Consider the following 521,200-nt stretch of genomic DNA (forward strand, 5'->3'; position numbering starts at 1 on the left):
TCATGGCTCAATGTTCATAACTATTTAGATTGCACGTATATACCTTACCTTGTCAATGGAATCATAAATGAAGCATTAAACCATGTGGAATAGCTAAGTCCATATCAGTTGTTAACATAGAATATGCAATTTAGATATAACTCAGATATACATGTGTTTTGTATTAGTAATGTATTAGGTTTACTCCATGTTAATCAATGAGTTATTTCGAAACCACAGGAATACAGAGCTGTATTATGGTAAATTATTTTGCATAGGCGCTAAAAACAGTTATTGGATTCATTCTTAGTAGTACTTTTTTTATCCAACATGGTGTTAGACGTTTGTTGTTATGACAGTTGACTGTACATTTTTTATATTATTTATTTAATACATTTTATTTAATAAGTCAGTAACATTGACCATTGGTGCAGTATAAGAAATATGTGTCTCCTAAAACGTACAAAAGCAGTATTCCTGATGAAAAAAAAAAAAAAAAGTCAGTAAAATTGTAGATAGCCATTAACACAATAAAGATCCCTTTAAGGGCGTCATGATGCCTACGCTGAATCACCCTCACGCTGATTGGTCGAATTCCCTCTGTCAACAATCACATCATCAGCTGATGAATAGCCTAGTCTCTGATGTTATTTTTTTTACTTCAGACACAAATACACGGATTTGGGCTCATTGAAACATAAATAATTGTAAGTATGATTTCTTAATTATTTAAGTGTTTCTTACGCACTCGAGTACGAAATGAAAATCGTGTTCAAAGCATGGATCGTAGAGAGCAAGCTGTTTGTCTATTGTTTGTTTGGTATTGTCGAGTCGAGTTGTTCATACAATGTGATGTTTTATTCCCGATGTTCCAACTTTTTAGTTCTTTTATTTTGTGTATGATCGCCTTCATATTCACGTAGGCTACATTGGCTATAATATGAATACATCCCCAGAACGTTCTTTTACGTAACTGTTAGCGGGTTATTGTCGCAAATTTGCTGCCCTCTCAAGCAATTTTATGGCCAAATAAACGGTATGCATAAATTCAACGGTAAAGTGTTCTTGTTATTGGATCACCAAACACTGATATTAGCACCTGATGGAAACAGGATTTAAAATGTATTTGTTGTGTGTTTCTCATAGGATTAGAGTATAGGTTGCCATGGCTCCGACAAAGGTAAAAAGAAATTTTTTTTTTTTTTCAATAATCCAAAACAAACGGAAGGAATGAAATGTAACATTAAAAAGCAAATACATCATATTAGCGCTGTTATTGATGATGACCTAGTTTGATACTATTGCACAGTTTGGTAATTATGTGTGCCTATTGCTCAAGGTCTGTTACAGTGGAATTGGATTAATGCTATAGAGATAGGATTTTGTTTTCTAAAGCAACAGAATTAAGAGCTAGACATTTCTGAAACAAGAAGTGCGTAGACACATTTAGGAGAAGTTTTAACTAAACCGCAGCAAGCACACTTTCACTTTCTTTTCTTTTTTTATCTTGTCAATCACAAGTGGGAAACACTTTATTTTAATGGTCCCTTTTAAACATTCTGTTGACTATAAATAACTTTGCAAGGGGGTTTTACGCTGCGGTCCGAGTCCGAGCGTCTGGTTTCACACTCAACTTGACTCCATCAAACCTATTTTTGTTACTGGCTATGGTCAACGTCAGCAATATTTCATGCGAACCGTGCCCCTTTCCGAACAAAACTTGCCAGTGTAAAAACGCCCTTATTCTAATCCTAACTCTAACCCGCTCGGACTGCAGCAAACGAGCCCAGTGTGAAAGCACCCTAATACTAATGAGAGTTAGTAGACATGTAGTCATCATAACGTTACTTATAGTCAACATAATGCGTTAAAGGGACCATCAAAATAAAGTGAAACCCACAAGTGCAACATTTGGTTATTTGAGTTTAAAAACAATATAATATATTATTGACAAGTTAAGTGGTTCTATTAAAATGTAACACAATTTTATGCCTGATGTTGTCTCTTAGTATGATACGAAGCCGGAGCCTGGAGACCTCATTGAAATCTTCCGAGGCACATATCAGCACTGGGCTATTTATGTTGGCGATGGTTTTGTGATCCACCTGGCACCACCCTGTGGGTTATTTACATACTTTACATGCCGCCTATTGAGTTGATCTTGAATTGAATCTAAAACATTCCATTTAAGTGACAACTTTTTAAACATGTAAAGGCTGCGCATTTTATATTTTGTTTTTACTTTTCCATTTCTTTCTCTATAGCTGAGCATGCTCAAGCTGGGGCCTACAGTATGATGTCAGTACTGTGTGACAAAGCCAAAGTGAAGAAAGAAGAACTGTATGAAGTAGTTGGCAATGATGAATACCGTATCAACAACCTTCTGGATGACAAATACGAGCCACGTCCCATTTGCTCTATTCTACGGGACGCAGAAGCTTTTTTGGGTCAAGAACTTCCATATTGTGTCTTTAGAGGGAACTGTGAGCACTTTGTTACGGAGTTGAGATACGGAAAGCCACATTCCCGCCAGGTACAGTTTGAACATTCAGATAATTCATAGATGTATGAATTGTAGTGCCTCATTAAGTTCTCTAAAATTTGCAGACTGAGGCCGTTGCTTTGGTCAGTTACCATTTTATTCACATTTTAGCTTTTCTATAGTAAACCTACATATTCACACTCAGTGTAACTCCATAATACTGAAGTGATTTAATTATGACTACAGAGAGCAGCAAGCACGCAACAGTGCTAGTAACTGATTACATGTAATCTGGATTATGTAATCAGGTTTCAAAAATTAAGTACATGTAATTAGATTATATTATGTTTTAAAATGCCCGTAATCAGACTACAGTTACTTTTTTTATTGATGACATGTTATTCACGCAATGGCAGTCAGTTATTCATGATTCATTGATTCTCTCCCAACTACTACTTTTTTATCTTTTACATATTCCTTTCTAAAAAAGTCTACTGCTTCTATACATTCAGAAGTTCTTCCAGGTTTGTGGCATCGCACACACAGACCAGCCACTAGTCATGTGACTACTGACACACAGCATTTGATCACTGAAATCATTTCCATTTTAAGAAGCGTTTCTCAGCATTGCGACATTGCATATCTAATAAACTCCTGATGAACACAATTATTATCTGAATTATCACAGCGAGTCATTTAACCATGCATTACTGTCTTTGGAAGGCTTTTGTCTTTCAAACACATTAAAATGTACAAATTCGCACTGTTTTATTTATTTTAATTAAAATTGGTATGATTTAATTACTAAACAGCTTTTCATTATTCTGCGTAAAGTCTGTTTTGTTGCGTTAAACTTAGCAATAAACAGTTGAAATTGCACTATAAACACAATATTTTAAAGAAGGATTTCATTAAACAAATAAAGGAGTGAAAAATTACTCACCCTCTGCTTTGAAACAGACATCTGTAAAAATGCACATTCAGCACGTGACAACTTGCGCAAATAAGACTGGGGAGTTAGTAAGTCTGATTGGATTTATTTATTTACTTACTTAATAAAAATTCTAAATTTATTAAAATACCTACATTATATGCATATTTACTTTTGAGTTGAGCCCCGCATACTACGCCATGATTACAGGGCTGTTTTATGGTCAAATATTTAATGTTGATTTAGGCAACAGTGATGGGCACTTAGCTTATCATACCGTGAATTAATATAAATGCTTTTTGTCCATTCTAATAGGTGCGTAAAGCAGTGGAGATTGGTGTTGGACTTGGACTCGTTGCAGCAGTTAGCTTTGGTGTTCTTGCTGCTGCTTCAGCCTTTCTTGGTTCAAAAGACAAAGAGAAGGAGAAACAGTAAGGACTGAGAAATGCAGAAATGAAAAGTGCAATTGTCTTTGATAGGCCTTTGATATTTCATGTCAGTAAATGTCTATTGTAAATAATGAAAACTTTTAATGTAATAACTTGGCAGGCTTCGTTTTGTGAGCACAACTTAAAATATTCACAAACCAAACATAAGACACCTAAACAAAATTCCACCTGTTCTGTTTCATAACAATAGTGTATTTCCCAACTGATAATTCTAAAATACCTTAAATTATTGAAAAAAAAAAAAAAAATGTATTCTTTTTTCTACTGGTTTCCTAATGACATTTCCAGCACTTTATCTGTATATTCAAAATGGCAAGCTAACTATTTGAACAAATCTTTCCTAAAACAAACTGCCATGTTTATATTTTTTGTGCCATTAAATATTTGACTCTATATACTAAGTGTTTGTGTGTTTGTTTATTTTGACATTTTGTGGTGTTCTATACCAGCATGTTTGAGTGAAAAATATGCTATTAATCAAATCATTTCTGTACTTTCATGGTGCAAATCACAATTTACATTGGAGGTTTCTGTGTTGCTGGCCTGAATTTCATCAGCTCAGTGAGACCTTTGTTACCATTTCCTGGCAAATACCAAATTCTTGCAACAACTCAGCAGTGGGAGGCAATTGAACAACCCATTATTTGTTCGATATCTCAGTCCAGTGGAACAAATTAAAGGGATAGTTCACGAAAATTCTGTCATCATTTACTCGCCCTCAAGATGTTTCAACCTGAATTTCTTTCTTCTGCTAAACATAAAAGATGATGTTTTGAAGAATAATGGGTTACCAGTTGATGGGCACCATTGACATTCTTCAAAATATCTTATTTTATATTCAGCAAAAGAAAGAAATTCATACAGGTTTGGAACATCTTGAAAGAAAAACTTTTGGGTGAACTAATCCATTAATGACTAAAATCATATAAAAAAATAATCTGGCATCAAGTCCCTCGTTTTATTTTATTTTCATACCATATATTTCTATAATCTTTTTTTTTTTTTTTCACCCCCAAATAAATAATAAATAAAAATAAATCCCAGTTGTTCATTCCTGCATAAGGATTTTTAGGAATAATTTTAAAGATTAAAAATTTAGCCAATTAATTATCGGTTGAAGCTAAGGACAACATTTTTTTTTTCTAACTCTGGGAATTATTATTAAAATTCCTTTATTTCCAGATTTGACATGACTAGAAAATATTAATTGAACCAAATATGTAATCTAACACTTTCCCCCCACCATTTAGTCACTGCAAAATCTTGAGCTTGTTCTATATTAAATCTGCACTTTCAGGGTGCCATCTCACCACTTACAAACAAAAAAAATCAAGGAGGTGCTGTCATCTTCCATAATGTATTTTGAAAGGCAACATCAGTTCAGTTAGACCTTTGTTATTATTTGCTGGACTAAATTCTGTGAAACATTGCAACTAAGCAAAATGATTGTGTACAGCACATCTCCAAAGACAGACTGTTCCTCTTTATGATCATAAATATGAAGTTGAATTTTACATGTGTGTTTATACAGTACATGAATTACCCCCTTCTGAAAATATTGCACCAGATCTCACAGACTATCTCATTTACTAAAAACAAAATCACTGCTGATTAGTTTATTTTTACAACATAAAAAGTACCACCTACTAGGAATGAAAAAGGCACAAACCAAAAATAACAGGAACATCCACCTCACCCTGTCGTATGGCAAATAAAGAAAAAAACAAAATGCCTATCATGAGTTGCAGTGTATTCTTCCAGTGAATTCTTTCTCTGTTTTGAAAATATTCATCTGTGTTTATACATGCGCTAGTACTGACATTGTTCCACCTAGGATCATGATTAAGTTAACAGCATCTTTAAGTTTCTCTGCATCATCCATTTTCAAAAGTCCTCCAAGTCCACATTCAGGGCAAAGCGGTCCATATTTAATGTGTAATCAGTGTATATACATACAAAGATATCTAGGATTATATTGTTCAAATTTCCCTCGACTCCCAATACTTCTCAAAGCGGTGAGTTCATGCACACTCAGTAAACTATGATATTGTGTAATATAAAAATCATAGTACTGTGAGGAGAGTAAAGGAATATCATAGTTTATGGTGTCAGCTGTTCCCCAGAAAGAATTTCAGTTCTTCAGAGTTGCCCAACATACAGACAGCTGTGAGGCTCCTCCTCCTCTCTGACATCAAGGAATGTTTCTTTAAAATCTTGCAGTCCTTTCATCTTCAAATAGTCAATGTTCTGCTGTACCTCGAGTGCTCAGTCCAGTTTGCGTGCGCCCAGTTTGAGAGGACCCTTTGCTGCCTTGCGCTCTGCCCGTTTGGCCTCCAGCTCCTTCCGCCTTTCTTCTCGTTTCTTCTTTGCCAACTCTGCTTTACTTAAACCTGAGGGAAAGAGAAAGTGTGTGGTTATTTGGGCTTTACTTTCAATTTTCTCTAACTGACAAGAAGAATGAATCTGAATTTTTAAAATGCACTTCAATGTGTAACCTGGCGAAACAAAATGACTGACCCTGATCTCCATCCAGTGACTCCCAGTTTTCTTCTGTTCCCCAGTCTCCTGCACTGTCTGCGTCCCAGCCATCAGACTTCTGTGGACCAAAAACACATCTTATTTCAGTGACCTGCAGGGATAAAACTGGGCTGGAACTATAATCTGGAGTTCCACCACCTTTAGCAATTCACAATTAATGAAAATACGACCTATATCTCCTCCACCAGAGCCTTACCATAGTACTTCGTTGTGACACACTGGAGAACAGATCGGATGTTGCTGATTTTCCTTCTGCTCCATCCCAGTTATATTCGCTGGCCAATCGTACCCCTTCTTGCGCAGAGCTTAAGCTGGCACTCTTTGGAGCCCCAGTTGAGGATTTTTTTTGAGGTGTTGGGCTGAAACTCTCAGCTAGACCCCCTTCATCATCCCAGTCGTTTCCCCAGCCCTCATCAGCAGGTGAACTTTGACCCTGACCATCTGCGTCTTTCTCGTTAGACCAGCTGTCGTCAGCATCCCAGCCTGAGCTCCAATCAGAACTCTGCTTCTTCACTGCCTCAGTGGACTTCCGGCCCACCTATGGAAAGATAACAAGTGTATAACAGAAAACAACACAATACATAATTTCTTTATTTGTGAAGTGAAATTTGAATAAACAGTATTTTTTTAATGCACAAACACATTTATAAACATTAGGGGTGTAACGATACACGTATTCGTATTGAACCGTTTGGTACGAGGCTTTCGGTTCGGTACGCATTGCAAACCGAACGGTGCAACCAAAATTTTGTTAGCAGTCGCGCTGGTGCGACCACCACAGTGTTGCCCAACATCAAATGGCAAACGAACCTGCGCTTCACGGACCGTTTATCAGTTTGGACCAATGTCAGTGCAGCGCGAGCCGATCTTGATCAGGCGACACTGTTACTACTACATAAAAAGGATTATACACTCAAATTGGAATCTTATCAGGAGTGACCCTGTGCTTAGAGAAGTGTTTTCTGCACCTCCAAAAATTAGCTTCAAGAGGGCTCCAACATTACGAGATAGGCTAGTAACCTAGTCATCTTCCTACCAAAAAACTGATTTCTTGGCTTTATAGACAGTTTAATGGTACTTACAAATGTGGGTCTTGCAATCACTGTTCTAATATTAAAGAATGCAAACAATTCTGTAATTTTAAGACAAACAAGATGTACAACATAAAAGCATTCATTAATTGCAATACTACTTTTGTGGTATACAGGTTATCATGTAAATGTGGATGCTTTTATGTAGGCCGGACCAAGAGACGTCTCAAAGACAGAGTATCGGAGCATACAAATGCCATTAGAAAAGCTCATTTGGATTATCCTATGGCAAATCACTTCCAAAATGTGCACAATAGTAATCAAGAAGGCCTAATGGTCGAGGGTTTGGAAACGATTAAAAAGAATATTCGGGGTGGTGACCAATTAAAATTACTTTTACAGAGAGAAACATTCTATATACATGATTTATAGGCCGCAGTGTACCCTGGGTTGAATGAAGAAATAGATTTCAGTGGACTCTCTCTGTATGTGTATGTATTAATCTGGCATGCTTCGTGTGGTAACTCACCATGTCACTCAGGTGTTTCTAATTAGCACACACAAAAGGGGAAATTGTTTGTTTGGAAAGCACACCCTGAAGGAGGCTATTTGCGCCGCTACGCGTGGGTTGCTTCTCCCCAATGTCTTTTAAATTTTCTATTATGAAATAGCCAGTAAAATAAAGGCTTTTTAAATGATTTTGAAGAAGAGTGCCTTGGATTTTCTCCTTTCAACATTTATTTGAATTCCCAACCCCAAAGAGCACCTTCAAACATCTGACTGAACTCCCTGAGCACCCTGGACACTTTTTTGTCTTTCCAGTAAATAAAGCATTTGAATTCACCACAAAATTAATAACATCGCTGCGAGATCTAATGAGAAACATTCAAATTTCTCTGTTATTAACCGTAAACCTCTATTAGATCAAACAGCGCTGACGTGGAAACCAGACGAAACATTGTGCCATGAATGAACCAGTTATAGGCTTTAAGTCCACAGATCAGCAACATTCACCATGGATTTAATGTAGTAACACTAACTGTAACCAACCAAGTTTGGCATGAATAGTAAAATGCTTTCAAGTACATCACATCTATTTCCAGCACTTCAAAACTCAAATATTATCATATTTAAATGTTATTTTTAATGTGATGACCAAAACCTTATTTGTTTATCCTTCAAAGATTACCCAAATTTATAAAAATTACCATTGTAAACAGTAGGTGGCTGCCATTTCCACTCCCAAATATTTATTTTTTAATCATTTTGCTTTTGAATTATTAAAAAAAAAAAAAAACTTAAAATTTTAGTACAAGCACACTGAGTTCCGTAAAAAAACATTTTTTTTTTCTTTTCTTTGTATTTGTTTATAACTACTACAACAATATTACATTTCATGTTTTATATGCTGCTATGAAGACACCCCAGAAGATGGGTCAAGTATAGCTCCATCATTGTTCAAAGTAAAAAAAGATCATACTTTATGATGTTAGTTTTAATAAATAAAAACATTTTAAAAATCAAGGAAATTTCTCTGGCGTTTCTTTCTTTTTGCTGTATCAAAAACGTACAGAACCGTGACACCACTGTCGTATCGAACTGAACCGTGTATTTTGTGAACTGTTAGACCCCTAATAAACATATGTTTTTCAATGTCAGTAAATACTAGATATGCATGTGAACCTACATTGCTTTTCTTCTGTGTTGAGGACATTGCCGACCAATCAGAATGCAAATCGTCTGGATCTGTCTGTACTTTCTCTGGATCCTGTAGGCACACAGATTAGGTATTATTCAAATTTCTCAGTATTCATGTGTATGCTAACTTTTCATAATATCCACCTTATTCTGCTCTAAACAATAAGCGCTGCCATAACGACGACTCCGGTTGCCTACTTCCGGTTCGTAGCGCTTGACCTGTACTAGCAGCGAGAGAATGAGTTCAAGCTCCTCATGTGCTGTTGTTGGTTGTTTTAACAATTCAAAGAAGATTTCAAACTTTTCAGAAACTGAGTGTTTCGAGCATAAGATAAGAAGGAGATAATGCCCATGTCCGGTTCCGTATCAGATACATTCCATAAAGTAAACGTTTAGAGTGGTTAGCTGCGTTAAAACTGAAGCATAAGAAAAAAAGTCGGAAAACTTTGCCCATTAATTAGATGTGCAAGGCAAGCAGGCAAGTTTTTGGGTTGTTATGGACAATTAAAAATGTGAATATTCACGTTGCACTAGCGGTGGACTTTAAGTGAATTTATTTAAAGATTTATTTTTTAATCATCTAGTACAGGTCAAGCGCTACGAACCGGAAGTAGGCAACCGGAGTCGTCGTTATGGCAGCGCGCATTGTTGTTTAGAGCAGAATAAGGTGGATAAAAGGTCAAATACTGAAAAAAACAACTTTGCATAATTTGAATAACCATCAGTCACCTCAAGGCTTCCCCAATCTTCATCATCCCACCGATCTCCAACTGGCTCCACTGTTTCCTCATTCGATGTCTCTGATTGGATCCTACTTGCATTGGAAGTCTGTGCTCTCATTTCTGGGCCTAAAAGGAGTTGATGAGATGATAACTCAGCAATTCTCATTTCAATGTTTATTTATGCTCAAACTTTTTAAATTAATATTTGGCTGATTTGTAAAAAAAAATAATATTGCAGAATAAAGCTGTTTGGTAAGCTGAAAACTAGGTAATAAAATATCTGTAATCAACCATTTATAAATCTGAAATTGTACTTTAAAATCTCTTCTTTAAAAAAGTGATTACTGAATATTGCAAATCACACTTCAATATCTCAGCATAAGGAGATTTTTTTAATCTCAGAATGAATTTTTTTTTTTTTTTGGTAAATGTACATTTGTTAAAACGTTTTGTGGCAACTGGTTATATAACTCACTTTCTTCTTATTCAATATTTACTTCCTTGATAATCTTCATTCCACTTTCTTTATCACACTAGCTGTGTCTCATTTTGAAGGCTGCGCCCTCCGGAGGCCACGCTTTTCTGAACTGAAACATCCTTGATGACCTATGCAGCCAAAAAATGCGACCTTCAGAGGCCACAGTCTTCGAAATGAGACAAAGCTTTGTTTTCTTGTTGCACACCTTTGTTTTCATTATTTGTGGTTACTGGTCCAGCAGTAGGTAGAGATGGGGTGCTGTTTTCAGCAGGCGGTGCTTCCGAACCAGCCGGAGCATTTCGGATGAGTTTGGAGGTGAGAGATGAGACACCTGTTACCGCCCATCCTGCCCATGTAGCAGCTGAGGCTCCTGTCTGCGCTGACGCAGTTACATCCTTCTCTGCAATTGAACCATTTAATTAACATTGACATTACGTCATTTGAGATAACTGAAAATTTGCATTTTAGTGAACAATCCCTTTAAGATAAGGGACAACACATGCTATACCTATTTCAGTTAGTTTAGAAGGGTCTTCAGAAACCGTCTCCAGCTTAGTGAGGAAACTTTTTATGGCTTTGAATGCCTACAGGACAAAAAACACTTTATAAATTGTAATTTTCAAAAATGATGGATTATACACCTAATCCACAGAACATATAAATAGATACTGTGTCACTGTGTACCTCAACTCTTGCCGTGCATTTTTCTTTACCTGATCTCTGACGTTTTTGTCTGGATCCACAGTCAGTGTGCACAGTGTGGGCAGGACACGATTGGAGCTTTCAGCCACACTATAGTACTGATGGGTGGCAGCGAATCCTAGCACGCCTGCTGCACGTGAGGCAGGAAACGGATCTTTAGTTGCCCGTGAGAATGCAGAGATTAATACACGCTGGCGCATCTGAGAAAAAACACGCAAAGTAAAAAACGCAAGATTGTCATTTAGAGAAAACAAATAGAAGATTATGGGTTGTTAGTTGAAGTTACCCCAGCATTGAGGTAGGGGGCAATTTTGCCCAGACAAACAGTGGTGTTGCAGCGGATGGGGCCCTGATCATCCCGGGCTTGCAGTCGTGCAAAGTGACGCATCAACTCTTGATTTAAATTGGTCTCGTTCAGTTTAGGGGCCAACAGAAGCATGGACTACAAGAACGAGAGAAATTAAAAAGTAAAGTCATTAAAAAACATATTAAAGACTAATAAGCATGGCACTAGTAATGCCAAGGACATGGGTTCAATTTCCAGGGAAAGCATGAGCTTGAATGAAAAGTAAGTTGCTTTGGATAGATCCATTTAAATGCATAAATGTAAATGTATGCCACTATCAATTACACTGACTGAGTGTCACTGGAGAGAAGACAGAGCATACAAATACCTTTACAGTCTGCTCTCGAATGGCAGGGTTTGTGTCTGTGAAACCATGAACCACGTGTGGAAAAATCTGCGAGTTAACTGCTGCTTCATTCAAATACTGAATAAACTGCTCCATCTGATAAAAGGAGTGACAAAAGACAAAAAAAAAAAAAGAATGAATTCATTTAGAATAGTGAAAGTGTGTATGAAAGAGTCAGAGAGTTGGGATTAGACTTTGGGATGACTAAACTGTAATGCAGAAACTCTTACAAAATCTACAAAAAGCATTGAAGTCATGTATACCTGCTGTAGCAATCGTATCCTCATGGCACGGTCAGTAGAAGAGAACATCTTCACTATGACTGGGATGATTTTCTGCTGGTACTCCTCAGCTGACAAATATTTTCCTACCTACCACAAACAAAATATCGTTATAACGGTATTAAAAGGAACTTACTGCTTATCGCCCGTTTGGATGCCAACCTTCTTTTTACATAATGTGCAACATGGGTAAGAGTCAATGCAATACCAAAAATGTTTATCACCTTAAATAGTGGTGTAAGAACGACAGCACCAGCATTGCCAAACTCAAAGGCTGTGAGGAGTTGAGGCAGCACTTTATGTTTACAGAAATCTTCAGGGAAAGAATCGAGATTCTCACTCAGATCCTGGAAAAACTGCTGCTTCTCTGCAGGTTCTTTAATCTACATGAACACACACACACACACACACACAAACAAACAAGCATTTAGGTGACTTATCTGATCTAAATATATATTTACAATTTTAAATATATTACAATATTAAAAGTATGAAAATACATAAAACAATGCAAAGCAATGCACAGAAAAACAGCAAAGTAGTCTGATCATTCAATACATCATTTGCAACCTTTACAATAAAACCTTTACACTTGTAACATGCAATAAGAGAATATCTGAATTATTCCTTTTACAAAGACTCAAAAGATCACCAAACAAAGTCTGGGGTCAGTAAGATTTTTTTTAAAAGCTTAAATCGTTTATTCAGCAAGAATGTATTAAATTGATCAAAAGTGTCAGTAAACATTTATAATGTTGCAAAAGATTTCGATTTCAAATAAATGCTGTTCTTTTGAACTTTCTATTCCATCAAAGAATCCTAAAAATGTATCAGTTTCCACAAAAAAATATGAAGCAGTACAGGCAATTTCAACATTGATAATAATAATAATAATAATAATAAATGTTTCTTGAGCACCAAATGAGCATATTAGAATGATTTCTGAAGGAAGTAATGATGCTGAAAATTCAGCTTTGCCATCACAGAAATAAATTACATTTGAATAAAATTTACTTTTTAACGGTGATAATATTTCACAATACACTAATGTATTTTCAGCTTTGGTGATCACAAGAGACTTCTTTCAAAATCAGAAAAAATCTTACCAACCCAAAACTTTTGAACGACAGTGCAATGCAACACAATACAGGCTCACAGAGTAAGCTGAATACATAACAGATTTAAATACCTGTATCTCTTCCAGAAACAGACAGCTCTCCACAAAGCTGTTGTTCATAAAGCCTCCAGGAGATCTACAGTTCAGTAGGAACCGAGCAGGGTTGGGACGAATCTTTGGGTTTGCTCCCACTAACTCACAGTAATGCGGCACTAACTGCTTTGGAATCTGTGAGAGGTAAACAAGGTGGTTTAAAGACTCTGAGGATACATAGCTTTTAATCTGTTTGTCATAATACAAACTACTGAACAAAGCTATATTGCAGTTAACACTGATCAAAATTGATCTGGTACCTTGCCCAGAGATCGTAACGAGGAGGCACGTGGTAAAGTTCCATTAAATACTTCCCAAATGAGACAACCGAGACGCCACACATCCCCTGTCCTGAGATCATAAAGAAATGCACAACAGTGAGCTATGGCTGATTACAAATGCATTTTTTCCTGAACATTTTAGGTCCAGTGGTCCAGTACCAGGCTAGGGTGGCACAGAAATCTTCATTATTCAAACATAAAAAATTAGTTCAACTATAAAGTACTGGACTGTTTCAGTGCTTAAAACACAACTGAATACAATTAATTGTATTCAATTGATATTGAGGTAGTGGTAGAATACATCAAGAAATACTGAGTGAATTTGACTTTTGTTTTTGACTAGAAGATCCGTTTCAAAAACTTGCAAATGAAAAATTAAACACTGAATTATTAACACTCAATCGGTCGCCAAAATAAATTAACTGCAACAGTTCAATCAAAATTAAAATCATTACAAAGGGGAAAATGTGTTCTCTTTTGAATCCCCATGTGCAACAATGTGAATATGATAAATGTGACAGCTCATAAAACAAATACCAGAATGTAAATTTTAAATACACATCAATTAAACATTTAATTTTTCAATTAAACATTTAAACATAACAGGCAAAATGGAGCCTGTTTTCAAGTACAATGAACAGGACTCGCATTCACCAATGAAATCTGACAACTACTGCCTCATAAATTTTGTTTCTAAAAGCTCGAATCATGACAAAAAAAACAAAATTTTCAAGCTGGACCAACCAATGCATGTGCAGATATAAGCACGTGTCTCACATCGCGTGCTGCACTTTCTCCCATTCATAGTAATATGAGTGCACTGTCTTTATGTATGTAAAATCTTTGAAGTCAAGTCAGAAAATTTTCTGCATTCAGAAAATGTAAAAAGCCTACAGGGAATAGTTGGGCTGAAAATGAATAAAGAGAACTAGAAAACAAGAGTTTTCTCCTTGTACAAGTTACCATTTTTCTCCGCCACTGCCGGGGCTCTCTGGGGGATCATATCTCTCCATGTCAGGGTTGATCACTTTAGGTGGCGGTAAGGTGATGGAGTCTCCCTGGTCAGAGCTCACATGATCCAACCCTCCAAGCTTCCATTCACCAGCACGGTCCACAAAGACGGCCCACATGCCCAAGTTATTATGGTTGAGATGGCAGTCGTTCACCAAGAAGCTCAGCGCTTTCTGATGGGAAAGGAGTGACAGCAAACTGTACAATTGAACTAATAAATGAAAGTTTTTTAGCCAATGTATTTACTTCAAAACTAACCACAATTTGATGAAGGCCCCATGACACCTCTAGATCACTCGCACCAGTCTTCTCCGCCTGGACCTTCAGGTGTGCAGCCAGAGGGGTCACTGGCTCTGTGACGATGTACAAGCTTTTCTCGGTCTTCAGGAAAAAAACAGTTTTAATAAAGAGTTGTAATAAAAATGCCTTTTCAATAATTACAATTAGGAAAAATTCTAAAATGTAAAAGGTTTGTGTAAAATCTCCCACTAACATTAAGTGTCTAAAATGATTCTAAATATTTTATTCGGGATTATTTCTTATAATAAGAGTCTATTATTGATAAGGGACTACATTGACAAAAAGCTCACCTCAACCTGAATAATCAAGATGAAATGAGAGCACAAGAAAAGATGAGGCATTGTTTGAAGAGAACAACCTTCCTATGATTCACAATCACACTGATAAACTTCATTTCATCTATACAAGGTCCTTACCTCCAACCCATCTACGTAGGACAAGATGTTGGGATGTCTGAGAGTTTTTGTGCGTTTGAAAGCCGCTTTGGCAAGCTGTGTCTGCTCCTCCGTTCCCTGTGAAACCTCATACACAAAGACTGACACCAGCTCACCAGTGGTCTGGAATAAAGAGGGGATACAAGTTAGGTTAAGTTGCAACTCATCTATATACTGCAAAGAAGAACAGTGCAATTTAGGAAATTGTGCACAACCAGAATGTCCTGATTGACTAGTTTTTAAATAAACCAAGCCACTAATACAGCCTTTAATCAACAATATTGTATGCCGTCCTGCTAATTGATCTGTCATCATAATGTTTAACAGAATATAATCAAAAGTTATTTATGCATAAGTAATATTAGTAAATAAAAATCTAACACATGTATTGATATAATATGCCAGTAATTCTGGTAAATGGTGATTAAAGTTATTAATATGGCATGTCAGTACACGTGTACAGTAAACACTAACACTGCAGCTTTTTTTGCTATCATAAATCATTATACGAGTGATGGCAGTGTAATTATCGATACAAAAAAGTATCACATAAATAAATTAATGCACACCATTGTGCTTAGTACCACAATAACATTTCAGCTTTTTAATGTGACAGCAGTTTTCTGTTGACGTGGCCACAGCAATGTTACGTACTCTGTTGAAAGGATGACTCAATACATTTTTCTGTATTTAATAGTCTTATTATCTAATCCATATGCACCAAAGGATACTGAGCCATGAACATGAAAACATACAAGCTTACGAAGAAGTTAAATGTGTTTTTGAGTAGCTACTTCGCCTTTGCTGTTTTATTCGCTCATGCGCAATGCTGAGCGGGATGTAGCTAAACTTTAGACCGAGGATTCAGCGGCCTGCTGCGACACTATATGCTTTATATTAATGTGTCAAGTCATTTTACCTTGCGCTTTCCCCGACTAAGGGTCCATATGCCTGACTTTTCTTGGCTTTCTGGTAAAATTTCATAGTTGAAGTCTTTGATAGGATCCCGTGCGAAAAAGGACCACATCCTTCCCCGTCAGTCCAGCACACGGTGTTGCTGTAGGACGGACAGCGAACCAATAGAGGGCGCAACTGTCCCGACAACCGAGAGGAGAATCCGCCAAAGAAATGTCACATGACCTTGAATCCTCCTGTTCGGAACCGCATGCTAGCATACTAGTAAGAGCAGTATACTATTATGTATACTATATGCGGTCCTGAATTCAGCACTAGTTTATTTTGTACGTGTTATTACCTTATTATCTTGTTCTAGTTATTATAAATACTAATGTTGGCATGAATTCCATTAAAATGTATAATGTTATTTGAGCCAAGAGTCTAATTCCAACTAAGTGTTTTCTCTAGCACTTATTTTTTGTTGTTTTCTATTAAATTAGAATATTTGGTAACACTTTATTTTACCGTGTCATTGTTACATATGTCACATGTAGTTACTATAGTAATAACTATAAATTATGCATAATTTCATGGAGCTAATCCTCAACCAAAACCTAATCCTACCCTATCCATATAGTAAGTACATGTACAGGTGCTGGTCATAAAATTAGAATATCATCAAAAAGTTGATTTATTTCAGTAATTCCGTTAAAAAAGTGAAACTTGTATATTATATAGACTCAATACATGCAAAGTGAGATATCTCAAGCCTTTATTTGTTATAATTTGGCTTACAGCTTATGAAAACCACAAAATCAAAATCTCAGAAAATTAGAATATTACATGAAATCACACAGTAATTACACAGTAATCCCATGGTCATTGAACCAGGTTTTGGTTATTTGGGCAGTGTGGGCAGGTGCAAATCCTGCTGGAAAATGAAGGAAGCATCTCCATAAAGCTTGTCTGCTGAAGGAAGCATGAAGTGCTCTGAACATGTCCTGGTAGACGGCTGCGTTGAGTGGACAGCACAGTGGACCAACACCAGCCGATGACACGGCTCCCCAAACCAACACAGACTGTGGAAACTTCACACTGGACTTCAAGCATCTTGGATTGTGTGCCTCTCCATTCTTCCTCCAGACTCTGGGACCTTGGTTTCCAAATGAGATGCAAAATTTGCTCTCATCAGAAAAGAGGACTTTGGTCCACTGTGCTTTATTAAATCCAGAGTCAACGTAGCCGTCTACCAGGACATTTTCAGAGCACTTCATGCTTCCTTCATTTTCCAGCAGGATTTGCACCTGCCCACACTGCCAAAAGAACCAAAACCAAATGATATCACTGTGTAATTACTGTGTGATTTCATGTAATATTCTAATTTTCTGAGATTTTGATTTTGTGAGTTTCATAAGCTGTAAGCCATAATCATCAAAATTATTACAAATAAAGGCTTGAGATATCTCACATGTAATGAGTCTATATAATATACAAGTTTCACTTTTTTAACGGAATTACTGAAATAAATCAACTTTTTGATGATAATCTAATTTTATGACCAGCACCTGTAGTTCGTTAATATTACTCAGTACTTAAATGTCTAATTACATTTTAACAACGACACCTTAAAATAAAGTATAACCGAATATTCTTCTTTCGAATAATATTTGTTAATTATGTCCTCCAAACAAAAAAATCCATACATCATATTTTTGCGATAGCTATCGGGTAAGACTGGACACAATAAAACCACACTGGAACATTCAGACAAGATACAACTATACAATCAAGTTTAAATGTATTCCCGTGAAATCGAAATCTGTATTTTTAATATAATTGTGTACAATGTTTGACTTAATACTATACGCGTTACCTTTTACATTAAAACTTTTACAAAAAATTTTGCTGGCAGATAATGGAGGATAAAGAAAATGTCATCATAAAAAAACACACAAAAGTCACACTATGTATTTGTTAGAATATTTATTGAACCCAGACACAGATGATCAGTTTTGAGACTTCAGCAATGTGATATATATCAGTGCAGTGGACAGTTTGTAATAATCAGGTCAAAATGATAAATTGTGGTGAACTAGGTTACACGTTATTTTCAGGTGTACATGTTAGTGTATCAGTAATCATGCAATTAAGTACCGAGTAATAATGTACTTACTATAGGGTTAAGCTAAACAGGGGTTAGTTTAGGATTAGTTGCATGTAATTATGCATAATTTATAGTTACTACTACACTAATGTAACGTGTAACAAGGACACTGTAAAATAGTGTTGCTGTGAACTGCTGGGAGAAAAAGCCTTTCAGTTGCATCCTTAGGCTGTAAAGAGGTACATTTACATAGTATTCAATTCACATTTATTTGTATAGCGCTTTTCACAATACACATGCATTTTCTGTAAAGCTGCTTTGAAACGATGAGTCCATATTACAATTTAGAGTGATCTGTTATCAGAAGTAACTGTCTAAGATATGCATTTCAGAAATGTACATGTACAAATCATGTAACTAAAAATGTATTATTTAAACAATGTAATAATTCAAGGCAGAATAAATGAGCTCATTGAAGTAATTAATACTTGTCTGTTAAATGATTGACAGAAATTTATAGCATTGGTACATGTTGATTCAGAGCTATTCTAGTAGTTGTTGGTTAACATTGTATTAATACAGCATTTCAGAAATACCATATTGCAACACTTAGTTATCTACATTCTACAGTATAAATGAAACATTAAAAAGCATTGATTTGAGTACTGATCATGAACTTGGATGAACAAAATTGAAGGTGACAAAAAATTATTCTTTATTTCACAAGCATAAACAAGGTTTACAACAATTTTACACTTAAATATTTAGATTTTAGTAGCAAAATCAACAAAAGAAAACCAAACTTAAATGAACTAAAACTGCACGTTATATACACCAAAAAGTATTGTTTGAGCAGAGGTTAGAAAGCAAAGACGCCGCAGGGAATTGAACCCCGTCCTGAGAATCAGGAGTGCCTCCACCGGAGTCTTTTGCTTTTTTTCTTATGAGGTTAAAAAAGCAAAACCTGAAGGAACAATCCTAAGATTGTTCCTCAGGAAAAGAAAAACCTCAAACCTGCTGCTCTACAATACTCTGGTCTTGAACGGATCTTCTTCTTTAGCCTGAAACTACACAAAAGACTGCAGGTTTCCCTCCCAAATCCCCAGATAAACTCTTCAAAACATCCAAAATGCCATTGATATTACTGTAGTAATTTTGTCCTAAATACAAAAATCGAAATTTTAATATGCTTCTACTTGAAAGATCAAATCTGACCAGCGAGGTCTTGAACAAGGCTGCACTTGCATTCAGGTGTGACTCGTTCCTATTTAAAAGCTGAAACACAAAGAGAAGAGTTAGAGCCCCCCACCCCACCCAACCCAGTGTCATAACTAATGTAATACAAATGTCATTTACCACCAAACAATGGTCCAGGTCTCGAAATCCCACCAACACGGTCAGAACAAATCGGTGCCTTTTTAAAATCACCATTCCTGTAACTAGACAGATGCTCGGTTTTCCGTTCCCCCCCAAGACTCCCCGAACTATTTTTATATCTTTCAAGGCAAAAGTGCACGTATAAACTTATCTCCAGCCAGCGACGCTTTACACCCAATTCTTCAGAGCAAAGAATTAGCAAGTCTACAGCTGCAATGAAAAAGAGCACAAAGTTTACAAGCCCACACCCCCCTCCCGCCCTTTCCCAAAACAATTTAAATAAATGTTTTAACCAATGCAAAAACTGGTTACTCAATTGCTTTGACGCAAGCACATCCATCCACTCCCATGTTACGGCTCAGTCTCAATTTGAGAAGAATCACAACAGCATACCTGAAAAGAGAGAAAGTGTTGCCCCACCCCTTCCCCCAAAGCTACCAAACTCCAAACACTGACATTGGATTTGATTGAAATTTTAGTGCAAGTGTTAAGTGCATGCATATTTTAAAAAGATGAGTGCTTGTTCTGCCCATACACAGGATTAAGATCAACTACGTGTACTTAACTCAGCAGATAGCAGCAGAGGGATGCGCAATTAGCAGCAAAAAATGACGAATATGAGGTTGATCAGAGCGACTGGATGTCCCAGTGTTTCATCAGGCGGTTAGGGTTCTCCCAGACGACAAGACAATTTTGCTCCCTAAGTGAAATTGACCTAAGAAAATGAAGAATTGGAGGGGGGGAAAAAAACAGGAAAGACGCGCAGACACACAGAAGGACTTCGACGAAGGGCTTCCGAGGTTTGGACAAAGCTCTCAAGCGCACAGAAGGGGGATTCGGATCGCCATTCACTCAAGTGAAGACATTCACCGGGGTTACTGCTCTCACAGACAGCCTTGCATTCAGATGCAGTCGAGAAGGCAGGGGGACAAACGGGTAATCTGAAACAAAGAGCTTCTACACACAAACACTTCCACCACACCAATTGCAATACTAACTGTATGACTCAACTAAGGAGTTAAGAGATGTAAAAGAAACTTGAAAGTGCATGAAGCATTAAAAAAAAAAAAGGAGTGTAGCTTCTGAAGCATTGGTGATTGAGGTTACGGAGTTTACAAAAAGTTGTTGCATGAGGTTTCTACAATCAAGATTTATGATTCAGACACCTGGTAACTAGATTCCACAGGGCGACATCATGTAACTTTCACCACACAGCTGGCTGAAGTAATTTCTGCAGAAGAGAGAGACAAAGTGCATAGCCCTCCCCACCCCAAACACATCTTTTCCAGGTAATTTACGGCTGTACAGGAAATGCCAAATAAAGCTGCACAGTTGCGCAGCTATTCCTAGCCACTCTAAATTTGGAGTCTGGAGCACAGTTGTGCAACAGTTGGAAAGACGACTATTGCTATACATTTGTAAAGCAACTTTTTCACCCTGCACAGTTGCACAGAGTAGTGGCTAGGTAATAAAACATTTAAAAGTAGTTTAAAATCTATTGTAGCACAACGAACTGTCCTGCCTGTCGAAGCGTTCAGTGGAACCGGGCGATTTCGGGTCATAACTTCTTCTGATAGGTGGCATTCTTCACGAGGCTTTGTTAGATTCTGCAAGACCAAAAATGGCAAAAACAAAGACCCCTACGCCCACCCTTCACAAAATGTCCAAAATAAACCATAAAGTCTGCAAGATTCATATATCAAAAGTGTAGGCTTATAGCCAAAGAGACTACAATTTAATGCATAAAGCATATCTCCTTAAGTTAAATTTGTAAAATTTGCCTTTCCTCCTTTGGCCTGATCAAGCTGTAGGACTGGACTGATCTGCCTCTCCACCTTGAACAGAGTTGACTTCAAGCCCTGGCATCCAAGCTCTACAAAAAGCGCCAAGCTTTACACTCATACCTGGAAAAGCATAAAGAAATACCCAAGAAAGCCCCACACATACCCCAAGAAACAAAATGCATACCAAAATTTCAATCACAACAGGCTATGCATTTATTAACTGAAAATGGGAACAGTACAGAATGTACACTTACATACAAATTACAAGGCTAATTTGTCAAATGTGCTCGACCACAGATCTTACAATTGTAACACACTATTAATGGAAAAAGGTTAGGAACAAATGGGCTTGCTTAGTGACCTTACGTGACCAAAAGAGGCTGAAGTTGATTGATGCGAAAGCAAATCTTTACATACAATGTTAGGATGACATCTTCAGTGGAAAGCATTCAGGGACACTGCACACTGAAAAATGCAAAGGGGGGAGGAAAAGAAAGCCTACACACATCCCCACTCTTCAAAATACAAAAATTAACCAAACAATAAGCAACTAATACAATTACTGCTTAGACACTTAGCCATCAAATTGTATTCAAGTACAATACAATGACAGACAAAAGCAAATGAATGCCATTTACATGAATATCCAATTACTTGCCATTAGAAAACGTTAAAAGCGCCTTGGCCTCTATTGAAGTAGCTTTGCTCCTTAAGTGGGGGAGGGGAGCAGATATTGGTTGGACCACCAGCTTTGTTCTTTGAGGGTTTGTTTCAATCTGTAAGAGTCAAAATTAAGCAATCCCCCCAGATCCAAACCCCATAGACAATATTCATACATACAACCAATATCGATATACCATTCAATAAAGAGACAAAAGAGTGCCATGATGTGTGTTAAATAAATGAAAGCGTTTGATCCCATGCCGCGTTACCCAAGATGTAAACGTTGGTATAGCTGCCATGGAAGGCTTGTAACTGGGCCACTCATCCCCTGGCAGACACACTGGTGGTTCCTTCCCCCATACAGCGCTATTTCAAGCCAACCTTAATTAAGCCGCTTTCACAAGCTGCAAAGTCTAGGAAAAGATTTGGGTTAACGGCCCACACCCCTCCCGCCCCGTGACAATCCCCGACATTCAATACTGGAAAAACTGATGAGTGTATGGTTCATATATCCAAACAAGATTTAATACAAATCCAATGAGGTACCTTCCTAAATCCCATCAAAGTAGACGCTTTCCTTGAAGCTTTATAAGAATCGTTACAGAGCAGTCAACAATTTGACTCTAAAAGGGTCCACACAACATCCTGGATTCCCTTTTGGTTCTATCGCCTCTAATGTGACCAGGGCCTGTGGGAGAGAGAACTCGAGAAACGCATTGCCCCTTCCCAACCCCAAGAACACTGTGCAATAACAATCACATGACTATTCAGAAACTGCATTTGCAAAATCTATGTCAATATTTTTACTCAATACTTTTACAATAGCGCATTTAATGTTACAAAAAACGCTTTTTTTTTTTTTTTTTTTTTTAATTAGGAACTGTTGCTCCAATTTATCATTAAAATTCATGCATGAACTCGTCAAAAAATTTTACCGGCAGGCAATACGCAGCTGCCCTGGCATCATATGTCGGACTGACGCAGCGGGTGTGGCAGTAGAGGTAGTTGTGTCGTTTAAGGACGCAGGGTAACTTCAACTCCGAAAAGCCCTTCATACGTGGATTGCTTCTCATGACAGACCTAATGGGTTTAAGCGGATATGGAGACGACTTTTCCACAGGCCTACAGCCGAAACGCAGCGGAGGCGTGGTCGATTAAGGACGGTCATCTCCACAGCACACTAACAGCATTCATCAGACTTGGCCAACAACAGGAAAGATGAAACATCGGAATTTCAAACAGTCACTCACCACGCCTGAAAAGGAAAGAACAGAACTTCGCGAGCAAAAGTGTTCTGGAATGCAAACTACTGAAATTATGACTTTTCATAATTACACAGGATACCTCTACCCATACAAACCAAATGCCCTCCTCATGATTTTCTATGGAGACGACCCCTGATACTCTCTGCTTGTGAGCCCTCTTTCTTTATCTGCTGCTGTTGGGACACCCATCTTTGGCTTGCTCTGATCTAGACCAGCTGAGCTCCCCCTGGTGGCCAACGAGGTACGCTATTCTGCCTTGTAGATCTGGCTCCCCCTTCTGGATACTGCTGTTGCTGCTCTTCTCCCTGCTCTGTGCCCTCTGATTCTCTCCTGTGTCCTGCCTGGCTCGACATCTGGTCCTGATTCTCCCTGGTCCTGGCCTCTGCTGTAGATCTTTTCTTCCATCCGTAGTCATCTAAGAGCTAGGTCGTTACTGGATAAATTAAACTCAGTCCATTTCTCCTTCCCTCGGTACTTCGGTCTTCTGCTGATATTTTTTTGGATCATGAAAAACACACTAAGCTCCCATTTCACAGCTGTTACGCAACACGTGACTCAGTCCATAAGGCGTTCAAACATTCAAATGTGCGTCATCGTAGCTGATTAAAAAAAATGCTTCTAGGCTTATGAATTGATGGTCGAAATACTCATGTAGAATTCTTCAGAGAAAAAAAAAAAACAGGCTGCTATAATCGTTATTGATGTCTTTCAAACTATGAACTCAACGGTCGGTTATTTCTTCCTAAAAAGGCAACAAGAGCGGGCTTCTCTATTTTTAAAGGCTTAAAAAATAAATAAAAACCGAAAAAATGTCCGATTGTCTGGTGTGTGTTTTATTTTGTGATAGTTTGTAGAGGTTTTTTTTTTTTAAAAGACGAGGTTTTTTTTTTTACTAGGAAATGTACTGTAGTCTTGTAGATATGCTAGCCCTCAGTCACTATCGTAACTTGATCGTTGTCGCGACCGCCATTTTGTAAAGGCGTTGTAAAGTCGAGAATGAAAATAAAAACCATTTTAAGTCATGTCTCTTCAGAAAAACACGTTGAAACAAAATATATTTTAAACTAGCTTAATAGAATAACATGGTCTTTATACTAGCTGCGCTTTGCTTAAACTCTTGGTCAGCTGGTAAAACATTAAGCTAGTAAGTTAACGTTAGTAAAATAATCAATATATACTGGGTTATATAAAACTGTATATATTTTAAGCTAACGTTAAGTTACTTCAGAAAAATCTCGTAGAAACAAAAATAGATTTAAAACTAGCCTAATAGAATAAGATAACATGTTCATTGACCTTTGTTCAGGCTCTTGATCAACTGGTTAACGTTAAACCTTTGCTAGTTGTAAACGAAGCACTATAAATTCTGTTATACTAAACTGTACATATTTTATAGTCTATCGTCTTGTTGGTACCAATATAAGGTCGAATATTTCTTTTAAAAAAACACTTTAAATGATAATCTTTCGATGTAACTTCTGTAACTTTCTCTGAAAGTAAACTTATTAGAAGAAAGCCTTGACATAGTCAACTGTAACAACGTATAAACTTAAAGGCGCAAAAAGTTAACAAAGACCTGTTCCTCTAAATTATCGTCGAAAAAGTCAAACAGAATAATACAAAGTCACATCACCAGATCAACGAAACCTCCCTGCCTTCCTGTGCGTCTCACCCCGTCGTGACGAGCTTTGTTGTTGGCATGGTTTTTATAGACCTCAGTGACGCGGTCATTGTCAGCTCCTTCCGCCGTGTGATTAAAAAATAGTTCCTCTCACAAAGAGAGATATAAGATATACAAGATATATGAATATGACTATTTACACTATTTATTATTATTATTTCATTAAAAAATATATGTGTGTAATCAAAAACAACATGTAATGATTTTATGATGTATTGTATATTAAATGCCTGTTTAAAAGCCAAATCATGTAGGACAGAAAGTTGAATTAGAGCGCAAAAGTTCCACAAAATTACAAGTAGATTATATGGGAATTTGGGGGATTATATAAAAGGAATTCCCCCACCAAATGTTCTTTCCGTTTCTATAGTATACCAACGGTCGGTCACAGCAGCTGCCCAGAAACGCAGCGTGATTCATCAAAAATGCACTTTTCAAACAGCAACAGTTACGTCAGAAGCGCAGTGCGGAGGAATACAACATGGATCTAAAACCCCCTCTATTTCAATCCGGCTCAAACCGGTTTCGGTGCACGGATCTTCTTTTCTTTTTTACTGCAGTGCCATAATGCGCATGCGTGTTACATTTCTTGGTTTAAAAATATAGACCCAACTCGAAGAATTACCAGAATGTTCTGGTTTAACCCGGATTGAAAGTTATACGAAAACAATCCAGGTTTTCGGAGGTCATTAAGTATTTTACAAGGTTAAAACAATGGCCCATCGTGACAATTTAGAGCCAATGTCAAATGTTTTTGATTTGATATACCTCTTTTGCTGTACTTTTACACCCCTTTGAGTCGATTCCGATTTTCAAAAAAAGGTTAATAAACGTATATTTAAACGGAATTTGACAATTTAGTGGACACGTTAAAGGGAATGCGTTTCTTTGTCACATTGAAAGGGTGGGTGCGGGGCAAACGAGACCTCCAGCACGTCTCCTCTCTGGTATTTGTGCTGACGTTCACAACGGGACAAGACTGCCAGAAGTGAGAAGGGGGATGGGCAACACAAATACACTCAAAAACACGAAATACCCGTGCAATGGGTCGGTAGAAAATGTAAAAAATAGGGTAGAAACCTATTTAGTGATTTCAGTGTTCATTTAGTAAACATCAATTCATTATATTACACTGCGCTAAGTAAACACGTTGTTTGTGGGATTAAGTTTCAGGGACAGTGAAAATTAAATGACAGTATTTAATCTACAAATTAAATCTACATTCCTAAAGATTTAGCCTATTATTCTTAGCAGCTGACGTCACGTTGTTTGCGTGTCAGCATTTTGAATGAATTGCAGATTCGTCATCATCAAACAATAACTTTCAATACACTACTAATGAAAACATTGTTTCATGTACCTCATCGGTTAGTTATGCCGCCATAACATGATGTGTTGAATTAAAATGAAATCCAAACGTGACGAATGTGGCAAAGTGTGGAAAGAGCTAGATGTTTGCGCGCATGGATTTCATTTGCAAGTTAACCACAAGGTGGCACCAATCTTACACTAATCACAGAACATTCATAAAGGCAAGTCCAGTTGAATAAACCCTACCCTAACAGTCATGACCTGAATGAAAACCTTCAGCCAATGAGTTAATCAGACTTGTTAACACATTTCCTCTTCATCAGCATTATCACACAAAAGGCCGTTTCAGTGGAATGAATGGTTGCCCGTTTCAACAGTCTCGCAAAACATTTCAGCTCTAAAGACCCAATGTGTCAGAGACAAATGGGATTTAAGAAATATATTTGTTGTAGTTTCACAGCAACTATTTTCCATATGATGAAATATAATCTTTAATAATTTATCTACAGAGCCTTATCCAACTAGAAAGTAGCCTATAAACAAATATGTGCATGTTACCGAATGCTAATGAAGCAGCTGATGGCTGATACAGCAACTCATACAAAGGTATTAAAAAGAAACAGAAATACAGAAATTATATTGTATTGTAGTCTTTAAATATCAGATTACATGCATTTTGAACATTTAAAGCATGCCAAATCAAAGGTGATTGACATTTAATGTTTTATTTTGGGTAAACCCACATGTCCTGTTTTTTATTCAGCATCCATATTTTAGTTTAACATCTGACTGTAAATAGTCATAATTTGGTAACACTTTACAATAAGGTCTCATTTGTTATTACTTAATTTATTAACTAACATGAACTAACAATGAGCAATACATGTGTTACAGTATTCATCTTTGGTAATGTTATACCAAATAATAATAAAAAATACAGTTGGTCATTGTTTGTTCATGTTAGTTCACAGTACATTAACTGTTAAAAAGTACAACATTTGATTCCCATAACGTATTACTAAATGTTGAAATTATCATTAATTAAGATTAATAAATGCTGTAGAAGTATTGTTAAATGCTAGAAGTATTGTTCATTCTTAGTTCATGTTAAATTTTAACTAGTGTTAACTAATGAAACTTTATTGAAAAGTGTTAGGAACGGGATGTGAATGTTGTATAAGTTTGCATATACAAATGTCTTCCAATAAATCTATTGTGATGTAACGGAGTACCCTTATAAATTTCACTTACACCATTCTGTGTATGTAACCCAAATAACATGTAATGCAATGTCCTGTCACCAAATCGATCGCCCAAACCAGATCGATTGTGTTCCAACTGTGTTCTCCCCATGAGGGCGGGTTTTTATTGAGGTCAATGTGGAGTCATTACATCAGAATCAGATAGATATTGGGTGATAGAATGCCTTTGCAGCATTAGACTTGTTTCACTCCTGCTGCTTGCCTGGTGAAGAATACTCTGCTTGTTAACGGATGCACATTTGAATGTATTTCTTTAGAAGATAATTATTTCTTCAAACTTCTGGAACTTTACATTTTAAACAGACTCCCAAAAGCTACAAGGATAACATATTAGTTTTCTTTTTCTCCAGAAAGTACAAGGGAGGCATCAACAGAGTAACACTGCTAAAAACTGAGTGTAGCAGGGAAGACATGGAAAGATACTTCACACCTGTGCGTGGCTCCTCAGAGGATGAGGTCAAAATGTACAAAAATTCCCATCACTCACCTCATCAACATCCTCATCAACATCCTCATCAACATCCTCATCAACATCCTCATCAACATCCTCATCAACATCCTCATCAACATCCTCATCAGCATCCTCATCCTCAACAGCATCCTCATCAACATCCTCATCAGCATCCTCTCAACCATCAATACCAGCATGGATCACACAGGTATGTGCTTAAACTTTCTTCCGAGGACATGTGTCAGTGTTGTTACTGTTAACTAAAACTAATTAACCAACCATTTTTGTTAACTGAAATAAAATATAATATTAATAATAGAGGAACAACTTATAATAAAAACGAAAAGGCAGCTAGCTAACTGAAATAAAATAAGTTAAAATAAAGTTAATAAAGTATTACTTCAATTGTAATTCAATTACTAAAATTGAACTGAAATAAACAAACAGAAAAAAATTATAAAATTGACAAATCCACAATAAAACTACTTCAATTAAATTGAAAACATAGACTAAAAATAAAAGCTAATTCAAAAAATGTTATAATACTACAAAATACTAAAATAACGTTCAAGTGAAATTCAATCTTACTCTTTTTATCATTAAAACTTTATTCTAAAGTTTGTTCCTTGAGGTTAAAATATTTTTCAAACCTAGAAAAAAACAGCAGCATAAAATAAAACAAAAGTCACACAAACTACACAGCAGACACTGTCCAAAATTTCAGATTAAAAAAGTTTTTGTGCTTTTAACTTTAATTTTAGAGTTTTTGAGGTATGTTTCAAGACGAATGGCGGAGGCTAATGCCATCTTTCCATACTTTTTCTTTGGTCACGTGGCACATTTTTCAATGATCAGAAGGTGTAATTTAATTAAGTAGGATATGAACGCAGCAAATCCATTGTGTGCATTTGTTTAAATTTTTTCAATAAAGATAACCTGTAATTTTCTTTCCTCCTAGTTTTGTACTTAGTGCATATATTTTGAATTGAAACAAAATGTCACTAGTATGATAGGAAAAATGTATGGTTATACTTTATTTTGATGATCGACTTTAGGCATTCTACTAACTTTGCAACTTCATGTCAACTAACTCTCATTAGAGTATTAGTAGACTGTTAGGTTTGGGTTCGGGTTAGTATAAATAAGTTGACATGTTGCAAAGTTACTTATAATCAGTAAAATGTCTAAAGTGGACCATTGAAATAAAGCGTTACCAAATGTATAATGTGGCTTGTAACAGAATACTGGCAAAATGAAAATACTGGCACAATGTGATCTGTTCTTGTCATATATCGCATAGGGCCAGTATTTTCATTATTATTAATTTCATTTTCTTATTTACCCCTCTTAAATCAGTCGCAGCTCTTCAAGCAGTCATGGAAAACACAGTGATAGACATGCTCACCATGACCAAGATAACCAGCATCATCATTATCCTGCACACCCTAAAGTGTCTGGAGAACACCCCAGATTCAATAAAAGGTCTTCCTCCAGCCTGTCCTCCTCCTCCTCCAATTCTTCATCTGCGTCTTGGACCTCAGATCCCAGCTTGGATGATGAGACGTATCTCATGCACAAACCCCAGCATTCCCTGTCCTGCTCCAACATCCCTGAGGTTCAAAAGAAGAGCCACGGCAGAGAATCTGAAGACTTTTTTGATCACAGCGAACACCGCCACAGCCTGATGACCTCTGTCGAACTGCTCCCTGCTTCTCAGCATGATAATCGGATGGCAAAACTCTCCAGGGGCCATAGCAAAAGCGAGGAGGCCCTTCAGCAAAATAAAGATTGTTTCTCAGCAGGATCTCACCTCATAGATCATGGGCCACTTTACAAAACTGCGAGCCTGGGACAAAGCCTTGCCTTTAGTGGCAATGTCAACAACACACTCGGAGGCAGGGCAGTTCCCAAGAAGGCGGTTTCAACAATTCAGCTGCCCAGCAAAGGTATTCTGAAAAACAAAGATGAGGGACAGAAAGGAGGCAACTTCAGGAAAGCCAAGTCTATGGAGGTGCTCTCCACCAGGGTGCACATCACAGAAACATCCAAGCAGATCACTATGGAATCTGCGAGGGATAACTTTGTGAAAGGGAAGCTGCAGTTCTCTGCATTTCTTGATGAGATCACCAAGCAGGTAATCAGTCCCGGTGCACTCAGCTCTTTTGGCTTAAACACACCAACGCCCCTAAAATCTCCTAATGAAGAACGCATAAACCGCAGAAGCAAGCAGGAGAGCATTGTGCAGTCACCAAAACAGCAGCCCATCAGAGCCGAGAGACCCGATTCAAGAAAAACCAGTATGGATTCAAGCTCACTCTCTCAATCACATAAGAGACCAAGCAAACAGCATCAGGATCACTACCCCAACCGAAGCCTGACCAGTCCTACCCCACCACCACCACCACCCCGCCATCCTTCTAAAGCCGAAAGACAGGGGGCTTCCTCAGGTAAACAGCAGCAATGGCAATATTCTCAGATGCTCACTGACGGTACCAGCACCAGCCCTGAGACTATCCGCAGCCACCTCTCTAAACACAGAGTGCGACATCAAAGTAGTCACGGCCCATCCAGGCACTTAGTTCCTAAGCAGGAGAAGGGATCACCGCCTCCTCAGCGAGCCCCAGGGCAGGAGTCAGAGTCTCAGTCTCAGTCAAGTAAATCATCCACCAGTACTAGCTCAGAGAAAAGTGACAGATCCAAACACATGGGACACAGGAGGCAGTCTAAACCTCACAGGGTGAGTTCATCAAAACCTGAACAAAAAAAGTGACAGTTTTTAAAGTGACAGTAAAGACAAAAAAAATTCTACTTCAAATAAAATGTTGTTCTTTTGAACCCTATTCTATTCATCAAAGAATCCCAAAAAAAGACAAAAAATTTAAAACAAAAGACACCGTTCTCACAAAAATATTAAACAGCACAACATGTTTTCAACATATTAATAAATGTTTCACCAAATCAGCATATTAGAATGATTTCTGAAGGATCATGTGACTCTGTCATCAAATGACATTTTAAAATATATCCAAATAGAAAAGTTATTTTAAATTGGAATCAAATAAATGCAGCCTTCGTAAGCATAATACACTTCTTTCAAAAACACATTTGAAAAAAATCTTACCAACGCTAAACTTTTGATCAGTATCAGTATATAGTCTATTCCATAAATTAAAGAAACATTTAACCTTTTTTTCCTCACAAACACTTAATATTTGATCTTGAAGAATAGTCATAATATGCCATCATAACAAGCACAGCTTGTTTAAGGTTTTTAAAATAAAATAAAATTATGGCATTGGGTTAACCTCTAAAGCCGGAACCATGAGGGATACCCTTCACTGTGTCCATGTCTGTTGATTAACACAATTGAACCAGACGAGCCATCAATCAATGGTCTTTCCTGGAGCGTATCACTTCAAAATCAATTTTCTATTTTCTATTCTGCACTGGTTCTCCAATTACTGTTTCACCCCCTCATTTCTTTCTCTTGCCCCCAGGATTCGGTCAGTTCCATGGACAGAGTTCAGTAAGTGCTTCCCCCTTTTTTTCTGATTGGTTATTTCAGACTATTGATTTTGCTCTTATTCCAGAGCTTTCCCCCATGCATTTTACTCTGCTCAGTTTCCTAAAACTCTGTCATCCAGCCTGAGCCACATCGATTGCTTCTATTTTCATCTCTCTGTTTATCTGTTCTGTACACAGTCATGATGTTTTTTTGCGACTGATTTATGATACCGAGTCTGTACAGAATATCAGCAGTTTACCTCCTGACAGATAAACACATCGATCTGTAATATATTGCAGGATGCTGGAGGAGTACAACAAAGAGTTGCATGAGAACCTGTTGCAGATGGTGGCATGCATTGAGAACATGGAGACAGAATTGCAATGTACCAAGACAGAGTTAGTCAGCTGTAAAGAGAAATACCGAAGGTCAGCATTTAAGCTTTACATGCTATGAAAAACAAAATTCTTAAAAATGACACCACCACTCTCTCTCTTTGTCTATTGCCTCATTTACAGGCTCCAGGAGAGCTATTCTGTTTCTCAGCAGGCAAACAGCGTCTTGGAGCAGAAACTCAATTCTGCGGTGAGTTTTAGGAGGCACTTTCCACAAAATCAGTATAGGATCAGAAAGAAAAATATATTTGTTTTAAATAAAAGGTCTGTGAAAGAAAATGTTTATTGTCAACTATAGAATGTTAGCTAGGCCAACATAATATATGAGCGGTTTTATTCTCAATTTATTTAATTCACTTTTTAGTTTTTTCAACCTTATTAAAATGTATGACTAATTACAGTTTAGACCCTTTTTTTGTAAATGTGTCAATGTCAACATTAAATATTTACAGTTAAAAATAAAAATTAACCTAAATTGTTAAAATGAACTAATAATTAAATTGTGTTTTTAAAATTGCAATTAATTGTAAATCAGTTCAATAGAACTATTATGACATTTTACAATTTTACATGTTGGATACAGCTGAGAAGGTCAAGACTTCCAAGGTAGGACCAAATCATCATTTTTAGCGTAGATATGAGATTTGTGCTTAACATCAAAATTGACCACATCTGTGGAAAATACTAGACAGATTTTAGAAAATTTAAACAACAAGAAAAGACTGGTTGCTGCAAAAGATACATACAGTATGAGCGTACAAATAAGCTCTCTGTTGTGAATGTTTCTTTTTAAAAAAATTTTCCTTGTATGAAGTGCCCATCTGTAAAATATGATAGTGCTGTTTTCAGGCCTTTTCATGGCTTATCAATTAAAGCACCTGCTTTCCCTTATGTTTGGCTCTTAGAAAATGTAAATTCACATCTGCTGAAATGTCTCTAGTGTCTACAGACATACCGTCACCTGTGTTACATTTAAGCAGTATTTTTTTTTACCGTACTTTGACAGGTAGACAGCTTGGACTCAGAGAGGAAGTACCTCATGCAGAGAGTTGTGGATCTGACTAAACAGCTGGATACCGCTCAGAAAACCATCAACTCTCTGGAAAACATCAATGTAGGTGCAACACACAGACAGATACAACAAACATATGCTACGTCTTCCATTTTTTGGACAACTAGTCAATTCCACACTAAACAGCCTAAAATTAAAATAAAACCTAAACTTTTATACATGAAGAGTTCAGATGCAAAAGCCTCTAAGTGCCATCTGAAATTTTCTTCTAGAATGATCATTTTTATCAAGCTTGTATATTTAAGTTCAGTAATTTCACTTAAATGGCAATTAATAGGTAATTTTCATTGGCATTTTAGTGAAATTACTGAACTTAAATATACAAGCTTCATAAAAATGATCATTCTAGAAAATTTCAGATGGCACTTAGAGGCTTTTGCATCTGAACTCTTCACATATTCAAGCAAACCAAAGAATTACACGTCACAAGCCACATGTTGAATGTTAAAAGGGTGGTTCAGGATTTTCGACATCGGACCTCATTTTCAAGTGAGCCTGGTTGTAATTCATCAGTGGAGACAGTTTTCAAAAAAATTCATCCAGTCCTTGCATAGTTCGCCTATGCTAGGCTAGCGCGATTTAACAGTGCCCGTTAGCCTGCCATTAAAAACAGTTTTACCCACTCCACAGTACACCAAAAGCAAATAAATTATAACGCCAGACTATCGATGTAAATGTCTATTGAGAGAATAATGTTAGAAATCAAAGTACTCTTGTATCTCAATTATCTGCGGCAGGTAAATACACTTGCGTGATTGTTATGTGGACCGGCTCTCTCGGTTTCCTAGGTAACCAAATATAACTCCGCCGCTGCTGTAGACTGCTTATAAATACAGGGAACATATGATAACTAATGCAATGTGATGAAAGGGTAATTTGATTTCTAACATTATTCTCTCAACAGACATTTACATCAATAGTTTGGCGTTATAATTTATTTGCTTTTGGTGTACTGTGGAGTGGGTAAAACTGTTTTTAATGGCAGGCTAACGTGCACCGTTGACTCGCGCTAGCTTAGCATAGGCGAACTATCCAAAAGTAAGGACTGGATGAATTTTTTTGAAAACTGTCTCCACTGATGAATAACAACCAGGCTCACTTGAAAATGAGGTCCGATGTTGAAAATCCTGAACCACCCCTTTAAAGTCTGCATGAAATGGAAGATACAAGTCTTTTCTTCCTTATTGTGATGTATATCTGAGTGAAACAGCTTCTTGAACAAGAAACAAATTAGGGTAATGCTGTGGTTTGCTACAACAGTTGGGTTCTGGAAGTAAAAACTCTATTCATTATCTCCATATGGAAATTGATTTTTTAGAGAAAATGTTTAAATCTTTAAAGACAGCCCAACTGTAAGCTACGAGGTTGATAATCGATGGTGCAGTTGCTTTTGTTCGCATTATTTCAATTAATTTGAAAAAACAATCATGCTTTACATTGGAATTTATGGGGAAAAACTACATCACCCATGATGCTGTACAGAAAATTCCACCAATCAGAGAGCTACAACAAGCAAAACACGCCAAAGATCTTTATTATGCATTTTGCAATAAACTGAAAGTTTTGTTTTTAAGGGTGGGAATCTTTAGGCACCTTAAAATCTGATCTGATTCCGATTCTGGGAGTCACAATCCGATTCCAAAACGATTCTTGATCTACTTTTAATATTTAAATATTAATACAATTGTTGCCAATGTTAAGATCTGTAAATATAAAAACTAATATAGCTTCAAAACATAAAAGCAAGTAGCCTTGTAAGTAATAAAGAGGAACAACGAAACATTACATGACATAACTGACTGTGCTTACATTAAAGGTATAGCGGAGGATTTTCCCGAATTTTAGAAAAGAACCGCCCTCTCCACTTTTTGAAAAAATGCACATGCACGACACTCTACCTGCTCCCGAAAGGGAACGCCTATTAAACGTGTGCACGAGAGAGCATGCATGAGCTAATCATAGCTTACATTAACTTTTACTAGCAGTGATTTTAAATGGATTTCTCCAAATAGCATGCCAAACTTTACCTGTCAAGAAACTTCGCGACTGAGGCATCAGTGGGAAGCCCGACCTGTGTTTTGAGCACACGCCATCGTGTGAATCGTGTGCACGAGCACGTACGACGGCCTTACGTAAACATATCACCAGAATGATTGACACTTAGGAGGACCAATAGTCTTGATGATCCACCCGGAAAAAGAAAATCCTCCGCTATACCTTTAATTTCCCTTCATAAAAGCACGAGATGTTTTCACAAAGCGTGCATGAGGATTTGAAATTGAAAGCAGCCATCTGTCTGTGAGTTTAATATTTTTTTAAATATATAAGCCCACAGCATTCCAAATAACATACATGATGATGTCTTCGTAGAGCATTTGTAAGGAAAATACAAGGCGGGCGAGACCGCGCACTGCAAGCGTAACATCAAGCAAAGCATCTGTTCCTCACAGCGCATATTCTGTGCAACGAAGCCTGCCACGAATGTCGCGAATTATATATATATATATATATATATATATATATATATATATATATATATATATATATATATATATATATATAAATCGATTTTGCTGTTCGCAATGCTTCATGGGATTGTTGTTCTTTCCCTCATTAAAGCCATTATGTACACAGTCTTGTATTTGTCTATTTGTCTGGTTTTCAAATAGGTTTTTGCTTTAAATAAATGTCTGTAATGTTGTGATTCACCTCGTAGCTGATTGGTTTGCTTCATAGCTTACAACACTTTAACAAAACTTTTAAAAATGTGTGGCAAAAGTACTTCTGAAACCAACTTGGCTGAAAAAATGGGCGGGCACTGATGCTGTGATCACATGTGAGTGACAGGTTATTTCATGGTGACTTTATGGGTTAACATCTTTCTCTCCTCAGGTTCACTCATTGATTAGTGAGCTGTTGAAAAATCACGTCGACTCTCAGAAAGGACTGGAACACATCTTATATCCTCGAAAATCTCCAGGCCAACCTGATAGTGACCAATTAGACAGTGTGCAAGAGCTCAGAAACAAGCAACCATCTGGAGAAAAAAGGGAAGTTTTTGAATGGCCACAGACTGGACAGACATGCTCAGGTGCCAGACAACAGCCTGCCACAGCCTTTCTGCCATGGAAACATGATCATGATCCATGGGCAGGGTCAGAGCAACTTGTGGTTAAAGGAAGTGACTCACAACTTCCTTTTCTTTTCGCTGATGATATGCCAATCCACAAAACGATGGCAGATGCAAAGGCCCAAAGTCATCAAATGCATCAGTTAGCCGTGAACACAGAGATCCACATTGTTCCCCCAAACCCATATAACCTAGATGAGATGAGGCTCAGTACTAGACAGACATGTGGAGAAGGAACCGTCACGGTGGGGAAAGACCCTGATTTAAGCTCTCTCACAGCTCAGAGGATGCTGAATGAGTTTTTGAACCAGATTCCTCCTCCAGCGCATGATGGTAAAGGGAAGGATAGCTTAGAAGCAGTGATGGGGGCCAGAGAACTAACAGAAGGAAAACAGTAACTTTCGATCTGAAGTTTATATGGTAAATAATATAAGAACTGGATGAAATGCGCAATAACGTCCCCCATTACCATGTTGGTAATTATGAAATACACTTCACTTCTATCTTCACAAGTACAATTGTATGCAAATAAGTAGGCCTATGTATTCCATCTGGTTTTGTGCTATATAAATTAAAATAATTTAGTTTTCAGGTTTCCTGCTTTGATTTGTGGTTAAATACATATGTGAAAGGCATTCTCTGTGTTTGTGTTTTTTGCACTTTTTGCCCTTGTATATTCTGAAATGCTCAAAACTGATAATCAATAAAATAATATGGTTAGAACAATGCGTTCCAATCATATCATTTTATTGATAACCAAATTTACTTTCAAAGAGCTGCTTATACAATTATTTTTGACTGCTTAACGTTTTCCTGAAAAAAATTAAAATGGTGAGTGAATAGAGCTTCTGTGAAATATGTACATTAACGTCTGAGACCATTAATGTTCATGTGCCCATTTACTGTATAGATTAACATTTAGCAAAGTTTTCGTGGTTGTGATTCTGAAATCTAAGTGTAACTGATAGAATGCAAGTTATAATTTCTGCAATTAGCCATATTATTTTATTATATAATATCCTGAAATCAATAAAGTCTTTGCTGTACATTTGAGAATTGTTTATATTTGTCTATATTATATTGTTTGAAAACAATATTGTGTCTTTATATCCATAAAACTGTGTCATCAGTTATGCCAATTTCTTCAAGTGATTTTTAAGGTGCAGTGTGTGATTTTTAGCGGCATCTAGTGGTGAGGTTACGAATTGCAACCAACAGAAGTTACGGTGGTCGACAGGAAAATATGTCGTCGTCTGAGACATCAGAGAATGGCAATCAAGTTTCTTTGCAAAGATAAATTAAGAAATGATGTTTACTTAATTATTCAGTAAAACGATATGTTATTGCGAATATTATTGTTACTTGTTCATCATTGTGTCAGTGTTTTATTCGCTGACTTTAGCTAGCTTCTCTTTGTACGAAGAACAACATAGTGACGAAACGCACTCTGTAAGTAGTTAGGGCTGCTAGAAACATGTCGGCACAAAATGGCTATTTCGATGTAAGGGGACCCGCGGTGTATGTAGATAGAAACAGCTCCTTCTAAGGTAATAAAAACATAACGGTTCATTATGTAAGGTCTTTATACACCACTGAAAACATAGTTATGTATATGATATTGCATTTCTGTCAACAGATCCTCCTAAATATTACACAATGCACCTTTAAGTTAAAATCACGTGATTAATACACCACAACAGTTAATACATTGCTTTGTTATATTTCAAATTATTCGTTCTTGGTGTTATAATATAGAGTATTTATATTAGTCACAGTAGATTTAGATCTACACACTGTTTCCATGAGAAACCAACATTAGACACACAATAACATTCACCTCTGAGCCAGCAAATAGAGATAGCACTGACAAACCATACATTGTCTGTAAAAGGCAGTAACCCATCCCAAGATTGGTCTACAATAGAATATGAAATATGTCATATCATAAAATGTTACAAGTTTGCAATTTTTGCTACTATGTTTTTAATATCTGGGCCGTTTTTGTCACTTTTGGTGTCAGTTTTGTCCTAAGCCCTGATTTATTTCTGACCCTGCCATTTATTGATGCTCACAGGGTTAAAATGTGTGTCACATTCTTTCATGCCTGTATTCTTGGCTGTTTATTTAGGTTTCACGGTTTCTCAGTCCATTACATGGCACACCTTGCATCAAACCCCTCCCTCTGGCTCTCTTTGTGGACCTCTTGACCAAGGGCAGGTTTGTTTAGAGGACACTGGCCTGGATTCTCATTGGTGGAGTTGGTCTAATAGGATCAGACATGATGACAGGAGATTATGACACTCAGGCCATAATACTCAATATCATATTTTTAAGCCCTATAGTCAAAATGGCTGCCAAACTGTAGGAGGCATATTGAAGGCTCAGGGTCTGAAGAAAAGGGCACTCAAACATTCTTGAAGGTAATTAATATATTTTCTTTTACACAAATTAAAATCAGATAATCTTGGACACAACTGCACAAAATTTATTTTGGCTCACACTCTTGTATTAGTTATATCTGAAGTATTTTGGAGATGATTTCTGAGTAATCTAATGATACTGGATTGCACAGTCCTGTTGCTAATTTTTAGGTTTAACAAAACCTGATAAAACGATGGGAATTTACCTGCGAATGACAGATCATTTGCTGAGCTGGATACTGATACTGCACGGCATCTATTAAAATCCTCTTCTGCAATCTAAACTTCCCTCTCTCCCTATCCTAAGCCTCTTCCTAAGCAGCATGGTGTTGTTAAAACTAAAGTTCCCCTTCCAAAAGAGGGTGCGTCTGGCCCAGGGTCTCTGGCTGCTTTCATGGGTGGCGATGTTCTCTGGAGCCATCACCTTTGCTATGGGAGTCTTCCTTAAAACTGAGCTACATCGCAGATCAGAGGTAATGAAACATTTTCTTAATTAATAAACAGAAAGATAACCTACAAATGAAGAATGAGATGTACTAATGTATCCCTAGATACATGCATGTTTGCCAAGAACATAAATGGAAACATAATGTATTGCAGTGTGTAGTTTGCCTGCCATTACAGTCCATTAGGAACTATAAAGTGTTTGAAAGGATGGTGACAAATGCGATCAGTGCTTCAAAACATGCTTAACAGTTTTTTGAAATGCTGTTTTTACACTATGCAAATGCCATTTTTCTTTCAAATAAGTTTGGTATTTTTACAGATATTATTTACTGTATGTACTACTACTGCAATTAGTACTTTCATTTACCCTTTATATAGTCAACACAAGTGTAACAGGCCTAAGCTTTGTCTTGTTGAGAGGAATAATCTCACATAATCTGAGGATTGGCCCTTAGATAAGGTCTCAATAGTGTGCACTAATAACTCAGCTTGCGTCTGTATGAAGTTAATAAACCTCACAATTAAAGCTGAAAATAAGTGAAAAGCATTGTGGTGAAAACTATTATTATCCCACACCAGTTGAACAGTTAAACAAAACAGTTAGTTAAAACGTCTGTAGGCTGTATGAAAATGCATTTGCTTAATAGTAGGTTAACCTTTTTCTTATACTGGATTCATTTAGGGTTCAAGTTTTCAGTTGAAACATTAGCCTTGAATACAGAATGTAAAGTGAACATTGTTCTGGGCTTTCATGATCAAATGATGCTAAAAACAGGATAGAGGGGAGATTGCAAAAATGTAATTCTTCTCACTCTATACAGGTGATGCACAATATGGACATCCACATTGTGCCAAATCTGCTGATGGCAGTGGGGTTAGCATCAGTGGGCATCAACATCTGTGCTAGCAAAGTCTGCCAGGACTCACTGGACCCCTCGCGTTTCCCTCGCTGGAAGACGTTTCTTCCTCTGTTCTTCTTCTTCTCGATCTTCTTCACCTCCTTGCTGCTGGTTGCCATGATTCTGAGCTTCGCCCTGCAGCCCAGCCTGGAGGAGTCTCTGAAGATTGGGTTGAAGAACGGTATCCGTTTCTACAAGGTTGGTGAGAGAAAGACGATTAACAAAGTCATTTAACAGCAATCAGCTGTCATATATATTAATTCATTCTCAGTGTATTAATGAATAAATATGGCATTTCAGAGTACTATAGATATTTAAGGAAATAAATCAAGCATTCATAAGTCCAATAATTAAATAAATATGGCATTTCGAAATATTATACACAAAAAAGAGAAAAAAGGTCCAAGCCCAAAATGGCAAAACACTAAGCTATTAATTGTCTTAACCACAAATTATTGGTCACGAAATTAGCAAAATTCCTCAGAAAGACAGAATGAAGTTTTTGGAAGAATATGGGAAGTTGTGTGTGGATTGATGAATCACAATGAAACACGAGTTGCATGATAATACTCCTGAGCGGTGTCTTCAAAAGTCTGCTGAGAAATATAATAAATGCATCTCTACCACTGTGAAGCATAGATGAAGAGGTGTCATTGAGTATGAGTCTTTTTAGCTGCTGGTATTGGTGAGCTTTACTCTGAAATGTCATTTAATGCTTTGGAGTACAGAAGAATTTTGCAAAATGGCTTGCTTCCCACAATTGAAAGGTTGTTATCAAAAGAGGAATGATCAGATGTTATTTTTCTCCTACCCTAATTGCAAAGACAACCAAGAATTGGCTTGAGAACAAGTCCATCAGGCTGATGTTTTGGCTAGGTCAGAGTCCAGATTTGAACCCTATAGTGAATATTTGGTCTCACATTAAACTTAGACATTTTTCAACTACTAATGAACTGTTTGAAGGCATTAACTTTGAGTGGAACAATGACTCTTCTTTCTGTAAAAAGCTCTCTGCAAGTTGGGGAAGGCTAGTCCGTGCTAATTTGATAAAAATGGTTAAGACCATTAAAATACCACTAAATATTAAACAAACAAACAAATATATATTGTTTAAATTAAAAATAAGAAAGAGAGAAATAAAGAAAGCCAGCCTCTTGGCATTTTTTGAGTATGACATTTGTATATAGAGTCTAGACAACACTTGATTTAAAGAAATGTTTCCAAAGGCAGGACAACTTAATACACGTTTAAAATCAAAAGAATTTGAAAGAATTTGATATTGAATTGAATAGAGGGATTTCAATTACAAGTCATACATATATTTCTTTTAATAACTGTGATGTTAAATATCTCTATAGGACACAGACACACCAGGCCGTTGTTTCCAGAAGGAAACTATTGACCGTTTACAGATTGAGTTCCAGTGCTGTGGTAATACTAACTACAGGGACTGGTTTGAGGTGCAGTGGATCAGCAACCGCTACCTGGACTTCACAAGCAAAGAAGTGAAAGAGTGAGTCCAAAAATCAAAGATACCCCCCTTTTTAGCTTCCAAGGTTAATTTAGAATTTAGAATGTCATGTTCTGAAACAGGATGAACAAAGGCCATAGTACTCGCAAATCAATTATGCATGTGTGCATGAGCCTGGCGCATTGATCAGAAAGTCAATAAAGACAGTTGCAGAATTAATGATGTAACAAAACTAGGATATGTATAACTATAATTGCATTATATAGTCTTATGTTTCTGTCTGTTACATTTTGCCGACAGTCGAGTGAAGAGTAACGTAGATGGGCGTTATCTGATGGATGGGGTCCCATTCAGCTGCTGTAACCCCTCCTCCCCCCGGCCCTGCATCCAGAAGAGTCTCCTGGACAATGCTGCCCATTACAACTACGAGTATCAGACTGAAGAGCTGAACCTGCACAACCGAGGTTGCCGCCAGGCCCTGGTCAACTACTACATGGGTTTAATGAACACCATCGGCCCTTATGTTCTGCTCGTTTTCCTTCTCCAGGTATGGGCTGATTAATGGGTTGAATGAGTAATTACAGACCATTGATCCTCATTTTACAAAAAGGAAAAGAATTTGCGTTTCTGAGCCATGTTCTCTCAGGAATCTCCTGTGGGTATTTTTAATGGAAGTTTTTGATTTATGAGTAAAATAAGATCTGTGTTAGACGTTATATGAAAAGACTTTCATGTTTTGTTGTCCAACATAAATAATATTCATACCTCAAACGTGAATTCTGAACACACTAATTTAAAAACATAGATTGCTATATAAGGACTACAGTGGTCAGCAAAACACTGCCATACAAAAGTTTGAGGTCAGTAAGATTTTTTTCTTTTCAGTGAATACTTTTATTCAGCAATAATTGATTCAATTCTTCAAAAGTTACACTGAAGATATTTATAATGTTACAAAATATTTCTATATTAAATAAATGTAGTTTTCTTGAATATTTTCCACAAAATTATAAAGCAGCACAGCATTGATAATAATAAGAAATTATTCTTGAGCTTTGATTAGAATGATTGCTGAAGGATCATGTGACACATAAATATATTAAATTAGAAAACAATTATTTTAAATATACCACAATATTTATATTTTTACTATATTTTTGATCAAATAAATGCATCCTTGGTGGGCAAAACATTAAACAAGAAACACAACACCTTCAGAATTCATGATATAATGCATGTTGAAGAAAAAAACACGAAAGGCTCTTAAATAATGCTAACCACAGAACTTATTTTACTCATAAAGCACAAAACCAGTATCCTTAAAAAACATTTCAACTCCCTAAATTAGCCCAAATTGACATGATAACAGAACAGCTGTATTGGATGATCTTACAGGTGAAGTGTGTAATAATTAGTGCACCGTTAAGTCACCTATAACAGTCCCACAAAATTATGTTTTTAACAGAACAATGTTTACAGACATGCATAACCTTTAAGATTGAAGTACTAAACATTAGAGTTGCTGAAAACACCAACATTAAAAAAATGCATGCACCTAAAAAAGCATGTGATGATATGTTCCATTTGCATCAGAGGACTGTTTTGTGTGGACCCCCCACCCCCAAATAACCACATGATTTTAAGTGTCAACCGTGAACAACACATTGTATTATCTAATGTGCGCAACACATCGAACCATTCACACACTCGTCACTCAGTTAATATTGACACTCTTCCGGAAAGGCTGGCAGTACAGTTGTGAGCTCAGAGGTGTCAATATTCATTATTTAAGCATTAAAATAACTTGCACCCAAAACCACATCAGTATCTCAGCTTTTATAACAGTCACAGCTTTTGTAACACTATTTGAATCATCACGTCAATAATTCAATAATCAGTAAATCAACTTGATTTCAGCTGCCAGCACCAATAAAACTAATTTGCTTTGATAAAATAGATTGAAATAGTATGATATTTAATGTTGCATACTATTAATTCAGGTGTGGTTTGTTGTTGTTCCAGCCACATATTAGTATACAGTGGAATAAAATGTTGTTTAAAAGAGAGAGAGAGAGAGAGAGAAAAACAATTAAAATTCTGTTACCATTTACTCACCCCCATGTCCTTATAAACACGTATGACATTCTTGCTTCTGTAGATCACAAAAGAAGATATTTTTTAAAAAAAAAGTTTATTTGTCCATTCAATGAAAGTCAAATGGGTCCGATGTTGTTTTGGACCCCGATGCTCTTCAAAATATAATCTTTTGTTGACAGGTTTGCAACAACAACGAGACAGAATTTTCATTTATGGCGAAACTATGACTTGACAAAGTGTCCTTAAGAAAAGTAATTTGAGAAAAACCTAAAGAAATTGTCCTAATGTAATTTGAACTCTGACCTCTCTGTCTCCTTGGTCCTCAGATGTTCATTCTAGTGAGTCTGCGCTATCTGCAGACTGCAATGGAGGGTGTGCTGGGAGAGGAGAATGTGGAGATCGAGACAGAGGGATACATCCTGGAGAAGGGAGTGAAGGAGACATTGTTGGAGACTAAAGAAAAGATGATGAAATTCCTCCTGTTCGCTCAGGTGGGCGACGCATCCGATGCGACCCAGGGCACCGAGCCAGAGGAAGGAAAGCCAGCCACAGCCTAAAAGACCAAGTGTAATTGTTTATAATGAGTGCTCATGTACACATGAGTGCTAACTGTCCTTGATTATCATCATCCAAGGGAAATAAAGTCATCATAATTATAATGTAACGTTGCTACTTCATTGTTAAATGAAGTCATCAAGTTACCCAAATATTTGAGGTAAAAACCAGTAACCTCTCAAAATGCTGGAAATCTGAAAAATCTGATGGTACCAAAATACCTTTTTCTCCCATGACAATTATATATAAAGTGAAGATGTCTGAAGAAGAGTTAAAGAAGAAAATTCCAAGGAAATGACGGCAATGAAATAGTACATTTCATCACATGAGGTCTGTAGATGTTTTGCTGCTTCATGCTTTGCTTAAATAGACAAAAGAGAGCTGAAATTGCAGAAGCTGTATGCGACAAATAAAGAGTTTTTAACTGATCTGTGAAGTCACATGGTCATTGTGTCCCATGAGCTTGTGCTAATTTTCGTTTTTCTGTTATGTGTTGAAATGTGTTTTTAAGTTTGGACACTTCTTCCCTCACACTAGCCTTATCTCAACTTCTCTTGTGAAATGGTGTAGTGTCAAATCAATTTCCTCTTGTTCTGCCTATGCAGAGAGTGAGAGAGAGAGATGAATAGGATTAAGCTGACTGAGTGCGGCAGGCCATCTTGTTAGGTGCCCTATTCTGACACATGAAATCTCTTTATCCCTTTGATGATGGTTAATACTATGATGCTGCCAAAGCACTCACATGCAAAAAAAACAACACTAGGCCAACACAAGAAATGCAACTGTGTGGTGGATCTAGTTATTTATTAGAAGCAATTAGTTTTGCACTATCACATTAGGTTCAAGTAATGCCGATTCAGTGGATTAGTCATTGCAGGAAAAAGGTTCTTATTTCATTTTGAAAAGGTCACATATATAAAACAAAAACACATCTAAAGTCAAAGTGACACTAAAGACATTTATAATGTCACAAAAGCCCCGATGATCTGCTAGCGCATTACACCCTTCCACCGCTAGAAAGCAGCAAAAACTCAATTTTGCTCTTCTGTCACTCCCAATCTCGAAAAAATATCATTCAAGTCACCTTGCAAATCATGCATTGCTGTATTTGCATGTAGTTTGTATGAATTATTTTAAGTGCGTTGTATCGACTTCCACTGACACGAATAGATTTTATTTCCTGTGTTGCCCACACACCTAGGTTGTGTCTCAAAGCAGAATGGTCAGCCTTTTTAGATAGCAGTTGGGGGCAACATACTGCATTTTTGGTCATGCGAATAGATTCTCAAAGTGCATCACAAAAATGCAGTCTAGATAGGCAGCCTACTAGGTTTTGAGAAACATCCTTCAGTTGTGGTTTTGCTGTGTTGAATGTGGAAACGCGCGTCACGGGCGTCATGCTAACACGAGGACGCGCAGAGAGGGGAACTCAATGCAATGCAACTCTAGATTCCGGTGTGGTTTCGAAGTGTGACTAATGAGGGAAGGGAAAGGCACAGAAAGCAAAGATGTTAACAGTTAAACACATCTATCTTGACAGTCTATTGTCAAGAGAATTACGATAACCATGAATGTACTCTTCAAAGTCTTTTATTTAAATAATCCATTGTGTTTTATGGAATAAAACTGATCAGGTACGGTACAAAAGAAGATGGACGTAAACGTTACGGAAATGTTAGAAGAATTTATGGGAAGTGCACTTGTTACATGGGTAGGTGGTACGCAAAAACAATTAAAGTTATTTGATAGTCTTCATTTTGTTCGGTAAAATGTTTTGTTAACTTTTCAAACCAGTTCAGAAATATTCTAGAACTATAAATGATGTTCAGAAATCAGTTAATGTTTTTTTTTTTTTTGTAAATCTGATCATTAACAAACAACTGATCAACATTTATGCTGTTTCCAGCTGAAAATGTAATATTACACAGTTAACCGTGTTTTGTAATATTGTAGTTGGTTTCTGGTCCAAGTTGATAGACCATCTTGGACTAGCAACAAACTGGCTACTAGCTGGCCACAACTATAGTTTTTTTGCAGCTAATGACCAGCTAACATGTTAAAAAACACAGCTTTCAACAGCGAGAAACATCTTAAAATATCTTTAGAATTTAGAAGTCATAATAAAACGTTGAATTTACTTAAGATTCTGACAAACTTCAGGCACAGGAAAAACCAAGCATTCACAAAGATCATTTATACTCAGATCCTACTCAGTTCTTCTTCATATGCACCTTGATATGAACAGGGCATTGTTTTCATTGTCTGTAAGGTGCATCTATTTGAGGGTATTGTCGATGAGGAGGAGAATGGATCACTCTCTCAGGAATACATGGAAGTAAACTTCAACTCCCAGAATGCAGTGAGGCAGTACCTGAATCTTACAAATGGAGTCTACCTCAATGAGGTCATGAGGATCATGTAAGAAAGACTCAAAAGTGTAAAAATATTGCTGTTTGTAAAAACTGTTTTGAATAATGTAGTTTGATTTTTAAAAAAGCGGATTAACATTTCATTGATGATGGCCTAGTTTCAACAGTGACCCAGCTAATGGCAACGTTTTTGTTGTTTGTTTGGTTTCTTTAACCAGTGATCCCAATCCAAAGGTAGAGCAAATCTACCACAATGTGGGTGATGACAAGATTCTAAGAGTGCAGAACTTTTCCATCCTCAATCGACACCTGAGATCATACTATCAGGTACTGAATTAAAGAATCAATCAATTTACTGTGTGAAAACATGATACATGTCTTTACAAGGACATTCCACAAATACATTATATTGCTTGATTAACTGCAAAATCAACTAGAATCAAAATGCTGCCAGCACCTGATGGTAAAGTTCAGGTAAATAGTTTATGAATGGACAGTTCGCTATAGCTCACTAAACAGCATGCACTGCGCCTGTTGCTGTGGAACAAGTTAGCCATGTTTGTTTTTTTTGGTTTCTGTGGTTTCACTTCTTGTTTTAAATGTCCTAGCAGTGGACATGTTTTTTGCACTCTTTATTTTCACTCATAGCATCTTTTGGAAATTTTCAAATGAAAATGAGAGACAAAAAGCAATAGTCGTTAAATAACTGTAGCAAAAAAAATCGAAATAATGATTTTACTTATAATGTATTGACCTGCATTATCTGGATTTTTGACATTACTCTTTTAAAAGTTAAATTGAAGTGTGCTTTCCAACGCCACAGTAGATGGTTTATCTATGAGGAAACTAGCTGATTAATAATTGCACTGAATACAGGCAGGTGATGCATACATTTATGTGAAAGTGTAAGGGAAATCTGATTTGATGTAACCAATGTTGTTATTGTTAACTGAAAGTAAAGCATTTAAAAATCATTTTCGTTAATTTAAATAAAGCTAAAATAAAATATAAATATTAGATGAAAAACATTTAAAAACTGAAGTTGAAGCACTAAAATGACTAAAACTATAGCTAAAAAATAAAGCTGAATAGAAATATATAAAAATACAAAAAATATAGTTTGTACTGTGCAACAAGCATATTAATTACTAAAACTTGAAAAATAAAAATAACAGCTTTAAATATTAATAAAGACCACAATGGTAGGCCTATATAAATAATACTAAAATCATACTGGATGTAACTTGCGATTATTTCTTAAAACAATTTCACCATTTTGCGAAACTCTTTGCCTTCACTACTTTATAAAATGTGCATAAATAATTTATAGAATTATTAAATTAAAACAGCACACCACATTAAGCCGAGACAGTGAATAGGGTAAAAAAACTCACTCAGGTGAATAGGGTAAAAAAAAAAAACGAATAAATATCACCACACTTCACCAGTTGATTGATTACATTAATAATTGCAAACATTTTTTGTATTACAAGATTTCTGAAATATTATGTTTAAATATGCAAATGTGGCGTTGTCTAATTAAATATGCACTAATTTGCATACATTTCTAGAACAAAAATCTGATTATTGGATGAAGTCAGGTTTAAAATTGTTTTATTTATTTGATATATTAGAGCCAAAGGTTTTTACTGAGGGGATATTGGATATCTCTATTTATCACAAATCAGAAAATACTGTCAACAGCCAAAAATAATTACATTTTCTATTTTTTTTTGGAATAAAATGTTGTATAAAATCAGGAAAATTATATATGAACAAACACCCCTTTGTAAAAACCTTCATAATATAGATAAGAATAAAACTGTAAAGTGTTACTGAAGTGGAGATTTATGGCTCAATGTAGGAGTTAAAACTCTTTAAAGATATATACTGTGATTGAAATCTACAGATGCAAATAGATAAAGTGCTCTAAAAGATACAGTTAAAAGTGTATTTTGGATGTTTTCTGTCCACTAGTCTGAAAAAACACTTTATAAAAAGCCCAAAAGCCCAAAATCTAAAAATTGACAGATGCATTAAAAAGATGTTTTTGCCTGTAGTGTACCCACATGTGTATTTTTAGTTGCACTTTATTTCACAGCCCTGTTCCCTAATGAACACACTATTTCCTTACTATAGTAATTACAATAACTGGGTAATAACTAGGTACTAACTCTGAACTACACTGCAAGTACATGTTCTGTAAAATAAAGTGAAACCGTATTATGTGCGTGATAAAAGAACATTTACAGAGGATGTAGCATTTTACAGTGTTGGCTAAATTATTCTACATACACTTACAAAAAAGTTTGTTTTTATAGTGTTCTTTAAAGTACCTTGTAATAATTTGTAAATACCACTGTATATGAATTTGGTAATCATTCAGTGCCATCCTATAAATCACTCTGTATCATGGTGTTGCCACAGTACTTTTTGTAAGGGTGAGTATTTTTTAAAGGCATTAGAAAATTACCTACTGTAATAACAGGATCATTAATCATACTAAATGAGATGTCAGTTGCCGCAGATTAAATGAGCCTATTTTCCACAATCTTGCTTGTTTCTTTTGGCCATGATTGCATATGAATAACTTTCTTTTGTGCGCCAATGTGTGTCATACTTAAACCTCTTACTTGTGCATTGTCTGGGATGACAGTAAAGCGCCAATGGTTGTCGTTTCTCTAATGCGTGTTTCTCTTTCAGGAGAATCTACAGCAACTGGTGCTGATGCCGCTACCAAACGTTGCTGTTTTAGGTCGAGATCCCCTGACAGGTGTGGTTCTGTTTATTTCATAAACATGTACGAACAAAAAAGTGCAAATTTTTAAGTAAATATTGTTGGGTGTCATGTCGGTTTCCCTTTCAATAGAGGGCGCTGTTGCAGAGCTCAGAAGACTGCTACTGTTATTGCTGGGTTGTGCAGTACAGGTAACAAAGCACTGTAAACACATTTAATATCTTTAATGGAGAGTTTCAGCACTGTTAAATGGATTAGAGTATAATGTTGAAAAACATATTGATGTTTACAGTGTGTGATTAATTTCTCTGTTCCTATGACTCATTTTCACCCAGTGTGAAAGGAAAGAAACGTTTATTCAGCAAATTCAGTGCTTGGACATTGATACACAAGCAGAGATTGCACTTTGCATACAAGAGGTCAGTGAATTTTGAACATAACTTGAACATAGTCTCAAACTAAAGCATGTAGTGCATCACTAACCCTGTGATCCATCATGTTCCAGGTGACCCAGGACCCGAGCGCAGTGCTTCCTTTGGAGTTTGGAGACATGTGTCGGCTGAATGGAGCCGAGCTGCAGACTCTCTTCTGCTCCATGGCCAAACAGATCCAGAACCTGCTAGGCCAACGAGACACACAGTTGGAGGTGAGAGAAGAACTTATGTTGGCATTTTCTTGTGCTAGTAGGTGAGGCTAGATTTGAAGTAGTGTTCAGAAAGGGTGTTCTTTAGCTTTGGATGTCTCTGTTATCTCTTGATATTTAGAGGATAGCAGAACTTATTCAGGAACGGGAATCGTCTACAACCCACATAACCACGTCGAGTGGGTTTGGTGATGGACCGCCTGAAGGACTGGCTGTGCAGCTAGCAGAAGGCAAAGCTAAACTTCGCCGACTCAAACAGGAACTGTGAGTTGTTTTGCTAACGCATATGTGATGTTTAATAGGTGGATGGACAATATGCACTACTGTTAAAAACATTGGGGTCAGTAAGAATTTTTTTAAGCAGCAAGAGCACATTAAATTGATCAAAAGTGACATTAAAGACTTTTATAATGTTACAAAACTGGAGTAATGATGCTGAAAATTCAGTTTCTTCATCACAGGAATAATATTTCAATTTGTAATAATATTTCACAATATTACTGTTTTTACTGTTTTTTACTGCCTTGGTGAACATAAGACACTTCTTTCAAAAACATAAAAAAAATCATATTGACCCCAAAACTTTGAACGGTATTTTCATATGTATTTTAATTTTATTCAATTTAAGTCCCTTTTATTATTATAATTATTAAAAGCAATGTGTGTGATTTGAGTTCAAATATCAATAGATACAACTTTTTTGTTTGAACTTCCCAACATAATTACATTGGTTTGTGAATTTCAGGCAGGATTTTTGCTTCTCTAACCAATGAAAAACAGTCATTATTTTTGACAAATTTAGTTTGGTTACACTATTCTAGTGGCATAGAAATTACGCTTCACCTTTAAAGATATTTACAAATCAAAATGCTTTACAGGGAGGACACAGGTGATCAACTAATGGATTACAAGCAAGAAATGCAAACCATGGAGGAAGAAATAAAGAAACTACAGAAGGAAGTGAGCATAATACACTGATAATAAACACTGTATAATGATCATTAAAACTTGTGTATGGACACTGGATAGATCCTCATTTCACTGACATATCCTCCTATGTTTGGTTGGCTCAGAACCGATCGTTGCAGGTGGAAGTGCGTGTGAGCCGGGGTGTGAAAGATGAGTTGGACTATCTGCGCGAGCGTGCAGCCAGAGTGGAGCAACTGCAGGCGGAGCTGAAAAACAGCACACATCGGCTCCGCAGCATGGAGCTGTACCGCACACAGTTGAAGGTAGAGGAGGAGATATACATCAGGCTGAAATATCATGCTTTGGAATGAAGAAGTGGAGCACTATAATCTGGAAATTTTATTATAATAGGATAATTTGTGCTACTTATGACATGTATTCTGGCAAATGATTAGTTTAATGAAATGAAAGTTGTAGAAAAGCAAACCTTAAAGGTACATTAAATTGTATGAAGTTACGTTTAAATGAATAGTTCACCCAAAAATGAATTTTATGTAATTTACTCAGCCTTCATGTCGTTCTAAACCCATAAGACTTTCTTTCTTCTCCTGAACACAAAAGGAATTCTGCATATTTAAAAATACATTAGGTTGAAAGAGCAAATACTATACAGTTTAAAATACCATGCATGTATTTACATGGTATTCCAAGATACTTCAGTATTGTGAAATACTATTACAATTTAAAATGTTTCTAATAAATGATATTTAAAAAAATATGGTAATGGCAATTACTCCAGTCTTCAGTGTCACATGATTCTTCGGAAATCATTCTAATATGCGGATTTGATGCTCAAGAAACATTTATTATTATCAATGTTGAAAACGGTGCCTAATAAAACACTTGACTAATATTTTTGTGGAAACTGTGATAATTTGTTTTCCGCGTGATATATCTTACTAACCGCAAACTTTTGGAATTCAGATTAACCAAGTGGAGAGGTTTAATCTGGAAATAACATGAGCTTAGTTATTGGATAATTAGTTATAACATGCATACAGGCAAATAATCAACTTTGTGGAACAAAAGCTTAAAAAAAGTTGTGATCAATCATAAAACATAATCATAAATAAATAAACAGACAAGACAGTCCCTGGTCAGCAGAGCGAACATTCTGCAAAAATATCACAGAAGAAAATAAGTCAGACGGGTTTAGAACAGCATGAAGATTGGTAAAACATTTTCTGTGGGCCTACAGGAGCAGCAGCAGTACTGCGCCTCGCTGCAAGAGAACAAGGCTCTTCTGGATGAGCAGCTGGCTGACGCTCGGGCGCGCTGCACTGCTCTGCGGGAACTGGAGAAGGAAAATCTTCTTCTCAGGCAGAAGCTTGTGAATATGGAGGGTGTATGACTGACTTTATGAACTTATAGAGCTTTATTGCCATGAACTCATTTTGATTGATTATGTTGAGCTAGAAGAAAACTTCGAAAACTTACTTTGGAATGTATGAAGTTAAATGAAAGAATTGCATTCTTCTAAAATGTATGATGTACATTCATTATGCTGTATGGGTATATAATTGGATTTGTGTAGGAGCGGGATATTGAGAGACAGAGGGTAGACGAGCTGTTGGAGATGAATATGAGTCTGCAGGTGGATCTCACGCATCAAGTTCATTCTGTGGGTGTCAGTCAAAGAGAGACTCATCAGCAATTCCTCCAATCAGACCTAGAGTCCGACGAGGATGTTCAAGAAATAATGCCTGAGATTGGTAGGTTTAATTATGCATGATTTGATATTATGACTCAACTGTCACAGCTGACATGTGTACGTATATCAATCATATATATGCAAATCAAGCTGTCATGTTTAGAAACAGACATTTATGAATACATTTACATCCCATCCTATCACGCCCACTCGATGTTAAAGGGATAGTTCTCTCAAAAATCTTAATTGTCATAATTTACTCGCCCTCATCTCGTTCCAGACCTGTATGTTGTTCTTTTGTCTGTAAAACACAAAAGGAAAAGATTAGCATTGTTCTGGATGTTCTTTTCCATATAATGAACGTGAATGGGAACAGACATTGCTGAGCTCCAAAAATGATGACAAATAATACTTTCATGTTGATTTTTTTATCTTTTTTTTTGAAGCTTGACAGTTTTCATCCATTTCCAATGTGTGGGAAAGAAAAGTGTAAACATCTTGCCTTATTTCTTATGAGTTGGCGATAGAAATTTCATTTTTGAGTTGAGGGATAGTTCTTAAAGGGAGGAATAGTTCTTAAAAAGACAGGTTATTAAATGGATAGTTCTCACAAAAATAAAAATCCTGTCATCATTTACTCACCCTCACATTGTTCTAAACCCATAAGCCTTTGGTTAATCTTAAAAGCACAAAATAAAAGATTTAGAATTAAATCTGTTCATCATATAAAGCGATTGTATCTCTTCACAAGACTTAAAGGATTAAACCACTCAAATGATATGGATTCATTCTATGATGCCTTTTTTGGATCTTCTATGTTTTGGGTAACAGAAAGTAACAGAAACCTTCTTTCATTAAAAATGTCTTAATTTGAATTTTGTATATTAACCAAAGTCTTATGGGTTTGGAACAACGTGAGGGTGAGTAAATTATGATAGAATTTTTTATTTTGGGGTGATCTATCCCTTTAATAACGTGTCTACATGTCTGTCTCTCTTACTGTCATTTAGATCTGAAGCCTCTAAGTGAGGAGGTAAATGAGGCTTCCTCACTGAGGCTTCTGGGAGCTGAAAACGAGAACGCAGAATTGAAGAGACGACTAGAGCTTCTGCAGGCTGAACAAGAGGTCAGTGGATCTTTAGCCAGTTTTATCCTCTGGCAACAAACTGATTCATGTCAATTCTCAGGTTTCCCATGTTCCCATCTCTCATGTAGGCTCAGCAGGCCAACTCCCCTGAGATGACTGAAGAGCTCCAAAGACACATGGACCAACTCTCACAAAAACTTCAAAACACCCTCAAGGAGGTGAGGCCCTTTAGATGGATTTAAAGACTTTATTCCAAGACTTTTGTCTACTGTCATTTTGTCCTCATCTCAACTCTATGAATCAGGCCCATGTCATTTCTCTTTCAACTGTTAGCTGGAGTGTCTAAAGAATGAAAATAGCAGCTTGAAGATAAATCTCGAAGAGCTGAGGACAAAACAGAAAGACCTAGAGGAAGAGAGAGCAGCCTCGGAGGGAAAAGATGGGGAAAAGACAATAATCCGAAGAGGGGAATGCGAGGGAAATTACACCAGAAGAGAGAAACATGATGAAAAAGAAGGCGTAATAAAAGCCCAGAGAGAAGATGGAGAGGGGGGAGAGGGGGGCAACGTAATCCTCAGCGAGAGAGAAAAGAAGGTTATAGATGAAATGAACAGCAAAGAGAGAGGAGAGGCAGAGGGTGAGAAAGAAATTGAAAGGAAGAAAGACATCACAGAAGAGACATCTCAGACGTTCAGCACTGAAGCCCAGAAGACAGAAGAAGATAAATTCTCCCAAGACACTCTTGCCCTGCATAACCAGCTTCAGCAGGCCCTGGAAGAGGCTGACAGACAAACCACTTTAGCCCAGGATTTGCGCTCCAAAATGGCAGAGCAGACTAAGAAGGTCTTGGAGGCAGATCATAAGCTGGTTTTCCTGGAGGCTGAGAACCAGCGGTTGAAGAAGGCAGCAGAGAGCCTTATTGGGGCTAGGAAACAGATAGAGGTAATGAACCATCAAGTTGACAAACAAACACACAAAAACGAATTACTACATCACTGCAAAAGTTAACAATCCACTCAAAGTAAGATAACAGTCCAGTCGATAAAGGCGATGACTCACCAAGTATAAACGCCACTAGCAATTAAGAAAGACATACAATATGGTAACTAGACCTGTGTAAAACAAAGACTATTTCTCACAATAATTACTTTTTCCACTTTTAGCCATTGTTTCATATGGCATAATGATCTGGCATTGTAATTCTAAAAGATGCCGGTTTGATTTCCTCAAGGACCGATCCATGAATCATCACCATTGTGCCTTCAAGCACGGCATTTCGCTTTGATTTGCTTTGGATAAAAGTGTCTGCTAAATAACCACTTAATGTGTTTATTTGCCAGGTGCTACAGGGTGAATCTATGCAGCAGGAGGAGGAGCTGATGCATCTTCGCAGTCAGGTGGAGTTTCAGAAGATGGAAGCTACAGTGATTGCTCAGTTAGAGGGAGAGAGAGCAGCCTTGGAGAGGGAGAGAGAGACTCTCAGAGGCACCATAGACTCACTCAGGGCTGCGGTACGCAAGGTGAGGAAGGTTATTTGTTCAGCCTTTTGCTGTACTACAAAATATGGATTACATGACTGGGGTAACATTGAGATTAATGGTGCCTACATTAAAATGATGCTGTAACAATGAGTGGATATCAAAAAACACAAATGGGCAGAGCATCAGTGTGGGTAACAGTAATGAGATGTCAGTAGTTGTTGGTAATTGGTCTTTAAAGTGGTAGTTCATAAAAAAAAGGAAAGTTTTGTCATCATTTACTTACCCTCATGTTGTCCAGATTCCAAACCTACTTGCTTTCTTCTGTGGGAATTAACGTAAATAAGAACTAAGGCTGTCAATCTCCAAAAAGGATAGAAAGAACCATAAAATTAGTTCATATGAATATATTAGTCCATATATGCTGCATTATATGGATTTGTGTGAGAAACAAACCAAACTATATGCTTCTCACAGATTTTCATCTCATAATTCTCTTATTTTGTATGTTTAATGTCAGTAATGCCATTGGTTCTTGCATGTCTCATGACTGAACGTGATATGCCAACTTTAACTGTGTAGATTTGAGAGCTGCTCTGAAACGGGAGATTTTCAGGGAAAAAACATTTTAATTTCAATTTAAATCCATATACAAATAGCTTTAAAAGATGTTTAATTTAGCATACAAGTCATGAAGATTACGTTTATGTCAGTAAGATTTTTGTTTTGAAAGAAATTCACTTTTACTCAGCAAGTATACAGTAAATGTGTAAATTGTTAAAAAAATGCTGTTCTTTTCAACTTTCTATTCATCAAGGAATACTGATGATTCCAAGGAATACTGACAAAAATATTAAGCAGCACAATTTTTTTCAACACTGATAATAAAAAGAAATGTCTCTTGAACACCAAATCAGCATATTAGACTGATTTCTGAAGGATCATGTGACAATAAAAGCTTTGCCATCCCAGGAATAAATTACATTTTAAAATACATATTAAAATGGCACAGGTATGATGCTTTTTTGCCTTTTGAATGCTCATTCACCATTCACTTCCATTGTGTGGAAAAGAGCTATGTAAAATTCTTCTTTTGTACTTCAGGGAACATTAACAGCATACAAGTTTATAGAGATATGAGCATAAGTAAATTATGACAAAAATCCATTTTTGGGTGAACTATTTCATTAAATCTGAAGAAAAGTGAGTCTGTGTTTGTTGACTAAGAGCAATTATTTTCTCATAGGGTGATCAGTTAGAGCTGACCAACCAAAACCTTAAGGCAGACTTTGAAAGATTGGGGCGGACCTTGGAGTCTGCCAGGCGGCATGAAGAAGAGCTACAAGCTGAACTACGAGAATCCGGAGTGGAGGTGGAGTCTTTGACTAGAGGACGGGAAGAAGCTCTGCTTGAAGTCACGCGACTGGAGCAGGAGAAGGAAGCGTGTCAGGCAGAGCTGGACAGTCAACGGCGTGAGCAACGACAAAGAGAAAGAGAGATGGCCAGACTTAGACAGCAGCTGGAAAGCACAACATCTGCCCTAGAGCATGGCAACAAGCGAGCCTGCAGTCTAGAGGCGCAAAACAGGTACAGACATACATACATGCAATAGGACCTTTGCATTTAAAAATATATACATCACCAAATAATAAAAATGGGTCATTATTTACTCATTCTCATGTTGTTCTAAACCAAATATTGTTGGAACTTTATGCTTTTTTCCATTGTCATGTCATGTGAACTTGTTTAACAAGCTCCAAAAATGCTCTCAAATCTCTGTTGCTCACACAAATCATATTACTTCAGAAAACATGGAATATACTGACTATCTTTATGATACTTTTAAGTTGCCTTTTGGAGTTTTTGCAAACACAAGGATGAGTATACATTTTCATTTTTGGGTGAACTATTCCTTTCACACCGAACCCAAGTCCTTATATCTGATCTTATGAAACAAATAGCATGGCATAAGAATAATACATGTATCACTCACTACATCTGTCATCTGCCCACAGACGCATGTGTCAGGAGGTTTCTCAGCTCAAAGAGGCATGCGCACAGTTCGAGGAGCTGCAGAAGGAGAATCTGCAGCTCGGTACACTCAACGCTGAGAGCAAGGCCCAAATTGACTCTCTAACAAAGGTCTGTGCAGTATTCAAAGTCTTTATATGCGATATCTGAATGATAAAAGCAATTAGTATAGCGCCTTGGTACACCATATTTCTGCAATTATGTTTGCCTGGAGGTCCCATTGAGCTGAGATATTGCAAAATGGGCCGCTTTGAATATTTCTTTTCAACCAGGTAATTGTTTTCAAGTTGCTTTCTTATCTGAAAATCCTCAGTGCAATTAGATTTCCCCTCCTTGGACAACTGTGCTGAAAATGCATCTTTGTGAGATTAATGAAAGCTCTTATAGCTCAGGTTTTCCTAAAGAGGCACTTGGTTGGTTCTGGATGAAGCTGGCTAGATGCAGCACTTGTCTAACTTTAATATCCCACTCACAACCAGGATCTGGCTAATGAGAGCACCCAGTCCCAAGAGTTATCCAATCAGGTCGCACAGCTGAACCGAACACTTGAAGAGCTGCAGAGCAAGCTTGAAATGGCAGCTACACAACAGCAACAATCTGTTCCAGAGGTTGCTTTTTCACCCCCTGACTCGCACGCACAGAGGATCGAGGGTTGTGAATCAAACAGACAGTCTCCACCGCTGGCAGAAGGCCCCCAGGAGCCCACTGTCAGTATTGTAGATAAGGATAACCACAACCAGAACTCAGGGCCCACAGACTCTATCTATGCAGCACAAGACACTGAAAACGCACTGAACAAACAACCGCACACAATGGCAGAGACTGGCATTGGAAGCCAGGAGGCATTGAGTCAAAAACTGATAAATACGGAGAGGGAGGTGAGATAAAATTCCAAAAGCCTACTGAAATGTCATTACGTTTTGGGCCCCTAGGGCCATTTTACGTATGTCTTTATTTAAACGTCATTAACGATTACATTCTGATTACATTTTAAATGAACTGATAATAACTTGCCGGCTCTGTATGCTGAATTCTGTACCTATGGTTGTATCCCAGAATGCAATGCTGCAGCGAGAGCGGGAGGTGTTGCTGTCTCAGCTGACTCAGTCTCAGTCAGCCTGTGCTCAGCTCAGAGAGCAGTTGGACACCCTGCAGCGCCACTCCATCTCGCTGCAAGAGAACTGTGCTAAATTACAGGCCCTCAACACCAAACTACAGGTGAGTGCTTGATCGATTGTGGGTTGCTGGTCTCAAAATGGACCTTTGACGCTGAAATAAAGGCTGATGGTGTTTTAGAAACTGACATTTGTTTAAATCCATATTAGTTTAGTAGCAGGCGGACACTCACAAGTTTCAATCATACTGTTGACGGATCATAAATATACAGCACTTTAAATTATACAGGCTTTTAATAAACGTGTTATTTTCACCCGAATGACCGCACTCTCATTATATCTGCCTTATTTCACCCTCTTTCTCTCCCTCAGGTGGAACAGGCGTCTCTGAGCTCCGAACATGTGTCTGTGTTGGCACGTTGCAGTGAAAGTGAACTGCGGTGTGCGGCTCTGGAGGCCGAATCGAGGGTGTGGCTGAAGGAGAAGGAGGAGTCAGTGATGCGCCTGGAGGCTGTAAGGCGGGATCATGATAGATTGACAGCTCTGCAACAAAGACAGGAGGCGGAGTTAGAAGAGTTGTTGGTCAAACACAGTCAACTGAAAAGCAGCAGTCGCAGTCTAGAAGCTCAATATAAAGACACTGAGGCCAGGTACAGTGCCTCAGACATTTAATTTAATTTAATTTAGAATAATTATTTATTTAAAAATAAAGGAATTTATAATAATGTATTTAATTATAATAATAATAAATTAATAAAAAGGCCTAAATGAATTAAATTAAATTAATTAATTAAAAATAATAATTTAAGATTGTTCTCATAATCTTATCATAATTTGTCTAAAGTCCATCTGTGTCAAATCGAAATATGAATACACATGGCTACAAACTGATAAATATAACATAAAACTTCAAAAATGATTAGATTCCAAAAGTGTAGATTCCAAAAAATTATGTTAAACAACGTAATATACACTGCCTAGCCACAAAAAAAAGAAAAAAAAGAAAAGTCACTGTTTGCATTTAAATAGGGAAATGCTTTCGAGTCTATGATTGAATCATTATTGCAGTGATTATTATGTTTCTAGCATGTTATATGTTTTTGAATCCTAATTGATGGTTTATATAATATACAAAAATTATATATTATAGAATTTATATATATATATATATATATATATATATATATATATATATATGAAGAGTTCAGATGCAAAAGCCTCTAAGTGCCATCTGAAATTTTCTTCTAAAATGATCATTTTTTTCAAGCTTGTATGTTTAAGTTCAGTAATTTCACTTTTATGACAATTTCCATTGCCATCAAAGTGAAATAACTGAACATAAACATACAAGCTTCATAAAAATGATAATTTTAGAAGAAAATTTCAGATGGCACTTAGAGGCTTTTGCATCTAAATTCTTCATATATATATATATATATATATATAAATTATATATTATATAATTTATATATATATATATATATATATATATATACAGAAACTTGCTGAGAATTTTGTGTGGTTTGGAAATAATAAATTGTATATTTATATAAACAGAATTATTATACTATTGGTTTACTGTTATTGTTGTTCCACATGCCTTTATTATCAAATTAAACTGGAACTTAAATTGACATTAGCTAAAAAAATACATTCTCTTAATTTATGATTTTTCCAAATTACCTTTCATTTAAAGTTTGTAAAATGTTCTAAAATACCATACTTGTCTAGATATAAGGAGCTGTTGGAGCGAAAAGCACAGTTGGAGGAGGCAGAGGAATCGATACGCATGGAGAGACAGAAAATGGAGAAAGTGACACAAGGGCAGGTGGAGAGCGAGAAGGAGCTGGAGAGATTGAAAATGGACAGTGAAAGGTGAGAGGAAGTCATAATTGCAGTGACCACAACACTAGGTTAAAGTAACAGTTGAGCACACATTCATAAGAAAGAGAGAGGAAGTGATGCTAACACCCACCACAAACTGCATTTAACCCAATGTGAAACATTTCAACAGAGCATGAGTCATTTCAAAGCCCAGTTTCAAACAGTTGTTGCCATGGTGTGAAAGCCTATGGAAAAAATATGTAAAGCTTGTTGCTTTGGTGAACAGGATGATAGAAAAAAAAAGTACACAATCCGAGAGGAAACGGTTTGATTTATTCAGTATGTTTAGTTAGCTGGATAACTCTGTTTAGATTGGGGCTTTGATTACTAGTCTAGATGAATAGACAGACAGTTGTAGAGACAGACACACAAAAACATGTCTGGGCTTCACCTCAAAATAAAGAGAAGTGAACATTTTGGGTGTAAAATAAGACTTTGACCTTCGTGAGATTCACCTGTTTAATGTATTTATTATGTGTAGGTATCAGAACATGCAGAAGGAGTGGGTTCAGGTCCAGTCCGAGCTGCTGGCTCAGAGTTCAGTTCTGCGGGCAGAGTTGAGTACGGCTCAGCTTGAACGGACCAGGCTGGAGGGAAAGCTCAACACTCTTAAAGAGCAGAACCAACAGCTGGATCTCAATAACGTCCGTCTCAGCAGCCAGAACCAGGTCTGAGCACAATGCACATTATGACAATTCTGAGTGGAATTTATATATAGTACCTGTCAAAAGTTTGGAAACATTACAATTTTCTAATGTTTTTGAAAGAAGTCTCTTCTCTTCACCAAGGCTGCATTAATTTAATCAAAAATACAGTAAAAACAGTAATATTGCGAAATATTATTAAAAAAAAAAAAAGTTTTCTTTTGAATATATCTAAATGTAATTTATTCTTGTGTTGGCAAAGCTGAATTTTCAGAATCATTACTCCAGTCTTCAGTGTCACATAATCCTTCAGAAATCATTCTAATATACTGATTTGAAACTTTGAACAAAGTTATTATCAATGTTGGAAACAGTTGTGTTGTGGAAAGTGATACTTTTTTCAGGATTCTTTAATGAATAGTTTAATGAACAGCATCTATTTGTATTTATTACATTTATTTATTACATTTATTAAAGCATGTGTTAAATTGTTATATTATAAATGTCTTTACTGTTACTTTTGATCAATTTAATGCATTCTTGATGAGTAAAAGTATTCATTTCTCTCTTCTTTCAATCTTACCACAAATGTTTGAATGGTATCGTTGTTTCCACAAAAATGTTAAGCAGCAAAAACAACATTGATTTCAACATTGATTGATTTTTTAAATAATCAGTAGTTTTATTTAGCAAGGACACATTAAATTGTCAGTAAAGACATCTATAATGTATAATGTCTAGAAAAGATTCCGATTTCAAATAATTGCTGTTTTTTTTAAACTCTCTATTCATCATATTATCATGCAAAAAAGTGAATCCCAGTTTCTACAAAAATATTAAGCAGCAACTGTTTTCAACACGTATAATAAATAGGAAAGATTAGATTATTTTATAGATTATAATAGATTCACAATTTTACTGTTCTTAATGTATATTGATAAAATAAATGTAGCCTTGGAGAAAAAAAAAAATATATGTACATGTGTGTGTTTGTGTGTGATTTTGTGATTTGTACTAAATATTTTCATTCAAAAATGATCATTTAAAAATTAACAACTATAAATTATTTAAGCTTGAGATAATAAATCATTATTAATTTTATGTTGTATCATTCATTTTATGCCATACTTTTTATGTTTTAAATTTAAAAACAGAACTTTATTTTAGGATTATTTGCAGGTTTATATTTTGTGTTCTCAGACTTTTGGATGCAAATTTCATTGTATATGAGATTAATTACATTAACTACAAAAACTTTATTGCCCTACTATTTATGTGTGTTATAGCTCCTTACCCAGTTGAAGGCAAACATGGAGGAGGAGAACCGGCATCTAGTTGAGCAGAACCAGAATCTGGCTAAAGAAAACAAAGCCCTAATGGAGAGCAGCCTGGAGAGCCGAGACCAGCACCACAACCAGCAGAGAGAGTACCTGTACGAACACACACAAGCAAAATGTGTAGCTCATATTTGTCCACTACTTCCACGTGCACCATGTAGAGCGTCCAGCAGTGGACCACCTGCATCAGTAAATAACTCTCTTTTTCTCTCCCATCTGTCCATCTCACTCCACCTCAGTGACAAGTTCAACGAGCTGCGCAGGGAGAAGCAGAAGCTGGTGGAGAAGATAATGGATCAATATCGGGTTCTGGAGCCGGGTCTGCCCGGCATGTGTCCACCTAAACAACCAAAGTTAGTCAGGCTTTAACATCTGTCTCTAGCAGACCTGTCACCACAGACTCATTGCTTAACTCATTGTATGCTCTATTTCACTCTCTTGTGGCTTCAGGAAGTCAAACTGGATAGCGGACCGCATGAAGAAGCTGATAAAACCTAAAGGTGGAACCAAAGAAGGCCGTGCTCTGTTTGTTGCTGCTGGCAGTATCGAGAACCTTGCGGATGCTGTGGACGGTGCGCCCATCTCTCCAGCCCCAGTGCCTGGTGAGACTGCAGAGCTGTATGACCGGTGTAATAATATTAGATATATTGTACAGAGCGTAAGAGAGTGCCAATAAGTTAAGACTGCAGGGTCCCCTGGACTCTGTAAAACAGAAAAAAAGGTCCATAACAATGAATAATGCTATTCCCTTGGATCACAAACAGAACAGTAATTCTGTGTTTATGTGAAGGAACAATGGAATGGAATTTGCAGATCAAATGAATAATGCATATTGAGTGTATACAGCATTTAGATTCATGGTAATATAAATACAAAATAGCTTTACAATACTTGTATATTATATTTTCTATGTCTATATGTTATATAATATTTAACATGACATTAACTTCAAGATTTTGAGCAAATAGGGGGAATTGTAATTTTTTTTAATCATAGTTTTTCTGGTAACACTTTACAATAAAGTTCATTATTTAACAGTAGTTAATGTATTAACTAACAATGAGCAATACATTTGTTACAGTATTTATTAATCTTTGTTAATATTACAGCTGTTCATTGTTTGTTCATGTTAGTTCACAGTGCATTAACTAATGTTAACAAATACAACTTCTGATTTTAATAATGTATTAGTAAATGCTGAAATTAATATTAACTAAGATTAATTAATGCTGTAGCAGTACGGTTCATCTTAGTTAATATGAACTAAGGTTGATAACTAATGAACCTTATTGTAAAGTGTTACTGGTTTTCTTTGTCATCCTCATAAAAAGTCCTGTGTTTTCACAAATATATAAATGTAACTTTTTTCAGTACAATTTACTCTCCAAATTCTCATTTTATTGTAATGGATTAGGATGCATTTTTATTGACAATTCTGATTAAGTTCTGATTGCCTTTTTGAATCGCCATATATTATCAACAAATTAAAAGTAGCACAAATATTAATAATAGTGTATAAATTCAAATTAAATAATATATATATATATATATATACACAAAAAATATATTTTTTTTAGCATTAGAATAATGAGAATTTGGGGGGATAATATGCTTAATAATTTAGAAAATTGTTACAAATAAAAAAAAAAAGTTAATTTTCAGCTTTGTGAGATTAATCCATAAGAGCAAAAGAATAAAAATATAAAATTTTTGTTTTACAAAATAACACTCTTCAATATTTCTCCCCTCAGTTCATGAGGATCCCATCAGTGCTCCAGTGTCCCCGAGTCTACTAAGGAGAGTTGCATCTCAGGCTGAAGATGAGCAACCCAAGGCTAATCTGCGGACCGGTCGGCGCAAGCTGGGCTCCCGGCACGGCTGGGCTCTCGGCAGGGGCAAGGGAGGAATTTCCCAGTCTTTCAGTCCAGGAGATCAGCGCGCACAACCTCGTACCCGCCTGCGCTCTTCCCAAACAGGCGCCACGGCCCTCTGGGAATATGACGGCAGTCCTACACCCAGCCAGGACAGCCCAAGTGAGGAGGGGAGAGGTGAGTAAAGATGATCCATTTGCTGAAGGTTGTAAAATAATATGGATTTGTTTATATTCTGTGTTGAGAATAATACGTGTATGTGTGTTTTAGTTGATAGTGAGGAGAACATCTCACCTTCACACTCAGATGTCAGCCGTGTATCATCTGGAACTGAAGGTCAGTCTACAGCAGTGGTTTTCAACTAGGGGGTCATAACAGTCTGATGCAAATAATAGTGAGAATTTTAATCGTATATATAGTATAGCAAGATTAATAGGCTTATCTTTTAAAACAGGACAAAACACTTCCCGTATCTTTTGTTTTTGACATCTTATAAAACTTCATGATATTTTGGAACAAATTGAATCTGTCAGCTGGTAGAAGCTTGACAAATTAGGTGGATGCCGACATAGTGACATGATCTCCTGATCAAAACTAGATAAAGGTAAAAGAATAGAATAAAATACAATACAGACATTAAATATGGGTTCACTTGCAATGAGGATAAACAGATTGTCTCACAACACTATGAAGTCAATATAAAAACAAGCAGTCTATTATTTTCTATTCATGTCATTGTCATATTATTTGAAAATAATGTTGGGCTAATTTATAGTCAATGAATATATACATTTAACATATACAAAAATATAAATTTCAGCTCACGAATTTTGTTTGCTTTAAATTAGGTATTGTGAATAGCCACTTAATCAGTAAAATAAGAAATTCCTTTTATTTATTGAACATGCCTTGATTTCATTAACAAAATCGTTTCTTTCTCTCCTGTAGATTTTCACTCCAGTTTTGACAAGCCACAGGACTCCGACAACAAACAAGCTTAAAGTATTCATATTTTGTCAATACTCATTTAACTACTTGTATCCATTGGTTTTGATTTTTTTTTACATATAAAACATCTGTATAGCAAACGCTTACAATACGTAATGGTTAAACAGCACAGCAGTACATTTATTGTGGGAAAACAAATAAATGGATTTAAAGCACATATGTATGATACAGCCATCATATTTATAGGTGTGCAACTGCCATGAGTTCACTGAAATATTTATTATACTAAAATATATAGTGGATAAGTTGCAGTTCCAATATCTCACCGCTATGTGGCACTATAATGCCCAGTGGTTGGGGTGCTATTGCCTTTGGATCTGTATAATTATGAGAGTGTCTTATACAAACTGATGCTAACAAGATATTTATGAGAGCAGATTAATTCATTCTGTCTCGTTGGAAAGAAGCTGACACTTTGGAGACTTTGACATTTAGGAAGGAGGCAGAAGATGATGGGGGTCTTAAAACAACGTGGGTGCGGGCAAAGATTTTTTTTTTTTTGACAATCCTTGGCTGGGGTTAATCATAACTCAAAAACGACAAATGGAACGCTAATACAATTCATGAATTATTCAGTTGTCATGGCAACATTAATCAAAATGCGTCAGTCCGCAGACCTTTTTGTCGATGAATTGATGATATACTGAGCACGACGATGCACAGAGTTCAGAGACTCATCCAGTAGACCACATTTTATGCAATGTCTTAAAGATGCAGCATTCAAAATGTTTAGACCAAGCACTTTAAATCAATTTATTGTCATGAAGATGCCCAAAAACACTATTTTCCAGCCTTGCAATGGCAAACAAAGAAAAGGCATTTTGAAGTTGTCCGAATTTCGGCTAAAATTAGAGGACCCCCTGAGGGTAGCCTTCATTAAGTTGAGAAGTGAATGATTATTATGAGATCTCAGGGTCTGATTGCCTCTCCAATAGGTGCTTAAAACAAAGCAACCAGATTTTTATACGTAACAAATCGTATGCAGCTATTGTGAGATGAGAGGTGTGACCTCCTGACTCCCTGGGGTTTGTTGAAGATACCAAGACTTTGTTGGGATCATCTGAAATGTGGTCACCGGTGATAGCATCTTTCCAAAGCACTCTCATCTAACCCCATTCGTTCCCGCTTTCTCCTTCCATCAACGGCTCCTGTCATGCTCCCTTCCCCTCCCTGCGCGCTCTCCTCCTCTCCTTCCCTCCCTCACTTGTTTCTCCCCCAGTGTATTAAAGGCTTTGACGCTCTCAGTAAAAAGCTGATTTATTTTGTGGAGGTATCGATCGCTCTCTGCATTAAAGATTATAATTCATTACCCCAGCCCTTTTAATACATTAAACATTCAAAATAAAAATAAAATAAAATCGAGGTAGGTGAGAGGAGAGCACTCAGACACTGTCCACTCACACATGCACACACGCTCTCCATTTCAATCATAGATAAACACTTAGAAAATTCAGCCACCATTTATGTATGTATATATATATATATATACACACATACACATATATGTGTGTGTGTGTGTGTATTTATATATATATATATATGTAAATATATATATGTATATATATATATTAGGGCTGTCAAACGATTAATCGCGATTAATCGCATCCAAAATAAAAGTTTGTTTTTACATAATATGTGTGTGTGTATGGTGTATAATTATTTTCTATATATAAATACACACACATGCATGTATATATTTAAGAAATATTAGCATGTATATACTGTGTATATATATTTATATTATATATAAATATTTTATATATAAATAACATTTTCTTAAATATATATGCATGTGTGTGTATTTATATATAGAAAATAATTATACTCCATACACACACATATATTATGTAAACACAAAGTTTTATTTTGGATGCGATTAATCGTGATTAATCGTTTGACAGCCCTAATATATGTGTGTGTGTGTGTGTGTGTGTGTGTGTGTGTGTGTGTGTGTGTGTGTGTGTGTGTGTGTGTGTGTGTGTGTGTGTGTGTATATATATATATATATATATATATATATATATATATATATGTATGTATATAATATACTGTATAAGAAGTAACCTAACAGTTGACAGTATAGACTTCCATAATAAAAACATAAAATTAAAAATACTATGGGTCCATCAAATGTTTAGTTACCAACCATCAACTTGAGATTGAGTAAATGATGTCAGACTTTTTCATTTTTGAGTGAACTATCCCTTTAAATCAGTTTGGGTGGGCAGAGATCAACCACTCAAAACACTTGGTAAATTAGGAAACGTAAAAGTAAACTCTTTCAGGCCAAACATAAGGGCAGGTTTTGCATGGGCAAGATAGCACCAACACATTTTTCTAAAACAGTTCCTTAGCAGACACTTCCTTAACAATGTACATAAAGCGCATTTCATGAAAATGGGGAAGATGGCTGATACACAAAACAAGCTAGGCCTCAAAACCAGAGGAAAATGCCACGGAAACAATGCAAGGCAGGCAAAATAATTGCGAATGCCTGAAAAGATCCATCAAAGGCACTGCTATAGTCCATTCAGTGTGGGCAGAGCATTGTACAAATACAAGATTTATTACAAAAATAGAACCAAAGAGGATGGAGATAAAATGGATCATTTTATAATGGAGTGAATAGGCAATCATACATTGCCCACAATTGCAATGCCCACAAATGACCCACTGTTCCATTATAACACTAAGCACTCTATCCTCCATCTAGTATTTTTTTATTTATTATTATTAGGCTATCACAAATGCTGCATTTATGGCTTGTACATAGCAACTGACACAATACTTTTTATTGACGTAAATCAAAACAGTATCTATGTTCACTTCGTTTTTTGGTTAACTAGTTTTAGTACAAAATTAAGGTCTGGTTCACATCACCAAGGACTATAACTATAACAGTAACGATAAAGACAAAAGTTCTAAAAATCATTCTAATTATAAAAGAAAAGCAGAGTTCACACCACAACTATATAAAGATAAGGGCACAGAGAAACAATATTGTTGGAATCACTTTCAGGTATATTGTTTTCCAGCTGATGAACGATAAAAGACAATCAGAATCAATCCTGCTTTAAAGAGCACGAGCATTTAAAGTGGCAGACGACAAAATTCCAGCATGCGCTTAGAATGAGCAGAACGATATGGTCCGCGGGTGTGCACGTTATGCTAATATCTTTACAGTTATCGTTGGTGTGAATGGGCCTTAACACAGAATGTTTATACCAATGAGCTGCTTTTTAATGGCTGTTACATAAAAATGCGCTGACGTAGGTCGATCACTTATTTTTCTGCATCGGGCACGAGGCGCTGTGTTTTTAAGAAGTTAAAGTTTTAATAATTGTTCTAATTCTACGAGAAAATGGAAATTCCACTCCACAGCTATAACGATAACAACAGAGGAACAGTGTCGTTTGAATCACTTCAGTAGGATTTTTTCCCAGCCGATAGGTCTAACTTATAATTTTTTTTGACTCCAATCAGGCTATTCACGACGTCAAAGAGCTCGAGCATATAATAGCCTACGGATAACGACATAAGCCCACGCGTATAATACACATAACTTTTTTGTCCGTTAGTATGGAGGCAAATATAGCCAAGTATCATTAGCCTATTAGGCCCTATTTTCGGTGTGAAAAAACCCCCAAACATATAGACTAGACGCACTGTTTTTTTTATTCAGCTGCTGCATCTCGACTTTTTAAACGCAGAAGATATATAGTAATGTTCAGCACCATGTTGCTGCAAAGTAATGTGGTAAACAAACCTATTTTGTTATTTTAACTGCCTCCATGCATGTCCTGGGACTTGAATTAAATTAGATAAAGGCTATGCTACACATTTGTCTGACAGAAAGAGATGATATCACCTCTCTCACACAATACAGTAAACATCTTTAATATTTCAGTAGACACCAACAAAGAGACACACTGGCTGTAGGTATGCTTTGCAGGAGATGCAGCTTAACTCGTCTTCACCGATGCTTCACTAAAAATAATTCTCTCACAATGTGCCAGCTGCAGTGTTTACTGGTGAAGAACAAAAGTAAACAGTGTATTTAATTAAAGGAATGGTATTGATGCACAGAAAGGCTGTTACCTAAATCCACCTTCACTCGGCGCCTCTGAGAAGAAGAGCAAATTCTGGTACATTTTAAAAGTCAGACTATATTCTTTGATGAACATTCTCCTCATGTGTAACTCTACTTTAAAAGTCCCGAGGTCTCCTTCCCCCTACCGTCTCTCCTCCACCCGAGTTTATCATCTACTCCCCTTAACGCTGGTGTTTCTGGCTCTGACAGGCTTTCAGCTAGTAAATCAGTGAATTGATCTTGAGGGGCATCAGAGTGTCCTGGGTTCTGCTAAAGATCCATTTTCATTTCACAAGCAGCCCCCCACGCCAGCATCTCCAGCATCCATAAACATCAGCAACCAGCTCCTGCTAAGCCCATCCGACTCCAACACTGACACTCATTTACCGGCTCACCCGCTCTCGGTATCCCGCAGTCCTGCCTCACTTTGGATTCCTATGGGGGAGTTCATACATGGGTAGTTAGTTATCTTACAGACTAACAGATGCCTTGGGACTTGTGGGGCCTAAAGCGACACAATCACACTTTATTTTACACTAAGGAGCCAGTCTTTCTATTTATGTGTGAACAAATGCAATAGAATAATAAGAGCCTAGGCTGTACATACTGAAATGTAGTATATAATATGCACCAATGGTTAAGGGTGGTTCTAGACCATTTCATCTTCACTTTTTGCTGGGGTTTTTATAGCCTACATTACACCTTAAAGTCAGCATGAAATGGAAGCTGAGATAGTCTCTTCTTCCTTATTGTGATGTATAAGAGTGAAATGGCTTTTTGAACAAGAAAAGATGTAGAGCAGGATACATGAATAAAAAATAATAATGATGTGCACCGATAAAGCATGTATTATAAACTGAAATATTACATAAAGAAATATGGTGGCTTTAAATTGCTGATGTACTACCAGTAACTCATTTAATGCCATTAATTAAACATGATTAAACAATAACTTAGCATCTTAACTTAGTGCCAATTGGAGTGAAAAAAAAAAAGTAATGAAAAAGAGAGAAAAAACACGCATAGAAAAATATTTAAATCCTGTTAAACACCTGCAAAAAAAAGCTGATTTTAATTTCCTTCTTACCTTATTTTGCTGGAGCCTGTGTCCCAAAACAGCATGTTTGTTATAGAGCTGTACAGTTTGTAGTCCTAAATGCCAGAAGAAAATTAACCTTTTCGAATCACTTTCAGTCCTTATCTAGCAACTGTGTAAATTATGTTGTTGAACAAAATGTGAAAGTCTCTTTAAGTAATGCTAACCCACAGACCTTATTTTACTGGGATTCTTAAAAACCTTTATGAAATTCCCGAGGGAACTCATGGTGATTTAGCTTTCCGGTTTGACCTACAAGTTGACGTCATGACGAACAGCTCTATTAAGTAGGCCTAGAACTTAGGCCTAAGCAGGGAGCCGTCAGGACCAAAGGTGCTGAACCAAGTATAAAACTTTCCCTACTTTCTCAAACCCCCAAATAGAAGCCAAACAAGGACATTTTTATTTTAAGAGCATGTTTAAAAAAAGTAAATGTCAGGCCAGTTGCTGACGACAAAGCGAGCTAGGATGGAGCATGGTGCTTGTTCACACATGCATTTATGCAGCACTTTGAAATAAACTGAACAAAAGTGCAATTTTTCCATTGTCTGGAAATCATTAGCATTGACATTTCGATGATCACCTTTTGTGATCAATGAGGAAAGTAAAGGTTTTGAGAAAAAATTACGCAAATGCAATTTATATATTACCTACTGACCAAATTTACATTCTAAGACAAACACCGTTAAACCTACAATAATAATGCAACTTAAAAAAAATAAATAAATTGGGAAGTCACAATCAAATTCCACTTGGCTATGACACTCCTGGTGTCACCCACAAGATTAAACCAGATTGAAGTGATTACAAACTGTGACAGAACACCAGGATGAAATGGCATGGCCGCCAGTGATAGCAAGCTCCGTTTGACTGGCAGAATCTGGGGTTATGAGCCTGACGATACACACAGAACGCAGCTGGAGGGAACGAGAGAGAGAGAGAGAGACACGATAGGATCATTGAAAACGAGCACACGAGGGCATGGGAAAGAGAGATAAGGGGAGAGAGCAGCAAAAGAAGAGGAGCTCTCATCTGCTCTGGTTCTGCTGCTGGCGTATAAGATGCACTCCAGTGTAATCGTCACTGAAGAGTTACTATTTCAGCAGCGACCCCACACTGGCTGCTTTCACTGTGCCAGTACAGCTAATTAAATAACACTTTACTAAGAGGGCTAGAGAGAGGGACAGAGCTGGATTGCAACAGGGAGGAAAGGAAGAGAGAAGTGCTGATGGGACGGTGATGAAGTCTGGATTTAGGATAATTACTCTGCTGAGCTCTTCCTCCCTCTCTTGCGCTCCCTTTTTCTCCTCCGCTCTCATTATTTGTAGAAGCTTGCCTGATGACAGTATCTGAGCTGCCTGTCGCTTATTAAAAAAATGAAAATTGCTTCAGATGAGTTTATTAAACTCATCTCTCCCTCTCCCTCTCTTTTTCATCTGCCTCCCTCACTCTCTCTTTTCTTTCACAGATACAGCAGCATGTTGAGATGAAAGGATACTCATCTTTTTTTGGAAAGGGCTATGAAAGACGCTTGAATCGTACGATACGAGTGTGGAAAAAAAATGTCTCAACAATTAAGAGTTCTCCTTTAACGAGGAATTTGACAAAATCAATCTGCATTAATATTTCAAAATATTTCATTTGTTCGAAATCCATTTGCTGACATTATACTATTAACTTGAAGGCTTACAGTGTAATTAATGAAAGTTGCATTAAGAGCGGCCCCAGCCATTAGTTCAGAGAGAGGAGTTGACTTTAATGAGGGTCTTTTATCATAGAGGAAGACAGAAAGTACATTGAAGAAGTACAAATAGTGCACTTTCATTATAGGTTAAGTGTTACAACCATTGACATACTCTTTTGTTTTTTTTGATTGCCTTAATTCAATTTTTATTTAACTCAACGAATAATATTCTTCTATAATTTAAACGTTAATGCAGTGCAAATCATCTAATTGCAGGAAATTGTTCCAGGAAGGATTAATAATGAGAAAATGGCATATTTGAGACATGCAAAGGTTTTCTGAAATTAACTGGAAGAAAAAAAAAATCGAATATTATATATAAAGCTGTTTTTTTGTGTTTCACCTAAAAATGACAATTCAGTAATCACTTACTCATCCTCATGTCGTTCCAAACATGCATACATTTTTTTCTTCTGCTGAACACAAATGAAGCAGCATTGGACCCCACTGACTTATATTGTATGGACAAAAAAAGTAAAACAAAAAAAACAAGGAAGAAATGGATACATGAGGGTGAGCAAACGACAGAATTTAAATTTTTGTGTGAACTACCACTTATAAGCATACACTGTTATCAATATGAACACAAATCCAATAGCAGTATGACTCCCAACTTGAAGCAGATACCAATCACAGAAATCCAAGTAGCGCTGGTTTGGTGATATGAAAAAATCAGGTGGTGTCAGGCAGCTGTTGTTGTTGCTTGTAGGGGATGCATCAGGTAAAAGCGAGACAGTGATGTGGCGGAGAAGCCGGTGTTGTGGCGTTTCCACAGCAACAGTGACATCCTCTCATAATTTGCTCTTTGGCGGTGAACCTGGAGGTGAAAAACAGGGTCTAATAGAGCACACATACACACAGCATCAGACGTCTACAAGAACACTAATGCTTGGAGAGTTCAGCCACTGTGTGAGATCTCAATAACACCATATCATAACTGTGATTATTAGAGCAAGGTTCGTCATGCAACATGTTACACATAAAAAAAGGTGCAAATAAGTCAATATGTTTGGGGATGTTAAAATTGAGTAATATGAAATAGTGTGCGGATTTTGAATTAATTTCTTTTAACAATGTAAACACAAAAATGCTAATGTAGTCAGCGTTAGTTTGTTATCAGTGCAGGCTACACACGTAGAGCTATCACATAATAATAACAACTTTAAACTGCACTAGTTTGTACTCTGTGTCCCAGAACACAGGGAAAAACAAATACATTGGCGTCACTGTCAGGAATAACAATTACCTGTCTGGTAATCTCACTGAGGGAGGGATGGATGGATTTGATGGTGAAAAATACTTTTGATTCTTTTGATTTTTGAAATATGTAAACCGGGAGAACTTTGTTTTGAAAGAATTAACATAATCAAGGGTCATTATGAAATTTAATAATTGTAAATGTCAGCTAAGAAAATGTTAAAACAAAGTGAAAATGGCACAGTAAAGAATAATGTTTGGGTGAATTCACTTTAAAAGCCCTTAAGCATAGGTGTGTGTGTGTGTGTGTGTGTGTGTAGACATTTTTTGGTCCCCATGAGGAAAAGAACTTATAAATCATAAAGAATATTTTCTGTGATGGTATGTTTATGGTTATGGGATAGAATATACAGTTTGTACAGTATGAAAATCATTATGTCCAAATAAAATGTGTGTGTGTGTGTGTGTGTGTGTGTGTGTGTGAGACAGACCTCGTGGGAAGTATGCAGACAACATTGTTTCATAGAGCTCTTTGTCAGACTTCAGAAACACACAGAAGATGACCCGGTCCACCTGACAGCAGATAAAAACAACAGAAAAAGAGACAAGAAATAAAAAATAAATGACCATAGAGAATATCACTTTTGAGCTGATTTTGCTACTGCACTGCAGAAGCATACAGTACTGCACAGACACAAATCAGAAAATCGTAGCTGTAATAATATATCTTCACCCGAATGAAACTATACTCTTTTATCTTTACCACACACTCTAAAGCTATAGCAGGAATTCTTGAGAACAGAGTTAAAGAATGGAATACAAGTGGCTGATTTCCAGAGAAAATAAAATAACCCTGCATATCTTCCCCTGCAAGTGCATTTCAGTGAAAGAGTTTTAGTTTGTTGTTACAACCTGAGGTATGCGTAATTTTTTTCTTCTTCTGTGGTATGAATTTAACTTTGAATATTCCATAACTGATAAATAACGTTCATTTATCCTATTCACAGATTTCGACCTTTAGCTTCTCAGTCTTGTGTGAAGAGAGGGTCTGCTGAAAAAGAGCACTTGTGTGCGATCGGTTAGCATACTTTTAATGTCTGAGTCTTTCTAGCCGGAGAGGCGCAGTGCCAATGACCTAACTGTCCTTGACAGAAACACCAGCACCAGTCCCAAATGCTTCATGGCAAGCAACAACATAAAAAGAACACATTGAGATCCGTGCCAGCATCCTAGAACCTCCATTTCCATGACAACAGTGGTGAGGGCAGGTGGGCTGTTCCTGCTTCTAATCATGTTCCTGTAACACATCGTTGCATCCAGCAAGCACTCCTACTCTGCCACTGAAATCTCTCTCACTCTCATTTTTCTCTCTTTGGTGTCTAGCATTGTCTTTTTTCCATTCCACTTTGCCAAATGTCACTCTCTCTCTCTGGCTCACTCATGCTGGGTCGCTTTGTCTGTCTGATTAAGATTCAAAATGAAGCTTTATATTGCCAAAGCATTTGTAACATTATGAACATGCACATGTGTAGTGAACTACAGAAAAGAGGAGGTTAAGTTTTCCATTCGATGTTTACATGGTTTCTGGGTCAAAAGCACAAGTCAAACCATTTACCATACACTATCAACAAGAAAATATTACCATAATTTTAGTTTATATTAACATACTATTCATGTTAAACCAAATCATATTAAAGTCTTACCAATTTTATACGTGTTTAAAAATGTTTCAGATGCAAAAAAAATTCGATTTGGTGTAGCTTTTATTTGTTACTACATGGAGGAGCACATTTAATTTGACTAAGCTAAGTGTTTACTAAAAAACAGCTCAGTCACATTTCATCCTTTCAAGTTAAAGTTGATTCAGACATGAGTGGTTTTGTCCAAGTGGGCGAGCTTTTCAGTCTGTAATTAATTAGTCCGCCCATTTCCACCGGCCTGACGCATTCAGGTCGATTTTCAGACTGGCTGCGATCATAATAGTTGGGTGTTATCATACTGACAGAGTAATCAGCCAATCACAGCGACGTGGAGGCACTGCCTTCTTATTTTTTCAGTTACCCCTAACATTCACTGTTAAAAACCATGGCCTTATGCATCAAAATGATTTTCTGTGGTATGAATTTAACTTTGAATATTCCCAGTGCCGATCCAGACCTCCCTGGGGCCCTAAGCAAAATTCTGTTAAGGGGCCCTCCTACCTGACCCATGAGCCATGTAAACCATTTGCCATTGCCACACAGTCACGCCTGACACCCCAGTGCTCCCGCTCCTTTAACTAGTACTAATGAAAATGTAATTCCTGATATCAGAAATAGACATTTTTACTAGAAAAAGTACATTCTTAATATCAAGAATTCACATTTTAAATAGTACAAATTTAATTATTGATATCAAAAATGCATCCTGTGAATGAATAAAAGCTAAAATGGCTTGTCATAGCATGTCACCGTGTTTTAAATGATAAAAGCAATACTTGATGGTTATTATTTACTGAGCGATGTGCATCCATATTGACCAGTATGTCCAGCCAATCAAAATTTTAAATGCAATATAGCCTATAAATCAAGTTAATGTCAATACATTGCTTTCTATCTTGCTTTATTGCAGAGTTGTAACTAAACTGACTTGGAGACTAGATAATCATTGTCTTGTTTTAATGAATGTTGTACTAGTATGTGCGCCTATAATGAGGAGTGCCATCACGCCCATATTGTACTGGTCCCCACAGATGTTTTGCTGGAAAGTGCGCGTTTCATTTCGTGCACACGCATATGAACGCATGTTAACGCGCGATGCGGTTATCTTTGACTGAATGAATGAATGAATGAGGCATTTATATAGCGCTTTTCATATGTACTACTGTACACCCAAAGTGCTTTACAATCATGTCGGGGTCTTTCCTCAACCACCACCAGTGTGCGACGGCAGCCACAGTACAACGGCGCCAGTGCGCTCACCACACACCAGCTACAGGTGGAGAGGAGAGGTATACAGCCAATTCAATGGATGGATCTTTACCGAGCTGCAGTTTATAAACAAACACCGTTGCCCTTTGTCGTTTATCAAACGTAATAAATAGATGTATTTCACTCTCACTTTTTCCTGTCAGGCACAGTCACAGATCACAGCCCTGGAAGTGGTGGTGTTGTGAGCAAGACGCAGAAAGACAAAAATTTGCACTGCCCAGCTGGGTTACTAGAGGTAGATGCACATCAACTTAACTTTACTGTTCTTTGCTGAAATCAAACTTGGAGAGGAGAGAACACAAGTCGACCTGATTGCTGTTCCCGCAATTCACTCTCATGGTGTTTTTATTCTCTCTTTTCGTGACCAGAAGGATAGTTCCGCTTAATTTTCTCATCGATATAGTAAACTTTGATTGACGCGCTTTGACACGAGGGGGAGGCGGGGCCTTGAGTAATTTGCGGGGCCCTACGCAACTTGCGTAGTGTGCGTATAGGGCTGATCGGCTCTGAATATTCCATATAACTGATAAATAATGTTCATTTATTTATTTTGACTGGTATCCAAATATTTATTACCTCCTCAAAGAAAATGATTTGATCCACATAATGCAATTTTAAAAATAATGAAAATATAAATATAATAATAGATAATAAAAAATTCAAATCAATAAAAGTACCCTCTCTCTTTCATTCTCTACTATTCTCTCGGTGCGTATGGAAAGTGGAGGGGTTAGCAAGCACCAAAGCGCTGGTTAATTAGTGTGCTGTAATTAGAGTGTCTCTGTCATTTTGTATATCTGTAGCGTAAAAGAAGGCGAGAGCGACTAAACACGCGGTGCAGAGTGAGATGAAAGCTCAGGACAGGAGAGACACATCAGTGAGAGATGAGAGAGGGGAAAAAAGACAGATGTGACCAGGATAAAGCGAGAGAGAGAGAGAGAGAGAGAGAGAGAGAGAGAGAGAGAGAGAGAGAGAGAGAGAGAGAGACAGAGAGAGAGAGACAGAGAGGCGCCGCAGTTTAGGATGTGCAGAAGTTTTGTCAAAGACATCCTGATGGCTCATTTCCTGTTAAATTTACTCTGGACTCACATTTACTCACAGGGACCAGAGATTGTGTCAATTCATTTGTGAATTTTTTGTACTTGTACTGTTCTGCAAAGCTTATACAAGCTCCGTTAGGAACCAATTAAAACTGAGGTTATATGTGTATGTGTGTGTGTGGTGCATGCTGACTCAGAAAAGTAAGTCCCTGTGCAGCCACCATCTGTTTGCCACGGCGTGCTCCTCATCGAACAATAACAACAATGGCAAGAAAAGAACACCAACAGGGAAATGACACACACACACACCTTCTCGTGGTTTTGCTCCAGGTATTCTCTCACTGTTCTCAGGGCAACTTCGACTGCTTGTTCAGGCGGGTATCCTGCACCACACACATAATCCAACACAATACACATCAGATTTACACTAGGGCTTTCAATCAATTCAAATGTTAAATCACGACATAAAAAAGGGTTTTAAATTGCAATATGCTGATTGACTAATTACAATAATCACAACTATAACCAAATAAGATCATTCAAAGACGTTACATTAATGTGGCAGAGGAAAGCACTGAATAAACAGTACAAAAGGGTGAAAATATTTTTTTGCTTTATATATTTTAAATGTTGGGCGTACACATACAGACGTCTTTGGCAATCGCATCTAGCCATTTTTCAGCGTCTCATATAAGTTCATTTTATTGTGTTATTTTCTTTATAATTAATCACACTCAATTGATGCATTAAACTGACAGCCCAAACCCAGTAAATCCAACAGAGCAACACAACATTATATTATTACGGATACACGCATTACTTTGAATGATGCACGGCACCATATTTTCTGCATGAAGACTTGAAAACGATTTACTTATGGTGGATGTTTTCAAACTTAAGCTGTTTGCTGGGTTCATTTTTGAGTTTAATCTCAACACGTATAGCTAAGAAGGGGGATTATAATCAGTGACATGCTCCCGCACCTAATCTCTCCTAATCTGACCGTCTAATCCCAGCCTTAATCTGGAAATCCCTCATACTACTGCAAGTGATATCCACTCCCGGAATTCCTAAAATGAGTTTCCTACTAAATAAATAACCACAAATAAAAACACATGCATGAGCACAGAGGTCACAACACAGCCGAGGTTCATAAACGTACCATTTATTTGGTTAGATAGAGCGTCGTAAACACAGGGAATGAAGTTGATGTTATTCATAAATGTTATTCATTGATGTTAGCTCATAAATGTGGTTAGTGAACGATTATAGGTTTTAATAATAAATGAGTCTATTGAAGACTCTAAATCAACCAACCTGTAATCAATTACACACAGTCATTTATAGACTATGAATATAAAGGACATATAAATATAAATAATTGATGTGAGACAAAACAATTAAAGATGAAAAGAAAACACTGATTAAGAGAAACCGCTGTAATTTGCACCTACCGTATACTCCAGTAGAGATGCAGGGGAAAGCCTAGACATCAACATCAAAGAGACATAAAAAGAAATAACGACTTGAATTTTATATAATTAAAAGTGTGAAAAATTAGTTCTTTTATCTACAAACTAGTAAATATTTCTCTAAATAAATGTGTTGTATTAAGAAATTAAGGTTTACAAAGCACTTACTGTTGGACCTATTAGTACAAAACCACAACAAAAACAGCTTTTACAAGGGAGGTTGAATGTAAACTGATTAATTACAACCCATTAAAGATACAATCCTTTACTAATGACAAACGAGCCACTTGTGTCCCAGAATTAAGGACCTTAGAAACAAAAGCTTTAATTTAAAGCAAATGGACCGAGTCACAGTGAACTGTTGCTGCTTTTAAAGGCATATTCTGCTCAGGAATGTCTTGGGAACCCCAGCACGTATTGATATAGTACTTTGAAATCAATTAAGGGAATGAAAATTCTGTCATTTACTCACCCTCATGTTCTTCAAAACTTTGGATTACTTTATTTCTTTCATGGAACACAAAAGGAGCTACTATACACCGCTGAACGTCCTAGCTTCCACTTTTCCATACAAAATAAGTGAATGGATATGGGGGATGTTGAGCAAAATATAATAAAATAAGACCTTTTGTACTCGTTTCATTCCGTTTCAAAGCTATCAGAAGACTTTTAATGACTAACTTTTAATGACACTTTAAATGTAATTTTTTTTAGCTTAATTATTATATGTCTCTGTAAAATTTTTAATGTTTTTTTTTTTTAGCACAACAATAATTTTTATGTTCCATAGAAAAATTATGTGTTAAAATTACTATTGTTGTCACTGTGTCAATAATGTTTTTCGGTAATTGAAATAAAGCTAAAATAAAATATAAATATGGATGTAAAAAATTAAACAAAAATCAGAAATGTTGGCTTGGCAACAAACTAAAAAATTCCTAAAACAAACTCAAATTAAAATGTAAAATAAAAGTTAGATAAAAAATATGAATAAATACTTTGATATAAATATAAAAATAATACAAGTATTAATAACACTGGGAATGACACGAGGGCGAGTTAATGATGAGTGAACTTTTATTTTTTAGATGAAGTACTCTGAATAATACTACACTTAAAGGTCTTTTTTCACAGCAAAAACCAGTTTCATAAAAGATAAACAGGGAGTCCTCATAAGACATTATGATGCTGCAACAATCGCTTGCTCTTTTTTGAGAACCTTAACAATAGATCTTAGCTGTGACTGTGTGTATTTTTATCCTTGCTGGTGCACTGTTAAAATCTTTTATATATACAGTAACCTGTCTTCAATAAATCATTCCCCGAAAGAAATAAAGCTGAAACGGCTCTCAACTGTTTTAGTAGATTCATATAAAAATTGTTAGGGCACCGGTGGAGTGCGAGTTATCTGCTGTGTTATGACTAGACTGCTGGCATTTTGATTCTTGTACCGTGAGGCAGCCGTGAGGTGTGAGTGATACAGGGTGAGAGTTTAACATGTTAACAGTATGTACCTGAGTTTATGTGCATGCAGCGTTAGGATCGAGACTGCGGTAGGCCGTTAAAATTGCATACAAGTAGTTGTATCACTGCCAAGACATGAAGTCTGAATCTGTTATGAGTGTGTGTGTGTGGTGAGACCCTTACCACAGTCCGCAGGTGGTTCTTAGTTGCTGTGTGCAGACAGTTATAATAACAGTTTCTCAGCGCTTGTTCCTCTCTCTCCCCCACCGAATCGTGCACTATCGGCCCCACGGTGTGAATAACATCTGTGAAACAGAGAGATACAGCCAAAAACAGAGAGAAGTCGTACAAAAATATCAGAAAATATGTGAATGTGTTTTAATAACTTCAACTTTCTGTCTGCATCCCTCCCGTTCATCTATCCATGTCCCTAAAACACAAATATGTTTATGTTACACTATCATTCAAAAGTTTGGGATCAGTACGATTTTTTTCTCTCCAAAAAATGTACACTTTCGTTCAGCAATGACCAGAAGTGTCCGTTAATACATTTATAATGCCATTACAGGAATAAATTACATTTTAAAATATATTATAATAGGAAAGAGTTATTTTAAAGGCACGGTGGGTGAGTTCCAGAAACATGTTTTGTTATGTTGATTGAAAGTCTCTTCACATCCTGATGGCAATCACTAAGTTAAGTGGTCTAAATGTATTTATATGTATATTTATCGTCTGTGGAACGCATAGGACCATAAAATGTTCGTACAATCATTGAAATTGGTCCGAATGCAACGATACGATGGCCTACCTGACTGTCAACATGTACTTCCATACCTCCGCGCACCCTACTCGCATAGACATCACACGTCATCACCTCGTTTCATGCTATGCAGAGTTACACAGAAGATGGAAACCAGTGACGTTATACTCGGAGCGGTTCGTGACTCGAATTTATGCGTTTCAATGGCAACAATATCAATGCTGAAATGAATCTGCAGCTGTCAGGTGGTACAGGTCAGTGCTCTTTAAGTTTTTCTATGTTCATTATTATTGTAATGTTATGTGCTTTCATGTGTTTTGAAGGAGTCGTGACTTTGGAGACGCTCTGAAGGGAGGGTGGGATCTTATGCTTTCAAAGCTAGCTCGCTATTGCTAGTCTCTCTGAAAATTGCCTACCCTAACTTTAAATTGTAATACTTCACAATATTAATGTATTTATTGTATTTTCGATCAATTAAATGCTGCCTTGGTGAGCATAAAAGACTTCTTTCAAACATGGTACTGATCCCAAATTTTTGAACAGTAGCATATATTTTAAACGTGCAATTATTTTCTTAGAGTAACTAAAAATGACAAGAGCAAATGCACTTTGTTTAGTCCACACATCTGTGCAGTTTGATGTAATGATACTCTTGATACTGATGTTATATTAAAACAATTAATTCACCTAAATATATGGATCTACCTTTTTAAGTGATTTAAAAAAAGGTTTACAGTGCATTAAAAGATGGTATAGTAAACAAAAATCAATAATTTCTCTTAGTCCTATTAAAAGTTCAAAGAAATGTCATTCAAATATATTAAAGGGCTATAAATTACGCATTTTAAAATGTTCCATTAATTAGTGGTATCGGTATATCAGTATCAGTGATATTGGCCTTGGCAGAACTAGGCCTTTGTAACACAGTCTGGCTGACTTATAGAAATAACTGATGGCTGTTGGATGGGTCTTTTGGCTTGTTTCTTCTTATGACATGATGATACAACATAGAAAAATCTCTTCACAGTAACTGCTGTACCGATAGGCGCTGTCAACAGCTGAGTTGATGAGCATTGATAGTGTTTAGTCCTTTCTACACCCCACATTTACCATGGAAACCGCAGTTTCTACCAAAATACCCAAGTGACGGCAGTTGTTATAAATAAATAATACAGTGAGATAAATAAATAAACAGATTCAAATTTAGCAATCCTTTTACTAGCATTGATTACTGTAATAACTATAGTAATTGTTGGCAGATTCTATGGTTTCCAGGGTACATGTTCATAAGCGTAACAGGAAACAACTGAAATCATCAAAATAAATGATGTTTGATTACTTTTATTTGTTCTAAAGTCAAATTTAGAGTGTGCATGTTCAAAAGCAGTTTCCTTAGTCTGCAAAAGAATAATGATTGTTATTCATATAATAATATAAAAATGGTCTCCATGGCAATTTTCAATACAGCAAGTGCGATACTTTACATGCTTTTGTAAGGTCTTTTTTTGTAAGAGAAAAGTGATTAACCCCTGATGTGTTATTAATAATTTTTAGACTTTTGATTAGACTTATTCACGTATACCAACTACACTTTCTGTTTGTGGTTCCCATTTCTGCCATCTGTCTGTTTCTCGATTACTAAAGACCCACTTGTCTCCATCCTGCACCCTCTCATCTCAATTTCCTGTTTCCTCCTCCCATTGACACTCAGCTCAACCAGACGGTAGGTCCGTTTCCCTTGTCCTCCTTTTCCGCCTGCATCTACCTTCTGTCTAAAACATTCATCCATCTGTCCTCTCAATGTCTTATGTCCTTGTGTGTCACGTCTGTGGCATGTCCTCAATCCTTCCCCTTTGCCCCGCTTGTCTTTTGGACGTCCAGCCTCCCTCCGTCAGTTCCACTCCCACTCCTCTTTCCCTCATCCATCCGCCCCCCCGACACCTCTCTGCGCTGCGTGCTGTCCGGCTGCGTTTATTTACCGCTGCACTCTGCAGTGTTTACAGCATCGATCCACCTCTGTTTGTTTAGTCCAGCAGCACCATCATACATCAAGTCAGCCAGAGACATTAGTCACACACACACACACACACACACACACACACACACACACACACACACACACACACACACACACACACACACACACACACACACCTAGACGCTCACATATGATATGCAAAGGGAAACAATGGACAGGAAAAAAAAAAAAAAACTGAGAACAGTGGGCATATGTTTGACTGGAAGTGCAGTGTCACAAAGTGTTGTCATGTTTGTGGCACAGCATGAACTGCTAAAGCGGGTGTGGAAGGAAGAGAGACAGGATGACATAATCACCGCAGACACAGGTGCAGCTGGAGGTTAAAGCAAACTACAGAAAACTGCCGGGAGGTTTAGATATCGCACTGCTCAACTCCCTCTGTCGCTCCTGTTTGCTCTCTAAAACAAACACACACAAGCGCACTTACAACAGAGTGAGCGGGGAAGAAATGAACATTTTCTACAGATTTCAGATGTTTATGATGGAGCATAATGTAGATTCGGGACCTTGTAGCTAAAAGATAGTTTCTGTAATTGATCATTTAAGCTGTTGACCTAATCTAATAAATATTTGTCATATAATCATGTCATTTATTAATTTTTATATATACTTTAATTTTGTGTTGAAACCTGACATGCATATGAATAGACAATACTTGTATATAAATAATAATAATTTATTTAACAAAGAGTTTAGATAGATAGATAAGATTAGATTAGATTCAACTTTATTGTCATTATGCAAGGTACAAGTACAGAGCTAATGAAATGCAGTTAGCATCTAACCAGAAGTGCAGAAATATAGTGTTCAATATACAGATAAGTGCACAAACAAGTCCACAGCGTAAGTGCAGCTATAGCTTACAATATGTACAGAATATATGAATATACTAAAACCGTATAGAAGAAAATGGATGCATGGATGGATGGATAAGATAAGATAGATAAATTCAAGATTATTTATGTACCGTATTTCAATATTTTTTGTGGCTTTTTGCTTTAATATATGCTGGGTCACAGTGTGGTCGTACAGCTTGTCTTCTAAACCATTTTATTTCACCATAACTTGCTCATGAGAAAACATACCATTCTCTTTCTCCCCACGCAGCTCCCAAACCAAAACCTGACAACACCCATAACGTATCGATGAATCTACTCCAAACTTGCTATTATCAGGCTCTAAATCACTCCCCTGTTTGTTCCCCCTCCTTCCCGCCTTCCTCCTGCCTGCTCGCCTTTCTCTTTCCTCTTCTCCCTCCCTCTCAGTGAAAGATTTTCTGTCTTTCTGCTACCAAGTCTAACTGTTCACTCATCCAGACCAAACCCAAGTCTCCTGTCTCATGCACAAAGGGAGGCCCTGGTCTCTCCCACCAAACCCCCTGGAGAAAAAAGTCAGTGTGCACAGCTATATCCCCATTCTGCAGCAGGGGAGCAGGTGCGCTGACTTAAAAAAAGACAGCTGGCTAAGACGGTGCAAGAGATCTGCTTATCATCTGAATGGTCCGAAGGTGTTCGACTCACTTTCTGTGTTTCACCCCTTTTTCTCAAATTCAAATCAGCTTGGCAGCTAAGTTACAATATACCCGTAGTCACCAGCCGATCAAGCACGACGGCCCGCACAATAGATCCCTCTTCTTTCACCTTGGCTTTCATGCGACTGGTTTTGACAAGAAAAAGCTGTGATTTTAAAGAAAGTTGCAGCTCAAAATTGATTTGAGATAACAGCCTTAATTTTAGGTCATTGCAAAAGTACAGTGCATTTCATTGGATTGTTTAATAAACATAATTAAATAATCGAACCTTGTTATTCATCCAGTCTATGAGCAATGAGGGGAGAGAGAAAAAGGTATTAGTTAAATAACAGGAGAGAAGGGTGGGTGTTCGATTGGCCTGTGTGGATTTTAATTAGTGTTAATTGGCCACAGAGGGAAATGAAGGCTCAGAGAGAGTGTGTGTATGTGTGTGTATTGATAAATATGCTACTCTCTTCTCTTTCTCCCCCCTAGCAATGGTTGTTTTGTATGGTTGGGTCCCTAGTCAAGGCTGTATTGGTACACAGGTGGACTTAGGGACTGACAGGATCTGCACATTCTGCCTTTCATTCACCAATGAGATCCACTGGGTTTATAGTTCACCCCCTCAACCCAGGCAGAGTATGTATTATTACCATACTTCTGTTTTACTATAAGACACAAACATACACTCCCCTATCCTCATCCAAAAAGCAACAGATGTGCGAGCACATGTGCAAACTGCAGCTCAGCCAGTCAAAACATGACAATACTCTATACAAACACACAAATCTCAGATTTTATTTAGGGGCTTTAGTCTGTAATTATAGATGCTTTCTATTACTATCACGCAATTGAGGTTCAAGCTGAAGTATGTAATTTCTCCACCACCGAACGGAACTGCAAAAACAAATATTGTTTTCAAAAAAGGTTTTCAAATACGCCCACATCAGTCCTTGATTGAACAAACTGACAGCCCCGCCCCAACTCACGCCATTGGTAGAGTCAGTATTTTTTGTGTACGACTAGACGGGTAGCTCAAAACAACTGGGTTACAGAGACAAAATAAATAACCAATGAATAGCTTATTTATAGTTGTCTCTGCATATTAAGATAGGATAGACAAAATATTTAAAAACCAAAAAATGTACATACTTCAGCTTTAAGAGTTTTAAATTAAATGAATTCTAAGGATTAAAAGTTTGCACTTTACTCGTTTTGCCATGGACATGATTGACATCTTAAATCTTACAGCATGTTGAGGAGATCTTTGCTATTACTTTTTCAAACGATCAGAACCTAGAATCTAGTGGATGATATGATATATAAAAATCCCGTAGATTTAAACTGAAGGAGTGACCTGACACTTGGGGATTGGCTGAACATCCAAGCATTTGTGGCAGCCAGTTTTGCATAGACAAATTTGAACCTGCACCGCCATGATGCTCTCTACCCACAGACAGAAACCTGAACATTTTCATTTAGAAATGTTACATTATAACAGCTCACAAATCACAAATAGTCCAAACACCTGTTCGTACATAACTTATAATCCGATCAGTGTGCGGTGCACGCAGTCAGACACAGACACTAATTTCAGTCCTACAATTACTGCTGATATTTACTGTTCTACTCCCCGCAGTTCGGTACAGTACAGAAAGAGAGAGAGAGATGAGAAGGAAAAACACAAAGTTGGAGAGAAAAATCAACTAAAGACTACGTAAAAACTAACAGAGAGCATAGCCTGGAGTGTAAGGCAAATCACTGGTGTGTATCTGTGTGTGTGTGTGTGTGTTGGGGGTGGCTTGAGAATCAGCAGCGTGTGCATCTCTGTCTCTGAACAGCAAGGTACAGTGGGGGGGGATCATAAATTAGACAAGGAAATTACTGCTAAGTGTGCGAATAAATTAAAGTGCGCTTGCTTCTGTAAACACTGTCTGACTACATAATTACTGAACACTCTCTGGAAGAGTGAAAGAGACGGAGGGAGATGGATGGGGGGAGGGAGGGAGAGTGATAGGGAAAAAGGTTTGCGTTGATGGTTTATTCATTTATTCATTCGGCAGCGTGCAACATGTACGCAACCGTTTGACATTTCGCTAGAGAGGTTGCACAACACCTGCTTACTATCCTAAGATGAGAAACATAAAACCTTGCAAAAGTCAAAATCAAGAGTAATTTAGTTTCTACAAAAGTACTGTGCTGACTTTGATGCAATCAAGCGTAAATGAGGAAGGTTTGCTCTTTTCCTTATCCATTTAGCATACTAGAAGAAATGTTTAATTCTAACAAATGATTCTGAATTCATCATCCTATTCCAAAGAGCTCAAACCATTTCAGACAGATGTCTATATGGCATTAGTGTGATGATCAGTTTGTTTCATGAGCAACTCACATTTTGCAGGCAGGCCGTAGGCTCCGGTGATCTTGGCCTCCCCCGTTTCGCAGCCGTTCAGAGTGGCACATTCCTTCTTCAACAGAGGACCAGCTCCACGATGAATGGCACCATCCACTGAAGGAGGAATATATATACACACATACATATTCATATAGATCTAGCATTCTGCACACTCTTAATTAGATACAGATAAAGTAGTGCAGTAAGGTTACATTTATTAGAATGAATTATAACATTTATTTAAAAGAATTACTGAGAGACATATACATGCATAGATATACACACCATAAATATAAATACATAGTTAGACATAAAACATACAACATATTATAAATACACATATGTAATATTTAGCCAGATAATTCAGATGGCAATTTACCAACATTTATGATATATTTTCTTTTTTAATTTACTTTAATTTACTTTTTAAGACATTTTAAGCATAAAAACACCGGTAACATTTTACATTAATTAACCACATTAGTTAACATGAACTAAGAATGAACACTACTTTTACAGTATTTATTTATCATAGTTAAATGTTAATCTCAACATTTACTACATTTTTTAAGATCAAAAGTTGTATCTGTTAACATTAATTAATGCACTGTGAACTAACATGAACATTTTTATTAACTAAATATTAACAAAGGTTAATAAATGCTGTTAAAACACATTGCTCATTGTTAGTTCATGTTAGTTAAATAATAAACTAATGTTAACAAATGAGAACTTATTGTAAAGTTTTACCAAATCACCTGCCACCTTTCAATCTCAGGCAGCTGTATACGATGGGCCCTTTCTAAAAATGTCGTCCCATGACAAATATTGTGCAGTTTGGGATCGACACAGCTTGTTTACCCCACTTTAATGCTGATAAACCCAACCCCCATTTATCATTTGAGGACACAGAAAAATCAGATTTCTCACAGCACTGAGGGCAGCAATTTGAGGGTCATAACAGTTTTACTCAAGGGTTTTCAGCACCCTGGCACTTTTGCTGATATGTGCTCAGAATCTGCAGGAGCGAGAGATAGAGTGATAAAAAGATAGAAAGATAGGGAATATATACCGAGAAATACCAGAGAGTGAAGTGGAGAGAAAGACGAGGAAAAAACCGAGAGAGAGATGGAGGGACAGATGGAGGGAAGTTGTACTCAGGGCTTTGGAGTGGAGGAAAGGAGGATGAGAGGAAGCAATAGGGGAAAAGATGTGAATGTGGTGACGAGGTACGCCTGTTGGGAATAGCTTGCTTTCCTGTGTAATTGCAACATGCATGCACACACACTTTTTATGTTACACAAACATCTTTTTAGCAGGTAGCCTACTAATTGGCTTTTTGCTCATCTGACGACACGGAAAAAAACATATATATATAGGATATTTTCCTATATTGCATCCACAGGTTTTTTTCAGCTCTCTGTCATATGTGCTCCTAGCATTTAATCCCACGCAACACCTACGTTCACGCAAACATGCATGCATCGGCTCCACACACACAACATTTCTGTGTACAAAAGCATTCATTAACAGTTGTTCTCAATTTCCCATCAAATTGGTTTGGTCTGAACTGGTCCGCACCCTCTTACACCGTGTCCTAACTACACGCGACACGCGATAAAAGGTATCTTTTCCATGTTAATCAGAGTTTTCGTCCTAACCAGCCGCGACTGCGACACGCGACGATTCTATTTTAGAAACATTTCTATTTTTCTATTTATACGTCGTGGCTGGAACAACAAACACAAAGTGTGACAATGATAATCTGTACTGTTTATGTGCTTTATTTAATGTTACACCATGTCCTAAATAGACGCGATAAGATAAGATTCCAGCGACAAATAATTTGTCTGTCCACACTAGAATGCGACGTGACTGCGAGATGCGTCAAAATCAATCAAAACCCACAGCCAATCAGAACAGCGTGTGGGCGAAGTCTCGTGGCAAGTGCACAGGCACTACCCTGGTAATCCAGAGTTCTCGCGAGAGCACAAGTTGAATTTGCTCAGCGAGTTACTCTGGTGTCGAGTAATGATGCTCATTAAATATGCCCCTCAATCAGAGCTGCACCAATCACATTGGGTTATCTGATATAGGCGGGCCAGAGGCGAGCTAAACAGATGACGACAGCGCTGTGACGTCGAAGTTATTAATAAACATTGCAAGATGGCTATGGATGAATACCAGTTGTTTGAAACGGCTTTGGCCGCTACAATGAACAAGTTAGACTTTTTATCTGAAACAGGAAAAGACGACGCCGCTCGAATCGTTCCTTTGCAAGAAGGACGTTTTTGCTGTTTTGCCGACCGGATACGGTAAGAGTCTAATCTACCAGTTAGCTCCGCTGGTAGCTAAGCGTATGGGGTTTAATGTTGTGATTGGTCATAGTCTTATCCAATTGCGTGCAGTGAGATTTTTAAATGCATGCTTGGTGCCGCCCCTCGAGCTGGCCGATTTTCATTAGTCCACGCCAGACCATTAATCTTTTAGATTTAGGTCTGGATTTCCAGGCTACACAGGCACAGCACCAGAGAGTAATCTTGACGGCACTCGCAAGAAAATGGATAAGTAGGCTACATAATCAAATTCACAAATATTACACCATTTAAACTTTGAATATCATTTAGTGCTCCCAGCTTTGTAACTGTAAAAGCAACAATGGATAATTCACCTCAGATCTTGAAATTAAACAAATGGAAACAAGAACGTTTAAACTGTGAACAAACAAGTGTATTCTTTGACACAGATTGTTTTAGTAACTCAGAAGCCTATGTATTTTTAATAATGTTTAAATGGTGTAATATTTGTGAATTTGATTATGTAGCTTACTATCCATTTTCTTGCGAGTGCCGTAAAGATTACTCTTTGGTGCTGCTGTGCACTTGCCGCGAGACTCCGCCCACACGCTGTTCTGATTGGCTGTGGGTTTTGTCGTGTCGCGTCTAGTGTGGACAGACAAATTATTTGTCGCTGGAATCTTATCTTATCGCGTCTGTTGTTATTGGCTGAGCTGGTCACCATGGTAGCCATTAGTAGGAGCATTTGATAGGATCTGGCACATCTGCTTGCCCATGTCACAAATCCCTCACACCAAAGCACAATCTCTTTCTAAACATATGCCTGCCGTTCTGGGTTTTAAACCAGAATACCAACATTACACTCAGTGCCAAGTGGAGAACAGAACACACCTTTTCACTCATAAAATAAAACAATCAATCAATACTTATCCATGTGTAGCTTTCCAGGTTGCTAAAAAACACACAGCCATATGCCAAAATTCAACATTATACCACAAACACAACAAAACCCAAAGATACTCTAATGTCACTGTGTCCTTTTGTACAATCTGGAGCTTTCTCAGCTTTGAGCTTCAGGACTGATGTCTCCTACTTTAATGAACAGAACATTTTGATCGCCTATAGTTATATGTGCCATTTACAAATATGATCCATCTGACCGTGAAACTAGGAAATCCAGCATGAATTAATTTCATCACTCACTCGCAGACTCTCTTCTTTATTTCTTTTTCCATTTGTGTCTTCCTGTCTAGTACACAGCAAATAAACAATTTTATTAATCAGTATTTTTTCTTGTTTTCCAGTAAAATATCAAAACATCCTTTAAACATACATTGTGTAAGATAATAAGACTTGTTTATAGAGTTAATTTTTTTTTATTTTAACACAATATTTAATGAATAAAAGTCATAAAGAATAAAAGACAAAACTAATTGCCAACGCGGCAAGAAAAACAAGCCTAATTCAAGACATTCTCTGAAAACCAGCCTTATTATACACATTATCGTATTATATCGTTATCATTTAGATTTCAGAGACTATATCTTGAATTTAGGCTTATTTAACTTTACTGGCAAATTTTTTCTTCTTGTAATAAAAAAACTTCCTTCAAAAACATTCTATTCTAGTCTAGAAATGTTTGTTTTAAGGATGTTTATTTTATTACTGAAAAAAGAAAAGCCCAGAATACTTAATAGACTTTTACAGTGCATCAGAAATGCTGACCGAGAATAAATGGTGCTAGAGTTTGAAAAACAGTATCCGAAACAAACTATATACCACCTAACTCATCTATGCTTTTCTTTATTCTCTCTTCTGTTGTTTTAAACACATCCTCTTGTTTTTGCCCTCTCAGCTTTAGTGCTTTTCCTGCTTTAAACACCAACAGGCAGAGACTCACCCCTCATCTCTCTCTCTGCATGCAATGCTCTGAGGCTGTGTCCTCCCTGATGTATAGTTTGTCCCTGCCTAATTATCACCCAGGTTTGTCTTAACAAACCTCAGGAGTGGAGCCAACAAAAAGAGAGGGAGAGAGTGTGATACTGAGAAAGCTGATGTGTTTGCGTACTGCCGACAGAAATAGAGAGAAAAGAGGTGTTGGAGTGTTATGGAGTGAGGAGAAGAGGTGATGGGGTAGGGCAGTGAAACAGAAAGATGAGTTCGGAGTAAAACAGAGAGAAAGAATTGAAAGACATGCAGAGGAACAAACTGACAGGGAGGTTTAAACTGAGGGAGGTGAAGGTCGGGCCTAAATCAATCGCTTTTGCCATTTGTGTTTGAGTAACTACAGAAAAAAAACAGGTCAATATACAGCAGTGCGCACTTCTGAATTTGTGTTTGTGTGTGTGAGACGTGGTTCTGATGAGTAGGATTCTCAAGTGCAGATTTATCACTAGTATTGATTAGCTAACGGGCAGGCACTTAACACGGGCAGAGAGCAAGAACTGCACACGCTTACAATCGACACACATGCATATGCGTAAATACTGAGTCAACAGTTGGACATTTCGGTTAATTTGCATAGCACTCTACTATCGTAAATTATATACCTAAGATCTTGCAATTCACTTTCAAAATGCACACGCACCTCTTACAAAGACTGTATACAACCAATTTGTAAACCACCGTTCAAAAGTTTGGGGTTGATAAGATTTTTGGGTAACACTTTACAATAAGGTCTCATTTGAAAACATTAATTAGTGCATTAACTTACATAAACTAAACATGAGCAATATATTTGTGCAGCACTGATTAACCTTTGTTAATGTCCGTTACTAAACATGTCTTCAGTGTCACATGATCCTTCAGAAATCATTCTAATATGCTGATTTGGTGCTCAAGAAACATTTTATAATGTTGAAAACAGTTGTGCTGCATAATATTTTTGTGGAAACTGTGATCCATTTTCCCCCCCAGGATTCTTTGATCAATAGAATGTTCAGAAAGAACAGAATTTATTTGAAATCAAAATCTTTTAAGATTATAAATGTCTTTACTGTCACTTTTCTTGATTCTTTAAAAAAAAATAACAAATTAAATCTTACTGACCCCAAACTTTTGAACGGTAGTGTAGATCAGAGTTAACATAAACCATTTGAAGTTTGTAGTTAGTTTTAGGATTTGCAAGCAAAAAATAAGATATGTAGTACAGTTGTTAACACAGCTATTGACAGTTGTTGCATTTCCATAACAATGCTCATTAATAGAGTCACACATGGCAATAGTTTGTTTGTTGTGTGTAATATTTTTTTCTTTTAAGGGATCATAATTTGTTATGTAATTTTAAAGAAGGTGGTTTCCTTTGTGATAATAATTGTACATTATCTGGCAACAAAATATATGAATAAATAAATACAAAAATTTAAACTCAAAGTGGCATTTTATGTTCATTTATTTATGACATAATAGCCTATTTTATTTATGTGAGAAGAAAAAGATCACAAAGTGATCAGGGAGACATGAAAATAGCACTGCACTGTAAAAAAAATATGATCAATAAGGTATGACAACATTTATATTTACATTGCTTTAACTCATCAAAATAAGTAAAGCAATTTTCAACCTTTTTGTAGGAACTGGTAACTACTGTCAAATATACGGTTTAACAGTCACTTTATAAAATTACTTAACCAAAGAATGCCATGATTTACCAATTACAAACAAGTATTCCAGAGAAGTGTGTCTTTTACTTTTGAATACGGTTCTGAGGTTATTAACCCAAAAATGATCATCACTCACCCTCATGTCTTTCCGAACCTGTATGACTTTCTTTCTTCTGAGGAGCACAAAATAAGATATTCTAAAGAGCGCTGGGGTCTGAACAGAAATGGGTCCCGTTGATTTTTTGTTATTGTACTGAATAGAAAAAAATATATTTTTTAAAATATCTTCTTTTGTGTTCCACAGAAGAAATAAATTAATAAATACAAGTTTGGAACAACATGAGGATGAGTCAATGATGAGAGAATGATGAACTCTCTCTTTAATTCTGTCAAGATGGTTTAGCAGCCAGTCTGGTGGAAACGTGTGTGCTGATATTATACTGTTGCTATTTGAGGTTAGAGGTGATTTCACACAGTGCACAGTCTATTGGAAAAAACAGTTGTTACATGTTACACACTCGTTATTTAGAACCTCCCGGGAGCAGGAACATTACAGGCCCGTAACTAATGACTAAAAGTGCAACTCTGAGATAATTGCAGATGTAGTTACTGATCCTCAGGAGAAACCTACTTATGTGATGGGCTGTAGTTTATATGTTGGATATTAAACAATGTCAATATTGCAACATGGAACATGTTCAAAACTACACAGAATTACCATGGGACCATATCCAGATACCTTTGCAGCTTGGTACTTTTTGTTATAGTCCCCTTAAATTTGAGTTAAGACTTAACTGTTTGTGCAGCTGGAATGCCAAAGAGCTCATTGTTTGATGAATATTTGAACGTACAGATAGAAGGCAGGAATCTGAAGGCTTTACTGTATTTCTGAGAAAATCTACCGTCTTGTCAGATCCAAGTACTTTTTAATACATCACAGTGAGCAAACAGTTTTGAAAAAGCACAGTCTCTCTTTAATTTCTCCATTATATTCAGAATCTGCTGATGAATTGTTTTTCTCTTGTCGATGTTTGTGGGCGCGTATGTGTGTGTGTGTTCTATCAGGGCGGCTCTATCAGAGATGGTTTAAGAGTTTAGCGCTCATTTCTTCTCACTGGGTCTCTAATCGCTCTTTTGCTCCTCAAATAGAATCTCTGTTCTCACTCACAGGGCTTTCAGAGATTGTCTGTTCAAATTCAGAAAAGTGCAAAGCCTCAGGCTGACAACAGCTCCCATCACACACATACGTTCTCACTCTCTCACCTTTGTTTCCACCTGCTGATTCTCACTTGCTCTCTTTCACCTTCTAATTCCTCTCACCTCGCCGATGCTTCTCTCCTTTAATGTCTTTTCCCTCTTGAGCTGTCTCTACATTTGTCTCATTCAGCCTCTGAAAAAGAGGGGAGAAAAAAGAATTGACTCACCTCCTCCTCCACCCAGAAGTGTCTTGTTAGCTGAAACGACAAAAAGAAACAGAGGACTCTTCAGGGAAGATGTCAAGAGACATTACAGCAAACAGTGACTTAAAAGGAAGTAATACCTTACTGGTGACTGACAATACAAATTTAATCAGAGGGGAAAAGTTCAAGGACAAGAATTAAAGAACCTCAACTCAATTTACGCTACCGTTCAAACGTTTGGGGCCGGGAAGATTTTTTTATTGTTTTTGAATAGACTTTTATTATGATAATCTTTATTTGGTAAGATAAGTACCAATGTGACATATTACAATATATTTTTAAAAAGTAATTTATTCCTGTGATGCAAAGCTGAATTTTCAGCATCATTACTCCAGTCTTCAGTGTCACATGATTCTTCAGAAATCATTATAATATGCTGATTTGAATTTTATTATTATTATGTTTTGCTGCTTAATTTTTTTTAATAGCGTTATACTTTTTTTGATCAATAGAAAAATAATTTATTTAATATAGAAATTTCTTAATGCGCCGTTGCTGAATAAAACAATTTCTTTAAAAATATAATATCATTTAATATAATACAATATAATATAATATCTACTGTATACAGTATGACAATGGAGATTGTCCATTATCTGAAGAAGCCTGTTTAAAAGGGTCATAAATATTTCTTGACTTTTTTTTTTTTTTTTTGCTCAGCGGACAATGAAATCATACTGTACCTTTAAAAACTAAAACCATTAAAATAAAATATAATAAATTAATTTTCTTTTGTCAGACTGTACAGATGTGTCTGAGCCTGGTCATCCAATGTGCTAATTGACATTTGCATCAATACAGGAAAAAGCAGGGTCCTGAACCATGTGTCATAGGTGAAACCAAAGATTTAACTTGTAGATAAAGAGCTGCTTTTTCCATTATAAGATATGAATGAAATATACTGCTAAATATTTTTATCTATCAATCTCCACAAAAAGGAAAAATTGCCTCTGTGCACATCAAACCACGTTGCACAGATTTGAGTTCAAGTACGAGGCTGTCGCACAACAAACCAGAAGTGAAACAACGCTGTTTCATGATCAGGCAGTGAAGCTAAAACACAAATGAGCAATAAGATAGCGGATTATATTTTCCCATTTAAAATTCATTACACCTCTGCACATGGACATTATTAAACTGCATGATAAGTGACGAGCTTATGAGCCAACAAATAATTTACCAGATGGAGTTAATGTAAGCCCAGACAAACACATTTTTTCAAATGAATAGACACACAGCCACAGAAAAAAGCACAAACACATACACACGCACAATTTAGATAGACTGACAAACAGAAAACAGTATGGAGAGAGAGGTAACCATAGCAACCCCAAAGCCCAAAGGTTTGTTACTGAAACCTAGTTAATTACACAGGGAGGGCAAAGGAGGAGAGATGGAGACAGACGAGATGAGAGACACAGGAGAGACAGAGCAGGAAAGATGTAATTTGCAAGTGGAGGCCCCTTTCTTTCCTGTCTGTCAGAGGGAAAAAAACTACAAGTGAGAAGGAAAAAGGGTTCAGATATGCACGAGGAAGGACAGAGCAAAACAGTGGGAGAGAGAATGAGCGAAGGCTGTAAGTTGATGATACCCCAGGGAGAGAGATTTACCATCTGCTTAAACCCTGTGTGCGGTGTCTTACCCAGGGGAAGGGTGACAGTAGTACCGTAGAGATGATGATGTTCGCACACACCACACACACACACTCACACAGCTCTGTGAGGCATATTGACATGATGAGATTGTATGCGGGAATGTGTTCACAAAATGCAATCTTCTTATTCAGAACTGTAACAATTCCTTTCAGGCAGGATGAAATGGATCTGCGATGAAAACAATGTGCATGAACATCAATACCGAGGTTGGGATTGTAAACAAAAATACTGCGCTGATTCTTAGTGTCAATTCGACTCTGCACAGCAAAGCACACAGCAAGAGGCAATATACGCCAATGACGAGTTTACGGGCGGATTAGGATCACGGAGAGGGATTAGAAAAAAGAAAAACAAAAGGATGAATAGTTGAGAATAAAAAAAAAGTTCAACAGAAGGTTGGGGGTGAGAGGAGGGACGGACGTGGACGAGAGGCAGAGAGAGACAAAGATAAAAGCTGGGCGGTATATCAAGAACGTGCAACAACATAGGTACAAAAACTCCATAAATGAAAAGATGAAAAGAACAAAAGAGAAAAGGTCTTTTTTTTCTTCAAAAACAGCACAGCATGAGTTTGCATCATTTACATTTCTTTTTTTGTATTTTATAATAAATGCATTAATAAGAAGAGCTGACAGAAAAGTTCCAGCTCATATTTTTCATTTATATCAGAGGCATGCAGTGGTGTTTTGAAATGAGGCAAAGTCCTCACAGTTTAAAAAATATATATATATATATAGTTTTTTTGTGTGTTCTTCTTTTTTTAATAAATCAAATGTAAAAGTTACACTTAATGTTGTCACATTTTTCTGGTTAAATAAACATTACATTACATTAAAAAAGAAAAAAGGAAATCAAATACAATTCTATTTTTTTATTTTTACATTAACAATGTAATTCATGTTCCATTTATTAAAACCAAGTATAAATCTCATCAAGTTAGAGTTAAGCATTTTTGCATTTATTCCAAAATAATAACTAAAGGCAGTAACAATTTAGTCATCAAGCTCAGTAAACACTGGTCACAGACATGAAGATAGGGTACAATGGAGCTAAAGACAAATGTGCTTTTCACTACTCCCATGATTGCAGGAAAAAAATATATGTTTGTATGGAACATTGATGGAGCAACAGATTTTGTGTGAAAATAAATCATTAAAGGGTTATTTTGTTTAAAAATCAGTTTAAAAACAGTTTTTTTTTTACCACACAGTGTAAAAGGCTCACCAGCGTGGGGCAAAAGGCACAAAGTATTAATACAAATACTTAAGCTAAAATATGTTTTTAATAATGTCTAAGTTAATACTTCAAAACAATCACTTCAGCAAAGTTTGTACTGTTTTCTGTTTAAAAAGAATTCATTTTTATTTAAAAAATATACTATCATTAAAATATTAAAACAAATATATTTTAAAAATACAAAAACAAAATTATTAGAAAAAGTAAAGATTTTGAAAACATTGAAGATAATTTAATATAAATTTACAGTAGTAACAATAAATTATAATCTATTATATTATATGATTAATATTATAATTTTTAAAAAATGATGGTTTCATTATAAATATGGGGATTATCAAGGTGGACACCCAACTTAATATATGATATTTACCATCTGAATCTAACCATGTCATGTCAACAAATTGAAAATCAGCCAGCTTTTTATTATCATGTTAATTATTGTGCCTTTTGCCCCAACAGCAGGGGCGCATTTTACCCCAAATACCTTACATATTCTTCCGTTATTGAAAAACTGTTGCTTTAATTATCTTGAACAAAACTGAAAATCATTAAGACCACCTTTGTCTCAAAATATATGAATAATTTTAGCAATTCTCATTTTCTACTTAGCAACATTTAAAAAAAAACATCAAATATTAGATCAAATTAGCACAGAATCAATTTTGCGTTGCTGCCCGCAATCACGTCAAGGATCAGACAAATTTCCACATGCATCTTGAAAAACGGATGTTTTGGAAAGTGCTGTGGCAAGTTGTACCATCTAGTTTAGAGAAAAATCAAATCAAATGCACCTTTTACCCCATTGTGCCTTTAGCCCCATTGTATATATACTTTAATTTCCTCTAAAAAACACAGTCATCATGTTTTTAGGCCATTTCAAGTTTGATTTTGACTTGGCAAGGTGGTGATATCTAAATGGCTGAGCGGTTTACTTACTTTTTAATTAGTCTTCCCATTGACCCAATCATTTTGTTCATTCAGACTGTTTTGCGAACGCGGAACACGCACGAAAACAAGAGACGGGATTATCACGTGAACCACTCATAGCCAATCATAACAAACCACATCAAATTATAGCACAATGGAGGCATTGCCTCCTCTCACGTGACTTTCCCCCATTCATTCTCAATTACCCCCCACCAATCCACCGCATTCTTTAGGGGGTCTGTTAAAACTCAATGGGCTCAGGGGAGGCAAGAGAGATGCTGCGTCCCGCTGTAACTTTACCTGCTGGTGTTGTTTTTGGACAGTGTTACTTTAGAAAAACTAGTGATTTATACACTTTTTAATGACACATTTTGTAATATTTGCGTTATTTAATTTTTGTAATATGGATTCATTTTCTCATCCTATTTTTTGAGGAGGCACTGCCTCCCTTGCCTCCTTAGAGAAAACGCCCCTGAAATATACACATAGCATATGGTATAGGAGTCATACAAACACAACACAATCAAGTGTGGTTGTACAGAAAACGTAATGGTCAAGTGTTTGGAACGGAAGAGTGTGTTTCTGAAATAGCCTGCCACCAGGGAGAGAGGGTGAAACCAGTGAGAGAGAGAGACATTGTGTGTATGTCTGAACAGATGTCCTTAATGTCTGACACTCCAGAACCCTGCAGACACCTTGGCTTGTGTCCACAATCACATTCGTAAACACGCAAATACACATGCACTGTACATTATACACACCTCCTCTCAAGATATCTTCATAAACATTTACTTCACTATATGTGCAGGGCTACAATAAAATGCAAGTCAAAGTCAATCCTACTCACAGTTCAGTGCGCTGATAGCTCAGGACATGCACACAGCCTCACAGTCACATGCAGTCCGAGAGGGAGGCCCTTACAGCAAACTGCATGCCATGCATTAAAATTTAATATGACATAACCACAAAAAACAATGCTGATAAGGCTGTACACAATCACATTATTCAAAAGGCGAATCAAGTCTCAATGAAAAGGTAAATATTCCATATATTCTTCATTGAGTAAATAAAATCCTTTGAGAAAACAGTCAGATGGTAATTTTATTTAAAAATGCATGTGGTTTATGTATGGAAGTGATCAAACACCAAGACGCCTGCTTGGAAAATGCTGGGAGTGGAATAGGCTAATGTTTAACCAGGAAAAACCTTGCTGATAGGGCTATTTTATGAATATGAATGTTCATATTATTATATATTTATATGCACACGTAGCATATATTGTTGTCTAAATGATATAATAAAAAACAAACTTATATGCATGATATATATTGACATTTTAGGGAAATTTAATGCATACTAATATATACATATTTATTAAAGCATTATTAGAGCATTTATTAAATTACCCTAAAATGTGTGTGTGTGTGTGTATATATATATATATATATATATATATATATATATATATATATTCACGTCAAAGATAGATGTTTTGTTCGTAAAGTGATCCATGTTAAAATCCGATACTCCGGAGGAGGAGATGAAGGGGTGGAGTGGCGCGAAAGAGAGAAAGCGCGAGGCGCATCGCTCTGAGTGACAGGAGAGAGAGAGAGAGAGAGAGAGAGAGAGAGAGAGAGAGAGAGAGAGAGAGAGAGATTCTGAGCGCGCACGACGGTCACAGCGAGTCTCACTGACTAAAGATTGAGACGGCTAAAACATAGAGAACGGGGAAATCCAAACCCATTTAAAAAAAACACACGATATAGAAAAGAAGAAAATAAAAATTTCTCTGAATGAAATCGATGGAAAGATGCCGTTTACCCAGACTGAGGTATGTTGCTCTAAATACTTCTTCATATTAGCTACTTGTTACCAACGGTCAGTCTGAGAAGGCTGAGGTATTTATTCTCTGGTCTGCTAAACTTTCCCTTCAACTGAAAGGAGGTATAAATATGTTTTTTAAGCGCTGTTTTGAGAAAACTGATATATTCTGGCTGAATGCGTAACGTTAGCTCTTTCATTTGTTTGCTCTTAAGCGCCTGTTTAATCAGTCTGAGGCGGCAGTCACATAGGATTTAAATGCAGGCGCTTAGAATTAAGATCCAGGATTGCGACTCCAACTCATTTATTTTAATGACCTGTTATTAAAGGCGTGTGACTGTGTATAGTGCCTAAATGCGCTTGTTTGCTCCTGATGGCTATTTAAATACTGGTAGCTCAACAATTTGGTGAAAATTTGCATTTGTTTTTGTACTTTCAAACCTGGTGCAGACAGGAGTGCATGTGTTTTTGCAATCTAGCGATTATGAGAGAGTGTACAATGCAAACTGACGATATACAGTAGAACATCTAATAATAGCCTATCATTTGATATTAAAATGACACTTATGGCGATTACAGACATGTCCTACACTGTAATGTGATTTAACATAAACTGAAGCACACAATTCATATTTTTATAGTGGTTGTAAATGAGAACATGCTGCTTGAGTTATGACTTACTTTTATATTTAATAATATTTTTTTTCTATGGATATATCCTGTTGTTTAAATTAATGTTCACAGTAAAGTTCTCCTTTTTACCTCTATTTAGTTTTTCAATAAGATACCTCTTTGTAAGGAAAGAAAGAAAGAATTGCAGTTTTGAGTTGCATCTTATTTATGAAAGCCAAAGGCACTCCTCTATAAATCTTCAGGGAAATCATCTTGCTTTCTGAAGGTGCAGTAAGTGAAGAGCGAGAGGGAGCGCATGTGTGTGTGTGTGTGTGTGTGTGTGTGTGTGTGTTAACATGGTGGTGACCCTTCTATATTTTATCATATTTCCTTATTTCTCATCTTTTTTTCTTGCCCTGTTGGTAACAACCAGGAAAGAGTGGGGGTTTTGTATAGACACCAGCCTGTGTTCATATCCATGCCAAAACAGTGGGGCCAGTATGTAACAAACACACTTTACACTCCATGAAAGAAGTACAGCAAGGCCTGCATTATGCACACACACACACACACACACACCCCTTCAAACACAGGCCCAGCTACCCCAAACTCATTTTAACTATGATTACCAACAACTACTCTTACATGTTTTATTGTACATAAGCAGCTTTGAGCTATGCATTATTATTATACTTAAAAATATTCTATAAAAAAAATTATAAATAAAAAACTCTTGTGGTCACAAAAACTCTACATGAACTACATCAAGAGTGAGACATTTAGGATTAGCAAAGTACTTCAGACCCAACTCAACTCTCACACAGCAGATTACACAGATTTAGAGTACATCAACTCTAACACAGATTAAGATGGTGGTCAAATGCAGATGAGCGATGAGAAAGAGAGCAAAGGGCTGAGAGCAACACAGCTCAGAAAGAGAAAATTAAATCTTAAAATAAACAAAACAAACAAAAATGGGATAATCATTGTTCATTACATTTAAAGACAAACCCGCAAGACATTTGTTCATCTTCAGATCTTTTTAATGAAATCTGAGAGCTTTCTGTCCCTCCATTGACAGCCTACGCAACTACCACTTTCAAGCCCCAGAAAGGTACTAAAGACAGCAACTCCTAATGTAATCACATAATGTACTAACTGCACATAATGTAATAGTTATTTCATTATTAATGTAATACAATTTTTTTATAATGTAAGAATTTTGTTAAAATGTAATAAAATATTGAGCTCATCATGTAATAATGATTTTCCAATGTAATAACGATTTTTCACATAATGTAATAGATTATTGAATGAGAAATTTATTATATTATGAAAACACTGTAGCAACTTATAATGTAATCTGCCCATTTCAGTCCTTTTTTTATCAGCGGTATTTAAGTGACGTGAAGGCCAAGTATAACCCATACTCGGGATATGTCCTCTGCATTTAACCCATTCAAGTTAGTGCACACACACTTTAGGAGTAGGGAGTAGTGAACACACACACACAGTGGACACACACCCCCGGAGCAGTGGGCAGCCATTTTTGCTGTGGCGCCCGGGGAGCGAATGGGGGTTTGGTGCCTTGCTCAAGGGCACCCCAGTCATTTCCTGCCGGTATTGAGAATCTTGTAAACTGAACCTGAATGTAATAAAAATATAATAATAATTATAATTGCATGAATATTTAAATCTGTTGCATTTTGCTGGAAGTGTAAGACTGGATTTAGATTTTTAAAAATGTACCTTAAAGGAATATTAATATTTTTTATTTTTTAAAAGCTATTACAATTATGACAATAGGACAATGCAATACATTTCTCATAATGTAAAAATTATTACATTATGAGCTCAAGATTTTATTAAGTTTTGAGAAAAATTGCATTATGAACATTTTACTACAATAATAATGACATGTACAATGACAATGACAAAAACATTACATTACAACATCATTAAAATAATCCATGTGACTCCAGTGGTTTAATCTCAATTTTATGAAGTGACACGAGTGCTTTGTTTGCACAAAAATATAATTTGTGACATTGTCATAAGGACTGTGTTGAAAGAGCATATAGTGCATGAACACGATGATGAAGGAAAAACGTAATCTTTAATAAATCTACAAGGCAGGTAAATCCAAACAGAGAGAACGGCTTTCAACATAGGTACACATGAACAGAAACAGGAACTTAAGTATACATGTAAACAAGGATAATTAACGACACACACCTAAACTAAATGACGAAATCAAACCAATAACCATGACAACCAATTCAACTCAGGAAAATTTGTCCTCTGCTTTTAACCCATCCAAGTTAGTGCACACACATTAGAGCTAGTCAGTAGTGAACACACTCACTAACTGCAAACTGTGGACACACACACCCGGAGCAGTGGGCAGACATTTGCTGCAAACGCCCAGGGAGCGATTGGGGGTAGGTGCCTTGCTCAGGGTCATTGGCATTGAGAGAGTAAGAGATCGCTGTTCATTCACTCCCCCACCTACATTTTCCTGGTGGTATTAAGAATCAATCCACAACCTTCAGGTTACAAGTCTGACCCTCTAACCATTAGGTCATGACTGCCCCTAATTTTGACCCCAACCAACACTGCTCTCGCGTCAACACAACACGCATGCGCCGTGGTGCTATCGTGAATGTGTGATGGAGATTAATATTTTGTAAATGAAGATGTAAATTATGTTACATTTTTGTGCAAACTAAGCACTCGTGTCACTTCATAAAATTGATGTTAAACCATTGGAGTCACATGGATTAGTTTAATGATGTGTTTACAACCTTTCAGGGGCTTGAAAGTGGTAGTTGCGTAGGCTGTCAATGGAGTGACCGAAAGCTCTCAGATTTCATTAAAGAGATCTTCATTTGTGTTCTGAAGATGAACGAAAGTCTTACGGGTTTAAAAACGACATGAGGGTGAGTAATTGATGACATAATTTTTATTTCTGGAATAAACTGTAACTCTTAAGAACGCTTTAAGAAACCAAACGCAAGTTTACAATATACAAATTCGATATATTTGAAGGTGTAGTGATTTGTTTTTGTTTTCACTGATTTTATTTCAAGCGGTATCTGCATTGGCAGATCTCTAGACAGCAGCTTTAGTTTTATAATTCACAGTTGGGCCTGTGAGAGTGGCGTGTGTGTCAGTGGGGTCACTCTGCAGTGGGTTGTATTATAAAAACACAGCTCTACAGATAACAATAGAGAATAAAGCTGCTTCACACATACTTTTCTATACATCTTTACATATATCAGAGAAAAAATGCTAACAGATGGCTAATATGTTTAAGTCATTACTGTCAGCACCTACAGTAAAAAGACTGTTAGCAGTGAAAAAACCTAGTGCACAAACAGACAAATAAACATACACACAATGAGCCTTCTACACACTCACTATTATTACAGCTAGTTCACTATAAATGATTGACTATTGCCTTTGTTTCTAATTAATTGTTTTGTCAAAGCCACTGGTTTGTATCAAAGCATCTAATGTACTTTGCACACAAAATAGAATAGACGAAGTAGAGGAAGTGAGATAGTTGAGTGGTTTGAGGCTGGCAGACAGACTGAGCATTTCATGATCTAACTATCACCACCGTTGCTAGATCAACTCTCAACTCATATTTTATTCCATATTGGGTAACAGAAAGGTTTTTTGTTGTTGATGAAATGGCAAACAAATAACACCTTGCCATATTCTTCTTACCCTGGCACTACATTCAAAAATGGAACATTCATTCACTCAGCTTTTTGGTATGGCGTTTAAGTGTCCAATCAATATGAAAGTACTTCTAAAACTACAATAATACAGTGTTAGCTCATGTTTTCTATGCTGGCAGCTGGAATAATCTCACACTTGATTTCCCAGACTCCCTAGCATTACCAAACACAGTAATCTGGAGCTTTTACCTCAGTGCTCTCAACAACGCGGTTACAAAATGTACATTGACGTTTTTGAAAATTATTGCTGCTTGCAATGCGTAAATACATCCATGGTGGTGATTGGACTCAGTTGAACAGGATCTCTCTACATTTTCTGGTAAGAATGGTTCTGTTCAATAACCCTTTAACTTAAAGTCCCCATGAAATCAAAATTGACCCTATTTACTTTGTTAGCGCATATTACTAGTCTTGTGGTGAACAATTAATCCGTGCAAGTGAATATAAAAAAAAAAAAATTTTTAACATGGTAATCTTTAATCAAAATCTGAAAAGTTACTTCCGGTCTGGAATGGCGTCTTTTTCTGATGGCGTAGGTTTGACGGCTTGGTTTGAAAACGCTTAACCACTCCCCTCAAACCGTTAGTCTGCTATGAGTGAGAGATGGAGAGGAGGAGCACTAAGTAAAACCCTGCCCTCTGTTCAATATTCCGTTTCACTTGGAAATACGTCATAACACTGGAGAAAAGTCGTTTGCAACTTCCGGTTCACGGGGACTTTAATCTTAATTGCATTTAGCAGTGGGTATGATAAATTATGATGTTAAATTATGATTAATTAATGATGAGTCATTCATTTTAGTTCATGTTATATATATATATATATATATATATATATATATATATATATATATTAGGGCTGTGATATTAACGCGTTAATTTCGATTAATTAATCTGAGAAAAAATAACGCGTTAAAAAAAATAAAGCAGATTACCGGTAATCCATTCCGTATTGACCTTTGAACCTGGAGCTGTTCTAGCCACCATTCGACTGTAAAATGAAGGAGGGAGACGAGAACGCGCTGGCGCTGCCTGGATCATTGATTGGAACATTTACTTATAAAAAAACAGCCGGCATTTCAACGTTGATTCACCGGTGAACGTAAGGGACCAAGGTCGAATCAGTGTTGGATTATATGTTTCGATTTTGCAAAACGAATCAACGTTGATTTTGTGACGTTGTTTCACTGTCTCTTCTTTCAATATTGGTGAATAAAGATTGTAGCAGCTATGTCGACACTGAACCAATGTTGAATTATGCTTCGGTTTTGCAAATTGAATCAACGTTGATATCGTGACGTTGTTTCACCGTCTTACCTTTCATCATGGGATAATACAATTGTACATTCAATTACAACCTGTTTGCAGTTGGAGCATGAGTCATGGCAATGCTGACTGAATTTGTGATTAACTGTACACTCAAATATTGTTAACTGTCAAATTACTTGCAGCAATGGCTTAAACACATTAAACACATTAAAAATATAACACATGCTAAAGATTGTAAAAAAACAGAAGTCTAAAAATACTTTCTAAAACATGAAAAACATCTCAAACTTTAAATTGCAGCATTTTCGAAGTAATGTTAAAAACCTGTAAAGCAAGTGTAAATAATGTTTATAATTTAATATAATATATAAATATAATATAATTTAATATTAAATGTATAATTTAATAATGTTCAATAATTTAATAATCTTCAATTGTATTGTATTGATTATTTGCTAGGCACAATTATTTCAATGCTCACCCTTTGAACATTTGAACATTATTTCAATAACATGTTCAACACAATTATTTTTAATTGATTGACAGCCCTAATTTATATGCAATTAAAATGCGATTAATTTCGATTAATTAATTACAAAGCCTCTAATTAATTAGATAAATTTTTTAAAACGAGTCCCGGCCCTAATATATATATATATATACACACACACACATACATACATATATATATATATATACACACAATACATATACACATATATATGTGACCCGTGCTGGCAAAATTAGTCGCAATGAACAAATTTTCAAAAACTAGTTTTCACATTCTCTGTTAAAAAATTCAAAATGATGTATGATTTGTTTGCTTCTGACAAAAAATGAATGAGCTGCACCTGTTTAAAGTCGATAGAGTCAGCAAAGTCAATTTTGAGCAAAATCGAGATAAAGTTTTCTGAAGGTTCCAAAACAAAATCACTTAGCAACCATACCTTAAAATCCCTGGTAATAACACCAAATTTGGCACACACCAAGTCAAAACCAAATATTTTTTATATATCTAGGAAAAATATATATTCAACTTTTTCTTCCATGATACCCACAATTGTTTAACATTAATTAAACAGACAGCCTAGACCTAGTGTACCGCACGGATCTAAAATAATGTTACACATCAGATGTTTTTCCCCAACAGTTAACCAAAGGTTCACATAAGACATAACAGATAATGTTTGCGTGAATACTCGCCAAGACAGATATTTTGAAATACTGTAATTCTGTGTATGTGTGTATAATATGATGCAATATATATTACAAACTTGACAGGTGATTTTTATAAAATGTAGTTTGAGTACTATCTTCTCAGTTGTTTAAAGTTGTTTTTTGTTCAAGACAATTATCAAAGTTTGATAAAATGTTGTTTTTCCAATAAAAGAGGATCCATTTTTGCATTATTTTTTACACTTAATTACCCCTGAGCATATATGCATGTATATATACATATATTGCTGAAAATAAAAGCTGTCACAATACTAACATTTCACATACCAGTGAAATTCCACAATTCTTTATACCAATTTAGATACAAGCCAATCTTCCACCTCAATTGAACAACATGAACAAAACATGGCAAACACATAGCACTACATCAATTCATTTTTTCTTTCATTCATTGAGCACTTTTATTTCGTACTCCTAGAAAGTGAGTGTATACACAACATCAATGACCACAATCAAACCACTTCTGGAAAATCTGAGAAAGCTGAACAAGGTTACTTATGACACCAATACTCTTCTTTTAAACCACTTACTCTAATCTTATAAAATACTCCAACCGGATCAAAATTTTTAAGTTATTGATTCATTGTGTATTACAGTACGGAGATTGATTCACAGCTTCAGATAGCTCTGAGCTCTTAGTAATGTCCTTTTTAAGGGCGGAAATGCAGACAGACTTGTCTTGCTCTCTTGGAGGGGGAACAGCACCCACACAACAATGAGTGTTTTGTCTTATCCTCTGCCAGGCCAGGGTTGTCATAGACACAGGACCTACGTCAGAGTCATTTATTAATCAATGTGGCCGTTTTGGTCATTGACACAAAGTAATTTTTTATTTCGTCTGAATCAAACACTCTTCTGTTAGACATAGATCTCTAGATGTGCCTCGCCTGCCGTGAACCAGTCAAGAAAAGACAGCGTTGTCTGAAAGAAAGCATGATAGAGGAGATTGTGTCTGGGGCAGGCAGAGTTTATAGGTAAAATGGGTCTCAAAGAATTGCCTGTATAGCTCTAGAATCGATTAAATGGAGGCGATATGAATAAAGTGAATGTGGCTCTAGATAATTGGACAAGGTCTGAAAGGGGCCCGGAACAGTCTGAATAGATGGATTTTATTTTTCCATGCAAAAACCAGCTGCAAGCTCTGAACTAGGCTTTGATAATGCAACTAGTTTTGAAGTGCTGCTGATTTTTTAAACATGTGGCAGGTTAATAGAGTGAGTACGGACATACAAAATAACTTGCATTTTATGTCAAAACTGAATTAAAGCATGTATATAGGCTGAAAGCACATCCTTTTTTTCAGCCTTAATTGAAATTACATAGCTTATCAAACACATGCTTGTTAAATCATTACAGCTCATTTATAATTTACATGCAGAGAGACCCATTCAAGCAGAGCTACAACTTTTTATATTTGTGCTCAGCTACTTAAAGTGTTACTGTGTAGTGTGGGAAGAACGCAAAATGCATGTACGTGTTCGTGCACAGCATGGTGCCTTGCAGTTCGGCTCTAAATGAGCTATAAAAAAAACAAACAAATGCACAGGCCTCCCATAGGAAGCCAAACACCGCTCAGCTTAGTAGAGAATGCTTCTGAACATGGTTCGTTTCACTCTTCGCTCTGTGAGTGGGGTTTGTTGAACATGTGGGCAACTTTGTTCACTGACCTAAATGCATGAATTCTCTTTATATAAAAAAAATGCCACTTTTTATTCACCCCCACAGAGGGGGTATAACAATGCATGCATGGAAGCTGAAGACAGAAGACGCAGGTTCTCAGAAAACACTAATAAGTTTAATTCTTACTCAAAAAAGCAAGCAAACACATCTCAACATAACAGACTGGACAAAGAGTGAAGGCAAGGGTGAGGCTTAAATAACAAACTGAAACAAGCAAATAAATGACACACAGCTGAAACCAATGAACTAATGACGGTAACCATGGAAACTCAGACATGAACAAAACAGGGAAACTGATCAAAAACAAACTTAACTCTGACAGGGGGCTGTTTATTATGACATTTTGCTCTTTCTTGTTATGTGAAATGCTGATAAGACAAATTTACCCACATTAAGTCAAATTCAGACAAACCTAATTATTTTTCTTCCTGTGTGCATGCTCTGATTTTGAGTGTTTGTGTTTGATGTTCATAAGCACTGGCTGAGGGACAGCAAGAGATGATTGGTTGTTTTTATATGTAATTGTGTGTGTGTGTGTATGTGTGTGTGTGTGTGTGTGTGTGCTTGAAAACAGAGAGAAAGTGAGCACTGAAGTATTCAGCACTTAAATTGTCTGCTTATTTCCAGTGACTGCATCATTTACAAAGTAACTGGGAGCATAAGAAAGAGAAGAAAAGGGCAAAAGAGAAATATGGCTGAAATGGTAATCCAAGGGAGGAATATTATTTGAAAGGGACAAGGAGCTAGTTGAAATGCATCACCAGAAAGTGATTTACGTATATGTCAGTGTTCATATATAATTCTAATAAAAGCCAATCTTATCCAGCTGGAAGGGTAGATGGTATATTGGCACAAAAATATTGGGATCACAAATGGAAAAGGAAATGGGAAGACAAAATAAATGAATAAATGTAAACAAATTAGAAGACAAGTGAAGAAAGGAAAATGACTGGAAGTGGTGACAGTGATAAATGTCTGTCATATATTTACAACATTGATGAGATACTCACCTCAAGAAAAGTAAACATAATATAAGACAATATTAGAAATGTGATAGCAATAACAACATTTTGTCTTCAAAGAATAATAGGAGGATGACTTTGAAAGAGGAAAAATACACTAAAAGATTGGTGGAGTAAAAATGTGGTTTAGCATTTACCTGTTCATTAGGGACCATGAGACAGAGGAAAAATATGAGATGTGGAATTTAGAGAGAGGATGAAGCAGCATAAATTATTTCAGAAGCAAAATACTGCATAGAATTTAATGGTCTGTATTTAGACCATTAAAAGAGAGAGAATTTGAACCACAGACAGTCATGTTATCCCTGGAAATGTCTAAATGCATTTTATCAACGAGGTGACGCATAACATTTAATTTTCTTTATTCAGACAACAATGAAAAACACACTCAATACAAGAGTATATTTCTCATCAAACCAAACACCAACGCTCTGTTAAACCTCAGGGTCGAGAACATTAATTCTTGTCCATTAAAATGATTTTATTGGAGATGACTGCTTAGTACACAATTTTATAGACAGATGAGATGTGCAGCTAGCACTGTCAGAGTTATGAGGGGTAGTAGGGTTTCATTCGCATGTTGCAGGTGCAGATGTACAACTCCAAACGCACCACCATCCTGCTGCTGAATTTGACTCCATCTTTCATGATTAACAAAAGGTAAATAAAGCTAATTCATTCTCCACTTTCTGTAGGCATTCAAGTCAATTCATCCATCTTCTTTGCAACTTATGAATTACAGTACCGTCATTCATGACATCAGACACAAAGAAAGGCAAAGGATATTGAATATCGTGGCATGTCACTCAAAATACACCAAAATAAGATGATCAGAGATTTTTTATGTCAGATAGAAAACCCCATAATTATAAGGATGAATGCCTTAGTCAAACTTCCACTATGTGCCCTTGTCCTTGCATCCCAGTCATACTTTGTCTATAATGCAATCAGCCTTAAGACTAAATTATGCTTGTATGCATTTATAAATACCAGTAAGCGTTGATGGTTTTTTTTTTTGTATTGCATATACATTCAAGAGTTCTGTTACTTCAATGCATTAGGTCTCTCTCTCTCTCTCTCTCTCTCTCTCTCTCTCTCTCTCTCTCTCTCTCTCTCTCTCTCTCTCTCTCTCTCTCTCTCTCTCTCTCTCTCTCTCTCTCTCTCTCTCTCTCTCTCTCTCTCTCTCTCTCTCTCTCTCTCTCTCTCTCTCTCTCTCTCTCTCTCTCTCTCTCTCTCTCTCTCTCTAGTGCATCTTTATCACATTCACAAGCCACTGGCTCTGTTCAGTGCACAAACACTGAATATAATAAGGACATAAATCAGTATAGGCATTTATGCATTAATGGTTCACAGATTACAGTAAATGCACTGGTGAACATCCAAGAGGATGGGAGCCAAAAGAGAGAAGAGAGGAAGCGCACAGGAATAATACAGGAAAATGGGGATAAGGGTAAAACAAGGTGCGTTCCCCTCTCTGCTCATCCATGCATCCCTGTCACACTTACCCCTCATCTCTGCTTCTCCCTCTCTTTGCTCCTGGTTGTTCATGCTAAAAGGCTGCAGTGTGTGGGTGTGTGTTGAGAGGCTGGTCACATCCCTGCGTCTCCTGCCATTTTCACTCCCGTTGCTGAATTACCCCTGATTACCTTTAGCTAATTATCATTAGATCTTAGAGAGTGAAATACACACATCCACACGCACACACATATTACTATTCAGCTCTGCAGAGCCACTGGCAGTTAAAGATCTGAGACATCACTGGACTGCAAAAAAAAAAAAAAAGAAAGAGAGAGAACGGTACCTAGGCACATCTCATCAAGGTGTTTGTACTCCACTGTCAAAACATCTCTGTGTAGCAATTATATATTTTTTTCCTTTCTTCACTGAATAGTAGGTAATTACAACGAGTAGACTGAGCAATGAATTAGTCCGCTTTCTGAAAAGAAGTTTTAAAGCGTCATTAGCCGAAGACAGATCTGTCGTTTCATGAATGTGACGATTGTAGAATATTCTAGAGAGCACTTCCAATTCTAGAACTCCGAGTCGCATTGACGAAACCATTTTAAAACAAAACTGCGCTGTGGACAATCACTACAACACTGTAGCCTGTAGGCCTAGAGAACTAGTTTCAGAGGCATGTGCTGATATGGGAACTGAAAAATATCCTGACACACAAGTATGCCCTCCGGCCAATGCTCTGCTATTATGGCGTCTATCTTCGTATCCCCAATGTAAGCCACATACACACATACAGACACTCACTGTTCAGTAAAATACCACAATTCCTGAGGGCCCTACTGTGTACCAATCATGTCATATTAACTGAGTTTACTGCTCTTATGTGCAAGGGACCAGACAGTAACACAAAACTCTCCAGTTGTTTACATTGTTAGCCAGCCAATACAACAACGTTGTTCATCAGTGCTTGTTGTGAATTAATAATGAACTGTATTTGCTGGGGGGTAATTATTTCATGATGTACTTGAGTAATATTTTATGACAAAGCTGTGTGAGGAATGAGATAGACCATTAAGATTTCATGCTCCTTCATGATCCTAAGACAAAGCCCAGTGAGTCTCAGTGTGTCTGTCTTTGTGCCGGTGCTGTGAATATGTGTTGTTGTGGATACTAGGCCTGACAGTCATTTCTGCCACCAAATTTGATTCCAATAGGTTCATCAATCTTCCTTCTTTCCTTTACTCCTCCATCTGCCCCTCTCTCTCTTTTCCATTCTCTCTCCCTCGCTCAGCAAATGAGAAATTGAAAGGCAGAGATGGGTAGGTTACGTGCACAGGATGGCAAAAATGTTTGACATGGGCTCATACACATATGCATGCACACAAACACATATACACAGACACACTCACCCTCAAACATGCAAGGACATACAAATCAAAGCACAGATGTATCTCCACCATTCTAATAACTTTAAGAATAGAGGACATTGGTACCATCAGCAATATTAACAGCCCCGGAGCATTGGAACTGCACCACCCTACTCCAGCTGAACATTATTACTGTCCATTTTCAGCATTTACTCAAGTACGTCTGGGGATGGAGGTCAGTGCGAGCATGACAGCAGCACTGATATAACCTCTTATCATCTCCCATCATAATCTCTTTCCTAATGTGACTGCCCCATTATACCGTACGAGAGACAGAGTGGCAGAGTGAGAAAGGTGAAGAGAGAAGGGCAGCGGGCTGTGTATTTGTCTGGTTTTATACCCGCTAGACATTTTCAGACATCTGACTGAATAGACCTTATTTTTTTCACCATCTACGAGCATTGATTGGCGGAAATTCCCCAGTACGTTTATTGATTTTAATTAGCCATCTTTGTCCTTATTACTCCTCCTCTGCTCAACTCCCTTTACGTTAGCTGTGTGCCTTGGAAATGCTCCCTGTCTCCTCTCACACGTGGTACTATGGGCCTCCGCTGATCCATCTTCGCCAGGCTGCTACGTCCGCATGGTGCATTATATTTCTGCAATAATGTTTCTGATAACTCCCAATCTCTGACTGGACCATGAAAAAGCAATTAGACTGGGAGTCAGTGGGACCCAGAGGAGACTTTAAACATCACAAACACAAATCAACCACGTCAGGCCTGGGAATTTAAACAGATTCAGCACACTACGACACAAAGAGAGTTAACAGTTGCTGGTTCAAAAGGCTTAGTCCCAAAGCAGCAGTTCTTGTAAACATAAACAACAAACACTCACAGCGGAAATCTAAACATATGAAAATACATTATGCATAATCTAGAGTCATCTAAAAAAAATTAATTAGTCTCCAAAATCCCTTTACCTAATTCAGAAGATTGCTTCGAAAAAGACACCCATCATTTGTTGCCCTTCCTCAGTCTTGTCAACAGTGTGACCCAGTTTGCAACAATACGTGTGTGCCTTGATTTTTTGCGTTTTTGGTCCTGGCTATGGCTTAGAGCAGCCTGTAAAAGAGATTTTCCACTTAATTCTGCACACTGAACTTGACTTCACCATTTTCAGAGTTGATATTCTTTGAAATAGTTCTTTTTAGGTCAAGCCAAGTTTAAAGAGAAAATGACCTACTGTGAATATTAAAGTCTTTCCTGTCCTGGCACTCTAATTCACTGAAAATGTTTTCTTCACAGGTAGCACGGTGTCAAAGATGAGGGGTTACAACATCTATTCTCATTCAAGAAAACACAATCAACATGATGTCAACTTTGATGGACACACTGCAACTTGAATACACATCATCGGCTCGGATATTCTCTCGCTGCACGGAAGTGAACATTTTGGCTGCTTCTATTGATTGACACTGGAAAAAATTCCCAGGGTTTTTCTGGTTGACGTTATGCTTATTTCAGTGCCTACAATTTATAGGAATCCAACAATAAAGGGCTGCAATTTTCGTTGGTCACTGAAGTCAAAGGACATAGAGGATCAAGAAGAAAGACCTTGAGCTCTATCAATTTCCTATCTTGAATCAAGAGGACGAGTGACACTGCTCAAACACTGACTGCTCAGACCTACCAGCCAAAGGACAATGTGGGATACCCGCTAGATGGTAAGAACAGTTGTTTTTGTAAAAAAATAGCCAACTTAAAAATTATTAGATTTTAGGAATTCTTGAATGCCTACATCCTGTCCTAATACAATAGGAAATGTGTAAAGAGCTGTGTGGCTGGAAAAAAATATATATATATATATATTTGTGCAGCACAAATATATCTTTCTGTATTGTCACCAGAATTGAAGTAGAAACTAAAAAGAAAGGAAATAAAGACTCAAGAGAAGGATCAAAAAAGCAGATTTAGGCAGAGTGAAAATGCAGGATTGACACAGGAGGATCAGCAGGATATACAGAAAAAAAAAACAAAAAAAAACAGTATGATTAAAGAAGTGTATAAGAAGAGATTATGAGAGATTAGAGATGCACAGTGGGCGGATACAGAGATGGCCGAGATGAAAACCTTCTTCAGAGCAGAGAAACGTTTGAGTGAAGGATAGAGAAACAGACGAGAGATGCAGAACAGAGGGAAGGTAAACCTGGTAAAGGTAACCTGCCTACATACAAATGTTTCAAACAGTGCAGCAAGTTGGAGACAGAGTTTCTCGTGGTCACTCTGCCATCTAAAGGCAAACTTACAAGTTGTTTTACACATCAACTTCTCAGGGCTTAAAAACGAAAAGAAAATAAATAAATAGTTTTATCAGTATTTTAATGTTTTTGTTCACGTGTTCCCTCTGCAACATTAATGTTCCGAAAACAGTTTAATTAGAAAAATCAAAAAAGCCTATACTTTCGCAACACTTAATCTTTTTCGGCAACACTTGATCCATTAAAGGAGAACTCCGGTCAATTTTAACATTGAGCTAATTTTTTTGTACATTTGGAGTGCTGTCAATACAGAGAACAACGACAAAAATCGGTGTTGCCTACACCGAGTTATTCTATTTTTAAAATTTGCACCCTGTTGACTTCAATGGGGCAAGTACTAAACCTGCTTTTAGCCTCTTAACATCCTTGATGTGTCATTACAAGTGCACAGAAAATGTGAGTGATTCCTTCTGAGTGAACACGAGTGAGTCTGACTGCAGTAGATGTGAAAGAAATGTATAAAAATGATGTTATTTAAGCCAGCGCAAATACCTTTGTTTACATCCTGTTTTTCGGTTGAAGTCCAAAGTAGTCGATTGCCGAGTTCACGCGCGTGATCATAGGTATTAAACCTATGCGTGTGAACTCTGCAATCGACTACTTTGGACTTCAACCGAAAAACAGGATGTAAACAAAGGTATTTGCGCTGGCTTAAATAACATCATTTTTATACATTTCTTTCACATCTACTGCAGTCAGACTCACTCGTGTTCACTCAGAAGGAATCACTCACATTTTCTGTGCACTTGTAATGACACATCAAGGATGTTAAGAGGCTAAAAGCAGGTTTAGTACTTGCCCCATTGAAGTCAACAGGGTGCAAATTTTAAAAATAGAATAACTCGGTGTAGGCAACACCGATTTTTGTCGTTGTTCTCTGTATTGACAGCACTCCAAATGTACAAAAAAATTAGCTCAATGTTAAAATTGACCGGAGTTCTCCTTTAATACTAACACTTTATCTTCTATTCTATATCTATTATCTTAAAAAAAACAAATATTTTTTTTAAAAAGTACACGTACTGCGTTAGATTAAACTGGGAAGGGTCATAGCAATTGCATATGTTGTCCTATTGTTAGTTTAACTGCTTCTATTGTTCTCACTTGTAAGTCGCTTTGGATAAAAGTGTCTGCTAAATGAATAAATGTAAATGTAATAATAATAATAATAATAATAATAATAATAAGTACACCGTTTTCTTTACTCAAAAAACACAAAGCAAGCGTTAGTCTGGTATTTGCCTTCTAGTCATAGCTAATACAGCATCGTTTATAACATTTATACATTTTGAACAAATGTAAACGACAGGAAAAACTGTCAGTTAAACGGTGTAATACAATTAAAGTCTGCATGGTTAAAAACACATACACCTACAAAATTGTGTTTTTGAGAGTAAAAAAAGAAAAGTCACGTATAAGTTGCATTTTATTATTACATTCAGAAATAATGTAAAATACATGCAAATAAAGCGAAATGTTTACAAACATTATAAACACTACAAACATAACTATAGGCTATTCCCCTCACTCCACAACAAATCCTTTAATTTTTACGGTATTCAGAATAGAACAAAAATGAAAAATATAAGTAGCTATATAACGTCAAACTAAAACAAATTCATTTAAAACAACTGAACGAAACCCGAATTGGGCTCATGCCTACCTCTCTCATTCAGCACAAATCCAAATGTTTCCATATTCGCAATGTATTTGGATGATAAACTATTATTTATTATGTAAACTATAGACTTTGTACTTCACTCACTTTCCAATATCAACGTTAAACATTATCCTGCATGTGCAAAAATGTGCTTGGCATAACAACAGCACACTGGAGCGGTGCTCACATTTGTTTGGTGACAACAAGGTGTAGGCCTACCTAAGTACAGTTTTCTTTCCGTGAACTTGTTTGTGGAGCACGTCACAAAAATTGACCAAAAATCTGTCTTTTCTTTCTGTTAATTATTTAAGTGAAACATTTTTTTGTGTATAGGCCAATTTATTCCTTTTATATATATTTTTTATTCTGTTTTATTCCGTTCACAGAAGCGCTGCTGGTCTGTGATGTGAAGATATTTGAATCCATGTACTGTTGTTTATGCTGTTTGCGCATGCAAAACTAAACCCCTGGGAAACAAATTTCTATATTTTTAATGGGTCATAGACCATTCTAATTTAATTTAATTCTAATTTAACATAATCTTGTTGGTTAATGGTTAATGATCGGTTGGCTGGCATCAATTGTTGGTCAGGGAAAAAAAACCTGAAATTAACATCCCTAGGTTCTACAGTATCCTGCAATTTTCACTGGTTTCAAAAGCATACCACGCTGCATATTACCTCTAATGCCAGTGCATTGCCATTGCGACTTACCACTGAGGGGTGAGCGCGGACATTTCACTGACGTTGGATGCATCAATGTCACATTTGCATAGGCCCTACTATTTTAATTCATGATTGGTTGACTTCTAAATTTAAATATTAAACGATAAAATAACAGAGTGGTGAAGTTATGACATAAGAACCCAGAAGTCTAATTCGTACACTGCAAAAATAAAAAATAAACATAACTGCTTTAAAATTTGCATTGTAATTTACATCATAGAACAAAACGTAAAAGTATAGTCAAGTTATGCTTACCAAAGGCTTTACCCCATAGGAAAAGCTTGAAGAAACCAGCAGCGAATTTGTCTTCCGGGTTCTGACGTCATACTTGCACCATTCTATTAACCAGTTAATCTCAATTTCAAATAAGCGTTTCTGTTCAGAACTATATTTTTTCTCAAGTTTCCTCAAGCTTCCACCCCTCTTTGTGAGAATATACTGTCAGGGCTGAGAGACAGCTGATTTTTTATTTCTAAAAATACCCAAATGTACACACACTGGGAGAGCCATTAAATATGACATTTAAATTGCTCCCATTTTCATGTAGCCCGCCTCATTTAAAAAGAGAGACAGACTTGAAAAGGAGACAGTCAAAGTGCCAACAATGATATCTGATTATAAAAAATACCATATTTTTTGCTAATTGTTTCCTTAGAATGTTATAAATGTTGTCTGTAATCATAACAAACAAGATGAAAATGTTTCCAATAAAATGGAATAATTTCCAAGACAAACTAGCTTCCAATACTAGCTAAGCTCTATTGATCAGTTTAGCATGGGTACTAGCACAGTTTAAGGGTTTGTTTTGCATGTAGTTGCTGCTTAAGGTAACAACGTTCGTAACCAAGAGACAGCCAACCATTTCCCATCTGGCCTGGCCTGCAACAAAAACAACCTTGAGTCCAATCCCATAGGATGGAAGACAGCAAAAAGAATGAGGCCCCAGCAGAGAGTGATGCACACCGAACCTTCACACACAAATACTCAAGTTAAAAAAAAAGAAAAAAAGAAGTGCATTTTGGATTAATGACAAATGAGTATGTTAATGTCTCAAAATTGAGAACAAATGCACATTTTAGTGAAGAAAGAATATTTCTTAAATTCCTTTACAAAGAGAAAATGTAACAAGTTGGAAATTCTCAATGATGCTTTCAAGACTAATCACAAATCATCTCTTGCAATTTTGATAAAACATCATCCTTGCTGTCCAGACAGATAACATTATTTTGGTGGCACATAAACAAAACTTGGTGCCAAAAAACTGGATGTACAAGATCAATGAATGTAAATATATTTAGTGTAAACGCAGCACTGGCCCGAAATTAACATGATTTTACTGTGCAGGGGCCATTCTTATTGATGAACCCTGAAGCAAAAACATATTGACGATTTAAAAAATATATCTGGCTGTTTTTTTGTCACAATAATGCTGAATGTATATACTTTTTTACTTTGATACATTTTAGACCTAAAGGGACAGTTTAATTATTATTAAAAAAAATATTTCCAGCTAAATTGCAAATATTTTTTGCCTTCCTTCCTCTATTTAACATTGATAAGAGTCACAGACAAGGCTTGCAGAGAATACATACACAGGAAATTCACAATCCCTGGCCATCTAGTCAATGACTGGTTAAACAGAGTGAAATCTCTGTTGGGTATTCCATGTAGTCTCTCTGAATAATTCATGCTATTTTGAAAACAATAACAACCAAGAAACAGCATCCATTATGCATGTCAATTTGTTGTAAACGTCTGTGGTTTTCATCTAAATCTCAATTGCAAATCAGACTGAAAATGAGAGCTCTATCTGACCCTTCTGTGAACTTTCAAAACATTTGAGCTAAAATTAAACTAGTGATTTATTCAAACACTGTTCCCTGTAACATTTGAATTCAAATATGACTTAAGGTCAATCCAGGAATAAAACTGTAATTGTTTTTCCAGGAATTCAAATGTCAATCATATTTTAATACAAGTTCAGAACGACCACCTCACACCTAGAATTTTCAGTGTAAAATGTGGTAATGTAAAAGTTACATTCAACTCTTTCCACACTCATTTAGTTGCTCAACCTCGATCCATTTACCTTTTTCTTGCAGTCCTTTTTTATTCTAATGGTTCTGTCTAATGCTTCCTATCTGTCAGTCGCACTGCTAAGGTTATCTAGAAAGCCTTTCAGCTTGACTGATTTTCTTTGCACTTGCTTACTAACCTCTTACCACCTTGCAATGTTTTTCACATTTAAGCAGAAGTCCTGTAAAAGTCAGACAGCATACTATGTAACACAAGTGGACTTATAATTGCATTATACTCTAAACCAAATGTAAACTTTTTTTATTTTATTTTTTACTTTTCAATATTTCCCACAGGGCTTGTGATTGGAAGCAAAGGACAAGAAAGACCTGCGCTTACCCAACTACAGTGACTGACCAATAATATTGACTTGAGACATTGGGTTAAACTAAGTCTGCAGAGAGAGTGGGGTACATTGCCTGGAATTATGGCCACAGAGAGCCTTGTTGAACTCCGCGATTGGTTGTTCCTACTTCTTCTATGCCTGACATTATTGGTTGAAGTTCTCGAGTTTGCAGCAGCAACTGCTGCCGCCGCAGAGGCAGCTCTCGGGGAGGCGGAGCTTCAGGGAGACGTGCCATGCCCCTCAGCTTGCAGGTGTGATGATGGCTTCATTTACTGCAATGACCGTGGCTTGAGCATCATTCCTCCATTACCATTAACAGCAGCTGTGCTCTATCTGCAAAACAACCGGATAGACAATGCTGGGCTACCAACATCTTTAGAGCGACGACTGACTGTGAGAGTAGTTTACCTTTATGATAATGAACTTGATGATTTTCCAACACATCTGCCTCCATCACTACGGGAACTTCACCTACAGGACAATAACATACGAACTTTACCGCGTTCCGCTCTTGCACGGCTCCCCTTGCTGGAGAAGCTTCACATGGATGACAATTCAGTTTCAACCGTAAGTATAGAGGACAAAGCATTCGCCAACAATCCGAGGTTGCGTCTTCTTTTTTTGTCACGCAACCACCTCTCAAGTATACCATCAGGACTGCCTGCATCACTTGAGGAACTCAGACTAGACGACAATCGGATTTCAACTATTCCAACGCATGCATTTCGAGGTCTCTCCTCTCTAAGACGTCTCTTCCTCGATGGAAATCTGCTGGCAAATCAACGAATCGCAGATGACACATTTTCACGGCTGTCTAATCTCACAGAGCTTTCTCTGGTTCGTAACTCGCTCCAGGCACCACCATTAAACCTTCCTAGTATGCATCTCCTTCGGCTCTATCTACAGGACAATGCAATAGCCCACATGCCACGGGGCTCCCTGGACGGCATGCGAAGACTACAGAAACTGGACCTATCTGGTAACAACTTAACGACTCTTCCGAGGGGTTTATTCAAGGATCTAGACAGCCTTTCACAATTACTCGTCCGAGGAAATCCCTGGTACTGTGGCTGTAACCTCCGCTGGCTTCATGACTGGTTGCATGAGCGAGGTTCATCAGTGACTGTGAGAGGTTTAACTTGCCATGGACCAGAGAGACTAAGAGGCATGGTACTAAGGGACCTTACCAGTCAATTAGAAGACTGTGAGATCAGTGTAGATACTGCAGGAGGAATGGTTGGAAATGAAGGAGCAAAAAAAGAGAAAGGTTATTTTCCAACACAGCCCCCAGTTACAACAACCCCTCCACTTCCACAAGGTTCCCTCTTTACCCTCCGATCCAGACGACCAGGACACAAGTATTCTGATATGGGCCAGGACAGTCTTGGAGGCGGAAATGGGGTTACTGGTAAATCGTTACTAATCAGTGTAAAACCTCTCACACCAGAGACAGTCCACATTACTTGGCAGGCTGCACAGCCAGTTCCCTCCTTCAGACTTTCCTGGTTGCGACTAGGCAACAGTCCTGCAATGGGGTCAATCACAGAAACACTTGTGCCAGGGGATCGCCGTGAGTATTTACTTACGCAACTACAACCCCAGTCAAGTTATATCATCTGCTTGGTGCCTCTCTCTGGAAACGATGGTAAAAGAACCTCTTTCACGGCAACTGGGGGGTTAAACATAAACACAAACTCAGAGCATGAGCCTCCTGCTTGTGCCAAAACAGAGACGGATCCCCTAGAGCAGCCTATTTCAGACCAGGACAGCGATCGGGGAACTGACCAACTGTCAGCACTACCACTTGCTGGAATTATTGGAGGTGCAACAGCATTGGTGTCTTTGTTCTTAATTTTTGGCATCTTCTGCTGGTATGGACACCGTGCAGGGTACCTTGCACCAGGTGATCACTCTATATACGGTAGAGATGTAGTTGGATCAAGAGGTGCCAGCAAACATTACGATGACTATGTTGAGTCTGGAACCATAAAAGACACGTCAATCTTAGAAATCAGGGCTCACGGCTTTCAAATGACACCAATGTCTGCCCAACAGCCTTTGCAGCCTAAGGCAAAAGTTGAGGATATGACATACATCCATACTATCTTTCCCTCTAATAATGCAACTCTATATAGGAGCACCCTGAACCACACAGGAAATCCAGGCTATGGAACAAATCGAGGATACAGAGAAGGGGGAATACCAGACATAGATTATTCATACACGTGATAGCCTTTTTTATAACCCACTGCCTATTCTGTTCCTTTCTTTAGGTAAAGCAGTTGGGTGAGGGTTTCTTTTCCCTAGGTTCTAAAGTAGGGGTGTGCCGATTCTAAGGGGACCATTTTACCCCATTCATCAGACACAAAATGTTATTACTGGGTAGATGATAGATTTCAATTAGATTTGAAATCAAAATATTTATATTTAAAATGGCAGTTTTCATTTACCATTGGAGAATTGGTGTAACATCATGACGTTTAAAACAAAAATCAGGATTCCGTTAATTGAATTGCATCTTTTAAGACATTACTAGAAAGAAAGAAAATTATTCACTGTTCAAAATCAGGAGTTAAAGGAGTTAGTTCACCCAAAAATGAAAATTCTGTCATTAATTACTCAACCCCATGTCGTTCCAAACCCGCAAGACCTTCGTGCATCTTCGGAACACAAATTAAGATATTTTCGATGAAATCCGATGGCTCAGGAGGGGCTCCATGGACAGCTATTTAATTAACACTTTGAAGGCCCAGAAAGGCAGGAAAGACATCATTAAAATAGTCCATGTGACTACAGTGGTTCAACCTTGATTTTATGAAGGGACGAGAATACTTTTTGTGCGTCAAAAAATAAATAAAAATAACGACTATATTCAACAATTTCTTCTCTTCCGTATCAGTCTCCGTGGTGCTCTAGACGCATGTGTGTGTGGTGATGACGCAGGAGCTGGCATTCTGACATATGACCCAGAAACGCAGGGTTGTGTTTACAAGTAGAGGAAGACGCATGCTCAGATCATCAGTGCCAAGCGATGCCTACTGAACAGGAGAGTGTGTGCTGCATCGATTGTGATATTGTCATGCCACATCTTGAAAGTTTGGATAGTTCAGATGATGAGACAACACATGTATCTCGCTGTCTAACAGAGGATTCCAGGTTTCCACACGCATGCGTCGTGGTGCTCTTGTGAACGCACGTTGGAGACTTATACTGAAGAGAAGAGATTGTTGAATGAAGTCGTTATTTTGTTTTTTGGCGCACAAAAAGTATTCTCGTTGTTTCATAAAATTATGGTTGAACCACTGTAGTCACATGGAGTATTTTAACAAATTTTTTAATACCTTTCTGGGCCTTCAAAGTGTTAATTAAATAGCAGTCAATGGATGCGAAACATTAACATGGTTACATAAAAATGTTCAGAGTGGAACACCTCGTGAAATGTGAATAAAGCAGGTTTTCATTCGGCACACCCCTATTCCAAAGTACCCTTTGTGCCTACTTTAGTCTGTTTTCAAAACATTGTTCTTAATGGGCAAAAAGCCCTCTGGAACATGCTTAAAATACCTATAATAGTCAGAAAGTGCCAGGGATACCACTCTTGGTGTTGATGTTATCCAATATTCAGATGATAATTGAAGCTGTTTGTTCATCTTAGTACCAATGATTATCAGTGTCCTAAAACTAGCTCATATTAAGGGTTAGCATGATGATGATGATGATGATGATGATGATGTTGAGATCTGGGAACAGGTTCATTTAGATATAGTTTTGCTACCTGGACTTTACTGTGTATATATGCACTGGGGGAAACTGATGCCTTTCCATTCTGGGGATACTGACGACAAAAAACAAACAAAAAAACAAAAACAAAAAAAACCCCATCTTTTTGGGGGGTGTTATTCAAATTCTGATTCTCCGTTCTCTCTCCCTCCTTTTATGGGCTTTTCCTTTATTCTCTCTATTTCTTTTGCACGCAGCACGAGGACTTTGTTCCCAACCCAGGGAGCTGACAGTGGTGATAATAGTTTTGACAATGAAAGACCTCAAATTGCTTCTGGGTTTCTTTTCTTTTAATGAGAGTGAGAAAAGTGTGGTAGAAGGAGACAAAAGGAAAGAGAAGGAAAGAGATGAAAGCACAGAAAAAAGGTTTCATGTTCACAAAAGAAAATTTGTCTAAAAAAAAAATAAGACACTGAAAAAGTGGATATCTTATGTCTGAGAACGTGAAAAAATAACATTTTCTATTCACCACATGGAGGTTTCAAGAACAGTCAAATCAAATTTACAAAGCTCAGTAGTTTCACCTGCTCAACAAAAGACAACCACATTTAAATTATGATGGAAGATATGACTTTAAAATCTGAGGAAATTTAATCTAAATAGAAAGAGGCATGACAATCATGAAAGGGGTCAACCCTAATTGATGAATGAACCCAAACTGACAGGCTGACATAGATAACACAGTCAATTTAGCATGTAAAAAAAAAAAAAAAAAAAATTGTAACTAAAGGGCAGGCCTTGTTGATACAGAACATACTAGAGAATGTTGTGGAGGCTAAAAGTAGATGACAAATGATCAGACAACATTTACACGTCAGCTCATTACAATCTTTGTGTGTTTAACGCTGAGGTGCAGGAAAAACAGAAATCAGGGATTAATAAAATATGTAACACTGTGAACCTCTGCATCTCGTGTGTGGGCTAAGAAGGAAGAGAGAGAACAAAGGTCTTTAACTGATTAAAGACAATCCACTTTTTTCCCACAGTTTGACTTTGTGTGACTTAAACGCAGCATTATCCGGGAGAGTAGAAAGGTAGGAACACTAAAAGGATATCCGTACCGGATCTGCAATTTTCCAGCCTTTTCTGATGCATTTTAAATGTGAACTATTCAAACAAGTAGTACATGTAAATCACTTCTTTCTCTCGTTATAGATATGGAATACCATCATGATGAATAGTAAATAAAGCTTGTTATCTTTTTCATTTATATATGTATCATTAAAAGTTGTGATGAAACACTTTGTTGATGTGTATGTAGTTAATAGAAATAAATGATCTATATATGATCTATCATAATACATGATCTATCCAAGCAAAAAATGTTTGCCCTGTCCTTTAAAATAATAATGAATGCACCCATCTATTCTCACCCAATCTTTCATGTGTGGGGCATAACCCCCTTTGTCAGTTCCCTAAGGGCCTTGAACAGTTTAGAGAAAATCTCCATGGTGACATTGATAGGCATAAATGGCACAAGCTCATCCGCTGGAAGAGTGAATAAAGAAAACTGGATAGTGTCTGTTTAAGCGCAAACATGCCTCCAATCTGGATAGTGTGGTAATGCCTGTGTAAGCAATGCAGAGATCAATATAATCGGGGGGAAGCGCAGTATACAGTATCCAAGAAAGAATGGCCTTTAAACACAAGCTCTTCAATAGCTTAATGTGTACGTAAAATAACTGCCATGTCCTCAGTGTGGCTTCTCAGACAGCGTCAAGTTCAATTAGTTATTTGCACCTGTTCCCCAACCCATTTCTCAAATGAATGTAATACTAGATAATTGGAAAACAGCACCTTCTTCCATAGCGATTTACAATTCACAGCAACATCAAATTATTGAGTGTTATTAAGCATATGACTGCCAAAGACAGTTGTAGACACTGACATATGGAAGAAGGCACAGATGCATATGGCATCCATAACGAACCTTAAAGTAGCTTTTGCTGCTCAAATCACCAGTTAAAAGGCCAACTTGACAATACCCAACAATTAACTTGAGAGTTTGACAAGTACCAATTACTGGTAAATCAAACACCCAAGAAGCTACACCTATAGGGGCTTCACAGTGCCTCTCACATTGCACCTAGCGCAACCAAACTGAGAATTACAATTACTGCAAGCAATTGCACCAATCCAAACAGCAGCAGAAACTCTCAGATGTCGTCCCTGATGAACCACATGCCTCTTTTCCCTGCATTTACCACATTGGGTCAATTAAGCTAATTAGACTAGAGAGGAGACCAACAAATTCACATTCCTTCATTGGAGCTAAAGTGTCGATTGATTGTGAGAGAATGGGATAAGGTGGGAGGCTTTTAACGAGGCCTGAAATAATTGCTATGAGGCTGCCATTCTGCAAACGTGCTCAGATCTTTTTTTTTAAATCCTAAATCATTCATTCATAAATCATTCATTTAAAATCCTAAATCATTCATTCATAAATCATTCATTTAAAATCCTAAATCATTCATTCATAAATCATTCATTTAAAATCCTAAATCATATCATTAAAGGTTCAGTAACTGAAAGATGATTCCAAAGCCTCAGGCATCAAACAGAATTCTATCACGGCACTACGTTTGGGAATTTCCGGACGCTCCAAAATATCTAAACAGTTTTACTCTCATTCAGTTCATATTCATTGTTCACATAAATGCTTAAATCTTTTTTTCTTCTACCAAATTGCCACCGTTTTCAACAAAACAAACTAAATTGGCTAAAATGCTGCATAAAAGAAAAGCTATTGCACTAAAATGAAATATTCTAAGCGACACAGACAGAATGAATTTATTAGGGTTGTGTGTGACAACAATTTCCCTCCAACAAGCTTGGTTTCCAATTAGCAACAATGTGGCATATGCTGAGAGATGTGAGATTTCTCAGTGTGAACTCATTTTAAATTCGCCTACGCTGGTGAGAGGGGTCTGAACCACCAGCTAAGGAGGCTGAGCTTCATTTGCAACAGATAACAGATTTAATGGCTTATGCTCTTTGACAAATAAGCTGCATTTTCAGACCTATTTAGAGATGTCTACACATTTTGCATACGCCTGTGTGGCGCTATCCACACTCCCTGCCAAAGCTGTGTGAATATCACAAGCTTTCTGTGAAAGGAAGACATATCAGTGTGAATTATGCATTCCGTCTTACCCGGCAGTGAAGTCTAAAACTGCGCAGGGAGAAATGCAGCATTACTCCCTTCATTCTTATCCTCTGTCATGCCTCTCTACTATCTGTGGGGCTATTTTTCTGGCTGAGGGTAAAGATAGAGTTCTGTACAACGCATCTTGAGGCTTTCTAGATTATTCTGCTGTCAGTCAAAAGTAGAAATTTAAAAAACACAAGTAGCCTTCAGCTCACAGCGCCCTCCCGTTTCTTTTGCTGCTTTTCATAATACAGAAATGCAATCAAATCCATCTCATTTCTTTCTCTTTTTTTCTATTTTTGTTAATCTACACAGCATGGCGTCACTCTTATCTGGGATCGTTTCTGTATCTGTGTCTGGAATATCACTCATCTGACTCAGAATACTGACACTTGTCCTTAATTCCCAGCAGAATATGAACAAACATGGAGGGCAAAAGCAATTTCTTCCATGAGCAAACAAGCAAACACATTCTTTTTCACGGTTATGAAAAAATATATATATTTTCGTTTACTTTTCAGTCATTTAACCGACAAGGGCATGTGTTTTTTTCTCACAAACTCAATCACAATACACTATTCACAATGTAATGCATCTTAATAAACCAATACAGGACAGTATATCCTCTCCCACTAACTAGATGGATGGGTGGATTGACAGAGCGATGGATGGCTAGTGGCGTAAAAAGGATGTTTATCCCTCCCTCCACCCCTGCTCTCGGAAGGACAGTTCTTAAGTGCTTGTGGATTTTATGTTTACGGTGTTTTATAGGGCAGATCCAGGAGCCAAGAGCTGTAAAATGTTGTGAGAGGGAGGAGAGAGAGGACAGGGGGTGGAGGCAATGTTATTGTAAATCCAATCTTTATTGAGAACAACAGACAAACAGTCCTCCCCACTCCAGCCCAGCTCTCCATCACTCTCCCTATTGACTGATGAGTTCTCAAAGTTTCAAAGACTGTGCGTTCGTACGTTTTTGCTCAGTTCAACTGTTGTTTAAATCTCACTTTCATAACAGTCTAGCACAAACACGAGAGAACTACGACCCTCAACATGGTTTAATTCAGCCCACAGGTCAATTATCCTGAAATTGTTTCGTAATTCGATACGGCTCAGTAGCACCTAATGAGTCTCCCCAAGCATTTAACATCAGGGTTGCCAGATTGCCATCCACACCAAAACATTTAATCAGAGCTTTAAACCTGGACAATTTGTCAACATTCAGCCCAATATTTAACTCAGTATGCCCAGCAACCATGAGCATGTTCTCTCTCTCTCTCACTTTCCATTGCGAAAGGTGCTATGAAACATCTAACTGCATGTTGGAGATTATCGACCTCCAGAGCTAGGCTATTTTCTGTTCAAAGGAATGTCGCTGCTTGGTGCTACTTCCATCTTCCACCAACCCTGATCCTGTAGTACCTCCAACACTCTGCACAATTTGGATGTCTCCCTAATCAAACACAACTGATTCAATTCATCTGCTCTTTAGTAAAGACTCCAAGACCAAAAATGGTTACTACATTAAACGTTACATGAACAAATTCAAAAACAAAATCAAGTAATGAACTGAGTGGCCCAATCAGTCACAGATACACTTCAGAAATTTGTGCATCATGTACTAGAATAAGTACATTAAATTCTCTCAGCTTTAAGAATACAAGAACAAATCGAGAACAACACTGTATCTCAAAGGCAATTTTATTCATGTACGTGGGCCATGTGCCAAAAATCTTGCCCACCCCTGGTCTAGCAGCCTCCACAGATGAAAAGCTAAAGATAAACGGATTAGAAATAATCACTGCACTGTAACATTTGCTTGGTGACTATTTTAAAGGCATGATCACTTAATAGTATAATCTCACTATTACCTCACTATAATAATAGAGGTAAGAGTGGATTTCTTTGAACAGTACAAGCATATTTTTTCACATTAATGTGCTACTGAACTGGACAGTCTAAACTTGCTCTTCTAATCCACTTTATCTTGCAATGTTGAAGTAAGCTATTTTCTGTGAATCAGTGAGACTTCCTACACATTAGGCATTATAGGTAAAGAAGAATACCAAAGTGCAGTGACCGATACAAGCTTCAAGCAGTGTGTTTATAAATTATAATGACAATACATTGAAACAATATGGTAAGAAATACCAGTTTGCAATATCAAGCACCATAACAAGTGGTTTTCTCCAGCCAAAAATTAACTAGAAGTAATAAAGTGCTCATCATCTGAATCTACTTTTTTTTCTTCTTCTTTTTTATGGTTGATGTCACCAAGCCCTTTTATTTTTCAACCTATCATACAGCAACAACTTTTCAAGATCCAGCCAAATCCCAATAGGTAAAATCAAACCATTTCATTCGTAAATGTCACAATAAGTCGCAAATGCCATTTCAAGTTGACTTCCAAAAACACCAATCAGGTTATATTATACCTGAAAAATCTGCTACATGCTATAAAAACATACTAGATACAACAAGTGCGTGCTTTCACTCAATTGGGTACTTTGGTGAGTGAGATGCATACTTAGCAGTCCTGAGAACTTCATTCCAACCTCCAAATGAATGACCACTGGACAGTCTGTTAATCCTCACGCTTTTACACCGAGACCTACGGCCAGCCGATCAATGCGTCAACTGGGAGAGATGAATCAATGCCCTGTCAGACAAACTCCTCTCTCTCTCTCTTCAAGCTCACTCTTAGTCCTTTGCCTTTTCAGCTTCTTTTTCTCCTCGCCCACTTCCTTTCTTTCTACCCATGCATACCTGTTTAAATGAGCTCCATTAGGCCATCTAGCAGCAAGTGTAAGTCCTATCTGGCAATATGATTGCTAAAACATTAACCAATCATTGCTTTGCTTTATGGCAGCTTAGAGGTGATGATGGAGAAATAATAAACCTGAGCACTCTACTAACCCTGTATGAATATGCTAATGTCAATATGCTAAATATCTGGAATATGCTGACTCTAATAGCTGTAGATTAATTATGAAATTGTTTCGTTTCCTGACCTACAATGGACCCTATTCAGGTTAGACGGCATATTTATTTGAGCACAAATGAAAACAAGGCTGTGAGGGATAGATGTACAGTCCTTATATCTTAGTTCCACCTAATTTTACAGTCAATCTTTCGTAACGATGTACTTCAGTTTTGAACAACTGACACCAAGGTACACATTACAACAGTACAACCCACTGTAAATCTGTCCCTCACAACCTTGTTTCCTTTGTGCAAAATTAAATATGGCTACTCTGACTAAAGTTTGGAGGTAGAGCTTTACTTATGTAACCAATGGTGTTTTTCATGGCCGTAGAATACGCAAGGGCCATAAATTCGTCCCCCACAATTTTTTCCAGGCAAGCGTCTTCACATAGAAGTTTTAATGGGCCAATGTGAATAAATCTAGATTAAATTCAGAGTCAAGATAGTCTATGCATGACCAGATGTTTTATTCTTATCTAAAATGTGGTGATGTAAACATTATGGAGGGCTAAACACTCTTGTGTAATGTATGTTTCATTCATACTGGAAGCCGGCTCTCTCACAGAAAGCCCAAAACTGACTCGTAGAATTAATAACTTGTGGCGTTCCAGGAAATCATTTATATTAAAAAAAAAATCTGAGATCTTTTTTTTTTTTACATTGTATAAAATCGATGATGACTTAATGCACAAGTGTTTGTAGTATACAAACCAATCATAAATTTGTCATTTGTAAAATATAGAAAACAAATATTATAGAATAGAAATAACTGGTTAATGCTCAGCAGTGTATTTGATTTCTTAGCCAATTAATAGCAAGAGATAAGAAAAAATAAAACCTGTCAATTAGACAATTGTCAGGAAAAAACCTGGTAATAAACTTGGCATTTCTGTTTCCCTCACTTCTGAAAGGATGGCTACGCCCTTGGTGTTTTTAGTCTGTCATCATAGTGCTTGACTTGTCTCTTTTGCTATTTAAAGGATGCAAATGTGAAAAGCTTGAAAGCTCCTGGAAGTCACTTAACTGCCAAGAACACACAAGCAAATGCAGATGAATGTTCCAAAACTCTCAGAGGTGTGTCTACAAAGGGACTGACTGGATCCCAGAGACAGACAAGTACGCTCTACCTCCACATGAGCTCTACTGACGAGGACCGCTGACAATTACTGTTCAACTTTATTAAAATAGTACTGGAAAAAGAGTAAAACGGCTGAAAAGAGGGTTTTTGTTGTTGTCCTCTATAAAACTATTGAATGCATTTGCTCTCTAACTCAAATGGACATTTAATGCTGCTAACTGAGAAAGGCAAAGGCTCACTGCCTTAATATCGCAGAGTTCATTTCAGACAAAACAGGGCCACAAATATTCAAGCTCAACTATGCCAAATCTTCCTGCAGATTGTATATTTTCAAAAACAATGAAATAAAAATGGCCTAGAAAAAAAACTTTTAACAATAAACTGCTGAATCTGTTTTAAGTTTATAATGTACGGCCAGGCACACACGGTTTTGTCAGACAAACACAAGCAGGTAAATGTAGACTTTGATTTTTCCTGTACTTCGACTCTCACCTGCGTTGGCAATCGAGTCGATCTCCAGTTTTGTGATGTCGCCACTGAAGAGGGATATTTTCTTATTCAACTCTTCATTGACTTGGTACTGAGGTTTACAAGAGGAGCCACCTAAGAAGAAGCAAACAGTGATGTTCACATATGTTTTACACAAAACAACCCCAATGTGGTCTACATCCAATAAAACAATATATTCATACCTTCAAACACTTTCTGGACTACAAACAGATCAAACTGTACTCGGATCAAAACAAAGAGATTCACTTTTGCTATAATTATTATACATGATGAGTGTTTTGTTCACCTGATGGACTCCAGACAGGAATCTTCTCCAGAGGAATGAAGTCAACCCTGTACATTTCCCTCCTCTTCTCCTTATCCATGGAGCAAAGCGTATCTACCAAAAAGAAATAATTTAAACCAAATCATACCAAAATAAAGGAAAAACAAAAATGCAAAGTTTTTATTTTATTCAGAAATTCATCTACATTATTAATAACTAGATGAGTAAAGTTTGTAAACAAGCTGTGATGTTGGCACGAGAAAGCCTTCTGATAGATAGATAGATAGATAGATAGATAGATAGATAGATACATTTCTTATATTTCTTTCTGGTTCCCTGTTAATGAAGGTTAACAGAGACGGGTGGACGGGTGTCTACTCTAGGGAAAGACTCACTCTTTGCCTCTTTCCAGTCACTGTTCTCCGAGTCCAGGTTCAGGCCGGGCCGCGCGCTCATAGCGTGCAGCGTGCTCGTGCGCAGAGACGCCAGCAACGCAGCCGAGACCCCCACGGCTCCTAGGACAACCATGCCGGAGCGAAGTGGCTTAACGGCCCCTCCACTCTGCCAGTGGAGAGACTTTGAGGCTGAGGAAACCTTCTCCCACCTGCCTGCTTTACGTAAGACCCCCCGGGAGGCCAGCGCTTTGATACTCGCAGACCCTCTGCCTTCGCTGCAGAGGGCATGAAAGGAGCGATGTGCAAGTCTGCTGATGAAATTGAGATGACTCGGCCATCTGTTTTCAGTGCTGGATATGAACCCAACACTTTTAGAGAGTGAAACACGAGCAGCAAGTTTTGACATCTGAAACACCATGGTCTGGTGACTCTGGTCTGTCTTGACAGTTGACAGCTGGCAAATTTAATGTTTAAAGCCCGAATGACTCCCGTCTGCTCCTCGATTTTATCCTTGTTTCGATTTGAAGACAGTTGTAAGAAAGAGTTTATAAAGTAAGAAGTGAAATTGAAAGTCAACTGTCTGGTACAATAAAAGCAAATGGGACTATACCAATAGGTAGGGGTCCATGAGTTAATTCAAGCGCTTCTCGGTATTTGGATTGTCCCGGATCAACATCATTTATCCTTTACTGATCTCTAGCGGCAAGACGCTGTAAGCGCACTGTTTAGTCTAGAATAGATGGTCCGCTGTTTAGTCTAGAATAGATGGTCCGCTGTTTAGTCTAGAATAGATGGTCCGCTGTTTAGTCTAGAATGGTCCGGTTTCAAAATCGGGATTTTAGATTCAACTTTATATGAATTAGGACATACATCACCGGTCAAAGGTTTGGAAACTTCAAAAGTTTTTGAAATAAGTCTCTTATGCTCGTCAAGCCTGCATAAAAAATACAGGAAAAAAAAGAAGAAAACTATTGTGAAATATTATTACAATTTAAATAATGGTTTTCTATTTTAATATACTTTAAAATATAATTTATTATATTTTTAAAACCTGAATTTTCAGCATAATTAGTGTCACATGATCCTTCAGAAATCATTTATTCAGCAAGGATGCGTTAAATTGATAAAAAGTGAAAAGTAAAGATTTATATTGTTAGAAAATATTTCTATTTTGAATAAATGCTGAATGTTAACATGCTGATTTGATACTCAGTTATGATCAATGTTGGAAACAGTTGTGCTGCTTTATTTTTATTTATTTTTTCGAACCTGTGATAATCAATAAAAGTATTCATTTCTTTCAAAAAAATTCTCCAAACTTTTGAACGGTAGGGTATATTGTTACAGAAGATTTATATTTTAAATAAACACTGTTCTTTTTAACTTTTTATTCATCAAAGAATCCTGAAAAAAAGTATCACAGGTTTTTTAATAAAAAATATTAAGTCAAGTCAAGTCAAGTATATTTGTATAGTGCTTTTCACAATACAGATTGTATCAAAGCAGCTTCACAATATTAAATTAAAATAATACAACAAGGTTTGTTTCTAGTGGAATTTATTGATTGATAAAATTAAATTAAATTAAATATCCCCAAAATATCCCCATTTTGAAGCACACAACTGAATTTTATTAAGAAGCACACAACTGTTTCCGACATTGATAATAAATCAGCATATTAGAATGATTTAAGAAGGATCATGTGACACTGAAAACTGGAGTAATGGCTGATGAAAAGTCAGCTTTACATCACAGAAATAAATTATTATTTAAAGTATTTTCAAATAGAAAACCATTATTTTAAATTGTAATTATATTTCACAAAATTACAGTTTTTTCTTTATTTATGATCAAATAAATGCAGGCTTGATTAGCATAATCAAATGGGACTATACCAATATATAGGGGTCCATGAGTTAATACAAGAGACTTCTTTTAAAACCATGAAAAATAGTAATGTTTCCAAACTTCTGACCGTACTGTATGTGTGTGTGTGTGTGTGTGTGTGTGTGTGTGTGTGTGTGTGAGCATATATATATAACAATATATATATATATATATATATATATATATATATAACAATATAGCAAATATATAAAGTACAAATATTGGATGCACTCTCTCAATTAATATGAGGTCATAAAAAACAGATTTATTTGAAGTGGAACTATAGCATTGAAATGTCATTTTAACATACCCCATTTTACACATCTTTTTTCAATGTGGGCCAAATTAAAAACTCAAAAAAAAGTATCATCTTCTAAAATAATCTCTTGCAGAGTGTTTCAACTGATGACCACTAGGAAGATCAAAATTATATACATTTGATGTTGGAACATTCTTAGTGCTTTAGTTCTTCTTTGTGTGTGTGTGTGTGTGTGTGTGTGTGTGTGTGTGTGTGTGTGTGTGTGTGTGTGTGTGTGTGTGTGTGTGTAAGAGCACACCCAGTGTGAAAATAAAACTGTAATATACAGTTCCGTTATACGGAAGCTGAGAAAAGAGGAACACCCTTTTTTGTCAGCTCTGACATACCCTGAAAAACCACAACTGATTTTTCACAGCAGAGGGGTCTTGCCCATATGAGTGTGTGTTTGTCTGTGTATCTCATAAAGGGACCTACCAGCTTTTAATTGGCTGCGCAAAACTAAGACTCTATCGGCAAATCCAGAGCACAACAGAAAAGGTAACAAAATATTATTCAATATTTGACTCATATTTTGATCTAATAATAGTGAGTAGTTTAAAACAACAACAGTGAGACATTTCTGTAGACACTTTATTTCAGATCATAAACAAGTAATCATTTAGAAATATGAATAGTCATTTAATAGGATGAATATGAATAGTAATTTATAGTATAATACAGTATAAAACTGATTAAATGACATCTAACACATTTAATATCTACCCGACTAAGCACGTTGCCGTTCCTAAGTGATGAATTTCTCTATTCATTTATTTTAATATAGAGTTTAAAAGACATTTATGTTACAATTAAAGTTGAAATGTTAAATATGTGTGTAAAGTTTCTTGAGTTTAGGTCTATTTCAGTTTTCAGTTTCAGTGAACTACATTCACATTTATCACACAGACCCACACCCACACACACAGACCAATACCATACACCAAAACACCTTTTAACATCTAGTTGTGGATTAGACGCTTGATTAAAAGAGGAAATGTGGTTCCAAGTGATTCGTGTGTAAAAGGGAAGTATCGGTCACAGTAGATATTAAACATAACTTGGAGCAAAATAGCATGATTACACTCACAGGGTATGACACATGTGCTGGTGATGTGTCCATTACCATCAGTATGATCATGCTAACCTTGTGATGTACAGCTGCTTATCATGCCTTTTAAAGTTCACACTTTGGTCTACGCTCAACACTGAAATAGAAGAATGTACTGTACAGAATAGCTTGTGTGTAATCAAACCTCATTGGTTCCAGCTTTTTTTGGGGTCTCTTGGCAGCAGAATGGCAGCGTGGGACCTTACAGTCGCAGTGGAGGAGCTTGGACCTGATGCCCCACCTTTCAAAATCAGTGTGACCTCTGACCTGCACATTGGTGGAGTTATTTTCAAATTAGTTGAGCAGACCCGTGAGTTATGTTCTAGATGCTTCAAAAATGTTATATTTGTCAATAAAAAGATGCATATCATTCATTTTAGTTGTGCAATAATTCTGTGACAGCAGCTTTTACGTTTACATTCTTACAAAAAATTGCTATTGAACTTTATATTCATTGAAGATTCATGAAAACAAAATGTATTGTGGTTTCCACAAAAATATTAAGCAGCACATCTGTTTTCAGCATTGATAATAATCAGAAATGTTATAAAAGTATTTAACAATGTTACGTTTAAAAAAAAAAAAAAATTAAATACATTTTATTTTGCCTTGGTGAGAATTAAAGACTTCATTGAAAAACATTAAAAAAATCGGTCAACAGCACAACTTTTTTCATTTTTGTAAATACCCATGTATAGAATTATGTAGGGTTCCTCGATCTTTATTTACCCCGTGAGATGTTCTTGTGTCTTATCTCTAGAGCTGAAGAAGGACTGGTCCGATCATGCCCTGTGGTGGGAGCAGAAGCAGCAGTGGTTGCTGCGGACCGGCTGGACACTGGACAAATGTGGGGTCCACGCGGACGCTCGCCTGATCTTCACTCCACAGCACAAGCCTCTGCGACTGGGCTTGCCAAACGGGGCGACTCTGAGGATGCGGGCCTGTTTCTCCAGTTCTGTGTTTCGCACTGTCGTGGGCATCTGCAGGGTTCTCAGTACGTGAGCTTGGATCCAATGTCCCCTCTGTAAGCAATCTGTAATCATTTTACCAAGTGTCAGGTGGCCATTTCCAAAATGAATCTTTCTCGCTTTCAGATATTCGGCACCCAGAGGAGCTCTCCTTGCTTCGTCCTGTTGAAGAAAAAAAGAAAAAGAAAGACAAAGATTCCTCAGAAGAGCTGTATGATCTTACAGATGTTCCTCTAACCGCAGGTGCACAAAATGACACATTAAATACGTTTTTGTTACACTACCAATCAAAAGTTTGGGATAGGCAAGATTTTTAAAATGTTTTTGAAACCTCTAATGTGGCAAGGCTGCATTTACTTGCATCAAAAATACAGTAAAACAGTAATAAAAAAGAACAGCATTTATTTAAAGTAGACATTTTTTTAACATTATACACTTTTGATCAATTTAATGTGTCCTTGCTGAATAAAAGTACTAATTTAAATAAACAAAAGACAACTTACTGACCCCAAACTGGAATGGCAAAGGCCTAAATTTAGAGTTATCATTTAGTATTCTAGTTTAAAGTGGATTTTATCTTGACGTAGGTTCTGTTCAAGCTCTGTACAATGGCATGCCGGCTCATTTTGCTGACTCTCCTAAGACTGAGGCGGTGTATAAAATGCTGTCTGTCAGTCTGCCCTCACCTGCTCCTGAAGCCATCGCTAAACTCTACCGGCCGGCCAGTGTGGTGGACAAAACACATATTCACACCAGGTACAGCTGAGAAACAAAGATACACATTAAAAAATAATATTCCACATTTCGCCCTTAAAATAAATGCTCCTCTGTTCCCCGGAGGTGGTTGGATTCATCTCGTTCACTAATGCAGCAGGGAATACAAGAGAATGACCGACTATGGCTTCGTTTCAAATACTACACGTTCCATGATATGGATCCCAAGGTAGGACTTTGGTTATGATATGCAGAGCCATGAAACTGAAAGAAGTGGAAAATTGATTCTCTCTCTGTTCTAGTATGATGTGGTGCGTTTGACGCAGTTGTATGAGCAAGCTCGCTGGGCGATTCTCTTGGAGGACATAGACTGTACAGAAGAGGAAATGATGCTGTTTGGAGCGCTGCAGGTACAACAGAAAAATAATACTGCCAGAGTGCCAGTAATAGTAAGCAATAGCATTCTTACATTTACCTCTCTTTCTCCACTCTCTTATTCAGTACCACATAGGAAAATTGTCCTTGTCTGAGGACATGGTCTCTTCCTGTCAAGGGATGGATGACTTAGAGTCTGCCCTGAAATCCCTGGAGGTTAAGATGGTGGGAGACGGCAACAGCACAGACATACTGGTGAGAGACACTTTGAATAAATCCTCTTTACTTTAATATAACAGCAGCAAAGCGACATGGAGGTGGAATGCAGAGACAGATTTAGAGGTACTAAGTCTGACATTAGTGAACATCTGATTTACTTTCACAGGACAATATGACTGCTCCAGAGCTGAATGACTATTTGAAAATATTTCGGTGAGGCTCTTTCCTTTGGCTAAATCCTACAGTCAGTCCTAAAATCATTTGACCTATGATTTTATGATGATATGATTTTCCATCCTGTAGGCCAAAGAGACTCACTCTAAAGGGTTACAAGCAGTACTGGTGCAACTTTCAGGACACATCAATCTCCTATTATAAAAGCAAAGAGGACCGCTATGGAGAACCCATGCAACAACTGAACCTGAAAGGTCATTTATTTATTAGAAATAAAATACATAAAAAATACAAATTCAGTCAGATGAATCATTTCTGTGTGCAGCTTCCCCCCACACTGTGCATGTACTGTATATCATGTGAATATGTTTTCACACCTCAGTGGAGGTGGAGAAGACACACTCAACAGTGTAATGAGACTGTGTAAACTGAAACTAATCTGCATCTCCCCAGGCTGTGAGGTCGCCCCTGATGTCAGTGTAGCAGGCCAGAAGTTCTGTATCAAACTCCTCATTCCTGCACCAGAAGGCATGAACGAAATCTACTTGCGTTGTGAAAATGTACGTAACTGTCGATAACATTGATCTGTATTCAAAACTCCTATAAGAAATGTTTATGTTTTGAAAGAAATCTCTTATGCTCACCAAGGCTGCATTTATTTGATCAAAAATACAGTAAAAAATGTTTTTTTGAATATGAATTTGAATATATTTTCAGATAAAAAATTCTGACAAAGCTGAATTTTCAGCATCATTACTCCAGCACTGTCACATGATTCTTCAGAAATCATTCTAATATGCTGATTTGCTGCTCAAGAAACATTTATTATTATCAATTGTTGTGCTGCTTAATAGTTTTGTGGAAACAATACATTTTTTAGGATTTCTTGATGAATATAGCCCAAAAGAAAAGCATTTATTTGAAACAGACATTTTTTGTAACATTATAAATATCTTTACTTTCACTTTTGATCAATTGAATGCATCCTTGCTGAATATCCTTTTCTTTTTACTTTTGAACACTCTCAGAAAAAAAGGTACAAAAGCTGTCACTGTGGCGGTACCTTTTCAAAAGGTACACTTTTGTACCTAAAGAGTGCATATTAGTCCCTCAAAGGTACATATTAGTACCTAAATGGTACATATTAGTACCCTTTTGAAGGGTACTGTCCCAGCGACAGCTTTTGTACCTTTTTTCTGAGAGTGAATGGTAGTGTACTTGCAGAGATTTAAACAATTTTTATTTTATTTATTTTTTAATTCCCACCTACCCCACCCAATCAGGAGAAGCAGTATTCTCAATGGATGGCCGCCTGTAAACTGGCGTCCAAAGGCCTGACATTATTGGACAGCTCCTATGAGAGTGAAGTGAAGAACATCCAGACATTCCTTTCCATGCAGCGTTGCAATTCTGCAGCTCCCGCTGCACAAACTGACGACAGCATCAACACACACAGCCTCGTCTCGCCAAGATACCAGAAGAAATACAAGCCCAAACAGGTAGAGTGACCATGAAAGGTGCTTGCCAGGCATTTTATGTTGTACAATAACTGCAATATTAATTTCAGGTAATCTATTCAGTGTTTGTGTTACCTTTATATATAAACTATAGCCCATTCTATATTAATTACCACAACCTCACCTCTTCTTGTTCTTTTCAGTTAACCCCTCGTATCCTGGAAGCCTTTCAGAATGTCGCCCAGCTTTCCTTGACATCTGCCATCTTGAAGTTTCTGCAGATCTGGCAAGCTCTGCCTGACTTTGGAATTTCCTACTTCATGATCAGGTGAATGGACTAACCTTACAGGCACAAAAAAAGATGGTCAGCTATTGAAGTACCTTTTAAACACGCTTGTTGGATATTTAAGAAACAGTAGATATGCAGTGGTATGTGGTAAAAAGACTTTTTATAATATTAGAGATTTTATAAAAGTCTGATCCAGTTTCACAATCCAATAATTTCTCAGGTTTAAGGGCAGTCGTAAGGATGAAGTTATGGGCATCGCTAACAACCGTCTGATCCGCATAGACCTGGGAGTTGGAGATGTGGTGAAGACTTGGCGTTATAATAATATGAGACAGTGGAATGTCAATTGGGACATACGGCAGGTAGGTTTCAATAAAATTATAATAAAAATAAGGGAAAAAATATGTGGCACTGAATAATGACATAGAGGTTCTCATATAATACAGTCTTTTAAATTATCGACACCTGTCTCTCTATTTAAGGTTGCAATTGAATTCGACGGAAACATTAACATAGCATTCAGCTGCGTGAACGCAGACTGTAAGGTTGTGCACGAGTACATCGGAGGATACATCTTCTTGTCCACTCGCTCACGACAGCAAAGCGACACACTGAACGAGGAGCTCTTCCACAAACTCACCGGCGGCCACGAGGCTCTCTGAGCACAAAGCAACAACTTACAGAGAAGAAAAATCTCTGATGCTACAAATGGAGGAAACTGATAAGAATTCAGTGTTCGCACTGCTTAGCAACTGTCCCTTTAACTGTTTTAATTTTACTGATCAACATACAAGCATTTAAATTATTGTCTAACAGTGAAGCATGTTTTCCACATCTTGTTACATATATGCACATCTAATGATTCTGTATAAATCATCACACTTAATATATGACTGCCTAACAGGAAGATATGACTAAATGAATGATTTATAACTTTGTAACTATTTTAAAACTATCTAAAAACAATGAATTTTGTCATAAAACATGGTACCGCACTTGTCCTTATTAGAAGTGTGTCTGTATTTCTGCCATCTCATTTGAGTTACAGTTCAGGAAACCATTGTCTATCATTGTCTGTCTTATCAGGCAAAGTTCTTTTGGCCAGTAGCTGACAGTATCTTTGTCCAACAGAGTTTTTGTCCTATCTTTGTCCGACAGAGTTTCAGTTACTGTATCAGGGCTATTTTTAAATAGTCTTCAGTGTCATTCTGGGTGGGGGAGCTTGGTATTGACTCACTCAGTTAACAAAGTGCCACCTCTGCATTGTCCTGATGAGTTTCACAGCCTTGTTGATTCTCCATTATTCAGAAGTATGAAAAACGTAATGCACTGAAATATTGAGCATTATGGTACACTATTGTATTCATTTTAACCATACAAAAATGTTACTATTGGAGTGTGTGTATGCAACAAACACAGTTATGAGCTTCTAGTACTAGTATAATTTTAACTCATTTTCAGACTGAAAAAAAACTTAACTTTACCAAAAATGTAGCAACATTTCTACATTATTTTGAGAGTTGAGGTTGTTTGCAATTCCAATATGACTTGTTGTTTAACAGTGACCTTAACCCTTGTGATTGCCAAAGTCGCTTTGGATAAAAGCATCTTCTAAATCACTAAAGGAAACAGCTGTTCTAACATCTATAGAAAAGAACGGTAAAATCTTTTACCCTGCTACAGGATTTGTAATTGTGAGGAATAAATAAGTAGTACCACTTGAAAGTATAAACTTCCTCAAACTGTTTCCTGAAACAACACCCACCGTTCAGATGTGTGAGAATGTCCGGCTGTAAGTTTCCAGTCTTGACCACAGGGATCCTCTTTAGTCCAGCTGATGGCGACACTCAGACACACAAGTACATGCAGCACGTCACAGCGAGGAAGACAGGAAGTCGTTACCCGGAAGTCCTTTCAACACGCTTGTAAACAACTCGCGCAACCGACTGATCAAGGTGTAAAATATTGAACATCGTTTGTGGAATTTCACACAAGAAATAAGGTAAATTAACGACTTACTGACTTAAAGCCGGACTTGTAAGAGATATTGGCTATTAAATTTAAAGCTAAGTCTACGTCAAATACAAGTAACGTTAGCTGTAAATAATACATAACTCAAATTGCAATACATATTTTAATAACTGTCTGGTTTCTGTTATTTTAAACAGATGTCTACACTGTGTCACAGCAGATTTTGATCTCTTATTTTTAGATGTCTGTGTTTTTGTGTTTGGGTATCACGAGGAGTGTTTTTCCCCACATTCACTGTTTTCAGAGTTAAATTATTGCTATATGTGAATATATGTTTTTAATCTCTTTATATATAGGTACAGCTGAAGATCATGGCGACGGAGGAGCCTAAAGTGACGGAGGGGATCGTAGATCTCGAAGAGCCGAAGAAAATGACCCGAGAAGACTGGAGGAAGAAGAAAGAGCTGGAAGAACAGAGAAAATTGGGAAATGCTCCAGCTGAAGTTGACGAGGAGGGAAAGTATGTTGAGCAGAGCGAATGGAAATAAAACTTGAGCAGAATGCACTGAACATTCATAGATATCAGGACTGTTATTTATAATAAAAAGTGTGAATTTGTTTGATTTTATAGCCGTCATATATCCTGTAACTTTTTTTCCTGACCGTAATATTTTGTTACCAGGGATATCAACCCTCATATTCCCCAGTACATCTCCTCTGTGCCTTGGTACATCGACCCATCAAAGAGACCCACCCTCAAGCACCAGAGACCCCAGGACGAAAAACAGAGTCTATTTGCACCTATTGGAGATTGGTACAAGAGAGGTGTACAAGAAGTAAGCACTTCCCCTTTTCAGATAGACATAATTTAAGTTATTTAATGTCTAAAACCCTTTCTGATTGCCTCCCTGTCAACTAGAAATCAGTCAGCACGAAATACAGAAAAGGAGCATGTGAAAACTGTGGTGCCATGACACATAAGAAGAAAGACTGTTTGGAGGTGAACAGTTTAAAATATGTGTTGTGATGTTATTTATATGTTGGTCACATTCTTATGCTGCCTTCAGAATGGAGTACTTGCTTATTATTACTACTGAATACTATGCAGTGTATACTACCGTTCAAAAGTTTTGGGTCAGTATTTATTTAGCAAAGATGCATTAAATTGATCAAAAGTGACAATAAAGACATTTTATAATGTAACAAAAGATTTCTAATGATTATGATGATTATTGTTACATTATAACATGTCTTTATTGCTGTTCTTTTCAACTTTCTCTTAATCAAAAAATCCTGAAAAAAGTATTAAGCAGCACAACTTTTTTAAAAAGTATATTAAACTAGAAAAGCTTATTTTAAATTATTGTACCATTTCACAATATTAATGTTTTTACTGTATCTTTGATCCAATAAATGCAGCCCTTGGTGAGCATAAGAGACGTTAAAAAAAGAAACATAAAAAAAAAAAGTCTTACCAACCCAACCAAACTTTTGAATGGTAAACACTTTTGAAATGTCTTTCACAGAGACCCAGAAAGGTTGGAGCGAAGTTTTCTGGCACAGGTTTGGCACCAGATGAGCAAGACCAGATTCAGCTCGCAATGGATTATGATGGAAAGCGAGATCGCTGGAATGGGTACGATCCCGATGAGCACATGCGCATTGTAGAGGAATATTCAAAAGTTGATCTGGTAAGTCATGTTGTTGGAAGTTTTTTGTGCATTTATGTTTATTCTATTATACTGATAGGCCATTGATGCAGAGTTTTTTTCTTAGCAAAGAGAAGTTTTTATCCCGTGACCATTTGCATACATTTTGTTGGAAGGGTCTTATTACTATATAGGCCAGTGGTTCCCAAACTTTTGTCGCGTCCAGTGTAGACAGCCTCAAGCTGTTGTGGTGCGATGTGACATGTCAGATCCGGTGTAGGCACTGTGTTTTAAAGACAAGAAACTGATGAGGCATATCTCGCCCTCGGATTCACCAGTACAACGGTGGGTAATGAAGAGAGACCACAGTGGGTTGCATGCCTCAACTTATTAGCTTCTGACATTAATAAGCCAAACATGTTAAGCCGAACATCATGAACACAAAGAGAAGCCTATTAATAAATGAATAAGTTGCAGTACTGTATTAATTACATTTCAAATAAATCCTATAGGATTTTGCAAGCGAGGTCATGTCTGAGAGTCTCTTTATGTGGGTGCATATAAAAATATTTTTCTCTACCAAAGTTTGGGAACCACTTGTTACTTGTATAAGCCATAATGCATGCTAATTTAATATATATATATAACTTTTTTTTTTTACAGGCCAAGCGTACTCTTAAAGCTCAGAAACTCCAGGAGGAGTTAGCTTCTGGTAAACTAATAGATGAAGCTGTAAGTATTAAAAATGTTTCCACATTCATTTTATAACTATGCTGGAATGTTTCTTTTTACAAAAAAATGACAAAACATGACAACCATATACCATGAAAATTTTACTATATATTTGACATAACTTTGTATTTGATGAAATTAAACGTTAACGTTTTTTAACATCCTTCTAGAATTCAAGGAAGCATCTTGATGATGATGCAGCTCAGGTACATATCATGTTCAACTTAATCTTTCTGTACATTTTGGACTATAAAACTTAAATTGTGGAGCCTCTGCACTCATTAAAAATGTTCCTCACCCTGTCCAGGACCACAGCAGTGAAGATGAGGACGAGGACAAATATGTTGATGACTTTGACATGCCCGGACAAAACTTTGACTCCAAGAGACGAATCACAGTCAGAAACCTGAGAATCCGCGAGGACATCGCTAAGGTAAAAATAACTTGAAATTTGGCAAACCGATGTATGTTAATCGAGGACATGACACTATTTGTTTTTCTAAAAAAAAAATTGGCAGCTGAGCTAAAAGAAAGTCACACTTAAGTTCCCATTAAAATGTCCCATAAGTATGATTTATAAGAGGATAAATATGATCTCCTCAGCATTAGTAGTAGTAGTAGCATATGAGTACTCAATATTATTACCACAGAGTGCTGTATTATGTTTTTCCCAACTATTGCTGTCTTTATTTTACAGTATCTCCGAAATCTGGATCCAAATTCAGCCTACTATGATCCTAAGACTCGAGCCATGAGGGAGAACCCGTACTCCAACACTGGAAAGAATCCAGAAGAGTAGGGGCATTTGTGCATGCAATCAAAATAAATGTGCTGATGTGAATATTAATATAAAGTTGACTGTCCAAGATCATCACTTTTATGTTAGGGAAGTTATAAATTGTGTACTAAGTAGGGGTCTCTCACTAACTCAGTGGTTCTCAAACTTTTTTGGTCACACCCCTCTTTAAACCTTTAAAAATGTAGCTAAAAATAATACAAAACAAAGATTTTTAAAATTGATAAACGTGACAAATGTCAAACACCTGTAATAGTTTCAAGTTGTAATGCCATTGAATCATTGAAAAATATAACCGTAAGAGAGAGTAATAGCCAGAAAATACCTTTTAATTGAAATAAACAAAAATGTTAACATTTTAGTGATGCTTTGGATGAACAATATATAATCAGTGGCTGCAGTGAGCTCTTTTGATGAGCTCAGCTTCTTGTATGTCTTCTTGCCGACCCGGAACACGACAGCGGAGCAGCACGTTCACAATATCAACTTGTGATTCCTGAAGAGGTGCTTTTCTATTACGAAAAACTTCTATGTCAGGCTTGTTCAGATGGTGACAAGTCAACGGTCTGAAGAAGCACGACTCAGTGGAATTGGCATTTGGTGCCGGTTAATAAAGGCAGAGTGCCAACTGCTATTCACGCACTTGATTGTTGCCCAATGAGGGCGTGCCCCACAGTTTGAGAACCACTAAGTAGAGAGTTACTTAGTTTGCAACACATTGTACACCACTAAGCCCAAGTTTCTCTAATGGGACTATTAAATATTGGATTGTAAAAATGAAAATAGTCTGCTAGATGCCAAAGAAGCTGATGTGTTTAACTTGCTAAATTCCAGTAAGCTATTAAAAAAAAGTCACTATAAAATATCACTATAGGTGATGTAATGGAACATTTAAATGTGCCTATTTCTGTAATTGTTTCTCTGCCTGTCCTCAAACTGATGTGTTTGGTTTGGCAGGGTGGGCTATGCCGGTGACAACTTTGTGCGCTACTCTGGAGACACCATTTCCATGGCCCAGACACAGCGTGAGTAGTCTTGATTTGTCAACTCATACAAAAATTCCTCTGTACCTGATGTTAAAAATGGCCTCCAAACTCTCAGTGCTTGTTGGTCTAGCATTGTTTTGTGTGTCTCTTCTGCAGTCTTTGCTTGGGAAGCCTATGAGAAGGGATCTGAAGTTCACCTCCAGGCAGATCCAACCAAGCTGCAACTTCTCCATCAATCCTACAGAGTCAAAAAGGACGATTTCAAAGAGAAACAGAAAGAGACTATTTTGGAAAGGGTACAGTGTAGAATCTCCTTTGTTGACAAGTGAAATAGCAAAATATACCCCTTCCCCTGCTTGTTTGCTGATGTTGCACTTCTCTGCAGTACGGTGGGGAGGAACACTTGGACGCCCCTCCGCGAGAGCTTCTGCTGGCTCAGACAGAGGAGTATGTGGAGTATTCTCGTCACGGGGCAGTGTTGAAGGGACAGGAGAAGGCTGTGGCCTGCTCCAAATACGAGGAGGACGTGCTCATTAACAACCACATGGTAAGTTAGCTGGCACTACTGGAAGTGTTGCATAACTGGAGAAGCTAATAATGTTGGATTTTGTTTTACAAACATGAAATATTTTTGCAGTGTATCTGGGGATCATATTGGAAAGATGGATATTGGGGTTACAAATGCTGCCACTCGATGGTGAAGCAAAGTTACTGTACAGGGGAAGCTGGCAGGAAAGTAATGGTGAGTGTCAAATGTAGTTCATGTAAATGGAACCATCCATTGCTACTTGTAATGCACTGGAAAAAAAATGTGATGCATGAGTTGGTAATACAGGCAGCAAGAATCTGATTTTTTAAAATTATGAATTATGTTTAAAAACATGTATGTTATTACTTTTATTATTTGTTTCATTTTTATTATTTATTATTTAATACATACTATTGGAATCATGCATCTATTTCTATATATTTATCTCACAAATCTGTAAAAAAAAAAATTCTACTTATTTTTTCCAGAGTAATTCTTCTGTTCTATTTGAAGAGGATGAACAGGAGGCCCAAACGAGTGAAGAACCAAAGACTCTTTTACAGGTACATTAACAGCCTTCCCCTTTTTGTGATATGATTACAGTAGAAGAACATGACAGGAAGATGATTGTATTAAACCAAAAAAAAAAAAATTTCACAGATGCACCAGGAAAAAATGAAAGACAAGAAAAAGAAGAAAAAGAGCAAGAAACACAGAGATTCTGACAGCAGTGATGAGGAGGATGAAGCAAAAAAGAAAGAAAAGTTGAAGAAGGTGGGTGGACTTTCTTTTTAATGCCACTCACACACACTTGTATCGTCATGTGCTGAACGCATCTGTGCTCTACATAGCCTATTGTGAAGGAAAACAATGTGTCTTTTTGTGCAGGCATTGAATGCGGAGGAGCAGAGGCTGAAGCAGGTGGCTGAACTGATGCAGATTGACGAGAGGAAGAGGCCGTACAGCAGCCTAAAGGACGTCCGTGAACCCACAGAGGAGGAGATGGAAGCCTTCCGCATGAAACGTTACCGAGCCGATGACCCCATGGCCTCTTTCCTGGGGCAGTGAATGAAAACATAAATGTCTTTTGTCACCAACCACAGATATGTCATAGTCTCAGTTAGTGTAAAATCTGATTTTGCTGAATCGGTGTTATACAAAGACCGTTGTTTTTAAAAACCATGAATGGAAAAAGTCCTATATTAGTTGCTCATTTTTCAATTCTTTTCGCTTTGTATAAATCTGTTTTTGGGCAAGTAGTAAATCAAGATTGTTGACAGTACATAGACATTTGTTTTATTAGTTGTTTAAATATAAAGTGCCCAATGAATTACAAATCGGTTATGTTTGGTGAATCATCTGCTTTGATTTAACAAAATAGGTTCCATTCCCTCTTTCCAAGGTATTTAAATGGAAGCATAATTCCAATAACCTGAGCAGTGGTTAACATTAAACATTTATATTTATACCTAAACATGGCTATGTTTGGTTTGTTATGCCTTTGTCTATTCAACATGCAATTCATGCCAAATTTCTTTTGCAAATACTCAGAAGTGTATTTGAAGGCACACTTTACACAGCTCTTTCTTGTAGTTTTAAGCCATTTTTCATTGTTTTATGGCCTGCAGAACTAAAGTATAAAAGTCTGACACGTTTTCAAATGAATCCCCTCCCACAGTTTGTTCAATTACATCATGGATGAACTATCTGGCAGAGCATGTCAGTGCTAAAACTGGGTGGATGCTTGCAAAGTTGTGTGGAGGACATGTAAGATACAATCGCTTCACAAGCCTAGTTTATATTCTCTCTTTTTGATTTTGCCGAAAGGGCAGCTGGACCTTTTCTTTGCATTGCTACGCAAATCTCATTCCTCTGGTGAGGGCTTTTTCCAATGCATGCTTTAAATGTGTTGTTAAATTGTGTACTTTGGTCAGTTATTTAGATTTACAACCTAATTAAAACCTAAATGTTTACTAATAACTGCATTATTCACAACCTGCATGTATATAATGTGATTATTGGTGCTTGTTTCCGTGCACAACTCTTTATATGTGTATACAGGAAATCCATGGAAATTCCCCAGAACACAAATCTGGCCCCATCTGCTCTGTTTGCAGGCACAGCTGCATCATGCATCAGTTACCACTGGCTGTTTGCCTGCTGTCTCTGCTCTCTGTGACTATAGACTCATCCAAGAAGGGACGCAACTTCACCATCCATTCATCTCAGCTTAGCTGCAGTTTGCCAGGCCCTCGGGGTCCTCCAGGGAGTCCAGGTACAGTAGGTCCCAGCGGTAGCGTAGGCAAGATGGGGATGCCAGGTGTTGATGGCCAGGATGGCAAGGATGGTGACAGGGGAGAGAAGGGAGAGACAGGTACTGTATATTGTGCAGCTGCAATACCATTAATGAAAAATAATATTCAAAGTATTCAAATTTTTATTTTTACCTGATATGTATTCATTTTGATTTATATTAGTTTTTATTTTTATTCATATAGTTATTTATCTATAGTATCTCACTTTAAAATATATTTAAGTATAAATATGAAATCACATTTGGATTTAAAAAACAAACAAACAATGAAAATCAAATGGGTGAGTTGTTTCAGATTAGGTGGTACAAATTTGTGAATATTTATTCTCACATGTCAGGTGAACAGGGTCGTCCTGGGAACCCTGGAAAACATGGACACCAAGGACGCCCAGGACTTGTTGGGAAGGCAGGGCCAAGGGGGCTAAAAGGTGTGCGTGGAGCACCTGGTGTGTCTGGAGTCACTGGGATCAAAGGAGAGGTGGGAAATAAGGGGGAAACTGGTGCCCCCGGGGGCTGTGACTGTGGAACAGAGGCACGATCGGCTTTCTCTGTGGCGGTAACCAAGAGCTATCCCAAAGAACGCACGCCCATCCGCTTTAACCGGATTTTAATGAACGAGGGTGGTCATTACAATGCCACCAGTGGCAAGTTTAACTGTGTAATTCCTGGTGTGTATTACTTCACATATGACATCACGTTGGCTAACAAACACCTGGCAATTGGGCTTGTTCAAAACGGCCAGTACAAGATCAGAACATTTGACGCTAACACAGGAAATTACGATGTGGCCTCAGGATCAACAATACTCAGACTGCAAAAAGGAGATCAGGTCTGGCTTCAGATCTTCTATTCAGAACAAAATGGACTGTTTTTTGATCCATTCTGGACTGACAGTCTTTTCACAGGATTTCTTATTTTTGCTGATCAGGTGGCTCCAAATGAGGCAAATATAATGACAAATTCTGGATCATCCTGAGTGAAGTTTTTATATTTGTCTCAAATACATTTTATAAAATGACCCCCAATAATCCAGTGTTTACAGATCCACCACACCAGAATAAGAGCAAAATGAGGGATACGTATTAACAAACATGAGTTGTCAAGACCTAAATCTATTCCTTATGTATTATGGAAAACTATTTTCTTACTACAAGTATTTTGCAACCTTGACCCTAATCTTAGGCCCCTAAAAGTCTAAACGACCTTTTACCTCAGTGGACTTCTAGCCACGTTGTACCGTTAGACATACATGACCTTTGACCTTCTAAAAGCCTGTTCTGTTAATGATTGTTTTTTTCTCTTTCTATTGTTTATTTACTTTTCATATCTAATCATGTATTCCACAATGGTTCAAAAGTTTAGTATGACCTTGTCTTATTGGACCACGCCGTCACTAGAGATTTGTAAAACCCTCCTTTTGAAGAGTCATTTTGTCTGAAAATAGCAGTCAAACATGCTGCTGTTATCATCTAATCAATACTAGGTTCATGAGCAAAAACACTGCTGACATAAACAGTGCAGTAATTAAACCTACGGTCATTCAGGTGATCATTAAAGGATGTAAATACATTGTGCTATACATTATGTCTGTCCTCCTTCATTTCCCACTGCAAAGTCAATCTGTACACACGAATTTTACATAGACATATTTTAACAGAACTACGGCCTTTCGTTTTATTAAAGCTGTAATAAGTTCAGCCATTGTTAAACCTAAAAGGTAGGCTACGATTGATTATCCTTACCGGGTAATTCTCACAATGACAAGAAAATCATGTAACCAAATATGGATTGTGCGTTTGGAAACCCGTACAACGTGCGTCAATGATGACGATTATACTAATTTCCATACGCCTCAGCACTTTCGACTCTGATTGGCGGGAGTAGTTCTAAGTCCCTCCCATTGTCCGGCTTTTACTTCAGAAAAGGCACGGGCTGTCCTTTGACAATAGGACTAAACCATTCACTGGTGTGTAGGTGAATGTCGTGTTATAACATCTTGCTATTTTGTATCTTTCCTTAAACGAATTTGAGATTTGTTTCAAATGTTGAACTCTTATACATAGCATAAATATTTTATATACATAGAATGACTCAATAAATGATGTGATTTTATTAGTACATGAAGACTCAATCTTCTAATCTCCCCTATCAAAATATAGTTCATGTGTCACCCTGGAATGTGACGACGACACTTCTACCGGCATTTTTCCATACAGCGAAAAGCCATGTCTAAGTAGTGTTCAAAATGTATTTTACAAGTGTTATATAAGTCAGTAAACTTTTTTCTTCCGTATCCATACCATAATTTGCTAGAGTGAATCAGTTTAAACCGAGGTTCTGGGTCAACCTAAGAATGATAATGCATCCCGCCCGGCGCTGCTCATCGCTGCTTCATCGAGACCTGGCCGCAGTCTGTCTGTCATCACTGGGGACACATCCAAAGAAATCCGCTCCTCTGAAGGAAAGCAGCCTTCCGAGTTCACGACTCCGTGTTCATCCTTCTCCAACCAGGTCCAACTCCTCACCCGTTCTTCTCGGTTCTTTACAAGGTAATTTAATTTAAGATTCAATCACATATCCCGGGTTGTGTATCACAACCAACGCACTAAATTCTGTCTAGAAAGGCAAAGGGATATTCATATTCGGTTTTGAGACAGTACATTCAGTTACATTTGTTGGGGGGTCGTGTGGTTCAGTGTGAGAGTAAGTTACTGCGGAGAATCTTATGAGACACGAGCCTACATTTTAAAGAATGTGAGTTAGTTGTGATCATCGTAGCGTGTCCCTCATCTCATGCCACAACTATAATGACTCATGTACAGTAAGTGGGAGTGATGACTGTCACATCCTGAGGAGTGGAAACATACTGTAGTTTCCCATAACAAATCCCTAATAACCGTGTTGATTAATTTCGTTTATAAAGGCGTTTTATGGTATTTAATCAGATGCATTTGTTAAGTTAAAGTGTGCTTATTAATTGTCTAACAAATCTGTCACTGAAGAGCAGTGTTTTAGTTTTATCAGTTGTATTTAGCTTTATTTTTTATTTCAGCTTTAGTTTGAGTGATTTTAGTGTAACTTAAACTTATTTCAGTTCGTTGACAACTATGCCAATGCAACATTTCTAGTTTCCATTGAAGTTTGTTATGTTTAATTTGATTTCATTTTATTTTTAATCTAATATTTTTATTTTATTTTAGCTTTAGCCTGAAAATTATTTTTATTAGTTTGAGCAACAACACTGCTAAAGAGATTTTAGACTGTATTACATTTTTTGTTTTAAGAAAATTTCTATATATAATTAAGTTTTTCTCAATATTGTTTGTTGAGTTTGGTGTTCTGTACTTGGATCTATTCTAGAGTGCGTTCAAGGAAACTTGATAGTCCTGCTAAAGGTCAGTAAACAGTGCAGCATTTACAGGCCCTAAGGGTTCGATCCCCAACAGTTTTCCCTTGCTTATCTGAGTGAGATATGTTCTCTTGACTTGTGTTACATTTATCAAACTGCATCATTTGTGCAGTTTCCTTGTAGCATTAAACAGTAAGGACACAATGTTAATGTCTGTGTTTAGCTTATGAAAAGATGGAAGGTAACAAGCACATACTTTAAACCAAAAGCTGTTGTTAACCAGCAAAGAGAAAAGTGATTCTAGCTCTGTGTGAACAAAGCCCCCCGCAGGACCGCTCTTGTGTAAGGGATTTGACCTGGATCAGGACAAGGTCTGGGAACAGTGATGTTATGTAATTTTGACTGAATAAGCAAGTAAAAGCAGCTCCAGCAATTGTGGGAGAATTAACACTAACAGTGAGGTATAGTATAGTAAAAAAATGTAGTCTGCCTCGACCCAGATTCCACTCCAAAATATATTTTAGAAAGAGCTCATCCCCAAAATGGCTTAATTATCATAGAGATGAAGGAAGTCAAGTTATATTGTTTCTTCACCATTGAAGGTGCAAATGGTAGTCAGTTGTAGAATGGGACTGGGTGTGGGACAGACACTTTTTGGTGGAAAAAAGGTTGTCTCTTTTGCTGGTGGAAAAGAGAACCTTCTCAGACAATGGGGTGTCTCAGCTTCATTAACTTACAGACCACAGCTGTTACAGCAAGAGCAACTTCATTTACATTAAGAGTTGTAAACTGTAACAGGATAAAAGTTTTAAGATTTGGATCTTCTGGGTTCATTCTGATGCCGGTGAACCCAAGGTGCTTCATGTAGGCTACCTTGCCACTACTATGCTGTACTTAAAACTTCTCTGTAAACTTCATTTTTGAGATCTTCGACGTCCACATCATTTTTTCTTACAGTATTTAATTTTACATTGTACAATTTGGATTTAGAATGGTATTTTCCCCAGCAAATATATGCATCATAGTGTCCAAGGCAAGGATCTAAGCAAGTATTCAATATTGGCATGGCCCAAAGGTAAAATGAAAAATCCATGATTATTGACTACTAGACAAAATGATGTGTGTTTCTCCCAGTGTCTATGTTGATTACGGCCCTGGTCCAAGGTGAAGCTTCTCTTTAAATGTCATTTCAATAATGACAACTGGAATAGTTTTAGCATGTTATTGAATACTGGGCTCGGGGGCCCCTAGAATCGTCAGCACCGCTAGCGATGGCCTTTGCCGTAAGCATGTAAGATATGCTGCTGCTGCATAAAAATAGACATGCATAAATCCTGTAGCAGGTCTAGGCAGGTGGAGCTGGGGAGGTGGAGGGTTTCAGATGAACTCTGAAAGCGCGCTGCAGGTCTAGCTTACAGCAAACAGTGAACCAGACTATTTAAATGTTGAGCACTGGTTGCAGGATCAGCAGAAGCCAATCATCTTGTGTCATGCGGTAATGATGTGATTACTTGCAGACTGGAAGTAAAGGACCTATCAGCCTGCACCCTCTAGAGTTTCATAAATGAACTAGATATTTAGGCATAGTTTTTAGGTTATAGTTGGTGTGCTGTGCATCATCTTCATACCTAATGAAATTGTCAGCGTTTCTGTTAAATGTGCACTGTGTAATATTTAGGAGGATCTGTTGACAGAAATGCAATATCATTTACATAACTATGTTTTCAGTAGTGTATAAAGACCTTACATAATGAACCATTTTATTACCGTAGAATGAGAAGTTTCTATCTACACACCCTTACATGTTAAGTCGCCATTTTGCGCCGTCATGTTTCTACAGGAGCCCTAAACTGACCAAGTCAGCGAATAAAAACACTGACACAATGATGAACAAGTAATAATAATATTCGCAATAACATTTCGTTTTACTGAATAATTAAGTAAACATCATTTCTTACTTCATCTTTGTAAAGAAACCTCATTTACTGGCTACTCTCTGCTGTCTCAGACGACGACGACATCTTGGCCACCGTAACTTCTGTTGGTTGTAATTCGCAACCTCACCAATAGATGCCGCTCAATCACACACTGCACCTTTAAATAGAGGATAGCTTTATATTTAGTCCCTAAAATATGAAGTCTTGCTTCATGATCTTATATAATGAGTCAAATGAAGTGGTAAATGTCAGAGCTTGGGGAGAGAGCTCAGTGATGTGTAGAATGAGCATCAGTTATGTAATGAAGCTTTATAATCTCTTCTCGTGCTTCCAAATCAACTGTATATTTTTCTCTGTTTTAGCTGATAGGTTGACATTTTTTAACACTTTTAAAATTCATTAGTTTTTAATGCAGTAGATATCATGAATTTAAGATAAAAAAAAAATTTGATTTATAAATATACTATTGTTCATTGTCACTTTATAATTTTTATAATGCATACAAATTTAAATGTTATAAATGTTTTAGTATATAGTTTGGGGTTGGTATGATTTTTTAAATGTTTTTGAAAGGAATCTCTTATGCTCACAAGGCTACATTTACTAGCTCTAAAATAAAGTAAAACCATAATATTGATATTTATAATTAGAATTTAAAATATTTAAAAATGTAATATATTTTAAAATATCCTTGCTGAATTTTCAGCATCATTACCTCAGTCTTCAGTGTCACATGATCCTTCAGAAATCACTCTTATATGCTGATTTGGTCCTCAAAAAACACTTATTATCATCAATGTTGAAAACATTTGTGCTGTTCCATATTTTTATGGAAACTGGTCAAAAAAATTCAGGGTTGTTTTTATGAATGAAAGCTCAAAAGAACTGCATTTATTTGAAACAGAAATGTTTGTAACAGTATAAAAGTATTGATAGTCATTCTTGATCAATTTAATGCGTCCTTGCTGAATAAAAGTTTACAATTTCTAATTACTTTAAAAAAAAAAAAAATCTTACTGACCCCAAACTTTTAACAGTATGTAGAAATTATTATCAACCAAGATTAATAAATGCTGTAAATTTTTTTTTTTTTTTTTTTTTTTAGTTCATGAAACCTAAAGCGTGAACTAATGTTAACGAATTGAACTTTACTGTAAAATGTCAGTGAAAAATTGTGACCTTATTATATTCCAGACAAATGAGCCACACGGTCTTCCTCAATCCATAGATTAAGTTAGGCCTGAACGGTTCTCTTTACCCACGTGCATGGCTGTGTGGACATGTATGCGCAGGCATGCATCGAGTCCCTCTCGTGATTTTCAAATGAGTCATTGTTCAGAATGAATGGTAGGGGAAGCACAGACACACTGGTTCATTCAGGAACCCCTTTGTGTAGTTACACACACGCAGATACATACGCGGTCACATCCACAGCCCCCAGAATCTTCGCATACGAAAGCAAAAGAGCTCAAAGGGTGGATGCTAGTGTTCTCTCTGTCTACCAACTTGTGTTTTCACTGACCCACTGATCGGATACTGGATCATCATTGAATTAGCCCTGGACTCCCACAAAGTCACAGTGAAGAAGATTGTGCCTTTAGTTGATCTGCATGCATCGGAGACATTCAGTGGAAAAGGAAAAAATAAGAGGTAGTTTTAAAAGAAATGCATGTTTCTAAGTGTTTTAGACTAATATTAGTCCTAAATGTTTAAGAAAGTGACTGTATAGACCATAGACATTGAATAGTCATTGATTTAGTTACAGTGAATGTGTCTGGAGATGGTGAGTTTTAAATTAGACAAGATGACAAATCAGATTTTTTAATGCTGATACAATAGATTAATGTGGCCTACAAATTTAAAATGTAATTTATTGCTTTAAATTATGGGTGCTGTGTGGTTTAAATGATTACTAAGCAATGACCAACCTCACCCATGAACAGCCCTGATTATTCAGTACTTGACTATTCCATTAATAAAGGGAAAATCTTTACTTGTCACATATAAATAATACCAAGATTATGCTTTTCCGATATGACGAAGACAAAAACAACCACATACATATAAATAGAGAGACATTGGAAGTATGTATTTTTCTCTTGGAGGTAAAGGAGGAGACAGAGGTGGATCAGGATGAATCAGATGAGATGTGTAAGATGAGATAAATGAATCGAAATCAGTATTTAAATGAACATAATTACACTAAGTGTAGTTAAGTATATAAGTACACTAATGTTCAAACGTTTGGGGTCAGTAGTGTTTTTTTAATGTTTATGAAAGAAGTCTGTTATGCTCACCAAGTCTCATTTATTTAATCAAAAATACAGTAAAACTAATATTGTTTAATTCTGTTACAATTTAAAATAACTGTTTACTATTTTAATATATATATATATTATTTACTGTCACTTTTGATCAATGTATTGCATCCTCAATGAGAAAAGTATCCATTTCTTAAAAAAAAAAAACTTTTGAATGGTAGTGTGAATATTAGATTAAGATGAAAATGTGTGCCACTTAGTCATGCAAACGTGTTCCTGATTCTACTGTGTTTTTGGTGGTTGCCAAGACAATGGCAAATGTGAACAGTGCTATGCTGTTGTTGCTAAGGTGTTCTGAGTGTTTTTTAGTATGTGACTGTGCAGTTGCTGGAGTATTCTGGGTGTTTGCTAAGTGGTTGTTAACTGGTCTAAGTCAAATGAGTCAAACGAGAACCTTTTTATTCTCTGCTAGAGATTGCATTTTATTCTATTGCTTATTAAAGTAATAGAAAACCTCTCCTTAACAAGCTACATGATTTGAGGTATCAGACATGCTTGTTAATACGCACCAAGTGATGAAATAAAAAAATATTTATTGGTAACACTTTATTTTACAGTGTCATCTATAAATTATGCATAATTACATGCTACTTACCCTAAACCAAACCAAACCCTAATCCTAACCCTGTAGTAAGTACAAGTAGTTACTTAATATTAGTCCGTACTTAAATATATAATTACAGTGTTAAAAAGACACCTTATAAAGTGTAACCAGTTTATTATATATATGAGCAACAGTAATAGTGATTCTCATGGAAATAAAGATTGCTTTTTCTTGTCCACAGGAAGATCAGTCGGTGTTCCCTATAGTGCAGTTTGTTCTAGATATTGTGTCTGTGAGTGAGGCTGTCATGACAGACAGTAGACGGCAGTTTCCACTGGATTCAGTTAACCCATTGTCCATTAATAAGATGAATAATTTACAGAACTATCTATAACTAGCATCCAATGTCTTAGTTTCCATTGAGGTTTGATTTGCTAATGAGGTTATTGAAATATCGTCTATAGAGATTGCATACAAGCTAACAAACATGCAAGAATGTTAATAGGTGATTCATAACTAGTTAAACCTCTTTTGAGGACTAAAACAAGCCCAGACAGATGCCGACAGCCACAGACATCTCTCTAGTTCCCAAAAGAATCAACCATGCAATCTTGTGAACTTATCAATGCCGTTAAAGTGCTTTTCCACACTTAAACAATACACTGCGAGGTAGCAAATAACAATCCAATTTTGTTCAAGCTGTATGAAGTGTGCATATTTTGTTGTCATGCGGCATATTATATAAGACATCCTGTAACAACAGACAGTACTTGGGCCTAATTTATCTGCACTTTAAATAACTACCATGTGCTGTCATCATGCTACTGTTTATATTGTCATACAGAGTGGATGTTACACTGTTACTATTTATATCTTCATTGGCTCCTGTTTGGTTTTAGTGTCTTCTTTCACACACTGTGTGTACTGTGTTTGTGAAAATGAGTGACGGCAGTTTCCGCATTATAACATGCCGAGTAATCTAAAACTATTTTTTAACTAATTTGCATATGTATTTTACATGCAGCATTTATGTCCTCATATTATTTGATTTCATGTGCAATGTTTGTAAAATGTATTTGTCACACTGCGGGGCTTTTAAAGTGAACTGCAAAAAACTAAAAATGATTTAAAAACGTGAAAAAACGATTTATTTAGTCCAATTAAAGCACCTATAATATATCTATATGTTATTATGAATCTGTAAAGTTTTCCAAAAACTGTTCTCTACAACTATGCCAGAGTGTGTGTAACATGTTGTGTGTGTGTGTTTGCAGTGTGTCAGATGGGCAGTAGCAGCAGCAGTAGACTCTTCAGTACTCTGGCCCAGACTTTGAGCAGCGCTGCATTGTCAGACCCACATGTGGATCCTGACGACTACGAGTATGAGCAGGCTGACCCAGACGCGCTGTTGCGTGAGTGCGAGGAGGTTTTGAGGAACCGGCCCCCTCGACTGCACCGAGGCTTTACTATGACCAGAGCCTGCTCTTTGCAGAACGCTCCCCTCCGGATCATGCAGTGGAACATATTAGCACAAGGTACAGTCTGTCTGCTTATGTCATGTATTTGATTCCTCTTTGACAGCCAAAAATCATTATTATTTTTCAAAATTCCTGAGGAGACCCTAATACCTTCTTGCAGCCCCAGTTTAAAAACCCCTTGCTTGATCTTTATATGAATCTAGGACTGAACACACTTCACCTTTAACTGCACTGCTACCATATGATGCTCATAAACATTCTTTTTTCTTATGTATCTGTAGCTCTGGGTGAGGGCAAGGACGGTTTTGTGCGCTGTCCGATAGAGGCGTTGAACTGGTCTGAGAGGAAGTATCTGATACTGGAAGAGATCCTTACCTACAGGCCGGATGTGCTGTGCCTGCAGGAGGTGGACCACTACTTTGACACTTTCCAGCCTGTGCTCGCCAGCTTGGGCTACCAGAGCAGCTTCTGCCCCAAGCCGTGCTCTCCCTGCCTGGACGTCCACAATAACAACGGCCCCGACGGATGCGCTCTGTTCTTCAACCGCCGTCGCTTCCAGCTGCTCCACACCGCTCACCTCAGGCTCTCCGCCATGATGCTCAAAACCAACCAGGTGGCCGTCGTGGTGACGCTTCGCTGCCGGCTCACGGGTCGAGTCTTCTGCGTGGCAGTGACGCACCTGAAAGCGCGGAGCGGCTGGGAGGCGTTTCGTAGTGCGCAGGGGGCTCATCTCCTCCAGCAACTCCGCGAAATAACCGCACAGTCATACCCAGAGATGGATCAGGAAAACCGGACTAGGGTTGGGGAAAGCGAAGAGGGTATTCCGTTGGTGGTATGTGGGGATTTTAACGCGGAGCCGAGCGAGGAAGTGTACAGGCGCTTTATGACTTCTCCGCTGGGGCTAGACAGCGCTTACAAGTGTCTGAGTGAGGACGGCACCACTGAGCCGCCCTACACCAGCTGGAAGATCCGGCCCAGCGGAGAGAGCTGCTCCACATTGGACTACATTTGGTACTCGGAAAGAGCGTTCCAGGTGGACGCCGTGCTCAGGATACCGAGTGAAGAGCAGATCGGGCCGGACCGGCTTCCGTCGTACCATTACCCCTCTGATCATCTGTCACTGGTGTGTGACCTTAGCTTCAGTCAGCAGCCTCATAGGCTCATGTAGCTGTCAATCATTAGTGCTCTCCAATAGGAATCTATTGTCTGAATGTGAGAATGCATTATCTGTATTATTGCTCCGAATGTAAATTATCTTATTCACATAAACTTTATTTTGACCTACTTATGTAGGTCTTAATGCACCCCTGTGCACATTAGTTTCCTTTGAGATGAATAATTATCATGCTCTTGTTTGTTATACTGAGGTTGTGCAATATACTGTAATTTATTAAGTGCTAAAAGATGATCTCAGGAAGACGCACATTCTCAATTAAAAGGTTCCATAAGTGAAAGAATGTTTATATTTATATTGACTGTACTTTTTTCTTTTTAGTAGCACTGTAATCAGCAATATGTTTGCCACTGACCAATAATACAAAACATAATAGTGTACTTAAATTGTGTGGTGTCTCATTCTTTAATAAGCAAAACTGAACTGGTTTGGGAAATCTAGATCAGTCCTCCTGATACATTGCAGTAAGTTTCCTATGGTCCTCTTTGCAGACTGAAAAACTTTTTTTTTTTTCAAATTGTATAGTCAAGTTATTAATGTCAACCATTTTACCATATCTAATATGAATACAATCGTTATGTCTAATGTCAGCTTTACAAAACTTTTGTAACATTATTTTTTTAAACTTTTCATAAGTTAAAAAGTCACCAGCATATAAGATACTTACCTGATCATGACAAATTTTTCAGATATGCGTCTTTCTAGTTTGAGTTATGATATAGTTACTGATATTCACACTAATATTGAACTGACTCGTTTATATATTATAAGATTGTAATTACTTCTACAACTACTTCACGCTGCCTTTTAAATCTGTCCTTGCATAGGTGAAAACTTTTATGATCCGGATCCAAAGATTGTGATCCTTTAAAGCCAACCTATTCCGGCCCGAATCCCTCAGAGCCAATTAACAGAAATACAGAGCAAGTGCTTAGTAAAGTGCTCTCCAGTAATCCCTGTACATGCCACAGACTAAAGTCTCCACAGTAGAGCATCTAATATCATATGGTATATTTAGAGAAAGTTTGTTGATATTTTTTTTGGTTTGTGTTCTATGGTTTCATAACTGACAGATATTGAACTGAAATGACTAAGATCAAACTTCATGCCTACACTTTGACCAATGAATTTCCATCCTTGTCAATTGTGATTTCTGAATAAAGTTTATATATTTATATATAATTTTGATCAAGATCACATAATCCAGTCTGTATGATCCACACGGAGATCTGATCTCACTATCTTCAAGTCTGTCTGTGATTACATGAAGAAACAGAAAAAACTGAAACCGAAGAATTGTGGCAACATCTCCATGACACTTGAAACATTCCTGCAAAGCTCCCTGTAAAACTATGCGTAAGTGTACCAGGACAAATGCTGTTTTAAACTTAAAGGGTGGTCACACCAAATATCGATTTGAGTTAGCTAATAAGTTAATTGACAAATAAAATCTATTTATGGCATTCATTGTTAAAGCCTCCTCACTTTACAGCATTTTTACACAAGTGCCTAAAACTTCTCACAGTACTTGTAGCTTTGCAGGAAGGTTTCTTCAAGCATCTTGCCACAGTTCTTCTGGATTTAGTTTGTCTCAGTTTTTTTTTTCTTTTTTTTTCATGGAATCCGACAGAATCAGTGACAGTGAGAAAAGATCTCCATGTGGAGCATATACCAGCTATTGTCAGACTCCTTGTGCATACAACAATCTCACTGGATTATTACAATTAATGGCAAAATGAATTTGGAAATGTAAACTGATATTTCCTACAGACATGCAATAGCAAAAGCTAAAAATAACTGGCTTAAAAAAATTTTTTGGTGTGAAAATACTAATGTGCATAAGACTTTTGCATAGTCATTGTCTGACTTTCCATGACTGTGGGAACCCTGTCAGGACTAATGAACAAAAGCACATTTTACACATTAATGAAAGAAAGAAAAATACCATTTGAACCAGCTGTTTGCATAATTCTCTATATTTAAATCTACTTGGATACATTTTTGGGGTAAGAATACAACAAAATATATGCTTCATATATTGAATTTTCAATATACTGTATCAGACATTCTTTCCCTTTTTTGTACACATGAAAAACAAAACATAAAAAGCAATGGAAACCACAAAGCGATAAATGCACAGAAAGGAAATTATTTTAAAAAGTCTGAGATAACAGAAAAAAATTAAGATTTAAATGTCCTTCAGAAAACAGTTTCTTTTAAACTGTACAAAAACAAAAACACTTCCTGGTACAAAATATAAAAAATAAATCATATTTACACAAAGCACAATCAATTACTTTTAGTAATGACTTAGGAGAAAAAAGCAGACCTAAGGCTGCTTGTTTTATTTATCATTAACTACCGCAAAAGGTACATCTATGCACAGATTCTTTTATGATCCAAATTACCAGGTGATCAAAACGAGCATCTTGGCTGTTTCTCTTCACCCATGACTTGCTCTCAAACTTTAGCACCAAGTGAGGTTCGTTCCTACAGCATTACAGCACAGATGGCCGGCTATAACGAAGCATGATTTTGAATTGATTATTATAAGAAAAAGAAAGAAAAAAGGCCTTCCAAAATCTAATCCAGATTTGAGGCTACACATGGTGGTTATAGTGTAGGGAGTGAACAAGCGTCTCAGCTGTAGTGCTGGTTTCATCTGTTTCACAGAAGACAGCCAGTCTTTACGTCACTCATTTCATTTGTATCTGTGTCACAAGTGTTGATGTCGGTTCCTGTGAGTGCAGTGACATTTGATGTTTGCTCAGCTCTGTGTGGTCGTGGGGTTTGTCTGTGTGCTCGGCGTGTTCCCTGCAGCACTGTTAACTGTCTGATCCAAGGAAACCTCAGGAGATTCAACCTTAATTATAGTCACATCCTGTAAAGACATTGCTGGCTGTACGTTCGGCACCATGGTCACCCCTGGCTGCGAGGTCACCACGGTTACAGGAGCGGTGGAGGTGGATGTGGTGATGTTGGAGGGGATGGCGAGCTTCAAGACTTGGGTGTTGCTGGTAGGCACGGTGACGGGGGAGAACGTGCTCAGAGTGATGGGAGTGCCGGGTTTTCCGGGCATGGTGGGAAGGGTGATGAGCTGCAAGGTGATTCTTTCACCGCTTTGCCCCTGAGCAGGCACTAGCGTTGGCACGGCCTGAAGAACCATTTTGCCAGCGCTGTTACCTCCAGTGACGGAGTTGGGCATGGAGAGGATGGAAGAGCGGACGGAGGGTGAGTTAACAGTTACTGTTGAGAATTTCTGACCCTGTGTCGTCATGAGAACAGGAACCTGCATGGCCAGCCTCATTGTCCTGGAAACAAACAACAACAAAAAAACATTGTGATAGGTGTGCTTGTAAACAGTAAGGCCCTACTATTAGCAGTTGAAAGGTTCAAATTTAGACATTTTGATACCATACCCAGGGGCTGTTGCTGTGTTTTCTGGTGACTGTTGCACGGTCATAAAGGCATCTTGTCCTGAGGATAGATTGATGATTTTAGATACAGCAGCAGAGGGAGAGACCGGCGTCCCTTTGCCTTTCAGATTGCTGCGATTGGAGGCGGCTGGGGTTTCTCTCTTTCCCTCGTCAATGCTGTCGTCCATATTGTCATCATCTATGAAAACAATGTCTTTGGGCATCTCCTTAAACTGGTACACAAGTCTTTGGCCTTCCACTTTTGATAAAATGCCCCGTTGGTAGTAATACCTACAACACACACACAAAATAAAATAAAAAATTCAAGACAAGACTGCTGGAACATTTTCTGTTCACTGGTAACATTGAATAAATAAATCTAAAACAACAGACAAAACATTACCTAAGCGCTCTCCCCATTGTCTCATAGTTCATGTCAGGTTTATTCTTATGTCTGCCCCATAATTTAGACACCGCTTTGGAGTCCACAAGCTTGAATATGCCCTTCTCCTTCTGAGTCCACTTAATGTACTTGGGACAGGTTTCCTTGTCCTGCAGAAGGTCCAACAGGAACTCCCACAGGTAAGTAGTTGAGCCTGTAAGACTCAGACTTAAAATTTGTGGCACCAGGAAAAAATATTCTCTTGCATATTTGGGCAGAAACACTCACCCTTGCTGTCTTTTGATTTCCTCTTATAGACCAGATCCAAAGAACCATCACAGCAATTTCGTGGAGTTCTGGGTTTTCGTCCTGCTGGTGAAGATCACACAAAACAAATGAATCTCTTCTAGACAATTACAGTTTTCAATTGTAATTAAGAAATTGAGCTGAAAGTGCACTTTACGCACTTTAACACTTCAAATGCAAAGTACTAGAGTACGCAGCAATAAACAAAAACTGGCATTAATTTCCCAACGTTGCTATAGTTAATTGTCTTAAAGGGGTAATAGCAAACTGTGGTTCACCTCTCTTCTTCTTCTTCAGTAAATCTGCCTCCTGCAGGACAACAGATTCCATTTCCTCAGTTCTCACTTCCACCTCCATCTCAGACAAAAGCTCCTCTGCAGAGAAAGAGAGACAAATGTGATTTATAGATGTGTTAAGTAGTAATTTGTTAAGTTAGGACAGCACAAAAAGCCTAAGAACAAATAAGATATGAGGTACATGTAACCATGAACATGCTTTAATCACACACCTGTACTGCGATCCCCCTGCAAGCTGGATGGTGAATCCATGTGGAGCAGAGCTTCAGCTGCCTCGATAGTTTTATCATGCACTGAGACCTCCACTAAGAAAGAGGGAAAAAGTTTTCTGTTTTACAAGCTTGTCAATAAAAAAAAAAAAGCAGATTCTGATACAAACAAACAAATAAATGCCATACATCCTATCATTTAACATGTTCTAAACAATACAAAAGCCTTTTAGAATTTAAGGTTGTAGTGTAAAAATGCTAAAAACTAATACAGATGATTTGAAATTGAGCTTGCTTTTGATTAAAATAGCATTCTTTGTTCATAAATATTCTCATGTAAATAAACTCATAAAATTGGCGGTACAGGCAAAATATATTTGCATTTCGATGTGTTCATTGGCTACACCGCAGCTTACGAATCAATCAATGCTAAGCGCTGATTGGCCAGGCGTCCTGTCACTCAACGCCTATACACTTCCGCCCTAAACTTCAACAACAAACGTATTTTTAATCAAATGTGATATATTTCACTTAGCGAAAGTCTTTAAATAGCTCTATACATCACAGAAAATAAGTCGAAACGTTATTTGTTTATAAAACCACACGGTTGCTACGTTATTGTATGCAACAATCTCAAGCAAATCTAATAAAAAACAAAAGCAGTCTATTCAAATTTCTTGCATGTCGCTTTTAATGATCAAAAAGCATAACCGCACCATTTATACTTTAAAAATATCCCGCAACAAAACTGTTTATTATCGTCTGCGTTAATCTACAATCAAAACAATAAAGAACAGAACCGTTAGCTGATTTAAACAATCAGATAGCACACATATTAAACTGCTAATATTAAAACATTTTTAGCTCCACGCTTTACCACAAAACCCTATTAAACAGTAAATCATGTTATAAAAAATACATCAGATAACGTGGCCAAGACGCAAAAAAGAAAACAAACGCATTTCCTGGTTTCTGACAACCACCATCAATCCTCTAATAAATCATAACTCCAACCGACTTTAAACAAACATTAATAAATACACACAACACAAATGCCACATATTACTCTACGAACACAAAATAAAAGTGTCGCTAAAACGAAATAGCAAGAAATTATTTAATATTACTTAAACTTGGCGCACGGGATAACGACAGCTCTTCACTTCCTGGTTGTCAAGCGCTTTTGCATCCTTCACTTTAGCAAGAGTCCAGCGCTCATTACCTTAAATCACGTGATACACTATTGTGATGAGTTTTATTTTTTTATCATCATTATTGTTTATAAGCTTTGCAGAGTAAATCGAACTGGTGTTCAGATACATTGTGAAACGGAGTAGTCTTACCAGCTGCTGCAGACTTCTAGACATGAAAATTACTAATAATATCTGCACCATGTATCTCTTCATCTCCGGTTACAAAGACTAAACTGCCTTTCTACGCTCCCTTTCTGCTTTTTAAAAAAAGTCAATACTATACTGGGCAGCTAATATTGTATTTCGTATCCCTGAGCACAGAAAATATATTATAAAATCCTTATTTACATCCAGCTTAATGTTTGTGCAATCTAGCCTTCCTTTTTTTCCTACACAAATTCTTCTTTGTGAAGCAAAAGCTTTGTTTTTTTCCCTTCTAATTTGTGTCTTTTATAACTTTTACAAAACCACCACAAGATGTCTCTCTTTAGCTGTTCCTGCTGTTGAAAGAAAACTGGAAAAAGATTAAGACTACTAAAAAAACAATAGGTACATTTGGGAAATCAATCTAAAATTACCAGTCCATGCAATCATATTTTTCTGGGTTTTCAGAATTAGGTCTATTGTTCAGTTAGGCAAAAAACAAGACCACCTTTTAAGTTTTGACCCTCAGATTGGTCTTCCAAGCAGATATATAACAACATTTTCCTTCCATGGAAATATGATCCTCTGTAAACTGTGGAAATATTGCTCACCTGCTCCCATCTCCTGCAACTCAGTCTCCACAACTTGTTCCTCAGCCACATCCTGCACCAGGTAGGTATTCTGATCGTCATAGACGAGCACCTGTGCAGCGTAGCACTGCTCCAAATCGGCACTATTCACCTGCTCCACTATCACTGCAGGACAGTGCTTTTCTCCGTCAAGCTCCACTCCATCAGGACAAACCTCCTGGCAAAAAAAAGACAACAATAAACACCTTGAGTTGCCTTAAAATGCCTATTTTTAATGTGCATGTTACGCTTTAAGCCAGAGACACACCAGGCCGACGATTGGACGTTTTTGAGTGACAGCCAACTTGTGTTCTGCACCGTTGGCTCTAGTCGGACGCCGTCTGGGTTTTTTTAGGCCGATTCAGCCTGTAGAATCGGTGTCGGGCCATCAGTGAGAGAGAGAACTCTGATTGGCTGTTCAGTTTAGTGAATGAGTCAGTGCACGAGAATAATAGCAAAACAGCGAGCAAAGAAGTCAAGACGGTATAGACAGAAGGCTGTTGTAATTTTACATCATCTTACCTGAGTGTTCCTGGGCGAATATTTTAATAATAACATGAGATAGAAATACAGAAAGTGATCAGCATGATTTATATTCAAAACGGTGAGCACACGCTGCTTTTTTTGCAGTTTGAGCATCTGCAGCCTGAAGTTCAGGGCCTGTTTCCCCTTTTAAATGACGAATATAAACAAATATATCAGCAGAAATAGACATATCTCCTTTACACACAGGCGCAGAGCACACGGGCTAGCTGACAGTCAGCTGTAGTGTGTTAAAGTGCAGATTTTTTGCCCCAATGCAAGGCGGCAACAGTCGGCTTTCATCAGCGCTGGTTCTTTGGCGTCAGTTTGGTGTGCCCCTACCTTAAATCGCAATTCTAATATGAGTGTGCAGACTTCACCTGCTGTGCTTCCTCATCTCCAGTGACATACTCCAATATATTCCCTCCTCCATCTACTATCACCACAGAGGTCATGACTCATTCCTCTGTGTCAGAACCGAACTTATCCACTGTGCCTCTGCTGATGACCTTGAGTGATGTCACAGCCTGAGAAAAGAAAACAGCCATTAGTGAATGCAGTATGCAACATTGTGAAATTAAAATGAACAAAGCTCCCAAAGGCATTTGCCCTTTTCAATCATGTGATAACTTTGGTTATTAAGCCATGTCCGGCTATCTTATTATGCCTTTTCAGTTGGCATGGGAAAAAAAGACCATATTATTCTTACGAAGATCACGAGCAGAGCTTTAGCCTTAAAAAAAAAACACACGCACACATGCAGAAGCAAAACAAGAAAACAGAAGAGGCCTGTATCCTGTTGGCATCCTGTTCTATGTCCCCTTTGCTTATCCCACATAAAACACTCTAAAATTGAAGAGAGAACTAAGATGATTACTAACTATGAATGACCAAAGTTACTTCAGCAAACCCCTCACCTTACACAAAAGTGAAAATGTAATGTTAATCTGGTTCTTCGTGAGGCTTCTTAAGAATAACTGTTTTAAACTGTACGCATCAATAGGAATCAAGCAAAACTGCAAAATAGGCAAAGGCGACAATAGATTAATCAGAGAGGAAACGTTTACATTAAACTTCCTGCTTAGTGTACGGCTTAATTTTGCTGGTCTGTGTTATCCTTTATCACAGTTTTCCGTCAAGCATGACAACTCTGAGTCTCTGACACTTGACTGATAGACACTGACAGACTAAATGCGCGCCAGGGGGGCTGCTATTACTGTCATTAAAACAGCGCTAACATTCTCCATATTGTATCAACTGATTTATCAACAAGGAGGTGCCAAAATGTAAATAATAATCGTTTAAAGAAAAAACAATACAAACAAATGATGAACTTTTACAAAAACTGTATCTAACACGAATAATTAGATCGGTAAACAAACAGCTAAATCAAACTACCAACCTTCTGATGAAGTCTAAACGAATTAACTTTAACATCTAATGTATGTATTGATGAAAAAATATGAAATTTCTCACCGTTTGTGGTGATTTCTTGTCGCTTGGTGAACCTCAAGACAGTCGAATACACCCTGTCATAAGGTTAGCATGCTAACCTTGCTAATGACAGATTGACTGGCTGATGTTGAAGCTGGTCAACTTGCGCGAACTGCTCGCTGATAAAGCGCACGCATGCAGGCGATAGACAAATGTCTATTTAGTCGATGTAAAATACAAAAAGTATGAGTTTTGGCAGACTGCGTTACTGTAGTAGGTAATGTTTTGCGTAGCTGGTTTCGGGCCTCCCGTTAGCAGGATCTGACTGACGAACTGCGCACTGTGCGCAGCAACCCTAAGTGACGTCACATACACCCTTGTCAGGTGGAGCGCGCGCTTAAATTATAATAAATAAATATAGTGACCATGACACGAGTTAACTATACAATCACACCAAATAATATCACAATAATATGTTTAAGTCAGTGTGCAGATGATATGTAATACAATAATGTAGGCTAGTACAGTACGTGTCGTCTCATATTGTTATAGGAAAATAATGACAAATGTTTTGTTGAATTGCACTACTTGAAAAAAAAATACATTGCATTAACCCTGCATGCATCTTTATGGGCTGAAATACAACATGGTTATATATTTAAGCAGTGAATATTTAAATTCAAAACATTTCACACACGTTTTCATTAATAAAAATTCAATAATCCATATTCACCTTTCAGATTTCACTTCCAAAATATTCATCCCGTTTAAAAATACAACCTATAATATTCGACAGGCAATTTTCGGTCCATTTTATTTCGCTTTACAAATTCGCTTCCACAAATTCAGTGGTTCAAATTCGACAGAAAATTCAACATTTCATATCCGGGAACGGCAGGAATATCAGTAGATTGTCGATTGATAATCTCCAAAACTGTTAGTCGACCTCACCCAGTGGGGATGTAGGCTATACTAGATATTGGAACAGGTAAGAGGACTCTTATGTCCGCTTACGGAAAATATGAACGTAACGGGCAAAGTTTCACGCTGAGCGATTCCCAGTGAAATACTGGCATAAAGGTAGCTTGACACTGGATATTCTATATTTCGCACATTTATGACTCGTTTCCACCGAGCGGTATGGCACGGTACAGTACAGTAGGCTACAGTACGCAATTATGGTAATCTACTGAAATTCCAGGAAGTCACATTTTGAACGTCGAATTCAAACCACTGAATTTGTGGAAGCGAATTTGTAAAGCGAAATAAAATGGACCAAAAATTGCCTGTCGAATTTTATAGGTTGTATTTTTAAACTAAATTAATATTTTGGAAGTGAAATCTGAAAGGTCAATATGGATGATTGAATTTGTATTAATGAAAACGTGTGAAATGTTTTGAATTGAAATATTCACAGTTTAAATATACAACCATGTTGAATTTCAGCCCATAAAAATGCAAGCCCTAAAAATACAATGCATTAAAATGCATGCAGGGTTAATGCAATGCATATTTTTTTCAAGTAGTGCAATTCAACAAGCTTTTTTGTTTCAAAAACATTTGTCATTATTTTACTTCCATACTAATTATATTTCAAACAATGCAGCACAGCCTTACATTGTGGCTTTGATACCTTCAAAATATATATTATTGTTATTGGAAAAGCAATCACAGTGCTGTCGCTTATACAAATTCTTATAACTGTCCTCGAAGATCCTTGTCCTGAATTTACCAAAATTGGGTCTTTCTCAGATCCAACATATTAACAGAACTGTACAGTGCCTCTTAATCTTAGTCACACACAATCACACTAAAATGTGTTTTAACCCTTTATTTTTCTTTGATATACAGGAACAGTACATTCACAGTTTAAAAACCCCAGTACAGGGCCTACAGTGAAAGTGAAACCTCAAAACGGCACAAGAATATTACATCCCTAAACCTTAAAACAAAGACAAAAGAACCTGTGAACACACCCTTTATGATACGGAAACATACTTCACATTATTCCCTCACATTCACATTATTAAGTTGTAATGTTACTCATAATACTCAAGGTCCCTTTTCAAACATGTAAAGAAATAAAAGACAAAACTGTTACCTGTTAGGGCAATTGTTAAGTATCTTTTCGTGTATTTATCTGACCTTAATTTCCCTTGTGGATCAATTTAGTACGTCTATCTATCAGTCTAAAATTTGAATGAGAGGAGATTAGCATATAATCAAATCAAATGAGAATCAAATATGATACTGAATGTATCATAGAAAGTGTAACTTTGGCATAACAGGTTTGGGGACATTGCTTTTGACACAACAAGGAAATAACTTTATTATGCACTTGTCAAGCAACAGGTTTTATAATCACTGGTGTGATGTTGATGATGATGACGACTGACTGACTCTGATGGATCAATACAACAAACTAAGAGAGAAGAGGAAAACAAAGACAAAGGATGCAGCAGTGTGATTTGCCTTTTGGCCTTTAGAAATTAATTATGGAATTGGCATATGGCATATGACTTGACATGGCATAATATTTTATTGATTATTTTGAGAAATGCAATCCGTTTGTCAGTTGTTTTCGGACCTAGTCATTAGGGCTGTCACCTTTTATTCGATATTCGAATATGCATTCGAACATGACGTGAAGTATCCGTAATCGAACTATAAATAAACTATTCGGTTTTTAAAGTGCTATGTGTAGCGCATTTTTTACAGACTATGATTAGACCGTTTGTTTTTGATTTTATTGTTTGCCATCTCATCCAGTAGCGGGCGCTCTAAACGTATTGTAGAGTAGGCCCATGACCAAATCAAGCGAATAATAGCCAAAAGCCACCCTGTTTTGAAAATGGAAGATAACGCACAGAACGGCCAGCCTGAGCGGACAATTCTACCCCAACTCATCTAAAAAGTAGTGTCTGGAAATATTTTGGGTTCTACACCGTAGATGGTAAAGTATCGTATTTTCCGGTATTATTTATCAAAATTAATTCATACTGACTGACATGAACCAAGAGAAAACATTACCGTCTACAGCCGCGAGAGTAGGATACATGCGACTCCTGTAGCCTACCCCTGAAAAAATTCACTGAAAACAACTGAAAAACTGTTAACTGAAACATTAACCTAAAGAAAACTGAGAAAGCCTGAACACAAACAAAATGCCCCCAAAAAGAAAAAATATCTCCATGTTTTCGGTGCTGATGCGGTGGTGACGCGTTCATGTAACGCAGGGATGGGCAACTTCGGTCCTGGAGGGCCACTGTCCTACAGACTTTAGCTTCAACCCTAATCAAACACACCTGAACAAGCTAATCAAGGTCCTCAGGATTACTAGAAAATTACAGGCAGGTGATTTTTTTCAGGGTTGGAGCTAAACTCTGTAGGACAGTGGCCCTCCAGGACCGAAGTTGCCCATCCCTGATGTAACATGTAAGGGTGGCGCTGCCAATAAAGCACCTAAAAGCTGTCACAAAGAACCGGCAAAAGTAATGACTATGAATATGTCAAATATAGCAAGGAGACATTTTAATTTTTTACTAATAAGCAAGTGTTTTCTGTGTCAGTGTCGGCTGCAAAGATGAAGTTGACGATGCTGACTCGCGATCTTCGCAGTAGTGAATGCGCCAGAGAGAAATGCACATTTCATACGGATTACATAAGCAGAGAACAGTCTGTTTTCTTTTGTTTTGAATTGTTCTGTTTAAAAGTAGACATTTCAAGCTTTCTATATATGTCTCAGGTCTGTGAGGCAAGTAGGCTACCTTATACGCTGAGTTTTGCTTCATTTATGAGACGAGCTCCAGGTTCACGCGTCGGCGCCGTTGACGCTCGTAGTAGGGGCTCGAATATATTCGAATACATTGCTTGATATTTGATACCCGTTCTAATTAGATTTTTCTCAAAAGTGACAGCCCTACTAGTCATATCACATTGTAAATACAAGCTGGTTACGAATACTGGTTACTGGAAATGTGTAAAAAGAACACTGTCATTTTAAGCTGAGGTAGAAAGGTACAAATCAAATTTAGTGTAAGTTCATAAATAATGCAAATGGAAAAATAGCATAGATTGAAGATAGAGGACAACCTGAAGTTTAACCAGAAAACTGGTGGCCAGCATGCAGGTATGGCAGTGTTTGTGGTAAATTTGTAGCCTTGCTGGTATAGTAACTATTGACACTGCAATTCATACTAATGCGAGGTTTGAGGTAGGGTTAACTATAGTATAGGCTTCAATGTGCAGTTGACTCAAAAAGAGTAGAGTTCCATTTATAAAGGCTAAAAAGATTGGTCACAGCATTTAATGCATAATTATAATTGTCAAGAAACCTGTATCTCTCATATCAGAGAGGAGTGAATGTTCACATTAAGTAACCATGTTTCAGTGGAAAGAGAGGTGTACTTCAGAGTGGGAAGGTAACAGCATTCTGGGTCCGGTGTTAGGATTACTGAAATTGTTGGTGGGCTCAATGTGGACGCAGGCAATAGGGAAGTGGGAAGGCACATCACTAATTCTTTATCAGGGAACCGGTTTACTATCCCAGGACATCTGACTCTACTTAACTGAGAAAAAGACAAAAGAAACCGAAAATTGTCATGTCAATGTACACTATCATTCAAAATCTTGGGATTGAAAAGATCTTAAAAAGTTAAGTCTTTTTATTTGATCAAAAACACAGTAAGAACCATAATATTGTTACAGTTTAAAATAACTGTCTTCCATTTCAATATATTTAATAAAATTAAATTTATTTCTGTGATGGCAAATCTGAATTTACTCCAATCTTTAGTGTCACATGATCCTTCAGAAATCATACCAATATGCTAATTTGGTGCTCAAGAAACATTTCTTCTTATTATCAATTTTGAAAACAATTGTGCTGCTTAATGTTTTTTTTTAATACTGGTTCATTTTATTTAAGATTTTTTTGTTTACTAGAAAGTTCACAATTTTAGCACTTGTTTGAATTAAAAATGTGTCACTTTTGATCACTTGTAATGCATTTTTGCTGAATAAATTGGATATCTATAAAAAATCTTACTGACCCAAACATTTGAACACACACAGAAAGTATAAAAAAAAGATTTCCACAAAACGTTACCTTTTTTAGTTGCTGCTAATACATCTGCACTTTAAGCAAATGGCGCTTGCCCTATGAATGAAATAAAAGAGTAACATTTAGATCATAAAAAGGAGATTACAATGTGTATCATGAGCATTCATTAAAAATACATTGGATGTCTTCAAATACTATATAAAAAACTTTGTATTCACCGCTTTCTCTTTTGAATCACTATTCAGCTAGTTTCAGGTCAAGTTTTGGTTAAACTACATTTTTGCTATCATCATGATTTAGTTAACTAGTTTACTCAGCATTGCATGGTTAAACCAGATTACCTGTTACCTGACCCGATGGCTCTTCGCCATCATCAGGGGCTGGGATGATTCTGCCAGTCATGGGGGACACACCAAGCACCAGGGGCTTCTTTTCTGTTTTGGGACCTCCCTCCAAGACAACCACTATGAAGTCTCGTTTGGGGTCTTCCAAAGCATCAGGTGCACTTGATGTTTCAGCTGGAGAAACCTCCTCTGCCACCACTGTGCTCACAACATCTGGTTCAGCCACTCTTTCTGTAACATCCACAACCGGACTTGCTGCTTCTTCCTCAACCACACGTACTGAAATCTCCACAACTGCACTTTCTGCAATCACCTCTGAACATGCTGCTGCCTTCACTTCCTCACCTTCTTGTGCTTCTAGGACGACTGCAGGAACGACCTCTTCTGCTACTGTGGCTGCAGGTGTTTCCTCGGGTTCTTCAGTTACCAAGAAAACTGGCACCTCTTCTGGAACAGGTGCTACATGCATCTCTGGTATCGGTTCAACTGGTGCCTCTTCTGTCACTGGGTCAACCAGTACTTCCTCTTCTATCACAGGGACATCAGATGCCTCTTCTGAGGATACTGGTGAATCAACTGGTGTCTCCTCTGCTGCTGGAGCCTCTTCAATCACTTCAGTAACCGGTGGCTCCTCTACAACTGGGGAAACTGGTGCTTCTTCTACCACTGGAGCAACAAATACTTCTACTACTGGTGAATCAACTGGTGTCTCCTCTGCTGCTGGAGTCTCTTCTACCACTGCAGTAACAGGTGGCTCCTCTACAACTGGGGAAACTGGTGCTTCTTCTACCACTGGAGCAACAAATACTTCTGCTACTGGTGAATCAACTGGTGTCTCCTCTGCTGCTGGAGCCTCTTCAACCACTGCAGTAACAGGTGGCTCCTCTACAACTGGGGAAACTTGTGCTTCTTCTGTCACTGGAGCAACAGACACTTCCTCTGCTACAGCAGCATCTGGTGCCTCTTCTGCTACTAGTGACACTGGTTCCTCTTCCATCACTGGAGCAACGGGTGCCAGCTCTGTTATTGGTTCACTTTCCACATTATCTGTTGAAGGCATCTCAGTGGGCTTCTCTGATACAGCTTCAACTGGTACGTCTTCTACAGCTACAGACACCACAGGAAGAACATCGACCACAGAAGCAGCAGCCAGCTCTACTGTTTCTGCATCTACTGGGCTGACCGACTCTGACGGAGCCACTGCAAGACACAATCAAGCCATCCAATAATCATACAAAAAAACAGACATCAGATGTTTGAGGTGACAAAATAATTATTTAGAGCATTTAGTTTAAAAATATTTTTTTATAAATAATTATATTGCATTGTGTGTAGTTTAAAACAGCAGATGGATCTAGATGCAGACACAATGGGAAAGATAGAAGTGAGACTACTAAAAGTAGAGTGCAGAGGTTCATCCTCACTACAGTAGAGATAGATCTAACAGCACGGATCTGTACAGTCAAGTACATTAATATATGATCTATGGTGTGTATATTTCACAGAATGTAAGAGATTTTCAACAAGAATCATAATGCGTGTAAACACCATGCAGCTCCATTTAGGAGTTATTAAAACATGCAGTACATGAAGAGGCTTTACTGCCAAATATCACCTAGAAAAGGACACACCACAAGTTTGATCACCACAAAAATGAAGATATGAAATTTTTGAATTTAGGGATGATATCATAGACTATAATGTACAGCATCAGGACACCAATGATCTTTACACTAAATTCAGCTTTTTAAAACATTACTTTTAAAATAGAGGATGAACTTGCCAATGTTTAACGTGTAATATTTCAGTTTGTAAATGGAGTTTTCAGAAAAAATTAAACACAGAGAATATCTTTTTGATATTTATCCATAATTTTATTAAATAGCCTCGAAATCCCTTATTCATTTTTAATACACGAATGCATTTTTTCCAAGAAAACGAGCAATTTCATTGAATCACATACATACTTGAGCTCCTTGGTAAGTTACTGAGTTCCTTGTCAGATCAGTCATACAGAGGAATATAAAGGGAAAACTAATACAGAAACACAGCTGGCCTAGTTGCTAGGGAGCAAAAGACTCACAGATTTCACAATATCAACTGGCGTGTACCAACTAAGTGATATCTGGCAGAGAAGCACATGTTTGGACAAATCCAAAGATCAACAACTGCACTGTTAAAGTTATTACAGAATAAATAACAACATAGAGCAGTACATTTGCAGCTTTTCTGTGTCTTTGCGTGCAGTTGTGCCTCAAAGAAGAGGAAAGGCAGGATAGAAGTTAAAAGTGACAGGAGGCTGGCTCAGATTTTTAGAGGTTGAGAAGACAGAGAGTGAAACTGAGTGTAAGAAACAAGAACAGAGTAGATAGTCTAAAGTGTGTCCACTGGAATGTTTGGTCACAGATGTAACAGAAAGCAGCAACTTTGGATTCTCACAGTGGTTTCAACAGATATCATTATATAAGTTCATTAATATAATTTAAATATTCCAGCAAACTCCAGGAATATAATGAAAATATACACAATCAGCTGTGTGCTGTTTAGTGGGATTACATTATTGCACCGCAAGGATCAAATCCTGTTCTATAACTCGCCAATGGAAACAGAGGAAGTACAGTACGATGACGACTATACAGTCAATCACATGCACTATCATTCAGTTAATGTCACTGAGCTCCTTACAACTTCAGTTAATGACTAAAGAATCTAATTGGAAGGGAGGAAAACTGAGGATAGATGGAGACCTGCAGGTCTGCAATAAAATCTAGCAAGTCTCTAAAATTGTTCAAGTGTCATGTTTTGTTCTTTCTTGAGATTTAAAGATGACATGTTCGGATTAAGTGAGACGGTGACCATTTTGCTATATAGGACATTTAAATCTTCTGTTTCTTGTGTGTGTAGGTGAGTGTTTGAGTACCCATGAGCCATTCAGGCTTCTGTATTAGTAGCCTCAGCTACTGCCTCCTCTTGGGAGGCTTCTGGCGTACCGTTGCTCTCTGACACCGTCTCTTCAGCTTGAATGACCGGAGTAACAACAGCCTCAGCTGCTGCCTCTACTTCCTCTGCAACCTTCTGCACTTCCTCTGCCACCGCTGCCACCTCCTCTGCCGTCTCAGCAACAACCCCCGCCACCTCAGCAACCACCTCTGCAGTCTCGGCGACCATCTCGGCAACCTCTTCCACAACGGTCTCGAGGGTTCCCGTCTCCTCTCCAGTGGCTGTTTCCAGCAAGACCTCAGGAGCTTCAGCAGCTACATCCTCCTCAGCTGCGCTCTCTACGCTTTCTGCCACCTCTGCTTCCTCTGCGCCAGCTTCTTCTAAACAGACAACAAAGAAGGAAAAATTAAGCATCAAGCTACGTTTCCATTTCTTTTAGCATTCTTCTAGTTTATTTTGAATCTCACATAGAAATGACCAGGTCATATTTATCCCCAAAATAAAAATAAAAGGATATGAAATTATATTTTGCCTAAAGAAAATGAAACCTATTTTAAGACTATTGAGATTGTTTTACATTTTTTTATGACAATTAAGAATATTTTGCAAACAAAATATCAAGAAAATAAGATTCATTTTTATTTTTGTATTTATCATTACGGTAGAGTAATTCAAATCATCATGTCCAGACACAATGATTTTTTCTTAATCTATATTAAAAAATGTTACATTAAATTAATTAATTTCAATTAATACTACCATGATATGTCTTTACAAATTAGATAATTGCATTTTTTCTCAATGTATAATTTATATAATAAATAATAATTACTTAAATATTAAATAAGAAAATTCTTACATTACTAAAAAAAAATTAATAATATTTTCCTTAGGTAATTAGTTGCAATTAGCACAATTTTCAATACAGATTTTTCATTTATGAATATAGAGAAGTAATAGAGCTTGAAAAAATAGCAATACCTAGACATTAATACCTGGACATTTATTGACAGTTTTTGTAAGGTGGTCCTATAATTCGCAATATCTATGATGACTTCCATATATTAATAAATGAAAGATCTGTGTTGAGAATTATACTAATTGCAACTAATTACTCAAGGAAAATTAAACTTTTTAATATTAATAATTTTTAGTAACGTGAGAAAATTTTTATTATTTAAATAATTATTTAATTATAAAAATAATTATGATAAAAAAAGTAATTATTTAATATGTAAGTAAAGTATATCACTGTAGTATAAATTGAACTGAATTTAATTTATGCTAATTTCCTAGGAACATTTGCATAGCTAAGAACATTTACTTTGTCACCATGCCTTTCTCACGCGCACAACATCCATCTTACCAACCTGGAAATACCTCATCAGAAGGGTATACAAGGAATATAAATCCAGCTTTGTCAAAATCACTCACAACATAAATCACTGAAGGCAGCATGCAAAACCCAAGAATGAGGAGGGAGGGTGTAAAGAGAAATTGAACAGAAAAAATAAGGAGAAAGGGGCTAGGAGGACAAGTGAGGAGAAGGAATACAAAGATGGCTGAGCCTTACCATCTCTTCAAAGCTACTCAGTACCAGCAACTCTGTGAATTCCAGCAGCACAGAATGACCAACCAAAGGACTTTGTTGTGCGTGTTTAATAAGTTAACCCACAGAGGGAAGCTTTCTTTTACATGTCTTTCAACAATTTCTACTGTATTACACCACAATACACATTTTAAATAAGGGTTTCTAAGTCAATGGAAGGAAGAGGAACTTAACAAGATAAATAGCAGGACTCATAATGACAATAACTCAGGAGAGAATCATCCAAAAAGTCCTGACTGAAGACTATAGGTGCCCAGCCCCGACTGTCCAAATTAGTTTACTCTGGAAAGAGTCAGAACAAAGACACAGTTAGGAAAGTAAGGAAAGAGATTAGTTAAGAGTTTTGAGTTCGCTGTTCAATATCATGATTTCATAGTTCTGTTTTGGCATTTGAAAGACTGTAGTATGTGTATGTGACCACAGTAGCAGAAGACCACTGTGCTTAGTGCTATTGGCTGGCAAGTCTTTCTAGACTGGACTGCAGTGAGTAATAGAGGATCACAGGTAAATAAGTAGGGAAAGAGGGTCGTGAGAGAGAATGGGAGTGCACAGGGGTGCAGACGGATCATATAAATGGTTTATTCAAGAGGAGAGTGACACAGTGTCAAAGAGAACGATACCCAGTTCTGATTAACAGGCTTTCTGACAAATAGGATCAGGGGATCAGGTGGGTTAGAAGGGTAGGACATGAGAACAACAACTCAATCCAATCTCAACGACACCAAGAAAAAATATGCAGCACTTCATCAAAACCAATAAATAAGGCTTCCTCTGCCTTTTTAGCTCACTTTTCTGGTTTTCTATTTGAAGTTTGTTGAACTGATGAAGTTCTAGGCTCTCAAAAAAAAAGGATTTTGTTTTTGCAGTTTAGCTATGAGATAATCTACCCATATCTGCCCATTGTAGTGCCATTATAGGACATTTGTAAAACTGAAAAATTAAGTTGATCCTACTTGGCATAGAGCAAATATTAATCAGATCAGGTCATAATCTATGTGCCAAGAATATAATCTTTGTCCAGTGTTTTGCTGCCAATAAGATATCAGGATCGATTTAACGGGAGGAGACGAGGGCGCTAGGGGGGCGACATAATTTAGTTACCCTCTGAGTCTGACCCTCGGAAACCAAGGCTATAATACATTTCCAGATTACTCATAAATAACTCCCAAACATACTTGTTATGCAGCAGTTCAGACCATGCAAGTTAAAGCACAAGTTGGTTTTAGCAAAACATACTAAATGGATCCCACTGGTTTTAAGACAAACAGATGTGTTACATAGACATTTAAGTCAATTTAAATATCAAAGTTATTTATTATGGTACATCATGGAGACATTATGATAAAAAAAGATCACATATAAACTCACCATCACCATTCTCGCCACCTAAAAAGAACAACAAAAACATGAAATGTTACATTTTAATCTGAAATCTGAACCCTGAAGCTGCTGTATAAAGCTTTCTGTCAACAGTCACTTATTCATATTAGACCGCGTAACACATTATGTCCTCTTATTTAAAATACTTGAATGAGAGAGTGTTTTATTGCTGCTGTCATTTAGATAAGACTGTTTAATAGTGCTTTGGATCAGACGCAGGAGTGTTAGAGAAGCTTGGATATGATACAATTATTCAATGTGGTGGAAGTGGTTTTGGCAAGACTGAAATGTGTACTAAGAGGGCAACATGTCTTTTGTTGTGGTTGTAATTATGTGTTGGAAGGGCTGCAATGAATTATTTATTGGCATCTGGTAGATCTTGTGGATACGTGCAGTAGATAAGGTGACAATTAAGATCAGCAATCCTGATGCCACTGAGAATTAAACTTTTAGGGTTACTATCAGTGATGTGTGAAAAGCATTGGTTTTCATTTAATATCTGCAACAAAATGCCAAAGATTTTGCCTGTATCTTTCACCTTCACATTTCACTATAAACTTCACAGACATGAGAAGGCTACACAATCAGTTTTCAACTTTCTGTAACCAGATAAATCATATCCATTCATGCACCCTAGATTTAAAACTACTCATTTGAATACTAAAAGTGACATTGGCTGAAGTTACAATGCTGAAAGCAGAACTGACACTGTGAAAACAAAACCAGACTTACTCTTGGGAGGCCATGGTTTGGGTTTCCACTCAGACTTGGGACGAGCATTAATTTCAGAAACACGGTCAGCAAAGCGTTCTTTGTCTGTTACAACTGTTTTGTAAACCTATCATAGAATTCAAAAAGATATTAATTCAACAAATTTATGATCTGACATCAATCTATATCAATGGTTTGAGCTTTAACCATACTTACATATGCCAAGGAACCGGCGAAGGCTCCACCACAGAGGACGGCGTACAGTATATTCTCGCCGGAGCCACCAGGAACCGATGACATGAGCCTCCGTGGAACCACTGCATAGAGAACAGAGGAGTAAGGGAACGATTTTGGATCAACATATTAGTTGAGGCAACGATTACGGTCTCATTTCGACAGCTGTGTCCTCCGCAGGCTGCATTTGTCGGCCACATTTCTCTAACTCTCTCTCTCTCTCTAATAGAGTTTTAATAGTGTAGGCTAATAGAACTAAAATATTATTTGTATTTAAGAGTTAATGTTTTAGTTAAAGTGCCTGGCACAGAGATTGACCTCCATGGCAGTAATATGGAGGTCCTGAGCTGCTTCCTGCACAGTAGGTCACTGCCTGATCGGATTCCTGTCAATGGTTTTAGGTACCTATAAATATGCCTGTCAGCATTCATCTGGATTTTTAAACATTAACTGCATCAGAAATCACATACTTCCCTACTAATTGGCGAAAAACTGTATGTGACAAAAGTAGCATGTCCGAATTCACAGTATAAAAGAGAAGGCAAAAAGTACCCGGATGACCCACTTCTTCCGATGAGATTCTGAAGTGTGCATACGACACTTTACTATCCCATGAGGCCACAGGAGAGGATTTGTGAATGGCAGTGACAACTGACGCTGACAGGACGCACGCATCCATTGTTTTATTGCATTTCCATGACTTTAAATTCAGTAACTCTCTATATAGAAGTTGATCTCCAACAGTTATGTTTATATAACATATGTATTGGTCAATGACTATTCAAAATGTATAAAGAGAATTATGCATTATTTGTCTATTTTCTTACATAGATAATTGTTTAATAACCAAATATATAAGAATGACTATCTTAGTACAGACAGTTCCTTGTCCTTAAAAAGTTTGAGGTCAGGGAGCAACTTAAAAAACCATCAGTGCAGAACAATCATGATGATTGAAACACAAAGATCCTTCTGACATGGTAGAGGAGCCTTTTTTCAGGAGTCTCTTCAATATTCTCATTAAGATAATCCAGTCACTTGTGCCCAGCTAGAGTAAATGGGTTCTAGACACCTCCGTGTTATTTATACCAACTAATCTGTTAATCTTTCCTAGGAGTCAAAGGGTGAAGCAAACAGAAAGTGAGACATGCTTAGTTAGACCACTGGGAACCAACTTAAGTTTTTCAATGTAAGATGTTGATTAGGCCTGATATCTAGGTTGCCAACGGCCAATATAATACCTATATTTACATTAAACAATTTAACAACAGCAAATAAGACACAACTGCTGAAATTAAACAAACATGTAATTTCACACAATAAAGATTTTCACAATATGGTCATCTCAGTCTTATATTGACACCTAGTGGTGTGGAATCGGATGCAGTATCAAACAAAACAAAACAAAAGGCTTTCAGTTACAGATGCTATTAGAAATGCCCTGTTTGCAGAAAGTCACAATATTTTATTCTGAATGTGAGTGTCCAATACTATTTTTATTTTAACAATAGGCCTGCTATATTAAAAGGATAGTTCTCCATTTACAACATAATCATCATTTACTCACTCAACTGTTAGTTGAAAGCATGACCTGTTTTCTTAAAACATCTATCCTGCAAATCACCCTCCAAAAAAGATTAATCACAGCTTGATACTGGAACGGTTGAGCAGACAAGAATTAAAATGAAAGGCTTTAAGCAAGTGGTGTCTGACAAGTGTAGGCCTACCGTCCAGCCGTTAATGGCTATTTGAGGAGATATTTAGTGGGTAGGACAGACACTCTGATTCAATCTATGCTTATGTTGCTTTTTCAACAGATTTTCATGATGTAATATTCTTATTAACTGCATTACAAACATCCTAAACTATTTTCACATGCATTGATTCATCTAATACAGTCAAGCAACAACAAGGGCAGACAAGTGTCTTGCTTTAAGAATGTCTGCTTGTTTATTTAAACAACTAGGGTTTCCCAACAGGGGTCTATGAGCCCTCCTGGAGTACATAAAGTGGGGGGTCTGTGAGTTTAAAATGCAAGTGCTAAATTCAATACAATAATAATAAAAGCATAAATGTTTAAAAGACTAACATAGGGGTTTGTGTGACCAAAAAAAGTAGAAAACACTGAACCCTGAGGCAATCATTAATTCGGAATAGCACACCAGCGCTAGCAAACAAAAATTCTACTTGATGAAGTAGTATCTAATAAATACGTACTAGTCACAATTGGAATACATAGCTGATATCTGAATGATAGATCTCCATAGAAGTCAATGGCAAAAATGTGTGTACTACTAGTATTACTAGTAACAATGAAATGGTTCGTAGTCACTACTGAAATAAGTATCTAATAAATTAGTAATACTAATAGTATTTATTTAATAGGTACTAGTATCTACACAGAAAAAGACTTGAAACTATTTTTACTCAGAAATTTACAGAGCCCCTAAATTGACATTGAGGAGGGGAAAAATCAAATGGTAGAAAATAATAAGTCAATGCTTTTGTGATCTGTCTTAAATGTTTTGCGTTCCCCCGAGTTCTTTGCAAGAAAACGCAACGTTTTTCTGGGGAACGCAAAAAAACTAAAATAATACTAGTGCCTGATGGAATTGATACTAGTAGGATACAAATATTTTTTTGGAAATAATTGTTAGGACGGCTTGCCATAGGCTACAGAGCCACTGAGTTCCATAGGTCCGCGTGCATGAGTCTATAGCGCGACCACGTACACAATCACGTGATCTATACGTGAAACACATAACACCCTTAGAACACTGAAGGTCAAAAATCAAGCGGAGTATGAATACTTAAATCCAAAAATAAATTTCAACCGATTCCCTATTACGCAAGTTCGTGTTTCATAATCCATTTAAAGTGACGACGGAATGAATTTGACAGACATTATTCGAATCATATTCAAGAGTCCACAACTAACCTAACTTTTCACAACGTTTAAAATGCAGTGACAGTTCGTGTATTTTGAATTATAAATCTGTGCAATATGAATATTACTGCAGATTTGCAGTGCCCAAGATGGCTACATTCTTGTGTGCTTGGTGCCAGGCTGCGGTTTTCTATGTGTACATTGTGTTCCATGCAAATGACACGGCGAACATGTGTTAGTAGTAGTAGGAGGCGTGTAACCTCTGACTGGCAATAAAACTTGACAATTATCTCAAAAGCCATTTAAAAAAAAAAGTGAAGTACCTAGGTTCCGACTGACCTTCATGTCCCCTTAACCCTAAACTATGTCATCGGGCCAAACCATTGTACATCATTTGATACAAATCAGCTCAAACACATTTTCAGTGTAAACTAAAGTCGAAATGCGTGAAATAACAAAATTAGCAGATCGTGAAAGCCCAAAACACAACAAATACACTGCAAATGATATGACTAATAGATATAAACAAAACTTAACGAGACAGATAAGACGGTCCTCACCATCTCTATAGAGGTGAGCACGGTTGATGGACAGTCGTGCCAGAGGTCCACACCTCTGCCAGGATGCTCTGCACGCAAACATGGTCCAAATTGCCACTGCCAAGCGAAGAAAGCAGCGTGAGAGTCCAATGGAGGCGCAATGAATGACTGTGTGACAGTGCGGAGATACTTGGAGGGGGAGGAGTGAACTTGAGGGGAGGAGAAAACGCTCGTCGAATCCTCCCTCTTGTTGGATTCACTGGCACGATGGGCTTAAATAAATTAAGTAACATGTATTTACTCAAATGCTTTTCAACCACATGCGTATCGTCTTAATTTATGTTACAGACATTTCTTTTAAAAAATCGCAAAATCACTGGAATTTAAGTTCCACAGACTGACACCCGTTAACGGTACCCCAGCAAACACAGAACAACTCCCCTTAAAGGGATAGTTCACCCAAAAAATTAAATTAGCCCATGCCATGATTTACTCACCCTCAAGTCATCCTAGCATCCTTCTTTCAGATTAATACAATCTGAGTTATATTAAAAAATGTCCTGGCTCTTCCAAGCTTTATAACGGCAGTGAATGGCCGGTTTCTGTTTTAAGTCCATAAAAGTGCATCCACCCATGATAACAGTGCTCCACACGGCTCCGGGGGGGTTAATAAAGTCTAAAGCAGGTGTCACCAACCCTGCTCCTGGAGGGCTACTGTCCTGCAGACTTTAGGTCCAACCCTGTTCCAACACACCTGCCTGTAATTATCAAGCAACCCTGAACAGCTTGATTAGCTGGTCCAGGTGTGTTTGATTGGGGTTGGAGCTGAAATCTGCAGGACTGTAGCCCTCCAGGAGCAGGGTTGGTGACACCTGGTCTAAAGTAAAACTAAAAGACTAAAATAACTAGTTGAAAAGAAGGTTCTCTGCGCTTCTGTAATCCACAAACAATCCGGTGCAACCAGGGCAGGACAAAACGAACCAGACAAAAGGAATCGCCGGTGCAGCACAGATGTCTACTGATTAAAATATTTATTTAAGGTGCATAACAATGAATGACTAACGTTTCGATGTAAAGTTACATCTTCATCAGAGGACTCTGATGAAGATGTAACTTTACATCGAAACGTTAGTCATTCATTGTTATGCACCTTAAATAAATACTAAAATAACTAGCTTCCGGCAGACGGTCTACGCAACTCAACTTATGCCAAAAGAGTAACACTTGACGATGTATGACGTAGGATGTAGATTTGCTTCTAAAAAATTCTCATTTTAGAATAAAAAAACGAATACGTGACTGGTGTTTTGTTTTGCTCTATCCTCTGCACTTCCACCTTCGTCAATGCGTCGTGCGTCAGGTCAAGTGTTACTCTTCCACCGTAAATCGATGCGTACCGCCGTATGTCGGGAGCTAGTTATTTAATCGAAAAAGTTTTAAATATGGATTTTTTTTTTTTACACGAACGCATTGTTTCGCTTCAGAAGGCCTTTAATAAACCCCCGGAGCCGCGTGGAGCACTTTTATCATGGATGGATGCACATTTATGGACTTAAAACAGAAACATTATAAAGCTTGGAAGAGCCAGGACATTTTTTAATATAACTCTGATTGTATCCAATACCAACTAAACTACTGAAACAAGTGTTACCTGTAGTGGAAGAGCCTCTTCTCAATATTATTAACTCGTCTTTATCCTTAGGTCATGTTCCAAGAATATTCAAGTTGGCAGTTATAAAACCTCTTATTAAGAAACCACAATTAGATCATAATAACCTAGCAAATTACAGACCCATTTCAAATCTTCCATTTATGTCTAAAATACTAGAAAAAGTTGTGTCCGCTCAACTGTGCTCTTTCTTGCAAGAAAATGATATCTATGAAAAGTTTCAGTCTGGATTCAGACCGCATCATAGCACAGAAACTGCGCTCGTTAAAATCACAAATGATTTACTTTTAGCTTCTGACCAAGGCTGTATCTCAATACTAGTTTTACTTGATCTTAGTGCTGCGTTCGATACTATAGATCACACAATACTCTTAGACCGACTACAAAACTACACTGGTGTTCAGGGACAGGCATTAAGCTGGTTCAGATCATACTTATCAGACCGTTACCATTTTGTCTGCGTAAATGGGGAAAAATCGAAGATAACGTCAGTAAACTACGGTGTACCGCAAGGATCTGTGTTAGGCCCTCTACTATTCTCAATATATATGCTGCCACTTGGTAATATTATAAGAAAACATGGAATTAATTTCCACTGTTATGCTGATGACACTCAATTATATATTTCATCACGACCAGATGAAAACGCTAAATTATCTAAATTAACAGAGTGTGTTAAAGATATAAAATACTGGATGACATGTAATTTTCTGCTATTAAATTCAGATAAAACGGAGGTATTACTTATTAGTCCAAAAAACTGCCCACAAAACCTCTTACAATACAACTTTAATTTAGAAGGGTGTCCTGTTACTTTATCCTCTACAGTAAAAGACCTGGGTGTTATATTAGACCGCAACTTGTCTTTTGAAAATCATATTTCATATGTTACAAGAACAGCCTTTTTCCACCTTAGAAACATTGCTAAGCTACGTAACATGCTATCTGTTTCTGATGCAGAAAAGTTAGTTCATGCATTCATGACCTCGAGACTAGATTACTGTAATGCTTTATTAGCTGGTTGTCCTGCATCTTCAATAAACAAGCTACAGTTAGTCCAAAATGCCGCCGCTAGAGTTCTTACTAGATCAAGAAAATACGATCATATAACACCAATTCTGTCGTCTCTACATTGGTTACCTATAAAGTTCCGTATCAATTACAAAGTATTGCTACTGACCTATAAAGCCCTAAATGGTTTAGCTCCCGTGTATTTAACGGAACTTCTATCGCCCTACAATCCATCGCGCTCTTTAAGATCACTAAATTCGAGGCTTCTGGTCATTCCTAGGATATCTAAGTCCACTAAAGGAGGGAGAGCTTTTTCACATTTAGCTCCTAAACTGTGGAATGGCCTTCCTGATATTGTTCGAGGCTCAGACTCGCTGTCCCAGTTTAAAACTAGATTAAAGACGCATCTCTTCAGCCAGGCATTCACATAATACTTACATTTTATACTACAGTTGAATCAGATTGAATGCATTAATATTGCGAACAGCAGCTACGCTAATTATTTCCCATATGCTTTTCTGTTGTTATCTCGGGACGCTAGTCCCGAGGTAAATACAGATCGTCAGCTCCAGTTTGTATCCAGCCTCTCATGGAAACTACAGATTCTCCAACACCCGTGCAGAGACGACTCGACGCTGGCGATGTTTATGCCCTAAATCAATACATGATTAACTAACTGTATTTCTCTGTGTACATTTCTGAAATGCACTTTCTGTAAAGCTGCTTTGAAACAATATGTATTGTGAAAAGCGCTATACAAATACATTTGAATTGAATTGAATTGAATTCATCTGAAAGAAGAATGTTATATACACCTAGGATGGCTTGAGGGTGAGTAAATCATGGGGTAATTTTCATTTTTAGGTGAACTATCCCTTTAAGTTAGTAGGCTATATGGTTTTTGTTTATTTTCATCCCAATTCTTATCTTCCAAGAACATTCACATGGAGATTTAAGTGACAACCTAAGAATCAATACATTGTCTAATGTTTTTTTTTCAAGGTTTTATAACCGAAAACTGTTCCCAGAATGTACTATCGGTTAGCTCCTTTAGAATGTTTATTATACTATTCTGTTTAATAGTATGTCTATGTACTTAGCTGTGTGTTGAAAAGCTGTACTCTGTTACTCAATCTTAGTGCTGCATTTGAAACTATTGAACACAACATTCTTTTAAATAGACTTGAAAATTATGTTGACATTAGTGGAATTGCATTAGTCATACTTATCTGACCATTATCAGTTTGTAGCAGTAAATGAAGAGATGTCTTATCGATCAAAAGTTCAGTATGGTATACCACAAGGCTCAATACTAGGACCGTTGCTGTTCACCATGTACATGCTACCCTTACGAGATATCATTAGGAAGCATGGCATTAGTTTTCACTGTTATGCTGACGATACTCAGCTCTATATTTCTTCACACCCTGACGAAACTTACCAATTCACAAAATTAACTGAATGCATACCTGATATAAAAAACTGGATGACTAGTAATTTCCTACTACTTAATTCTGAAAAAACAGAGATTCTAATTATTGGACAAAAAACTTCCTCACGTAATAACCTAGAATACTGTCTAACACTTGATGGCTGCTCTGTCAAGTCTTCGTCGTCGGTTAGGAACCTGGGTGTGGTCTTTGATACCAATCTTTCATTTGAAAGTCACGTGTCTAGTATCTGTAAAACCGCATTTTTCCATCTTAAAAATATATCTAAATGACGTCATATGCTCTCAATGACAAATGCGAAACATTTAGTTCATGCATTCATGACATCAAGGCTAGACTATTGTAATGCTATTATGGGTGGTTGCCCTGCACGCTTAACAAACTACAGCTGGTCCAAAATGCAGCAGCTAGAGTTCTTACCAGAGCCAGGAAGTATGACCATATTAGTCCGGTTCTGTCAACACTGCATTGGTATTAAACATAATATAAATTTTAAAATATTGCTGACTACTTACAAAGCACTAAATGGTTTAGCTCCCCAGTACTTAAGCGAGCTCTTAACACATTATAATAATAATACATAAGTCTTATATAGCGCTTTCCAAGGAACTCAAAGACGCTTTACAAATGAAACAAACAAACAAAGATGAGAGTGCTATTATAGATTGTAGGCGAGCTGAAACAGCTGAGTTTTGAGCAGTTTTTTGTAGATGGTCAGTGAGTCCGAGTTTCTGATGTGGATGGGGAGTGAGTTCCAAAGGGTGGGGGTAGCGATGGCGAAGGCTCGGTCCCCAAAAGTTCGGTGCGTTGATTTGGTGATGGGTTTGAGAAGGTTTAAGTCGGCAGAGCGGAGGCGTCGGGAGGGGTGGTGGTGGTTAATTTCCTATTATCACTGTAAAGCTGCTTTGAAACAATCTATGTTGTTAAAAGCGCTATATAAATGAAGGTGACTTGACTTGACTACTGAGTAATAAAACAAGACACTGTCCAAAGCTCTGTGGCTTATTAATTAGTAAACTATAATGGCAAAAAAGATTTACCATTAAACCAAACATACTTGCTGTTTTGTGTCTGACATCTTGCTTCTCCTGACCACATTAATCTAATTGACTCCATATGATCTTAAACATTTTGGGATATCACTGGTTTGATGACACTGAATGTTGTCTTCAAAAGTCCCATGCTTAGTAAACAACTGACAATGGCATTTACCTAATTTGGACACTTAAGCCTGGTTTCATAGGCAGGGCTTAGATTAAGACAGGATTAGACCTTAGTTCAATTAGGACATTTAAGTACCTTTTATAAATGTGCCTTAGAAAAACAAAAAACATTAATGGTGTGCATCTTGAGATATATCTTAATATTTTAAGATATGTCAAAGCAAGTTGCTTTCAATTAAAACTGCTAAAACATGCATTAAAGTCTGGGATTAGACTTAAACCTTGTCTGTGAAACCAGGAGACAATTTGCAAGAATGATTCTGTAATTGTTTTGCTTATAAACCACATCATTACATTGAATTGAAGGGAACAAAGGGAATCCATATAAATTTAATATAATATTTATATCTCTACAACTCATGTTTGCTGGAGCCAGGAGAGAGTGAATAGAGGCAAGTTATATATACACAACTTTATTTAACATTATTGTACATCATTCAATAGCAGAGGAACATCGATACAGGAAAAACAGAAGATCCATGAAGCACAGAGCAATCAATGCCCTAAAAAGGGAAAAAAAATAATGACTATTACTTCATTAGCATGGCATCATCTCATGTAAATACAGATCAATTAGCAGGTATGTTATTTAGTTTATATATATATATATATAAATATATATATATATATAAACTAGCGCTTTGGTTTCACAAGGTTTCCAATCTCACACCGAAGGAAATGGTAATGGTTTTACTTACATAGCCTTGTGAATTACTCTAACCCATTCCTTGTTTTGTACTCATGCACATCAGTGCTGTGTTGCTTGAACAGCTGGTGGGAAACAGAGAGGGTGTTTAGGAAACTTAAAAACAGGTGTAAGTTTGTGTGCATGTATGAGAGATCATTTAAATGGAGTTACCAGTGCCCACAAGACAGCTGTACTTCCAAATGCCAGTCCTACTCTCAGCATGTTTGGCTTGGAGGGATCAGGTTTGGATGCTGTATAAGCATTTCTGCTAACCACTGAAAAAGAGAGAAAAGCGATCATAAAAACAATCTATATTTAATGCAGTCTGATTGTTTTAGACAGTTTTAGTATCTATCTAAGTTGATAGTTTGTATATGAATGGATTTATTAACAAGAAGACAAAAATTAAATTTGTGAAAACAAATCTGTCCTTTGCTTGTAATTCACCAACACCTGAAAAAGCCCATATCATTAAGACATACTAGTACTAGACTGCATATATATGTATATAATGTATTATAAATATGTATATTATGTATTATAAATGTGCACATTATATATATATATATATATATATATATATATATATATATATATATATATATATATATCATACATGAGTTGTAACTAATGCATTGGCTGCTGTGTTGCTAGTCTGGCTAAGCTAAGAAAGGTCAGGCCATACTCCTTTGCTAAGATAAGGCGAATGAACAATATTTACCAAGGAAATGTACTGGGACTATAATGTACGCCAGATATAATTCGCATTGCCGTACTCACTCTTATTGACAGCTGAAGTCCTCAACAATAACCGGCCGAGAAGCATTTTGACGGTGTTTCTCTACCAGACAAAATTCGATCTTTGCTCGATTGTCTTTCCTTCCTGCAGCCAGGACTGGATGACCTAGTGGCACGTAGAGTAATCGATCGCCAATGAAAGACTCATTCACCTCCATACTGTGTTTTGTGCTTGGAACAAAGTATACATCAGTATACAAAAATATACAAATGTATACACAAATGTGCCAGAGTGAACATAACAACCATTCATTGATTAAAAACTTTATTTCATGAAAAATATTAAGTCCTCTCTGTAACTGACATTTGGCTTTGACCCTGACAATTTCTTTTTGTGTATGTGAAATTTTCCCAAAACATTTTTAAATAAAATAATTATTGATGTTTTTTATTAGAATAATACATATAAAAATTATTTATATTAGATAGAATTTCTGTTTTCTTTCTAATAAAATGTTCCATATTCACCCCAAAAATGATTGGGTATACACAAAGAATAGACAATAGATTATTTTCTTTTCAACAAAATCTCAGGAATAATCAATATCTAAACGAAATCTCCAAAACACTCTTAGCTGTAAATAAGCCCTGTAAATAATTTAAATGTAACCTTTTTTACTTTATACTTAAACAGTATTTTTCACAACGTCTCCAGATATTAGCCCAGTTAACATTTCTAAATACATTCGTCCACAATAAGCTTTTATGAGTAGCTGTTTCACCTTTTATATGTTTATTAGTATTAGAATACAAATATGCCCTGTCTCAGAAACATTGATTATAATAATTATAGTAAAAATAACGTCAAAAAGGCAAACTGTAATTTTCTTACACTTTGTGTATTTATTTTATATAATTATATATCTTAATTTTATAATATATTAAAATAAAAAAAAATAAAAAATATATAAAAAGACTATTTCATCCCCGCCTCGGAAATGCTGCACACTCGACGCATGCGCAGTTCACAGTTTGACCCGGGGAGAAGCAGCGTCGCCATTTTGGTTCTGAAGGGGGGCCTGCTGTCACCACGTGAAGTCGAGGAGCCCCAGACAGCGAAGTTCGGGGGGCTTTTACGATACAGCAGACAATCCAGCCAGAAGATCGCGGATTCCGATTCATGATTAAAGCAAAGTCACTGTGTTCAACACTTAAAAGCTAGAAGCATGCCTTCGATAACTCTGCCGCCGAAGGAGAACGCTCTCTTTAAGAGAATATTGGTAAGTTGGGGGAAATATATCTGCAAACGAACGCTGGATCGTTAATAATAGAAAGGAAGCGTGTGCCAGTCGCCTTCCTATTTTAGCCAGGATCTCTCTCTGCTGACCTCACGAGAAACCTCCTAAGAGTATTTTGCAAGCTAAGAGAAGCATTGGCGTTGCTTTAATACTCGTAACATGACTATTAGCTCATGCACGTTCACGCACTTTGAGAGCAGATGAACTTGCCTGACACCGAGCAGCTAACTACCCTAGCACGTTAAGCGCAAAGATCAGTGATTTGATAGCTGTGGCCGGAATAACCATTAAACAGTGCTATAAAGTCGCGTTATAAATCTGTACCAAATAACATCGTGTGGTGTTTGAGAGTTTCGTGCTTTAAATCATGTCAAAATGACTCGATTAGTCACCGTACAAGTTAACAGTATGAAAGTTAATCCATTTAAAGCAACACCAACCGCCAAATAACAGCAGTGCATTAAAGCACGAAGGCAATATTGCAATAGTTACGTTAGTGTGTACAGAATTGTTACGCAAGTTTAATTAATTGGGAAAAAATACTTTAAATCCACCTTTATTATTGTGTATTGACACTTTTATTAGTACCTGAACCGCCACTCATCAAAAACCGCTGTCAGATGCTAACTGGACAAACTAACTCATTAATCATGTGTGGTGGTGATATCAGGGAGTTGGACGTTATCATTCTAGATAGACTTTGGTTAACACAAATTCTGTGTAATTAATGCAAGATGAGTCAGTAATTTTTTTTTTATATTAAGTGCCTGCAATATATATTGATTAACCCTGTTAAAGGTAGGGTAGGCAATTTGTTTTATAAACATTTCTGTTATAATGGTTGAAACTCTCTTCACATCATGATAGCAAACATTAATAGAAGTGGTCTTAATATTAAAACATTTACATTTATCTTCTGTGGAAGTCTCAGGACAAAAAAAATGTTCGTCCAATCATTTCATTCGGTCCGAATACATTGATATGACGTCTTACCTGCCTGTCAACCTATCTATTTCCATACTTCCAAGCACCCTTCTCATGCAGACATCACACGTTATCAGTGCGTTGTAGACACCATCACTGGACACGGTAAACAAACCGCAGTTTTCTTTTATAGTTCCTCCTGAACCAGCTTCTGCTGCGTTCACGCCATGTCGTTACCATAATTATAAGATGGCAACCTGTGATGTGTCTACCCGGAGCTGTTCATGTCCTTAGACTCGGATTTATGTGTTTCTATGTCAGCACTGTCAATGCCGAAATGAAAGTGCAGCAGTCAGGTGGTGCAAGTGTTCTGTAAGTTAAGTTTATTATTATGGTAATGTAATGTGCTTTGAGACATGAGGTAATTTAACGCCATCTCTTGTCTCATGACGCTTTGCAGAATCTGCTGCGCGTGCAAGTGTTCATGTTTTTGGTGCGTTCATGTGTTTTGAAGGAGGAGTGGCTTTGGAGATGCTCTGAAAAGTGGGATCTCATTCTTTCAAAGCTAGCTCCCTACCGTTAAGTTTCATTTAATTAGTTATAATTTGCTTTTATAAATTTGGCATTTATTATTTGTGAATAATTATAAGAGTACACTTGCATATAGATGGCCTCAAAGAAGCTGACACTCTTTGGCTAAAAGCTATAGCCTAGAACCTTAATTGTGATTTCATAGGTTTTTAATATAGTTCATACAGAAACCAAAAGCAAATGTATTTTGGGAAATTGGGAGACTAGCTTGACAGGTTGGCTGTGTCTCAAAACCTATTAGGTCTAATTAGACAATAGTCTAGTTAGGGTTTGAGACAAAGCTGGTCGACTACTCTGATAGAGAACTATTGGAAATAGTCTCACACATCCAATCCAAATGATGCACTTTTGTTCTTATGAAATTCTTTGTGCTTTTGGATGTTGTTTTAGGTCAAAGTGACTCAGCTGCTGCTTGTTCAGTCTTTGCTCTTAGTAATGTGTATTAATGACCAGTCATCATGAAACAGCCCCAAGTAGTTGTGTTACTACTGATTATTAGACTATCCTGACTTTTCTTGTTCCAGAATGCAAAGTTAGACATTTTAAGTCATCTGACGTTGGTTCATTTGAGTTTTCTAACATGTTTCTCTTCTGGCACATGGAGGAAGCTTGAATTGCTAGAAGTCTTTATTGTGATTAAAATTTTTTCAACTCACACATTACTTTTAGTCATGATAATGCGAACAGCAGTGCATTAAACATGCTTATGTTAGAAGGGCATTCCTTCACGTTACTGTTATGTCGATATTTGGCAGACAGCTTTCATGGGATGTCAAAACTGTTGTGGTGACCAAAGTAGATTGGAATCTGTTTGTAATCAACGTCTCACCATCATAGCCTTTTTTCTTCTGAGCCTGCCACAGGCGTTTTAGTAGCATTGTCAGGGTTCCTAATATGCTGTTTGGAAAAGTATGGAATTTGATTTGAGTAATTTCCATATCTGGATAAGTATGGAAAAATATTTGTTTTTCCAGACAATTGCACCTATTCAGTTTTCTAAAGTACAAAATTTGGAATTTCTAAAAAATAAATGTGTCATACAAGCAGATAGAGAGGTGAGTTAAAACTATAAATTTCTCGATTTTAATGGATTCTCATTTTTATGAACCATTATCAATTCTTAAATCCCAAGAATCAATCTTTTAGTCTATGCGGTTTTCACTTGATGAATAAAAAAAACTTTCTAGTACGCCTCCCATCCAATAAATCACAGTAAGCTTTGTGCATTGTTACTTTTGATGTGAAACAAAGTCTCAGCTTTCAAATTCTGTCCATTTTATTACAAAATTCAAACAATAAATACTGTTTTGGTGCGCTTTAATGTTGTGTGATGGTTTGTGTAGCGCCTCAGTTCAAGCGAAGCAGCAGCGCACATGTACTGATCATCTCTTCCGCTTGACTACTAGTTACAGCACCAAATAAACATGAACAAACATCAGAAGGAATGTTGAAAGATACAGTACAACTTACCGAAATCCGTATCGTCACGTAATCGCTCAATCAGTGTTTCAACTGCGGGAAGACATCAATAAAACAGTCTGTAATGTTACATTTACCTCAGAAAAGCCATTCAATGACCATAAACCTGTTAGTCATCTTGAAAAAAAACTAACGCTGGAGGAGCATTTAGCTAAATATTATGCACTATATTGCATATTCATTGTATTTTTACTTAACATGTTCTTCAATATTTAATGTATCTTTGAATAATCGTTTTATCAGAGCCGCTATTTAACTGTTCATATATTTTTTTTAAAACAAGTAGAAGCATAATTATGCCATTAAAAAGTTATAACGTTGTTAGTGTAAAAACTTCCTTATGTAGGCTATAATTTAAATGTAAGTAGCCTATACAAATCAGTTGATTTTAACCTTTAATGTTTTAGTAATGTACCAACTGGGGTTCCCTGTATAGTTTGCAGCATTAGTTGAGACATTTAATTTCCTTGAGAATTTTCCATGTACTGTACATGATAGACCCTAATTAATCGATATTGAATGAAATTGAATTGAAATCGTAATTGAATTGAATCGCAAACTTGTGAATCAAAATCGAATCGTGAAATTTGTCAATACGCAGTCCTACATGCAGAGTGTTTTCATGGTAAAAGTTTAGTGATCACCTAAATCAGACTGTACTTCTGCTGTTTGATGATCATGCAACATCAGATCTACAATTTCAAATTGTGTCAGAGGTGAATATATGCAGGTTATAAACTGTTTTAAGTTTCTTCTCATCAGGTAAGCAAGCAAATGTTATTTCGAGAAAACAAATGAAAAACAGTGAAAATTAAATATTTACAGATGACTGATATTTACCAAAAATAATGCTGTATGAACCATTTGTGTTAAATATGGTCTGAAAAATTGTTTGGAGGTCTGGAAATTTTAGTCTGGAAAAGTATGGAATTTTGAAATGGAAAATGTGTAGGAACTCTGCATTGTGAAGTACTTTAATAAGAGTTAGATCAAATATACAGCAGATCTGTAAGAGGGACATTGTTACAGAAGGTGCAGCCGCCTTCTCCGATTTTTTTCTTGATTATCCAGTGCATGTCTTTGCAGGAGTTCATGAAATCTTTTAACCTTTGTGTTCTCTTGTGTCATCACAGAGTACCAAGGTGATTCACATTTGTATCATAGACTCAGTGTGCATTGGTTATTATGCGTCTCACACCTACTTTTGGTGAGGTTCTGGTTTGATGTTCTGGTTTGAAGTGTTCAGAAGCTGTACATCTCTAACCACACACCTCTACCGTACTTTCATTTTGCCTTATACACCGTGAAAGTGTTTTTAGTGAGCGTGCTTTTCCCGTTTGATGTCTTGCAGAGATGCTACGAACACAAGCAGTACAGAAATGGCCTCAAGTTTTGCAAACAGATCCTGTTCAACCCGAAGTTTGCCGAACACGGAGGTAAGACCATTCTCGGACATTAATTACTTCATTTTCTCATCATTTTGAACAATTAAATTGGTTGAGCTTATGATCATCTCTTTTTTTCCCCATCCCTCAGAGACCCTCGCAATGAAGGGACTGACTCTGAACTGCTTGGGCCGAAAGGAGGAGGCGTATGATCTAGTGCGACGAGGTTTACGAAACGATCTGAAGAGTCATGTCTGTATCCTTAACACTTTTCCCATTGTCGGTAGATTCATGAAAAGCATTTTCAAAAGAAGTATTAGTAATTTTTGCTTTGTATGAACAATGAACATTGTACGTTACTACTAGTGAATGAAACCCAATTTGAGGTACTTGTAACTGTACGGCACTGATTATCTAACAAGTTAATTAAATGTTAAATGTAATAGTTTTTTATTCTTTTTCTTAAATATTTTTTTACATGTAAATATTTCTTGTTGTTTAACAATTTTATTTAGCAATAAAAATTAAAATAGTAGTAATAACAATTATTTATTACTAAGTCATAATGATATAAATTGTGCAGCCCTACATAAAAGCACTGCAAACCTGTAGCTTTTTTGTTTTTTTAAGTTCATTTTAAATAGCAATCACAATTTTTTGCAGAAAAAAATTACCCCCCCCCCCCCAATCATTCAGCAGTAGGCGCAGTGCAGTTTCCTGTCCTTAACTCTTCTTCAGGTTGGCACGTGTACGGTTTGCTTCAGCGCTCGGATAAGAAGTATGACGAGGCCATCAAGTGCTACAGGAATGCTCTTAAATGGGACAAAGACAATCTGCAGATCCTCAGAGATCTCTCACTGCTGCAGATCCAAATGAGAGACCTCGAAGGTTACCGGGTAAGTTATTTTGAATGGAAGTGCTTGTATAAGTATGTCAGGAAATTACAATGTTCCATGGAAAAAGCCAGTTAAAATACTGTTGATTTATATTTTTTTCCAAAGTCATCCTTTCACTCAAATTGTTACAGTGATATTATGTCTTGTATCATAATTTATATTTGTATTTATATTAAATTTGAAATATGCACATTATAAGAATTGTCACTTCTCTCATTTCTCTGTCACAGGAGACCAGGTACCAGTTACTGCAGTTGCGTCCAGCTCAAAGAGCCTCCTGGATCGGATATGCCATTGCGTACCACCTTCTGGAAGATTATGAGATGGCGGCTAAGATAGTGGAAGAGTTCCGCAAAACACAACAGGTATTTTTTCATCACTTCCTGACAGTTGTGTTATCTGCACTGTTTATTTTTGTGAAAAGCTTGGGAAGGGGATACCACCTAGTGTTTGTTTTTGAATGCCACTGAAGATTGCGGATGATTGTATTTCAGACGTCTCCAGAGAAAGTGGATTACGAGTACAGCGAGCTTTTGCTGTATCAGAATCAGCTGTTGAGGGAGGCCGGGCTTATCAAAGAAGCCCTTGATCACCTGACCAACTATGAAAAACAAATCTGTGACAAACTGGCTGTAGAGGAGATACGAGGTGTGTTTTTATAAATGTGTCAGGGGCATGTTCAGTTCAATAATGTGTCAGTTATTGGCTGATATTAGAGGGTCTTGTATGTTTTTATGGTTAACTGTGCATGCTTTCCTTTTTTTACTTATAGATTAACTTTGTTCCCATCTAATGCTCACTTAGTTCATATTTAAAGCAAACACGAATTTAATAACACTTAAAAGTTTTATCAAATCTCAAAATGAATATTCATATTTAAATACTGCACAATATAATGTTGTGATGCCTAAATTCACTTATACATTTTTTTTTTTTGTTATTTAACTATTGTTCAAAAGAGGTCATTTAGATTTTTTTCAGTCTTTTACGCTCATCGAAGATGCATATATTTGAACAAAATACAGCAAATTAAAATATTATTACAATATAAAATAGCTGTTTTCTATTTGAATACATTTTAAAATATTCTTTATTCCTGTGATGCAAAGCTGAATTTTCAGCATTATTACTCCAGTCTTCAGTGTCACATGATTCTTCAGAAATCATTTTAATATGCTGATTTGATGCTTAAGAAACATTTCTTATTATTGATGTATTATTGATGTTGAAAACAGAATCTTTGTTGAATCGTATAATCAAAGAAAAGCATTTATTTTAGATAGAGATCTTTTGTAACATAAGTATCTGTATTGCCCACTTTGATCTGTTTTAATTTCTTAAAAAAAAAAACCTTACTGACCCCAAACTTTTGAATGGTAGTGTATTTTAAATTTATTTAGACAAAACAACACCATTTACCGCTGTTAGCTAGAACTTTAATAAGGATGCATCCTTTTGTATGTTGTCTGGGAACTCGTTTATCATGGGCTGTCGCAGTTTCTCTAAAGCAAAGTGTGTTGGTATGTGTGTAGGAGAGCTGCTTCTGAAGTTAGACCGGGCTGGTGAAGCTACGGAGGTTTACCGCCGACTGCTGGAGAGAAACCCTGAGAACTGGAGCTATTATCAAGGGCTGGAAAAAGCACTCAAACCAAGTAAACACATTATCCTGAACGCAGCAAATCTTGGCTGATTTTCATTTCTATTAGCCCTTATTATGTCATGCTGCTTTCAGAGAGTGTCGAAGAGAAGCAGAAAATCTATGAAGATGCCTGGGTTAAGTATCCCAAAGGCCTGGTGCCAAGAAGACTTCCTCTCAGCTTCCTCACAGGTCAGTCTTGTCAAATCAATAAGGCTGTTATGCTCTCATAATGTGTCTGTGTATATGACCGCATTTGTTTCTCGCAGGTGAGAAGTTTAGAGAGTGTTTGGATCGCTACCTGAGGATGAACTTTAGCAAAGGATGCCCACCTGTCTTTACCACACTCAAATCACTCTACCACCACAAAGACAAGGTGAGATGACAGTATGACCTAGAGATGTGTAGAAATTTCTGCACTTCAGCAAATTAGAAAATCTCTTTCCGTCTTTTGCAGGTAGCGATTATTGAGGAGTTAGTTGTGGGCTATGAAAAAAGTTTAAGAACCTGTAAAATGTTCAACCAAAATGGTGAGTACTTGCAAACGGATTTTAATGACGGATGGCAGTTGAAGTAATAGTATTATAGGAGTAGTATTTTAGCCTTTAGTTAAATGCGATAGTTATTTTTTTCTTATGCATGCTATTTTTATTTCTTATGCATATGTTGTGATTATTTTATGATTATTTTAATTCCTTTTCTATGTAAAGCCCTTTGAATTACCATTGTGTATGAAATGTGTTATTTAAATAAACTTGCCTTGCCTTGTGATAGTGCCAAATTTCTCACTGTGGACATGTGTTGCTGAATTTGTAGATGACGGGAAAACGGAGCCACCCACCACTCTACTGTGGGTTCAGTTTTTCCTGGCCCAGCATTTCAACCATATCAGCAAACAGACGCTTGCCCTGGAATACATCAACACAGCCATTGAAAGCACCCCCACCCTCATAGAGCTCTTCCTCATCAAGGCGAAGATATACAAGGTAAAACACACTCAGGTCGAGGAAACAAACTTGGGTACTTTACATCAGGAGTTAACGAAATGACACACCTTTACGTTTGAGAAGTGTTTCAAAATATTCTCGACAGAACCTGAACCATTAAACAGAACTTGAGAGAGTGACTTATTTTCCATCTCGCTCTTGTTCTCTTGAAAGCATGCGGGTAACATCCGTGAAGCTGCTCGGTGGATGGACGAGGCCCAGGCTCTGGACACTGCTGACCGCTTCATCAACTCCAAGTGTGCCAAGTATTTGCTCAAGGCTGGCCTTATCAAGGAGGCTGAAGAGATGTGTTCCAAGTTCACACGGGTTAGTGTGGTTAAGCTCAAATAACACCAATGATTGCATATACACTACCCAGGGCTTGACATTAACAACTGCCAACCCGCGGCTGGATTTCAGCAGTGGTGTATAAAGCAGTCATTCCTACTAGCCACTTAGGCGGTTTGAATTTTATATAATAAATATACATTTTTAATTTGTAGTCTTTTAAACTATTGTGCATTATTAACTCATTCTTGCATAATTTGTGCTCTCACCCAAAGTGCACACACATAAGGCCACCTCTCAGTATTAAATTTAGGGTTTTTTCCACTGCTTATTGTGCTTAAACAGTCAAATACACACGAAATAATGTCAAAATGACGGTCTTGGTGAGTATTCACGTAAACACTGTCAGTTATGTTATAAGTCAACTTAAACAGTTGAGAAAGGAAACGCATTCGTAACAGAATGATAGATCCGTGCATCAGGTTTTAAAGTGACAGCAATCTAACATACCTGCTGCGAAATTATGAGCAAGCAATTGGAGAAAACCCCCGTTTTACACCTTTTTAGCTGGTGAGCAAAAAAGTTAATGTCAAGCCCTTTACACTACAATTAAAAAATTTGGGGTCTGTAAGATTTTGTTCAAGAAATTAATACTTTTATTCACAAAGAATGCATTAAACTGATCTGAAGTGACAGTAAAGACATTTAGAATGTTAAAGTTTTTTTATTTCAAATAATGCTGTTCTTCTCATTAATTACTTTGCCTTAACAGGAATAATTTTCACTTTAAAATACGTTAAAACAGATAGCTGTTATTTTAAATTGTAATAATATTTCACCGTATTACAGTTTTTACTGTATATTTGATTGGTTAAATGCAGCCTTTGTGAGCATAAAATACTTCTTTCAAAAACATAAAATCTTCTAATATTTAAAGTCCCTTTAAAAGACAAGTTCATTCAGTTGGAGGCAATCTTGGCATTGGAATAGAGAGAGGCCAATTACGTTGAAAGACTACGTTTCAGTAATGTTTAAGGAGTCAATTTTTTAACAAAAAAAAAAGTTTAAAATTTGTCAGGTTAATGCCCAATTTACAGTAAAATTTGACTGGTAATGATTTAACCGGTAATTCACTTAGCACTTGTAACTAACTGGTGGGACTTGCTTTCCTTTTGACCCTTCATATTGACCTTTTTTAATTTCTCACATTTATTTTTCCAGGAATGATCTGTCTTAGTGCCAAAAACATATCAATCTGAGTGTTTCTGATCTTTGTTGTTTCCTGCAGGAAGGAACCTCTGCGGTAGAGAATCTGAATGAGATGCAGTGCATGTGGTTCCAGACAGAGTGTGCTCTGGCCTACAAGTCCTTGAACAAATACGGAGAGGCGCTGAAGAAGTGCCATGAAATTGAAAGGGTAAGTCCTAGAGCATTAGACACTGTCAGATGTTTACTTCGACTTTGAATCTGTAGTTTAATACCTCAATGCTAAATCTGTTGGTTTAATGCAAAGCTAGTTCAAGATGAATGGTCCGAAATATCCTGACACTTTCATCTTGCTGTTCACAGCATTTTGTGGAGATAACGGATGACCAGTTTGACTTCCATACATACTGTATGCGGAAGATGACGCTGCGCTCCTACGTGGATTTGCTCAAACTAGAGGATGTGTTGCGTATGCACCCTTTCTACTTCAAGGCAGCGCGTACGGCCATCGAGATCTACCTCAGCCTTCACGATAACCCGCTCTCTGATGACAACAAAGAGTCGCAAGCCGACAACGGTACCTTCATGCACACTAAACAAACTCGACACATTCAAACCTCCAGAGGCCCATCCTTGCTTTTTGGAGAAAGTTTACAAAAATGGGAGGTGGTTTTGTTTTCTGAATAATTGTTTATTCTGTAGCCAACCTGACAGACAAGGAGCTGAAGAAACTGCGCAACAAACAGAGACGTGCCCAAAAGAAAGCCCAGTTAGAAGAGGAAAAGAAGAATGCTGAAAAAGAGAAACAGTTAAAGAACCAAAAGAAGAAAAAGGAAGAGGACGAGGAGGAGATTGGAGGACCTAAAGAGGAGCTCATACCAGAAAAACTTGCTAAGGTGTGTATGTTTTGACAGCCACTTGTTCTTTAGAGGGTAAAGTATTAAGATTTTTCATCACATTGTCATGTTTTTGTCTGTAGATTGAGAGTCCTCTAGAAGAAGCGATTAAGTTCCTGACTCCTCTGAAGAACTTGGTAAAGAATAAAATAGAGACGCACCTGCTGGCCTTTGAGATCTACCTCAGGAAAGGTGACCTCAACATAGTGATTCATAACATTTCCGGTTCTGTGATTTAAAACTCATGATGTGTGTTTGTGTTTGTAGAGAAGTATCTTTTGATGCTGCAGTCGGTGAAGAGAGCTTACTCATTGGACCCCGATCACCCCTGGCTCCACCAGTGTTTGGTGCGATTCTTCAAAGGAGGTACATAAAGGCGGACATACTTTCCTCGCATATAACAAAAGCATGCAAGTCCACTAAGATTTGTGTTTGTTTTCAGTGTCGGACAGCAAGGACATGCCTGAGGCAGTGCAGACGGTTCTGAAGCAGGAGATCACAAAACTGTTTGGCGAGAGTGACCCCAAGACTTTCAACAAGAACTTCCTGAGCAAACATGCAAACTCAATACCACACAGAGTTGCAGGTACCCACTTGTGAACTTTTAGAAACCAATATTTTGGAAACTTCTATTTTCTTAAGTATACACTATCATTCTAAAGTTTGGGGTCTGTTTTTATTTGTAATCTTTGGAAAGAAATTAAAAATTGAATTCAGCAAGAATGCAGTAAAATGATCAAAAGTGACAGTAAAGACATTTATAATGTTACAAAAGATTTCTGTTTTAAATAAATGCTGTTCTTTTGAATCTTGGGAAAAAACATATATAATAATAAGAAATGTTTCTTGAGCAGCAAATCAGCATATTAGAATGATTTCTGAAGGATCATGTGACACTGAAGACTGGAGTAATGATGCTGAAAATTCAGCTTTGCATCACAAATTACATCAAATAAAAAAAAGAAAGCAGTTATTTTAAATCAAATGATTTTAAAATATTTTTTTGATCGAATAATTGCAGTCTTGATGAGTGTAAGATGCTTCTTTCAAATCTCACCAACCCCAGACTTTTATTATGTGTTATTTATGCTTGATTTGATTACAAATAATAAAAATGAAACAATAGAGTGATGAAACGCACTCAATCACATTACTGCTTGTTCGCATAATCTTGAACTACACCTATGGTCATTTTTGCTCATGATTGTCTCCTTACTGCTTTGTTGTTGTGAAACTCTTTAGTATTACCACTAAATTCTTTTAGCTGTGCATTTAGAATCTGCCCGTTTTGTGTATGCAGCTGCTAAGATGATGGTCTTTCTGGACCCGTCCTCTGAGAGCATGGCTGCTGAGCTGGCTACTTCTTTAAACGAGCCCCTAACAGGCAGTACCATTCAGGTACCAAAACCATAAACAGAACAGTGTACATTTGGGGATATTTCACTAGAAAAGAATGATGCTACATCTCTCATCTCTCATCAGACATGCACCGAGGCGCTCCAGGCTTTGAGGGACGGCAGTCTGGGCTCGCAGCAGGAGAAATTTCTCGAATCATACCGAGTGGCTTGCCACGGTGTCTATCCCTACGCTGTAGCCTTCATGCCCCCCGGTTACCAGGACAACTCTGCGGTGACCACCAACGGAGACCTGTCCCCCTGCGACCACGAGGACATGCCCAATGAGATGTGAGCATTTCAGGAAGTGAGCAGGGTGGCCGTTTTATGGCCGTCAGCATTTTGAGACTAGACGCCCCACAGAGGTTGAGACTCCACTGCACTAACGAGACCAGTTACCTTCTGCCTTCGCATCTACTCACAGGAGCAAGCGAGCAAGCAATAGGGGAAAACCCCATTTTACTCCTTTTTTTTTTTTTTCTTTCTATCTTGGGGTTGTTGTTTTTTTGTTTTTTTTTATATGGCCAATGGCGTCTCTTATGCTAGAACAGAATAAACGGTATTACAGAGAAAGATTGATCAAGATGGTCACAGTGAACTCATTGGGCCTAATTCCTGTTTATCAGACACATGCATCTTGCTTCTCATGTTTTTAAGAGTAATTTATATCAAATAATATTAAAGAGAACCGAATAATATCAGGAGGAGCAATACTATTGGTCCTGGTTTGTCTTGCGTGGTCGTGTGCCAAACCTGTGGGGCGGACCTTGAGATGCAGATGACGGCACCTGGGGGAGGGGGGTGGGGGAGTGTGTGGTAGTGAATTAATGTGGCATTGTGTTGCTGGGCATAAAGCAGTTCCAGGATCAGCCACCAGGTGGAGCCAGCAGTGGAAGACTACCACGTCAATCGGGAGGTGACTCGGCCAATTCAGCCGATTTAAAGGTCACCTGGAGTGCCGAGGAGAGGCAGACGTGCATCTCTTTATTTTATTTTTCTCTTTCATCCTCTTCTGCCTTTCGGTTATTCAGTGAACGTCTTAGAGGCGGCAGTGGCTTCTGTTGGACCTTTTACTGTGACTGTTTCTTTTGGGTTTGTTTGGCTTATTTTATTTTTCTCCCACTCATTGTTTGGGTTCACCTTATGCTGGTTTCAACCTTTCTGTTTATGATTTTCTTTTTTTTTTTTTTTTCTCCATCAAACATACCACTGTCTGAATTCTGAGAAAATGTCCCGTCATTTGACATTCACACAGTTACAAATAAAACAAAATAACATAACGGTGATGCACTTCTCTTTTTGTTTTTAATTTCCACATTCGGTTGTACACTGTAAGATGTAACCATTTCATTTCTTAGAAAATACAGACCACAAGAATTTGCAGAGGCTGCTAAAGTTAAATTTGTGCTTACAGCGAGTGTTTGTTTTAAATTGACTTCTTTAGGTGTTACTTTTACTGGTTGTTTACTGGAAATATGACTTTTAAAAGATATTAAACTGAATTATAGCCTCAATTCATGTTCTATAGCAATGGTTCTCAACCTTTTTGACTCCAAGGCTCTCCATGTTCCTCAACAATATTTGAAGGCCAGTTCTTTGTAATTTATTTATAAAATTCTTCAATTTGATCCAGTAAAATTTTTCATTTTTATAAAATATTTTGCAGTCATAGTTTCTACCCGGTAAAATATTTTAGATCTTCGCCTTGGTCCAGGTCTAGATGTCTCACTTTTGAAATTAGGATTCCTCGTATATTCAGGTTTTTTCAGATAGCTGTTGAGGGAGTGAATTACGATTAGACATATCTTGATTTTTAGTTGTTTTGGCCTAAAATTTTAAGTCAATTGGTCGAGTACTACTGTGCTAATGTTATATGGAAGTATTTTGTTCATATCTTTTTTTACACTCTATTTTGACCCATCTTCATAATTATTTGTCTAAATATCTAGGTGTGAAGAGTAGTTTCACAAATGTTACGACAACATATTCATGCATTCATGGATGTATTATTTTGCTCGTGATGTAGAAGTAATTTTAGACTTGTGTAATCCCACACTTGTTTAGAGTCTGGCTTTGGGCACCGCATCTGTCGGTCCGTTCTCATGTTGGCTCTGAGAGCTGAGGAAAGTGTGGTCCAGGTTCAGGTATGTAGTGATGAACTCTGGGAAATCATTCTTCTGCACTATCTCTAGAAACATGGACACAGCAGTCATCAACCTCTCTCTGTCTCTAAAAAGGGTGGAAGGAGAGAAAAGGTCAGTATTTCTCAATGTGAGCTCTTGTGCAATCAGAGGTGGCATAGCTCTGTATGTAACAGATTTACAATGGTAATTTAGACGAACAACTGTATTTTTTAATACTGTATTTTTCTGAGATATTAAGACCCCAGGGGGACATTAAATAAAATCCAATAAAGCAGTATTCATTCAGCTACATTTTTTTATATATATGACTGAATTCTAATTGGATAAGTAATGTTGAAAATAGGCAATATATACACAACAATGTGAAACAGCCTACGGTTAGTCCAGTGTTATTTTAATATTTATATATATATATATATATATATATATCATTTTTATTTTATTTTTATTCGCTTTTATTTTTATATTTTGTTTAATTTTAGTTTATAAGCTGTAGTAATTTTATTATGTGCTTTTGCCTTTTTAGTTTAATAAAATATCTATTTAGCTTTATTTTTAATTCAGTTATAGTTTACTTCAACTTATTTCAATTTTTTTTTTTTGTCATCTAATATTTATATTTTAGCTTTATTTCAATTACTGAAAACATTTTTCATAAACTCTTTATTATAAAAAAAAGGAAAGAAACATCCCTTTTTCAGGATACTACAATTTTGTAAAATCCAAGTAAACTTTATTGGAATATCTTTAGACAATCTTTAGTTTCTCATGCTTGTTCAGTGAACTATAAACAATTATTGCACATGAACCTGTGGAACAGTACTTAAGGCAATGAACAGTTTAGCGGCATCAGTGAACATGCCATTTAGTCTTCTAAAAACAACCGTTTTTTGGTTCCCATAAGAACCTTTCAGTGAACGGATATTAAAATAATATATTTTCTTAGTGTGAAGAAAATTTTACTAATATAAAGACCCCTTTTCCACTACAAGGAACCTTTTGTGCAATGGAAAGATTCCATGGATGTTAAAGATTCTTTATGGAACCATTGATGCCATATTTTTAAGAGTGCAGATGTGAACAGAGAACAATAAACTGTAATGTAAGATCTGATCCTTTGTTCAGGGTCTCATAACTTCACTGAGTTAGACTAATAAACTATATAACTTTGAGGAGGAGCTTAATATTTATTAAGTACTTTATTAGTATATATTGAATTTTAATTTTATAATATTAACATTTTTATATATGTTGTCATTTATATATTTTATAATTAAACAGTCATTTTTTTATATCGCCCCCAAGAACATCCTGTAACCATTGGTAAAATCACTGCAACGCATGGTCTCTTGTTGCTTTAATCCCACTTAATTTTGTGTGTACATTCCAACAAATATATTGAATCTATACAGCATTCTCTACCTGTTTGTTTGGCAATTTATGGCTGCCTTCAGATCTCCCATCAGATCGTCAGCCAAGCTGCTGACTAGAGCTCGTGTCACCACCATCCCATCATCCTCCAGTCTCACCTGGTGCCGGATCCACTGCCAAACCTGATAAATGCAGCCTCTTAGAATAAGAGATGGCGTTGTATTGTACCATGTGAGATGGGCATTGTGGTGAACTGACCTGAGATCTGGATATCTCTGCAGTTGCCGAATCCTCAACCTTCCCCAGATAGAAGAAATGACCTCTGCCTGTTGGTAAAAGTTAATATCCATAAAACCTCAAATTTTCTGAGCACAAAGCATAAAAGTGTTGTTTAAAAAACAGTTTTTGTACCTGAAAGCCAGGCTTCAATGAAGAGGACTCCTACAGCGATGTTATACCTCAGTCCGTGCAATGTTACTCCTCCCTATATAGAGATGTAAAGCACTTGAAAATTAAATATAATGGCAACTGCATTTAAACTATAATGCAAATTTGCAAGACCTCACCACACCGAAGACATTGAAAGGACCACAAATGTATTAATAAGTTGACAGGATTTGTAGTGATAGAATTGAACTAACTGCAGGCATAATGAGCAAGTCCTCAGGGGTCACATTGATGTCTTCCCGCAGCTGCATGAGTTGGTTCTGACCGTGAGAGTGAAGCTGGAACAGCTGTGGGAGAGAAAGAAAGAGTTTTTTTATATGTACATATGCTAGTGATGTGATGGGAAAGTCAATGATTAGACCTATGAGCAACCTGTTATAGTAAGTGGGACACTTACTTTTTGCATGGGCTTAATCAGGTCCATGTCGTAAACCATGAACCCATCAACTCCTGCTTTGATCTCCAGTAACTTCAGTCTAAAGCAACACGAGAAGATCATTTGAATGGAGAACAAATACAGAAGTATAATTGGATCAGCACAGATACATTATATTATATGTAGCCTAGGCTTTAACATAACTTGTGTTAAATTTTTAAATTAATATGTCTGATCAGGCAATTCAAATATGGATTACAGAACTGTAACGACATAAGTACAGTCTGTAATGAACTTGACAGTACACCTGTACAAAACAGGCCCTTACAATGTTATGGTGTTGTGGATGGTTTGAAGGGCAGCATCACAGTTCTTAAGGTATTCTGAATGGCTATATAGGACTGCTATGTGGTTGCCAAGGTTGGTGGTTTCCAAGTCTAAAAAGTCTCTATTATACTCTGGTCCTTAGATATGGTTTGTGCTCCTCCTTCAATGTGAATAGGCCTAGGCCTATGTTTTATCGTCTGCAAGGGAACAATTGTCAGCCTGACTGCTTTGCCAAAACAAGGTGCGTGATTTAAGGTATAATTTGTGCATGGTGCAGAATTACAGATCAAATTTTAATACTTAAGGTTCGTCATATTTAGAGTTGCTCTTTGAGATTTTGCAGGCGAAATCATCCAGTAAGAATTCCCGTGATCGAGAGTTTCGCGTGAGGGCGAAAAAGTTCCCCACGCACACGCAGGCTTCGCTCATGTTCAAGCTGGTCACGTGAATTTGCAGCGTGGTCCAACAGAAAGCAGTGCTTCATACATCTCTGTGCTACTGACCTGTTTTTGCATGGGAAATTTCTCTAATGTGACCTCAAATCGCAGCCCTGATCAATAGTAATAGTGATGCTGCCTTATTATAGCATAATGAAAATATGATATCCAAAATAACTCAAAAAGTTAAGGCTATTTCATGTTTCATGCCATATTTGGATTTATGTGCCACTGTGATTATGGATTGGATTGCAATCACCATAACCATAGAGCTGTTATTTGCATCTTGCCTGGTGACAGTAGCGAGTACAGTCTTGTAGAGGTCACTCTCTTTGTCTCTAGGCAACAGCAAAGCTGCCATGCCACCTGTTGCTAGGGCACCCCTGCGGTGACACGTCTGCACTAGAAGGTCCATGTAGCTGTGCAGAAAACGCTTCTCCATATCTACATACTTACTGCGGTCAGGGAGGAGGAAATCAGCCCGATGACCTAGAAAGCAAACCATCGTCACTAACAAGGGATGTGATTGGGTTTAAACTCGTCAAACTTGCAGAAAGCATGTGAGCTGACCGAATTTGTTGACAAATGAAGCTGAGTAATCCCAGATGCCACAGTTGAGACCAGCAGAGTGTTCCTTGAGCTCATACAAAATCTCCTCCATCTCGAACGATGCCAGGACACACTCAATCAGCACGGTAGCCTTTATACAGCCCGCTGGCAGGCCAAGCTACAAAACAATTCAATCAATATCCGAATTTAAATTGCATGGTAGTTAAAACTGCAATGGATCAAATGCAATCTCGATCTGCACCTTCTTCTCAGTCCAGAAAAAAATCTGACTCCACAATCTGGCTTCCATGTAGCTCTCAACCTGTACAACAAAACATGAAGATTTTCTTGGATATGTTTGATACTACACTGAAGTTCTGTCCTGGTAAATGAAGTAACATGATCTGACACTGACCTTGGACAAGTAGAAAAAAGGGCCACTCTGGTTTTGAAGAAGTAGTTTTGCATTATGAAACATCAGCAGACCAAAATCAAACAATGGACCAGGAACCTCTCGACCATTCACCTGCAGGGAAACAGATGTTCATAGTCTTCTCACTACCAAGAAGGATATTTTATTATTCAGGGTTAGCTCATTAACAGCTAAAGAGATTTCTTAGTCATCTTTCATTTTGTTCATTGGGATTTTGCCAAGTAAGACATGTTCCTGGATCATGTTCCTATCCCTACTCCTAAAGCTAACCTTACCCATACGTTATCCCTAAAATCAGAGGGAAAGGATGGGTGAATAAGAATAGTGTAGAAGCCCTTAACCCTTGTTAATTGGGATGTTGTTCCAGGATCAACAAAGATGTTGATTCAGGAGGAACATGTTACACTTGGTGAAATCACATTCACCCTTTAATTTTAAAATCAATTAAAATCTTTCATTTTAATCTGAATCAGATATTTCTCCAAAACCCCATTTGGAGCAATATATAAACAAACACAAATTAGACATTGACAAAAGAAGAGTTTATGATGAACGACTTTCATTGATTGTCCCGCGCAAGGATGATCATATGTGGCGGTCTGTGACTCCTGTTCACTGCTGAAATTTTAAATAGATCTCATTTGTGGTTGTAAGTTGTTATAATTTTAAAACAAGTAAAATCCTGCAATAAAACATTAAATGGAACTCAGTTTCAAATAAACCAACACACATGGAAAATCGTGGATATCCTAATCTGTGCCATTATACCAGCTCACTACAGATCCATACCATCATATTGTGCTCCACCATGTTCCACGCTCGAGGACGGAGCATCAGGACTGGAGCCTGAGAAATGGGTGGTACATCTATTTATAAGAAATGTGACAAATTGTTAACACATGCTTTCCAGATCACAGTTTTAATAAAAAAGTAGCATGAGATGACATAAGACTCACCCTGAAATTGGTTGTGCACAGCGAGGTAAACGTTATAAATGCCCTTTATTTGATTGCGATATGTTGGACAGTTGCCATCATCAAAATCAACCTACAAACGAGCAGAACAATAATACCGGTATTTTAACAATAATACAATAAACAATAGTAATTACAACCAGGAATCTGTTTTTTAATTTTTCTGTATTGAGTGCATTGCAGTATTTGCCACTATGGTTTTCTGTATGTCACCACCATCATATTGGCACAACTAAGTCCTACCTGTAACCCTTGGGCAGTAGATTTGAGTCCCATTATAAGACGTTGTGTATCACAGGGTGAAAGGTCACCGATGTCCACATGTCTGCAGTGTAATCTGTCTGGAACAGGGTTAACTCTCCAGCTGGGATCATTTCGGATGTGAGCTGTGTCCTGCAGAAAGCCTGGTAACTCTCCAGTAAGATCCAATTGAACTTTCCGGAGAACTCTCAAGTTCAAAACCTTGCAAAAGAGTGAGAATATCTCTTAATAAAAACTTCTCCAAAAAATAAATACATAAACAAACATTGTTATGAGTAAATATGTAATTTGAGTTTGTACAGTGCAGGTTAGTTCCAAAAACACAACAAATCAACATTCTCATTTTGCTATATTTATTGCTCTATATTGTTATTGACTATTGTATTTAGATATTTTAAAACAGAGTAACAAACTGTAAAAACTATTAGAAATTATATACAAGTTAAAGTGGGTACCTTGTCAACCTCAGGTTGGAAGGTAGAAATTAGTTCAGACAGAAATTGCAGAGCATCAAAGTTAAATAGAGTATGAAACTCTCTCTCCAGTCCTGAGGGAGGCGTTTCCAGCTCAACACCTTGATGTACCTATTTATCAGCACATTAAATCTGCATGATCTCCAGACACTGATGCCGAACAGCAGTTTCATCATATAGGCTAGTGCTGCACATTACCATTGAGAGACATTGTGACACTTAAATATGTAGGCTATAAATTCAAACAAATATTTGAACATAATGAAAACATTTCATTGAGTGTTTTATTAGGCTACTGTTTTAAAACAGTAACAAATTGTAAGAACTTACCAACATTTTCAGCAGTCGTCCAGTAAATCTAGAGTTGGACTTTGGTAAGTGTCAGTGTTTACTTGAAGCCACACATGACTGTGTACAGTTCACTTCACTCGTGAACGGATCGGTGTTTTTGAACAAAGCTTTTAAGCGAATGAATCAGTGAACGAACCCAACTGAATCTTTTTAGTCCATTCTCCATCAATGTTAAAACAACAAATGTTAACAATCAAATCACTGGAAGGAAAGTGATATCTTCCACCCCGTTGTTTATACAAAATTAATTAACTCAATTTAATTACTTTTATATTTATTTAGTGAGTTTGTGTTTTGTGTGCTCTGTTTACAGAAGTATATTTCATTTTTGTAGTGTTTTTTTCTTTCTTTCGTGCACGTGTATTGTTTGGAAGTAGCCTACCAAACAAACGCTCTCAGTATTCTGTTACTTCTCGCGAGATTACAGTTATGTATCAACGTCGTACGTGGCTACACAGACCCAAACAGAAAGAGGACTCCGCCAGGAATGCATCAGCAAAATGTACAGTGTACCGGTCACCACGTCAAATACACTCACCAACGTTTGAATCTCTGAGTTTTGCACATGAAGCTTGAGGTGAAGGGCTGAAGGTTAAGCGAAACCTGCGTCTGAATCACTTATCTGACCTGTTAGTAACGTTACATTTTCACTGTGTCAGTGTGTAAGGGGCACTTGTTTCTCTATAGGAAGTCAGCATGGCAGATATCGAGTCCTCATTTGAATTTAGCTCATCTTTGACCAGCTCTTCGCTGCCTCCCCCACGGACTCGAATCTTTAAGATCATCGTGATCGGTGACTCTGGAGTTGGCAAGACTTGCCTCACCTATAGATTCTGTGCGGGCAAGTTTCCAGACAGGACTGAGGCCACTATCGGGGTGGATTTTCGGGAGAAGGTTATTGAAATAGACGGCGAGAAAATCAAGGTGAGGATGCTTGTAATTTTAGAAGGTTATTATTGTGTTAATTTACTCCATTGTGCGTTGATTTAACCCAGTAAAACCTGACACAATGAAATAATAGCCAGAAAAATACTTTTTTTTTAATGTAACAGAACAGTTTGCACATGTGTTTTATGTTTTGTATCATATTCGATACACTTTTTGGAGAAAAATATACCCAAATCTTATTCAGAGGCCCAAATTGAGCACACATATGCAATTTGGAGCAGTTATTTGTATGCCCAAAATGTAAGATGAAATTCTGATAGCATTTAATGTAAATCAATGAGATTTTTGTAACAATACAGCAGAAAACGCATATATGCATATAAAATATCAGTTATCACTCTATGGTTTCACAAACAGGGTTTAGATTAAGCCAGGGTTAGGCCTTAGTTCAATGAGGATATTTAATTAGCTTTTATAGATGTGCCTTAGGAAAAAACATTAGGTGTCTATTTTGATACAAAACAATGGCATTGACATATTTTAAGATACGTCAGTGCTTTCAGTTAAAACAGAAAACTAGAAAACCAAAGTTGCATGTACCACAAACTATCAATCAGACCACAGAAGGCATATAGTAGATTGTGTTGAATCATGTATGATCATGTTGAAAATTTAGAGGCCTTAGAAATTCAGGCATCAAATATGATACAGTTTGAAAGACAGTAACAAGACAGTGAAATTAAATGCAGGGGTAGACTCATTAGGGTGTAACAGCTTGTTCTTCCCCTATGACGTTCCCAGCTGTCATAGTAGCCTCAGTATAGAGCTCTGTTGCACGCTATATGTAATTTTCGAAAACCTCTCATGCACAAGACCCACACTTCACCATTCACATAATACCTGCCTGTGTTGTTCATTTAGGCATGAACACACTGCATTCTCCTGTAACTTTTAAATAACAGATATGTGTGCTATGATGACATGAGTTGACTGCTAATTGCTCTCCCTTTTCCCCTCTCCAGGTCCAGTTGTGGGACACCGCAGGCCAGGAGCGCTTCCGCAAGAGTATGGTGCAGCACTACTACCGCAACGTCCACGCTGTGGTGTTTGTCTACGACGTCACTAATGCGGCTAGTTTCCGTAGCCTTCCGGCATGGATTGAGGAGTGCCGTCAGCATGCCCTGGGGCAGGAGGTGCCCAGAATCCTGGTCGGCAACAAATGCGACCTGCGCCACGCCGCGCAAGTGAGCACTGACTTAGCACAGCAGTTTGCCGATGCACACTCAATGCCTCTGTTCGAGACCTCTGCCAAAAACCCCTACGGAAACGACGATGGCGGTCGAAATAACAGTGACCACGTAGAGGCCATTTTTATGACTGTGGCGCACAAGCTGAAATCTCAGAAGCCGCTGATATTAAGCCAGCCACCTTGCGGATCAGGAGATACTGTCACTCTCAGGAGGCAGGATGAGGAGGACAGGGGAAGTTGGGGATGTGGTTGTTGGAGGAGCTAATGAAGTACATGTTTAAAGGAGGAGGCACCTCTTTACTGAACGGAGATGATGAAAGGTGAAGCACTTTTTAGAGAAGCAGATTTAGAGGTGCTTTTGTGTTTTCTGTGAAGCGGAACTCCAGGATTGAGGAGACAGGAACATTTATTCTCAAGATTTCTTATTGTGTCTGACGTGAAGAATATGGCCATTATTTAAAAGGGGAAACGACTTTAGGAAAAGGTTTCCCCCATACTCATCAGAAGCTTTGACAAGTTGCATGTAGGCCAACCTACCTTACATATACAAGCTTCATATGCCACTGCCAAACACTTTCACTAGATTTAACTACTAGTTTTGTCGGTTATGCAGTTCCACAGTGGAATTGAAGGGTGAAATTGTCATACACAAGATGTTGCCTTTTTCATCATATCTTTGAAACTATTTTCTTGCCAAAATTAGATAAACCGTTCTGCTAAATCACTTCAGCCTCCCAGATGAAACGTGGAATCTGGTTAAGTCTGTGTGTTTGTTGTTTGTTCTCTCGTTCTCTCCCACCCACACACATGCAGGCGCTTCCTGTGAAAGTTGGGAGGAAATGACAAACCGGCAAACACTCACCAAATGCAGGTTATTTATTATTAGAGCTGCTAATAGGTCTTATAGAGGTGAGGGATGATTTTAAAAGTAAAATAAAGCTTAATAAACCTTGCCTTTCCTAAAAAGTCTTAAAGCTAGTCCTTGTCCCACTGCCAGTGTTTTATTTATTGCCAATTTATTTTCTTTTAGCAGTCATTTATCTGAATAAAATCAACTGTAAGGAGTTATGCATGTTATCCAGTCCTTCTTGTGAATCGGTTCGAAATTCAGATGTGGTTTAAAAAGACTTTTGGTAAAAAGGGACAATAATTCACTGATGATATTTACGTCAGTGTCTAAGGTCATGTTTGGTATGTAGTACTGCTTTATTAGGCAAAATTACAATGATCTGTACTGTATAATCACAGATTAGTATGATTACCTCATATTATTCATGGCTCTGCATGCATTGATCTGAACAAAAGGTCTGATATCAATCTATATTTGAATGTGTAATCTCTCTTAGTAGTAAAAATATACAGACTCGCTAATGGCTAAATTATCTCTTTCCCTTTGGCCATTTTATTTCCCACACTAATATGCAGAACAGAGTTTAATCCATTATGAAATATCCATTCATGTCTTTAATGTAACAGCACAGCAGGTCCTGTGAAGTGCATGAAAGAATCTCAGGCATGACATGTTTTATTTTTTTTTATGGGGAATTGCCAAAAAGTGATTTTGCATATGATTTTCAAATATGTATGTGAAGTGGGTTGGTTAAGGGCCAGATTAGCTGATGCGTTCCATTGTTTGATTGGGGTACAGTAGGGGAGCATGTGATTGGCTGAGGAACTGTGCATGGTATGGCCCTTAAATATTGAATGCATAGTAAAGACTTGTCTATTTGTGCTTTGACCCTGGGTGATTACAAAAGGATTATCTCATCATTTATCTGCCAGAAACATCATGAGCATTCACACTTTTTAGCGCAATTTTCCACCGGACAAAATTGCGCTTGTTAACTCATGATTTCTGTTCTGTGCGTCTGTGCGCACCAATCTTGCACTTCTATCTACTCCTCAACCAGACCACCTAGAGACTTCGGGTTTTCGGCATTATGTTAAGGAAGGTCTAATCTCGGGAACGCACAAAAAAAATCCAGGAAAAGATTTACTATCTCTTAGTGTTGTGATCCCATGAGGTGAGAAAATTGCGCTAAAACACTCACCGAGTTTTTATTACTTGTTTTAGGTTCGTGCTGAATTGATCTCTAGATAAACGCTCTTGGTCTGGGTTCTATTGTTTGTCTATGTATTTCTGTTTGCATTAACACATTAATAACAGATAATAATGTAAAATTTAAGCAGATCTCAAAAGCCCACAGAATGTTACAGATTGGAAATTACAAACGCAGCAAATATATGGAAGATTGTTGAATGTTTCAAGTGACACTTTATTATTACATGTAGGTTAATTATTGTTTATTATTCTTTCAGTGAAAGTTATGCATCTCTGCAACCAGTGTATGAGCCAATACATGATATCAGGGGTTCAACAGTTGATAAAACAAAAATGCCAGAACTCAAGCATGCACAACATATCTTTACTAATCATTTTTCTGATACAACTCAAATCTTCAGTGTTGGGTAGTGAGTTGAGTGATAGTTAAGGAAATCAACAATATAAACCATCAATCTACTGTAATCAAAGGAGTGCAAAAGAAATCATGCTGGTTACGGTTTTTATTTTAACAGTTAATGTTTTACTAAGAAATAAAGTACCACATCTTTGAACTTCAGAAGAATGTTGTGCCTTATTTATCCAATTAAAGAGTGCATATGGGAAATCAATTCTCGTCAGACTATTAAATTCTTTTTAAAGTAATGAACTGGAACGATACCGTTTTGCGTTTGACATGGGTGCCAACATCAAGTGCATAGTCCAAATGAAATTTCTGGAACTGATTAGTTTTATTAGTCTGAACATCCATTTAAAAGAAATAGGTTGTAGTTTTAGATCCATAAAGAGGCAAATAGAATAGAATTCTTAATTTGTAATAATTGTTTATTGTAAAATATATACATGTTTATTTATGCAAAAATATCAGTCTATGATGTAAAAAAAAAAAAGTATAAAGCTAAGGCATATGTGTTTAGAAAAAAAACACTAAAATATAATTTAAAATTGATATGGCACTGATAATAACTTAAACATCAAGAAACACATTTAAGTAGAATTGAAACAAGCAAGCTCAATGAAATTTGGACATTTTACACTTTCTGGGGCAAATTAATGAACTAAATTTCCCAAATATTTGATATTTTGCCCAGTCACATGCATAAAAACTAAAATAAAAACTAAGCTAGTCTGCTATATGGAGGAGGTGTGGAGAGGTCTTGCTGTTCCTGCTCAGGACAGTGATCCATGAATGACACGGGGGAGTTAAAGATTCGCTCTTCTCCATCTGCATGAGAAAAAATAAAATCTCATTATATTCAGCCACATCCTCACTAACATCATCATAATTGCATACATTGTGGCTCATGTGGCAGATGACTCATGAAATATGATTTTGTTATCTCAGAGTTCAAACCCACTTCAACAACATCCCTTGCGTACCTTGCCAAGTGCATATGAGTTCAGTTGGAGTAACAGGATCATTCTGAGGAACTAGAAAGTCCTGTAAAATACGCACCCATGCAGTGATTAACAGCTCAATACTGTGTACTGTATATTAACTTTTAGATATTGCAATTTTCTTATGAATCTCCTTGTTTTATAAAAGACTTCACCCACCATGCCATTTGCAGAATTGTAGCAGCCGCAAAGCGGCAGACTGCGACAGCCAACGTATACAATCAGAGAAGAAAAGAGCAGAGACCCCGTGCAGGCCACCAGAAGGGTGCTGTTTGCGCCCTTTACCATCCGGCTGAGTACAACCCTCTACACAGGACACAGCTTTATAAATGATTTCTATATTTTAAGATGAGGGTATAACATAGCAAATTATTATTGACTGTACCACTTCAGGGATTGGATGGGCATGGAAGATCTCATCATCCTCCTCTCCATAGCTGAGAGTGATGCAAGCATAAACAAAGACAATCACAACAGCAAAAAGCGACACCACAGAGGAGACGATCATGGCGTTTACCTTAAAGTATTAATGAGAGCGTGTTAATATCAACAGGTAGAAAGAGACAACTGTCAGGAAAAATACGTAATAAATTCACACAAAAAAAAAAAAAAGTAATTAAAAGTAATTATTACCAAAATAGGGTTTTTCTTCTGAGATGCAAAAAGGGCAAGCACACCAGGTGCAGCCATAATCTAAAAGAGGAGGGAAAAGTAAAATGAGCTTTACAGAATCAGTGTCAATAGGGTGAATGCGGTTCAAGTGGGACACCTAAACCTAATCTTCTTTATGATTATGTGCATAATCTTCCATTTCTAAAAATCAGTATGAAGTTCATTCTAAACCACTTTCACGGTGGCTCAGTCAGTCACTGTCACCTCACAGCAAGAAGGTCCCAGGTTTGAGTCCCGACTGAGCCAGGAGGCCTTTCTGTGTGGAGTTTGCATGTTCTCCCTGTGTCTGCGTGGGTTTCCTCCGGTTTCCCCCACAATGCAAAAACATGAATTGGAGACGCTAAATTGTCTGTATGAATGTGCGAGTGAGTCCCAAACCATGTAATGGGGAGGGATGGGGAAAGACCTGGCAAGGCAACCTACCCCGGAAAATCATTCATGGACAGTCTCTCGTGTATGGCGAGAAATGGCCCATAGAATTGGGCCTACTGAAATGGTTAATAATGAATGAATGGTTAATGAATGAATAAAACCACGTTCAGCAGCACTGAGAAAAAGAAAATCATGTTAAGGTTATAATATAGTGAAATATGATATATTTTGATAGGCATTCAACATAACTGTCATATTAATCTTTTTTCACGTGACCTTCTTGAGACTGAACCAGTTTGCCAACAATATTCTGGTTAAATGGGGAAGCCATTTTAAAATAAATAAATTGTAAGTGTTAAGCTTTCTCACCAGTCCAGCCCAGAGTGGAGCCCTAGTTTCACTCAGAGTTGTGCTCTTTCGGAAAACTGCGTCCATAAAGCCGCAAACCACGCAAAGCCCTGCGCACGCCACCTGAAGGATGCCGAGGACCACCACACTCTTCTGATTGAAGATGAAATACCTGTAACGGTCCATCTCAGGCCTTCAGCGGGGACAGAAGAATCAAACAGTAGTTTTATGTTCATAAATATTATTTAAAAGAGAAAAATACTTCACTGTTATGTCTCTAAACGGAGTTGAATCATTTATCAAACGTATAGGCTACTGACTTGAAGCAGTAAATCACTATCGCTTTCCACGTTTGGTTTGATTCTAGAACTATAAAACCACTTCAGTAACTTAATTATACTAAACGCTATTCTGAAGCAATGCCAAACACAATTTAAAAGTATAAAGTTCTTTAAATTAGAATATATTGCGTATTTACCTATGCCGTTTTCCCTTTATCACTTCCGGGCCGCTTTGTTAAGAAGAAAGTGGTGAAGCCGAGCGTGTCACTCATTTACCTGGCGCGCGCGCAGGTGCAGCACGATGGCCACGCCCCCATTGTGTGGACATTTACAGCGTGTTGCCCTGATTACTTTGGCATTAAATATTCCTGCATTTTGGCATTAAAAAAAAAAATCCGATTTATATTTTAACCTCTTGGTTAAATATACCCAAATATAACCTCCTCATATAATAACCGAGAACGTTGAAAAGATGAGACAAATGAACTTGTGCTCTATGCTGGAGTTTTATTGATAAATCTTTGTTGGTATCTTTTGCATATCAAAGGCTGAAGTTCAGATCAGTAAAAAAAGATTTCTCTCCTTAGTCTCAGATACACTCTGTTCAGTCTTTTCCCAACACATAAAGTACACTTTACTTAAACTTTCTTTTGTGGAGTACATTTTTAATTGTATTTTTGGTGTGTGAAAAAACACATTAAAATATCACAAATAAATAAAGGGCCTTGTCAGTGTAACACTGTACTTCAAGACAACTAGAGCCTATGTAAACTTAAATGTTTGTACATGATGATAGAGACAGAACAAATTTGTTTACAAGATTAATTATTGGTAATAACAACAAATTTATATTTTTAGTTCTTGGGGGAAACATGAGCAAAGCAGCAAAATACATTATATTGGTTTAATACTGCATGGTTAACACAAGTTGTAGTAAAGAGGTTGAATACTTAAAGGAATAGTAACAATAGTCTTTAAAACTTTCAAACTCCACTCCGCCTCACAGATTTAAGTCAAAATGCCTTTTAAATCACTTGCTCTTATTATTTCAAGCAACTCAGTCCCTGACTGACACACATACCAGGACCTTCCACATTGTAGAACAGTAGAACCATAGAGTTTTGTTGCTTGCTCAGTGATCTGAGCAAGGATTTCACAGTTAAAATACTTGTAAATGGATGAGGATGCCAGAAATCAGTTCAAATGTGTGATTATTTGTAAATGTTAGCTTGTGATAGTCGAAGGACAAAGTTAGAGTTTCTAGTGGTAGTTGAAGGCTGGGATGGGAGATAATATTTTTCCAGGACAGCGGTGGTGAGAAGGGTCTTAGCAGGTCTCGTCAACCCCTTTTCCTGACACCCTCTGCTGAAACTCCAGCAATTGCTTTGTGTACCATTCTGGTGCTTCTGGATCAGACTTCCCTGATGGCTCATGGTCATAACCATAAGCAACAGTGAGTTCTTCATCCTTCTCTATGGCACGGATTGTTCGGATGCATTTTATTTGCCCAAAACGAGGATGGACGTACCTGGACAGGTAAAAACAGCTGTTAGTACAATGGTTACATGACTAACCCAATACTGTCCAACAATATGATTTGTTTACATTGAAATATCCAACCAAATACTACTCAGATTAACATATAAAAACAAAAGCACAATGTTCCTAAAATATACATTCACACTCACGGGTCATATTTGCAATTGGGAGTGAAGGAGTGATTGGCCTTGTGACCTAGAGATGCACAATAATTCTCAGTCAGATTGAAAGGTTCCGGAACATCAATCACAGTGTCCTCATCCAATGAAATAGTGTTCCCATTCAGGGACCAGTCCCGACCGTCCACCTGTTAATTTAAACATTAACAGATTTTTAGAATACTTTAAATTTGGCACACCATTCATCTTAAAAAATGAAAAAGAATTACACTCTGGCATTAAATGATGAAAAATGGAAACAAACAAACCTCTGAATGTGTAATGCGGACACCATTATAAAAAGCCATCACTGTGTTAGCCTCAGCCTCAGTTTTTGCAAATAGCCCTTCTCCAGCTCCGGAAATAAGTGAAAGTCCCACATACACACTGTTAAACCAAAAGAAAACCACCTTTCAGTTTGGATCAACAAGATGAAGACATAAGAAATAATGTATTTAGACTAGAGAACCAACTGAATTTCCCCCACTGAAATGACAAGACCAGACAATCCATCACTGGAACAAACAAGTACATGTTTTCTGTTCAAAACAAGATTTGATAGATTGAGGTTTACATGGTTGATCACAGCTTGCACCAACCGTTGACTTTCGTAGGGGTCAAGCAATAGTTTGTGGCTGGCGATACATGACGAGGTGGATTTGTCGTAGCAGTAAACAGGACCTAAGAGAGTCAGAAAAATGCCAAGATGAATGTTTACTAACCAGATTTAGGGTTTTTCATTTGCATCAACGGGTAAACGGTTTCAGATAAGACATATGAGAGTGTAAATAAAAGTACTACTAACTGTCTGGATCAACAGTGAAGTGTGGTCTGCCATTCTCTTGAGTGGTAAGAGTGGCACGTTGGGCCTCGATCAGTTCTCCATCAACAAAGGAGCCATACAGAGCTGTACGCCCATCAGGGTAAACATAAGCCACTGCCTTTCCTGTCATCTCTCCATCTTCATTCATTTCCCCCACCACGCAGGCGCCATCCTTTAGACGACAGAAAAGAAAAGAAAACTTATATATATACATAAACCTGGAGCTTTTCAATAGACTGTTCATGTTCCTAGTTCAATATTAAAGTGCTTGATGTAGGGCAAAACAAACCGGGTAGTAGACCCAGCACATGCCACAGCGAATGTTGTCCTTGTACTGGCCCCTGAAGACCGGTTGACTATCTGGATTGAACTCTTGAGCAGGTCCATTGAGCTCGCCGTCTACATAAGTCCCATGTAATGCTCCTCCATCCTCATAAGTATAAATGCCCTGGCCCTGCAAAGCATCGTCCACATAGAAACCCTCCAGCGTACTATAGAGGGGAGGAAAAAGGTAATATGCAGGTGAAAAATAATGACATTTATTTATTTGCTATAATTAAATTGATCCAAATAAGTTTTTTTGTATGTAAGTGTAAAAACAAATAGGACACCAAAGAGAAGCAAATAGAATTGGGAAAAGTAAATTCTTCAAGTTAATTATCTTTCACACCTTTCAAGACTGCTGGTGATGATGCATGTGCACTTAAAGGGATGGTTCACCCAAAAATGAAAAAATTTTCAGCATTTAGGCTAATCAACCTCAAGTTGTTCCAAACCTTTATAAATGTCTTTCTTCTGCTGAACACAAAGGAAGATATTTTGAAGAATGTTAGTAACCAAACAGTTGATGGACCCCATTGACTTCCATAGTATGAAAAAAAAATACTATGGAAGTCAATGGGGCCCATCAACTGTTTGGTTACCCATATAATTAAAAATATGTTCTTTTGTGTTCAGCAGAAAAAAAGAAATGCAAACAGGTTTGGAACAACTTGAGGGTGAGTAAATGATGACAGAATTTTCATTTTTGGGTGAACTATCCCTTTAAATGATATTGAATCACAGTGATGTGTTTCTAAACTCTATACATAGTTCATTCATGAAACTCTTCTGGGCAGTTTATTGGTTCTCCTAAGCCGGCAGCGCAGATAATCAATCTCTCTTTCCCCTTCACACAGCCTTATTTTTTTCTGTCCCAACCTGGTATAGTAATGTGGGTCATTTTAACATGGGCAATTGTCTCTAACCATACAAATCATACAGTGAAAATCAATAATAAACTTAATAATGGTGCCAACATACACCACAAGTCTCAAACCTGCCATCAAAAAAGAAGAATTTTCCTTTTCCATTCTTCTCCCCATGAACAAAGTGTCCCTCAAATCTGTCACTGGAGGAGTAGGTCACAGTGCAGAAACCATGAGGCTGGTCATCCTCATCCAGTGGCCCTAAAAAGTCATGGCATTGTAATCAGAAATAAGCGAAATGATAGATATACCAAAAAATAGCACTAATTTTAATGTCCCAGGTTAATAACATCAGTTCAGTTAGATACTTGACATAGCAAAAACACTCAAAGTGATTGTACACTAACTGATTTAAGTCCAGAGCTGATACACGACTCTGCAATTCTGGATTGTGTCAACACCACACTTTCTTAACCACGTGGCTTCAACAATATTATTACATCCACGCAAATATAAATCAAACCTATACATACGACATTTACAGGCTCCTTAAAAAGATTATATATTGTACAAAGTGTCAGTAAATGTAATAAAATTAAAGCATTTTCAAGAGAACAAAATCGTTTATACTTTCAGCTTATAATGGGATTTCAGAAGGAATCATAACTAAAGTCCAAAGCCGAAATAGGACTCGCTGTCATCTGGGGTTTTTAAAAAATTCCAAAGCTTACGAGCCTCGGGTGTGTGACAGCTGACAGTTTGACAGACATACAGAGGACAGCTGTCGGTAGGCTAATCTTCGGCGGAATGAGACTGCATAAAAGTTCACCCTGAAAAGACGACAAAAACAAAGTTAGTCACACCGCGTCGTTTGTGAACACGCCTGTCGTACCTTTGACCACTTCTTCCATATCGTCATCATCGCTGTCCATGTTTGCGCTTCCTCTGTTGTTTATTAGAGGTAAAGCAAGCTGCTTCTATATTTGCCTGGCTGTCGCGGAAGCTTCAGCGGCGCAGAGCTCACAGTTCCCGGCGCACAGTGTCTGACATCATCAGCGTCGAGCGCCCAGCACTGATTTCCTCTAGCTTCAGTATGCAAATCCAGGATATTTATGTTTTTTTTTTTTTTTTCTTTGTATCATTGTTTGTTCATTGTAAGTGATACAACCTTGCTTCACTTCCCTGAGCTTGTAATTATGTGTAAGTTCTGCATTAAAAAAAAAAAAAAAAAAAAAAGATTTCCTCTAGCTTTGGGAAGTTTGAATCATTTTAGAGAATCGATTCACTCGGACAACTAGCTTCATTTAACTGGTTAACCGTTCTCAAACGTATTTGTCAGCTGAATTGGACGAAACCATACTAAAACCTTGATAGTGTCAAGACTATGCGTTTTGTGCTTTTTGTTGTGAAATAAATGTTTGCTGTTTATGACTTAAATAGGTTGTCACCCCAAAATAGTGTTTTAGGCCACTTAAAAAACACTGTTTGTGTTCAATAAAAAACCTGCTTGTGTTGGCTTTGTAAATTTAGTCGAATCCAAGAAGCCCAAGTTCAAAAACATCGCCCACGTGACAGTCCTTTCTTCTTATTCCTAACTCATACTGCTATTTGACTGGAAAGGCGAAGTGCATAGTCTGACATGAATCATGATGCAACACCTTATGTAAACGTTAGATCGGTACTTCCGGATCTTAAAAACCGCAACAAGCGGATATACGGACCTAATTTCACATCTTTGTGGCTAGACTTTATCAAAAAAGGAGCTGTTTCGAACCACAAATATGACTTCAGATCTGCCAGTTCTCCTCGCAGCAGTGTCAATACTATCTGCTCTCCACATGGGTAAGTAGGCACCTTAAATCTTCTGCACCATTAAAAATACAAACGTGTACTGCACTGCACTGCAAGTGGACTATTGGATCATGATGGTTGGCCTAATAAAAAATAAGACACCCTTAAAAACTCATAAAAGTTGCACTTATGTTCAGCAAAGGACCCTCTTTTTTAGAAATACTATTTTTCTGTATAGTGCTCTGCAGTAAATAGGTATTTTATTCAATTATTGATGATAAAATAAAGTTATTCCGATTAGGTTTCTTCAAAACATTGATCATTTTACTATTTGTATGTATACTATTATAGCCTAGAATTAAATAACTGTCTGGAACTTAAAAAGACTGTAAAAGCTTTATTTTCATAGGAGTAAACATAATATGTTACATTTCAAATGGTTTAATACATTTAAAGTTGTTAAAGTTGCCAAAAGTAAAAAAAAAAAAAAAAGAACTTTTGATTTGTCTGGCCAAAATCGGACAAACGTGTAATAAGATCAGGTCAAGGTTTACTGCTAATTAAAATGATGTTCGATTTCAGTGAGCTATTTCAAGATAACTTAATCACTCATAAATCAGAAAGGTTCTATAAATGTTTGTATGATTACCAAGCTAATACTATATACTTGAAATCACATGTCAGATATGTATCATTAATTTCTTTATTTGTTATTATGTGGTAAAACGGTGTGGCTGAATAATAGTGATTGAATATCTTAGCATTTCAGGCAAGACGCGTGGGGTGGTCGAGGATGAAGCATAAAATTATGCCACCCATTGTTACTGGACCACCTGAGTTTGAAAGGACATTTCGTGCACAGTAAGATCAAAGATCTTTACAGCCAAACTGCTTCATTGATGCCTCTCATACTTTACACACTTCTCACTCACACACTTTCATTCATTAACAATCAAATATGAAATCTTCTTTGATTGGCAAGTTGTCACAAATATGTCTTTCCACCATTTCTTTAGCCAGAATAGTGTAGAGTTTTATTCCGTTTTCCTGGTGGTATTGTGGATCTCTGGCATCTTTTTCAATGAAGGTATGTAACATAGTATATTTCTATAATTATGTACATTGTATATTTCTATACAACAATGATATAGTTACACAGAATTTATGGTGTATAAATAGAAATAAGAAACCATTTTGTAACTTATGAAAAGGTCTTAATTTTCCCTTTTTTATAGTGCTTGCTGCTCTTGGAGGAATTGTGTATATTGTGGCCAGAGAGATGTACTTTACTGGCTATATCAGTGAATCCAAAAAAAGGTGATAATCAAAAATGTTTTAATACATTTGTTTATATCATATTATTTATATTCTTTTAAGTAGTATCAAGTTGTAACATATTACAGACCATTCTTACTGTTGTTTCTAGGTTGCCAGGGTTTTTCTTGGTGCTGGGTGTCCTTTTATTCCTAACTGTGACGGCTACCATTGGAATCATTCAAGCGCTTTTGGACAAATATCTCAACATCAGACTTCTCTAAAGAATTTGATTCTTAATTTGAAAAAAGAAAACTGTTTGTATCCATTCATCAAACAAAAGGCATCATGTTTCAGGTATACTTGATTTTTTGTGTGTAAGTTCTCCTTCTAGGATTTACATTACAGCATTAATTTAGAGGATCGACTCACCACTTAATTCCTACTATTCACTTGTTGAAAATGCGGTCTTTAGTGGACATCATGTGGACTGTATTAAAATGCTGGAGTGCAGTGAATTTCTCATCAGGGAGAGGTAGAACGAAGACCTGGTCATACTTCACGGGAAAAAGTAAATGCAATTCTCAAACACTGTAACAATATATCCACTCCAGCAAGTCAATGTTAATAAACCCAAGTGCAGTTTATTGTAAAGTGATAATACAGAATAAAATTGATTCATAAGTCTAACCTTAAACAAGAACCAGAGCAAGACACTCACCAAAAGATGCAAGTTATATTAACAAAAGCTAGACCAGAGACAAGAGAAAAATAAAAATAAACCAGCGACACAAGACTAATAATCAGAACAATAATACATTTACAAGACTAGAAACCTTGGAAAACAATAAATTTGATTGAAATGATTATTGCTGCTTGTACATTTTACTTGATTAAAATGAGTTAAAGGAGCACAATTGCTAAACACTGTGTTAGTACTTAATGTTATTCTGTTCAATCCATTTAAATATGTAATGTTACTTAATCAATTTGTGTTGGGACTATACCTAAAGCATTTTTGTTACAGTAAATGAAACTAGACAGTGGATTTTTTGTTTTAGTTGAAATTAAGTTTTATTTTATGTGTTTCTGAGTAAAGGGAAATATCTTTGTTAGGGTTAGGTGTGTGATTTAAAAGAGTTTCTGTTATGTTGAAGTTTTTGTGGTTACCATTGTGCTGAAGAATAGGGCATGTGGTTGGGTTGTGGGTGGCAAATGAGTAAAAATTAATTATATATATAATATATATTATATATATACACACAGCTACTGTTCATTGAGTAATATATATATATATATATATAATGAACAGTAGCTGTGCTAATTCTATTGTAGTGACAAGTAGTGTCAAGTAGTGACCTACTTGTTGCAATGTGATATATAAGATACAAAAACAGATACAATGTCAATCAAGACTTAATATGACACTTTTTGACTCACTATTTGTTAATATCAGTCTTGAAATTAAATTCTGAATTAAATTCTTATTTTAAACTAAACCCTGTACTCTGCACAATGTAAAATAATAATAATAAAAAGGTTTGGCTATTTAGCACTTTATTTCACGACTTCCTTTGCCCATATAATCTTCAAGCTAATAAGGTTAAGCGTATTTGGCTTGCTGTCTGCAGTGGAGGGGCTCGAGGAAGCAGCTTCAGCACGAGTTTAGATATACCCCCCAGTGGGACTACTAATGCTTGGATGATGAGTACATAGCAAGATGCCTGAATTATATTGATGGAGTTGGGGAGGTGGAGGGATGCCAAAACTGCTGATGCCAGAGCAAGGTGAGCGGCTGCTTATATGCTCCAGCAGTTATGAAAGATTAGATGGGTTTACTTCTCCCAAAATTACGTTGTGAACTTCACTAAAGTAGAATAAAAGTTAGAAACAGACTGCTACTTTCACAAGTTTGTCTTTATTCTCTAATGGTACAGAAACGCAAATAGTGAAACATAATTAGAATCAATGAAAAAATACTGGCAAGGAATCACATTTTCATGTATTATAGCATTCATCAAAGCATTGAATTAATAATATTGACATCAAGTACTTTAACTGTACATAAAAATACATTGTCAAAATAATTGTACATGTACATTTTTCATGTACATCTTAGAACAGCATAAGTACCATCAGTATTGACCAAAGAGACATTGTTGTGGTGGAGCGATGAGAGAATGAATGTCATGGCTTGACACGCTTTACAATAACAGGACACTTTCCCGTGTTTCCTGCTTTGTCCACCACAGAAACCTCCAAATCTTCAAGGCAGCAGATCCCAGAATAATGCAAAAGGGTTGCATTGTAGCCATTTTCATCAAGACCATCATATTGAGTGAATTTGCTAAAAGCCCCACCAAAGGAAGAAATACGTGTGAAGTCGATTCCTGAACCAGCTCCATCTGTCATGATATAGGTCACTTCCATAATTGTATTTCCACATGATAAAAGACAGTCTGAAGTGTCATTTACCACATGGCACACAGGTGGAGTAAAATCAGTGACCTAAATAGAAACTAAATGTTATTTCTTTCAATTATATACCATAGTAACTGCTAACTTGGAGCAGTATAATCAATTAGAAGGAAACTGGACTTAAAAATGTAAGATGCACATTTTGCAGCAGTTTACAATACACCTACAACAAACAGATGTTGTACTTACATTTAGCATAGCATCTCTCGTTTCTCCCTCTACCCTGTCCGCATCTTTCATTGCTTCATTCTCACTGATGACATCATGGGGAGGAAAAGCCTGTGACCATCCAATCAGCAAGCAGAGAAAGATCAGTGTCTTTGCAATCTGAACCATTCTGATCAGCTGTAGAAGTTTAAAAATATATATTACAAGTTTATGCTTTTATTGGCAGAAGTCATTTCTTTAACATTAAAACATTCCACATGTACTGTTAAAAAGCTGTTCTGTTTCATCCTCTTTTCCTATTAAACTGCAAACAAATAATTTTATTGATCAATAAGTTAACTTTTATAATGTTAACTTTAAGATATTTTAAATAAGATAACTCTAACAAAAATGTAAGAAAACATTAAGCCTTACTTCAGAGAATACATCTTAGAAAAAAGGTCTTATTTTATTTCCCACTTTTTTTGCTTTGTTAATTTAGATATGTTTAGATATTTTCCTAAGCATTTCCATAAGAATTTTTGCAGTTTATATTCTCAGCATTACAACACTTGGTGGAAAATGTCACAATGAGAACAAGAGCACAAATGAAGAGTAATGATAGTGAGGTTTATATACTGAGGTTTGACTTATTATGCCTGTGGATTATTAGGGGTGTTGTGGATCGTTATCTGTGTCATTTGGTCTTGGTGTGCAAGAGAGCCAAAAAACAAAACAAAAAAAAACGTATACCAAAATGTATTCAAAATACGTTTATTTCATAAGTATACAACAAATCCATTAATATATTTACTGAAAAATCACTTGAGACTGATAGGCCCTACAAATATTATAATTAAAATTTATTTGGGACATTCTGAATTATACACTCGAATGCTATTCACTGTATAATGAATAGGGTGTAAGGTAATGATTGTTGGTCTGCAACAATAATAGGTAATAGCCTAAATCACTGTTCATATAAGAGATATTTGACTTCATAAGTGATTTTCTATTTAATTTGTCATTTTTTGGCCTTAAGTAGGGTTATCAATAAAATATTATAACAAAAATAGAATTGCACACTATATTCTAGTAACCTAATAAAAAAGGCATCAGTTGCCTATAATATGTTAATTGGGATACATGCCATCCAGTTGAATTGTAGTACTTAAGAAAAAAGTAATTGACTTAACAAAGAGCACCTGTCTGTTATTTTTTACTTACTGTTATAAATGATGAAACTCAATGGAAAGTAATGAAATCTCAGGTAGCAGATCCGTGTCCTTTCTGAATTATTTTGTTGAGACGTTTCAGTCCTGTTCAGACACACTATATCAGTGGAACATAACTTGCACAACACTGAAACTTCAAATCAATACTAAACCTGTTGTCAATGTTTAACACGTTCAGACTCTGTGTTCATTCCAACAAATGGTGTTTTTGTCAATTAATGCCTCCCAGAGTGTATAGTAAGCCTATTATTAGAGTCAGTGGATGCTGATAAGTAAATCTATGAGTTGCTCCTAGAAATTAACATTAAATATTATTCCCAAGTCCAGGTTGATACAAGTTTTCAATAGGGTTCAGGTCAGGAGACTGGGATGGCCATGGGCATGGCAGAGGATTTTTTCTTGAAACACTCCCAAACAACTTGTTGTGATGTAGGTGCTATATTGGACATTATTTGTGCTGTTTTCTTGACTTTCTAATTTGTGAATCTCAACAATCTTTTGCAACAATCAAAGCCATTTTATAAAACGGTTAGTTCCAATCCTTGATTCTGATTGGTCAATAGCTGTGCTTTATTCACGATAAAACACGGCTATGACCGCTTCACCCAACGGTTCTATTTATCACTGCGCCCATATGAAAAAGTATGAGACAAAGTTTGAGAACGGTTTGTTGTTTTTATTTGAGCTTTCATGCATATTACACATTGGAACGTTGTTGTTCACGGTCAGGGACTATTTTTTTCTAGCGGAAGGAATGCTTTTATTAATTTAACTTCATGAAAGTTGCACTAATACATTTATTTTTTTTACTTTAATATTGTGTGGTACCCGTTTTATAAAAGCAATAAGGTACTCGAGGCAAGTGCTGTATCGTGAATAAGTTCGCGTCGTGCCTAACAACGCCCTTCAGCCGTTACTTATTCACGATACAGCACAGCCTCTCCTACCTTATTGCTTACTTTTAACACACGATTAACTATTCTAGCCTACTCCTGGCTTAATTTATAAACAGTAGGATAACCATATTCATCTGCAGTCATAGTCATAGAGCCGAAGCACATCCAAAAGAATGTTCTTCCACAAAATGCATGCAGTTTTGTTTTTACCCACTGGTCCGCTAGAGGGCCAAAAGTTATCTAGTATACATTAAACATCACTTTACCTAACTAAATAATACATTAGGACCTAAATTAGCTTTATTGATGTTATAACATAAGGTTTAGTTTTGATTATGTTAATTAAATAGTTAATGTTTTTTAAATATAGGCCATAAGACAAGAAGTGGTCACATAGGCCTACTCATTACAGAAGTCAATAAAAGATCTTTGTATAAATAAACTAAACGACCATGCACTTGCTTTTGTATAAACCTTGCCAGGACCATACATATAAATCATTAACAATTAGTTGGGATCAGGTCAAGGTTGCTAAATGAAATTATGTTTGACTTTATTCTGCTATTTCAAGATAGCTCGTTATTTGTATTAATATTATTATTATTATTTGAAAACTCTATTTATAATTAATAAATCAAAATTGTTCTTTGAAAGTTTTTCTTAAAATGTTTATATGATTATGCAGGAATTTCTTTTTTTAGCATTTCAGGGCACAGTAAGTTCTCAAATATTTTAAAGCCAAACTGCGATAAGTCATGGTTTTCATTAGAGTGCATTTTTCCTTTAGTTTACTATCTTATGTGAACTTCAGGACACAGAAAAACTTATCCGGGCTTGGCCACTTGGAGGCGCTATAACCCAACACAACATGAACATTTACTCTAAATACGAAAAGTTGCATGCAGTATATGCCTATCGTAATCCAAGAGGGCAGTCATGTCTCTTAACATCATTCAATTAGCCTATGTTTATAAGATCTTTCAATTATGTTTGGACAAATATCAGAATATAAGACTTGAAATGCCTAATTAAAATTCTTATTTTTGAAAATAAGAATTATATTATATTATATCTTATATTTTCTTATTCTTATTTTTTTCTTAGGTTAAGGGCTTTTTTGCAGCCTGAGGGCTGTTCCATAAAACAAGATTAAAATACAAGCCAGGCTTACAAGGCTTCACTGTTAATTTTTTTAATCAGCTATTATTTTAAGTAAGAAAAAAGAAAAGAAATGTAATGCTATAAGTTCACCGCAACTTATCCAACATCCTAAAGATACATTTATAAAGAGATAAGTTAAAGAAAAGTTATTTCTGGTCTTAAAAATATAGCATATTAATTTTTCAAGCAAAATGTATTTTCGTCAGAATTATTGCGCTCATATTTGGCGCGCATGCGCACAGCAGCGCTCGTTCAACGTGGTTTAGCAGCAAAATGGAAATATTTGCATGACTTTCCCACATTTACAGATGGAGCATATACCTGTGAAATGTAAGTTTTGCACTGAGGAAAAAAACATGTCTCAAATGCATAAAACACAATAATGTTTGCTGTGGTGGATCGACTATAGGGCTGCTTAAGAAAAGCGTGCACACGCAATTATCCACACTAGATAAACCTGGATCAAATTAGTGGGATTGCGTGAACTTCAATTACCGCTTTAGCGGGTTTCAAGAAACCGCTTTAATTAGCCCCGACTTATTTGTTAGGTTTATTCAAGTCAGAGTAATCCCCGCTTTTCTTAGCGTCTTTCATGAAACAGGCCCCAGGCCTAGTTCTCTAACCTAAAATATACTTTTGGTTATGTGGCACTTTATGAAGAAGAATAAAAGTTGGAATCAATAGAAATATGCTACTTCCACAAACCTTCAATGTAAATAGTGAAACTACATGAATGCAGAAAAACAAAATAAATAAATAACGTAGGCTACTGACAAGCAATAACATTTTTATTTAAATATCACAAAGCAAGTCATTACTGGTCATGTAGCCTACATTTTCATGTTTTTTTTTTTTCTTTCTCTGCCATTATGTGCCATATTATTTAAATGGCATGTGTTCAAAATGAAGTGAGTAAAGTGCACATCCATCTTAGAGCAGCGTTGATTTAAGTGCCATAAATATTAAACTTGACCAAAGAGAGATGGTTGTGGTGGAACAACTGGATTTAGGACTGACAGTCATTGGAGTGACTGTAGTAAGTGTAACACGTTTTATAATAACAGGACACGTTCCCCTGTTTCCTGCTTTGTCCACCACAGAAACCTCCATATCTTCAAGGCAGCAGATCCCAGAATAATGCAAAAGGGTTGCATTGTAGCCATTTTCATCTAGACCATTATATTGAGTACCATTGCCAAAACTTGAACCAGAGCTAACAATGTGGACATGATCGATTCCTGAACCAGCTCCATCTGACATGATGTAAGTCACTTCCATGATTGTATTTCCACATGTTAAAAGACAGGCTGAACTCTCATTTACCACACGGCACACTGGTGGAGTAACATCTGTGACCTAAAAAGGAAAGAAATGTTTTTAAATAGCATGGCAACTTTGTGTAATTTTAAAAAGCAAAACTATAATCTATTATCATTAACTAGAAAGAGTTGAGATGCACATTTTACAGCAGTTCACAGTAGCCTTGAATATGATTCATATTTTTCAGATGTATGGAGAAGGTAATCAGCATGCATCAGCACAGATCAAATGAGGCACTTACAGCTCTTCTTTCTCTCGCTACATCTTTCATTACTTCATTCTCACTGATGGCATCATGGTGTGGAAAAGCTTGTGACCATCCAATCAGCATTAGGAGAAAGACTAGCGACTTTGCCATCTGATCCATTCTAACAACTGTGGAGAGGTATCTTTTTAAATTGATTAAAGTTTAGATTACATTCCACATTCTACATAGGCTATAATATGTTCATTAAAATTTACGTGCCATAAATTGCAATATTTCGCTGAAAATAGCTGACTAAAACCACTCAATGTAAAGCACATGTCTGTTTTTTACTTACTGTTTTAAGTGATGAATCATCAATGAATATTAAGACTATTCACATCAGTTTAGGTCCCCGTCCTTTCTGAATTTGTTTGCTGAGATGTGCCAGTCCTTTATATATAGGCTACTAAACCCTCAGACACACCTAAGCCCTCTCACACCAATCAGTGGAACATATTTAAGAATTTGCAAAATATGCTGTGAATGTTTAACCTGTTCAGACAAGTCTCTGGTGCTTTTGTCATGCCAATCTGTGTAGGATTATTAGTGGAAGTAAATATGAGTTGTTCCTAAGAAATGCATATTATTTAAGAAATATTATCTAATATCACAGAACTAAACTAAATGTATTAGGACCTAATACATAATATCCCTAAAGTTAAGTATTTCTGGTGTTTAGGTTCTGTTACTAAATTTTAAGGGTTATATTTGGTAGAAATAGCTGTAGGTTTCCACTTTAGTGCGATGATTGCAGTCATTTATTTGGTTCATTCTTTACCAAAATCTCTAGTTCTTCAGAACGATCATGTCAAAACGGACAGATAAATTGTTCAATTTTGCCAAAAAAATAAAAAAATAAATTATATATATATATATGGCAAAGGAAGGCTTGAGTCTTGACTGAACATTTTTAAGTTCACATTAATTGCTTGTAAATCTAAGGTGTGGGATCCTGATTTTATTATATTTGTGGACCTTTATCAGAGCAGGGAGAACTAGGACACCTTATAAACTAAAGATTATTTTAATGATTATTAACTTCTACAGTGTTTTATCATGTGATGCCTCATTTAGCTGTATATTAAACGTATGAACTATGTGTTGTTTCTAGGTTGCTATGGGTTTTACATGGTGTTGTAGTCTTATTATTCCTAACTGTGATGGCTATCATTCAGTCAGACCCCATGCCTCTCTCTCACACACAAGTTGGGATGGTCTTTTGAATAAGTTCCCCCACAGTGAGCACAGTAAATTATGCCTTTAATTGATTGAAATAAAGGCCTAAATATGTGACCAGTACTGTACATGTGCTTAAAGTAAAACATTATAAAGCACTTTATAAAGTACAACGAAAATTAGAATGAATATAAATACTGTACATACCACTACTTCCACAAGTTTGATTTTATTCTCGAAAGCTACAGCAACATAAATAGTGAAACTACATGATTGCAGATAAAGAATAAAAAAGTGTTATACTGTCACAGTTTACTACACCATACAGCAAGTCATTGTCACATTTACATACAATGCACATCCATGTTAAAACAGTAAAGATTTGAGTGCCATCAGTATTAAACTTGAGCAAAGAGAGATGGTTGTGGTGGAGCTGCTGGATGTGGGTTTGACCAACCCAGTCTCACGGACTGATTGTGGTCACAGGGCGTTTTATATTAAAAGGGCACTTTGCCTTGTTCCCTGCCTTGTCCGTCACACTAATCTCCACATCTTTGAAGCAACAGGAGCCAATATATTTCACAATGGTTGCATTGTAGCCATTTTCATCTACAGTTGTTCATCTACTGTAGATGAAAAAGGTAGTGTTGAATTCGCTAGAGTCAGTGGCAGAAAAAGAGGGGTGATCAATTCCTGAACCAGCACCATCTGACATGATGTAAGTCACTTCCCAGCTTGCATTTCGACATGACAAAGGACAGTCCAAACTCTCATTTACCACACGGCACACTGGTGGAGTCAAGTCTGTGACCTAAAGAGAAAATATAGCTGCATGATATTTCTTTCCATTAAACACCAAATGTGTTTAACTTATACTGTAGCAGTAAAACTAATATTAGGAAATCAGCATACATCAGCACAGATGAAATGAGCCACTTACACTCAGTATAGCATCTTGTCTTTCTTTCTCTACCTTGTCAACATCTTTCATTGCTTTATCCTCAGTGGTGACATCATGGTATGGAAAGGCCTGTGACCATCCAATCAGCATGCAGAGAAAGACTGGCGACTTTGCAATCTGAACCATTCTGATCAACTGAAGAGATTTTAAGAATAGATTTAGATGAAAGTTTTTGGTTATAAATAATGACACTGGCAAGAGTATTCATTTCCGTGAAGCCATTCTAAGGTTTCTCCTTGTGTTTTTCACGTAGAGACGACAACATTGACGATCTCTGTTCACACGTATCCACAAAAACGACTACAAATGCAGTGTTATGCCTGCCAGGCCAATTGATGGTGATGCCACTTTGTAAAGGAACACGTAATACGCATGCGCATGACGCTACCGTTTCCACAAATTTGCGCTTTTGTTGTTTACACAGAGACGATAATCGTTTTCAAAAACTAGCACGTTGAAACCCGTTCTCAAAAGCTCAGGCCCCCAGATCATTACTTCCGTTTGGAAGTTCTATTACCTTCGGTTCCATTACCGTTTTCAGGCCCCACATGTAAATGAACAGCCAAAATGCATAAGAAGTTTTCCGTTCTTAGTGGAAAACGGTGTCATGTAAACGGCCCTTTAAGGCTATGTCTACATTAATCCAGATACATTTGAAAACTGTGTTTTCCTTTCAAAACGTTCCCTATTCACAAGCATTTTCAAGCGTTTTCCAAACGTTGCTCATACACTCTGAAACGTCTGAAAATTCTTAAATCACTGTACTGCGCATGCGCAAAACATAATTAAAGTTCATGAGATGCAGAGAGCAGACATGATCATTTTATTAGTAAAATATGATCCCACCACTCACTATTGCGTCCAGGTTGCACTCAAAATCATGGTCAACTTGGGAGAGCGTTTTCAAAAAGCTCCATCTTCTCTGACAAAAATGGCGTCCCAGGGGCTGTTTACAGGACACCGTTTTCAACTAAAAAAAGGAAAACTTTTTATGCGGTTTGGCCGTTCATTTACACGACACTGGCGTTTGGGGGGCCTGAAATCACAACATTTTGAAAACGGGTTTCAAAGTGCAAGTTTTTGAAAACTATACTGTTATCGTCTCTGTGTACACTACAAAAACGTGTATCTGTGAAAACGGTGACGGCATGCGCATTACGTGCTTAGTCTAGGCATGCGCGTTTGGGGCGAGTGCTCTGTAAAATAATACGTAGCCTATGTGTAGTCTTTCTTTACAAAGTGACATCTCCAACTACTGACCTGGCATGCATAAACAGAGTTTTTAGTCGTTTCCGCGGGTCTGTGTGAAGAGGGATCGTTGTCATCTGTACAAAGAAAAAACTGTGGTAATCACTTCCTGAAATCACACGCATCTTGTTGAGGTCATTTTGGTTAATACGTAACTACGTAATCTTTCTCATGCGGAAGAACTGGAGAAGCTAAAAAATAATGCAGGCAGCAAGAGTAGCTACTCAACTACCATTATGTACCGTTTCCCACTTCGTCATGCATTATGTTAGTCTTCAATAACAGGTAGGCTATAATAAATGTCTTTGAAAAGAGACTTGTAACTTTATAAAGGTTTATAAAAGTTACTTTATATTACCTGTTTGTTTTGTCAAGCGAGATTATCAGTTAAAATAAAATATGCCTATAAGTTTTAAAAAAAGTTAATAATAATAAGAAAACTTAAGAACAATAAGTGTACTGCTTAAAACATTAAAACATTCCACATGTACTGTTAAAAAGCTGTTCTGTTTCATCCTCTTTTCCTATTAAACTGCAAACAAATAATTGTATTGATCAGTAAGTTAACTTTTATAATGTTAACTTTAAGATATTTTAAATAAGATAACTCTAACAAAAATGTAATATTAAGCCTTACTTCAGAGAATACATCTTAGAAAAAAGGTCTTATTTTATTTCCCACTTTTTTTGCTTTGTTAATTTAGATATGTTTAGATATTTTCCTAAGAATTTCCATAAGAATTTTTGCAGTTTATATTCTCAGCATTACAACACTTGGTGGAAAATGTCACAATGAGAACAAGAGCACAAATGAAGAGTAATGATAGTGAGGTTTATATACTGAGGTTTGACTTATTATGCCTGTGGATTATTAGGGGTGTTGTGGATCGTTATCTGTGTCTTTTGGTCTTGGTGTGCAAGAGAGCCAAAAAACAAACAAAAAAAAACACCTATACCAAAATGTATTCAAAATACGTTTATTTCATAAGTATACAACAAATCCATTAATATATTTACTGAAAAATCACTTGAGACTGATAGGCCCTACAAATATTATAATTAAAATTTATTTGGGACATTCTGAATTATACACTCGAATTCTATTCCCAGCTTCACCGTATTATGAATAGGGTGTAAGGTAATGATTGTTGGTCTGCAACAATAACAGGTAATAGCCAGTGATTTTCTATTTAATTTGTCATTTTTAGGCCTTAAGTAGGGTTATCAATAAAATATTATAACAAAAATAGAATTGCACACTATATTCTAGTAACCTAATAAAAAGGCATCAGTTGCCTATAATATGTTTATTGGGATACATGCCATCCAGTTGAATTGTAGTACTTAAGAAAAAAGTAATTGACTTAACAAAGAGCACCTGTCTGTTATTTTTTACTTACTGTTATAAATGATGAAACCTCCAATGGAAAGTAATGAAATCTCAGGTAGCAGATCCGTGTCCTTTCTGAATTATTTTGTTGAGACGTTTCAGTCCTGTTCAGACACACTATATCAGTGGAACATAACTTGCACAACACTGAAACTTCAAATCAATACTAAACCTGTTGTCAATGTTTAACACGTTCAGACTCTGTGTTCATTCCAACAAATGGTGTTTTTGTCAATTAATGCCTCCCAGAGTGTATAGTAAGCCTATTATTAGAGTCAGTGGATGCTGATAAGTAAATCTATGAGTTGCTCCTAGAAATTAACATGAAATATTATTCCCAAGTCCAGGTTGATACAAGTTTTCAATAGGGTTCAGGTCAGGAGACTGGGATGGCCATGGGCATGGCAGAGGATTTTTTCTTGAAACACTCCCAAACAACTTGTTGTGATGTAGGTGCTATATTGGACATTATTTGTGCTGTTTTCTTGACTTTCTAATTTGTGAATCTCAACAATCTTTTGCAACAATCAAAGTCATTTTTTAACACACGATTAACTGTTCTAGCCTACTCCTGGCTTAATTTATAAACAGTAGGATAACCATATTCATCTGCAGTCATAGTCATAGAGCTGAAGCACATCCAAAAGAATGTTCTTCCACAAAATGCATGCAGTTTTGTTTTTAACCACTGGTCCGCTAGAGGGCCAAAAGTTACATAGTATACATTAAACATCACTTTACCTAATTAAATAATACATTAGGACCTAAATTAGCTTTATTGATGTTATAACATAAGGTTTAGTTTTGATTATGTTAATTAAATAGTTAATGTTTTTTAAATATAGGCCATAAGACAAGAAGTGGTCACATACTTATCACAAAATTCAATAAAAGATCTTTGTATAAATAAACTAAGTGACCATGCACTTGCTTATAAACCTTGCCGGACCATACATATAAATCATTAACAATTAGTTGGGATCAGGTCAAGGTTGCTAAATGAAATTATGTTTGACTTTATTCTGCTATTTCAAGATAGCTCGTTATTTGTATTAATATTATTATTATTATTTGAAAACTCTATTTATAATTAATAAATCAAAATTGTTCTTTGAAAGTTTTTCTTAAAATGTTTATATGATTATGCAGGAATTTCTTTTTTTTAGCATTTCAGGCAAGATGTTATGGGCACAGTAAGTTCTCAAATATTTTAAAGCCAAACTGCGATAAGTTACGGTTTTCATTAGAGTGCTTTTTTTCTTTCTTTAGTTTACTATCTATGTGAACTTCAATCAATCAGAGGACACAGAAAAACTTATCCGGGCTTGGCCACTTGGAGGCGCTATAACCCAACACAACATGAACATTTACTCTAAATACGAAAAGTTGCATGCAGTATATGCCTATCGTAATCCAAGAGGACAGTCATGTCTCTTAACATCATTCAATTAGCCTGTTTATATGATCTTTCAATTATGTTTGGACAAATATCAGAATATAAGACTTGAAATGCCTAATTAAAATTCTTATTTTTGAAACTAATGGTTTTCTTAGGTTAAGGTTTTTTTTGCAGCCTGAGGGCTGTTCCATAAAACAAGATTAACCCTTTAAGTGTCACCCCCCTTTTTTTAAATATACATGAAAATGCACATTTCGACTTTAAATGGTTGTAATTAAAGAATGCTTTGGAGTATAGACATAAAATTGGTCTTGTTTTAAAGAAGACATTTGGCAGATTTTTGTTGAAGTGAAATAAATTAAGAAAGTGAAACAAAAAAAAAGTTATATAAGTTTGTGTTTATGAAAATGTACAATGTAAAAAATTTAATTATTCATATTTTATATAAAATATATATTTTTAAAACCTGGCCGACTCTAAAACTGCTAGAAAATCAAAGCCAAAAATCTGACTAAGTTGTGTTTCAAATTTTAGGTTGATATCTCAAAAAATGAGCTTTCAGTGAGATTTTGTTTGGGCGCAGTACCAAACATTTTCACTAGGTGACAACCAGACTCCATTACTGCCCATATAAGGGCGCCTTCATTTCCATATGTGTTATTAAAAACATATTAATATATTTTTTTCTAAAATAATTGAATGGATGATATCTTTTGAACTCTTGGCATGAAAACAAACTGAGGTTTCATCCATTCTTTCATGATTTTTCATGTTTATTGCTATTTCAAAATAAAGGTCTGAACACGCCTTAAGAATATGAAAATATTATTGTTGCAAATTGATAAATTACAGCTCCTCTCTAATTTATTTTGGAAATCATTCACCAAATATGAAAACTAGAGTTTGTAAGCTTTCAAATGATATATAGTTTGTCAAGATTAATTTATGTTTATTATAGGATATTACTGTTTTAAATATGTAATGATTTTGGGCCCACCGGTGGGCCGGTGACACTTAAGAGGTTAAAATACAAGCCAGGCTTACAAGGCTTCACAAGTTTGGTTAGTCAGACTTATTGTTGGTTGATTCTGTTTCATAAAGCAAACTCAAACTCAGTCACTCTTGTAACTTATGCTGGGAAACTAACCTGGTCCAGGGCAGGCTAACTGTCAGGCTAAGCCTGAGTTGTTACAATGATATTACCACTGACACTCTCGCATATCATTATTTGATCAGTCCAAAAATAAATCAACTTAAATAAGGTGACAATGATTGTTTTAAAAATGTATGAATACATTTCTCTCTGATTTTACAGTATATTAGCCTATTTGATTAACCCATTACAATAATCACTTTACAGCTATTGGTATAATAAAATACACTTAAGCCTTAAAAATTCTAAATAAGGCACATCTAATGTGCAAAAACAAAGATATATATATATATATATATATATATATATATTTAGGGCTGTCAAAAGATTAATCGCGATTAATCGCATCCAAAATAAAAGTTTGTGTTTGCATAATATATGTGTGTGTACTGTGTATAATTATTTTGTATATATAAATACACAGCAATATTTGCATACATATACTGTATATATTTATATATAATTTATATTATATATAAATATAATTTTTTTATATATAAATTATACAAAAATCAACATTTTTCTTGAATATATACAACATGTCACGATCCACACACCAAGGAAAGGGAGAGAAACAGGTGGATCCAAATACAACACTTTCTTTATTAGGGCAATCCAATTCGTCGTCATCCATGCAGGGGTCCAAATCCATGTTAGCAGTCCAAAATAACAAAATAAACAAACAAGGAACAAAACAAACTCAAACTAGGAAACAGACTTGAAGAAGTGTAAGTGACATACAACAAAGACTCCGTAACACATACTAAACAGACAGGGTATAAATACACAGGTAAATGACAATACTAATGGGGAATAGGCTGAGTGTAATAATGAGTGACTAGGGACAGCTGAGTGCAATGAAGAGACAAGGATCGTGGGGAATGTAGTTCAAATGTGACAGACACCGTGGGGAAGGAGGACATCTAGTGGAGACCCAGGGAACAAACCCAGACACTGTGACACAACATGCATGTGTGTGTGTTTATATATACAAAATAATTATACACAGTACACACACATATATTATGTAAACACAAACTTTTATTTTGGATGCGATTAATCACAATTAATCTTTTGACAGCCCTAATATATATATGAATTTAAAATCTTTCAATTCAAACACATTTAACACAATTATACAATTGGACATTTCCTTTAAAGACATTATATTTTTTCCCTAATAGTTATTGCTTATTTTTACTTCAATTGTTTTCCTTTTTTTTTTTCCCATTTGTGATAATACCCATCACCAACACATACAAAACATAATTAGAACAATAACCAATAAGTACAGTTAGATACTTTTACATATGAAAAAGGGAAAAAATACAAAAAATAGATGAATACATATTAATAAAAAATTAAACATTGAGAATTTTTATATCAAACTCTCATATAATGACACATTCCCAATAAGTAATTCAGTAATATATATATATATATAGACATAGGCTAAAAACTATAATTATCAGTATTCTAAATAAGCATTACTCATCTTTATTAGGGACCATAGGTCCTACACCCAAAACTATATTTTGCATCTTTATTATATTTGATTTCTTAAAAAAAAAAATTCCCTGAATTAGGCTACTTCTGTTCATTTTTTTTAATTAGCTATTATTTTAAGTAAAAAAAAAGAAAAAAAGAAATGTAATGAGCTAAAAGTTCACCGCTACTTATCCAACATCCTAAAGATAAATTATTGTAGTTAGAAGATATTTCTGGTGTTAAAAATATCGCATATTAATTTTTCAAGTAAAATGTACTTTAGTCAGAATTATTGCGCTCATATTTGGCGCGCATGCGCACAGCAGCGCTCGTTCAACATGGTTTAGCAGCAAAATGGAAATATTTGCACGACTTTCCCACATTTACAGATGGAGCATACACATGTGAAATGTAAGTTTTGCACTGAGGGAAAAAAAACTATGTCTCAAACGCATAAAACACAATATGATGTTTGCTGTGGTGGATCGACTATAGGGCTGCTTAAGAAAAGCGTGCACACGCAATTATCCAGACTAGATAAACCTGGATCAAATAAGTGGGATTGCGTGAACTTCAATTACCGCTTTAGCCCCGACTTAATTTTTAGGTTCATTCAAGTTAAATCCCCGCTTTTCTTAGCGTCTTTTTATGAAACAGGCCTCAGCCCTAGTTCTCTAACGTAAAATATACTTTTGGTTATTTGGCACTTTATGAAGTAGAATAAAAGTTGGAATCAATAGAAATATGCTACTTCCACAAGCCTTCAATGTAAATAATGAAACTACATGAATGCAGAAAAACATAATGAATAAAAACTTAGGCTACTGACAAACAATAACATTTTTATGTAGGCCTGCATATCATAAAACAAGTCATTACTGGTCATGTAGAGTACATTTTACATGTTTTTTTTTCCTTCTCTGTCATATTATTTAGATGGAATGTGTTCAAAATGAAGTGAGTAAAGTGCACATCCATCTTAGAGCAGCGTTGATTTAAGTGCCATCAGTATTAAACTTGACCAAAGAGAGATGGTTGTGGTGGAACAACTGGATGTGGGACTGACAGTCATTGGAGTGACTGTAGTAAGTGTAACACGTTTTATAATAACAGGACACGTTCCCCTGTTTCCTGCTTTGTCCACCACAGAAACCTCCATATCTTCAAGGCAGCAGATCCCAGAATAATGCAAAAGGGTTGCATTGTAGCCATTTTCATCTAGACCATCATATTGAGTAACATTGCTAAAACTTGAACCAGAGCTAACAATGTGGACATGATCGATTCCTGAACCAGCTCCATCTGACATGATGTAAGTCACTTCCATGATTGTATTTCCACATGTTAAAAGACAGGCTGAACTCTCATTTACCACACGGCACACTGGTGGAGTAACATCTGTGACCTAAAAAGGAAAGAAATGTTTTTAAATAGCATGGCAACTTTATGTGTAATTTTAAAAAGCAAAACTATAATCTATTAGCATTAACTAGAAAGAGTTGAGATGCACATTTTACAGCAGTTCACAGTAGCCTTGAATATGATTCATATTTTTCAGATGTATGGAGAAGGTAATCAGCATGCATCAGCACAGATCAAATGAGGCACTTACAGCTCTTCTTTCTCTCGCTACATCTTTCATTACTTCATTCTCACTGATGGCATCATGGTGTGGAAAAGCTTGTGACCATCCAATCAGCATTAGGAGAAAGACTAGCGACTTTGCCATCTGATCCATTCTAACAACTGTGGAGAGGTATCTTTTTAAATTTATTAAAGTTTAGATTACATTCCACATTCTACATAGGCTATAATATGTTCATTAAAATTTACGTGTCATAAATTGCAATATTTTGCTGAAAATAGCTGACTAAAACCACTCAATGTCTGTTTTTTACTTACTGTTTTAAGTGATGAATCATCAACGTAGAATAAGATTATTCACATCAGTTTAGGTCCCCGTCCTTTCTGAATTTGGTTGCTGAGGTGTGCCAGTCCTTTATATATAGGCTACTAAACCCTCAGACACACCTAAGCCCTCTCACACAGAGGTTTATTCATAACCAATCAATGGAACAAATTTAAGTATTTGCACAATATGATGTGAATGTTAACCTGTTCAGACAAGTCTCTGGTGCTTTTGTCATGCCAATCTGTGTATGATTATTAGTGAAAGTAAATATGAGTTGTTCCTAAGAATATTATTTAAGAAATATTATTTAATATCACAGAACTAAACTAAATATATTAGGACCTAATACATAATATCCCTAAAGTTAAGTATTTCTGGTGTTTAGGTTCTGTTACTAAATTTTAAGGGTTATATTTGGTAGAAGTAGCTGTAGGTTTCCACTTTAGTGCGATGATTGCAGTCATTTATTTGGTTCATTCTTTACCAAAATCTCTAGTTCTTCAGAACGATCATGTCAAAACGGACAGATAAATTGTTCAATTTTGCCCAAAAAAAAAAACATAGCAAAGGAAGGCTTGAGTTTTGACTGAGCATTTTTAAGTTCACATTAATTGCTTGTAAATCTAAGGTGTGTGATCCTGATTTTATTATATTTGTGGACCTTTATCAGAGCAGGGAGAACTAGGACATCTCATAAACCAAAGATTATTTTAATGATTATTAACTTCTACAGTGTTTTATCATGTGATGCCTCATTTAGCTGTATATTAAACGTATGAACTATGTGTTGTTTCTAGGTTGCTATGGGTTTTACATGGTGTTGTAGTCTTATTATTCCTAACTGTGATGGCTATCATTCAGTCAGACCCCATGCCTCTCTCTCACACACAAGTTGGGATGGTCTTTTGAATAAGTTCCCCCACAGTGAGCACAGTAAATTATGCCTTTAATTGATTGAAATAAAGGCCTAAATATGTGACCAGTACTGTACATGTGCTTAAAGTAAAACATTATAAAGCACTTTATAAAGTACAACGAAAATTAGAATGAATATAAATACTGTACATACCACTACTTCCACAAGTTTGATTTTATTCTCGAAAGCTACAGCAACATAAATAATGAAACTACATGATTGCAGATAAAGAATAAAAAAGTGTTATACTGTCACAGTTTACTACACCATACAGCAAGTCATTGTCACATTTACATACAATGCACATCCATTTTAAAACAGTAAATATTTGAGTGCCATCAGTATTAAACTTGAGCAAAGAGAGATGGTTGTGGTGGAGCTACTGGATGTGGGTTTGACAGTCATTGGACTGATTGTGGTCACAGGGCGTTTTATATTAAAAGGGCACTTTGCCTTGTTCCCTGCCTTGTCCGTCACACTAATCTCCACATCTTTGAAGCAACAGGAGCCAATATATTTCACAATGGTTGCATTGTAGCCATTTTCATCTACAGTTGTATCAATGTAGATGAAAAAGGTAGTGTTGAATTCGCTAGAGTCAGTGGCAGAAAAAGAGGGGTGATCAATTCCTGAACCAGCACCATCTGACATGATGTAAGTCACTTCCCAGCTTGCATTTCGACATGACAAAGGACAGTCCAAACTCTCATTTACCACACGGCACACTGGTGGAGTCAAGTCTGTGACCTAAAGAGAAAATATAGCTGCATGATATTTCTTTCCATTAAACACCAAATGTGTTTAACTTATACTGTAGCAGTAAAACTAATATTAGGAAATCAGCATACATCAGCACAGATGAAATGAGGCACTTACACTCAGTATAGCATCTTGTCTTTCTTTCTCTACCTTGTCAACATCTTTCATTGCTTTATCCTCAGTGGTGACATCATGGTATGGAAAGGCCTGTGACCATCCAATCAGCATGCAGAGAAAGACTGGCGACTTTGCAATCTGAACCATTCTGATCAACTGAAGAGATTTTAATAATAGATTTAGATGAAAGTTTATGGTTATAAATAATGACACTGGCAAGAGTATTCATTTCCGTGAAGCCATTCTAAGGTTTCTCCTTGTGTTTTTCACGTAGAGACGACAACGTTGACGATCTCTGTTCACACGTATCCACAAAAACGACTACAAATGCAGTGTTATGCCTGCCAGGCCAATTGATGGTGATGCCACTTTGTAAAGGAACACGTAATACGCATGCGCATGACGCTACCGTTTCCACAAATTTGCACTTTTGTTGTTTACACAGAGACGATAATCGTTTTCAAAAACTAGCACGTTGAAACCCGTTCTCAAAAGCTCAGGCCCCCAGATCATTACTTCCGTTTGGAAGTTCTATTACCTTCGGTTCCATTACCGTTTTCAGGCCCCACATGTAAATGAACAGCCAAAATGCATAAAAAGTTTTCCGTTTTTAGTGGAAAACGGTGTCATGTAAACGGCCCCTTAAAGGAGACATATCATGCTTTTAAATTGTTCCTTTTTACATATAAATCATACATTTGTAGTCTATATAAAGCGGAAATGCAATGCTTGGGTCTGAATTCCTCATTATTATATATTATAGCTCCACAGGCCCCTTTTCTACCCCTTTTCTGAAGTGCGTCTGAGAGCAACTCGTTTTGGTGCGGTCTCTTTAAATACAATTGAGACACTTCATACCCCGCCCCCTCTCCAGGATGCAGAGGTGACACTCGGTTCAACTCCACCCCGTTCGGCCATTTTTGTAGTCTGATAGCAGAGATAGGATTATCTAGCGCACAGAAACGTTTTATTCACACGTTATTAACAAAATGTCAACAACGGAAGACTTGTCCAGCCAGCCTTACATGTTCGAGCCAGAGTCAGAGCCGGAGCGAGATGAAAATGAAGACGACGAACCTGCAGAACAACGTCTTCATATGGATGTATCGCAATGGTGTGTTACTGTATTTACACATGAAACTTTGGTCTTCCGACCTTTTACCACCGTGTCGATTTATTTTGATTAATATGTGCGAGGGAGAGAGAGCAAGACAGCGTCTAGTTTGGAGACGGTGATGTCTTGTTTACACTTTCGCCTGCGCGCGCGCGACCGGGTCTCTCTCTCTCTGCTCGTTCTTTCAGTTAAACATGCGCCGTCACAAGCGCGGCAGTTCATCTACATTAGACGGTGTAATGAAGCGTGTGGGTTACTACATCCAACAACCGAACATTTTAACTTACCCTCTCGTAACTTCTGCATCCTTTAGCTTTGACTACAAAATTGCAGCGAGAAATAATAATGGCGGATTGCTCGAAGTGTTGGGCCGGAAGTCAATATCCTTATTTGGCAGTTCCGCTGCAAATACTGTGACGTGATAGTTCAAAAAACGTCATAGATAACAGAAAAATCGGAACAGGTTGAAAAATATGACCAAAACAGAATATAAAGATATCAACGAAGCACCTGAAGAGAATAATTTCATCTTTTCTGTACTTCTAAACACTCCAAATATACAACAAAATGCATTTAAGGGCTAAAAAAAGTGCATTTAGCATGATATGTCCCCTTTAAGGCTATGTCTACATTAATCCAGATACATTTGAAAACTGTGTTTTCTTTTCAAAACGTTCCCCATTCACAAGCATTTTCAAGCGTTTTCCAAACGTTGCTCATACACACTGAAACGTCTGAAAATGCTTAAATCACTGTACTGCGCATGCGCAAAACATAATTAAAGTTCATGAGATGCAGAGAGCAGACATGATCATTTTATTAGTAAAATATGATCCCACCACTCACTATTGCGTCCAGGTTGCACTCAAAATCATGGTCAACTTGGGAGAGCGTTTTCAAAAAGCTCCATCTTCTCTGACAAAAATGGCGTCCCAGGGGCTGTTTACAGGACACCGTTTTCAACTAAAAAAAGGAAAACTTTTTATGCGGTTTGGCCGTTCATTTACACGACACTGGCGTTTGGGGGGCCTGAAATCACAACATTTTGAAAACGGGTTTCAAAGTGCAAGTTTTTGAAAACTATACTGTTATCGTCTCTGTGTACACTACAAAAACGTGTATCTGTGAAAACGGTGACGGCATGCGCATTACGTGCTTAGTCTAGGCATGCGCGTTTGGCGCGAGTGCTCTGTAAAAGAATACGTATGTGCGCAGGCGCGTAGTCTTTCTTTACAAAGTGACATCTCCAACTACTGACCTGGCATGCATAAACAGAGTTTTTAGTCGTTTCCGCGGGTCTGTGTGAAGAGGGATCGTTGTCATCTGTACAAAGAAAAAACTGTGGTAATCACTTCCTGAAATCACACGCATCTTGTTGAGGTAATTTTGGTTAATAGGTAACTACGTAATCTTTCTCATGCGGAAGAACTGGAGAAGCTAAAAAATAATGCAGGCAGCAAGAGTAGCTACTCAACTACCATTATGTACCGTTTCCCACTTCGTCATGCATTATGTTAGTCTTCAATAACAGGTAGGCTATAATAAATGTCTTTGAAAAGAGACTTGTAACTTTATAAAGGTTTATAAAAGTTACTTTATATTACCTGTTTGTTTTGTCAAGCGAGATTATCAGTTAAAATAAAATATGCCTATAAGTTTTAAAAAAAGCACATTAATATAAGCATTTATAGGCATTAACACATATTGCATGTTGTTCCAGCATTAAAAAGCCACCACAACGTTGCTTAATATGGAAAGACTTACCGTTATAAGCGATAAAATCTCAGTAATGATAAAAGTAGTGAAATCTCAGGTAGTAAGATTCTGTGGCTCAGTTTAGGTCCTTATCTGTTCCAAATTATTTTTGAAACGTGTTTGTAAGATTTCCTACACTCTCAGACACACCCAGGCATGTCAACATGACCCAATATATCGTCAGAGCCGGTCAGTGGAACATGAGCTTGCACAATATGAAGTGATTGTTAGGTTGCTTGGTCAAGCTATTAAGGATTATTAAAGTAGATATTGCTAAGTATATTGTTCCTTTGAAATGAGGCATGGGAGCCTGTGAGAGGAAGTGAGGCATAACTAACTACATAAAAAAAAATCTTTTTACTCTGTCTTACATCACTTTCTTTATCTTATGTATGCTTTGTATTGTATTTGTAACTTAATTTGTTTAACACAAAAGAAGATATTTTGAAGAATGTCAGTAACCAAACAGTTGATGGTATGTTTTTCCATACTATGGAAGTCAATGGGGTCCATCAACTGTCTGGTTTCTAATATTCTTCAAAATATTTTCCTTTGTGTTCAGCAGAAGAAAGAAATTCATACAGGTTTGAATCAACTTGAGGGTGAGTAAATGATGACAGAATTTTCATTTTTAAGTGGACTATTACTTTAAAGGGGATATATGTAGAATTTAGAAACCCTTGTTATTAGCGACATTGATGGCTGTTAAGTAAAGCCAGCAACTCCTTTCTCCTTACTGGCACTCTTGCAAGTGTAACATACAAGATACTGATTCAATGCCATGATATAGTCACGGCAAAGTTCATTTTCGTTCTTCTTCGCTTAGAAGTAAAAAGAAGTTGGAACTACATTTGCAGCGATATACTGATAACAAACATTTAGACGCCGTACACGCTGCTGAGAGTGACGTTTAGGTGAATATGTAAATATGTGCGCTTTCCTCTCCGTAGCAAAATAAACACAGCAAAAATGACAGCTGTGAGATAGCAGCAGTTAAGATAGCATCTGATTATAGCGATATGGATATGTTTGGATATGGTCCAAGCTCTGCATTTCAATGACATGACGACAAATGAAGCAGCCTAATTAAAATTACAGATACCTAACAACATCTTTATTCTTTAGCTCATTGTATTCGGATGGACCTTTATGTCTTCCTACTTGGAATGAGTCCTCCGAAGGCTTGACCAGCATTGACAGGAGGTTAGCTATTTGTTAATATAAGTGTAGGCTATATATAACTTGAGCAAAGAATGAATTCTCATCATAAAGCATCACAAAAATCCTTTCACTGTTTCCTAGATGTGCAAACATATTTCCTTTTGGTATTTTAAATGTCAAAAACTGGACTTTCTGAGATTTCCTAATTTTCCTGAAACTGTTTGCTTCACTGTTTCTCAACACTTTGTCACTGTCTCAACCAGTACTTTCTTAATGGTTCAAAGTGTTTTATTATTTGCTATTACATTTGACCAATTAAGCAAGAGGCAGCCAAATTATCACACAATAAATTCGGACAAGGTGAATCAGGTCCCATGCGTAAAGTAAATCACATAGGTTAAATAATAAAGGGACATAATGGACTCTAACCTTTTTGTTTGTTAATAAATGGATTGGAGACATAGAGAGCTATAGGCTATTTGTCTAACTTGATCACAGAGGAATTAAGATTGCAGTTCAAGCCTCCACACGGCAATAGTTCACTTAAAAATGAAAATTCTGAAATTCATGATAGAATCAGGACGAGTAAATGATGACAATTTTAATTTTTTAGGTAAAAGGTTCAAAAGTTTTTAACCTTTTACCTTTAACAAAAGACATCACAATTATATAATAAAAGTACGTCATCAGTGATGCGTACAGCTATGTGGACATCTTTTGTTTATTGCTTCCTTTGGCTTGTGTTGTGAAATCAAGGAAATTACGCAGTCCTCCGGAGAACTCCAGCCCCAATGTGGACAGTCTGGGTACTGTAATCCTGGAGTGAAAGTGTGCAAATTCATTTGGTCCTCCAATACGGGGAGATAACTGAATATTAAGAAAGTCTGAAATTTTTGTCATGTGTGCAACTCAAAGCAACTCTTATTCTGATAAAACATAAACATTTTTTTTGTCACATTAAATAAAAAAACATTTTCACTAGTGCTCTCAGACATTTGGACCTCATATATATATATATATATATATATTTATTATTTTACTTTTTAGGATTGGTGGTAGCCTAATGTAAAAGGGAAAGATGACAGTCAAATACTCTGCATCAGAGATTCAGTCTCAGTGTATCACATTTTAAACTCCCTTTCACTGTATTTTTTGCACTACTAACTGATGTCTAGTTGTGTTGTGTAAAATCTCTTTTTCCGTTTTAGTGTGGGATTATCTGAACTGTAAAAATAGAGATTATTAATTCAAAAAACAAGAAAGCATCTGAGCACATTTACTGCTCTCAGTGGTGAATCATCAGGACAAGTGATCTTGAGAGAGTCAGACTCTACTCTGATGTTTAATTCATCTAAACGAGACAGTTCACCTGTCAAGCATGTCTGGGTCAAGATATAATCTCTGGCCTGAACATAACACAAAAGAGAATAATCCAATCAGTTGTCATTATTATTATTATTATTATTATTATTATTATTATTTCATATCTTTAAGAAACGGCGTATGGTGCTTTCCAAAAATAGGACACAATTAGACCTTAAAGGATGACAAAAAAATACATAGTTAGAAATGGTTGGGTTTGGGTTTGTCCATATTTGACCCACACTGTTGACAACCCAGCATTTTTAAGAGTGAGAATAAAGAAATAAAGTTTCCATAAATTCTAGAAAAATATTTGGTTGAGTGTCTTCATTTTAATTTTAAAACTTATTTTTCTTTGTAGCATGCAGACTTCTTTGGATGCATGCAATCTGTCAGACACTAATGTAAATTATTTTTAGAAAATAAAATTAATTAATATATATATTTTTAAATAATTATGCAATATCAGTGCAACAGATTATTATATAAGTTATAAAATTGTTTGATCATTTTATTTGTTCACTCAGAAAAAAAGGTACAAAAGCTGTCACTAGGGTGGTACCTTTTCAAAAGGTACATATTTGTTCCTTTTAGGGACTAATATGTACACTTCACTTACTAATATGTACCTTTAAGGTATGCCAATATGCACCCTTTAGGTATAAAAGTGTACCACCCCAGTGACAGCATTTGTGCCTTTTTTTCTGAGAGCATACAGTCAAGAAAGGTCAGGACCTCTGCAGTGAGACGGGCCAAAATCTTTGTTTTCTAGGGGGGATACAGACTTAATATCTTTGTACTCTATTTGTGAAAAGTGCACGGTTATTTTCTAAAAGATGGTATGTGGAAAAGGAATTAGATGATGAAACTTAATGGTGAATGTGATCTAAACCTGATCAAACAGATATAAAGCCTTATAATATTTATCAGTTACATGTGGCAGTGGCATTTACTATGTATGACTGATCAATAAGCAATATATCCTTCTACGTTACAAGATCTAATTTCTCTCTTTTCTTATTTATACCCACTTGCCCCTTTCCGTTTCTCTTTCTCCCTTAACCATCCCTCTCTCCTCCTACCTTTTCCCTAACATTTGATAGATTGCAATTAGATATCCTTGTAAAATCAGCAGGAGGAGTCGTTACTCAATCCTGCAGTTTACATTTCGGTTTTGTCGTCAGTCAATGGCATCCCCTCTTCTCCCCTCAGCCTGAGTTCACTGCGTCTGACGCACAAATACTCCCCTATTTTATCTCCTCTTTCATTTTCCGTTACTGAGCTTTCTCTTCTCTGACTGAGTGTAGCTCTTTATCCATACATTATACATCAGGTGAAGGTGACAGACAGAGAGAAGCTTTCATGCTATCATTAAATCTTCTTAAATATGAAGGGTTAGATAAGCTGAGCATGAGTAGAGGTGTTAGGAGATACATTTAAATGCACTGATCAAATCTGGAAAGATTAACAATGCTAAACACAAATGTGGGCATATATATATATATATATATATATATATATATATATATATATATATATATATATATATATATATATATATATATGCCCCTTAATGCTGTCTACAATGAGGTCACCATCGTTTATGTCCTATAGAAATCTGTGAGATTGGATCTCAAAATATTGAACCTTTTAATATATATATAGAATATATATATATAAAAGGTTTAATAAATGTCTATACTGTCACTTTTGATCAATTTAATGCATCCTTGCTGAATAAAATTATTCATTTCATTCATTTCTTTCCAAAAAACAACAAAAAAAACCCCTCTTACTAACCCCAAACTTTTGAACGGTGGTGATAATGTTACAAAATCTTTCTATTTCAGATAAATGCTGTTCTTTTGAACTTTCTATTCATCAAATAATCCGAAATTTTTTTTTACACAACTGTTTTAAACATTGATGATAATAAATGTTTCTTGAGCATCAAATCATCATATTAAAATGTTTTCTGAAGGATCATGTGACACTGAAGACTGGAGTAATGATGCTGAAAATTCAGCTTTGATCACAGGAATAAATTACAATTTAAAATATATTCAAATAGAAAACAGTTATTTTAAATTGTAAAAATATTTCACAATATTACTGTTTTTGCTGTATTTTGGATCAAATAACTAAATAAAGCCTTGGTGAGCCTTTTAAAACATTAAAAAATCTTACTGTTCTAATCATTTTGGCCACCACTGTATAAATTACTGCCACAGCACATAACATAATCTCAAATAAATTGCATTACAGGAATCAAGTAAACCTCAGAAAAGGGCTCAGGTTGTTCTGTCTGAAAGGGCCTAGAAGTAAACAGTTGGAACATCCTGACACCGTCCACGCTGCTGAGAGCGAAGATGAATATGTAAATATGCACTGCTTAGTTTTATTATTATAATCTTATTTTCATAAATTACAAAATAAAAAAAGTTACTTTTTTGAAAGTCACAAATGCACTTCCCTGACATGGACGATATGCAATCCATATATAAAAGTCCACGAAAAGTCCAATCCATATATCTTTTGACTTGGTGAAAAGAAACAAATTTTATCTTAAAGAAACTGTCAGACTGATGTTTTATTTACACTTTTTATGCAAATTCTGGTCATCAGAACACAAAAAGAATTATAATTTGATAATGATGTTGCAGTTAGCCTAACTTTGCCAGTCATCAAATAACCAAAGTATTACCCTTACGAAATTAACCATGGTTTTACTACAAAAAAACATGGTTATTGTAGTTAAACCATGGTAACCACAACTTAGCAATGGTTTTGCTACACAAACCATAGTTTTAACATGGTAGGCTATTTGTAGTTGGCTAAAATGTGGTTATACAAATGGTAATCATTCCGCCAAAAACCATGGTGACTCCACTTTTACTATAGCCTAATAAAACATGGTTAATTTTCGTATATTGATCTAATTTCAAATGCTGTATTAAACTAATTTCAGAGCTCTGTATAGGTCATATAGGTTATTTTATGGTTGCAAAATAATAACCTAAAAATAATAATTAGGGAACGTTCTGTATAAGTTACTTAAAAGTCCTTGCCACATCTCTCCAGTAACAGAATCCAGTAAGAGAATCATAAGAAATAGAGGTTGATTGCTGTGGCATCAGATAAGAACATATCCCGGTTTAGATAACAGGATGATAGAGATCACTGCACAAACGCTCATGGTTTATAGTTGATGTTTGTTCTAGACTAATAATATTAAAATAATATAAAATTAATTTATTTATTGTAAAAAAATAAATAAAACATTAGAAAACAAAATCTGTCAGAAAGCGCTATAAAATACAGAAGCAAATTTCAAATAAATGAAAAAATAAAAAATAAAAACAAGCAGAAAACAGTGTGTAGAGTGAGGTTATGTGTGTGAGACTTCATATAATCCTTTGTTTTTTGTTTTTTAATCTACTAACACAGAAACCCCTTATCTTACCAATCCAATGCACTTTAGAATGCAGTCTAGAACTCAGACCGAAAAGGGCAAATGAAAGATAAGGAGAGAGAGGTATCGGATGGATAGAGTGTCACCTTCGGAATGTTAGAAGGCCAAAAAGCAGACACGGTATCCTTCAGTCTTTTCTTTGCCCTGTTGGATAAAACACACCTGGGCAGAGAGAAGGATGACAAACTGTGGACTTCTACAGAGGAGCAGATGATCGAGTCAGATGGAGAGAGAGACATATAGGCATCAATAGAATGAAAGATGTGGCAAAGCAGAAAGAGGTTTAAATTGATTTCTTTAGATTTTTGAAAAGAAAATTATCACATTTATCCAGCCTTCCTAATTCAGCTCGACTTACTGAAATACAGTTCTGAGAAATTCACAGGAGAGTAACTATTGCAATTGCACGGAGGGAACCTGTGACAGGCCCATATTGGGAGGGGTAAAACAGGTGTTGTCTTACTGAGAGAGAGAGAGAGAGAAAGAGGAGAAAGAGAAAGAGAGAGAGCGTGCCATTGTTGCAAGGATGTTCATGATTATTCGAGAGGGATCAGCAGGAGGGGCAGGTAGTACCGCCGGCATGAGCGCTCCACCGGTAAAAACAGCGAAACAGGTAGAGTCATACATGTGTGTGCTTGTATTATATGAACTATCATTTTTTTTGGATTCCCAGAGAGTGATTTTTGTCTTTAAAATATTCTGCTCTGAATAAAATCAGCTTAAAGGTAAATAGTAATTTTTTGCAATGTTAAAATACCTTGTTTTATTCCAGCTTAGTATGCACAGACAACTGAACAATAGATTGATTTCCATGTAAAGCGTAACTCTTCGGCACTATAAAAACATTTCTCTGTTTGTTTGAGCTAAGCCTGGCATAGCAACATTGGCACAATCAATGACATAAGTTTTGGGGCGGGGCTATTGTTCAGTAAACCTGTTAAAAAAACAATCTTTTTTGTTTGCTGCATTTTAAGATTGAACTTAAGCCGGGGACACACTTAACCATTGTAAGGCCGATTATGAATGGTATTTGATACTTACGACTGATCACAAACGCGCTGAGTCAGAGACAGTTGCATTTAGTCTGTGTTCACAGTTGGTGTTTAAAATCTGCTACAGTCGTTGGAAAGTCTGTAAGTGTGTTCAGTTCAGTCTTAGAATGTTTCAGCTAGTCGTTAAGTGTGTCCTCGGCATTACACGTCATTGTTAACATTAAAGTTTAATATGAGCACAGCCACTGTAATTATGCTGGATGAATAGTTTAATTCAAGTAAAATTATGGGGTTTTTATTGCATTTATTTTCAATGGACCACTTGCACTGAACTTCGTGACGCACTTCCGTTTGGAAATAGAACATCTCACTTATTTCCGGTTATGTTTACTTTCAAGACCTAAAATAATGAGTGTCTGCAATGAGATTAAAAAATGTGGAAAAGGTATATTCTGATGTTTAGTGTGTGCAAGAATTTTCCAAACTCATCGGAATATGAAGTTTTAATCCAAACCAAGCCGATCTGAGAAAGCTGCGGCTGTTAAAAATACGCCATTATTTCACCACAGGGTGTCAGTGTTCGTCTAAACTAGTGACCGCGACGCTGAAGTGTATGAGAACAGATGAATAACATACGAACCACGAACATTTATTTATTTGGATTCAATATTTTAATCATTCTGTGTCATTTTTCAAAGTCAATCTTTTTACTATTTACATGTTTGTGCCCAAAATGCTTAATTAATATTCAAAGTAGTAGACTGTCATTCTCCTCTACACTGTGTTTGTTATTGATTAGCCTAGCCTATTTAACATCGTTGCGAGCATTTATTCATTCAACTATTTTAAAAGACTGGAATAAAGCACCAATGCACAGCAATCATTTTTATCAGTCAAATTCATTTAAAAATATAAACTCAACGGGTATAAAATATAAGTAAGAGAAAAACACTTAATGAGAAGACGAGCATATACTAATGCAGGTTTGTGGATAAATATATTTAGCCTATTTATTATTCAGAATGCACAGTTGGAAAGAAAATATATTTATAGGAACATCTCAGCAGGCTCAAGATAATTAAAGGAGAAGTTCACTTTTAAAATGAAAATTCTGTCATCATATACTCACCCTCATGTTGTTTCAAACCTGTATGAATTTCTTTCTTCTGCTGAACAGAAAGGAAGATATTTAGAAGATTATCAGTAACCAGACAGTTTTTGGGTCCCAATGACTTCCATAGTAGGAAAAAAAATACTATGGAAGTCATTGGGACCCAAAAACTGTCTGGTTACTGATAATCTTCTAAATATCTTACTTTCTGTTTAGCAGAAGAAAGAAATTCATACAGGTTTGAAACAACATGAGGGTGAGTATATGATGACAGAATTTTCATTTTAAAAGTGAACTTCTCCTTTAATACAGAGATCATTATTCACTGTTTTAATCAATTGGCATCCATAAAACGTAGTGATAATCTGCATTATCATGTATGTAGGTGCGCTGAACGCTCTAACCGGAAACTCCCGATATGTACTAAGTAGAACGCGGAAGTAGTTGTGCAAGTAGTGTGTTTACATTTGGTGTGTTCAATTTGAAGCGGTGCTGCACAGACCAAACGGTGTATGATATCAAAGTACAGCGAGAGCGATTAACATGCTTTCGAATCGCTCTCACTGTACTTTGATGTCATACACCGATCGGTCTGCACAGCGCTGCTTCAAGTCGAACAGACCTATTGTCTACATTACAGTACAAACAATACAGTCAACTTTGGCTCATTTAAGTTAGAAGCTATCAGTCAAATCAGTAGACTATCAGTAGACTCCACCTACTGTGACTTTTATTATTTTTTTCTCTTTAACAACCCACATTGTAATCAAACTGTATGTGTGCCTCACTCCCTTTACAAATTTTAGTAAGGCGCCATATTGAATTTTACATGGATGAAAATGAGGCTGTGAGGCATTTGGTTCTATTATATAATTTTTACAACTCACAAGTTTCAAAATGGTTTTATGGAGTTTTTGTCTACTGAAAGTCTTTTGGAACAATCAGTATGTTGGTAAACAACACCAGTACAGTCTATTGAACACACTTCACACCCTTGTTTTCATCCCTGTCTAAAATTAAATATGGTGCTACCCTGCCTGTATAGCTTATAATTGCAATTATCTTTCAAATTAGTACCCAGTTGCCAATTAATCATAAGCTTAGTTTTAGGATGTCTGACCTCCTGTGCCTTCTGACAGGTCCAGGCCGCAATCAAAAAGAAGGTGGAGAAACAGAGGAAGCAAGTTGAAATGGGTGTGGTGGAGGTATTCAACAGCAATGCAAAACCTAAGATGGGACCGCGAAAGAATCAGCCCATCCTTCCTCCCAGCAGAGGTGGAGATGGTGAGGAGGAATTTGAAGAGGAGCCCGCTGAGACTGAGGAATCGAAGGAGAAGGTGGAACTCGACCTCGTACCTATCGTTGAGTCTGTGTTTGGCCAAGTAAGACTGCACAATAGCAACCCCTGCAGGCCACCATTCATATCCCATACACACATTGCCATGTCATACCCTACAGTCTATGGTCATACCCTACAGCAGTCTTTCATTGGCCCACTACTACCTTAATTCTGCTAAATAAATGAATGTACATTTTTTGTGAAGTATAAATATCATCATGTTATCTAAGAAGTTTAACTGATTTTATTTTAGTAAAAATGTTGATGTTCATCCTGACTAACTGACTACAGGTTAGTGGATTTAATGGTAAATAGGGTTTATATAGCGAATCATATAAGAAATAAAATGCACGTCAAAGCATCAGTTTAATGGTAGTTTCTTGGTAAATTTTTTAAGTAAATCTAGATCTAGAAATCTAGATTATCCAATATGTTCTATTCACCTTTATCCACTCAACCTGACCCTCTTTTTTTTTTATTTTTTTTATTTGAGGTTCACTTTCAGTCAGGTTAATTTAGTGTTATTTTAGTATTATTTATAAACTATTATAGTTTTTAGTAATATTTTTAATAATCTTTTATGTATTTATTTCAGTTTTCATTTTAATTTTAGTAAAAAAAAATTGGAAATTTGTAATGTAGCAATATTTCGAATTTTCATTTAATACTTATATTTAATTTTATTTCAGCTTTTAGTTTTAGTTAACGATAATAACCCTGTTCAATATTTTTTACTTAACTAAATTTAATTTAATTTAGATGCTACCACATGAAACATTTTTTAAATTTTAATATGGATGATGTTTCTATTCTGGGAAGGTATACTTGTGTCCCAAAGTGACTTACTTCATTAGCAGATAGGTGGTTAGGTGACTGTCAGGCATGAGACGACAGGTTAAGGAGCTGTCCTAACAAGCACGCCTGTCCCCTCATGGTTCATCCGCTCATGACCCGGTCTTAGCCTTGTAGTGTTGCATTCCCACACTATAGGATAACCTTGCGTCCAGTGGTAATCACTTGATATCGAGCTTGAATCACCAGCGGTGAGCACACTAGAAACCCAATCTTGCCCACTCACCTTTCTGGAAGAGGGATCATTGTTTGTTATTGTCATTATTATTTAATTGGCTTGGAGACATAGATAGCTACGAACTCATTTAGGATGATGCATTTAGTGAGTCATTGCCTAAGATGAATTTAATAAACATCTTTTCTTGCTTTTGTTTAGTCAAAAGTACTGAAAAAAATGAACTATTGCAGGTTATGTTGGTGTTTACTATTTTGTAGCTTACATTTGCAAAGTAATTTTCATTAGAGCATTCTCTGAAACTCTATCCATTAGTTTAAGTCACCTGAGAATGGGTATTGTTAGATAAAAGGGTTTACACATATAGGTTGACCAGACTGACATCTGATTATCTTTAAGTCAATAAATAAAGCAGAGGATCTGAACAGGATACGTAAGTAACTCTCCAATAGGCAAAAGAGAGTGTTTTATTTCTGAAAATCGATTTAATAATAAATTAAACCCCTGCTACACATATGGCATTTTTCAAAAACAAGGAACTCAATCTACCGAGAGGTTGATAGCTAGGTTTTTTTTTCCATCTCAGGCCAATTGAACTGTTTCGGCATATAAAAGTGTTTTTATAACCATGGATTTGAATGAATTCTGTATATTAGTGCAGCTTTAAAGATAAAAAAAGCGGCTTTCAAACTTTTTGATGCCAAGGACCCCCAAATAAGTAATAACTGTTACTTTAAAAAGTAAGTAATTATTTTCTATTACTTAAAAAAAAAAAAATTTTTAGAGACCCAGTTTCTAAAACATAAAAGCATCTTTAGATTTTCATACATGTAAAGATCCATTTATAATCTGAGAGGGGTAAATGTGTTATAAAGACAACATAATTTTTGCTAGAATAATTATATTACAGTACTGAAGCAAATAACAAAACGTTTATTTTACATACTAAACATTTATTTATTTGAATTAAGTTGACTATATGCCTTTTCTACCTTTTATTAGATTAATGTTAGATGCAGAAAAACATTTTCATCTTAATTTAGATTAAATTATTTGGAATTATTTTAAAAATGATAATGCAATAGTCTTTTTAGTGATTGTTTTACAATACATATTGTTCCAAAGTAGTGTTGTTTAATATTTGCGTTAAACATATTTTAAGTTAACAGCCCTCAAAAACATTTAGTAATATAATTTCTTTCTAATTTTTCGCAGACCTCCAGCACCTCCTTGTGGCCACTTTAAGATCCTTGTTCTAACAACCACTTTGTGTATATGTGCATCTGTGTGTATTGCTTTTTGTCAACTCTGCTGGCAAAGAAAAAAAAAAAAACCCTGATTATAGCAGCATAACCTAAAAAGATTTCCTGTCATGTTTCTGCGTCAATACACAGAGAGAACACTAGGCCTATATGATTGCTATTACTCATGCAGTTTGCATGTACAGCAGCTGGTGAACTCAAACACATCTGGGACTCAATAGTCCCACAATGCTCAGCTGCTCATAGAGTGACCTCGTTTGACTTGGCTCTAATCTGTTGGCTCAAACATGCAGACTCATACACACCATAAATGCGTCTTGATGGTTTTTATTCTACACTATTATACAATAAAGTGTAGCATTTATCTACATTTGCTGATTTTTTCTTTTAAACAAAAATGTTGGCACAGAAACACAGTTTCTGCTTTCACAATTTCAACGTGTATGTGTGAGTGGATTAGAGTAGATTATCATTCTGGCAGGCTGGTATACACAGAGCAATGTCACAGGCTTTTACTAAAATATGAGTACAGATTAAATAGTGGTTCTCTGTTCATCTGCCCAAAGGTGTGTTTTGATTAGACTGGGATTATCACATGCACACACACACACAACTTTCAACTCGGTGTTAAAAAGACAATCATTCTAGCTTTTAACCTCCTGTATTTTTCATTTGACTCTTCATAGTAACGTTACAAACTAAGCACTCTTTCTTAGTGGTCTGAATATGTTTTTTTATATGGCTGATATCTAGTATTCATTTGGCTGATATAATAGCTGTGCAATCTGAGACCGCTAATGAAAATACTGCAAATTTTCATAGAAATGTGAACTCCACAGGTTTATGCAAAACCTGATGATCATGTTTTCTAGCATGATTTGAAATGATCCAAAATTAGTATCCAGTTCTTGAGTGGAAGAAGAACATTTGATATCTGTCTTTACAAAGAAGATCTCGTTCAATGCCAAACATTTTGTCTAGAAATAGTACAGAATATTAAATCTTTTTTTCTTAATTTGATATAAGCCTACAAAGATTACAATTCTGAATCCCAGATTTTCAAAGTGGTCTCAGACCTCATAGCATATTGAACTTTTAAATGTAATAATGTTGAGCAATACAGAAATTGAGAGAAATAAATGCACGCTTATGTTGGCTACTCTAAAACTCTACAATACTACTAAAAAACATGGAATGCAAAATAGCTGAATATCTCCTGGTTAATCAACCACTGCTCTTTCTTGCACTTATTTGTTTCTCCTCTGTTTCTCAAATCTCCTTGTGCTCTCTGTACATCATCCCGTGGCTCTCCGTCTTTAATCTGAAATGGGGATTAAAAAAGCGTCTCATTTCTCACCCTCCCCTTACCTCCCTCTCCCGCTCGGCCTCTCTCTCTTTCAGCTTGCAAACGCAATCATTTGCATTGGACTGCAATCTGTGAGGAAAGTGAGTGGATAGGAAAGAGAGGAAAGAGACACAGAGATGTGAAAATGGCAAGAATAGGGAGAAGTATGCTTGTTTTATGAAACATTAGTGTTGTTTGTGGTTTGCTTTTACTGATAGTTATAAGAGAGGGTCTGAGATGAGAGATTTTTTTTAGAGTAACTAAACAACATGGACTTTAAGTAGCTTAATATGGAAGCAGGCGAGTGTTATATTGTCATACCACTATATAAATTAATTATATAAGAAGAACAGAAGAGGTGAGGTAGGAAACATCTTCACTGAGGATTAAGGCATGGGAAACTGCACCAAACCATCCATGAAAAACAAAATGAAGAAGGTAAGAGAAACCTATTGAAAGGTCAGGGCTTGTGTATCGGGGAACTGCGTTTCTGTGTTGAATGTAATATTGAAGTGAGACTTTTATAATCTAGATATTTTGTTATCAGTATTTTAATACTATCATAATACTTGAGTAGTTTATAGACATGTCAAACAAATTGGCTAAACTGTGCTTAATTAGATTGTCTCAAGTAAAATTTGGCCTCACCCTAAGGGTGTGGCTGAGGGTAAAGTGTCTGGGCCAGTGGCGCCAGGGCCCGGCCCACCCGGAGACGCTGACGGAGAAAACGAAGTAACTTCTGAGTTTAAGGAGCCTCTGAATGCACTGGTCCAAAACTGCACCATGCTACATAATATCGTCGGACCCGCATGCATCTTCCTAAGACAGGGCTTCGCAAAGTCACAGCTCGTATGTACTATGAAAAACTAAAAACATAGTGTCTCAGCATCTACATTCTCCACTTGCATTAATAGAAAATATCACATCATCGTCATTGTGAATCATCTGCTACATTTCACTCCCATCCACTGGTTTGTTGTAAAAGATCGTGCAGGGAATGGAAAGATAATTCATTCTGAAGTGGGAGATAAAGTGATGTTTGCAGGTTTGTTTCATTTTAAAGCTTATTTGTTCAGCAGCCATCAAAAGTTGTCCAAATCTATCGCTCAATAGTTTGAGATCAGTAAGATTTTTTAAAAAGTTTTTGAAAGAAGTCATTTATTCTCACCCTGCAAGGCTGCATTTATTTGATCATTTATTTTGATTCAGTAATATTGTGGAATATTATTACAATTTAAAAGAACTGTTTTCTATTTTAATTTATTTTAATATATTTTAAAATCTAGTTTATTCCTGCGATCCCATTACTCATAGTCTTTCATTTTTTTATGGAATCTGTGATCATTTTTTCAGGATTCTTTGATGAATAGAAAGTTCAAAAGAACATTCTGAATAAAAGCATTTCTGAATAAAAGTATTATATAATGTTTGACTTTAAATTTAACATTGATCAAAAAAATATCGTCTCTGGTTGAGATGAATGACAATGGATTTTTAGCAATGCTTTTTTTATTAAACAGTCACTGTGAGGATATTCAGTTAACTGTGAAATGATTCTGCGCTGTATTTGCAGTATATGCAATCCACTGGTTTATGCGCATGCATGTGTGTACTATATGATATTGGGTATTATAGTAAATGGAAAAGAGAATCATCTATGGGATTTTCTCATATGGCACTCTGTTTAACCTAATCCACTCTCTATGCTTTGCGTGTTTCTCTGGGCCCTCCTCAAGTTAAACCCCCCAAATCTCCTTATCTTTTAGCTGCTGCTGGGCAACTTTCACTGTGTAATCTAGTGACTACCCATGTCACTACATTATTACACATTGGAACCAATCCTCAAACCCGCATTTTGTCCCAGTTTCTCATTTTCACATGCCTACCCATGTGTTTTGTCTGAGTCGTTTTGATGATTCAGGATGAGAGAGAGACATGTCTTCAAGTGCATCAGTGTTTAACGTCTTTCTTATGTCTCTTGATTTAACAGGACAGGGAACTGCGGCCAGAAGAGATCGAAGGTATTCACAGAAACCACACGCCTCACCCAAGGGTCAGATTGGTAAACACCCTGTTCGTGCATTTCAACATCTCTTTCCTTGTATTTATGCAGAACTAAGAGAAGCCTTTAAGGAGTTTGATAGGAACAAAGGATACATCAACTGCAGGGACCTGGGCGAATGCATGCGGACGATGGGATACATGCCGACAGAGATGGAACTCATTGAACTGAGTCAACAGATTAGTGAGTGACATCACTGAGTTATGATCTGTGGCAAAATGCGCATGCAGATATTATGGCACTGTATTATAGTCCAAAAAAAAAATCTGGGAATTAAACTTTTCAGTCTTCTGATTTAAGTTGTTTTGTTGATTATTAAATGTAATAATAAAATGTAAACATTTTGTAATCATTTATAGAAAAAATAAAGAAAATTAATTCTGTCATTTTTAAGGATAAAATGTCATTTAAAATAATATTTTATTTAACATTTATTTAAAATTTTGTATTAATTTACAGAAGAATAAAAATAATAAAAAGTCATACATTCTCTGTATTTTTTAAGGTGGGGGTAAAATCGACTTTGAGGACTTTGTGGAGCTCATGGGCCCCAAAATGCTAGCAGAGACAGCAGACATGATCGGAGTCAAGGAGCTGAGAGATGCCTTTAAAGAGGTACACACACACACACACACACACAGCACTGTGTTGACTGTAGCCATCAGTGGCCTTATCAGCATTTTACCTGTGTGCAGTTTGACTCCAATGGTGATGGGCAAATCAGCATCACAGAACTGAGAGAAGCCATGAAAAAGCTGATGGGAGAACATCTGAAACCCAGTGATATTGACGATATCCTTCGTGATGCCGACCTCAACGGGGACGGACTGGTTGATTTTGAAGGTGAGAGAATGATGGACAAATAAGGACGGCTAACATTCGCATTTCTTAACATTTTCAGTTTACCTCACTGAATATACTGAATTTCTGTTTTCTTTTTGCTTTTTCTCACTCAACCTTCCAGAGTTTGTGAGGATGATGTCACGTTGACGGAAGCCGCACACACAGAAATTTTACACACTGTATTTTCATCATAAGTCACTACGAGGGACGCATGGTGCAGCTATCTGAATGTTTTTCAATAGGCCTCAAGAGATAAAATTTGTAATTTTTTTATTTTAAGTAAGCATTATTAAGCAGTCTCATTTCAGTATGGTAGCCTAATGTTGTAATTCTACTGTTTGGTATTTTCAGAGATATATTTGTCTGATTTTACGAGTGTATTGAATTTCTATAGTGTGCTTATTTTTTTTTTTTAAATAAAATAATTTGATTACAGTGGTTTGATAATTACCTGTTCACGTCTCTTCTCTTTGTCTTAGCTAGCTATGGAGCTGACTGTGATTTTAACACATTCACCCAGAATGAAAACAGTGCCACCTACATGTCATGACATGAGATCTGAAAAAATGCTATCATTACTTTTGAACAATTTCTCAGAAAATTGTGACCTTGGTGTCTATGGATTCCTTGTGTCATGCCAAATCCGAGGATTTTGCCAGGATCGGACGAATCATCATTTTGAATTTTGTCAGAAATTGCAATATCTTTTAAATTATTTGAAATATTGGCACAAAATTAGGTAGGGATCATCATCAGCATGTCCTGAAGGGACTATTGCATGTACATCAGTGAGTAACTCAATGTGTTATGCCACAGGCCCTGAAAGTTTTACGTCGTGGGTTCGAATCCAGTGTGTCACATACCCAGAGGTACTGTGGCCTGAAATGGTGCAAAAGTTTTTTTTTTTTGTTTTTTTTTATGTTCCAGACATTTCTAAGAATTATCTCATCTGAATACAAAATGCAGTGTGTTTATGTACAAATTCTTCATTTTGAGTCGATTCTCACTTGAACTATGGAACTTCGGCATCTGTGTGGAAAAAGTTGTGTGCTATGTTTTTACAATTTGATTACTTAAATATGTTTTTATTCATTCTGTGTTCATTTTCATCTAAACTTCTGTTCATTTTGAGTTCATCCTACCTGTAGGCTACTTACCGCAAGACCATCTGGGGACTTTTGGCATACATGCGCTATTTAACATAGGCTACTATTATTTTAAATAATTATTCAAATTCTTTAAAAATCATGATGTAAGCCTGCAAGTTACAACACATAAACTGACATTACATTTCACACTCCTGTGAAAATACACCAGTTTTACTTCATACTAGTGCAAATTTCATTGATTATTAACAGCCATGATTATATATGCATGACATGAACATATTGACAAAGACGAAATTTTCTTATCAAGCTTGTAGGTTTTTATTGAAAAGGTGACCAGGATTCTGTACAGCAAGCAAAGAGAGATTTCTAGGGCACATGGAGCTTCACTCTCCTCATCCCTTCATCTCTCCCTCTCTCTTTCCATGCTCCTGGGATAAGAGGGATGTGGGCAGGGGAAAGAACGGATGACAAAAAAAAAAAAAGGAAATAAATTATGGAGGGAAATAAAAGAACCCATGATGCAGGAGAGAAAGAGAGGAGAGGAACTAGGGAGGAAGAGGGAAGTGTGTTTATCGGTGCCTCCATCCTACACAGAGACACTCAGAGGCCTGGGAGAATCACTGCCCCGCTGGGCTTTACCAGCTTGACAGACACAGACTGCAATGTGAGTCAGGGTGTCTGTCACCCCGAAAACATCCGCCCCTCATAACGGCGGCATGGGGAAGATGCAGCCTCTCAGACGTCTCTCCTCCTCTCCTTCCTCTTGCGCCCTTCTCCTTCTACTCCACCTCTCCTCTTCCTCTCCTGGACTGGCCCTCACTTGCTGGCCATGGTGTAGCAGCCGTGCGGGTGCCACTGCATGTCACGGATACGCCTCACAGACTGAAACTGAGGGCAACGGGCGCCGTACTCGTTAAAGTGTCTGTATTCGCCCTTCTCCAGCAGGTACTGGCTGCCACGGTATCCGGGGTACTGATAGCCAACCCAGCTGAAAAAAGAAAAGAAAAAAAAAAGAGTCTGCGGGTTAGTTTGTGCACCCTTGATATTCAACTAGCTTAAACTCATTTATATATTTAAACCAGGGTTGTCATAGTTGACTAAAACCTTTTTTTTTTTTTTACTTGAAATAAAATAAAGGTTAACCGAAACGAATTAAAGAATTAAAAAAAACATAAACATATTTTGATTTCAGCTAGTTGCCAAGCCAAGGTTTCTAATTTTCATTTAGTTTAACTTGATGTACTAAAATATATACAAGTAAAACCGAAATAAAAAGGGCTAAAAATATAGACGTATTTAAAAATAATAATAATACTAATACCAATTACAAAGACACTCAACAAAATTACTAACTTAACTTAAAATAAAAACAGAAAATCTAAAAATGAAAACTAATTCAAAATATTAATAAAAACTATCAAATAATCTAAATGGTACTAAAATAACACTGATTTAAACATCCTTCAAAAAATAACAAATTAAACTCTTAACTCTTTAATATTGTAAATAAATCCCCAAAGCATCTTGTTGTGCAACAGTTTTTTTCCTCAAGTAATTTTTCTGGTTAACAGTTTAATACGTTTTTGACAGCCACGTTCGTCAATACTATGAAGCTTTTGGGAAGTGCGCAGAGGTTTGTCCAAGTGAAACCTCAGGGGCCACGGGTACTTTGCACTTACGTTCCACAGCTGACCATGATGCTGCCAACTCTGTCGGTGAATCCGTAGGAGAACAGGCTGGGAACGTCATCATCCATGATCTCCATCTTGCGGCCCTTGTACATACCAACCTCATACAGGCAGATCTTGTGCTTCTCAGGGTCCTGCAGGATCAAGAAAGTGATCAATGCATTTCAAAGTCATTCAAATAACGGGCCTGAAGGTGTTAGAGCATTGTGTGTGTGCATTTACACACCATTCTGACGGGTCTGAAGGAAAGCAGGTAGTCGTTCTTCTGACAGTTGCTCCAAGAATCCCAACGAGGATACTCGCCCTTCTCCAGGATGTACATCTCACCGCAGAAGTTCATCTGCTCAAAGCCCACAAAACTGCAGAGGGCACATGAAGAGATGAGTGAGATCTGTTATTCTTCCTAAAACGTGTCTTTTATACAGATGCAGACTTTACGGTGATGCTTACGGTCCACACTCCACACGTAGTGAGCGAACTCTGTCCATGCCCATATCACAAACGTTCATGCACTCGGCGTTAATCTCAATCATGCGTCCCTGGAAGTTCTCCTGGTCAAACACATGCATCTGATGGAGAGAGAGAAACCTGTTAGTGTAATGTTAAATCGACGTCCAAGTGTAGGAGATGTGCACATGAGTATGTTTATTTGAAAGATTTACCCTGTAGGACATCATGCCCATCTCGGCCTTCTTGCTCTGGGCTGCCTTGCCGTCGGTCTGGGAGGCAGTCTTTTTTTCTCCACTGGAAGACATGATGCCTGGGGAAATTCATATAACTGTAATATAGCTCAGAATTGAGAAAATGAGACTAAAGAATTAAGAAATGGGAGGGGCAACCACTGGTTTACATAACATTTGATCATATCTGTGCTGGAAGAGAGGGATAAAGTGTTTTAGGAGATGAAAAAGTCAAACACATGTTTGGAATGGATGTAGGGGGTCTTTGGGGCAAACAATATTAAAGTGGTAGTGACAAAGGGGAAGTGCGGGGTGGTGGTCAAAACCAACCCTCTTATACTCTCCAAGCTGTTAGGTTAAAGTTTTATGTGTATGTGAGTGGATATTCTGCTGTCTTACCTGTGTTCAGTGAGTGTGTGTCCGTACCCAGGGTTCACTCTGAGAGTGTTTGCGTCTGGCCGTGCCCACAGCTTTTATACCCTGGCGCTGAGTCTGTGAGGATTACGCTGACACAATGAAACGTGCCGTGTTCAGCAGACTCACAGAAAAGAAGCCCCACATCATCAGCACAGAGTGAGAAAGAGAGTATATGTGATGTGTAAGAGACAGAGAGAATGAAATAGTTAGAAAAAATTCAAACTCCAAACAAATCACTACACAGTATTGGACTTTCAAGCCTAAAACATAAGTAATATGGGGGCAAAAGTTTATTTACAGGGACTGAAACTGAACCAATAACTTTGATGGTGAAGACGTTTTGCTAAATACCAATGATTTAACAGTGTTTTACACAATTTTTCATTTCAATCACATATTCAGCATTGGGGGACCAAAATAAAATAAAAATAAAATTAAATTAAATAATTTAAAAATACTTTATTGTCATTGAAAAGAAATTTGTCTTGGACTCGTAGTGCTGTACACACAACATATTGTTCTCCTACAAATAATTATATAAATAAATAAAAATACATAATAACAATCTGAAATAAATAAATAAATGGCAACCATATAAATGTATAAAACATTGTCACAGAAAACATTCAACAATTAATCTAATATGAATATTGGGTGGACATGCCCAATTTAATGCCCATTATGGATTATATTGATAAGGTAAAATCACGTTCCTACTGATGATATAAATTATATAAATGTATTTATTGATCCATTTATATAATGAATATTTATATATTGATCCAAATCGTTTTTTAACCAGACATTGTAATGGTCCCCAGTAATTTGGTCCCCCAAATCTTGAGTACTTGCATGAAAATCAGCATCAACTTTCCTCACTGCACCCACAGCAGCTCAGATACATCATTTCAAATTCACACTCAGTTGGAGCAAGTTCACTCAGATAATCCCAGCATTTTGGTCTCATTGTGAACAGGAGTGCTGACCTGCACGAACACACTGGGGCCAAACCCTTTGTGTCTCTTGCTTTCACCCAAAACGCTCTGCAGTTGTCAGTGAATGGGCTCACAACACCCATGTGGCGCTTCTATAGTATGTGCTGAGCTAGCGCCCCTGTGGCCTGTCCTGGCCCATCAGAAGGCAGTCCACGCGCACTGCGCGCACAATGGCGGGAGCGCGCATAGGTGTGCGCGCACGCGGCGGTCGGTATAAAACTGAAGCGCCAGGTTCTCTCAAAGCTCCACGCGAAACAGGCGTTAAGGCGCATGCCACTCTCTAGCTCAGTGACTAAAACGGTAAGAGTCCAAATTGCATCTCACCGAGCTCATGGCACAATTATAAACTTATTATGGTCTACTTTACAAACATCTTCTCAGTATGGCCACATTACGCGAATGGTTTTGATTTAAATCTAACAAATTTATTGACATTTTATTATTAATAAAATAGCTTACCTAATTAATCTATAACATCGATTATTGGATGTTTTAAGTAACTGTTTTTATATGTAATAATGATAAAGAACAGTTTACTTCTAATACTAACACATTTATTCGAGTTAATTTTTTTTAATCGAATTATTTTAATTGCTATTTAATGTTTTTCTGTTTTTCCCCCCTGTTTGTTTTTAGATATAAAGATGTATAGGTTCAATCGATCCGCCATGATGCAGCCCATGATCAGCTCTGGCATGGGAATGGCTCCTTTCTTCAAGGTAAACTGTCATTAAACACACATACATTCAATCTCTTTTGAAATTACCCATCTTTAATCCCAAAATATGATTTGTTGTTATAGTGATGCATCTGGATCAATAGAATATGCTGTCACTTTTATTTCATATAGCAAACAAACCCATTTATTTGAGTACCTTTTGCATATATATTTTAAGAAAACAAAATTTTTACACACTTTACATTTGTGCTTCCGCTATCCTAGGTGACTGTGTTTGAGCAGGAACACTTCCAGGGAAAATGTCAGGAATTCACCTCAGAATGCTGCAACATTCAGGAGTGTGGCTTCGACAACATCCGTTCTATTCGTGTGGAGAGTGGCGCGTGAGTAGTGTTGGTCAAATAAATATGTGCCTATGGGACCTTTCAGCCAATAGTATGTGCCCATGTATGACTGGACGTTCTTTTTCCATAGCTGGGTGGGTTATGAGCACCATGACTTCCAGGGACAGCAGTTCATCCTGGAGAGAGGAGAGTATCCTCACTGGGATGCCTACAGTGGAAACCTGTCCTACCATGTGGAGAGACTCATGTCTTTTAGACCTATCTACTGTGCTGTGAGTTATTTATTTCCTTTCTTGTACTAGAAATCTTAATAGTACACAGTATTTTGTGCAGGCCGATATTTAATAATTATTCGACAAGTGTCCATAACAGATAAAGCGAGTAGCCTTCGACTGGTCATGCAATCTCAACATATCATCCCCAATGAGGCGAGTCGCTCCATGTAAAAACAAAAATCAAGAATCAAAAAGTCAAGTCAAATTTATTTGTATAGCCCTTTTCAAAGTACACATTGTTTCAAAGCAGCTTTACAGAAAATTATGATGTTAATGTTTATACTATCTTAATATCTTCAAGCCTTATAGTCACATTTAGCAGATTGGAGTCGGGCGATAATATAGTTTACATTTTGCAACGATATAATCAATCAAGCATTTGAGATTTGTAATATAGTATATGTACCATTTTGCAACAACATAAACAATCACATTATATGCTATATAGTAAACTGCTTTATGCGAGTGTACAGTATGTAAAATTGGATGTACTATATATCCAACTTTAATTATATATTGCTGGTCGATAAAAGTTTACATTCTGTGACAATATAAACAATCAAGTTAAGATTTGCTGTATAGTAAGAATCACTTTACGTGAGAGTACTGTATGTATCAAGGTAAAGTTGGATATACATTTAAGTTTTATTAGACTACTGATATGATCTTTATCTCATGTAATGTACAACATATGTATTCAAACTATTCTCTATTTATTCTAGCACAATTTATTTATCTCTTAAACTTTTTAAATGAGGTAAAAAATGAACGCCTGCACCTTTATATATTTGTATGTGATATATAATCACTTGAATATGTGGATATATGGGGTCAAACGCTCTCTCGCTGTCCCCTCAGTCTCACCAGAGCAGTCGCATGATGATCTTCGAGAGGGAAAATTTCTTGGGCCGCAATGTGGAGGTGTGTGACGACTACCCCTCTCTGCAGGCCATGGGATGGTGTAGCCCTGAAGTGGGCTCCATGCATGTGCAGTGTGGCGCGTGAGTCTCTTCTTTAGATTTTCTCTGTATTCATTTCCTTCCAGCACAGAAATACCTGACCCTCATTTCTCCATCTATGCGTGTAGTTTCGTGTGTTACGAGTTCCCAGGATACAAGGGAAGGCAGTACATCATGGAGTGTGAGAGGCACAGCGGAGACTATCAGCACTGGAGAAACTGGGGTTCCCACAGCCAGACCCCTCAGATCCAGTCCATCCGCAGAATCCAGCACTAAGAGCTCAGCCTCACCAGGGGACACTACACCAATCACCCTGCCGCCCGACAAACACGCTTTACACAAACACGCACTCACACTGTATTTCCTAACGAGTGTCTTTTTATCGCTTGGAACACACACATCCACACCGCACACATACCATCGTGTCTTACACGAGGGTGCCAATCAGTTACTGACAATGACTAATGTCAGGTGCTAAACAACACCTTCCCGAGGTGCTCAACACAACCAATGCAAACCAAGCTAAGTTAGGCCATATCCCTGGATGGGGACTGGCTGAGAGCAGCTCAGGTGTAACGTGTAGGAGGACAAAAACATCATGAATAAATGCTTAATAAATAAACCTGTGTTCACTTTAGTGGCTCAGTTCTGTGCAGTTATTGTGTGAAGATGTTACATTAAGTTTATTCATTTCTTTATAACAAATGCAAAATCCAGTTCCTTACACAACATTAAGTTTTCAAATAAACACTAATAGTATAGATATCTGGAAAGGTGCTATTTGTAAAGTTGAGGGAATATATTACACATTCAATTTATAATAAATCACTGCTGATGCTTCTAATTAAAGCAAATGTGATGAGTTTCTCATATGTTCCTATCAAAATCTTTGCACTTTTTGTGTGGTTATTGTTATAGGACAGTCAGTAATATTGGAGAAGTTGTGAAACAGTGTTGATTCATAACACATGTAAACTCAGAAATCTGATGTCAAATTTGCTGGAATTTCTCTAGTTGACAGGTGCTTTTTGCCTGCTGTCCTAGACAAATCAAACTTTGTCAAGTACATTAATTTATTCTTTCACTCTACATGATTTAGTATTATCGAACATGTAGATTTGTATTTGAACACAAGAACAACTAAGGTCTGATCCATGTCTTTTTATTCTGAACATGGGAAACGACAAGAAAACACTGCGGACATTAATTATGCAGTCTAATTATTTATAAGAAGGCATGGTTTTCACACAAATAAACAACTTTAACATTCAGAACTTAAAACTATAAAAATTTCTGATGCCTGAAACTGAAGCCACCAAAGTCAAAATAGCAAATACTGCCAACTGTCACATTTGTGTAAACTCTGTATTGAATTATATACAGGGAAAAGGTACCATGTACTACAAATATGCATCGATGCACATTTATTTAGTACTTTAAAGCTAAACTGTGTTAAACAGTAACGGAAATTTGTCCATGTTTAATTGGATCCTAAACTTATCACATCAATCTCGTAGTCTTCGTCATCGTCCTCCTCCTCCTCTGTGCTGAGCACAATGTCCACAGTAACCGGCAGCACAGAGAAGGACTCGGACAAAGAACTAGAGACCTCCACGACATCAACATCCTCATCCTCGTCTAAACTGTCTGTGGCCCCTTGGGTATTTCGGAGTTTCTCAAGAGGCACGGTGGGGTCCAGTGCATGCGAGACAAAAGGCATGTCTGACATGTTTTTAAACATGACGCCTTCTGTGCTGCATCTTTGAAAAGGAGAATCATTGGGAGAGTCAGCAGGCTCAAGCCTTGCTTTGTTGTAGCTGTTCTCCATCAGTTTCTCTCCATTTGACATTCTGCAATCTGTGAATAGATAATTACCAGAGAAAAGTACTAATAAAAAAACTGATCATTATTTTCATGTTATTGCTAATTACCACTTTTTTCTGCCACAATTTAAAAGATAATTGCGACTTTTTATCTCACAATTCAGATTTTTTTTTTAAAAAGAGCTTAAATTTTATAAAGCTTTTATAAAGTCCATATTGAAAAAGGTTTTATGGCTCGGTTTCGCAGACATGGCTTAGATTAAGCTAGTATTAGGCCTTAGTTCAATTAGGGCATTTAAAGTAGCTTTTATAAACATGACTTAGAAAAGAAACATATGGAAGCTTGTTTCCATCACAGAATAAAACATTTTAAAAGATAATTGCGACTTTTTATCTCACAATTGCGAGTTTACATCTCGCAATTCTGACTTTATTTCTCAGAATTGCGAGATATAAAGTCAGAATTGCGTGAAATAAAGTCGCAATTGCGTGTTATAAAGTCAGAATTGCGAGATATAAAGTCAGAATTGCGTGAAATAAAGTCAGAATTGCGTGATATAAAGTCAGAATTGCGTGATATAAAGTCAGAATTGCGTCTTATAAAGTCAGAATAGCGTGTTATAAAGTCAGAATTGCGTGTTATAAAGTCAGAATTGCGTGTTATAAAGTCAGAATTGCGAGTTATAAAGTCAGAATTGCGTGAAATAAAGTCAGAATTGCGTGATATAAAGTCAGAATTGCGTGATATAAAGTCAGAATTGCGTCTTATAAAGTCAGAATAGCGTGTTATAAAGTCAGAATTGCGTAAAATAAAGTCGCAATTGCATCTTATAAAGTCAGAATTCTGACTTTTTTTACTCGCAATTGCGACTTTATATCACGCTATTCTGACATCTTTTCTATGTCACAATTGTGAGATATAAAGTCCAATTCTAAGGAAAAAAAATTTTTTTTTTTACCTCAGATTCAGAATAGTTTGTATCTCACAATTCTGACTTTATAACACGCAATTGCGACTTTATATCATGCAATTCTGACTTTATATCTCCCAATTGCGTATTATAATGTCAGAATTGCATGATATAAAGTCGCAATTGCGAGAAAAAAAGTCAGAATTCTGACTTTATAAGACGCAATTGCGACTTTATTTCACGCAATTCTGACTTTATATCTCGCAATTCTGACTTTATAACACGCAATTGGGACTTTATTTCATGCAATTCTGACTTTATATCTCGCAGTTCTGACTTTATAAGACGCAATTGCGACTTTATTTCACGCAATTCTGACTTTATATCTCGCAATTCTGACTTTATAAGACGCAATTGGGACTTTATTTCATGCAATTCTGACTTTATATCTCGCAGTTCTGACTTTATAAGACGCAATTGCGACTTTATTTCACGCAATTCTGACTTTATATCTCGCAATTCTGAGAAATAAAGTCAGAATTGCGAGATGTAAACTCGCAATTGTGAGATGAAAAGTCCCAATTATCTTTTAAAATGTTTTATTCTGTGGCGGAAACAAGCTTCCATAGAAACATTACTGGTGTGCATCTTGAGAAAATAAATCTTAAGTTCATCAGTTGCTTTCAGATATAAGTTGCTTTCAGTTAAAACAGCTCAAACATGCATGTTAGTCTGGGACTAGGCTTAAGCCTTGTCTGTGAAATCAGGGTTATATCTCACAACTCTGACTTTATAACACGCAATTGTGAGTCTATTTCACATAATCCTGAGAAAAATAAAAAAAAGGTCAGAATTGTGAGATGTAAACTCGCAATTGCGAGAACAAAAGTCTGAACTGTGAGATGACAAGTCACAATTACCTTTTTTATTTTTTATTTAGCGGCGGAAAGCAGCTTTCATAAATAAAACAATATACAGTAAAAAATCATTTTGAGATTTGCTAAATATTTAATTAAATTAAACAAATTAATTTTAAGTGAGCACTAGATAGATACAAAGGTAATATAAATGTAAATATGTAAAACATCCAATATCGGCCAAATCATAACAAAAATCTCTAAGATCGACACACTGTTGTGAGCTCTTACCTTTAGGCAGAGTCTGCTGAAGGCACATGGCCATCTGGTTGCCAACCTCCTCCATTCTCCCTTTTGTTTCCTCATCTTTTTGGTTTATTCTGCTATTATTGTGCTCTTCGACCATAATTCTACCATCCATCTCTGTGTTGTTAGTCATTTGCACCTCAGCTCCATGTACTTGCGTGTTTTTCAGCCTCCCCTCTCCTTTCGTTTTCATCACAGCCCGCATTCTGTGATCTTCTCCCTTTTGCTCTTCCTCTCTATTCTGCTGATTTTCCAAGATCTTTTTCATTAATTCAAAAGCAGACAGAGCTGGACGGGACCCAATGGTTTTATTCTTTGTGACTGGCAGTTTGGGTTGTGAAGTCCCTGTACTGCACTGCACCTTTAACGTTCTTCCTTCCAGAAGAGTTTTGGTCGCGTCTCTTTTAGCGTGACCCACTTGTTTCTTTTTTACAAGACTGGTCACTTTGCGATCATGCAACTCTGAGGATTTTGACCCATCTAAAGTCTTCTGTAAGGTCTTTTGAAACGTTGTTTTTGTGGTACACTTCACATTGCGAGCACTGGCTGTGTTTATGACTCTCCTCAATGCGCTCGCAACACTGCAGCTTGAGTCAACTGCGCTGCTGCTGCCTTTTTGCTCACCATGCAGCTTTCTATTTTGTCTTTTCTTCTCCCTCGGTAGAGAAGCTTCCACCTTTGGCTTCTCTAGTCGTTCTTTTTTCCTTTCTCTCTTCGATTTTGCAGGTAGCTCGTTTCTCCTAGGCAGTTCTTCAAAAATTTCCAGCTTCCTCTTCCTACTCTGGCTTCTGGTCATCCTGCCATTTTCAGGCTTCTCTTCACCTTGCTGTGCTAGGGATTTCTCCATTGTCACATCTGACACCTGCCAATAACCTGATGGTTTCTGCGGTTTATGAACAAATGAGACTCGTGGTCTGTTCTTGGATAATGAGGCATTTGCCCCCTGTGTTGTTGTGTTCATAGAAGTAGCATGTGAAGCTGATGTGTTTGTATGTCCACAGGTCTGGCTACCATCTGTTACGTTGGGCAACATCCCATCTCGAACATCTGAATCGCTTACACTAACGTGTTGCTCAAACGTTCTCAGAAAACTATCAAGTATGTCAGTCAGCTCACCTTCAGACTGTGGTTGGACTAAACCAAGATCTGTGAGCTTCACCGTAGACTGCGCTCTTGGATGATCCACGTTGGAATCTACATTGACAGTATTTGGAACTCCGTTCTGATTGTTGGGCATGAAAGGGAGCTGTGCAATGACGTCATCTATCAGCCAGTCCATTGGCTGAGTGAGGCCGGTCTGATTGGCGGCTGGGAGAGGTGCGGTGTGCATCAGGGATGGAGCCGGAGGGTTCATGGTTTTCTGCTCAGGTGCTGATGTTCCACTGAAATTTCGGGAAACATTTTGTTGGGGCAAGGGATGTTTGCGGGGGCGACCTCTTCGTCTTGGGGGCGGAGCGGCATCCTACAGAAAAAGTGACAAGTGTTTTATTTCAGAGAATATTTGAGTGACTGCTTTGTTGCATTTGTATTTACAATTTGAAGGAGTCATATCATGCATTTTGTAATAATTTTATATATTTTTTATTTTTTAAATCAAAAGTTTGGTGTTGGAAAGATTTTTTAAAAATGTTTCTTAAAGAAGTATCTTATGAAGTCTCCAAGGCTGCATTTATTTGATCACAAATACTGGAATATTATGAAATAATATTACAATTTAAAAGAACTGTTTTCTATTGGAATACATTTTAAAATGTAGTTTATTCTTGTGACGGCAAAGCTGAATTTTCAGCATCATTACTCCAGTCTTCAATGTCCCATGATCCTTCAGAAATCATTCTAATAAGCTGATAATATGCTGAGATTCTAATTAATTTCTTATTATTATCAATGTTGAAACCAGTTGGGCTGCTTTATTATATTAACATAATATAATATAATTAATCATATTTTTACAGGATTCTTTGACGAAAGTTTAAATGAACATCGTTTATTTTAAAATAGAAACTTTAATTGAAATAGAAACTTCTGTAACATTATAAGCTTTTGTAGAAAATAAATGTTTGTAAAATTATAAATGTCTTCACTGTCACTTTTGATCCTTTCTGGTATTTCTGACCCCAAACTTTTGGACAATAGTGTATTCTTAATAATTTAAATATTTATTTGACATACAAGCATCATGTGTCATTGGATTCATCTATCGGACATTGTGCAAATTCGGAACGAGACATTTTAGTCTCAATGAATGGTCTTATCGGATCTTGGATGATGCTTTGAACACTGCAAGTTACAGTATGTGTCCATGTATTCATTAAGCAGATGCTCTTTTCCAAAGTAACACTTTTTAAGCACTTTTTCAATTTTGATTGATCATGATATGAATCATTTAAATAATTTATTCAAACTTTAAAGTGAATAAAAATCAAGGATTTTTGTTTTGTTTTAGTCATACCTCCTTATCATACCTTCTTATCTGAAGATGTCGTGAGACACCTACCTGACACACTGGTTCTACCAATCTGCTTCTGCTCCCTGTCTTTCTCTGTCTGGGTCTGGCCCTTGATGAAGACTTGCCTTTCTCTCCTTCCTCTTTCATCACTCCTCTGCCTTGTCGTCTCCTCCTCTCTTGATTTTTGAACATTTGTCTCAAATCTAGCCTCCTGCCAACCCTACCACCACCTTGCCCCATCCAGGCTGACCCTGCCACCCTTCCGAACCTATTCATATTTTGCTCCCTTTTACAAATATTCAATACTTCTCCCTTCAGAGCGAATCCTTCGCTTAACCCCGCCCTTCGCCTCCTTCTTGCCCTTCCCTCAGTTTTAATGTCCCCTCTCATCCCTCTCTGACTCTGCTCCCTTTGACCTACGCCCTGCGCGATGTTAGGGTCAAGGAAGTAGTTGATAAAACCTGGGATATTGTTCTCAAATTGCGCAAATGCTTCTAAAACACACTCCTCGCCCTCTAAAACGCTCCCCAATGTTACTCGGTCCTGATTAGCCAATTGCTCAACACATGTACTATGAGAAGGGTGAGGGTGAGTTGGCAGTGGGGTTGGAGGCTGCTGGTATGAAGCTGCAGGGGGACATACGTAGACCTGGGGCAAACAGGCAGGTCCACTCACTGTGGGATACATAGGGGTTTCAGGGACCACATCCATGACTTGAAAGGAAGGCATGTTCTCTGGATTACCCAGGCCGTTTTTAAGTGTTGCTAGGCCATCGGTATACGTGCAGAGGCCCTGATCACTCCTCCATGACGACGGACCAATTACAGTTTCAATTGTTCCTTTAGGGTTTTGATATTCAGAGGGGAGTGTCTGGCACTCTCTCTCCGCCACCTCTTTCATCCACTCCGTCTGTGTGTTTTGCTCAGTTGTCAACCTCTTTGCTTCTCGTTGAGGTATGTTGATGCCTAGTTTGCAGGCTGCTAATAGGACTTCCTCTTTGTCCTCTTTGAACTGACCTGAGTACAGCAGACTGACCAGACTGAGCAACGTGCATGCCTCCACGGCTTGGACTTCAATCAGTCGTCTCTGCCCATTTTGGGGCGATGGCATGGCTGACAGAGTTCCACAGAGCTTTGGGCTGAAGGCAGACAACACACAGCTGTGCACTGGCACTGAAACACCTGGACAGGGGTGGAGAGAGTACAGTACAGTAAACATAATGGAAGATGGAGAAGGATGGACTAATGTGCAGAGGTTGGACTTCTGTGAGATGCCTAACCTTGAGTCTGCAGCACAGTATCACAGAACTCTGCCCTGCTCTGCTGTTTTTGCAGCTCTTTCACGAGAAGCGCCTCGAACGTCAACATCTGTGACAAACGCAGGCATACACAGACACAAATGCAGAGCAATATAAATTTGCATACACAGACACAAATGCAGAGCAATATAAATTTGCATACACAGACACAGACACAAATACAGAGCAATATAAATTTGCATACACAGACACAAATGCAGAGCATTATAAATTTACAGTGACGTTTTCCGTGCATCTTTGCTGGAGTACAGACACCTGGATAGGGTGGGAACCGCACGCTGATCACATGGGATGTCGCGAGACATGCACAAAGTTGTTAACATGATTTTTTTCATGCACTCCAATGAAAATTATAAATAGATACATATTTAATAGTTTAATCGATGTTTGCATCGTTCCATGCTTGATATTGACACTAACCCAGTCGTCAACAGTCAAAACAGTCTCAGCGAATAAAAACTATTTACTGACCTTCTGCCGTTATGACATGAGAAACAGAACCTGCAATAACGGGTGTCGTTTATCCAAAATTGTCTATCCTGTGTGTGTCGAGGTCACTGGACTTTAAGGAAGATCGCGCGTGCATCACTACAAACTCGTGGAGCTCTACAGGTTTGCGCACACCACGGCCGCCGCGCTGAACTGACTCTCGCATTTCCACCGTGGCTCTGAGGCCGTACCTTTCCAACTAACAGCTTTCTCTCGTTTTTTTTTTTATTTTTTCAATTTTTTTTATTTTATTTTATTTTATTATTATTATAGATGTATAAGTGATGACCGCAGATTTTATGCGTCCGCGTGAGAGTGTTTTTTTAATTTATTTTATTTTTTACATTTTCCGAGTAAAATGTTAATGGAGAACGTGCATTTGGACACGATGCTAATGTGTTCTGAGTGGTTTTAGCGTGTTTCTGGGGTGGTTTATAGGTAGTTATTTATAGTTGTTTATGTTATTTGTGGTCACAAACAGATATTTGTATTATCATTATTATTATGTAAATTATTTGTTATTTATATATTATATTATTATGGAGTATATGTGAAATATTTTAGACAGATATTTGAAATAAAAAAGCAAACAACACAAAACTGACAACTGTTGATTGACAATGGTGGCGCGCCAATAAAATTTAGCAAATCTTATGGTCCGAAATATCGCGAGATTTCGGCAATCTGCAGAGGTCGCGAGGTCGCCTCAGCTGACCAACCTCTTCGTTCATTATTCCAGCGCGTGCGCCCCGAGCGGTGAAATAAAGCCGATTTTCCTCACAAAAACTGATAATTACCGATATATCACAGGTATTAATATTTATCTTTATCTATCTTTTATGTATTTTTGGCAGTATTAATACCCGCACAAGTTGGCGGTATTTCAGGGCTGTCAGTGGTTGTAGTCGGGCTGTGTGAAGTGTTAGCTTGTCGGCTACATTGTTAGCTCCTCAGGGTAATGATGAGTGTTCTAGATTTTTCCAACATATTTCAACTGAAATGAATTGGCTGCTTTATAACTACCTAATGGACCACACTTTTAATTTATTTAAGTATTTATAAAACTGACAAGTGCACAGTAATATTCACATCTGTCATTTGTTTGTTGTCATGATGACTAGTCAGCAGTTACATTGACAAGTGTAGTTCTGGTTTGGGTCGATATTATGGAAGTATTTCTTATTGCTTTGTGGTAGCGCCTCGGTGATAAAAAAGACAAATATTTTTCCCCCCGATAATTTGTTGTAAGAAAGCTTCATGTTTAATAAGTATAATTAAAAAACATCTAGCTTGTTGTTAGAGCTAATGTGCTTGTGACTTTGCCCACCCCCACACCTGACAACCACACAAAGAGTAACTGCTTAAAAACGGTTTCAGGTTTTAGAAAGATTAACTCAAGTAATTTAGTCTCTTCCTTCATTCCAAGAGTTAATAATAAACCTGGGTGCATGATTGTGTAAAGCGTATTATCTAAGATATTGCATGCAATGCAATCTTATGATGTTATTTCTCTCAAGAAATCAAGCCTTCTAATATTTGAAAGATGGCAGACACAGAGCAAAGGAGTCCACCTCCTCCCCCTCAGGCTGGACCTGTGGTAAGTGTTACTTTTTTATGAATATATTTTTGTAATATTTCCGTGCCTTTTTAATTGCTTCATTTGAGAATGTTATGATTTATTATCATATCAATGTTTTACAGCAATTCCTCTTGAGTAATAAGCTGGAAACGGCTATGTGGCTGTCACGGCTGTTCACTGTCTACTGTTCAATCATGTTCATTCTGCCTCTGCTTGGGTGAGTCACATTCTTTTGCAAGGCATTTTCACAAGCTTCTTAACTGTCACCCCCCTTTTTGAGCATAGACGTGAATATGCGCTATCCAAACTTAAATGGTTTAAATTCATGAATGCTCTGGAATATAGACCTAAAGTTGGTTACATTTGCTATAATGTATAGCAACATTTACATTTGCCAATGTACTGTACTAAACATTTTTTGTTATACAAAATATATATTTTACAGATCATTTTTAATCTACAAATGCTGTAAAATCAAAGCCACATGTCCTAACCGAGTTGTGTTCCATATTTAAAGTTGATATCTCAAAAATTGAAGTACCTATGAGATTTTATGCGTTATACCAAAAATAGCCACTGGATAACAACCACATTCTATGATTTTTTTTTGTGATGCATTCTCCTGTCACAAATGAATACATTTTGTCACAATATCACTTCATTTTTTTGTAAATTTGGAGTGCTGTCAGTACAGAGAACAACGACAAAAATCGGTTTTGCCTACACCGTGTTATCCTCTTTTTAAAATTTGCACCCTGTTGACTTCAGTGGGGCAAGTTTTAAACTTGCTTTTAGCGTCTTAACATCCTTGATGTGTCATTACAAGTGCCCAGCCATGTGAGTGATTCCTTCAGAGTGAACTCGGGTGAATCTGACTGCAGTAGATGTGAAAGATATGAATAAAAGTGATGTTAATTCAGCCAGCGCACATACCTGTATTTTCTTCCTGTTTTCGGTCGAAGTCCACAGTAGTCGATTGTCGAGTTCATGCACGTGATCTCAGACTGTCAGCTGTCAATGTGAACTCGACAATCGACTACTTTGGACTTCGACCGAAAACAGGATGTAAATACAGGTATGTGCGCTGGCTGAAATAACATCATTTTTATTCATATCTTTCACATCTACTGCAGTCAGATTCACCGTGTTCACTCTGAAGGAATCACTCACAATGGCTGGGCACTTGTAATGACACATCAAGGATGTTAAGAGGCTATGAAGCGAAGAGAAATGTTTCTGCGTGAAAAAAAAAAAAGTGAGTGCAGCGCTTCAGGGTTCTACAGCAGAACACCGCCTCGTTATTGGCCAGCCCCTGCATCAGCATCACACGCATATGTCGTGCTGCTCACGTGTACAGCTTCGGCCAAAGTGTTGCACTGTGTGTCTACAACGTAAATGGGGAAGAGAAGAAATTGTTGAATAAAGTCGTTATTTTTGTTTTGTTTTGTATTCTCGTCACTTCATAAACTTAAGGTTGAACCACTGTAGTCACATGGACTATTTTAACAATGTCTTTACTATCTTTCTGGGCCTTGAAATTGGTCATTCCGTTGCTGTCCATGGAGGGGTCAGAAAGCTCTCGGATTTCATTAGAAATATCTTCATTTGTGTTCCGAAGACGAACGACGGTCTTACGGGTTTGGAACGACATGAGGGCGAGTAATTAATGACATAATTTTCATTTTGGGGTGAACTAACCCTTTAAGTACCTGGAAACACAATGTTCGATTTTAAAATGGTTTTCACAGGATAAATACGGAGGGTGTAAGCTTTGAATACTTAATTTATGATGATTAATATAATATGTGAAAGCAAAAAAAGGCAAGTTTCCCGCTAGCGGGACAGTGACAGTTAAGGGATTAAAAAAAGTATACATTGTGGAATCACATTATTATGATGAGGACTATTTAGGGTGGTAAGGACACATCCACACTCGTACATTTAAAAAGAAGTGAAAGATTGGGAGAAGAATAATTGCTTTTTCTCTGTCCAGGCCCCAAGCAGCTGCTAACTTCTATCAGAGGGCATTGCTGGCAAACGCCTTGACCAGCGCTCTGCGTCTGCACCAGAGACTACCTCACTTTCAGCTAAGCAGAGCCTTCCTGGCTCAGGCCTTACAGGAGGATAGCTGCCACTATCTCCTCTACTCCCTCATCCTAGTCAACTCCTACCCTATCACAAGTATCCTTTCTTGAAGATATGATGAAGAATATTTTAAGGGAAAATATCTGGTTTTCTTTGTGTTATGGCATCATTTTGTCTTTATGCAGCCTTGACTTGTGTTGTCAGTGAGCATATTTCCTGTGTTCCTCTTCTCACTTCTCCATGCGACCACCTATACTAAAAAAGTCCTTGATGTAAGTCTCTACCCTTCTCATTTGCGTAGCTGAGATGTATTTTTGTTGTAATTCCAGCCTGATTTATTTATTTTTGTCTGTCATCTGTCGTCAGACCATGGGCCCAAACAGCCTTATGTTTGTGAGGAACTTTCTGAACAAGCTCACAGTCAATCAGCAGAACATCCTAAAGTTTATCGCGTGCAATGAGATCTTCTTGATGCCAGCCACAGTCTTCATGCTCTTCAGGTAAGGATTCTTAACCCTGTAAAGCCTGACATGAAATAATAGTCAAAATCAATTTTTTATTTTAAATGAAACCATTTCTTGAACCTTTAGACAAGCTTTTTTTTTTTTTTTGAGTTAGATTTTTGTTGAGTATCACAGTTGATAAATCAGGCCATAATGACTCAGATAGTATGATATTCTGAGAATATGAAGCTCATACTAGAGGTGGGGGAAAAAACACTCCAGTTTTATTTTAATGCCCAAACTGAGCAAAAATATGTAATCTGGTGGATTTATATGGCCAAAAACAATAAATGAGTTATTCTTATGTTTACTTTCTAAAAACCAGTAAAGATTTCACAGCAAAAAGACATGTGTACCACAACCTCAAGGTTGACATTTTTAGAATTATACTAAAAAGACTTTTACCTGCTAAAAAAAAAAAAGTATAAACTATCAATCAGACGACAGAAGGCATGTAGTAGATTGTGTAAGTTTTTAAGCAAAGTTTTGAACATGTTGAAAATGTAGAGGCCTAAGAAATTTATATATGAAATATAATACAGTGGGCTTTATAGGGTGAAAAAATAAGTTATTTTGTACCAGTAAAAAGCTTGATTAAAGCCAAACTGTGTTTCTTGTAATAAGATGGAATGAATTTTGGTTTGTGATTCACAGTGGCCAGGGCAGTTTGCTTCAGCCCTTCATCTACTATCGGTTTCTCACTCTGCGCTATACATCAAGACGCAATCCGTACTGCCGGTAAGAATCATGTACACACTGACTAGTGTTATTTGTACACATGCACACTTTACCCAAAATAAGGGGAAATTTATATTGTTTTCATTTTCTGTGGAAAATTTAATATTTAGAGCAAGCTAAACTATTTAATCAGATCATTGATGTTTAAATGTATATTTAATCATGTTTAAAAAAACATGAGCCCACTATCAGTGTTTGACTTTTGTTTGTGTCCTGTCAGGACTCTGTTCACCGAGCTGAGGATCTTACTGGAGCATTTTGTGATGAAGCCCATTTGCCCTGCCTTCTTCAGGAGGATGTGCCTCAACAGCATTGCCTTCATTAGCCGCCTTGCTCCCACTGGCGTCTAACTGCTCTCTGAACATTCACACATTATTACAGTTCACAGATTGGGACAGTTTCAAGATTGACTTAACAAGCAAGATGGCCAAGTCTGATCGCTCAGAGATGGATGTCCTCCTCTGCACTGAGGCGTTTGCTGTTTGGAGAGACTCTATCAATCTGACTGCTTCCAAAAAAACAAATCAGCCAGAAGATGTATCTCTGTGCACAGTTGTCTGTTAAGGGGGTACAACTTTTTTTCAGTTCATTAGAGCTTTTATATTGATATTGATTTTTGGGGTGTAGAGAGGATCCCTTGAGATATTGAATCTTAAATGCTAGGTTAAATAGATATAGCTTTTAATAGCTTGTCTTTCTAATGAGTTCATGCAATTCTGGAAACTCAAATTTCAGCTGTCATTATAATTGTCTGGTCATCAGTTTGATTCCATTTTTATATGTTCTTGCTAAGAATTTGTTTTTGTTTTTTATTATTATTGTACTGGATTACCTTGAAAATCTTAATGTACCTTGCCCCCAAGCATTTCCTAATATTTGACCATGATCTAAATGCCATTTGAGTTCATGAAGTTTTAAATGTTATTTCAGGATGCCTTCTTCATATGAACAGATGACTAAGGTGTAAATATCCTGTGATTCTCATCTATCACATAGAGAGCCCTACACTTAACTGTTCTTTGCCTTCAATGCTATTTATTGTCAGGGCAAGTTTTTTTGCATTTTAGAATTTGTCAATTATTTGCTTGTTCAAGGCATGTTGTCTGTATTTATTGCCACTGTTTATAACTATGGTCTGTGTAGATGAATAAAATCTATGATCTAATAATAAATTGTAACTAACATTGGTGATGGTTTAATTTCAGAGATTAAAACTGTTAAACAGTTGTTACTGAACAAGATAAAGTAAGCAATGGCTTGCCTGTGTATTAGAGCTGATGTGTAACCGATCATTTAAAATACCAAGACTAGTATAAAAACAATTGGATCGTTCAAGGAGATCTGTCAGTGACAGTTTCTGTTGTATGTAAAACATGTTATGGTTATTATAGTACTGGCCACTAAAATATATTTAGCTCTGTTTTGAGCTATGTTCATATTACTGTGACATGCTGTCAAAGGACTATATATATTTGTGGAATTTTGCTATTTGTATTAATGAATACATTTTTTGGGGGGTAACAAAGCACTTAAGGTCATGCTGTGTATTAAGAAACTATAATATTGATCAACTTCCAAAAGTATATAAAAAACAATTTTCCAAAAGAAGTAGGTGGTATTTTAAGAATTATGAAATTATTCCCAGCAGTATTTACGTTTTTTTAAACGTATTACCAAGATAAAGTACATTATAAACTGTACTTTAACATTTTAAATTGTACCCAACAATGTCCTTTAGCCATAATGCTGCACAGCCTCTATACTAGCTCCTTGTGTAGTACACTCAACCTTCAACCTTTCTTTTATAACACTTTACAGCAAGGTCATTTTATCATCAGCTTCATTGCTACTATAGCATTTCATTCTTTAAGTATTAAAGACGTTAATTTCAACATTTACAAATATTCAAATCAAAAGTTGCATCTCTTCATATTTAATAGACCTGAGCTAACATCAAACAATGAAAACTTAGATTTTTTACCTCATTAATAAATACTGCAACATTTACTGCTCATTGTTAACATTAAGGCCTAAAGCAGTAATAAAACACTTAATGTTGGTAAATTAAAGTGTTGCCTATTAAAACACTACAGCCCATGAGATCCCCTCAACATGGTCTAAAGCTTCAGGGGGACTCCACCTCCTCAACTTGTACAAGTGTGATTAACAGAAACAAGACAAAGCATAAAGGCCAGCAGCACTTTTATTAAGATGTAAAAGGGGAAGGTCACTTTAACAGTGTAAAAAGAGGATAAAGTGCACTGCTGGAGTCTCATAAAAATAGAATACAAACACTGAAATACAAGAACAATGCTTGATTACCTAATGTACAAATATCTGGTCGTTTCAAGCATTAAAAAAAGGCACAATCCTGAAGGACTGCTAATAAAAATGTACATATCACTAAAATCTCACCATTCCCCCAAAATTGAGGCTATGGCTTCAGTTATTGGAGATATGGAAATAAAGCATCAAAAGTGTGCACAATTGTCATGGAGGTATGGAACCAATGGACACATTGATGGGGTGGTTAGTTCAGCATTAGCTTCTCAGGAGGCTCAATGAGAGAGACTTCATGGTACCTGGGGAAAAAAGAAAAGAATAAAGTTATTATAATCTTTAAGCAATCTTCCAAGACTCATGCTAAAACACAGCAATTGGGCAAGTAGGTTAAGCAAACTTACTTCGAGCCCTTGTATTTCTCCCTAACAGCCTGCTGTGCGTGCTGAGCAGCACTGAGGTAGGTCTGATGTAGATCCTGAATGCACGGCATAAGATCCTCCAAAGTGTAGCCGGTCATCTCAACAAGTTCCTTTGACTGAAATAGAAAGTTGAGGGTGATAATGTTATAATGCAGATTGGTCTAGTTTGACACCAAAAGAGCGACTGCCCCGTGGCTAACTGCTAGTTGGTCATACTAGTTCTTAAAACAGTCTAAAGATGGCTGCTCATACAACTGGCTCCAGCAGTCTAGTTTAAGAATATTCATACTTTGAGCATTCAGAATTGTGCAGCCTTACCCATGATCCACCTGCAAGTGTGTGGTTGGCCAAAATGAAAGCCGCAGCAGCCGTTTGAGATGGGAGGTACTTCAGGGAAGGTTCACAATCTATCAAACTCAGCTCACCAAGAAACTGGTGGGGAAATAAAAAGGTGTTAAAACAATTTTAGGTTATAATGGGGAAACTCCACACAAGGAAATGGTCTCACCATAGATAAGCTCTCCACTTTGCTGCTTACAGGCTGGTGCAAGAAATACTGGGTGAGGAACTGATTGATTGTTGGAGCAGCAAGATCAAACGAGAGAACGGTCAACACCAGATGCTCCATTCTCAACACTTGTTTCTTTGTGTAGGTGTCGTCAGTGATGTAAACAAATTCTGACACCTCTGGGGGATAGATCTCCTCAAACTTCCTACAGTCAAACAGGGAGAGGTGAGCGTGGAGAAGGGGGGTTTGTATGGAGTCTGAGGCTTTAAGGCAAAGATACTTACGAAGCCAAAAGCATAGCAGCTGTGCCCACCAGCTGTAGTTTCCCTCTCAGTACAGACATGGAAGACAGAAAGCGATCAATGTAGTTCACAGCCAGATAGAGGGTCTCGTTCTGCAGCTTGTACTCCTCTCCCACCTCCACCAACCAGTCCACTAGGATGGCACGCATGCTGTTTGTGATGTCGGGCTGTTTCTTCATGTAACCTGCTTTTGGTTTTGACTTGACCTGCATGACAGGAAGCACAAGCAAACACTGTAATGACGCATATCCTCTAAAGCATTGTCTAGAAGTTCAATATTCAGAAAGTAATATCCCATTCAATGCATTCACTTCCTCACCTCCATTTCCCGCAAGTGCGTGTGTATTTCTGCGGCATAATCTGAGACTTCATTGACATTTGTGGGCCTCTCCTCACCATCAATTACTGACATATCCATAGGAGAATCTTCATAAAGAAAAAAATTAAGTTATTTACAGATTTTATATAGATAAATACAAGACGGGCACTGAAATAGAAAAACACACATCTTACCAAAACTAGCTTCCATTGGCAGATCGATAGTGGCGAGGGGCTGCCTTAGGCGGGTTACAGTGGGATTTAGTGTGAGTGGGGAGCAATCCATGGTTGCTCTTTGTGTAGACGGTTTCTTAGCGCAAGCACCATCAGGCTCATCTACATGAATCTGAAAAGCTGGTGGCCTGGTGGAGGGCTTCTCTCCAAAGCTCCTGCCATTTTCTTCGGATTTGGATGCAATTATTTGGGGCCCAGAGACCTAAAAAAAAAAGAGAAAATTGGATTAGATGGGAGGTAAAAAGGGTGTTATACACAAGTAGACAATTATACACCCTGTTTGCAGTAACCTTTCATATTACGCAGAAGGGGTCAATTTGACCCATTTCAATTCGAGTTGATGGAAATACTGGTTAACCCATGTTGTTTTTCTTAACTCTTTCAGGGTCATGTAGGGTTTTGTGAACGATCAAGAGCGTGTACAATTTCTATTATGATTATAATTGAATCATTAAAAGGCAGCTGCAGAGAGCTTTTGAGGGTAAGTTACTTACATTTATGCATTTGGCACAAGTTTTTATCTGAAGAAACTTACAGTACTGAAGACATTAATTGCTTCATGCACATTTATCCACTGGGAATTTGCACCCATGATCTTAGTGTTGCAAATAAATACTAACAAAAATAAATTCAAGTAGTTCAAGATTAGTTTTTACCTGGTGTGATTTGTATGGAATACAAATAGGGTCATTTTAACCCCTCTCCATAAATATTGCACACATATTTAGAACCTAATAAATGGGTTGGACATGCACCTGTTGCTTTATTAACGGGTCAGCTCGCAAAAAGCTGAAGTGTAACGTTACCTAAACTATCAATCCTTGAGAGAGGAGAGATGTTAGGCAGAATGACAGCCTCATTCACAAACATTTTTTGTGGTTCAGAGAACATGTAAAGTTATAAAGCTCTATATTATATGGGGTCGAAAAAAGGTCATTTTTGGTGAACGATGCCTCCAAACGACCCAGTTTACTATAGCAGCAGAGAGTGAGTTTGTAAAATGGCGGTCAGCGCATTGGGAGGGAATAAGCTGCGGGTATTTAACACTGAATTTCAGTTTAACTAGTGGCGCCATAAATGCCGTCTGACACAAAAGGGATTAGATTTATATTTGTGATTCAAAGGGACAAAGTCTGCGAGCAGTATGACTGATTAAACTAAAGCAACTTTCAGTTAATCTAATCAATATTATGCAGCTAGCAATTCTTAATTTAAAGCACACCACTGATTATAAACTATGATGCATAAACTATATACATCATGAAACCAGTCTGTATTAAGAGAGCACACTTTATAGTCATGTGCCATGCATGCTCGAACCTGTTTAGCGGCGCGCTGTCTGCGCTGATTGTTCTCCAGGGCGCCCAATACAGTCCTGTTGCCTGGCTTAGGGTTGACATTTTCTCGGTTTTCAATCCGATTCTTTGCTGCGCCGCGTAGTCTTGTAAGCATGTTTTCCTGATTGTGAATATCTGCTCCTGAATCATGAACCGCGCTTCCTTGTGTTTGGCCGACAGATGACATCCTTCCAGCGGTTAGATCAGCTCAAGACGCCCTGCAAAAAGGATCGATGGTTGAAAGCACTTAAAAGCAGATTCTGATGTTGTTTTAACACGTTTTTATCAAACACACGCACGTGAACATCGAATAAACACGGATAACCACACTAACCAGGGGAACTGGCAGAAGTGAGCTGTTGAAATCCGGACAAAAACAGAATACAAACAGTTGCCAGCGGCGTCTTACAAAACCAAGATTCAAAAATAAATCATGCAACTATACTACAGAAACCGCGCCATGCCGGTGTGTAAACTCCCGCAACACGCCTCGGACAGCTCACAAAAGACGCTCCTATGAAATCAAACGGCGCCTTGTTGCTTTTTGCAGCTGCCTGTTTGATATTGTGGCTGTCCCAGTTCAAGTAGCCCGCGACTATTGAAACGGACCAATCACAATGCAGCAAACCCAAACGTCATTTATTATACGGAAGCCCGTAAAGCTCAAACTGCGATTCCGCTTTCACTAAGCGAGCCGTTGAGAGTTGCTTTCATTGGCTCAAAGGAATTTTTAAACTGTTTGAGGACAATGTAACTAAAGATGAATATGATGGCACGTTTATACGTAATATAGAAGCTCAGGAATTACAATAAGAGTATTGGCACAATTCTTCAATTTGTGAAAATTATATATTTAAAGGTACATGTACTTAAAGTAATTGTATTATGGGGCACCATTACTCACTACCAAATCGGCTAGTATTTGAGAATTATAATTAATTAAGAAACTTCTGTTCAAAGTTTATTGGCTGCTTGCTTGTGTAAGACTTATTCCAAAGTTTTTTCCAAATAAATTCATTACCATCAAACACAACAAAAATCTCCACATCATACATTATATCAGAATTCACTAAAAGCTCAAATCTTTAAAAAAATATATAGATCAAACACATAAGACAAACAGTACGAATAGGAAAAAAAAACAGACATGAATTTTTCATGAATTTTTTTTATTTCTGTAAAAATGCATCTAGACAATGGATGAGTATTCTAAAAATATAGTAAATAACTGTAGTCACACATAGTTTTTATAATTATTACATTGAACATTTTAATTTAAATCTATATTGGTACAATCTGTATCCCTATAGTATACCATATTTTTATTGTAAAAACTAAATTCACAAATACATTACTTAACAATGATTGGATTTTACATTCCATTAAGCTTCACTGAAAAAATCCATCAATGAATCAAGTTCATAGTTGTTCAAAATTGCAAGCAGCTGTGAAACCTTTGTTTTGACATTCTGTCCTTTAAATTTGAACTTGTCAATGAAAAGATCAGTGATCATACCTGTAAAAAAAAAAACACAAAATGGTTTGTTTACTTACAGATGTGTCATTATTTCATTTGCAAAGACAGGGGTTGTGTGTAAAAAACTTCTTATGGAATTCTACACTTCATGTAAATAATCTAAAATACAGATTTAAAATGATACATTGTAAAATACAGTCTCCCGTGCTCATCTGAGTTCACTTACCATACAATCGTTCTAAGTGAGCAGGTTGTTTCTTATATTCTTCTAAGAGCTGGGCAGATTCATCCAGTATACTGCGATACTCTGGAATCAGAAAATCTGCATTCCCCTCATGCACCTGCAGCTCCTGCATACAATACACACACTTAGTAGGCTTCCTTTTTAGCTTCAGACTTTTTTTGTTTGTCTTTTTAATGTTTTACCTTTAAAGCATCAATAAGCTGAACTTTTTTGGCCAAAATCAGCTGATACTCTAGCTTGGGATGAATCATTCGAAGAGTATGGCTCACAGAGTCTTCATTCACCTCTGAAACCAACATAACAACAAACACAGCAAGCACTTAGCACTCATATTTGTTGCATGAATAATTAAGATCACTGTAGTCTGACTACATCCATCAGTTAAAAGATCAGTTTGTGAACTCACCGTAGGATATATTCAGATTGATTTTTCGCTTAGTGGCCTCTTTGGACAAAACATCCTTCAGTATGGATATGGTAGAAATGTTGTCTGATTTGAAGTTTGCTTCACCTTTACTGGAATCCATTAAAATAAGGAACCAAAAACTATTATAATGATTAATCACAACATTTCCTCTAATAATGCAATCATCTAGTAGAATCTTTGTCCAACTGTTATTGGGAAATATAGATATATCTGAAATCAACAACAGCTATGTTTCCTTCCACCTATTTTGCCAACATACGCATAAATAAAAATGCACATAAATAATGTATGTGCTCAATTAAGGTGGATAAAAAGGCGCATAAACTAAGATGGAAACACATTCACCAAATAAATTCTGTGACGCACAACAAAAAACTCACATGACTGCCTCAGCAGAGGATGTGATTGGATAACTGGTCTAACCAGCAGAATGATTTCATTGCGCACCATCTCAAATGTTGGTTTGGCCGTTCTGAAACGCCTGAGCCAAAGTCTGTCATCAAAATGATTGGGTATAATTACCTCCCAGAACTGTCTCACACGATTGCGTTCACAAACACCAGACATTCACCTCTGAATGCAAGATAACATGTGCTTTGTCTGCACACTAGTACAGACAAAGCACAATTACATCTTAAACTACATTCATGATGTATCAAAAAAGAACCACAGTGACTTTAAAAAAAAAAATTTATAGCGACAATCTTGTTCTCTTGAACGCATGGGATGAAAACTGTGTTTTATGTAATATTCCAATTTTGCACACAAGTTAAATTAGCAATTTTGGATGGAAACATAGCTAATGACAAAATTTAATCAGCCCTTTAACATATGCAAACAAAGATAGATAGTATTTATTTATGGACACATTTCATTAAGATGCATTTGGATATTGGGTTGGCCTCACCAATAGGTGGCTTCTAGCTGTGTTCCCAAGAAAGTGTTCTGAAAGTAGAAGGTGATGCTGTCTCCTGCCGGGGTTTTCTCTGGGACCTCAGGCAGACAGAACACAACCCAGGAATGGATCTCTGCAAAACTGAACTGTCCAGTCAGTCTCAAGGTGTTCACAGGCCTAGCGATGAAGAGGGAGAATCATGTTAATGTTCATTTGGCACGATAAATGCATGATATGCAAGGAAGAAACAGGAGTGTGTTTCTAAGCTCACCGCTCCTGGTCGATTGAGTGTGTCCTCTGGTGGAGGGAAAGCGGTTTGATCTGGTACTGTCGGACTTGGCAGGTTTTGGGCTGAAGCCTTGGCGTCACGTAAGCCTGAAGGGTGCCATACTGACCCTCAATAGACCTCACCTTTGAGAAAAATCAGGACAAATGCTCAAACGCAGCAATTTAAACAAAATACAATACAATACATGTTATTATAATGGGAAACAATCCACACAAAACACAAAATTACAATGAAATAGAGACCTTCAGTTCCAGCCTAGTGGTATTTGCTTGGCACCTGTAGGTGGCGAGGAGGAAGTTCCCATTTGACTGTTGGGTTAGATGAACAAACAAAGACAGTTTGGCAAACACATGTGATGTGATCATTAAGTTAGCTTAATGATGTGGCACATAGGATGTGCATTACCTCTGAATCACATTCGCTGAAACTGACCACTGCTGAATTCTTATCAACATCCAGCAGGTCAATTGGAACATCACTCTGTCAGAGTACAAAAACACATGCAAGTGAATGTAAGGAAACTTCAGTCTCACAATGCTGAAATTACAATATATGTAAAAATAATGCTGAATTAATGAAGATGAGAAGTGCTGGTTCTGAATGCTGATACAGTAATCCAGGTATGCTAAAATATACTATAAAACAGGACCCATAGAAGAACATTCTCTTCATATTTACATGATGCCATAGACTATATCTTCTAGTAAATCAATCAAGTGGACCTTTAAGCAAATAATAACATGAGGTTATTTTTTCCTGAAAGAAATTAATACTTTTATTCAGCAAGGATGCATTAAATTGATCAAAAGTGACTAAAAATCATTCAAATATATGCTGTTCAATAAGAATCCTGAAAAAATAATATTTTAAGCCACACAACCGTTTTTAACAATGATAACAATAAGAAATATCTCTTAAACACCAAATCAGCATATTAGAATGATTTCTGAAGGACCATGTGACACTGAAGACTGGAGTAATGGCTGTAGAAAATCAAAGTTTTAGAATTATAATAATATTTCACAATATTACTGCTTTATGCTTTGATCAAATAAATGCAGCCTTGGTGAACATAGGAGACTTCTTTAAAAAAAACAAAAAACATTAATAATTCTTACCAACCCCAAGCTTTAAAACACTAGTGTACATAACTAAAAGCAGGATGAATCAGTGTATTTCTCTAACCTGTAGCAGCAGGTTGTCAATGGCGGTCTGCACCTCTAGGGTGAGGCTGTAGCTGGCATCATCCTGGCACAATGTGAACTTGTCATTGATGCTAAAGACTGGCACAGCGGACACAGCCGTGCTGGACTGAGAGCTCTGCTGGTATTTTTCTCTCCCCTGCAATACTTTCACCTGCAACTGCTCCAACTCAGCCCTAAAACATGCACAAGCAAACTAGGCATGTCAGAAAGCATTGTAAAATCTATACCAGTTTAGTTAGCAGATCTTTGCTCTTTTAGACTGATCATCATGGCGAGAAACAGCTAGATGTGTAGTACCGGAGTGCGGACACCTTGCCCTGGGTCTCCCGGCTCATCTTGATCTCATCCCCCGGGCCTGCTACCATCTGCTGAGGCTCTGTGGTGAGACCTGACACCCATCCTGGAAACCAGCCACATGACCACATATTGCTTATGAGCTCTCAGAAAGCACAGGTGAATGATAAACTGCAGAGTTTTAAAGTGCCCCTCTTATGATTTTCAGATATTTCCTTTCCCGTAGTGAGTAATATAGCTATTTGTGAATGTAAAATGTCTGCAAAGCGCATGATAAATGGAGTTATTGTCTCCCACAAGAAAGAACCTATTCAGAAACGAGTTGTCAGTAATTCCAGTCTTATTTCCTGCAAGAACTACGTAGGTTTGTAACAAATTTGCATAATGCCAGCCCATGGTCTTCATTAGCTGCCTGTGAACAATATTACTGTCTCCTCTGACCCGTCCTCAGACACTGTAGTTGTAGCTGAGGCCTGGAAGAGTTTGGGAAGGTAAAACCAATGACATCGTTACAGTTCGTATCGGCGTTTATACAAGTGTTGAGGAAGCCTCTGGAGCTAAAATACAAATATGGTAATATAGGCGCTTTGTTTCCGACACGCACTGTGTAGACCATTCACAACAGACTGAGCCATCTGACCAATCAGAGCAGAGTAGGCTCTTGGAAAGGAGGGATTTAGAGACTTTATTGAATTCTTTATCATTTTAGATGGCTTGAGAAAAGAGGTGATATTGCATGTAAATTATAAGAAAATGTTTGTTTGACCTTGGATGCATGTAAAACTATTGTAGAAGACTTTCAAAACAAATTTAGGAACCTTTAAAATAGCATAATAGGGTCACTTTAAGCACTGACATCATCCACACAGTATTGTTGTCATAAAAGACATGGTAAAATGCTTTTATCTAACAGTCAAAGCTAACCTGTGTAAGTTGTTGTAAGAACTTCATCGTACATTTCCTTTCCGACGCAGCCACCCTGGATTGATGTGACACTCTCAGACAAAACCTTGAAAACACAGAAAGACAAATATCGCAATTGTAGTGTGGCAGAATTTCATTTGAGACAACGTCTTACCTTCTTTTTCAGAAACAAAACAAGGGTTTTCCATTAATCTCATATCTCGTATGATTTATTTGACACTCACATGCTCAAATCGCAGTGCTGGTTCATTTGAACCATCTAAATTGTAGACCTCCACAGTCCCATCATCCCTTCCCACCAGGATGTCCTTTACACCATCACCAGTAATGTCAAATGAATCGATGCAAAGCACACCTTGAAAAGACCAACACAGACTAGCATGAGTACAATTATATGGCAATAAAACAGGCATTATAGCTCACCCAAAAAATAACAGCATAAAGGTTTGGAAATAAATATGTCTCAAATAATAGTGCAGGTAAAGTAAATATTTCAATAAGCAATCAGTTTTCTACACTTTTTAATTTCCTACCTCCCTTTTTCTTCTCATTATCCAGTTCCCAACTAGTAATGGGTCCAGATTTGGTTATTTGCACAAGACCCAGTTTCCCATCAGCTGTTCCATAAAGAACCTCTTCACCACCTTTTCCTGTGGACCAAGATTTTATGCATGATCAAATTCGCACACTCAGCCAATACACGCTTTCCCAATAAAATGAATGAGCATATTTTTAGCACATACCTCCATCTCTGTTAAGAAGTTCTAGAACAGTTGGAGGTCCGGGCACTTCTACATCGTACTGAAGGTCAGATCCCTGATGGGGCACAAAGTGTAGAATGACTGCGGACCTGAGTCTGTTCTATTGTGTATATTATGACCACAAGCGATTGCTAAATTATATCTGGGTAACAAAGTACAGACAAAGGGTGGCAAATATACCTGCAATACTCGAAGTACTCTGTCCTGGCAGGCCAGGATGGGCACAATGCGGCCAACGGTCTCCACAGGTAAACACAGGACGTCATTGATCTTGTCTCCTGAGAGGTAGTAGTCCTGATCCTTGCAGTCACAGTAATGGTTATAAATGTAACTGGCACACACAAACAGATCTGCCCCTGAGACATGCCTGAGGAAAAAAATGGCAAAACAAGAAGAGATGCACTGTCAAATCTGCCAATCATTAATATAGAGATAGACACAGTCTGAAAAACAAGAAGCAAGATCTCACATGGCATTGATGCTCTCTGTTAGGTTGGCCTCAAATGTAAGGAACTGTTTGCCTTTTTTAGTGTATCCCCTCACTTCAGAGCCAGAGCTCACAAAGATCTTTTCCTGTGGGGTGCCCAACGCCCCTCCAAGCTCAAGTCTGGAGATCTTCTGTCCTGGGAGCGATTTGAACACAGGCTGACAAAAGAGACAGACATTTATTCTTCCTTTGAAGAAGTTATTTTGTTCGTTTATATCAATATATATTTATCGGTAACACTTTACAATAAGATTCCATTCCATTAAGGTTCTATTTCAATATATTTGTAAATGGAATTGATTCCTGTGATGCAAATCTGAATTATCAGCAGCCATTACTCCAGTATTCAGTGTCACATGAGCCTTCAGAAATCATTCTAATATACTAAATTTGGTGCAAAAGAAACATTTATTATCAATTTTGAAAACAGTTGTGCTGCTTAATATTGTTGTGGAAACCATACTTTTTTTTTTCAGGATTCTTTTAAATAGAAAGTTCAAAAGAACACCATTTATTTGAAATAAAAATATTGTACTGTCAATTTTGATAACTTTAATGCATCCTTGCTGAATTGAAGTATTCATTTCTTTAAAAAAAATCTTACTGACCCCAAACTTTCGATCGCAAGTGTACATTGAAACAGGAAACACTTCTGATACATACCACAGCCTCCCCTTTTTTCATTCCAAAACAGGTCACGACACCATCATCATCTGCAACAGCCACCTGAAATGAGAAAATGACAAACTAGAATGACAAGATACACCAACAGCTTCATTTGTAAAGCCACCATAGACAAATGAGGGAGGAAATATCACACACATCCTCAAATAAATAGGACATGTTGCATGCTCTTTCACAAGTGGGGTCTAATCTCCAGTTTACCTTGTTCTATACTTTCCGTCAGTTTTAAGATGGAAGTTTCTATTACAAGAATATTCCCTGTTCAAGTCGATTACTGACAATGTAATTTAATGTATGTAAAGTGGAGTATGATTAATATTATTTGTGTTTTGAGGTATGGTAGTAACTATTTACTGAGAACAGATGATGGAGATGAGTTTGATTTACACTAAACCTGGAAAATTATTTCAAAAGGGATGTAGATATACCTTCTGAGTTGCTTTTCGCCCCACAGAAGGGAGGAGTTTCATGGTTTTTTGAGATGTCACTCCAACCTGAGAAAACAAAGACGGCATAACCATTAATACATTTTCATTCTGATAATTAAACTAACAATTGCACCCATATATCAACTTTATAAATGCCAATAATCCACTCAGCCACATGACTCACAAGTGTGCTTTCTATGTAAACCAATCAAAGACCAAATGCATTTTTGGCATCACTGTAAATCACAGCAGATGTACAGTAGTGGCCAAGGAAAAATCATCTGAAAAAAAACATCTGAAACCTTTATTCAAATATTACTAAAAGATTTTGTACGCATATTTCGTAGTTGTGCTTGGGGTCAATTGTTTTATTTGTGATGATAACGTAATGAAACGTGCAGACATAATGTTTGGCCAGGCTGAAAATAACATGCAAAAACAAGAAAGACCAACGAAATATTAATAACTGATTATATTATAGTCAGTGTATTGCTTTTTCCTCCTGTAAGCTTTTTGTTTTTCTATGCATTTTTTATTTTTTTTTTTTTTTTTTTTGCTTAGTAAAATAAAACCTGTAACGTTAGTTGCAGTTTGCGTACATCACTTTTGACCACTACTGTACAAAAAGTGCAAATAAGAATGTTGAGTTCTTACCTGGAGATAATCAACGTGGTTTAAGTTTAATTCCATTTCGTTTGATAGAATAATCACTCCACAGATCCTATGGAATTATGACAGCTTAAATGTTTTTTTAAACTTAACGTTGATCATTTAAGATGTTCTAGTGCAGTTCCTTGTAATTCATTCCCTAAGATGCTACTTTGAAACAGAAATATATATATATATTTCGAGCTTTTCCGACAGACATACAACACAGTGGTCCCGCTAGTAGTCACAACCGACTGGATTATCCTGCGGATTAGTTAGTTAGTTAGTGGCTGATTCTGCTGCAGATGAACAGTCTGGCTAACGTTAGCTGTGCCAGTTTGATCGCTGTACAAGATGATTCATGTCGCGTCAATATATAGCAACCCCCATTCCGCCTATTCGTAGACATTTATCCAAACAATATGCTTTGATCCACATATAAAAAGAATAATCCGACTAAGTACAACAGCAAAAGTGTTTTTGTTTGCAGCTAACACGTTTCTTCTGTAGCGCCGCCATGTTTGTCAGCCACCCAAACTATCTCTGGTTACTATGGTAACAGCAACGAGATTTGTTCAAAACACTGGGAATATTTTTTTTTTATTTAATTCAAGTCAGAAGCATCTGAACACAATTTTATCTGAACATTATTTTTTCCTGATACCCTAAAAACCTGATAATAGAGTCTTGAAATGTGGATAAAGGAAACTGGTTTCACGAAAATCTTATTACAGTAAGAAAGAAGTTAGGATTCAGGAAAGTATTCATAAGGGGGAAAATATAACTAAAAGTTATATCTTCCTAGAAAAAAAGACCCAGAAAAATAGTTTTTGAATTTTGACAATTTTTATTCCATGGCATTACATTGTTTAGACTGAGCATAAGAAACAAATGATTATTTTTGTAAAGATTTTTTATTCATAATTATGTTATGCTATGTCCACTGTAGTGGAAACCAGGACGCGGTTGTTTAAAAAAACTAAAATACAATAAATGACATGTAAAGGCATTTTTTTATTTACCAATACATTTTTAGTTTTAGGCTACTTAGTTTAAAGATGATTCTCAACTGCATGTGTTATGAAAGATATAACGGAATGAATAGGCTACCATTTTACTTTATGCAGTATGTGGGTAAAATGGCCATAGATTAATCCCATTAATTCAGATTTAATGGTAGTGCTATTAAATACAATGTTTCTACACTCTATCCAATTTGCATATTAATGTGTTCTTGGGGCAACATGTAATGAAAAAAATGTGTTTTAAAGGGAGTAGGCTAATAAATTACAACATTTTCATAATAATATCTAATATTTCATTGGAATATTGATATATAATTTATTTCCCTATTCACTTGCCATCTCTCCCAAAATGCCTGATACACATGATTGTGTCCTCTAAAGTGGACATCTATCAAATCAATGGCCTGTTTTGTAACAGAAAGTCATATTTTGATCAGAAACCACATAACCCTGAGATGTTGATGTATGACAAACAATGTGAAAATTAGTCAGATTTAAATGATAATTTCAAAATATGATCATATTTCCATAAGAGTGCAAAATTTGATCACTAAATTAATATGTCAGTCATTTTAAGGATAAAGGAGAAGTTGTTGTCATTGTGAAACCTCCAAACATTTGGTATCTTTGAAAAGCCACGAACGTGCTCTTTACAGGACATCCAGACTTAAAATATAATGTCCACTACAGAGGACAAAAGTCTATTCCTGGGTTCCAGGAGGATATTTGAACTAATTCATTCCATGTTTTTAGTTTTAATCTTATATAGTTTGTTATTGAAGCTTATGCATGTTTTGTGGATACAGCCCAATAAAACTAGGCTGACAAACCAGTCTGACTGTGGGTTGGGAGACCAGTGAAGACCAGCAAGCCATTTTAGGCTGGTTTAATCATCAGACACACACACACGCACACACAGTGGATGAAGGGAGTGGATGTGACTCAACAACAGCAGGAGGGGTTGCAGCTGCAGAGAAGACTTCAAGCATCATTCTCATTTTGCACAACACCAAAGAGACAAAGCACGCTTCCTTGTGGATTACAAATTAAGATTTGACAGCGGGACATCAAGAACCTGTCATGGATAAATCTGGCACACCAAGTTACATATCACCTGGCTTCATCAGAGGATTCCCTGAAGTGCTGCAGTAGTTTTATGCAATTTTATTGCAACTGATGCCTTCCCCAAGGAGGTTCCTGGAGGCGTCCACATCCTTGCCTCTTATAGCGGGATGGGGCTGGAACCTAAGTGTGTATGTAGGGCTCTTCACAGTCCTGCTGGTTCTGATGGGACTTCTTCTGTGGATGCTGATGAAACAGCTCGGGAACTCTGTAGGCAAGAGCCTTCAGCCACATCTGGGTTCCTGCAGACGTCAAATGTTCTGAGGGAGAAACGTCGGATAAAGATTGAGCTCTGATTTCTGAAACAGATGGACAATTAAAGATGTGTCTGAAAATACAGTGCATGGGAGTAATGAAAGAATGCAAAACAGTATTGAGGACTTTTAAAGCTTTGCAAAGGAAATGTGAGATGTATTTACTGACTTTCATCTATTGCATTATGATGCTTTATATGTTCCAGCACATATGCAAATTTTCATTTCCAAAATGTCAAATTGTTATTCTGACATCAGTTCTTTGTAACACAGATACACAAAAATTAATTTACTATGCAGTAAAGAACTCAGTCAATATTTCTGCTAATATTTTCAGGGTAAGAATAGATTTATTCCCCCTACTTGTTGTCCTTGGCATGAAGAGGGTAATTCATGAACGAAAGAGTGAAATCAATTATGTTGCATATTGAGAAAATGTCTTGAATGAAAAACGACTTTCCATGACGCAACCCTAAATTCCTTTAGGAATTGGTAATTACAAATAGGGACCTGTCGCACTCAATACTGTTCAAACATAATGTTTGGGTTACAAAATATTCTGATAGCTTTGTAAATATTCTGATCCTTTCCCCCTGTGTCCTTGCATATCTTTCAGTGTTCCTTTATTGTTGTTTCTTTGGCAGATTGAGTGAGGTGGATAAAGTTATTAAACATAATGATGGAGACGGAGAAAATAATATGTCTCTCAAAATGTTAAATGTTGTTAAAACAAAATAAAAGCTAACCAAGTTTAACTAACTGACAATGTTCACACCTTGATCTGCACGGATGAAAGATTTAAGTACTGTCTAAATATGCATTTGCATATGTGTGCATGGATCAATCATAAGACACCACTCAGAGTGATATTGTAATGTTTTAATCAGTGGTCTAATAAAACATCTTCATCCATGAAGTCAACTCTGTTGCTTTTATTCCACCGTTCACAGGGCAAGACGTGTGTTTATGTGTGTGACGCAAGTGAGAAAATTAAATTCACACCACACTGCATACACTTAAGCAGTTTAAACAAACACAAACAGCAGGGTTCTTATATTTGATGAGTGATATTTACATACGGTATGAGTGAACTTAAGTGCACTTCTGCCACTGATGCATTAATTGTCAAATAATTATAAATATGAATGTTCCTGGTTTGCTTGGCAAGTCTACCACCACAATCCATTTTTCAGCAATGAGCATGATTTATTAGCCTACATTACCTCAACACAGCAAAAATACTTTGCTGTGTTGAAGTGATGTACTATAAATAAAATAAGCATCTCATTAAAAGTAACTGGCAAAAGCATAATTCTTTAAGGAAGGCACTGGCAATAATTCTACTATATTGCCCATTATTCACTGTTCGGAGAGGGCTGCTCAGTGCTCTGGTTAATACATCTGTCACAGCCTGAAAATGCAATGAATAATATTCAAACTATTGATTAACGGTGCTCTAAGCGATGTTGGGTGACGTCACATCTTGTTGACGTTCGTATTGTCAAACAAAACGGAGGCAAGCTCGACCCTCCCTCCTCCTTATCCCGTCCCATCTCCCTCCCTTCTGCTTCCTGAAACAAGCTTTTCCGATGTAAATTCGGGACTTCGCGCATTCCTTCTCCTTTTCCCTCTTCTTTGCTATTTGTTCATCGGAACGTCGTCTCTTTGGTCGTGTGTCGGCCATATCAAAATTCAAGAGAATATAACCTTAGTCGTTGTCGTTGTCTAGGACATCTCTCCTCTAGCTAACTTCCCTCTTCATGCTTCTTTCTCCTCCACTCCCCACACCCCCCTTCATGTGCACGCGCACTAACCCCCCAACCCCCACCCCAAATCATTCTTGTCGGTTATTGGCTGGAACACTGTTTGTTATGTTTCGTGGTCCAGGCTGGCCCAGTTTGTTTTTGTTGCCGTTTGTGGTGCCTGGACTGCCTACAGAGACCGTGCATTTTTACAGTGTGTTCAGGGGATAGGCAGCTAGCGGATAGTGAGGAGATGTTTGCTGTATGTGACAAAAAAAAAAAAAATGTTTCAGCCTAAAAAACGTTTGACATCGCTTAGAGCACCTTTAAGTTCAAATCCAAGAAAAGACATGAAGAAAAGACAAACATCATCTGAACTTCATCTAAAGAAAATGGTGAATTCTTTAGTCCGTGATTCATAAAGACCTACATGCTGTTGAAATTCAATAATGAGAGAGTGAAAACTGTAGTATTTAAGCGTATATTTTCTGAAAACCAAGGCTAAGAAGTGCAAGGAGTGCAGATGTGGACGTTTGGAGTTGAGCTGTAAAACAGTTTAAAACTGTGCCCTCGTCATTTCTATGACTATTTAGCCTATACTTATTTTGACCAGAATATTTTATAGCGTCTTATCTACTGTTAAAAAATATAAAGTTAGACACGTATAAAGAATATGAAGCCCACAGCGTCTGACACTGTTCTATAAGATTGACAGCTGGTTTTGTGGGCGTGTCTTACATCCAGCTACAACTCCCTCGCCTCGCTGTTGACGCGCCAGAAGTCTGACCTCTCGCGCACAGGTGACAGAATACATCAACAGGTACGTTCGCTGGCCTGAATATATAACGTACTGTAATTTATGTTATTTATGTAGCGTCTTACAGTCATTTAGCTATTGAACTGTCGATTAATTTCCCATTAGTTTCCATAAATACTGAATTGGTCTGATAAAGATAAAGTTTCCTATAGCCTACTGTTTCTTTTCAGAACTTCACATTGTGCTTCCTGTACCTGCACAAATGGTAAGTGATGAGTTTCATTTGTATCATTTTGCGTTTTAACATTTTAAATGATTTAGAAACATGAGTTTTATCAGGCTCATTTTAGGACTTGGTCTTGTGTTGTTTTGCCGGTTTAACTCTGGTCTTATATGTTTGTTATAGTTTTTATCGGTTGAACATTAAGTAGCCTATACAAAAACAAGTAGTATAATGACTGTGATAATCATTAGTGTCATCAAAATATAGAAAAAAGGTGAAATGTGATTGTTTTTCACGTACATTAATCCCCATAAATAAGGATGAGTTAAGTTATTAGATCCATGTTGGCATGGATGGTGATGGATGATTGGATTACAGCAGATGAGACCATGAGGAAACCCACTGAATAGGTCACTGTAGCTTTATCTTTCCACTCCTGCCAGAACCAAGTAAACCCCCATATACTGTAGTACATAGACAAGGATTAGTAATGCTTGGGCTGGCATATCATGTGTTGTTTCTTAAAACTTTAATGCTAAGAATCATTTCATCTTGTAAAAATGCCTGTGTCAAAGACACAATCCTACGTATGCTTTCTTAGCACTTCATTATAGAAAGCATGGGAACAAGGAAAGATTAAAGCTACTGCTTTTGGTATCGAATTGGACTGAAGGTCTCAGGGTTAACTGATCCCTAACCTTCCACCTGAACTTGAACCCTAAACCCAAACCCTATACCTTATCTTATCCTTCACCACAGCACTATCATTAACCTGAGCCATAGTCCTGGTCTATCTTTAATCAGTCGTGTATGGATTACAGACACTCTGTGTGTATATGTTGTTTACAGAGCTTTTAAATGGCTACCAGAAAGATTACAATCACAATGCTAACAACAACTGTGGATTTGGTTGCTTCCAGCCTTTGAAAGGTCATCTAGAGTCTGAGAGCACATTTATTGCATACAGTTTACAGAATTATTGGTTCATATCACTTGTCTGCCATTTGGTTGATATTCAGTATTTCCATAGGATAATGATGAATGACATGAGGCATTGCATGCAGGTTTAATAACGAGTTCTCATATTCTCAAACACCTGTGCTGGCTAATCCATTCAGAACTCACCCGCTCCAGATGTCATCAGATGTTTTTTTATTGTCTTGAATTATGTAGCTTGATTATTTTTGTTTGACATTTTCCTATTTAGCCACAGTAAAAATAACAAAACCCTGCAAATACCAAACCTGACTTTCTGCTTTTGTTTCAATTGAAAAAAATTTTTTGCTCTGCAAACTTTAAAAACTTGCTGTCTTTTCTAATGTGAGTTCATATCCAGCAAGGGCTGCAAATAATTTATGATACTCAGAATATTGTTGAATATTCAAATAATAGTTAACCTGACGCATTATGCAGTTTAGTTGTGAAGAACAGAATGACGCCAATCTCCATTAATATTATATACTGGTATTATAATTATAATTTTTTTTGGAATACATTCATTTTGGTTTTGTATTTTCTGCAGGCAACCCGAGGCAGTGTGAAACCCTTTGTGAACTTCAATGCAAAGCATGATGCAGACGTTTTACGCAAGGCCATGAAAGGAATTGGTGAGTTAAACAAATTAGACCTTTAACACACTAGAGAGTTTACCATTTTTTTGATCTAGGTGGTTTTTCCTGCTGATTTTGAATGGGGAGTGGACAGAAGTAAACCATTTTAAGGTCACACCTACACAATATCTCACTCTTGTCCTCTTGTTTAAGCCGGTGTGGATGCTTTGTTTTCAGGCACTGATGAAGATACCATCCTCATGTTAGTGGCAGCTCGCAGTAATGACCAGCGACAGGAAATAAAAGCAGCCTATAAGAAAGCTCATGGCAAGGTGAGTGAGTGTATTACATTATTATCTTGTGCCAGACCAGAAATAATAAATTTTCTGAATCTAATTATGTGTCTTTTAACTCTATACATTCGTATACATAAAGTATCCATTCGGAAAGTAGGTTTAAAATGATAACACAATAGAAATTATGTTCAAAATGAAGACAAAATGTATTCAAACATGATTGTTGTTCCATCCAATTGCTTAGTTATCAATCTGCTGTACATCAATAGCAGCACATCTAGATTACTTTTTCTTTTTGTCTGTCGTTTTGCACACACCCATTTATTGATGGTGATATAATTCAGTGCTGACATGAACATCTAAAGCGATGTTAAAATGCTAATGAGCTTCGCATCATCAGTTTTATGGGGATTATATTTTCTTCTGTTTCATGGTTCATGTTCTCTCTTTATTTCTCTCATGTTGTCCCTTTCTACAGGATCTAGCGAAAGACTTAAAATCTGAGCTTGGAGGGAAGCTAGAGGATCTCATTGTGGCCCTCATGGCTCCACCCGCAATATATGATGCAAATGAACTCCATAAGGCCATCAAGGTAACGTCAACATTTTCATCATCTATCTATGGGATATAAAATTAGAAAAAGGAAAAAAAGAAAGAATAACAAACAAATTGTCATGAAAATGCTTTCCCATTATGATACACTTGAGCTGACTGGTTATCTTTTTATTATTATTGTTTTCTTACAGGGAGTAGGTACTGAGGACAAGGTTTTAATTGAAATTCTGGCATCCAGGACATGTGATGAGATAAAAGAAATCAGCAAAGCTTACAAGAAAGGTAATATTCACTGTGCAGGCACAGGTTTAGGCTGAATTTAAAATATCTCACCATTGCAAGGTTGATGCATGACCACACTCATTTATATTTAGTTTGGACACTCAAAATAATTCATTTAAAATGGTAAGGATCAATCTTTTGGTAAATGTCCATTGTAAGCTGTGGGTTTCCCTTACCCAAAGACGCCTTATCGTCTGTATTGCAAACAAACAGGCAACCAAACAAACAAATATGGAGCACAGTAAGGTGAGGGAATGCACGAAACCCATCTGATCTGATGATATTTGAGAGGACTTGATCATAATTACTGCAGGGCATCACTGTTACAAGTGATCGCTTCCAATTGTCAGCAATTGTCGAGATAAGTGTGAACTGTCAATAGACCCTGTCTCATGTGTCTTGACCTAGAACATGGAGCCAAGCTGGAAAAAGACATTATGGGTGATACGTCAGGACATTACCAGAGGTTGCTGGTGATCCTTGTACAGGTAAATAAACCCCCAATGGGTTCTCAGTTTTAAAGGAAATTGAATAGAGAGGCTAATGTTAAGTGTTATGCAGTAGGATGGTACGTTCTCTAGACAGAATATATATAATAATTTCCATTATTTCCAATCAATATATCATTATCAAGAGCCTTAATAAAATTACTTATACTGTGATGTATGATTTTGGTCATCGTCTTGAATAGGATCAGAGATAAGAGGGGAAGATACTAAAAAAGTAACAAAATGAAACCGAGCAGCTTCCTCTTGGAATGATAACATGAGCACCCGTGAAGTCATCCTTAAGTAATTAAAACAGCTCTTGAGTTAATCTTGTGGTGGAGATTAAATGGTTCTCAGGGGTAAAGTATAGGTAATTCAATATCAGAGTTTAACAGGTTAGGGGAAATTCCACACCTCATCCCATGCAGCATAAGTGGTGGTGGAGGAGGGCTGATGTTTCTCTGATGTTCTCTCACCTTGGTTATGTTTCTCTTCCTGTAACAGGCAAAAAGGGATGAGGGAGTGGATGAGAGCAGAGTGGAAAAAGATGCCAAGGTAAAGTTCAAAACAGTCTACTTTTACTATACCTCGTGTCATTCCAAACCTGTATGACAAAATAAAGAAAATACATTTTCATTTTTTGGGAGACACAATTTTGTGATTTACTCACTCTCATAGGCAGAATATCCAAGCTTCTGTTTCCTTTCAAAGTGGATGGTGATTTATACAGAAGCACCATAAAAGCAGCCCATATGACTTATTCACTATATTTCAAGTCTTCTGAAACCATACAATAGCTTTGTCTGAGCTTTTTTATCGCTTTTATTATAGTTAACACATGCTTGGACTTTGTGCCTAGCAACTTTTGTAGTTCACAAAATTAAGTTTTGAATCTATTGTTATAAATTGTGCCCAGTGGTATTTGATGAATCATTATCTATGATGACATAATGGTATGTTGCGTATGTATGTTGATGTAAAAAAGACGTAACCAGATCCTCAGGTTTAAGTTGCGAACCTTAGAATTGTTTGTTTCTTGATCGTATTTCAGGAGCTGTTTGCTGCCGGAGAGGAGAAATTCGGCACGGACGAGGATAAGTTCATCAACATACTTGGCAATAGGAGTGCAGAACACCTGAGAAAAGGTGCACGTTTGTATATGTGTATTCAAAGCCTTTTGATGCATTCAGAATGGCCATGAAGGGCCATCCTAATGGCTTTGGTGTTCTTGTTTCAGTGTTTGATGCCTACAAAAAGATTGCTGGCTGTGACATTGAAGAGAGCATAAAAGATGAGTGCACTGGGAACCTGGAAGCACTGCTGCTGGCTGTGGGTATGAACATTCCTGCAGTGTGGCTATACGTACAGGATTAAGATAACCTTAATTTGGTATTTGGATGGACTGAACATAACTCTACAATGAATATCTGGTAAATATCTGGTAAAACAGATTTAATTGCTAGAATAAAAAGGCAAACTATAATGATCAAAAGATGCAAGAAAATGCAAAGGAAAGTATTTTGAAAGTAAGTTGTCAAAGTTGACTTTTTTTTTACTGATAATGTTGCTCTTTATGAAGGGGATTCATTTGGAGACATGCTAATAAAGGTGCTTTTATGGTCACTGTTAACTGTAGTTGCATAACTAAAAACAGCATACAGGTTAAGAACAACATGTGGGTGTGTAAAACCCTTTTAACTGAAATTGAAAACTGATTTTTTTTCCTCTCTCTCTCCATTCAGTTAAATGTGCAAAAAGCGTGCCTGCTTATTTTGCTGAAACCGTTCGAGACTCAATGCGGGTATGATGAAGGCTTATTTCCATGAGATTCTCATCAATTTTCTCCCCTCTGACAATCATGAACTGGATCATTTGCTGCTCATTTTGGATTATTAAACGCTGACACTTCAAGTGGCAAAATAAAAACAACTTGTGGCCTGCTTAGTAAATCAATGTGTTGATGTGAATGATAATGAAACAGCAGATTTCACACATTATTGGTTTGTTTATTTACAGCGTGCCGGCACTGATGATGAGACTCTCATAAGGATCATGGTGTCAAGGAGTGAGCGAGATATGCTGGACATCAGAGCGATATACAAGAAGAAGTATGGAGAATCACTCTACAGCACCATACAGGCAAGTTTATGTGCACGCACACACGTCTGGTTCACTATCTTTGTGGGGACTCTCCATAGACTTAATGGTGTTTATACTGTACAAACTGTATATTCTGTCTTCTTACACTAACCCTACCCCTAAACCTACCCATCATAGAAAACTTTCTGCATTTTTACATTTTCAAAAAAATATAATTTAGTATGTTTATTAACCCATTCCCCTCGTGGGGACTGCTGGCTGGTCCCCACAATGGAGGTGATCTCAGGTTTTACTATCCTTGTGGGGACATTTGGTTCCCACAATGTAATATAAACCAAACACACACACACACACACACACACACACACACACACACACACACACACACACACACACACACACACACACACACACACACACACACACACACACACACGTTAGGTTTTGGTATTCTTGTGGGTACATTTGGTCATCACAATGTACGTTAAACAAGTACACACACACACACACACACACACACACTCATTCTCTCTCTCAGACAGAGAAATCTTAGCATGGCTTTTGTACATGTTTTTAGGAAGACACTGATGGAGATTACCAGAAGGCCCTGCTCTACCTGTGTGGTGGTAATGATTAGAAATAGTTCATATTTTGTGCTTATTCTTATGCTTATTCTTGTGCTTAGTGTCAGTTTACGTCCTTATCTGATCTTCAGCTTTCTCATGTACATTTTCTCATTTGTGTTTATCTTTACTTATTTTATGTTTTATGGTTTGAGAATAAGTAGTGTCAGCATTGGAGAATAGGAACTTATTTGATGGTTTTGATGTGATGTTTGGTGTATTGATTCTTTAACAGAATTTGGTTGTTTAGCTTGAATCATTGTTTCAAAATAGAGACTATGAAAATCAAATGTAATGGACTATATTAATGTTTTTTAAATTCTTATGTAGTTCCTCATTTTGTTTCACTTGCTCAAAATAATACTTTTTAAATCAAATAATAGTCAGTAGATGGCAGTATTGTTTTACAAATTCTTTCAGGTTTACTCAGCCTATTTTGACCTATCAAGTGCAGTTTTTCTTCTTAATAATGATTTCCTCGTACATACATGTTAACGTTCTAAAATAATTTCTACTCAAGCTTAAATGCATTTACAGTACTTAATTCACACATTAAAAACTGCAGAACACTCGACAAGATAATATTTCAATAAATGCTCCTTCAACGAGAAGTCCCATTTATCTATTTAATGCAATGACAAAGTCCCTGACAACAATGATGTGACAAGCAGATCCTGAAACATACACTGCTGTTCAAAAGTTTGGTGTCGGTAAGATTAATTCAGCAACGTCTTTCAAACAAAAGAATTTTGAATTCAGAAAAACTGTTGATAATTATAATAAATGTTTCTTGAGCAGCAAATCAGCATATTAGAATGGTTTCTGAATGATCATGAGACTGGAGTAATGATGTTGAAAATTCAGCTTGGACATCACAGGAATAAACTACATTTTAAAATGTATTCAAAGAAAAGCATACAAAACAAAGTTATTTGAAATTGAAATAATATTTCACAATATGACTATTTTATTTTTGCTCAAATAAATGCAGCCTTTCTGAGCATTAGATACTTAATTCAAAAACAAAACTTTTGAACAGTATAGTGTAAATGACAGAAAACTCACACACACTGAAAAAAATGATTCATTGACTAGTTGAATTTACTAAAAAAAAATTATGTTAATTGGATCCACATAATTCATTTTAGCTACATTTAAACAAATGCATTTCGTTGAACTAAGTTCAGCTTAATGCATTTGTTTAAATGTAGCTAAAATCAAATGTGTGGAACCACTTACGATAATTTTTTTTAGTAAATTCAATGATTTCAGTAAATTCATTGAATTTACTAAATGTTTTTATCGTAAGTGGTTCCACACATTTGATTTTAGCTACATTTAAAAAGTTCCTACAAAACTTTATAACTTATACAGAAAATGTATAAAATTGATATGTATATATCCATCCCCCACCTGTATATATTATACGTGGGTGAATTATATGCTAGTGAACACTTTTGTTTCATACTGTAATCTCAACACAAAATATGATAGATTTGATTCTGTGGTTTCAAAAATTATTTCTCCAAATTACATTTTCAAATGCTCCACACTGCTCATTTTGTAGTGAGTAGGTTTGGAAAACTGAAAGGATTTTTCACCTAAAATAAAACTAAACTATTTTGCTTCATAGATAATCACTGGCACTTGATTTTGCTGTTAAATATTATGTGCTTCCTCAGATTTTATTTTACTTAAGCAAAGACTGAAAACTTCCATACACAACCTGATAATAAAATGATTCTTTAAGTATTGGGAGAAGATGGAATTATATAGTTATGGTGCCTGATATTAAATGTTACTTGGCGGTGTAATCAGAATATTTCCTCCTTTCCTTCTCTGTAACTAATGATTTTACTTGTTTTCCCAAATATTACACTTGTTGACTCAAGACTGAAATACATATACTGCAGTATGAGTTACAAAGATGTTGAGACTCTTATAAGATCACATTGTTTTATTATGTGTGGTATGTGGATTGTGTGTGTGTGTGTGCAGATAACAAGCTCTAAATCGCTTTTCTAAATCCCAACACTGGCACTCTCAGCACAAAGCCCTTAATTTCACTATTTCCAAGATGGGAATTTATTAAGGTCATTATTTGAACCAATCAGAGTTCAGAATGTCAGGGTGTGCGATCAGGCCACCTCAGTCCACATGGAAACCATTCATGAAGCCCCACCCCACAGGAGCCACCAGGAAGTAAAGGATCCCCTTGAGAGGTAACATGAGAACAGTGTTTGAATTAATCACAGTGGGAGATGAAAGCATGAAGAATATTAAGTGACAATTTGGCATCACACACACAAGTAAACGCCACACCTTCATTAATAGATGAACAGATAAATATTTGATAGTTGGTTCTATTAAACATGTCATTGTTTCAAAGAGCTGAAATCCTTTTTAAAGCTTATCCTTGGGCAAAATAATGCGCTTTTGGGCGCAGTCATATTCCACTACATTTTCCCGTTGCTGTTGAGTCCAGAAATGTTCCTTATCGATGCTTTCTTTAAATGACAGGATGAAAAAGTCAGCAAACAGCGATGTTGTTTTTGGAAAGGAGAGGCCACAACATATGTGAGTCTGTTTAATGTCATAACCATAGGCTGTTACGGCTACCAGAAACCCACAAGATGCTAAAATCAGGTTTGCGTGCTTGAACGTTTTGGTTCATGACTAACCAACGTATTGTAGAAAGAGCCGCATCCTAGAATATGTTTATATCTGAAGCTTCAAAAGAGTAATTGACTGCTTTCATAGAACAAATTCAAACTCTTCATGATTCTTTCTTTTTTCTCAACTCTTGAGAATTTTCGTCATTTGTAAGAAACAGTAAAACTGTAAAAGCAAATTGTAATACAACATCAAAATGAAGGATTTTGGATAAAAAGAAGAAGCACAGATTGAGTTTGTTTATTGATCAAGTTATCTTGACATTTCCCCAGCTCTAAACATGGAGTTAACATGGGCTCTTTGCTGGAATTACTTCAGAATATTGGTGTATTGTGGCCTCAAAATTTTGTTACACATCAGAACTTGAGGAATAATAGTTTCTAAGACTTTATGTAATGACTAGTATGAAAGAAGCACATGGTTTTAACTGGAATGCAAGGATCACTGTTGGAGTAATTAATCTGGGTTTAAACAGGAGATCTAAAGTTATTCATTGTTTCTACTTGAGAGTACATGTAAGAACAAACAGCCACTCTTCACCTGAGCTAAAGCTACAACTGAAACAATAGGAAAAGGATCTTTCTGGGTCAAAGTATATAAGAGCAAAGTAAAAAGTTCCACACTTGACAGTTTTTCACGCGGGACCCAAAACCTTTCCAAACTAATGGACATTCTTGTGAGGATAGAGATTTCTGTAAACTGAAAATTAAGGCATTTTATTCCAGTGACCAATCAGACAAACACAAATAACCAAATTTAGTATGAATTCCGCCTCTATTAGGCTACACAGGTTTTTCATATAGCCTAATGGTGGGGACTATTGAAATCTAATGTTTCTAATTTTTGTAGCTACATTAATAGCCTAAATTTTTCTGAGCTGTGATATTTATTTGAACCATGGTGTAGCTTACTCTATAGCTTTTGGATTAATGTGTTTTGGATGATGGCCATATAGTTTACATTATGGAATTGGTTTAACCTTACAAGTGCTTTATGAGTGCAGAAATGACACAACAGGAAAAATGCAAGTGGAAACAAAATGAAAACTATCAGAAAATGTCATATTTTTATTCCCTATAGTAAGACAAAACATTTGATAGAAGAACTGATTTCGAGAAACCTTTACATTAAATGTACATTTAGAATCTATAGGCTATATCAATGGAATATAAAAAAGTTTTTTCAAAGTCAATCATGAGCATTCATCATTCTCAAGCATCAAGAAGAGAAATGTGCATAGTGAAGACCAGGAGCTGCTGCAGTATTCCTCGGCCACTTTCAGTCTCTCGATCCGGTCAGGACAGTGATTGTTCCCCGCGGGCGACGGTAACGGGACCATGGAAGAGGGACGCGTGTCCTTCAGTCTGAAGTGCGCGTCCGCGGGCGCGCTCCTGCACATACCGGCTTTAACCATCGCCGTAGAGTCGCGACACAATCTCTTCTGCTTTTTCAGCGAGCGGCCGATCTGTTTCCAGTAGGCTATGGCATTGGATGCGTATTGCTGACATGCGGTGGGCTCTGCTACATATTCGCAGCCGAAACTCTTTGCCCCCTTTTTGCAGGTGACTCCCAATACAAACGCATCACGCTCGCGCGCAGCGAGCCACGAGCACCGCGCTCCATCCTTCAGTGAGAATCTCCCTTTTAGGCCATTTTCATTCCGTTGACCTCTTCCCCTCCCCTTCCCATCTGTCTGTGCTCTCCTCCCTCTATCTCTCAGGCTGTTCACCTGTACGAATTGTTGCAAGATACAGGCGAAACTTAGAACGAGAGCAATGTCTGTCACGCGCATCATGTCCTCATAGGAATTTATTTAAAAAAAACTTAAAGGAAAACCGTACGTGGCATTTGTGGTCGCAGATGATTTTATAGAAAATAGATGAAATCATTTGGTATAATAATGCACGAGAGCAGCGAAATGTTTAGCACCTGCAGTTTCTTTGTGTGGTATTTATAGAGCATCTCGCGCACGCACCTCCCTCTTCACTCCATATTCTTGCCTCGTGTCTTGTTCTGGGATATTAATTTGGCAAGCTGTAGCATTGACAAGTCCAGTAGCGGCTCCAGGATTTATACAGGCCTATACTTTTTACTCAAATATAATACACTGGTATATGGCTTGTATGTTTCGAAGACACTCAATTTGTAATGTAACACAAGTAAAGTACACTTTAATATCACTAATCAAGCATGTAGCCTAATTAGTTCCTACACAGGCATATCCTATAACAGGGTTCACCAATCTCGGTCCTGGAGGGCCGCTGTCCTGCAGAGTTTAGCTCCAACCAGCTCCAACAACACCTGTTTGAAAGTTTCTAGTATGCCTAATGAGACCTTGATTAGCTGGTTCAGGTGTGTTTAATTGGGGTTGGAGCTAAACTCTGCAGGACAGCGGCCCTCCAGGACCGAGATTGGTGAACCCTGTCCTATAACTTGTCGACTTGCAGTCCCATAGACATATAGGCCTATAGCCTATAGGCGTAGCAACGTATTATGTCCATGTATATATTAACAGATAGTGAGGGCTTTAAAACTGCAGTAAGCTAAATTAAGGAACGCGGTTATATGCATTTAAAAGAAAACGCAGACAAAATGGAAAATAGCGCGGGTGTCGAGACTTGTTAACAAAAGTTGAACTTTTAACTTGACACGGCATTTTAAAACATGGCGCGAGAAACGCTTGTTTAACGCATTAAGGGTAGGTAAGAATTGTCTAAAGAACTTTTTTTCAAATTGGCTTAAACTGTCTTTATATACCAATACATAATTAAAATGTAAGTACTTTGAAAAAGAGAGTATAAAAATTGAGTGACTATAGTGTATTTAATCTTCAAAAAACACAGCTCATTAATTCCTATCGGGACGAAACAAGTGATTGGCTTGCGCGACTGTCACTCTCCGTCGCCATGACTACCGCCGCTATTACTGGCTCTGCCCACGTGCGCGCAGTCGCGCACCCGTTTTTAGGTGGGAGTGAATGGAATTAATGAGCTGTGTTTATTGAAGATTAAATACACTAGAGTCACTCAATTTTTTATACTCTCTATTTCAGAGTACTTGCATTTTAATTATGTATTGGTATATAAAGACAGTTTAAACAAATTTGAATAAAAGTTTTTTTAGACAATTCTGACCTACCCTACCTTTAATCTATGTGTTTTAGATCTAAAACAACCTTTCTCTTTATTTATTTTTTTCATCACCAGGCTAGCTAGGGCGAACAAAGTGCAAGAATTTATTAAAATCTATATTATCTGACGTTTATAACGTGAGTGAATCTTCAAAAAGATCACGTTATACTCACCAATCTGGACTATTCCGAGATTTGTCAAAAGTCCACAGTCTTTTTCTTCATATTAACAACTATCATATTGGAGAGCTATTAAATGAGGAGCTTTGTGATCACCATTCGCTAATGCGCGCGCCGTACCTGCGCGTGAAATTGACTCCTAACCCTAACCCCTAACCCTCCTCCCATTAAAACCATTGTAGGCACATTTACAACATTTATTACGAGACCAACTTGGACCGATTCAGTCCCATTCGTCAAAGAATCATTCAGACCCGTGAACTGGTTCAACTGATTCATTAAAAGATCTGACTCAAACGAACGATTCGCTGACGAATCAAACACTGCTATTTACTCTCATTTTTTAATTCTAAACAGTGATATTAAAACATATAGCCTAGCATATAACTGTAGAAAGTATTTTGGTGGAAACTATGGTAACAACAGCATATAACTGTAGAAAGTATTTTGGTGGAAACTATGGTAACATTTTGTATGGTAAATAAATCCAGCCCTCAGGTACGAAGCCTTTCATACACAAAAGCGCCATCTGCTGTCACGCTCATGTAAATTACTGCCACACAAAAAGGTAAAGGTAAAGAGCCCAAATTTAATCAGAACATACACACAAAAAATGTATAGCCTACTTGAGTATTACAAAAACATGTATAGCCTTCACTTGAGTATTACCTACATCACTATAAAAATGCAGTAGATAGAGACATATCCATGTACATTATGAGTTTTCACATTGATATATTACAGTCTGAAGTGACCTATGGTTCCAATTTTCAGAAATGCTGACCCCTATTTGGTCAGCAGTCATAAATACATAACATAGCAAGGATTAATACACATATAGTATTCAGTACACATGATAAGATGCGTTCTTCATTATATAGTTTATGGATTGGAAAACAACATCAGTATAACATAAGTTGGCAGCATTATGCTCAACAGCCAAATTCATTGCTAGCTTTGTAATCCTGTCTATTCTGATACATTGTGCATTAGAGTCTGTACATTTGCAAACATATAAGAATATATTGTAGAGAATGGTGTCTCATTTGTCTCTGTCAGTCCGAAACCTTCACGTTAGACATTCAGAGTCATCTTGAGTGGGGTTTGTTGTCTGCGGAAATGTGAGTGACTGTAGAGAGGACACACACTTTTTTAGAGACAGTTTTCAGATTTACAGTAACTCATATTGTTTTTGGTAATAAAAAAAAAGACCTACCTTGTCCTTAATTTCTGAACCACCCAATGACCCAGGAGCACGCACCATGAAAGGAGCGCCAGCAGTAGTCCTGAGCGAGTTTCTTGGCCTCACTCATGGGAACCTGCGTAGTTGGTTGTGGCACAGTTGGTTTAGGTGTAATAACTTTCCACTGAGTGTTGGGCTCTCGTCGTCTTTGTTGTGGTTTCATCTGCTTGGTTCTGACAGGGGTTGGTCTGTAGGGCCTGTCCTTTGGCATGGCGTCTGCTGAGGATGCAGTTTCGAAGACCATCTGGGCCTCGTCGGATGCTCTCTTGCACATCTGAGGCTTTAATACACTTTGGCCCTGGCAAGCATTCGGCAGCTTGCGGAGGTCCCACATGATCTGCCTGAAATAATGCTGGGGATTTTTGTTGTAAGAGCGGCAGACCTCAGGCTTGCCCTGGTACTCGCACCAGTACGAACGCTCCAGGCCCTGGCAAAGGATGCGGAGCTTTGTCAGATCCCCATGTGGTGTCACGTTCAAGTAGCATTCATCTTTGGTGCCTTTGGTAAGAAACTCAATCGCATCATCCCAAATGTCCCTCCTGCCTCTTGGTTTGTCATTGTCGCGACCCTGTGTTTGAGTGAGAGCTGCCTGGAGGCAGCATGTCAGCAGGAGCGTGCTTGTGATTGTCCACATGTTGTGAGTCGCTGACATTGGTGGAGAGACTTCTGACTCCACTATTTAAAGGCTTTGGTTGCCCCACATGTCTCGCCTGGGGTGTGTGTTGTTGGCATGGATGTCTGGCGAATGTCAATGAAAAGCAGGCACACATATGTAACCAATTGAGAAAAATGCTCAGACACAATAAGTGACAAAGAGAGCAGCCATTTACACACCCAATTCTGGAACTTTCTCCGCATTTGTTGTGTAATTCTCAATACACCACAACTATATTCGTTTTCCAGTCATGTTTTGTGATTGTGTTTTTGTTTATGTTTATGATGTTGGGAATCTGTCCATGCTCTCCATCAAGAAAACTTATTCTTGGGTTATGTGAGTACTTAAAAAATAACAGTTTAGTGGACTTCATTGCAAGACCGTATGCCAGTCAAGTTGGCTCAAATGTGATAAAATGTGATCTGTTTCTGTCACTAAACTATTGAAGCCTTCCGGCCCACTTTAACCCCTGTTCACTAGTGAAATGTCACCATGGGCTGCCATTCAAATTCAATACTTTGGTTTCTGTGCCGGAGATGGTGGTGTCCTTTCCGGAGACGGTGGTGTCCGTGCTGGAGACGTTGGTTGGTGTCCTTTCCGGAACCAGTGGTGTCCTTGCTTGTGCCGGTGCCCATGCCGGAGACGGTGGTGTCCGTGCCGGAGACATTAGTGTCTGTGCCGGAGACGGTGGTGTCCGTGCTGGAGACATTAGTGTCTGTGCCGGAGACGGTGGTGTCTGTGCCGGAGACATTAGTGTCTGTGCCAGAGACGGTGGTGTCCGTGCCGGAGACATTAGTGTCTGTGCCGGAGACGGTGGTGTCCGTGCTGGAGACATTAGTGTCTGTGCCGGAGACGGTGGTGTCCGTGCCGGAGACATTAGTGTCTGTGCCGGAGACGGTGGTGTCCGTGCCGGAGACATTAGTGTCTGTGCCGGAGACGGTGGTGTCCGTGCCGGAGACATTAGTGTCTGTGCCGGAGACGGTGGTGTCCGTTCCGGAACCGATGGTGTCTGTGCCGGAGACGTTGGTGTCCATGCTCGTGCCAGTGTCCATGCCGGAGACGGTGGTGTAAAAAATACAATTTTAGATATCTGTAATACTATTTTCCCTAATTAAAATGCTAATTTTTGATATCAACAATTGAATTTTAACTAGTAAAAACTATAATTCTTGATATCTGTAATTGTATTTTCACTAATCACTAGTGAAATGTCACTATAGGCTGCCATTCAAATTCAATTGTTGATATCAACAATTGATTTCTTACTAGTTGAAATTCCAATTTCACATATCATTTTAGATAGTTTTTATCACGCTGATTTAAGTTTAAGTGTTCGTTTTTTAAAATAAGTTTGGTCTTATTTAGTTATTTGATGCTATAAACGGGAATGTGACATCATGATTGACAGCTGTGATTGACAGCTTCTCTAAATGAAGTAGTCACTGAGGCTCCAACAGACTTTTTTGTGGATTTTCAGGAGGAGATTGGAGCTTCAACTTTAATTTCTACATGTCCATAACTGTTTATTTCACACAGTATTTTTTTTATTAACCGTTTCTGCGGGAGTGAGGGCGGGACCTTAATATCGCGGCTTTACTTCCTGCTCACTACTGCGCAGAATCAGGTCCCAAATCTGCGCAAGATGTCAGCGCCATATTAGGACTTTATCGCCATATACTTTTCACCAATGGAAGAGAGTGAAGGGGCGTCGTCCATTTTTTTTTACAGTCTACTCTATGGTACACATCAGAGATTGCTTGACGAAGAGCGAAACTCTCAAGCGCTCAGTCAGTGTTCAGCGATTGAAAATATATCTATGCTAAACTAATGGCATCTAACACAAACACTGGCGAGTAAAATCTAAGAATTTATTATCCAATGGCTAATGAGACATTATTTAGTCGCCCAGTGTGAAATTTACTCGCGTATGCGAGTGATTTACTTGCATTTAGAGGGTTGCATTCTAGGCTTTGTATAACTTCACCTCTTGAGAAACAGTCTGTTTACAAATAGAAGCATTTCCCTTGGTTTTATTTTAAAACCTCTCCCTTTATTCTTGTAACCAATCTTATTGTAACTCAATTTGAATGCTATGTGGTTGAATTCGGAATTTACAACACCAGAGAATGTTATTTTCATCTGAAATTTTATTCACAATATTTTACAGTTTTAGCCAGCCTAACCACAAGGACTTGAAAACCAACGGCACTGACAACCAGGCCCACCACAACTAAACATCTTCGAGCAAGCTTGAACACCAAGTATGCGCATGCTACGTGTGGTATGGCAAAACAGTGAGTCTGTGAGGTGAAGGGACCTTTCTGGGTATAAATCAAGTACAACATTTTACCTGAGGCCCTGATAACACTGTCATATACACAATGTGTGAATGATCTGAGCAACAATATGTAGCACCTGACATAATGTCTCTAACATTAAACAGCTGAAATATTTGGTGGAGTAATTGTCAATGACTATGACAGCGTTAAATAGGCTCTGTAAAAGTCGTCGTAAAGGGGCTCTGTTGTCTTCCCTTGCTCTCGTACCAGCAAATGTCTCCGAGGTACATTCACTCGCTTTAAAGCTGACAATAAGTTCACATAATCAACATACGTCCACAAATATGGTTATATCAAGTAAACAAAAAGCCCTAAGACCTGAGACCTACAATGAAACAAGATTTGGTGTCAGAAAGCAATAAGCAGTAGTTTACAGTAATCCAACAATGTGTTGGAGAACAACTGTTAGTACAGTCAGCAAAATTAGCAACCGGAATATCATTAATAACTGTGAAACTAAAGTACATAAAGCTACCAAGATCTTTTAGTGATGTTACTAAAACCAAATGAATCATATCTTACATTTCCAAGTACAAAAGAGAGCATAAACACATACAGACATCTTAAATGGCTAACCATAGATCAGTATCAAATGTGGTTTTGCGTTCTCAGTCTCAATAATCTAGGTAAAACTAATCGAAGACCTTGCGACGTGGCATGGCTTACATGTACCACGAGCTAAAAATCTGAAAAGGCAACAATGCATCCACCCTTGAAATGGCTTGACAACATCTATCTGTACCGTATTAGCACTAGTTAGCACTTAGCATGTTTTCAAACACCTAAACACATTGTTTACGTGTAATATTTGTGGCTCATGGGTGGCTGGCTTGCTCTGTTTCAACAAAAATCCCTTCGGACTCTCAGTGGTCTCGACTTCAATATGTTGAATTCTCCACAATGTTAAAAAGCTCTATACAAAGAAAAAGAACGCAGCATTGTTATGCCCGTCACATGTGATTTATGACTGTAAACAAAGACACATGTAGTAGTTAAAACAGCCATACACTTTGAAGCCTCTCTGACTGACAGGATGTGACATCAGAGAATAGCTCATTTAGGGGACAGTCCATAAGAGTTGAATCATAAGGGTGCAAAATATCAAAACAACAGTAAGGACATTTCGATTAAAAATTCATCTTGATCGATGTCATGGGCACATGGACAGCAGGTCCCAGCTTCAAGTAAATGAGTTTCCTTTTCTTAATGTCGTCTGTCTGAGCTGAGCCTGCTGTTCACAGAGAGAGTCTGTGGCAAAGAAGAAATTCACAGCGAGAGAAAATCATTAGTCTTGTACAATGCATGCAGTATTTTTGGTAGATTTTATATAAGCCTTTTTATTCTGTTTAGTGCAGTGGTTCTCAACCAGGGGACCGGGACCCGTGTAAACCCGAAACGTGATCTCTACTGAGGGGGAACATGATTTATTTTTTGGTTAAGTGAATGTTAAAGAAACATTCCATTTTATTATTCTTCAAACATTAATGTTACTTTTGAATGTTCTTTAAACATTCTGAAACAAGTGTTTAACAAACATTAAAAATGTTGTCCAACTACACATTTCAGAAAAAACGCTCCATGAATGATGTATAAAGAACATTTTTGTGCTAACGTTTTAAGAATATTATTATGATACATAGACCAGATAACTTTGAACAAATGTTCTATTAATGTTACTGGAAGAATGTTTGAGAAGAACATTTGAGATAACCTTGCCAGAACATTAGCTAAAGTTCTGAGAATGTTCCCTGTTAGCTATATGAGGAAGCCTATTTGTAAAAGTGTGATTTTCAGACCTGGTCATGTAATTTAATAAAATGGTATATTTTTTACAGAATATACATTTTTCTATTTTTTCATAAAATATTTAATCAGGTCGAAACTGTGAGTAAAAATATTTTTAAAATCCTTATCCTTAATCCTCATCCAGTAAATCACAAACAACTGGAAAAATCAAGCGGGCCTTTGAATATTGTTGTGGACAGTGGGGGGCCTTGGAGTCAAAAAGGTTGAGAAGCACTGGTTTAATGTAAAACAAGGCCAATTTAAACAACTTACATTCCACAAAGGTTCAATTCCAGTTTCCAATAGCACTGTGAGAGTAAAGAAACAAATATTACAGAATTACACCTGCTGCGTAGTTTCAAATGCACGATAAACGGCAAAGAGTGATACGAATGAACTGGTGGACATGAGACGTGAGAGGGGAGATGAGATTTTAGACCAAAGTAAAGAAACAAAACACACAGTGAGCGCTGGCATCTATCTGTTTGCAGAGCCGTCAGGAATGTTTGAAGTCAAACATAGGCGGATCACAATGATACGGGCAAGTGGTTAGTGATGGACCCTAAAAAACACAATTCACACGAAGCTTGGCAGAACTGTCAGCAGTTATCCAGGCGGAATGCTTCTGAAGATGGAAAGAGAATGCAAAAACGAAACATGCTGTTGGTGTAATGACAGAAAATGACGCTCACTAGATGATACATAATCAAGAGTGAAAGGTTAGGAAACAAATCAAATAAATGCATACTAAAATGTCTATGTAATTAGTTGAACGGGAGGAAGATGAACATGCTTGTTAGAGAGGAAGAGCAAGTCCATTTGCTCTTATCTGCAGCTCCCAGTACCTTTATGTTGTTAAAAAACAGAGCGTCCTCCTCAGAGTCACCAGTCGGCATGGCGCGGGGGCGCAGAGGCCCGTGGGAATCGAGTCATAGTGTCATAGGTAGGGATGCTTGAGGCACAAAAGGAAAAACTGTCAGGGTCAGAGTGTATTAACATCCACACACAGCCCCTAGATGACCCCTATCATCTCTCCATCCATTTTAACCCATCATTCTTGTAGAAGAGCAGGACGGGGCTTTCAAAATGACACATACAGCACTAGTACTAATAATTAAAGGTGCTTTAAGTGATTTTTGATTGGAATGTCAATTTGCCATCATAGGAATAAATAACATTTTAAAATATATTTAAAAAAGAAAATAGTTCTTTAAAATTGTTTTATTATTTCACAATTTAATCAAACACACGCTGCCTTGTTGAGCACGAGACATCTTTCAAAAACATTGAAAAAAATCTCCCAGAGCTCAAAAGTTTGAATGGTATGTATGTATGTGTTTATGCTCTGTGTCATTCTAGCCCACCGTCCTGACCTCTGTTACAGGTTTTGTTGCTGAAACACATGCCATTAGTGATGAGTTAGAGAAAAAGACCATGCACAGCCATAGCAGTCTAGTGAGAGACTCAAATTCAGCCAATCAATAAATTCTGCAATGTCATGCATGTAGTAATATAAATTCAAATATTAAATGCAAAACACAAACTCTACATTACTGCTATTGAGTTAGCCAGCATGCAAACACCACTGTCAAAATTAGAAAAATGAAATATCCAACTCCTAGGTGCATGTTTGTGCAAAGGGCACTTTCAAATCACGCATGCATCAGACCTCTGACACCTCACTATAACCTCAATCGATTTGTACCTCCAATGCATGCAATTTATTAAGCGTGGATATGGTTCTGATTACCTTGCCATTACAGGGTTTTGGATACCTTCTAAATGTTCATTATAATAACCATTATTACCAATTTCCATACTGAAAAAAACATTACATAGATAAAAAAAAATCAAACAAAACATGATGTGGCATGAGAGAAATGGCATGCGACTGACTATAAACAAGCTTCATTTTAAAACGGTCTTGAAAAATGTACACGCAAGGTTGTGCAGTAGAGTATGAATCGGTATAAATTGCAATCGTATCTTGTAAAATGTACAGCAATTCTTCTGAAGTCTGCTCTTAAGGTTTCTGTTTTAACAGCCCTTCATGTTAAACAAGGGAGCTTCAAAGATAACACACCAACACAAACAGCGCCCTTCCCCGAAAAGGCATTCCAAGACTTAGAGCTTAAACCAGCACCATTAAGCAGAAAGTTTTATGTACAAAACAGGAAAGGGATGTCGTTTTAGCGGGAAAGTGGACAGCAAAATATAAGGGGGAAAAACAGCTTACGTTTTCATGGGAATTGTCTCAATGCTAAAAAGATACAAGACAAGCAAAAATGTTACAGAGATGCACTGTAGTGGCATCACATGGATGTCAAAATGGACGTCTTTGGTCAAGACACTTGGTGACTTGTCAATCGCAATGATTTTCGACTGTAAACGTATGAATGCTCGACAAATGCTAAAACAAACACTGTTTGAACATTATATACAGGTAGTTCTCATAAAGTGCAAAGTGCTGGACAGAAAGACGAAGAATGAAGAAAGATGGAAATAGCAAGAATGGTTATCATAACGTGAAATGCCAAGTCCCAGAAACAGAGGAACTAGAAAGAACAGAGAAAAGTAACAGAAAAAGAACACAGAGAGAGAGAGAGAGAGAGAGAGAGAGAGAGAGGGGAAAAATTACTAACTACTCTGAGGCAAATGAAAAGAAAAGAATGAGGCATTTGCACTTTCATATATTAATGCATATTATTCATTATACAACAGTTAGTGCCGGTCCTCTCATCTGACTGAACAACTGCCCTTAGCAGAGAAAAACAATATACGAAAGATAATAATTTTGTTTAAAGAACTGTAATCAGTGGGGTAATAAATAGCAACCACAAACTTTCTATATTTGGGATACTTACTCGTCATAGACATCCTCTGTGTCCATTCTGCGGTAGAACTTGGCAAGCTTGATGGACAGGATAATGCTAGGGAGCAGAAACAGCGCGGAGCAGCCCAGTCCAAACCAGAACGTGTTCTGCAACAAATAAACACAAGATTACTTAAAGCCACCCAAAAACTGCACTCCGCTTAACCATAAATGACATGTTTGATCAACATACTCTCTGTGTGCTTATTTCTCCTGAAAAGTAGATTTCCAGCTTGGGAAGCTTTCTACATAAAGGGGCATTCACGTTCCATCAGAGCGGGCGATCTGATGCAATGTGTCCAGCCATGCAAGATGTCAATAAAAGTTTAACTTTATACAAATGAGTAGCCAAAAGGATGCATTGACTACCAACATGAGTAAAAATAAATGAGAAACCAGCTAAAAAGCAACCCACTGGCCCACAAGTACAAACTTGTTATTTGTTCTTGAAATTTGTATGAAGAAGTGAGAAAAATCGGACAAAAGCTTTATTTAGGGACATCCTCATCTTGAAAATGATATATAAAAAAAACATAAAGTTTTTTTGTTGTTGTAAAAATTGTTTTGTTATGGGTTAGGGTGTGTTTTAGGGTTAGGTTGTAGTATTTATAAATTGATGTATATAAGGTTACAACAATTTAGGTTAAAACATTAACCCTGGCCTGAAATTGTTCCAATCATATTACTGATAATTGGGAACTCTCACTGCGTCCTAGTTCCCTTCTCAGGGAACCATGGTTACATTTGTAACCTGAGGCGTTTTCTCATCCCACACTTTGTTTTTTCGGTTAAACAAGTGCATCATCCGGGTACTTAAAGTGCACTTTTTCTTTTTAGAATTTTCAGTGTGAACGCACTACTCGCACTATTTATACTACAAGATAGCGTAGATTAGTGGACAAGAATTTGGGACACACCTATAGTGAAAGAGTAGTTTTTGTACTTTTTGAACCTCTGGCTGTATAAATCACCATCCACTTTAATTGTATGGAAAACACTTCTGTATTTCATGGATGTCAGAAAATTGGGGCTTGACATGAAGGTGAATAAATGATGAGAAAATGTTTTGAAGTATTTATTTAAATGATTTTTATTACAGTAGCGATGGTTCTCTCACCATTGAATCCAGCAGGAAACTGCAGCCCAGGATCTCGGCCGTGTCCAAAATGTTGCTGAGCGGTTTACAGGTAGCGACCTCCAAGGCCAGCTACAATGAGACAGCAAAACAAAGGGGTTTCAACCCTACACTAATGCACAATAACTGATCGATCGCACCAATCTAACATTGATACTACTACAGGTGCATAGTTCAAAATACTCACAGACGTTCTGATCCAGTCCATATACTGCTTGAAGTAGCCAATGATAGTCTGCTTGTATTTCTCGGTTTCCTGTTTAAGCGTATATTAACCATCAGTACAATACAACCAATACACCAATCATTCTTACATGGTTTTATTTTTTACGCTCACATTACCTGGTTGATCAAAAATGTTGCATTGTGGGAAATGAGGAACTGGGCGGCATCAACGGCTTCTAGTACATCCCTAACTCTGATCTAAAAACCAACACATTTACAGCCAATCAGAAAGCATGTTCTGAAATGCATCTGTGATGATATTTTGAAACAGGTGGCAGTTTTAAAATGAGCAACTTACAGGCAGGTCTGAGGACGTCCTCTCCAGAAGTCTGATGCTCTGACTAAGCGTGCTCTTTAATAAGGAAGATAATGGAGGTATAGAAAGTATGAATCATGTCCAAATTATCTCATCTATAATGGTGCAAAAAGTACTGTAAATGACAGTTCAAGGGAACCAGAAGGGTGACAGAGGGTCATGCACCCTGACAGTTGCATTACATGCATTTCATGCACATCATGTCACAATAAATAAGAGATGTGACACAAAACAGTTGGACTAAATGATATATTTGGGATACAGGGGGAAAGGTCATCAATTGATGAGCTTTATATTTCACATAAGATCACATCTAACCGGTAAAACATCTAGGATGAGAAAATAAAAGTCTCAGTCCTGAAAATGCATTTTGAAAGCGTAGTAACCTTAGTTGATCAACTCTCATCATATCAGCATTGGCAAAATATGAAATGGTGCTAAATTGCATACCAACATTGTTTTTCAAAGGTGAAGAGTGAATTTTTTTTATTTTTCAATGTTAAAAGCTTTCTCTCATTCCATTCATTTCTAGGATGATTTCTCCAAATGTGTAAAAACATTGACACTGCTCCATTTTTTTTTGTTTTTTTTTAGCAAAGCTACAATGCTTTAACCAATGGTCTGCAGACAACAGGAAGGATTGTTTGAGCAGCATGTTAGAAAACATCACTATTTTCTTCAATTCTGTTTGATGCTACTAGAGGGATAGAAATTCCACACTTCACCCTTTTGACAAGTTTATGAATCTGTACTGAAAAAACTAATAATAAGAAAATCAATAGGACAAAGACAGGATGAATTTACTCTAAAAAGATGCTTGTTTTTTCATGATGGCGTCACAAAAAAAACTAAGTAGAAACCAAAAGGAGCAAACAACTTGTAGGTTATGTAGCTATTACTGGTAGATACAGGCTTACCCTTGCTTTCACATATTTCTTCAAAGCCATAAATCACGTTGAATGTGTTAAGGAAAATTAAAAAAGATCATTGAAAATCAGACAGGTGCGAACGGCAATATGAACATTATTCAGATGCTTTTCATTTGCAATCAATCCAACAGAATGGAACTGATTCAGCAGAACCATTCATGAATAAGGAGGTAGAAAATCAAAAGAGAATCTATGAGACAGGAATAGATTACCATGGACTGCTCCAGCGGGATGACTTGCTGGATGTGGATCTGCCTTATTGTGTTAGCGTGTCCCTTTAATGAAGTCTGCAAGGTCCCTTTAGACTGCAAAAGAAAGAAACAGTTATTATTAGAACAGAATAGAATATTAGTTATTCACATTGGTACTAACCATGAGAGTGAATTTCATGTAATACCAAAAATTATTACATTTTATTTGAACCAAAAATAAATATCTTACCAACTGATCAGCTTGAGCATCAAGTTGACTGGCGAAATCAGCTAGATCAACACGAGTCACTCCTTTATTAACCTGGAAGATAAACAGAAGCCACAGGACACAGTTTCTCTCTAATCTTGGACTGTACATGACCAAAGCCTGTGGTGCAAAGTTTCAATCAAAACGTGTATGTGCTTTTATGTATGTTATGTACCTCCTCCAAATAAGCAGCAAAGTTAATCTCATTAATGCCAGTTTCAGTAAAGCTGATAAGATTCTGTTTGCCTTCTGACTCCAGAAGAATGATGCCACGTAGGTCCACCTTCATCCCTTCAAACTTCTTCGACACATCCTTGGAGTACTGCAGAAAGAAAAGAGGCTCTGTATATGATTCTGACATGAGTCTAGGAAATTGGTATGGGTTGTAATATTCTAGAACTAACCAGTGGGACCCCGAAGTCAAGACCACTAGTAAATAAAAACACTTTGCAATAAGGTTCCATTTGTTAACATTAGGTATTAATTGCATTAGTTAAGATGAACTAACAGTGAATAATTCTTCTAAAGCATTTATTAATCTAAGTTGATGTTAATTTCAGTATTTACAAATACATTATAAAACTCAAAAGTCGTATCAGTTAATATTATGTAATGGACCCGAGTTAACGAACTAACAATAAACAACTGTATTTTTGTTAACTAACATTAACAATGACGAATAAATACTGTCACAAATGTATTGATCATTGTTAGTTAATGCATTAACCAATGTTAACTAATGGCACCTTGTTGTAAAGTGTTACTATAATAATAATAATAATAATAATAAAAAAAAAAATGTATATATATATATATATATATATATATATATATATATATATATATATATATATATATATATATATATATTTTTTTTTTTTTAGGTACTTATTTTTATTATTTACTAGTGGCTCAGACTACATATATATCTATATTTATTTTGTGTATGAGGGCTGTTAAACGATTAATCGCATCCAAAATAAAAGTTTGTTTTTACATAATACATGTGTGTGTACGGTGTATAATTATTTTCTATATATAAATACACACACATGCATGTATATATTTAATAAATATTTGCATGTATATACTGTGTATATATATTTATATTATATATAATTTATATTATATATAAATATTTTATATATAAATAACACATTTTCTTAAATATATATATGCATGTGTGTGTATTTATATATAGAAAATAATTATACTCCGTACACAGACATAAATTATGTAAACACAAACTTTTATTTTGGATGGGATTAATCGCGATTAATCGTTTGACAGCCCTAGTATGTATATATATATATATATATATATATATACATACATACAAAATAAATATAATAAATACATTATTATTATTATACATGATTTATTTGAGATGATCCAAAGAACAAAAACATCTGTCTGTATAATGCAGTTCACAAGATTTTCTTTATTTTATAAAATGCTAACATTTTCCATTCGATGTGGTCTCAGATTTTTTGAATCCTACGTGACAATGGATCAAGAATGTTGGCTTGCAGGATTTAAACTGAAAACAAAAATCATTATGAAATGAAGGCATTTATAGACTCTGTATATAAAAGTTTCAAATGAAATGTTTTGAGATATTCTGCCAATTGCAGAGAACAGAGAGAAAAACAACTAACACTGGATTGAAAAAACTTCCTGTTCTTTCTGACCAACCACACCACATCAGAGCTCTTATAAAACTGTATTTCACATGAAATATATCTAAAGTTGGCAGAAATCTGCAAGAAAAGAAAAACATGTATCATCTGCTTCAAATAAGACTGACTCATCTGAATCTAATATCTGCTTTCTTGTAAATGTGTGTATGTGTGCATTTTAATGCAAGAACTCATAGTCAACTTAAATTTGTCCCAACAACCAAACTGGTTAGATAGTTATTAGTTCACACCTAGCACTCAAAAATGAATTAAGAAGTTTGCATCTCACTCATTAAACATTTCAATATACCCTCTTCATAATGGCATCTGGTGTAAACAGTAACATCACTAATCTCAGAGTGGGACTTTGAAAGCTAGTGCATATTTAGTTGTGATCTGCGTGTTCACATGAGCTAAGCTTTTGATCCACTCACCACACTGGTGTTAAAGAAGGCTGAGATGTTGAAGATCTTATCCAGATGAAAAGCTGAGTAAATCCCTCTGTTGTCCTTACAATTACTGAGAAAGGAGAGAAAAAGGAAAAGCATTCAAAACTTACTCTGCTGCCATCTGCTGGACTTCAAACAAAGACAATTCTGTTGTAAGATGGCTCAGAAAAGTTAGTTCTGAGAAAATGTCAAGCATCATTTGTTTGCATATGCCATTTGAGTTCATATTTTGTTTTTAGTGCACTAAAATTCATACATTTGTCCAAATCATTTTTGGACTGTTATATACATGTGGTCTGTTTTGTTGAGTTCAACATTTGAATATTTTGAAATAAAAATCCTTACAGCACTTAACAGCACTTTAAAACAGTAGTTATGAGAGTAATGTAATTGTTCTGTTTTATTAGATATACATGAAAAGGTTACCTGTAGAGAGAATAAGCTGTAAGGTCCATCTCAGGGTCATTGTACAGGTATCCTGGTATGAAGTTTCTCCAAGCAGAGTTGACAAGGTTGGGCGTATCTAACACCTACATACAACATGATCACACTAAATGAGACAGATCTTTTCCTTGTATTTATTTGTCCTGTATTTTACTAAATTAAAACTAATTTTAATGGAATATAATATAATATAATATAATATAATATAATATAATATAATATAATATAATATAATATAATATAATAGGTAACACTTTACAATAAGATTTTATTCATTAACATTAGTTAACTAGATTAGTTAACATGAACTAACAATAAACAATGCTTCTACTGCAGTTATTAATCTTAGTTATTGTTAATTTGAGCATTTACTAACACATTATTAAAATCCAAAGTTATATTTGCCAGCATTAGTTAATGCACTGTGAACTAACATGAACAATTTTAACTAACATTAACAAAGGTTAATACATTTTTTACAAATATATTGATCATTATTAGTTTATATATTGAGTAATGCTAATGAGTCCTTATTGCAAAGTGTTATATTAATATATAATATAATATAATATAAAATGTATTTGTATTTTATTTTAATCTAAGGGGAATGTTGAATTGAAAACATGAACATGAATTTCAGAATGCAAAAACATCTGACTGTCAGTTCACATGATCAATGCTGCACATTCATTTATTCGAGTAGTGACCTAGAAAAATGCAGAATCTCAAGTTATCCTTAATAATTTTGCATCATAACTTAAATGTTTTCGCATCCTAAAACGTCCTGAATCCTAAAATCCTTTTTATTTCCTGGTTTTAAATGAAAAACATCAGATTTTCACAGTGGTCTCAGACCTTTATGCTACACCGAGATGCTGTGTTGTTTCTCTTACCTTGAACAGCTGTCGGGTTTGGAAGGGTTCACACACAAGCTTCTCAAGATTCCCCCCTGCCAAGAACAGAGCTGTTATCACTCCCATGAGCACCCAAGAGAACAGGAAGCTGAATCCCACACCACTGAGAGACACAGGAAGAGTGTGTGAATGAGTGAGTGCAGAAAAGTCTGTTTTATGCCGCATCCATTTGATGGGTTTAGAGACTGATATTACACTCAAACTCACGCCATGAGCAGGTTGCCTCCTGTGTTAGAGACACATCCACGTGTGGTTGGAGAAGCGTGCCTGTCAAATCCCAGAATACCACACAACAATCCCAGAAAATTGAAGGCGAGGATAAGCACAACCATACAGCACAGGGTAATACAACAGATCCACCTGAAGACAAAACATTATGAACAACGTCAAGGTCACATGGAAGACTTATTACCTCAAAAACAAAGAAGAGAGAGAGAGTTTGTGAAGGTTTATAATTCAATGCACTGTAATGCTACCCGTTTTTTTAGGTCGTTGCTCTATGAGTTTTTACTGAATTGCAATTTAAATACGTTCTTAGTATTACATTGCTTAGTAGGGGACATCAAATTTAACATTTAATTTAATTTTCAACAATAATATTGATCTGAACTGAGATGGACGATGACATCACGGTTTTCTCCAGAGCGGCTATATATATAAATGAACTAAATCATTAACTTTTTTACAATAAAAATGAAACATCACTGAACTTCCTTAAACTGGACTATGATGCTTTTTTCTTCTGGAAACAAACTTTGTTGCATTTTTTTCCTGTTATCTCTGTAAAGCTGCTTTGAAACGATCTGTATTGTAAAAAGCGCAATATAAATAAATGTGATGATGATGATGATGATGATGAGAGCTTGTGAAGTACCTGTAGAAATCCATCTGATCGATCTGTGGGTAGATGTCCTCGATCTGAGAGTGTGTGTGAGTAATCATTTTGGTGAAGTTTGTCAGAGAGCTGTGAACCGGGAAGAGCTTGGTGAAAGTGGTTATGTTAGACCCAATGTCTTCCAGCAGAACCTTCACCCCTACAGGAGAACAACCAGACACAACCGTATATTTAGTATTTGTCAAGTGCTTTTCATAATCTATGGTATTTTCAGAGAATTATGTTTTATTGTCTGTGTCTGGGTGAGCAAGCCAAAGGTGACGGTAGCAAGGAATAAAACTCCCTAAGATGTTTAGCTGGTGAAGCCCATCATCCTCAGGCCTGACAAAGAATGAACATATGCTAAATATTATCTAGGTACATATTATTTGCAATACAAGTCATGTGTTAATTAAATCAATTAAATGATTCAATTTTCACAATGGCAATGTTTAAATGATAACATTTTACAATAAGTTTAAATTAGCTAACATTAGTACAACTTTCTACAGCGTTTTTGAAAGAATCTTTTATTTGATCAAAAATACAGTAAGAACAGTAACATTGTGAAATATTATTACTATTTTGCTGCTTTATATACATTTTTTAATTTATTCCTGTGATGTCAAAGCTGAAATTTCAATTTTTTGTCTTCAGTGTCACATGATTCTTCAGAAACTACTCTAATATGCTGAGTTGGTGCTCAAGAAACATTTATTATCAATGTTGAAAACAATTATGCTGCTTAATATTTTGTGGAAATCATTTTTGATGAATAAAAAGTTCAAAAGAACAGTATTTATTTGAAATAGAAATTTGTAACAATATAAATGTTTTTACTGTCATTTTTGCAGAATAAAAGTATTAATTTCTTTAAAAAAGTTTTGGACAGTAGTGTACTAGGTTAACTTCAAATGTTAAAAATGTATTAGTACAGTATATGTAGAAATTAACATGAACCTAGATTAATAAATGGTATATAAAAAGTATTCTTCCTTGTTAGTTCATTTGTAAAGTGTTTAAATTTATTAAAAGTCGAAACATATTTTTACAAATTACTGAAAGGACATTCTGTATCTATCTTTGGGTAGATCTGAATTCTAATCTCTGAACTCACCTTCAACAATATTTCGGGTTTGATCTGTTACCATGGTGGGAGTGTCATTGAATGATGTAAACCCCTGTGTGGCACAGATGAAAAGCAAAGCAGATCATTCAAAACTGACCTTATTTATTTGTATATTTCTTCCTGATCTTGCTGTAAACAATTAAAAAAATGTCTTTGTAATTTTGTATAAAAAAATACTGAATGTACATATAATACTGTTCAAAAGCTTGGGGTTAACAACATTTTTTTTCATGTTCTCGAAACAAGTTTCTTATGCTCATCAAGGCTACATTTATTTGTTAAAAAATAAAACATATTTTATAATGTAATGTATTCCTGTGATGCAAAGTTGAATTTTCAGGATCATAACTCCAGTCTTCAGTGTCACATGATCCTTCAGAAATCATTCTAATATGCTGATTTGTTGCTCAAGAAAAACATTTCTGAAAGAGAAATCTTTTGTAATGGCTTTTTGATCAACTGAATGTGTCCCTGCTAAATAAAAGCTTCAATTTCTTAAAAAAAAAAAATACTGACCCCAAACTTTTGGATAAAATGTAAGTTTTGTCTCCTGTTGAATATCCTATTGTACTCTGAAATATAATACTTTCTGTCCTGAATCTATGCAAACACCTCATGTGAAATCTGGAAAAAGTACCTTTTCTACAATCTGGCTGAGATCCGTCTTCAGAACTTCATTCACTTTGTCTAACTGTTCGGTCACATCAGGCAACTAAAACAACAACAACAACAACAAAAAACAGTCATGCGTTTTGGTTTTCTGATTATTTTCTACTTTTAAAAAAGTTCTGTCAACCATTGTGGTAACACTACGTTGGAAAAAAAAGATGAGAAATCATTTTCATACCGATGAGTAGTTGGCTGCAATTTCTAGCCTGGGAAGGGTGATAAGCATATTGCGACAAATCTCCGACGAGCGCTGATCTTTGCAGAGAGGGTCGTTCAGGACGTTGCTAAGGCTGCCGCGCACCAGGCTGAGGTTAGCCTGCAGTTTGACTGTTCCTTCCTGCAAAGTCTCCAAGGTCAAACTCACGTTCTCTAGAGCATCCTTGGTGTCTCGCATTGCTAAGAGAGGGAACAAATGAGCAAAGAAACACAAATGAACATTCAAAATAGAGACTGCTCACGCTAACCAAGGCGCAAACAATTCTGAAGGATACAAAATTCACACATGCTTCTTTGATTTAAAGGTGACATATTATGCCCTTTTCACAAGATGTAACATAAATCTATGGTGTCCCCAGAATGTGTCTGTGAAATTTCAGCTCAAAATACCCCACAGATAATTTATTATAGCTTGCCAAATTTGCCTCTTTTTGGGTGTAAGCAAAAACGTTTGTGTGTGTCCCTTTAAATGCAAATGAGCTGCTGCTCCCTGACCTCCGTTCAGAAGATGGTCGATACTCCAGAAATAACAAAACGCAAACCTCACTCATCCAAAATCTCAGAAATAACCAGTAGCGGAGTGCAGCCTTACGGAGAGACTCAGGAAGATGTTGCAACTTTTAGGCGCACCTGGACGTTTCTGAATGGTTAGTGGATGCATTTATGTACGTAGTTGTGGAGTTACATTGATGCATCTCATCGACTTGCATGTACCGTCATGTTTAACTTTTAGACAAGTTGACACAATTCCCTGAGGTCTTTATAAGACAGTTATGACATTTTTTGGTCATATAGTGTTCTGTGCAGCAACGACAGAACAGTTTACATGCTTTGCTCAAACTTTTGCCATTGCGTTTGAAGTGGTTACACTGTTGTCGCTTGCGAAAACCAAACGGCGGCTCCGTGGGTGAAAACGTGCAGTTTAACCGGCGGTAAAATTATAATAAGATCCCCTTCCTACGTCAGAAGGGGAGCGAAATATGATCTTTTTATTTTTTGACATGCTTGCAGAGAAAGGCTTACAAAAACAAAGTTACTGGGTTGTCACTTTTCACGCTTTCTGGGTTGGTAGAAGCACCGGGGACCCGATTATAGCACTTAAACACGGAAAAAGTCAGATTTTCATGATATGTCCCCTTTAATAATGCTAAAATAAATATTATCCATTGAGATGAGAAGACATTGTTGGCTTTGCATCTTTCAGTGTAACCGTTACACTGACCGTTCATAACCGTTCAGATATCTTGGTTTTAAGACATGGGATGGGCAGGTTCCACCAAGGAAGGATAGAACAATACATATGGGAAAATAACTGGGCCAGGTTTTGTTGGGAAAGAAAAAGGAGTCAATCACAACTTTGTTACAGATAGAAGGTCACGGGAAGGACTAGTCAGGGTGTATTATCACTTTACCTTTAATGGCTTTCTCCACTTTGACTAACAAATCAAAGACAAAACAGTGAAATAAGACACTACCAAAACCAACGTATTGTATATCAACATTATATTCTCATGTGATATATGATATATTACAATAAACAGTTTTCCCAGAAAAGGTGAAAACAAGAGAAGAAAGAAAAAACCAAAGCGAGTGACATACTTCCAGTCATGCTGAGAGTCGCGTCGAGGGCGGGCTGCACGTCTTTTCCCAACTCCTCATGTATCCTTCCACCCAAGAGCAGACCTACATCTGAAGACACACCACAACATCAGTCCTCACATCAGAAACACCTTCTATTCCTCTAAAGAGGACCGGTAGCATACTTACTCTCCAGGTCATACAGCACATGGTGCTTCACGGTGTCATACTGAGAGATCAGGTAATCAATTTGCTGAGGAAGACATTAACACATCAATATATTTAGCTGTCAAGTCATCATTCACCAATAATAAAACATCTACTAAAAGAATACTTTCGGTCAATCGCAGCATTATGCAGTCAAAAATGTTCAGATCTCTAAACTGTTCAGTTGACCATTGTTTCAAGCAACCAGTTAACTATCTATCTATCTATCTATCTATCTATCTATCTATCTATCTATCTATCTATCTATCTATCTATCTATCTATCTATCTATCCATTAATCAATCAATCTATCTGTTCGTCCTTCTGTCTGTCTGTCTGTCTATCCATCCATCATCAATTTATCCATAAATCCATCCATCCATCCATCCATCCATCCATCCATCCATCCATCCATCCATCCACCAATCCATCCATCCATCCATCCATCCATCCATCCATCCATCCATCCATCCATCCATCATCAATTTATTTATCAATCCACCAATCCATCCATCCATCCATCTATCTATCTATCTGTTCATCCTTCTGTCTGTCTGTCCGTCTGTCTATCCATCCATCCATCATCAATACTAATCTATCATTCAATCTATCTATCCATCCATCCATCCATCATGAATTTATTTATCCATCCACCAATCCATCCATCCATTCATTCATCTATCTATCTGTTCATGCTTCTGTCTGTCTGTCCGTCTGTCTAGCCATCAATCAATCAACCAATCAATCAATCAATCAATCAATCAATCAATCAATCAATCAATCAATCAATCAATCAATCAATCAATCAATCAATCAATCAATCAATCAATCAATCAATCAATCAATCAATCCATCCATCCATTCATCATCAATTTATTTATCCATCCACCAATCCATCCATCCATTCATCTATCTATCTGTTCATGCTTCTGTCTGTCCGTCTGTCTATCCATCCATCAATATCTATCTATCTATCTATCTATCTATCTATCTATCTATCTATCTATCTATCTATCTATCTATCTATCTATCTATCTATCTATCTATCTATCTATCTATCTATCTATCCATCCATCCATCCATCCATCCATCCATCCATCCATCCATCCATCCATCCGTCTGTCCGTCTATCACAGTATAATAGTGTATGTTGGTTATGGTTGTATTACTCACTGCAGGGGTCTGATTGGCGAAGGTGTGCAGGTCTCTTAGGTTACTCTTCACCAGCCTCCTCACACTCTTCAGCTGAGAACTCAGGTTCTGATTGGCTGCATATGCACAAAGGACCCCTGCCCTGATGAATAAACAACACAAATTATATCAGGCCAGAAAAGGAAAAATGGGACCATATGTAAAAGAACATGTTCCCCTCAATGTGAATAGTTGTCTATGGCCGTAATCAAAAGCTACTCTCCGGAGTGCCAGTAGGGGGAAGCACTACAGCACAATTACAAGATGCATATTCCTCACAGCTGGGTGAGGATACTTCTGTTAGGATACATTTAATTGCCTCGCTTTGGGAATGTTCTCTTACTCTTGCATAGTTTTATTGAGAACTGTGAGGCAACATCATACTGCTGCAGGTCTATACAGGAAGACAGCACTTTTGTTATGCAACTCGGTGAATAAATCCAAAGGAACCTTCATCTGACACAGTTGGCAAAGCATTTCAAACAAACAAGGGTGACTGTGAGCTCTCCTTAATTAGACTGAGAGACACTTCAAGGAAAAAACAGCCCTTTATTAGTACCTATTGATGATTCACACATCCTAATTGGGCTTTCTTCATTTGGTATGCTCATGGCTACTGTGGGAGCAGCTGAACATTGGCAGCACCGTCTTCTATCATGCTAGGCTTTCACTGCAGTCTGGGACAAAAGCCATGATTGACTTATGCAACAATAGCGCAAACAGGAAGGCTTTTTGTCATGTTGCATCAAAATGTGTAGTCATTCTTTTGGTTTTGTTCACCAAATGTAATTGCACCATACAAAGAGGAATCAGTGGGTGCTGCTGCATATGAAGAGTATCAATGCTTCGACACACTCCTGATATACTCCTTAGGTTACTTTTTCAAAACTCTTCACACAGTGATCACAACAGCAGTCTATGTGGGCTAAACTGTGGATCATTTATCACTACTTTACCACGAAATGCATTGAATGATTACATATTTCAAATTACATAAATTCTTTTCTCACTTAGACACAAACAGCAAATACGCTATTCACCTACAGGCTAATTTGCACGTGTTTACATACTCTTTTCAAAACTGTTAGCCTAAACTTAAGTTCAAAACCTAGAATATTACAAAAATGAATAAGACAGACATTTTCTGCATTTCTACAGTAATACCATATTTAAACATATTATGAAATCTAAAAAATGAAATACTATCAAAACAATTAGATGTAGTTGAACACCTACACAGGTATTATTCAATTTCATTACCAACTATACAAAAGGAGCAACATGTGAATCATTTTGTCCTGTAACTTTTAACATGGACCATGTAACATATACTGCAGTGAATTTTAAATAGAGAGTGTCGTTCTTGTTTTGTGTTTTGCTCTTTCATTAGAGCAATAAGCAAACTGGCCAAATTTTAAGATGTGAAATCACTCACATGTGATGAATGTGCTTTATATGCAGATAGAGGGCATTGCAGAATGGTCTCAGGGCGGGAAACAAACCACAGACTGATAGAGAATCAAAATGGGTGGCTGGCTACAAAGCACCATTGTTTTCCTCTTTCTCACCCCCTTATTCCCCATGTCCTCCTCTCTCTGTCTTCACTGTGTGTTGGTAAGCTGCTATCTGCTCTGTTCCGTAAGGTCAGGGAAAACATAGCAGGCAATGAACAAAGAGGCTTTGAAGATGGCGAAATGCATTCCGCACAGAGGGCAATGAGATGGCCTAAAACTCTGCAGGGAACCTCATATGAACCAGCAAAGAGAAGTTTGAAAAAAGAAAATAAAGAAAATCTTTATTTTTTAAATATAAAATAATATACATACATACCTACATGTGTCGACAACAAGTGACAACGAGGTACAGATAGACAGTACCAAAAAAGTTAGTTTAAATAGTTTTTAAACTATTGTGTGGTTAACTACACCTGTATGATATTTCACCAATACATATTCCTCATTAAATCTTTCCTTTAAAGATGACTCTAAGCTCACTTTGGCATCATGGAGAAAATAGGCTTTATAACTTGGGTTGGTTCAGTGCACTGAAGAATGTCTCCATAGACTAATGGAGGCAGGAATCGCGTTACTTCCACAATGATCGCTGTATTCATCCAGACTGGACCCTGGGGCAGGTCCCACAGCGTCCCTGTCTATAAATGCCTCTTAAGGGGGTTTGAGGAACAGGGTGGGGGTGAGAACCTCCTTGACTGCCTCTTTAAACAGAAGATGACCCACCGGGTTTAATTTCACCCTGCCGTGAAGGCGTTCCAGGTCTACCTGTTGGTTCCTCAGTGCTCAACAGACCTGTAATGCGATCGGCCCACCACGACGACACCACCAAGCTACTGACCCAGACAAAGACAGCCACTGTCGACTGGAAAATGAGGGTCAGCCGTTTATTTTGGAATGCTGGATGGAAAGGATGTTTTAACTACTTTTCAATGAACTGAAATACTATGACTGCTAAATGAAACATATGCACTATACCAATCAAAAGTTTGAACACCTTTGACAGAATTTATATCACTGTATGTTATTTCAGTTAAACAACTGGAAATGGATGAATTGCACTGGATAAACAGGCAAGTGTGTCCAGCATACATGGGAACCTCTAGTTAAAAAGCATTTCCAGATGCACCTGAGGACTTTGAAGACGCTAAAATGTGAGATGGGTTTGATTTGTTCATTCAATGTTGGTCAATTTATAGAATGGAAATGAATTAACAAAGCAAAAACATTTTATATTTTATTGCTGATGACTATTATAATATAAAATGAGTCCAAATTTTTGGCCAGAAGATTAATAAAAAAGCATATTTTTTTCTTTCAAATTAGACTTCATATGTATTATTCCACAGGAAATTGAAATGTTCCTTTAAAGGTTTCCACAAGTTTTAAATTGAATATTTTTGTGGAAATGGATGTGGCAAGCCCCATGTGTGCAGTGAAAGTAGGCCAGATCTGGCGGGTAATTGAAGTGTGAGACAATCATTTCTCTTTTCCATTCAAGTGTAGGACAGAAGGAGGACACATGATTAACCACACAAACAAAAGCATTCTCTCTCCATTCTGTGCCACCAAAATATGGTGGGCGTTTTTCTTTGAGCTGAATAATACAGCTAAAATACTCATTATTCATGATCATAACTGACAGAAGACAACGACTGATTTTCATTTGTATTCGGTGGACTGATGACGGTAATATCTGATGATGTATCTATTTAAAGGCTGCTTTATAACGCAATCACAACCCTGTAAATACACTGATGCAAGTCAACTGTACAGCTATGTGCCAAGGAGAGCTGTACTACACACACACGCACGCCTGCACGCACGCTCACACACACACACACACACACCAGAAAGAGACTAACGCAGAGTCACATCAGGACATATTGTCACTATAACCATGGTTTCTCTCCTACGCAAACACATTCACACATATTGCTAACCAGATATAGACAATCCTCAGGCACTAGTCACCTTAAATCAGGGTTTCTAAAATATATTTACACCAAGGATCCCTTTCATAACTCCAAACTGTTCGAGGACCTCACAATAAGTCAGTGGGATTTCAATTTCCCAATTCTAACTGAAGTATCACAGTAGTCAAAATCCTGAAGAGAGGTCCACCAATCAGAGTAATCGCTGTTACTATAGAAACTGAGAATGATGTCATGAAATCAGACTCCCCAACGCTCTCAACTTTGCAGTCATGTGTTTATATATGTATGTTAAGATTTTGCAGTATATTGTACCGACAGCTCATGACTTAAAATCTGTAGTTATATCTGCATTGCTCCTCTACTGTATGCTACGGCTGGTGTGGTAAACAATACGCACAAACAGGAAAATACTCAAGTGAGTCTTTAATAAAGATCGTTAGAGATGCAAATACAGAAACGCAGGAGAAATACATAAACCACATCAACCTAAATGTAGACGACACCGAACACTGAACTGAGAAAACTGCAGAGTCTAATTAAGGCTGGAAAGGCGGGCGTTCATGCTAACGGTCTCTGATCACACACACATGCTAAACAAAAATGTAAAAATACAAGCACTTACACATATGTGCCTACAACGATTAATTACCAAGACTGAATCAAGATCTATCCAAGCATTATAATATTTCAAGGATGAAGGAATCGAAAACAGGCCAAACTGACATTTAACAGCACAAATACTGTGCAAATGTAGCTTTTCTATGATTAAACGGGGGTGGTTTAATGAATGAATGTGTGAGTATTGCACAGGCCAGCTGCACTATGGATGTCATGTGGGTTCACAGGCTCTACTGTATTGAATTTGACAGGCCGTCTCTGCAAGCTGAGCCCCGGGGTTGGCAGAGGAGCAGTGGCCCCGGTGACCTCCAGTGCCCTGAGCATAACACTCCTTCTGAGTAGCAGCCGGATTTCTGCTCTACATCCAATCACAGCTAAGAAACAGTCAGCCGAGCAAGTCCCTCACGTATAGAGCGCCACACACCAATGAAAAATCACAAATTAGACCACTAGACCACTAAACAAACAGTTGATGGACCCCCATTGACTTCCATAGTATTTTTTTTTCCTACTATGGAAGTCAATGGGGTCCATCAACTGTTTGGTTACAGACATTTTTCAAAATATCTTCTTTTGTGTTCAGCAGAAAAAAGAAATTCTTACAGGTTCGAAACAACTTGAGGGTGAGTAAATGATGACAGAATTTTCATTTTTGGGTGAACTATCCCTTTAATATCTCAATGGTTTCTTCTAGATAGCAACAAGATTAAACTGAGAGCAAATGGAAACATTTGCTTCAGATTCTCCTCAGATTGTCCCGCAGTAAGCTTATGTACAGTATGTCTTCTCTAGACACAGTCTCCAACTGTGTATCTTCAAAACCGAGAGATTTCAATGTCAAACTCAAATATTTCTCATCTAATTGTTCCAAAGAACAATTATTTGAGCTTTAGAGCCCCTACTTTCCATCAGCAATTCTCATTTGTGTCTATTTTTAATTCCCCTAAGGAATTTCAGGAAACATCTAAGGAAAAAGTAGATCCATTAAGTCTCATAGGCTTTAAAATTCAAGCTATTAGCAATGAAATGTTCCTGTCTGTAAATATGTGTGTGCGACTTTACATATAGGACCACGGTTAAAGATTATTAATTTAATGAATGAATCTGCTCATTTAAATCTATGTAAACCCTGATGTCTTATCCATGTCAATGCAAAATTTATGATCCATGTTTTGTTAAACTATTACTTTGATTTGGGACTGTTTAAATATAAATGCACATACAGAATTACATAAATCTATAATAAAAACGGAATGCAAAAGCATCAAAGTGTATCATTATGTTTTAAAGAGCAGCGTTCCTCAGAACGAGGACACAAATTTATTCGAGCGGTCATTTGTAAATAACGGCAATAGCATCTATTTTTAACTTAATGGCACATGCCGTATACATAGTAAGACATAGTAAGAAAACATGTAATATATGTTTTATATATACACTACCATTCAAAAGGTTTGAGTCAGTAATATTTTTTTTTAATAAATACGTATTCAGAAGGGACACATTGAATTCATCAAAAGTGACAGTAAATACATTTACAATGTTAATTAATTTCCATTTCAAATAAATGTTCTTCTTTTGTACTTTCCAAAAAATCTGTCACAGTTTCAACAAAAATATTCAGCAGCACAACTGTTTTCAACTTGGATAATAACAAGAAATGTTTCTTGAGCAGCAAATCAGCATATTAGAAGGATTTCTGAAGAATCATGTGACACTGAAGAATGAAGTAATGATGTATTATCATTAATAATGACGATACAAAAAACTGATATAAAAAGTCTAGAAAACCGCCTGACAAAGTGTTACAGGAAATTAACTAAAAATACAATTAATAGATGCCTAAAGCTGTTATTTTGCCTGACCATCACACCATTGTGCTCATGACTGGGCTGACAGTGTCCCTAAGAAATGCTGTTTTTCTCTTAAAAGTAAGATGGCACTAATGATGAATTTTCTTGTCATAATTGGGTCACTTCTTTAATTATTCATCAAGCCTACATTACGCCCAATGTTTCAAAAGAAAACCGCAGAGTCCTCAGAAAGCGGCCCGAGTTCATCAAGCAATTACAATAACATTTCTAAGTTTGGAAAATATAAATGACAAGACGGGTCAACAAAACTCCAGGTTTCACCCCGTTACTAAGACAAATACTATTCGTATTCATAACCTACACCCCTGGAGATGCTTCAAACTCAAGAACATTTCCATAATCTCTCTGTGAGAGTCCTCTTAGGATGATCACATAACATTTGATTGATTTTCAGTTAAACTTCCCACAAAGAGACTGGTTGGCGCCTGTCTTGCTTTTAAACAAGATTGACCCTGAAGAGAGCAGTGTGTAAAGTAGCCCCAGCTCTGGCTTGATAAGAATCATGAAGGTTGAAATCCCGGGAGATTTTTGCATGAGGAGACATGCCCATCTCCAAGCAGCCAGACATGTGCTATGGAATCTTTAATAAAGAGCCAGCCAGCTGAATCCATAAAGCAGAGGCACATCAAACACTCTATTCAGTGTGCCGTTGCTATCCTGGAGTTCCCGCTATTGTGCGATCCTGCTGTATTTCTTTCTGTAGTGTACACTCGTCTACAATATGCTTTTGGGAACATGGCAAATTTAGGACAGGGAGATTAACTGCAAGCTCAAAAGTATCCATGCTGAGGTCTTTGATTGAACTTATGAGCTTTTGAATTTGCTCTTGATGATTTAAGGTCCTTGCACACAGAGTCCAAAACTTTCGCACGTTAAAAAATAAATACAACCTCACGTTGTGTCAATCACGTTTACACACTGCCTCCGAAACTTTCGTCCGTCATAAAACAAAAAAAATTCGGATTGGGTCAGATTTGCTGTGTTTTTCACATCCATGGCAAGCATTTTGAGAGGTGTTTTGACAATTCAGAGCTACCGAATGACAAATACAAAAAAACAGCTGTCTACTACATACATAGTTAGCTGCCTTTTAAGTGGCACCTCATACATGACCATTTGCAAGGTTTGCACAATTAGAGACATAATTGATTTCAATAGATCTTGATGTTAGCATGTTGTTAAATTAAGAACATGACACTCTAAACATCATATGAATACACAGCACAAACAAATATTTGGTAAAATATTACATTTTTTAATTTTTTTTTATAAAATAATTTATTTAAAAAATTGGCAACACTTTATTTTAAGGTAGCTCAGTTACACGTTGCTGTAATAATATAGTTACACTATAGTAATAACAGTAAATTATATACAATTACAAGTAACTAACTCTAAATCAAACCCTAAACCTAACCGTCCGTAACTCTACATGTAGTTAATTAATAATACTCAGTAAGATATATGTGATGATTTGAATACGAATCTGCTCAAAAGAAGGCATCTTGGCAGACAGACCTTTTGGAACCTCCTTTGCCTTTTTGTGCATATGATACCTTAAAATACTGCCCATGTAGGCATCACACTAGGTTTTGAAACGGAAACTTACCGTGTTAAAGGTTACGCATGCAAGCGCACCTGCGCATTCAGACAAACGCAAAAAACTTACGTGATAATGAAGGTGGTTGTGAGTAGCAGTGTGGTCAGCAGTCCTCTAAGGCAGTCTGCGTTCTTCCGCTGTCTCTGGTGCATCTCTCCTCCACAGTTATCACAGCATCGGCACAAACAAAAGAGAAGGCCCACCAACGGCAGCAGCACGGTGAACAGCAGGCCCAGTGCCGCACACACCACAAAACCAATCTCATAATAAATCACCTGCACACAACACAAAGTTACACAGATTAGAAAGTTCAATAAATGCAAACAAATTGAGTTATTATTTGAGATAGTTTCCTCAATGCAGTATAAACCTGATCCACAATGAATTTCAGGAAAATAAATCTCAGTTAAGTCTTGATTTGCATTAAGTTATATAGGTTTAAATTTTCAGATTAGTTCATCCACTACTAAAAGGAAGGAAAGAGTGTTGTGTGTGTATGTTTTAGAGCTATAATTACACTAAATGAGTACTTCATATAGAGACATATTATTATATTATAATGTTATTATATTATTATTATTATGTTAAACTGTTTTTAAAAGGAAAATCAAGATACAAAATATTTTCACGGTTCATAATTTTAAAAAAAAGACAATGAGACAAGCAAAACATTTGCTAGAGGAAGCTTTTTTCTAGGTGAAGCAAATATCCTTGTCTCAAAAGCCTTCCAAGGAAACTGCATTTTAAATGAGGGGAATTAAACCATGCAAAATTTCCATACTGTATGTAACATGATGGAATAATGTTAAACATTTTATCCATATGCTGCCATTGAATCCGTTTGCACGTCCCGAGGCATTATGGACACTTCTGAATGAGCAGGGCTCTCCTCAGGCTAGTCTGCGGATAAGCTTAATCCGCTGAATAAACCAGAGGCTTTGTCTGTCACCAATAACCCTCGCTTCTCCTCAAGGGTAGAGCCTTTCCATATTTAAAATTCTCTAAAAGTGGTTTTAAAAGCTCATTTCCCCTCATGCCTATGTGGGTAAGAACTGAAAGTGTCGCTGGAAATTACACAAAAGCTTAGCTGCTAGACTATCAAGGGGGACTTCACACATATAGCATAACACCAGGGCATGAGTTTATTGACCGTTCTGACCCTCTGCTGAGCTTCTCTAGTCTCAGCATATTCACGCTTCAGACTGGCTCATCTATGGATGTCATCCTCCCTGTTAGCGCAGCCGCACACCTCACTGGGTCATAGCTGAGCGAAAAGCTGCAGACAGCAGATGAGGACATTTCTGTGTATCTGTGATTATCTTACCAATTACAGAGATGAAAGAGACATTTAATACCTGTGATTGTAATATAGGATGGCCAAGAAAAAAGTTCAATGAATTCAATTCAGTTATATAGTTCAATTATTCCCAATTTTAAAACTGTATTAAAAGTGTGTAATGTTGATTTCGAGCTAAGGTGTAGCAGTTAGTGCATAGATATTTGGTACTTGTGATCCCAGCCTGTGTTCCCCTGTCTTGAGTGAGGACTTTTGTGTTATTTCCTGTCTTGTGCCATGTGTTGTAGTTCTCCCCAGGTGTGGCTTGTTAGTTCCCTTGGTTAACCTTGTGTGTTCCCATGACAATTAGCCACTCCCCCTTGTTATCTTAGCTTGTTAACTTTGTTTTCCCTTTGTGTATACAGTATATACCCCAGTGTTTCTCTTGTTCCTTGTCTAGCGTTGCCAATATACGGTTGTATCGTGTGCGTGTGTAGTAGCTTCTTGTTACTGAGTTATTTCAGTTGTCCTGTTTCAATAAATGTTTACTGCACTTGGATCCAATGCCTTTTGTCTGCAGCAGCCACGTTACAGATAAATTGAATTCAGCTTGCAGCATCTTAGAAGAAAAATGTTTTAATATGCTGCTTTTTTATAGATTAGGAGTCTTTATCATAAATAATGGCGGCATCAGGGCTCGATAGTGCGAGCAAAAAGTCCCTGCAGGTTCTTAGTTTAAATGAAATTTAACATCATATAACATGATTATAACCTGAAAACTGATTATATTAAGAGGTCTTTAATTTGGGGATTATGAATTATTGTTTTTTCTTGTTTTTTTTTTTAGCACACTAAACAATATCTGCCATTTAATTCAACGTAAACACTTCCTGTCAAAAGAAGGAAAGACTAAAAAATATATATTTAACTTGTATTAAATATAAATAACATATAAAATGTTAAATATATTTGCACATTTCACACATAAATAATTACATAATTATTAAATACAGTTTGAAGTAGAAATATTCAAAATCTAGTGTGCTTTTTGTATAAATTAAATATTTTTGTTTGCAAATCATTTGCTATCCATTAAATGGAATATTAAACAGCTCTAATTTGTTTTTCTTTAATTTGGGTGTCACAATTCCTCTTTCTCTAACTTTCTGTCTCCTTTCTATTGTACCTGTACTTTAAATAACATTAAAAACATAAATGGCAGAAAATATTAGTTCTGCTTTCGTTCATAAATACCTGCAGTGACATTGACAACGATACTGTTGTCATGTCACCATCAATGTCCCAATGTGTAGTGTGCCAGAGCCCTTACTGTCCTTACCAGTGCCAGAATATACGATATACTGATTCAGGAGCTAGGAAGCTAGGGAGCTGATTGAGACGCACCCTATGTCTATTACAATTTTTTAATCTACCTAATGTTGCGTTATGGATGACACAACCACAATCAAAATTAGACCATAATGTTACACTGAAACAAACTTGTGAACAGCATGAGTACAGGGCTGGGTTCTGTAAGGGTTAGGAGGAACTAAGGGATGAGGGTGGTCAGACTTGGGTCCGGTTTGGCCCTTGACACGACTAGCAGGACACACACATTACCTGTAGCGTCAGAACAATGTTTTCTGGCTGGGAGGTGCCAGATGATGAGGCATGCAGAACAGCAAAAAATAGAAAAAAAATACAGAACAGATGGTAAGCCAAATCAAATAAACAGTCAAACAAAAAGGCAAATAAAATCACTTAAGAACTAGGAAGAACACTTGTCATCTGTAATGGGAACCAGACCCATTTTGACAGTCCCAGGGATTGAGTGAATCATGGATTTGGCCGACTGTCACATCCATATCCAGCTTTCCATAATTCTTAAGTGTTACAAGAGCAAAACACAGCAAAACTGAAAAGTGAAGCGTGATTATAGGTTAATTGGCTGATGTTTGACAATTTTGAGATAATCGTTCTTCAGCCTTATAAAATGTCACTAAATACTTTGTAAAGACATGCTCATTTAAATTAAGGCCAAATTAATCATACATTTTAAGTGATTACCCTTGAATAAAATGTGAATAAAATTAATAAAAACCATTCATTCACATTCTTCAGTGTCACATGATCCTTCAGAAATCATTCTAAAATGCTGATTTGGTGCTCAAGAAACATTTCTTTATATTATTGATGTTGAAAACAGTTGTGCTGCTGGATGAATTCAAAAGAACAGCATTTATATGAAATTAAAATTTTTCAAACAATGTATAAGCCTTTAATGTAATTTTAAATCAATTTAATGTGTCCTTGCTGAATATAAGTGTAAATAAAAAAACAAACTTTTAAATGATAGCCATTATAATATATAATAATTGTAATATAATATAATATAATATAATATAATATAATATAATATAATATAATATAATATAATATAATATAATATAATATAATATAATATAATATAATATAGGCTGTTTGCTGAGAAATAAATGTGGTAAATTGAAGCACTTTGAGCACTATAATCGGGCTGTGTTTCTCCGGGATCATATTTCCTCTCAACAACACAGGAAATGTTGGCGAAACTGATTCATTAAGTTTTTCCCCATATGTTTGTTTGTTCCCAAGAGTAGGATGCTGAAACTTCAAAGCAAGAGCTGTTGTTTAATTAAACTCATTTTGGTTATTAAAAAGCAACAAATAGTTTCTTCCTCTATTTACTACAGGCTATAATGCCAAAAGCAATTAACAGCTCTTCCAGAATAAGAGCATAACAGGGCAAAGCTCGCTCCGTGGCTTTCATACTCAATTAAAATATTGTTTCATAATAGATGCGTCGAGACAATGTCCCCACAACTTAATTTCGGTGGCGGAGCACGTAATGGCATGGAGGTTCAGGTAGGCACAGTCACATGCACTTACCTTCTGGTACTCGGATTGTATGGCTCCGAATTTATCCTTCGCCACTCTGATGACGAGATCTGCAATGACAGGGGAAAACAAAGTCAGCATGCTTCGGCCTCTTTCAGTGCCACCACGTCAGTACAGGTTACGTAATGTTATTCAGCATCCAGATGAAAAAAAAAACACCAACAACGAGCCTACTGTGGATGAGCGTAACCCTTCAGTACCGTTTCATCGAGTGCTTAGCCCCCAGCTGCCCCCAGTGCCTCAATCTTGAGAGAAAATATTAGTTGTCTTCATACAAACAGACATCATAAAATTTCCTCCGGGAGCATCTGAGTTTTGTATAACTGTGCTGATAAAATTTGCATTATAATGCATTAAACATTTAGATTACAAGCAAAAGCAATGACAAATCGTATATTCAAATTACAGTGAAAAAACAGTGCTCTGTAACATTAAAATGTATGCAATCTGTGCAATGTATCCACAAACAGAGACAAAGTTCAGGAGGAGGTGACAGACCACTTGTAAAAAACAAATGAATGGGAGAAATCTTAATACATAGTAGGTCAACTGTAAAAAAACCCACAATTTTTCAGATTTCGTTTTTTCTCCATTCAGTAGACATGTAGTATCACTCTCTAGATCCTGAAGGTTCAGGTTTTCCATTCCCATTGCACCATAGTCTAATTACCACCAGCATTCAACAAACAAATCACCTGGATACAACATCACATACAAAAGAAGCAATGATGGCAAACATCCCAAAACACTGAGGGAACAGCCTCCAGTCCCACAGCTGTATGTAGACAATCATCAGCACAGAGAAAAGGTCTTTAACACGCCTTTACAAATTAGATAGCAGAATATCAACAGTGCAATGTGATGTAATATTTTAACGATACAGTAACTAAATTGGCCTTATAAAAATGAATGAATAAATTAGAAAAATGTTTGTCTTTGTAAAGTGTCATCAAAATGGAATAATTTGTATTGCCTCTTCTTATTTTACAGACACTCCTCTCAAACAACCTGTCATATAGAGAGCATTTCTTCTCAGCATCCAATCAATTCCCTGTGGAGAAAATTAAATCTCATCCAAAAAAATGTTCTCATTAAAAGTCCTGTTTCAATCGGAAATGCCACATTTGTAGTGGAACGCATTTCTGTTAAAACTGAGTCTAAGCCTCATAGCATTAAAGTGGGTTGAAAACATCATAAGAAATGAGTGAGAGACAGAGAGGTACATCCTCCACTTGGTGCATTGCAGGGATTTTCAGTCTGCTACGAAGAGTAGCAAAGAGTCAATAAAGTATTACTAAAGCTATTTTTGAAATGCTCAGGGCTCTGAACAAAACAAATATGTTTTTTAATAATCTTCACTGTACCTGTACAGCCACCCTTAAAGTGACAACTTGACAAGTCATGCATTTTCTGTAAAACTTTAGAATACAGCTCCGTCATTAATGAGGAACAAACGAGCAACACAATATTAACACTCCAGAAGCTAAGATTAACTAACAAGAAACTGATTAATGAATTAGGAAGTAATAGTGCATAGTCGAATGTGGTAGTTCAGCTAATCAATAACTACTATTTTTCATTCCTCCCAGATGACTACTAAGAACTACAGGTTCATAATTAATATGAATAATGCATAATGTAGGCCTATAGTTCATTTTAAAGTGAAGGTAATGACAACCCACTAGTAATGTTAGTAGTTCTTATTAACTGATTAGCTAAACTTATTCAACTAAGCACTATTACTTACTAATTTATCAATCAGAGTTTCTTTATAGTTAATAGTAGTAACTATAATGTTAATAGTGTGCAACTCATTTGTTCCTTAGTTATTCATTAATAACGGAACAGTATTCTAAAGTGTTACTGCATTTTTTACAGAGACCTCCAATGATTCCGGAAGGCCTACTCATCTTCAAAGTCAGACAGAAGCAGTAACGTTTAGGGGATCATAGCATGTGGCCATGAAAAAAACATCACCCGTCACTACATTAGCCAGTCTAGCTATATTTTGCCGGTCCCTATAAGTCCCTGGTTAATTAGCATGACCTTAATTCAAGGAAAGAAATCTTCTTTAAAATCCCTTGGTACATGATTGCCTTACTTTTGCATCATACCCAACAATGAGGAATTAATTATACAGGAAGGAATGACTTCCTCAAAGAAATTTCAAACTCCTTAATAAGTGGCTCCCAGTCATCATGTCTAACTTCTTTTTTACCTTGAAATAACCCTTGAAATAGCTTGATTAGCATTTTTATATATATATATTTCAGACTGAAACCTTCACCTCTTGTGTTTTTTACCTTGAAATAACCCTTGAAATAGCTTGATTAGCATTTTTATATATATATATTTCAGACTGAAACCTTCACCCCTTGTGTTTTTTACCTTGAAATAACCCTTGAAATAGCTTGATTAGCAGTTTTTTTTATATATTTCAGACTGAAACCTTCACACCTGTGTAGGGAGCTTATTTCATGTATTATGAATGTTGTTCTGTTGGTATACCTTGGTTTGGCTTGTTGCTATTTTATCATGTGATCGATGTAACCTTATGACTTCTTATAGCCTATTAAGATGGCTCCTGCACTGAGTATTATTTATTAGACATTAGGGGCCCTATCTTGCACCCAGCGCAATTGACTTTGTACACCGACGCATGTATCATTCCTATTTTGCACCCGCGCACAGTGGACTTTTACCTCCACAGACGCACGTCGGTTAACTAAGAAATACACTTGCGCTCCCCGGGGCGGTTCAGTGCAAAGAGGAGGCGTGTTCCGGCGCAAACGTTCCCTCATGCTATTTTACAGGTTTAGAAAACAATTCCGCCACTGACCGAAAAAAAACCCAGTTTAAAGTCAGTGGCGCGTTGCGCATTTTATTCATATGCTATTTTAAGGGCGCATGCTTGGCAATGTAGCGTGTGCACAACGCGCATACACTTTGATTCTCTCATCTACACATAGACGCAGCAGTTATCATTTTTGCAAATCATACTTTATTTCGATAGATAGATAGATAGTTTATTATAAAAGCATACATCTAGCTTACACATTTACCCAAATTATCATACGCCTGTTTAACCGAAGTTAATTTGGGTGTGTTTCTCCATCCCCAACGTCCCTGACGAGAACGTCGGTCTCCTCGGCTGTGAACCGCTGCTGGCGCGCGCCTGCCTGGCAAATCCGCCGTTATAATAGGAATCCGCTATAGAACAAGCGCGCCTGCTCTTAAAGGGAATGTGAGATGACGCTCTGATTGGTTTATTTCACGTTACGCCCAAACCACACCTATGAATAATGAAGCTACTTCAGACCAACCCCTTTTAGATTTGCGTCGGGCGCAAGAGTCATTTATCCCGCCGGGAAAATAGCAACAGCGCCCAAGACCCGCCCACAAAGTTACTTGCGCTTTGCGCTTGACACTTGCGTTTCAGATCGTTAAAATAGGGCCCTAGGTGTGTTCTTACGTCGCTGCTCAGACTGGTCATTGCACATTTTTGTCTTAAATATCATAGTGTAAGTAGGCTATGTACTACAATATTTTATGCTGGTCAAGCATTTCATCAAAATTTACCAAGAAAAAAGCATTTTCATTTCATAATATCACCACGCAGACAGAGAACGAGAGAGTTCAGTGGTCTGTGGGCAGATTGGATTGTGGGTAAGGAATCAGTGGGGCATGGTCCTCCAGCTGTCTCTTCCAGAAAACTACAATTCTCAGCAAAAGGAGTGGACAAAAAGGATGAAGACTGCTGAGAGGAGAAAAAGAAGATCAGTGTAGAGAGGTGGAACAGAAGGAGTGTAGAGGAGAGAGATTAGAAAAGAGAGGCGAGAGGTTGAAGCATGTCTCTTCTTATCCTTTACCGATCGATCGGGCTGTCACATACTGTACACATACTCACACACAAACGCACAAGCAAACACACACTCAGAAATATACAGAAGCATATACTTTATCATCCAGCCACTATCTGAAAACACCCTACAATCTCTTGCATTTCCAAATGCTATAAACCAAGCCAGCTGACTTCTTAGGGTGCGTGCACTGACAGCGATTTGCAGTGACAAAGCAACCGGAAGTCATTTGTTTTCAATGAGAGAGGGCGATTTGAGGTGACATGACTGGCAGACACTGATGTGGATATGACAAGGTTAAGCAGAGTTCAACTTTACGTGATGCACCGACTACAAATGCATTTAAACGTTTAAAAATTCATCTTGTCATGTGCTTTAATGTAATTGTAGCCACCTAAATAGCTACTTCTTAATGGCAACTTTTTACTTTACTTTACTGTCTGTCTACCCTCCATCAATCCCACCCGCAGCAGCACTCAGTCAGTGTCCAGAAACTTCAAAAAGGCTAAACAAACTGTGCTGGCAGTTTCTCAGGCCTCAGGTCTATTTCTGGTCCTCTGTGAGTACATCTTCTCGTTCCTCTCTCTCTCTGACCTGGTTTGATTGGCTGTGTTTCCATTCATCTCACAGGAAGTAAACAGACTATATAGAGCTCAGCAGTAAACAAAAGAGGGGCCAGAGGTGCTGAGTGACTCAAAATACCAGCGCACAGACACACACCTCAGTGGATGCTTTATTTCTATGGGGTTACGGTTTCCTGAGGTGATGACATACGCCTGGTATCTTTTGATAAATATATACACTACCATTCAAAAGCTTGTGTTCAGTATTCAGCAAGTGACAGTAAAGGCATTTACAATGTTACAAAAGTTTCCACAAAAAACACAATGGTTTTTAACGTTATAAACAATGAGAAATGTTTCTTGAGCACTGAAATATGAAAATTAAATGGGTACATTAGCCTGGCTAACGTCAGACCTCGTCTCATTGAGGCGTGTTCTGGGAACCATATGTTCATTTTCTCATATTTGAGGCGTGGTTATTTACGAATGCCCAGAGCCGTTTATTGGGCACTACGAATGTCTATCAAATGCGCCTGTACGTAGCTCATAGCCAATCGTTTCGATTATACCAGATGACGTATGTAGAGCGACAGAAATTCGACGAGGAAGAAGACGAAATAAACTTGCGTTCTAAACTACTTAGAACACTATCTAAGGCTGCATCGAAAGGTAACTTCGCGTCTGATGCCATGTTGGATCCATAGATATAAACAAACTGCTTCGGTGTGTCGCATAGACGTCGTCATCGTCTTGCTGCTCCCTCCCCGTTCTGTGATTGGTTCCCTTTTTGAGGGGAAAATCTGGTCCATGGTGTCCAGGCTGCCTAGCAGCGTGAATAAAATCGCGCTGCGCGCAAGGCAGCGTGGGGAAACCCAGGCTATGGGTACATATTATGACAGAATTTCTATGACCCTGTCCGTCAAAATGACAGACAATGAGAAAGTCTAACGTTGCTCTGAATGTAGTTTTGCTAATTACAGAATATCATGTGGTAGAGAATGAACATCTGAGCATGTCTTTGCATGTACATGACTGTTTGTTCACTTATTGGTATGCACATTACGTTTAATAAGCCATAATCAAGATGTATGCTTCACACTAATAGCTCCCTTCCTCTTTCTCTCTGTTAAGCTTGTTTAGACTCTTTAGCAAGGAGTTGTTTGTAGCAGTGGTTCTCTTTTTTTTTTTTTTGTCACACTTCCCATTAAATCTGGAAAAACGGTTGCCAGGACTTTTTATCAGTTGGCCTGCATTGTTATTCTGATGTTTTTCTGTAAAAAAAAACAAACTTACATTTATTGATTAAAAAAATGAATCATTTTGAATGAAATATATATTTTATTGATTTAATTTAAAAAAGGGCTTTAAAATGTATAAAAAACATATATAGTAGAATAGCCTATATAATATATTTAAAAAATATAATAATAAAAAATGTAATTATTTTTGTCAGTGGAACACAAAAGCAGATGGAAAAGGAATAATTGTTATTATAAATATCAAGCTAAAAGTAAACATAAACTTGACTTAAAAGTACATATGTGGTTTGTACTTATTTTGAGTATTCTGAAGCCATTCGACAGCCCTTTGTCAGGAAAAGAAATACTTTTTTGAGGCTTTATAAACATAAGAGCAACAGTGAGCGCACTATAGAGAAATAAGGAGGACAACGAAGCACATTTGAATTTAAGGAAGTGCCTCCCACACTTTGAGAACCACTTAATTATAGATTAATTTTTGTCCTGGATAAAATGTGGCACCTTGTGGTACATAAAAAAAAAGTGTATTAATTCTAATCCTGTAACGGCACGCATCACAATCTTTCATCAGGGCAAACTTCTCTTTGATTCAGCCATTTTGTATCCATCCTCCACAGCACTCGTTCCTTCCTCCTCTCATCCTCCCAGCAGGACGCACACTCACACGACTTTGCTTTTGAGACGTTTCTCTGCTAGTGCAGAAGAGAGAAAGAGATTTTCTCAGAAGTACGCTACTCTTTTTTTAAAAGTTAAAAACCCCACCATATCTTCATAAATATTTCATCATGAAATCTCCTCAAGGTGGCTGTGGAGATAAGCAGCCTTGAATACATTTGTAAGCCACATCACCTCACATTATCATGGCATGCCAGAGACGTGAAACTCTAAAGGTTTTTACATCTCTTCTGTTACACCTAAGACTAATATCTGTCAAGAGAAAGAAAGTGATTACAAATGCCCTTTCAGGACACAAGTCTTCTGAAATGTGCCAAGCAATAGCTGAGATGACAATCTTGTGCCAAGAACGTACTGTAAATTTTATATGCTAGTTCTGCTAATGTTTAAATTATTATCTAGCTGAAAGCAGACACCTAAATATTAACTAAACTCTCTTACTCGAAGACTGTCAGTGCATTTGAAAAAACAAAACAAAAAAAAACCGCAATTAGTAATCACTTTCAATTTAATTTAATTGAGAGTTCAGAGTGAAGTAACCCATGCCAAAGTCCCTTTAAGGGGACATGATATCCTCTGGCAGCTATTATATAGGCAACATGTAAAGTTATGTAAAATGTATGTAAAAAAGGTGGCAAATAAAGTTAAATTCAGTTTGCAGAATTTTAAACAAGTTATGCCATTTCTTGACACCAAAGCTGCCAAGTTGTTCTAACATACATGTACTATGATTTTTTTTCACATATTGAGTATTGTATTTAAGAAAGCCATAAAAACTTTTGTCATTTCACCATTTAGATTTTTAAGCTTTGACAATTTCAAACGTTTCAAGTATGCTTGTTTTGTATATAAGTGTTACATAATCTTGCCCCCCCTCCGCTGCATGGCTTTTTCCAAAGACTTGAAAGCGGAGGTAGTACACGGGCCTCTGTAAAAGGGGACTTTGTGATACCATTTAGACGCACCACTTTTGGACAAAACGTATTGTCAATAATAGGCGGTAAACTCAGGAATAGCTTGCCCCTCCCAATAAGAGAGTGTCCTACATTCAACACCTTTAAAACTCACTTAAAACAGTGGCTCCTAGAAAACCAGAGATGTACTCAACTGTCACACATTTATCACCCATACACTTTCACTGTTAAATTAAATGCAGTATAGAGGTGGATGAACAATGTCTTTGTCATCATGTATTTTTGTTTTGTTTTGTTAATGTATATGTTGTCAATGTATACAATATTGTTTTGTTATAGTGAATGAATGCTGTATGATTGTTGGCTGTCTTTATGCTAGTCTTATGTTACCAGCCTAGGGACTGCAGATGAAAAGTAGTTATTTTTACTAATTCTGGCATATTTACATGGTGTATTTTTGTACAACAATGTTCATGAATATGCATGGTATATATATATATTTATATTTCATATATTTTAGGTTTCAGAAGGGTAACTATCTTAAATCAACTATCTAAAAACTTCATCTATCTTAAATCTCAAAAACTACTGGCCAAGAATACATCAATAACATGTCAAGTCATGCTGAAATCTCAATGATAGAGTTAAATTAAAAAACACGTTCTTTAAGCATACCGCACTAGGTTTGTCATTGCATGTCACATGACTGATCACGACGCAGCAAGTTTGAAAAAAAAACCCCACTACTATTTCATCATTTCATTCTTTTCCTCACATAAAGCTACTACATGACTTGTCGTATCTATATTATACGTCTATATTATAAGATACTATTAAGAAAATAACATGGTGTAGGAATAACATAACAGAGTAAATGATTTTCTGTTATGTGTATGTATGAATACTAATACATGTTTTACATTTATTCCTTATTCTTGTGAACAGTTGTGCTGCTTAATATGCTTGTGGAAACCGTGATACATCCTTTTTTTAGGACTCTTTGATTAATAGAAAGTTAAAAAGGGTTGCCACTGAAACGCATAATTACAGTAGTTATGGTGTGAACGCAGGAAAAGCTTGTTGAGCATGAAATGTCTGCGCGAGGGTATGTAAAAACATACGTTGACAGGCAGGTATAGGACATCCTTTCGTAGCCCTTGGAACGCGGTCTATGATTGGACAAACATTTTATGGTCCTATGCCTTCCAAAGACGATATAAATACATATAAATACATTTAAACCACTTAACTTAGGCCCTGTCCCAAATTGCACCCTAAGCACCCGCGTTCTTTCAATGAGTATGCACTTTCATTGAAATATTACATACTTTTACCTTAGTATGTAAGGCCACTTTGACTGTCGGGAAGAAGTCTGCTGTGGAGCTCCCTTCAGTGCGGGCTCGGCAAAAGTGTGCATCGAAGGCACATATTGACCGCAAAGGGGGAGCTCGAGAGCAACCTTCTGAAACCTAAAATGTCAAATGGGACACCCTACAGTCTCAAGGACTTAATGGACAAGCGCACGCGGCAGCCATTGTAAGTCCACAAGACCAAAAGTGCATTTGAAGTGTGCCATTTGGGTAAGGGCCTTAGTGATCACTATCAGGATGTGAAGAGACTTTCAACCTTTCATAACAAAAAAAGTTTTTGAGGCAGTACCCTGCCTTTAATTCCTGAACAATTTCTGAATATTTTACATTATCTTTTACCATCAAACATGACGTTAATCCTGTGGAATAATCGTTTTAGAATGGGACAGATGGCAAGTCAATGCTAATAATGCACCAAATGTCTGCAAAGTCACCAAAGATTCCTGAGAGGCAATACTGTTATTACCAGGTTTACAGAGCTAACAGACGTCCAAGAGAACTGCATGAATAAGAGGATTATACTGTAAAAAAGTGCATATCAGAGAGATGCATTTCTAAGGGCGTGCTTCATTTTGCTCTTGTATCCTATTTAGTGCGCCAAAAGCCTTAGGGAGATGCGCAGAGAGCTAGAGCTGCCAAACAAAGCTATCGGTGCTCAGCAACCAGACTGAGGCATAGCAGTTGGCTAAACATGCTGTAAGTACTATATTAAAACATTAATTCAAAATTTATTCAAAGATGAGTCTGCCTTTCCTGAATGATGTGTCTTTATTGGTTTTGAGTCCTCATAAATACATCAAATTGAAGAAAAATACTACTAATTTAAAGTACAGATAAAAACTGATTAGATGACATACAATACTGTTCAAAAGTGAAAGGGCCAGTGAGATTTAAAAAAAGAAAATTATTGCTTTAATTCAGAAATAATTGATCAAAAGTGACAGTACAGACAAGACATTCATAAAGAATTATATTTTAAATGAATGCTTTTGTGAACATTCAAAGAATTAATCCTGGAAAAAATGTATCATTGTTTCCACAAAAATATTAAGCAGAACAACGATTTTCAAAATTGATAATAAGAAATGAACATTTCTGAAGGACACTGATGACTGGAGTAATGGTTGCTGAAAATTCAGCTTTGCCATCATAGGAATAAATAAAGTATATTAAAATAGAAAACAGTAGTTTTTTTTACTGTATTTTTGATCAAATAAATGCAGCCTTAGTGATCATAAGATTCTTCTTTCAAAACATTAAAAAATCCTACCAATCCCAAACTTTTGCAATTTTCAGCAATTTTTACAAATTCACTTGATTACCCTATAACACCAAGTTGGAAGCGTTAATTCTCAATCATAAAATCGGAATTAAAAAAAGTTTTTGTCTGAAGCCTCTGCAGCTTAAATATTTTATTATTGCAACACTGTGGCTACATTCACACTACAGCAAAACATGACTGCCACTCCTAGTAAATGTTAATCCGTTCTGTACAGTGTTCATAAGGTGACAATCTTGTGACATTATATCGACACAGTGTGTGAACTGAACTACTTCTTCTTAATAATGTAGTGAAATAATTACCGCATATTACTGTCACGACACTCTTTTGGACACTGACAGCTCACCTGAGATGTGTTTTTCTTTTCCTTGAGGTACTTGCAGTAAAAGCAAATCGCAGATATGGAGGTACATGTCTTGTCTCCTTTGCAAATTTTGATATGGTCTGTCTTGCTCTATCACAGTTGCTTCCTTCTGAGCCCTTCGGTGTAGTGGTAACCTACATATTACGTTGGAGTGAACAGCAGCTTACACAAAACAGCTATAAACAAAATACTGGTTCATTAAAAATTGTCTAATTTTGTTAATTCACATAATATTAATTTGGTGAAACACAGCTAACACCAAAGGTGTTTCTTGTTTATACACTACTCAAAAGTTTGGGGTTGGTAAGATTTTTGAGGGTGTGTTCACACTTGTAGTTCAGTTCGTTTGTTTGGTCCAGACCCAAAAAACCCCAAAACATTTAGTCCTGGTCCGCTTAGCGTTCACATTGGCATTTTTAACACCGAACCTAATGATACAGAAGCTAAAGGCATAAGGATACATTCACAACTTGATTGGTCGAACCCAACTGTGATGGGCAACATCATGACTATGACGAGAAAAAACAGGTATGCTTGAGCATTCAGTCCATTTTAGGGTCGCATCTTGTGACATCATGTCCTGTTTTTGGTACGTTTACATTTCTTTGGTCCGTGTTGCGCTCATATTTCATTCGAACTGCACCAGAGTTCGTTTGGAAGCGGACCGAGACCCATCTTTTCAGCGGTCTTGGTCTACTTGTTTGGTGCGCACCAGGTTTCAGATGATAGCGTTCAAATTAACAGAAATTTCCACACCAAAATTTTGCTATGGTTACCACTGTCAACTGTCATGAGTTCAGGGGTAACTCCTGTATTCTGTACCCAATCTGAAGTGTCACACAAATGTCAGCGGCTAAGAAAACTTAGCTCATCTATCACATGATTCCATGTAAATACACAATTTGAATTCTGCCATCTTTCTTTTAGCCAATCACTTTGGAGTCATACAACTTACATCATGACACCGCAGATTGGCTGATGGCACCACAAGAACAAGCTCAGTCCCAAACCCTTCACTAGCAACTATACTGAGCTGTGGCATACGAACATCTGTTGTTAGTGACTCCATTACATGAAAATCTTCAGTTGCAACTTTGTGACATTAGCCTGAGGTTTTTCACACAGAAGCTTTTGCACAGCAGAGAGAATCAGATCTGTTCAGAATATTCTGAAGGCTTAATACCCTTGAGACGTCTGCTATCTATTTAACATGAGTGATCAAACTTGTCACTTCTCACCACCCTAATGCCATGAAGCCAATGCTCATGACTTTTCTCATCTACTCCCTGGTGCCTGGTTAGAGTCCCAGAGGGTTACAATCTGTACCTGAACATTAACAATAACAATCTGTTGAAGCACACATAAAGCAATAAGGCTCCTCTGTAACTAAGGAGTCAGTTACCAAGAAGAGGAACCCAGTGTCACAACCAGAAAGAATGAATAGGAAGAGAGAGAAGAAGAGGAGTAAGAAACTAATAGAAAAAAGAAAGTGAGGGTGGTACAAAATGTACAGTTCTTTCTTTCAAGCCCAGTATTAATAAAAACGGTATTAAATGTGTGAGCGAGTTCAAGCCACAGTTGGAAACAACACCAATCTCTTCACAGCACTTCACAGCAATTTGAGTTGCCCTGTATTCTGATACTCACTGAGGAAGGTTATTTTGTGCATGTGTATGTGAAATGAGATGTACATGCATGATATATAATATCCTCACATTATCCCTGCTTTTGTCAGTTGCAGTGAAAAGGTAACAATATGTTCTCTGTAGACAAAATAAAGCCTTCCACAAACATTCAAAATACACATACATGTACAGTGTTACAGTGCTCTATCAGTGAGGAAATCAGCAAAAACTAATATATATGCATGCATCATATGCATGATATATTGATTATTGGCCAATAAAGAATCAAATAAAATAAATCCCTAATTATTTAATAACACTGTTACATGTAATCCTTAGCAAAGCTCAAAATGAATATATAGTTCTCATAGCTGTACATTCTAATAGTGTGATGCCTAAATGCACTTGATCGATTCTATTTCGAATTTATTTAGACAAAATAGTATAGAATTTTAATATTGGCCATTGAATGGTTTTCAGCCAGCATGAAGCAGAAAATTAATTATTGGCTTATTGGTATCGGCCAGAATTATAATATCAGTGCATCCTTAATTGGAAAAAAAGGTTCAAGGTTCTTCACACAATTTTAAAAAACACTTTATTCCAAAAAGGTTATATATTTTGAGAAATGTCTTAAAAGGGTGCTTCACTGCTGGTAAAAAGGGCTGCCTATACAGTAGAAAGGCAAACATTTTTGATATCGGTGCCACCTGACTAGAGAAAAAAGAGAAAAAAGGCTGTTGTCTTCCCTTCTGCCAAATATGTAGGAAAACTTCAACACCCATAATGCACTGGGCATGTTGCCATCCAAGGCCACTCCCACTAGTCTGCTATGGATATGCTCACCAGAGTCAAATACTGCCTTGCTTTAGTAGGATATACTTATTAGCAAACTTTTTGTCATAATGGCGTCAACTTATATTGTTCCTGAGTGCAAGAGTTCAAAGAGTAAATGTTTAGCGGGAGGGAGTTACTTTGGGTTTCCAATGAAGGATCCAGCGCATGGTGGTAGGCAGTGGCTCAATGGAAAATCTTTTTTTCGCACCTGACAGAACCCTATACAGTTCTAGAACCTTTTCTTCTAATAATGTACAGTAGAAGTGAATAAACCTATACAGCAATTGTTGGACTCCGAGTGACTACATTAATCCACCTAACTTCCTTGTATGTGCTCCATTTCTTATTGCAACATATATCTCACTTGTTTACATCTACACAGCATCACTTTTTCAACTCCCTAGGAGACCTGAGGGACAATAACTGCCACTTCCTTGTGGTGAATTTTTATGAGAACAATGGCTTTTGGGTGGAAAGGAAAAACTCCTGCTCAGAAAAGAAACAATACACACCATCCCTGGGCCATCTACTAATTAACGCACTGTACATGTTTTTTAACAGACATAACATCATGGTTTATGGCACAGATCCGCATTTATGAGTCCATCTGTGCCCATAGCCTGTTTAAACCCATAAGGAGATTCATTGCTGATGACTTTGCTAAACTGGGCATTTGTGTTTCAGTTCACACACGAATAGGGTCCAAAACAAAAAGAAGGAAACTCTGTAAGTCTGGTTAAATGACATCTAGTTTCTCCACAAGCCTGTCAAAATGTATTTATAAAAATTTCAATGGCATTCAGAATATTTATAAAAGCAAATATTATAGAAACTACAGATTTATACTCAATTCTATTCTGAGAATAATCATAACCTCAAACTATAACTTACTATGCAAGCTTGAACTGTTGTCCTTACAAACTGTGCAATTCACGAGTCAGCTGACCAGACTATGTGGCCTACTTACATACTGTTTTTGAAAAATGTATCAGTATTATTTTTAGGTCCACATTCAAGGTTAATGAATTAGGTTGCAGAAACTGATGGTGATCAAATATGATTATTTTTGTACACTCTTCATATAAAAATCCTTCACTGGATTGTGATGTTTTCCATTGGTAGTGCTTTGGATCAGTAAAATGTGAATATTCTTTTATGTTCAGTTTGAGACTTGTTTGCTTTGTTCCTGTTTCCTGCCTGTCTGAGTTCTCATTAGTCTCCCTGATTGGTCATTCTGTTCAGCTGTTTCCTAATTAGTTCCCTTTGTTTGTTCCATGTATTTAAGCCCTGAGATCTCCTTAGCTCTTGGTCCGTTCTTGTTTGTGTAAGATGTTTTGTATTTCTCCACGTCCTCCAGAGTGTTTGTGATTAAAGACTGTTTATTTTAATTCTCCTTCATTGTGCGATTTATATTTGCAACCGTCACGTGACACTATCTGAGTCATAATCAGAAAACAGACTGTTCTGCCCGCATTAAATATAATTCAATCTTAAAGACACAGTGAAATGCCTTGATAAGTGTAATTTTCTTTACTACGCATTCCTACACCCTCTGAATCTACACCCTCAGAAAAAAACAGCTCGTCACAGGGGAAGGGACCATCTTTGTAATTTATATACTCATAAAAAATCATAGCAGTCCCTTAAAGATGTATACTATTACTACTCTAAGGTACTAAAATGCACCTTTTAGGGGTAAGATATAGGGTACAAAGTTGTCCTTTTAAAGGTACTGCCCCAGTGAAAAGCTGTTGTACCCCTAAAGGTACAATATTTGCAATTTTTTCTGACAGTGTATAATACTGGTCTATAGCATTGCAGAAGTGTTAAAGGTAGGGTAGGCAAATGCGGACAGGCTAGCGATAGCAAGTTAGCATTGAAAGTATGAGATCCCACCCTCCCTTCAGAACGTCTCCAAAGCCACGCCTCCTTCAAAACACATGAATGCGCACAGCAGAGATGGGATGCGCCGATCCGATACTCAGTATTGGTATCGGCTCCGATTCTCCCCTTCTTTGCCGGATCGGGTATCGGTCAGACGTGACACATCCAATTCGGATATTGTGAGTATACTATTCTGTGTTATTGTTAAGCCCCACAAAAGGCACAAAAACATTATAAAGCACCATAAAGTTTTCGTGCACTAAAAGTGTTCTGACACCATTCTCTATAGTATAATGTGAGCTAGAAATGAATATTTAAGTCGTTAAATTCAAGTTACTGAAATTTAAGACTGTTAAAAGAAAAGGCTCAATAAACTATTGCATAGATAAATACTGTATAATACACAACACATCAATATGTCTTTCCTTTGTGCTTTGAACTTATCAATGGGGACTCAAAGCGCTGCGCTCTGTATTGGAGCCTTTCATATTATAATTTTGCGCAATGAAAGATTATTAATAGCCTTTCTTGTTCTTGTTCTATACATTTAAAATATGTCTTAATTTTATAGTATATATATACTTGTTGTTCATGAATGTATTTTACACCCACACAAAGAGCAACGTGTTACGTTTTACATAGTGCTACACATATTGTCTCTTATTTGTTCTTTTTTTTCTCTAAATGTTCAGATTTTGTACAATTATTGTGCACTCCTGATTTAGAGTAACTTTCACTGCTGAATTATCTACTAATCTAGTTTATAATAGCATTTTTGTCATAGATTGTGATCATATATTTTTTTGATTTGTTGTTTTTCTTGAAGTTGTCTGTATTTAGTAGATTGTGTTTAACACACAAAAGAGTGATTTTCAGTTCAGCACACAGAGTTATAGAAATTCTACTCGATTTAAAAAAAAAAAAACTGTGCTGGTATCGGTCGATACTCTGAATTTTTGGTACCAGATCGGATCTGAAAAAATGGTATCGGTGCATCCCTACAGCAGAGTCTGCAAAGCGTCGATGTTTAATTAACTCATGTCTCAAACCACATATAACATTACAATAATAATGAATGCAAACAATTTAAGGAGCTCCTACTCGTACCACCTTACTACTGCAGATTAATTTCGGCGTTGATAGGGTTGACAGAAATGCATAAATCCGAGTCTGAGGATATTAACAGCTCCGGGTAACGTCAAGGGTTGCCATCTCGTAATTACGGTAACGACATGGCGTGAACGCAGCAGAAGCTCGTTGTCTTGGTTCAGGAGTAACTGTAAAGGGTGGCTGCTGTTTGTTTGTGGCGCTCGGTGACTGTGTCTACAACTCTGCATAACATATTTGTTATGGAACGCGCTGATGACGTGTGATGTCTGCGCGAAAAGGTGCATGGAAGGTATGAAAATACATATGTTGACGGGCAGGTAGGACATCGTATGTAATGATTGGACGAAAATGTTTTTGGTCCTGCGATTTCCACAGAAATTAGAAATTTAGACCACTTCTATTATTGATTGCTATATGAGATATTATAACTATATTATAACAAAAAGTGTTTATAAAACACTTACCTTTAATTTGCCATGACAACAATTGGAACTCTCTCTCTCTCTTTGGACACAGAATAAACACAATCCCTGCTTAATATCAGCTTACTGATCATGGCAAAGCTGATATAAAGATAAATAAGGGTCATGGAGGTGTTACTGATTAATACTGATTAGCACATTTTTGCCTTTGTTTATGTGTCCACAGTGGCTTTCCCTGATCTACTACTTTGGGATGAATTAATTGCACAGTTAAACACAGCCCTGTTAAACAGAAACTGCATGCAACAGAACACACAATTCTAGTCTGGCATAAACATTTTTTGATTTTCCCATGTATTGATTCTAATGAACATACAAGAAGCACAAATTTTCTTCATGTGAACATTTGCTTACTTTTAACAACGGCATAGTTTAAAAAAAATCAAAATGAAGAGCGATATTCAACTGACATATACAGCTGAAACAGCCTCAAGGCAATAAATGTTGCAAAGAGGCTAATTTCAGCTGGGAAATGCTAGCGAGTCACGTGACAACACAATTACGTGCTCTTGCGCTGTGAATTTATGGTAAGCAGATAAGCAAAGGCATAGCCTACATTTTAATGAGATAACATCGGCATCAGTAGTATTTGTACATTATACTCTTAATGCTTGTTTTTTTTTAAACTACAGCCCACATGGGATGAAGCTGTGCTAAATTAAATCAAAGTTAGAGGAAAGGATGAATATATGTGTGAATATTTGGATTCAGATTGTATCTGCGTGGGCCAAGTTTTGCCTACAAAACCCACAAAGACATTCAAACCTGACTATCCTTTTGGGAAGCAGCCAACAGAATAGGAAAACAACTTAACAAAGTAAAAATTTTGGGGTAAGATTAAAAAAGAAAACACTTTTATTCAGCAATTAAATTGATCAAGAGTGGGAGTTGTAATAGTCATTTATAATGTTACAAAAGAGGTTACTCCTTTTTTCATATCACGTATGCTCATTTTAGCTTTTCCTTCTCATTATTATACACCATTATCGCTCTCACTTACAGTCTATACAATCCTATCAGCCATCTCACTCTGCCCATAAATAACCCCTCTGGATTTTCCCAGAAGGCCTAGTGACGTAGCTTTAGAGCCACCCTCTCCTCTATTCCCAGCTGGGATGCCCTCTCACCCTTTCTGAAGCACTGCAACTCCCTGACCTCATGTTCATGACATTCTAGTGTTACCTGGAAATGTCCTAGTATGCTTACATTCTGTTAACCAGTTATCTAAGGCCACTTTGCAGGCGTCACCTCATAAAGAGGATTTCTTGCCTCGGTTTTGATTAAAGTGGTCATATGATGAGGAATATTGGGTGTATCACGCCTATTCGGTGATCAGATATTTGATATTCCTAAACTAAACTAGAAAAAAGAACAACAATAAGAGTAAAACGTGAAAAAAAAAAAAAAAAAAAAGTGAAACGAAATGTGAAATGTATGAAAATCGAACTTTTGGCTGTATGTAGTACCTGCTGTTCTACATATGCTTCTGAAAATCCCAATATTAAAAAAGAGCAGCTGAACCTTCAGCTGAGGGTTGGTAATTACATGTGACAGTATCAAAACTTGCTAAAAATTAATTAAACTTGTTAAATGGATAAAACTGAAAAATGAAAATTCACCCAAAAATGAAAATTCTGGTATTAGGCTAATTACTCACCCTCATGTCGTTCCAAACCCGTAAGATCTTCATTAATCTTCGGAACACAAATTAAGATCTTTTTGATGAAATCCGAGAGCTTTCTGAACCATCCGATAGGCAGCAACGAAATTGCCACTTTCAAGGCCCAGAAAGGTAGTAAAGACATTGTTAAAATAGTCCATGTGACTACAGTGGTTCAATCTTAATTTTATAAAGTGACGAGAATATTTTGTGCACAAAAAAAAACAAAACAAAAATAACGACTTTATTCAACAATTTCTTCTCTTCCATGTCAGTCTCTGATGCGGTTCACGTAGTAAACACTGCAGTGCTTCAGGGTTCTACGTCAGAACGCCGGCTCATTATTGGCCGGCTCCTGCGTCAGCATCACACACATGCGTGGTTTTTTTTGTACGCTAAAATTAAGGTTGAACCACTGTAGTCACATGGACTATTTTAAAGATGTGTTTACTACGTTTTTGGGATTAGGGTGAGTAATTAATGGCAGAATTTTAATTTTGGGTGAACTAACCCTTTAATATTTTCCTGTTTTGTAATGTATTTCAATACCTTGATAATATTGTATACCATGATGAAATTATTGTGATACAACATGTCTAGTAATGACCAACCCTACAGTATATTCACGGATTCAGAGAAAACACTACTAATAATATTTTTTTAAATATGTGATAATACACCTTCAAGATTTGAACAAACATTTTGGATGATGCAAAAGTGGTTTTGAATGGTCTGTGTCTTTGCTAAGACTTCTGTATCTCTGGATGCCTAAATAGCCCCTTTGACTTGGCTAAATGTGGTTGTATAATCGAGGGCAGTATAGCTCAGGATCACTGCCAGTCTTTCATTACACTCTCTCAGTTTAATCCTTTGTTTCCCTCTCTAGAGAGAGAAATCCAACCCACACAACATGCTGGAGAGTGAAAGTAACTGTGTGTATGTGTGCAGCTCTTCTAAAAATAAGTATTTCATTCAGAGGCTACAGCAATCCCACTTTCCTCTCAAAAACGCTGCAGAACAGAACACCTGATGGGTTCACTGTCTGACATCCCATAATGCCATGCTAACATGAGGCAGCGGAGGAAAACGCTCACTGGAGTTTAAATGTAAATGCGATCATCACATTAGCAGCAGGAGCAGTTTAGTTATGACAGTCTAAATCTGAGGCGCTCCAGAGAGGCTTACCATCAACACAAACATCACTAATGTGGGCTACACAAATACAGAGGTTCCCGTCCCACAAGATATTTGGACACAAAGACTGTATGAATTGAATTGGACAGTTAACACAATTTCAAACCAAATGGTGTCTGTAAACAAAAGCTTAATTAACTTTTTCAGTGTTGGGGGTAATGCAAGTTACATAACCAGATTATTTTTTCAAGTAACTAGTAAAGTAATGCATTCATTTTAAATTTACAACAAAATATCCGAGTTACTTTAAAAGAATGTTTTCCCATTTATTGACTGACACCTCTCCAGTCCCCATGTTAAGAGAAATCGGAAGTGAATATTTGTGCGCTGTGTAAACATGATGGTTATTGTAGTTGTAGTACTAAATGTAATCTAGATTCAGTATTACTCAAAACAAATAAAAACAGTGAAATGCAAACTCAGAATATTACACAAACCTGTAATCAATATCTTAAATAACAAAAAGTACTTTATGCATTTAATCACTTTATTAGCCAATATCTTCGCTGCTGACCTTCGATGATCCAATTCAACCATACTAATAAGCAAAAATGTCATAAACATCACATTTGTGTTTGGTTTGTTTGAGCTGCACCCTCTAATGTACAGGAGAGAATGCAAGGCCAAATTTAGACAAAAATAAAATGGTCTAATAGTCTATATATAGTTCAGTATGGTTGCTAGATGTGTTGTCACTTTAGACAGTCACAATTAATCTGTTGAGAAGCGAACATATGACCACTAATGATCTGGTCATCATTATGCAATCAGTCTTTGAGATTCACACACCACAGATGCCTATAGCCACACTCTCAGTGTGGCTCAATGGCTACAAACAGTTTGAAATCCTCTTAAAGTGTTCTTGTGAACTGGCTTTCATCCAGAACCCCAGGTAAAGCACACCAAAGGTGCGGAGCAAAAGAGCAGGAGGGCAAGATTTAGGGCAGCTACAAGCCCTGCAGAGCTTAAGCACATCCAGACAGGAGCGTATCAGCTCTCAGATAAGGGACAACATGCTGCAAATAACCCTTTTGCTTATAACGTCTAAGCCAGCACCGGAGTGTTTAAGCTGTAAGCATGTCCAGGCGGAATCAGCATACTTATTCTGCGCTGATTTTTGGGAAATCTGCCAGTCTGTGGAATGTATTTAAATGAGGTAAAATGATCAGTTGGTAGCCGGAAGCATTAGTAAATATTTAATAATCAACAATTTTTTAATAAGAATAACAAAGAAAAAAAAACAAAAAACAGTCATCCTCATCTATTCACACTTAAAAAAAAAAAAAGATTCCACTGCCTGCTATATGAAAATGATAAATTGGCGATGTACTGATAATAAAATTTTGGCTGATACCAATGAGGCGATAATTATTTTCATTATGGCTGTTAACTGATAAAAGCAGAGATTCAAATTCTATACAAGTTTCTCTAAACAGATTTAAAATAAGAACACGGTAAACAAACTTTTAAATGCTTCTGGTGCAACAGATGACAAAACTCACGGTTCTGATCATATTATGGTTTTTGAGTAACTGATCGGATAATTGAATCTCGTTTCGAGAGTTCAAAACAGCCACCCAAGTTGTAATTCTAATTGAAAGAGACACTGACACAGTTTTTTCATGTTTAATATTGTAACGCTGCCTGCTTTTAAACAATCTATTGCTTCACGAGTTTGTACTTACATACAATAAGATATAGTATAAAATACTATACACTTTGCCAATAAAATACACTTCGCAGTGAGTATATCGGGGCCTTCAAGTCATTCAGTCATTTATTCAACAAATTCATTCAAATTGCTGATTCATTCAGGAATGAAGCAATGACCGTCTTTAAGAATGGGTCACTGAATCAATGGCTCACTCGATGAGTTAAAAACTGTGGATTCATTCAGTAATGCATCACCAGTGTGTGTTGCTCGGAGATGCACAACAGTTCTGCTGTGGTTTTGTTTGGAACCATTTTCATTGGCGAAATTTAGCAAAAACATACAATATTGACAATATTGTATCACATTTGCAATATCACATTTGTAGACATTTGGGAAAAAACAGCACTCTTGCTTGTGTGACATTGCTAAACTATATCATATGATATAAATATAAGACAAAAAAAACATACAGCGGCATTTTTGGGTCTGGGCCGGGGCGAGGTGCGTTAAAAGCATTAATAAAAAAAACAAATGTATTCCCATAATTAATCACACCAAATTAACGTGTTAAATCGATAGCCCTAATTTTGGTCCATTGGAACTCAATTACCATAGTAATTTTTAAGCAATTACTAACAAAATTAAATGCAAATTGACATTTTATTTGACACTTGATATACCTCATTTTTAATAAAATTCCTTCAAATCTATTTTTCAAAAAACATTCAATTCATAGCATTTCCGTGAGCAAACTAACTAACTAGCCCTCAAAATGAACCAATCACTTCGAAAAGCTTTCATTGATGATGACTAAATCGAGCCACAAACAAGAATTAGAAGAATTTGCCCTAACATTTATGCATTTGGTAGGTGCTTTTATCCAAAGCGACATTTTCAAGGTATACACTTTATCCGTTCAAGCATTCCCTGGAAATCAAACTCATGACCTATCACTATGTTGTTAGCACCATGCTCTTCTGCTTGAGCTACAGGAATGCATTTAATAGTATTATTAAATTAAATGGTCACACTTAAGATTAGGGTCCAATTCTCACTATTAACGAACTATTAACTACGACTTTTACCTCAAACTCCAAATCACTGTTTAATAATAGTTAGAAGGTAGTTGTTACGTTTAGGTATTGGGTAGGATTAAGGGAGGTAGAATATGCAGGATAAGGCATTAATATGTGCTTTATAAGTACTTATAAACAGCCAATATCCTAGTAATATGCACGCTAATAAGCAACTAGTTAATAGTGAGAATTAGACCCTAAACTAAATTGATACCAATTAAATATAAACAAATAAAACCACTAATATCGATTAATAACCAATATGCTACTGAAACACCAACATTATTTCAGGAAACAGAGAAATGACCAAGAACGTTACTGGAAACCAAAAATAAGGTGTTTTATTAAGAACATTTTTAGAATATTATTAGGATGCCAGCTCATTTCAATAATGCTGACAGTTGGGCACTGGGTTTACTGGAGCTCATGGGCCTCATGCTGGGTTAAAGATGCCCCGGGAAATCTAGTGACATGTGCCAGTCCCTGGAGCACCACAGTCATGCTGGAGTCATGAGAACACGTGACCAATCACACGCTCCCAACATCTCCAACTTCCTCCTCAAACATCTATCATGTTCCCGACATTCAAATATGTGGGATGTATTTCACAGCTGCTCATAAAATAACAACCATAGTCTGGCGCACACCCACTGTAATTTTAATGTATGAATATGATTTATTACAACAACTTATTTTGAAGGTTTCTCTATTCTATTCTATTCTATTCTATTCTATTCTATTCTATTCTATTCTATTCTATTCTATTCTATTCTATTCTATTCTGAATTAAACATTCCATTCATTTGGATGTGTGTCCAAGTCCCTAGCATCAGAATTGAATATATTTGTAATGACTGTCTATTGTTTTTTTTTTTATGCCACCTCTAAAAATAACAGCAACAGCCTTTAAACATGACTCCTTTTGAGGAGTTTTGGACATGAATATGTCTGGGAGGGCTTGCTGAGTGGAGGCAAAGAGAAGAACGAATGAAGGTCAAGCAGAATGAGATAACTGGGGTATGGAAAGAGGGAAAGGGAGCAATAGAGAGGAAAAAGTTCAATTTCATTTCCCCTCAGCCTCAGTGAGTGTCATAACTGCCTCTCGAGATGTAGAGGAGCAAGAGGGAGCACAGCAAGCTGGCGGCCATCTGCCATCAGCACTGCTGCTTCATCCTTCAGCAACCCTGCTGGGTGAATTTTTGAAAAATATGTCTATTAAGTTTTAGTTTTTTTGTTTGTTTTACTTTGAGCATGCAAAATTTCTTCAGACACTGCAACAGTCGTGATATCATATGACGTCACGCTCTGCAGCGTCTTTTATTTATGAACATGAATTCAACATATAACAATTAGTAATGTAATGTAATGTAAAAATATACAATTGACTTTACAGCAAAAATATATACGTTTTATTAAATTATAATAGCCCTGGTATAAGCACTTTTGCATACTACCTGGCATGAAAAATATTAATATAGTCTTGGTTGTCCTGTGGTTAAACAAGGATCTGTTAAGATCTACTAAAGCACGGCTCTTCTTGCAGAAAGCACTGGCTATTCACACCTTGTATAACACTACAGCATTCAGACATATATAGGCCAATGGGAGAAACTTATGTTGCCCTGGCAACTGCCTCCACTGCATATGTCTACTTCAGATGGACTCAGCTCATCACCTGGAATGCTAGATTTGGGATCTGCCATATAATCTGAGATGGAGCTCAAGGGCCCCACAAGGGCATTACAATAGCCCCCTAATGGAATTCATAATCAACTAATTTTTTTTGTGTTTTTTTGTGTTTTTGGGGAGAGCTGAAAAATATATTGAATATTGTTAAAATAACCGTTTTCTATTTTAAAATAATTTAAAATGTAATATTCCTGTGATGCAAAGCTGAATTTTCAGCATCAGTACCCCAGTCTTCAGTGTCACATGATCCTTCAGAAATCATTCTAATATGCTGATTTGCTGCTCAAGAAATATTTCTTATTATTATTATCAATTCTGAAAGCAGTTGTGCTGCTTAATATTTTTGTGGAAACCGTGATACACACAAAAACATTTTTTAATTGATTTTTGCAAATGTCTTCACTGTCACTTTTGATTCTTGCTGAAAATTTTTTTTTTTTGAAAAATAAAAAGAGAGAAAAATTTAATCTTACTGACTCCAAACTTAAGCTGGGCTCAGAATACAGGAGTTTTTAAATTGTGAAATCTGGAGAATCTTCATAGATTTTCTTTCAAATCTCAAACCTGCACACACAAGATTTAAAATCGTGCCGCATCACACACTACAAGATATTAAGATGATCAAGATGATAAGATGATTGTTTCTAGTGAAATTTATTGATTGATAAAATTAAATATCCCCAAAATATCCCCAGCTGAGCAAGCCAAAGGCAACAGTGGCAAGGAACCGAAAAACTCCATCAAGTGACCTAATGGTGAGCTGAAACTCCATCAGGTGACCTAATGGAGAAAAAAAAAAAACCTTGGGAGAACCCAGGCTCAGTCAGGGGCCAGTTCTCCTCTGGCGTTTATGAACTAGAGACCAGATTTAACTGTAAGATTAAAATTTTAGATGAATGCCTGGCTGATGAGATGCGTCTTTAATCTAGTTTTAAACTGGGAGAGCGAGTCTGAGCAACGAACAGTATCAGGAAGGCTATTCCAGAGTTTTGGAGCTAAATGTGAAAATGCGCTCCCTCCTTTGGTGGATCTGGATATCCTAGGTATGACCAAAAGCCTCGAATTTAGTGATCTTAAAGAGCGCGATGGATTGTAGGGCGATAGAAGATCCGTTAAATAGACTGGAGCTAAGCCGTTTAGGGCTTTATAAGTCAGTAACAATACCTTGTAATTAATACGGGACTTTATAGGTAACCAATGTAGTGATGTTAAAATCGGTGTTATATGATCATATTTTCTTGATCTAGTAAGAACTCTAGCGGCGGCATTTTGGACTAACTGTAGCTTGTTTATTGAGGATGCAGGACAACCAGCTAATAAAGCATTACAGTAATCTAGTCTCGAGGTCATGAATGCATGAACTAACTTTTCTGCATCAGAAACTGATAGCATATTACGTAGCTTAGCAATGTTTCTAAGGTGGAAAAAGGCTGTTTTTGTAACATATGAAATATGATTTTCAAAAGACAGGTTGCAATCTAGTATAACACCCAGGTCTTTTACTGTAGAGGATAAAGTAACAAGACATCCTACTATGTTAAAGTTGTATTGTGAGAGGTTTTGTGGGCGGTTTTTTGAACCGATAAGTAGTACCTCTGTCTTGTCTGGTGATCTCACGGGGAAGCTGATTTAAATAAAATGGATACTGTGTCACGGCAAATTGCTGTAGACATTATATAAGGAGACATTATAAAGGCAGTCGTGTTGTTGGCACATTTGGACCAGCCGTTCCTCCACCTCCGTTGTCCACTGGACCCGTACAGCTGCTTGTTGTTTCATGGTCGAAATTTCAAAAGTTTCGTCACGTCTCCTTGTACACTTGTCTCTTATTGGCTATTGTGGAAGTACTAACGTAGTCAGTCGTATTCATCCCGATTTAAAACCCTAAATATCAAACATCGGAACCGACTGATGCCCTGGACGCGATTTCGGGAGGGGTAAATCGGGCATAAATCGTCCCGAAACCCCTGTAGTCTGAACCCGGCTTTACACGACCGGTGGCAGATGTGTGAAATGTTTGATAAGCCTGTACAGAAACAATCATTACTTTAACATTCGTTTGGTGACACTAGTGCTATTGAAATGACACACCATCTTAAAAGACACAAATTTGCTTTGAGAAGCAAAATGAGATACAGCCTAAGCCTCAGGGAACAGAGAGAGAGACCAAAGGTGGCAGTCATGACAGCCAGGTCAATGTCTGAGAACAAAGAGATCCTAAGTGCTCCCTAATATATTTCCTGGCAATAAAACTCTGTGAAACCAGAGACCTTCACATAGCAATTAATAGGCCATTACCGAACCATCGTCCCCCGGCGAGTTTTGATCTTACGAGTGGTTTTGAAGGTCTAAAGACACTGTTTCTTTTGAAGGAGACAGGGGGTTACCATCACACATCAGTGTCCTTACTTTCACTTGTCAAAGTCCATTCAGATTTAAGGATCAAAGGATTTGAGCATGTCTGTCTAGGTGTGACGTGACCAGGCTTCTTAAATCAGCCCTGAAAATCCACGCTAAGAAATGACTTCCAAGACTGGCACAAACATAGTGGCAGAGAACAAATCAAGCAGGATTGGAGTTATGACGAGACTGCCGCAGCTGTACGGCTGTCTCTTTTCTGCAAATCAAACGCAGTGGGCTGAATTATCATATACTGGAGGCCTGTCACAGAGCTTTTATCATTCTAATTAATTTGCCGAAAGGCTACAGCTGTGGCTATTTTTATTTGAGAACGGAGGAGGAGAAATGAAAACAAAATGCCGACAGTGTTGCATGCGTTCAGAAGACGTATGCACAGATGACTTAGACCTACTGCTAGAGGGGGGCCATCACTACCAGATGAGAAATTAACAAGCTGCAGAAAAAGAAGGAATTATAACCTCGGAAATAGAGTAGAATTAAGTGAAATACAGAGCAGAATGTAGAATAAAAGTATAATCCTTGCAAAAGTATGCAAGATCTATACACTCTTAAAAATAATGGTTCTTTATTGGCATCTACAGTTCCATGATGAACCTTTAACATCAGTGGAATCATTCCATTGGATAAAATGTTCTTTACAGTAGAAAGTGGTTCTTCTGATTAAATGTTCTTAATGGTAAGAAAGAATTGTCATCTTCTATGGCATTGCAGCGAAAAGCTCCCTTTTGGCACTTTTATTGATAAGAGTGTGGGTGCTTGGTGGCTTCAATTGTTGATTATACCAGCCCTTCCCAACCCTGTTTCTAAAGGATGACCAATAGCAGCACACATTTAGGATGTCTACCTTATCAAGCACCTGATGCAACAAACCAGCTCTTTAGTAAAGTTCTCTAAGATCTACTATTATGTGTATGTTTGGGGTCCCTCCGGGAGCCGGGTTATATCCACCTGTGGCATGCTGGAAAATAAAAGCGCAGCAACATATGGCATTCAAGATTAGCCTTTTAGCTCATTAGGATAGTGACTCACAGGGTCACTCACAATCTTAATCTCAAGATCTACCAAATAATGACGAACACAGTGGGGGTGGAGAATATGCCAGACCAGCCACATTCACACATTCTTATTCACCATGGAGAGAGATATCACAGGTGGCAGCTCTCTCACACACACTCCTCGTGATATGGTATTGCTATTGGAGAAATAGTGTGGTAGCATATAGAAATAACCTGCTTCAAATGAATTAGTAAGTGAGGGAAACATCAAATTGATTCTTAAAGGTGTCCAGAAGTTCAAGAAAATCACAGGATTGAGCTCACCTTCAGGAAACGGGTTAGGCTGAACCACATAGAGGAAAGCGTGCATCATGTTAAATAAAATCCCAATGGCCCCAGGCTCGTAATAGGCGACGGTTTCGTAAACTCCGGAGGGGACGAAGCCGAAATCCAAAGTTCTCCGCGCTGGAGCAGCAGGAGTGCCGGACTGCCCGTCCTGGAGTTCCCCGGACGACAAGCCCCAGCACAGAATAATCAGTCCCGTTTTCCACAGCATGATTAGTTCTAGTGTTAAAGCAATTCCAGATGATGGAAGTGGAGGAAATTCTGGGTGTACTGTGGAAGGACAATCTCGGTGATTGCAGATAAACCGCAGGTCTCAACTCCTGCTGTCCGGCGAGCGATTCATGATGACCATGGTCCCCGTGGCGAGCGGCTCCTGCAGGTTCACCTCGCGTCTCTCTGTCGGTCAGTCAGTCAGATGCCCCGCTATAATAACACGGCTGGTGAGCGTGAGCCAGTGAGGTGTGAGCAGTGAATACAGACTCGCTCGCGCTCGTGCTCGTGCTCCGCCTGCCGGGTGATAAAGATCAGTGACGCGATTATTTAATTTAGGCAGTTTTCAATCATCTTTACCACTTTCAAACACTGATGAAAGACTGGTGAAAATGCGACTTTTTAAACAGCCTTTTGTCCTTAAATGGTTCCCTCTAGTTCAGAATACCACACTGCATGTTTAATTGTTGATATTTGATTTCAGTTTCATCTTGACCTCGACAAAAGTACGTTAGCCTACTGAAATGACTGGAGGGAATTTTTCTTCTTCATATAGGCTATTTAAATAAGGTAATTCCACTACTTTCCCATTCTTTTTTTGAAATCTCCCTAATAAAAAAAAAAAAAAAAAAAAAAAAAAAAAAAAAAAAAAAACACGATCGTTGTACGATACAAACATCAAATAGCAAAAGATTTAATACAATATGGGATGTTTTGTGGTAGCCTATTAGATGGGTTGTCTCACTCAACAAAATGTAAACATTATGGTTAAATATCAAAATGAACATATGTCTAAAATGGCCCTTATGTTTTATGCACTATTTCATTGTAGGAAATTTCTCTTAATTGCACCAAAATAGCACTGTTATTATAATTCTCGGTGTGGCAACTTAATATGACTCTAAAAATGCAATTAAACAGACTCTGAAAGTTTCCGATTTGGTCTGAAGGACATCTTAGGCCTATTTATTTTAATTTACAGCAACACTAATTTAGATAGCCTACATGTATCTTGGTGGAAACATCATTAGTGAAAAGCTAACATCTTCCTATGACAGAGGCTGAGTAGAACATCATCCTGGATCAGCATCTTTTGTTGGTCCCACAACATTGTTTCCTGTCACACAAACATAATCATATATACCGCACATTATTAGCCATCATAAAATCATGAGGAAATGGGAGGGCTGATTTTTATAAATGGGAATCCTGGGAAAATCCGTCAGTCATAAGGTGCTGCACAGGGAATATATGGATGGTATTATAAGCAACACACATGGATGATGTTTATTTCAAACTTCTGAATTTTATCTACTTTCTCAGCTTTTCATGTGTTAGCCAAATAAGTTCACCCACTGAGTGGGCTCAGATCTCCTACAACATGACTCATTTGATTTCTCTCAGATTTTAAGGCATTAAAGGCTTGAAAACAAACAAGAACAGAAAGTACTTCATGTATTTCATTCATATAGGCCGATACATGGAGAGTAATTTATTACACTACTGAACTAATTCATCGATCACCACAGACCAATTTAACGTGACAGCATTATGTTAAGATAACAGTTATCATTCATAACTTGGTCACCTCTTACTGTGCAATTCCAAAAAGCCAATGGGATCAAAATCTACCAGACTACAGCAAATGGCCTTTCATTTACCACCAGGAATGTTATTCCTTCACTATACTCTGGGGAAACAACTGCTTAAATCATAAAGAATGCGAGGAAGGTTCAGAATGCTGGGAGTACATGATATCAGAGCTGGAATCCACATGATTACATTCTCTTTCTTGTAGTGGATTAAAGGATTCTGTAAAGAATGCAATGGCTGCAGAATGTTCTGTGTGTCAGACATTGCCGAACAAAGGCAAAATCCAACAGTGTCAAAACCCTGACGATCTGTTTGGAGAAGAAACAATTCTTTTCCGACATGGCAAACAGTAAGATTACAGATTACCATGGTCGCATCAGTGGGCAAATACACTGGGTAGTCCAGCAAAATACTCTCATTAACACACATACTTTGAGATAAAATACTATTAAGGATATATATACTTGATAGATACTCAAGAGTAAAATTACAAGAGGATTTCTTTATTCTAAAGCCAAATGGCCATTGAGTTGCCTTAGAAACAACCTCCTGCTCTACCTCCTCCGCGCCCACTGTATGTCTAAGCGTCAAGTAGGTAAGTTGGTATCTGTAGATCATGATGGTGAAAGACAGGGAGGTTTGTGGTGGGTGTAAGGGAGGCGAACATTACCTCATGAACATCATGGAGATGCTGGCGGCGGATTTACTAGCTGTTCATTAGTCTGTGAATTCTGTAGGAGAGAAGGTCACAAAGAGGCAGATTACGGTCTCAGGCTGCCTGATACAGTTTAAACCAGAGCATAACATGGACTGACAAAACTAAAAGGTGAATAAAAACGTAACATACAAGAGAAAAATACACACTTTTCCTAATAAATTTATATAAAATTTCACCTAAAGACAACAAAACAATATGGACATAATATTGGACACCGAAATTCAAGAGATGACTGTCAAAAAAACAAAAGGCACATATTGCAAAACAACTTTTATTTGCCATCCCAAAAATGGCATTACATAAAAAGTTTAGTCGTCACCCTTTATGTATGAAACCACTTTTTAGCATTATGGTACATTTTAAAAACAATAAGGACAACAACCTGTGCAACCCTGTTCAGAATCTTTTCAAAAAATGGTCATCCAATATTTACAATGATAACAGAACAAAATACAATATACTGAAATGCAAATGACACACATTTCAAAACATGGCAGGAACGCTTCTATTAAGTTATTAAAAAACAGTTTCAGTCAAAAGTCAATGACGGAATATCCATTTCAAGTCACTTGGCTTTTGGTACCTCTGCACCACATGACTGTATACCGGAGGTAATTTCTAGACAGGCTGTACGGACTTAGATTGACATTCAACTTTTCTCATTGCTAAATCAACTTCTAAGCAACATTATAAAATAGTATAAACATGATATTGAACTATTAATTACTCTATAATACTTTACTTACATTTAAAACAACAAAATAATTATACCAAACAATATAGTCTCTCAGTATGTGATTGGTCACAGATGATTCTTCAAAATACATAATGTGCATTCAAAAAAAACCCTCCTATTTTATGTTACACTTCATATGAAACAGTTATTTGCTCTTTCATAGCTGGTGTTAACAGGTCAATATCATACTCATAAACAAAACAAAAATACTCTGTAGCGCTTAAGACAATATGGCAAATCAGTGCAAAGTTAAGTCTGCTGGATTGGCACCTTGTATATTATACAGAGCTAAATTATCAAGCAGCCTGGCGTTAGGCTAGGCAAACCTTCCCTTTCTTTTAAATTAACAATGAAAAAACACAGTAATGTATCTAACCAAATAACACCTTTACAACTTCTAAAACACATTTGGCAGACTGAACAAATCTAATGGCAGCATTATTGGCAAAGCCAAAAGTGTCAATATGTAGAAATGTATCTATTAATTTGAATCAGATGTGAATTAGTAAATGTTTTTTTAAGTGTTTAAAAATAAATACATAATTCATGTTTTTTAGTTTCTACTCAGACAAATTTTGAGTGGGAAGAGTCTAGTTTGTGAGACGTTCATGCCTCATTAATTGTTTAATATGTTCTGTCTCGGATAAAAATAGAGACAAACATGTCCTAGAGCAACATTTACTAGATTCTGTTCCATGTGATATGCCAGCCTGCCGAGGGTGAACAGATTCTTTGTTTTGATTTGAAATGCTTTACGCACTCGATCTGATTCCTTTAGTAGATATTCCACAGGAATAGAAGCAGATTCATTTTTCAGTTAGAGATAAATAGTAGCAACCTCTGAAGAACTCACTCGAAAGCCCCTCGCAATTATGTCAGACTCATACTCCTGAGTCTCCTCGACTTTCGTTCCTGAGCAGTTACTGTGGTGATGGGGTTAAAGTTCACCCGATTCGGTTGCCGCATATTGTGAAGCGGTCGATCTCCAACAGATCTTTATTTGTGGTTCTGTGTTTAAGTTCAGTAGATTGTGGTGTCTCGCTGCTGCTCTCCTCTGGTTTAGGGGGAGAATCTGGGGGCGGATCACTGGTCACCTCAGTTACAGGGGGTGGAGCCGGGGGAAAAGGCTTCGCTCTGGGGGGCGGCTGTTTGGTGATGGAGGTGGAGGGCCGCTGAACTTCAGGTTCAGCTAAAAACAGAGGTAAAGAAACAAATCAGAAAAGCAACATGATTCTTCTCCACACAAACATCATGTGTTCAGAACAGAACGACAGAATGTCTGAACAATAACTTGGTGTTACCTGAGGGTGGGGGAGATTTGGCAGGGTTGGCTTTCTTGGGAGTTTGCTTTGAGGTTTGAGCAGTCGGTCTTTCAAACAGCTTACCCTCCATGTTAGCTTCTTTCACATATCGACAGGACTTTCCCAGAATAACTATACTATTCAGTACTTTCAGTGTTATCAATCTGCAGAATCAGATCAAACAATTAAAAAGATTAAAGCTAAAACCTGCAACTACAAGCTTGTTTCAGGCAGACTACTCACAAAATATTGGCAAAATGTTACAAACTACTCCACAGAACAATTAGCGAAAGTAGCAGGTCAGACTACATTACAGCTCACCTCACTACATTAAGAAATGTTTTAGTAAAACTTAAAATACACTAACGTGTACACAAAAGTCTGAGGTCGGAAAGATTTTTGTTATGCTTTTGAAGTCTATTATGCTCACCATGGCTACATTTATTTAATAAAAAATACAGCAAGAAGAGTAATTTTGTGAAATATTACAATTTAAAATAAATGTCTATTTTAATATATTTTAACAATGTATTCATGTGATGGCAAATCTAATTTTTCAGCATCATTACTCCAGTCTTCAGTGTCACATGATCCTTCAGAAATCACTCTAATATGCTGAATTGGTGCTCAAGAAAAAAAAATCTTATTTTTATCAATGTTGAAAACAGATGTGCTGCTTAATATGTTTTGTGATAGCCATGGTACTTTTCTGTCAGCATTTTTTGAAATGGAAATCTTTTGAAATGTTAGGATGGTATTTACTATAAATTAGTATCAATTCAATGCATCCTGGCTGAATAAAAGTATTCATTTCTTTACATTACTGACCCCAAAATGTGAACAATAATGTATAAAAAAATACCCCTACTTTCACTACATGATTTGAAAACTACACTGGCACAACCACCTCTACTAAGAAATGTAGTTTGTATTTGTATTTGTTCTACTGCCCAAAACTGTTCTCAGAATCCGTTCACAGACTGTATGTTAAACTCAGCAGGAAAACAAAACAATCAAACACTAGGTCTGTCGATATTGGGTTGCACGGTGAGTTATGCAGTAAAAATCTAACATTATGTGATGCCTACTATTAGGTAATTGATTTTACCCAAGATAAAAGAGGAGCAGACAGACAGATGAGAGAGCGCCCTGGATCTTCACTGAGCTCATCACCACCCGAATCAACTGAAGGAGATGAAAACAAAACCGTATCCTCAGTATCAGTATCACATATCAGTAATATATAATTTGTTGTTTAATGTGTCATTTTACAGTTTGGAATAAGCATGTTAGTAATCTAACAACATGATACTCTATACTCTAAAATTCAAATAACAGGAGTAGCTAAACAAGTGAAAAGATTTTCTCACCAGTACAGCAAGAGGCAAGGGAATGAAGCCCATCCTTCTCGCCACTGAATCGCTGTAGTCTGTGTACGCCTGTCCGTGAATAAACCACATTTGTATTCTATTATTTTCTAACTTTTTTTGCCATTTTATGCTGTTTACAGATACTAGTGCTGTCAGATTTCTTTTTCAAATAAAGTATTTACAAATACATATGATTACATATTACATTCACAAATCAGACGATAAATGATCACTTACATTTTGTTGTCGACTGCTGACAAGTTCAAAGGCCAAGCTGGCTTTATATTCACTGTAGACCTAAAGAACATGATGGAAATGAAAAGTTAATATGTGGTGCCTGTGTTTGTGTATATTCTAGTGCAATTTATGGCCCTGTCTAGAATGGCACACTTGATATGTACTTGTGGTCTTGAAATCGATTATCTTTGAAAAACAAATTACAAATCTGTGGCTCTCACATCAGCTGTGATGTCATTGAATTTTGTGATGAAGGCATGCTTGACGACGTCAACCGCAATTTCAGACAAGATTACCATGAAGACATCAGGAAGCAGAACCCAGAGGTGATCTGCAAGCAATATTAAAACTATTAACAGATTAACCAAGCATTTTTGAAATAGTAGGTTAAGTAAGTATAACAGTCATTATGAATCTGCCTGGATCTGCCTCATAAAGATGCCAAGGATCCAAAAGCTTCATTCTGGCACTACAATAAACCAACTACTAGACTAAAAAGAAAATAGATTCTACTTTAAAAATGTCTGCCTTTTAGAATCCAGAATAGTTTTAATCTTAAGAGCTTTAATAATTAAGAGTCATAATCGAGACCTGAGTTCCATGAAAACTGCTCCATGTTTCTCAGGCACACGATGAGGAGCAATATGTAATTGGTGAACCGTTCCTTGATATCTGTAAGACAGAAATATAAACCCAACACATGAGCAACAATGTCTGCACATCTTATACAGTATATTCTCAAAGCCACTCTCTCTGCAAAATGTGAGGGGAAACCACGGTCAATAAATAAAGCTTTTAGATTGTAGGACTTCAAAGGATGGTAATCCGTACGACGCATGCAGATTGTGTATGAACAGTAACTTGAGGATTTCTTCCATCACAAAGACTTAAATGGACGACCACAAGGCTTAGTGGCCATTTGAAGGTGGGGAGAGAGTAAACAGCAGAAGGCAGAATAGGTGCTGATTACAGTATTCATAAAAGGATGGGCTCTGTAGGAAAGAGGACCTCAAACGCACCACAGCCTGTCAGCATCCAACAGAGCGTTATCAGAAAGCTCTTGTGAGCTTTGATTAGCATTTCAAAAAGATGCTATCATGTTTCTGAGTAAGCCCACACACAACTTCACCTGCTTGTCGATCAAAGAGTCTCTAAGTGATTATAATAATGTACAGCTTGGTAGTAATTTTGAATAAGCACAACTGACGCACACTGCTGTAATATTTCCTGACTGTGTATAATCTACATTAAAACCATGTGTTGCACAAACAAAAAGGGTATGACCATTATTTATTGGACATTTTGCATGGTTATAACAAAATATTCTTTGCAGCAAATTAAATAGCATGGTACATGAACATAATAAATCAATTTCAGCCATTTGACCAGTAATCATTTTCATATGATCCTTGAAATCATTCTAATATGCTGATTTGGTGCTCAAGAAACCTTTCTTCTTATAACCTATATTGGTTAATATAACTAATATTTTTGTCGAAACATGGAAACTGACACACATTTGTTTTTCTATGATGAATAGAATGTTCAAAAGAACAACATTTATTCAAAATGGAAAATGCTTGTAGCATTATTAATGTCTTTACTGTCACTTTTGATTAACTTAATGCACCCTTGCCAAATAAGAAAAATAACACTCTTATTAATCAAGGGTGCATTAAGTTGATATAAGGCAACAGAGTGTGTGTATATATATATATATATATAACTTGGTTTTAAGACTCACCGCTGTTAGACATCTGAAAGAGGTTGTTCTTCTCAAACTTCTTAAACACACTTCCCTTGATTTCCACAAACTGAAACATGAACACATGCCTGTAAAAACCATGATTACAAAATTCTAAATGTATATAGTGACAATAGTTCTTGAACTGAGATTTAAAGATTCTGCCGTTTGCAGAATGAGTTTGTGTGTGTGTGTACACTTACGTTGTTAGACATCATAATTGTGAGCAGAGATTTATTATGCGAGTTGAAGGCCACATTTAAAGTAGAGGCCTGGACCATGATGAGGATGGAATGCAGAACTGAGACAAATATTCACTGAGGAAAACAATTATATTGAACTACTTTTGTCATGGATATTACGTTATGGTGCTACAAGTTGCAGTATATTGGAATCAGATTCAACAGAATATTATTTATATCAGAATCTTGAAAGCTCAGACAGGACATTCTGTTTTGATAAGAAATATGACTAGGGTTTGTGGAAATTACACCACACCTCTTTCAACATTAATATAGAATTAAAGAATAATGATACCTATACTAAATTATGACACATCATGAAAAATTTGATCAAATGGGTTCTAATATGCATTATCAAAATTGTCTCAAGTATCCTAAGCACTGTAGACTAAAAAGGATACAGACATAGAAGACAGCCATGAAAAAATGAGGGATGACTCCAATGTGGGCTCTCTTCCGTGACTTTGGCTCAGTGGCCGTCCAGTAGAGAGCGTCCAGAATGTCTTGCCCAAAAGAAGAGAATAGACGGTCTGCCACCTGAGAGATGAAATGACACAGATATTTAAAAGAATAGTTCACTCAAAAATGAAAATGTGATTAATTACAGACCCTGATGTCGTTCCAAAGCTGTATGCTGCTTTTTGCTATATATATAAATGCTGCGAGAAAATTTGTTCATGTGTTTAGAATTCAGGTTTGAAACGAACCAAGTGTGGATAGAGTTTTCATTTTTGGGTGAACAATTTCTTAATAACATGATCCAAAAGAGCAGCTCGATACCTCCAGCATGTTGTAGATGATGTAGAGTTTGATGACTGACTGGCCGCGGATCAGGTGGTACATCATAGCATAGTCGACATAGTGCATCATGGAGTAACAAAGCACCATGATTAAACCTTTCAGCAGGTCACACACCTGAGCCGGCTGCAGGAACCGAGAGCCACTGGTAAAAACAAACACACACAGCAGAAGTGTATTAAACAGGCCTGGGAGTCAGAACAAACTGCAGAGAAAGCTTACTGAATACATTAATTATAAATAAAACTTATGAGTTTACAAAATGAGGCCAAAAGCAATGATTACACACTAACACCACCGCAATGAAGAAAAGCTTTGGCTTTCTTTCAAATTAGAGAAACACACAGATGGGCATTTCTTCAACTACAGTCCAGGGAATAACACTCTTGAATGTCACATCAAAATGAAAATGGCTTCATCATTATTTGCATTATAACGTCCAAGACATAGATTTAAATAATTAAATATGAAAACCTATTTGAATTTTTACAACGATAATGATGCAAACACATGAAATATTCAACGATTAGTGTGTGAAAAGGATTTACATGATTGTTTTTCTGTGCATCTTGAAAACAAATTAGCAGAGTTTGAAAAGTGTGTTTAAAATGAGTTAATAAACATCACAAGGTCGAAAGTGACAGTAGTTGGAGAAACTCCCAGATGGAAAAAAACATCAAGGAACAACTCAAAACCCATGCAGATGTCTGATGTATGGTCTTCATGTACAGACAATGAGAAAATATAACAAATATAACATCGGTTTACACTGACGTCTATCACACCTTGCTTAGTTCACACAGTTAAGACACTTTCAGCAGTAGACAAATGAACAGAAGGTATCCGATTTATTTGAGGAGCAGAGCAGCGATTTAGAGGTGTGCAGAGATCCTGCAACCAGGGTGTGGGAAGGAGAATAAAAAAGGAAAAACTTGACAGATTTTTCATTTTCACTTGAGGCATCACACTCCCACTCACGAGGATGAATCTACATAATAATCCTAAGGAAAACGGCAAGACTGAGAACTAGCAACAGAAAGCTAAGGAATATATACGTATATGTTTTTGATAGAAGTCCCTTATGCTCACCAAGGAAGCATTTATTTGATCAAAATGAAATTTTAATACAATTTAAAATGACTATTTTCTATTTAAATATATTTTATAATGTAATGTATTCCTGTGACGGCAAAGCTGAACTTTCAGCATAATTACTCCAGTCTTCAGTGTTACATGATCCTTCAGAAATCATTCTAATATGATAGGAAAAACTTTTTTTTTTTGTGGAACTTTTATTTTATTTTAAAACTTCATATTATTAATGTTAAAAATAGTTGTGTGGCTTAATATTGTTGTGAAAACAGTGATACATATTTTTCAGGTTTCTTTATATAAAATTCAAAAGAACAGCATTTATTTGAAATAGAAATATTTTGTAACATCTTTACTGTCACTTCTGTTTAAAGTCCCCCTGTGGTGAAAATCAAGCTTTTAATGTTGTTTATCTGTCTATGTGGTATTTTTAATATGCTTTAAGACAAGCCATCAACACCATTACATACTGAGTATTTTCTCCTTAAAACTGCAGTGAACCAAAGACAGTTTAAAAAACGCGATTTGTAATCACTGGTGTTTCTGATGTCACAAACTACCTTGTAACCAATCATGTCTACGTGTGATCGTCAAAGAGTGGATCTCGGAACTGGTGTGAGTGAGTGGAGGCGGGGCTAATTTGTATATTTATTGAACCACGTATACTAATTGAGGCAAGGGTGCAGAGTTACATTCAAGCTATTTTAAGCATGAAGAATTTTTGGTCCCACTTTATATCAAGTGGCTTTAAGTACTATATACTTACATTGAAAATTAATAATTTGATACAATGGACTTATTGTGTACATACATGTTTTTACATTGTACTTATATTTTGGAAATACCTCCATTTAATTACAGATTTAATTAATGTATGTAATTACATTTGTAATTACACTGTTGACTCTTCCCTCACACCTTAACCCACCCTTAAACCAACCCATACCACCAAACCTGTCCCTAACCTTACCCGTATAACACCTCAACAGCAGCTAAAGTGTTTTACAATACAACATGAACACAATAAATACATTGTACTTATATTTGATGTAAGTACGTAGTACTTAAAGCCACTTAATATAAAGTGGGACCGAATTTCTTTTCAAAGAAAAAACGTTTAAATTAGTCATTTTGGTGATCAAAGATGAGTTTTAAGGGATACAATTATTGACTACAGGGGGACTTTAAAGCATCCTTGTTAAATATTATATTTAATATTTGTAATATTATCTGCTGATAATGTTAATTATTTTTATTTATATATATATATATTTAAATGACAAAGCAGAATTTCTTTACTTTCTGAGTATAACTTCAACTCAAATACTACATTACCAAAATACATAAGAGAAATTACATTTGCCACTACAATAAACAATATGTAAGGGATAATGTAGAGCGAGGCGGTTGTTATAGCGAATACAACCCCAACAGGCTGATCGGGAAACCGACGCGAAGCTACCCACCAAATAAATCAATAATTTGACACAAAATATTGATTTAAAAAGGAGTTTATTGATTTAAAAACGATTGTATTGCTTCCGCTAAAGAAAATAGTCCGTTCCATCTCTACGGTTAGAATCCTGCGTCCAAAGCAACGCTCTGTTTTTCATGGCAACGGTGTGTTATACTTCGCATTCTACATTGGAATTCAACCAAGCCATGTAATAAAATGAAATAGCACAAATAAACTTCTTTCTGTCTTTAAAATATTTACATTTTTACACAAGAAACTCATAGAAAGTATTCAAATGGGTGACAGCTGGGATATGAAATCTGTCTCTATGTAAGCAAAGACTGCGCACATACTGATATTAGCCTTTTATCTGCGAGAGCTTCTGCTTGTGCTACAGTGCCAGGCTTAAGTGTAAGAAGGCGTTTCTATCCTAGAATAATGTTGAGGTAATGAGATGCAGAATTTTAATGTTGAATGGTGCAAATGAACAGTAACATCTCAAAGGCTACTGAAAGGTCTCATCCCTTGTGAAGGATCCTAAAAGTAGCAGTAAATTTAATCAAGATCTTACCAAAACAGGAGTGTGACTTGTAAGCTCTTCAATTATATTTAAATAGAAATATTTTTTAACAATCTCCTAGTGCTGGAGATATGACCGTGAGGTATTAATACAATCTTAAAGCGTAGTTATAGATCTGAGGATCCAGTTAAACCTCTTTGCTGTTTGATAAAGCAAAGGGAAAAGCTGCTATGACTCGAGAGATCGTCACCAAATGCACCAGAGAGAGGAAAAAACACATTTTAACAGTATAAACCAGCCTATAGTGGATTGCTGATCTTAGGTGGCCACCAAGTTAGTCTAGCTTGTTGGTTATGGCAGGTGGTTAGACAACAAGATAAACCAGCTTAAACTAAATAACTAAATTTACCAAACTATATTTTCAGTTAGGATGGCATGTAGCACTTCAATGTCGTCCAGGTGCCAGACACACACTCAAGTCACACTCTACAGAAATGAAACACAACCACTGCCAGACTAGACACTTAACAGTTCAAAAACCACTTCACTTGCCAGCAGCTGACATTTAAAATTAAAATGACTGCACCATCATATCGTAAGCTAAACCATTCAATGAAGAGAGTTATCATGGGCAGTGACATATACACCGTACCAGGCTGGCAAATGCTACAGTGACATGCTCGTTATGTAAAAAACATGGATCAAACAGAATGAAGAATGGGTCACAGTCGGTGAAGGCAGGCGTCCTACCTGCTCCGTCTGCAATAAGGGCAAACGTTAGCGCTGAAGGGAGGAGGGAGAGGCACACATTAGGCACTTTAGCGCACTCTGATATGAGGAAATGTCAATACACAATTGTTCATTATGAACATGGCATTATCAAAGCACAATGAGAAGAGAGCAAGATTTGGGGCTTCATTTATAAAATATTGCGTAGAAACTGTCCTACACATCTTACGATCATTCCTCCAATGTGCGTACATGTGATTCAGGGAACGAACATACGCAAAAAAAACGTGTCACAATCTGATTCTGAAATTATTCACAATGCTTCTAACAACTTTTATGTGCAGTTGCAAATATTTTCCAAGTAAAGGTGGGTCAATGCTAAATACACTAATTTCATGTGTCTTGTTGTTTGAAGACACTTGGCTTCACTGCATTTATGATACTGTCCTTTATGATTGTTGTTTGTCAGATTGTAAAATGTGACACTCCTTAATTTACCTGTGAAATTGAAATGCTAATGTTAGCAATGTTTTTCCACAGACGAAACTCTAGCTTAAAAGATTATAAAGATGTGCATATGGGTTATAACTTGTGGCAAGAGATGTGTATGCGTACATGTCAAATGGAGTATACCGTGAAAGGATATGTGTACAACTGTACATAAGTATACTTTGATACATATTACTACTTTAAGCTACTAAAATGCACCTTTAGGGGTAGGCAAGGAACAAAGTTGTAATTTTAAGGGTACTGCCCCATTGACAAGCTGTTTTTGCACATTTTTTTGACAGTGTACTGTTCAAAAGTTTGCTTTGTTTTTTAAAGAAACACTTTTATTCAGCAAGGAAGCATTCAAATGATCAAAAGTGACAGTAAATACATTTATAATGTTACAAAAGACGCTGTTCGTTTGAACTTTCTATTAATCAAAGAACCCTAAAAGCGTATGAGAGTTTCCACAAAAATATTATGCAGCACAACGTTTTCAACATTGATAATAATGAGAAATGTTTCTTGAGCACCAAATCAGCATATTAGAATGATTTCTGAAGACACTGAATCCTGGAGTAATGATGCTAAAAATTCAGTCGAACCATGTGTATGGGGGTGGGGCTTCATAAATTATAAACTTCATAAATTCATAAATTACATTTTTATATATATATATTTAAATATAAAACAGTTATTTTAAATTGTAATAATATTTTACTGTATGTTTGATCATATAAATGCAGCCTTGGTGAGCATAAGACTTTCAAAACCATAAAAAAATCTTACCAACCTCACACTTTTAATGGCAGTATATCTTTTTGAAGATAAATGAGTTTTGTATGTGTGTGTGTGTGTGTGTGTGTGTGTGTTACCCAAGGCCGCAGCAAGGTATCGTCAACACCCTCAGGAAGGCCAGTAGAGTTCTCAGGGGTAGCAGAGTGAACACGTACAGAAAGGCATCCAGACACAGGCAGACCCCGAAGATCATCAACTGTAGGAAGACACAAACAGAGCTGTTAGCACATGCACTCGCATATGCAATATGCAAACCAGAAATCCATTTGTTTAGTCGCATTCGGTCATGTTATACAGAAACCGCACTGACATCATACTGAGAAACCCCTTGGCCCTGAATCCTGATGCGTTACATGCTTGAGCGCACCGAGGCGTGTAATGTGTTGAAGGAGGCTTTGAATATGTCTGCCAGCACTCCGTAACCTTAAAATATTTTTCATCTTCAGAAGGCACTCCTTCGTTTCAGAGAACGACCATTAAGAACGAATTAAAACGTTAACATACACCACAAACAACTGGCTCTTTAAAGTCTGAGTGCGAATCCTGAGGGACAGTTTTTACCAGCAGCAATAAAATAAGGAGTGCCTGTTGGGAGATGAACACAGACCACTAGAACCCTCTCAAAAAAAGGCAACAAAAATAAAAGGCCAATACTTTTACAGACCTCTCAATAAAACTACATATCCTTTATATGTCAGAATTTGTAATTACATTTACGGTTTCTCTAAAAAAAAAATTTAAAAAAGCAAATAAATAAAAATAAAATATTTTTATTTATATATATTTTGCAATAATAACGTGAACTAATACAGTTATGTAGCTCGGTAATCACTACAAATTTATAGACAAACAAATTATTAAAATAAAAAAGTAAAATATTTTTCATTACATTACATTGAAAGTAATACTTTTATTCAGCAAGATGCATTCAATTGATCAAAAAGTGGCAGTAACAACATTTATAATGTTACAAAAGATTTCAATTTCTTTTGATCTTTCTATTTATTATAATCCTCCTAAGAATCCTAAAAAACAAATGTATCAGAAAATATATTAAGCAGCACAAATGTTTTCAACATTGATAATAATGAGATTTCTTCAGAACCAAATCAGGATATTAGAATGATTTCTAAAAGATCATGTGACACTAAAGACTGGAGTAATGATGCTGAAAATTCACTATTTTACAGTATTTTTTTTAGGAAATAAATGCAGTCTTGATGAGCGTAGGACACTTTTTACAAAAACATATAAAAGTCTTATTGAGTGTTGGAACGGTAGTGTAAATATATGACAACATTTTTGACAAAACTTCAGCTGTCATTAATAAAATCTCGAAATCCACTGTTGAAGTTTGCAAAGCATAAAAACATGGGCCACACTTTAGACTTTAGATTAGGGTCTAATTCGCACTCATTCTTCAATAAACTCCTAATTACTGCTTATTAATAGTTAGTAAGGTAGTTGTTAAGTTTATGGTATTGGGTAGGATTAAGGGATGTAGAATATGGTCATAGAATTAGGCATTAATATGTGCTTTATAAGTACTAATAAATAGCCAATATCCCAGTAATATACATGCTAATAAGCAACTAGTTAATAGTGAGAATTGGACCCTAAACTAAAGTGTTACCAAACATGTTGGGTAAACTAAAGTGGCATCAAAATACTGGTCAATACGGTCAAGTGACAGTTTCATCAACCAGGGCCCATCAGCCATCTTTATAGTTGAGCCCTGCGAGATGATGGAAGCATCAGCCTTACCTGCTCAGAGAAAACACACTGGCAGACAGCAATCATTCTGAATGAAGGTGGATATCTATTACGCAGCTGACATTGACCGAGTGGATGTTAGTTCCAGAAAAGCCTGTAAAAGCGTGGCACACGAGAAGCAGCAAAGCTGGTTTTGGGTTGTATTGTCTTCAGTCTGTCTGTACTGACCAGGAATCAGTAGTTCCAGATCTAGCCTCTCATCTGTGCACTGGAAACATAATGAACAATCTATTTCCAGGTGAGCACTTGACTGTCGTCTCACTGGTGTTTGGAGAGTTTGCTGAGCTCTTTCTAGGGTTTGAGGGGCGGTGCGACTTCAGGGTCACAGAGCCGTCTTTGTGTGCACATACCTCAGCTGTCAACATAACACACAAACCTGAGTAGTGCGAGTGTGATCCTGAGGTCTTGAGGTGAATGGAAAAATGCTATGAGAAAATACGAAATCTGACATACAGTACACTATATGAATCATTACCATAAGGCTAATAAAATAAATGTATTTGACCATCCTTCAAGGGTGATTGATTTCTTATTGATTAATGAAATTCTGTCAGTAATCAATCACCCTCATGTCGTTCCAAAACCATAAGACCTTCGTTCATCTTCAGAACACAAATTAAGATATTTTTTGATGTAATCTGAAGGCTTTCTGTCCCTCCATTGACAGCAACGTCAATGCAACTTTCAAGGCCCAAACTAACCCTTTCAATAACTCAATATCTGTTTTCAATAGCTCAATATCTCCATCTGGTGGCAATAAACACTTTTATTGTGAGAAAAATTATCTTCAGAAAATTTGGACTGAACCGCTCAATTCATATGGATTAGTTTTACAATCTCTTTATGAACTTTTTGAAGTGTCAAAGATATAAAAAATACCTTCATTTGTGTTCCGAAGATGAACGAAAGACTTACGGGATTGGAACGACGCAAGGGTGAGTAAATGACGACAGAATTTTCATTTTTTGGGTGAACAAACCCTTTAAATATTTGGAAAAGTATCAATGCATGAAATACATGTGTTGTATTGTATTCGTATTTGAAAATGCAGCCATTTGTCCTCGGAGTTACTCAATTCACATGGGTCACACTTCAGAATCGTTACCATGCTGAGGTGTTCCTTTAGGTTCCACCTCAAAAGAAAGAAAAGAATTGTGGGACCCACCCTCTCCAGCTCTCTGGGGATCCTCATGCAGGTGTACACCCTTTCCCTCCGCTCTGTGTACTTGGCCTCGTTGTGCTCCAGGAAGTAGCCCCTGGTCAGCTCGGCACACATGAACCTCAACAGAGACGGCTCGTCAGAGTCATCCAGGTCTGGGGGTACAGAGGAAATAAGGGGTTCAATGCTATTAAATTAAAGGCTTAACATTTAAAATGGTGATCAACATTTCAGCATTTCTGCAAAAATCGCAAAATTACAAACATAACATATGCATAACAGACAAAATAATTATTCCAATGAACTAGAAAGTGGTAAAAGAAAAATAATAGTGATAGCAAGGCTAACCAGACATTTTGACATTTTCGGCATCTGAAAAGTGCAAAGTCTGATGACAGCCTTCTCAACAGATAATAGACATTCTTTTATATCTATTTAGTAATGTCAATGCTCATGTTAACTTAAAATACAAGCTTACTGAACTACACAAGTAAAAACATTATTTGAATTTAAGAAAGCGCACACAACATTTTTCCCCCCTCATAAGTTCAAGTCCCGAAGCTGGTTTCCTCATGTTAAGATGAGTTTGCACCCCTGATATTTCCTGCAACATTAGGCTACATATGCTGCATTTGAAAAGTAACTACCGGTAGTTGCAATGCAATGATTTAAGTTGTAACATCAGATACTTGTAAACAGATTTAGGGGGAATGATTTTAAGATGCCCAAAATCACAACGGGCATTTATGTATACCCCTAGATAGATAAAAAAAATAAAAAAATAAAAAGTCCAATTTCTCCACTCATTGCAGTACTTATCTTCTTTAGTCTTTATAGCAAATACATATCCTCTAAATAGGGCACAGCTAGAGGAGACCCTCGGTCAGCTTTTAAGTGCATATTTCTCTCTGGGACTGTTTCTAACACCATGTTTACTTTGGAACAGAACTAGACAGGCTGTTTAAGAGAAATTATTCAAAGACCTCAAATGACCCACTCAGGCTTCCCATGAGCACTTTAGACACAGAGACTAGAAAAGTTGATATCTGAATGAATGCAACAACATATCTGCCTTCTGTAAACATTAAATTAACACAATTTAGAACTGGTTTCAGTGACTGCTTAGTATTCACCTAAACATTATTGTAAACACTTTAGATGTGACCACATTAAAAGACTGGTATATCCATTTAGTATAATCAGATAAACTAAAGCCACGTTGGAAGCAAAAGGCGAAGGTCAGTTGACAGATGCTCAAGCTCACCTGAGTGCTCGTGCTGCTCGTCTTTAACGGCGGGTTTCTCGTAAAATCCGATAGTTTCCGTCATTTTCGCCGCCGACCCAGATACGTTTGCCCTCCTCGATATCGCTGCATCACCCCAGGAACATTTGACCCTTTTGTGATCGTCATTTTCGGAATCTTTTTCGTCTGACGTCCCGACACCCAGCGAATCCGCCATCTTCGCTGTGGCGTCATCACACATTGTGCACACGTGATATTGATAAACAGTGCAAAAAAAAAAAAAAAAAATTTTTTTTTTTTTTTTTTGATAAACAGTGCACAATTGTGATCATATAAAAGTATGCAGAATAAGCACGTTATAGAAATATCACAGAAGTTGCAATAGAAATTATAGCACACAAATAATTTATATATACTTAACTCTAAGTAGTTTCCCCCCAAAAAATAAATGTAATTTATTTACTGAAAAAGGATACATTTTAAAAATTGAAATGTATATATATTAAAACATTTATAAATATACAATATAATACAAGCTGGAACATAATGCATTTTTAAGTAAAAATGTTTTACTGCGTGCTCAGTGTGTGATATTGAACACAGGGTGGCGCTATTGAGACTTTCTTGAGACTCTACAAGAGGAAGAACGAAGAGTGGAGATCAGGAACTCAGGAAGATTGTAGTCACAAACATAAATACTTCGACGAGAGATGTGCAGCGGTATTCCATAAGTCAGGCCAGAGCAACACACACACACATAGAGCTTAGAAGTGTGGGACAAAGTAAACCTTGAGTAAGAGGGGGCAGAAATATTGATGCAAAACGTTTTGTAAGCACAATTTATTGGCACACAAAATGGCAAAGCATACATAGAAGAGTTTTGGATATGACACAAAAAACACCTCTGCTAAATATTTTACAAACTGTGCAGAGTTTCAATAATACAAGGATAAAACGGTGGGTGGCAGATATTGTGTCTTGTCATTTTGTTGGTTTTGGAATTATCTCAGGCTTTGAGAATATTCAGGAAATAAGCTTTGTAATAAAGTACAGAAACAAAGAAACTAATTAAAAAAAGAAATATTTGGCTCTTTGTCATCATAATCATCATCATCCTTTCAATCATTAAAGCACACTGTAACTTTTATAGGGACTTAAAAATCCAATGTACAGTATATGGAAAAAGGTGCGTGTATCTAGCTACATAAATTACATAAAGCTGTATAAACATGATCACATAACTTGCTGAAAGGGCATTGCATTTTTTAGAATGATGATTTTCAGATAAAAGGGCTGTTTTCATACATATTAAAAGCAGTGTGAAGCTTGCCATAATGAATGTTATTTCAACTCATTTAAAGCTAATGAACAGAATATTTGTGGATCTGTATTTAACATTCTCATTTCTCAGTATGGTGTTCATTCCTGAGTATGAAATCCATCATATAAAAAAAAAAAAAAAAAAGTCAAATAATTCGTAAATGTCACAACAGCTGTCGTTTACATCAAGGTCTGTCGACTTCAATGACATCAGATGAAGCAGAATGCATTTTTACTGTCAAAGTCAAAACCCTGGTTACTGTGCTTTCAAACTGATAACCAAAGTCCAGCATGACCTCAAAAGTCTGGCAATAAACATGTTACAGATTTCAAAATGTCATGCAGAAACATAACGTATTCCATTTTGAAATTAAGTCAATATTGGGAGAGAGACGAAAGATGGACAAATATGCTTTTCATATGTGCCTGCCTGTCAAAAAAGTAACTCCTAATCTTGATGGTACAGTACGAGGAGAACACATAATAGTCACAAATTAATAAAATAACACATTGACTCTGAAATCAAATAGGAATATTTGAATTAAAGTACAATCTGTAAATGGTAACTGCCAACGTTTTTTCTTCTATACAAGCTGTCTTTGTTAATACAGTCTGTTGTGTTGAAGAAATGCTTGGCGGTTCACTTTTAATTGAAAGCAGAGGGAAGAAGACAATAGCCAAACCAATTTCCAATAAAAATGCAAATGTTCAGGGATTGGTCTCGGTGGATGCCTCTGCAGTTCCAGTCTTCAGTTAGAGGACAGCCAACATGACCATCTCTTCAGCATTGGTTGACGTTGAGTGTGGTTGCCAACTGAAGTCATTACGGAGATGTGTGATGAACTGCGAGACAGACGGTAGTTTTTATTTTTACATTGATTATTGGGCTAAAGTTGTCCCAAATTCAGGTCTCTGTTAATTCAGACCTCATTCAGCCTTAATAAAGTCAAGTTCCTCCAAGAGTCACGTTTCTTGCGCTGCTTTGTAGCCTAGCTAGATGATTTAAAAAAAATCCAGTGAGCAAATATTGCTGCCAAAGTTTGGTCAGTGAAGTTCCTAAATGTTACCCAAAATACGGAGTGGAACCATCAGTAACACCATGACATGGGATTTACATCATCGAGGGTAAAAAGTGAGGTCAGAGAGAGAGAGTGCGCCGCCCTGGTGGTTTAACGGGACATTGCGCATGTTGTCTCCTACTGAGAGGGCTGCGAGGCCGTACTCTCGGGCTTGCTGTCCTGCCCTGTGGGCGGCTTGCTGTTCCAGGGACTGTTGTTGCCGAGTGCCGGCGAGCTCGTGAAGTCGTCGTCATCGTCCAGACCGTTGGTGGCGTCGTATTGTGTGTTTTCTAGCCGCGTGATCAGACGCTCGTCCTCATCGCCAAACTCCCCGCCCATCAGAGTGGGCTCACCTACCACCATCACATCCTGCAATAAATACAGTGACACAGTCAAAAAAAACTAACAAAAGAACAACAATATTAAAGACAAGTTTCATACTTGTGAAGAAACTTTGGGTACAGATGAAGAGCAATCTATCTGTAACAGAAACGAGATCAACACTACCAATGTTGGACGGTGACCAGTAATCCCTAATAAAATAAAATGTTTAATCTAGGGTTGGGAAATATACATATTTATATACATTATTAGTAACATTATATTTAAAAAAGAATGTATTAAATATGGTATATTAAACATATATTCAATGAAATATATAAAGATTAGATGAGATTAATTAGTTACAACCTTTTTAAATTGTATTTTAATGTGCTAAAATAATGTGTGTGTGTGCGCATGTGTGTGTGTATACATTATATATATATATATATATATATATATATATATAAATGCAAATAAAATGTATACAATATACAAACATTATTTAAAAATATATTAAATATACAGACATGATTAATTGCAATCAATTGTGTGATAGTTACAATTTTTAAGCCATTCACAGCTTGACAATATCAGACCTTTGTTTTAGTGCAGCACAAGTCTTCTGTTCTTTCCTCTCTGAATTCTCAGGCTCAACTGATCAGTTAACTGGAGCACACGCTTCGTTGATCGTGTGTCGACACGCTGCAGCACGGGAGCTCTTTATCTCTACCTGTCTGCCTCTGTCTATTCCTCTAGCTCCCATTCTGAGTCTATGTATGATTGCCCACCATCTCATATTGAAGGGGACAGAATATTAGATCCATATGGGACAGAACCACATCAGCATACGGAAGTTTAGGAGCCCCACAATCCACATGAGTGAGCAAACACAAATGAGACACACGGATGGAAACTCAAACAATATTTGCCTTATAGGTAAGAGAGAGAGTTCAACAGATTATTTGAGTCCCAGCATTAGCATCGGGGAAGTGAATTTGCATTTAGCGTGGTTATAGTAGACTGCATTCATATCCGTTTTGCTGAGATGCATTAATGTGGGCAAATATAAATGACATGTGCATTTATAATCAGACATCAATCAGTCAAAATGCAAAGTGACTAACCGTAAATTTAGGCTGACCAAATTACTGCTACAAGAAGAAAAAATGCACATGGAAATAAATGAGTACAAATATATTTTTAGCACTTTTATTTGTTATCTTTTTGCACGTTGTACTGTTAATCAGAATGTTCTGATGAAATGCAGAGAAACCTAGTCAAATGGATGTGCATTTTTTCCACTGGATTTGTTGCTTTTAATTAAAATGTCTAAAATACATTTTAAAAACCATTTCTTTTCCATTTGTTGCTTTTAATTAAGATAAATTTATCTAAAATACAAAGCATTAAAAAAGTTTCTAATGAAATATTAATGCAGTCAAGTTCTTTAGTGTTATAATTTGGGCGAAGCTAAACTGAAATGTGTGTAGTAGTGTGTGACACTTTAGTATGACATTAAAATTATTATTATTATATTTTTTTTACAACAGAAGCAATGAAATTGAATGTCAGTGTGCCTATTAATCATTGTGATTGCATTTCAAATGCAGTTTTGCTTTTAATTCAAATGTCTGCAAATGGCAAACGTGCTATCATCCCAGCAACACTTTAAAATAAGGTCAATTCCTAACATTAGCTTATGTAACAATCACCTAACAATGAATTTTACATCATTTATTATGGTGGTTATGCATACAGTCCCGTTCAAAAGTATGAGGTCGGTACAATATTTTTAATGCTTTTGAATTAAGTCTCTTCTGCTCACCAATGCTACATTTATTTGATCAAAAATACAGTGAAAACAGGAATATTGTGAAATATTATTACTATTTAAAATAGATTTAATATTTTAAGCCATATAAATTGAAAGGTATAGTTCACCCAAAAATGAAAATTCTGTCATCAATTACTCACCCTCATGTCGTTCCAAACACATAAGACTTTCGTTCATCTTCGGAATTTAGTCACATTGTGACTTTTAATTTTTGGGTGAACTAACCCTTTAACATTAGTTAATGTATTGTGAACATTCATATATTAACAATAGTAAATGCATAAATTAGCATTATTCTACATTAATAAATTAAATAAAATGGTTCATTGTTAGTTCATGATATCTAATGCATTATCTAATAATGTTAACCAATTGAACCTTAAAAGTAAAGTGCACCTTGTTTTCCTGTTAATTTTCTGGTTTCCAGCTGTGCGAGTCCTCGTACCCTTCACACTCCTGGAGCTGCTCACTTTGCATAACCTGTCTCGTGATTCAGCTCTTTTACTGTTGCATCTGTGTTTATTTGAGCGATGACTCGTGTCGTTTCGTGAGGGGTTTGGCTGAGACCCCAGAGTCACCGTCAGTCCTTCCCACCCCTCTGCTTCTTAATTACTCTCATTCATTAAGGTGGGCTTTTTGACTAAATAACAATATCCACACACTGATTTGTCAATTTGCATAGCTAATTAAGTCATTAGCTGAAATGTTACCGATTAGACAAAAAAAAAAAAAAAAGAACGGCGCTTGCCAACGAGCCTTGAATTTGCCATCTGTTTTTGAACGGCAACTGTCGCCCTGCAGTCTGGGTTTTAAACCAGGGGCCAGGATCACAAACATTAGCACACACACACACACACACACACACACACATGCTCACGCAACCTACAGGTTTCCAGCTGGTGGTTTGACGAAGAGCTCTAATTGCTATCAAATGGAAAGGCTGTCCAGTGCTCTTGTCTAATTAGATGTAGCCTGTGGCTAAACCCACACTGAGCCGCCCACAGCTAAACACAGACTCCCTGAATGAATGTTCCCAAACTGGCTCAGCATCACCTGGGTCTGAGCTCGAGGTGCACAGAAAGCCCTCATTTGAGCTGGACATTTTTTAAGACTGGAGAAAAATTTCAATCCATTCACATAACCAGGCATGTTACACATGCACATCTATCCAACATGTTATAATACTATTGAAATCATAATTTCAGGCCAAAAATATGATCACAAGAGGGCACTGTTGTAATACTGTTGAACACAAGACCCCCTCCCCAACCCGGTGATCACATGATCAGCTCATTGTGATTGGGCTCACGTAGGAGGCCGATCAGGCAGCATGCGATGACTGCACAGACAAAGCCAAGTGGCCACGCTACATATGTAACCGGCGTGTTCCTCTCCACGACGCACGGCGACATTGCTTACAATGAGGCTCGCTGCTTCGAATGGGGAGTAAAATGAAGAGTGTTGTGACACACACCCGTATGACCACAACCACACACACACACGATCTATATGATAATGAGTGCTGGCACAGAGCCAGTTGCTCACACCAACAATTTGCTCACTGCTTGTGTGAATGTGTCTGCTGTCCTTAAAATGATGGACACTGGCTAGATACAAGCAGGACAAAATATATGCAATTAGAGTTTCCTACACACAGAGAGAGAAATTATCTATCTATCTATCTATCTATCTATCTATCTATCTATCTATCTATCTATCTATCTATCTATCTATCTATCTATAACATATAAAATGTTATATGGTCATATACATGAATATATAATGGAATTATATGGAATATTTAATTTAAAATTCAATTATATCATACAGATCAGGGCTGTTATTGTTAACTAAATTTAAAAAGCTGAAATAAATTTCATATTTTATATAATACATTTATTTTTTATTTTATAATAATATAATATGAACATATATAATTGACTATATATTAGGCATTGGTCATCCTGTTCACTAGATATTGGCAACCCTGTATATATACACATGTATATTGTTCAATCATTATTAAAAAGCTGAGCTGAAGAAAAAAGTTAAAATAAAGGCTCGATACAATTGTGTGTTTTTTTTTTTGTTGAGAATTCTTAATAGTCTTCTTGTAAAGAAAAACATTTTTTTTTTTTGCCATCTGAGCATGTAAGCAAACAGCTCTGGGTGTCTCTTCTCTTTAATCTCCTCTTTGGCATTCATGTATCCAAGTGTCCCTGAACTCCAGGGGAAAAGCCACGCACTACAAATCCCATCATCCATCTGCAAACAAATTTACCGCCTCACAATACCACTCCCCAAAACAGCTTAAGCACTCGTGTGTTGCACGTTTGACCCTGCGGTGTGCAAACTGGGAGAACACATCAACCGCTAGAGTAATGCCTGAAAAGGAAGCCTGGGGGATAAAGAGGCACTCTGGGATAAATGCCTCTGTATTGGGGTTAAACACTGTAAGTGGGTAATATAGGAATAGAAAATGAGGGCTAAGGAGTCTCTCTCTGTGAAGGTGCTGAGAGTGTATTTACTTTGGCATTGGAATTGAATATGTTTTATATGTGTGTAATGGCTCAAAACTCAAACCATGAACAAAGTAATATCACATTATTATAACATGTCAACACAGTAATGTGTCAATAGTTGTTAAAGGTGCAGAATCAATACAGATAAAATACAGTTTAAAGGAAAGTTCACCCAAAAAAAAAGAAAAAACACTTGTCATTTACTCACAATGAGGCTGTTCCAAACCTGTATGAATTTCTTATTTCCATGGAACACAAAAAGAGAAATTTTGATGGTGCTTGTCACTTGTAATTGCACTATTCAATGCAATTAAAATAAAACATCATAAAAGTATTCCATACAACCCATCCGCTATATGTCTTCTGAAGCCGTACAGTAGTTTTGTGTGAGGAATAGACTGAAATTTAAGTCATTATTCACTGATAATCCCATTCAGTGTGCTGTTTAACAATTGCAAACATATCACTGAATCAGTGAGTTGAATTTGAGAACCAGGTCGACTGAGTCAGATTTATAAACAAATAATTCAATCTGTTTTTATAAAAAGAATAAGTTGATTCACTGAAAAGATTTTACTAAAAAGAATGATTTGTTTATGAATCAGACGTTTCCTCTTTTTTCATGAACGTGCCAAGGAGAGCAATGGCGAATGCCAAGAATATTTATATAGCGCAGAAGTCAAATGGACTACTTGTATGATCAGTTTTTGGTACTTTTTATGTAATTTTGGAACTTGAGAGCCCTATTCATCATTAGTTTTCATTGTGTATATATACTGTATATGATTTTCATTGTGTATATATATATATATATATATATATATATATATATATATATATATATATATATATATATGATTTATACTCTATCCCCAACACTAACCCTACCCATGAACCTACCCATCACAGAAAACTGTATGCATTTTTACATTTTGAAAAAACATAATTTAGTATGATTTATAAGCTGTTTTCCTCATGGGGACCAAAAAATGTCCCCACAAGGACAAGGATTTCGGATATTGCCAACTTTGTGGGGTTTACCAGCACACACACACACACACACACACACACACACACACACACACACACACACACACACACACACACACACACACACACACACACACACACACACACACACACACACACACACACACACACACACACACACACACACACACACACACACACACACACACACACACACACACACACACACGCAAACTGTTTATAATGCACATTGTTTAAATACTGTGCATATAAAATGTTTATTCAATTTCAGCAATTATATTTTCACATTTTTTATCATATATTTATTTTGTATATATTTTTATAATATATTTTATCATAATATGTATTTAGTAGGCTATATATTGAGCATTCTTTAGATACTGGTATCAGATACTGAAAATAAAACGTTTTTACAACTAAAAAGCTGAGCTGAAGGAAAACAAATAATTAAGACTTTTTTTATGCAAATAAATTTTCTCAAAAAAAAAAAAAAAAAAAATTCACCAACTCATATGGGTTTTACATAACGTGGGTGAGTAAAAATGACAGAACTTTTCATTATTGAGTGGACTATCCCTATACAACGGAATGAGTTCTTGTCAAACAACTGGCTGTAAATCAAAACTACAAGCGGCACTTAATATGTGTTTTGACAGCATAATTATAATCATATCCTTAGGAAAGCAATCAGAGCAAAATAGCATTAAGGATTTTGGATGGTTGCAATGTGTGTGTGTAAATAAGAAGATTTGATGCTTACAGGTACCTGGCTGGCCAGAGTGAAGTTGTTGGCAGGGCTGCGTTTCTTGCCGCCAGCGCTGTTGCCTAGGCTACTGTTAGACGCACTGCTGGCGGAGTTCTTCCTCTTTCTTCTCTTGGTCGTGGTCTGTCGAGTGGGCTCTGCTCTCCACCAAACACACAAGCACACACAGACGAGAAGTATTAATAAAAGACAAACGCACACACTCACAAACATGCCACAATGCGAGTGCATGCACACGGAGGAAGAAAAAAGACTTTTCCAACATATAAGAGCACACAAACACATATGGGCGATTACACAGGGAAACAAATGCATCATGCTTTTTTCTTTTTTTGAGAGAGAGAGAGAGAGAGATTCAAAGAGCATTCAAACATCTCCCAAGACATGCACTAGTAAGAAAGAACCTCTGCTTTCATTTGCATAAATGCTCAACAGTGCGCACTGCAGTCTCTGCAGCCATGCATGCACACTTATATCATTAATGTCTAAATGCCGTTTACTTTCATTAAATATCACAGTCTTTGCAATGAGATTTATAAGTCCTGGATAACTTATGTAACACATTTATGTAACCTGTTTTAAAATACCTTTTAATGAAGAAACTAAACAATTTTGATTAAGTTTTAGTCAAACAAATTGCCTATTTATATCGACTACTGAAATATCCACCAGCAATATCTCTCTTGTTATGCTGAGCATTCATGATTCAAACAGAGAGGAAAATGTTTTTCATAGGTTTCCATTTACACACAGAATGAGGTTTCCCTATTAAAAGATGATTCAGAAGACGAGACAAGTACCTTTTTTGTGATTTGCAGGGAACATTTCTGTTTTGAAGTTCTGTGGATGTCCAGCTGAAACCATATCCAAAGCAAGATTTATTTTCCAGATAATACTTTATATACTTAATAAATTAAGTAGTTATGCATATCCAGGACCAGAAGACATGCAAATGTAAATGGCAAGACTGCTGATAAAAATAATAAAAAATAAATAAATACATATATAACTTTAATTGCACAATTGTTTTATTCGCACATGTAGAAATCTTTATCATAAATTAGTTTACACACTTTTTGTAAATTTAGGACTAAATACTTATAATAATAAGATTTCTTAAAATAACAATACATGTTTCTTGAGCAGCATATTAGAATGATTTCTGTAGGAACATGTGACACTGAAAACTGGAGTAATGATGCTTAAAAATCAGCTGTACAGGAATAAATAATATTTAAAATACATTTGAACAGAAATAAATCACATTTAAACCATTAAAAAAGAACATTTTTAAAATGTTTCATATTATTTCACAATATTACTGTTTTTACTGTATCTTTCATCAAATAAATGCAACCTTGGTGAGCATAAGATAACCCTAACCCTAAACTATATACAATATCCATAAAAATAAAAGTTAGCTAATGTTGTACAGAATGGGATGTACAGCCATGTATTGTTATTAATTTCAGTATAACTAATATTTGGCACATTGTTAGTCATTAATGTAAATTTGAATGCAATGATGCCTGCAAATAAAATGCATTTTAGAGGTTCTTTCTGACCACACACAGGGAGATGTGTCCACATTGTTTGTGTATGATAGATTTCACATCATATCCAAAACAGACTGTACAAGGACATTGTTTTGGTTTTTTGGAGAAGAACCTTTATTTTTGTATTTTTATCAGTGCAAGTGTGTGAATGACGTACTAAAACGCACTCATTTCCACACATACACATATACATGCGAAAAAAGGGCCAAAAATGTACTTATCAGTGTTTAAAGGCAACCTTCTTTCCTTCCTGTTCCTGAACACAAATGCTCTCCAGATTTTAAAAGAATGGGAGGAAAGAGGGAAGCAAAGCTAATAAGGAAACGACAATTACAGAAGATCCACTTCGATACGAATTGTGAGAAGGCCAGTGCTGACGACTAACGAGTGGACGAGGGTCGTACAGGGTTTCATCCACAGGGAGCGGATGAAGGATGTGTTTTCAGTCTCATACATGTCATGTTGTCACTGTTTAGATCATAATGTATAGTAAACCCTTTGTGTGTTCTAAAGACGAGTTTAAATCATTGCCATTGATTGATTTGACCCCCTGAGGAACATGCAAGCAACATACAAAGGCATCAAACAAGATATATCTACTGATGTCTAATCCCTTCGTCATCTGCCAAATGCAGTGTATTTAAAATCCACATGTGGTGAAAATCAAATTTTTTAATGTTGTCTATGTCTATGTGGTGTTTTTAAAATGGTTCAAGACAAACCATGTGCAAATTCATAAGTCAGCACCATTGCTGATTCTTTTCGACTTTAAACTTAAAAGCGTTTGTTAGGATGCTGATTTTTAGAAGGCAGCTGTATGACTCGAGATGGCAAACGGGAACATGGTTTGTGTAACATTAGCAACACATTATTAGCTGTTTGATAACGTAGTCAAGCAAAAGGCTAATCATATTAATTACTGTTACGTGTCCGATGTTGTAGAGAGCGACACATATTTCCACTTACCATCGTGCAGCGTTTATACAGTAAAATTGACCGAGTGGATCTCGGAGCTCTGAGCTGGTGTGAGTGAGGGGAGGCGGGGCTAATTAGCATATTCATGGATCCGCGTATACTAAATAAAGCAAGGGTGTAGTTACATTCAAGCTATTTTGAGGCATGAATAAAAAAAATTAACCAGGAAAAAAAAAAAAAAAAAGTGTCATTTTGGTGATCAAAGATGAGTTTTGAGGAATACAATTATTGACAGGGGGACTTTAAGAGATTTTAGAAAGGATATGTAAAAAAAGAGAAGACTTGTGACCATCCTGTTTCCATTAGACAGTAGTCCCAAAGTAGCCCCAAAAACTATAGGGAGAATATAAATATAGGAACTGCAGTCCGCCAGATCCAGGCTGTATCCAGATCTGATGAAGGACTTGCGCCTGGACATGACAACAACGCAGTCCTGAAGTGTCAACTAGGCTCTCCCCTGTGAAGGCCTCCCTCCTTTCCCTTTACCTCTGTACAGATAAAACGTTGTCGTTTTATCTGTACAGAGTCACCACGTGGCTATGCGGCCACCAGGCACTGTTTGGTGCGGATGGGCGGACAACATAATTTCTGTTAGAACGGTGTCGTGTTAGCAGCCCCTAAGTTAATAACTAATGATCTTCGCAATGGAAGTGAATCAATCAATCAAAACTAACTTTAGCTTGACTAGAGCTGCTGTAAAGCCAAAACAATCTCTGTTACTGTAATTTCCTATTATCACTGTACAGCTGCTTTGAAACAATTAATATTGTTAAAAGCGCTATATAAATGAAGGTGACTTGACTTAACTATTTGCCCCACACACACACAAATATATTGTGTATGTATGTATATTAGAGGTGGGCATAGATTAATTTTTTTAATCTAGATTAATCTAGATTAATTTTGAAATTAATCTAGATTAATCTAGATTAAAATGGCTCATTTGAATTCTGCCGAAGGCATTCAGAGTATGTGTGCTACCCAAATAATGACTATAAAAGTAAGTCTTTGAGAACGGGTTTCTCAAGCCAGGTGGCGCATTAGACCAGTGGCTCATCTCCTGTTTCCAAAATGCATCACAAACTGCTTGAGAAAGCTGTTCTACTCATAGACTGTAAAGATTACTACTATACTGTTACCGTCCATAGGCAACATTAGGTAGGCCTATGTTATTATCAACTACTATAGGCTATCAATTAGGGATGGGCGATATGGCCTAAAATCCATATTGTGATATACATTGCAGCCTCTTGCGATAACGATATTATAATAAAACCATTTCAGAACAGGTTACACAGACCCTGCTAAACAACTGCTAAATGTATTTTTATTTTTTTTATTTTTTTTGAAAGGGTGTATGTAGTTTTGAGAACATATATTGTGCAAAACTGTAAGTATACAACATAATTTTGCAGATAAATAAAATTTAAGTAACTTACACTAGCTGCAGAGACTTAAGTAGGTCTAATGTTTATTATGGCTTGAAGCTTATGAAACCCCAAATTTAAAATTAGAATATTGTCTAACTGATGTCTTTTCAGTTAAAAAGAAACACAACAACGATTCTTAAAATCGGGCGCTTTTAATAAAAAGAGATTATGTGCTACACCACTCACTAAGATATATTGGGAATAATACGCGCTGGTATTCAGTGATATGTTTCGTTTTGAATTTGAGGTGGTAGAACGGATCACACTGGATCGTGTGTTAACTTACCGAACTGTTACACCACACAGTCTACGTCGGACGGCTTAAATCCGAACCAAGTCCAAATAATGGATGTTGCACGGATCTTTTACACCAGCTTTCACTTTCAGCCGTGTTTACTTAAGATGACGACGAATATGATGCGTTGCAGCCGGGTGTTCCTCGCGGCCGCGGGTAGATTGCGTCATCATAGCTTGTGTAGATTGAGCCAGCTCCCAACGCTCCCAACCCAACTTGGAGAATAGATTAACGGCGATATTTTTTTTATCGCGCGATAAGAGTCTCGCGTTAACGCAGCGCGTTAACGCCGATAACGGCCCACCACTAATGTATATATACATATTTTTACTTTTGGATGCCAAGGAATCCTACATATGATGACCTAATCATATGATATTCCCTTGTGAGGGACACATTGTCTAAATGATAAAAGGCAACTCTATAATTACAAGTATAAAGACCCATTTTATCTGAAATATGAAAAATGTTATGAACGTGTAAAATATTCTAAAATCTAGAAACTATTCTTTCTATTAAGTTGACACTGATCTTTTTGATGTATTCTATCTCTCAATAGAATACAAAACCTCATAATACTCATAATAATTTATTTATATTACAATATATTATGATCTTCATTATAATAAATTCAGATTTTTTTTTATATATTTGATAAAAAATCTTAATAAATTAATTTTATTTAATACATTTTCTCTGCTTAATAAATTAATTGCTTTTTAAATACACTACAACAAACACTTTGTTTAATTTTTTTTTTATGCTATGACATTCATAAATTTTTAAAGTTTGGTTTAAGTGTCCAAACACTTTGGGGTCACTTTAAAACTAGCAGGTTGTCTGTTCTAGTATTATACCTAAGAATGTAAAACCACAAAATTCCCATTCGTTTTCCCTGATAGGTCCCACCGAAGAGCTGAATTAGAGCTTATATTCCCAAAGACCATGACATTAAACACACACATCCGTGAGGATCCGATCAGAGCACAAATTACTGCCATTAGGAGCGTCCCCGTCCCGTAATACAGTGGACAGTGATTTGCGGTTACCTGGAGGGGCCACCATTCTTTGCCACTTCTGGAACAGACAGGTCTTTAGGCAGTCTCTCGGGCTAAGGTTGTAGGTCTTGTGTCGAGACATTAACTCTTGCATCGGCTCCAGAATGACACACAACTGGAAGAAACACACATAAACATACACATGAAACATCATCAGTTACTGTCAGTTTACCCATTTTAAAGATTTAACAATATTAGCATTTAAATCACACAGCGGGTGGCCTGAAATTCACACGGATACGCACACACACACAAATCATTTCCCACTGACAGGATCGTATCCTAACGCTGATGTATCCTCTCACTTCCACAGGTCCAGGGAAACAATCTCTGGATCCGGGCCCACAGAGCAGGGCTATTTCTAGTCTGAATGTGAGGAAACCTACAAGCTTCCTTGTCCATCTCGCCGGACAGTTGTCTTATTGCGTCCGAGCACAGGAAACATCCTCAGTGTGGATCTACTGATAAACGTGCTGAAACAAATGCAGTTTTTTCAAGCGATGCTAATGAGTCACTTTTACAAGGTATTTTTACAGCAAGCCAATGCAAGGATCGTGAGAAATTACCCCTGAGAGAGGAAAAATGATCTTGTTTACGGGAATTGCAGTGCACTGCTAAAATCCCAGAGGTTGACCCCTCAATTAAGTCAGTCAAAACAATTATGAATGATTAATTTCTTTCAGAGCCGAATGAGTCTGAGGCTTTTTTTAAATAATGGGAACATATGACAGTATATATATATATATATATATATATATATATATATATATATATATATATATATATATATATATATATATATATATATATATATATATATATACACACGGTATATATAAAATACATGATGGTATATACTACTGTATATGTATATGCACCATGGCTGATCATGTGCAGTGAAAAAAACAGGTGCAGATTTAGCTGAGGGCGCATAGACTTGCTGTTACAAGAGCTGCGTATAATCCAAATTTAATTCACAATTCAGCTTAGGCTGCTCCACTGCATTTTAACTCTGCGTTTATAAGTGAGACTGTGCGTTTAATGTGAGCAACAACAACAACTGAGAAAGACACACTCAGTGGAAGAAAAAACGGCTGTTCTGAAAACCTTGAAATGGCCTTTTTTCCTTCGCTTCTCCCAGCAGCTCGCGATAAACAACTTTGTGTTTTCTCGAGCTCAGTGCAGAGAGAAACCCACAATGCTGCACCTCAAACGGGAACGCTCATTAATGTTATGCTAATTCTCTCTATCCAATTCATTTTCTCTCCCTCTCTTGTTCTCCCATTTGCAAAACGGAGCTGTCACTCACACTGAAATGACGAGAATAAACAAAGCAACTGTGAAGCTGGCTAATAAATTCTGAGCAGTGTTAACACACACACATACTCAGACACATTTAGTCACATATAAGTGTACAAATTTACATACATATTTTATATGACATTTTTCATCTATGCACAGTCTAAGAATAACAGTAACATACACAAGTTTAAAGGAATTACCATGTTTAATTACCAGGGTAATATCATGAGTTTTTGGACACATACCATGGTATACACCAGTGGTTCTCAGTCTGTTTGACTTGAAGGCATTCTGTTAATATCCCACCACCCCCTCCCCCTCCCCAATATAAGATATTTTCAGTATTTCTCTCTTATTTAGAGAGATATATACATTTTTTTTTTCTAAAAATGTTTTAGAAAACATGTCTTGATTTTGTATTGATATATAAAAAGACAGATATATAGGTATAGATAGATGGATGGATAGATGGATGTTTGCTGAGGGCCCCTAGTGGTCCCTGACCCTCTCGTTGAGAACCACTGGTATACAAGATACCACAATACCATAGAATTATCATCTGATACCATCAATGGACCATGGTTTCTTCACAATACTTTTTCTGTAAGAGAGACTAAACAAAATAATTTTTGTTCTGCTTACCCTGAGGTAGTTGAGGGTGAAGTTGGTCAATCCCATGCGGGTGATGTTTTTCGAGAGCTGCTCCAGGACTTGAGGGTCTTGTGCCTGTAGGTGGACAAAAAAAGAAAGAAACTTATCACTTAATACAACCTCCCCCCAAAATCCACAGCATGTTATCGACCAAAAGCAACTCATATGGCTTTTCTAATGCTTCATTTCTGAGACCCCAGATGTGACCACATATTCACGGTTATATTCAGATCTATATTTTGAATATCTGAGGGGCGAGGATTGGGGGACATGTGTCTTTCTCTGTGTCTATGGTGGTTGTAACACTGGAAGAGCTGTTATTTCTGTGTGCTGTAGAGATTCTAGTGATGCAATTTATCTGAATCACAGTGATTACGCTGAATACATTTTTGATTCAGATTTTGGGCATTGAATCAGGGGTGTGCTGCAGCTGCTAATTAATATTGATTGACTAAATGTAAATTGAAATGTTATAGTGAATTTCACTATGAATTACAAACTAATGCAGTTTTTGTTCTTACTGGTAAATTATTGACCAGATTCATCAAGGTAAATTGTGCGAAGCAGCATGAGATGATTGACATAGCAATGACATCAGCCAATCATTGAGCTCCTGTCACTTGATTGGTCGGGCTGTGTAAACTAGCAGAGTAGAGCCGGGGTATTCAATTATATTTCCAAGTGGTCCGGTCTCTATATTTACTTCCCAGTGGAGGTCTGGACAACACATTTAGTAGAATAGTTCTAAATTTCCATCTTGACAGCAGTAGTACTTTGTAAAAAAAAAAAAAAAATCTAACTGGATTTAATTATTTAAAGGTAAGATGAGATGTTTTATCAATCAGGCTATTATTATTTTTACACTACAGTGTGTATGGCAGAAGGTCATGTGACAGAAAATACTGTATACTGTATGGGGGTTCAGAGTTTTCCTCTTGAAGTCAGGACCATTTTTATATTTAGCTTAAAATGAGTATCTAAAATACAAACAAGCAATGTACATAATAATCAAAACACTCATCTTGATCAGAAAACAGTAATTCTAGTAATTTCTAAATTTTAGTTGTTTCCTTGCCATCAACAAATAACTCCCAATTAGAACATTGTTTATTATGAAATGCAATTGAAATATTGATTAATAATGTTAAATGTAGATGAAAAAAGTCTTATAAAAAATTTGTCTATTTAAACGGTCGGAATCATATGATAAAAATAATTGTATTTGCTGCATTCTTATTTTCGGCAGTGTTTTAGAGAAAATTTCAATCTATTTTGCTGCTCACCGTGTTTCTGCTACTGTTGTTAAAATAAGTGGCGATTTAGATGTAGAGAGAAGCAACACGCAAAGAATGGAAAGGGCTCGATAAAAAGGATATAGCGCCTAAAAATCATTACCATAAACGACCCTGAGCGCTTGTGGTGTGTACTGCTCTGTTTTTTTTTTTTTAAATGCGTTTCTCACATTGAACTCTAGAAATGGTTAAATGGTGCTACCGCTATCAGTATGTCTCATGGTCTGGTTGTAACCAGGCCAGGGTCCGGAACCAGACCGCAGTCCGCTTTGAGCATCTAAAACACGGGTCCTCCAATGTGCTCATATTCTCATTAGCCTTGATCAGATGAGTTTGACTCAATTCTTTGCAGCTTTACCCATGTGTACAAGAATGAGTTGATCAAACATGCTGCAGTAACTTTTGCACTATCCTTGTCAAAAATCTTTCAAAGCCCTTTCTCCCTCATTCACTCTCTCTCCCTCTCCACCAGAATACATGGCCCCAAAGGGCCCAATTTAAGAGCATGTGAATTTTATAAGTTGCTGTGAACAAACTTTCTAAAACTACACTATCTCTGAATCTACAAGGGGGAGTGATGAGTTAAAACTCAAATGTGATTTAAAGCTAAATATATTGCTTAAAAAGCAGAGTCATTAAGAGTTAGGTTTAACTCAATTGACTTTTTGATTGTACTTTTTAAAAATATATTTTCCATCCAAGGCAGCTTTGATGTCTCATAATAAACAATTAAAAAAAAGAAAATCCTAGTTTATGCCATATGTAAATCTATGTTATCAGTTCCGTTTTACACCGTTTAATTTTAAACATTTTTAAATTGTAGTAATATTTCACATTATTACTGTTTTTACTGTATTTTCGATCAAATAAATGTCATCTTGATAAGAATGAGAGCCTTTAAAAAATATAAAAAATCATAAGAAAGGAAACAAAGATCAAAAACCGTTAAACTAAATTTTATAAAATGAATAGCTTTGCAAAACAACTGATATACTGCACACACACCTCCAACCAAACCATGTGTAGGACAGCCCTAGGATGGAGTGATGATATCAAACTCACGTGCATGGCTAGAATGCTCCGTGGGATGAGTTCCCGATACTGTCTGATGTTGAAGTGCCACGTCTTGATCCTCATCAGATCATCGAAGGCGAACTCCAGAATCAACCTGCCCTCCGTACACACCTGAGAATGCAAACATTGAGAAATCTATGATGTCTTCAAAGACTACAGTCTTTATATGCTGATATGTCCTTTGTGTTAAATGTCTCTCTCATCGTGATGAAATAAGTTTAGAGAAAAACGCAAACTCAGAGAGTTTCAGAATGCATCACATAAACGCAGGTGAGATTTATACCGTCAATTCAGATATTATGTCAGAGTAGTTCGACTTTTCAGAGTTTCAAAGCTATTTCCTAATAAAAGGTGTTTATGTTGTGTACCTGAACTGAAGGACAACGAAATGGAAATACTTGAGACGAGCTAACACAAAAACAAAACAACAAAATGCTGAATACATGCAGAGGTCATAAACCATTAGCAATTACTAAAAAAACAGGATGAGAAAAACATTTTCCTGAATTTAGAGCTGCGCTACTCATAGCCCCAATGTTCTGTTGCTGGGGCAACCGGAGGATGAGGAGGAGGAAGGGAGAGGAAGGGGGATTGGGGGGGGTGGGAGCGTCAGCTGATTAGTTGGCATGGCAACGGCAAAGATGTAATCCCGCCAGAGCCACTCTAATCAATGCCCTCAGCACAGATGGTCTCTGGAGGATCAACAAGAAAAGAGGCTGGCGGGAGAGCACAGCGCCATCACATGACCACACTCTTTCACATTCTCTCGCTCTCTCTCCCCACTTCTTTCATCTTCTGTATGCTTTTCCTACTCTCTGAATCGGTTTTTGCTTGTTTCACTCTTTTCCCGTCTCTTCTTTTTTTTGTCCGTCTTTCCATCCCTTGTTCACCACCATCGCTCAACACCGCAACATGCTGAGGAAAAACTAAAAGCGAAGTGAAAATGAAAGCATCTGTCTTTTCCTCTCCCTCCATCACTATACTGCTTCATAGCTGTGCTTTAGGATGTGTTTAAATGTGTCTAGCCAATCATTAGAATATTAAAATATAGGGGATTCGTCATATGATTCTTCATAGGATTTTATGTTCAATAGAGGATATACATGCATAAAAGAAAAAACTGTCATAACCATGTCATTTTCATCACATCATCATTTACTTTGTGATGGAAATGTCATTTTGGAATCTCCTTAGTCTGGTTAAAGCTAATTTCAAAGCTAGCTTTTTATGTGTCCTTAATGCACACAACAATACAATTAAAAAGCTTGATTGCAAATAAAACACCATGGAAAACAACTTTTGAATAAACTTTATGGGTGAAAAAGTTGTTGACAGGTGAAATGTGTGTAAACTAGGATATTTTCACACACTAAATATTGAAATGGCTTATGTTTATTTTACTTTTTGTTTAGATACTTTTAAACTAATAATTTAATTTAATAATGGATTTTCATAGTTCAAGCCAGTAGTCTGGCTCTGGGATAAGAGTAAAATCTATAGACAAAAGCCATTTAAAAAGTGCCAAAAAATAAATAATGAATGCATGGTGAAATAAAATGAAATATATCTATAAAATAAAATAAACAGTTTCCAAGACAATTGTGAAAAAAAAAAAAAAAAAAAAAAAAAAGGTTAAATCTGTCAGTTTTTATGACCCTGGGACATAAAAAAATAGCCTGTAGGAGAAAAAAAAAACTATATATATGTATATGAATTTGGTTCTCCACTCTGTACAAATACACAAATAACTACAAAATATCTGCTAGTATATTTTTGACTATTTCTCTGAATGCAGCACAAGAGTACAGCTGAGATTTTGTAATCAGTTCCTCAAAGACTGGTGGGTCTCTATTCCTCTGCATGTCTGTAATAAGTACATGGGCTCTTGTATGGATTAAACTGGATTAGTCCATAACAGTATGTGAAAATAATCGAAAGAGCTTGATGGACAAGGTAGAAACATAAAATCTGTTGATAAGTGGTTTAACCCTCTGATGCATGATGTCCACTACAGCTGAGTCATTTTTTTAACCATTCAGGGTGTGACATTACACCAAAACCACAATGGGCCTATGACCTTTGACATTTTTTCATAATTCTATGGCTTTTTATTATTTTTATTACTATAATGAAATTTTATTATTATTATTACTATTATTACTATTATTATTTAAGACAGCAGGAAAAAAAAAAGTGATGAAGCATCAAGTACCTATATCTTATATTCCAGATGACCCAGACGGCCTGACCGAGGCATAAACATGTAAACAGGGAAGTTACTCTAATAAAACAAGTGATACCATCAACCATGTTGGTCTGCTTTAAATCAATTGCAAACAGCATATTTAATCAGTAAAACTGTTAGCTGACACCTAATTTTGCATTTTGTCAAATTTTAGTGAAACAGAAAATGAAATCTCACCAACTTGATTTTATTGTTTGTTTGTTTTTTACCATGACTATTAAAGGAGAACTCCGGTCAATTTTAACATTGAGCTAATTTTTTTGTAAATTTGGAGTGCTGTCAGTACAGAGAACAACGACAAAAGTTCACGCGCGTGATCATAGGTACTAAACCAATGCGCGTGAACTCGACAATCGACTACTGTGGACTTCGACCGAAAACAGGATGTAAATACAGGTATGTGCGCTGGCTGAATAAACATAATTTTTATTCATATCTTTCACATCTACTGCAGTCAGATTCACCGTGTTAACTCTGAAGAAATAACTCACATTGGCTGTGCACTTGTAATGACACATCAAGGATGTTAAGAGGCTAAAAGCAGGTTTAAAACTTGCCCCATTGAAGTCAACAGGGTGCAAATTTTAAAAAGAGGATAACACGGTGTAGGCAACACCGATTTTTGTCGTTGTTCTCTGTACTGACAGCACTCCAAATTTACAAAAAAATGAGCTCAATGTTAAAATTGACCGGAGTTCTCCTTTAAACCAATCAAAAACTGAAGTATATGACAACACACAGAGTGAGTATTGAGTAATAGATTCATAAAGAGCTTTCTCAGCAGAGTCCAAAGCATGAAAAATATTTCACGAGGATTCCTAACAACCTCCACCAGTAAACGCATTGAATACTAGCTGTGATTAAAGTAGTAAATTATCAAGCCTGCCATGTTTGTTTGTCCTGTTAGACAGTTTACGTGTTTCAGATGCTCCTTCCACTGAAGTTACAACAATGAGCAAAAATGCACAAGAAAAAAACGTTTTGTTGACAAAGAGAAACTGAGTGCACCTGCAACTCATCGTCTATTCATACATCTCAAAACTCTCTGTGTTTTGCCTGGATAGGACATGGTGTGTCTCTCTCTCTCTCTCTCTCTTACACACACACACACACACACACCCTCTTTACCTTGGTGAACATGGGCTTGCCGTGCTGTGTGACCATGGTGCACTGATCGCAGTCTACAGTGATGCAGGAGTTGTGGAAGGACTCTTTGGAGTGTTTCAGGATGTAGTAGAGGTCTGACACGCCACCCTCAAATACCGTGCTGAAGTAACGAGGGATGAGGGTCCGCCCGATTGCTGAGGAGGGAGATAAGATGTCATTTACATTGCATTTCATTTTAATGCATTACTAAATGACTCAAAATGTCTCAACATCTGTTAATTTCTCACTGTTTATTGCGCTACATTAGTAAAGTAAGATCTTGGTCCCCACATTCAAGCCATTTCTTGCAACTCTTAGTCCTTTCAGTTTCTAGTTTCAGTTTTCAATATGTGACATCATAGTTCAAACACACACATTTTAATTATACATTTCTGTTTTTAACAGTAAGTATTTTTGTTATTTCAGCATTTTCATAGTATCCCTGCTAACAAAAATATGTGCTGAGAATTGTATTCCCATTAAGTTATAAAAACATTATTTTTGAAAATCATTTTAAAAAAGGTTCTTTTTTCTTGATTATGCGAAAATTGAAGGAAAATTCCATTTGATCATTTTGCAAACATTATGAGAACGTTACTTTGGAATGTTCTATGAACCTTCTGAAACAAGTAGTAACATTCAAACATCTTTAGACAAACGACCAACGAAAACGTTTCAGGGAAAAATGTTCCATGAACTATGTACAAATAACAATTTTGTGGAGAACATTATTAACGACCAGCTAACTTTGAACACACATCCTATTAACATACTGGAAGAATGTTTGTTCATAACTTGAGAACAGAACCTTTCAAGAATGTTAGCCAAAGCTCTGAAACCCTGTAAGCTGGGATGTTCGATTTTGGGGTGGCAAACCCCTGGATTGGACTCCTAGTGCCAATTTCAACACTCATCATTTATTTATTTATAAAACACAATTAAAACAACATAATGTTGACCAATGTGCTGTACAATCACACAATAAAATTACACAAATAAAATATACCTTCACACAAACAGTGACTAACAACATCTGTTAAGAGCCTCTTGCCAATTAGCCTACTGAACCAAACGCTAATTCAAGTAAATCCAAGCCAGTCTAAGATGTAGAGGTGGATTTTGGCTAATGTCATTTTGTACTCAATTTTTGGTTGGTATCTGGTTGTCTACTTCAAAAATGCATGTGCTTTAAATATGTACACAAAACACTTTAGGTATAATATAGATGGCCCCCTAAAAGTAAAACTGGGCTCTGTGATGCTGTCATGAAGCATTCCTACAAAATTGAAAATATTCTGTGACAGAAAGAAAACTAATGAATAGACTTAATAAAAAGACAGATGAAAGGATCCTTCATTCCCACACCATTGGTCACCAGCGAGATGGTAAGACTGGGAATAGTTTGTTAACAATTGTTGAAGATAGCCTAACTGATATGAAGTATGTTAATTCATTTTTGTAAACTGTTTACAGTAACCTGCCTGAGGTCTAACAAAAAGTTAAGTTGGAATACTTATTCTTCCCCGCAGCTGGAGACAATTATACAACCTTTTTGTTGTTGTTTAACAATGAACAAAGACAGAGCCCCTGTCTGGATTTGTGGCCTTGGGAATATCTGCATGGTTCTTTTTTCTCTTCTTATATTCTTGCTTCACTATATAAAAAAAAAAAAAAAAAAAAAAAAAACTTTCTCGAATCCAGAAAGTATGCCCTGTAACAAATCATTTCAAATCATGGTTTCCAATAACAACATTTTTTTTAACTTTAACATAAATCTCACTTAATTTAGATAGAATTAACTAAATACAGGTGCTGGTCATATAATTAGAATATCATCAAAAAGTTGATTTATTTCAGTAATTCCGTTAAAAAAGTGAAACTTGTATATTATATAGACTCATTACATGCAAAGTGAGATATCTCAAGCCTTTATTTGTTATTATTTTGATGATTATAGCTTACAGCTTGTGAAAACCACAAAATCAAAATCTCAGAAAATTAGAATATTACATGAAATCACACAGTAATTACACAGTGATACCATGGTCATTGAACCAGGTTTTGGTTATTTTGGCAGTGTGGGCAGGTGCAAATCCTGCTGGAAAATGAAGTCAGCATCTCCATAAAGCTTGTCTGCTGAAGGAAGCATGAAGTGCTCTGGAAATGTCCTGGTAGACGGCTGCGTTGAGTGGACAGCACAGTGGACCAACACCAGCCGATGACACGGCTCCCCAAACCAACACAGACTGTGGAAACTTCACACTGGACTTCAAGCATCTTGGATTGTGTGCCTCTCCATTCTTCCTCCAGACTCTGGGACCTTGGTTTCCAAATGAGATGCAAAATTTGCTCTCATCAGAAAAGAGGACTTTGGTCCACTGTGCTTTATTAAATCCAGAGTCAACGCAGCCGTCTACCAGGACATTTTCAGAGCACTTCATGCTTCCTTCATTTTCCAGCAGGATTTGCACCTGCCCACACTGCCAAAAGAACCAAAACCTGGTTCAATGACCATGGGATTACTGTGTAATTACTGTGTGATTTCATGTAATATTCTAATTTTCTGAGATTTTGATTTTGTGGTTTTCACAAGCTGTAAGCCATAATCATCAAAATTATAACAAATAAAGGCTTGAGATATCTCACTTTGCATGTAATGAGTCTATATAATATACAAGTTTCACTTTTTTAACGGAATTACTGAAATAAATCAACTTTTTGATGATATTCTAATTATATGACCAGCACCTGTAGATGACAATGGAGTGAGAAAATTAAACTTAAATTTTTGGTGAAGCTAAGAAGATTTAGTCAGTTCAGTTATTATATATTCTCTCTCTCTCTAGAAAGAAGTGAAGTGGAGAGTTTTTTTTTTAAATATATTTAAAATGTAATTAATTCCTGTGATGGCAAAGCTGAATTTTCAGCATCATTACTCCAGTCTTCAGTGTCACATGATCCTTTAGAAATCATTCTAGTATGCTGATTTGATGTTCAAGAAACATTTCCTATTATTATCAATGTTGAAAACATTGCATCATTGCTGAATTAAAATGACCAATTGCTTTCAAAAACAAAATCTTACTGACCCCAAAATGACATATGTCTGAGTCACCTATTGAAAAGCTTTACATGCACATTTAGCTGGACATCTTTGGCCAAGAAAGTAGCAGACACGCCTGCAGAAACAACTTGTAATTTTTGCAAGTGGCTTTGCAGTCTTAATCATTTTAATATTGAAACTGAACGGACGAGCAGCCTTATCCAGCTTAGCGTCTGATTTCAGGCAGAAATAATCCATCTTACAGTCAAACTCCCCTTTGAGAGAAATTATGTTTGTGCCTCCAGCCCTGAGGGAGCGGAACGGGGGTGGTGAAGGGAAAGAGAGAGAGAACTTCATTTACCCAGCTTCCCTTAAGACAGACGCCACTGCCGCCACTGGTTAAAACTGCACGGGCAGAAGGAGAAAATGAAACAGCTGCAAACGCGGCCTGTTTCTTAAATTGGCTAAAGTCTGGCATGACTAAATCAACACATAAATACTTGGCAGGGGGAGAGAGTGAGAAAAACGGGAGAAGAGGAAAAGGGGAGGGAGGGAGAGCCCTAGCTTGAGCGTATAAATGAAGGTCTCCCTAGTGGTTAAGACACAGAGTGAGCCGACGACGAGAGCTGACTGTTAATGAGAGAGTGCGAGAAAGAGAATGGTAGAGCGCTTCGAAGGGACAGTGAAAATAAATATGAAATGATCATGAATGAAAAAAAAATGGCACAGAAAGTGCTAGAGGGAGGGAAGGAGAGGAAGAAAGTGAGAGAGATACAAAATGAAAGACTGACAGGCAGGGTGACAGCGAGGGGTGTCATGCTGAAGGGAGATGTTGTTTCTGCAGGCACACCTGACTGCCTGCTAAAGTTCTAGAGCACTGTGGCATAGCGGACGCTATGCCTAACCAAGGGGCATAAAATCACAGACACACTAACACACACCAGTGAAAACTAAAATAACAGACGAGCGTGTGTGTGCGTATGCATGGTGGTACCAGGGCAGCTTGAACACACAAGGAGCTCTATAATTCCTAGAGAAAGCTATCCAGGAATAACTGGATTGTGCTAACCAAACAAACCTTAACCAATTGGTCTGTTTTAACATCCTATACGTCCAGTCTTTAAATACATGGTAACCTATTGCCAGGTACCACTATATTATCTAGGGATTCACCTCCACTGTAACAAATACATATTGATATTCTATAAATAAGACTGACTTAAGTTACTTTTAAAAGTAATGCATTACATTTCTGTGTTACTACATAAAAAGTAACTAATTACATTACTTTTTATGGAAAGTAATGTGTTAATTTACTTTTGCGCTACTTTTTCTCACCAGGGCATGAAGTATATTTGTGTTTTTTAACATTCAAAGTTCTGTAATGAAACTTTAGATGGCGCAGGCTAATAGGTCCTTAACTCAAACGCTTGGAATCACATAATTCTCTATAGGGCACAGCTGATTGGTTCCTGCTGTATCAGTAACCAATGAGCTTGTGTGCTCAATACTTTGTTAGCATTTGTCTTAGCAGTGCAGCGCGCTTTCAGAAACCCTCCACCTTCCCCAGCTCCACCTGTATAGATCTGCTATTGGTAATTCATGTATGCTATATTGTACAGCAGCAGCATGTCTTACTTGCTCACAGCAGCGTGTCGTGTATGTATTGGCAGTAGCAAGTCCCGTACTTTCTCTGCAGCAGCAGCAGCAGCAATAACCAACAGCAGCAGCAATAAGCAACGGCAGAAGCGTAGCAGATCTATTCCGTCAAGAACAAATATATCAACATTGTCATACCCATTACCATCCCAAACACTTTTAGTTTATTCAGTGTTAATACTGAATCTGGTTTTGTGCAAATGAGATGAGTAAATGCATGCACACATTTTAGTCTAGATTCTAGATTTACAACATGTTCACGTTACAACATGAAAACAAAGTAACTTAATTGAAAACGTAAATCAGATATTTTGTCAATTTAAAATGTGTTACTTTACCAGTTACTTGAAAAAAGTAATGGATTACGTAACCTGTGTTACTTGTATTGCGTTACCCCCAACAATATTAACGCCTACACACAAATCACCACATAACTCTGATATATAAACTGTAACTTTTTGTGCCAGTAATAACCAATAAAAAGGAAATACTTTCCTTAGGTCATTTATTTTGAGGGAAAGCTTAATCTCTCCGCTCATACTGGCACTGTTGCACACTTGTTTATTTTTTCATGCTGTATTCATTATCATTTGTGCCAGATAAGAAAGAAATGGCGAAAGGTCCTAGTAGGATGTAGATTTTCCTTTGCTACCTTTAGAGGGAGCACTTCAAACAGTCTCTCTTTAAAATGAAAGTTAGTCTCAGCAGGATTCTGACAATAACCCACATGTTTTTCTGCGTCTTTTTTGTCTGAGCATGTGTGGCTCTTTTTGCGTGTTGTGAGGGGACTCCAGACTGATTGGCCCATCTACAGAAGCGAGCACTCCAGAGATTGGATTAAGCAGTCACTTGTTTCGGCTAACACGTCGTGCAACATATGCCTCTCAAGTAATGTGTACCCAAACACGCAATTTACAAATAATTAACGTTGTGTTAATTAGGCACATTAATTCACGCTGTGCGTAAGCTCCAGGACGGATGCCAGCACTCACAGCCAAAAAGACAAGAGAGGAGTTTCGTTTCAAGTGGCACAGCAGACGGAGAGGAGAGGGTGAGAAGGACAGAGAGAGAGAGAGAGAGAGAGAGACATTGAAAGACACAGAGAGGTGGACAGAAAGGTTATGCAGAGAGACAGGCAAAACATACGTAAATAAAAGACAGACAGAAGTGATTTTGCATGCAAACAAAGGTCAAACTTTTCTCTTTTTCAAATAAAAACCATTGTGATTATTTTCTCACCCTCATGTCATTCTAAACCCATTTGACTTTCGGTCTTCAGAAATTCTGAAGACTTGCACCAGTTGATCTTATCCACGCATTTACAATGAATGGGGACTGGTGCTTTTAAGCTTCAAAAAGAACACAAAAGCACCATAAATGTATCATGAAAGTGGTTCACATGACTAGTGCACTATATTTTAAGTCCTCAGAAGAAGTCGTACAAGGGCTTCATGTGATGCCAATATTTCGTCGTAAAAAATCGTATTCATATTTTGACATATGTTCTTGCTGCATTCAATCAGATTCTTTTCAATCAGAATCTATTGAATCTCATCATTTCAATGAATCAAAAATCTTAAAAATGAATCAGACTGATCCAGTTCTTGAATTCACTGTGAATCACAGCTGGTCACAGTGGTTTCCAGCTCACTGGAGCTCACTGTCATGTGCATCACTTACATGATGTTTTTGCTTCTTTGTTGAAGCTTTAAAGCCTCAGGTTTCAAGGCGACTGAATGTATGGAAAAGTTCAACCAGTAAAACAGTATAACAGAAGAAATAAAATCATGAAGGTTTGGTTTGCTCAGGTTTGATTATAGAGCAAATGCAGTGCTCTGCAGTAGAAAGCATGCTGGGAAAAGAGTGTCTTGTGAGAAGGAAAAAGAAGTGAATTTCCTCCAAAAAGCTAAGTCTGAACTATACTTCATCACTTATAATTTTATAAACCTAGAACCACAGAGCTATGTTATAAAACATCTGGAAAGGTTTTAAAATAATAATAATAAAGCCACTTACACGCTCAGTTCTGAAACCTATGAGAGTTGTCTTTTTATGCATCATATAATTTTGACGCTTCTTCAATGTGAAGACAATCCCATAAGGCACCGTGACAAATTCAGTGGAAAAAATAAATACAAGATGGCGGATGAAGGTAGAGAATATTGACTATAAATACAATTAATTCAATACTAAAAAGTAATCAATACAAATAGTTTAAAATAATTATTATAAATAATAAAATAATGATTATTTACCCATATAACTATATTTTTATAATAGAAATTAATAGTTTGGGGTAAATAATGATTATTTACCCCAAACTATTAATTTCTATTATAGATATATAATAGAATTGGGGTTGGTAAGAATTTTTGTTTCTGAAGGAAGTCTCTTATCCTCACTAATGCTAAAATTATTTTATCAGAAATGCAGTAAAACAGTAATATTGTTGACTAATACAATCTAAAATAACTTTTCTATTTTAACATATTTCAAAATATATTCATTTATTCTCAATTCCTTCAGCAAAGCTGAATTCTCAGCAGTCATTACTCCAGTCTTCAGTGACGAACATGATCCTTTTTTGTGGAAACAGTGACACATTTTTTCCCCAGGAATTTTTGATGAAGAGAAAGCATTTATTTTTAGATATAATTTTTTTGGTATCAATATATAGGTCTTTACTGTGGTTTTGGATCAATTCTATTTCATATAAATGTTATATTTTTATAAATACAGTCGTGCTTAGAATTAATCATACCCCTGGTAAATATGATCAAAAATGGCTGTAAAAAATAAATCTGCATCGTTTATCCTTCTGATCTTTCATTCAAAAAATTGGCAAAATCCTAACCTTTCATTTAAGTAAAAGAATTGAAAGTGTGTGTGGGGGGGGGGGGGGGGGGGGAAATCACATTATAAAATAAATGTTTTTCTCCAAAACACGTTGGCCACAATTTTATTAAATACTTTTTGCAATCTCCTTTTGCCAAGATAACTGCTCTGAGTCTTCTCCTATAATGCCTGATGAATTTGGAGAACACCTGACAAGAGATCAGAGACCATTCCTCCATACAGAATCTCTCCAGATCCTTCAGATTCCCAGATCCATGTTTGTGCTTCTCCTCTTCAGTTCAGCCCACTCATCAGGTCAGGGGACTGGGACGGTCATGGCAGAAGCTTCATTTTGTGCTCCGCAACAAATTTTTGTGTTGATTTTGATGTTTGTTTTGGATTGTTGTCCTGATGGAAGATCCAACCACGGCCCATTATAAGATTTCTAGCAGAGGCCGTCAGGTTTTGATTTTTTATCTTTTAATATGATAGAATCCACGATGCCATGTATCTGAATAAGAAGTCCAGGACCTCCAGCAGAAAAATAGGCCCACAACATATAAGATCCAACGGTATATTAAATTGTACACATGGGGTACTTTTTATCCTTGTGTGCATCAAACCCATCTAGCGTGTTTGCTGCCAAAAAGCTCTTTTTTTAGTTTCATCTGACCACAGAACCCTGAGCCGTTTGAAGTTCCAGTCGTGTCTGACAACTGAATATGCTGGAGATTGTTTTTGGATGAGCGAGGAGCATTTTTCTTGAAAACCTCCCGAACAACATGTGGGGATGTAGGGGTTGTTTGATTTTTTTTTAATAGGCTTTTTGACTCGAAGACTAAACTAATCTCTGCAATTCTCCATCTGTGATCCTTGAAGAGTCTTTGGCCACTCAAACTTTCATCCTCACCGTCCATTAAGACAATATAGACACACGTCCTCTTCCAGGAGGATTCGTAACATCTTTAGTTGATTATAACTTCTTAATTATTGCCCTGATGGTCAAAATGGGGATTTTCAATTCTTTAGCTATTTTCTTACAGCCACTTTCTATTTTGTGATGCTCAACAATCTTTTAATACACATCAGAACTATATTCTTTGGTTTTACTCATTGTGATGGATGATTAAGGGAATTTGGCCTTTGTGTATTCGTCATATTTAAACTCCTGTGAAACAAGAAGTCATAGCTGGACAATTTCATGTTCCTAGTCACCCTGGTGTGCTAAACAAATGTAAATATTAATGGGAATATACTTCAGAGATATTTTATTCATAAAAAATTCTAGGGGTATGAATAATGTTGTGGCCAACATGTTTTGGAGAAAAACATTTATTTCATAATGTGATATTTCCCCCCCCCACTTTCAATTCTTTTACTTCAATGAATTTTTGCCAATTTTTTGAATGAAAGATCAAAAGGATAAACTAAGCAGATTTATATTTTACAGCCATTTTTGATCATATTTACCAGGGGTATGATTAATTCTGAGCATGACTGTATATAAAATCTATTTTATCCCAAATTTGTTTGTTTCTGTGTGAACTGTGTACGTGTATATATACATATATATACACATACACACATATATATACACACATATACATATATATATATATATATATATATATATATATATATACACATATATATACACATATATACACATATATATACACATATATATACACATATATATACACATATATATATATATATATACATATATATATATATATATATATATATATATATATATATATATATATATATATATATATATATGTGTGTGTGTGTTCATGCGTCTTTCCGTATCACATTATTCCTCCCCTGTATTGAAATCAATAGACAGTATAGTCTCCTGTGGACACTGTGTGAGGAGCACTCCTTATATGATGAACGGAGCTGCTGTAGACAGCGAGGCATTTCACTAGGTTTTGGAACAGTGGCTGGGATGGCTTTCCCCAGGTGAGATCCCATTAAAAAACAGGTGAATATTTTTAGAACTGAGGAAATGCTGAAAAGAACTGCAACAGCAGCATCATTAATTGTGCTTCAGCATTATGGGAAGGGAATATTGCACCCAGTTTTTAGGTCACACTGTGACTTTCCAAACAGCAGGCCAAAAAGTGCACAATCTGTGAGCGAGCTAAACTTTATTTCCACCATTACAAATAACTTGTTATTTATAAAGTGTGCCGTAAGAACTTAAAGGTTGTAGCAACGAACGTGTAAGCGAGTAAAAATGAAGAAAGGGTGTCAAAGCTCGGCACAACAGTGAACTTATCAAACACCACAACTGCGGTTTTACTTATTCGACTTCAATATTGACTGACTGCAAGAAGCATCCAACATTTTCATTTGGCACGAGACACTCACAGTCAGGGTTCCAAAAAGAATGTGGTTTAAAAAAAGAATAAAAAAAGAGAAGAACAGCTCTCACCCTGCCCTTCCTTGTCAGTAATTATCTCTCTGGGGACAATCGCTCCATTCCAAAACACAACCCACACTTACATTCTCTCTCTCACACACACACATACACATATTCCCAGCATAAAAATGCACAAGCAGCTCCCATGACTCCATGTTATACCCTCTCTGGTGGGACAGTTAGATTCAAAGTGTGAATTATGAATAAGTAACGATTAGGTATGGGTTCAAATAGAGATTTGAGAATATACAACCTGCCCCTCTCAGAGGAGAACTTGGAGAGGTGAAACTGGAATAATAATATATACCAGAGAGAATGATTTGTCAAAAGATTGTGTAGTGCTTTTGCTGTCTAGCTGATCATCTGCTAGTTTCCAGTTCAATCAACTATTAACCTCTGTTTTTTCTGCTGTTTACAATATGCAATTCAAAATGTCCAGGGATGTCAACAGTACAGTCTAGCAATAAGCCATGCGACTGTTTTCATTTACATAATTAAATATAAGCAATTGGTTGCATATTTGCCAATATAAATCTGGTTCCATCACCTTGATAATATAAAGGCAAGGAAATAAGTGAGGAAATAGTTAAGGAGGACTATTGAACACACACACAAACACACACACACACACACACGTTGGGTTTCCATGATTTATGGGGACTTTCCATAGACGTAATATTTTTTATACTGTACAAACTGTAAATTCTACCCCCCCTACTCCAACCCTACCCCTAAACCTATCACAGAAAACTTTCTGCCATTTTAGATTTTCAAAAAAGAGGAGTCTGTATGATTTGTAAGTTTGTTTCCTCATGGGGATCAAAAAATGTCCCCATGAGGTCAAAATTACTTGTATTATACTTATATACTATAACGTAGAGAATGCCCACACACACACACACCCACACACCCACACACACACACACACCCACACAGCACTAGTGTGGAATTCAGTGCCCAGAATATGAAATATTCATCTTTCATAAAACTTTAATTCAATCCCTCTTTTTCTCTCTTCCTTCCTTTCTCCTTATCTCTCAAACTTTCGTCAAAGTACATTGATCTCAGAGAATAAAAAATATTGCGGGCAAAAAAAAAAAAAGAAAAAAAAGGAAAGATAACATGAAATGATGACATATATATATAGTCGATAGGGCGAACAAGAATTTTTGGTTATCCTCAAAATGTCTGTCTGGAGTGTCTGGACAACCCAAACCCAAAACTTTTATGATACTTTTATTCTGCTTATTGCTTTTGTCATTTTTGGAGCTTGGCAGACTCAATATGTTCACTATGAACTGAAGTTTAACAAGAGCCACATTACGATTCCTAAAAAAATGATATTTTTGTGTTCCACTGAAAACAAAACAGCATATAGGTTTGGCACGCAAGAGAATAAGTAAATGTTGACCTAATTTTTCATTTTAGGTGAACTACTAAAAAAACTCTTGGTCATATCTCAACGTGGGTTTGAGTTATTTTAGAGGTCAGAGTGTGTCAAATGATCTGTGCTACGGTGACTGATTGGAAAACTGATCCAGCAGATAAAAAGACTGCGATTGTGATACACCACAGAGAATATTCTGACTCATCACATCTCGGTCTCATTGATGTGGAGGATGGGTAGAGAGCGAGAGAGGGAGGTTGTCTGATAGATTCCGAGTTCTCCCCTCTTCAGCGGTAATCCCCGAAGACATCCGCGCCAAAACGAGACACAGGCGAACAGCTCCACTCACCCACAACCGCCCTCACAACACGCTTGGCCTCACACCACTGCCTTTGTGTGTGTGTGTGTGTGTGTGTGTCTGAATGTGTGCTGTGCTTTTCCCATGAGTCCTGATCCACACCTCCCCCCTTTCCCCTCCATCCATAATTCAGGAGACGCTGGCTTGGCCCACTCTCTCTCCCAGCTACACTGCTCATGGGGCTTCCTCAAGGGCTCCCGGACGGATGCCACCACAACCGTATCAACCAGTATGACTTCCCATCATCTTCCAAATTTGATTTATTGAAATGTCGATCCTCCATCAACATGGAAACAGTGACTCAATAAGAGACAGCTGGAGTTGCACTTTCAGTATGGCAATATATGGGGAACATTTTTGGAAGTGAAAAGCAAATTTAACCATGTAAAGCCTGACATGAAGTAAAAAATAAAAAAAGAATAATTTTTCCATTCAAGGTTTATTGAACCTTTAGACAAAATATTAAAACATTTTTGGATGTGTTTTTTTGTTGTTGTTGCTACGTATCACATTACATCAGGCTTTTACAGCTCATATATTATGATATAGGAGAATATATAGAGCTCAACGAGGGGAAAAAACACCTCAATTTTATTTAGAGGTCCAAACTTAGCAAAAATGCAATTTGGTCAGTTGCAGATATTTACATGGCCAAAAAGTAAGGTGAAATTCTGATAGCTTGTAATGTAAATCAGTTAGATCTTTATAAAAGTATAGCAGACTACTAACATAAAATGCATATAAAAACATGGCAAAACATATAATGCAATGCAAAACAATGATGATTGAGAGATAAACAAATACACGTTCCTCAAAAGTATGATCACTGTTATTCACAAATGAATCTCTAAGGCTTGATTACTGTAATGCTTATATGCCAGAATTACTTATCTAAAACTTACATATCAGATCTTTTGAGCCTCCATTCTGCTGCTAACTGTTCCAAAATTGTGATTAAAAACTAAAGGCGACAGGGCTTTTTCAGTACGTGCACCAAGGCTTTTGATTACCTAACCTTTCTTATGGTTTTCTTTTTCAGATATCTGCATTTAAATTTTATATATATATATATATATATATATATATATATATATATATATATATATATATATATATATATATATATATATATATATATATATACACATATATAGAATAAGTGTTAGTATTAATGAGTCAAGCTGTTAAAACAGTTTGAACATTCTCCTAAATATTACAGAACAAAGAAAGTTTCTGGGTTATTTAAAGCACCAGAACATAAAGCAGATACTGAAGTACTTATTGCAGATAATTCAAAGTTCATTGTGGAACATAAAAAGGTTCTCCTACAGCAGGGTTCACCAATCTCGGTCCTGGAGGGCCGCTGTCCTGCAGAGTTTAGCTCCAACCCCAATTAAACACACCTGAACCAGCTAATCAAGGTCTCACTAGGCATACTAGAAACTTTCAAACAGGTGTGTTGGAGCTAGTTGGAGCTAAACTCTGCAGGACAGCGGCCCTCCAGGACCGAGATTGGTGAACCCTGTCCTACAGCATCACACATTTACTTTGAAGATATGAGCAGAATATGATCCAAGACAATCTCTTCATCAAGTATTCCATGTGTCAGAAACATCTCCAAAGTTTCTGTTACACCACAGGACTCTTGAAGCCTGTATCATTGTCACTGTCAGGATTCAGTGCAGCATTTAAGCCCTCTTTTAGCCCTCTGCTGGGCTCAAGATGATGCTTGTAGATATGGCCTTGTCTCTGCCACTGATAAAGAGCATGTGGGAAGTCTTGTTCCAAGAGGTAATTCCTCCCTTTGTGCCACGATCAATCCAACACCACCCTCCCATTCCTCTTGAGTGAATTATGAAGTGGGTGGGAAGGTTCCCTGCCGGGTTTGTTTAAATAACCTCCGACTTTACTGCTGCGTGCACCTGACGCCGGGCCTACAGGAACAATGCCTCACATCAGGTAGAATAAGAGATAGAATACTTGAGGATGAGATCGACAGAAAATAATGGCATGATGGAAGGAGGGTCAAAAAAGGACAAAGAAAAAGGCTTAAGGAATATAAGAAATCTGGTTCCTACCACATTAATGTTTATTTTACAGTACAATTAGGAAATGTTTTTTGAACAGCAAATCAGCATATTAGATGATTTCTAAAGGATCATGTGACACTGAAGATTGAATTAACGGCTGCAGAAAATTCAGCTTTGCATCACAGGAATAAATTACTTTTATTTTAAATTGCAATAATATTTCACATTACTGTTTTTACTGTATTTTCTATCAAATATATGAACCCTTGGTGAGCATAAGAGACTTCAAAGACATTAAAAAATCTTTTGAATGATAATAAACAATTTAAAAATGTAAAAAAAGTCTCAGGTTTATGTACTGTATATAACCCGGTTCCCTGAGAATGGGAATGAAACGATGTGTCAACGCAATGACGCCGCATCGATGTTCCCTCGAAACTGAACCTCTATATCTTAATATCTATAGTGTGTATATGGCTGGTGACATTAGTTGACCAGTTAGTTAAGTTAGCGAAGAAGTCTGATGAGAACATCAGCAACATCCCTTGCTGAAGACTGGCATGTCAAAAAGTACATATGCTTGTGGTCATCACTACTGAACTTTTTCACAGTAGAGATATGTTTCAGTCAATGGGGGCAACAGGACTTTGAGGACATCAGCAGAAAACAAAAAAAGAGGGAGTTCAGGAGTGAACAAAAAGAAAAACAAGACACTGGGAGTTGAACTGAGTCCACATTCAGCACACAACAGCGGTGAGGAGGGGAAACAGAGCTACATAAACATTTAATACCCTGATGACACATATATATCCTCCATCCATTAGTTTTACATTAGTCCATTATAAAAGAGCCTGACCAAATGCATGCATTATCAATATAGCTAGCTATGTGTCTCTGTAAGAGTTTGTGTACGTCTACAAACTACTTGCCAAAGCTTGTGTGTCCTTTCCATAAGGTCTCTGAGTGTATAAGAAGAGAGCACCTCACGTTCATTATGCATGGGCCATGTCGACTTTCTGGAAGGTTCTAGGCTCAAAAGTGCACCAGGCTCCTCATAACTCCTAATTTTTTCATGACTCTGTATTTACCAAATCTACCATGCAGTGTGACTGCATGTCTGCCCCCATTCCTGGGTAAAACAAACATGTACACACACATACACTACAATAACAGTGCCCTGCTCATTTCAGAGAGATTTAATGGATACGGTAAACACTCAACCAGTTACCTGTTTGACATGATCGACCACTTTTCAGGGACACACACTTTCTGTATCTGTATTAATATGAGGTTAGAGCAGGATGCACATGTGTGTATCATGGCTGTGCATGCATCAGGCACGCATTGACACATGCTCTCGCATACACGCGCACAAGTCTGATGCTGATCCGGAGGCGAATTAAGACGGATGGTACAGTCGATATTGTTTTGTTATTGAATAAGGAGACAGCAGGAAGAGCAGAGAAAGACCCATCCTATCACAAAGCTGTTCTCTTTTCCTGCTGCCCACACACATACACACATATGCTCAGAAACAGTGCCATTAGACACACACATACATTTTCATCCAGTGCACAGATGCATTTAACATCTCTGTAATCTCAACGGTATCAATCCAGACCCGCAGATACACCATACGAGAGCGCTCATATAAAAACACACAGAGACCATCTCGAGGTTGTTTTGAAACTTGGGCTGTCAGTCATCGGAGACCTGTGTCTTTGCCAGCGCCGGACTGCAGCTGAGCCTGCTCAACCCCCCACACTGTCAATCACAGCTCGCTCGGTCTCTCTTTGCTGTGTTTTCCTTCACAAGTCATCTTAAACAATAGACTCTCCACCTCAAAAAAGTTTGAAACGTTTATGTAATCTAGGACTGGCAATTAATTATCGCTGTCGGGTGGAAACCTTGTATGTCCGAAACCACTACTTTTCAGGAAGTGGAAAAAACACTGTATTTTTTAAATAATTAAACACAGTCTTATTGATATTATGGCTTATTTTTAGTTATATTGTGTCTTGATATACGGTCAGACACTTGCAGGTGTCAAAATCAAGCTCCAATGGAGTTACAAGGTTTTAAACCAGTGAATTTCAGACATACATGTTCTTTCCATCATTAGAATGGCCACATCTGAGGCTGTAAGTGCATCACATTACATTTCCATTAACTTATCCACCTTATTCCTACGCCCCATGACGCTTTGCGCAAATTATGGGTGTAACTACCTTTAAGCTGTAAACAATCAGTGAAAAGGCTCGCTCTATGAACGCAATATGTTAAAAAAGTGTCACAATGAGATGACATTAATCTACTCTCCCTTCAACCATCGAACATTAAAAGGAAATTTAAAAGTGTAAAAGCATCAACAAGGTAATTCAACAGACCAAATAACCTCAAAAGCGCGAGTCTTTCCACAGCAATAACAGACGATAACAATAATAATTATTATATAATAATATATATATCTGTATTATGTAACTTATGTTGCCTTAATCAAAAATATTCATTAACTTCAGCATTACGTGATACTATTTCAAAGTGATTTCCGTCATTTTGACAGATTATAATAAATTGTATTTACCTGTGAAAACAAACCTGGAAAGAGACGTGAGGATTTGAGGAGAATAACGAGATTCTTCGTGAATTCCAGTGAATTATTAATGGAATGTATCGTAAATTAAATTCGGGAGAACAGACCACAAATGTGCAGTATATGTTGTCCTTTTTCATACTTTTACAGCGAATTGCAAAAGGAAAAAGGAAAATAATCACGAGGAAAAGAATGCAGTGACTGAAAAGAGCTCTTGCCATAGATATTCTTGTTATAACATGTCACGTTAAAATACCAAGTATAACGTTATTCTCATGATGCCTGAAAGTAAATCATGAAGGAAAATTGACAGCTCCTCCAGTCAAACTGACGGATCATCTTTATTTGTAGGGCAACCTTATGATTTGAAATGATTTGTTTCAGCCTTTTTGAATGGATGTTCCCCAAACTGGAAGTGCCACCCATAATTCAAAACGCAGTAAGGTCGTCAGCAATAAGGTGGATAGGTTGTAAAGTTTACTGTAGCTATGTGTGTGCTTTTTTTGGACAAAATTCTCATGTTATAAAAGATGACAACAAATACTAGAATAAGGCACTCTTCTCCACTACACAAATACATAAAACATTAGCCTTTACAGACGGATAGTGTTTCTTGAGTACTGTGGGAACGGCTCCTATCTCATTCTGTACTGCCTGTTCTCAGTAGAAGTGTGGTCACATTAGCAAAATTTCAGCAAATTCACATGACCAACTTGAATTCCTATTGAAATGACTAGAAGCATAATTGTGGTTTGGGAAAGTATGTAGCAGCAGATGACTGGGATGAATGCGGAGGCAAACTTCCCTACTATATCTGCTTTAAGCCATGACGAAAGGAATACTGTTTCCGGGTCCAAGCCTTTACTCCTTTCAATTGAGAATACAATCTCAACAACTGTTTATGAGCACTGTTTATTCATTTCACACATTTTAAGCTAAGCATATTAAAACTTACAGTGTTTATACATTCTTTGGGGTCATCCCGGACACCAACAATTTAATGATTCATAAAAAATGAATCCCTGTCTGGCCATTTTAAATTTTGGTATGGCGATAAAGGTTAGGATCATGATTTTTTTGGTAGTATTGTGAGTGTACATTAGCATAATTTGTTGCTTGCTTTTGGCATCTTATTGACCCAGAAACAATGACATGTGACGTTGGACTTGTGCAGATATTGTAGGTAAAATACAGTACATGAAAAGAGCTAAATCGCTTGTAACCCCAAACAAACACAAAGACGTTCAAAAGCAATAAAAAGTAAAAGAGCATGTCAGCTTCATATTAGCATTAGGCAATGGCCACTCAGCATGTAACAATTTTGTAGCAGGCACAGGTGTCAGGCACCAACAACAGCATAAAGTGTTCAATTCTAGTCACTTTGGGAACAACATTTTTACATTTTCTTCATTACTCCTATGTGTGACGTTACTGTACCTATGAGCTACAAACCACTATCAAAACACCCAATAACAGTGCAATTTTTAGTTCAAAAAAGCAGCCTAACGTAGCAGTACAGTGAGGGTACCAGGTGCACCATGGTACATTAATAGACAACATGAATCTAACCATAAAGTTACACTGTACACTGCTGGTGTTTTGGTACTGTTTGATGGAAAATGTTTGACCTGTAATACAGAAACATTCACAAGTTTCTCATGCATTTGTTTATCATAAAATCCAAATTCAAATTGGGCATCACTAGTTCTGGGCTGAGTTTCCCAAAGCATCGATCTACTTAGGTTTTGCGCATCGACAGCCCTGATTTACAATATCAACATATAGCAGAATACAAAAGAACACTTGGCATGATTGCTGGAATTATTTTCAAGCTTCTCAGGTCGGTAAATGGTAATCATCTTCGAGATTTATCAGTGAAATTTCACTGGGGCTTATAACATGTTTGATTCAATTCGAACCTGATTAATGAGTGTAATGTCCACAGCTTTTTGACTTGAATTGAAATTGAATCATTGACGCAGATGCCATTCTAAAGCAACGGCAACCAAAAGCAAAGCAGATTCCAGTCTTCATCCAAATCCGCTAATACATTCCTCTTTGTTTTGTTTGTTATTGTCTGATGAAGTGTTGCAGTTCAGTGGTGGAAGTTTTCTAGGGTATCACAGTTACAAGGGCATTGCATCATGCTTTGAAATTCGTCCTGGCCTTGCCTCAACCCAAAACAAGAACAGTGTTTCAGATCAGATATTAATTATTCCCCCGCTAATAAATGTCCATGAGGAGAAATGTGAAGAAGAAACTGAACTAAAGCACTTCACATTATTTCAGGAATCAGCTAAAAACAAGTAATAAAAACTCAGTGAGTGTTTTAGCGCAATTTTCTGACGTCATGGGATCACAACACTAAGAGATAGTAAATCTTTTTATGTTTTTTTTTTTTTTTTTTGTGTGCGTTCCCGAGATTAGACCTTCCTTAACATAATGCCGAAAACCCGAAGTCTCTAGGTGGTCTGGTTGAGGAGGAGATAGAAGTGCAAGATTGGTGCGCACAGACAGAACAGAAATCATGAGTTAACAATCGCAATTTTGCCGTTGGAAAATTGCGCTAAAAACAGAAACAGGCTACAGTATCGGTGATGGTCTTCTGTTCAGGTTTAGGTGCTGCAGATCAATGAGCCAAAATGTTCATTTGTAAGATTCCTTTCTTCAGATGGTAAATGTGGTGGTATTTTTCAAATGAAGTCCTATTCCATAGACAAGTGAGTTTCTGTTTCTAGCCTACTAACATACGCAGCTGCCTTCTAAGACTAAGGCGTAATGGAAATGCGTAAGTGACTGATTTGGAACGGTCTACTGTACATGGCAGAATCTCCACGCTCCACGCTCTTACGTGAAGCATACAGGGGACTTGATCCACTATTGATTTCAATGGAGTTTGATATTGTGAACTAATATCACTAAGCTAATGACACATTCTAATGTGCATAAAAATAGTATACAATAATATTGGGTAAAATATGTTATAGATGTAGTATAGGCTACATAAATTATTATTTTAATTACTTTATTAAAATAGATATAAATATATAATAATGTTAAACAAACACATACATTATGATACATTATTACAAGCAGAGGAAACAAGAAATGAGAGTGAACTAGAAGGAAAATACTTGTCCTGGAGAATGAGATTGAGAGAAATAGAAAAGAGACAGAGAAAGTGAGGCCATTTAAACTAATGTATTTCAATAATCTATCCATTATCCATCCCTACACAATGGTACTGCGGTGAAATAACGCCCACATCTTGCATCGTACATGTTTGTGTGAATAAGTGCAAAGTCCTTGCATCTTAAGCTTCAATGCCTCTTGTTTTTCTGCTTGTAAGGGATATTTTGAAATGTTTGGAGATGGTTTGAGGACATTTCTCAGTATTGAAGGAATCTGCTGAGAATTTTTATAACCATCATATTAATGTTAAGCCTTTAATTACATTTATTCAACAAAGATATATTAAAACAAAGATATTATTGAGATTCTTCATATTTATTTTACTAACATAAAATATAAAATATTTTAGTATGACATTAAATTTAGATCTAAGGTTAAAAGAACAAAACATGTTCAATCAGAGTCCTTGTTATTACCTATTTACAATAATGACTTGCTACAGACTGTACATTATCCTGTTTATTCGGCTACTTACCAAATAAATAAATAAATGTGCATATTGATTTAAGATTCAATTATTTTATTAGTTTACTTGTAGATTATCTTAAAGCTTCCGCTAAGGTTACCAAGGACACCAAATCAATTATACAGGTTAGTAAAACATCTGACCACAGAATCAAGTATTCCAGAGAGTGCATTAAAAATGAGACACTGAAAGCGTACGATATGACCTTATTTCGAATAAATAATTCATAAAAGGTAAATACATTAAATCAGGACATGGTGAACAAAAATTGGATTAGATTATCTTTGATCTGATATCTTGCAATGTAAAGCAGAGGAATGAGTTACTCAATAAAACCTGAACAGTGATTACTGTAAACATGTCATACAAAGACAAGCAAGGATAAACAAGCATACTGATGTGAGGCTATACTGAAGCAGAAAATCCTTAATGATCCTTGGTGGAGTGAGGATCGAGAAATGTATAAAGGACCCGAGCAAATGTAGTATGCAGTGCTTGTGTATGTGTGTGTGTGTGTGACAGTGATGGAGTGAGGGTGTATGTTTGTGGCTGAAACTAAGAGGAGTCATTTCTGAAGACTAAAGATGAGCTGTCACAAGAGACGGACTGAACTCCCCCTTCAATCGATATGGGGGATTGGTTCCCTATAGGCCTCTGGAGCCGATGCAAGATTTTTGGTCTTTCTACTTTTAAACACTAGCCTATATCTGAAGATTACAAAATATTACTTTCTGAAATGTAGACTTAACATGCAAAAAAAAAACCTTTGAAACTATATTGGGGAAAATACATCTTAAATGACAAATTAAACATTTTAGTGTTTGAATTTTACATCTTTGTTCAATTATAAGAATTCAAACTGCACAAAATGAAGAAACATATTCTGCCATGTCTTGAAAATAGGCTAAAGCTGCAGCTATTGTAATGCAGTCAAATGGCATATTCATTTGGCATAATAAAAATATATATTTCTGAATTTATCAGCACTACAAAGAACCCTGGGAAGGGAGGGGGCTTCAGTCAATGTTTGACTCACTCGTTCTTTGCAACAGGCAGAGTGTTCTGCATGACTAACCAAAAGCAGAGAACTCAATAAGGACAGACAACGCAGCTCAAATCATCAGAGATAGAGAGAGAGAGAGAGAGAGAGAGAGAGAGAGAGAGAGAGAGAGAGAGAGAAAGTGCGCAGAAGAGAAAAAAAGACCACCACCACCACCACCAAAAAATAAAAATGGACAGACTAGCAGAGCTTTAGCAAATACAGCCAAAACTACATTAGGGAGCTCACTGAAACAATAACTCTCTAATGGTTTTTAAAGTGGCAAATTTTAGCAGACCTGCAGATAAAATAATTAGTCAGTTTACCAATTACAACACTTTCTTAGTATAGTTCTCAATATGACACCCGTGTTGTTTTCATGTGACATTTAGGGGCAGTTTCTGAAAACGTGTTCCCTGGAAGAGCAATAAAAGTCAATAAAATCTGGAACCGGCAGGTTTAGTTGAATCAAAGTTCTCTACTGATTTTTATAAGACTGGTATCTTCCAACATTTTCAGACTCCATAGGCACAATGGGCCCTATCTTGCACCCGGCACAATCCAGCGGCAATCGTGACGCAAGTGTTTTTTGCTAGTTTCAGTCCGACGCAGTTATCATTTTCACATCCTGCGCCACGTTGTTTAAATAGCAAATGCATTTGCGCCCATTTGTGCGTCCATGGGCGTGCTGGTCTGAAAACGAGGTGTGTTCTGGTGCATTGTTGGCACGTTGCTATTTTGAGGCAACAGAAATAGACTGACCATTTTTCCCATCGTTAAACTAGCAAAAGTGGATTCGGACACGCCCTAAGTGAACTTGCGCCCTGTGCTTTAGACCATGCGCTTAGATCGTTATAGGGCCCGATATCACAAAAATGTACTCTCTTACTTGTTTTTTAACTGGCACCAGTTCAAGCACAATTGCAGACAAGACAACATGGCAGAAGAAAAAGGCTTAAATCTTACTGTATCTTTTTGGTCCATCCTCCAAACAGAAGGAGAGGGTCAAGGTAGCATCCTCCTCAAAGAACTCTGTAGCAAACGCATCCCACCACAGACTATCACTCTCCTGGGGAAGAAGGAGAGTCACGGTTAATTAATAGGAGTTAATTATATGGTGTGATATGCTTTGTCAGTCTTAGAAGTCTATTTAATGAGGAAAATGAGGAAAAAAATTAATGTTTTGTGTATAGCTCCACTTGTTTTTGGGATTTTATACACACTAGCATTCAAAAGTTTGGGGTCAGTAAGACTTTTTCAATTAAACCATAAAAATATGAGGAAAACTTTTTTTTTTTTTTTTTTTTCAAATATTTTAATGTGAGAGGGGAACAAAACACTTAACTTGGTTAAGGTATTTATCTGATAAAATGATTTGTCAAAAAAGGCAAACAACAGCTACAGGTTTTATTTTACTATTTAAAAAAGCTCACAAGAAAAAACATACACTTACAACATAAGTTATTGATTTATCTTGTTTTTGCATGTGATCATAATTTCTTTGTAGGAAAAATTATGACCGTGATCTTTTGACATATAAGAGGTCATTGTTTTGAGTTTCAGAACTCAAAACTTCCTCGTTTTTCCAAAAACAGCTTTTATTGAAACCGAGCTTCGAAAACGACTCATTTCGGATTTTGTCACATTATTACGTCATAGTGTGACGAAAGACCGCCTCTGCAGAAGATCAAAGTCTACTTTTACATTTGCTCAGTAGCCCCACTCACCGATTTGCGCATGTCATGTAGTAGTAAATACGAGACAGACGCAAACACAGGATTACTCCAGCAACAATACGATAGAGATGTGTCTGAGGATTACAAGAGTAGTTATACTGTAGCGCCGCAGTCATACTGTGAATAGTTTTGATAGTTGTAATTTGTGTTCTTTCCTTTTCTTCAGCATTTATGTAGTTAATGAGAATAAAGCATGTAGAGAACGCTGCTTTTGTTATTGTTTTGATCTAAGCCATTTAATCCTGAATAAAAGCTTCAATGAGTGACATCTGTTTTGTCATCAGTAAGACATTACAACACGTTTCATTTTATTTAAAACACAACATATACAGTGCTATGCATAAGTTTAGACACCCATGCTAAAGTTGACTAAAAAGAGGAATAAAAAATCATCTTTTGGAAACTGAACTTAATGCCTTAATTTAAAAAATTAGGAAAAATCCAACCTTTAAGGACACCAATTTTCTTTGTGAATGAATAATGTATCGTAAATAAATAAATGTTCTTCCTTAAAATGCAGGGTGCATAAGTTTGGACACCCCTATGTTAAATTCCCATAGAGGCAGGCAGATTTTTATTTTTAAAGGCCAGTTACTTCATGGATCCAGGATACTATGCATCCTGATAAAGTTCCCTTGGCCTTTGGAATTAAAATAGCCCCACATCATCACATAGCCTTCACCATACCTAGAGATTGGCATGGGGTACTTTCCATAAGATCATCTCTCAATGCAAATCAAACTAGCTATTAGGCTAACTGAAATAAAACCATGCCAATCTCTAGGTATGGTGAAGGCTGTGTGATGATGTGGGGCTATTTTAATTCCAAAGGCCAAGGAATTAAAGAGAGAGAGAGAGAGAGAGAGTCAACTTTTTAGTCAACTTTAGTATGGGTGTCTAAACTTATGCATAGCACTGTATGTTTTTCACTTTATTGAATAGTATGAAGTATGAATAGCCTATAAGAATGACAGTGTGACAAACAGTGGCACATTCATTCCTAACATTCACATGAAGTTATCACAAGTTATCATTCGTCAACTATAACAAAAAGTGCTTAAACTTTATTTGCCACAACCAAGACTGATAAAGCATATGTAATAGGCATAAATGTAGCACTCTGTAGGCAAATGTTTCAACTATGTTGCAAGATACTTTTCAACGTCGAAAGTTTTCAAAACAATGTTACAACGACAAAATTATTTTAATATGCAAAACTGTTACCCAATCATAGCAGAGGGAGTTTACTTCCAAGTTTTGAATGCGAATCAAAACGAAGTGTTCGAAAGAGACGGTCAAACCAGGATAGAAAATAGCTTATTACAGTACTTCTAAATTAGGATGTTTTTTTTATGTAAAAATTTGATAACATCATAAGTGGACCTTATTATAAAAAATGCAGTTCATGACCCCTTTAAAAGCTCATTTTGCATCCATTCTGTGATCTAGCATTCAAATTACATGAGCCCAGAGCTTCTAAATGCAAGATTTTTCCTTAATTAAAGACTGGTTATGTAGAGGGCACCTGTGCACAGTTATTAAAAGTCGACAACAACAACCAAATTCATTATACATAATGTACATCCAGGGCACCTAGAAACTCCAAATCCACTGCTAATGGAAATATTTACTAATTCACTTGAATTAAATTAAGGCCACTCCATCAGATGGGCACGCTAGCTCAGAACATCCTCAGCGTATGTAAAATTAGACTCCACGGCGTCCTGTGATTGACAGAGCTCTGATTCTAACAGACGTCGTTTAGGCCAACGTTGCCATCTAGCCAATGTTGCCTGGTGACAGATCACAAGCCCTCTCAGATGTTTACAATTAGGGCTGTCGACTTCAGGCAGCGTCACATTCCACAGTGGCCGACCCTGGAGACCTTTACTCCCGAGTCTTGTATTCGTGAAGCGCTGTTTTCCAGCGCTGAGAAAGCGTTTTCATCTGCTCTGTGTTTTGGGAGTGAGTCAGTATCCTATTACGATCTGCTGTCTTAGTCACTTGTAAGTGAATGATCAGTTTTGACACCTTTTTCCATTCAATAAGGCAGGAGGCTGATGTTGTCCAACACAGCTGGTTATTAGCACAGCACTATCACCCATGACACACACACACAGTTTTGGCTAACACTCTTTTCCTTGCTTTCTACTTGTGTATGTGTGTTTTCATGTGTGTGTGTGTGAATAAACCTGTATTCACACTCAGCAGGATGCATGACTTCATCAGATAGTCATGTTTTCTTCATTTTTAGCTTATTTCCCCATCTTGGTCTCTTGTGGATTGGCAAATCTTTGAGGTTAAAACCACCTTCCTTTTCTTTAATCACTAGGCCTGCGTATTGACAGATTTCATGAATCAGTTAGATTCTGATCCACAAACTGATCCATAAACTATTTTGTAAACTATAAATATACTGTCATTTGGTGCATTACTAAAATAAGGTTAAAATTAACCAGTTCAAATTTATTTTCTCATTATTTTTTAGATATAATAACACTCAAATGTTATGTTGTACACTAACATTTAAATTGCACAGTTAAATTGTTTATAAGTTTTATTATTTAGTATTAAGTTTTTATATCAACTTTTTTAATGGTTCTCCAATTTGTTGTTGCAATATAAATAAAAATAATTTAATGGTGGCTGTCATAACTTTAATTAAAAGCTTTTCATTACAAATTTATTCAAACATTCAATAAATGAGACATTACTAACATGTTACTCAATACTCAAGAATATAATGAATATGGAATCTAATGGATATATTTATTAAAAATTCTCCTCTCTAGAGTTATTTTTTCCAAGCTGACTAATAAGCTATGGTCATTGAATGGCTTTTCTGAGGTAAATGTAACATTACGTGAATTGTTTGCAAGCTGTTTTATTGACGTCTTTCTGCAAAACACTGATTAAGTGATTACATAAGTGACTTCAATAAGTTGTATTGTTTCTTTCAACATACCTTCTGATGTTCATTCAAGTTTATTTCGTGCTATAACTAAGTAACGAAGAAGAGGTGATCGGTTCACGTGCCGCTTGACCTGAGGCACTACAGCGATCTGTCATGCCACATTAAAGATTTATTGTTTGAATTTTAAGGTCAAATTGAAAGAATTTGAAAGCTGAGACTGTTTCATATATATAACAAAGCACAAAGCAAAAATATAACAAAGCACAAAGCTTATTGTGATTATTAGATGGGAAGCACGCTACAAATGTTTAGTGAAGTTTTGTTCACACATCATCCAAAAACACCATAGACTAAGAAATCAATCTTGGGATTTAAGTATCGATTTTGATAAAAATTAAGTATTAAAAATCGTAAGTCAGCCCTACAAATCACTGTCTCTTTCTTTCTATCTTTAGTCAGTGAGTCTCATCTCCTTTTTAGCTATATTGCATGACAATCATGTAGTTGTGATTGAAATCCCACGACTCCCTGAGCTCTCTGCAGTTCAATATCTCTTTGCAGCTCATTGATGGATGCTCTTGAGCGGAGTTTATCAAACCGTGTTTGTATCAGCAGGTGTTGACTGCTCTCTTTGAGTGTTCATTGATCTCCTCCACTTCAACATCTTCCTGGTGCTGAGGTCAATGGCCCGCAGGGGGATCCATCAATGCTGTACAGTCACCACCAATGACCTCCTCAGCACCAACGACCTTTGACCTCAGGTTAGGTCCAAGTGCATAACACTGATGAAGTAATAGTTTAAGTAGACTATAGACTTTTTTGTTGTTGTTATGGTCTATATATACTATATATACTACCATTCAAAAGTTTGTGGTCAGTCAATAATTAATACTTTTATTCAACAAGGACACTTTAAATTGATCAAAAGTGACAGTAAAGAATTTTACATTGTTACAAAGGATTTTATTTCAAGTAAATGCTGTTCTTTTAAACTTTCTATTCATCAAAGAATCCTGAATTAATGTATCAGTTATATATTAATCAGCACAACTATTTTCAACATTGATAATAGTAATGAATGTTTCTTGAGCACCAAATCAGCATTTTAGAATGATTTCTAAAGAATCACGTGACACTGAAGAAAATTCAGCTGTCGTCACAGGAATAAATTACATTTTAAAATATATTAAAATAAGAAGAGTTATTTTAAATTTTAAAACTGCAAATGGGTGATCACATACATTAGATTTTTGAGAAACTGATTTTCAATGTCATTAATAATAATAATAACTTTTATTTTTATATTTTTATTTAATTTTTGTTGCAGCTTTTTAAAGTGTTTAAAGGGTCAGAATATAATAAAACGCATAATTCAATATTATATGTTAATATATATATATTTACAATAAATATCTCATGATTACATAATCTATTATCTTTTTATCCCTATTTTAGTCTTGTAAATCACAATCAACAAAGACATTCCGTGAAATCACTTCAGTACATAATGAAGACAATGACCCACAAGTACAAAAATGGTGAAAGGGTCTTCCATTATGCTGAGAAAACAAGATATCGAGCATATAGGTTGAGATAACATGGACGAAATATTGAGTTAGCATGTAACATAATTACTTTACACTGTCATTGTTTTAATTACTTTGATATAAGCTAATTACGGAAGAGCATTAATGGCCGCTAACAGCATTATCAGTATCTGCACCAGGACTCAGAGTTATAGGATTTCATTTATCTGGAAGGCAATCTGTACCGTCACAATCGATGGGAAATCTGATTGCCCATTTGCACTAATTAACCCTATTTAATGCCTCAGCAGCCCTTGCAAACAGTATCCGTAAACTTGCGTACAGGTGTGTGATGTGCCAAAGTTGGAAAGGAAGGACTGGATTTTTAACAGTTGAATAGGATCATTTCTTATACTGTACAAAAGTTCCCTAGCGATGTGATTTGCATTTATAGTGATATATCTGTGCCCCCCTGCTGCGCTGTTCTTGTATTTCTTTTTCTTTCTTTCTTTTTTTTTGCTCTTGACTGACTGATGGAATAAACCAAAGCTGCTGCATTTCAGAGACATAGATCATGTTTGATAAAGATGACATATAACACTGCAGCCAAGAGAGAGAGTCGGCTATAGATCAGTAATCTGTAGCTGACATGGAAAATGAGAGGTTCCTGCCTCCAGTGCAGATTGTAGCTGTCTACCATGCTATAGCTGATAGTGAGCTTTGATGTACTGCGCACAGATCAGTCCTTCAGGACCTCAGGTGAACTAACATGGGCGTCTGCACGGGCTGCCTGAAGATAAAGCCGTATTGATTGGAACGTCTAAAGGGATTCATCAATGTGCCAATGGTGGCTCTCGACCCAGTCACTGTTCCGCAGGGGCCAAGCAACTCAGATTTATGGTAGATCCAAGAGCTTAGAGAAACAACAATGTCCCATATCCTTGGTAAATAACAATAGCAGGTGCTTTTTACAACACATAGCTACTGTAGACACAACAACTTACTGAACTTTTTACACACACACACGTTTTTTTGGGGACAGTGGCCCTCCAGGACCCGACCTCTGCTCTAAACCTAGCCATCACAAAAACTTTCTGCATTTTTACATTTTCAAAGAAGATGGTCAAGGTCAAAAATGTCAACACAGACCTCACACACAGTCCGTTTTTTCAACAATTTCACTAGTTTTTAATTTCATTTTGATTTGAATTTTTAAAAAATTTCCTCAAATTTCAAAATTACTTTCATTTCAGTTTTAATGCTGCACATATTCATTTCATTCAAACAAATGCAATGTAAGTCACATTGGATAAAAATGTTTTTGCTTGATTTGCTAAAAACGTGGAAGCTTAATCTTCATGACTTTTGTTTGAGACTGTTTACAACAATAAAGAGAGATTCAATTATTTAATTATTTTAAACTCATAAATGATTTGTGATTTCCTGCATGCTGGTTTATTATTGAGATGTCACTGTTTTCAGATTTACCTGCTGTAAAGGTACAGCAGTGTACCTGCACTAACTGTGGTTGTTTGTTTTACAGTAGATGACGATCAAACTGGGCATCAGAAATAGATTGCATGTCAACAGTCAGGCTTAGGATATCAATTAACTGAAAATAAAAAAAACTTTAGTAATTTTCCTGTAATTCAATGTAGTTTTTGTTAATATTTATTTCTCATACTGTATAGTGTGCGATACTGATACTTCCGTGTCTTTTTGCACTTGAACAGACAAATACACACAAAAATATGCCAAAATATCCTTGTAAACAGTCGGTTATATCTAAAGTGAAAGTAAACAGCTGACAAAGAAAACGCATGTGATCCGTGAAGCTCTTAAACTCCTATTATTTCTGCTGCCGTCTCTAATAACGTTAATCAAACAACAAAACTCTTCACTCTCTCTTGCTTGCATAACTTTTGTAACTAAATTACCTAAAAATCTTAAACACCATTTATTTCAATAGTATCTTTGTTCAGTTGTATTTATTTTTTTCGGTTGCTAATTTGTTTATTTGTGCTTTTTTAATTACTAAGTGTTTACTTGTTTTTAATAATGCTTGAAATTTAAATTAGTTAGGCTAGTTGTTTTAGCTATGGTATTTTTAAACCGTAGGCAAAAGTTCTTTGTGTAAGTATTCTTTAGCCTATCGATTTTTGGTATTCAGCTACAATGAAATGTTTTGCGATAAGATTTAGAATAAATGTGAATGATAACGTCTCGGTTAAGGAGGGAATGGAGACGTAGTCGACTGATTGGGATCATGCTTAGGGATCCCAATCAGTCGACACGTCGAACGTGAGCGATAAGAATCGGAATTGGAATCATTAAAACGATATCTAACACTATAACCCTTCTGCCATCATCTAAATTTAAATGTATAGCTTGGCAAACACCATCTTCCAATGGCTGTTGGGTTGTACTGGATCAGTGTGTTGTTCACCCTGTTGGTGTTTGTTGTGAACGTTTGAACAAGATAGCTGTGTTTCCTAACCACCTAAATCTATAAGTCTGTTTTAGAATGAATTCCGATTTTATTTAGAGGCAGTGTTTTACAGCATTAATAGTACAATGAGAAGTATCAACATTTCTGTTTTGAATGGTACTATGCTGGAAGGCAACCTAATTGCTCACACAACATGGGAATTGGTGTAAATTGCCCTTATATATCCACATCTGCAAACTGACATTTAAAAAGTCCTTAGCCAGGCAGACTCCATTTAGACTCACCTTTCAGGACTCATGAAACGTACACAAGGTCTTTGATGAGCTGAACAGAGCTGTGTGTGGGCAATCATGTGCAGGGTTTGTACAACTGCTGTTGAACTTCTTCCACCTACATCAGTGACAGCCACCGACAGATCTCAGGGAATACTTACTAACTATGTAAACAAGCCAAAACCGCAGTAGAAATGGCAGTAAGCACGTAAACAATTCATGCATCAATTCATGATACCTCATTTTAGTAAACAACGTTTATGGGTATTATTTTAGCAAGCTGTTCTCGTCTGCTTGTCCTTGTTCTGCTGTTTTAAGAACAACAGAATGTCGACAATATTTGAGTATAAGGTTAAGTGCACATGATCTGAATTATGCAAATGCAGTAAAGGCACGGGGAAGTGAACTAACATCCTTCAGAAAGTCCTCACCCTAAATGACACACAGCACTGAAAACAACTCCAGAACTGTGCCAACATGTATTTTTGTTTGTTTGTTCAATCCGTTCTAAAGTTTGGGGTCAGTTAGGCTTTAAAAAAAAGAAAAAAGAAATGAATATATTTATTCAGCAAGGATGCATTAAACTGATAAAAAACAGACTTATAGACTATATATATATATATATATATATATATATATATATATATATATATATATATATATATATATATATATATAATGCTGTTCTTTTGCACTCTATTCATCAAAGAATCACAGTTCCCACAAAAATATTAAGCAGCACAACTGTTTTCAAGGTTGATAATAATAATAAATGTTTATTGAGCCCTTATCAGCATTTAAGAATGGTTTCTGGATCATGTGACACTGAAGCCTGGAGTAATGAGGCTGAAAACTCAGCTTTGACATCAAAGAAATAAATTGCATTAAATAAATATTCAAATAGAAGTTATTTTTAAATTGTATTAATATTTCACAATGTTACTGTTTTTACTGTATTTGTTAATCAAACAAATGCAGCCTTGGACTCAAAAACATTAAAATGGTAGTCTATATATTTCTAAATGCATGTTTGTGCTATAGTTGACACAACATTAAAGCATTTTCAGCTATTTTTGTGCAAATAGGTAAAGATGCATGAAGGTTCACAACCCATCCGAATATTGATGAAGTGCAGTAAAAGCCAACACATCCAGAGCGTTGACAGCAGAGAACTGTTTTATTTGTGTTCACTGTTTTATCAATGATAACACATTTGTGGCTCCTCAAAAACATCATCACTCAGGGCTGGACAAAAGGAATCAAAAATATGATCTGTACAGAAAAAGTCTAAAAACAGGAAGTTGGTAAAAATGGGCGATCCCTCTTTATCTGTTATCAGCGCAACAGTGTAGCCTGGAAGGAACTTTGGGAAAGCCGCAGGAAAAAGGTGGGACTATTGTCCTAGTATCCTGCCAGTTTGAACGCAACCTTATTGTTCCAGAGAATCCATGTTTTACTTCTGTTTTGTTTTCAATGTAATATGTCACATATCAGCCAGGACCCCATAACCTGTTTTTGCATAATGCAGCCAATTGATAAGAGAGTTGTGCGTTATAGTCGTCCCATAGTGAGTGCAAAATAAAGTTGAAGTCCACTGCTACTACAAAACCCAAAATGCAGATGATACATGTGTATTAATCTGATAGTATCATTGATATTAAAATAATTAGATAGATCTCAGTCCTATATGGCTGACTGCTTAACAAAACTCGTACATCTGGGCACGTCAATTGATGCTAGACTTTTCATGTGCTCTTAAAACTCAATCATTATCCATCACCTGCTTTCTACAAAATCAATTAAGCAGCATGTAATATAAATGATGATGGACATGGTTAGACTGATTTGCCATTTGGTGCCATTTTAAGCTCTAATGGGACTGTGGAAGATCTGCGATGATTGGTTTACCTCGAGGACTTTGATACTGAGTTTCTCCACAGTGAAATGCATTATCGATCGCCCTCAGATCAAAACGAAACCCCGCTGTGAACTCGCACCGCTCCTTTGCATAAATGCATCCCATTCCAAAAGCATTAGACATATTAATACAGCTAGTCTTTCATTTGTTTTCTTACTGGCGACCTCTTCTTTTTTCCACTCTCTCAGAGCTTGTGAATATTAAGACGCATTATGCTAATGATCTTATACCAGCGGAGGTCGACAAAACTCCTCCTCTGAATGTTAACCAGCATGCTTGTTTGCATAATTATGCTTATGTGGCAGGTTATCCAGCAAACCTTTTAAACGGCAGCAAACATGTTCGATGCTCTTTCAGGATGCATGCCTCAAGGCAAACAGGCAAACTCTATATGGCTTCTGTTAAAGGAGCACACATTTTTTTGTTTATGCAGCGCAGACTGATACAGCAGTCAAAATGAACCTAACGGCGTGGATGCAGCATAATGCAAAAGCATGTCAGCCATGATTCATTTTTTCAGCAAAAAAGCATGGTAACTAAGATAAAGTCTAGTATCAAAGTCCATTTCAAGGAGAGTCAGTTCATTCGTCGGCCATATTTGCAATAGTGATGTCCTGAATCATTCTTTTGAACTGGTTCTTATTAGTGAACTGGAAGAGCCAATTGACCAAATTGGACTGAACTGTCTGAAACAGTTCGCAACTCGAGTCTGCACAGATCTACAAGTTACTCAATCAAAACTCACTTTCGGATGTGCCTGACAGTCACTCCTACTCAAAATGAGCTGATATCCAAGAGAATATGATCCTATGAATGATGCCCATTTTTGCCATCTCAATCAAGCACTCCAAGACTGCTCAGATTGAACTGAGAACAGTCTTTCGGACATATCTGACATGCTAAGGACTGTCTGCTGAGGTAGTATGTTTCTGGTGTCTTTTGCTGAAAAACAAAGTATAACAAATAAAAAGTATTGCAAATATAACAGTGATGGCACTGATGGCAGTAGTTCTTGACTTGAATGAGGGAGTGAAATTAAAGCTTTTTTATGGTTTCTCATGGTTTATGTAAAAAGGTGAGTTGATTATGACTCGTTTATTTGATTTAGACATTTAAACATCTGCATCATTATTGGGTGTTTTCGTCATACAATTGCGTGATTACGTAAACAAACTGGTGAATCAGAAGTAAGTTTTGATTTTGTCATTAAGTATGCGATTTTGAATGCAGCAAGAGACAGTAAATTTTGAATGCATATTTCTTCTAAATGCAGATTATACTAAAAGCCTAAAAACGTCCATTTTGATTTCACAAGGACCGTAAAGCTCTAGATCTATAACAGATAGCCTCACCCCAAACTCAAGCTATCGATTGAGCTCAATTGTGATGCTCAAACAAACAGCAATGTTTTGATAGCACCATATAATCACATTGTTTACAGAATCAATAAATGACTTGTTGTCTCTGTGAGGCTGGGTTAAGAGAAAGTACTTCAACAAAATATTACAAATTTCACCTTTGATTCATTATAGTCCATTTATCTAGCGTTCCGTGACAAACTCTCTGGTGCTCTTTAAAACGCAACACTAACTGCTCTGCTCTGAAGTTAGTTTGCTGCCAGCAAATGGGCTGAACAGTTTTAGCCTATGGACAATAAAATACATCAATCACCAGTTTCTGTACTGAGAACTCTCAAGTCAAGAGTCGGGACTCTTGAGCCCTCTTGTCTAGCTTTCCTGAGCTCTTTCCTGCTTTTGTCCAATTCTACTTTCACTCCAGTTAAGTGATGTGCACCGTGGAGCTTAATTCCCATGTTAACCGCTAATATATAGATTAGTTAGACTTATTGGACAGTCATTAAATGACTGATGCAGAGAAATATAGAGCCAAGTGATTATCAAACACCTTTGTTTGACAGTGGCTACTTCAGCGATGCGCTCCCCCTGTTGTTTCAGTGTTTGCCTGGAGCTTTTAAACTAAGAAAGTCTGGATGTCTACATGATGGATGGCTGTGGGGGGAACTCTCCCTTCTAAAATCTGTGCTAAATAACACTGGCTTCAGATGCACATCAGCGTGCTTGACTAATAAACATTGCGCTCATTGTTTGCAAAGATATTAGCAATAGCGTGGTGCTATTATTCCGCTGTGGCAAGGCACTAGACCTATACGCAATTTGCAAGAAGGATACAAGATATCAGACCTTTTACAAACATTTTTAGCATCTGCCAGATGGATTTGTGTGAACAGGGCAGAGACATTTGTGCATTTGAGTCCTCCATCCTAAACAGAATTCTCAATGAAACTCACATGTTGCAGGTATAAAACAGCAAACGAGACATCAGATTGTTTGTTCCAAATTTGTCAAGAACGATGTACTCTCTAAGTGGTGTGCATGAACTGACTAGTATTTCATCCAAAGTCTATTTAAGTGCAATGCAATACAATTCAGTTATTTGAGTGAGTGAATTATTGATTTCAATAACACTGTTTATTAATTTCAGAAACCTTATCCAATGTTAACCCTTTGATGAGAAAAAAAGTTCTTGATCTGCACAAAATTAAATTATACTTTGATTCTTTAACATTATTTAAACAAATCTCTTTAAAAAGAAGTGATTTTTCTTTTTCTTAATTGCACTTCTCTCTTTTTACCTCTTTAGAGCTGCATAGATTGCAACAGTTTCCAGAAACAAATCACATTTGTCAACTAAACTCATTGTTACCCTCACAATGAAATATCTTATCAAGATCGATCACACATAAAGATTTAATCTTAGCAAATGCCCTTTTATGCCAAAGTGAGGTTGTGAAGATTAAAATGATATATTGGCACATGTTTATTAGGCTCTTTGGTAAGTGCCGTTTCAGAGTGGAAGTCTACAGGGTTTGGGCCGTTGCTTATGCATTATTCATGATGTTGTTCCATTGCATCTCTGCAATACAGGCCAGGTCTCCTTAAAGTTACAACACCTCCATCAAACACATGAGCAGAGGCACACGTGTCAGAACTGCGACAGCGATAGGCACCAGTGCCATCATTAGCATATTTAATGCTGTTTTTCCAATGGGACACTTAAGGGGAATTCTGTCTATGACATCACAAATGGGCAAGACTGATTGTGAGAGCAATAAATGCTATAATTAGATATATTCTTTTTTTGACAGTTGAGTGGAATACGGAGGTAGAGGTTGCAAGACTTGCATTATAACCAGCGGATCTTTGAAGAAAACATGACTATTTCCCATTGGGATCAGCTTTACAGACATGTCCCTGTGTCACAGCACAAATATTTACAGCTATCATTTACAGACGTTTTACTGTTATTTTAAAAGTACAATAAAGGAGGTAAAATGCTGGCAGTGTTATAAGTGCATATGTTTTGTTGTCATTAAACTGTTGTTAAAAAAATGTTGTCCCAACTAGCCTAACAAAGTTTGTCAGAATAAACTTCATATCGAACAATATATGTGAGTTCCCAGCATGCACTGCAGAATGAATAAATGATGTGTTTACTGTTATAGATTTATTTTTATCGTTTGCTTAATGTATTAACTATATGCTATTTTTGTTGTCACTGTTCTTTTTTTGTGTGTGGTGATACTATAATCTTTATGCTTGTTCATTATCACCGTTATTTAGGTTTACATGCCTACATCTAATTCAATTGATCTCTCCTTTAGAGGCAAAGATTGCAGAGTTCCCTTGATGTTAAGAGTCATAAAAATCATACAGTGATGACGATTCAAATATTTTGTGTTGTTAATCGAAAATGTGCTGCATGAGAAATCTGTAGTTGCCTTGACAACAATTAATTGGCTGAATGTGACATTTATTTTTAAATTAGTGAACAATAAATTCAATTGGACTATTATGTTGCCTTGATTTTTTAGTTTTCCCCAACATTTATTATTATTAATAATTATTAAAATAAATTGTTAGGTGTGGATGACAACATGCAAACATTCAAGTTCTGAATGCATTCAAAATATTCAAATCAAATCATGCTTTTCATTCCAGTGCTGATTTCACTTTTGAGGCAAAGTTTGTGGGACTATTCATTTTCTCTTGCACGCCAAACGGTTCTGCTTTTTCATAAAGTGCTTTTGGCATCTTGTATACACTTAATCATTTTCCTTTATGCTTTAAACTAATAGTCAGGTTATTAGTAGCCACAATTGTATAGTTTTTATAGTATAAATTAATTAAAAAATATATTTATTTAAAACAGTTGTGTTGCTCTAATAGAAAAGCATCATTCCTCTGCGCTCGTGCGCTGTTCATTAACTTACTGCCTCCACGTGGATTTTAATTAGTGATCAAAGTGGATGTTGATTCTGTACGCAGAGCCTAAATTATGTAAATTCAGAAAAGCTCACCAGAAAGTCTGAATTATGTCCCTAAATGCGCATTATGTTCTGAAAATTTATATTAAAATGCGCTTTTTTTCATCCGAAGCTGGAAATAATTCCATATAAGTGCATTGGAATTTTGAGGAATCACTATCCCGAATACAAGTGGTCTGAGGCTGAGCAATATCATCACAATGCACAATACACTTGTGCAGCCATGCAACTTGCAGTGATTACAAAGTCAGCCAGTTGCCAAACTAAAACATAGGCTATAGTTTCAACACTTAGTTCACACTCAGTTTTGTCCAATCAGGTAAAGTGCGAATAATTTTGCAAAAGCACTGGCCAGCATAACTTTTCCCAAACTACAGCTGTCACTGTCTCGTGTGGAGCGATGCCAAACTCACCTCTGTCCGGGACTGAAGTCGTTTGTTCATCTCATAGATTCTGTACTCAGGCTGCACCATGTACGGCGAATGTCTCCGGTAGAACGGTCCGAAAGGGGACGAGTAGAACGGGTCGTGCGGAGGGTTGGACATGTTGATTCCGTGTCGCGTTTACAGCAGCGCCGAAGATTCAGCATCCATACAGCGCGCGTGCAGGATCTCCAAACGCCGCGAGACAGCAGCAGCAGTCACTGGCTGCACGCGGAGCGGAGAGATGAGAGCGCGCGGAGGAGGCGGGAGAGGAGGAGAGCAGAGGAGGAGGGCTGGGCTCTCATTGGATAGCCGCAGGCTGCACTGGAACATTGTTGAGGGTGAGCCAAGCAAGTCTTACCATCCCACCAAATAGCAACTGGCCTTTATGTTAATGTTTGTGTTCGGCAACATTCACATTAGCGTGTCAGTGTTGTGCACAACCGGGGCTAGTTGGCACGGGGAAGACTTCACTTTTCTTCGTGACTAGCAGAGTTAGTTTCAAGCATTTAGTTCAAAACTATAAAGTAGGCTAGTACATGATCATTTGCGAATTATATCCTTCAGATTAACTTTCCAGTCATATTTTTTTTTACTGTGGTAAACTTCAATACACACATTGAAGTCAACACGGAAGAAGCGATAGTATTTTCTTCCCTATTGTGACGTATTTCCGAGTGAAACGGCTTCTCGAACAAGACAAAATGTAGGTAAATCACTGATCTGTATAATGATTCTCTATATAGATCAGTGAGGTCAATGTTTGATTTTGTCCATCGGAAATTTAATGGATTGTTGTTGTTTGCTATTGCTGTGATGTCATGTGAGTGACAGGTTGTCCCGCCCTCGCGCCAGTAAACACGTCATCAGAGAAGAGAAGAGATGTAGCTGCAAGAAAGCGGGTAAGTTATTTTTGATTAATGATTACAAAGACATATAATTTAATATAAAAATAATGATGTGCATGGATAAATAATTTATAATAAATAGGCTGCAGTATTCCATAAAAATAAGAATAGTCCATTTTGATTATAGAGACTTTAAGGCCACGTATTGTCAAGATTAAATCTGTTCTTATGACAATAAATCTCAGGTGGGTGTAGGTTGTCACATGGGTTTTTAATGTTTTACAATTTTGTTCAAGCGTACGCCCTATGGAAACACGTCAATTTCGCAAAAACTCCCATTTTTCGCAAAAAAGTTTTCACGCTCGCTTGAGGTGGTTGTTTTTTAGGCACTTCAAAAAATAAATATTTCGCAAACCTGCAATGGAAACAGTTTTTTGCATTTATAGGTCACCTGACGTAGATGACACGGTATGTTTGGACAGAATACGAGACAGAGTTCTTTATTAAATTCATAAAGACAAAAGAATTACAGGAATACTGGATTCTAAACCTCAAAGAAATGCCACAATCAAGACCTCGAAGCAGATATGAGGGAGAAACACCCAGAAACACCAGCCGCTCCAAGTATAAAGGTCTTTCCTTACCATTAATGCTTGGATAACACACATACGTCTCCTTCGATTAATAATAATGGCCAGTGCAGTGGCTGGGATAAACATAAACCTATCAACATCCGTCGCCATGATTTTTGGAATGACTTATCGCGAGAAGAAAAACATCAGTTAATGGTTAAATAGTTTTTTGTCGACATTTAGAAAAAAGTTTTGCGCAAATCTGTAATGGAAACGCTGCCTATTGTGAAAACTACCCCACAAACATGAACTGTATCTTTCTTTAAGGTGAAAATATTCAATAGCTTTAGACCTTATGCCAGGGCCAGAATGTAATGGAGCTCTAAGAAAACATGCACAATTTCAAAACGTGGGGGTAAAATGTAACCATAATGAATTAGGCCCTATCCTGTTTGAATTAAATTGTAACATAATAGGTATCTTAAAATGCTATGCCTAGTTGATGAACACACATACTATTATGGAGAATTTCTTTTAATATATTTAATGATTTAATCCAAGTATTCAACATACTGTAAAAAAAATGACAGGTATGTTTTATGTGGTCAAAAAAATAATGATAAAATCATTGAACCTCACATATATCAATCTGAATTGAAGAGGATATACAGAGAGTATACAATTAAATGACTTCAGTAAAGAGTTTAATATATATATATATATATATATGTTTATAGGACAGAATATGATGTAATGCTTGTGTACATTTTGACCCATCTTGAATAAGACTGACAAATGCACTGTAAATACTACTAACACAACTATATTAATCCCACATTGTAAGGCTTATAGGTTGCATCTATACATGCGACTTTTTTTAATTTTGCACTTCTGTTAATACTGTATGATACAGTATCCTAGTAACTTATAGCTCCAAAAATAACCTCTATAATTTAAAACTAAAATAATATAGCAATGTTATAGCACCTCCATATATCAGAATAACGGCCACACCTGAGGCTTCTCTGGTGTAGCTGCATCAGTTGTAAATAGAAACTGCACTATACAAATGGGCTTTGAAACTTTACTTTACAGTATGTTGCTGGAGTTATTCAGAACTGGAAAATTATTCAATGTCTATTTATTTTTTATGCTAATTTATTCTAATGCTGATGTTGATACATGCATTTTCACATTGAGTGTTAGAAGCCTTTTCAAGTCGAGCCCAAAAATGCTCTTCGAAATCCATTTTCTCAATTCATGCTAATTAGCCATTATATACTAATTATTCTTATATTGTGTGTTCTGTGGAAGTATTTGAGGCTCAACCATCTTAGACAAATGAAAGTTGAACTCCAAACACTCCAGGCACAGAGATAGGTAATTATGAAAGTTGGGGTGAAAATCTATTAATAAAACTCTTAATTAAAAATTACATTATTTAATATCTCAAAAACTTAAAATTTTTTAGAAGAAATGGTTGTTTGCCCAAAGCACACTTCTGCAGAGTGTGACCAAAGGCTATGCAGCTCCAAAAAAAAAGAAGAAAACTTGTATTTTTTATTTATTTATTTGCCATCTACTTTTAATTTTAGGTTTAAGGAGAGAGCGTCTGGAATCGGAGTGGGGTTTTTTTCCCCATTCATTAGAAGTAGAGCCTGAGCGTGGAGTTAGTGGTGTTGAGGGAGATATATGTGGTAAGGTGAAAGAGGAAGAGCACTTCTGGGGGAAATCGAAATGGGTCAGGACACATATAGACAATCCTTCGCCAGGCTCCCCACTGTTACTATGGTAACATACCATGGTGCGTGGCGGATGCCGCCTTTTCGGAAGGTTTGAACCCAAACACACACACACACATACACATACACATACATAAACATTGCTTTACCTGCAGAAATCTCCTAGCTAGATTTATTGTTTTGAAAATGGACATTTATACCATTACAGGTTTTTTATGTAAACTGGGGCATAGATAAAATAGACATCCTAAAAGCATGGCCTGGGCCCTAAAGATACATTTGATATGTTTTGTTTTATTTTTTTGTGTTTAATGATCATAGTCTTGCAATATATTATTTTACAATTTGTAACTTAATTATAATTATCAATCTTGCATCCATTCTGCTTGAAACACATAACAATAGATTATGTTAAACAACAGCATCATCAAGCCTCAAGAACAATTTACTCTGTGAAAAAGCATATCAGTCTATCAACACAAACAGACTTAGGGAATTTAATAATGAATAATGGTGTGATCTTGTTCATGAGTAATACTTTACAAAGATCTTCACTGCAGGACACCGAGGTAGATGCAATGTGATTTTGACCTAGGACACACACACACACACACTCACACTAATGTTTTCTGAATATGGATGAAATGTACCCCTGTGCTCGAGGAAGAACTGCTAGTTTTGCTGGAGAATCTCATTAGCATCGTAATAGCTTGCAGCCTTATTTGCATATTGCCAAGAGTGATTTTTTCCCCCTTTGGATAAAGGAGAGAAAGAGAGAGAGAGATAGAGAGAGAGTTGGTTAAAAAAATGCTAAAACTTTGAAGCTCCATATTTTATTTCATTATTTAAGTTAAATAAATTCTAATTGAAAGACGCCTTTCAATTATGTTTCCCTGCTTGTATTAGATACAAATAGTTGACTTGTTGAGCATTTGCAGAGAAAACATCCATTACTGCTGAGATAAACACTATTACGTTTTTTCTCATTATGAAAAAAAAAATCACAAAATAAACAAAAAAATCATAATTTGTCTCTCAATTAATCTGAAACTTCAGGACAACAAATGTGTCACCTGAGGGAAATGTTAGCATTAAGGAACCCAAACACATTTTTGAAGGACTGCAGACATTATCTCAAAATTAGAATAATTAAAGACAGTCATATTTTGTGTTATATGTACAGTTGAAGTGCAATTTCTTGCAGTTCAACTGTAGGCATGAGAAATCTCTTCTGCATACTTTATTACAGTTGACCTTTCCATGTGGTATTTCATTTCAGTGGCGTATGACATGTTTGTAATGTGAAAGCAATGTTTGCTTAACTACAGTGGCTCTGCTGGTGGTCACCAAACGGCGGTATCTCTGTCTCACACATACTCATTTTCCTTGATGGTGACATTCAAGCCAAACCTAGAAATCTGGAAACCTTTTAAATTTCCAACTGTAATAATAAAAAAAAAAAAACAGGGAAAAAAAAATAAAATAATATATATATATATATATATATATAATTTCACAGTTTAACATGCTTGGCTTGTCTGACTTGTGTCACTTGAGCATGCAAAACCTAACTGTTGACTTTCCCCGAGTGATTTATGGGAAACAATTATCTTGACTTAGTTTAGTTGCAAGCTGCATAGAATAATTTATTTGTGTATTTTGTTCATACATTATATCTTGTGCCTGAGTAGCGAACATAAAAGAAAATTAAGGAAGGCTGTACTTAAAGAATCAAGGTAATTATTCTTACTAAACCACAAGAGTAAACTAAACTGATTGGTTTTATACTGAGTGCTTCCCATGGAGTAAATATCCCTATATCAGAGTAGTATATTGACAAAATATATTAGACATATTATACATTTAAAATCTGTTTGTAATTATCGTTTGTGTGTGTGTGTGTGTGTGTGTGTGTGTGTGTGTGTGTGTGTGTGTGTGTGTGTGTGTGTGTGTGTGTGTAAGGGAAATACATTTATTTATGTGTGTGTGTGTAAGGGATGATCCATGGCTAGCTGTGCATTAAATGATTTTAATGCGCAACGTGAAGGCAAAGAACCACTGACAACTATATTATATATATATATAAGATTTATTTATTTTAATATATTTTAAAATGTAATTTATTCCTGTAATGCAAAGCAAAATTTTCAGCAATCAAGAAATCAAGAAACATTTCTTATTATTATCACGATTGTGGTGCTCAATATTTTTTTTGAAACTGTGATATACATCTTCATGATTCTTTGATAAATAGAGATTCTGTGAGATTATAAATGTCTTCACTGTCACGTTAGATCAACTTAATGCAGAATAAGACTTAATGCTGAGTTAGAGTTAATTTCTTAAAAAAAAAATCTTACTGACCTAAACTTTTGAACAGTAGTATATATATATATATATATATATATATAATTAATAAATTAGTTTAATAAATTTTATATAGGCTACATATAAGATAGTTGCTACACATTTGGTATATATAATTATATAAATCTTTCTGTTACTATTATTCAATCATTGTACCACTACACCACTGAACTACACCAACAACTGGCACTGTATCGATTTAGCATTGAAGCCTTCTGTCTTTCTCTCTTCAGCACTCACTGTTTTTCCCTCTCGACATTTTCACTCATTCGCTCTCACCCTCTGCCCAGTCTTGAAGTCTACATAGATCTTCACCATCATCGAACATCTGTTTACAATTTCAGTCATGGGGTTGAGGCCCTGCACGAACACTTACATATCAACTGACACAACAGTCTCATGGTGATCTGTATCAAAATTGATAAATGACTTTGTCCCAGTGTCCTGTGATTTGATTTCATCATTTCGCACAGGGAAACACCCAGTTTTATTGATGGAGAAAATGGTAGAGGGAGGGAGAAAGAATGTCAAATACAGTACAACCATCTATAAAACCAGCAACACACCGATTCCCTCCCCCATCTCGACTTCCTCTCCTCAAGCTTGCTTCCCATCCCCCTGCAGGTCAGTTAATAAGAGAGGAAGCCTGCCTGAACCTCACAGTCTGACTGAATCACACACACACACACACACACACACACACACACACACACACACACACACGCGCGCACGCACACAAAACGAGCATGTGAACCATGGCACATCTTTTAACACCCACAGATATGCACATGTTGACTGTTCATCCACATAACTATTTAAAAGAGTATGCATTCAAATTGTTTGTGAATATGTGCTGTGATTTTTGTGTGTATTTGTCTCTCTAGGGCACACACAGTCCAGTCTCAAGGGAATAGTCTCAAGCTGAACGTTGCAGGAATGAGGGAGTGGAATTTTACCCACACTCCACCTCAGCTCAGCATGAGACCCGAACACACACACGCACGCACACACACAAGTGCACCTTCTCTCTCAGCCTGTCTGTCTTGTTCTCCATAGTTGCGTCATGATTATTCCTTCTATTCCACACAACAGAAAATGACTAACATGTGTTGACAAATGTTTCCACCTCTCTGTGGATTCAGAACCAGTCCTAATGACTAGCATCTTACTCACATCTGATGTTTTGATGTTTCACCTGACTATAAGAAGTAATGCATCTGATTGAAGTTACACTGCGTATACCTTAGGCTTATGTATACACCAGACGTGATTCTGTGATGATTGAGCTGAGAACGAAACCTTTTAAGTGTAAATGAGACAAGCAACAGATAAATTATGCCAATGTGTTCTCTGCTGTCTTTAAAAACCAGAAATAGTTACACTGAGTGTTTGTAGAAATGCATTTGTCTCTTTTTGCTGTGACCACACGCATGCAGAGCAAAAATACATAGTTTTCACTGTGGTGAAATGTCTTAAAGGGTTAGTTCACCCAGAAATGAAAATTCTGACATCATTTACTAACCCTTGTGTCGTTCCAAACCCAAATGACACAAATGAATATTTTTCTGGGAGATTTCCCTTCATTGAAAACTCTGACGCTTCAAAACGCTCATAAAGAGATCGTAAAATAAATCCTTATTGAGTGCTGTAATCCAAGTCTTCTGAAAAAACACGATCGCTTTATATGATGAAAAAATTTAATTTAGGCTTTTATTCACATATAAACATTTATCAGCAAACATAAACAGAAGCTCAACCTTACATGTTTAGGTCAGTAATTAATGACAAAATGTCAATTTTTGTGTGTACCATTCCTTTAATTAGCATTATAAAATGGATAGTTAGGTAACCGAAATGTGCTACATTGTGGTAACTAATGTGGTATCTAAATGAACTGGTTTTAATTAAGTAATAAATAAATAAAATAATATGACTGAATCTATCTGACTAGATTAGGTTACACTGTTCCCAGCTAAGAGGAAATGTTCTCAGAACATTCTGGCGGGGTTCTTTCAAAGTTATGAACAAATATTCTTCCAGTAACATTCAGTAACCTTTCCGTGACTTAAACGTTATCAAAATGTTCTTATAGAACACATTTTTGTTAGCTGGGTTACCTTTTAAATTGTAAAAGCACCCCTTGGTGATGTAATGCACAGCTTTATTTATGCATGCTGTGCATAAAATGCAACAGATGCATACACACATGTACACACACAGACAGCATGACTGTAAGAACATCAGTGGCCAGAGCTGCAGGCATTCAGACTGAGAGAGAAAGGCAAAAACCTCTATCGACAGATTACTCGCACACACACAACTGGAGATTACCCCGACAGCCCAGATGAGATTATCGCAGATTCTAAACTCATATTGTTGAAGATAGCAGTCGGCTTCTACACTGAACATTCTGACTGCACACAGAAATGGACTGATCTGGACTGTAATGATTGAAAATTAGCATCTGATTTGCAAATGTTCTGGATGCACCTTTAATAATGTTTCTTTAATGCATTAAGTACTTTGGAAGTTCATGTATGTTATAACAATGGTCCAAAAAGGATTTGGACAACCACATATGCATGAGTTTCATTGCATTAGATAATAAAATATCAAACTGAGTGGCTTCTGCAAACAAATGATGCCAGTTCTTTTCTGCCACTTTTATAAGCCATTTTTACAATGAGTTTAACTGGTCTCAGGGTGGCTTTGAATGGCTATAAGTCATTTCCCTCAAGTTCATACAAAAAAGTGGTAACCTGCAATTGTTACCTCAGATTTCTGCATTCCTGTAACTCAAACAGTATAGCATGCCACAAGAAATGACAAGGTCATGGGTTAGATTCCTATGAATACATTAACTAATAAAATGTACAGTATACTTTGAATGCAATGTAAGTCGCTTTGGATAAACACGTCTGATAAAATGTGATTGATCTATCCCATAAAAAACTATATTTGTTAGTGTATCATAATATATCAGGTTGATTTAGTCTGATTAAATTACTTAAAAATGAACTCAATAATAAAACCAATTAATAGATGTTCACACATGAAGCACATTATTGAGGTTACCAGAAAAAAAAAATATATATTTGACAGTGTAGCACAGGTGTTCATCACATTACCTATCAACAGAAAGTGTCACAATATTCATCCATTCGTTTTGAACAACAAATCTATTGCTTTATCATTCAAAATTGAGCAAAAACAAAAAAGTGTGTGTGTGTGTGTGCTTTCTTTCTAATAAATGACACTTGTCTGTGTAGAACGGGGGAGGTGTGACCATCCACATTATATGCACATAAAGTCATTTCAGCGTCTGAGCACCAAACCGGTTTCTATCTGTGTTGTCTAAGACAGGCTCCTTTGCTGTTTTTTTCCCCCCTTTCTTTTTTGGATTTAAGCCTTCAAAAATTCCTTTGGGGATTTTCTGTGCTTTTCTGTGCAGTCACAGTAACATTGACCCCTCTCTGCCTCTAGCTCTCTCTCTCTCTCTCTCTCTCTCTCTCTCTCTCTCTCTCTCTCTCTCTCTCTCTCTTTCTCTCTCTCTCTCTCTCTCTCTCTCTCTCTCTCTCTATCGCTCTCTCTCTCTCTCCATCTAGCTTTTTCACCTGCTGTATCTCCTTTTCCAGAATTCTAATCTCTCACCCAACTCTCGTTTGTTTTCCTCTCCTGTCACATATATCTTAATGTTTTTCATTAGTGCCCAGTATGAGCGTGGTGGTCATTTCTCTCTGTTGCTGTGCCACAGTGACCAGCCCTGATGCGGGTTTGGCACAGAGACCACAGACCGCATGACAGGGGTCATTTGAGGGCCATGTTCCACACTCTAGGGGGCAAAAGCCAGCTTGTTAAACTGGCCCCCGGCCAATCACAGCTTCCGAATCGCTCATTTCTCCCAGTCAGAGCTCAGAATGAACCACTTCATCATATAACAACATATTTAACTACTAAGAGTTTTGCAATCGCTTAAAACATGACACAAAGTTATTTTATTGTGTGTTAGAATTAATTCAATTAGACAAGGCAGTCACTGGAGGGCCATTTTAAAATTTAGCATATGACACTCATTTTGTCATCATTAAAAGAAAGGAAAAACAATATGTAGGAAAGCAAATTGTGCATCATCATCAGCTCTACTTCTTTCTTTTGTTTTCTTATCCTTTTGAGTCTGGCCGCGGTCCTATGGCAACACAGATGTCTTCCAAAGATGGAAAGAGCACAAATAAGAAGAAAAAAAAAAAAAAAAAAAAAAGAACTGGGAGGAATAAAATAAAAATCAAGGAGGCAAACACATACGATGAAAAAAAGAAAAGTGTGTGAGAGAGCAAGAAACAGATTAGCAACAGGTACTTTTTTCTGTTTTTTTACTGCAAAAATTTCTCAGGTCACGATTGTAACCATGGTACCCTGAGAAGGGGAACAAGACACTGCGTATGGATCGGCTCTATGGGGAATGCCATCAGTGTGACCAGAGTTTGAATCACTTGTATACACATGACAATTTCATTAGCCGACGACAGTCAATGACGTCACTACTGGAGTGCCCGTGATTATAAGAAGGTGCCTCTAATAGACGTCATCCACTTCTTTGTCTGAAAGAACCGGGCAGTCGAGCTTGAGGCATGGCAGCGAGACGCAGTGTCTCGTACCCTTCTCAGGAAACTGTAGTAACAGTCGTAACCTGAGCCGTTCCCTTTCGAAGTGTAACTCAACATTGCGTCTGGATCAATGCTATGGGGAAAAAATACCCACTCCGCCATTCAGAGAGAATGCCTGCCTCATTAGCTGTGCCTATGCACAACCACAATGGCCATAACATTTGACTTGTTTAGCCGGAGTCAGAAGTGTCAATCATACTGGGCTCATCCTAAGACTCTTAGACCATCAAGTGGTAGTATTCCCTCGACCATTATCAGAGCTCATATGCCCCGTGACAAGGAAAGTCCCGGCCTTTTTCAAACTTCATCCCTTGTGTAGAGGGAGCAAACACAGGGGTTTTCATTTAGAATAAGTATACAGCCTCCACGTTACAAAAAACTCTAACCTCTAGGAAGGCGCAGGGGAACTTCAGCTCTACTACTGTTTTAAGGGACCGATTGAGGCTCCAACAGGGAGAGGACGACCCTGATTTAAAAACCCTGATATTAGGGGAGGGTTCTACTCTACACTCAAACCTGTCCAGGGTCTCAAGACTCCCAGCACCTGACAAAAGAAGAGAAGAGCTGCTAAAAGCAAATTTAACCTCTACTTGTTAGGTTCTCCTGGACCGCTTGAGCTTCAACAGGGAGTGGAGAACCCTACTTCAAAACCCCACAGTAGGGGATGTGTTCTACTCTACACTCAACCCTGAATAACAGCTTGCCAAAGGGAGCCTGCTAAGTGCTAGTTATGACCCTGTGGCTTCCGTCACATCATCCAAGTGGATGCTGCACACTGGTGGTGGTTGAGGAGAGATCCCCTGATATGATTGTACAGCGCTTTGGGTGTACAGTATTACATTTGAAAGCGCTATATAAATGCCTCATTCATTCATTCATTCATTCATGACCCTCGACACTGCTATCCTTCTAAGAGAGGAGCCACCGGGGAGCCATCCTACTTAAAGACCCCTCTTGGGGGAGGCAGCACAACTCTCTGACAACCCTGAGGGATGTTACTTCTCCTCTGCGATTCAGTCTTGTTTACCAAATCAATTCCTCCAATTACTTTCTCCTAGTGTCCCGCCTCTGTGCTCTACTCCTGGTCAGAGGAGAAGCTCAGCCTCTGGCCCTGCCTCAAGTCCTAAGCCTCTCCGTGGCCCCCATCACTGCCATTGAACCACAGCAGTTTATTTGGTAGCCTGGAGGTCCAAATCCATGGTCTGGTACGATGTGGCTCTGTGACCACCTAAGGAGACAGTCCCTGCCCATGGTCCAAGTCTTTAAGCAGATCCGCCTGGTAAGCTTGCAACACCAACATCGTGTGCAAGGAACCAACGGCCTGACCTGCTGCCACATATGCTCTGCCGTTCAAACGAGAGGTAGTCCTTAAAGCAAGGCAGGGTCAGAGAGGGGCGGTTATGGCCTGATGGGAATTGCTCGTCAAAAGTGCCATGAGCATCCTGTCTCTTGCGCCCCCGAAGGAGATCTAGTCTAGTCGTGGCACTGGCTATCACCTCCAGCAACAGTTTCTTTTCTTTTTATTTATTTATCAGTTTTCGACATAAAATTGTTGAAAAAGATGAAAAAGGTCTCCCCGTCAGACTCTTCCAACGCTCCGCACAACTCCCGCGATCGATCCTACCTTGGTGGCCGTGGGACCTGAACCGTGGTGTGTAGGTGCTCAACTCTCATTCCTCCAGAGAGAGTTAAGCATAGGTGGAGCTTTTCACTGCAACCGCACAAAGCATGCATTCCCTCAAGAGCCGAACGCGCTCCGTACAAAGCCAGATTCTTATCACTCAGTCAGGGATGAAGTGTGAACAGAGTCTGCTACCATGAATACATTGCTATGAGCGCCTTTAATTTGAGAGTGCTTATACAAATGCTGACTACTATCCCTCGGGTAAGAATCAAGAAAGAACAAAGCTTCTTACCAGTCTCTTTTAGTCAGTCTCGTGAATGCATCATAATGAGCACATCCAACTTTAAGGAGTTGAACTCGCTCCCCTTGGAGTGTTTGTTTTACATGCGCAATCAAACAACCATCTCCTGAAGACAAAAAAATTGATGATGTCTATTGCAGCCTCTTATATACATGGGCGGTAGCACGGACTGTCGTCGGCCAATTAAATTGTTGTGTTGTGTGCTTCAGACACCGGTCACACAGATGATGTTCTTCATAACATCATTCCAGAGGCAGTGTTGAGTTCCACTTTGAAAGGGAATTACTGTTAGTTTGATCTTTGTAATAGTTGTTATGTCAAAAATACAATAGATATAAAGAAATCGATGTATAAAAAATAACATCTTATATCTATCCACATTTTTTGTTGCTAATATTTTAGATTTACTTTATGTAATCTTTCATCTTAAATTAAGTTGATATCAAAACGTTTCAAAATCATTTAGTCTATTCAACATTTCATTTTAATTAGGCTAAGATTCAACTTTAATTAAATTTTAACATCAAACGTGATAAGATTACTTTCTAAAACAAAAAAAACAAAAAAAGAAAAGAAATAGTATTTGGGAGAGCACTATGACTTTTATGATGTTATATAATAAAATTACCATTTATTTTCTTATTTAATTATTTGTCCAAGTAAATTGCAGGTGAGGTCTTGACTCCTCATTATTTAATATTGTTACTTTGTTCACTAATTTTCCCATAGAAGTTTGTTCACTGTTACACTTGGTATGGATAAACAAGTTTTCCATATTTCATTGCAGTCTCGCTGCTTCTGTACGCTCAGCACAGGTGCAATTTACGATACACCACCAGGACTCAATTCATAACATCATCATTTATTTATACTGTAAATCTGAATATTTCTAAATGCAGTTTTCTGTAAAAAACAAAAAGGTTCATTGTATAAAACAATGCTATTTGTAAAATATAAAAAGAGAGAAAGAAAAAAAAGGACACAGACAGAGGAAGAAAAAAAAAGATTTTCCCGGGTCCTGGATTTGCAATGGCATCCTGTGTTCTTGGATGTGCCGTTGCCAAGGCAACAGTAACTTGGTGACCTCGTTATTTCAGCCTAATCCAGCGCTGAAATTATGGTTGCTCCACCCTTTTGCCTGGCTGCCCTGATAACATAATCATTGCAAATGAGGCACAGGAAGAAGAGGGAGATAGAGGGAGAGGGAGAGAAAGAGAGTGACAGAGTTAGACTGAGATCCAAAGATGAGAAGAGAATGAGAGAGTGAGAAAAAGAGAGGGAACCACAGCACTAACATGCAGAGAATGACTGCATGAGTGAAGGAGTGTTGGTGTGACTGATGAATAAATCAACAGAGAATCAAACCATAACATATAACTACTACTGTAGTTTTTGAATAAAATAACTCTTGAAATTGCTTGGAGACCAACCATTATCTTGTTTCAAACAAGATAATTTGGCCAGCTTGCAAAAAAAGATACCATAACTGCACTTAAACTGTAATCTGACAATACACTCTCTTTATAATGAGGAACTAACAAGGCTGCAAATTCACAATTTACATATCTGACATGCATTCAAAATAACCAGACATTGCAATAAAGTTGAATAGGAAATAAAACCTAAGGCAGTTTTTTTTTTATCTCAGACTGTATTATGACATATTTAAAGAAAAGGGTTTTAACTGGGATTCTCTGCTCTTAAACACTTTCACCTGAATATACTCACATTTTAAATTCAAATAAATGGCTTAATATTTAATTAAGATGTAAACTGCCATCTAAAGGAGCACATAGAATGATTAAAAAATATTTATTTGAAATAAACATGGGAACTAATATGAATCTATGCCTCTTTAATAATTCACCAAATTTGCATATCATTATCTGCATATCTCATTACCTCTGACAGAGACACTTACATATTCAAAAATATCATTAGGCTTATATTCTATTGCATAAATTAGCATGAATAATGCAGGGCTGAACTTTAAACTGCTAGATAAAATTGTGCTGATGATTTAGTTTCTTTTCAGATCATCATATAGTATATATTTGATAAAAAAGTAGAGTGACCCGGGTCAGATGTTTCACAGTAGTGTCGCTTAACTTAAATTAACTGTCACGCTGTAATATGCTGGTGCACTACAACATTTGTTTTTTTTTGGAGATGTAAAGATATTTGTATGTGTTGCACATTATTGAAAGCATTCATATCACACACATTAAGGAGGGAAAAACCAAGTTGGAGCAACTTTACTGAATGTAGCATGCATGGTGCAAAGAATGGCAGAGAACAGAAATATGTCATTGGGCTATACGCACATCTCCACATTATTCATGAGAGGGAACTACCTCCAACTGACTGGTGAACCAGCGTTCACAATCTGAAACCACTGTTCGTATGATCATTCACATTCTATTTAAACTTTTGTCTCAAACAAACAGAAAATGCTCTCAGAAAGGCCTAATCATTATATAATAAACCATTTAAAAATATAAAGAGCAAAAGCCTTGAACAGTTCTGGGTTTGACAGTGCTGAGAAAGCAGAGCAATTTAAAGTTAACACCCGAGAAATTTAGTTTTTACATTTCTGAATAACTGATAACTATTCTGAAAGTCTCTACAATATTATCTGAGGACTTCAGGCCATTTATAGCTCGTCACGCTTATAGAGAATCTGTCATTTACTTTGATTGACGCTTGCACATAAAAGGATGTAACAAAGCTGTGTAAAACATTTTATGCATAACTAGTTACAGTATAGAGAATAATTTTTCCAACCACGAGGCACAATAACACACAACTGAAAGTAGCTTGAGAAATTATTGATTTGTTTAAAACTGCTCAGCATGTTGACATTCATGTGGATATTGACTCTGTTTGAAAGAGCTCATGGCAACATTAACATGTTGGAATGTCTTTTTACCAGCCCAATTCATAACATTAATTGAAAATGATTCTCTGTCTTCTTAAAAAATATTCAATAGAGTTTTTGCCTGTGGTGGTTTTCAACCTCATGTACTCATCTCTCTTTGGTCCAAATATAATGTCAGCCCAGCACAGTTGAAACTAATGCAGAATTTAGCAGAGACATTCAAAATGGGAGCCAAACAGAACAAGAAAAAACAAAGTAAATGAGAGTAAGACAGAGGCAGAGGTAAAAGAAAGACCAGTGAATCTATGAATAACAAAACCAGGCATATTTACTTATCTATCTAGAGTGGGACATATACCATAGACATTTATTTATTTATTTATAATAATTACTTTTTTTATTAATTATTTGACTGAATCTTCTACCACTACCCCTAAAAGAAAACAGGGGTAGTGTGTGTGTATATATATTGTTGTATATATCCCAGCTTATGCTGGAAAAGTTACTTAATAACTACTAATTACTTCTTCAACAGTATTTTGGATTACTGTACTAAGTACTCTCTCTAAAAATTATTGCATTACTTATTAAAAATTACTTTCTTAATCCCATATCAATCTCGAACAGTTGAACAATACAAGGATGAAACTCCTTTTTTAATTCTTTCAGATAAATAATATAAAATTGCATAAATTATTCTTGAACCGACCAAGGTATTTAAAGGGAGGTCATACAAGGAATACAAGAGGAGAAAGAGTTCAACGTGTTGATTGTTGTGCAGGTTAGCGATGCTGCTTACTAGTGCCATCTAGAGGTGTCTGAGGTAATGGCAAATACTGCACAGGAGGTGAATGTTATATTGTGATTGTTGTAAATTGTGCAACATAAAACTACTCGGTTTACATTTGTGAATAGGATACAAATGCCAAAAATGTGCATGCTAAACATTTGGAAGAGACAATGTTTGTCCTCTATCATTTACTCTGTCCTTTCTCTTTTACACACAAACACATAAACACACACACACTCACCTTCCAGTGTCCTCACACTCAAGTTACCATGGCTGAACTAACCACTTCCATCTGTAAGCTCTTCATTTATACCGTCACCACGCTCGCCAGACAAAATGGCTTCCACATGGCAATCAGACAGAACAACAACAACTGCAGGGAGAGAAGGAGATTTAGCCAACAAAATTCAGCACTGCAGAAAGAACCCATCAGCCAGACAAAACAAAACAAGACAAGATACAAGACAAAGCTTGTCTTCAGAACATCCTGACTGAATACAAACCATCTGTTCAAATAAACAGAAAGACAATAAATAAATGAGAGAGGACAAGATATTTTTTATAGGCCTATTACTGTGGGCTTAGTTTTAACTATACATATATCTGCTAGAACTAATATCTCTTAAAGGAACAGCTGACCTCAAAATATATTTATTTTATTATTTGCTCAATGTTTTTGTAAATCCATATGCTGTTCATTTTTGTTTATGAAGCACAAAAAAAAAGTTTTATCTTCATCCAGTCTTTTGCATCAAATTACTATTCTGGTTATGTTTTGCAGCAGTGGTAGCTAAACTAGTGTAGGATGGTGAAGAATGTAGTGTATAATATGAGCCTGTGTAATTCTGTATCACCTAGAAGAATCTGGTAATCTCATCCCAGCTAAAGCTAAAGCTACAATATGTAAGATTTTTGTAATAAAATATCCAAAAATCACTTGCACAGTGTGATATATTTCCTGCAGTTGTGTACTTACAATATCCCAAAAGTTCCCAAAGATTTTTAATTTCAGAGAAATTCCAATTTTAAATAATGGCTCGTCCCTGGTCATTGTCACCTGTCAATGACGTAATATCCGCGTTATCCAAGATTTCTGCTCGTACTGCCATAGTAACCATGGCGACAGACGTGGACAACTGCGTTACGTCTAGCGGCACGCTCACACTGTTGTTGTTTCGTTCAAACATTGTGGATCATGGCAAGCAGACTTTGGGACAAAACGAGGATCAATATCAGCGTGGCGTTTTCGAGATGCCGAGAGCTCCACGTCCGTGACAAACTTCGACTTGACAGAGACGCGCAAATGTACATGAAAATAATCAATGTTATATAGCTCAACATGATGAAATGTTAGAATATGATCAGTATGTTATTTTAATGTTGATCTAGCTTACTGCTAGTCTCATAAAGATAAACTAACACATAGAATAACATTATTAATCTAATTCAACACACTCAAATGCAGTTTAGTGTGATAGTGCAGACCAAGTGAAACAGTGCTGCGTTACCTCACAAGTTTCATTCGTCTAATAAACTGGCCTATGTGAGTATTATTATTTAGCACTTGCGGGTAAGCTAGTTCGGTAGAATGAAATGTCCTCATTCCTTTATATCCGCGGGACTCGCGTGTGGTGCTGATATCTGTCTCTCATAAGTAATCGTGACCTACTTCATACCACAGTCAAGTTAAAAACATCAATGTATTCACTCATCCATAAACATTATTAGATCCTTCGGCATGACGGCAAGTTCCATAATTCCGCTAATGCATCATCAACATACGCCTTTGTTATTGTAAGAGGTTAGCGACCCCTAGCGGCGAAAAATAAATAAATACATATTGTAGCTTTATACAGCTAAGGATCGTGGATGATAGGCATTTGTTTACATTTACATTTGTTGTAATGTGTTACCATGTGCCTGCGTGAGTAATGCCATCTCATGTAGTGTTCATGTTTTGTAATAATTTCAAATACATGCACAAACTGTTGTATGAGGTGAAGGAGTAATGTATATATGCTGACCAGTTGATAACTGACGAGGTGCTCATAGAAAAGATGAATGAAGCACCTAGCGTTGAGTATGAAAGATAAGCAAAGATAAGGAAAAACAGAAACAAAGTCACCAAGGTCAGTGAGATAGAAGCTGAACTGGGAACGCTGCAGAAAACAGCACTACAGGAGGAGCTCATGCTGGTGTCCAAAACACCTCCGCCCAAGTGGTTAGGAGTAAAGTTCGAAAAACAAACGTCTTATAGCCAGAAGGACACTGAACTATATGAACTAGGGAAACCATCTGAGGGACAGATGGTTGACTGTCCCTCCACGGTGGAAAGCAAAGGAGGGGTGCAGAGAATGTAAAGAGAATAATGTGGGAGACCAGTGCGTGCACTGCATCAAGTGTGGACAGGCAGGACATCTCTCTATAGGTTGCAGAGGCCTAAGAAAGCCATCAGATCAAATGGAGCATGTGGATTTGGCAGTACAAACTGTGCCACCTCCAAGCCAGGCGGAGGGGAATAGTAACATGGAGGAGCTCCTTCACCAGAGGATTAAACAGCTGGAGGCAACAGAGGCTACCTCGCAATAGATGATGGCCAGCAGGGGGGAGCATTCCACCTATGAAAGTCACCTTTCTTCCCAGTGTCATTTAAAGTTATTGAATCTAATTAGGAAGAAATGCATTATCAACTGCTTCATAGATGAAGTGGCAACCAAAGCATTGTGGGATATGGGATCACAAATATGCCTGATTAATGAGGAATGGAGAGCAAGCCACCTTCCGCCCACCACAGTACGCAGCATGGAAGAAATCTTGGGCTGTGGAACGTTGGTAGGAAAAGCAGTTAACCAAACATCAATTCCTTTCATAGGCTGGGTGGAAATAAAGTTTCAGTTGGGAGAAGAGGAGGCACAACAGCCTGAATTACTGGTGCCCATGCTCGTTTCACATGACTCTGGAGTGGCAGGAGTGCCAATTGTCGGCTATAATGTCATTGAACAACTGCTCAAAATCAGCAACTGCCAGTCAGCTCGGCAACGGTGAACAAAGCTTTTTCACTGGACTGCAAGAAAACCGAAGTGTTAATTCAACTTGTGCAGAACAACAGAAGTGATTCTTCAGAAGGGATGGTGAGAGCATATCGACTCAGGACAGTGATATCAGCAGGTCACACAAAGTGTGTAAAGTGTAGTGTGCGAACAGTCCCTTTTCCCTTGAAACGGGAAGTTGTCTTTGAGCCGATTGAGAGCCGGAGGTGGCCAGATGGACTGATTGTTGCAGAGAACATTATCCAGCGGCAAAAGGGAAGTTGGTCCCGAGTTACTATCCGTTACAAATGACAACAGTTATATCACCCTCCCCCCTCGCATGGTGCTTGGGTATGTCCAACAAGTGAAGGCAGTATACCTAGTGGAAGCCAAACCAGCTCAGATATCATCTTCTGAGCAGCTGAATTCTAGTGAAAAGAGAGAGAACAGTTGGAGTAGAAGCAACTCAAGCTCAGGAGGACACAGAGGGGTGGGACCCACCAGTGTCTCTGACACACTTGACACCAGACCAGCAGGTTCAAGTGCAGCGAGTGCGAGAAGGGTGTGATGTATTCTCGAAAGACGACGATGATGTAGGCTGTATTCCCTCCTTGCAACTCAAAATCCGGCTGAGTGATTCCACTCCCTGGGGGCTGTACGAGTGGATTAGGATTCCGTTTGGCCTATCTTCAGCTCCAGCAGAGTTTCAGCGTAGCATGGAGGAGTGCCTGACTGTGCTTCCGGATGAGATTTGTCAGCCTTACCTCGATGACAATCTGGTCCACAGTCATACATTTGAAGACCACTTGAATGATCTCTGGAAGGTGTTGTATCGCTATCAAAAGTACGGAGTGAAACTGACACTGAGAAAGTGTGAAGTGTTCCAAAACACAGTGAAATTTCTTGGGAAGATTATGTCGAAAGAGGGATTTACCATGGATCCTGCCGAACTAGCACCAGTACAGGCATTGAATGATAGAAGACTGTCGACAGTTTGGGAACTGAGGAAAGTCTTGGGGTTCATCTCTTATTATCGAACATATATTCCTAACTTCTCAAGAATTGCCAAGCCCCTGTACTGCCTCTTGTCAGTTGAGGATGGACCTGGAGAGGGGAACAAACCGAAAAACAAGGGGAAGCCACACGGGAAAAACAAGACCTTGGGCCAGTTGTCCTCCAGTCATCCAATTACTTGGACACCATAACACCAAGAAATCTTATGTCGGCTGATTGACTTCCCGCTATGCCCACCTGTCCTGGGTTATCCTGAGTTTGAAAAACCATTCATACTCCACACTGATGCTTCGCAGGATGGCTTAGGGGGAGTCCTTTATCAGCACCAAGCAGAGAAGCTGGTTGTAGTTGGCTTTGGCTCAAGAACTCTAACAGCTCCTGAGAGAAATTATCACCTTCATTCCGGGAAGATGGGCGATATGTGAAAGGTTTCGGGAGTATTTATATTATGCGCCAGCATTTGTTGTCTATACAGACAATAATCCCTTAACCTACGTGATGACAACAGCCAAGTTGAATGCTACAACACACCGCTGGGTGGCTGAATTAGCAGAGTTTGAGTTTACAATTAAGTACCGTCCAGGGAAAAGCAATGGAGATGCTGACGGCCTCTCCAGTATGCCACTTGATATGGAAAAGTTCATGTATGCCTGTTCATAGGAAGTACAGCCCGAGGTGATATCCAGCATCACACAGGTGCTAAGTCTGCAAACCCAAGGCCACCTTGGATGTGTCCACTAAGTATTGCTACCCTGGTTGTTGAAGGAATTCAGGAGCACTCAGCATCCCCCGTCAGTGAGTTATCCAAAGAGCAACTGAGGGAAGCCCAGGAAGAAGATTTGGTGCTGGGAAAGGTTCGAGAGTATGTGACAAAGGGCCAGTGGCCAATCTGAAGGGCCAGCCGGTGCACGAAGACGTCAGGATCATGGCCAGGGAAAAGAACAAGTTGTGTGTACACTACATTACTAAAGTGTGCAGCCTAAAAAGGAAGAGGCCGAACAAATCAACCAGAGCTCCCCTGAACAGTGTGGTAACAACATACCCTTTTTAGATGGTATCTATCGACTTCTTACACCTGGAGGGTTGTAAAGGGGGGTACGAGTATATTCTAGTGGTGATGGACCACTTTATATGGTTCGCCCAAGCATATGCGTGTACTAACAAGGCTGCCAAAACCGTGGCTGAGAAGATCTTTGAGGACTATGTTCTGAAGTTCGGTTTCCCTACTAAGCTGCACCATGACCAGGGTAAAGAATTTGAGAACAAATTGTTCACACAACTGGAAGGATACTGTGGGATACAGGGTTCACGCACTACCCCATATCTTTCTCCTTTAATAGAACGCTACTAGCCATGTTGAGAAACTTGACAGATAAGGCTAAGAGTGACTGGAAAAGCTCCCTGGCAAAAGTAGTCCATGCGTACAACTGTACACGCAACGAAGCGACTGGCTTTGCACCGTATTACTTGCTGTTTGGCAGGAATCCAAGGATTCCTATTGACATCATATTTGGCCTGCCACCGGGTGACCAAGACCCTTCCCCCAGCAAGTATGCAAAGAAATGGAGAATCCGTATGGATGATGCTTACAGAATCGCATCCCAAGCAGCACAAGATGAGAGAAGGAGAGCAAAAGGCTACTATGACAGGAAAGTGTATGGAGGGGAATTAGAACCAGGACAGAGAGTGTTGGTGAAAAATTCCACAGAAATGGGTGGCCCGGGAAAGTTAAGGTCTTATTGGGAGGATCAAGTAGTATTCACAGTAGTTAAGGGATAGTTATGGTTATAATTTACAGTGGGTAGTGAATTTTTACTTAAACAGCAGTTATGCAAATGTAGTATTCACAGGGTGATAGTACAAAGAGTGGGTCTGAATAATGTTAGAGATAAAAGGAATTCCAACCTTTCAGTCCGGACACAGTTCCCGCATAAGTGGCGGAGAAAAGGTAGCATATATGTGCGCGCAATCTACTACCGACTCGTGGCGTCAAATGGAGATATAAGCCATTGGTTCCTCTGGAGCAAGACAGTGAAGGTGTCCAGATAAAAGACTCACTCCAATCTAGAACTGTAATAATGTATCTGTTGAAGACATGGGGACTCATCAGGTGGTGCAAAATGTCGGGTCGACATTCAGATTTGTGGGGGAGAGAGTAGGATGGTGAAGAATGTAGTGTATAATATGAGACCACCTGCCTGTGTAATTCTGTATCACCTAGAAGAATCTTTATTTTGTTATCTTTAATTGTAATCTCATCCCAGATGTTTCTATCTTTATATACGGTATAGAATGTTTTATAGATGTTAAAAAATTATTCATTTAGGCATATAACCTGTACTCATAGACAGTTCTGATAGGTACGCGTTAACAGCTAAGGGTCGTGGATGATAGGCATTTGTTACCATGTGCCTGTGTGAGCAACACCATCTCATGTGCTGTTCATGTTTTGTAATTTCAGGTAAGAAATAATTTCAAATACATGCACAAACTGTTGTATGAGGTGAAGGAGTAAGGCATAAGTTAAATTTGCTGTTACAGCGGTGAATCGCTCAATATAGAGTGTCAATCAGATCAATCCGTAATTATATGTGAGAAGGTGTCTTTGATATTGATGCACTCTGTCGTTAAAATGAAAACAGAAATGTGCTTGGTTGTTAATGTCTATATTGTGAAGTTTATGGTGTCAGTTAGACATGAATGGATCAAAGGAAATATTCAAGTTAATCGAGGTGATAGATGCATGCGCATTTGTTGTAATGTGTTACCATGTGGCTGCGTGAGCAACACCATCTCATGTGCTGCTCATGTTTTGTAATTTCAGTTTCAGTGTGAGACAGTAAAGAACCTTGATTCCAACACGCTCTGGAGTTATTGTTATTCCTCGAGTGTGTTACACTAGCAGGCTAATGGTTTAAGTAAAAGTTTATGGAAAGAATTTGTTTATCCATTTATAACTTCTGTTATAACATGATATACCTAATATAATTGAAAAGATATAGATAAAAGATTTTCAGACCAAAGAGAACAAAATATACAAGTTTTCTGAAGTTATGTGATAGATTTGGATGAACAAAAATTTAAAGTCACATTGTGAAATTTTATTTATTCACTGAAAATGTGTCCCATACTGCAGCTTGTAAATTTCAATTGTGGTTGTGGTCAGATTAAAAAAATTGATGACGTTTTGTATTGACGTCATCAATACAAAAACACCACTGGTTCTCTGTTGCAATAAACATGATATGCCAGTTTCAAATATGAGGGGCGGAGAAAATTAAAGGGTTAGTTCACCCAAAAATGAAAATTCTGTCAGTAATTACTCACCCTCATGTTGTTCCAACCGCGTAAGACCTTCGTTCATCTTCGGAACACAAATTAAGATATTTTTGATGAAATCTGAGCTATGTCTCACTCCTCCATAGGCTGCTATGTGACCGAAACTTGCTGGCCCAGAAAAGTCATCAAAGAGATCGTTAATATAGTCCAAGTGACTCCAGTGGCTCAATCTTAAGTATATCAAGCGACGAGAATACTTTTTGTGCGCAAAAACAAACAAAAATAACGACTTTATTCCACTTTTCATTTCCTTCTCTCTGGGCCTCTAGTTGGTTCGCGTAGTCTTTTTGCGCAGCGCGTCTGTGTTACACGTCACCACGTAGGCTCACTATTGGCCGACGCCGGTCATGTGTGTGATGCGTGATGACGTGCAACACAGACGCGCAGCGCAAAAACACTACGAGGCCCAGAGAGAAGGAAATGAAAAGTGGAATAAAGTCGTTATTTTTGTTTGTTTTTGCGCACAAAAAGTATACTCGTCGCTTGATATACTTAAGATTGAGCCACTGGAGTCACTTGGACTATATTAACGATCTCTTTAATAACTTTTCTGGGCCAGCAAGTTTCGGTCACATAGCAGCCTATGGATGAGTGAGACATAGCTCAGATTTCATCAAAAATATCTTAATTTGTGTTCCGAAGATGAACGAAGGTCTTACGCGGTTGGAACAACATGAAGGTGAGTAATTACTGACAGAATTTTCATTTTTGGGTGAACTAACCCTTTAAGACCTGCAAAAAATTACAGCATATTAACCTGACATGGGAATAAATTACAGAAATATTTTTTTTTACATCATCTATTCCTGAAAATAATACATTTAAAAAAATACTTAATGTAAATTATTCATATGAAGAAAAAAAACCTTTTCGAATAATCACATCCATGTTGACAAAATATTGTGTTTATTTGTCTTTATTATGCAAGTATGGTCCATACACATTCAGCAGCAATTCAACACACTGGAGAGGAGATACTTCCGAGAGAATATACAGCATCCGTACATGATTGCATTTGAACTGGTAATCACATACACTCACAATTACAAACTAAGGCCACTTCTCTGAACAGAAGACTGTAAGTTTCACAACAGCGGCACATCTTTTGTTGTCAAGAAGGAAGTCACAAACGTACACTTATCTATATTTTCATATAAAGCACATGTAACTGACTCGACATAAACATGTCGAGTTATTACTATGTTCATTCCGAGATTGACTATGTCATTCCAATGACACTGGATTAACGGAAATGCCACATCTCTCATTTCCATCGTTTCGTTTGACCTCTCTTCTCTGCTGCACAGTATTTTGGTAAACATTTCTCTCCTCCACTCTTTATCTCTTTGTATTTCTCTTTTTCTCTGTTCCCCCTTTACTGGGCTGCAGAGGCCTCGGTTTTCCCCCCAGTCGTCACCAACTGTATGAGGCTGCCTGAGGCTGGCCGGCCTGACCCAGTGGCCCAGCTGTAGAAGGTTCTGGAACAGAGAGAGAAAGAGAGACAGGTGTAAAATGATGGTGGTGAAGGATGGATAGTGAGTGAGAGAGAGAGCGAGATAATGAGAACACAGATGGGAGGAGGGAGACAGAGAGAGGAAATTAAGAACCGAATGGCAAGCCTTGTCTACGCTAAAACATTTGGGAGAAACTGTTGACAATTTAACTCATTGTAGCAACTGAAGTAAGACTACATATTAATTGCCTCTAACACAAAGACCATTTATACTCCTCCATCTCTCATGTGCTTCTCTAATACAGCCGGGTTTTCTGCGGCTCCTCTGGGATTATGGAGTTGCATCAAATCCTCATCCTAATCTGTGCTGACTGGCAGGAGAGATTTGGCTACACATCTGAGCCAGATATTCGAAAAAAGTGCTAAGGGGCTGTTCACACAGAACACATTTTTCCATTCCACTGCATGTGTTTCCTATGGTTTTTTTCTCCTTTTTCTTCTATGCATTAGATGGATGTGTTTGACAGTTGCGGTCACATCATTTGCAGCATCTTGCATATGACACAGCATTCTAAAAACGCGGTACTCAAGTTATAAGTTCAACTTTTAATTTAAAAAAACTCTCTAGACCAGTTTTAAAAAAAACAATTATTATTTCCACTGCCCTGCATCTCACATTTATTAACCACACAAATGTGTTCTGTGTGAATGGCCCCTATATCTCAAAACAGGTAGATCATTTCTCATTCGTTTTCGTGAAATCTTTCGAGAGGCATTTGTGTTAATATCAATTCTACTGAATATAAATACATGCATTTCTCTAAAAGGTCTGTGCTTGGGTTGATGCTTGACATTATTCACTTAAATTCTGTTGTAATTCAATATTCAAACAGGATGTGTTTGCTTCTAAGAGGCTTTTAAAATTTCCTGTGGATTTTTTGGTTAATATTACTGAATCAAATCAAATGTAACATTTGAGGAAGGATTTTTAAGACTTGATTTAAAACAAGTCTATCTTATGGGAGCGAGATTTTGTGTTGAAATCAAATCTGGGATAACAATAATTCTAGGTGGATTACATGAGACCTTCATGACATAATTCATAACAATGGATTGTGGATTAATAATGTGTATTTCACAATATTCAGATCCCTGAACAAAATGAAGCAGACATCAGGTGTCTTTTGGAAGAACATTACTGCCCTCTTCTGGTGAGAAATAGACGCTTTTTAGTTTATCCCATTGTTGGAGACTGTCCTTGCTGATGTAGAGCCATGACGTACTGCATTAAATGCAATGTGTAGTGGACGCTTCCTTTTTATTTCCCAAACCTGTTTGGCGCAAACAATTGATTCTAAAATTGTCATTACTCCTGTCAATCACAGAGCTGATTGCCAACAATAGATACTAACCCCTAAACCTACCCTGAACCTACACCCTAACCTTAAACTGTCCACGTATTGGATTTAATGCAGTACGTCATTGCACTACAGGCTGCAGCAAGGACATATTGTATTTCTGAGGCTTTTTTTATTTTCCAAACAGGTCTAATCTGCGATTTATCACATTATCAGCAAACGTATGAAATCTGGTGCTCAGTGGACATGGGAAAAGTGCACTCACTCTGCGATGTATTCCAGCGATGTCCAGCTCCCAAAATCTGCGTCAGGCATGAATTTTCTGTTCATTGGTGTATCCAAGGTAACCCTGGAGGATGATGTCATAATGTTGTTATCTTGGTGGAAGATGAGACTGTGGAACAGAGCCTGCGGCGATAGCTTAAACTAGCCTGGCCTTTTGAAAACACTCACACCTCATACAGTTAATGCAAACAGACAACAGTCAAATGTGTACCACGCAGTACAGATAACAGCAGACGCTCACACACACAGAAACAGAGCATTCATTGATATTACAGTACCTATGAACATGGATTAATGAATACTTAAATACAGGCCTTAAAAACAACCTGATTTACTTCCTTAATGCATGTCCCTGATGTCATTGAGAATGATTTGTTTGTACACATCATTTCAAAGAAAAAAAGTGTTTTTTTTGTAATCATGTAAAAATGTAATAAATTTCTCTGGATCTAAAATTGCTTTTAAACATCTTTTTAAAATTTGAATATACTGTTTCACTGTGAGATGTGTCACGTTATGGAAGTGAAATGAGTTTCACATTGACTAATGAGATCACTATTGCACCAATATATACACTACTGTTCAAAGGTTTGTGGTCAGCAAGTAAAAAAAAAAAGAAATTCATACTTTTATTTATCAATATTTAAATATATATAGATTTCTATTTCAAATAAATGCTGTTATTTTCTATTCATCAGTGAATCCTGAAATAATGTATCATGGCTTCCACAAAAAAATGAATCAGTGCAACTGTTTTCAGCATTGATAATAATGAGAAATATATGATTTCTGAAGGATCATGCACTTAAGACTAGAGTAATGATTTAAAAAATTTTTTAAATTAAAATAGAATTGTAATTAAATTGTAAAAATATTTAATAATATCACTGTTTTTATAGTAGTTTAGTCAAATAAATGCAGCCTTGGTGAGCATAAGAGACTTTAAAAATCGTACAGACTGCAAACTTTTGAACGCTACTGTAAAATTTGAGTTAAAAGTAGCCTAAAACACTATTTTAAGCAATGCTCAATATTTTATATTTCTACTAAAACAGACAGATCAGTGTATGTAGAGAGATATGATGATTGACAGATGCTCTTACGGAAGAATGGCCACAGCTCCAGCTCCAGGTGGAAGACCGCTGTTCTCGCCAGCCAGACTTTTGCACAACTGATGGACTGCAGCCTTGGCCATGCCGTACCCAATCATTCCTGCATCCAGAGAGAAATGTAAAGAAGTGAATGGAGAACAGAGCCCTCTTCACATGCTTTGTGCTACAGCTCTCGCTCCATACAGCAGACTATGGGACACAATGCATGCACACTCAGCACTTGAGAGCATGCCAACTACACAATTTGCCTAACTTTGTCTCACAGGCAACAGCTGTTGCTTTGAGGTTTGGTCAATAATAATTTGGTTGGATGCCTCAAGCAGAGAATAAAATGGATTTTGTAATATAAAGCAAGCAAATTGAATTTGATTCCTCCTACACAGTCAGACTATTTTTTTTCTCACCAATGAAGCTCTATGTGCATAAATACCAGTGTATTTTAAGGGTTCACATTATGATGAGGAAAATTTGATTTCCCAATGTATTTTAACTCAAAACGTCAGTTAAAAAACACCATCTATTGGAAAAAAACAGCTAATTTGAACATTTCAAAACCACAAAATACAGTAATATGACTACCCATATATCACAGTGAGGTAATAATAATAATAATAGGAAGAGATATATGATACAGGGCACCAACACAGAAGTCTTAAAGGCACAGTAAAAAAAGAGTTCAGTTTAATTGTAAGGTGTCAATGAGAGGGTGAAAATAGCATTTATGAATTATTTTCCCATTGTCTGTACTAGTGCCATTTTTTTTCTTCTTATCTTCCGGAGGGAGGGTGGTGGAAAGAAAAAGAGGAATATTGTTTTCAACACATTTTTCAGTAAATACTTTTTTAGCACAAAAAATGTATTACATCATGGATAGATGGATGGATTATAGATTATTAATGAGAATACTCTGGTTGTCTTCAAAGTAGAGAGCTTGTCTTACCAGCTCCACCTCTCTAGATGTTTGTTGGCTTGGCATCTGGATTCAATAACCAGCATTCTTGATGTAATAAGGGGGTTAAATCCTACTTTTTTCCAAGAATCAAAATTTTTTCACCCTCAAACCCAAAATGCATAATAGCTGTTCCAATAATAAAAAAAACACCTTTAAACCCACAGAGCCAATAAGAAAGAGGGGTGGAGAAGCTCCATATATATTCTTTCTTTTCAATATTATAGAAAAAAAAAGAAAAAGCACAAAAAGCGAGAGAGAATTCAGTGTTTTGTGAAAGTTTCAGCCACACTGCATGACCCTTCATGACTGAATTAACATTACGGGTCACAATTTAATCACATGTTCTGTCTCTCGGCTTTGGCTTAAATTCTCTTTGGTATGTCTGATATCCAGACTGAACTTTGGCTTTGAGGTCAGTCAAACCCACCACACCAGGACTTTGCAGCTATTTAGGCTTTTGAACAGATTTTATGTATTATAAAGCATTTAAAGTCAATGATTAAAAACATCTTTTATAGAATATAACAAAAACAAAATGATAAGATCACCTAAAATTCATTTAAAATGCAACATTACATGTTCTGAGGGTTTGGGGTTGGAGATATGTTTTTTAGTTCCCATGTTATATTTATATTTAATTTTCCATTTTAATTTAAATTGGATATTACTATTAGGATGTGGTTTCATTCCATTCTTAAGTAATTGAACGTTTTGTTTTTGCATAAATCATTTAATATGTGTAATTACAAAGAATTTTATTTAGCAAAATTGCAAATACAAGTATTTAAACACAAAAAAATGCAACATTACTTAGTTACTCTTTAGCTACTTAACCAATACTACAGCTGGCATTAGTATCTATCATAACAACTGTCTCACTTTTCAAAACAGCAATCAGAGAACCAGTGTTTCAGCTTGTGGTGTGACTAGCACATGACACTGATCTTGTATGCTTGTAAGAGCTGACAGCCCCATCAGAAATGTTCACCAGACCTTGCTCCTGTCTCTTTGAACAAGGTACATCAAAACGCTCCAACTAGAGGTTCCCTTCATATTATATCAAAGCAGTGTTCATCGCTGCAGGGCATTTCCTGTCGAAATCAGTTCTGTGTGGTTAAGGATTTCAAACTCCTAAACACAGTCCACATGTATTCCCATCTCCAAAAAACCTGCTGACTCATTTACCCTCCCAGGCCTCTCAGCCAATCAGAGCAGTCTGCTGATGTTGGAGGTTTTGAATAGGCTGGAGGCGACCTCTGTTGTGTGCTTTATTGAGTTTTGTCACTAAAGGAATGAACCTAACGTTTCACATCTGGGGCACTGAAACGATTTGGGATGTGAGGCAATATGTAAAACTAATCAAGTACAATGGATGTGACAGCCAATTCAAAACTATATACACTTCCAAAGGCAGTGAAAAATCCTTGGTGTTATAAATGAATGCTATTACTGACTTCACCCACCTAAGGGAAAATCTCATGAAGACTGAAGCGTTTTCCTACATAAACAATATTATTTAGCCACTTTGGGGTATAAATGTACCTTTACACAATAAACATCCAATTTTGAAGTATCCTCAGGTAAACCTGTGCTGAAAACACATTTATAAGATGGGTTACACATCTCAGGAGTGTAAGGATGGATGTTACTACTGTACCTGGAGTGCCATCCAGTGATGCCTTTGCTCCAGAGAGAGTCAGCAGGCCTCCTGGTTTCAGATGGAGAGATGCAAGATGACTGGAAATGGTTGAGGTCCAGACACTCTGTTTCCACATCATATCAGTGTTCTTGTACAAGTCTAAAATGAGTAAGAGAGAGAGAGAGAGAGAGAGAAAGTTGATACTACTCCAGCAAAATCAATTAAATCATGAACAGATTGAAATTTACTATTAAAAAAACAAACAAATTAGGAGGAGTTAAAAGTAACTTAAATGCCTTCCAAATATGCAGCAGACATGACATTCTCACTAAATGGAGCATCTATGTACAGTATCTTTATTAACTTTCTGTGAGTTGTGATACAGTATGTTAGTATCTACACCCTCTTTGGAACACGACTGTCAGTCATTCATAAAATTTTAAAAATCCCCCTTCTGTTTCATGCTCATTTATTCATTTTTAGCTAATTTGATAATGTTTTCAGCAACCAATAAGAGTGCAGTACTCTCAGCTATGCTTAACACATTTCTTCCATGTTTAACAGAATTCCACAGAAAATGTAACAAATAAATGTGAATATATAAATACATTTAATGAAATAAAAAGAAGTACTATAAATAAATAAGGCATGCAAAAGCTGTCTGGGATGACAAATAAGGTGTGCTCACCTTTTGAGCTGCAATTTCCTCCAGCCCATCCTCCAGCCACACAAACAATGGCATCAACCTTGTGTTCCCCCAGCACTGTGGCTACATCAGACGTCACCTGCATCAAAGACCATACTCTACTAGGTTCTGGCTCAATAGTAAGTGCTTACAATTTAGTGGAAACAACAGTGCAAACTTAATGAAGAACTCTGACATAATATATAAGGCTTTTTCACACTACACTACTGTACAAGGCCCATTTTAACCCTGCATATTAACCCTGCATAATACACACTCGTAATATTTAAACGGTCATGAAACCCCATAATATTTTTTTTTTTTTAGATGAGAAGAGATATATACAGACTGCACATCACTGAAAACTCTAAAAGCACTCATAAATTTGATTAAAGTCAGCATGATATGGAAGTTGCGCTAGTCTTTCCTTCCCTATTGTGATGCATATGCGAATGAAAATGCTTCTCAAACAAGAAAAAATGTATGGTGGGAGTTGATTTTGTCCATCAAGAATTGATTGGATCATTGTGGTATTGTTATTGCATCAGAGAAGAGAAGAGATGTCATGTCAGTGAAAGATGGAGGGGAAGTTATTTTGATTAAAGATTACGAGGAAACATGAATAAAAAAACAAAATGATGACGTGCACAGAAAATCATTTATAATTAATAATGCAATATTTCATAAAAAAATTACAAATTGTCAGTTTTGATTTCAGGTTATGATTCAGAGCTAATAGAATGTTGCAGGGAGTTTTTCAAAAACAGACAATCTATCATAATCTGTCTCAGTAAATACTAAATTAAATATTCCTGTGCTTTGGACAGTCCCAGAAACTTTCATGTTATGTCCAAGGAAAACAGTGCAGAACATAGGAGGTGAACCCATTATCTGGAGTGATGAGGTTGAAGGTTTATAATGGCCCAGGGTTAACAATTTCAAGAATGAAAGTGCAATAGTGTTACAAGACCACAAAATGAGGGACACAATGCTGTGCCATAAGGAGGACAGCTCCAACGGTGTGCCATTTAACTGACACTATTATTAACAGCAAGTCAATGGCAGACACAATAAGGCCGATAATGAGAAAAGATTGCTTGTCCAAAACACTGGGGATGTCATGGCAAGGCAGGAAATTACTTTGGCAGTGTAAATCGAAAGTAGATGACAGCATGACAGGCCATTTAATAAGCCCTATGTGCTGACAGACACAAGCACATGTGACGTCAAGACATTGGCTCCACCCACCTGAGCGGCTTGATCGGTGAATGACTCGCAGAGCTTCACCAGGACGTTTGCGTTCGCTTCTTCATTCGCTACTATGTCAATACTGGCAACCCACTTTAATATAAAAGAAACACGTTATAGCTATGAAACAAGTTAACAATGCATGATATTAAAATGAGTAGCCTATGCAAGTATAATAATGCAAAAGCAAAATCCCTATTACAGTCGCATCAACAGGTGTCAGTTTGAGAACACGCACCAACTCACAGTGACTCGGCTCCTATATAGAATCAAAATAAAGAATCGTTTCCACTTACCCAGCCTTTCGACCTAAAATAATTCACACACGCCGAGCCGAGAGCTCCTTTTCCTCCGTAAACAAGGACACGGTTCGCTGCAGCCATGGCTTTTCTTCGCTGTGTTTTAGACGCTTCAGCAAAGATGATGAGTATCCTCTCAGCGCAGAGAGAGAGAGAGAGAGAGAGAGAGAGAGAGAGAGAGAGAGAGAGAGGGAGGGAGAGGGTGGGATACACACGCGCTTGTGTAGCGGTTAATGATTGGTTCAAACCGATATTCCGCCCTAAACTCCACAGTAAATGTAAGCCATCTTTAAAAAAGATGAGGTAAACTCGGTAAAGTAAAGAAAATAAAGACTGTTTGTTGATTAATATCAACTCACATGAGAAAATCAGTATATTCTTTGACTTAGGCCTAATTTAATATTTCAGGGTGTATATTTTTTGAAAGTAAATTTCTAGATATGTCTTCGATTTTCACTATTATTACACTATATAACAACAACAACAACAACAACAACAACACAAATCTTTTGTGACAACACACGCTTTTCAGCTAAACCAAAACTGTAGTTACAACAATTATGAAACACAAATTAATTTCCAAAAATATAAAAAGGTAACATAAAGATATTAAATAAATGTTTTGTAATTAATAGATTTTATAAAATGTATATATCACGAGCCTGACATTTATGAAAAATAAATCTTTTAGGCCTAATCTATTTTTTTTTTTTAAATATTTAAATCACTGCTAGAGAAAACAAGCAAAAACATCCCTGTGTGACAAGTACCGGACTCCTAAAAGCTTTATGTTAATTAAAATCTTTTAACATTCAGTTTAGGCTACATAATAGTTTTATTGTTTTAAATACGACCGTATTTGAATCATGGCAATATACAAACTGAACCAACACTATTGCTAATAACAAGCATGTAGACACAATAAAGTACAAAGTCCTCCCATCTCTTTTGCCAAGTCATGGTGATAACTTTTGCAAGCCTTGTTGCGGGGCTGCAAGCAGATCCAATGCATGTACCTCATTGGTAATTGTGGAATGGATGGGCGTGTCAAAGTACCCGAAGAACAAAGAAAAAGATATAGCATTTAGGCCAAAGATGATGAAGAAAAACCTGTTGATAATATTAGAAAGCCAGTGAGTGATATATTGTAGCTTAATTGTGCAAGGTTACTTTGTAATTTTTTACCACAAGAGAGCAGCATACTCCTGTGAAGAACCAGAGATGATGTGAAAGCACTTCCCATGTGCTCTTGGAAAGAGCAGGGGCGTTGCAAGCAGGGGAAAAGGGGGCTGACAACAGGGGGTCCAGAGTCATGGGGCCAGAGGACCTATACGATTTCTACCGAGATGTTGCATATTATGTAGAGCAGTATGTTATCTAATAAGCATAATATAATATAATATACATTATGCATTGCAGCTGTAAGTCTAATTATGCGTTACAGATGGACAGATGTTCTATACATCTTCAAAAGAGAACCTCAGCAGTATATTGTAATGGATGGCTTTTGGTTTCATACTCAAACACTGGGGTCTCAACAGGCTGCGGAGCAGAGTTATTAACCCCAAAGGGAAGTTTCTCTGTTTGAACCTATGCTCTCTCTACATTCAATATTCACCAAAGAGTTTCTTCAGGCTCTGCAGGTCCCCTGAGTGAGTGATGAATACATTAGCTGAATACATTGTGTTTTTGAGAATGACAACAACAACAACAACAACAGTGCTGGAAACACTGAAAATCACTGCTACCACCACAATGGTTCTTGCTAAACATGCTTTGAAAATTTAGTAAAAAATACACATATTTTTGTGCACTTTTTTTGTGATGTCTGCAATACATTAAAGGTAAATGTCAGGGTTATGTTCAAGTCTGTTTAGTTTCATTGTGTTTTGGTGTGCGTCTCAATCAGCTCCATATTCAGTAGTCAGGCCACTGCAAGGATTCATCAATTTTAAGGGCTGTCTTCCAGTGCACTGAAACATTTGCTCCCTAAAAAGTCTCACAATGCACCGTGAAAACCAGGAAGCATCAAAACCAGGAAGCATGAAGTGCAAAACATAAATCACGTGAGCCAACTCACTACATAACGACACGCAATATATGTTTTTTTAATATACAACCAATTATTTAATTATATTTCAGCATAAACATACATCGCTAGACAGGTAATAAACATAATCTGGTTAACATTTATCATTTATTTACTGCTGAAATGTTGCACGTACTGTATATGTAACAATCAAAGTATTTATCATAATGCACCTTAAATAATATTAACATAATGATGTCAGAAAGATATCAGATTTTGTTTATAAATTTCAGTAGTGCTGTTGTACAATGAGGATGTTGCCATGTCACCAGAAATAGAGTCATCAGTGTCCCAATATGAAGTGAGCCAGGGTCCTTACCAGTGCCTGAATTCGTGAACACAGATACTGATTCATGACCTTGTGGGAGCTGATTGAGACGTTGAACCTGTTCTCAGTCCTGTTGATTACTTCTGTTCAGGTTTTCATGTCGTTTATTTTTGAGTTTTTGTGTCACCATGAGTTTTATTCCTGTGTGTTTTCCAAGTAAAGACTTTTTGTTATTGAATTTCCTGTGTCATGTGCAATTATTAGCCTACAGCCACCCAAATCAATATAGTAAATGAGAGAAAGATGAGTTTTAATTAAAGGTGCTGTAGGCCTATGTAACTTTTTTACTCTACTAAAGCATAAAAATACCATAATATGTTTGCAGATATTAGGAAACATGCTAAGTTCACATACTGAAAACACTTCTACAGCCAGTTATTTTACACGTTCCAAGTTGTCAGTCGGGTTGTGTTTTGGTCTGTGTGATCGCGCCCACTGCCAGTTCACCCAATAGTATTTCGACACCCCGGGATGCCAGTTTGTAGGAAACACAGCATATTGCAGCATTGGAAACGAGCAAACAAACTGGGTCAGAAATTGCAGATTCCACAATCCACACAACCTAAAAAGCCTCTGCATCCATCTAAAAATCTCTATGAACGAGAGCATATTAAAACGCGGATAAATCAACTCATTCAATTACTCCTTAGTTGTCTCCTTGGTTTCCGTCGTCAATTGCGCTCGCTCCTGTTGCGTCCTCAAACTGGCAACCCACATGAGCGTCGAGCCATGAGGAGGAGGGCGCGGGAGAAACAACGGTGTCCGATATTATTTCGACCACATTGGGCCCTATTTTAACGATCTAAGCGCATGGTCTAAAGCGCACGGCGCAAGTTCACTTAGGGCGTGTCCAAATCCACTTTTGCTAGTTTAACAACGGGAAAAATGGTCAGCGCACCAGGCCCATGGTCTAAAAGGGTTGTCCCTATTCTCATAATGAGTAATGGGTGTGTTTTGGGATTTATGTGCATTAAACCAATCAGAGTCTCATCTCCCATTTCCTTTAAATGCTCAAGCCATGGCAGATTCGCTATTTGCATGACAGAATTTGATAGTAGAAATACCGAAGCCGTCTCCAGAGCGCAAACGGAACTGCTCATGCGCGAGGTAAAAGTGCCCAAGCAGTCCATCAAGCCAGATTACACCATATCTTTATGTACACAATAATAATCTTTTACATTGTAATCCTTTTATTTTAAATATTTGGCATGTTTGTGTGCTGCTGTGCATCCCTGTGCGTTTAATAAGCAGAGTGTACGCGTGTTGTGGACCTATAGGCGCACATTACTAACGCGCTCATTAAATAGCAACAAAAAATATTGCACCATTGACTTTAGACCAGGTTTTAGTTGGTCAATGGTCAGTTCTGTTGCCTCAAAATAGTAACGCGCCAACAATGCACCAGAACACACCTCGTTTTCAGACCAGCAGCCCATGGACGCACAAATGGGCACAAATGCATTTGCTATTTAAACAACGTGGCGCAGGACATGAAAATGATAACTGCGTCGGACTAAAACTAGCAAAGAACACTTGCATCACGCTTGGCGTTGCATTGCGCCCAGTGTAAGATACGGCCCTAGGTGTAATTCTTACATACATCACTTTTAAATTGTCAGTATGTAATTAAGAGCAATTAAAAACATACAGGGTCGTCAATTAAGCCCAATACAGTCTAAAAATAAAACTAGCTTAGAAATAAGTTTCTAAATTAAATTCCTGTTATTGGGTGTGGCCACATTAGTACTTTCTGTTGCAGGAGATGATCATCTATGGTCATGGTCAGAATTTTTATAAGTGAAATGTTATGAAGAAAAGCCATGGGATTGGATTTGCTTGTCTTAGTCATATCTATGACCGTCTTCATTTGTCTTATTGCATTAACAGGCTCATTGCTTGCTGTCATGGCTGATAATAAGATGTCATGGCTGACAGTCATGCCACTGTGGGCCTCACGATTATGAAATTTGATGAATTCAGTCTAGCCTACGCCCACTGAAAATCAATTTTTTTAATCAAAGGCTGTGTAGATAGATTTTTTTATATTCTATCCATCAAATCTTATACAATACCTGACATTATTTTCTGTTTATAAAACAATACATACAGTGCATTCAGAAAATATTCAGACCTCTTAAAAATGTATAAATGTCTTCAGAATCTCAAGTGACCTTGAAAAGTGTAAAAGTTTCTTTACAGACAAGGAAAAAACAGGCCAGAGGTCAAAGCTTTCAAAGTACACATGGTGCTGTGCAGTTCTTATTTTTTCGGATCCTCTTATCTTTTTAGTGAGTGGGGTTTAACCCTGTAAGACCCAAATATAGAAAAAAAACCTTTTTTTTCACCTGTCAGATATTGTTGTAGGAGGCCTCTGATGCAAATCATGAAGGATTTTAAAAAATATATATGTTTTAGTAAGTTTTTAAGGAAATGTTGTAATATTGCAACATTACAACGCCTGTTTGGGAGCAGAATTTCAGCATTTGCACTCTTGCACACTGTCAGAACAAATATACAGAACAACTAAGGGCTCATTTGAAGTGTGGATTGCTTACATAGCACCATAACAGTAAATATCATGAATAATAATAATACTCACCCAACAGTCATATTTTTATGAATTAGAATTTATTAAAACTAAACATAAAATATAAATATTAAATACAAAACAGATTGAAATCTGTCAAAGAAACAGTGTCCAGTGTTCACTTGCAATGGTAGTTCCAAAAGCAGTTCCTTTCCTCTGAAAAGCAGAGACGGAGATTGCACATCCTGCAGAGCGTATTCGAATATCCTTTTTTGCAGTGATTGCAGCGTCCGTTCATTGTCTTCACTGGTGTGCGACCAAATGTGCGACCATGTCCTTACGCACATCCGTTGGTGGTTCACATGACCTCTTGGCTGGGACCTCATTTGGTGGACCCCCATTACCTAAGGACGGTCTTCTCTGAGCAGTCACAGGTTTCTGAGGTGTCACTGTTATGGATGTCAACTTAGGGGCTCCTACTGGTTGAAGATGGCCGCCCTCTCCTTGGTGTGGTAACGGCTGTGTTTGTCTGAATTAGATTAGAAAAGAATCAATTTGTACTGTATGTATTATATTATATGTATTTGGCTGCAAATGAGTCCAACAAATCCACACCGCCCATGTATTTGTTGTATGCACCCACAATGTAAAGTCTCTCAACTTCAATGTTTGGTAGCTTTGTTCCAGCGTTGAATCTTTTGCACAGGTTCTGTGCCAGCAAAGGATGACACAAGTGTGACTGCCCTGTTGTCATACCATTTGACAGCATAGATGTTGTGGTTTGCCTTTACTCTGATGTCAAAGCTTCCTCTCCACTTTTTCTTCAAGATCTTCTCATCTTCAAGGTTACAGTTGGGTAAGAGCACTTGCCTGACTGTTTCCACATAATGAATTCCACGATCAAGGAGCTGAACTACTAATGGGACACAGGTGAAGAAGTTGTCAGCATAGACCTTGTAGTTCTGACCTTCTGGAAGTGTGGAGGCAAGCTTCATCACAACATCACATGAGATTCCAAGTTCAGATTTGGCTCTTTTTCCATCAACACTGCCTTGGTACACATCAAAGCCACAGAGCATGCCAGAGATTCCATTTCTTACCCACAATTTGAAGCCCCATGGGTAAGGTTTGCCTCGCATATACTGCTTAATGCCACTGAATACTGAATTTCCTCTTGAAAGGAATCATCATCTCATCCACAGAGTTGTGCTCTTCGGGTACCACCTGCAGAGATTTCTCTCTGAATGAATCACTTTTCTCTCCTCATCACTCGAATCATTGGTGTCCGATTCCATTTCAACATCACTCTCTCTATTTTGGACAGCAGCAATAACATCATAGGGAGAGGAAGCTTTGTAGGAACCTCTTGCTGATGTCATTCTGAAATGAAAATAGTAGTTGCAAGATTTAGAGTATGTTCAAGTATAAATAATTTAAATGTAAATGAATCCACTGCACTAAAACACTGCAACCAGACATAATTTATTCATTTAGAATGATTCAAATCTGATCTAAACTGAAAATTATAACAAATAACACATTTAGAAATTGTGAATCATCAAATACATTATATTTCTGTAAGTATTTCTCCTATATGTGAACATTTGAGAAGTGCAATGCCTCCATGTAATGTGCAAGGTGCACATGCTATTTTGACTACCATTCTTTCCCAACGTTGTAAAATTACAACAAAAACATAAGCTAAAAATCAAATTTGATGCATGCATTCCACAATAACCAAGTATTTACACGAACTAGACATTCTAACAATCACAAAAAAAAAAATATTTCTGGGGTTTTACTTGTTGAGATATCCAGTCCAATGAAACAAGATGCACTTCCAGGAAAGTTTGCAGGTTGTATGAGTTCATGGCCTTATGGCAAGACCTATATACACATTTACTATCCAATGGCATTGCGAGGCTAAACAATAGGACCCATTGGCTATGTAAAAAAAAAAAAAAAAAATGCAGATGTGTTTTTGGAAGAGCTAAAAGTGATGTTGTAATTTTACAACCACGGGTCTTACAGGGTTAAGAAGAATCTGGCCCTGAGACTTTTTCTGGAGAATTACAGTACTAGTGGTCTCTTCTGAAGCACACTTTTAAAAATAACTTTACATTTAATTGACACGCCATGACACTTGAGCAAAACAGTCCTCAACAAGCAAAAGATTTCTCCAGACTTTCATGCGGCGAGCATAATCGACAGCCTATCTGATGAGCTCTCTATAGCACGCACAAGGTTGTTAGATTACAATGAACTCTCTGACTTGAAGACCGGAAATCTCTCGCTGTGTGCAATCTTAATGGGGCATGAAGGAAAAGAAAGAGGGAAACAATAAAAACAAGATATTTGTCCTCTGCTACATCTTAAGAGAAACACTGGCCCATTGCACCCCTGCTGTTTGCTGGTGTACAGAGCTCAGAACTTCAAAGAACATCTGCTCCTTGAGTAAACAGTGAGAAGATTATGAACTTTACTCTTTATTCACCTTTGAATTGTTTCTAGTGGAGTGATGTGTGGACTGTTGATGATAAGCAATCTGATAATACTCAGAGGACCTCATGAAATCTTTTAGTCCATGTCTGTTATAGCTTTGAAGCTATATAAGGCAGTGTACTCCTAACAATTATAAAATGATCAAAATGTAATAACTATTCTGGCGTACTCCAATTCATAATTTTCACTTCATGATTTTCAATTAATGATTTCTAAAAAAGTCCATATAGCCGAAAGTGACAGAACATGTTGTTCTCCTATCTCACATTGTCCATGCTGAACACCTCCCTTTATCTCATGCAGGCAGAGTGTTCATTAAATTCCTAAGTGTCATGGAAGAGGTTGGTCAAATGAGGCCGGAGGTTGGACTGATTTAATGAGTCTGCTGGTGCTGGCGAACGGTGAGATGAGGTAGAGAGAGTCTGAACATGAGCTGATTCATTTAGTGCCCACCGTCACTCATTTTAATGGGGATTAAATAAGACTGATAGGCAAAGGGCATCACAGTGGGAAAGCTGTTATTTATGATAATTTTCTCCTTCCCACAGGACTGCGAATGCTGCAAGGCTAATAATAATAAACAATAATATATACTTATAATTATTTATTATTATTATTAGCCTTGCAGCATTCGAAAAGAGGGATACAATAAAAATTTACTTAGGCAAACTAGTAAGAGCTGTGCATGTACCTCACACCCCTGGCCTCAAGAGAAATGATGGCGACTGACCACTGCGGGCTTTAGCGTCCTTGTTAGCATGCCCGCCTCCCATGCCAAAGACGAGCAACTCCAATATCATACACTATGGCCTGGTTTCACAGACAGGGCTTAGATTAAGTCAGGATTAGGCCTTAGTTCAATTAGGACATTTAAGTAGCTTTTATAAAATTTTAAGATATATCAGTACAAGTTGCTTTCAGTAAAAACAGCTCAGACATACATTTTATTCTGGGACTACTAGCCTGTCTGTGAAACTGGGGGGAAGTTGTGTGGGGTGAGGGTAAATTAAGTGCGATCTGCTGTGGAATCACAATCATGGTGCATTGTGGTCTATGGATCTGCCTGAAGTGTACACGTTGAGTGGACTTGCTCCCTCGGTCAAAGCCGAGGGGTTGAGGGTCTGTCCAAATAAACTTCCCTCGTCCAATTGACAAAGTTGAACACACTTCAAAATGGCGGTGAAGATTCCCCAGAGGGGAAGTGCTCAGGGAAGTTTGTGAGTGTATGTCTAAAAGTGGAGTTACTGTAAACGCAGCCTAGGACTGCTGTCTTTAGTGTCCTTGTTAGAGTGCCCGTCTCCCATGCTGGAAACGCTGGTTCGAATCCCGCTCAGAGCGATGTGAGTAGATCTTGCATCTGCTACTTGCAAACAAGCAAAAATAAATCTTATCACACTCATGTCCATATCACAAAAGTTTGATACTTTCTAGACTAATTATGAGCAATAGTCATCATGATTTTGCCAAAGCAGTTGAGGATTGCTATAGCATGCAGCACTAACAAGAGGCAGCTATTATATTTCAGTGAAACAGGCTAGCCACAATCTCCACACAGACCAGCGAGTTGAGCACAGAGCGAGAAGAATCTGGGAGGCAATTATGGATGACATTCTGTGATGTTTGCTTGGTACACACATCTGAAGGTGGCTCTTCCCTGGAGAAAGGTTAGAAAAGCAGCTTAAACTTACTCCATCACTCCTTATATATGTTTGCTGTTGTGGATGCCACTGACCTTGATTATAAACATGTCAGAGAGTTCATCGAGTGTTCATTACTTTTCTAATGCCTATGATCTTCTTTTGGCTCAATTTCAGTTATTAAATAAGATATGGTAAATATCAATCATAACTACCCGACCATAACTTCCCCTTCATTAGATGGTCCACTGGAGCTGCACAGACCACATCAAGGGCTTCAAGCTCCAGCTTCTTCAATTCTTTCATCCTGAAGAGACAGAAACATCTCTCTCCTTCAGCTGGCCTGAACTGAGTATAGAGCTTTGAATGGCCTGTGATGGACAGATAAAGGGACCTGTCTCGCTTCTCTCAAGTAATCTTTTACTCCTTGAAAATTCTGCTGCAACTCTTTGCAGTCACGGTTTTGACCACACCTGTGGATTGTGTGGTACAGAGACCACTGTATGCCTTTTAGTATCACACTGTTGAATTTCACAGCTGTAACACAGCTCCAACACACACGCACGCACGCACGCACGCACGCACGCACGCACGCACGCACGCACGCACACACACACACACACACACACACACACACACACACACACACACACACACACACACACACACACACACACACACACACACACACACACACACACACAAATGAGGGGTTTTCTGAGAATAATTTTTGCTGGTTTGGTGGCTCTTGCTGAACTTTGATGATGTTTTTAATCTTATGATGTTGAATGAGCTCTAAAGGCAGATCTATATATCATGATGCCCTGTCCTTCTTCTTAGCACAGCACTTTGAAGCCGGAGTTGTGAGATTTTTCAAAAGGCCCATCATACCAAGAGTGCTTGGATGTCTTTAATTAATGGAGATGTCTCAATCAATCCCTCTGTTCTCTGCCTTGATCCTCTCTGCCATTCCCCTTTGAATGCAGAACTGATATGACATGCATTGAAAGCCCTTTTTGGTTTTGATTGTTCCATGTAGGCTAACTATGCTTCTTCATGTTTAGAAGTTAAATTCTGATTTCCATTTTCTTATTATGGGTACATGTCTGAAATTAATCACCATCATTAACATGATTAAAAGGACAAACAATAATCAAAATGATTAATATTTTCAGCTCAAACAACCAACTTCTTGAAGCTTATAAGCAGTTAAACTAAAATTTTCGAGATCAAAAATCATAAAAATATGTAAAAAAATATCAAAATCATATCAGCTATCAAAAACGTTGTCTATATAACATTGTCAGATTTAACTGTTACTTCTGATAAACTTTTCTCAATTCTTCCTCATGATAATTTTAATAATAGGTCTTGTAACAAACATTTCATATAATTTAGTATAATTTTCAAAATATAAGTCATCTTAGAAGTTGTCATAATGTGAATTACTAACATTTTTATGAATCTTCAGTAAAAACAAAACAAAAATTGTATTAACAGTAATGCATTAACAATGTAGAAGTCTACTGAGCAAGGCATTCTGGAGGATGGAAAAGCAGAAATGTGCAGCTTGTCAATGCACTTACAGCATATTAAGCTTTATTAAGTCTTACTTTAGCTATGAATCTACTGTTTAACATAGAGCTGTGGATCAACTCATCAGCTGATTAGACACTGCATGACCTGAGCTGGGTGTTCAATAACGGAGACAACCAAGTGCAAGGACAGTTTGGAAATGTTTTGCCCCACAGATTTCTTTTGTAATTGCATTACTCAGGGTTTTTTTCAGGTATTTTTACAGACTGTGGCATGCACGAGTTGAAAATGTTTTCTGTGTAATGTCATTGAAGCTGTCACATTATTTTATGCTGACTGGTCAGTCCTTTTTTAATTTCCTGTAGAGCAAATATTCCATGTTTCTGATTAAATCTGATTATAAGCAATTAACCACACATTTACAAAAAGCCATTCGATAATAAACAAATTAGGCAATAAGAGGACAGCTTTAGCATATTCCTAGCACCACTGTGACAGTTCTGACACTAACTTCATAAAATTTATGAGAATACATGGAACTTATTTGCATATATATTTACCATTGTAAAGATCATATTTAATAAACATTTTCTATAGCTCTTGATTTTAAGATAAAAATATTAAAAAATACACTTGAATATGAGAAATAGTATTGTAAAAAACGATTACTGTACAGAAGACCTTGCAAAATCCATTTGCTGCAAGCAATTTTATTAGTTTTTTTGAGAATAATCAAAAAATAGATAATTTATATTCATAATTTAATGGATTGATTTTACTGAAATACTATCAAGATGACTGGTAAGCACAAAAAACTTCCTGCAAAGATGCAAAAAAACAAAACAAAAACAAAACGCATGCATGCACGCACACACACACACACACAATAATAGCTGTTATCAGGAGATCATCTGAAAGGGCAGAAGTGTTTTTGAAAAATGAGACTTGTAATGATCCCGCTGAATAATGACAGGTGCACCCCAGGAACTGACATCTAGAAGTGACTTGTTTACCACACAACTTCTGCCATAACGGCCCCATAAAACATCCTCTCAAACCAACCTTGCTGTCATATTCATAGCCTTTAAGATCCTTCTCTGTTTCGTAATAAATTCTTGGCCCTCCGTTTAGTGCTGAGTGAGACAAAGAAGTGCTTATAAATGTTCGCTCATCACATCCATGTTGCTTGGTGTAACCTTGAGTACTGCCATGTAATTCCTTTCCCTACACGCCATTTTATTGATTTCTGTAAAGCCAGATTCTTCATATGCACCCCGCCCTGTATCATTTACCCTGGGCCTTTAAGGTCTTTCAGTGCTAAAATTGCATTTCTGAAAGAAATGGGTTCCATCCGTTCCTTCGCATTCACGATCAGCAATAGAATGTGTGGTGTGGTATAGAAATGTAGGGAGATCAGTGTGAGATGTGTCGGCTAATAAGGACACAGCTCAACTCCGTGCTTTGGGTTCAAGATGATTTGTATACTTATCAAAGGCCAGTGTTTTCCAAGACAGACAGACAGACAGACAGACAGACTCACTCACTCACTCACTATATATAAATATAATTTCACTCACCTAGCCTATAACTTGAAGCAAAAATCACCCTTCTGTCCTTTAATAACGTCTCTCTGTGTTAAAAGAGCATGTTTGGCCGTTTAGTGAAGCTGATTGCTGTAGCCTATATCTTAGCTTAGTGTGTGGGGTCTTGCTTCATTTTTAATTTGTAGCCGTTGTCCGAATGGTAGTTTGATCATTTTGTTTGAGATCAAATATTCAATATCTTTACTCTCCATAAGTAGTTGGTACATCAGCGGTAGCAGTTCAAACTTGAACAAGTCATTTACGTCTCGTTGATGATTGGTTGATATACCAAGGGAGGCTAGCCGACTATGCCATGTTACTTTTCTCAACACTCCTAATCGCTGAAAGCGCAATACTTGATGGTGATTGGCTAATATTTTTTTTACCAACGGAGGCACAAGTGTCTGGCTATGAATTTGTCTCCCCCTCCCTCTTCTCGTTTCGCAGATTTGGCACATTCGGGGAAGAGCGCGGTGGTTACACAAACAGAGGTGAAATTATAAATAATATAATACACATTCTGAGACATGAAATGAATAACTGTGAATTTTATTAACATTAAATCATCCTTTTCCTATTTTAACCTCAACATTTTGGGTAGGCTGTGTCTCCCTTGCCTCCCCTGACAAGCCGCCACTGCAAGTTTTGTCAGAATAATGCATCTGAAAATGCACTCCCTACTGAAAAATCCAGCATTGCTCATCACCAGCTTAAGGCATGTTTTTTTTGCATGCTGGGACCAGCATGGGAAGCTGTGGACCAGCTACACCATCTAAGTTTTGCTTGAGAACAGCATGACTGGTCCACCAGTTAAACCAGCACGTTACCAGTTCTAATGTGCACAAACCAGCCTGGAGATCATTGTTTATGCTGGATTTTTCAGCTTAAAAAAACTTTAATGGGTAAAGCAAAGACACTAAGACTGAAAAAGAAATTCTTGATCTCATTAGCATATTCTGATGAAGTTCAGATTGTGAAGGATTGTCCAGATGCATTCTGCACAGGCTCAAGTGCAGTAATTATCACTGGTGTGACCTGAGGGTTTGGCCATTGTCTCTTGTTATTGCGGATTTGATGAGATCAAACATATGCTTCCTGCCGGGCTGTTCAACACTAATCTACAGCATGTATTACCTTTATATGACAGGAGAATTAGATAAAGACAATCGGGAAAAGGTCTCCTGGAATAAAAAGTCTTTATAGAGGCACTAACTGTCAGTAATGTGCACTATTATACAAGTACGTTGTTCCATCTGTCGTATTGCATTTCATATAAAAAGGCACTTGTACTTTTCTCCCTGTGTTCAGGGTTGTCAGGAATAAAATGTTAATGTCATATGTTTGATGTTCTGATGTTTACAAGACACATAGTGTTCTCCTTCTGTCTCCGTACTCAGTGTGCAATTATTATACCATAAATAACACCTACCTGATGTTCCTTTTACAACAGTATATCACAGCACATGTAAAAACATGTTTAATGGCATGTCTAAGGCATCTCTCAGAAGAAAACTATATTAAACATGCAAAAATCTTTTTTATCTCAATTCCACATGCGTTGCCTCATTCAGTGTTAATTTAAATGTTTTGTGTTTGTTAAGAATGTTCTTTAAATTTAGTCAAGATTTTGTCTTGTAATATTCATTTTGGTCATTCATTTAGAAATGAATATATATTCATTTAATAATATATTATATATTATTAACTAACATTTATTAACTATTAACTATGACCACACAACTTCTGCTATTAACTTTTGCCTTTAATAAACTCCTAATTACTGCTTAATAATACTGTAGTTAGTAAGTCGTTAAATTTAGGTATTGGGAGGATTAAGGGATGTTGAATATGGATTTGCAAAATATGGCATTAATATATGCTTTATAAGTACTAATAAACAGCCAATATCCTAGGAATATGCATGCTAATAAGCAACTTAGCTCATTCAAACACATCCTTACATGAGATTTATCAGCTACAGTATATCCACAAAATAAATGTTATGTTTGATATATGTTTAAATTAATACTTTTTTATGGTAACACTTTAGTATAGGGTTCAATTCTGACTAATTAACACACTGGCAAAGCATTGACAAAATAAACAAAACCCTTATTCAACCAATATTTTCATCAATAATTTAGCTGGCTAGACCAACACTGCTCTCGATATTAGTTGTGACAAGCGTTGAGAAGACATCTTGAACATTTCAACTTTTCAAAGAACAAGCTCTTAGCGAGCACTGGCTGTTTCTGTGATTAGAGACAGAGGGGTAAATGCTCTTCACATCACCATCTGCTCATCAAATCTTTCCTCCCTCACCACTTTTCTGCCTGGCTGTTCCTCATCGTCTAAACAGAGCTCAGGCCTGGGATGATTGCCACCGGTCAGTGCTTCTTCTAGCGCTTGGATTTAGCCAAGGTCCCGTCTCAGCTGCCTAAACCTCAGAACGTCTCTGCACTAATTGCACTAAATGATGTCTGATGTTTCACATTAAGGGGACAATGCATTTCCTGCAATTTTTTGCTAAAGACACCATAAAGGAAGTATTGCTATATAGATAAGGTGGAGAAAGATTATATGTATATATATATATATATATATATATATATATATATATATATATACACAGTACTGTGCAAAAGTCTTAGGCATGTTAATGAGACGCTGGTGTCTGTGTCGGAGACTTTGGTGTCCTTGCCGGTGTGCGGTGTCAGAATAAGCTAATCAAAGACTTGAAGATAGTTAACTCCAGATCAGCTACTGTACATAAATTCATCAACTAACCAATCAGAAATGTCCTGTTGCATTCTACATGTTGTCACTTCTTCTTAAGTCTCTTCATCTTTGTCCGACTCCGGATTGAACATAAAAGGTTTTTGAAATTTTCAGTGCATGTCTGTGTGAAGTAATCGGAGCTGCTAACACACACAAGCTCTTGAAGCTCTGCCCTCTGTGCTGGGAGCAGCAGCTCATTTGCATTTAAAGGGACACACACAAAACTTATTTCAGTTAAGTTTTTTAATACAATATTTAGATTTTATTTGATCTCAGCTGTACTTCTGCTGACTCAGGGGCCGTACGCACAGAATACGTTTTTCCACTGCGCTTCTTTTCCTTTGATTTTATATGTAAACACGTGCTGCTAGATGGACATGTTTGACTGTTGCGCCCTGTCACCCCCTGTCTCAACTTTTGCAGAGTCTCATGCATAAAATATATTGTGTCTCATTTTTTCTTTCCACTGACCCATGTACTTAACGTATTTAACTGCAAACACATGTTCTGTGTGAATAGTCCCTTATCGAGCACTTTGGCCCATCCTGACGAATTTAAGAGTCAACTATGCAAGTAGTTTTTGAAATAAAAAGATCTTTTCTTAGAGCTAATCATAACAGTGGTTATTACACAGAAGTCTTACAGGAACACTAACACAAGCAGTCCATTTAATTTCTAAATGTAAAAAAAGAGGCGTAAAACTAAATTATGAATTTGGTGCAACACATCTTGAAGAATTTCTTCAGGATTGAAATTTTAAAAAATGCTTAAAATTTACAGAATATGGCCACTTTTTGTCAATACTTGTATTGTAGCCAAAACCATAAACTGTAAAAAAAAAAAAAAAGTCCAAAGCAGATATGACATTATGTCCTAAGTGCATTCAGATGAGGTTGCTTATCTACAGAGGCGTGATGGGGACTAAAAGTGATAGCAGAGCAGAAGAGAACAGAAAGAAGAATGAACACACCTCTAAGCTTTCACTCCTGCTGTGAGTAAGAAGCTGTTTCAGGAATTGAAGTCCAGATTTGTTTTTTTTAGAGACTGTCTTCACCTGGATGACTGCAGTGATGTGCTGCGACACTCACAGAGGCTGTAGATGGTCACGCCTGAAAACACTTCATTCTCTTCTTGTCTGTGGAATTGCGTAACCCACTGAGAGCTTTAAACCTGATATTAACCCACACACACTTACTAGAATGATCTTTGGATGGTTGTTGCATTGTTTGTTGATATTTAATGGGTAAATGAGGCCTGTCTCTCTTATAGAATAACCCCCAAAAAGAGGACTAAATAGGCTCCATTTCTTTTTCCCTTCATCTCCCATCTGCTTTCCTCAGCAGGCTGTTTGTACCTGCTGTGACATCCTTTATTAAGCTTTATAGCAACTGCCTATCGAGAAGGGAAGTCATTGCATGATCAGAACTCGGATGTTTTGCTGCCTGGCTGTGACTGCAACTGTCTATTCTCATTTTCTGAGCAGTTCAGTTAATCAAACACCACCATCCACTATTTGAGCCAGAAACAAAGAAGGGTTGTGCGACAGATAGATAAAGAGAGAGGGTGAGAGAGTTCAGGCATATCCATGGCCACCTGTTCTCTAATTCTCCAAGTCATTAAAATTACATCATGTAAATGAGTGCATTCCAGCAGCATCAGTGAGCCCGTTTGATTAATTTTATAGTGTCGTATCCTTATTTATAATCATGTTAAAAACTAATAGCTAACACCTACATTTTCACCATAAGCATGATTCACTCTCACATTCCTCATGAATTGCCATGGACGAAGGGAAAGCTTTAGGGAACAATTGGCTTGACATCTGATCAATGAAGTTTATTGGTATGATATATAGTTGGTTCTTGGAGCTTTTGGTGCCGCATTATACAAGGTTTACGGTAGACACAAGTTCTTTTCCAGTGGGAGCAGACGGCATTGAAAGCTGCCACTTTGCTATACACGACTGTTAGTTGCACAAATTATGCTAAATAAATGTATTTTTTTTTATTTTCGTGTCTACCACGTTTTATTAAACAATCAGGTGATTGGTCAAACAACATGGAGAAGAACACAATACTCAATACCTGTTGCCAGTTCATGATCTCTATAACATTTTATGCAGTAATAAATGCCTTTTTTTGTTCATTCTAATATGCAATGTTTAAAGTAATCACCTCATTCAGTGATGCAGCATGGTTTTGAAATTGTTTAAAATTCCTCGAAAAACCACACATCATCCTAAACCTTTATGACTTTATTAAAAATGTACTAGTCGCATTCAAATACAGTGAGATTGGAGCTTTCAAACACCCACCATAAAAGTATAACAGTAGTCCACTTTGACTTGTTATATTACTGTATAGCAGATTTCAAGGTTGTCATTGAATATTGAACTTTTGTTGCTTTTTTGTTGTTGTCATTTTGGAGCTTGACAGCTCATTCACGACACTTTCATGATATTCAAGAGAATGGCCAGGAGGATTAAAAAGGATTTTCCCACAGAGAAAAATAAAAAGTCTTACAGGTTTGGATCAACATGAATTTGAGTAAATAATCAGAATTTTTCATCTTTTGGTGAACAATCCCTTTATAACATTTTTCTTCATTCTTAACATTACCGAACTCAACAAGATGAGACTGTTGGATAGCTGGAAGAGATGGGAAGGAGCCGGACACGAGTCATGACAAGAAGGAAATGCAGCTTCTCTTTTCCTGGCATCTGTTTTCTGCTGTGCCACATTCAATTCCAGAAGGGAATTAGCCTGTCGATAAGAAGCCATTACTGCTAACTCTGTGGAAATGCACCTTGCATTCAATTGTCTCTTTCGCCATTTATTTGAAATCTTATCTTTCCTCTCACCTTAGCGCAGCCAACTGCAGTCATATCAATGGATGCTGTTTATGCAGGATGCAACATAGCAGAGAGAGAGAGAGAGAGAGAGAGAGAGAGAGAGAGAGAGAGAGAGAGAGAGAGAGAGAGAGAGAGAGAGAGAGAGAGCGAGAGAGGAGACTAAAAGACAGGTGTCAAGGACAAGGAAAACAGTTCATGTTAGTGTTAATGAAATCTGCCTCAATCATTTTGTAATTTTCTTGCATGAAATGTATATAGTTAAAAAAATACACGTGTGTATGTGTGTGCATATATTTGGCCTGGTGAAGATACACTCACCTAAAGGATTATAGGAACACCTGTTCAATTTCTTATTAATGCAATTATCTAATCAACCAATCACATGGCAGTTGCTTCAATGCATTTAGGGGTGTGGTCCTGGTCAAGACAATCTCCTGAACTCCAAACTGAATATCAGAATGAGAAAGAAAGGTGATTTAAGCAATTTTGAGCGTGGCATGGTTGTTGGTGCCAGATGGGCCGGTCTGAGTATTTCACAATCTGCTCAGTTACTGGGATTTTCACGCACAACCATTTCTAGGGTTTACAAAGAATGGTGTGAAAAGGGAAAAACATCCAGTATGTGGCAGTCCTGTGGGCAAAAATGCCTTGTTGATGCTAGAGGTCAGAGGAGAATGGGCCGACTGATTCAAGCTGATAGAAGAGCAACTTTGACTGAAATAACCACTCGTTACAACCGAGGTATGCAGCAAAGCATTTGTGAAGCCACAACACGCACAACCTTGAGGTGGATGGGCTACAACAGCAGAAGACCCCACCGGGTACCACTCATCTCCACTACAAATAGGAAAAAGAGGCTACAATTTGCACAAGCTCACCAAAATTGGACAGTTGAAGACTGGAATTTTTGTTGAGACATTCAGATGGTAGAGTCAGAATTTGGCGTAAACAGAATGAGAACATGGATCCATCATGCCTTGTTACCACTGTGCAGGCTGGTGGTGGTGGTGTAATGGTGTGGGGGATGTTTTCTTGGCACACTTTAGGCCCCTTAGTGCCAATTGGGCATCGTTTAAATGCCAAGGCCTACCTGAGCATTGTTTCTGACCATGGCCATCCCTTTATGACCACCATGTACCCATCCTCTGATGGCTACTTCCAGCAGGATAATGCACCATGTCACAAAGCTCGAATCATTTCAAACTGGTTTCTTGAACATGACAATGAGTTCACTGTACTAAAATGGCCCCCACAGTCACCAGATCTCAACCCAATAGAGCATCTTTGGGATGTGGAGGAACGGGAGCTTCGTGCCCTGGATGTGCATCCCACAAATCTCCATCAACTGCAAGATGCTATCCTATCAATATGGGCCAACATTTCTAAAGAATGCTTTCAGGACCTTGTTGAATCAATGCCACGTAGAATTAAGGCAGTTCTGAAGGCGAAAGGGGGTCAAACACAGTATTAGTATGGTGTTCCTAATAATCCTTTAGGTGAGTGTATTTGGCTTTTAGTTTTCTTTTTAGTATAACAATGCAATATGTAAGATCCCTGTTATTTCTGCAAGGGCTATGAAAATATAGAGCTCCAATAGCACATGGGTTTGTCTGTATGAAATCTGTGTTGTTGTTTTAGTTGGTGTCTAGGTTAAATGGAAAGGAAAAGCAGAGAACAAGTGTAAGACAGTGAGAAGAGATGACAAATGGGCCTGCAGCCTCTCAGTGAAGCTGACTTTGACTGCAGTGCTGCCCTTTGCTCAAGAGACACCTCTCAGATGAGGAGCGATGACTCATGGGAAGACCATTATAGAGCAGCACTGTCTCTGGTTAAGAGGAACAATTATAACAGCAGTCCAAACACAAGAAGTCATATCCAATCATTTCAGACCATTTCTTGTTCTTCTTGTCAGATCAAGGTAATAGACAAGCCTTAGGAGAAATCACAAAGCTCCTTTCACCAACTGCTTGATGATCACAAAATTATTGTGATAGTAGCTACTAATACAGTACCTTCATTTGGACAAATTAGGCAGCATTACATATAAACTTTGTGGAGAAGGCAATCCATTTAGGTCTGTAATAGATTAAATTACCAAATCAATTTTACTTAGCCTACCTTTGAAATGTTGCAACACTCTGCCTCTGCTTAATCTTCAACGTCACGGGTAAATAAAACATATTTTACCTGGGTTGTGGATGTGAGTTTGCAGCAGACTGCTTTGAATATGATGCAATAAAACACGAAATAATGGCAAGAAACATTTTCCTAAGAAATCTTCATCGGCTGCACTCAAAAGAAACACCACAAAATGTAATTCGATACATGAACATATTACTCTCAAGAGTCGAAAAAGTGTGACACAACGTCCAATAAATAACAAGTTAATAGGCTGTTTTTGCTCCTCCAAGTAAAGCAAAAGTAGTCTCCAAGCGATAGTAGTAGTGTTTCGTTCCGGAATGAGTCATTGAGTCATTTATAAAGGCAATCATGTTTGTTCCTGAATGAACCAGTGTTCATTTGAATTGGTTGAATGAGGAATCGTTTGAATAAATTCTTAATTGACTCACTCATACAGACAGACACTTTTCGCCACCTTTTGGCATAGAGTCTCTTAACATTAGTAATTTTTTAATGATACTATAATTCACTGATAACACACATAGTCTTTATAAAGGATCTTTTGGTAAAGAATACAAAGTTGTTGTTTTTTTTCTTAATGGTTACTGTTCAAATTCATCTTATTTCATTTTACATACAGTACTTACTGTACCAATGCTACTCCAGAACATCCCCCTAACTGCCGAAGAAGAAAGATTTCATTTATCTTCAGCCATCCAGTGGCCCTGGGAGAAGTCCTAAGATAGCCATTAAACTTAATAACTGTCAGTGTGTGGAAGCTTTTATTCATTATTAGCCTTCATGAACCCACCCACAGGTCCCAGAACAGCTCAAAACTCCTTAATTGTCTTCAACCTTGTCTCTGTGTATGGCAGGATGGAATTAGCATATAGCTTCCTCTGTGTTTTACCACGTCTTATTCATGACTACACTATCTCTTAAATCAACCTCTTGATGATGGAGGAGATCCAATAGAGAGCTGCCTATGAAGATGCTGAGGTCGTGAACTGCAGATTAGAAGGACACAAGTCTTCCTTTTTAAAGATAACAAGTTATGACTGTAAATAGAAGAGGTCCTGTAAGTCCAGAAAATGAAGCCTCCAGAGACAAGTAACATTAAAGTTTTACAGGCAGGTTTAGAGTCTTTCCAGAATGCACATAATGCAGGAATCAAGCCATTAAAGTATATATATAAAAAATAATGCAATTTTCAATTTTCTCTACAAAAGACAGAATTGTGTTTTTCTGCTTTCTGAGTTCTATTGATATTGCTCCACTGAGGACCAAATGGCTCTTTCAATCCTCTGTTAATTAGTATTCTGCTCTTTCTTGACTTCTGGAGTCTGACCAAAGAGACAAATAGTCAATCGATCTGATGTACCAAATGGCAAAATAAATGCGGCTCTGGCCCCGGCCGCCATGCGTCACAGCTGACAGTTTAGCTTGTAGATTTATTTCAGAGACAAGCTGATAAAACCCTTTAAATCACACTTATCTGGGTCATTTCACAAACAACAAACAATTGGATGGCCACTTTGTAAAATTAAGTTAATTTTACGGCTCAAGTGACTGCATAATGTTTTCACACAATCACTAACCTATACATAGCAACATGGTGAGAGGTATCTCCAGAAGACTTGAGGGATAACGTTAATAAAAAACCATAATACCTTAAGTATTATCTAAGTATATTATCTGTTTCTTTTTGTGCAAAATGTCTTAGGCTGCTCTTTTCCATACCCTGAAAGGGATTTTTACTGTCGAGTTCCAGTAATGACAATAGAATATAGAATAGAATAGTTGTGTGTGTGTGTGTGTGTGTGTGTGTGTGTGTGTGAAAAGTAAAACGTCTTTGTATGTTTAGCCTTGAATATAATTATGTAATTCTCTAAAATAATTAAATGGGGAACTGGAGTGAGTGTTATTTTATGTTTTTTTTTGTGTTGATTCGAGTGATAATGAATCATAGGTTGAGCAATCATAGTCTGCTAACACAGGAATAAAATACACGCAGTGATCAAGAACATCAGAATTGATCAGTCAGGCACTTGTGCTTCTAGTTGCTCTTATCAGTCTCTGCTTTGTCTGAGAAATGAGAGAATGGCAGGGCTAAAGTTTTATTTCAAACAGCATTAGTAAACATTTTTAGAGAGAATTTACTAGAGACATCCATTTGCCTTCTTTTGCATCTTTCTTTCTGGAATTTAAAAACCGACTGTGTTTGAAATACATGTTCTGTGGCTCTATGAGTGCATAAGCATTCAGCACAGGAATATTTGTGTTTTACCTACTTCTCTATGATTCTGCTAAGGTAAGATATCTTGCAATCAGAAGAGGCTGACAGAAGGAGGAAAAGTAATAAGAAGCGGAGGGAGAGCGAGAGTCTGATGGACTCAAGCTTCTCATGAGGAAATGGATCTAAAGGATTGGCCTGAAAACATTGATTCGGTGCAGTCTTAATCTCAGAGCAGAGAGGGGAAAAAAGAGAGATGGCTGGAGAAAGAAACTATATGGCCTTTGAGCAAAACCTGGATGAATGAAAAGCTTCATAGCCAGAGAGAACAGGGAGTCAGAGACTGCAGCAATGCATACTATAGCAGTAGCCTTCCAAGAGGCTCTTCGTTTCTTTATGAAAAGCCTCCAAAAGTGATGACTGGTTTAGCAGCTGAATTTTAAATGCAAAAGTAGTCCTCAAACCAGTGGAGAACTTTACGAAAGAGAATGTGAGAAAATCTGTACTTGACTCCAGTACATTGTGGACCAATCAATAAAACAAATCAAATCTACAAATCAGTTACAACAAAGTCACACTTCATCTAAGTGCGGAATGATATTTTTTGGATTGATTGATTTTATTCATTTATTTATATTTTAAATATTATTATAATAATTTATTGTGTACGTACAGTAAACATGGCTAAACAATGATTTTTGAAAAAATTGTTATTATAAACATAAACATTAGTTTATGGAAGTGTATATATCCACAACATAGTTGCATGCAGTAGCATATAGACTATACCATAATAAAGTGCTTTTAAAAAAAGTTTTACAGCAGAATGTGTCACTAGAACTACATTACCCATCATGCTCACATGTACTGTACCACAACAATTCCTGCAAAGCATTCACACCCTAAATATAAAGAATAAAGTGTTTCAATTATGGCTGTCAATTTAAACATTTTAATCGCTTGACAGCGTTTGTTCCAATATACAGTGCTATGCATAAGTTTAGACACCCATGCTAAAGTTGACTAAAAAGAGGAATAAAAAATCATCTTTTGAAAAAATTAGGAAAAATCCAACCTTTAAGGTTGGATCCAACCCTATACCTAGAGATTGGCATGGAGTACTTTCCATAAGATCATCTCTCAATGCAAATCAAACCAGCTATTAGGCTAACTGAAATAAAACCATGTCAATCTCTAGGTATGGTGAATGCTATGTGATGATGTGGGGCTATTTTAATTCCAAAGGCCAAGGGAACTTTATCAGGATGCATAGTATCCTGGATCCATTAAGTAACTGGCCTTTAAAAATAAATATCTGCCTGCCTCTATGGGAATTTAACATAGGGGTGTCCAGACTTATGCACCCTGTATTTTAAGGAAGAACATTTATTTATTTACGATACATTATTCATTCACAAAGAAAATTGGTGTCCTTAAAGGTTGGATTTTTCCTATTTTTTTTAATAAGGCATTAAGTTCAATTTCCAAAAGATGATTTTTTTATTCCTCTTTTTAGTCAACTTTAGTATGGGTGTCTAAACTTATGCATAGCACTGTAAGTGCACATTATAAAAGTGTCTTCCAAATGCATAGTTAAAAATATAGGCCTAAATATTTTTCTCCTAACACGAGCATGCTTTCAATAGTATTTCAATAGGCTATTTATCAGTAAAGGAATTCAATAAATAAGAAAGCAATGTGCATTAAAATGTAAATCGGATATCATAGTGCAAGTTTAACAAGTTAACACATTACTTTATTTGGAACATGTCACACTCACCACTGGACACCAACACATGTGTTAATACAGAGCAGGTGAGCTTCACCATCTCTTGACTTTCAGCCGTGTATGTGTGTGTGTGTGTGTGTGTGTGTGTGTGTGTGTGTGTGTGTGTGTGTGAGTGTGTGTGTTCAGTAAACAGCTTAACCATAGCCTGAGGTATAAATATTTCCACAGGGTCCCTGTGTTTGTTTAGTGTGATTTTTTTGATTTTTCATATTCTCTTCCACACCTTCGCCTGCTGCTATGAGATGCCCTGCTGCTCTCTGATGTTCACTCTGGACTCTTTTATTGGGTCAGACATATAAAAACATTGGAAATGTTTGGCACAGCTTTCTGTGAACCAGTGCAAATGGCATCTGCCATCTGTGCTGGATTCCCCAACAAAAGGATGAATTTGCTTCACAAACAAGGCTGCAAAATACCAGTAAATCATAGTATTATAGGAACTAAGAGCATTAACAGGTGGGAGGTTCGGAAGTATGTTCCTGGCAGACACGTGGCCACCCAGACGGTCACAGGAATCACACCTGCGTGTGTGTGCACACATGTGCGCGTGGGTCTCAGTGGGACTGGTTCTACGATCTGGGCTCCTGCCTGGCTGCTTCGGAACCTTCAAATCCCTCTTTTATCCTGCCAAACACTTCAGCATCTCGACAGCTGCAGGCGTGCCGGAAAGTCCAGTGGTGGAGAAATGTCTGAGGTTGGGTTAGCTGATGGGCGACTCATCCTGTAGAGAGTGCCAAGACACTGCAGCTGCCCAGAGCTCGGTTCAGAGATAAAGGTGTCTTTTTCAGCTATAGCTTTTGATTAATGTAAATTGTGGTGAAAAGTTTTGAAATGCTATATGTTAAATTGTTTCAATATTTTGAATATTTATCTTTGTATTTGTTTATGGGCACTCATGTCATCTTAAAAATGTAAATGAATCATGTATAACTATTGTAAATTAATAATTACACATATGTAAATTAATAATATATGGCAGAGTATTATGGGATACACACACACACACACACACACACAAACACACACACACACACACACACACACACACACACACACACACACACACACACACACACACACACACACACACACACACACACACACACACACACACAGCCGTTCAAAAGTTTGGGGTCGGTAAGATTTTAAAAAATGTTTTGGAAAGAGGTCTCTTATGTTCAGTAAAAAAAAAAAAAAAAAAAAAATTGTGAAATATTACAAATTGAAATAACTTTTTTTTTCCGATTTTATTACATTTTAAAAAGAAATTTATTTCTGTGGTGGCAAAGTTTAATTTTCAGCATCATTACTCCAGACTTCAGTGTCACATGATCCTTCAGAAATCATTCTAACATGCTGATTTGCTGCTCAAAAAACATTTCTTATTATATCAATGTTGAAAACAGCTTGTCATGTAGGCTGTGTTAAGCACATAACCGTCTTTAATCATAAATAATCCAAACAAATAAGCAGGAGAAGTCAGGAGCAAAACTATAGAACGCTAGCCACATGAACGCAAACGAGAACTGACCAGAAGAATCTAAAACACATGGCTTAAATACACAGGGGTTACCTGTGTCCAGGCGATACGTCCGCGATATTAATGCGATATGGCTCAGCTTGTCAGTTAACTACGGCTCTTTGTAGTGAATGCCGCTCCATCTAAACGCAGGTGATGGCGATTTACTACTAATCAAGGAACCGGCTTTACTGACGAGATGCGCCTAACAATGTCATGCGATATATCGCCCAGCCCTAATCCCGACCTGCTTCATATCACAGTCATGATAAAAACATTGATGTATTCAGTCATCCATAAACATTATTAGATCGGTCGGCTTGACGTTGACGACAAGATCCATAATTCTTAGCAAATGTTGCGTCATCAAACTACGCCTTTGTTATTGTAAAGAGGTTAGCGGCCCCTAGCTGCGAAAAAATTACATACTGTACGTTTAATCACTTTGAATAAGAATATTACATTTCTGAAGTGTCAAAGTGGTTATTGCTAGGCTAGGTTATTGCATAGCTGTCAATGTAAGGATAGAAATCTCTCAGATTTCATTAAAAAATGAAAGTCTCACAGGTTTGGAATGACACGAGGGTGAGTAAATGATGAAAGAATTTTCAGTTTTGGGTTAACTAAATCTTTAACAAGAAAGAACAGCATCAAATTGAAATATAAATCTTATAAGATTATAAGCGTCTTTACTGTCACTTTGATCAATTTGATGCAGTTCTTTTAAAAAAAAAATCTTAGTGATCCCACAATTTTGTACAGTAGTGTATATACATTATTAGGATAGCCTAAATATTATTTAATTTGATTAAGGTGGGACAAGACATATAAGATTCCTCTTCTTATTCTCCATTACATGTGCATCAAGACACCCTTTCTTGTTATTCACGTAGAAAAAAATCTTCATAAAATATATTAAATTGAATTTGAAGAGCCTTCTCACAGGAAAGGGGAAAATGTATTTCATGCTTCAGTGGCTTGCTGAATTACAAATTACAATTTACATGGCTGTTCTGTAACTCATGGTGCTCTTATTCAATTAATGTGGCAAGTGTCATTATTGGAATGTATTGTCATTTTCCCTCTTGAGATTTTTTTCTGAAGATTTTCTCAATTTTGTAAAGATGAAGTGAGAAACCTATGCAATATAACTATCACTGAGGACATGTGTTTACTGAAGAATCTTTTTATGATGCTGTAGGTCATGGACACTCTTCATGGTTTATTCATTCAGTCTGTCTGGTTTCATCTTAAGCAAGTTGCCAACTCTCTAACTAGAAACTTGACTATGAATTATGAATTATTATTACGAATTATATTCTTAGTAGTTTTTCCAGTGTAATCCAAAAGCCAATTGTAGGAAGGCCTGTATTGTTGAAAAAGCTGTCTTTCCTAATGACTTATGAATATAAAATATATACAGTATATGCTTAATTTGTATCATCAATGACTTTAAAGCGGTGAAGTGTGAACAGTTCAAACCAAATATCTTGGAATAAGATAGGTGTAATCATGATCTAACATTCTGCAGCAAAGAGATCTGATATTGTTAATACCCAAAGATAGGTAAAGGGACAATAATTATATATGCATACATAATAAGTAAAAATAAGTTAATTAAAAAGGCTTCCAAACAAATCATACCAGGTCTTGACCATATCATTAACATCTGCTGAATTACTGTGACATTTCGAGCAATCTGATATTTCTGTAGAACTACAGTTTACCAATCAAGCAAATAATTACCACTTATGATGAATGTTGAAGACACATGCGGCTGGCACTCAATTTCCACACTGAAATGAGCCCCCTGAATTAAAGCAAAGCCCTGTTGTACTTTGATCTCTCAATAATTCATTGTCTCATCTATGAAGCACAAAATAATTGTACTTCAGAGGAGAGATTAGAGAGTGCCAGGCAACACTAGTCAGGAGGTTAATTCCAGTCCGAACCATCACGTCCAATGCTTTGCTCCTTGATGATGATGCATGTGTCTCCGATGGAGAACCTCTCTCTTGGTGACATTAGTATTCAAGATTAGAATGGGGCGTGTGTGTATTGGTGAATGTGTGTGCATCGATGTGCAATATCGAAATACTCATGGGAAGGGAGAAAAAATAGACAAGTTCAGCATCAGTTCAAGGGCAAAGTAGCCTATATAGAGAAAATGGCAGCCAAGATATTATCAGTCAATCACACCATAAACACATCATGCAGAGAGATGTAAATTTTAAGTGTGCTGCATTTTAGTATATATATTAAAGCTTCTGCTAAGAAAAAAAGCAGTTAATTACAATGCACAAATCAACAATAAGACAAACACGGCTACAATATTAAATTAATATAAATACTGTATTCCTCTGGGGTCATTTTTTTCTTTGTGTTTGACCCATCAGGACCACCAAAGAGCTGTGTAATTAGTACATCTTCTTATTTCTTTTTAGAATTTGGAATGAAATGACCTGTTAGGACCTGGTTCACACTGAAAGCGAGACACAGCAAAAGACGTGAACAAACTATTAGTTTAGCGCATGTTTACGTAGAAAAACAATGGAAAAGCAGAGCAGTGGAATGCAAAAAAACACGCTCTGAGCCGCCCCGCATGGGCTCGTCAGGTTTCATAAGGGGCCATTCACACAACGTATTTTTGCAGTTAAAGGAGAACTCCGGTCAATTTTAACATTGAGCTCATTTTTTTGTAAATTTGGAGTGCTGTCAGTACAGAGAACAACGACAAAAATCGGTGTTGCCTACACCGTGTTATCCTCTTTTTAAAATTTGCACCCTGTTGACTTCAATGGGGCAAGTTTTAAACCTGCTTTTAGCCTCTTAACATCCTTGATGTGTCATTACAAGTGCACAGGTCATGTGAGTGATTCCTTCGGAGTGAACGCGGGTCAATCTGACTGCAGTAGATGTGAAAGATATGAATAAAAATGATGTTTATTCAGCCAGCGCACATACCTGTATTTACATCCTGTTTTCAGTCGAAGTCCATAGTAATCGATTGTCGAGTTCACGCGCGTGATCATAGGTACTAAACCAATGCGCGTGAACTCGACAATCGATTACTATGGACTTCGACTGAAAACAGGATGTAAATACAGGTATGTGCGCTGGCTGAATAAACATCATTTTTATTCATATCTTTCACATCTACTGCAGTCAGATTGACCCGCGTTCACTCCGAAGGAATCACTCACATGACCTGTGCACTTGTAATGACACATCAAGGATGTTAAGAGGCTAAAAGCAGGTTTAAAACTTGCCCCATTGAAGTCAACAGGGTGCAAATTTTAAAAAGAGGATAACACGGTGTAGGCAACACCGATTTTTGTCGTTGTTCTCTGTATTGACAGCACTCCAAATGTACAAAAAAATGAGCTTTATGTTAAAATTGACCGGAGTTCTCCTTTAAAAACGTAAAATGCAGGACAGTGGAATGGAAAAAAATGGAGACAGAGAGGCATTTTTTAAAAGTAAAAAAACATGACAGTCTAGCACATATATAAATAGAAAAACAATGGAAAGCAGCACAATAGAATGCAAAAACGCATTCTTTGAATTACCCCTAAGATTAACTCAAATGATAGTGTGTGTGTGTGTCCACTGCCATTTGTGAGTGGAGTAAATGATCTGCACATTTTTTTATTTATTTTCATTCAAGATAGACTATTATTTTCTCTCATTAGTAAAAAAGTGGTGATATGAATTCAGTCACAACACGCGGCTCCCAACAGACTGGCACACTTACAAATGACTGGTTTGCAACAAAGTGCACCAATTAGTGCGTTTCTGATACTACGGGAGAAACATAAACTCAGTATTTGTCACTAGTTAGCTTGTTATAGTCGTTAATGATGAATTACATCCAACTTTATGCATTACACTTTTTTTGTTTTTGCATGAAGCTCTCCCAGGTGTTTTTGCCAGTTAGCCTACTAAACAGTGGCATCAGATTTGAAAGTCAAATCGCACTCTACCTCTCCTTCTCTTCTCTTCAATTCTTCTTCTTCTATTTTTCTTGTATTGCCAATAGCAAATATACTAAAATACAGGACGCAAGCTCAATCTCTGTATGCATTGCATAGTGAATGTAAAGGCCTGTATATTGTGACATTAACAACTTTACATGTTATTGAAACTTTTTACGACCTTTAGTTTGGGAGCTAAGAGATATAATGTTGAATCATTCCAGCATTGAGTCTAATTATGGCATTTTTAGTTCTCAGTATGTGCAGCGTGGGTGTAGGAGCCACTCAGTGTATCTGTGTTTTCCGAACCCACTCGCTCCAGTGCATTGTAATTGCTTTCCTGAGTCACCTGTGTATCTGCGCAGCCGTCTTAACTGTAAAAACCTGTTTATTTGAGGGCTGCACTCGGCTAGATTGCATTTCTCCCCTTAGTATCCCGAGCCCTATATCACCAAGCATATAAACAAACAAAAAAAAAAAACTTTTGTTACTTGTATTTGCAGTTTTTTGTATGATATTCTGGATGCTATTTTATTGCGCTATAAATGAAGTTCTGCTAAACTGGGATCCTGGCCTGTAAACAAACAAATAAACAAACACAAATTACATACAAAGTGTTGCCAAAGGTCAGAGACCACTTTTAAAATTGGTCCTGTTTAGCATTTTTTTCTAATTTAATACATTTTGTAGATATTGTATAGATAACATTGCTCATATATTTCTTATTGGGACAAGTAAACAACATACTAACAAGTTTACATGATCAATGTCTCAAATCTGCTGCTTTGATTAGTGACCTGGCACAGAATCGTACACATTTTTCTTATTCATTCTTATTCGTCTCTTTGTTTCATTTTGTACAAACGTTCTGTTTATTTCCACTTTTAAATTAGATTTTGGAGCTTAGATTGGACTTTTGTACCAAGCTGGTAATTATATGATCAGTGCTGCATATAAGCTTTGCTTGCATAACTGCATTACTCCTGATTCAAAGCTCATTCCCACAAGATTTTTATACATCACATTTTCCTTAAATATTCATCCAACATGTCGGTTCCAATATTATTTGTGCTTCTTTATGTATCTATGTATATCTATTCGCTCTGGCTAAACGTGGCGACTCTACACGTGAGGGAAAGGAGATATGCGTCTGTCTGGCAGTGTATTCAGTCTCATAAGTGACAGGATGAGGAACATTTCTCTAATGATGGCACTTTGGCACAGATCCCGGGCTCATATGGATGAAGTGGCCTCACTCGCTCACTCTCTCATGCTTTCTGAGCTCGTACACTCCTGGTCCTTTTGATTTGTGACTCAATTAGCTTGCTTCTGTTCACAGCCATGTTCAGAGATGAATGATGACGCTAACATGCTAGCTGCAGCAATCTCTGTACGTTCCCACCCCCTTGTCGACAACATATGAAAAATGGGTGGAACATGTGATTTGTAATTATGAGAAAGCTCCTGAAATAAAATGGAGGGGTAGTAGCTGATATATAGCAGAGACGTTGCGGGTGTCGGTGAGGTAGTTAGCGCCGTGTTAGCACGTCCTTCAGCAAGGTCCTTTGTGAATGAGTCCTTTCAACTTCACAAAAGTCTAATTAAGACTCCTCTGCAGACCAAATGAGCAAAGCCATTATGGAAAGTGATTATTTGCCTTCAGTATCACTTCTGGCAGGTGTTTTATTGCTCAAGCTCAGACAGGTACGCTAGGCTAACGACCGTGACATTGACGTGACATTGATGCTAATACATTAGCGCACCTTCGCCTATACTTGTAGTGCAACAACAGCCTCGTTTGGAATGAATTTCATGAATGTTCAGATTTTAATTCTATCTTTTGACTGTTAATTCTGTCTGTTTTCATGCCATAAACAGGTTTATTGTGCACACATTCTGCAATATTAGTTTTGGAAGGAAAGATTCTGCTAAAAATGGAAAAAGTACATTCAAACCTCAGGTGTTCTGATATACCTCGAGACCACTGACACATTTACATTGTTCCAGACGGCGTTTTGACAGGCTGAGCTGCTGTCTTGAGCTCTGAGGCTTTGTAGTCTGGTAAACAAAACCTGTTAGCAGGAGTGTGTTTGTGTGCAACTTCACTGGTGTCTGTTCACCCGTGTCTCGGGGCAGCGGTGGTGTAACCTTACTGATGACAGTCAGTGCAATGTGATGATGCGATTTCAAAGGACAATGTGTGTATGTCTCTCTCTCTCTCTTACACACATATGCTATTTGTTTCTATATATCCTAAACATTTAACAACATGTATTCTTTACCTCAATGAGCTCTTTGTTTCTGCCCTAAATTAATACACTGTTAAATTAATTCATTGTTACACCAGTCATTTATGTACATTTCATACATAACTTGGACAAGGTCACCTCTGATAACAGATCACTCTAAATTGTAATGTAGACACATGCATTTTCTGTAAAGCTGCTTTGAAACAATATGTATTGCGAAAAGCGCTACACAAACAAATTTGAATTGAATTGAATTGAATAAGATAGGGAGAAGCCAGTCAGCTTGAACTAATAAAAGTACTATTGTACACAAAAATTTGCAGAGGAGGAACCAAGTCAAGTAAGTCTCGAGTCTTTGCATTCAAGTCTCGAGTCAAGTCCCAAGTCAAGTGCCGAGTCAAGACAGGCAAGTCCAAGTCAAGTTGCAAGTCCTCAAGTTTAAGCTTCAAGTCTTAAACAAGTCATTAGTGCTTTTTGCACAAATTTCTCAGTGTTAATGACTATAGTAAATTAAATGTATACTAATTTATCTCAGGAAGGCTTTTAAAATATGTTCATGACTTAGCAGTTCAATTTCATGATTGCGCTAATTTTTTTTACAAAGGGCACCCATCTATCTCAGTTCAAGGATTGTTCTTACGCGTGACAAAATAAGGAAAAGGCAGTGAAAAAAACTATTTTATTGGTAACCTAGTAAGCTACACATTTTGTATGTGTGTGTGAGAGAATGTGTCAATGAGTGTATCTAAGCCATTATTTGGAACCTAAAATAAACACAGATGCATAAGAAATAACTGCTACCATACCACACTTTACAAATGAGAGAGGAAACACGCAACATGGATGTAGACAAACTCAAAAGATCTTGAAGAAGTCTTGCAAAAGATCAAATTGGCCAAAAGTCTGTCAGACATTTGTGCACGATGGGGCCGTAGTATGATGCCTCCATGGCTGAAAACACGCTCCACTGGAGCACTAGAGGCAGGCACTGCCAAGACCCTGATGGCCACTTGGAATAGTGCAGGAAGGGTGTTCCGGTTTATAACCCAGAACAAAAGGGCGTTCTATCCTTCAGATACGTCAATGCAGTGACTTAGCTGATGTGCTAGAGTTGTCCCAATGTCTATCCTCTGTCTCTTATGATATGTTGCAAACAGCCCCATGATGAACATGATCAAGCATCACGTGACATTTTTGGGGCTATATGTTCCTGTCATATTTACAACACATAAATCCATCCATTTGTCCAGAAAGACATGAAAGTGAGTGGCTGGTGAACAGGGAGAAGATTTTATAGTTACCTATAGGCTAAAATGTGCGTTTGATGTAGGGGGAAAATAACATGTCTCAAAATTATATTTGAAAGGTTTATTATTTCCGCTTACTTAGACATCAGTGTTTTTTTTTGTGTGTTTTTTAAATAAATGGTTCGCTAGTGCTTGTGTATTTAAATTCCTGAAAAAAAAAACTGTCTGAATCTGTAATAAAAAAGTATACAAGCATTCAAAACTGCTGTCAGTTAAATGAGTTTTGATGGATGTAAAGGGATAGTTCACCCTAAAAAGTAAATTAAGTCATAAATTACTGGTGTGGTTCTAATACCGTATGCCCTTCTTTCTTTTATGAACCACAAAAGGAGAAATTAAAAAAAATGTCCCGCTCTGACTCAGAAGCACACGAACGCACACGTCGCATATCCGTGCACAGAAGACCAATGGCCAAGGTCAGGATTTTCCTTAAATAATACATTAAGGGCCAGATTAACTAATAGCGTGCGGCAGCACGAATCCTCTTTTGATGTTAAAAAAGGATTTTCTAAAGACACACAATGAAAAATTAGCGCTGAAAAGGAATGGACAGGGTTATTTTTGCGACTGATTATTACAAATGCATTTGTAGGAGTTTCCCTTCAGAGGCAAAATTTATGGGAGGAGAGTATTTAAATGAATCATGCAAGGTTATTTACTAAGGTTTGCGCTAGTCAATTTACTGCTAAATGCTCCATTATTTAATGGTAAATAAAAGCATGTCTTAAATTAGCCTCTAATTTGAGCTGCTCTCGGTAGATTGCTCTGGTCATTATGGAAATGATCCAGCTGCATCTGTGTTTTTTCATTTGCACGTTGTAAATAGATCACACGCAGAACTTTCAAGCTTTCTGCGCTTTTTGGGAATTGTGCTTTTTTGCCCTGTTTAGTAAATCTGGCCCATAATTTCATATCGTCTACCCCCATAATACTTATAATATATGACATGTGTCGCATTCTGTGATACTTTTGCATCTTTTTCAGCAAAAAATCAGTAAAGCTTAATGCTGATCTCTATTCACTTTTGTGGTTCTTAAAAGAAAGAAGGGCATACAGTATTAGAACAACACCAGGGTGAGTAATTTATGATTTAATTTTCAGTTTAGGGTGAACAATCCCTTTAAAGATGCTCTATGTACTTTTTTGACTGTACTAAAGCATAAAATGCCATAATATGTTTGCAGATATTTAGGAAACATGCTAAGTTCACATACTCATTTCTCTGAAAAACAATGCTACAGAAAGCTATTTTACTTTGAAATGTGCGTTCCATGTCGGAATGTATGTTTTTGTTTTGGTCTGTGTGATTCTGTTATTTTGACACCCTGGGTTGCCAGTTGGCGGAAAACACAGCGTATTGCAGTCATGGAAGCCAGCAAACAAACTGGGTCGGTGATCGCAGATTCTACCCGATCTAAAAAACAGTGGCATCCATCTAAAAATCTCGGGAGCATATTAAAATGTGAAAAAAATCAATTGCTCCCATTGCGTTCTCAATCTGGCAACCCACGTGAGAGTGTCAAGTCTGAGGAGGCAGGGGAAACAACTCTCTCCAGTATTTTGAGTTTGGACTGCAGTACCCACTTCAATCGCTAGCTGTCAATATTACTTACTGCACCTTTAAGTTTGTGTATTTGTGACTATGATGTTAAGGTCTGTTCACACTATAAAATGTTTTAATTCTATGAGAATAGTGAAATTCACACCACAATGCTAAGGACACAGAGGAATGATATCATTGGAATCACTGTTGGTAACAGATTTTTTTCTGTAATAAACCAAAAGTCAATGGAAAAATCCTTTTGTTGAGGGAACCATGGTGATGCTAACTTCCGGGTTGACCTACAAAAATCTGTCATCACAGCAGAACTCAATTTAAAGCTGCTGACGATATAGCTGTACTACAGCATGCATTCATAATAAACAGCACATTATCATCCACTGGTGTGGACACTAATATGTGACCTTGGACCACAAAACCAGTCACATGAAATTGACATCATCTGAATGCTGAATAAATAAGCTTTCCATTGATGTATGGTTTGTTAGGATATGACAATATTTGAAAATCTGGAATCTGAGGGTGCAAAAAAATCGAAACATTGAGAAAATTGCTTTTAAAGTTGTCCATTTATGTTTGTGATTGTGCTGCATTCACTCAAAAAATAAATGTTTTATATCTTTATGGTAGGAAGTTTGATCTTTACTTAATATCCTATTTGGCATAAAAGAAAAATCTATAATTTTGACCCAATGCAATGGATTGTTGGCTATTGCTACAAATAAACCCGTGCAACTTATGACTGATTTTGTAATCCAGGGTCACATATAGTTATTTTTATAGTTATTGTTTTTGGTGTGAATAGGCCTTTATGAAACTCACCATCTTTGATATTTACTTTCATTACTGTCACTATGGTTATAGACACTATTCACAGATATCTTAAGAACAGAAAAGGTGCTTGACTTGAGTTATTCATTAATGCAGACAGTATTTAAGTTGCTCCGACAGGCTGTTGTATGAATGGGACCATTTGAGGGTCACATCTGACAATAACACTAACACATTCCAAACACTGACTGTGTGAATGTGGCTAGAGAGCTGAAAAGAAGTGATACAGAGCAGGAATCAACCTCTGCTACCTCTTCATCATTAAATCTCTTGAAATCTAAGCTAGCATCAAGGATGGATTACGACTGAGGCCAACGGGGCTAATGCCCTGGGACCTCTGACCACAGAGGCCTGACACCTGGAAACAAGGCATTGCAGAGTGGTACAATTGATGCTGACAGAGAAATAGCGCTTAAATGTGTGGCAGTAACCTAATAAAATACAATAAATGATCAATTAAGTATCAAAGATGATGAAAAGATGAAATAGCACAGTTACATAACACAATGAAAAAAAAAAAATGCTTGTTGGTATCTCTGAAGCTTCAAATCCCGGTTGAGTACATTTAGCAATTTTAATTAACCAAGTAGCGTAGGCGCAATTAGTTGCATTTCATTTTGTGATTTTGCTGACTTAATTAACTTGACCTGTACTCTTTGCCGCTATTAACTAAAATTCATTCCTTTGACACTTTTGGCCTCGAGCAACAGAAGTGGGATGGGTCAGCCAATATGGTAAGAGAAGTACAGCACAGAGACCTGCTCGCACAATTCCCTTTTATTGAGAAGGGCATTTTGATCATTTTCACAAAAATGTCATGGCCCCATGAAGGTTGTACGAATATCTGAACATGCAATATATCAAAATTCTTGCTACAATCATTCTTATTTTTATCAACATTTGAATATGGGTAATTTCATTAAAAGCAATATTTTAAACAAAAAGGTGAGAAAATAGTTTTTAAAGACTACAACAGGCATAAGCAATGCTTTTATCGCTTTTTTCGGCTCCTTTTTTTTTTTGCCTGTGTTTTCAGAAAATGTGTCATAGTGCCCCCTACCGTATAACAGTGAAAACACGTAAAGTTGGAAAATTCCGTCAATGGCGAAGAAAGAGTTAAAGTCGTGTGGTTTCAGATTGGCTGTGAAAGTTTTTATCGGTCATCAGCTGGAAAAATCGTTCTAAAGTGATTCCAACGATATCGTGCTGTTTCGTTATCATTACTGCTGTGGTGTGGAATTAGAATGATTATTAAAGCTTTTTAGTTAACAGGCCTTTAAGGTCCCCAACTTACACGCATTTGAATGACCGTTGGACATTGTGAACATGAATGATGATGATCAGACTCAGAAAAGCAAGGACATGAACATATTAAACTGTGACCACTAAATTATCCCCAAATCTCTCTAAAAAGGGTGGGTGTGCGGCCTATAATGAGAGAAGGAGAGAATGGAAGAAAGATAAATGACCGACAATAGATAATTGCAGTGCGCCTTGGTCTCGTTCATGCAGCAACTTGTGCATTCATTTGGTATTATGAGCGAGATTGAAAAAGAAGACTATCAACATAATGGATCAGAGTCAGAGAGGAGGGAAGGAATACAGAAAAAAAATAAAGAAAGTCAGTGGTGGAAGGAGGGAGTGGAAAGGAGGACAGTA

General features: G+C 37.0%; 35 protein-coding genes and 2 long non-coding RNA genes across 75 annotated transcripts; 18 read left to right on the forward strand and 19 right to left on the reverse strand.

Moving 5' to 3' along the window:
- Nucleotides 1-562: 562 nt before the first annotated feature.
- On the forward strand, nt 563-4,236 carry LOC307171691 (phospholipase A and acyltransferase 3-like). Its single transcript, XM_079893468.1, has 5 exons — nt 563-686; nt 1,126-1,159; nt 1,989-2,097; nt 2,244-2,512; nt 3,708-4,236. The coding sequence occupies exons 2-5, from the start codon at nt 1,145-1,147 to the stop codon at nt 3,825-3,827; spliced, it is 513 nt and encodes a 170-aa protein (XP_079749594.1). The 5' UTR covers nt 563-686; nt 1,126-1,144; the 3' UTR covers nt 3,828-4,236.
- Nucleotides 4,237-5,423: 1,187 nt separating this feature from the next.
- Nucleotides 5,424-16,318, reverse strand: scyl1 (SCY1-like, kinase-like 1). The gene is made up of 18 exons (XM_079893467.1): nt 16,139-16,318; nt 15,202-15,342; nt 14,744-14,866; nt 14,438-14,658; nt 13,454-13,544; nt 13,173-13,328; nt 12,208-12,366; nt 11,966-12,073; nt 11,685-11,798; nt 11,297-11,452; nt 11,022-11,210; nt 10,817-10,892; nt 10,514-10,708; nt 9,838-9,956; nt 9,098-9,178; nt 6,576-6,917; nt 6,359-6,437; nt 5,424-6,231 (listed from the first exon to the last, which is right to left on the reverse strand). The coding sequence occupies exons 1-18, from the start codon at nt 16,244-16,246 to the stop codon at nt 6,107-6,109; spliced, it is 2,583 nt and encodes an 860-aa protein (XP_079749593.1). The 5' UTR covers nt 16,247-16,318; the 3' UTR covers nt 5,424-6,106.
- A 10,521-nt stretch (nt 16,319-26,839) lies between these two features.
- Nucleotides 26,840-37,248, forward strand: LOC307170738 (uncharacterized protein). 3 transcript variants are annotated; one of them, XM_079891974.1, is made up of 8 exons: nt 26,840-26,907; nt 27,914-28,222; nt 29,371-30,751; nt 31,512-31,540; nt 31,819-31,947; nt 32,038-32,104; nt 32,921-33,028; nt 35,879-37,248. In XM_079891974.1, exons 2-8 carry the CDS (start codon nt 27,975-27,977, stop codon nt 36,512-36,514), a joined length of 2,598 nt encoding a protein of 865 aa, XP_079748100.1. In that variant the 5' UTR covers nt 26,840-26,907; nt 27,914-27,974; the 3' UTR covers nt 36,515-37,248. The 3 variants fall into 3 exon arrangements, 2 of the variants coding, with proteins under 2 accessions (XP_079748100.1, XP_079748101.1); XR_013823438.1 differs by lacking the exon at nt 26,840-26,907 and adding an exon at nt 32,498-32,520 and having other exon boundaries at nt 27,718-28,222; nt 35,879-37,168; XM_079891975.1 differs by lacking the exon at nt 26,840-26,907 and having other exon boundaries at nt 27,718-28,222.
- Nucleotides 37,249-38,320: 1,072 nt separating this feature from the next.
- On the forward strand, nt 38,321-44,465 carry rom1b (retinal outer segment membrane protein 1b). 2 transcript variants are annotated; one of them, XM_079892493.1, is made up of 6 exons: nt 38,321-38,536; nt 38,844-39,009; nt 39,805-40,080; nt 41,241-41,395; nt 41,654-41,900; nt 43,777-44,465. In XM_079892493.1, exons 2-6 carry the CDS (start codon nt 38,860-38,862, stop codon nt 44,005-44,007), a joined length of 1,059 nt encoding a protein of 352 aa, XP_079748619.1. In that variant the 5' UTR covers nt 38,321-38,536; nt 38,844-38,859; the 3' UTR covers nt 44,008-44,465. The 2 variants fall into 2 exon arrangements, with proteins under 2 accessions (XP_079748619.1, XP_079748620.1); XM_079892494.1 differs by having other exon boundaries at nt 38,859-39,009.
- Nucleotides 44,466-45,418: 953 nt separating this feature from the next.
- ccdc88b (coiled-coil domain containing 88B) lies at nt 45,419-66,167 on the forward strand. The gene is made up of 29 exons (XM_079892624.1): nt 45,419-45,716; nt 46,275-46,423; nt 46,593-46,701; nt 49,078-49,147; nt 49,244-49,302; nt 49,447-49,530; nt 49,617-49,757; nt 49,876-50,018; nt 50,633-50,714; nt 50,828-50,986; nt 51,922-52,068; nt 52,258-52,435; nt 53,385-53,500; nt 53,590-53,679; nt 53,795-54,403; nt 54,802-54,981; nt 56,186-56,526; nt 56,955-57,081; nt 57,450-57,848; nt 58,027-58,188; nt 58,458-58,735; nt 59,817-59,960; nt 60,451-60,637; nt 61,900-62,045; nt 62,190-62,303; nt 62,401-62,552; nt 63,702-63,998; nt 64,092-64,157; nt 64,770-66,167. The coding sequence occupies exons 1-29, from the start codon at nt 45,657-45,659 to the stop codon at nt 64,820-64,822; spliced, it is 4,842 nt and encodes a 1,613-aa protein (XP_079748750.1). The 5' UTR covers nt 45,419-45,656; the 3' UTR covers nt 64,823-66,167.
- A 5,956-nt stretch (nt 66,168-72,123) lies between these two features.
- Nucleotides 72,124-131,951, reverse strand: macrod1 (mono-ADP ribosylhydrolase 1). Its single transcript, XM_079892928.1, has 10 exons — nt 131,286-131,951; nt 130,912-131,004; nt 130,608-130,718; nt 93,934-93,963; nt 86,608-86,724; nt 80,085-80,206; nt 78,420-78,450; nt 77,275-77,348; nt 73,448-73,529; nt 72,124-72,576 (listed from the first exon to the last, which is right to left on the reverse strand). Exons 1-10 carry the CDS (start codon nt 131,701-131,703, stop codon nt 72,551-72,553), a joined length of 1,104 nt encoding a protein of 367 aa, XP_079749054.1. The 5' UTR covers nt 131,704-131,951; the 3' UTR covers nt 72,124-72,550.
- Nucleotides 113,648-124,181, forward strand: flrt1b (fibronectin leucine rich transmembrane protein 1b). The gene is made up of 2 exons (XM_079892927.1): nt 113,648-113,726; nt 119,078-124,181. Exon 2 carries the CDS (start codon nt 119,209-119,211, stop codon nt 121,354-121,356), a length of 2,148 nt encoding a protein of 715 aa, XP_079749053.1. The 5' UTR covers nt 113,648-113,726; nt 119,078-119,208; the 3' UTR covers nt 121,357-124,181.
- A 1,812-nt stretch (nt 131,952-133,763) lies between the features above and the next one.
- On the forward strand, nt 133,764-140,501 carry fermt3b (FERM domain containing kindlin 3b). 4 transcript variants are annotated; one of them, XM_079892930.1, is made up of 15 exons: nt 133,764-133,968; nt 134,738-134,888; nt 135,339-135,572; nt 135,673-135,789; nt 136,134-136,302; nt 136,387-136,489; nt 136,563-136,670; nt 136,762-136,890; nt 137,021-137,067; nt 137,158-137,282; nt 137,482-137,588; nt 138,312-138,527; nt 138,689-138,813; nt 138,995-139,136; nt 139,257-140,501. In XM_079892930.1, exons 2-15 carry the CDS (start codon nt 134,765-134,767, stop codon nt 139,434-139,436), a joined length of 1,926 nt encoding a protein of 641 aa, XP_079749056.1. In that variant the 5' UTR covers nt 133,764-133,968; nt 134,738-134,764; the 3' UTR covers nt 139,437-140,501. The 4 variants fall into 4 exon arrangements, with proteins under 4 accessions (XP_079749056.1, XP_079749057.1, XP_079749058.1 ...); XM_079892931.1 differs by having other exon boundaries at nt 133,829-133,968; nt 134,761-134,888; nt 139,257-139,795; XM_079892932.1 differs by having other exon boundaries at nt 133,843-133,968; nt 134,764-134,888; nt 139,257-139,795.
- Nucleotides 140,502-140,656: 155 nt separating this feature from the next.
- Nucleotides 140,657-146,908, forward strand: slu7 (SLU7 homolog, splicing factor). Its single transcript, XM_079892933.1, has 16 exons — nt 140,657-140,776; nt 141,102-141,265; nt 141,428-141,581; nt 141,665-141,745; nt 142,272-142,436; nt 143,058-143,126; nt 143,297-143,332; nt 143,434-143,559; nt 143,824-143,921; nt 144,880-144,947; nt 145,065-145,204; nt 145,294-145,455; nt 145,546-145,650; nt 145,926-146,000; nt 146,098-146,211; nt 146,326-146,908. The coding sequence occupies exons 2-16, from the start codon at nt 141,117-141,119 to the stop codon at nt 146,503-146,505; spliced, it is 1,722 nt and encodes a 573-aa protein (XP_079749059.1). The 5' UTR covers nt 140,657-140,776; nt 141,102-141,116; the 3' UTR covers nt 146,506-146,908.
- A 231-nt stretch (nt 146,909-147,139) lies between these two features.
- On the forward strand, nt 147,140-149,867 carry c1qtnf2 (C1q and TNF related 2). 3 transcript variants are annotated; one of them, XM_079892939.1, is made up of 3 exons: nt 147,140-147,204; nt 147,555-147,811; nt 148,090-149,620. In XM_079892939.1, the coding sequence occupies exons 1-3, from the start codon at nt 147,155-147,157 to the stop codon at nt 148,725-148,727; spliced, it is 945 nt and encodes a 314-aa protein (XP_079749065.1). In that variant the 5' UTR covers nt 147,140-147,154; the 3' UTR covers nt 148,728-149,620. The 3 variants fall into 3 exon arrangements, with proteins under 3 accessions (XP_079749065.1, XP_079749066.1, XP_079749067.1); XM_079892940.1 differs by having other exon boundaries at nt 147,148-147,312; nt 148,090-149,867; XM_079892941.1 differs by having other exon boundaries at nt 147,150-147,312; nt 147,499-147,811.
- nocta (nocturnin a) lies at nt 149,845-158,940 on the forward strand. Its single transcript, XM_079892938.1, has 3 exons — nt 149,845-150,300; nt 157,177-157,437; nt 157,662-158,940. Exons 1-3 carry the CDS (start codon nt 150,105-150,107, stop codon nt 158,546-158,548), a joined length of 1,344 nt encoding a protein of 447 aa, XP_079749064.1. The 5' UTR covers nt 149,845-150,104; the 3' UTR covers nt 158,549-158,940.
- Nucleotides 158,941-161,279: 2,339 nt separating this feature from the next.
- elf2a (E74-like factor 2a (ets domain transcription factor)) lies at nt 161,280-167,446 on the reverse strand. Of its 4 annotated transcripts, none has more exons than XM_079892935.1 (9): nt 167,128-167,446; nt 166,032-166,178; nt 165,112-165,307; nt 163,167-163,259; nt 162,937-163,032; nt 162,641-162,721; nt 162,374-162,566; nt 161,974-162,261; nt 161,280-161,865 (listed from the first exon to the last, which is right to left on the reverse strand). In XM_079892935.1, exons 2-9 carry the CDS (start codon nt 166,104-166,106, stop codon nt 161,322-161,324), a joined length of 1,566 nt encoding a protein of 521 aa, XP_079749061.1. In that variant the 5' UTR covers nt 166,107-166,178; nt 167,128-167,446; the 3' UTR covers nt 161,280-161,321. The 4 variants fall into 4 exon arrangements, with proteins under 4 accessions (XP_079749061.1, XP_079749060.1, XP_079749063.1 ...); XM_079892934.1 differs by having other exon boundaries at nt 162,641-162,724; XM_079892937.1 differs by lacking the exons at nt 165,112-165,307; nt 166,032-166,178; nt 167,128-167,446 and adding an exon at nt 164,291-164,354.
- A 1,455-nt stretch (nt 167,447-168,901) lies between these two features.
- Nucleotides 168,902-183,085, reverse strand: mgarpa (mitochondria localized glutamic acid rich protein a). Of its 8 annotated transcripts, none has more exons than XR_013823568.1 (9): nt 182,813-183,085; nt 179,348-179,448; nt 179,153-179,258; nt 178,409-178,426; nt 175,482-175,811; nt 172,496-173,691; nt 172,193-172,243; nt 171,021-171,653; nt 168,902-169,685 (listed from the first exon to the last, which is right to left on the reverse strand). XR_013823568.1 is itself a non-coding variant. In XM_079893291.1 (9 exons), exons 1-8 carry the CDS (start codon nt 182,892-182,894, stop codon nt 172,208-172,210), a joined length of 1,815 nt encoding a protein of 604 aa, XP_079749417.1. In that variant the 5' UTR covers nt 182,895-183,084; the 3' UTR covers nt 168,902-171,653; nt 172,193-172,207. The 8 variants fall into 8 exon arrangements, 6 of the variants coding, with proteins under 6 accessions (XP_079749417.1, XP_079749416.1, XP_079749414.1 ...); XM_079893291.1 differs by having other exon boundaries at nt 168,902-171,653; nt 172,496-173,371; nt 173,426-173,691; nt 182,813-183,084; XM_079893290.1 differs by having other exon boundaries at nt 168,902-171,653; nt 172,501-173,691.
- A 5,421-nt stretch (nt 183,086-188,506) lies between these two features.
- On the reverse strand, nt 188,507-189,742 carry ndufc1 (NADH:ubiquinone oxidoreductase subunit C1). Its single transcript, XM_079892942.1, has 4 exons — nt 189,614-189,742; nt 189,005-189,108; nt 188,844-188,916; nt 188,507-188,648 (listed from the first exon to the last, which is right to left on the reverse strand). Exons 1-3 carry the CDS (start codon nt 189,657-189,659, stop codon nt 188,857-188,859), a joined length of 210 nt encoding a protein of 69 aa, XP_079749068.1. The 5' UTR covers nt 189,660-189,742; the 3' UTR covers nt 188,507-188,648; nt 188,844-188,856.
- An 858-nt stretch (nt 189,743-190,600) lies between these two features.
- naa15a (N-alpha-acetyltransferase 15, NatA auxiliary subunit a) lies at nt 190,601-203,834 on the forward strand. The gene is made up of 20 exons (XM_079891778.1): nt 190,601-190,851; nt 195,215-195,299; nt 195,400-195,504; nt 195,987-196,144; nt 196,375-196,509; nt 196,639-196,792; nt 197,677-197,796; nt 197,877-197,972; nt 198,050-198,156; nt 198,238-198,310; nt 198,597-198,766; nt 198,941-199,093; nt 200,343-200,471; nt 200,624-200,837; nt 200,963-201,156; nt 201,240-201,348; nt 201,424-201,522; nt 201,599-201,742; nt 202,457-202,554; nt 202,639-203,834. The coding sequence occupies exons 1-20, from the start codon at nt 190,798-190,800 to the stop codon at nt 202,843-202,845; spliced, it is 2,604 nt and encodes an 867-aa protein (XP_079747904.1). The 5' UTR covers nt 190,601-190,797; the 3' UTR covers nt 202,846-203,834.
- ugl (ureidoglycolate lyase) lies at nt 203,723-210,774 on the reverse strand. Its single transcript, XM_079891779.1, has 15 exons — nt 210,673-210,774; nt 210,325-210,453; nt 209,852-210,070; nt 209,591-209,681; nt 209,424-209,500; nt 208,617-208,727; nt 208,464-208,523; nt 208,223-208,379; nt 207,943-208,141; nt 206,910-206,988; nt 206,707-206,799; nt 206,477-206,549; nt 206,324-206,391; nt 206,117-206,247; nt 203,723-204,779 (listed from the first exon to the last, which is right to left on the reverse strand). Exons 1-15 carry the CDS (start codon nt 210,676-210,678, stop codon nt 204,611-204,613), a joined length of 1,662 nt encoding a protein of 553 aa, XP_079747905.1. The 5' UTR covers nt 210,679-210,774; the 3' UTR covers nt 203,723-204,610.
- A 364-nt stretch (nt 210,775-211,138) lies between these two features.
- On the forward strand, nt 211,139-215,096 carry rab33ba (RAB33B, member RAS oncogene family a). Its single transcript, XM_079891780.1, has 3 exons — nt 211,139-211,270; nt 211,381-211,617; nt 212,604-215,096. The coding sequence occupies exons 1-3, from the start codon at nt 211,259-211,261 to the stop codon at nt 213,093-213,095; spliced, it is 741 nt and encodes a 246-aa protein (XP_079747906.1). The 5' UTR covers nt 211,139-211,258; the 3' UTR covers nt 213,096-215,096.
- A 394-nt stretch (nt 215,097-215,490) lies between these two features.
- Nucleotides 215,491-218,241, reverse strand: LOC307170603 (uncharacterized protein). The gene is made up of 7 exons (XM_079891781.1): nt 218,161-218,241; nt 217,704-217,875; nt 216,924-216,983; nt 216,676-216,807; nt 216,450-216,596; nt 216,273-216,333; nt 215,491-216,117 (listed from the first exon to the last, which is right to left on the reverse strand). Exons 2-7 carry the CDS (start codon nt 217,866-217,868, stop codon nt 216,011-216,013), a joined length of 672 nt encoding a protein of 223 aa, XP_079747907.1. The 5' UTR covers nt 217,869-217,875; nt 218,161-218,241; the 3' UTR covers nt 215,491-216,010.
- A 207-nt stretch (nt 218,242-218,448) lies between these two features.
- Nucleotides 218,449-222,744, reverse strand: setd7 (SET domain containing 7, histone lysine methyltransferase). The gene is made up of 8 exons (XM_079891869.1): nt 222,563-222,744; nt 221,802-221,931; nt 220,773-220,974; nt 220,466-220,655; nt 220,260-220,341; nt 219,930-220,047; nt 219,652-219,809; nt 218,449-219,491 (listed from the first exon to the last, which is right to left on the reverse strand). The coding sequence occupies exons 1-8, from the start codon at nt 222,600-222,602 to the stop codon at nt 219,290-219,292; spliced, it is 1,122 nt and encodes a 373-aa protein (XP_079747995.1). The 5' UTR covers nt 222,603-222,744; the 3' UTR covers nt 218,449-219,289.
- A 194-nt stretch (nt 222,745-222,938) lies between these two features.
- Nucleotides 222,939-226,608, forward strand: mgst2 (microsomal glutathione S-transferase 2). Its single transcript, XM_079892926.1, has 5 exons — nt 222,939-223,512; nt 224,223-224,322; nt 224,478-224,548; nt 224,697-224,778; nt 224,888-226,608. The coding sequence occupies exons 1-5, from the start codon at nt 223,452-223,454 to the stop codon at nt 224,997-224,999; spliced, it is 426 nt and encodes a 141-aa protein (XP_079749052.1). The 5' UTR covers nt 222,939-223,451; the 3' UTR covers nt 225,000-226,608.
- Nucleotides 225,064-246,144, reverse strand: LOC307171353. 2 transcript variants are annotated; one of them, XR_013823536.1, is made up of 4 exons: nt 246,120-246,144; nt 236,985-237,078; nt 227,383-227,538; nt 225,064-227,223 (listed from the first exon to the last, which is right to left on the reverse strand). It is a non-coding gene; the product is annotated as an uncharacterized lncRNA (long non-coding RNA). The 2 variants fall into 2 exon arrangements; XR_013823537.1 differs by lacking the exons at nt 236,985-237,078; nt 246,120-246,144 and adding an exon at nt 228,568-228,723.
- On the forward strand, nt 231,457-232,634 carry LOC307171638. Its single transcript, XR_013823579.1, has 3 exons — nt 231,457-231,983; nt 232,186-232,337; nt 232,504-232,634. It is a non-coding gene; the product is annotated as an uncharacterized lncRNA (long non-coding RNA).
- cabp2b (calcium binding protein 2b) lies at nt 235,764-265,136 on the forward strand. Of its 5 annotated transcripts, XM_079892922.1 has the most exons (9): nt 235,764-235,869; nt 242,164-242,326; nt 242,573-242,770; nt 256,825-257,067; nt 262,649-262,679; nt 262,772-262,903; nt 263,226-263,335; nt 263,416-263,563; nt 263,685-265,136. In XM_079892922.1, exons 4-9 carry the CDS (start codon nt 256,876-256,878, stop codon nt 263,708-263,710), a joined length of 639 nt encoding a protein of 212 aa, XP_079749048.1. In that variant the 5' UTR covers nt 235,764-235,869; nt 242,164-242,326; nt 242,573-242,770; nt 256,825-256,875; the 3' UTR covers nt 263,711-265,136. The 5 variants fall into 5 exon arrangements, with proteins under 5 accessions (XP_079749048.1, XP_079749046.1, XP_079749049.1 ...); XM_079892920.1 differs by lacking the exons at nt 235,764-235,869; nt 242,164-242,326; nt 242,573-242,770 and adding an exon at nt 254,051-254,195; XM_079892923.1 differs by lacking the exons at nt 235,764-235,869; nt 242,164-242,326; nt 242,573-242,770 and adding an exon at nt 255,218-255,271.
- Nucleotides 265,137-265,255: 119 nt separating this feature from the next.
- crybb1l1 (crystallin, beta B1, like 1) lies at nt 265,256-267,574 on the reverse strand. Its single transcript, XM_079892925.1, has 6 exons — nt 267,440-267,574; nt 267,023-267,120; nt 266,811-266,929; nt 266,587-266,719; nt 266,352-266,494; nt 265,256-265,660 (listed from the first exon to the last, which is right to left on the reverse strand). The coding sequence occupies exons 2-6, from the start codon at nt 267,113-267,115 to the stop codon at nt 265,489-265,491; spliced, it is 660 nt and encodes a 219-aa protein (XP_079749051.1). The 5' UTR covers nt 267,116-267,120; nt 267,440-267,574; the 3' UTR covers nt 265,256-265,488.
- Nucleotides 267,575-268,628: 1,054 nt separating this feature from the next.
- Nucleotides 268,629-271,065, forward strand: cryba1l1 (crystallin, beta A1, like 1). The gene is made up of 6 exons (XM_079892437.1): nt 268,629-268,752; nt 269,089-269,171; nt 269,396-269,514; nt 269,606-269,747; nt 270,609-270,751; nt 270,838-271,065. The coding sequence occupies exons 2-6, from the start codon at nt 269,097-269,099 to the stop codon at nt 270,983-270,985; spliced, it is 627 nt and encodes a 208-aa protein (XP_079748563.1). The 5' UTR covers nt 268,629-268,752; nt 269,089-269,096; the 3' UTR covers nt 270,986-271,065.
- Nucleotides 271,066-271,905: 840 nt separating this feature from the next.
- On the reverse strand, nt 271,906-279,059 carry LOC307171390 (uncharacterized protein). 3 transcript variants are annotated; one of them, XM_079893001.1, is made up of 5 exons: nt 278,845-279,059; nt 278,335-278,422; nt 277,731-278,236; nt 274,592-276,068; nt 271,906-272,566 (listed from the first exon to the last, which is right to left on the reverse strand). In XM_079893001.1, exons 2-5 carry the CDS (start codon nt 278,420-278,422, stop codon nt 272,190-272,192), a joined length of 2,448 nt encoding a protein of 815 aa, XP_079749127.1. In that variant the 5' UTR covers nt 278,845-279,059; the 3' UTR covers nt 271,906-272,189. The 3 variants fall into 3 exon arrangements, with proteins under 3 accessions (XP_079749127.1, XP_079749125.1, XP_079749126.1); XM_079892999.1 differs by having other exon boundaries at nt 277,104-278,236; XM_079893000.1 differs by having other exon boundaries at nt 277,104-278,236; nt 278,335-278,434.
- A 500-nt stretch (nt 279,060-279,559) lies between these two features.
- Nucleotides 279,560-285,033, forward strand: tmem33 (transmembrane protein 33). The gene is made up of 8 exons (XM_079891709.1): nt 279,560-279,672; nt 280,380-280,459; nt 280,564-280,658; nt 282,435-282,622; nt 282,731-282,798; nt 282,893-283,026; nt 283,684-283,767; nt 283,988-285,033. Exons 2-8 carry the CDS (start codon nt 280,406-280,408, stop codon nt 284,115-284,117), a joined length of 753 nt encoding a protein of 250 aa, XP_079747835.1. The 5' UTR covers nt 279,560-279,672; nt 280,380-280,405; the 3' UTR covers nt 284,118-285,033.
- A 1,044-nt stretch (nt 285,034-286,077) lies between these two features.
- ccna2 (cyclin A2) lies at nt 286,078-289,750 on the reverse strand. Its single transcript, XM_079893116.1, has 9 exons — nt 289,503-289,750; nt 289,152-289,386; nt 287,793-288,033; nt 287,599-287,705; nt 287,262-287,485; nt 286,978-287,182; nt 286,788-286,901; nt 286,452-286,585; nt 286,078-286,349 (listed from the first exon to the last, which is right to left on the reverse strand). Exons 2-9 carry the CDS (start codon nt 289,353-289,355, stop codon nt 286,298-286,300), a joined length of 1,281 nt encoding a protein of 426 aa, XP_079749242.1. The 5' UTR covers nt 289,356-289,386; nt 289,503-289,750; the 3' UTR covers nt 286,078-286,297.
- A 575-nt stretch (nt 289,751-290,325) lies between these two features.
- On the reverse strand, nt 290,326-298,485 carry bbs7 (Bardet-Biedl syndrome 7). The gene is made up of 19 exons (XM_079893232.1): nt 297,938-298,485; nt 297,284-297,349; nt 296,835-296,897; nt 296,154-296,329; nt 295,865-296,051; nt 295,667-295,739; nt 295,457-295,573; nt 295,148-295,278; nt 294,924-295,008; nt 294,003-294,105; nt 293,686-293,878; nt 292,906-292,980; nt 292,743-292,808; nt 292,483-292,622; nt 292,224-292,388; nt 291,296-291,405; nt 291,072-291,175; nt 290,872-290,995; nt 290,326-290,684 (listed from the first exon to the last, which is right to left on the reverse strand). The coding sequence occupies exons 1-19, from the start codon at nt 297,971-297,973 to the stop codon at nt 290,551-290,553; spliced, it is 2,148 nt and encodes a 715-aa protein (XP_079749358.1). The 5' UTR covers nt 297,974-298,485; the 3' UTR covers nt 290,326-290,550.
- Nucleotides 298,486-302,813: 4,328 nt separating this feature from the next.
- On the forward strand, nt 302,814-308,979 carry anxa5a (annexin A5a). Of its 2 annotated transcripts, XM_079893245.1 has the most exons (13): nt 302,822-302,894; nt 303,062-303,096; nt 304,577-304,661; nt 304,842-304,936; nt 305,379-305,492; nt 305,647-305,737; nt 306,146-306,225; nt 306,730-306,780; nt 307,277-307,370; nt 307,463-307,558; nt 307,968-308,026; nt 308,242-308,368; nt 308,907-308,979. In XM_079893245.1, exons 2-13 carry the CDS (start codon nt 303,094-303,096, stop codon nt 308,960-308,962), a joined length of 951 nt encoding a protein of 316 aa, XP_079749371.1. In that variant the 5' UTR covers nt 302,822-302,894; nt 303,062-303,093; the 3' UTR covers nt 308,963-308,979. The 2 variants fall into 2 exon arrangements, with proteins under 2 accessions (XP_079749372.1, XP_079749371.1); XM_079893246.1 differs by lacking the exon at nt 303,062-303,096 and having other exon boundaries at nt 302,814-302,894.
- A 3,799-nt stretch (nt 308,980-312,778) lies between these two features.
- fgfbp1a (fibroblast growth factor binding protein 1a) lies at nt 312,779-313,751 on the reverse strand. Its single transcript, XM_079893402.1, has one exon. It carries the CDS (start codon nt 313,414-313,416, stop codon nt 312,814-312,816), a length of 603 nt encoding a protein of 200 aa, XP_079749528.1. The 5' UTR covers nt 313,417-313,751; the 3' UTR covers nt 312,779-312,813.
- Nucleotides 313,752-315,506: 1,755 nt separating this feature from the next.
- fgfbp2a (fibroblast growth factor binding protein 2a) lies at nt 315,507-316,847 on the reverse strand. The gene is made up of 2 exons (XM_079893528.1): nt 316,148-316,847; nt 315,507-316,060 (listed from the first exon to the last, which is right to left on the reverse strand). Exon 1 carries the CDS (start codon nt 316,824-316,826, stop codon nt 316,155-316,157), a length of 672 nt encoding a protein of 223 aa, XP_079749654.1. The 5' UTR covers nt 316,827-316,847; the 3' UTR covers nt 315,507-316,060; nt 316,148-316,154.
- Nucleotides 316,848-318,866: 2,019 nt separating this feature from the next.
- Nucleotides 318,867-375,753, reverse strand: prom1a (prominin 1a; the record flags this gene model as incomplete). 11 transcript variants are annotated; one of them, XM_079892944.1, is made up of 28 exons in its annotated part: nt 375,228-375,681; nt 347,981-348,039; nt 346,676-346,702; nt 343,849-344,054; nt 336,222-336,342; nt 335,031-335,094; nt 334,863-334,952; nt 334,676-334,699; nt 333,226-333,443; nt 333,016-333,090; nt 332,367-332,430; nt 331,250-331,409; nt 330,583-330,735; nt 330,355-330,478; nt 329,444-329,547; nt 329,003-329,087; nt 327,065-327,211; nt 326,872-326,943; nt 326,643-326,735; nt 326,419-326,436; nt 325,484-325,537; nt 325,303-325,383; nt 325,148-325,216; nt 324,943-325,032; nt 323,818-323,933; nt 323,190-323,213; nt 321,799-321,905; nt 320,344-320,416 (listed from the first exon to the last, which is right to left on the reverse strand). In XM_079892944.1, the coding sequence occupies exons 1-27, from the start codon at nt 375,457-375,459 to the stop codon at nt 321,836-321,838; spliced, it is 2,640 nt and encodes an 879-aa protein (XP_079749070.1). In that variant the 5' UTR covers nt 375,460-375,681. The 11 variants fall into 11 exon arrangements, 6 of the variants coding, with proteins under 6 accessions (XP_079749074.1, XP_079749073.1, XP_079749071.1 ...); XR_013823541.1 differs by lacking the exons at nt 326,419-326,436; nt 334,676-334,699 and adding an exon at nt 321,227-321,261 and having other exon boundaries at nt 318,966-320,416; XR_013823542.1 differs by lacking the exons at nt 323,190-323,213; nt 326,419-326,436 and adding an exon at nt 321,227-321,261 and having other exon boundaries at nt 318,966-320,416.
- Nucleotides 375,754-377,910: 2,157 nt separating this feature from the next.
- Nucleotides 377,911-393,698, reverse strand: tapt1a (transmembrane anterior posterior transformation 1a). Of its 2 annotated transcripts, XM_079892950.1 has the most exons (15): nt 393,478-393,698; nt 392,220-392,368; nt 389,359-389,477; nt 388,016-388,048; nt 384,180-384,342; nt 383,801-383,936; nt 383,361-383,458; nt 383,158-383,227; nt 382,005-382,085; nt 381,635-381,744; nt 381,414-381,473; nt 381,177-381,245; nt 380,915-380,991; nt 379,807-379,970; nt 377,911-379,694 (listed from the first exon to the last, which is right to left on the reverse strand). In XM_079892950.1, exons 1-15 carry the CDS (start codon nt 393,695-393,697, stop codon nt 379,450-379,452), a joined length of 1,794 nt encoding a protein of 597 aa, XP_079749076.1. In that variant the 5' UTR covers nt 393,698; the 3' UTR covers nt 377,911-379,449. The 2 variants fall into 2 exon arrangements, with proteins under 2 accessions (XP_079749076.1, XP_079749077.1); XM_079892951.1 differs by lacking the exon at nt 388,016-388,048 and having other exon boundaries at nt 393,478-393,696.
- Nucleotides 393,699-394,270: 572 nt separating this feature from the next.
- Nucleotides 394,271-452,063, reverse strand: ldb2a (LIM domain binding 2a). Of its 2 annotated transcripts, none has more exons than XM_079892400.1 (9): nt 451,919-452,063; nt 437,312-437,414; nt 415,295-415,467; nt 411,910-412,032; nt 409,547-409,630; nt 407,594-407,717; nt 403,089-403,142; nt 402,286-402,425; nt 394,271-396,203 (listed from the first exon to the last, which is right to left on the reverse strand). In XM_079892400.1, the coding sequence occupies exons 1-9, from the start codon at nt 452,048-452,050 to the stop codon at nt 395,973-395,975; spliced, it is 1,164 nt and encodes a 387-aa protein (XP_079748526.1). In that variant the 5' UTR covers nt 452,051-452,063; the 3' UTR covers nt 394,271-395,972. The 2 variants fall into 2 exon arrangements, with proteins under 2 accessions (XP_079748526.1, XP_079748527.1); XM_079892401.1 differs by having other exon boundaries at nt 394,277-396,203; nt 402,292-402,425.
- LOC307171033 (uncharacterized protein) lies at nt 452,041-458,581 on the forward strand. The gene is made up of 3 exons (XM_079892402.1): nt 452,041-452,268; nt 457,930-458,080; nt 458,341-458,581. The coding sequence occupies exons 1-3, from the start codon at nt 452,049-452,051 to the stop codon at nt 458,510-458,512; spliced, it is 543 nt and encodes a 180-aa protein (XP_079748528.1). The 5' UTR covers nt 452,041-452,048; the 3' UTR covers nt 458,513-458,581.
- Nucleotides 458,582-475,979: 17,398 nt separating this feature from the next.
- qdpra (quinoid dihydropteridine reductase a) lies at nt 475,980-485,010 on the reverse strand. The gene is made up of 7 exons (XM_079893177.1): nt 484,124-485,010; nt 483,828-483,920; nt 482,583-482,679; nt 481,913-482,053; nt 479,295-479,403; nt 478,172-478,255; nt 475,980-476,573 (listed from the first exon to the last, which is right to left on the reverse strand). Exons 1-7 carry the CDS (start codon nt 484,208-484,210, stop codon nt 476,471-476,473), a joined length of 714 nt encoding a protein of 237 aa, XP_079749303.1. The 5' UTR covers nt 484,211-485,010; the 3' UTR covers nt 475,980-476,470.
- Nucleotides 485,011-521,200: the final 36,190 nt, after the last annotated feature.

Source organism: Squalius cephalus, assembly GCF_949319135.1.
Source record: "Squalius cephalus genome assembly, chromosome: 14".
Lineage (NCBI taxonomy): Eukaryota > Metazoa > Chordata > Actinopteri > Cypriniformes > Leuciscidae > Squalius > Squalius cephalus.

Excerpts from the sequence above, each read along its gene's own strand:
- LOC307171691 (XM_079893468.1), top strand. Across the intron at positions 2,098-2,243 it reads GATCCACCTGGCACCACCCT|CTGAGCATGCTCAAGCTGGG; the intron begins GTGGGTTATTTA and ends CTTTCTCTATAG. Across the intron at positions 2,513-3,707 it reads GAAAGCCACATTCCCGCCAG|GTGCGTAAAGCAGTGGAGAT; the intron begins GTACAGTTTGAA and ends CCATTCTAATAG.
- scyl1 (XM_079893467.1), bottom strand. The coding sequence starts at position 16,246 with ATGTGGTCCTTTTTCGCACGGGATCCTATCAAAGACTTCAACTATGAA. Across the intron at positions 14,867-15,201 it reads CCTACGTAGATGGGTTGGAG|ACCGAGAAAAGCTTGTACAT; the intron begins GTAAGGACCTTG and ends TTTTTCCTGAAG. Across the intron at positions 11,453-11,684 it reads TTCGAGAGCAGACTGTAAAG|TCCATGCTTCTGTTGGCCCC; the intron begins GTATTTGTATGC and ends TCGTTCTTGTAG.
- LOC307170738 (XM_079891974.1), top strand. The coding sequence starts at position 27,975 with ATGGAAAGATACTTCACACCTGTGCGTGGCTCCTCAGAGGATGAGGTC. Across the intron at positions 31,541-31,818 it reads AGTTCCATGGACAGAGTTCA|GATGCTGGAGGAGTACAACA; the intron begins GTAAGTGCTTCC and ends AATATATTGCAG. Across the intron at positions 33,029-35,878 it reads ACTCTCTGGAAAACATCAAT|GTTCACTCATTGATTAGTGA; the intron begins GTAGGTGCAACA and ends TTCTCTCCTCAG.
- rom1b (XM_079892493.1), top strand. The coding sequence starts at position 38,860 with ATGGTGTTGTTAAAACTAAAGTTCCCCTTCCAAAAGAGGGTGCGTCTG. Across the intron at positions 41,396-41,653 it reads ACAAGCAAAGAAGTGAAAGA|TCGAGTGAAGAGTAACGTAG; the intron begins GTGAGTCCAAAA and ends TTTTGCCGACAG. Across the intron at positions 41,901-43,776 it reads TGCTCGTTTTCCTTCTCCAG|ATGTTCATTCTAGTGAGTCT; the intron begins GTATGGGCTGAT and ends CTTGGTCCTCAG.
- ccdc88b (XM_079892624.1), top strand. The coding sequence starts at position 45,657 with ATGGACGTAAACGTTACGGAAATGTTAGAAGAATTTATGGGAAGTGCA. Across the intron at positions 50,987-51,921 it reads TGTACCGCACACAGTTGAAG|GAGCAGCAGCAGTACTGCGC; the intron begins GTAGAGGAGGAG and ends GTGGGCCTACAG. Across the intron at positions 53,680-53,794 it reads TTCAAAACACCCTCAAGGAG|CTGGAGTGTCTAAAGAATGA; the intron begins GTGAGGCCCTTT and ends TTCAACTGTTAG.
- flrt1b (XM_079892927.1), top strand. The coding sequence starts at position 119,209 with ATGGCCACAGAGAGCCTTGTTGAACTCCGCGATTGGTTGTTCCTACTT.
- macrod1 (XM_079892928.1), bottom strand. The coding sequence starts at position 131,703 with ATGGTGTTTCAGATGTCAAAACTTGCTGCTCGTGTTTCACTCTCTAAA. Across the intron at positions 77,349-78,419 it reads CATCTCTACTGGAGTATACG|GATACCCGCCTGAACAAGCA; the intron begins GTAGGTGCAAAT and ends TGTGTGGTGCAG. Across the intron at positions 72,577-73,447 it reads GTCTGCATACTTCCCACGAG|GTTCACCGCCAAAGAGCAAA; the intron begins GTCTGTCTCACA and ends TTTCACCTCCAG.
- fermt3b (XM_079892929.1), top strand. The coding sequence starts at position 134,621 with ATGTACAGCTGCTTATCATGCCTTTTAAAGTTCACACTTTGGTCTACG. Across the intron at positions 136,671-136,761 it reads TGCTGTTTGGAGCGCTGCAG|TACCACATAGGAAAATTGTC; the intron begins GTACAACAGAAA and ends TCTCTTATTCAG. Across the intron at positions 139,137-139,256 it reads TCAATTGGGACATACGGCAG|GTTGCAATTGAATTCGACGG; the intron begins GTAGGTTTCAAT and ends TCTCTATTTAAG.
- slu7 (XM_079892933.1), top strand. The coding sequence starts at position 141,117 with ATGGCGACGGAGGAGCCTAAAGTGACGGAGGGGATCGTAGATCTCGAA. Across the intron at positions 142,437-143,057 it reads AATATTCAAAAGTTGATCTG|GCCAAGCGTACTCTTAAAGC; the intron begins GTAAGTCATGTT and ends TTTTTTTTACAG. Across the intron at positions 146,001-146,097 it reads AACCAAAGACTCTTTTACAG|ATGCACCAGGAAAAAATGAA; the intron begins GTACATTAACAG and ends AAAATTTCACAG.
- c1qtnf2 (XM_079892939.1), top strand. The coding sequence starts at position 147,155 with ATGTCAGTGCTAAAACTGGGTGGATGCTTGCAAAGTTGTGTGGAGGAC. Across the intron at positions 147,205-147,554 it reads CAAAGTTGTGTGGAGGACAT|GCACAGCTGCATCATGCATC; the intron begins GTAAGATACAAT and ends CTCTGTTTGCAG. Across the intron at positions 147,812-148,089 it reads GGGAGAGAAGGGAGAGACAG|GTGAACAGGGTCGTCCTGGG; the intron begins GTACTGTATATT and ends CTCACATGTCAG.
- nocta (XM_079892938.1), top strand. The coding sequence starts at position 150,105 with ATGATAATGCATCCCGCCCGGCGCTGCTCATCGCTGCTTCATCGAGAC. Across the intron at positions 150,301-157,176 it reads TCTTCTCGGTTCTTTACAAG|TGTGTCAGATGGGCAGTAGC; the intron begins GTAATTTAATTT and ends GTGTGTTTGCAG. Across the intron at positions 157,438-157,661 it reads GTGGAACATATTAGCACAAG|CTCTGGGTGAGGGCAAGGAC; the intron begins GTACAGTCTGTC and ends ATGTATCTGTAG.
- elf2a (XM_079892934.1), bottom strand. The coding sequence starts at position 166,106 with ATGACCTCTGTGGTGATAGTAGATGGAGGAGGGAATATATTGGAGTAT. Across the intron at positions 162,725-162,936 it reads ACTGAAGAAGAAGAAGAGAG|CAGGACGAAAACCCAGAACT; the intron begins GTGAACCACAGT and ends GATCTTCACCAG. Across the intron at positions 162,262-162,373 it reads ACAATGGGGAGAGCGCTTAG|GTATTACTACCAACGGGGCA; the intron begins GTAATGTTTTGT and ends TGTGTGTTGTAG.
- mgarpa (XM_079893288.1), bottom strand. The coding sequence starts at position 182,894 with ATGTTTGCGTGCAGAGCATCCTGGCAGAGGTGTGGACCTCTGGCACGA. Across the intron at positions 179,449-182,812 it reads TGCTCACCTCTATAGAGATG|TGGTTCCACGGAGGCTCATG; the intron begins GTGAGGACCGTC and ends TTCTCTATGCAG. Across the intron at positions 172,244-172,495 it reads GCGAAGAGCCATCGGGTCAG|GGCAAGCGCCATTTGCTTAA; the intron begins GTAACAGGTAAT and ends TTTCATTCATAG.
- ndufc1 (XM_079892942.1), bottom strand. The coding sequence starts at position 189,659 with ATGCTTCTCGGCCGGTTATTGTTGAGGACTTCAGCTGTCAATAAGA. Across the intron at positions 189,109-189,613 it reads GACTTCAGCTGTCAATAAGA|TGGTTAGCAGAAATGCTTAT; the intron begins GTGAGTACGGCA and ends TCTCTTTTTCAG. Across the intron at positions 188,917-189,004 it reads CAGCTGTCTTGTGGGCACTG|CTGTTCAAGCAACACAGCAC; the intron begins GTAACTCCATTT and ends GTTTCCCACCAG.
- naa15a (XM_079891778.1), top strand. The coding sequence starts at position 190,798 with ATGCCTTCGATAACTCTGCCGCCGAAGGAGAACGCTCTCTTTAAGAGA. Across the intron at positions 196,510-196,638 it reads AGTTCCGCAAAACACAACAG|ACGTCTCCAGAGAAAGTGGA; the intron begins GTATTTTTTCAT and ends ATTGTATTTCAG. Across the intron at positions 197,797-197,876 it reads GGAAAAAGCACTCAAACCAA|AGAGTGTCGAAGAGAAGCAG; the intron begins GTAAACACATTA and ends TGCTGCTTTCAG.
- ugl (XM_079891779.1), bottom strand. Across the intron at positions 208,524-208,616 it reads CTTTTTTCTACTTGTCCAAG|GTTGAGAGCTACATGGAAGC; the intron begins GTCAGTGTCAGA and ends TTTGTTGTACAG. Across the intron at positions 206,392-206,476 it reads CATTGAAGCCTGGCTTTCAG|GCAGAGGTCATTTCTTCTAT; the intron begins GTACAAAAACTG and ends TTTTACCAACAG.
- rab33ba (XM_079891780.1), top strand. Across the intron at positions 211,618-212,603 it reads TAGACGGCGAGAAAATCAAG|GTCCAGTTGTGGGACACCGC; the intron begins GTGAGGATGCTT and ends TCCCCTCTCCAG.
- LOC307170603 (XM_079891781.1), bottom strand. The coding sequence starts at position 217,868 with ATGGACCGTTACAGGTATTTCATCTTCAATCAGAAGAGTGTGGTGGTC. Across the intron at positions 216,334-216,449 it reads ACAATTCTGCAAATGGCATG|GACTTTCTAGTTCCTCAGAA; the intron begins GTGGGTGAAGTC and ends CGTATTTTACAG. Across the intron at positions 216,118-216,272 it reads ACTCATATGCACTTGGCAAG|ATGGAGAAGAGCGAATCTTT; the intron begins GTACGCAAGGGA and ends TTTCTCATGCAG.
- setd7 (XM_079891869.1), bottom strand. The coding sequence starts at position 222,602 with ATGGACAGCGATGATGACGATATGGAAGAAGTGGTCAAAG. Across the intron at positions 220,656-220,772 it reads TGTGCTGGGTCTACTACCCG|GATGGCGCCTGCGTGGTGGG; the intron begins GTTTGTTTTGCC and ends TGTCGTCTAAAG. Across the intron at positions 220,342-220,465 it reads CTTCACTGTTGATCCAGACA|GTCCTGTTTACTGCTACGAC; the intron begins GTTAGTAGTACT and ends TGACTCTCTTAG.
- mgst2 (XM_079892926.1), top strand. The coding sequence starts at position 223,452 with ATGACTTCAGATCTGCCAGTTCTCCTCGCAGCAGTGTCAATACTATCT. Across the intron at positions 223,513-224,222 it reads ACTATCTGCTCTCCACATGG|CATTTCAGGCAAGACGCGTG; the intron begins GTAAGTAGGCAC and ends TGAATATCTTAG. Across the intron at positions 224,549-224,696 it reads TGGCATCTTTTTCAATGAAG|TGCTTGCTGCTCTTGGAGGA; the intron begins GTATGTAACATA and ends CCTTTTTTATAG.
- cabp2b (XM_079892920.1), top strand. The coding sequence starts at position 254,109 with ATGTTCATGATTATTCGAGAGGGATCAGCAGGAGGGGCAGGTAGTACC. Across the intron at positions 254,196-256,824 it reads CGGTAAAAACAGCGAAACAG|GTCCAGGCCGCAATCAAAAA; the intron begins GTAGAGTCATAC and ends GCCTTCTGACAG. Across the intron at positions 257,068-262,648 it reads TTGAGTCTGTGTTTGGCCAA|GACAGGGAACTGCGGCCAGA; the intron begins GTAAGACTGCAC and ends TTGATTTAACAG.
- crybb1l1 (XM_079892925.1), bottom strand. The coding sequence starts at position 267,115 with ATGTCTTCCAGTGGAGAAAAAAAGACTGCCTCCCAGACCGACGGCAAG. Across the intron at positions 266,720-266,810 it reads CTACGTGTGGAGTGTGGACC|TTTTGTGGGCTTTGAGCAGA; the intron begins GTAAGCATCACC and ends TGCCCTCTGCAG. Across the intron at positions 265,661-266,351 it reads ATCATGGTCAGCTGTGGAAC|CTGGGTTGGCTATCAGTACC; the intron begins GTAAGTGCAAAG and ends TTCTTTTTTCAG.
- cryba1l1 (XM_079892437.1), top strand. The coding sequence starts at position 269,097 with ATGTATAGGTTCAATCGATCCGCCATGATGCAGCCCATGATCAGCTCT. Across the intron at positions 269,515-269,605 it reads ATTCGTGTGGAGAGTGGCGC|CTGGGTGGGTTATGAGCACC; the intron begins GTGAGTAGTGTT and ends CTTTTTCCATAG. Across the intron at positions 269,748-270,608 it reads TTAGACCTATCTACTGTGCT|TCTCACCAGAGCAGTCGCAT; the intron begins GTGAGTTATTTA and ends CTGTCCCCTCAG.
- LOC307171390 (XM_079892999.1), bottom strand. The coding sequence starts at position 278,422 with ATGTTGACGTTCGAGGCGCTTCTCGTGAAAGAGCTGCAAAAACAGCAG. Across the intron at positions 276,069-277,103 it reads TGGTAGAACCAGTGTGTCAG|GATGCCGCTCCGCCCCCAAG; the intron begins GTAGGTGTCTCA and ends CTTTTTCTGTAG. Across the intron at positions 272,567-274,591 it reads TCAGCAGACTCTGCCTAAAG|ATTGCAGAATGTCAAATGGA; the intron begins GTAAGAGCTCAC and ends ATCTATTCACAG.
- tmem33 (XM_079891709.1), top strand. The coding sequence starts at position 280,406 with ATGGCAGACACAGAGCAAAGGAGTCCACCTCCTCCCCCTCAGGCTGGA. Across the intron at positions 280,659-282,434 it reads TTCATTCTGCCTCTGCTTGG|GCCCCAAGCAGCTGCTAACT; the intron begins GTGAGTCACATT and ends TTCTCTGTCCAG. Across the intron at positions 283,768-283,987 it reads AGACGCAATCCGTACTGCCG|GACTCTGTTCACCGAGCTGA; the intron begins GTAAGAATCATG and ends GTGTCCTGTCAG.
- ccna2 (XM_079893116.1), bottom strand. The coding sequence starts at position 289,355 with ATGTCATCTGTCGGCCAAACACAAGGAAGCGCGGTTCATGATTCAGGA. Across the intron at positions 288,034-289,151 it reads GACAGCGCGCCGCTAAACAG|GTCTCTGGGCCCCAAATAAT; the intron begins GTTCGAGCATGC and ends TTTTTTTTTTAG. Across the intron at positions 286,902-286,977 it reads AAGTGGAGAGCTTATCTATG|TTTCTTGGTGAGCTGAGTTT; the intron begins GTGAGACCATTT and ends TTTCCCCACCAG.
- bbs7 (XM_079893232.1), bottom strand. The coding sequence starts at position 297,973 with ATGGAATTAAACTTAAACCACGTTGATTATCTCCAG. Across the intron at positions 296,330-296,834 it reads TGAAAAAAGGGGAGGCTGTG|CCTGTGTTCAAATCGCTCCC; the intron begins GTATGTATCAGA and ends CTCTTTTGTCAG. Across the intron at positions 292,981-293,685 it reads TTGACAACCTGCTGCTACAG|AGTGATGTTCCAATTGACCT; the intron begins GTTAGAGAAATA and ends GTACTCTGACAG.
- anxa5a (XM_079893245.1), top strand. Across the intron at positions 304,937-305,378 it reads ATAAGAAAGCTCATGGCAAG|GATCTAGCGAAAGACTTAAA; the intron begins GTGAGTGAGTGT and ends CCCTTTCTACAG. Across the intron at positions 305,493-305,646 it reads AACTCCATAAGGCCATCAAG|GGAGTAGGTACTGAGGACAA; the intron begins GTAACGTCAACA and ends GTTTTCTTACAG.
- fgfbp1a (XM_079893402.1), bottom strand. The coding sequence starts at position 313,416 with ATGATGCGCGTGACAGACATTGCTCTCGTTCTAAGTTTCGCCTGTATC.
- fgfbp2a (XM_079893528.1), bottom strand. The coding sequence starts at position 316,826 with ATGTCAGCGACTCACAACATGTGGACAATCACAAGCACGCTCCTGCTG.
- tapt1a (XM_079892950.1), bottom strand. The coding sequence starts at position 393,697 with ATGTGTGATGACGCCACAGCGAAGATGGCGGATTCGCTGGGTGTCGGG. Across the intron at positions 381,745-382,004 it reads GCAGTTTTCATGGAACTCAG|ATCACCTCTGGGTTCTGCTT; the intron begins GTCTCGATTATG and ends TATTGCTTGCAG. Across the intron at positions 380,992-381,176 it reads CCTTGCCTCTTGCTGTACTG|TTGATTCGGGTGGTGATGAG; the intron begins GTGAGAAAATCT and ends CATCTCCTTCAG.
- LOC307171033 (XM_079892402.1), top strand. The coding sequence starts at position 452,049 with ATGTTGATTCCGTGTCGCGTTTACAGCAGCGCCGAAGATTCAGCATCC. Across the intron at positions 452,269-457,929 it reads GCACTGGAACATTGTTGAGG|GGAAACACCCAGTTTTATTG; the intron begins GTGAGCCAAGCA and ends CATTTCGCACAG. Across the intron at positions 458,081-458,340 it reads TGCTTCCCATCCCCCTGCAG|GGCACACACAGTCCAGTCTC; the intron begins GTCAGTTAATAA and ends TTGTCTCTCTAG.
- ldb2a (XM_079892400.1), bottom strand. The coding sequence starts at position 452,050 with ATGTCCAACCCTCCGCACGACCCGTTCTACTCGTCCCCTTTCGGACCG. Across the intron at positions 412,033-415,294 it reads GCAAGCCCATGTTCACCAAG|GTGTGTACGGAGGGCAGGTT; the intron begins GTAAAGAGGGTG and ends TTGCATTCTCAG. Across the intron at positions 402,426-403,088 it reads CCCTGCAAATCACAAAAAAG|AGCCCACTCGACAGACCACG; the intron begins GTACTTGTCTCG and ends GGTGGAGAGCAG.
- qdpra (XM_079893177.1), bottom strand. The coding sequence starts at position 484,210 with ATGGCTGCAGCGAACCGTGTCCTTGTTTACGGAGGAAAAGGAGCTCTC. Across the intron at positions 482,680-483,827 it reads TCACCGATCAAGCCGCTCAG|GTGACGTCTGATGTAGCCAC; the intron begins GTGGGTGGAGCC and ends TCTTTGATGCAG. Across the intron at positions 476,574-478,171 it reads TCGCTGGAATACATCGCAGA|AACCTTCTACAGCTGGGCCA; the intron begins GTGAGTGCACTT and ends TCTCTGTTCCAG.